At 43.7% G+C, this 576,716-nt stretch overlaps 2 protein-coding genes and 5 pseudogenes across 6 annotated transcripts; 3 read left to right on the plus strand and 4 right to left on the minus strand.

Moving 5' to 3' along the window:
* Positions 1-47,791: 47,791 nt before the first annotated feature.
* LOC136641962 (zinc finger protein 420-like) lies at positions 47,792-56,845 on the minus strand (annotated as a pseudogene).
* Positions 56,846-91,443: 34,598 nt separating this feature from the next.
* LOC136643331 (5S ribosomal RNA) lies at positions 91,444-91,563 on the minus strand (annotated as a pseudogene).
* A 25,397-nt stretch (positions 91,564-116,960) lies between these two features.
* TXNL1 (thioredoxin like 1) lies at positions 116,961-147,074 on the minus strand. 2 transcript variants are annotated; one of them, XM_066615241.1, is made up of 9 exons: positions 146,915-147,074; positions 136,982-137,078; positions 133,218-133,391; positions 129,063-129,185; positions 128,743-128,812; positions 126,587-126,759; positions 125,497-125,601; positions 119,327-119,367; positions 116,961-117,222 (listed from the first exon to the last, which is right to left on the minus strand). In XM_066615241.1, exons 1-9 carry the CDS (start codon positions 147,010-147,012, stop codon positions 117,216-117,218), a joined length of 888 nt encoding a protein of 295 aa, XP_066471338.1. In that variant the 5' UTR covers positions 147,013-147,074; the 3' UTR covers positions 116,961-117,215. The 2 variants fall into 2 exon arrangements, with proteins under 2 accessions (XP_066471338.1, XP_066471339.1); XM_066615242.1 differs by lacking the exon at positions 119,327-119,367.
* A 2,413-nt stretch (positions 147,075-149,487) lies between these two features.
* Positions 149,488-389,755, plus strand: WDR7 (WD repeat domain 7). 4 transcript variants are annotated; one of them, XM_066615954.1, is made up of 29 exons: positions 149,488-149,568; positions 172,673-172,844; positions 179,208-179,314; positions 179,570-179,648; positions 180,838-181,012; positions 181,607-181,683; positions 182,748-182,867; positions 183,356-183,501; positions 184,196-184,310; positions 185,172-185,313; positions 187,911-188,159; positions 189,220-189,440; positions 190,756-190,951; positions 197,055-197,269; positions 202,235-203,001; positions 203,693-203,781; positions 209,896-209,985; positions 213,687-213,805; positions 216,655-216,778; positions 237,748-237,861; positions 268,980-269,057; positions 284,056-284,277; positions 305,268-305,454; positions 322,958-323,075; positions 326,693-326,842; positions 327,101-327,183; positions 338,362-338,461; positions 380,306-380,410; positions 386,976-389,755. In XM_066615954.1, the coding sequence occupies exons 2-29, from the start codon at positions 172,686-172,688 to the stop codon at positions 387,177-387,179; spliced, it is 4,551 nt and encodes a 1,516-aa protein (XP_066472051.1). In that variant the 5' UTR covers positions 149,488-149,568; positions 172,673-172,685; the 3' UTR covers positions 387,180-389,755. The 4 variants fall into 4 exon arrangements, with proteins under 4 accessions (XP_066472051.1, XP_066472052.1, XP_066472053.1 ...); XM_066615955.1 differs by lacking the exon at positions 268,980-269,057; XM_066615956.1 differs by lacking the exon at positions 209,896-209,985.
* Positions 389,756-503,991: 114,236 nt separating this feature from the next.
* LOC136643092 (5S ribosomal RNA) lies at positions 503,992-504,111 on the minus strand (annotated as a pseudogene).
* Positions 504,112-518,414: 14,303 nt separating this feature from the next.
* LOC136643540 (5S ribosomal RNA) lies at positions 518,415-518,530 on the plus strand (annotated as a pseudogene).
* A 13,364-nt stretch (positions 518,531-531,894) lies between these two features.
* Positions 531,895-532,013, plus strand: LOC136642584 (5S ribosomal RNA; annotated as a pseudogene).
* The last annotated feature ends 44,703 nt before the right edge of the window (positions 532,014-576,716 follow it).

Here is a 576,716-nt window from a genome sequence, read left to right on the forward strand (position 1 = left end):
CCAAAGGGGTTTGGCCCTTTGCACACTGCAGTGAGGCTCCCTGCAAAACTTAGTGCTTTGCACCCCCTCTAGCCTTGCCATTGCCCTGATGAGTTCATTGCAGCAGCAAAATCCATACCTGAGGCTTCCTGTTTCAAGACTCAGGCTCGCCGCTGCAATGACAGGATGAATTAGTGGACACAAGTTGGCTTCAGTACCTCTCCCTTGATTTTCCCTTGGATGTGCCTGCCAGCCTCTCTCAATTTGTGTTATTGCAGCAAATGCAGGTTCACAAATGCGCATTTGCTGAGACAACATGTGAGTCCACCCTGTCCAGCCTCGAGGATGTCTTCAATGAGTCCATACATTCTTGCAGTATGTCATTGCATTTTTTTTTCTTAAATTATTTTGCAAAAATAAGATCAAGATTTTGTTCTTTAATTAGTAGAGGTTGCTATAGTAATTAGCAGATATCTAAACAAGAAAATAGTCACACAAATGTTCTCCAAATATGCCATGGGGGGTCAGTTTGATCACAATTAAGAGTGGACTTGTGGACACACAGCCCCTGTGCATACAGAATCTGAAATGGTGCACAGGACAGTTTGACTGCAGAAGGAACCTCAATATGATAATCCATCCAGATTTTAAGATGAGCAATATATCCATCTGATGAAACCTCCAAAAGGCGGACATTCAGCTTCAGAAGTGTCCTTACTCTTAGGGCAATCCAATCTCTCCAGAGTGCATGGAGGCTGCTTAAAACAACAGTAATAGAGGCCCAGCAGAGGTGTATACCACAAAGAAAGAAGGGTTCCACTAAATCCAGGAGGGTGAGATATCTGCTGTGAGATACAGGAAGCTGGATTAGATGGGCCTATGGCCTGATCCAGTGGGGCTGTTCTTATGTTCTTATGGCACAGTTACGCTACAGGCATAACTAGGAAATACTGGAACCTGTAGTTTTGTGGGAAGGGATGTATGTCAGAACTTTAACATTCATCAGATTGGGGAGGAAGCATAAGCCTTTAGTCCTGGTAACTCCATCCAAAGGGAGTTTAGGAAGCAGGTGATGTGGTCCACCTAGATCAGCAGTGACTTTCCAGGGTTCCAGGCAGGCAACTTTCCCAGCTCTACCCATAGATGTCAGGGACTGAATCTGGATGTCCTGGATGCTACAGGTCTGACCTGAGACCCTGGATAATCACTGCCAATCACAGGGAATAATGGGTTGGATGAACCAATGGTGTGACTCAATAGAAGGCAACTTCATCAGGATTCAACTTGCTAAATTACATTCCCAAGTATTCCTTGGGGGTACATGACAGTGAAAGTGCTACAAGAAGGTGACTTGGACTGCAATCCTATCCACATTTTCCTGGGAGTATGCCACATTGAACAAAGTTTAACTAACTTTCTGGGTAGGTATGCATAGGATTGTGCTGTCAGTCACCAAACCACATTTTTGCTCCTAGCTCTTCCACTAACCCCAATTCCATGTGTGCATAAATCTGCATGTGTGTATTTCTGCAACCAAAAGATGGATAAGAACATCAATAATTTCTTTATAAGGATCCAGTAGGTGCTGTACAAGTATGGAAAAACACAAACTCACTAAGACAAAGAGAGAGAGGAGGTGGAAGGAAGACTCTTGAGAAGGAGAAGAAACCAATTTTAAAATGCAATAAATCTGGAGCTGAAAAGGGGAAAAATCAGATAGATCAAAAAGAGGGTAATGCAAAAGATTTAAAAACACACACGTTTTAAAACCATTTTTTTTGAAGCGAGGCAAAGGTTTAGATAATCCCGAGATCATTCCTCAAATTTGCAGAGTATATTGTTCCTATTAATCAATTTATTCACGTAGTGCATATAACACTAACAAAAATGCAAGTTAAAATGACAAACTATTTTGGGGAAAGGAAGGCACTAATGATGACAAGTGACCTAATCAAGTCATATGGCATTTAATAAACAAAATCCTAAAACTGGGTCATTTCTTAACTTCTATCTTTTTTTTTCCTTTTTGACGCCTTGATATTTCACATTTCAATTTGTCATGTCGCTTATTGTTTCACCAATTCAATTGCCATGCATATTTTTGCAAATGAAACTGACACATCTGAAGAACCCTTTGCATTCAGATTAGTATCATTTGAATCTGTTTAATTCCCTAAATGCAATATTGTCTGCCTTGTGCTTCCAACATGTAAGGCCATTTAAGTTATCAAATGGTGCAGCTAATAAGCAACATGGTTCCTTGGATGTCAGCTGATAAGACCGCACAAATCATTGCTGTTTGCATTCCCATTGATTCAGTAATACATATTTCTTGCATGATTCTCCAGGTAACATTTCTCTGGTGCATGTTTTATTAATATGTGATCAAAGCCTATATTATTCTCTGAGCTTGGATTGCTTGTACACTCGGAGCAGACAAGATCCCCAAACCTGCATATCAGAGGTGCTTGGGAACCATATGTGATTCTTTGGCACAGTGCTGGGTCCAACTTTATGCAGGCTAATTATCTGTCTAGAAGTGTTGGCTCTGGAGAGCTTCATGTCAGAATCTTTCCAGATCTCTCCTCATCCAAATTTCTCTCTCTAGTAACAGATGCATGCACAGGTACAGCTGATTTTAAGAACAAACGCGCAAATGAAACCTGAAGTCTTTTTGCTGGGCATGATAGATGAATAAGGGGGGGGGGGAGTTTGAAATTTTATTTTTGGATATGGTAAGTATGGCTAGATTACGCGCAATATTGGAAAACTACATATATTCCGTTGATTGAAGAATGGTGGACGAAAGTTAAGGAAATGGATAAACTTACAACCTTACTTAAAAGAAATCAACAGAAAATTTTAAGAAGACCAATTATGGACTTGCTACATGAGAGAGAGCACTGAGTTACAGCTCAATCTTGGGCTGCCCAGTGCTGCTGAAAATGGCTGCCGCTGCATCTGTGCACTTAGAATACAGTGCATGCATCACTGGCATAGCTAGAGGGGGCGGCGCACTAAGTTTTGCAGGGAGCATCCCTGCAGCATGCAAGAGGCTTCTCCCCTCCCCTTGGGAGACATGTGGGTGGGCGGGGAGAAACGGAGGCGAATGGCTCCCAAGGGAGGAGCCGCTTGCACGCTGCAGGGAGGCTTCCTGCAAAACTTAGTGCGCCACCCCCCTCTCTAGCTATGGAAGTGGCATGCATAGGTTGCGGCAAGCTTTCAGTTCCTTGGGTTGATTTGTATCTTTCCCCCTTTATTCAGTAATAATATACCTGCGTGCATTGATAAAATATTGCAAAAAGCAATCTTGTTGTCACTGCACCATGTGATTTCATCAGAATGACTTTTGTGTGGTGTTTTACTAACGTCTAGGACTGCATATGTGGAAAACACTGCACAAAATAAAACTGTCTGTAAACACCTATCACATCAGTAATAATAATAAATAATAATAATACAGGTATTTATATACCGCCTTTCTTGGTTTTTATTCAATATTCAAGGCAGTTTACATAGGCAGGCTATATTAAATCCCCGTAGGGATTTTTACAGTTGAAAGAAGGCTCTATCTTTCAAGAGCTACAACAATTCAGATGTTTCGTTCTGATCTGGCCTCCATCCTCCCATGCTCAGAGCAGATGGAATAACTCGGCTCAGCTTGTCAGCTGCTTCAAGGTCGCACGGTGCCAGTGGCCTCAAACTGGCGACCTGTGGATGTTATCTTCAGGCAAATGGAGGCTCTACCCTCTAGACCAGACCTCCTGCCCAAATCAAGACATCAAGACTGCTTTATAGTGTTTACACAAGGCCTCTGCACAAGGCTGCTAGGCCTCCATTGAGAAACCCAGTAGCCTCCACACCAGGAAGTGTGGATTTGGGTGTGTGCCACTGAATTTGTGAAGATTCTCTGCCCCTGCAGTCATCCCCCTTTAAAAAATACATACAGTATTTTGTGCATGTTAGCGCACATACACTTCACTTGACTCTACTTCTGCTGCCTCCTGCCTGGCTGCTTAGCAAAGAAACTGGGTAGGCAAAAAGAGAGGAGAGAAGCGCAGTGCAGCAAAGAATCCTGAGTCATTGTCCCCCTTACTTTTGGGGCTGCCCATTTGTCTGCCACCACCTCCTCCCCTTTGCCAGCCTCTTGAAACAAATAAGAGGGGTGGAACATGTTGTAACTCTGTCCAGCCCGTTTATTTCAACAAGTTGGGCAGAGATAGGGGAGAGCAGTAGCATATCTAGAGGGGGGTGGCATGGTAAGTACTGCAGGTGCCGCAATGTGCCCAATTTACCCCTGCTAATTGGGTAAGAGGCACTTTTTCAAGTGGGTGCTCCTTTTTTTTAGCAGGGGGAGAGTAACTGGCCCATCTCACCCCAGCAGTGTCTGTTCTAGTGGCTGTCTGCTGGTATTCTTTTGCATCTTTTTAGATTGTGAGCCCTTTTGGGACAGGGAGCCATTTAGTTTGATTTTTCTCTGTAAACCGCTTTGTGAACTTTTAGTTGAAAAGCGGTATATAAATACTGTTAATAATAATAATAATAAAAATAATGTGTCATGTAAGTGGTCCTTCCCACTTGCCATCAGAGCCATTCCGGGTAGTGTAGCGCATTGCCATCACTACCTGGAATGCCTCCAATGGTGAGTGGGCGGGGCTGCTTACACGGCACATGGCACCTGAAGTACGTACCGTGTCCCCCCTCTGGCTACTCTACTCTACTTTATCTGCTGTGCTCCCTGGGGCATTTGGTGGGCCGCTGTGAGATACAAGAAGCTGGACTTGATGGGCCTATGGCCTGATCCAGTGGGGCTGTTCTTATGTTCTTATGTTCTTACTGGGGGAGAGGCAGTGGCAGATGGCTTGTACAGGAAGGACTGGGCACTGGCTCCTTCTCCATGCCCACCTGGTCTTCTCAAGAAGGAGAAGAAGGCGGAGCTGAGTGACCCCCTTCTGGTTGCTTGTGAAAGGGAGGGATCCACGTGGATAGCCCTGTTGCTTCTACCTATAACTCTGCTGCAACGATTGCTTGCAGCAGGGACACTAAAGCCAGAGGTGGGCAGCTCTGACCCAATCCTTTTCAAGAAGAGGATCAGGGATGTAATTGGATGGGCAGGAGGTTGGAGGGTGATGGTAGTGATGGATGTGGCTGCGACGCACATCTTGTCCCTTCTCCACTCTTCCACAGCTTGTCACTCAAAGCAACTATTTCAGTAAGCCATATGACTAGGCCAGCCGTACTCCACACAAATGTGTTATATTCTCAGTCCGTGTATATACATGAGGCACAGCTGTGGAAACAGACAATGCTCTTTAAAAGATTTTGCCATGCTTTGAAAAAGTCATCTGCCCTGCGTAGACACATTTTTCTTCATAGTTTGGCACTGGGCTAACAGGCTTTTCAGGTTTTTGAACACCAAAACCTGCACAACCTGTTTACTTGAGATCAGAGCAGTGCATGTGTACATGCCTCAGGTAGTGAATGCTCTTTCAGACTACCTTTGACAATATCAAGGAAACAAACCCTCAATTACCTGCCTGCCGTTAAGGTATCTCAGGACTCTCAGTGGTTTTTGCTACATCAAAGTTGTGTGCAGTAAGGGTATCTACTTGTCTATCATTTGACTTCCTGCTGTGTATTATTTTGATTCTTTATTTCCTTATTACACTTTTTGATGTTTTACAGTTCCAATTATTCTGTTATCCTTTCAGTTTCATTGAGTTAATGACTAACATTGAGTTATTCATATGAAAAACAGGGTATAAATGTTTTAAAAAATAAATTAATAAAAATACTACTGAGCAAAGTGGGTCTCCCTCTGGAATATAAACAAGCATCAATGCAAGCAGAAGACGAGCTATTTTTACCAACTCGTATGGAAGAATCTCGGCATTATTCTTTGGACTTGGGAGCCCAAGTAAGGCTTAAGTGACCCTGCTTATGGGGTTGTTTAGAGGATAAACGAAACGAGAATTGCAAAGTGCTGAAAATGGTAAATTGCTGAGAAAAGTGTTAAGAGTCACGATTATTAATAATACTAATAATGACAGTACCACAATAAATAATCCTGGCCATGCTGTGTCCAGAGTGAAATGCACCAAGAAGTGGCGGCTGAAACGGTCCTTCTGTGACCTCCTTTACAGCTGAGCTGGCAAAGCTGAAAGCTCCTTTAATGCAACGACGGATGTGCTTAGTCAGCATGGCGAGGTCACAAATTTCTTTTCCTCCCCGAGGGCCAGCTGTCCTGGGACACAACCTTTTGTAGAATCTAAAAGAAACTGAACCAAGAATTTATGCAGTGCAGTGCTACAGATGGTTGAGAAAAGGTAGAGACAGTCAGGATGGGTGAAGCCGTCTCTTTCTCAGAGTATGCTCAAAAAGTTCTTGCTGCTGAACCAGTGTGTTGTGAGGCAGATCCTAGGGTTTCTAGTCAGCCAGGATTTTACTGGTCCCCATGGTCTGAGGGCACAGGGTAAGAGTGCCATGCTAAACCTAGGCTAGAGTGGGTCTAGTTAAAGCCATGGTGGGGGACTGGCTGGGAAGCAACTTATACAGAATAAGAACATAAGAACAGCCCCACTGGATCAGGCCATAGGCCCATCTAGTCCAGTTTCCTATATCTCACAGCGGCCCACCAAATGCCCCAGGGAGCACACCAGATAACAAGAGACCTCATCCTGGTGTCCTCCCTTGCATCTGGCCTTCTGACATAGCCCATTTCTAAAATCAGGAGGTTGCGCATACACATCATGGCTTGTACCCCATAATGGATTTTTCCTCCAGAAACTTGTCCAATCCCCTTTTAAAGGCAGCCAGGCCAGATGCCGTCACCACATCCTGTGGCGAGGAGTTCCACAGATCAACCACACGCTGAGTAAAGAAATATTTTCTCTTGTCTGTTCTAACTCTCCCAACACTCAATTTTAGTGGCTGTCCCCTGGTAGTGAGTGAGTGATGGTATAATGAGTGTAATTAGTCTTTGGAACTCCTTGCCACAGGATGTGGTGATGGCATCTGGCCTAGATGCCTTTAAAAGTGGATTGGACAAATTTCTGGAGGAAAAGTCCACCACGAGTTACAAGGCATGATGTATATGCACAACCTCCTGATTTTAGGCTACCTCAGAATGCCAGATGCAAGGGAGGGCACCAGGATGCAAGTCTCTTGTTATCTTATGAGCTCTCTGAGGTATCTGGTGGGCTACTGTGAGATGCAGGAAGTTGGACTAGATGGGCCTTGACCTGATCCAGCGGGGCTCTTCTTATGAGGACACAACCCACTTTGGATTTTGTGGAAGGGTTTGGGATCTAGCTTCTTTATGGGGCAGTTAGGATCACTGCTACTACTAGCACTGCTGAGAGCAAATGAAGCCAGCTGGAGCCCAGCTCAGCTGTGGTGAGGGGAACCCATGCCCCAGGAAGCACACTTGGCAGTCTAGAGTGGCCACTTTCAGGTGATGGGGTAATTCCCCCGGCTACCTGAAACCAGGGCCTCTGAGAGATGGCATAAGGCCCAGGGCAAGTTACCTGATTGGGACCCCCCCCCCTTCCTAAACTTAATAATAGAATCATAGAGTTGGAAAGGACTTACAGGGTCACCTAGTCCAACTCCCTGGCTGTAGCAGGAATGTAGAGTTTGAGCTGGGATAAATCTATGAGTGGGGGGGGGGGGGGATGGCAGTGATGCAATTACCAGAATCATGCCAACACTGGGGGCAGATGGGCTTTTTAAAAACTTACTCTCTGTCTGCACCGGCCTCCTGGGGGTGCAGGGAGCCCCACGGAGCCCTCTGCAGGGCACCCCGAAACACCTCTTTCCTGTCCTCCCCCCACCCCCTTGGGCCCCCATGCTCCTCTGACTTGGCCAATGTGGGCTTACCTTCTCACTGGCCCAAGGAGCTTGAGCCAGCCTCCTTGTTCTCTTGGTCATGTGAAAGTGCTTTATGTCACTTTCATGACACCGCTGGGCTGGTGCAAGAGACTTGCTCCGGCCCATGCCCTTTTTCAGATTGTGCCCTAAAGCAAGCAGTACCTCAGTCCAATTGTGGAGTGCTTCATCTGAGTGCTGATCACAGTCTCCACATGTGGGGTTAGAGAGGAGCTTCTGGATCACCTTCCAAGCAGCTTCAAACCCCAGTTCATATTTTCAAAACAATAAGTACTGGTTAACTACTATCCAAAGGTAAACTAGCAACGAGGCAGAATGGTGCAAAGCGTGTGTCAAACTAGTTTTCATTAGGGTTTACATTGCAATTTTGTCTAATTAGTCTCCAGTAATTAATGCTGTGAGTATAACGGGGATGTAATCAGACAAAGTGCTGGTGAGTAAACCCCATGGAAGCCATTCATCTTTTGATAGTAATGATTATGTTCTTTTTTATTATTAAAGATCCCATTAAAAAGAATTTATGATTTTCCCCTTTGTGAGAGAAATAATAAACACAATATCAGATGCTCTTATTTTTGGTATCTCACTACTGCCTGTGTGTCATTAGCCACAGTTAAAAAGAGATTTTGCAAGAGTGGCTTTTGGGGAACATTACAAATCAAATTAAAGCCCGACTGAATTTAAAACAAAAAATCCAGCAGAGGTACAGTATCTATAAATTACCTAACCACAGTTGTTTTGAAAAGAACTCTTTGGATCCTATGAAAGACCAGGCTAGAGAAGAAGCTCTTGGAACCAAGGGACTGATTAGCTGTTGGCGAGGAGACAAACCAATGCCAGCGAGCAAGTGAAGGATGCCTTAATTGATCTGTTTTCAAGAGAATCGCTTTCCTTCCCAGAAAATCACTGGGTAAAAGCTGTGAAATGATGGCTTCCAGGCCAGCAATGGTAGCATTCACTGTACTTGAGTAAATACCAATGTATACCCACAAGGCCCCTCTATCTGCAGGGAAGTCATCCCCTGGCCCTAGGAAAAGGGAAACCACGCAAGACAACCGGGTCAGAAAAGTTCAAGTTTTGTAAGCAAATCCGTATTAGGAGCACCTGTTGAGGGGCCATAGCTCAGTGGTGGAAGACAGGCCTGTGCATGCAGAAGGTACCAAGCTCAATCTCCAGTTTGTTTTATGAACTTGGTTCACTGATATCCCATCTCCTGAAGGTGGCATCCAGCCATGCAGGTGTTGATCACATTTGCACCTTCTTAGCTTCTGAAATAAGTTTCTTTCTTTATTAAAAGGACCAAGTGATGGAACAGACTATGAAAATTTGCTGCAGCAAATACAGCAGAGAAGGCCTCGATTGGTGGTTCCCATTGCAGGCTGCGGGGCCCCAGGGAGCCGTGACAAACTCACAGGGGCACCGGCTTTCCTGGGTGCCACCATCTTAGCCAGACCAAGGTCACATGCTATCGCAGTCTGTCCAAGATGGTGGTGCCTGGGAAAGAGGAGTGCTGGTGGCCCTCCTGCGATGCAGTGCCACTGTGACAGGATGCCGTGACCAGGGTACGTTTGGGAACAGCTGGCGTAGATTAACCAGTAGTCTGATTGAGTATCATTTATTCATATGCTTTCACTCTCACAGAATGTGGTAAAGGTAGCTCTGTATTTTGGGGGAACCAGTTCAAATGTATGGAAATGCCACATGATTTCTTTCCTAAACTGCACCAGCCTGCACCTGGGGCCACATATGTGACCAAAATGATTAGTGGGCCGGGGCGCATCTCTTACAAGGAAATGCTACAGCATTTGGAGCACTTCAGTCTAAAAGGAAGGTGCCTCTGGGGACTTATAAAGTTATGCAGGGGATTGATAGGATAGAGGGATGGTCTTTCCCTCTTGCACGATACAAGTACCAGGGGACATCCACTAACATTGACTAACACTGAGAGAGTTAGAACAAATAAAACATTTCTTTACCCAGTGTGTAATTAATATGTGGAACTCCTTGCCACAGGGCATGGTGATGGCACCTGATCTAGATGTCTTTAAAAGGGAACTGGATAGATTTCTGGAGGAAAAGTCCATCACAGGCAGTGATGGGTATATACAACCTCTGGGTTTTAGAGGTAGCTTATCTCTGAATGCCAGATACAAGGGAGTGGCAACAGGATGCAGGTATTTTGTTGTCATGAGGGCTCCCTGAAGCACCTGGTGGGCCACTGTGAGATCCAGGAAGCTGGACTAGATGGACCTTTGGTCTGATCCAGTAGAGCTCTTCTTATGTTCTTATATGCATATATATATTTTATATTTTTATCCGGCTTTCAGGCAACATTGCTCCTTATAGTGACTTGGCTATGTGATGCTACATCATTCTGGTATGTGTGTGAATTTGAAATACTGGTGCTGTAAGAGATGGACCAATCTTGCAGCTCACCAACTCAGCATCCTCCCATGTGGTTAGAACCGCCCATGTGAAAATGTGGTCCGGAAATAGTTTTGCATCTTTTTTTTTTTTTTTTAAAGCAGTTTCTTGCATAGGGCAAACTAGCATGCCTGTGTGAACAGTTCTTGCTTAGTTCCTTCTCTGCCTGAAGAACTAACTTTTTGTATTTAGGAAATTTTAAGGTGGAGAGCGTTATGCTTCCCAATTTCCCCCCAATGGCATTCTGAAGAGCTACAATCCCAAGGGACTTGTGCCGTGAATTATTTTTGAATGATTACGTCAAGCTTCTGGCAGCTCACACTACATTCAAAACAATCAAGTTTGAAGGATTCCAGTGGTCTATGTAGGCCAACACTAATCAACAAGTGGTCGTGATATGCATAAGTCATCCTAGAAGATACCTACCTAGCTTTGACCTGAAAACCTCTTATGAAGGAGGTTCCATGACCTCCTTCAGCAGCATATTAGAGCCAAACTGAGAGCCAGAGTGGTCTGACTACAAGGTAATCCTAGCCCAGCTGGACTGAGGTCTAGGCTGTAATAAACATTTTATGATGTGCCAACAGGCTTTGTCATTATAGAAATCCCAGAATGAGCAGGATTGAAGTCTTAAATGAAACACTCCAAAAGTTGTTTGATGTTGTGCATTCAGTGAATCCTCCAAAGTTCAAGACTTCTTTATAAGTTGATGCTGTTCCAAGACTTTACATTAGCTCCACAGTTCCACAGTCTTACTATAGCTGAAAACTCTTTGGGGCTTGGAGTTTGGACAGACCTCTGATGTACTGATGTAGTCACAGGTCCACCCTTTCCCCTTTGTATTTTTTGTATCCATAATGTTAGAAAAGACTTAAAAGGCTTAAATTCATAATGATATTCTAGGTTATAATGTTAAAGCACATCAACTCAACCAGCAATGTTCAACGTTTTTCTTCTCCATGGTCTTCATCTCTTGTGATGTCATTTCTGCCAGTGGAGGAACAGACAATGGGTTACTACAGACAGCTGCCCTACAGCCCAATCCTATGCATGTCTAAGAAGTAAGTCCCATTACATTCAATAGAGCTTACTCCCAGGTAAGTGTGGATACAATCGCAGCCTGAGAAACACAGCCACAGAACCTGGAAGAGTTTTTCAGGACATTTCAACTACTGTGGTCTAAACAGCACAACTACAGACCTTTTATGGCACATAATGTGCTGTGGTACACTGGTTGAAAATTGCTGAACTAGGTCATGCACAGTCTTCCAGTTGCCCAATAAAGTCCTCCTTTTCTCAGTGTTTTCGCCGAGAAAATGCTATGTTAACACTCAGGGGCAGTCTAGACAGGGGGACCACAGGGTCCAAACCATAGGGGGTGTCCAAGAGAACAGTAGCACATGGGGGGGCAACCGGGGCAGTTCCTCTCCTCTGCAGTGCTTCAGGTGTTTCCTGGGGTCTCCAGGGGGCGCACACAGCGCTTGTCACTTAAAGTGGTGAATGCCACAAATTTTGGCCCATACACTCTCCCTTGCCTCTGTTTGGCTCCAAAATGGAGTCATTCTGGAAGCAGGGGAGGATGTCAGGTGCAGGTCTGGGTGGCATGGTGATGGAAGGGTGTCATGCTCTGGGTGCCATGTGGCCCTGGGATGCTTCAACTGCCTTCTTTTTTTCTAAAAGAAGTCACGGGGGAAGCATGACTTCAGTTTGGATTGGGGTCGTGCAGGGGGAGAGGGAGGTTAATTTAATCCTTTGATCTCCTGTCAGTTCCTTGACTTAAATTACCCCTCCCCAAAGCTGCTATTAGCTGCGAAAGGAAACAATGGCAGAAAAAGGTTTCCCCTCCACAGCTAATAGTAGCTTCAGAGGGTTCACTTTCAGTCCAGGCTTGACAAGGGAGCAAAGAGTGAGTGCCCTCTTTCCACACCATGGCCTAGTCCAAATTGTCCCTCCCCTGGTTGATTTTTTTTTTTTTTTTAAAGAAAATACACTTGGAATTCCATCCATAAGACTCCCACATTACATCTTGTTTAGATCTCAGAAGCCCGCCTAGAAAATCCTGCAATACCTGTGTCTGTAGGATGAAATGGATGCATCAGGTAACAGTCTGAACTCTGGAGATTGGATATGAATTGGATGCATGTTTGACACCCAGCCAGCCAGGGTGGCCCAAACCGACCTGTGGCCCAAAACAGCAGTCAATTCACCACTATCCCTGAAATACCGACATCACCCACAGTCACCCCCAAGCCAACCAGTAAGCCAATTAGCTCATGCTCTTGCCCTTTTGTGAGCACCTAACCTCACTGTTGCTTCTAATTTTTTTTTTTTTTTACAGGTATTTATATACTGCCTTTCTTGGTCTTTATTATGGGGATGGGGAGGTTAGAGAACAACAAGACAAAGGCAGGGTAGGAGAAGAAATTGGGAAAGGTAGGGTGATGGGATGTGATAGACGGTTTGGCACAATGAGAGGATGCGGGGACAAAGGAGCGAAAAAGCAGCCCATCCTGGGGCATTCCGTGTATAAATGCTTTTATGCGAATGCCCGAAGTCTACGAGCAAAGGTGGGAGAACTGGAATGTCTGGTGACAAGGGAAAATATTGACATAGTGGGCATAACGGAAACCTGGTGGAATGCGGAGAATCAGTGGGATACCGCAATCCCGGGCTATAAACTCTACAGGAGGGACAGGCAGGGGCGTGTTGGAGGTGGGGTGGCCCTTTATGTTAAGGAAGGGATAGAATCCAGCAAAGTAGAGATTGAAGGTGGGTCCGACTCCACCGTAGAATCTCTGTGGGTTAAATTACCAGGCTTGTGCAGCAATGTAATACTGGGGGCGTGCTATCGTCCTCCAGACCAGAAATCTGATGGGGACCTTGAAATGAGGAAACAGATCAGGGAGGTGACAAGGAAGGACAGGGTTGTAATCATGGGGGACTTCAATTATCCTCATATTGACTGGGTCAATTTGTGTTCTGGTCACGATAAGGAAACCGGATTTCTTGACGTGCTAAATGACTGTGGCTTAGATCAGCTAGTCAAGGAGCCCACCAGAGGACAGGTGACTCTGGATTTAATTTTGTGCGGTACGCAGGACCTGGTTAGAGATGTAAACGTTACTGAGCCATTGGGGAACAGTGATCATGCTGCGATCCGTTTTGACGTGCACGTTGGGGGAAGAATACCAGGCAAATCTCTAACAAAAACCCTTGACTTCCGACGGGCGGACTTCCCTCAAATGAGGAGGCTGGTTAGGAGGAGGTTGAAAGGGAGGGTAAAAAGAGTCCAGTCTCTCCAGAGTGCATGGAGGCTGCTTAAAACAACAGTAATAGAGGCCCAGCAGAGGTGTATACCGCAAAGAAAGAAGGGTTCCACTAAATCCAGGAGGGTGCCCGCATGGCTAACCAGCCAAGTTAGAGAGGCTGTGAAGGGCAAGGAAGCTTCCTTCCGTAAATGGAAGTCTTGCCCTAATGAAGAGAATAAAAAGGAACATAAACTGTGGCAAAAGAAATGTAAGAAGGTGATATGGGAGGCCAAGCGAGACTATGAGGAACGCATGGCCAGCAACATTAAGGGGAATAATAAAAGCTTCTTCAAATATGTTAGAAGCAGGAAACCCGCCAGAGAAGCGGTTGGCCCTCTGGATGGTGAGGGAGGGAAAGGGGAGATAAAAGGAGACTTAGAGATGGCAGAGAAATTAAATGAGTTCTTTGCATCTGTCTTCACGGCAGAAGACCTCGGGCAGATACCGCTGCCCGAACGGCCCCTCCTGACCGAGGAGTTAAGTCAGATAGAGGTTAAAAGAGAAGATGTTTCAGACCTCATTGATAAATTAAAGACCAATAAGTCACCGGGCCCTGATGGCATCCACCCAAGGGTTATTAAGGAATTGAAGAATGAAGTTGCAGATCTCTTGACTAAGGTATGCAACTTGTCCCTCAAAACTGCCACGGTGCCAGAAGATTGGAGGATAGCAAATGTCACGCCTATTTTTAAAAAGGGAAAGGGGGGACCCAGGAAACTATAGGCCGGTCAGCCTAACATCCATACCGGGTAAGATGGTGGAATGCCTCATCAAAGATAGGATCTCAAAACACATAGACGAACAGGCCTTGCTGAGGGAGAGTCAGCATGGCTTCTGTAAGGGTAAGTCTTGCCTCACGAACCTTATAGAATTCTTTGAAAAGGTCAACAGGCATGTGGATGCGGGAGAACCCGTGGACATTATATATCTGGACTTTCAGAAGGCGTTTGACACGGTCCCTCACCAAAGGCTACTGAAAAAACTCCACAGTCAGGGAATTAGAGGACAGGTCCTCTCCTGGATTGAGAACTGGTTGGAGGCCAGGAAGCAGAGAGTGGGTGTCAATGGGCAATTTTCACAATGGAGAGAGGTGAAAAGCGGTGTGCCCCAAGGATCTGTCCTGGGACCGGTGCTTTTCAACCTCTTCATAAATGACCTGGAGACAGGGTTGAGCAGTGAAGTGGCTAAGTTTGCAGACGACACCAAACTTTTCCGAGTGGTAAAGACCAGAAGTGATTGTGAGGAGCTCCAGAAGGATCTCTCCAGACTGGCAGAATGGGCAGCAAAATGGCAGATGCGCTTCAATGTCAGTAAGTGTAAAGTCATGCACATTGGGGCAAAAAATCAAAACTTTAGATATAGGCTGATGGGTTCTGAGCTGTCTGTGACAGATCAGGAGAGAGATCTTGGGGTGGTGGTGGACAGGTCGATGAAAGTGTCGACCCAATGTGCGGCGGCAGTGAAGAAGGCCAATTCTATGCTTGGGATCATTAGGAAGGGTATTGAGAACAAAACGGCTAATATTATAATGCCGTTGTACAAATCGATGGTAAGGCCACACCTGGAGTATTGTGTCCAGTTCTGGTCGCCGCATCTCAAAAAAGACATAGTGGAAATGGAAAAGGTGCAAAAGAGAGCGACTAAGATGATTACGGGGCTGGGGCACCTTCCTTATGAGGAAAGGCTACGGCGTTTGGGCCTCTTCAGCCTAGAAAAGAGACGCTTGAGGGGGGACATGATTGAGACATACAAAATTATGCAGGGGATGGACAGAGTGGATAGGGAGATGCTCTTTACACTCTCACATAATACCAGAACCAGGGGACATCCACTAAAATTGAGTGTTGGGCGGGTTAGGACAGACAAAAGAAAATATTTCTTTACTCAGCGCGTGGTCGGTCTGTGGAACTCCTTGCCACAGGATGTGGTGCTGGCGTCTAGCCTAGACGCCTTTAAAAGGGGATTGGACGAGTTTCTGGAGGAAAAATCCATTATGGGGTACAAGCCATGATGTGTATGCGCAACCTCCTGATTTTAGGAATGGGTTAAGTCAGAATGCCAGATGTAGGGGAGAGCACCAGGACGAGGTCTCTTCTTATCTGGTGTGCTCCCTGGGGCATTTGGTGGGCCGCTGTGAGATACAGGAAGCTGGACTAGATGGGCCTATGGCCTGATCCAGTGGGGCTGTTCTTATGTTCTTATGTTCTTATGTTCTTATTCAAGACTTTATTCAAGGCGGTTTACGTAGGCAGGCTAGTTTAAATCCCCGGAGGGATTTTTTCAATTGAAAGAAGGCTCTATCTTTCAAAAGCCACAACAAATTCAGATGTTTCGTTCTGATCTGGCCTCCATCCTCCCACGCTCAGAGCAGATGGAAATAGCTCGGCTCAGCTTGTCAGCTGCTCCAAGGTCGCACGGTGCCGGTGGCCTCGAACTGGCGACCTTGTGGATGTTATCTTCAGGCAAATGGAGGCTCTACCCTCTAGACCAGACCTCCTGCCCTGTAATTCTACACTGGTTGGGCTGGGAGTGAAACCACTCCCAGCATCCTCACCAGCACAGTGGCAGTAGAGGAGGAGATCAAGGACTCTTTGGGAGGGCCCCCCATGTTCAAGTAGCAGTAACCAGGCAGACAATGGACTAGGTGGTTGGTGGGTGAGGGATTCAGGGCATCCCTGGTCAGTTCGCTCCCTCCCCCAGCCTGACACTCAGTGGCTGTTTCAGCTGGCCTCATCACACGGCCGCCTCTGGACTCACTCTAAACTGCTCTTTGGATGTCCCCTATCCACACTACAGTGGCATAGCTAGATGGGGTGCAAAGCACCAAGTTTTGTAATGCGTCTCACTGTGGGCAAGCGGCTCTTCCCCTTCGGAACCATTCCAAGCAGGGAGATCAAAACAGAGGCAAACAGCTAGCTCTGAAGGGGAGGGGCTGCTTGCACGCTGCAGTGAGGCTCTCTGCAAAACTTAGTGCTTTGTACCCCCTCTGGCTATGCCACTGCCACACTGTAAACTTATATTTAACTGTCATTGCATCCCTCAAAGAATCCTGAGAGTGAGTTTGGTGAAATGCTGAGGGCTCTCTGTTAGGGATTCCAAGTCCTCGACAGAATTACAACCCCCAGGGCTGGAAAAGGAATGCCTATTAAACCAGTGCCAACATGTCATGTGAGAGAGATTCATGATCAGAATCCTGATATTTCTTTAATAAAAAGCACTTGCGATTGGATCTGATTTGGATTGGAGCCATGGCTGTAGGAAAGGGTTGATCCTTAGTTTATATCAGTTCTACTACTGAATCCTCAAACTGTTATTAGTTGTGGAAGACAGTGGCATAGCTAGAGGGGGGTGCAAAGCATTACGTATTGCAGGGAGCCACTCTGCAGAGTGCAAGCGGCCCCTCTCCTTTGGGGCTATTCCAGGCAGGGGGACAAAACAGAGGCCAATGACCAGAATGGCTCCACAGGAGAGGGGAGAGGCCACTTGCACGCTGTGGTGAGGCTCCCTGCAAAACTTAGCGCTTTGCACCCCCTCTAGCTACTCCACTGGTAGAAGGAGAAGAAAACAGGTACAACATGGGTACCTCTCTTCACACCCCCTTTCCATGGCTTGAAGGATGTGTTTGAATTTAGGCTCTGTGCAGGCACAAAACAATTAATTGTCCTCTCCCAGAACCACAGTCCAGGTCCAAATCACCTTCGCAGATTCTTTAAATGAAAAAAAAATGGCAGCAGGAGATCTAAACTCAGATTACCTGCATCACATGTAGATTGGCCCTAAATTGGTAGCATGGAAATCCCATAGTTTCATCAGCATTTACAGAGTTATAGGTAATGGCTGTTCCCAGGGCATTTATAACTCTGATTATGCTGTATGCACATTTAGGCCGTGCCTGAATTTTTGCATTTCATAAACAGTATAGATGGACCCAGCTGTTTATGCAAAGATTTCCTTGCAGCTTCCCTGCTTCGAAAAGAGCAAACGTGCAGGTCCCTCAAGTAAGTGTTGCAATTCAGTTCTTGGCTTTTGAAAAATGACTGTGGCTAAATCCAGCAAGCTTATTCTTAGGAGAAAACAAAACTGCCATTGTTCAAGCGTCACCCACTCAAGCCATCCGAGGTTCAGCTGGGATGAGTATTTGCCAGTATAAAAATCCAATTAAAGACCCATTCTTGGCCCTTTTGCTCTTGCCCCAAACACCTTACAAAGATGCCTTTTGCAAAGACTTTTTGCATGCCGCTAACTCAAACCAGATTATTTTCATAACCGTCTGCAGCCTTTCAGTTGTCAGCAGTGGGTAGATTTATTTCATTTTGTGGAATATTAGCCATTACACCTGGGCCGCAACTTGCCATCACCCCAAAGGTTCTTCATGGAGTTTCAGCAGAGTGAAGTAGCTGGAATGCATGACAACTGGATTCTATGCCTGGCTCTTAAACACTTTCTTTGGGTCACTTGGCCTTTTTTGGAGTCTTGAGTTTGCACAGAAGAAACCAACTCCAAAAATGCAGTTAAATTAACTTTTATCTGTATCTGTTCTGGTGCAATGGGAAAGGGAGGCAGAAGTCATGTGGCCTTCTGCTCCGGAGAAGTCCAAGCTGATCTGCTGGCTGAAATGGCTGGAAATTCTGCTGCCCTTCCTTTGCCAGACCCCACCCCTCATGAGAGCACTCAGGAAAAAGATCACAGTGAAGGATTGCAGTGGCGGAGTTGCAAGAGGAGGTAAGCCCCCCTTCTCTTTGCACTTGCAGAGCATACAAAATGAGAATGGGGCAGCAGCTAGCAAAGCAGCCAGACAGGCAACAGACAGGACGGTAGTTGGTAAGTGTAGGATGTGGGTGTGGGGCACCCTCTGCAAATTTGTCACCCCCAGCTAGTTTGCTATCCCCCTAACCTGCTGCTCAAAGCAACCATTTCCATTGGTCTCGTACATGGGCCACCTCTGTCCACTGCTCTGATGAACTAGTGCAGCTCCCAAGTTCTTGGGCTCTGCAGGTTTTGCACAATGATACCCTGCACAGATTCAAGAGCTCTGAAGGCACCCAGCCCAATCCTATGCATGTTTACTTATAAGTAAATCCCATTATTATCAATGGGGCTTACTCCCAGATAAGAGTGCATAGGATTGCAGCTTTGTGCAAGGCATTTTATAGGCCTTGAGCTACTGCAAGACCTTCATTCATTCATGTAAGCTCCATCCTTAATATATTCGTTTATGTAAATTTATTCAAATTTTAAATGTAAATTAATTCTTTTTTATCTCGGCCCCCGACAAAGTGTCAGAGAGATGATGTGGCCCTCCTGCCAACATGTTTGGACACCCCTGCTCTACAGCGACTCTTCCACAAACCGCTATTGAGCAAGTGGCTGCCTATAAAAAGTACTGCCCCCCCCAATGGTGTTGCTAGAGGGGGTACAAAGCTCTAAGTTTTGCAGGGAGCCTCACCGTGGCATGCAAGTGGCCCATCCATTGTCCAGAATGGCTCTGAAGGGGAGCGAGAGGGGCCACTTGCATGCTGTGGTGAGGTTCCTTGCAAAATTTAATGCCTGTACCCCCTCTAGGTACGCCACTGTTGCCCCCCTTGGACTGTTGGGACTGATTATGTGCAACACATTAAGGATGTGGTTTGTGACGACTGTGTATCTAGAAAATATCATTTTTATGTCATTTGATCTCTGGGCTAAACTGCTTCAGACTACAGGTGAGGAATATAATTCCTCCATGCTTTTCTCATGTAAAAAACAAACTGTTTTCAGCTAGAAAATTAGTACCATGGGGGGGCCGGGGGGAGAAGGTTCTATCCCAGCCCACTGTTAGCCATGTTTGCAGTGGATTGCAACACAGGGGTCTCAGTCTTCCAGTAAGACAGCAAACTAAATCCCTGCAAATTATTATTCATTTTATTTCTCTCCTACTCTTCCTCCAATGAGTTCAGAGCAGCGTTCATGGTTCCTCTACTCCCCTGCAGCTACCCCTTGAGGTAGGAAAAGGCTTTAGTCCCAATCAAACTTCTGAAAGTTTGTAGCCCAGGAAATAACACTATCAATAACAATGATTTTGGGCTCAATCCTAACCCATTTTCCCGCACTGACATAAGGGCAGTGCAACTTTGAGGTAAGGGAACAAACATTGCCATACCTTGAGGAGGCCTCCATAACTGCCCCCCAACTGCAGGATGCAGCACATGCCCCACTGGCACAACTATGCCAGTGATGGAAAGTTGGTTAGGATTGCGCCCTTTGGCTATTAGGTCAAGAGGGCAGCTCAATCCTGTGAGATGTTAGGCTGAGAGAGAGTGGCTGGCCTAAAGTCCTCCAGTCAGCTTCACGGTGGACTGGGAATTTGAACCCAGGGCTTTGCATTTCGCATGTAGGATACAAGCCGCTACACCACACTGGCTCACTAATGGAGCTCAGGTATTTACATCTTTATCAGCGCCTTGTAGTCACAAAACTTGGCAGGCCTGTCTATACAGTTCCCAGCACTTGGATCAGCCAGAGCCAGAAGTGCCAAGGCGCCCTCCAAATTGAAAACACAAGTTCAGAAATAGACACGGCCCCACAGGCCAAAGATTTAAATTTGGATGCATTGATTATTCCAGCAGTATTTGCCCATGCACCTGCAATTGGGGTATTTGCAAATTGGCACCTATGTGTTCAGATACACTAATTGCATCTATATGCACCTGTCTACGCATGCCAGAGTGTGCTTTGCATATTGAGTAGCTACATGTGTACGTTTTGTGGATGCATCAGCTGTTCTCATTTGCAAATGTCTTTGTGGGGAAAATGTTATGAGACAATTAATGCTTTCCTGTTATTCGGGCCACTGTTCAAGAGGAGATTTCCTGAAGATTCCAATCTGCAGGTGTATCGGCATGAAAAATGAATTCAGTGTTTTTTTCTTTTTTGTGTGTGTTTTGGGAGGGGGGGAAGGGAGGATTTGGTCTCAGGTAAAACTGTCACAAAAATCAGGCAGTTTCAGGGACTGCTTGAAAGGGACTGGAGTGTTCTTTGCCCACCAGTGGCATTGTTAGGAGGGTGCAGGCCACACCGGATGACACGCATGGGCAGTGGTGGTGACACCACTACTGACCAAAAATTTTTAAATCTTGGTGTTTTTGTATAACACGATAATGTCATATATTATTCGATGTGTAATTTTCATGCAGAGTGCAATGAAACAAACCATATCGAAATATCTCCATTCTATCAAAAGTTATAGCCAAAACACCAGTGGATGTGGGCAATGGTGAATCACCATGCCCATCGCCGGGGTTTTGCCCCACCCACTGCATGAGAGGAGGTCCATCATGGAATTGACATGCTGGCCTCCTGTACCGGGTGACAAAAATCATAGTGACACATACCACTGTTGCCCACTTTCACTTCCCCCCGTGGGTCATGGTTTGGGGTGAAAACTGGGTCACATTTATTGAAATTAATGCCAGTCAGCCATATATTGCACACTTTGCAGCAGGTCCTATGTCCATACACTCCTCTCCCTCCACATTAGTAATGGCATCTATCTCGAGGGATATAGCATGTCTATTCCCCCTTCAGGTGTTTCAACCCTGGCTCAAAGCTGCAGATAAGCTACTGATGATTGGCCACCATTGAGGAAGTTTGTTTTATTTATTTATTTGAAGAAACTATATCCCGCTTTTCTCCCACACTGAAGGGCACTCAAGGTGGCTTACAACATTAAACCAATACAAATTACATTAAAACTATACTTAAAACATTAAGCTAAAAAAATTAAAGACATTCAAACAGAACAAACCCAAGGATCATGCAAACTGTTAAAATTCCATCTCATTAAAAGCACCAGCCCACAATGTCATTCAAAAGCCTTTAAACTGTTGAATTGTGCCACTTTCCCCAATAGTACCTTTGACTGACATTGGAATCCAAGGCCAAGGGGTCACCAACCAGCCTCTCCAAGCCAGGCAAGCACCTCCAGGGCCTCCCGGGCCTCCCTATGACTTATGAGGCATTAAAAATATCACTTCCAGTTTTGATGAAAAACTGGAAGTTGTGCTTTTTTGGCTAGTTACAGTCATTCTGAGCCCCACAGAGGCTAGCCCCCCTTGCCTACGGAGGATGGGGGGGTCACCTCTTATCTGTGGATTCAGGTATCCATGGGGAGTTCTGGAATGGAATCCCTGTGCATATGAGGGCACACATGTATTTGGACTGTCATAGGAGGACTGTCACAGAGAGGAGACTAACTGAACATTAAGCGGGCTTCCTGTTAACATTTGGTTAGCCTCTCTATAGTGTGCAGGTTGGTTGCCTGCACATTCAGTTAAGCAAGAATGTTCCATTTTAATTTTTAAAAAACCCCACGCTTTTAGCGCTACTAATGAAGAACAGGGCTCAGGCCCCTCTGATCCACGGATCTACGGGTTGCTGAATCAGCTGATATCAGATCCGCGCATAAGGGGAAACACCTGCATCTTCCTGGAAGTAAGCGCATTGATCATAATGGGACTTATTCCAGAGTAGACGTGCCTGGAGGCCCCATGCAACACATAGCCTGCCATTTCATATGCTGGCGGGGCTTACTTTCAGCTGTTGGTGTTATGATAAGCCAGAATAACTTAGTAGCCAATATGATGATGTTGTTGTTGTTCAGTCATTAAGTCGTGTCCAACTCTTCGTGACCCCATGGACCACAGCATGCCAGGCTTCCCTGCCTACCACTAACTTCTGGAGTTTGTCCAAATTCAGGTTCATTGCCTTAGTGACACTATCTAGCTAAAAAAGGGTTCATTAGTAGTAAGGAAGCCAGTTTGCTCTGGAGACCCACTGGAGATCCTTGTTAAGCAAGGGCACCAATGTCTCCTTGAGGCAGGCAGCAGAATGTATTGAGCCAGTTCCACCTTCAGATTTAGCATCAGTATGCTTCTTAATACTAGTTGTAGGGGCATAATGGTGTGAGAAGGGTTTGTGTCCATCTGGGAGTTGTGGGTTCCCAAAGGCATCTGGTTGACCAGTTTGGAAAACTAGGTGTTGGCCTGATCCAGCCAAGTGTTTCATACGTTCTTCTTCCCCATTTTTGACCCCTTTCCTCAACCCTTATGACTCCTTGAATGTCTCCAAAATCACTGTAGCAAAATGATTTGGATCAGCCCTATTTCAGTTGTGGGAATGACTTAAAAGAGCACACTTGTAATCTTTAAATACTAGGACGCTGCTTCAAGGCGCCCGCTATAATTTGCTTCTCAGCAAATAGTCTCCCCTCCCCTCACCCACAACCAACCACTTTCTAAAAATCCCATTTCTAGCTCTGACCATCAAGGATGTTTCAGTGCATGGAGAAACAGAGTAAGGTGGACTTCTGTCACATATAATATTAGCTGTTGATAGTAAAATAAACCAAGGAATATGCATTTAAAAATATTCTAAATGTAGCCTCCTCTTTTAAATGATGTACAGTCATACATTTTTCAGACTTGCTTAATTTTTTTTTTAATCCTGTAAAGCGGGAGCAGAAGGCATTTTCTCTGTGTGTACGTGTGTGTTTGTGTGTGGTTTTTTTTTTTCAATCGACTGGAATTTGTAATTTGCATGCACCTTTTGAGTTGAAATCAAACATTTGCCCTGCATTGGCCCCAGTTTAATTAAAATGATGAAAATGTGTGATAGGCTTTTGGTCTAAGGCAAAAAAGGATGCACAGAACTGAAATTTGGAACAAACATTAAAAAATGGAGAAATGCATGGTTGGAAGTGATAAGAAATGCCAAGACTATGTATTACATGGGATCATGGGATGAAAATAGAAAATATCCTTAAAAAAAAAAAAAGAATTCTGGCACACTGTGAAACGGTTGTAGGGTGGTTTGGATAGGATTACATGCTTTATGGATAATGCCCCTGTAACTAACAGTGTAGATGCTTGTAATCTTTTCCATGGCCTTTTTGTACAACTGACAGAACTGCTCATCAATCTTAGCATAATGTTTCCCCTCCACACCTTAGTTAAGAAATTCAGAGATCATTAAGGGCGATGTGCAGCCCAATCCTAACCTGCTTCAGCCCGGGGCAAGGGGATTTGCTTCCCATTACCCTGGTTAAAGCCACAGCAACCCCAATGGGGCTACTTGGATCTGCGCTACCTCAAGAGCAACCCGGCACTGCCCCAGGCCGCCTGGGAATGGGGTTAGGATCCAGCATAACTGACAGATCCCTGCCGACCTTCTGCTGCCCACCTGCCCGCCCCTGGGAATGCCCAGCACCCGCCCTCCCCCTGTCCCGAAACACCTCCTCCCCACCCTCCCCAGACCCCTGCGTCAGCTGAGCTCGTCTGACATAACTCATCCTTGGGCCCGCTGGGGCCCGCGTTGGCATGGCAAGGCCAGTGCAAGGCCAGCCTATCCCCACTTATGTCGGCGCGGAAGTGCTTTACGACACTTTCTTGATGATGGTGGGCCGTGCAAGAGACTTGCATTGGCCTAGGGCACCCTCTGGATTGCACCCTTAGTTTTGAAACAGAAATGCTAAGGAGCCAAATAAAACCTGTAACAGCAAAAAATGAGACTAATAGACAGGGAATCATTTACCCCAATAAGCCTGGGGGACTTGGCCGTTGTGTGCTGGAAGTAGTGCTAAAATCTAGAAAACCGATGAGCAAGTGCTTTTCAAGATGATTTTGCCATCCTTTTTTCCTTGATTTAGCTTTCCAGCTGAATCCATCCTAAGGGCATTGGGCCAGGAATCAACAGACCATAACAAACCAGGGAGGGCAAGGTAAGGGGGTGTTGAATCAGCACTACTTTGAGTAGTTGACTAATTTCTCAAATGTTCAGTAATGTTCAAGTCTTCAGGAAACAGGAATTTTGCTTTGGGCAGAACTCCGCGGCAGCTGGATATGTGAGAAGCCCTTTGTCCAAGTTTGGTAGCTAATCCACATTGTGTTAACCCATTTTTGCCCAGCCCACAGGTGTATGCATTTGGTCCATGTTGCATATATGCAACATGGGGCAGAAATGGCTTAAGTGCCCTTGAAATTCATCAGTTGTTTCACCAGATCATGGACTTCCAAAAAACTTTACATTTCACATTCTTGTAGTTATTATTATTGAATAATTTATCGAGTGCCATCCCTGAACATGGGGCTTTAAAATGAACAAGAGATTTGCCCCTGCTGTGAGAAGCTTAGAGCACAATCCTATGCATGCCAGCTTAGAAATAAGTTCAACTGAACATGGAAGAGATTCCATAGACGTTGCAAAGTAAATCCTTGGAACTTGGTGACACTGGATGCAGTAATTACATACATACTGATGACAGACAGGCAAGCAGGCAGGCAGATTATTTTGGAACAAGAAAGCAAATTGAAGTGGCAACTGAGTCTGAAACAAGAGGAGAAACAATGGCACATGAAGCAACAAGGACAACTGCAGGCATCTTCTCTTACTGGAGCTAAACCAATTAAAGGGGATGGGGTGGAGTATGATTCACAAACATGTTCAAGCTCACCCTATAGGCACCCTTATTTCTTGGTACCTCAGGAGAGGGATGCGCTGAGGCAACCAGGAAACTGCCTCCATCTTCTTGTTGTGTACTGGCATGAAAGCATATGCAACAAAATAAAGGGCATTCTCCAATGGCAATGTTTCCTTGAGGCTGAGGGCCACGACAACTCTTGTGTCGTCCCAAGTCAAAATGGAGGGACAGATTTGCTTGAGGAAACTGCATCACTCATAGAATTTCTGCCTGGTCATCTCTTCCTGTTGCAACTCGGCCTTGGGTGTGTGCATGCCACAGGTCCAGCGGAGACAAGCATAAGCATCCCATCATGCAGGGGAGGGGGAATGCTTTATTTGCAGCCCCCAGGCTACTTTCCGGATCCTGAAGGATTACACTGATAGATAAGACAACCTCCAGAAATCCCTGTGCTTTTCGTAAGAGATGACTTCTTTACACCGTTTTGATTCCATGCCCAAAACATCTGGTCACCCTTATATCTCCTTGCTTTATTTTGAGAGCTAACATTTTCTCAGCGCACTGCCAGTTGCCATCAGACGAGCGGTGATGGAGGAGTCAGAAAAACATTGAGTAGTGTTCTGCGTCTCCAGCCAGAATCCACCCACGTACTTCAAACAGTGAGACGTTTGGGGGGGTAAGGTTTTCAGCACGGTGCCTTGGGATTTCACTTTGTTACTAGCAGCTAAACGCCTGATTTGCTGCACTTGGAAATCAAACGGGCTCCCTTTTTAAACTCGGGGAGGTTTTTGTTTATTGTGTGAAACAGAAGGACTGCTGTGTGTTAAGAGGTAGTGATGGTACAGTTTGATTTCTGAATTAAGCACCTTGTCACTAACATTAGCAGCTATCACCCCCTCAGCATACAAAGGGAACCCCAGAATCATCAATGGTTTCTTTCATCGGTGCTTTCCAATGAAGAAGGCATTAGTTCAGTCATAGTTCAGGCCAGGAATGTGTTTTTCAGTGTGAGCATGAAGTAGAGCAATGATACCTTTAAACAACAGGAGGCTGTAGCTCATGGAGAGAGCACATGATCTGAAAGGCTCCAGGTTCACAACCTGGTATCTCCCAGTAGGGCTGGGAAAGAAACCTGGAGAGCTGTGACCAATCATTGTAGACAATACTGGCATATGTCAACCAATGATCTGGCCTAGATGAACCTATACATCCTGTATATATTATCATATATCCTAAATGTGCTTTTTCACCACCGAATCCAGAGAGCCTTCTGCTGCTCTGAAGGTCCAGTACCTTTACATCAGGGGTGTCAAACATCAGGCCCACAGGCCAAATGCAGCCGCCCCCCCTGAAGCCATTTATCCAGGCCCTATGGCAATTGGGCTCTGTCATATCTTGAAAATATGGACAAGATTTACACATTTTCTCTTCTGTCATTTGCAGCTAATTATGTTCTGTATGAGAACAAAGTGCTTCTTTCTGATCATAGTCTGCTTATTGATGTCACTTCCAGCCCTCAGCAGGCACCATGAATGCTAACTTCGACCCTCTGTATCAGTGATTCTCACACAATTAGCACCAGGACCCACATTTTAGAATGAGAATCTGTCAGGACCCACCGGAAGTGACATCATCAAGCAGGAAAATTTTTGACAATCCTAGGCTGCAATCCTACCCACACTTACCCAGGAGTAAGTCCCATTTACTATCATTGTTAAAAGAATATACATAGTAGCTTGTTAAAAGTACAGGTCTGTCACATTTCCCCAAATGCAGTCACATACCATGGGGGGACCCACCTGAAATTGGCTCGCGACCCACAGTTTGAGAAACAGTGCTCTGTATGAAACAAATTTGACATCCCTGCTCTGGATGTTTTAGAAGGGGCCATGTTTAGTGGTAGAGTGTGAGCAGAAGGTCCGGGGTTCAAGTCCTGAAATTTCAAGTTTCAAAATGTAGGACTGAGAAAGATCTCTGCTGCCATTGCAAGAATAAAGAATACTCAGCAAGATGGCCAAATTATCTGACCCTGTAAAAGCTATTCACAAGTTCCCATTTCTAGTCATATACTCAAGATGGACAGGAGGAGAAGTTGCCCTTGAATCCGGGACCCACCTCAACATTCATGTGTTAAGCAGAATGTTGGTGAAGAGGACCTAGATACGTACTGTTTCATCTTTGTAGGACCGTTCTTGCCAATGTTCTGCTCAATGCCTTTCAGTGGCCTGAAAAACTTTCCTCCTGGAGCAGTGTCTCCTTAACCAAAGGTTCAGGCAGTAGCAAAGGCGGGGGACAGCATAGTACGTATTGCAGGCGCCAAATGCACCGTGTAACTGGCCCCTCCCACTTGTCATTGAAGCCTTTCTGGGCAGCGACAGCAATTGTGATATACTACTGGGTTCTGGACAGGAGGCCTTTGGTTTGAGACTCATCATGGATTGGTCACCATCTGAGTGATCAACTGTTCTGAATACTACAGTGCAGAGAAAGTGAGTTCATCATGCAATGCCCTTTTTAGCACCACCACCCCAGGAAACTTCACCAGAGCCTCACGTGAGCACCTATCTCTGATGGTTTCATTATTTTAACAACATGTCAAAATCAAGGGGGGGGGGGCAGGTTCTCATATGCATAAAGTCCTGAGTCATTTCTTGGCATCTCCAGTTACAGAATCTGAGGTATCGGGTCTGGGGAACACATCTGCATAAATTTATGGAGAACCGCTTGCAGCCAGAGTAGACCATAATGGGCTAGACAAACCAGTGATCTGACTCATCGTAAGACAGATTCAGTCATATACCCTGTACTAATAATCAACCCTGAGTAATCCACAAAATCAAACATCTCTAAGTTGAGGGACTTGGCAGATCCCTTGGAATCCAAAACTGAGCTATTAGCCATACAAAGAATTGTTGGGTTTATGAAGGACATAGGTGAACCATGCAGAGTGGTATAGCAAGGGATAAATGTTGGGAAACTGTGCTCTAGACTAGCACTTTGTGCAATTGCAAGTCACAGTCAATCACTCAGGAGCACAAAATGTGGAAAATCTGATACCTTGCCCGTGAAATAGTAAGCCAATTGGCATGTTAAATGGGGAACAGTGTACAGTCAGTTCCCATTACACGTAAATTTGCTATCTGCAGATTCGCTTATCCACGGACAGCGGGACTGACACCTTGCACCATCTGTGGGTGTTCTCGGCTATCTGCGGTCTCTGTGCCTTCTGAAGGTCTCTGCTGACTTTCTGAAGGCAGCAGAAACCTTCAGAAAGCAACAGAGCAGTTCAAAATGGCTGCGTGGGGCCCTTTAAAATGGAAGCTTCCCGTGGCCATTTTAAAGGACCCCGCACTAGTCACAGATGCCATTTTGAAGGTTATCTACTGCCGTGCAGGATTCCGTCGTGCTGGTCTGTGCTGGATTCTGTCTCAAAAGTGCTGTAAGGCATATCTGTGATGACTCAGGAGCTGGCGGGCTAGCTGCATCGAACCTCTGTGGTGCCAGCAGAAGGTACATTTGCCCTGGCAGTCAGTAGTGAACCTACCAGTGATGGGATGGGAGAAATGCCTCAGGTGTGGAACCTCGAGCGCCTCTAGGACTGCATGGGAAACCTTTCAAGGCTCCCAACATGGTCGGAAACTATGCTTTAGGTTTGCCAGACCGTAGGAAAGCCTCAGAACACTTCCCCAGTTGGTCCTAGAGCCATGCAGGGCTCCATGGTAATCCAGGTGAGTGGGGGGGGGTAGCTTCGTGTGTGTGGGGTGCTATCATGGACCTTTGCCCTGGGGTGCCATGAGGACAGGTCTGCCATTGCTCACGGTGGGTTAGTGGCATGGAGGTCTGGCGAGGGTGGGGGGAGGGAGGAACGGGGGTGTTTTGGGACAGGGGGAGGATGGGCAGTGGGTAGGCAGGTGGGTGGACCAGGCCTGGAAGGGGGTTGTTGCCGGGATCTGGCATTTAGGCCGGATCCTAACTCCCCTTGCGAACAGCCCTGCCTTACACTGGCCTGCTTGGGTCTGTGCCACCAATTTGGTGGCACAAATCAAGTAGCCCCATTGGGGCAGCTGTCGTGCGGCACAGTGTAAGGGAAATTGATTCCCCTTACTCTGAGTTGTACTGCAACTAGCCCCAACTGAGCTCTGGATACAGTGCAGACCAACTGGCCGGCCCGTTCCAGCGCAGGTCAGGATTGGGCTGTAAGAGCCCAATTCTATTGTGGCTTTGGGCTGCCAGAACTAGCGCTCAAGCTGTGAAAGCATGAAAGCCTGGCCTCTTTCATACCCTGCTGACATATACTTAGTGACAAACCTGGGTTTATAGCTGTGTAATGTGGGAAATGCCAAAGGTGCATATTCTAATGTGGAGATGGCATCAGTGCATGATTGATATAAGAGGCATTGTCCTTCCTCAGTGAGAAATGCTGCAGGCATATGCTTCCAATCTGACACTTTGAAAAGACTGACTAAACATGCAACAGAACTATGCACAGATTGGGGAAAAGAAATGTTGGCAATTGTTTGGGTTTTTGAGCAGCTTCACGAACATGTTTGTGGGCAGAGTCTGGTTAAAGCAGAAACAGACTATAGACCTTTGGAAACATCGATGAGAAACTGTCTGTGCTGAGAGCTTGGAAAATGTTTGTGAAGTTGCAAATGTTCTTGCTAACGTCTAAAAAGTGACCTTTAGTGGGTATCATCACTAAATTTCAGTTCAGTTAGCTTAGAAATTCAGTTTTCTTCTAAAGTTAGGAACAAATGAGGGGGGATTCTCAAAACAAATTCTTCTAATTCAATTTGCTTTTCAAAAGAGAAAAGGGCATTTATATTCCTATAACATAGAATTATATTTAAAATGTCACTGTATAATGAGTGCTCTTGAGTTTAGATCAGGGGTCTCCAAACTTTTCAGTATGAGGACAACTTCATTTATTTTGGGGGGCCAAAAAAATCAGTTTTATAAATGAATGAATGAAATTTGAATGAATGAATAAGTTTTATTTGGATTCTTTTTTGTATGAGATAATTTCTTTTTTGCATGATATAATTCAGGAAAAGAGAACTGTGACAATTACAAAGAAATAATGCCATGCTTAAATTGAGAAATGATATATAATGAATAAAAATGTCATGCTTTAGCAAATGTTCTGACAAAAAGAAAGTTTCTGAAAGTTTCTGGATAAAATCTTGTGGCGGGCCAGATACGGCCCCTGGGCCACAGTTTGGAAACCCCTGGTTTAGATTTTAGAAAAATAAGGTGCTCAATATTGACAATGAAAAAGTAATGCTTGGAGCAGGACTTTGAGTAGACAATCATACTCCAGTGCTACCCCCTTCCATTAACAGCAATGCAGCCATGCTGATGGAATGCACACTGCATTCATGAGGGGCAGAGGAATAATACAGCCACCAGGAGTTACTTTTTTAAAAAATTTTTACTTTGCCCTGGTATGCTCCCCAGTCACCTATGGGTCTCCTTGGATTTACGCCAGCCATTTTGCCGATGTAGGTCCAAGGAGAGAAAAGGAGTGGGGCAGCCTAGGAAACAGGAGACAGAATCCTGGCACTAGTTGCCTCCACTAAAATCCAACCCTGTCCTCCCCCTCCCTGCCCTGACGTTCCCCACGCCCTCCCCCTCCCCACACATAACACACCTCCACTGCCAACTTACTGGCACTGGAAGAGGCTTTGGGAGCTGCATAGTCTGTACACTACATCATTTGTGGCAGCGGTCCAGAACCACACAATGGCAGCCCACCTTCCTAGCTGCCATAGAGGGCCTTGCACTGCTGGAACTTGAGTCCTGGCAATGCATGGCCCAGACAGGACTGAGCTGTAAACTGTGTTTGCATTTTTCATAAATGAATCCCTCAAAGTTGAATTTTAAAATTAAATTAGTATTGACTTGCAATGCCGCAAGTAGAAAAAGGGCTGCACAACCCAGCAGAAAGAGAAAGGCTCCCCAGGTGCAGTCTGAAGGTATTTGAGGAAGTGCAAGTGGAGCGTCTTGGGGTCTGGTCTGTACCTGCATGACAAGCTTCTTGAAATGTTGAGTTTCCCTGTCACCAGAGTTCTTCTGTCACCTTGAGTTAGATGGAAAAAAAGGCATAAAACAAATTGAGAAAAGTCAAAACCAATTGTGACAAGAGGATTTATTAACAAATTGGTTCTCAGATTGCCCAATGTGCTTTGCATATTTGTGTTCTTCCTCCCACAATTTGTTTGCCAAACCTGGAGAGACTTTTTTTTTTTTTATCTAGGCAACAGTGTAAGTGTTGAACAAAGGGACTGAGAGCCCATATCTGATAAACGTGTGCCAGGTCATCACTGGCATGCATGGTCGCAAACCTGCTGTAAGGCATGTCTGCGACAATTACTGCTGGCTCAGTGAAAGCTCATGCTAGGTCAGCGCTGGTCGGAGGTTGGCAGACTGCCGCTTGGTGCTCCATGAGAAGTGCCAGGTGGTAGAGAGGTTAGTGGGGGCGTGGGTGGAGGCATTCTGGGATGGGGGAAGGCAAGGGAAGGTGGGGAGATGGCATGATGGAGAGGGAGCGGTGAGGGACCAGTGGAGCTCTGCTCCGTCAGATCCAGAACCCCGTTGGGCCTCACAACACAAGGCACTAGGCATCTTTACTCTGCACCAGTTAAACAGACAGCGCAGAGTCATGTAGCCCCATCGTGGGCTACTTTCCTTACCAGGTGAGGAGCTGCCAGCGGCTGCCTGGCACACTCAGGTTGCTGGGCATCCCTTTTTGGCGCCACTGTAGCCTTTTGCACTGGGCAGCTCGGGACTGGGTTGCAACCGAATAGCAAAAGCAATTTTAAAAATCCCAGGTATACTTTAAAACTGATGAATGTAATATGAGAGCCCACTGGCTATAGTCCATGAGAGCACTGGCTATAACAAATTCATTAGTCTTTTAAGGTATAACAGAGCTCTTCTGTTTTTCTGCAACAGCTTCTACTCTAGCATTGCTAAAAAAAATTTCTAGACTCTGACTATGTTGGAATATTGGTTTCAACTGGTCTGTTTCTAATGAGACATCGACTAGTGTCCCATGAGGAACAACATGGATGTGTGAAATGTGTTGAGAAATATAACCATCAGTTTGCTAATGAATTATTGTGTAGAACTGCATTCCAGTTGCAGTGTTGACATCAAGAGGGGAGTTTTATACAATAATAAATGGCATGAGTCCTACACAGAGGTTATAAGAAGGATGATAAGGATCCATGGCAGTGATTTTCAATGGATTTCTTCTCATGGCACATTGACCTCTAAGGTCTTCGCCTCTTGTGAGTCACTTCCAGCTTCCAAGAGACTCTTCTGGGTTCTGTGGCTCTGTATTTAGAGCAGGGTTGTCCAAATATTTTGGCAGGAGGCCCACATCATCTCTCTGACACTGTGTTGGGGGCCAGGGAAAAAAAAGAATCAATTTACATTTAAAATTTGAATACATTTATGTAAATGAACATATTAAAGATGGAATTTATATGAATGAATGATGGTCTTGCAGTAGCTCAAGGCCTATAAAAGGCCTTGCACAAAGAAAGGCCAGCCGTTCCTTCGCTGCCACTGCTGCAACACAGAAACACCAAGTAGTGAAGGAAGCTCTTGTCCCACAGCTCAGGTGAGAGGTTGAACAGTAGTCCTCACATTGAGAGCAGTTGCGTCAGGCCAGCATGGGCTCCAGCAAGTCTCCAGAGGGCCAGAGGCTCACTGGAGATTGGGGACTCCTTGCGGGCCGGATTGGGAGCCCCTGAGGGCTGCAAGTGGCCCCCGGGCCGGAGTTTGGGCACCCCTGTTTTAGAGCAATATTGCTGGTGCAAGTCTGTATCACCTAAATCCTCAGTGGTAAGTTGTAGCAACCAATGCACCATCAAAGGATAACTGGGGGATACCATGGGGGTGTTCCCTCCCAGCAATTTGGTGGTGTCACTAATGAATCATAGGAAGCTGCTTCTACTGAGTCAGACTATCGGTCTGTCTTTAGATCAAAACAGATTGGCAGTGGCTGTCCAGGCTTTCAGAAAGAAATCTCAACCCTACCTAGAGATGCCAGGAGACTATACACAATCTACATCTAGCTATTTGGACCAGGGCTGGCTATGTAAAAAAATAACATAAATAAGTATTTTATTTCCTAGAGTTGCCCCCGTGAGGACTTCAAAGCATATTCTGGCCTCTTGCAGTCCTGCTTTCCCACTGTAGGCTGCCAGGTGAGCCATCTGTTTTATGGTTTATCGTATGGACGCAGGAACCACCATCACCCTGTATTGCAAGACACCTTGCAGCAGGCAAATGGTCTACTGGCTGAACGGGAAAGAAACGCCATCTTTACATTGATATTTTCCATTCGTTTTGACACAAGGTCAGGTGGTGCATCTCTGTGGCCTCCACACTGTTTGATCTCAGCCCCTTCAAGTAACCTGGGAGGGAGCCAGTATTAATCAGCTGCTAAAGTTTGAGTTGATTAATCTTCTAAATGCATTAAAGCTTGCAGCCCCGAGATAATATATATTCACGCAGCCCCCTAAATGTGAATGGAAAGGGAACGGTGCATGTTTACTCCACAAAGTGCTGAGCTGCTTGGGTTAGCAGTATGCTAATATTCATATAAAGCACAACATTTAAAAAGTGTAGCAGAAAGAGCCAACTGTGTTTTCTCCCCTCCAAACCCTTACCTCAATCATGACATAAGTATTTCAAGATGTTTGCTGAAGTATTACAAACCACATTGCGGGCTATCAATCTGTCAATGAAACAGCAGAAGTGCTGGTATTTCGGAGTGATATTTGAAATCCTAAGCCCATAAGAAAATTAACTAGGGCAATCACATCCTGTTTTCCACCCAGAGCATTCAGCTTTCCCGAAGCACTGAGAAAACACTGCTGTAATTGTATTTCTCATTCCAGAGCAGAAAGCATGTCATGCACACAAGCGAGGATTTCTCTGCCCTTCTGTTTTTCAGGACACACCGGATCCAAAGGAAATATTTTTGCAATGACATCACCAACGTGAAAGAATTTTGAAATTCCCAGACCTTTACACAACACTGTACAAGGAAAGGGCGGAGGGCTGGAGAACCAGGCAACTGAACAATAGTTGATTTGTCAGCAAAGGAAGGCATCTCAGTGCAGGTTCACATGGACATGGGATGATTTCCAAAAGTGAGTTTTGTGTCTAGATACAGATGAAAACAAGTCTCGGAACAAAAGGATCGTAGATATATTGGCTGCACAGAAATCCCGAATCCTATGACCACAGGGGAGTGCCTGAGCTACCCACGCAATAGATTCGATTTACATTAAGGCTGAACATTGTAATTGGTTTAATTGGTAGATTAATCAATTAAAACATTGGTTGATTATCAGAGCAATTTTAATCAGAGGGGTTGCAACTGAATATTAATACATCTAGAAGCAGGGATATGCGATAAATGTTGCAGAACATTCCTCGACCTTAACAGGAGAGTTTCTGTGCAAGACTTCAGGCAGCATGGAACAGGGTCTTGTAACATTGCTTGGAACTCACATCACCCACCAACCCCACCACCAGATTTGGGACCCATAGCCAGATTTGAACCCTTTGGCCATATACATTCTGCATCGTGGAATGTGGCTAGGGTATCGTTTTTCTTTTCCTCCAACCCAGTATAGTGCAGGAAGGAATTTTTTAACCTCATGGCTTGCCTGTCCCACCAACCCCAGTCCTCCTTAATATGATACTTATTTTAAGCTGTTAGGATCTGAACAGGTCAATTCTTAATCTCTCTCCCCCCGTTCAATGCCTCCCCCCTCCTCATTCTCTTGTTTTCCAGATGACACCCTCAACATTCTGTGGCTCAGCTCCATCCAGTATTTCTGGAAGCTCACATCATTCTGATGATTTAAAAATTATTTTAATTTACAAACTACATTTACAGACACATCAAAAATAGCTGCTGTACAAAAGTTAAAAGGAGACAAGCCCAATTTGTGGCTTCTAATCTAATTTAGACAGGCTATAAAGGAAGAGGAGAAAGAAGCAATAGAAAGAATGAAGCAGTGGCATAGCCAGAGGGGTGCAAAGCACTAAGTTTTGCAGGGAGCCTCACCACAGCATGCAAGTGCCCTGTCCCCCTCTTCTTTGGAACCATTCTGGGTGGGGAGGAGCAAAATGGAGGCATTCACCTCTGCTTCGCTCTCCCACCTGGAATGGCTCCCTGCAAAACTTAATGCTTTGCACCCCCTCTAGCTACTCCACTGGGATGAAGCTAGGAGGACAGGGAGTCTTAGTTTTAAGAAGAAGGTGCCAGGTGAAGTCAGGGAGACACTTAAAATATATGCAGGGCTTTGGGGCTGGAGTGGGGTAGGGCTGCAAACTAAGGCAGGAAAACTGTCCAGGGGGAAAAAAAAACAGCACAACTTCGATAGTTTCAGAGCAGTACAGATTAAAAAACAAAACCATTCTTCAGATTCCATTTTCTATGCCATTGTTTCCTTGGTGCTTCCCCCCCTCACCACCCCAATACCTGGTTACTGTTAATTTTCCCAGCCTGAACTGGTCACACATAGTGGATCCCAGCCAGTCAGGGGTCATGAAGCGAACATGGCGTTGTCAAGATGCTCACGTTTGGCTGTGATCCTATCTCTGATAACCAGTGAAGTCCATTGAGAGAAGGAGAGCAAGGCAGAACAACGTAAATCAATGAGCAGAAATTTTCATGAGCAGTGCCAAAAAGCATTGTAAAAACTGGCACATTTTTCAACACTCCAAGAACTGTTCTTGGAAAATGGTGAAGTATCATCTCAGCCTTATTTAACAGCCCCTATTCATGAGATTTTGTAGCTCTCATCTTCACTATTTAACTGTAACACTCAAACACTGCAAGACCTTAGGACAGAACCAGATTGTCTTTAGCTTTCCTCTACAAATCCTGCACTGGGGACATATTATCTGGTGCCTAATTAATAAAGTACTGTACTGAAAGTTGAATGGGTAACTACTATGTTCGAGAGTTATTTCGCCACAAGGTGGCACTGTTTTAATTTCTTTTTTCCCCCTTGACACAAACTGAGCACAACTGTGAATGACAATACGGGCCAAAAGTAATTATTTTCATTCTCCATTTAGAACCAGCTAACTATGAAAATACTGACTTTTTAAATCATTTTTTGCCTCCAAAATGATTAATGGATATAAAAAGAAATCTTAGAACTTTGGAACCAAAATGTGCCCAGCTACAACCCTCTGATGATCGTGACATTAACGACATACACCTTAAAAATAACAAGCTAAATGGAAAATACTTCAAATGTATGGAAATGCAGCTTGCATTTGTGTTGAGTTGCCATAACATTGTGCTTTCCATTAAATTAAAGATCTCCTTCAAAAACAGCTGCACTGATACAAACATTCCAGTTGCCTCTGTTACCTCTATTTACTCTTATTTATCACTGGTTACTATTTTATCTTTTGGGGAGACTTCAAAACTTTTTTAAAAAATCATTACACAAAATATACAAAATCACACTAATTCTATCCAATGAGACAGAATATATAATGTCTTAAGATATACATATAACAAAAATGTATCCATCTCTCCCACCTAGACCTCTATTGTAATTTAATTTCATAACAAGGAAAAAACTCTGCTAAGAGCGCTGGTATCCATCTCATGCCTGCTCTTCAACGAAACAGGACCAATTTTTACCAAATGTTTCACTTTCCCTACCAACTCTCCATTGCACATGGTCAGTTTTCAAGGTGTATTAAAGCCCAATCCTATCCAGCACAGGAGTGGTGGCTCCAAATGGCTACTGCACTGGATCCTGTGCTGGATTCAAGGTGATCTCCTTGGGTGAAGGGGACATTTATAAAGCCCCAGACTGCTCAGTGCGGCTTCTTGAGTCAGGCTGGAGAAGCCCTGTGTCAGACTTTTGAGCCCAACATGGGGGGTTGGTTTTGGCAGAGGACGCCTCTGCTGGTCCCACCCGCCTCCCATCTTCCTCCACACTTTCTTCACTCTCCCCTGTCCGCCCGGAAATGCCTTCCCAACCCTTCCCATGCCCCCACACCACTTGGTGCTTACCTGCTTTCCACCTGGTTGGTGGGGGGGTTGCTGCTGGGGGATTCTGTGACAAGCCTCCTCGGTGGGTGGTGCAAGCATGCCTTATGGTTGTTTGTGACACCCAGAGCTGGCAGTGGGGCTGCAGCGCAAGCAATGAGGCCCAACAGGATCTGGCTGTTAGTGTGTGCACATCTGTGCCAGAGTACGTTCATTTCCTTTCAACTTCCCCTACCTGCAATCCCACACTTATGGTTATCCAGGTAATGAATGGTGCAAAATGTCTTTTTTCCAGCACATTGTTAAAACAATTCCATAATGGGAACAACTAGATCTACTGCTTGATTGAGCCCTCTATTAAATATTCTGTTAAATATTTTAAAGTTGACAGCCACATCTACTTGGGATGTGAAGTGAACGTGGCCAACGACCTAACGATTGAGATCGGGAGACGAAGTAAAGCTGTGTGGGCCGCCATGGGCCACCAATCCGAGAAGTCACCAGCCAGATCCAGGATCCACAGCTGAGAGCCCTCCTGTTTGACTCCATAGTACTTCCGGCTTTTTGCTATGCCACAGAAACATGGACCGATAATAAGACCATAGCTACTGCCATGCAAACCACCCACTGGGCACTTGAAAGATGCCTCCTTGGGACGAACCGCCAAAAGCAATGGCAACATGGTCTCAGAAGTTAAGACCTCCGGCAAGCATCCAAGATCTGCGACCCACTCGAGTACATGGCTTCCACAAAGCACAGATGAACAGGACATGTCATTCGCCAAACAGACGACCGATGGAACACCAGAATCACACACTGGATCCCAAACCAAACCCCCAGAACCCCCAGCCAACTGGCTACTCATTGTTCAGATACCGTTTCCAGGTCATTTAAACAACAGGAACTACCACACTGGACAACAGTTGCGCTAGACCAAAAAACATGGAGCGAGTGTGGGCCACATTGGAAAGATTGCCAATGAGGATGGACCATCAGCGTATCAATGTATGTATTAAATATTATTATCCTTTTAAAAGGGGAACTGTCAGTTCACTGCTTTGGAAGCCTGTGCCTGGCACAACATCCATTAGACACCCTGGGAATTATGTAATAACTGGAGAGGGTGTGGAGTTTTTCCTGACCCGAGGAATAAGAATGCAATAGCAGGAAGAAAACAGTCCCATGTGCCTGGTAGCATCTTACGTTGCTGAATTGCTAAGAACCAAATTAAGCTAGTTAGATGGGAGACAGCAGCATGCCCCATATAAGAGTAGGATAAAAAATGTATAAGTGTCCCCCTGAATCCACAGATCCCAGATCCATGGTTCTCCACCCGCACACACTCATTACTTCTCTGTCTTCCTTTGCAGCAATTTTTGTTTGCAGCCCTTCCTGTTACGAAACACAAGAATGCTAGAATGATTAGTGTATTGAAACAGCCAGAACGCTAATAGGGAGCAGGAAGCTTCCTGCTTCCTGTTAGCATTCTCTTAGTCTTCCTCCTCTAGTATTCTGGCTGACTGCTTCCTGTGTTTCTCCTCTAGCATTCTGTAACAGGAAGGGCTGCAAAGAGAGAGGGCTGCAAAGAAAGGCAGATGACAAACAAGGCTAACAGGAAGGGCTTGCACAACACCACAGTACTGTAAGTATAAGGTTCACAGTTATCCACAGTTTTGGTATCCATGGGCAGGAGCAGGAATGTATGCCGTATGCAGTGCCGCAGCTAAAGGGGGTGCAAAGCACTGAGTTTTGCATACGTCTCCATTCTGCTCCCTCCACCTATAATGGCTCCGAAAGGGAGGGGGAGAAGCTGCTTGCACGCTGCAGAGAGGGCCCCTGCAAAACTTAGTGCTTTGCATCCCCTCTAGCTACACCACAGCCCCAAAGCATACAGAGCAGGACACTTGTATATTTATGTATTAAAGATGAGGAGGTTTCATGCTCAAAAAACTTTACCTTCATAGGTATCAAAAAAGTCTGTCTTTTGCATAAAAGATGTAAAATGCAAAGAGAGAAATTGGCCCTTAAAGAAGAGAATGAAGCATATGACAGATGGTTTTTGAAAAAGCAATTATCAAGAGGGATTTATTTTTTGGAACATCTCCTTCAAAATAATTTTTTTAAAAAAAACATTGTTTGGCTTTTCTAGCAGCTGAAATAATTTTTGGAGCATCTGATGAGAGGTTTTAGTTCTTCATTTCCTCCCCCTCTGAAGAGCCAAGCCATCCATTTCAAGACTGGCCTTAGCACATCTCGTCCTTCTGAGACAGATCATGGGTTAACTAGATGAAGCACAATGTATGAGCCTCTTTGTGAACCGAAAGTCATGGAAAAGAGAGCAGCAGAACTTCCTAACCTGAAGGGCTGCATTCCCAAGTGCAAGAGCATGTTTAATCTGCAATCAATTAACAGGGCTGTGCCCCATCATCCCAATCCACCGCAGAACACATGCTGTGAGGCTTGCAGAGTCCAGGCATGACAGATCTTCTAGGCTTGCTTAAGTGGATAGGACTCCACATAAAGAACGTGTGCAGCAGAGAAATTAATGGGGCAGCTATTGTAGGCAGTGAGCCCCTACAGCATGCCCACAATGAGCATATGAAACTGCCTTCTCTCAACTCTGATTATTGGTCCATCTGGATCAGTATTGCCTAAATTGACTGGTAGCGGCTTTCCAGGGTTTCAGACAGTCCTATGCGCAGATTTCAGGCACTGAACCTGGGATTTGTGTGAGCACTCCATTTTGAGTGGCAACCCTTCCTTTTTATTTTTTCCAAGTAAGAAAGCATGGAAAAAACTGGGCTGACTTTAACCCACTTTGTTGCACTTAAAAAGTAAAAAGAAAAACACCAAACATGTCTATAGCTTACTGATGTATTTTAAATTTAAATTAACCAAGCAAGAATGCACTGTCAGGATCTTTTAAAGTTTAACTAACCTTTGTTTAGTGATCCTGATTAAGCACTCTTGCTAAGAACATCAGAAGTGCATTTTCAGATTAGATAAGCAACTAACTACTTCATAGCCCAGTCCTATCCTGGGCCAACCCAGAGCAAGCATCCTTTCTGCATGCTATGGGTTGGCCAGAGACCAGGAAGTGACAGAGAGGTAAGTAAAAATTTTTAAGTTTGTACTTACCTGTTCCATTGCTGCTTGTCCCTAATGGACCTACTTGGATCTGCACCAGTGCTTTGGCTGACATACAATCAAGTGAGTCCCAAAGGGCCTGTTGAGCCATGGCTGGAGGCATGGACTATTGCTACTGCTGCCAATATCTGCCCCTAGCTAACCCTCAGCATGCCCCTAGCCAGTCCTGATCCCTGCCCCAATCCTCCCTAGGACACTCCCTCCACCAGCTTGCCTGCTCCAGCTAGGGTTCCAGAGGTTGTTGGTGTGTGCCCCTGGCAGGCATATGGTCTGGCACGTTCAGGTCCACTACAAGTTGACTAAGGCCTTCTTTGCCTACTGTGACCTATGAGACTTATGGGTCAAGGGCAAGGATGCACCACCTATGAGACACATTGAGTGAATGCAGCCCATCAGCCATGTCTGACAGTCCTCATTAGGAGACACCACCTCTTGGAGAGCCTGGGTACCTTGCTGGAGGAGAGAAGCTTTTCTCAAGGGAGTGCACCTTCCTATGCTGCTGTGTTTGACTAAGCACAGAAGGTGGTTGAGGACAAGACAGCTCTGCAACAGCTCAAGCTGGTGCAAAGTGGTGAAGAAAGAGAAAGCGTGGTTGGGTCTCCTTTCCAGCTCTGAGGTTCAAGAGGGAGGAATGCCAAAGTCCTCAGGGGAGGGCAGGCAAGGTGGGGCATAGCTGTGAAGTGCCTGCAGTATTAAATTTTAATTATGTGCAATCCAGTTTAGGGTTCCTACTCAATTTTTGCCATTTGTGAAAGTGGGATGGGGGCATGCTATTGAAAATGTTCTGATAGAACATCGCTGTGCTCTTTCATTTTTTCTAACCAGTCCCTCATCTTCCCAAACCAGTGCTCCAGGAGTCAAGGAAAACAGCAAGACCAGCCAAGACAAATAGCTCAAAAAACATTGGAGTGAATCTTGATACTCTGCAGTAGTGGCTGTTTTCCAGTTGTCCTACTCTTGCCCACTGGAAACAGCAGTGCTGTTTCCATAGCTGGCTTGCACAGCTGAGGTTGGGTGACTTCTGTTAAGAAGATAACTTCAAGGCATGTGGTCAAAAAGAATATTTATGAAAACGTCATGCAGTACTGGGGGGGGGGGTGTCCCACATGCTTTATATCTAGATGGTGCAAACTCTGGGAAGAAGGAGGAAAGAAGATAGCCTGAGACTAGCATTCTGCTTACCAAAGACAGCTTTATTGAGGGGGGGGGAATGGAGGGGAAACTTGTATATCTCATTAGCTGTATTGCCCCCTAGAACTACAGAACTATGGAATGAATTACTCCAGAGACAAGATCTTCATTCATTTAAACTTTTCCTGCTTGTCTCTTGCTCTTTAATTTTATTTCTTAGTACCAGAAAAACTTAAACGACTATTTTCGTCTTTGAACAGTCTGATTTGAGCCTTCCCTCCCCCTGAGGAATATGAAAAATGTGTCGGGTTATCTAAATGTGAATTTTGCTCTTTTAAACAATGGCCTCTAGATTTGAATGTTTGCATGGGTCGTTATGTAGGAAATGAAGGAGAGACTTTCTGCCGACATCATCAAAGGTGGCTTTTTGGTCAATTGGTTTTACACCTGCCTGTGTAATCCTGTGCTCCATGTTCTGGTTTCGCTTCAGATTTCTCACTGTTGATAAATGCAAGAAGTGGCATTTTTCTTGGTATGTAGGCCCTGCAGTGGGCAAATGTCAAAGGCAGCCAAGTCAGTAGCATTCCTGGCCGTTACTCATAATTTTGGGGCATTCCCTAAAGTCACATGGAACAGGCCACAGGAATTAACTATCAGCATCATCCATATGGATTGAGGCCACTAACCAATCAGCGATCAGATCACTCAACATGGACATCTTCCCACTTCCTAGTATCGCCATCTTTTGAAGTCAAGCTGGTACCTAATAGGACTGGTGGTGATGACTTTGAAAGTCTGATGAAGGGGGTCTGGGACATATTGGACAATCCATTGGGGGTCCCTGCCTAAGAATCCCTGCCTTTAAGTGGCTTAGTACATGGTAGCAGGGTAAGAACTGCAGAGCACACACAGTGCAGGGTGGAGGAAGGCAGGATGCCAGGAGAAAGGAGTATTATGCTGCAGTCCATATGGAGTCCACATTTATCCTGTTGTTTGTGCATTGAGGTAACAGAACCAGAGGCTCAGGCAGTATAAATCCTACCAGTCACAACAGAGTGGTGGACTTCTTTATCCTGATTTTTTCCCACTAACTATCTGCTCTGGCTCCCCAGTTACAGGTGTCCAAGTTATGGATAGCTATATTGGTGCTTTTGCGCAAGTGCTGTATGTCCTTTGTAGTGCTTTTGCACAGGCATGATAGTGCTTGGGCGGCAAAAACCAGCTTCCCATCTTGAGGGGGGACATGATTGAGACATACAAAATTATGCAGGGGGTGGATAGAGGAATGTTCTTTTCCCTCTCACACAACACCAGAACCAGGTGACATCCGCTAAAATTGTGAGTCGGGAGAGTTAGAACAAAGAAAATATTTGTTTACCCAGCATGTAATTAGCCTGTGGAACTCCTTGCCAGAGGATGTGGTGATGTAATCTGGTTTGGATGCCTTTTAAAGGGGATTGGACAGATTTGTGGAGCAAAAGTCCATCACAGGTTACAAGGCGTGATGCGTATGTGCAACCTCCTGATTTTAGAATCAGGATGCCAAATGCAAGGGAGAGCAACAGGATGCAGGTTTCTTGTTGTCTTGTGTGCTCCCTGAGGCATCTGGTGGGTCACTGTGAGATACAGGAAGCTGGACTAGATGGGCCTAGGGCCTGATCCAGCGGGGCAGTTCTTATGTTTTTTTTTTGTTCTTGAGCTACATACATTCCAACTAGACCTCTGGAACTGAACTGCTACCTACGTAGTGGACTTATGGCCCGGTCCTACCCCCAGCCAGGCCAATGAAGCTTGCTTTGATGGAATGGGAGTGATCAGACAGCCAGGAAGAGGTAACTAAAAAACCTACCTCCCAGTTGGCAACCTGATCACCTAAGGGTTTCCTTGGACCCACACCAGGTACTCTGGTGGTGTACGTCCAAGGAGAGGAAGGAGACAGAGTGAGTTGGAAAATTGGGTATAAAATCCATTTGTGCTTCTGCCATAGAGATTCACCCCCTCCAGCCTGATCAAGTTGCAGAACGTGAAAGCTAACTACTTGCAATATTTTAGTCGGTCCTAAGAAATATATTGCCCTGCTTTGACTTGTGAATGTTCACTTATCAGAAACTTGGGAAATGACATCTTATTCGAAGTTCAAAGTCATGTTGGATACTCTAGAGGTCAGTTGAGAAAGAAGCAAATTCTTTTAAAACACACACACAAAACAGTGGCTCGCCTTCAGTATTTGGCTATGCAAAGCTCACCTTGAACACTGTCACCTGGCAAACTCCTCTGCCTGGCAAAGATAATCTGTGGTGCTGTAAAATAAAACACTCAACAGAGAAATGGCGTTGAGTCTATCCAATATCAATGATTCAGGATAAGTGAATCTAAGGAGATGAAGCATGTTTAATGTAATCACACATCCACTTCTTGTGATGTACGACCCTGTGAAGCATTACTAATCCCCAAACAGATACCTGCAGGGAGGACGATCAAGAACAGCTGTTAGGACAACAAGAAATGAACCGCATGAACTCGGAGTTCTGCTGCATTTGGCTGCCTGACTTGGGGGAATTACATTTCCCCCACTAAACTCAAGATCCACAGAAAATGAAAGAGGGTTCTATAAGACCCTGTGCTTGTTCCTTGCATAAATCAGGCCGCCAACTCATTCTTTATTGTAATAACCTTCAGCCTTTCCATTAGGACTTCTTCTAAAATGAATAATGACAGCCCTTAAGTCAAGACACTGAATTTGGTGTCATATTCATTTTGGCTCCCCGTTTCAAATGTCAAGGAGCAGGAAAGCACCAACCTTTATGCCTCGACATGTTTATCAACGGAAACCTTGTGTATTCCATAACTTCATTATCCATTGGGGAGTTTGTAAATGAAGGAGATAATAAGAGAAGCAGGCCACGCTCTTCTCCGCGTACTCCCCAAACCCTCTATTTTACGGTGGCTGAAAATGGTTAAACTACTGAAATTATTTACATGCAGCTCTATTTAATTAGAAGCACCTATAAGCTCTTTACCATCATATTACAGTACTTTAATAACCTATATTTTATTTATGCTTCGTTGCTAAGTTTATTATGCTTATTATAGGATGTGATCTTAATTTTATGTTTTACAAAACAATTTAAATAATTAAGAGTTACTTTTGTGAGTTTTTTTTTCCCCCAACTGGCAACAAGATGGGTAAATTATAAGAAGACATTTTCTTTGCATGGTAACAGGTGCAAGAAAGATTGACAGAACCATTGGAGTAAAAATTCATTCCATAGGATTTCGAAGAATCAGACAGTAAGAAAAGAAAAATACCATCACACACACACACACAGGCACAGATCTTCAATTTTTTCCCCCTGTGAAGTCTTTGGCCCAGTTCCCTAGTCCCCTTACTCTGTCGCAATTATGCTTAAGTGAGTGTAAATGAACTAACAGGCATGTTCTTCCCCATTTTATCCCTGCCTCCTTTACTCAGCATGTAGTTGGTATGTGGAACTCCTTGCCACAGGATAGGGTGATGGCATCTGGCCTAGATGACTTTAAAAGGGGATTGGACAAATTTCTGGAGGAAAAGTCCATCACGGGTTACAAGCCAAGATGTGTATGTGCAACCTCCTGAATTTAGAAATGGGCTATGTCAGAATGCCAGATGCAAGGGAGGGCACCAGGACGCAGGTCTCTTGTTGTCTTGTGTGCTCCCTGAGGCATTTGGTGAGCCACTGTGAGATACAGGAAGCTGGACTAGATGGGCCTAGGGCCTGATCCAGCGGGGCTGTTCTTATATGTTCTTATGATGACCTCTCTTGGGTTGATTTCTGATTGTGAGACTCCTGGGGCAAGGACCTGGCTTCTCATTCTCTGTCAAGTGCCATGGGACATAGGTGATGTTTATAATAATAATAATACCAGCCCAGCATAGGCTGTGTTGAAGTATAACAACAACAAGATGGATGGGATGGAGGACACTAGTCTGCCTCAAGAGGACGAATACTGTTCAGTGAGGGGAAATAAACTGATACCATTATTTGTGAGGCTAAAGTCCCCACCTCTCAGAGACATTATTGAAAGGTCCAACCCCTCCAGGTTCAGCAGCTCTGCATGTCTATTCAAAAGCATGTGCCATTGTGTTCAATGGGGCTTACTCCTAGGGAAGGTGTGCATAGGGTTGCAGCCTCAGGTATGGCAGGCTATTGCAGGATCCTCATACCTGGATATGGAGAGATGGCTAGCACACTGTATGGGGCCCTAAAAGGGAAGGAATTTGCATGGACTCCAGAGCACGAACAGGCCTTCTGAACCTTCAGAAGAAAACTTATGTGAGGTTCAACCCTAGGCCTGCCCTAGCCCTCTAAGCCATATGAACTGTGCATGAATGAAAAGGGATAGCTCTAGGGGTGCTCACCCAAAACTTGGCTCCTGGAGACAGCCACAGGGTACTTTTCCAAGCAGCTAGACTAAGGAGCTACTGGATGGCCTGTTTGTGAGGTAGTTGCAGTGGTAACCATCCTGAATGAGGCAAAGAAATTAACATTGGGCCATCCAACCACAGTGCACACTTCTCATACTGTCCTTGCAGTCCTGGAACAATTTGGGGCCCAGAGGCTCGCTTCAGTTGGACGTACCAGGTCCAACTGCTGGAGAGCCCTGGGGCCACCTGAAAGACTTGCTTCATCCTTAACCCAGCTACTCTTTTGCCCAAGGCTACAGAGCATGATTGTCAGCAGGTATTGGACAAAGTCTACTCCAGCTGGAAAGATCTGAAGGACACTCCACTGGAAAATTCAGAAATGGAACTCTTCACTGGCGGAAGTAGTTTCATCCAAGAGGGAAAGCAAAAGGCCGGGTATGCTGTCATCAACCGACATTGAGACATTAGAGGCTAAGGCTCTACCGCTTTGTATGCCCACCCAAGCAGCCAAGTTGTGAGCACTTATCCAGGAAGTTGGCAAAAGATAAGAAAACCAACGTTTTGACAATTCACAATATTGCTTTGCCACACTTCACAGTTATGCTGCACGCTGGAAACACAAAGGATTGTTAAATGCAAAAGGAGAGGGGATCAAGCACCCCCCCCCCCGAATCTTGAGCTGCTATTCACGGCCCCTCAGAAATAGCTATAGTCTATTGCCGGGCTCATCAGAAGATATTCAGAGGTATAGCGTGGCAATAGAAGGGCTGATGTGACCACCAAGAAAGCCATCTGAGAAAGTCAAGAAGCCGAACAGCTATCCCTCATTCCCAATCTCAATCTCCCTCAGAATCTGCACTACAGAGAAGAAGATCAAGAACTACTTGCAGAGGTAAGCACGGTAGAAGAAAGGGAAGCATGGAAAATCACCAGAGTGGAGAATTGTAGGCCCCCAAAGGCTTGCGCCAACCCTGCACTGCTCTTGTTATGCAGGAACCCTGGAGCAGCACGAACTATTTGAGCGGTACTGCATAGGCGTGGGCACCAATGGGGGACTTTGGCCTCTGAAGGCCTCCTTGGGAGAATGTAACAATTTTTCCATTCCCTGGGGTAAGCCCCTGCCAGTCCGATGGGTCAACTCAGACTTGCACCAGTGATATCACCAGCGCATGTCCACGTGGACCCACAAATGAGGACTGGGAATGAGGCGGGCTTGGGATTTGCTGAATACCGCTACCGCTAAATTTCCCCCTTCCTGGGCCAAAGCCGCCCTCTGCCCTGCCCCTGTTGCCTCCATGTTCCACCCACCCACCTTGTTCATTTCTGTCCATTTCTAAAGTCTGTGAAATCGAGGTCCGAGTTCACTGAATCATAGTGAACTTGGGTCCCTTTGGGGAGAAAGGTGGGGTATAAATAAAGTAAATAAATAAATAATAGTGACTGGCGCTGGAGACCAACTTGGAACAACAACTGAGATACAAATGTGCAGAAGCTTCAGACTATAATCAAAGAGGAATAAGTCTCATTCAACTGGAAATCTGAACAAAGAAGCCACCACTCTCCCAATCCAACACATTCGTATGGAGCAAAGGGTCCTGATGGGCCCCCAAGTGGTATCTCTTTGGCCTACAGGAGACCTCCCAATCAGGAAAGTTAGAGCAAGGTCCAGACCATGGACTCTAGGAAATAACAGGGCAATTCGGGCAAATTTTACTTTTTGAAAAACAAGAACATCTTCATCTACATTACAAACAAGAACTGCAGAAATATCAGGAATTTTTCAAATAGGCAAACAAGAGACATAAGTTGTGTTGCCTCACTGAACGCATAAACTCTTTGACACTCCTAAGATGCACAAGGTTTCTCTCTTAAGTGGGTTCTGTGATGGCTCAAAAAACAGCACTCTGACTGAAGGTCTTTCCACACAATTGGCACTTACAGAGTTTCTCCCCTGTGTGGCTTCTGTAATGAAGTATTAGGCAGCTGTTAACACTGAAGGTCTTTCCGCACTCCTAGGGTTTCTCTCCTGTGTGGGTTCTCTGGTAGATCTTAAGTGTACTGCTCTGACTGAAGTTCTTTCCACACTCCTGGAACTTAAAGGGTTTCTCCCCTGTGTGGGTTCTCTGGTGGATCTTAAGTTCATCGCTCCGACTGAAGATCTTTCCACACTCCCGACACTTATAGGGTTTCTCCCCTGTGTGAGTTCTGAGATGAAGTCTTCGGTTGCAGCTGACAATAAAGCTCTTTCCACACTCCTGGCACTTATAGGGTTTCTCTCCTGTGTGTGTTCTCTGGTGGCTCATTAGATTAGCTCTCTGACTAAATGTCTTTCTACACTCCTGGCACTTATAGAGTTTCTCCCCTGTGTAGGTTTGCTGGTGGAGCTTAAGTTCATAGTTCCGACTGAAGGTTTTTCCACACTCCAGGCACTTACAGAGTTTTTCCCCTGTGTGGGTTGGCTGGTGTTTCATAAGAGTAGCACTCTGACTAAATGTCTTTCCACACTCCAGGCACTTATAGGGTTTTTCCCGTGTGGGTTTGCTGGTGGAGCTTAAGTTCATAGCTCCGACTGAAGGTTTTTCCACACTCCAGGCACTTATAGGGTTTCTCCCCTGTGTGGGTTGGCTGGTGGAGCTTAAGTTCATAGCTCCGACTGAAGGTTTTTCCACACTCCAGGCACTTATAGGGTTTCTCCCCTGTGTGGGTTCTCTGGTGGATCTTAAGTTCACTGCCCCAATTGAAGGTCTTTCCACACTCCTGGCACTTATAGGGTTTCTCCCCTGTGTGGGTTCTCTGGTGTTTCATAAGAGTAGCACTCTGACTAAATGTCTTTCCACACTCCAGGCACTTATAGGGTTTCTCCCCTGTGTGGGTTCTCTGGTGTTTCATAAGAGTAGCACTCTGACTAAATGTCTTTCCACACTCCTGGCACTTATAGGGTTTTTCCCCTGTGTGGGTTGGCTGGTGGAGCTTAAGTTCATAGCTCCAACTGAAGGTTTTTCCACACTCCAGGCACTTATAGGGTTTTCCCCCTGTGTGGGTTGGCTGGTGGAGCTTAAGTTCATAGCTCCGACTGAAGGTCTTTCCACACTCCTGGCACTTATAGGGTTTCTCCCCTGTGTGGGTTCTCTGGTGGATCTTAAGTTCATTGCTCCAACGGAAAGTTTTTCCACACTCCTGGCACTTACAGGGTTTCTCCCCTGTGTGGGTTCTGTGATGAAGTATTAGACTGCTGCTGACACTGAAGCTCTTTCCACACTCCTGGCACATAAATGGTCTCTCTCCTCTGTGGGCTCTTTCCTGTGAAGAATGAGTCTGCTTCCTCTGTCTTCCAAGCTGGTTCCAAACGAATGCTATTGAAATAAGAAAAGAAATGCAATAAGAGACCAAAGAAAGAAACTGCTGCTAGTTGGGAATGTCATAAGCCGTTTTTATCCAACCAGAACTAGAGCCCAGAAAAACCACTGCAGCCTTTAACTGCAGGTGGCTTCATCAATATTATGTTCTGCTTCTTTAGAAGTAAAGGACTCTCAGAGAAGTAAAAACCACAAAAAGAAAGGCGGAATAAGAAATAGTAAAAGAACAAAAAAAAATAAAGAACGTCTCTTGTTGAGAAGGAAATTTCAGATGTAGAGATGATAGGAAACTGTCGCCTATCAAGTTGAATGTTGTTCAGAAAGGGTGCAGCTGATGAACCATCCAAAAGTGTGGCCAGAATATGGAAAACATCTGGGTTCCTGGAGGAAACTGGGACCAAAAGCATGCCTAGGCTGTTCACTGGTTCCTTCAGGGTGAGACCAACTCCATCTAGAAAAGGAAGAACTTCTCTTTCCAGATGGGATCCCCAGAGAAAACTGACCTCTGCATAGTTTCTGATTAAGTTTCTGTTAGTTAGTTCCAGATCTAGTTAGTTCCAGGGCAGGAGGTCTGGCTCAGTTGGTAGAGCTGCCGCCTTGTATGCCTGAAGATCTGAGGCTGCCAGTTCGAAACAACTGGAAGTACCCGAGAACTGACGACACGCTGAGCTGACGTCAGGTGGCAGGGAGGAGTTGCTGTCAAGTGGAGCGTGGGAGGTGAAGGGCCAGAGAGAGGCCAGACTGGGAAGGAATCCAGCTGGAAGGAGGAGTTCTATGAAAGACTAGAACTATTCAATTGTAAAAATCCCTACGGGGGTTTACAACAGCCTGCCTATGTAAACCGCCTTAGATTAAAGTCTGAGGAGAAATCTGATGACCAAAGAAAGGCGGTATATAAATACCTGTATAAAATAAATCTAGCCCATCATTACCTCTTCCAGGCACTGCTATTGACCATTGCCAGGTATGCTTTTTAGACACACGTTGTGTGCAAGGGGGAATTCTAGGACCCTGTGCAGTGGCCAATGGCACATGGTTCAGAAGGAAGTGGGAAGGGAGGAAGGAGAGGGTGAAGATGTAGCAATCTAACTTTTACTGTGATGATAATGGTACAAAAGCAGAGAAAGATAATTAAAATCAAAAAGCAATTCAATTTTCTTAACTTGAAAAGTTAAGTGGCAAGTTTATGGCAAGGCCATAAACGTAAGTGGTTGCTATATACAGAGGAGAGGACAGAGATGAGGAAATCCTTAAAAAGGAGAGAAAAGGAGTATACCGGCACAAGTATGGCGCCTGACTAAAAGGGAGAGAGAAGGATTCAGGGGGGGCTGGGGCTAAAAAATCTGAGTAGTGGGAGGGAAGGGGAGAGAAAAAGAGGTAGGGGACTTAATAGGGCACCAGTGGGTCAAATGGAAGATTATAGCAGTAACAAGGCAGACAAATGAGCAAAGGAGAACAGAAGACACAAGAGTCTGGTGACTCACAGCGCAATCCTATCTTGCACTGGAACAGGCAGGCCAGGAGGCCTGTGCTATATCCAGCGCAGGATAGGGGCCCAAAGTGGCTCAGCAGGAGGTAAGGGGAAACTCTTCCCCTTACATCAAGGTAAGCCACTGCAGCTCCAATGGGTCTCCTTGGACTTGCGCCACCTCTGGGGTACTTTCTTTAGCAGCACCCAAAGGGCATCACTAAAGTAAAGGCGCTCATGTAAGGCATGCAACCTTCATGAGCGCCTAGAATTCTGCGGAGTGGAGCAGAGCTCCGCAGAGCCTCCTCCCGCCCGCCCCCCCGGCATGCCTCTGGCATGCCCCCCTCCCCGTGTCACGCAGACCTCCCCGCCCCCTCCCTGCATCACGCTGGCCTCCCACCTCCCCGGAACACCCCCGTCCCTGCACCCATTTCCCGTTCCGCAGCCCAGTGGCTGCAGGCACTGCCGAGCTGTGGAACACGGGCGCCTGCCGGGTGGTGGGAGCCCGTCGGTAAGCCCTGAAAACGTGCCTTATGGCACGTTTGCGACTGTGGTTCGCGCCGTGGAGGCACGGTGCGGACCACAGGATTGGGCCCTTAGACATGAACTAAAAGCAATAAAATAAAATACCACTGTAGTTAATATAATTTTATTTATCCAATTATTCACTTTTATTGTTTTATTATTATTAATATTTTAATTAACATTTTAATTATTATAATTAATAAGCCCCTGACCTAGACTGGAGGCAGGTTTCTCCCATGTTGTATACATGGTACAGGCATGCTGGGCCTCTGTGTCATCCCTCCCCATACAAACGTGAAGGATGTTGCTGCCTGGCCTCGGATGGCTTTGAGAGCGGCGGATCCCCTTCCTCCTCCTCCTCCTCTGCATAGGTCAGCTTCTTTGGGTTAGTGTGTCCTCCAATGATGATGAAGACAGAGCCCTCAGACTTGCATCCTGCCACTACCACCTCACTACTGGTACTGATAGAACCCCTTATACTGGGTTCTGTCTTACCGGCATGCATGGCCCTATGTCCTTTTCAGCCCCGAACCCATCTCCCTAGTGACCTTGTCACCTGGGCAAACAGGAATCCTGCCTTGGAGTGGCATAAGTAGTCTCAGGACTCACTTGTGGTCCACCTACAGGCACAGTGCTCACTGTGGGGTTACTGACCACTTCATTATCTAGTTGTCATGGCACGAGGCTCAGTGCCTGTACACTGGGGGGAGGGGGAAGCAAACCCTCCTAGGTGGATTGGTGGGAGCAAAGAGAAGGGAGGTAACACTGTTACCAGAAAAGAAATAGAATTGATTTATGGTACAGGAAAACAAAAACAAAAATGATAAAGCTCTTAATGAGCAAACACAATTATTCAAAAATCATCTAGGTAAATAAAACTATTCCTGGCTACATAACATTTTATATAGGCAGGAATAGTTTTATTCCTATGGAAAAACATATGAGAAAACATGAAAACAAAGGGTTAATTCAGTAGTTCCCAACCTAGGGGTTGCGACCCTCCAGAGCAGCATGAACCAGTTGCTATCACCTTAAGGCAGGGGTCTCCAAACCCCGGCCCGGGGGCCAGATGCAGCCCACAGCAAGTCTCTATCCGGCCCGCAGCCAGCCTCTTGTCCCCTGAAAGGCTCCGGCCCACTTGACTGAACATGACCAGAGCTGTACTCTGATTGCTTCTGGAGAGTGTTCTGAGGGCCGGAGAGGCTGAGTGAATGAGCCCATTCATTCATTCATCTAAGTTCCATCTCTAATTTATTTATTTAAATTTTTTTCCAGCCCTCAGCACTGCGCCAGATATTTCATGCGGCCCTCTGGCCAAAAAGTTTGGAGACCCCTGCCTTAAGGGATGGCGACATGCAGACTGCAGCGATGGCACCTCGGGGATTGCACCTCCGACATGAACAACGAAGTTTTTAATATACCTGAGAGTCGACAAGTTAGGAAGCTCCCAGGATGTGGCTTTTGTTCACTGGGTTAAATGTGCTGTGTAAGCAAAGTGCAGTCACACATGAAATGTGTTTCTTCCAAATATCTTGTCTGATTGATAGAGTGGGGGTGGTGGGGGCAGTGATTGCTCTGACGGTTAAAAGCGTGGCCTTCCTCTAGGCTTCTGGGATCTGAGGCCTCCTGCCATCAGTCCAGTTTCAGAGTTGTGCTACTGACCTGGGTTTCATCAGGCAACAATGGACCTGAAGAATCAGTCATCATCTCTAGCATTTACTTCTCAGAGCCTTCCAGAAACTACAAATGACCAAGATCCAATAAGGAGAGCCATCACAGCAGCACACTGATAAGTCTGAGATAATTTCTTCTTTCCCTGCTTTGTACGCCAACCTCTTCCTCAAGGAGAGACATTTTTCATTCCTATACGTCCTAAATGAGAAACTTCCAAATTACCCAGAGACATCTGCTCCCCACTGCTCTTCCATCTAAGCTCTCAATGACACTTCACTATTTATGAAGGGATATTTATGCTATTTAGCATGTTTCTCCTTTGGGTGGGTCCTGCAGGAGAGCCCAAACACAGGGGTAAGGCTCCAAGGGGCAGGCAAGGGATCTACAGCTAATTTACGGCACCAGGTTGGGACTACCCTCCTCATCAAGATCCAGCCCTGGATCTGGGCTGGCCAGAAAAGGAAGATGTGGGGCCATCAGGCATTGCAGCGGCCATGCCCAGGTCATGCAGCGTGGCCACCAACTCGTCTTGTCAATATCCAATGGAATAGGGGTTCCAACCCAGGGCATATGTCAATTAAGGGCCAAAGGATTCTCCTTACCTACAAAGATCACATTTTCATAATTGTCCATCATGATAGCCTCGTACAGGTGTCTTTGACATGGACTCAGCAGAGCCCACTCTTCAGGACTGAAATAAAGAGTGATTTCCGTGAATGAAATTGGGCTCTGAAAAAAAAAGAAGAAATGTCCTCTTAGCAAATCAGCCTAAGCCATGTCTGCCATCCAAAGAGAGAAGTGCATTCCAGTTTCCATGAAAGGATAAAACATTTCTAAATTTGAAGACAGATTCTCACACACATTACCTCTCAACTTTGCATGTCCACCTGTTGGACTTCCAGCTCCAATCGATTCCCAAGTTTCCTGAAAGGAGGCTCAGAGGATCCTTTCCTTCCATTCCAGTCTCCAAACTGACTATGCACGCAAGCCCAGAAGCGAGCCCCACTATTGCAATGGGGTGTATTCCCTCGTAAGTATAGCCAGGACTGAAAACCTTGTGCACAGTGAAGTGACTTTAATGCATTATAATTCCCATCACTTTTCCCACTTTCAAAAATTTTACGTCACTTTCTACTGCTCCAGCTGCAGCAGAGGCTTGTCCAGGTGGGTATTTGCTCACTTGAGCTCTCACACTATGCTACTGGCAGTGCTTTTTGAAAACGTGTAACATGTGCACACAAGAGGGAAAGCAATGAAAAGATAATGGCAAGCCTATGCACTTCTGCAATAACTAAGGAGCATCAAAGTTTACTGAAAGTGCTGAAGAACCAAAATAGGGTTTCAACTTGGTTTCTCTATTCTGACATACTCAGTCTGAAAATATTGGGGGACTCCAACCATCAACACACACACAGAATGCAGCCCTAAGGAAAGCAGCTAGGAGGAGGAGAAAAGGCGAGGGGAGAAAATAGCAACTCCTCTGAAGAAAAAGCAGAGAGATGGGGAAAATGCAGAGGGAGAAGTGATGTAGGTAGATTAGCTGGGCTTTCCAGAGGAGCCCTAGAGAAGGAAAGGAAGATTTTGGGGTTCAGGGAAAGGAGAAAGTCAGGGGGATTTACAGAAAAGAAACAAGTATAGTACAGATAGTCCAGACTGGGGAGAAAAGCTGCAGCTGGCAATGTTACAGGAGGAGAAACCCAAGCTGTTCTCTGCAGATCTCCCTTACCTGGCCTGGATGAGAGGTAGCCATTTCTATTCCTTCACAGGGTTTGGTCTCCTCTGATTCTCTACATCTGTCAAAGAGAGAAAGGAGACCTGTATGAGTTTTTTAACCTTTATACCTGCTTCATGTGCTCGCTTGAATTCCTTTCCACTATTTGAGGTGATAGCTGCAGAAGAGAGTGGGCAGATTCATGGAGGTACCTATTGATGACTAGATGTCCTGATGGCTAGAAGCTACCTACGTTTGAAGGCAGAAGCAGTTCTGGCTGGGAAGAGTGTTTGGAGAGAAGCTTTGCCTCTTTGCACAAACACTGGGAGGGGTTCCAGCCATCATCCTTGATGGAAAAATTGTTCCCAACTTGGGATGAGTTGCGTTCCTGACAGTCTGTATCAGAAAGATGGAGGACTTTGCCTAGTGGCAACCCAATGACACCCAGAAAACAAGCCAGTTTAAACCAATGGTACATGCATTAGAACAATTGATGAACAATAAATTGGCAATATACTGAGGCATGTAATAGCATGACTGAGGCACATGTATTACCAAGGATCATTATCGTGAGCAGGGAGACCAGATGCAGGGTGACCACATGTCCTAACAGCAAAAGAGGACAAGGCACCTCAAAAGTAGGACATACAAAAAATGTAGGACGACAGAATAAAAGCTAAAAACTCATATATTGATTTCAAGTGGTTAACTTAGGGCACAATCCTATCCAACTTTCCAGTACCTGTGCAGCCACAATGCACCCTGAGGTAAGGGAACAAATGTTCCCTTACCTTGAGGAGCCCTCTGTGACTGCCTCCCCACCACTGTGTTGGCACGGGATGCCAGCTCAAGTCCGTGCGCCAGCCTAACCCCACTTATGTCAGCGCAAAAGTGCGTTACAGCACTTTCATGACGACAATGGGTCGGCACAAGGGACTTATGTTGGCCCAGGGCGCCTTCTGGATTGCGCCCATAATTTATTAATTACAAGAAGGCCTTGCACTACCTGCAGGGTAGGCTCACAGGGAAAAGGAGGACATTAAAGTTATTTTCCAGGACACAAGGCTAAAAAAGAGGTCATGTCCTGGAGAAAGAGGATGTCTGGTCCCCCTGCCTGGGGGAGTGACATTCATTTTCGGGGTGGACATAGGAACAGATCCCCAAAGGGGACTGCATAAGGGCCTTAACCAGACGCCTGTGGCTGCCAGCCCAACACAGGCCTCATGTCACAGGAGAAGGAGGAGTCCAACAGGCCCTTCTTCTCTGGGCTTCTCCAGTGCAGCCAAGAGCCACAGCTCCTTTCCTTCCTTCCTCTCTCTGCAATCCAGCCCCTGCCACTTCCAGTCCCCCTGGACCTCCACACCTGCTCCCAGGCCTCCCTCTCCCACTTGGTCTCCAATTCCCTCCTTTTTCCAACCCTCTGGCAAGGCCTCCTCCCCTTCCAGGATCAGAGTCCCAGAGCACAGCAGAGCCTCTTAGGAAATGTAGTCCCAGCAGAGGCCCAGCAGATCCATGACACATCACTATCTATCTATGCATACATACATACCTATCTATACCTACCTACCTACCTATTCATACATCCTTCCATATTGTTATGCAGGATTAAAAGAAACCACTGACCCCAAACTGAGTTCAAGGCTTTTATTGTGAGGAATGGAACCTGAACCAAAGCCAAACCAAATAACCTTGTTCCAAATTTTCCCCAATTGAGAACCTGAGGCAGGCACAAAGGAAGCAGCAGGACTTGAGGCAAAGGGGCTAGGTGGTTGCTCCCTGGTTCTGAGGCTCTCCCAGGGGCTCCTTGGTGCAGCTCTCTCCTCAGCTCTCACAGCAGCTCTTCCCTGCTGGTGTTTCTCCCTCCGCAGATCCCAATCTCCAAGGCTCCTCACAGCAGCTCTTCCCTGGTGATCTAGTTTAGCTCTTGCTTCTGCAGCCCCTTTTATAGGCCTCTGCACACAGCAGCCTCTACCTTCCCTCCACTGGTACTGCAGCCTCCTCTCCTGCAGCAGTTTTCCCTCAGGTCCTCCCCAGACTGAGCCCAAGTTTTACACATAACAATATCCATCTATCCATCTATCTATGCATACATACATATGTATACCTACCTACCCATCCACATAAGTATATATCTATCTACACCTACCTACCTACCTATCTATTCATACATACATCCCCATCTATCTATCTATCTATCTATCTATCTATCTATCTATCTATTCATGCATACATACATTTGTATCTATCTATACCTACCTACCTACCTACCTACCTACCTACCTACCTATCCATCCATATCTATCTATACCTGCCTACATACCTACCTATTCATACTCGTACATACATACATGAATACATGTCTGTCTGTCTGTCTGTCTGTAATCTGCCATTGGTCTCTCCTCTCCCTTTTCTCTGCTTCTCCTGCACAATCATTTCTCCTTTGCTCAGACCATAAGTTTCAAAGCATTTTTCCCCCTCCTGCAAGGGGATCTTGGAGTTTGCTGCCAGGCACAGGATTCTTTTCTAGGAATGTCTCCATTTATAATGATTTCCTCACAAGGGACTGGAGAGTTCCTGATGATCAGTCCTGGTCCCATTCAGGGCTGTCTTTCCCTTAAGAAATCTGGGTAGAGGTTTCCAAGACTGGGAAAGTCCCCCTATCCCATATACTGGCCAGCCATTATTTTTGCCACTACTGACCACTCTGGGTGTGTGACTGGGCTTTAAAGAACATAAGAAGAACCCTGCTGGATCAGACCAAAGGCACATCCAGTTCAGCTTCCTGTATCTCACAGTGGCCCACCAAATGCTTCAGGGAGCACACAGGACAACAAGAGACCTGCACCCTAGTGCCTTCCCTTGCATCTGGTATTCTGAGACAGCCTACTTCTAAAATCAGGCAGTTGCACAGGCTTATAACCTCTGATGAACTCTTCCTCCAGAAATCTGTCCAATATCCTTTTAAAGGCATCTAGGCCAAATGCCATCACCACATCCTGTGGCAAGGAGTTCCACAGACTAATTACACACTGGGTAAAGAAATAGGAGTGGGTGCTAAAGCACAGCCCTGCTCCATTGTCAAAAAGCGGTGTTGCAAACAATTCACCCGCTGGGGTTGAAAAGTTTGGGCAGGGGTCACACGGATGAAAACAACTGGCTTCCGACAAGGTTGCGTGAAAGAAAAGAGCAAGCGTACTCAGTTTCTCAGCAGATGAAATACAGCTCACAATGTAATGTGTAACAGAATATCTGATCCAGCCCGAAATCAGATGACCACTATCTCCCCATAGAAACTGGCACTGCCCGGGGCACTGCCCTGGTGTGAGGCCTGAGCCTACACTGAAGGGTGCTGACTCTCCATGCTTGAAAGTCTTATGGTGGTCAGTGAATCAGTTCAGCAGATGACAAACCCACACACCACGCTGAGATGCACTCCGCAGCTGGTACAAAGTGCCACCTGTCAGGTGAGTGCCTGCTCAGTCAAAGGTGTTTCCCCAGGGCAGTCTCATAGCCAACTGTCAGCTCTCTCTCACTCTCATGCCCAACTGCCAAGCTAAAGCCTCTCATACAGGGCTGGTCCTCTTTTATAGGCAACTCTGGAAGGTTTGAGATGTTCACAGCCAACTGTCTTAACTGTCACACGGATGTCAACTGTCAACTGTCTTAACTGTAGAGCTGCACCTTGGTTCTCTGGCTGCTTCTTAACCCCTTCATATGTTCTCATGCTGTATGTCATTCCCAAAGTTCTCCCTCTAGTCATCAATTAACTCTTTCTTTAACAGAACATTTTTAACGTTTCTGAACTGAATGTTTCTTTAATTGAACATTTTTATATAAATATTCTTAACAATCATTCATAATAACTGCTTCAGCCTTGGCCTAGACCAGATGTCATAACTGCAAAAGAGGACAAGGCAACCCAAAATGTAGGGCTTACAAAAAAATGTAGGACATGACGAAATAAAAGCTAAAAACACTTGTATATTGATTTCATGTGGTTAATTTAAACACTATGTTATTATTAAATTTAAAACTATATTGCATATAATTTATTAATTACAAGAAGGCTATGTGCTGCCTGCTCTGGAAAAGGAGGACATTTAACAAGGCATGAGGCTAAAAAAGAGGACATGTCCTGGAAAAAGAGGGCGTCTGGTCACCCTAGCCCTGGCTCACTGCCTGCCCACCCGCCCACCCGCTGGGACAGAGTCTCATGAGGATAAAACTAGGATGGTTTGTCCTTTTTTTGTTGCTAGTGACCCCAGAGCAGGCTGCTTGCCTCCCACTTTGTCTCCAGGTCTCTTTCCCCACAGACCCTGCAAAAGGCTGCCCTGCTTGGGGTATGAGGAACTGCATGGTCTCTAAGAATTTTTCCAGGAGGTACGAAGTTTCTTTTGGGCCCCTTTTAGGGTCCAAAGTTTCTTCTGGGCCTCTTCTCTGTTGAATCCTAATTTCATACAATCATTGGATCAGAATTTCTATAAATTGCAATTCATAAAACAATGCATTCATATTTACCCAAAATATGAATGCTCGTCTTCACACAGTATATGCAAATATTTTATGAAATCCCACAAAATTCTGGCTCCCCTCTTTTGGCTCCCGGGCCCCCTTTTTCACCCTGGACCCAGGTATGATGTACCCTCTACACCCCCATCTCATGGGTCTTGGTGAGATTGGAAAATGTAAGATCCCAGGAAATTTTTCAGGCCCCCGCCTTTGGCTCCTGGGTCCTATTTTGATCCTGGACCCAGGTACAATTTACCCCCTGCACCCCTCTCATGGGCCCTGGAGTCACCATATACTGAGTCAGACCCCAATCCATTTAGCTCAGTATTGTCTCTATACTGACTGGCAGTGACTCTCCAGGATTTCAGATGTCAGTCTTTCTCAGCCTTACCTAGGATCTTCTGCATGCAAAGCAATTGTTCCTTCACTGAGTGATGGTCCATCCCCATAGGCTAGTGTGCCCCTTTGTTAAGGGTGTGCTAGTGTGGTGTAGTGGTTGATGTAGTATTGGGGAGGCCTAGGTATAGCCCCCTCTCAAGCATCAAAGTTACTAGTGTGGTCTTGGGACAAGTCATTCTCTATCTCTCAGCCTAAGCTACCACACATGTGAGAATAAAATGGGGGAGCCATGTTTGCTGCAGTATGTTCTTTGGAGAAAAAATTGGATAGAAGTGCAATAAAAAGGGGGGGGAAAATCAAATGAAAATTGGTGTACATGTTCAACATTTAATACTGAAAGCCATGCCTAAGCTCCTTTCCCTTTTCAGGAAAGACAAAGATTAAAATACTTTGTCTACTGTGAGCAGTGAGAAGTGTCACTGTAAATTCAATCATGACACCATTTTACATTTGAAATGTGAACACCAGCTGAGCAAACATTGTGTTTCCCAAGTCATTCAGGGCATCCTTGGAATCGAAGGCTAGTTAAGAAAGTCCCAGAAGGCAGATTGAACCTGTTGGGCACCAGGTAGCACATTTTCAGTATTTCTGCTGCCGTCACTTGGACAATCAGTGCTGTGTAGCTGCATATGACTGGGCCTGACACTGCCCTGACACTTCTGTGGATATGATGTGAACATGGGTGAATACAGGTGCATTATAAGTAATGCATTCACATGATGACCATCACCACAAACACTAACATTCTGCCAATGTGCTGATTCAGCCTGTGATGATGGCAGCTTTGAGCAGCCAGCCAATGATGTGACAATTACTATCATCAGGGGAATCGCGTGGCCATAACCATAAATCACTTCAGACTCACTTGGGCAAGAAATCCTTCGACTGAGCTGCTTGTTTCCTTGGAGGATGGTTCTCAGCTTCCATGTTTGTTCGGATTCTTCTGTCTTCACAGAGAGGATGGCTCAAGGGAGTCCAGACTTTTTAAAGACACACAGGAAGTTCAAACTGCCCAAATTAAAAAGTGCCAGCTTTGCAATGAAACAATGGCATCTTGATATCAAAAAGAGCTCTCTTCTGAAGAAACGAATCCTACTCCTAGGTTCCCATACCCTGCCATAGGACAGTTACTTAAGGTGATCCAAATGACATCCTTTTCGATTATCTTATCTATGAAGGCCTAGGCTGGATTCATGCATGAGACGCACAACATGGTCCTAAACCTGTTTCCACAGAAGTACGTCCCAACATGTTCAGCAGGCCTTCCTCTCATGTATGTAAGTGTGCGCAGGATTGCAACTTGAAGTGCTTCTTGCTTCAGACTGCTTTGTACTGTGAATGCAAAACCTGCAGTAACCAGCATGCTCATTTGCATGACTGATGGCTCTCCTGGGCTTCTCTTTTCTTTGAAAAACTCCCAACTAACCAGACATTATTGGGAGATGTAGCTGGAGAGAAGCTCAGAGCCACCACACCATCAGACACCTCGAAATCTCGCGTCAGGTGGCCTCATGGGTGGACTAGCAGTGGAGCTTCCCACTATATGCTTACAGTAACCACTGGATCCCATGCAGTCCATACCCCATAGATTTTAATCAGGGGTGGGCAAGTCCAGCGCGGCTTGACTTGAGTTCAGTCACATGTCCCCACCGCCCATGACTCAGCTCGAAAATGAGTCCTAATGGGCGGACTTTCCAACTCGCCCAGAGCATTTACGTGATTTGCAAAGGCTCAAGTCACGAATCTTTCCCTCTAAAAAGGCAGCTGCGGCTTGATGAAAAAAAATGGAGCTGCTGCTGGGCTCTGTGTGTGTGTTGGAGTTCTCTTAACCACTCCCCTGATGTCCCCATCCCATCTGTAAACAAGATGGGAGGAGGTGAGACGGACTGTATGAGAGCGGGGGACAGAAGCAGCTAGAGGGAGGAGGGTCCTGGATGCCTCCCCCTGCCCCAAATGTCCTTACTGTCACCAGGACCTCGTCACTTGCTCTGGGCAGCATCCGATCATCGCTGGGCCCAGCGCCAATTGCTTCCTCCTCTCTGGGTGTCATGGATGTGCCTTATGGCACATTTGTGACACCCAGTGCAGGTGCTTGAGCTCAGAGCTGGTGCTAGAAGCTCATAGGATTAGGCCCTAAGGCTATACACACTTTCCTGGGAGTAAGTCCCAATAAACACAACAGGAATTACTACTGGGTAGGCCTGCATAGGACTGTGCTACAAATGTCACTTGAAAACATTTGTGTTCCACTTAGCTTTTTAGATAGTTCTTCTCAGGAAGTACGTGTGTTTGCTGCTTTTAATTACAGCTCTAATTTTGATAACTGTGACTACAGTACTCATTCAATTTGTTACGTTGTATTTTATATTGTTTTTATTATAATTTTTTTACTGCTACCTTATGCTGATCTTTTGACTGTGAGAGGTAGGGTAATAAAATCATGAAAATAAATTTTAAAAAGTTAAGCCAACCTAATATAGTGCAGTAAATATTATGAATCAATTTAGAACTCTTGGGGAGATTTTTGTTCTTAATGCTCTCTAAAAATATTTGTTATTGGTGATCAATTTCCAAATCAAGTTGACAGGAGTTTACCCACCACTAATTTCACATACTCTTGCTTTTTTCAGAAAAAAAGCATGTGGGGAAAACACTCAGTTCCACTCATTGATTCAAATTAGGCTTATACAGAATTTTGAAATTCCATCCGGAGATCTGGGAGCTCCCTCTCTTCATGTTGCTATTGCTGCTGTTACTATTTCTTATTATATCAGAATCATAAGTAACATCACAAAAAGATAATTAATGGGTTGAGGCCTCTTTTAACACTTGGCTTGGATTTGAGACTGCAAATCTGCTGCTGCTGCCCAATTTTAATTTCAGATTTGCTTTTGTTTTGCTCGTTTCAATGCTAGTTTTCAATTATAGGTACCTGGGCTTTTTCTTTGCCCTTCGTACTCCATGGTGTGCAAAACATGTTGCAGAAAATGAATGACATATTTAAAAAATAAATAAATGAATGAACAAACTCTGTCTTATTTCCAAGCTGCACCAGAACTCTGCGTGTCAACGAACAGAAAAGGTTTCCATAATTCTCAGACATGGAGGAAAGTCTCTGATATACATGTGGTTGCTATTCCAAGCTGTTTAGCAAAAGGAAGGAATTGTTCCCCACCACAACAATTGCCCCAGCTGAGGACTTTACAAGAAAAGGAGAATTGCAGTCTTAATTTTAACAATTTGGTTCCTCAGTGAGTTCTTTTATCAAACCACCCTGCTTTCCTGTGAATGGATTTTTGAGAGATTTTGTTTTCCTGCTGAGGTACAGTGACAATGAACAGATTTTTTTTTTAACGATTGTCTGCCTCTCCCCCAGACCAGTCTAATCTCTGCACATCATTCATATCTATAAAATACTTAAATCACAATCCCCTGCACTTTTAAAAAACCATCACACCACACATGTGGGGAAGGAACACCCATCAAGCCATTAATCTTTTGCTTTCTCAGAGAGTCGGATGTTTTCAGCCTGGCCAGAAAAGAATTAGCCTTCCTAAAATAAAACACATTGGCAGCAACAAAAACAAGTTGCACTCTCTTTTTTTGGTAGCTAATCTATTCATTTTCTCAAATGAGACATTTTCCTCATCTCCTCAGATGTTTGATCAAGCAGAGACCACCCAAGTTAATTTGATACAAATGTTATAATCTAATAAAGTCCGTGTGCTTCTTACTTTTCATGACCCCTCATTCTTTGCAATGTGCAGTACATTTTCAAAACTAAATAAAGATTTTGTGCTGTCAGCACTTAAAAGGGATGGGGGTGAAATGTACAACCAAACCAGATCAATGCCTCTGAAGTATTCAAAGATTTTTCCCCTCTTCCCTATACAATAAGACCCAGATTCTTTTCCCAGCAGCCTCTTTCTAAGCCCATTTTTCACCACTGAAGTGTGAAATGGGTCTTTATGCAAATCACTGAAGTGGCATATTGGTACAGGGAGGCAATGGCCCTGGCAGAAAGAGGATGTGGCAGACACTGGATGGATCAGCAGGACTATATGTTCCACTGCCACACCTGGGGTGAGTTCTCCTGCCATGACATCTAAGGTTCATGAACCACATGTGGTAGCATCATGTTGTAAATGGTCCTGCCACCCTAACTTCAATGGCATTAAAAAGAGAATCAGGCAAATTTATGGAGGCAAGATCTATTCCCAGTAATCTGTCGTGATGACAATTCGTCATGAAGTGGAACCTCCAGGTTCAGAAGCAGTATACCTCTGAATAGCAATTGTTAGGAACGCAACAGTAGGGGAGGGTTGTCTTCATGTGCTGCTTCTGAGCTTCCCAGAGACATCTGGTTGCCAGAGCAAAAAAAAAAACCCAGAATGCTAAACTTGACTGACCTTCAGTGGATTCAGCAGGTGTCTTCTTATGTTCAATGTCAATGCCAACCAATGGCATGCTGGAAAGTAAAGAAATTCAAAACTTTATATGGTGAGGAATCCTAGGTGTTATAGGAGGGAGGCTGAGGCCTCAGCAGGGAGACAGAATCGTGGCGGGGGGGGGGGGCGGGGGGAGTACATCAGGTGCATCAGAAATGGCATCTCTATGCAGAAGTATAGCTGGGGGAGGCACAGTAGTAGGCACCATATCAGTGGCCCCAGCCCCTCACAGTCAGAGCCAGTTGGGGCAGTGACAGCAATGTGCTCTGCATTGCCGTTACTGTCGTGAAATAGCTCCAATGGTGAGGGGGAAGGGCCGTTTACACAGCATGTTGTGTTGCCTTCTGTACTTACTGTGCCGTCACCTCCCCCAGCTATACTTCTGCATGGAGATGCCATTTCTGATATGAACCACTTGTCAGGTGTGACTTGTAGCCCAGCATTTTGCACAGTTGGGGATATGCTGCATCTTAGGTTGCTATGCTGTACAATCTATGATCCCCAGCCTAGCATCATTTGAGACACAGTAGTGGATTCTGGGATGCCTCTCTTAACTGGGCTGCTGCGTAGATGCAACACTTAAAAAATACTACTGCCACGTATCAAATTGAGTTGGGGCATTTAGTGGGCCACTGTGAGACACAGGAAGCTGGACTAGATGGGCCTGTGGCCTGATCCAGCTGGAAGAAAGGGCACCAAGGTGGCAAAGGGGAAGATAGTAAGTACATAAGGCTGTAATCCTATACATATTTACGTGGGAGTAATGGGAGTAACCCATTAAATTTAGTGGGTTTCACTTCTGAGTAGACATGCATAGCCTTGCACTGTAAGGGCCAAATCCTATTACACCTTAGCACCGGTGCTCATCACCGCTAGGTGTCGCAAATGTGCCAAAAGGCACATCCATGGCATCCAGAGAGAAGGGGTTGTCTCAGCATCTCATGGAGGGTTGGCCAGCACTCCTGCAGCACTGGCTGGTGGTATTTTCAGGGAGGGGGGAGGTGGGGAGGGGGCAGAATGGGGTGGAGCAAGGGCAAGGTAGGGGGAGAAACCTGCCCAGGAGATGGATCTGCCAGATCCTATCCTCCGTGCAACAAAGCTTGACACAGACTCTCAAGTCCACACCCACAAAATAGTGCAGGCTTGAGAATTATTATTATTATTATTATTATTATTATTATTATTATTATTATTATTATTATTATTATTATTATTATTCACAGTATTTATATACCGCTTTTCAACAAAAGTTCGTTCGCAACCTTCAGTCTCAAAAGACTCTGGTATCGCGCTCTGAAAGGTGGTTCTGGAACAGCGTCTAGTGTGGCTGAAAAGGCCAATTTGGGAGTGACAATCCCTTCCACACTGGGAGCAAGTGCAGCCTGTCCCTGGTTCACAAAGCGGTTTACAGAGAAAAATCAAATAACTAAATAGCTCCCTGTCCCAAAAAGGCTCACAATCTAAAAGATGCAAAACACCAGCAGACAGCCACTAGAAAAGATACTGCTGGGGTGAGGAGGGCCAGTTACTCTTCCCCTTCTAAATAAAAGAGGAGCACCCACTTGAAAAAGTGCCTCTTACCCAATTAGCAAGGGAAGCTCCACTGTAGGGCTTGGAGTTTCCCCCAGGAGAAGGGGATGAAAGTTCCCTTCCCCCAAGGAGACCTCTAGTGGCCCTGGTGGTGCCACTGGATGCAGCGGTAGCCAGCGGTAGCTGCACCCGGCATAGCCGCTGGGGATAGGATTGGGCTGCTGGTCTCTAAGGCTACCTCCAGTCTGCTGGAGCAGCTTGCAGAGGGAGCCTTGCAGTACTTTATACAAACAGTACTTTATACTTGCTTGCCTACAATTCAGGTAAGGTCCCCCCCCCCCCAAATAACAGTTGCACACAGCAGCAGAAGTACAAGTATTCTGTTTTTAACAAGTTGAGCAGGATGTGTTACTCATTTATTTATTTAGTGATGCTGTTTGCATTTTTTTTTTTAATATGCTGAGATGGGAATACTTGTTACCTGCTGAACTTGAACCTCATGGGAAGATAGCAGCGTATCCCCATTCTCCTGACATGATTATCAACAGGTTTGGGAAGGTGTCGCATGTTTGGTGCTTGAAGCCTGGCAGTGTGCAAAGCTTGATGGCATACAGTGAAAGCTTGCTAATGTTCCCTTGCGGCTCAGAGACTGGGCAAATGCAAGGAGCTCCTAGCAAGGTGGTTTCAAAGAAGTAACATCTTCCCTCTGGATTATTTAGCATGGCACGAGACAGACAATAGCTTTTAAGTGAGTTGGAAGGGCTACACCAGGGCTGCTGCTGTCCTCGGTATGTGCAATAATTCCTATTGTCCCACTTCCTTTGTGGGTTAAGCTTGCAAAAGCAGCTCACCAGAGGAAATAGGAAGACAAGTATGTCCATGTCATGTGGAAGGATCCCTCTATTGTACCACTGTCAAGATTCTGAAAAACGGCTTCATTCCAGTTTTGCACCTTTCAGTGCATTGTATTACATTTTAAAACAAAGTTGGACATCATTGTTTTTGTGTTTTTTTTAAGAATTTGAACATCCCGAGATCCTAAGAGCAGTGGGGGGTCAAAATGAACCTTAGCAGGCCAATGGGGAAGATCCTTGCTCTTGTGGGTGACCAAAGAAGAGGCATGAAGCATAAAGCTGTAGATGTGCAATGGATTTTAGGAAATCACCAGTTTCCCATATCTGAAAACAGCATTGTTTCATGCTGCAGGTGGGGGATAGAAGGTAGTCTCCCATATCAAATACACCTTGCACATGCAAAGTGAACATGCCAGGGTAAAGGCTAAATTGGAAACTGGCTGCTAGTTGGGTGCACGAAAGGAGCAAGTTGAGGAATATTCACAGCTTTGATCCTCATCATCTGAAGTGTTACAGTCCGGCACCAGAGACAAAATGTGGGGTACTGATTTTGCATGCCAGCATTAATGCAGGCATGAACTCATGATGCCACATAGTCTATACTGGTTGTTGAGCTACTCTGCAGGTATGGTACCCCTACCATACCTTCCTGTGTCATTTATAACTCTTCTTGGACCACCTGTGGCCAGATCTCAGGGGTAACATTTTGAGCCTGAAGGAGGTTTCACTCTGCTTAGTGTTCACCATTCCACTGACTTTTGTACAGCCATATTACAAAGTGCAGGGCCTTGTCAGAAAAAAAAATCTGGCCACTCTCTCAAGGATATTTACCCTTATATCTAGTAGAAAACCAAACACTCTAAGGGTGAAATCCAAAGCCGGCTACTGCCGGCGGAATGGGCACATGCACGGTCACGAATGTGCCATAAAGCATATTGCAACCACACAGAGGCCAGTGCCACTGGCAGGCCTCAGTTGACACTAGCACATCGCCTAGCAACCAGGTGTAAGTGCACCATCGAGCAGTGGGGAGGCATGTGGAGGGCAGAACAGGGGTGAGGAGGGCAGCCCAGGGGGTGGTTCAGGACTGGGGGGGTGGGGACAGTTGTAGAGGCTGCTGCCGAATCCTATCCTCCACACGCACCTGAAAGCCTTACAAGGGCTACTCAAATCTGTGTGAGCTACAGAGCTGGTGCAGATCTAAGTAGCCCCATAGGGGTTGCCCGGTCCCCACATTGGGTAAGGGAACCAATGTTCCCTTACCATGAGGAGACCTATGGCTGCTGCCCTGGCCGTGCAGGATACAGTGGTGACCATTTTGGTGCCACTGTACCACAGGATTGGAAGCCTGGGTAGGATTGGGCTACCTGTTTCAGTATACATGGCAGAAACAAAACAGGGACAAACTAGGGCCGAGCCAAACTGCCCCCCCCTTTTGTCACTCGCTTTGCATGTGGTGAACCACTGGGGCCATTTTTGGCAATTTTTCAGGGGGAGTGATTTTTCAGGAGCGGAGCAAAATTATAACCAGAAATGTGATGCTTCTCCCCATAGCGGTGGACAACATTTTTCTAGAATTCTCTGTGGTGCTACATCATTACAGAGCATCAGGCTTGGGGGGGAGGGGGAAAGTAGCAGAGCAGCCACCAGCCAGTGGCTACCTAGAAGAGCACAGCTGCAAAATGCAGGTGATGGATGGTAGCAATGAAGTGATGTAAGAGATCTGTGACCAGTGACATTTCTTTCTTGGGTTAAAGGCAGCCCAAGACAGCGCTGTGGACCTGGGGGGAATGTATTTGGGTCATTGCTGTGGTGGAGGGGAGCTTAACTCTTCCCCCCCCCCCCCATGCAATTTCACTGGTGGAAATAGCTCCAAAGCTGCTATTATTTGAAGGAGACAGAATACAGGTACTAATAGCTTGGAGGAGGAAGACTGAGGCTAGAAAAATGATATGGAGAAAGATTAAGCGCCCCTTTCCTAAGTGATGTGGCCCCAATCCAAACCCCATGCTGCTTTTCACCAAAGGAAAGAGAGACAGGAGATTGGATCACAGATCACAACTTCCATGTCTTCTCTGGCCCTTAGGAACGAAAGCATAACCTTTTGTCCTGATGTAGAGTTGGCAGGCCAAAAGTTACAGGAATGTCACATTTAAGCCATGATCTGACTCTAAAGCAATCCCGTGTGGGCACGGAGAAGCGAGCTGGGCAGCGTGTCATGGGAACTCGCCTCTGGGCTCGCTGTTTAAGAGCCATTCATCCATCCCATTTTTCCACGAACAGCAGCTGCTCCCTGATGGACCTCTGCTAGAACACCCCCTGGCAAAATCTTTTTTCTTTCTCAGATGGAAAAAGAAGTAGTTTAACAATCTTCCAGTGACATTTACCAGCTGAAAACAAGGTGGGGGCTCCAGCACCCTCTCTCGAGACAGCCAGCATCTGCTGTGTGGCTCACCAGTGGCCCTCAAAGGATGTTTCTGAGATACCTGGATGGCAGGACTTCATAAATGGGTTCAGCTTATGGCTTCACCATCCAGGGCAGAAGACCACTCACTGAAACAACTGCTTTGGTATTAGAGCAACCCCTCTTTTACCTCTCCCGATTTTGGCTTACTGTGGTCAGCAAGCGTAGCCTCAAGGTGAACACAAACAGAATAAGCAACACCCAAAGCACCAGTCCCACCTAGTTAAGCCTGGCCTGCTTTCAGAGTTGTAAAACTTAAAGGTGAGGGAGGAGGGAAATTTCTTGAAAAGGTCAGGAACGTTCATTAAAACTGCCTCTTGGAAGCTGCAGCAGATGCCGGTAAGTCTTATGTGGCTGGTACCCTAAGGCAAAATGGACCTTGGCAAGAGAGACCTGTAACATTCCTCCTCCTGTCTGCCTTTTTCACCCTCTTGCAGCAGTGACTCTGGCTCGAAATGTAAATCAGTTTTAAATGTTCCCTGGCAGAGGTAAAGGGCATCAAGGAGGACAAGATGGCTGCTGCTATGAACAGACCTTCAGGGGAGAAACTAATGAAGGCTGCTATATGCCCTTTGCGAGTGGGACCTCTGCAATGCTGATTCTTCTCTGCCCTGCACATCATAGGACAGCATGCAAGGGCCATTGAGCCCAGCTTGGCATGTGGAAAGCCCCTTGTTTCACCCAGTTTTACATCTCCCTAGACCTGATGCAAAACGGTCTTCCACATGCCAAGCTGGGCTCGGTGGCCCCTCCCTGTGGGAGCAGCTTAGCTATGGTTTGTTAAACATTTCAGCAAATGGCTGAAGGCACTGCATGCATGACAATAGCTCCCAGATGCCCCAATGGAGCAGGTAGATCAGCAGTGGGGGCGGTTCAGGGGAGGATCGTGGACAGTTCAGGGTGGGAGTGGACCAGGCAGAGGATGGTTCAGGGGAGGGATGGGGAGGATCTCAGTGGCAGCCATACATACCAATATTGTACCCCTCTTTCCCTGTCCTGAATTGCCCCCAATCTTCCTCAAATCTATGCTGGCAAAATAGGTGGCATAAGTCCAAGAAGGCCCGTTGGATGGTGGCATAGATCCAAGAAGGCCCGTTGGAGGCCAGGCAGTCTATAGGGAGATAAGTAATAAAACTTTTACTTACTAAGTAAGTAATAAAGTTTTACTTACCTCTCATGGGCCGTCTGATCACAGTCCTATAGCAGGCAGCTTGCGCTCCATCAGCTTTGGGCTGGTGAGGATTTGGCGCTCAACATCTGTAAAGCCATAAAAGTAACATTTTGAAGACAGCCTGAGTTTTGTAGTGGTCAGAGTGTCTAGTTAGGGCCTGGAGACCCAGCTCAGTTTGCCCCTCAACCCTGAAGCTTCCCAGGTGACCTTGGGCCAGTCACTTTCAGTTTAACCTACTTCACAAGGGTTTCTTAAGGAGAAAAGAGAGGGCAGGAGGCAGCATGAGAACAATGGACTCTGCCCTTCGCTCCTGAAAGAAAGTGTGGGATAAACCAAATAAATTTAGTACCACCACGTGGATGGAGGACAAAATGCAAAGCAGTTGGTACTTGGAAAGCTCCTGATTTCAATCAAAATATCTACTAACAGCCAATGGAAAGGACAGGCTACTTTCAAGGCATGATAAAAATTTAACAAAGTAGACAGAAAAAGCTGTTTCAACCATAATTACCAGTACTGAACGTGTATCCCTTGTATTATGCCATCTCTGCTGGCTGCCTGTTTGCTTTGGGTTCCAATCCAAGGTACTGTTTTTGCCTCTAAAACCCTGAACAGCCTGTGATCAGGCTGTCTTAAGGACCTCTCCAATCAACATCAGATAACCTACTTTATGCCCCCACACTGGCTATGGCTCAGCAGGTGGCCACTAGAGACAGGGCCACCTCAGTGATGGCACCATCACAGTGGGGAATGCTGTCCCCAGGAAGGCCCACCTGCCCCCATCATTGCTGGTGTATCATCATCGATGATTATTCCTGGACCAATCAAGGTTGTTCCCCTTGACATTTGATATTCTTGGACTTTTTTCAGTTTTGCCTTGAATTGTTATGCAAAACAAAGGTGGGACACTGCAAACATTTTTAAAATAAATACAGATTATGCAGCAGTACCCATGAGCAGGAAAGTTCAAACCCTCAGCACACCCTACTCATGAAATTGTCACTGAATCATAAAAAAAAAAAAGGTTTTTCAAAACTGGCACTGCTCACATGAGTAGACCACTCATGTACTTATTTTGACACATCAGAGCTGATTCAGCAAAGAAATCAGAAACAGGCTTCCTGCAATGAAGGTCAATGGGAAAGTATGAAACAATGTCTGTGAACTACAGTCAAATTCCTAGGAAAGGCAAAGGACAATCTCAGAATCTTGATCTCCTGCTCACTTTGTTACATGCAGGCAGGCAAACAGCTCCATCAAGAAGAACAGGCATGTTAATGATTACAGAGAGAGCTTTTGAAGGTGGAAAATTTTCCTACTTATTTGAAATGCATATTCTCCTTGACAGTGTGAAAGTACAGTAATTTAATAGATTTGCAAATTAGGAATATTGTCGAAGTACTACATGAGGATTTTACTGCTAGCATTGTAATAAACTTAAAATAATAGCACAGAAAATTCCAGGTTTTGTTACATCTATTTGTATTATAAAGCCTTCAGCACAGAAACTTAAATTCATTTTTTTCCCTCTTTTATGCATAAAACATAATCTAAATGCTCTCCACAAAATGAGCCAATATTCATAACCTGGCAACCAGGATTGGGTTTTATAGAGTATTTCTATATGGCTAAAGTTTATAGGCATCTGGTGTAGAATATGAATATGATATTTTAAGAATCTCAATTTTCTTTCCCTTTGTCTTTAAAGCAAGTTCCTAGCCTTCATGATTTCCACATTAAGCAGTACAGAGTTCTTATTGTAAGTGTAGTGGAAGTTGTACCCAGTAGCATAGCTAGAGGGGGTGCAAAGCACTAAGTTTTGCAGGCAGCCTCACTGCAGCATGCAAGCGACCCTTCCCCTTTGGAGTCATTCCGGGCAGGGGAGCAAAACGGAGGCAATCGCCTCCATTTTGCTCCCCCCACCTGGAATGGTTTCTAGTTTGGTCACTTGCTAGTTCCTGAAGAATCTCTTCAGTCAAGATATCTGTTACTTTAGTAGCAGAATAAGTTCTCAGATTAACATAAGAGATACTGATCTGCTGAGCTAATTTCCAGATGTTTTAAAAACTAGTTTTTCAGAGAATAGGAAAAGAATTGCCACAGGAGGGGAAAAAAAAGTATTAAAAGGTATACTTGGAACCAATAGAAGGTTCCCTCCTCAGGCAAATAGCAGTCGCAGAGAAACCATCCACCCTTCCCACAACAAGGTCTCAATCCAGATCCCCCAATGACTGCTATTTAGTAAAGAGAATTTGCAGACCTTAAGGCTGAAATCCTATCCACACTTTCCTGAGAGTAAGCCCCACTGAACACAATGGGACCTACTTCCGAGTAGACGTGCATATGATTGTGCCATAAGCCATTTCTGCCCAATGTTGCATATACGCAACAAGGAGAAAATATGTACACTTGTGAGCTGGGTAGAAATGGTTAATGTAACTTGTACGGTAGATTGCCTTCCAGTCAAAGTACTGGCAGCAACTGAGCTTTAATTCAGCATTTCATCACTGCTTCCCTGCTCTAGGGACCCTCTGAAAATACACCATGGACCACAGATTAAGAATCACTCATCTAAAGCGATTCTCCTCCTGAAAGTGAATGGACCATGAAAGCTTTTTGCACACTGAAGAAGACTCATTCAGTTTCACCAGTTAGACGTGTTTAGATGCTTTTAAAAATATTTCTGTAATCTCCTCTGGCATCACCCGCTAGTAATCTTTCTCCCCTCCTACTTCACACTTTTGATAAGCCTTCTGGTCCCATAGCAGATGCATTGTGAATCTTCTCCTTCTATGTATCCTGCATATGTTTCATTAAAAGTGTTTGTTTCTTTGATCAGCTTGAAGTTCTAGTGTGTGTGTGTGTAGTGTGTGTGTGGGGGGGATAATGTTTTTTAGATTCCACTTGGCAGCACGCACTCCTCAGTTGAATCGCAGCACTTCAGTACACACAGTCACTTGGAGGTCTTAACTTTTTTGCCAATTCATGCGTCTCTACTTCCAGTGATGGCTACAATGTGCACTGGCACCCAAAGATAGAAAACAGCCTTTTGATTTGTTACACTGTGGAACTGAACATGAAAGAACATGGTGGGAGGTGCCAAATGGAATGCATTCTCACTCAGTGTTGCTTAGCAATAGGTGGCACAGGAATGCTGACATTTAGCAAGAAGAGGGGACACCATCCATTCCACATTTGCACTGGCAAATAAAACAGGCCTTTTGACAAAATGGAGCCTCGGTTGGCAAGAGAAACCACTGAGCATGGCAACAGTTGGATTCTTGGCCACGTTCCTCTTGGACGCCATGTTCTTACTTACTTTAAAGGAGAGAGATGGGACAGTTTGGGAAAGTTCATGAATATTTTTCTTTCATTTTTGTTCCAGTTAAGAGACTTTGGACTAACTGCCCTAGAATAATAGGTCTGAAGAACTCAGTGCAAAGAGTTAATTGAAAGGCAAGCCATATGAAAACTAGGCACACAGATGTTGCACTGCTGTCCACCACTAGCTGCAACAGTGGACACATCTACACTATAAACCAGTGTTTCTCAGCTTTTGTTCCCTGCTGTACCACTTTACATCGTCCACCTATTGGAAGTACCACTGGAAGTAACTGGTGATGATGTCATCACCAGTTACTTCTGAATTGGGAGGCCAGATGCAATGTGAAAAACACCAGTAAGAGGTGTAAACATCAGGGCGGACGGGAGGATGGGACGGGAGGACCGAAAAGCGCACACTGGAGCTCCACCTGCCAAACTGAGCCTCCTACCACTACTTATCAAATTGCATTGCTGGTCTTGCTGCCAAGCACCAAGGGTCTGTGAGACCACCTGACATCATCTTGAGTACCACTGGTGGTACGATTACCACTGGTTGAGAAACACTGCCATAGGCTTATGGATTAAGAGCTGCCATTCCTATGTAAGGAACGCTGGGAACTGTAGTTCTATGAGGTGGGCTAAGACTCTCTAATACAGGGATCTTAGCACCTTCAGACCATGATGCGGTTCTTAGGGTTCTTTGCTGTTAAAGACAGTTAAAGCTGGTATAAGACAGACCAACATTTGCAGCACAGAAGGAATCTTAATGGAGGTAACCATTCCATGTGGACATAGGGACATGCACAGAGCTGACCCCTCTGTTGCAGCGTCAGGCAAAGTCTAACAAGGAGCAGATCTCTGCGTAGATCTCTGCAATGGGGCTTTCTACACTGAGAGCCAGTTGTGCACTCCACTGTGTTAGCTAAAATGTTTGCATGTTGCTTTAAAACATATCCAGAGTGGCTCGCAGAAATGTCAATAAACACCAGGGATGGGGACTCGAGTCAGGAGACTCGAGTCTAAGTTGCAAAAACATGTTTTTTACTGACCTGTGTACACTCGAGAACCTGTGTCAATGACTCCAGCACTGACTCAAGTCTGAGGCCATTGACTTGGCACTGATACATGCAGGCTGTGTCTGGGTGTACTTGCTTACATTTTGTTTGCAGCATGAAAGACATTGTTGGGCCATCATTCAGACCAGGTGAGCAGCAGGGAAGTTCCAGCCAGGAGGCAGGGAGGGGTTAATGTTTTACTTTTGCATCAAGCAGGAGTGGGTGAGACTGGAGTGGGCTCTTTTGTCAATCTCTAAAGGAACCACTGACCAAGGATTTTTTTCTTTGGATGAGGCAGGGCAGAAGGAGGAGTCCAAGGGGGTTCTTGCCTTAGAATTGGCTGGAGAAGCCCAAGGAGGGGGAGAAAGGGGAAGCCAGGTTGAGGCAGTTCATAGCAATCATGCTTTCAAATGCATGGCTCCTGTGGGCATTGTTGTTACTTGGGAGAGGGAAGCCTCGTTGAATGACTGGAGCAAATGGGACTACTTCTGAGTAGAGCTGCAAAGGATTGGGTCATACTGGAAAGCCTCCCAGCTGCTGCGCATGACCCTCCTCCCTCTTGCCGCTCTCACTCAGTTCATTCCACCCCTTCCCGCCTTCGGGAGGGGGACAGCAGGGGAGTGTCTAAAGAGAACTCTGACACAAAGACACAGCCCAGCAGCAGCTGTTTTTTCCCCATGGAGTTGCAGCTGACCTTTGACTTTTCAAGTCACCAAAATGCTCTGGGCAACTTGGAAAGTCCACCTGTTAGGATTTGAGTCATGGGGGGGGGCAGCAACTTGTGACTTGACTTTGGTCATTTGTCACAAGCCTTGCCATGCCCCTCGGGGATCCAGACTTTCAAAATGATGCCTAGCTCATTAAGGGCACAATCCTAAACAGGTCAACTCAGAAGTAAGCCCTATTTTGTTCAATGGGGCTTACTCTCAGGAAAGTGTGGTTAGGATTGCAGCCTAAGAAATTTAACTTCCTGAGACCTGTGGGACGGGGTTCAAATCAGAAGGATGGCAGTTCTAGAAACCCACAGTGGTAGAATGATTTCTGCAAGCCATCCCAAAATCTTAAAGGCAGAACAATGATTGATCAGAAAGATAAAGTGACCAGAAATGGAGTTTCTTGCAAAACAGGGTCAAGCAGAGAGTACACAGTCCAAATTGCCCCCTCTAAATATATTTTCAAAGCCCTTTTGACTTGCACAGAAATTGCACATGCTTCAGACTTGAGCAAGACTGAGGGCCTAGCATTTTTGCTAGGGACCCTTTATACAGCTGGTGTAAAATTACAGCTTGAATGGATGGTACAGCTTCCTATTTTTATTGAATCAGGCCCAACACAGCTGCCGTTCATAAAATACCAAAGCCATTCCCACCCCAGTTCCCGGCTACAACCCTGTGGTCAAAAAACATACTGTAAGAACACAGGGTTGTTGCTCTTTTTCAAAGAAATTAGAAAATCTTGCAAGTGACTTCTCACTTCTGCTTTGATTTCTGAATTCGGAAGACTCTGTTTTAAAGAATGAGAGGAAAGGATATTGTGGGTCAGTGCGGACCCCACCCCCCTTCCCTTGCTTGAACAATGTCAAAACTCATGGTCAAAGACTTTGTCCTTGTAGTGCTCAGAGGTAGTGGAAAGTGCAGCCTTCCCCTGAGATTCTCAAAATCCTTAGTCCTTTCTGAACTGACGGATTTTCTGGAAATGACTATGCAAATGAATTGATCTTCCTTGCCATTGTGATGAATTTTGCACAGTGTGTACAGAATCACCAAGGAGTAATGTACAAGGTGAGAGACCGTCACATTTTTCACTGTGATGGTGATGTTAGTTTCTTTTTAATCAGGATCAGAATGGAATATTTTGTCAGGTTTGCTTCCATTTTTTTTTCTTAAATAAAATAGCAGCTGCAAGGAGTGTATTCATCTGTGTGTGTGTGAGAGAGAGATCAGGGATATCAGGAGGCATTATTTTACTGCTTTCCTCACACACAGTTCTGACCCAACCATGCCACCCTTGATGAAGTTACCATACATTGAATTGGGAGCTCCCCTTCTGGTACCATACCAGAGTTTCATGCAGCAATAAGAACATAAGAACATAAGAACAGCCCCACTGGATCAGGCCATAGGCCCATCTAGTCCAGCTTCCTGTATCTCACAGCGGCCCACCAAATGCCCCAGGGAGCACACAAGACAACAAGAGACCTCATCCTGGTGCCCTCCCTTGCATCTGGCATTCTGACATAGCCCATTTCTAAAATCAGCAGGTTAAACATACACATCATGGCTTGTAACCCATAATGGATTTTTCCTCCAGAAACTTGTCCAAACCCCTTTTAAAGGCATCCAGGCCAGATGCCATCACCACATCCTGTGGCAAGGAGTTCCACAGATCAACCACACGCTGAGTAAAGAAATATTTTCTTTTGTCTGTTCTAACTCTTCCAACACTCAATTTTACTGGATGTCCCCTGGTTCTGGTGTTATGTGAGAGTGTAAAGAGCATTTCTCTATCTACTCTGTCCATCCCCTGCATAATTTTGTATGTCTCAAAATTTGCATTTGCATTTGAAATGCAGTATGATGGAAAAGCGTTAAGTGCTCCATCCCCTACACAACACTAACCCTGATAACTTCTCCTGCTTCTTTTTAATGAAGAAAAATATAGAGGCAGAAATGCATATTCAAGATCTCAGCTGCTTTGGTTCTTATGGCGCAAATCTAAGGAGGACCTATGCTGGTGGAATGCATGTTCTGCTGGCTTGCACTGTTGCAAAAGCTCCAGAAAGCACTTTGCGACAGTGCAAGGTCCAAGCGCACTGGCAGGAGCTTTCCCACAGGCACCGGTTGTCATCAGGAGGCCCACCAGTGCAGGTAAGTCCCATGCAGGGGCAGGAGAGGTCAAGAGCTGGGGGGGGCGGAACAGGGAGGTGATGGGTGCTGTTGGGCAGATCAGGCCTGGGAGGAGGTGGAATCAGCAGCACCAGTGCACACTGTATTCAAACCCTTCCTGGGCCTGATCTACCTGCACATAGCGACGAGGACTTGTGCCAGCAATATCACTGGCACAGAATTGAGTTGACCCATTGTGGCTGCTGGGAATTATTCTGGGGCAAGGAGACAAATATCCCCTTACCCTGTGGGGACCTCCAGCAGCCATAAATCCCCTGCAGGATGCCACATAGCCTGTGCTATGCATGCAGCTATAAGGCAGACATACTCCATGTAGCACGCAGAGGACAGGAGTAAGAGGCTCTGTGATAGCACGTTGTTGTTCCCTCCCTGAAAGCCGTTACTGCAGCTGGAGAGGGCTTCCTGCAGTGCCAGGGTCTTTTCCCCACTTAGATTCATTTGAAATTGATCAGAATCTACCTCAGTCCTAGGGTGCTGGAAAGTTACTGAAAGATGACTCTGTCCCGGATAGTTCATCATCCTAGCGTCCCAACAGGAGACAACAGATGCTCTTAGAGGATCATGCTGTCCTGGAAGTTGCTGAACAATTTGCATTTGATGGATGTAGCCATACTCTGAAAGGAATCACAGCCTAGTAAACTCAAGGCACAAGGAGGCAGGACTTCTGCCTATTCATCTCTCCATTGTTAAATTTGCATAGATCCACACAACTTTGTTTTTGTCTTGGTTTGGCTGTGGCAACAGTGTTTGCATTCACCACCTGGTGAAAATCCAAATGGATTGCTGTCTTATGGTTCAGGCAGATAGCCCTATCACTAGCCAGTATGAATTTATTGGATCTACTGTCTTTGCCCAGATCAAAGTAAATTTGATCTGCTAAGCTTAGACTTTGCAGCTTAAATGGGCCTTGCTGAACCTAAGTTTCCTGCAACAAAGCTTGACATCTTTGTAAATTACTTATAGTGGCCGGATCCCAAAGGATCTCTTCTATGGAGAACTCGTGCAAGGAAAGCGCCCTACAGGTAGACCACAGCTGCGATACAAGGACATCTGCAAGAGGGATCTGAAGGCCTTAGGAGTGGACCTCAACAGGTGGGAAACCCTGGCCTCTGAGCGGTCCGCTGGGAGGCAGGCTGTGCAGCATGGCCTTTCCCAGTTTGAAGAGACACTTTGCCAGCAGTCTGAGGCAAAGAGGCAAAGAAGGAAGGCCCATAGCCAGGGAGACAGACCAGGGACAGACTGCACTTGCTCCCGGTGTGGAAGGGATTGTCACTCCCGAATTGGCCTTTTCAGCCACACTAGACGCTGTTCTAGAACCACCTTTCAGAGCGCGATACCATAGTCTTTCGAGACTGAAGGTTGCCAACAACAAACTTTGCTAAACCTCAGGCACTCTTTATTTTATACTACTTAAAATACAGCGCAATTTGTAGCATGTGCTTCCCTATGCTGTTAGGAAGAAGAAAATGGGAAGGTTCAAGGGGCAAGAGAGAACTGAACTGAGACCTCAGCAGCAACGCAGCTAAGAAAGCAATTTCCACCCTGATTCAAAAAGTGCTTTGAATCAGGGCCAGTGTCAGGTTTTAGTGGCCACTAAGCAAGAGGTGGAATGAACCCCCAGCACACACACAGTGGATTGCATATGCATCCAGTGAGGGATTTCTTATCCTTGTGTTTACTGTTGCCACCTCTTGACCTTAGTCACTTTTCCAAGACCAATACTATGTGCAAAAGCAGTGTTGCTGGAGGCCCCTGCACTGGTGCATCAAGCCCTTGTGCCCTCTCCAGCTCATAGACAGTGAACATCAATGGCTACTTCGATGCTGTCCTTTGCAGATGGGGGTGTCAGGTACATTTGCAGCCAAATATTCTCAACCAACTCGCTCTACCCCTTCTGCTGACACTGGGAGATTCATGTCCCCCCTCTGATGGGCATGGACTCTTGGCCAGTGGCCAGCCTGGCTGTCATCTGATACCAGCCCTGTAGCATGCTGAACATCAAGGCTGCCCTTGATGTTCTTGGGCCAGCATGACCACCTAAAATTTTAATATGATTACAACTTTGGTAAGTTTGCAGAGCCCTTTGCAACAACAGAAGATACTTCTGCTGTCGCAAAATGGCTGCCATCGGTGGACATTTAGGGGTGTTGCTGCACAAGGCTGGAACTGCCTACACCTGTCAGAGCAGGGAAGGCCACGGTGGGGACAGAAGGGGGCAAAACGGGGCACTGTGTGATGGGGAGGGGGGTGGATCTGATGTCCAAGGCACTCGCTGGATGCTATCCCCCAACGAGCAGCCTTCCCACCACCTTTCTGTCCCTGAACTTCAAGGAGAACCATTGCAAGTCAGGAGGCTAACCCAGGGGTAAGGGGATTTAAATCCCCTTTCCCTGTTGAAGTCTCCTGATCCACCCCCAACCCCACTGGCCACAGTATGGCTGTTTTTTGTATGGCTGCCCCAGAGTGGGGGAAGAATCTCTGGAATTGTGCTCTTAGTCATGTTCTCATTGACCCACTAGAGACCAAAGAAAAGAAAATATCCCAGTCAACAGACAATGTCGCAGCTTACACCTGTTGGTAAATAAAGCGTTTGTTGCCACTTTCAGCTCTCTTGGCCCAGATTTTTCAAAGGTTCCTCCAATATATTTTTTTCCCCTGATGTCTTTCATGAAAAATGAGAGTTTTCTCACCCCGTTGGCAAATATTTTCCCCGGCAGGTATGCTGTCGAACATGTTGCATTGACAGCATGACATGGAATCTAAAAAGCACAGAGAGACTAATTATGGGAAGAAAATTACACCAAAAGACCAATTTTCTCATGATGAAAATGACAGCCTGGTGCCCTGCCTCCTAGCCCGATTGGGCAGTTTGCCTGCGAAACATTCTTGTATCATGTTATACGAGGAGCCACGGCAATTAGGAAAAAAATAAAAATGGCATTCTTGCACAGTTAGCAGCAATGCTGAGAAACCGAGGTGAGTTGACAGCTAAGTAAGGTATCATATTAACAGCCCCATCATAGCCTGCTGCTTTAGCTTCAGTAGCATGAGAAATTTCGTGTGCTAAGCTAGGGGGCCTGGGCCACACAGATGGAACGAGCTTGTCCTCCCCCCTCCATTTTCCATGTTGTAATACTAGGGGGCCAACACAACTTACAGCGCAATCCTATCTTATGCTGGAACAGGCAGGCCAGGAGGCCTGAGCTGTATTCAGCACAAGATTAGGGCCCGAAGTGGCTCAGCCGGAGGCACGGGGAAACTCTTCCCCTTACCCCCAGGTAAGCCACCATGGCCACAATGGGTCTCCTCAGATTTGTGCCACCTCTGGCAGTGGCATATGTCCGAGGAGCAGCTTGTAATAATAATAATAATAATAATAATAATAATAATAATAATAATAATAATAATAACAACAACAACTTTATTTTTTATCCCGCCTTTCTCCCCAAAGGGACTCAAGGCGGCTTACAACATATAAAAACATAATTTAAAAACAAATAAAAACATATTAACACATCATAAAAAACAGCAGTCAGAGTAAAAAATAGGTAAAAAGAGCATAGAGCAGCAGCAAGTCATAAAAGAATCAGGCCTGTAAAAAATATTAAAAGATGTTAAAAAGATGTTAAAAGGCCGAGAACTCAGAAGGCCTGTTTAAACAGAAGGGTCTTCAGGCCTCGCCGAAAGGTCTCAAGAGAGGGAGCCATTCTTAAGTCAGGGGGAAGGGAGTTCCATAGAGTTGGTGCCACTACTGAGAAGGCCCTATTTCTTGCAGCCGCCCCACGTACCTCCCTAGGCGGCGGCACTTGTAAAAAGGCCTTCTCTGATGACCTAAGAGGACGAGCCGGATTGTACGGGAGCAGGGGATCTCTAAGATACCCTGGTCCAGAGCAGTATAGGGCTTTAAAGGTCAATACCAGCACCTTGAATTGGGCCCGGAAACGAATGTAGCTGCTCCACACTGCTCAGGGAAAAGGGTTGGGATCCGGCATAAAAGCTGGGTCCCAGCCCCACCTCCTGTTCCGCCCGCCCGCCCGGGGACTGCCCTCCACCCACCCTGCCCCAGAACACCTGTACATTTCATCCATCCTTACTTGAAAGGTTTGTGTCCAGAAGTCCTCCTTTGGCCTCCTCCCGGCTCGATTTGGACTGAACTCTTCCCAGCTTCTTTCCTGTACTCTTTGGTGCCTGCATCTGCAGAATGCCTGCCATCCCCCAAAATATTATGGTCCTCAATCCCAGTCTATAAGCACCCAAAAAGATTCCCCAGGTCCTCCTTCAGCATGTTTTGCTTGTCTAGCCTTAGACAAAGCGATCATCGCTGCAGACCTGGCTAGGAGATTCATTTCCCATTCCTCTCCTTCCCTTGTGATTTTCCATTGCAGGCCTCGTTAGCCTGGAATTTCTCCAAAATGTTTTTGGAAGCTGCTACTATCTTTGCTAATCACTTTCACCATTTATTCTAACTTGCTCTGGTGCTGTGCAGTGGCTAGAGTGCTGTGTTTGGATGGAGATGATCTGGGTCAAATTCCCCATTCCACTACATCTGGAAGGCTTTGGACAAATCTCTCTCTTCTCTCTGTCTCTTTCAGTCAAATCTGTCCTACAGAGTTGTTTTGAGGTTCAAGCACTCTTCTTACTTTCTTGGGGGAAAGGTGGGATTCTTATGAGTTACATCTGTACAGTCTTGGGGATGATATCTACGGATGGCATCTTATATGCACTTACCTGGTCTCAGTGACCACAGTAACAGAGGCGTAGGTAGAGGGTAGAAGTGTTAATGCACTTCATCCCCCCTCTCTCCTTCCCTGGAAAAAGGGATCATTTCTTCAGTGTTGCACCCGAGGCCTGAGGGAGTTCAGCAACAATTCCGTCTATATTGTAAAAGGCAAATCATGGCCTCGTTTATAATTTGGAAAGACAAGCCCCAGAACTCTCTCTGCTGTAGGACTCCCCTGCTAGCTTTATTAATCCGCATTCTGCTGCCAAGCGGAGTGGAGTTTGTGGAATTTTTGACACCTTTAAAGACATTCCAGTGGATTTAAGTACACCCGGCAGATGGTGTGAAAGGGAGACCGAGGAAGAAAGGGAAACCTCTGCCAGGGATGCATGTGCTCTAGGTAACATTGCACTGGGAGGAGGAAAACAGAACCTGCTATCATTGTTACTGGCAGCAGCCTTGCCAAAAGCAGCGAGATAATGTGCCAAAGATAATGTGTCTCTTAAAACCTCCAGCTATTATTTGATGTAAGGAACCTGCAACTTTCATGGGGTTGTAAAGCAATGATTGAATTCTCTCTCTCTCTCTCTCTCTCTCTCTCTGTCCGGATGCAATGTTATTTTCAAGAAAATGGCCTGAAAATGACAACTGAGCTTCATTTCATTATGGAGTGTGCTAGACAACTCTACTCCTCTCACTCCCTGGGGTTTGGAGTTGGCTTTTACCACACATGAAAGCTCAAGCCAGAACTGTCAGAAGAAGAAGGGGGGGAACAAGGAAAGAAAAAATTAACATTTGAGGAATGATCAGATGCACGTTAAAGGCTGGAATTGAGTTTAAGCTATAGTTGTACAGCATGCATTTAGCCCAGTGGTTCACAAAGTGTGGCTCCCTGGACAGCCGCCACGGGAGTTGCAGAATCCTTGTGAAAAACCCGTCACCCTATACAATGTATAGGATTGTAGCCCTAATTGGGAGCCACAGCCAATGGCCCAGTAGGTCGAGGGAATCACCGGTTGAAAATGTTTGGGAACCTCTAATTTAGCCAATCTAAGTATATTTTACACACACACACACACAGAGGCTATGGGCCATGCACATAATATATGAAACAGTCACATCTGAAGCTTAAATGCCCTTTACAAATGAAAAATGAAACCAGAGCCAAACCACTAACAGAAAATACCTGGCTGTAGCTGCTTCATATTTCATCTGTGTAGGTCAGCAGCCATGATTCTGTTCAGATCCTATGAGTCATTGCTTTCAATCCAGTAATGATATTTGCACATGGAAGCAGACTTCTCCATGCACGAACGTTCCAGGGTATGGAACCACCACAATGTGCAAATGGGTGACTTGGAAAGTAAAAGGAGCAGTCCAGAAGGAAGGAGAAGAGGTAGACTCCGAAAAAGGACTCTGACAGGGGAAGGCAAACTGGGACAAAGAGTAGGCAGAGAGGAGTGGTGCGGAGCATGAAGCTACAGAGCTAAGGAGGACCTACGTTGATATATAACCAACCTACTATTTGGCTGCAGGCCTATAGTCTTTTTTGAATAGTACTACAAAGTAATCAGAATTCAGTTTCCACCCAGTGGTTCTCACATATTTAGCAGCGGGACCCACTTTTTAGAATGTGAATCTGTCAGGACCCACCAGACGTGATGTCATGACCGGAAGTGACATCATCAAGCAGGAAATTTTTTTAACAATCCTCGGCTGCAAGCCTACCCACATTTATCCAGGAGTACATCCCATTGACTATCATTGTTAAAAGAATATACATAGTAGCTTGTTAAAAATACAGGTCTGTAACATTTCCCCAAATGCAGTGCACATAGCATGGTAGCATCAAGTCTAATATATTAAAAATAACATATTGAAATGAATGGGGACCCACCAGAAATTGGCTCGCAACCCACAGTTTGAGAAACACTGCACTATACCCATCCTGTTTGGCTCGTTGCATTTACCCAGTAGCGTGCCCTACTGGCATAGAGGCGTTCACCTTCGTTTTGCTCCGCCCACCCAGAATGTGTGCACAAGTGTGCACCCCCCTCTAGCTACACCACTGGTGCACACTTCACAACACAAATAGGACTCCAGTGTGAGGCAGACACATTGCAGGCACTGCATCCATTCCACATCTCAAAACACTTGTTCTCGGGCACAGGCCAATGAGAAATGAAACAGCTCGACGTAAAAATGAGCAAATTAAAATCCTGTGAAAGTTTCATGTATGGAAAAAAGTCATCCTTCCAGTGAATGGCACACTTATAATCTCCCTGTTTTGTTGTCTGGGAATGTGGAGTGGAGAAGCAGTGGGCTTGGTGAGTAAAATACATGTTGCAAAGGTTAGAAAAAGTCACTAAGCAATTTTTATTGTCTGTTTTTCATCAAGATACTGAAAGTTGAAAATTTCACCCAGTGTTAATAATACAGTATTAGTTACACATGACTGCCTTATTGGAACTAAACCAACATGACTTCTGCTCACTCAGTCCTAAATTTCTCTAGCGGGCAGCTATTTAAGCATACAAAAGCCCTCTTAATTCATAATATAGGTCACTGCTTAGCAATGAGAGTTTTAACGTGGACCAAGTGTCATTTTGCACATTTTGGACAAAGTCACTGTAGAAATATTGCTGGAGACACTTTATTTATTTATTTACTTACTTATTTATTTATTAAGACAGCATTCTCTGTTCAGGCTTGGGCTTGAGTTGCTTCATCTCGTAGTTCAATCACCAGAAAAGAACATTAAGAAGGGTCTTAGTGGAGCAGGCTAAATGCCCACTTACCAGTGTCACCTTGCTAACTTGCTCAGTGGCACTTTTCCAAGTGGCACTCATCGCATTCTTAGCAAGGGGAAAACAACTGTCCCTCTTTGTGCCACCCTCCCAGCATGGCATCTTTCCTGCTGGTTGGTGTTTTTTTGCTTCTTTCCATTTTTTCTTATGAGACAAAAGGTGGACTAATGACCTGCTCACCATTCAGCAGATCTGATGAGCGGCACGCAGCTTCCTTGAGAAGGCATTTGTTATCTAGTGGATCCTTGAAATGGACAGCCTAATTCAACCCCTTTCCAGTCCATAGCATGCAGAACTGTGTGCACCAAGTGTGCACTTCCTGCTACGGGGAGCAAGTCCAAGGCGAGGAGGAGGGCTGGTCTGGGAAGGGAAGGGAAGATAGGATCCAGCATGCATGACTACCAACGGGATCCACCTGCCACCAAATGACCCCTTGGTTTGACTGACTCCCCATCCCGATCCTTCCCCAAACAGCCTAAGAACTCCCCTTTCTGCCACCTCGCCTGCACTGGTGATACATCTTGGTGGTTCTGGCATGTGCACAGAGCCTCCAGCCATTTCCACCAGCGGCTCTGTAGCATGTGACGGTGGCACAATGGTTGTGCCATGGTAATGAGTCTTATATTGCTAGATCCACGGCCATAAGTGGTACATAGGGTTGGGTCATAAGTCTCTTGTCTTATCTTTCCACCCTCAGAGAAGTCAAAGTTTCAAAAGACCTTTGTGGCCATTTTCATGCATGTCTTAGAGCCCAGTCCTATCCCCCCTCCCTGACCAATGAAGCTGCACCAAAAGGGCACATGCTGGATTGGGGGGGGGGATTGGCAGAGTTGGCAGGGAGAAGGGGACTTATTTTCCCTTACACCTGTGTTAGTCTCCCACTCACCTATGGGTTTCCTCAGACCTGCCCACTCTGTAGCTGGCAAAAGTCCAAGGATAAGAAGGGGGTGGGCTGCCTCAAAATGGAAGGGATAGGATCCGTTGTGTGCCACTGCCAACCGGACCCACCACCTCTCACCGCCCCTCCTCCTGCTCCCAGTTTTGCCCCCTGCCCCTACCACTGTCCTACCTGTTCCAGTAGGCATGGCAGGGTCTGGTGGCAAAGTTATGGCGCTGCCATTTTATAACAGCGGGACCTGCTTTGCTGTCATAATGGATTCTACTCGACAGCCCAATACCTAATAGGACTGGGCTGTCATTTTATGTTCTCCCCTATTTCTCCAAAACTTTGTTTGAAACAACTTGTTTTGCCGTGTGTTACTTGCAAAAACTTTTGCCTGCCAGTGAGCATGACATGATTTGCATGTCTTTGGGGGAAGCAAATTCTGCTTTTCTGTAGCAGAATCTGAATTTCTTCGGTGCAGAATTTAGATTCTTCTGTAATGCACATTGTAGACAACCCTGATGATCACCAGTATTCTACGCATTTGTTTGAACACTTTTCTGAAACATATGGGGGGGGGGGGGCTTATTTGTGCATAGTCCCTTGTCTCAGAGACTATGCCTCTCCCTGCATGAACACACGGGAAGCAAGACACATTTTCATATATCATAATACAATTAATTGCATATGATGATAGGAAGAGCACCAATGATGATATTTCAAAAGTATGACACTTGAAATCACGTCCTCATTTCATTCCAAAGTCATTGAGGGTTGTTGCAGCCTGACATGTTTATAACATCACAGGAATGAATTAATTAGGCACCAGACAATTGCCTATTGGTAGAAGAGAAGACAGAACCTCCGTTATGGCCGAGCGGATTAACTTTTGAAAGAGCTGGAATGTGTGAAGCGAAGATGTGCCGATGGCTATATGTAAGATTCTAGGTGCTCCAGGCCAAGCTGGATGAGCTGGAAGACGGCTTGCTTCTCATTATCTCCTGGAGATGGTAAAAACAAACCTTATGGAGTGCATTATCAAAAACATGAGATATCAACTGGTTTTGTTTTTGGGTTCTCAGCTTTATAATCTGCGGGTGTCAGACTTCTGGCTATTAGAAACAGGCTTTTGGGTTATGACCTGAGAACATTACCAGATGTGTTTGCTCAGGAGGAGGAACCTCCATGTTTGAAATCAAAAGTGAAGGGAGAGAGTTGGCATGCTGAAGGACTTAATCGTGGCCTTAGATGAAAGACGGAACACATCTATGAGCCTTCTGCAAATCATCACGTTATGAAGGACTTGAAAAGCGAAAAGATTGGGGAAAAAGAGACTAGCCCTCTTGAGGCATTCAGCTGAACTTTTGGAGAGGTGGGAACAGGAGCACATTGGCTCGCTGCTCCCAATGACAGCGTGCTCCATGGCAATGCCCCCTGCCCTTGATTGCAGGGATAAGTGCAGACAGGGAGTGGGGTATGGACACAGAGTGAATTAGCACTAAGGGTGTCTGGCTAGCCTATATACTTTCATTTCCTCCATCTCACCCCTATGTTCATTTGAGTGCTTGGAGTCAAACTGTAGCTTCTGGTTGATTCAAGTGGCTACATCCACCGATTCACTTATCACGGTTCACAAATTCCCCCCATTGCACTAACGCCTTCACTTTGATTTCAGCTCTCTTGTCTCTGTCTCCTCTGCCTCTCTGGTCTCTGTGCTGCCACAAACGCTAACAGGAAGCTGGGAGAGCTAACAGGAAGTGGGGCTGGAAGGCTGAAAACAACAAAGAGCCATGGCATTGTGTTGTTTTCAGCCCTCCAACCTGCTTCCTGCTAGCGTTTGCAGCAGCACAGACAGCAGAGAGCAGGGAGATACAGGAGGCAGTGAGACACAGGAGTCAGAGACAGGAGGGCTGCAGTCAGAAAATGCCACTTTGAATGCCGACTTGGGAGATAAAGCAGAAAATAAATAAATAAATAAATAAATAAATAAATAAATAAATAAATAAGTCATTTACTGAATGGGGAGAATTTGTGAACCGCTTCTTGTAGGGTTTGCTAGTATCTATGGCCTCCCTGTATTTGCAGTAGCAGCAGGAACCTACCCCCACAGATAGGGTGGGGGTGCCTGTATATATATATATATATATTTTTCCAGTCCTGATTATTCAGGGATCCCTCATTATTCCCAGGAGCTACATTTTTGAAAAGTAGCACGTATATCAAAAGCACATAAATTTAAAAAAAAATTTTACCATAAGAAACTATGCAAATGGTACAAATTAAGGGAAAAGTCATATAACACTTTGATGACTGGTGATTTCTGCTTACCCAAAATGGATGGGGTTGAGGAGGAAGGCAAGTGGGAGTCTACTGATGTAGATGGCCAAGGGCCCAATCCTAAACAGTAGCAGCGCCGGCACTGAGCTCCAGTGCTGGGTGTTGCATATGTGCCGTAAGGCACATCTGCGGCTCCTGGAGAGGAGGGGCTGCCAGCGCTGGTCTTCAACATGGCTTGGAAGGCCCCACATACTTCTATTTACAAGTCCTTCTTAACAAGTCTGTTGTTCCTTCTATAAGATCACTCCTTTTCAGCAGACGAAAATCTGCTGAATAGCTCTGTTTTCTGACAGCTGAAATAACAATGTGAATCAATACACTTTAGTGCTCAATTAATGTTAAAGAACTTTGGATGGTGATTTGCCAAGCAATGTTTTAATAAGGTTTTTGTGGCTGAAAGCAGGTGCAAATTGCTTTTTTTTTTTTTCTCCTCAAGGATTTAATGGATGATGCACAGGCATTATACAGCAAAGAGAAAGTCAGAAGAGCCAAAGTAACATTATTTTAATAATATAAGCCAACGAATCTGACTAATACAATCTCTAGCTCTTTTCTAAATCTGATTCCTTCAATAATGTTTGCATCTTATGTACCCTTTATGTACCCCCATTTCTCATACAAATGCTGCATAGATTACTATGCATCCTCTCCAAAACCAAGATAAAAGCTACCCACCCAGAAGTCTTGCTTCCTGTATGTAATTCTTCATTAGAATGCATTTTTCCATCTGCATGGAATTATTTATTTTTCCAACATTCCTTTTGAAACAAAGAGCTTCTCTCCACAAACCTGACATTACTAATTTCCTTCTGCAATGGTAACACATAATACACACACCACCATGACTGCATCCTGAAATTCCATTGAAAGCACCAACAATAGTTTATTCCTCAATAAGTTTTAAGGGCAAAGAGCAAAGGAACTGCTGCTCTGTCTGTACTAGAACTCTCTTAGATTGTTTCTGCACTGTTATGTTAGTCTAAGTGCTCTCTCATCTGATACATTTCAGGGTTGGTTCCCTCATGCCTGTGTATCACTAAATGTCTCTGTTCTTGATGACCAGCAGGTGAGTGCATGAATGGATTCCACTTAAAAGGTGGAGGGTGTTTTCAATGTCCTCTTGGTGGTCTTTGACTGTTGCGGACCTGGCCCCTGTGCAACCCCAGGGCACAGGACCACAACATGCCACCCCACCCCCCACAACATGCACCCCTCCAAGAGGAGACTTACCAGCTCTACTGGTTTCCAGAAACCAGTAGTAGTATTTAAGTGTACTTCAGAGGCCTCAGAAGACTTTTGGAGTGCCCATGGATGTAGCACGAGGCCTCCCCAGCCTGTGGAATGGCTCCAGAGGACAGGTTAAGGTGGCAGTGGTGGGATAGCAGGCATGGTGGTGCCATTCCCACAGGTCCCACAGGTGTGGCACCTCGGGGCTTTTGCCCCATCAGCCTCCCCTAGGACTACCACTGGTCTTTGATGGTCCATTTACACACTGATGAAGATAGATAGCACTTGATGTGCCACCATCAGCATTGCATAAGCTAGTCCTGACACCTGCAAACCAATGCATAATAGACACCTGGAATCCCAGCCAGTGTACAGAGTGTATAGTTCCCTTATGGGAAGGTACAGTATTAGCACAACAAAACCTTGCATTAAATTGAATCATTGCTTCAAGGGCTTATTTGTACATCAGAAGCGTGCTGATCCACATCTGAACTGAGTGAAATGCATTGCACAAGTATGCCAGTAGTATTATCACAGTGATAGCTTCTCTATTTGGCGTTTTCCATCAATCACTTGACCATTCCTTCTACTTCTTGCCTTGTCTGATCTAAAATTTAAAATTCTAATGCAGTGGTTCTCAAACTTTGAGAGAGCTTTACTCCCTCAGTAAGTCTTTGTGGGGTAAGTGCTAGGGCAGCGACGCAATCCCCAGGATCGCGCTGCTAAGGGGGGGCGAGGGGGGTGCTTGTGACTTACTTTCACAAGGCAGGGCTGCACAGGGCTACCTGCACCTGCTGCAGCCCTGCCTTCTGAAAGTAAGTCACAAGCACCTCCCTTGCCCCCCCAAATGGATGCGATCCTGGGGATTGCTTCCCTGCCTCTCCCCTTCCCCCACACCTTAAAGGGACGGAGGAACCTTTACACGAACTGGTAGGTCATGACCCACCAGTTTGAGAACCACTGTTCTAATGTATCATGCCAGGAATTTGAGAAGATCCCTATTGGATCCAGCCATAGTTCTATCTAATCCAACATCCTGATTCCAACAGTGGTCAGTAGTAAACCACTGGGAAGGTCCACAAGCAGGACTTGAAGGCAGTAGCCTTATTTGTCCCTGGTATCTGATATTGAGAGCTAGACTGCCTCTGAACTTGGAGGTTTTATTTACCGATCCTAGTTCATGTCACACACACACACACACACACACACACACACACACACACACACACACACACTTACTCTGGAAGAGTCCCATTCTGTAGGATTACTCCATAGTAAATGAACTGTGTCCTGAATCCTTAATTTGATGAGCAACCTTAAGTTTCTACCAGCAAAAAGAAAAAAATGTCTCGCAAGACCTGCTCTTCATCCTGTTTTTTTTGGTATGCTTCATGGACATCTTTTGATTCAAGCAATGCATGCCAGATTATAATTTCCACAGCACATCAATTTTTTTTTTCCATTGCAAAGCTTCCTCTTTCATAACTTGTTGAGCAATCACTATCAGTGTTTATTATGTGCAAAGGCACTGTAATGCAAAGGGTCTTGCGCCATGCTCTCTCTCTCTCTCTCTCTCTCTCTCTCTCTCTCTCTCTCAGACAAAATTTAAAAAAAAGAAGAGACCTTGGAGAAGAAAGAAAATGTTGCATTTGCTGAATGAGGCTAGAGGAGGTGCAAAGCACTAAGTTCTGCAGGGAGCCTCCACGTGGCATGCAAGCAGCCCTTCCTCCTTCCCTTTGGAGCCAGATGTTCGCCTCTGTTTTTCTCCCATCCCTTCCTAGAATGGCTCTGAAGGGGAGCGGGAAGGGCCACTTGCATGACGCAGTGAGGCTGCCTGCAAAACTTAGTGCTTTGCACCCCCTCTAGCTATGCCACTGAGGCTAAGGACCAAACATCATGACATGTTAACCACATCATATGGACTTGTTTGCTAGAATTTCTTGTGCATGTTAAATATCAGTCATGGGAGCCCTGATTCAGACTGGGACTGCGGTGAGGATGGAAGGTGGTTTTTAACCCTTTCTTTTTATTGCAGTTCCCAAGCCAGACTTGGCCCCTATAACTGCTATTTTCTCAGAGATGGGAGTTCCCATAGTGCTAGTGGGAACTCCTGTCCAAGCAAAAAGAGTCACCGTGGGTGCCTCAATCAAGACTAGGCTTGCTTGTTGCTGATATTTAACCAAAACCGATGCATACAAAAACATCCACACAGAGCCAAAGGATGTGATTGATATGGCATCTAGTTGGCCCCCAAAGCAGTGGTTGGCAACCTTCAGTCTCAAAAGACTATGGTATAAGCCTACAGCACCTGGTATTCCCAAGCGGTCTCCCATCCAGGTACTAACCAGGCCTGACCCTGCTTAGCTTCCGAGATCAGATGAGATCAGGCATGTGCAGGGTAACAGTTGCTCTTATAGAACTATGGCTTGGGTGGGCCACTGTTTCGGCCACCCATTTGGTGGGCCACTGTGAGATACGGGAAGCTGGACTAGACGGGCTTTTGGCCTGATCCAGCAAGGCTCTTCTTATGTTTTGTTCTTATGTTCTTTATGACAGGTGAGAGCAGTGCTGGGTAATGTAGTTTTCTCAACCTAGTAATGGCATAAGCTTGGAGGGGTTGGAGGAATGGATGGGTGAGAGGCAGAGACAGAGGGAGGCAGGGCTTAAATTTCTCTCCGGCTCAGATTTTAACCCACAATTGAGAAGAACTTTCAGGATAATAACACTTGTCTTGCATTGGGAGTGAGCATTATGAACCCACCGGATCTCAGTCCCAAGAAGTGGATCATGTTCAGCAGCATCAACACTAGCAGATAAGTACTCATGTGATCCTTGACAGCAGCACTAGACTGAGTACGCCACGTAGTTTGATTCGTAGCTGGTGCACTACATCTCTATCCTTCACCTGCCCTGGTGACTGGAAGACCTCAGAACACTGTACCTCTCAGAACAGGGTGGGTCAAGCCGCATAGTGTATTGCAAGGGAAGGTGATACTGTCTATAGGTTCCCTTGTGACTACAAACATGTCAGCACCAAAGAGAAAGGTGTCTGCTGACTCAATGTGCCAGCGTAACCTCACCTCTTCATCACTTTTCGAGCCGGCTTGTCAAGCCAGCGCGATGAAAGGATGTCACATTTCCATGTGCGAACGCATTTGCATGCGGTGCTTGACATGAGGAGGGCTGAGGAAAAGGCTCTGAAGTGCAAGAGCAGGTCTTTGCAAATAATTGTGATTAAATGATAGCGTTTGCATGCACTCGTTCTCTTCAAGATGTGTGAGATGATATTGATGACACCAACTTGCAGAGGAGCAAATGCTACCCTCTCCGGCAGGGCCTCCAAGAGGAATTTTATCAGGGGGTACAAAATTTCTTTTGGGCCCCTTTGCAAAGGGGGGGGGTGAAACAGAGCAGGGGAGGGTGGTGACAGGTGAGCAGAATAGGGGCAGGGAGGGGTGAGGCATGATGAGGGGAGACTAGAGACAGCTGGAAAAGTCTTTGGATTGCAGGTCTACCCAGCCATGTGGCATCAGTAGTGTAACCAGCATCCCCAGTCATGGTAATGTCCCCATCATCCCAAACAGGCAACAAATCTGAGTAGATAGGAAAATGTCAGATCCCAGGAAATTTCTGGGCCCCTCCTCTGGCTCCTGGGCCCCCCTTTTTGCTCTGGGCCCAGGTACAAATTATCCCCTTTACCCCCCTCTCCTAGGCCCTGCTCTCTGGTGACCAAACTCCTCTCAAAACAGTTGTGAATGTGCCTGCAAATGTTAGACTTTCAGCACGCCAAACTATTGGGTGACAGAAGTAAAGAACAGGAAGAACGAAGACGTTAAAGCCTCAAATTTCAAAGAAATGCACCGAGCATTTCAAATTTGCATCCTACGGGATGTCAGTAGTACTTTATCACCACCAGAGCTCATATTGTATCTATTTATTTTACTCCCACCAGGTATATCCTTCTCTTCAGCTGGCCTCCAGAACAAGTTACATGTGAGTGATGAAAGAACCATTATAACAAATCATTAAAACCATTAAAAGTTCATCATCTCAGAGGCTGATGAATTGGGATGAAACCATGGTGGGGCTAGGGAGGCTTCAATACTCTGCCCCACCACAGTTTTGAATCCCCCATATATCATTTTTTAATGGAAAGAAAACTTTCATCGGCTTGCAATGGAAGCTTTCGGGGGGGGGGGGTTAAAAAGTATGTGGACGCGTGAGACCAGTACTGATTGAAAAGCTGCCCAGGAATGATACTACCAATAGATAGCTTGCTTTATGTGACTTAGCCATGTCAGCTGACTTATCATGTGGGGAGATTCTCCGAGACTGATGTGGGGGGGAGGGGGTTTGGAGGGCACCAGCCATAAAGTGTGAAAACTATTCACAGGTCATGGGCTAGAAAGCAATTCCAACCATCAGCAGTGTAGCTAGAGGGGGTGCAAAGCACTAAATTTTGCAGGAAGCCTCACTGCGCCATGCAAGCGGCCCCTCCCCTTCAGTACCATTCCTGGTCACTAGACCAAAACAGAGGCTTTGCCTATTTTGAAAAAAAAGCAGCCAAATTTCCATCCAAAGGAGAAAGAGTGTGTAATGATCAATGGAGATTATTTGTTAAATACTGGTTAACTATACCAGTTAGGTACTGGTTATAACTAAGGTTAGAAATAATTTATGCTGCAATCCTGTAGACCAGTGTTTCTCAAACTGTGGGTCGGGACCCACTAGGTGGGTCGCGAGCCCATTTCAGGCGGGTGCCCATTCATTTCAATTTTCTATTTTTAATCTGTTAAACTTGATGCTCCCAATGGTATGTGACTGCATTTGGAGAAATGTGTCAGGCCTGTACTTTGAACAAGCTACTATGGATATTCTTTTAACAACGACAGTCAATGGGACTTACTCCTGGGTAAGTGTGGGTAGGATTGCAGCCTAGGATTGTTAAAAATGTTCCTGCTTGATGCTGTCACTTCCAGTCATGACATCACGTCTGGTGGGTCCAGACAGTTTCTTATTCTAAAAAGTTGGTCCTGCCGCTAAATGTGTGAGAACCACTGCAGTAGACATTTACCTCAGAGTAAGTCCTATCAAACTCAATAGGATTTACTTCTGAGTAGGCATGCATAGAAATACACTCTGTAATCCTGCTAACTGGGGAAAGAGGCACTTTCAAGTGGTTCTCCTCTTACATTTAGAGCAGTGTTTCTCAACCAGTGGTATGGGTACCACCAGTGGTATTTGAAGTGGTGTCTGGTAGTACTCGTGGGATCTTTGTTGCCTGGCAACGAGGCCAGGAACACAACAGTGGCAGAAGACTCAGCTTTGTGGGCAGAGCTCCAAAGCATGCTTTTCTGAACTAAAAAAAAACCCTCCTGTCCACCCTGCACCTCTTACTGGTGTTTGACACATTGCATCTGGCCTTCCAACACAGAAATAACCGGCAATGAGGTCATCACCAGTTACTTCTCGTGGTACTATGAATAGGTGGACTCTGTGAAGCAGAGGGCAAACGCTGAGAAACACTGATTTAGAGTAGAGGAACTTCACCCCAGCTCAGTGTCTTTTCCAGTGGCTGTTTGCTGGTGTTCCTTCAACATCTTTTTAGTTTGTGAGCCCTTTTGGGACAGGGAACCCTTTAGTTATTTGATTTTCTCTGTAAACTGCATTGTGAACTTTTTCTGTTGAGAAGCGGTACATAAATATTCTCAACAACAACAACAGTTCAACATCTAGTAATCGAAGATGGGTTAAGAACTGGCAGGACATTTCTCAACAACTTTCAAATTCTTGACAGGATTTCTTGCTGATTCAATTCAAGAATCTTTACAACTCAAAGACATCCTGCCATCCAAACAAAAAGGAATCTACCACAATTCTCGTGGAACAAAAGATCAGCTTCTAATCGACAAAATGGTCCTACGAAATGGTAAGAGGCGGAAAACCAATTTGAGTGTTGCTTGGATTGATTACATAAAAGCTTTTGACTCCCTCCCTCAGGGTTTGATCTTGAAAAGTTTAGAAATGATTGACATCAGTAAAAGCATAACAACATTCATTAAGGCTGAAATGAGCAGTTGGAACACCAGACTGATAGTGAATGGAGAATTTGGAAAAGTCTGAACCGTGAGAAGTATTTTCAAGAGACTCATTATCACCACTGCTCTTTTCCATCACATTAATACAATTGAAGATAGTATTAAACAACACAGGTCTTCGATACCAACTCTCAGAAACAGGTACAAGAACATTTAAATGGATGATTTGAAGGCATGTGGATACCAGGTCACTGTCACTATTAGCATCACTATCAGAGATCAATTCCTTATTAAACACAGTTCAAATATTCAGTAATGTCATTGCCATGGAATTTGGGCTTGATAAATGTGCCATCCTAGCAATGAATAAAGGAAAGATAACGCAGCAAAAAGACATCAGAATGCTAAGAAATAGTATCAGAGGACTTGACTTTGAAGAGCACTACAAATATCTTGGAATTTTGGAAATGGGTAGCATAACATCAAGCACAATCAAGTTTTTAAAAAATACAACTGAATATTACCAGTGAGTTGAAAAGATTTTACAAACAAATTTAAGTGGTGGTAACACAATTAAGGGCCCGATCTTATCAAATTTTCCAGTGCCAGTGCAACTGTGCCAATGGGGCATGCACTGCATCCTGTGGTAGGGAGACACTTGCAGAGACCTCCTCAAGGTATGGGAACATTTGTTCCCTTACCTCAGGGTTGCATTGCCTCTGCACCGGTGCTGAAAAGTTGGATAGGATTGGGCCCTAAAGCAATTAATACTTGGGCTGTCCCTGATCTTCACATTATTGATTGGATACAGGCAGAATTAGAAGCAATTGACCAAAAGACCCAGAAGATTATGTAACAATGCATCACATCCTAGAAGTGATATTGATATACTTTACCTACCAAGGAAACCAGATAGGAGAGGTACACCATGGGTCTCCAAGATATGACCTGTGGGCCACATCCGGTCTGTGGAGACGGCATCCATAGGTCCGTAGAGACCCATCAGCCCCCTAGTTTGCAAGGAGATCTTTTCCTCCCCCCTTTCCCTCTCTAATGTATTTATTGTTTATTTACATTTATTTAAACTTTAAATGTAAATTTATATATTTTTATGGCCCTCAACACCTTGTCAGGTTCACGATGTGGCCCTCCTGTCAAAATTTTTGGAGACCCCTGAGCTCAACAAACAGTTGAGGAAGAAAAATGTTCACTGAATGATTCCATCAAGAAGAGCAAAGAAGGGATACTGGTTGAAGTCTCCAAGGCAACCCATTTGAAAGAGACAGAAAGCGAAGGAGACTACAAAAAGGCTGAGGTTCAAACATACCTAGAAAACTAGAAAGGAAAACAACTTCATGGCCAATATTTGAAAGAGATTGATAAAGAAAACAGTGGAAATGGCTGCAGAATGGACACTTAAAGAAAAAAAAACACACCAGAAAGTCTCATCCTAGCTGCACAGGAACAGCCACTTGCAACAAATAATATCAAAGCCAAGATTCAGAAGACCAAACAGCAAATGTCGACTTTGTAAGATGAAAGATGAAACCGTCTACCATCTGGTCAGTGCCTGTAGTAAGATAGCCCAAACCTGACTATAAAGAATGTCATCCTTGGGTTGCCGTTATTGTCCACTGGAATCTTTGCAAACAGTACAATTTTCTTGCACACCACAATTCCTGGTATCATAAACCTAGTAAAATCACAGAGGACAAACAAGCAAAGATCCTTTGGGACTTCAGACTGATAAACATCTAGAGCACAGTACACCAGATATAACCAGGGCTTTTTTTGTAATGGAACGCACCGGAACGGCATTCCAGCACCTTTTTTCCCCTCCTACCTGGGACTTTAAAAAAAAAAAAGTTCAAAAAAGAGCCTGCCTGGGACTGAACTTTGAGGAGTTTTGCAGCCTCAACTGCCCCCCCTTTTGGCAACTAGCAACCAACCTTTATATTTTGCAGCCATGGAGCACCTTCCCACCTAAATAATATATTATTACTCAGTGGGATTTGAACCCCAAGCCTCTGGCTTCACAGATCTACAGTTTAGCCACTGAGCCACCAGAGGTCTTAGGCTCAAAGTGTTTGGAACTAACACTTGAGGCACTGATGGCCACCAGCTGGGCTCAAGACCTTATATATTTGTTCCGAACACTTTAACTACTGTATAGGCTTTCCTATAGCCCAATGGAGAGAGTTTCCTATAGCCCAATGGAGCACCTCCCCACCTAAAAAAAATGGGGTGTTTCACTCCAGCTGTGGCAGGAGTGCTTTTGCTATCAGGGAGCTCACACAGGATGGACGTGTGTGTGTGTGTGCGCGCGCGCGTGCGCACGCATGTATAAAAAATGGTTTATAAATAAATAAATAAATAAATAAATAAATAAAAAGTTGTGAGTTCCTGCACCTATTTTTTTTACAAAAAAAGCACTGGATATAACAATAGGTTGAACAAAAAGAAAGATTGGTATGCTGGCTCATTAATATTGCAATACCTGGTGACGATAGAATTGAAGACAAATAACATGAGAAGATGACAATACCCGCGAATAGAAATTAAGTGTCTCTGGGAGAAGAAGGTCAATATTGTGCCATTGGAGCCCTGAAGAAACCAACATGCTTGGTATTGGGCAAATGACACCAGTTCAGCTCCAGAAAACAACATTGTTTGGAACATTGCTAGTAAGTCCACTAAATTTGATGGGGCTTACTTCCAGGTAGACCTGCCTAGGATTGCCTGTTAGAAATGTGACTGTTGCAGTTATCCCTGTATGAGTCTTACGTATATATGAGAGGTGCCTTCTTTTTATTAATTCATTTTGATTGCATTGGATGATGCAAAAGCTGAACAGATTTTAACAGACACATTTTTGACTAGATTTTTAATATAGTAAGTATTTCAAATAATCTCTTAATGAGAGTTGATTTAAAATAAAAATCAGAATATGACCAGGGTCAGGCAGAGAATATTATCCAGGGGTATTAAAAGCAGCCAAACTTCCATCCAAAAAAGTGACACACATGAAAACAGAATTTCTCAGCAGGACAGACTGCTTTCGTATTTAAAGTATAGATACTGTGTCTGGCAACCTTCTCTTGCTTCAGTGGCCCTGAACTCAAAGCTGAAAGGAAAAACCATTTGCCTGTTTACAACTGAGAATGATGTCATCGGCTATTCGCTGAGCGATGCAAGTTGGCGGAAGAAGACAGTTACACCCAAATCATTCTTTTGACTAGCCCAAATAAAGTGTTTCTTAACAACCTTATTTGCGTGCGGTGGAGGTGGTGATGGAGACTTAACCACCTGGAACTTCAGAGATGTTTACATAGTTTCCTTATGAGTTCAATTTCCCTGGTAAAGCACACTGTAATGTATTTATCTTGTGTATGTAATAATGAAGACTGCCAATTAATTTCAGGACCAACCTCCGTGCCCCTTGCTTTGAAATCCCATCCTCCAGTCTTGCCCTTTGAGAGCTAGTATCACCTGATAACTTTTCTCCGTTCTACCACCCAATAGCATACCCAAGCGATGGTTTGATCCACTTTGGAACTGCCAAAGATTTGCCCTTTAACTGGAACACCTCCCATGCTGATCCAGCAATTGACACTGCCTGAGAATGGCAACTGGGAGGCGTTAGTGCGGGATGAATTTGCTCATGTGTGTAAGATGTGAAGGACATTGAAATCTGACACCTCCCCAGAAAGTATAGTTAGATTAGAGCACAATCCTATGCTTGTCTATTCAGAAGAAAGTCCCTTTATCTTCAATAGGCCTTACTCCCTAGAAAGTGTGCATAGGATTGCAGCCTCAGTTATTTATATTTCTTTTAATAATGTTTATCTCCCCCATGTTTTCCATGTTAAAATGAGCACAAGGCAGCTAGCAATGAACAAACAATTAAAAACAATAAAACAGTCTCAAAAATATAAAAAACAATAAAACTGGAGTAACAGTAGCAACAAAATACACTGCAACAGTATAAAAGCAGCATTAGCATAAAATGAATCATAGTTTTCATTGGTCTAATAAAATTATACTGCAAAGGCAGACGAGAAAAGGAAAAGTACTTTGGATGCGTCCAAAGTTGAAGTAGATATACTGTATGTGTGCCTGTAACAGATCAAAGTCTATGCCTGGTTATTTTTTCCTGGAGGTGTCATTCTCCATTTGTTCTGGAAACATGCATATGGATTCAAAGTTGCTGGAAAGAAATCAGAGCTACTTCTTGGTGATGTGATCAGTCTGTCTTACCAGAAATGACACCCTTGCACAGTATGTGCGTACAGACCTAGAAAACACGCAAACCTGGTTGTGGAAAATGAAGACAAGTCCTCTTTTGGCAGGTCCTACAGTGGGCATCCTTGCTTTCCATGCAGAAATGTGTCTCTTATTGCAGTTGTGTTCTCCCTCCCCCCGTTCACACCTCAGTTGGTTCAACAAGGACCCCCTGCATGTTAGCCATTGAATCCCCTGTGCATTGAAGAGAATTGAAACCCCATGTGCCGGTGTACATTGCTGGTAGATATTTTATTTATGTATTGAATCTCATATCTCACCCTTAACTCTGGATCATGTACATAGCTTCCCCTTCCCTTCTTTCAGCCTCACAATGACTCTGTGAAGTCAGAGTGAGAGTTCAGTCCTGAACGTGTGTTATTTATGTATACACTCAAGGCACAAATGGAGGGGAGCAAGAGTGCACGGGCTCTGCCTCCTGTCTACTTGCATTTAGCACAATATCAGCACAGAACCTGTGTGAATCCCAACTTCATAGACATAGGTAGGCTCTGTGCACACTAGGGAACCTTGCAAAATCAGGGACCCTGAACATGCCTATAGATTCCTGACAGTGAGTAAGAAGGGGGCAGGGTCTGCTGAAGTTTGCTCATATCATATGAGTGTTCAGTTCCTGTTCATGTAACACGTATAAAGGGTTAAACAGCCTTTTGCAAAGCTTGCCTGCCATTTCTTCTCTTTGAGGAAGCTTTGATTGCTTCCTGAAGAATTCTAGGGTGCAAACATATATAAATCAATCAATTAGTTCAGCAACCAGAACTCATGTGATCGGCCAGCTAAGTTTTGTTTCACTAAGTGGTATCCATTTGCACAGAGCATTAAGAGTGTCCTTTCCTGTTAGGCAGGGGTCTGGGACAGGCCTGGTCAGGTCCTTTCCTGTTTGGCAAGCCCAAGCATTCCGATTTGGTCTCCGGGTTGCTTTTGTAAATATGGAACCTGGAACCTTCGGATGGGACATACCCAAGGAGAGAGAATGCATGGAGTTAGAGCAATGGTCCTCTAGGAGACACACATGATTAATGAGATAAGCACCCTGATTACAGCAATGGGAGGCAGCTCTTGCCATTGCTTGATTTCCAAGGACTGGCTTTATTTATGTTCAGTACAAACAGCTGCAAGATTTCAAGTATCACCTCTATTCCCCCCATGCAGGAGTCTGCTCAGTGTGTTACAAATTTCCCTTCTGTTGCGCTATTCTGTTTGAGGGCTCATGACCATTTATAATTTATTCTGCCCCACCCTCCCTCTGTGGGACTCAAAGCAGTTGGTTTCCATGTAGGCACCTTCTGGCATTATCTTTGTGGCATGAGAGTCCTGCTGTGTCTGTGTTTCCTCTTCTGTGCTAGAAACTTCACGTCACTCTTCCTTTTTACAGAGTGAAAAAGGCCACTGTTTCCACTGGTTCCGGAATGGGTGATGATGGTATGGGAAGAAGACTTGCTGGCTCATCTCATGTTATCTCAGACATCTATCTGCTGGGCAATGGCTTCTGTTTTGGCTAACATCCAAAGAGATATTGCAAGAAAGGCCTCCATTCTGCCATAATGTGGTCACCAACATGAGAACATAAGGAAAGCCCTGGTGGATCAAAGCACAGGTCCATTTAGTCTTTGCTGCAGTGGCCCGTCAGATGCTTCCAGAAACCCCATGAGCAGGACATGACTGCAATAAAAACATAAGAACAGCCCCGCTGGATCAGGCCTGCCCAGGTCCCTAGGTCTCTCCAATAGGTCTCCCCAATGTTGCTCCTTGTGCCTGTGGCAACTAGTATCCAGCGCCATTTGTCCCCTGAACACGGAGGAAGTTCTGCTGAGCTATCAGTGTTAACAGCCATTGGTAGATCTCTTCCCTACAAATTTGGCTGATCCCATTTTGGTTGGCAACCTTCAGTCTCGGAAGACTATGGTATAAGCCTACAGCACCCGGTATTCCCAAGTGGTCTCCCATCCAAGTACTAACCAAGCCTGACCCTGCTTAGCTTCCGAGATCAGACGAGATCCAGCATGTGCATTTTAAAGCCGTTTAAATCCCAACACAAGGGGCAGTAGAACTTGCTGAGGTTTTACTCTGTGCTCTTTAGGGCCTCTCAACTAGTGCTTTGCTTCATCAGGGAGTAGATGGATTAGTTACCCTCTGAAGGACCAAGGCAAAAGGATTCTGGTTATTTCAGCTACAGGGGATAACTGTGACGGTCACAATATACATATGGAAATTGTATACTTTACTTATATAAAGCCCTGTTTTAGCCCTGTAGCATTTCAATTCTCATCAAGTTCCCTACTTGCTATTTTGTATCAACCTGGAGTGAGTCCTACCTGTAGGGCAATGCTCCTTTACATTCAAGAGATTTTAACACGAATCTCTTCAGAGTGCTCAGTGTCCAGCTTGAGAGGATTGCTAAATCTCTAGCTACTTACATTGTTTACTCTCATGCCATTCTGTGAGGGCTTTCCCCAAAGAATTTTGGGGACTGTAGTTTGGTGAGACATCTTTGTGCAAGATCCCGATTGATTCTTCCCAGTAGGACAATTCCCTAGGCCAGGGGTTCTCAAACATTTTAGCACCAGGACCCACTTATTAAAATGACTCTTTTGGGACCCAACTAGTTTTATGAGACTTTAAAAAAGGTGATCTAGAAAGAAATAATATTGTACTTACAAGTAATATTTTAATTTTTTGTTTTGCAAAAAAACTCAATCCTTTTATCATAATGAGGAAGTCCTAATGAATAGCCTAGAGACTTGAGAGGGTTATTTATGTGACCCAGATTTCACCTGCCCCACTACCTATTGACAGACTTGGGGGGGAAAAGCACATCCCAAAAAGATGCTCAAATGCTTATCTCCCTTATTTACACAAGCTTGCAAACTGCAGCTCAGCAGGGCAGTTAGCAGCTACCTGATTTTTGAATAGCCTCTGGGCTTGAAGCAATTAGTTATCTGATCTTTCCATCAACCATATTTTGGAGGCTCTGCAGGACCCACCAGAAATTGGGTCCGGACCCACCAAATGAAGTTCCACCCACAGTTTGAGAAACACCACCCCAGGCTCCTCAAGAAATAGAAAACTACTTTCAGTCCATAAAGTGGATACATTAAACTACATTACCTGTGCAATCTTATGACTGTTTACTTGGAAACACATCCCATTTTGTTCAATGGGATTTGGGGCACGATCCTAACCAGGTCTACTCAGAAGAAAGTCTTATTTTGTTCAATGGGGCTTACTCTCAGGAAAGTGTGGTTAGGATTGCAGACTTAATCCCTGTATGCATGCATAGTTTCTTGAGTTTGTAGTCATGAATACTAGCTAATCATTGCTTTGTTAGACATAATTTAAGTCACCAACTGATGTTTTCTAATGCTCATGAATGATCCAGGATGCTTTCTTAAATGGAGATCCATTGGAAAGTGGAAAGCTATGCATGTGGGAGAAGCAATTAAAGGAGACATCCGCCTCTCCAGCCGAAGTTAGAGTGTAAAAAGAAATTGCAGCTTCTGGCAGCTTCTGAGTGACACAGACTAAAGGGAAAAGCTGGAAGAGAACAAGACCAAATTATGAAGTCCCCTCAGCGTACAGAAACGCCTGTCTGAAGAAGACTGAAAGTATAGCATGTTCTAAGGAGTGCTCTGCCATCTCAGTGCTCAACCTGCCTATTTTTCAACAAAGCAAAAATTACAAATGCAGCATAAGCCTCCAGAATCCAAATGAAGAAACTTATCAGCATTTAGAGAAGTGAAGAGTACATTAAGTAACAACAGTATTGGAGTTTTAATTTCTAGAATGGGTAAGCCATACATAGAAACCCATGCATTACGATGCTTGTCTTTAACATTCTTAAAACTCTTTTTGCTTTTTCCATTCACTCTTCTTAGGAATTAATAATCTTGCCCTATTATGACACTTTGGTCTGCACTTGTGTGATCATATACCAACATATATATATATATTTTTTTTTTGCTTCTGCATGGAATTATTAGCTCTGTTCAGAGAAGAAAACAGTGTACAACCACCCTGCGGAACGAGGAGTAATATTGCACCACATCTGCCCCAGCCCAGCTGCTGTGCATAGATCTGCATGGTGTCCCACATATGTGCAAACTATTTGCACAGCCTATAGCGTACTGACCACATGGACAGACCCTATGCACAGCTAATGTGTTTGACTGTTCAGAAGACCTAATGAGTGATTGCACAGCCATTTGCTGTCCAGTCAGAGCTGTTGTCATTGCTCCTTGTATATACAATTTGATGATTTCAAGGTCTCCCCTTTTTGTACTGCACTTAGTTCTTTAAAATGTTTGAAATAGTAAATTGACAAAATTCCAGATTTAGATCCATAAGATAAACTTCTCCAGGAGTTCGCTCGTGGGGCACTGCTTGCCTACAAATTTTTGCACCTGTATTAAAAAAAAAAAATCACCATACTAATTCCAATCCAGATTGGAATTCATGTTTTAAAATGATTCTGAGATAGAGGTTGAAGACAGGAAAATAGTACTCCTTCTCGAATGTGCTACTTGCCCTTTCTTGGTTAAGTTTGTGTGTCTGTGGAAAGAGGGGGAGACAAAATCAGCAGAAAACATTCACAAAGGCTAGACAAGCACCCCAAATGTCCTATGCAGTTAGTGACATCTAGTGGCAAAATGTTGGAACAGCTGGTTAGGTTATTTAAAAACAAACAAACCTCAAACCACTGAAGACATGGGGGGCAGAAAGCTCAGGGCTTTTGTTTATTTAAGCCATTTCTGCCAAAGGTTGCATATACGCAACGGTGACCAAATGTGTACACCTTGGGGCCAGGCAGAAATTTTAAAAATAAAATGCCCTATGATAGCTTGGTTTAATGTTCAGCTACACTTGGGTTTAAAAAAATCCCTTTTCTCAAATTAAATTTGGAACTATAAAATATAATGCAGTATTCTTTGCACGGGCTGTTCAGAAGATTCTCTATTTCAGCCACCACACCTCCTCCTAAAATCTTGTGACACTTTTAAAGATGACCAGCTTTATTGCAGCATAAGCTGTTGTGGACTAAATGAAGTCACCTGAAACGGTTGCCTCAGTTAGCAGTGTGTCAGAGACAGCTGTCCAGATAGAGACTGCGGCATCGAGGGAAAGGGGAGTCTTTCCTCTTGTGCAGTCCCCCAAATTTCATTTTGATTTTGTTTGTCCAGAGCAACCACATGACAAGTGCTGTTGCACTCCACATCGTGCTGCTGGAACCCTACCACCCCGCTCTGTTCATAGAGAACACTTGTCTGCAGAGGCAAACGTTGACAGCAGGAGAAGATGTGTGTTGGCAATCTTCAGTCTCGAAAGACTCTGGCATCGCGCTCTGGATGGTGGTTCTGGAACAAAGTCTAGAGTGGCTGAAAAGGCCGATTCGGGAGTGACAATCCCTTCCACACTGGGAGCAAGTGCAGTCTGTCCCTGGTCTGTCTCCCTGGCTGTGGGCCTTCCTTCTTTGCCTCTTTGCCTCAGTCTGTTGGCCAAGTGTCTCTTCAATCTGGGAAAGGCCATGCTGCACAGCCTGCCTCCAAGCAGGCCGCTCAGAGGCCAGGGTTTCCCACCTGTTGAGGTCCACTCCTAAGGCCTGAAATTAGTTAGTGTTAAGTGTGGCCAAGTTTGGCCAACAGTTCTCCCAGAGTTGCTGTCCCTAAGATAAAAATAAAATAAAAGGCTTTGAAGAAGTGGATGCGAATTCCAATTCTTCCTTTGTCCATTTTGAATATAGGAGTCCAATTCAGAACCAGAACATTTACAAAACATTTTAAATATCTTTAAAATTTTAATGGATATATTTAAAAAACAATTGCTGACCGGGGAGAGGCTCTTTTCCATTGCCGCTGCATCAGGCACCTGTTCCCCTGTGCCTGCTTGCCTCCACTGCTCCTTTTTCTCCTTCCACTCCTTCGATTGAAAAAAGGAAGAAGGGGGCAGAGAGGGAGAGGAAGTGTGGAGGGGAGCAGTGTGTGGAGAGTACCGGAGCAGGCACATCACTGGGTAAGGAGGGCAGCATTTAGCAAGCTGTCTCAGGTGTCAGGCGGTCCTGACACCTGGTCAGTTGGCCTTCCTGACCTGATGTGTGTGGAAGGGTCTGTCTCCATGGAAGACTTCACTTGCGCTTTTCAAGAATCCCTCAGCTGGTCAACGTAACAGCAAGATGGATTTAATTCTTTCCCTATCCCCAAGTGATCTTAGAGCACATTACCCCTTCCCAAGCCAAATCAGAGGCCTCCAATTTTTACAGACCAGCCGTGCAAGCCTCAGGTTTCCTTGACTGTGTGTCCACAGGTATTTCCATATCCCTTGCTAATGCAGAACACATGCAGAACATGCTCTCCTGGGACCAGTTTTGGGCTAACAACCGAAACTCTCACTCGACACCAATTCATTTCTTACCTGCATTTTTATTACACCTCTGATAACACAGTCAGTTACATCTACAAGCATGACAAGCTCTTTCCCATGGAGCGCAATTCCTTGTGCTTTTTGCCAGTGGAAATGCCATTCACATAGAATAGTCTCACACATCCGATACCTGGGCCACATATGGAGTGAATTTGTTTCTACTTTTTTCCACCCATACAACTTGGACACCCCCCATCCTTGTGAAAAGCTCTCTCATATTCTCTTGTAAGGTGCTACCAGAACCTTTTAGTCAAACACTAGCCCGTGCTCCAAAAGGAGGCAGGCTGAGGTTGGGTACCATCCCACTCCTGTTCAATGGTTGAAAAACACTCCTGCTCTTTTACACAAAAGCAGGGTAGTGCCTGTAGTATGGCCAAATCTGAAGCAAACCTACCTTGCTGGTAGGTTTGCTGCAGATTAGGCCATCTAGGCCACACCATCTGGGGCAGTGGTCTTCAACCATTTTTGTGCCATGCCCCTAATATGTATGTATAAAGTATGAGACTGGAGACCCCACTGTCAATCCCATCCCCACTTCCAGGCTCTACCTGCCCACTCCATACCCATCACTGCCCACTCCCTGCTCTCTTAATGCCCTTCCAGCACTTTTTACTGAAACCACATGTTAGAGAGTACAGAAAAAGTCTCCATGAAGCCTGGCACAAGTGAAAGCTATTTTAGCACAATTGCTAAGGACCTGATCAGGACTGCGAAACTGTCTCCTGGTACCTGAAGGGGTTCACCAGATATCTCCCCCTTTACCTGGTGGTGGTCAAGTTCAGTGGTCTTCAACCTTTTTCATTCCTGTAAGTTGTCATGAGCCCGCAACTGAGGCTTCTGGACACTCCATTGGGTCCTGACCTCAAGGTTGAAGAACACTGATTTAAGGGCTTGTGGCACCCTGGCTGCTGATGAGCTTTGTCATTAGGTATGTCAGAACATAAAACAAGCTGGATTAGATCAAGCATCCATCTAGTCTGGCATTCTGTTTCCCAGAGGGCCCCCCACCAGATGCTTCTGGGTATAAAGGCAAGAGCGCTCCTGGGCTTGAGTCTCAACAACACATATTTAGAAATATACTACCCTGTACATGGAAGCTCCACCTAGCCACCATGATTAATTACAGGTGAATGGTATGATCCCCCTTTTAGTACTTGAGTGTGATTACATAGCACCAACTCAGAGAGGCAATATAGGCGTCCAAACATTATGGAGAAAGTGGATATGACCAGTTCAGACAATCTACCAAAAACTGTTTTTCTCCTTTGCATTGGGGAGCAACACAGATGTGGAGTGACAACATCTGCAAGTTGGGTTAAATTTATAAGAAAAAAAATAGGAAGCTGCAAGAATAGACCCCTGCATCAATGCTTTGCTTTCATGAGATCATTATTTCATTGGCTCTCTGTTGCACAGAGCCAGCAAGCAAGCAAAAGCGAGGTATGTTACCTCTACACCTGGAGGTTCTCTATAGCAACACTGAGTTACAGCCATAGGCAGAACACTCTTTTGCACTTCTGTCCACCCTCCCCCCCTTAAAGCCACCCAAGCTAGTGACCATCACTGCACCTTGTGAAAAGGAATCAAGAATTGTGGGGGATAGGATGGGAGCTGCTTCCCTGGGGCTTAGTTGCACGTCACCTTGCTAACACTTGAAGCCAGAAGTCAGGCAAATGGGCGAGTGATCTACAGCTCCTTATGACCCAACTACTTCTCTACTTGCTTGAGTATACAAATGGGTCTCAAGCATCAATGGGGAGAAGGGGGGGGGGGAGAAAAAGCAGGAAATTGATCCTGCATTGCTTCCAGTCAGAATCTAAACATTTACAAGCCCACATCTTGCATGCCATTGGCCTCAACTCCCCAAGTACAAAAACATGTGTACCACACCACTCATGAAAAGAGCAGATGCATATAAAGTATGTTCTTGCCCTTTGAAACAGTTGCATCTAATTGTGTTTTAAAGGGAAAAGGTGACTTGTGTATTCACACTTCTCTTTTTACTGACAACCCACATTGTATTTTTTCTGCAATCTGCCCACCTTATTAGTTTGTGGAACTCCTTGCCAGAGAATGTGGTGATGGTATCTGACCTAGATGCCTTTAAATGGGGATTGGACAAATTTCTGGAGGAAAAGTCCATCACAGGTTACAAGCCATGATGTGCATGTGCAACCTCCTGATTTTAGAAGAGGGTTATCTCAGAATGCCAGATGCAAGCGATGGCACCGGGCTGTGGGTCTCGTGTGGTCCCTGGGGCATTTGGTGGGCCACTGTGAGATACAGGAAGTTGGACTAGATGGGTTTATTGCCATAAGCCTGATCTAGCCTATGGCCTGATCCAGCAGGGCTGTTCTTATGCTCACCTCAGCCTTGGGCACACTGTAGTATGGGTAGAAGTATGCTAGAATGTATAGGGTTGATTGTAAATGACTCTATATTACAATATCTCACTGCAGATCAAGAATGCTAGGATTCATAGCACGCAATATATATTTTTTTCCCAGTCAGAAAAGAACACAATTTCAGTGCCCTTGGTCTGGTGACAAGGGAAAATATTGACATAGTGGGCATAACGGAAACCTGGTGGAATGCGGAGAATCAGTGGGATACCGCAATCCCGGGCTATAAACTCTACAGGAGGGACAGGCAGGGGCGTGTTGGAGGTGGGGTGGCCCTTTATGTTAAGGAAGGGATAGAATCCAGCAAAGTAGAGATTGAAGGTGGGTCCGACTCCACCGTAGAATCTCTGTGGGTTAAATTACCAGGCTTGTGCAGCGATGTAATACTGGGGGCGTGCTATCGTCCTCCAGACCAGAAATCTGATGGGGACCTTGAAATGAGGAAACAGATCAGGGAGGTGACAAGGAAGGACAGGGTTGTAATCATGGGGGACTTCAATTATCCTCATATTGACTGGGTCAATTTGTGTTCTGGTCACGATAAGGAAACCGGATTTCTTGACGTGCTAAATGACTGTGGCTTAGATCAGCTAGTCACGGAGCCCACCAGAGGACAGGTGACTCTGGATTTAATTTTGTGCCGTACGCAGGACCTGGTTAGAGATGTAAACGTTACTGAGCCATTGGGGAACAGTGATCATGCTGCGATCCGTTTTGACGTGCACATTGGGGGAAGAATACCAGGCAAATCTCTAACAAAAACCCTTGACTTCCGACGGGCGGACTTCCCTCAAATGAGGAGGCTGGTTAGAAGGAGGTTGAAAGGGAGGGTAAAAAGAGTCCAGTCTCTCCAGAATGCATGGAGGCTGCTTAAAACAACAGTAATAGAGGCCCAGCAGAGGTGTATACCGCAAAGAAAGAAGGGTTCCACTAAATCCAGGAGGGTGCCCGCATGGCTAACCAGCCAAGTTAGAGAGGCTGTGAAGGGCAAGGAAGCTTCCTTCTGTAAATGGAAGTCTTGCCCTAATGAAGAGAATAAAAAGGAACATAAACTGTGGCAAAAGAAATGTAAGAAGGTGATAGGGGAGGCCAAGCGAGACTATGAGGAACGCATGACCAGCAACATTAAGGGGAATAATAAAAGCTTCTTCAAATATGTTAGAAGCAGGAAACCCGCCAGAGAAGCGGTTGGCCCTCTGGATGGTGAGGGAGGGAAAGGGGAGATAAAAGGAGACTTAGAGATGGCAGAGAAATTAAATGAGTTCTTTGCATCTGTCTTCACGGCAGAAGACCTCGGGCAGATACCGCTACCCGAACGGCCCCTCCTGACCGAGGAGTTAAGTCAGATAGAGGTTAAAAGAGAAGATGTTTCAGACCTCATTGATAAATTAAAGATCAATAAGTCACCGGGCCCTGATGGCATACACCCAAGGGTTATTAAGGAATTGAAGAATGAAGTTGCAGATCTCTTGACTGAGGTATGCAACTTGTCCCTCAAAACGGCCACAGTGCCAGAAGATTGGAGGATAGCAAATGTCACGCCTATTTTTAAAAAGGGAAAGAGGGGGGACCCGGGAAACTATAGGCCGGTCAGCCTAACATCCATACCGGGTAAGATGGTGGAATGCCTCATCAAAGATAGGATCTCAAAACACATAGACGAACAGGCCTTGCTGAGGGAGAGTCAGCATGGCTTCTGTAAGGGTAAGTCTTGCCTCACGAACCTTATAGAATTCTTTGAAAAGGTCAACAGGCATGTGGATGCGGGAGAACCCGTGGACATTATATATCCGGACTTTCAGAAGGCGTTTGACACGGTCCCTCACCAAAGGCTACTGAAAAAACTCCACAGTCAGGGAATTAGAGGACAGGTCCTCTCGTGGATTGAGAACTGGTTGGAGGCCAGGAAGCAGAGAGTGGGTGTCAATGGGCAATTTTCACAATGGAGAGAGGTGAAAAGCGGTGTGCCCCAAGGATCTGTCCTGGGACCGGTGCTTTTCAACCTCTTCATAAATGACCTGGAGACAGGGTTGAGCAGTGAAGTGGCTAAGTTTGCAGACGACACCAAACTTTTCCGAGTGGTAAAGACCAGAAGTGATTGTGAGGAGCTCCAGAAGGATCTCTCCAGACTGGTAGAATGGGCAGCAAAATGGCAGATGCGCTTCAATGTCAGTAAGTGTAAAGTCATGCACATTGGGGCAAAAAATCAAAACTTTAGATATAGGCTGATGGGTTCTGAGCTGTCTGTGACAGATCAGGAGAGAGATCTTGGGGTGGTGGTGGACAGGTCGATGAAAGTGTCGACCCAATGTGCGGTGGCAGTGAAGAAGGCCAATTCTATGCTTGGGATCATTAGGAAGGGTATTGAGAACAAAACGGCTAGTATTATAATGCCGTTGTACAAATCGATGGTAAGGCCACACCTGGAGTATTGTGTCCAGTTCTGGTCGCCACATCTCAAAAAAGACATAGTGGAAATGGAAAAGGTGCAAAAGAGAGCAACTAAGATGATTACGGGGCTGGGGCACCTTCCTTATGAGGAAAGGCTACGGCGTTTGGGCCTCTTCAGCCTAGAAAAGAGACGCTTGAGGGGGGACATGATTGAGACACACAAAATTATGCAGGGGATGGACAGAGTGGATAGGGAGATACTCTTTACACTCTCACATAATACCAGAACCAGGGGACATCCACTAAAATTGAGTGTTGGGCGGGTTAGGACAGACAAAAGAAAATATTTCTTTACTCAGCGCGTGGTCGGTCTGTGGAACTCCTTGCCACAGGATGTGGTGCTGGCGTCTAGCCTAGACGCCTTTAAAAGGGGATTGGATGAGTTTCTGGAGGAAAAATCCATTATGGGGTACAAGCCATGATGTGTATGCGCAACCTCCTGATTTTAGGAATGGGTTAAGTCAGAATGCCAGATGTAGGGGAGAGCACCAGGATGAGGTCTCTTGTTATCTGGTGTGCTCCCTGGGGCATTTGGTGGGCCGCTGTGAGATACAGGAAGCTGGACTAGATGGGCCTATGGCCTGATCCAGTGGGGCTGTTCTTATGTTCTTATGTTCTTATGTTCCTCCCCACTCCTTTTTTAGTCAGCTTTGGGGCTAAAATCCACTAAAGTGTTTTCTGTTTTCTGCTGTTGTAGTGAGTCACTGAAAGGCGACATACTATCTAAAAGTAAATGGTTGGGATTCAGACACAGTATGCAGATGCAGCAACTTTGCGAAAGCTAAGCTGCTCCAACGCATGGGAGACCTTATGGAAACTCCATGTATGCCTCCAGGACCTTGCTTAAGGTAGATAAACATGTATGTACTATGGAAGGATTCAAGGCCTCCAAGTGTAAAATGTGAACACATTTTAAAAGACGTGCCTTCAAGAGCTGTTAGGAGACAGCAATAGCGAGAATGAATGGCAGAGGTGCAATACAAAAGTTGTCATATTGCAGTTGGACCATATACCTTAATATTGCCACATGGTGTATGGTAGTAGAGGGCTATTGTTATGCTATCTCATGACACCTATTAAGTGCTGCAGCTCAGATGCACACAGATTTTATGCTATATTTATCTTGCATATACTTATTCTATTACCACTAACTTTGACATTTCATAAATGAATTTTAAGAGGGGGTGGTGCCATAGGTGTTCTAGACCTGTGCTTCTCAAATCTGTTGTGGTTGACCAGCATTTTTTGTCCAAGAGGACAGGCAAAATAAATAAATCAGCTCTTACCTCATCTCTCCCGCTGTCTTGTAGCCTCTCATGAGGCATCCACACAGCCAATTCCTGTGGCGAGCCTAAGGAGACTTCATAGGTCCGACCTCTCGAGAAGCTGGAAGTCACACAGAAGCAACACTGTGGACTGGCAGCTGATACCTCGCAGATCAGTGCTGGTCCACAGACCATTTTGAGAAGCAGTATTCTGGACATTATAAGAGACTGTATGGAAAAAAAATGAGTGGAACTGCTGATGGAATTTCATTGCTGAAATGAGTGAGAAATCATTGGTGGAATAACCAGGTGGAAGTTATTGCAAAAGACAGTCCTGGGAGGGGAGACAACCAACAGCAGTCAGTCTCATTCAGGCTACAGCATAGTGGAAATGGAAAAGGTGCAAGAGAGCAACTAAGATGATTACTGGGCTGGAGCACCTCCCTTATGAGGAAAGGCTATGGCGTTTGGGCCTCTTCAGCCTAGAAAAGAGGCACCTGAGGGGGGACATCATTGAGACATATGAAATTATGCACCGGAAGGATAGAGTGGATAGAGAGATGCTCTTTACACTCTCACATAACACCAGAACCAGGGGACTTCCACTAAAATTGAGTGTTGGGAGGGTTGGGACAGACAAAAGAAAATATTTCTTTACTCAGAGTGTGGTCAGTCTGTGGAACTCCTTGCCGCAGGATGTGGTGATGGCATCTGGCCTAGATGCATTTAAAAGGGGATTGGACAGATTTCTGGAGGAAAAATCCATTACAGGTTACAAGACATGATGTGTATGTGCAGCCTCCTGATTTTAGAAATGGGCTATGTCTGATGCAAGGGAGGGCGCCAGGATGCAGTTCTCTTTGTTATCTGGTGTGCTCGCTGGGACATTTGGTGGGCCGCTGTGAGATACAGGAAGCTGGACTAGATGGGCCAATGGCCTGATCCAGTGGGGTGGTTCTTATGTTCTTTACGGCAGGAGGTCTTCCTGTCATCTCTTCCTTTACTAGAGCCAGGCTGGTGATGGAAGAAGTTATGGGAAGGAAAGTGCCAACAAGCAGTTTGCCTTAGTCTTCAAGGTTTCACCAGTTCTTCTCGCACCTGCCTTATTACTCCAAGATATAGTATGAACATTAAACAACTTTACTCAAGTTGTATTTGCTCTGGCACAGGAAAAGCAGGATATAAATCTTTTAAAGTAAATAATAAGTATAATTTTTTCCAGGATTTCATTGATGTAATTTTTAGAACACATTTTTTAGCACGTTTCATCAGTAGCTTTCAGATTTAGCACTATTTACAGTAAGCACATTGTAGGTTACAAGAACCACACGGTTGACAAGAGTCACATGAGAATTCTTGACAATATAGATCACATGCATCTTGTACAAGGAAAAAAAATCACAAAGTTATCAAATCCTTCCAGGTATAAATATGAGGTCAGCAATACTTAAGATGAGGCACTTCAGTAACCTCGAGTCAGCCAACAGTACAAAAATAATGAAGTAAGGAACAGTCATTTATAGTGCAGGCATTCAGTTAAATGTGACTTAAAACTACATATAGTGTTTAAGGTGGCTCTTCTAAGCCTCATCATCTAACACCATTTAATAACAACAAAGGAAATCAAAGATCTCTTCCCTCCCAAGATATTAAATACATACATTACAGATGGCTGAGCAAAGTTTTCTGCAGAGATACATTGAAAGCAGACCTACACTGATGACAGACCTTTAAGACAAGTGTGCTACTCATCAGATCCAGGGTAAATCAGAATCCATTCCACTTCATGTACAACCTCTTGTGCAGCCATTTTCAACCACTGTGACATGGCACACTGGTGTGCCACGAATGGTCTGCAGGTGTGCCGCGGGAGCTTGGGAGAGTGTCATTTATTAGTAGGACCATTGGAGCATGTGAGCCCCCACCAACAGCATGGTGTGCCTTGTCAATTGTCAGAATCTGATGGTGTACCTTGACAATTCTAGCAGCTTATCAGTGTGCCCAGAGACAGAAAAGGTTGAAAATCACTGCTCTATTGCCATAACTGGATGTTGCCTTTAGTCTACTGAGGCACAGAGCAAACCGACAATTTAGGGAAGGGGGAGAAGACAGGACAGAGGTTTTTTAAACTATGCATGGTTGGGGGAGAAAAGGAAAAAGAATCTCTTCAAATTTTACTCTTACCTTGATGGCTTTAAAAAGCAATTGAGTACATTCTTTGCAAGGGCTATTAGCTGTGATGGCTAAAAGAAACCTTCATGATCAGAGAAAATTATCTGTGCATGGGACAGAACAAGAGAGGGCTGCTGTTGCTGCCTTCTTGCCCTGCTTGTTAACCTCCTATAACTCCTGATTGGCTACTGTCAGAAGTAGTATGCTAGACCGGTGGTTCTGAACCTCTGGGTTGTGAGCTAATTTTCAGTGGGTCACAAAAAGGACCACCAAGCCAAAAGAAGGCTGTGGCAACTGGCCTTCTGCAGACCATGCACAAGACCTGTTGGAGAGCTACTTGGCCAGCGCAACACTGGACACAGCCACAAGCACTGGGGTGCAGTGGGTTTGGTCATCACTGGTGGCTGGAAGAGGTGGCCTCTGCCCCGTCCCAACAACATGGGACCCACCAGACGGGCTATAGTCAACTGGGCTCTTGCCTGGATGTGCGGCAGGAAAGGGCAGAACACTGGGGTGTAAAGCATGACATGGGCAGGGCCCTTCTAAGCTGCAGGAGTAGCTAAAAGGGGAAGATTGATAGGCATGTGGGTCCCGATAGGTTGGTTTTGGAATAACTGGGTCAGGGTGCTGAAGTTTGAGAACTGCTGTGCAAGACTTTGTGGACTTTTGGTCTGTTCCAACAGGGCTCCCCTTACATTCCTATTATGAGAAGAAATAGCAGGAGTTCAGAGCCAATTTTATGTCATAGGCCCTCTTGCACCTGTCCAGGGGTGCACTGTTATGGATGGTAACCTACATATTGAAAAAAGTATCACACAAAAGGTTGGAAGCAGTTTATTGGAACCATCTCATGGTCAAGTGCCACTGAAATTAACAGGAACGTACAACAGTTGTCCTGCTTTCTTGCCTTAGTTAACTCTACTCCATTTTCCAAGAAGGCTTTCGCAGGAGATATTTCTAGTGGATTGTGTCCAACTCTTTATGCACAAGAAGCTAGTTTGGTATTAATGCCTAAATCTGCCAAGACAGGACAAAAATGCCTGCAGTATCTAACAAAAAAAAGTACAGAATGCTATTAGGCTAGGATTTAAATTCTTCTTGGGATTTATTGTACTTAGAAACAAAACAAATTTAAGTCACAGTAATTATTCCAATTAAAACCTCTTTGTTAAAAACTTACTGTGACTTAGAAAGCAGCCACATGCGGACATGGTGCTGGTCAGTGCATGATTTATAAAATTCTTTATGGGGCGCTTTGCCAAGGAGATTTACGGAAGAGGCTTAAAACAATCAAGACTAGCCACTCATCCTTCAATAAAGATAACTATCTGCTTTGAATATTTCTGTACAACCACCCTCTCCCCCACAGAGCCACGGTAATGCTACTAGATGTTAAGGGAAAAAAAAAATACTCAAATATGTCAATGTCAGAAATATTTGACCATGACAATCCTTTCTCTCCAACCGAGTTTAAATGTACAGAACCAGGCGAGCCAAAATTAGCTTCCAACCATTTTAATCCAAAGCTACTCAGCCCACAGTTTCCTGCTTGTGTCTCTTCCCTTATCATAAGGTGATGCAGCAGAAAGCTACAGAGCGGCTCTGCTAAACTTTGTTCCAGAGCCTAGCTGACACTGGCATCTCAAACACATGTTTGCTGCATGCCTGAACGCAACACAGCGTGAAACTCAAACTGCAATGGACCTGCCTTGGTCAAGCATTGGCCACAAAGTACCCTCTCAAAAGTTTAGAGCACTTAACATTCAAAGGGAGACATTCTGACACAACGTATGTTTAAGATCAGAGTTAACAAGCACAAACTCTTGAGCACAAGCAGCCAGCGATACTCACGCCCTTATGCGGAAGTACCACACAAGGATAGTGTGAGTGGCCCCCAATGGAGAAGGTCAATAACAGTCCACCACTAGACACCACTTTAGCAGTCAGGGGACAGCTGTCCTAAGTTTTTGGCAGATGCAATTCTGTGCTTGACTTGGCTGGACAGGGTTGTCTTTTAGAGGGTGGAGTTAGACAGCTCTGCCTCATGTTGCCTCTCCTGCAGCAAAGCAACAGCCTTTAAGCAGAAGCAACATACACAACCACATGCAGCCCCCCCCCCCCGAGAACAGCATTGTTAGGGAACCAGTCAACCTTTCTGCCTTTACCAAAGGGATGTGCATGTTCAACACAAGAAATCTCATAGACTAGCTCTAATATTAAACTCACACAATGTCTTATGATAGAGTCAGCAACTGGTGGCCCTTGAGCCAAATGCAGCCCCTTAAGTGTTATCGTCTGTCCTCTAATTGCTATGCTCAGAGGAAAAAAATGGCTGTGAATGAGAATCAAGTCAGGAGGCCATTCTGGGAGGTGGGACAAGGGGGACTTGAAGTCTGCTTCCCTCTACACACAGACTTCCTTAGCCAAGTGACACTTGGGTAAAATTAATCTGCAGATCAGGGCCTTATTATCTAGAGAAAGCCAAGATTTCAAAAGAACCCTTTTTCCAGAAAAACACCTCTATGTTGAATGATCTCTTATCACTTAACTTAAAACATCTCTAAAATGGAGATGCTATTAACATTTCTGCCCAGTCCACAGGTATACACATTTGATCCCTGTTGCATATATATGCAATGTTGGGCAGAAATGGCTTAAAATGACACACATTTAAATGCTTCCAATAACTTTGTTTTTTTTCAAATTAGGACCTAGTCAGAATCCAGTTTTCACTTTTAAAGTGATACAGTGAATCTTCCACTATGCAACTTGGCAAAATTAATGAATTTTATTTACAAATTCATGTCCCAAGATTACAACAGAAAACACTTTAGTGAAATCCCATATTAACAAAATGCAGTGATTTATTTGTAATGGTATTAAAATGGAACAGACTGACAGTCTCTCTGACTACGGTCAAGCAGTTTTTCCCAGGAGCTGGAGATAATGTGAAGATCCCATGTTGATTGCAATAAGGCTTTCCCAGCATTTTCCTTGTGTCTTAGTGGCTTTCTCCTTTCTTGCCTACCACCTAAGGGAACAGAGAGATCAAGTTAGCATTTGGAAAGCAGATAGACAAAAGAACTCTCATCCCTAGCAGATTAAGCATTTGGGGGGGGGGGTGTACTGATATATTGTTCCAACGTGTACTCTAGAGCTGAAGTGGAGGGATGGAGTGGGGGGGGGGGATCTAGTTAACCTAACCTAACAAAGAATAAAATGGCAAGGAGATAAATAGAATTTAGAATTCAGAAAACAGGGTCTTGTTCAAATAGAAATAACACCTCAACCTCATATCAAATTACACACCTTCACACATGAAAGCAAAATTCAAGACAAAAAAATTAATGGTTGCCTACCCATTTATGTTCGTGTTCAGTTGCTCATAGTTAAGCAAACCTTACTTCGTTACCTATTATGGGATGAAGTCCACAGAACATCTCATGGTAGGGAGCATGGGCTGTTGTGCATGGATGCTGCGGTGTCGCTACCTGCTCCCCAAGGACCCACCAAGTTTCAGAGGGTCAAGCTATGCTGGACCACCAGAAACTGAAACTATCAATTTGACATCAGTGGCAGAAAGAGATAGACTAAATTCTGGTACTATGGGGCATCGAAACAATGAAACCCAAGATGAAGTCAGACAGGAACAGAACCAGTTTTGCTGCCCTTAAAACTCAACATACCTTCTTGGCAGTAAACCCCATTAAAAACAATGGGATGTACCTCTAAGAATGCATTGCTGGAAGCAGGCTGCTACTGAAAATAAATTTTATTGATATCAATGGGACTGGCATAAAAATACAAGCACTTAGCAGCAAGGTGCAAATCAGGCAGACACACAAACCATCTGGAACACAGGCCATAACATGACTCGCTTTCAAATTCCTTGGGTGGCTCCCTGGCTAGCACATCTACCATTAGGAGCTTCTGCTGAAAATGGAAGATTCCTTCATAAATGAGAGGACGCGCAGGAACGCTTTTCTACTTTTTAAAGTAAATTACAGAGTTTTATGCAAGCTAAATAGTTGGCCATCATATTCACACTCAGTAGTGCAAACATTCCCCCACTGTGAACCCAGCTGAGGAAGAGATAATGAATCCACAGTTCTGTTTCTGCCACTGATTTCAGAACAGTCAGAACCCAACAATCCTGCGTCCTTTTCTGCCCTAAAAGAGAATGGTACCTATCTGACAGATGTGTTGCTAACATTAATTTTGCAGACCCCACTTAAGAAAATAAAAGAAGAGCTCCACTGGATCAGGCCACAGGCCCATCTAGTGCAGCTTCCTGTATCTCACAGTGGCCCACCAGATGCCTCAGGGCACACAAGACAATAAGAACCCTGCATCCTGGTGCCCTCCCTTGCATTTGGCATTCTGAGGTAGCCTACTTCTAAATAAATACTATGCATTCAGGAAGAAGTTTAAAAAAAGATTTCACATAATTTTTAATAGATATTACTCAAGATTTCTAACACTATAAAGAGTTAGCTCCTGTAAAGTGCAGAATTTCAAATCCATCATTGACTGGAACACATACTAAGGAATCTCAATCCTTAGTAAATAGTTTGCCATGCCATAGTTCATGTTAAGTAAGGCTGTGGAACTGATGCTCAAGAAATCATCCAAAATTATTTCTGACTCCACAACGCTGCTCTTTTGAAGCAATTTCAACTTCCAACTCCACAACGCTGTGGAGTTGAAGCAATTTTGGGTGGGGTCAGAGATCCTGTGTACCAACTCCACAGCCCTACTTATGTGAACTGTGGAATGTGCATGTAAGTACATCTGGCCCTTCGTAATCAAAACTAGCCCAATCTTTCAGGACACACTAAATGGTGGCATGCATTTAGGAACTCTCTCAAGGACACCCAAGTCAGTGTAGGATCAAGAATCTCAAATCACAGCAATACTGGGTGGAAAAAACATCAAAAAACATTAAGAACAGATTAATCATGTTATCAAAAGGCAAAATTGAACTGGACAAAGAAATGAAATAAATATTTATTCTTCAGTTGTGTTTTAAGCATGATCCAGTTTGGATTAAGTAGAGTTACATCCACAAATTAAGCAATTATGTTGTTAGCAGATGTGGAACAACCATTAAACAAAGCAAACCAAAACATTTATACCATTCAGAAGGGGAAATGCTCAAGTGGCCCATGTGAATGACCTGAAATATTAAACATTTTTTTTTGCATTTTGTTAGATCAGTTAGAAATGGTTGTATACAACTGTGATACTAACCCCAACCCAAAACAGAGCAGTGCCTGTTAACCAAGATACTTGCATTATGCTGAACATACTTTCTTATATTATTCTAAATATACTTTCCTTTCATCGTCAGCAGAGCACCTGACACAAAACTCTCAGTGAATTTGGCCTCTGTTAGAGACAAATTACATGTAGACTCCTGGGAAGATATCTTGCAGCTTTCTGAATGTTTTTAGAAGTAACTTGTGAACAGGCTGCAATGGTCATCCATAGTGGGCAAATTTATGACACGTGGGTCATAAATCTGCCCCCTTGGACCCAACCCCTATCCCTCTAGTGAGCAGGCAGAATTTCCAAGCGGGAAAAAATTGGCAAAAGGAAGTGGTAGCATCCAAGGAATGAACACTTCACTGTATTTGCTTGGGATCGCTCAACAAGAAAGTAGGTCTGTTCTTCCTTGTTAGGTTAGGAGGGCAACCCTGCTAAAGCAATAATCCAATCATTTTTAAATTCTCCAGCTGAGTGGCACTACTGTCTCTTATCTTTATAATCTTGCTTGAACATATACAACCCAGGTAAGATCCTATTCATGCAATCATTTTGAGATGGCAGTATCAATTGCCAGACAGATCTTCACCATAATATTCACATAATAAAGTGATATGCAACAGTACACCCAAAACTGATTGCAAGCTACCACATCCTAACACAGTGCTCTCAAGACACTGGTCTGAGGGCCAGATCTGGCATTCTGCCTAAGCCCTCCCCCGTGTGAATGGCGCTTATGGGGGAAGCCTCTGCATAAGCCCCCAGTCTTCACAGTGTGCAGCCACTTCCGATGCCCCAACAGTCTTTGCACCCAGATTTCTGGGCAGAAGTGGCTGGATGTGGCGAAGACTAGGGGTGCACAGAGGTGCTTTGCGGAGGCTCCCCAGCAGAACAGTAAGCGCTGTCCGCACCAGGGAAGCTTCTGCCGGCACGCACAGGTCTCCACTTTGGAGACCGCTGTCCTAAAACAGTATCTCCTACAATATGAGCATAACTGACTCCTGAGATATGAAAGCAGCGAGTCCAAATTATAGGGATGCAGGACAGAAGTTGTCCAGAAGGGCTCAGGAGACACACTCTATGTGCCCAAAGCCCCCAATTCAATCCCTGGCTTTCCGCTGCTTGATGGCTTAGAGTAGTGGTTTCCAACGATTTTTCACTTGCGTACCTCTTGGTAGCCCATTTCTATAAACTGTACCCCTTGTTAGCAAAATGTTTGAAATATAGTTATTTCAAATTTATATGTTTTCAGCTGCTGATCCATATCTGATAATACATAAATTGATGACCAGAAACTAGCAATTGCTGGAGCTTTCGCAGTCAGCTGTCTTCCTTCCTGCCTTGCCAGCCTCGCTAGGCATTCCAATACAGACCTGCCTTTTCCTGCCATTATTCAATTCTTTTTCAAGTACCCCTAAAGGTCCTGGCAGGTACCCCTGGGGGTATACGTACCCCTGGTTGGGAACCACTGACTTAGAGAGTTGGTTCCAGTCAAAGCAGGAAGTAGAGGGCTAGCACTCGCAGTCTGACTCATGTAAGGCAGCTTCATAAAAAATACTTAAGGAACACTGGAAAAGCTCCTTCCTTGACAAGTTTCTAGGAAACATGAGCATCTGAAAAACCCTGCCATGAAAACTTTAGCTACAAGCAACCAAGGTGACAACTGAGGGTGTTGCAACCCCCTTCCATTTCCACACTCTAAGGGAGGACATGTGTAGGAAATACAAGATCCATAGGTGTGAATATATGATTGAGTGAAACACTGAAGCGTAGAATAGCCAAATGAGCCATTTGAAGAGCAAAACAGTGCAAGAAAAGATTTTAAAACAGTATATTAAAAACAAGAGATAAGTCCATGAGAAAAGAGGAGACCAGAAAAGCTGTCCAAGGAGATGCAGAAGGAGGAGATGGTACCACAAGCAGCATAATAGTGGAATGGATAAGGTAGATGCTAGATGAGCAGAGGGAGCAGGGGAAGGGGAGGAGTAAGGAAATAGGTAAAAAGAAAAAAATCTTCTGCATTTTTATTTCTTTGGGCCAGGAAAATGCTGAAAAATAATAAAACAGAATGTTACCATGAAGCAAAGAAAAGGTGTAGCCAATGAACAGGAAGGAATGGAAGCAGCATGCTACAGAACAGCTGGCTACATTTCACATGCATTTGTACCCTGCCCATTCCCCACCCCAGAAGAGCTATTGCTGCTCCAATCAAAGAGCATGCAGAATTAGAGGTGAAGGCCACCCGTGTTAAATCTTCCCCTGATATAACGGACACAGGCTTTCTGCCAGCCCTCCTACCTCACTCAAATCCAAGCCTCCAAAATCTGAGCACAACATGCAACAAGCAAAGCACTCTCCAATGTTATTTAATGCTATGATAGCAATAAAAAGAGATAAAAATCAAATCTTAGACTGCAACTTATATTTGGCGATGCTCCTAGCAACTTCATCTGGAAAAATGCACTTTTAGATGTCTTCTGCTATAGTCTTCGAGCCAATACTATAGCACTTAACAACAACTACATGTTGTTAAACGCACAGTTTGGCCTTGTTTGTTTTTAAAGGAGTCTGGGTGGCGGAGAAGATCAGGATTATTTATCTTTCCCCTCATGCTGCAATCCTAATAAAGATGACCCCCCATGCCTTTTAAGTAAGTCACAGACACACAGTCAGACTACACAAGAACCATCACATGTAATTTGGTTCAAAATGTGCACTACAGATTGCAATAAATGATTAGCAAATGTGCTAATCAGAATGTAAACATGCTAGAAGCTTCTGTGGATATGAACTCTATCCATAGTACACAACCTCTTTAAAAAAGAGGCAAGGTTCATTGAGAATTTTTTACACCAAACCTACACAGCTTGGTACTCCCCATCAGCTGGTAACTGTGGCCTGCCAGGGGCTCAGCAAGGCAACCTCCCTGTTTTTGCAATCTAAGCACTTACTACCAACAATATATGATGGGTGGGACAACACATAGCTTGGTGGGTCACTACAGGTGGAGCTTGATATTTCTAACAGTACACCCTAATAAAAGACAGGACTACTAGGAGATTTACCCCAGATCTACTCAGTTAAATTTACAGGATCAAGTATCCCAACAGCAGCTGCTCCTTTAGGCAGTATTTAGGGATCAGACTGGTTAGAGCTTTACTGTAGTTGGGGGTTTTAGTTGCATTTTAATTAATGCAAGAGGGAGAGCAGTTAGAATCATAGTACAGATTAGCAGCTGAAGTTATTCTGAGAAAACAGAAGTTTTGAGAAGTGAGGGAAATCAGAATCCACTAGAAAAATAAAGTTACAATGGTTTGACTGAATTTTCAGTTATTTCTTCTGTTCTGAATGTATCTGGACACCATTCACATACAAGATGTTAAGTAGTATAGGGATCAGTCTTATTTTTCATTTTTCAAGGTCTCCCATACTCAAGTTTCAAGGTACACATATTAGGGACGGGGGACGGAATGACACACAAAAATGTTTTGCATTGGTTCCCCACTCCGGGGAAATGGGGGCTCCGGGGGCTACATTGGCTGCCTGTTTGTTTCCGGGCCCAATTCAAGGTGCTGGTTTTGACCTTTAAAGCCCTATACTGCTCTGGGCCAGGGTATCTTAGAGATCACCTACTTCTGCACAATCCGGCTCGTCCTCTTAGGTCATCAGAGAAGGCCTTTTTACAAGTGCCGCCGCCTAAGGAGGTACGTGGGGCGGCGGCAAGAAATAGGGCCTTCTCAGTAGTGGCACCAACGTTATGGAACTCCCATCCCCTTGACTTGAGAACGGATTCCTCTCTTGAGACCTTTCGGCAAGGCCTGAAGACCCTTCTGTTTAAACAAGCCTTCTGAGTTCATGGCCTTTTTAACATCTTTCCATATCTTTTAGTATTTTTACAGGCCTGTTTCCTCTATGATCTGCTGCTTTATGCTCTTTTTATCTGCCTTTTTATCTGACTACTGCTTTTATGATATCTGTTAATGTGTTTTTAATATGTTTTTTATCTGTTATTATGTTAAAAAAATTATGTTTTTGATTTGTTTTTAACATGTTGTAAGCCGCCCTGGGTCCCTTTTAGGGAGAAGGGCGGGGTATAAATAAAGTTTATTATTATTATAATTATATTTATTATTATTTGCATTGGGCCCCACAGCACCTGAGGCCAGCACTGGGCACAGCCATTGCTATTGCCACCATTAAGGCTATGCCAGGATCACTCAAGGCAAGCTAGCTGTTATTGCTGCAACCTGCCAAGCCAAGTCAGTACAGAAAAGGGGTACAAGATAACTTTTAAAATGCTTTACACCTTCAGTATTATTGACATAAGGGACAAACAATGGCTACTGGAGGGGAAACAAGATCCCCAGGGTAACTAGGGTCTGACTTATCTCTGCTTCATCTTGTGATGTTAACACTGTAGACACCAGTTCACTGGTTCAGATGTCATGCAGAACCAGTTTAAATGGCTTCATGTTTGCAAGCCATGGGCTCATATACTCTTCCTTCTCCATCACACACAAATGCTGGAAGCTGCAAACTTCCAGAGCTAGTTTAGAATCCAGAAAATCCTGGATTCTAAGCAGCATTTAGAATGAGCCAGAACATGAACCTGAGATCCTGCAACTTTAGGAATTTATCCTGTATGATAAATGGCATCTACCAAAGTTTCCCTTTTATACAAATAGGAAAAGTACAGGAGCCTTGTCCTCGTTTTGGTCATCTTTCTGGTTGTCCAGTTCCCATATAATCTATGATTGTGCCCTGTCCTACAGTGCTCTCAAATGAATCCTGAAGCATCTCTTTCCTGTTTTTATCTAGCAACTCAAAAATTTCCTACGAAGCATCTTCCATATGGATGCAAAATATTTAGAGAGAGATAACTGTTTCTAGAGGAAACACACTGTGAAAAACATCAAGGAACAAGTGTTTTTAGACGATGTGGAACAACACTGGGCTGGCTACAATCCACAGCACACCAAAAAACCAACCTTGATCACCCAAGACAAAGGATCAAGTTTGCTATGTAACAAATTAATTATCCTCAAACATCTTTGTATTGTCTAGAACACACCATGCGCACTGTAACCATTCAATGTATTTCTTAAGTCAGAGATTCCAAAAGGTTTCAACTCATTGCTTTTCCTTCAGAAAGCCTTATCCAGAACTCACTTCATACATTACTCTGGCTATCTAACTAGGTGATAAACAGCTCCCTCTGTTTTACAATGCTGTGCTGTCACCTATCATAAGGCAGGCTTATTGCCACAGCAGTAATACCCAACATGTCTGTGGATTCAGCACAGAAGCTCAGAATCTGGTATCTGGTGTAGTTGTGCATCTTGAGTGTGTCAGGTTTTATTTTAAAGAGAAAAAATTTCTAGTCCTTTCTTATGGCTGCAGAGAAGAAAGCTGCTCAGTGAAGGCTGAGAAACTAAAAGGTTAAGAAGAACATGAAAGAGGGATGACTGAAGTGTTGAGAGAATTATTACTACTTCTATCTATCTTCCAACTCTCTATTACCATGGCTAAAATGTTGAATCTTGGCAGCAAAATCATATTAAGTAAGAAGGTACACCTATTCTATACAAAACACTGGCCTTCATATTTATCCTGAACTTTTTTTGGAGATTTATACATAACTCTGTCTACAGTGCCACAAAAGACAAGTAAACAAGCTGCAATTCTAGCCCCTCTCTCCTCCCAAAGCCCCACTCTGGCTCTTTATCCATTCTGGCTGTCTTGGAGATGCAGCAACAAAGTCTGGAAAACCTTGGCTTAAGAGCTCATTGGTCTTTACAAGCTTTCTAAAAACAATATTGCATTTTTTGATACTTTAAAACCAGACATAGAATATGCCCAAGACAAATCCAGCTCTCAACATGAGAAACCAAAAAGCACCGATGTTGTGTGAGCCTGAAGGGCTTTTACATCTCAGAATTAACAAGATTTTACAATGGTAGAGAACCTTCCAGGTAGTATTGCCACCTGCAGCTTCTCAAAACTGCAACCATTCAGATTTCAGAGAGAGTTTTGAACATACCCGCTTAAAATCATTCATGTTCGTCGCCTGGACCGGTGTTCCAATAAATGTGAAATATGCAATTCTGGTAGTTTCCTCATCACCTTGATTGGATTGGACAAATAACTGAAATGTAAGAGATTAACATTGATATATACATATATATGATATGAAAAGCCCACAGCCCACCAAACAGCCAGTGTCTTGGATGTTCAGGGAAAAAGGCAAGGTAAACCAGCCAATGCTCAGAACACACCTTCAAATTCATTGATAGAAAATGTCTGTACAAAAGAAAGAAGTTGCAGGACAAGCCCTCAGGAGGTGTTCAACCTTAAGGGATGCCAGTTGAGGATTCATTCTGTGTCATTATCAAGTAGAGGAAACTACAGTTGAAGTCAACTTGCCAGTCCAGCAGGGGCAAATGCCCCTGATCCTCCGGAAAGAAGGCTGCCCTGCAGACGGCCTCTCCCTTCTTCAAAGCATTCACTTGTGTTGAGGTTTGGAGAAGGTAAGAAATGCTCTCTGCTCTTTATTACCTTTCCCAACCACAGTGCCAATGAGAAAAATATCCATCTTTTTTTCTAAGCCCTTAGAGAATGCTAGAAGAATTGCTGTGAAGGGTCGACCACACACAGGGTAGCTATTAAGCCAAGCCAGTAACTGTAGATCCTTGAACTATGAGGAAACAAACAACCAGAGGCAAGAGTGGGTCACAGGGAAATGCCTGCCCTCCCTATAAGTTCCTAGTTCAGGCTGGCTTCCTAGTCTAAGCAATAAAAGGCTATGTTGCTTCTTGCAATGGACTGCATCTATCTGTCCAGTCCCATTTTCACCACGCCCCCTCATTCTCAAACTTAAGAGGAGTTGGGTCTGACAGCAAGCCTGACTGCTCCAACCCCATTGCTATCAAAGGTTGCATTTAATAGAGAACAAATAACTGAGAAGTGAAAATCTAATTCAGATCCAGATCACAAAAACACAGCAGGGTTCCACCGAGTACGATACCAGTGAAAACAAAAGTCACTGGTGAACTATGCCCAAGTTCCAGCCTTTTGAAATGTTACACAATTACACTAATTGAGAAGCAGAAAAGAGCAGGTTTCGTACTCACAGTTACACTCTGAACATTCTGAAACTTTACATAGCGAAGCTGGATAATACTTTCTTCTTTAATATCGTCTGGCGATAGTTCCAGGGCCTGAGTGGGTTCGCTTCTTTCAGCCTCTTCAAAATCCATTGATCGAGGGAGGTTGATAAACATTTTTACATATTTCGGACCTTGACCTGCATTAAAATGTTAATGATCCTTTTCAAAAACCTCAAACAGGCATCTGTACTCACATTTTCTCTGGTGGTACCTCACTTCTACAGAGCCACAAAATTGAGAAGAGTCATTTAGTCCAATCTCAACCCCAGTCTCAACCCCTAGATCTGAAACAAGTGCAAAACACACTTAGGGAGGGTTATTTTACAATGGTAACAAGGGTCATACTTGGCTCTATAGTTTGTACAGGTTGCATAATTGCCAAACCAGATTAGGACAGGGTGGCCAACCTTTCAACTTTAGGGCTCCTAGATCTTTAACAATAGTGTAGAAAAGGGAATCTCAGCAGGTGCAGGTTGCTATCTCACAGATGACAAATTGCATCTGCTGGAATTCCCTCCTCTACAAAATGGTTAAAGATCCAAGAGCCCTAAAGTTGAAAGGCTGGCCACCCTTGGGTTAAGGCATCCTTAAACAATTTGGGCTCCTCATTAGCAGACAGCACCACATCCCCTAATTAAGTACAGACCCATGGAACCTAACGTGGACCTATAATTCCAACATTATTTATGCTCTGTAAACCTGGTGGTTAACTACTTTTTGTTTTAGTTGGTGCACAATGCTGTCACTCTCTGCTCCCAGGAAACAATGCAGAAGGAGAACAGCCCTAAGCATACAGTACAAATAGAGGAAGTTGTAGGGCTTGTAGCCTTTGCCTCACTGCACAATTTGCTGCTTTGTGGCAGTTGGTGCACCATGTTCTGGTGCCGCCCTCTGCACCTTCTTAACCACAGCAAGGACAGATCAGCCTGGCCCCCAGTCATTGCATTTTAATGTCTGTTAAGCTTCTATGTTACGGCACTATCAAACCGATCACTTCCTTAGCTCTGTATTTCATTCCCTAATCTATCCAAAGCAAGAGGAAAACTGTCTATTTTTATGAACGCATAGGAGCCCATTAATTTTTTAAAACTTATGTTAACTATTCATGGCCTCTAGAATGCTGAAAAGGTATCTATGTGACCAAAGACCTGGAGAAAATATACAACATGCATATTTTTGTAAGTGGACATTCTTGGAAGTACGCAGGCATCTCATGCAGTAGTAGTAGTTCTGTAAAGTTTTTCTTTGCACAAAATATGTCCTCAACCACTCTGCTTAAGCAATGGCTTGCAATGAGATGCAACAAGAGCACAGTGCAGTGTTCTTCAACCTTGGGGTTGGGGCCCCAATGGGGTCGCAGCAGTAGTGTAGCTAGAGCAGTGCAAAATCATAAAATGCAGGCTCCTGACTGCAAGTGTAAGCTGCTCCTCCCACTCGCCCTCAGAACCATTCAGGCAGCAACAGCTGCAAATTGCTGTTGCTGCCTGAATGGCTCTGAGACCGAGTGGGAGGGGCCGCTTACACTTGCAGTCAGGAGCCTGCACTTTATGATTTTGCACTGTTCCAGCTATACTACTGGGACATGGCAACTTATGGGAATGAAAATGTTTGAAGACTACTGAACCACCTGGTAAATGGGGAGGCATCTGTTTTAACCCTTCAGGTACTGGGAGATTGTGCCCCAGTCCTGCTCCGGTTCTTAGCTAAAATAGCTTTCACTAGTGCCAGGTTTCATGGTAATTTTTTCTGCTCTCTACAATAAGAATATTTGGTTATAGTAAACAGTGTTGGAAGGGTATAATGGGGCAGAGAGTGGGAAGTGATGGAGCAGGGAGTGGGCAGATAGGGTCCCAGAAGGGGGGCAGGACCAATGATGGGCCCCCAAACTCCTATTTTGTTTATTTATATGGGTCCTGGCATGAAAAAGGTTGAAGAACAGTGGAATAGTACTTGCTCGCTAGGTTCAACCTTCAAAACATGGAGGAATATACTGAACACGGTCAAAGGCAATGAATTTGCAGTCACACTCCATTTAACCAGGAATATCACAAGACTAAAAAAATTGAGTCATAGGGTTGCATGTATAAAAAGCTTGTTCCAAAGGAAGTGTTTTTACTCACCATTATCAGGTCCTTGAAATTTCATAGAATAAAGCTTGACAGGCTGATTAAAAGCTACTGTAATGAGCAGCTGTGGGGGAAAAAAGCAAGCTATGAGAGGGATTTCAAATGCTTCAATATATAGCATTAGTACAGAAGAACGTTCTGGATTTGGCTGCTATGTTTCTCATAGATGGTCAATGGTCAATTTAAACCCTGTCAGAGTATATGCCAAGTTAGATGTCTTAAATGGAGTGTACATAAATAGGAACATAATTCTAGTAAAGAGAAACATTTGTAATTTTAAGCTATGAATTTAATCACTTTGGAAGTCAAAATACCTGCTCATCACAGTCCGATTCCAGGTAGGTAGAGTCTTTACGTAAACAGTTATCAAACCCGTGTTCATCACTTTCATTAAGGCACTCGCAGCCTGCTTTATTAATAAACGGCATCAAATCCATCTGGAAGAAAAAGATAGTTGCACTGATTACCTGGTTCGAATACGTATGTAGGGAAGAATGCAAAATAATAGGGCTGAAACCTTTTCTTGATAGTCTTATGAATCTTTTAACTCACCCCCCCTTTTATCCATATACTTTTACAATTAGCTAGATTTATACAAGGCTGATTTAATCTCCTTTTAGAATTTTGTGTCTGCAAGCAAAGGTGCACAAGCATAATACTGTGGAAGAAAAAGACAGGGACAGAAGTTGGTTTTATTTCCAAGACTCAAATCCTAATACCAATTGTACTGGAGAAACTTTGATGATTCCAATCCTTAAAAGTATAATAAATCTTCACTGGCTTTCAACCACCACGTCAGGTAAGGTGAGAGCTTCATTTTAGCATATGCTTCCTCAAGTAATAATTTTCCTCCAAGGTATACATAGTGATTCACATTTTTCCTTTAGTAGTACACAGTCAGTTATCATTTTAAGATGTAAACTGCATTGACTCCTTTGGCAGACAGGCATATATCAACACAGCAATAGAAAATAAATATAAAACTGAAGGAAAATATATATTAATCATATTAATTTAATTGAAAATGTTGAATTCTAAGTCTGTAATTAGATTCTGAATCTGAATTCTGAATACAATTCTGAAACTGTATTATTGAAAGCAGTTTCAGCACCAAACACTGAAGCATTAAAAGGAAGGACTGGCTGCCTCTTTGGGAGTCAAAGTTGCCTATGCACTGCACATTAAGCATAATTGTTAGCGCAACTATTTACATTCACGCTAGATGCAATGAGCACAGTGGTACAAGCAACTGTTGCAAATTTGAACTGGTGCAGATACAACTGGTCTATATTCATTATGGTTATTTACATAATAAAGATTCAGCTGGAAAAGTAAACTGGGTAGTATTTGCATTGCAGGGTTTGTGTCTCTTTAGCTGTGAATTTAAAGTACTTAACATCTCACGAGAGATGTGTTTCTTTTTGCATTTAACATAATTCTAGGTTTTGACAAATACCTAGCAAAGCCTAATGAATTGGTTTCCCAGCAAAGCCTAATGAATTGGATTTGCTAATATTGAAAACAAACCTTCCTGACACTGAAGCAGTGGAGTGGGGGCTGACTAGGCTACTGGACTACCAGTGGCTGTAGTACTCTGCTGAACGATTAAACATGCCTTTGTTAGAGGCTGTGTTAAAATTGTGAGCAGAATGCAAAAGTTGACCCCTTTTAAGCAAGAATATTATCCCAAGTATTGCTCAGAAACTATCATAAAGATAACAGCTCCAGTTGAGTGTTTTCTCACATTAAGGTTCTCATTTACATGTGTTTGCTATTCCAGCTATCAGACAAACACTGCCAATCAGAAACTTATGAGCCCTGAGGTAAGACTAGAACAAGGTAAAAGTGGTTAAAAAAAAAAGCATTTGCTGGGAGCAATTTTCTCCCAGTCCAAGATCAAACCTCAAAGAAAATGTTTGACAAAAGTTGCCTAGAAATTATGTTCCCCAATAACCTCCCCTCCCCACCTCACACTGATTTCAGACTCTGACACAGACATAACGCGGATACCTCTGAATCACTGGTGTAGCTAGAGGGGGTGCAAACCACTAGATTTTGCAAGGAGCCTCACTGCAACATGCAAGGGGCCCTTCCCCCTCCCCTTCAGAGCCATTCCAGGTGTGGGAGCAAATAGTTTTGCTCCCACCAACTGGAATGGCCCTGAAAGGAAGGGCCCCTTGCATGTTGCAGTGAGGCTCCCTACAAAACCTAGTGCCTTGCAACCCTCCTAGCTATGCCATTGCTCTGAACTACAGGCAAAAGACTGTGAGTGAGCTGTGGACTTGTAGGCTCCTGTCATCCCTCTATTGCTAATCCCCTCTTCCTGTGATAACAGGCAAGCAAAGTAACAAACTAAGGCTTTTGTGATCAGTATCGCTATTTTTGTAAATAAAATTATTCAGGATTAGAGGCTGCAGTTTAGTAAAAAATATCAGCTTCTAACATTTCACCCACATCTTTGGTGAACATTTTCACCAAATTCTCATTCTGTACTTAGGTGGTGACTGAAGGCACACGTGAGCAGCACCAGATGTGAGCAGCAATTGGTTCACTACCAGCATTTACAGTCTGGTTTTCTCCTTACAGAGAAAGACAATATTGTTGTTGTGTGCACAAACCTTTGAGAATGCTACCAAAGATGTGGACAAATCATTAGGTGTTGACGTTTTTACTAAACTGCAGCCTTTAAACCCAGATTTTAATTGCAACGAAAGCAAAATAACCTTTTTTTCTCCTGGTAATACTACTGTAGAAGATTTTTAGGAGATCACTATTACTCTTATGTATGAAAGGTGAAGCACACGACCCAAGAAGTAACATGGCCCAGCTCACCCATGAACTCATTCTGTGCAATCAATCAACTCACACTTAATCCAAATTCTCCAACTGTAAAATGGTAATATTTGTAGACAGTTTAAGATTTGGTGTGCCGGAGCCATAAAGACCAGAGCACTTTAGGTGTACAGTGAGAAGTAGCAATATCACCAGCACTCATGGACAAATAGTTGAATCAGGGGTGGCATCAGAGATTGGTCCGTGGTGGAGGCCCATGCCCATCACCCGCCTGACCAGGCCAACCTTTGAATGCTCACTAACAGCTGCAGTCTTCCGAGTGGTGAAGACCAGACGTGATTGTGAGGAGCTCCAGAAGGATCTCTCCAAAATGGCAGAATGGGCAGCAAAACGGCAGATGCATTTCAAAGTAAGTAAGTGTAAAGTCAAGCGCATTGGAGCAAAAAATCAAAACTTCACATATAGGCTAATGGGTTCTGAGCTGTCTGTGACAGATCAGGAGAGAGATCTTGGGGATGGACAGGTCGATGAAAGTGTCGACCCAATGTGCGGCAGCAGTGAAGGCGGCCAATTCTATGCCTGGGATAATTAGAAAAGGTATTGAGAACAAAACGGCTAATATTATAATGCCGTTGTACAAATCGATGGTAAGGCCACACCTGGAGTATTGTGTCCAGTTCTGGTCGCCACATCTCAAAAAGGACATAGTGGAAACGGAAAAGGTACAAAAGAGAGTGACTAAGATGATTACTGGGTTGAGGCACCTTCCTTATGAGGAAAGGCTACGGCGTTTGGGCCTCTTCAGCCTAGAAAAGAGGCGCCTGAGGGGGCACATGATTGAGACATACAAAATTATGCAGGGGATGGACAGAGTGGATAGGGAGATGCTCTTCACACTCTCACATAACACCAGAACCAGGGGACATTCACTAAAATGGAGTGTTGGGAGAGTTAGGACAGACAAAAGAAAATATTTCTTTACTCAGCGTGTGGTCGGTCTGTGGAACTCCTTGTCGCAGGATGTGGTGATGGCATCTGGTCTGGATGCCTTTAAATGGGGATTGGACAAGTTTCTGGAGGAAAAATCAATTATGGGTTACAAGCCATGATGTGTATGTGCAACCTCCTGATTTTAGAAATGGGCTATGTCAGAATGCCAGATGCAAGGGAGGGCACCAGGATGCAGGTCTCTTGTTATCTGGTGTGCTCCCTGGGGCATTTGGTGGGCCGCTGTGAGATACAGGAAGCTGGACTAGATGGGCCTATGGCCTGATCCAGTGGGGCTGTTCTTATGTTCTTATCAAATGCACCATCAAGGTGTGGGAAGTATGGAACAGGGCAATGCCTCCGGACTCACAGAAACCTGGCCCTGAGTGGAACAGCATAATTAATCTGGACCAGGATACAAACAGTCCTCAATGCATTGGCTTTCTCCCTCTGCAATGTCTCAAGCTGCATCAGAAACTGCTTTGGGAGGTTCCTGTCTATTGGAGGCAGCTTTTTAAGGCAGAAGAGAATGGGGAGTGGAATGGGTACCTCAGAAACTCCATAGCAAGAAAGGAAGCGCATGAACGTGGATGAAAATTCAGCTCTCTGGATCCCACCTTTGCAGTACAACTGTGTACTACTGTGCAAATACAACCCATTAAAGTAAACTTCAAATAAAACCTGCATACATATCCTTTTGGAATATCAGCATCTTCATTATTCCCAGGATCATTCTCTAGGTGCTGTTTGATTTTCTCCTCTAATCCCACAGCATCAGCCCCTTGATACAGGTCGATTCGCACTTTGTTCCGGAAGAAAAGAAACGTTGGGGTTGCCGATATATTATTAGTTGCAGCTGTTCCCTAGCAATGAGAAATCAATGGTTACAATTGTGTAGCAACATTTTACTGTTTTCAAAATAAGCAATAGGTCACATTCAAGAAAGCTTGTTTTAGAAATATCTTATTGTAGATAAAGATTCTTGCAATAGAAAGACAATGTCTACACAGTGATTTTTAAAACACGCTTTCTGGTTGTAGCTTTTATGTATGCCACAGGTTTACAAACTCTGTTGCTGAAATTCCAGAAAAATATACAAAGGTACATGACACCCCTCCCCCCAATCACAACTACTTATTTCATTAGAATTAGGTAGACTGGTAAGAAATGAACACCACATGTACCGGTATCTTTGCATATTAATTTGTCAGAAATCCCCTCCTTATAATTTTCCCAAATTCAAAACTGTTTCAATTTCTGTTTCACACACTATTTGTTACAAAACACATTTTACATTATGAACATCATTATCACATACAGTACTACCACATCTCTGAGAAGCAGGTTTCCGCCTGTACACATGTTCACCCAAAGATTATATGTGCCAGCTTCGCCACTATTATGAGTAGCACTGCATTGGCACCATCTGTTTTGGTAACTTTTGCTCTGAACTTGTGAGATCCTTGTCATTTGATTTTAACAAAATGTACCAACTGAAACAAACGGCTTTAAAACAATGTTTTCAAATGCCTTAACTCTACTGATAAGATTTTTCTTGCTTCTTGTTCTACAATCAGAATACCTTCAGGTCATAAGAAAGGGAATGTACAATAATGCTTTAATGATACGGGTTTAATAATGTAAAGCTTTAATGAACAACATGTAATTAAATACCAACTGCACCCCTGCAAGATTAAGCATGGCGTTATTAGAACAACATATTGACGATGACAGGCAGCACAAAATGCAAATATTCCCAGAAGCAAAGTCATACAATGAAATGACACCCATATCTCAGTATCACATATTAGTAGGCACAACATCAAACTCTGAGAAAATACCACACTATTTGCAAGTATGAATGTGCATTTTAGCCACTGCAAGATGGGATGAAGTTGAATCTATTGAGAAGCTAGTTGGCTTGAGGTGACCATAACAGAATCTGGCTGCAACCTTAATCACACTGCCACCATGCAACGCGGGCATCCAAGATGCTAATGGAGCTGAAACTGGTCCATAGTAATGTGGCACCAACACAGCTTCTGATCCCTGACAGGTGCATGACAAGCATGGAAGAAACCCCAGTATATGAGCAAGGAAAGGAAGAGTCACACACACTGGCTCTACGTATCTTTGTTGAGGGTTAGACAACATTGCAATTATTTTTAAAGGATTGGTTTGAACACCAGAAAACTCCTGCAACATGAAGATTACTTAGTAATTAAATAACAGTTTTTTGCTTTACTGAATAGAAATGCAAGTCAGGCAGAATGTCAGCATAAAGTGGCGTGCAGTTTATTTGACTTTCTGTAACAGAAACAAAAAATGCAAAACCAGGGTCTCAAACTCTTCTTTGGGTTGGGATCGACACAGTTTAAAACATTAGTCAACAGGGAAAGACCATGTTCCCATTATTTTTCCTGACTTCCAAGAAGCAAACTGCTATCAGTATTGCAAGGAAGAAGCACTACTACTAATTTACCAATCTTTTATTAATTTCTGTGGCTATGTCTCTTGGGCATGTGATTGTCATTTCAATATTCATGGCATTTATATCCCCACTCTTCTTCCTTGGGGCAGTGGTACACGTATTCTCCAGGGTACACTCTACTTCCAGAACAGTGGTACATAGGTGTCCTCCACCTTCTACTCTTTCAAACATGTTGGCTGTGCCACTGCACTAAGCCTGTTGGCTTAGCTAAGACAGAGGCCAAGGTCATCCAGAAAGCATCATGGCTGGATAAGAACGTGAAACTCTTTCCCTGTAGCCCAGGTCCCAGGGTTCTAGAAAGCTCAGAAGAATCTTGGAACCAAATGAATAGAAACATTGTGGAAGTTGCAAAATAGCTCAGAAGAAAGCTAGTGTGGGTCTAAGTTTAACCTATGGTTAGCCATCCCTGTGCTTCAAGATGAGTTTCTAGATTCAGAAGTGTCAAAGTAATTGTCTTATTCCCAACACTGAAGTCCAAGATCAAAAACAATTTGAAGACAAGTTGCAATAGAATGGCACCGGCATTCAGCAAGTGCAACAAAGGACATTTTCAAACATGGATTTCCCCATTCAGAATTGTGGAAGAGATCCTCAACTTTCACTATATGTATCCAATGACTGGCTACAAAATGCTGCATGAATAAATGGATTAGAACTGGTAGTCTACACATATCTGTAACTACAAATTTAAAATCAGGGCAAGACAGAGGGGATTATTCCTATGACTCAGTCCATCATGGGCAAATCACAACCATCGCATGACAGCGTATTTATGAATCCTACACTAGATCAGCCAGGTGGTATCTACTCTGGCTGGCAACAGTTTCATCAGGGTTTGGGAAGAAATTTTTTTAACTGGAGACCTTAGGAATTTAACATGGAATCTTCTGAATTCAAAGCATGTGGTCTACCACTGAAACAGGTAACACTCCAAGGCAGCATCCATTAAATTACAGCCCGTGGGCCAGATCTGGTGCAACACTGCAGCCCTCCCCATCACGAGCAGTGCTTACAGTTCCGCTGTGCTGCTCACAAACAGCCCATCCAAGCTCTGCAACAACCCTTTGCACAGTCATGTCTGCCAGGAAATCTGGGCTCAAAGTCTTCTGAAGTACTGGGCTATGGATCTGACTGTCCAGAGCATAGCCCTGCAGTGATCAGGTGGGTTGCGTGGGAGCAGCATGGTGTGGTGTTAAGTGCTGGTCCAAATGGGGGCTGTTTTTTCCAAATGCAACTGTTGCAAGTTTGGCAACTGTTGCTTTAAGGTGCAGTGGTACAGCCAAGCATTTCCCAGCCAAGCTCTGAACAGCCTGGAGACTGGTACCCCAGAAGTTCGGTGAAAACATCATTGCTGAACGTCCAGAGATGGTGTTGTGATGCCACACAGTCAACTAAAGGGTCTGCGCATTGGTACAGGACTCTTAGAGGGAATGTGCACTGAACTCTCCACATTCATATGTGAACTGCCATTTTCTTACCAGACAACCCATTTTCTGTGCAAGATAGCAAGTTATCAAACCTAAATACTACCTCAATGTATTCTACAAGTTGCCCAAGAACAAGGGCAACATTAGCAGCTTATCAATACCACAAACTGTAAAACTTACATCTTTACTTTACTTACATCTTTACTGTAAACCGCTTTGCGAACTTTTGTTGAAAAGCGGTATATTAATAATAATAATAATAATAATAATAATAATTGATATAACCTGGTTAATGTTGACACTGGCTCTCAGTGGTAAACTTAAAGCCTACAACATTACTATTAATAAATATTGTATACTGCTTTTTCCCCACTTATATGAATGTATTTCCTCAATATAATGGCCATGCTTCTTAAATATAAAATACTTCCACCAATTTATTTTGAATTGAAAAGATTGATAACTACAGAATCCCTCAGTATGCATATCTTATCAGTTGAATTCATTCACATGCGTGAATGTAAGCACTACTCACCTGGCACTGATGAACATCAACTTCCAAAAAAGTTGCTTGAGGATATTTGTTACTCAGGGCATTGAAAGCAGGTGCTATCCTTAAACACGGACCACATCTGTCAGAGAAAAAGAATACACGCATGAACACACTATATTTAGCACTTGGGCCAGTGTGCCTATCCTTTGGATTCACATGACTTGGGGTAAAGCCAAGCGAAGGGAGGTTGTGCGGCTGAGGCCAAAAGAAGCAGTTCTACACTGCCACTTGCTTCTCTTCCCACCAAGTCCAGTAAATTAAAACATTTTTAGAAATGCGAGGATGTCACAATAGCTTCTTCACCCCTTTTCATTGGCTGGCACTTACATAGGCAGGAAAGTCACAGTGAAACCAGATCACATCACGCTTTTTAGCATGCTAAATGGTATGGGAGAAAGGAGAAAGAACTATCACTCATGGTGGCAGTGCTGCACTCAGTAACATCTAGTTTCAACCTAAGGAAGTCACCAATAACAAGATATTCTCAAATCACCTGATTGTATCACCATTTATCAGTAAGATGCCTATAGTGCAGTGGTATTGAGGGCCCTGGCCTCTGCCCCCTTAAGGGGTGGGGGCAGTGGGTAAGGCAGCGACGCAATCCCAAGGATTGAGTCGCTACCAGGGCTGCAGGGACTGGGATGTACTCACCAGTCCCTGCAGCAGCCTTCCCGGAGTGCGGGGAGCCCTGCTCCCCAGTTGCTTTGAAGTGAAAGTAGAGCAATTGTGCTCCACTTCTCATTTTGTGGAGGTGGAGTGCAATCGCTCCACTTTCAATTCAAAGTGGCTGGGGAGCCCTGCAGGTGCTCGCACAGGGTTCCCCGCACTCTGGGAAGGCTGCTGCAGGTAATGGTGAGTACAACCCAGTCCCCGCAGGCTGCAGCCCCTCTGAGCGGCGCGATGTCGCTGCCTTCCTCCCGCCCCCACTGCCTCCCTCCTTGCCCCTGCAAAGACTCAGTGGCTCTCAAACTCTTCCAGAGAGTTTGAGAATCACTGCTATAGTGAAAGCACACAGTGGAGCCTCTGAAAATGGAAGAATCCCACAGAGATGTCCTATCAGAAAATTATAATGTTGTCTTAGAAGTTTACATCAGAAGCACATCTTTGTTTTACAGTTGTCCACAATGCTGTACACACGATGAGAATAAAATGGTTCTATATGGAAAAAAACTTCCTGAGCTCTCAGTAAAATCACCTAACTTCCTGATGCTGATAACACTCCTTTTTTTATTAAGAAATATTATTCATTAGGAAGACCAAGAATACTATTTATTTCAATATTAAAGTTACATAGAGAAGTGCATGAACAGAATGGCATTGTAACCACAGCTCATGGCTGAATCATGTTTCAGATTATGAGCTCGAGGTCAGGGAACCATTTATTGATGGCCGCCTCTCAATTTCATAGGATTCACTCTTGCAATATAGTTCCCTATTTATCAGCTTCTCCAGGGCTCAAGGGACTGTAGCTGGAGAGGGCAATATTCCACTCACACCAATGTAAAGCCAAACCACTGGGATGCAAGGTCCACTCACAATATGCCTTGATCTGGCTTACAATTCTAACTTGAGATTTACCATCTCTGAAACCCTTGGCAAGCAATTCCCATGTTTGCAACACTGGCACTATATTAAAAATTCTTCCTCTGGAACGTATCAAAGGCAAGGTGGCACAATTCCGATATGAATGGGCACTTATTTATACAGGACAATCAGGAAGCCCAGTTCTGATTTAAGTGAAAGTCTATTTCTGTAGCCACAACTAACCAAACCGCTACCAAATAGGAATGTGTTTCTGTTTGGGGCTTGTTATCAGACAAGTCAGAAAATATTTGGACAGTTTACCTGTCAAACATTATCAAACAGTAATATTGCCTTATGGCCTTTTTATTTCAATGCATGCAGGGAAGCTACAGATACACACATGTAAGTTGTGCTGCGTGTCTGCCAGGATAGCATAGACCAGGCCAGTGACATGATGCTAGCTCCAAGACTGATGGCAGGAAGACTCAGATCCACTGGTAAAAGGAGAGCCAGCACTCTGGATTTATCAATCAAACCCTGCCCTTCATTAGGATGGCTCAGAGGAAGCTTCAGCAGTTCCAAAATTCTAATGAAGAAACCACACCTTGCTGGTATAGCAAGTTTGACCCTGGGACTAAAGCTACCTCCTGGGTGCCTCCTTGATTGAGTTTAGCCACTGAATTGGTGAGGACAGCTAGAGCTGAAGAGCTTTCTTTTGTTTTGCTAATAACTTAGAAAAAACAAGTTGTTAGCTGTTGTGATATATGCCCCAGGTCTATAGGAATTTACAGGCTGGATAGGGCAAGGCTAGGCCCTGATGTCTTGGCCTGAATACATACAAGTGTACCCCTGTTACATCATGGGATTGGCTGATGCAACAGGGCACAGTATGGATGATGCAATAGCCTGCAATACCATGTCACAAGACTGTGAATCATACTGTCACCAGATCATACTCTGCTTTCCATTGGCCAGTGCCAGTATATATTTGGGCTTGTATATGCTGCTGTGTGGGAGATGTTATGTGGAGTGTCTGCGGGAAGCTACGTTGGTGGAGTTGGTGATTGAAGATTGTGGCAAGCTCAATCTTTGCTGTTTTGCTTTGCTGTGCTGCCTCAGCACTGTATATTCTGTACACACTTCAGTTAAAGGACATCTGGTGGTGGTGCACGGCTGTGTCTGTGCATCATTATTTTCCAGGCGTAACTGCCTGACCTTGGGTCTCGGGAACAGCGGCGCTTCTGTGAACTCAGCAAAAGAAGGCTCTTCAGCTCTAGCTGTCCTCACCAATTCAGTGGCTAAACTCAATCAAGGAAGCATGTTAAACTGCCAATGGACCATCAGATAGATATGGCAACCTCAGCCAGGTGCAAAGACAAAGTCAGCATGCATTAAGAACCTTAAAGAAAGGTTCTTTGATTAGCTCACCCCACAAAAAATTTCACAGGATCCTATGAGAGAAAAACGAACATCTGGGTCACTAAACCCTTGTGTCTTTCATCTTCACCTTCACCCACCTTCACCCTGTTGTGTGTTAGACTTGCTGGTGCTGTATGAAGCTACTTGCATTCCAGCTGCAATCCCAGACTACCATGCCACCCGGCACCCAAGATCAGTAATTCTCATATCTGTCTAATTTCCAGCCTTTCTCCCCACTTCTCTTCCTGAGCACAACCAAAGCACTGTGCAAGAGCAGGCTGTAAAACTCAGCAAGTGCCCCTTCGCTCGGAAAAAGAAACTCCAGCTCTCTTGCCCTTCTTCCTTCCCTCCAGTGAATTTAGGCTACTTCCTGGTTTTCAGGGCTAATTCCCAAGCCTTCTGGTCAAGGCACCTGTAATGCATTGAACTCAATTCAGCAGACTGGCAACTTTGATCTTTGCTGCAGCCTTATGGCTAATCCATAAATCCCCCACTATCTTTCTTTGTCTGTTTGTATGAAATACAAACAGTATTTTGTGCTTCTTATGTAAGCGCTATATGATTCCATTTTTAACAGCTTTAGGGAAACCCTGAGAATTGTTGCAGGCCTCCAAGTGAGGGATACATTTGTAACCATCACCACAACAATCCTGAACTAACAGTGGCAGGAAAAGTTGTTGTACTGGTTATGGTATTCTGGGGAGAGACTAGCAAGTGGATGAAGTGACTTTACGGTCTGCCAACGGGCTCACCTAAGTTCAGGCTACAAAGACTCTAGCTGTAGTCATTTGCCTTGGCATGAATCACAGGAAAACATCTCCCTTTTTTCTCCTTCTACTCCCAATTCTCCTCCCATCCTTACACCCTAAAACCTCAACTTGCCTAAACCCAAGTGTCTCTGGGAAACTCATGGTTTCCCTATAACCTTTCTCCCCCTTCTTTTGGCTCTAGAGTCTCACACCATTACACACCCCATTTTCCCTTCTAAGGACTCTCCTCCTCTTCTCTACTTTCTCCATCTTATAACAGCTTATGCTTATGATCTAGTAGTAAATGCTCAAGAAAATATTGATTGCTTTATTTTGATTTCCCCTTCCCTATTATTGTAAATTTATCCCTGCTATAAAGTTTGTTTAGGTGCACGTTGTACCTTTGCCTCCCTCTTCCTTCTTGGCCAAACCACATAGCTTTGTCACTGGCCAAGATCCCCCCATGTGCGCATGTTACATGTGGCTAAATGCACACCCAGTAAGAGTAGTGACAAAATTAAACCTATTTAATTGTAAAACAGAGAGAGCATGAGCACACATTCATGTGAGCAGGAACCTGTGCAATACAGTGCCCAGTTGGAATTCCTTTTCAAATAATACTACTAGCGTTTAACAATTTATGAAAAAGAAAGGTTTGTATTGGAAAATATAATGTGCTGTGTAAAAGCAAAGTCTATCTTATTTGAGCTTTAAAACATATTAGTAACGTAAATTACACAGGTAGTTTTGCAATTGCCAAATAAAATTGAGAATTCACAGCCCAGTAAAACAAAATACTAATTCAAAATATTAATAACCTGGAAAACAAAAATCTAGTGCATGAAGAATTTTACCAACGTGTCAGAATTGAGCTCAAGTACCATTCCAACCATTAATTCCTTGTGAAGCAGGTCATTCTTTCCCTCAAAGTGATCAATCTTCAAAATGGACATATTGACCTACCTCACAGTGTTGCGGAAATTAGCAAGGATGTAGGAGTTTGGCACTTGTGATGAATAATCCTAACTCAGTTAGCATTGTTGCTGGTTAGCTTGTCATCAGGTTACATAGCAGAAATTGAAAAACGAGTTTGGTACCAAGTTTCATTTGCAGTTAAAATCATTCAGGCACAAGCATGGAGCAACTTAGGACCCAATCCTATCCAAGTTGCAGCACTGATGCAGCCAGACCAGCAGGGTGTACGCTGCATCCTGTAACAGGAGGAGGGGCAGTCATGGAAGCCTCCTCAAGGGAACATTTCTTCCCTTACCACTGGGCGGCTGCATAGCCTCTAGAAAATTGGATAGGGTTGGGCCCTTAATTTCTCACAACTTGTGAATGGTCTGCAGTCTGGCTCCAAAGCTGGAAACAATATTTATCAGGGTAAGCATCAGACCAGGCATACCAGATGCAAAACACTTTTTTGTGCTCCTGTTGCAATTGTCCAAACCTGTCTGATCCTTATACAGATCTGATGACTGCCTGTTCCATGGAACAGCAAAGGCCCAAGACAAACAAATAATGAGAAGCCTGCAGGCAAATAGCTGCATGGTTAGTTAAAATCAATACTGGGAAATTCAGCAACATTACCACTCTACTGCTTCTTGCTTTAGACTTGCCAGAGCACAATGCTGCAGTCAATCCCTTTGACCAACTAGCAGGAATCCATCTTATCAAGTTCCAGAACAGTGTTTCTCAATGTGTGCTCCTTGGAGCTTCCTGAAACAATGGTTAAGAGTGGGCAGAGCTTTGGAGACAAAAATGTTTGAGAACCAGTGGTCTAGAAGACCCTGGACCTAGGAACTCTAGACCTGCTTCTTGTCTAGCCCCATTCTTCCTACCCACTCCTAACTCTAGGCCCTGTAGGCAGTTTGGTCTCAGTCATACTTTTTGGCTCTTGTTTCCATCAGCACCTACAGTTTCCTCTGGTACTAGTCTTTCAGGCCCCTACCTATTGCTCCACTTTCTTCAGGCACTCTGTTTCCTGAATAGCCTCCCTAGCAGTCATCTCCACCTCCTTAACCTCAGTGCTCCAATGAACCTAGATTATCTCAGACGCTGTATTAGTCTCCTGTCTCCTCCATGACATTCCTTGTCAAGCCTTGTTTTTCACATACTTTTCATCTTTTCTTTCCACTATATCATCTGCATCCTTCTTCCATGTACCTGGACTTCCTCATCTCTTAGCTTCCCTTTGGTTGAGGATCTTGTCCTACTCAATATGACATGCGAGGCTAATATGGGAGGCTCCTTTTTCCTCACACACTTTGGACTGGGAAGTGCATAGGTTCCTAAGAAATTGAACTCTTCATACCATCAACCAGTTCAATCAGGTCCAGTTCAGATGCCAACAATCAAGAATTCCCTGCACACTCCCCCTTTCCTTTTCTAGTTTGCAACTGACACACACATGGTTATTGCTCACCATAAATTTGTTTTCAAACCAGAAACTGAAACCAGGATCCCAATATCTGATTGGAGAGCAAACTATGGCAAACAGTAACAAGGATTATGCATGTTTAAATATCAAAAAAAGGAAATCATTAGCAAGGAATAGGATGATGGAATGTGTGCAGGTAAGAAATATATCAGACTATAGGGTCTAAATTGGGCCAGTGAGGCTTCCTCATCACGTGCACAATACAATACAGATAACTGCAAGTTATACAATTTGCCTAATTTCTGATATCGCAGACAAAAATTCTTCTACAGATACAATTAGATATTTCTTTAGGATCATAGAAAGCTGACTTATACTGAATCTGACAATTGGTACATCTAGCTCAATCTTGTGTACTCTGACTGGTAGCTTTTCTCCAAGCTATGAAATGACAGTATTTCTCTGTTCTCCCAGGGAGAGCCCAGGGTTTGAACCTAGGACCTTCCACATGCAAAGCATGTGCTCTGCCACTGAGACATGGCTTCTCCCCTGTAACAGAGCACTTCTGATCCATACAGGAAGTATGGGGATTAGTCACAGCGTATGATGAAACCAGGACCTTGGGTGTGGGTTTAATTCCTAGAGAAAGACAGCCAAGGTTTCTTAAATTTTGGAAAGACAACAGTTGACACTACAGCAAAAGAACCCTTCTAGAATGGAACACCGAAGGTGAGCGTAGGAGAGATGAACTTAGCTCAACCACAGATTTACTGAGTAGTCTTGGGCAAGTTACTTCCTTACCCCTCTCCAAAGTGTTCTCATTAATAAAATGAATATAACAGTGATCAAAATAGAATAATGTCACAACAATGAAGAGCAGGAAGTTGTTTGCTACCTACTTGTCATGTAGTAACCACAGAAATGGTTATTGGGGTGTGCAAAAGTTACGTATAGTATACCCTGAGCTAAGAATGCATGAGCCAATAGAGTATGTGTTTATCACAACAAACTAAATGTAGCTAGTACACTGTTCCTGGCAGGTAAACACTTTCAGTGTAAAAGTTCCAAAGTGTTGCAGGGTTAGAGTTGTGAACGTGACTCATACAAAGTGCCACTAATAAACAACAGTATCTCTAGCAGGTCTTCACCACAATATCTTAGAAAAAAGAAGGGAAGAAGAGACAGAGGCTTTTTCATTCCAAGATGTGTGGGGAAACCGCAAAGGGTGGGACATAAAGAGTCCTGTGGTATCTGACTGATAATTCATTTCATGCAGCAACCTGTTTCCAGCACCAACCAATCAGGTTTCATTTCTTCAGTGGAAGACAAGCATACCAAAAATATAATTTGAAGTGCTGTACATAAGATTCCAGAACGGTCTCTGAGGAGGCCTGTAAGCAGAGCACAAAGACAACACCCTTTCTCACATAGTGAGAGGTTAATTCCCTGAGTTGAATTCCCCTTCCTTATTTTCTGTTCCCAGCACCTGCTTATCAGAGGTATATTGTCTAGGAAGATAGTTCCAGATAGCTACTGACAGAGCTTGCCTCTCCATGGCTTTGCCTAATGGAAGAAAAGAACCTAAGTGCTCTAAGTCCAGTGTTTCTCAATGTTTGTCCTGCACCGTATCACTTCACATGGTCCACCTATTTGAAGTACCACCAGAAGTTACAGGCAATAACATCAATGCCAGTTACTTCTGAGTTGGGAGGCCAAATGTGATGTGACAAACACCAGTAAGAGGCTCAGATGGACAGGAAGCCTTCTTAGAGCATGGAAAAGAATGTTTTGGAGCCTTCTACCACTGTTTATTGCGTCACATTCCTGGTCTTGCTGCTGGGTTGCAGGTGTTCAGGGACCCTGCAAATAGCACCAGACACCATCTCAAGTACCACTGGTTGAGAAACACTGCTATACCTTGTAGTATTTATATACACAGGCACTAAGATGTCTTAGCATATTTGGCATCAAGGACAAGTCAGGCACACCTGCGCAGTTTGGGCATACTCAACTGCCCTTGAAAATATATTGGGTCATTGAACTCTGTGCCTGTGAGCAGCAGAATGCTAGGAAGGAGAATCTTATCTAGGAATGTGTTTGCGGTGAAGCTAGAACTAGGTAGTAGACAGCCGGTATGAAAGGTAGCATCTTTGTGGAAATTTCCCAGCTACGTAACCTTATATCATGTGTTTTGAGACTTAATAAAAAGCTGGGTCAGGAGCCGGGAGGGAGCACTTGACTTCTCCCTTGATTTCATTCTTCCTCCTGCTTCCAGCACTTTCAACCTCTCTGAAACCTGTGTCTGTTGTCTAATTCTTGCCATGGCTTTTCTGCCACACCAATGCAGCATCTCAGGCTGCTCCTCAGGTAGCACCAAAATGCTACATACCTGATCAGTCCAAATGTCCTGTAGCCACTATACCAGCTATTTCCAACCTTTTCCATCACATGGCACACTGACAAGGCACTGAAATTGTCAAGGCACACCATCAGGTTCTTGATAATTGCCAAGGCACACCATGCTGCCTGTGGGGGGCTCACATCCCATTGGCCCTACTAATAAATGACCTTCCCCCAAATTCCTGTGGCACACCTGTGGACCACTCATGGCACACCAATGTGCCATGACACGGTGGTTGAAAATGGCCGCACTATACGTTTGCCTCAGTAGCCACTAGGATGCATATGGAGAATTCCAAGTAAAAAACCTCCTTCATGCATATGCTTTCAAGTCACTGGATGGGATACTATCTCTAGCTATGGCAGTTTCATATTACCTGTACAGCCTCCACTGCCAGTTACTTGAAGCAGTACTGTTTGAAGCACAAAGTTTCATAACACGACTATGCTTTAAGAACATAAGAGGAGCCCCACTGGATCATAAGAAGGCCCATCTAGTCCAGCTTCCTGTGTCTCACAGTGGCCCACCAGATTCCTCAGGGAGCACATAAAACAACAAGAGACCTGCAGCCTGGTGCCCTCCCTTGCATCTGGCATTCTGAGGCAGCCTAGTTCTACAACCAGGAGGTTGTGTGTACCCATCACAGCCTGTAAACTGTGATGGACTTTCCCACCATAAAAGCATCCAGGGTAGATGCCATAAGAACATAAGAACAGCCCCATTGGATCAGGCCATAGGCCCATCTAGTCCAGCTTCCTGTATCTCACAGCAGCCCACCAAATGCCCCAGGGAGCACACCAGATAACAAGAGACCTCATCCTGTGGCAAGGAGTTCCACAGACTACTTCTAAAAGCAAGAGGTTGCACATACTCATCATGGTTTGTAAGCGGTGATGGACTTTTCCTCCAGAAATGTATCCAATCCCCTTTCAAAGGCATCTAGGTCAGGTGCTGTCACCATGTCCTGTGGCAAGGAGTTCCACAGACTACTTTTAAAACAAGGACATTGCACATACACATCACGGCTTGCAACCTGGGACGGACTTTTCCTCCAGAAATGTCCATTCCCCTTTCAAAGAACACCTAGGAAAGGCTCCATCCCCACCTGCTATGGCAGGGAGTTCCACAGACGAATTACACATTGGGTCAAAAAGCATTTGCTTTTCTCTGACTCTCCTGGCACTTGGGTCGAAGATTCTACCCACATTTACCTGGAAGTAACCACCACTGACTACAACGGGGCTTACTTCTAAGTAGACATGCCTAGGACTGGGCCCTTAGGCTACAACTCCAGCCACACTTGCCTGGGAGTAAGCCCCACTGACACAACGGGGCTTACTTCTGAGGAGACCTGCCTGGGGTCGGGCTGCTGAGCTGACGAGCGCACCTGGGCGCCCCTCCTGGCTGCTCTGCAGCCCACCGGGGCAGAGCCCCGCACTCACCCCCGCATGGTGAACTTGGCCACGGCGAGGCGAGAGCCGGCGGCGCTGAGCTCGCTCTGGAAGTCGGCGTCGTTGGCGGAGGCCTTCACCCCCACCATCCCGGCGGCTGAGCGCGACCTGCACAGTCACCGCGGGGAGGGGCACCCGGCATGCACCGCGGCCCCTCGCGCACGCGTCTCCCGGCAGCCCCTGTCCGAGACGGCGCGCGCACGCAGCTCCGCTTCCGGCGAAGGAGCGACACGCCCCCAGGCGTTCTCCCAACCCTTACCTGGGAGTAGGCCCGTAGTCCAATGGGATTACTTCTAAGTAGGCCTCCACAGGCTGGAGCCTTTCCTCCCTTACCTGGGAGTAAGCCCCATAGACTCCAATGGGACTTACTTCTGAGTAGACCTGCACAGCCTGTGTTCTGAGGCTGGAGCCTTTCCTCCCTTACCTGGGAGTAAGACCTGCACAGGCTTGTGCTCTGAGGCTGGACCCTTTCCTCCCCTACCGGGGAGTAAGCCCTATTGACTATCATGGGGCTTCCTTCTGAGTAGACCTACATAGGATTGGACCTGAGCCTTCCAAGCTGCCGCCTGTTCTTTCTGTGCCCATCCCAGCAGCTGCATCTCATCCTGACCACTCCATTGATTCCTGTGGGCCACCAGCACTTCTGGCAGCGGAGGGAGGAGGGAAGGAAGTGGCTGTTGAGCTTTTTGTTTCAATGTAGCCATCCAGTCCATTAGAAAACCAGGTCACTGTTAGCCCGGAAGCGCCCATGACGACCAGGACGGAGACTCTACCCTTCTCCTACCTCTATGAGGTTCCCCACTGACTGCGCTCCCGACTTCACCGCAGCTTGATTGACAGCCTAGCAAGTCTGCCATCTTGGTTTTGGGCAAGGTGGAGCTCATGGAAACCCTGGCGGCCATCTTGCTTTGGGGCACAGAAAGCTCCATAATCTCTGCCACTTCTCCTCCTGGAGTCAGGAGCCACATTAAAGAGGGACATGACTGAAACATACAAAATTATGCAGGGGATGGATAGAGGGAGGCTCTTTCCCCTCATATGGAGTGTCTGTGGAACTCCCTGCCACAGGGAGAGATGCTCTTTCCCTCTCACAACACACCAGAACCAGGGGACAGCCACTCAAACTGAGAGTTGGGAGAATTAGGACAGACAAAAGAAAATATTTCTTTACCCAGCATGTGGTTAATCTGTGGAACTCCTTGCCACGAGATGCGGTGATGGCCTGGATGCCTTTAAAAGGGAATTGGACAGATTTCTGGAGGAAAAGTCCATCACAGGTTATGAGCCGTGATGTGTATGTGCAACCTCCTGATTTTAGAAGCAGACAACCTCAGAATGCCAGATGCAGACCAGGATGCAGCTCTCCTGTCTGTCTTGTGCTCTCCCTGAGGCACCTTGTGGGTTGCTGGACTGATGGGCCTTTGGCCTGATCCAGCAGGGTTCTTCTTATGCATGGCCACAAGCTGCTTTTGAACCCAATGCTATGCACTTCTACTCCGAAGTTCCATTGGAGTCAGTGGGGCTTACTCCCAGGAAAGTGTGGATAGGATTGAGCTGTTCCTCAGAACAGTTGCTGCCCCAATCTCTGACATCTTTTCCAGGGCCTGCAAGGCGAGGGTCTCCGTTTCTGAGAAAGGTTTTCTTCTTTAAAGCATCAAAAATGACCATGGAGGACTCAGGAGTTACCAGCAGGAGGTTCTGAAATCCAGATTGTCGGGGAAAGGAGCTCTTGGCTACAGTGGATGGTGAGGCAGGGGAGGCAGAGCCTCCTTACTGGAGTCCTTCGAAAAGCGCTGCCACCATGGGAGGTGTGGAGTAAGGAGGCAGGGGAGGGAGAGCCTTCGCACAGGAGTGCGGGAGCACTCTCAACCCACAAGCAGAGCAGGGAGGCAGAGGGGCAGGCAGAGCATGTGGGTTGTGAGTGCTTGCCTGCTTCAGGTGCTTTTCGAAGGACTCTGGTGGGGAGGCTCTGCCTCACCTGCCTCCCCACCCACCTGTTCCTGCAGCAAAGACACCTGCAACCTCCTCCCAGGCATGACAGCCTCTCTGGTGGCGCCAACTGGCAGCCTGCCCTCCTGGGGAGGGGGGTCGCGGGCCTCGTGGCCGAGCAGACTCCTCCCAGGAGCGGGTGTGAGTCCGCACCTCCCTGGCAGCAAGCCCCATTGAGTACAACAGGATTTACTTGTGAGTAGACACGGGTAGGCTTGGGCTCTAAGGCTACCACCCTGTCCACACTTACCTGGGAGTAAGCCCTATTGACTATAACTGAATTTACTTCTGAGTAGACCTGCATAGGCTTGGGCTGTAACCCCTTGCGCGAGAGCATCACCTGCTTTCATTCATTTATTCATCATTGCACTGCAGCTGGCCCCGCCCCTCCGCCTCTTCCTCCTCCCTGCTGGTCGGCCGGCCCCGCCCTTCCCGTTTCCATGGCGACCGAGGCCTGCCCGCCCAGGCTCCCCTCCCTCCACGCTCGGCTGAGGCCGCCAAGCACTGCAGAAGCGTGTTGCGACAGCTGCAGTAGGAGCCCGTCAGCTGATTCCCAGCGCCGAGCAGTGGCTGCTGAGGGAGGGAGAAAGCGGGCCCACAGGAGGAGGAGGGTGCCCCAGTCTGCGCCTCTCGGAAGAGGAAGGGGCCTGGACGAGGTACGTGTCCCCTGAGCAGGGCTGCCCTCGCCCCCCAAGGGGAAAGGAGCCTCTCTGGCTTCCTCCTGGTCCTGCAGGGGGTCCCATTCCCCTTCCCCCTTGTTAGAGATAGGTGGGGCTCTTTTAACCCCCCCAGTTCTCTGCACGCCTACCCAGAAGTAAGTCCCATTATAGTCAACGGGGCTTTCTCCCCAGGTAAGTATGGACAGGACTGCAGCCCCATCCTGTGCAGGTCTACTCAGAAGTAACTCCCGGCATACTCAGTGGGGCTTACTCCCATGTAAGTGTGGATAGGATGGCAGTCTTAGTTCCTTTGCCCCCCTGCACAGTTCCCCCTTCCAGTCCCTTCATAAGAGGCACCCCATCTCCATCCCTCCCCCCTCGTTTCATTGTCTTTCCCTCCCCCATTAGGGCCCAATCGTATGCACGTCTACTCAGAAGTAAGCCCCATTATAGTCAATGGGTAATTACTGCCAGGTAAGTGTGGATAGGTTGGCAGCCTTAGATTCTTTCCCCAAGAGAGGCTTTGCCCCCCCCACTGCCCTTTTGTCAGTCCCTCCATCAGAGGAACACCACCTCACCCCCATCTCCACCCCGTCACTTCTTGTTTCATTCTCATTCCCCCTCTCTTCCACCCCCATTAGGGCCCAATCCTATGCATGTCTACTCAGAAGTAAGCCCCATTGGGCTTATTCTTGGATAAGTGTGCATAGGATTGTAGCTTCAGCTCCTTTTCTCAAGAGAAGCTTTGCCTTTCCCACTGCCCTCTTAGTCCCTCCAACAGAAGAAGAACCCCATCTCCACCCTCTCCCAGCCTTACTTGTTGTTTCATTCTCCCTTTCCCCCTCTCTTCCCCCTGTTAGGGCCCAATCCTATGCATGTCTACTCAGAAGTAAGCCCCATTAATGGGGCTTACTAGGATTGCAGGCTCGGCTCCTTTTCTCAAGAGAGGCTTTGCCCCCCCCCCCCACTGCTCTCTTGGCAGTCCCTCCATCAGAGGAACCTGATTTCCACCCCCTCCCTGCCTCACTTCTTGTTTCTTCCCCCCTCTATTTCTCCCCCTTAGGGCCCAATTCTAGGCATGTCTACTCAGAAGTAAGTCCCATTATAGCAAATGGGTCTTACACCCAGGTAAGTGTGGAGAAAAGGACCTGAGGCTGCAAACCTATCAGGAGAGGCTTTGCCCCCTCCTCTTCTCAGTCTCTTCCTCAGAGGGACCCCATTTCCACCCCCTCCCCTCCTTGGTTTGTTCTCCCTCCCCCCCCTCTTTTCCCCCTTGTTAAGACCCAATTCTATGCTTTAACTCAGAAGTAAGCTCCATTATAGTCAATTACAGGTAATCCTATCCACACTTGCAGCCTTGATGAGGTTGTTTTTGTTAGAAGCTGCTCTGTACATAAGAACATAAGAACAGCCCCACTGGATCAGGCCATAGGCCCATCTAGTCCAGCTTCCTGTATCTCACAGCGGCCCACCAAATGCCCCAGGGAGCACACCAGATAACAAGAGACCTCATCTTGGTGCTCTCCCCTACATCTGGCATTCTGACTTAACCCATTCCTAAAATCAGGAGGTTGCGCATACACATCATGGCTTGTACCCCATAATGGATTTTTCCTCCAGAAACTCGTCCAATCCCCTTTTAAAGGCGTCTAGGCTAGACGCCAGCACCACATCCTGTGGCAAGGAGTTCCACAGACCGACCACGCGCTGAGTAAAGAAATATTTTCTTTTGTCTGTCCTAACCCGCCCAACACTCAATTTTAGTGGATGTCCCCTGGTTCTGGTATTATGTGAGAGTGTAAAGAGCATCTCCCTATCCACTCTGTCCATCCCCTGCATAATTTTGTATGTCTCAATCATGTCCCCCCTCAAGCGTCTCTTTTCTAGGCTGAAGAGGCCCAAACGCCGTAGCCTTTCCTCATAAGGAAGGTGCCCCAGCCCCGTAATCATCTTAGTCGCTCTCTTTTGCACCTTTTCCATTTCCACTATGTCTTTTTTGAGATGCGGCGACCAGAACTGGACACAATACTCCAGGTGTGGCCTTACCATCGATTTGTACAACGGCATTATAATACTAGCCGTTTTGTTCTCAATACCCTTCCTAATGATCCCAAGCATAGAATTGGCCTTCTTCACTGCCACCGCACATTGGGTCGACACTTTCATCGACCTGTCCACCACCACCCCAAGATCTCTCTCCTGATCTGTCACAGACAGCTCAGAACCCATCAGCCTATATCTAAAGTTTTGATTTTTTGCCCCAATGTGCATGACTTTACACTTACTGACATTGAAGCGCATCTGCCATTTTGCTGCCCATTCTGCCAGTCTGGAGAGATCCTTCTGGAGCTCCTCACAATCACTTCTGGTCTTTACCACTCGGAAAAGTTTGGTGTCGTCTGCAAACTTAGCCACTTCACTGCTCAACCCTGTCTCCAGGTCATTTATGAAGAGGTTGAAAAGCACCGGTCCCAGGACAGATCCTTGGGGCACACCGCTTTTCACCTCTCTCCATTGTGAAAATTGCCCATTGACACCCACTCTCTGCTTCCTGGCCTCCAACCAGTTCTCAATCCACGAGAGGACCTGTCCTCTAATTCCCTGACTGTGGAGTTTTTTCAGTAGCCTTTGGTGAGGGACCGTGTCAAACGCCTTCTGAAAGTCCAGATATATAATGTCCACGGGTTCTCCCACATCCACATGCCTGTTGACCTTTTCAAAGAATTCTATAAGGTTCGTGAGGCAAGACTTACCCTTACAGAAGCCATGCTGACTCTCCCTCAGCAAGGCCTGTTCGTCTATGTGTTTTGAGATCCTATCTTTGATGAGGCATTCCACCATCTTACCCGGTATGGATGTTAGGCTGACCGGCCTATAGTTTCCCGGGTCCCCCCTCTTTCCCTTTTTAAAAATAGGCGTGACATTTGCTATCCTCCAATCTTCTGGCACTGTGGCCGTTTTGAGGGACAAGTTGCATACCTTAGTCAAGAGATCTGCAACTTCATTCTTCAATTCCTTAATAACCCTTGGGTGTATGCCATCAGGGCCCGGTGACTTATTGATCTTTAATTTATCAATGAGGTCTGAAACATCTTCTCTTTTAACCTCTATCTGACTTAACTCCTCGGTTAGGAGGGGCCGTTCGGGTAGCGGTATCTGCCCGAGGTCTTCTGCCGTGAAGACAGATGCAAAGAACTCATTTAATTTCTCTGCCATCTCTAAGTCTCCTTTTATCTCCCCTTTCCCTCCCTCACCATCCAGAGGGCCAACCGCTTCTCTGGCGGGTTTCCTGCTTCTAACATATTTGAAGAAGCTTTTATTATTCCCCTTAATGTTGCTGGCCATGCGTTCCTCATAGTCTCGCTTGGCCTCCCCTATCACCTTCTTACATTTCTTTTGCCACAGTTTATGTTCCTTTTTATTCTCTTCATTAGGGCAAGACTTCCATTTACGGAAGGAAGCTTCCTTGCCCTTCACAGCCTCTCTAACTTGGCTGGTTAGCCATGCGGGCACCTTCCTGGATTTAGTGGAACCCTTCTTTCTTTGCGGTATACACCTCTGCTGGGCCTCTATTACTGTTGTTTTAAGCAGCCTCCATGCATTCTGGAGAGACTGGACTCTTTTTACCCTCCCTTTCAACCTCCTTCTAACCAGCCTCCTCATTTGAGGGAAGTCCGCCCGTCAGAAGTCAAGGGTTTTTGTTAGAGATTTGCCTGGTATTCTTCCCCCAACGTGCACGTCAAAACGGATCGCAGCATGATCACTGTTCCCCAATGGCTCAGTAACGTTTACATCTCTAACCAGGTCCTGCGTACCGCACAAAATTAAATCCAGAGTCACCTGTCCTCTGGTGGGCTCCGTGACTAGCTGATCTAAGCCACAGTCATTCAGCACGTCAAGAAATCCGGTTTCCTTATCGTGACCAGAACACAAATTGACCCAGTCAATATGAGGATAATTGAAGTCCCCCATGATTACAACCCTGTCCTTCCTTGTCACCTTCCTTGTCACCTCCCTGATCTGTTTCCTCATTTCAAGGTCCCCATCAGATTTCTGGTCTGGAGGACGATAGCACGCCCCCAGTATTACATCGCTGCACAAGCCTGGTAATTTACTGTACTGTACTGTAATTTAATGTACTGGGCCTCCAAGAGGAATTTAACTGGGGGTTAAAAGTTTCTTTTGGGCCACTTCCCAAAGCTGTGAGGGGGGGGTGGTGACATGGGTGGGCAGAGCAGGGGTGGGAAGGGGGCAAAACATGGCAGGGGGAGAGTGACAACAGCTTTGGAGCCCAGGTCTACTGAGCTTCCCAATACAGAGCCCAGGTCTACCTGCCTGTGCAGTGTCAGCAGCTCGGTACAGTAATATGGAAAACCCAACGAACTCCTAAGTCTCTCTAAAATCTTTTAAATATAGAAAATCATTGTGGAAAACTAGCATCATGGCATTTAGGTTCATGTCAGAATGGAAGGTGTCCTGTGTGTATCAGAACTTACATTTGCAACAGCTGTAGTCCTGTAGCTATATTCCTGAGCCTCCTATGCACTCCTTCATGGTTAGCGTATCCACAAGCTCCTAGCAGGTTAGTTTCCTCCTAGATTTGACATGGTGTTAAGGAGTGTCATCTATGCATTCCTTGGGCATACAATATGCCCAATGTATATGAATTGTGGCAGCAGTCACTGCAAGACATTCTTGGTAGCACCCCCAGCATCCTGCATGGGCAGCAAGTCCAGGTGAGATTGTAAAATGTAAGATCCCAGGAAATTTCTGGGCCCCTCCTTTAGCTCCTGGGCCAAAGGGGTACAAAAGGGGTACTTGGTACAAAAGGGGTACAAATTAACTCTCTTATGCCCTTCTCATGGGCCTTGTCTCTGAGAGACCCATCAGCTGAGTTAGGAAGTCAGCTGAACTTTTTTTAGAATCGAATATAAATAAATATGCCTCTTGCTTTCATTTGCAAGTGTGAGCAAGCCCTACTGCAAGTGCTGGAGTGCCCCTTCCCATTCTTAGGACTATTCTATTGTAGGTGGCCTTAGGCACCTACTTGTGCTTAAGCTTCCCCACCACCACTTTGCTGTGATCTGGCCTTGGTCTCTACCAAGACCAAGTACTTGGTACCTCCCCCCATCCCTGCTCTGGTGATAAGCCTGACTCTTCCTTTTGACATGGTGATAAGCTTTTGTACATCCACCCTAATGTGAGTTCCTTCCTTTTTTTGGCAGATGCTACTTCCCATCAAGGAAACCCTTACCTTAAATGGCAACAAGTGTTGCTATTAACATAGAGAGCTGGTGCGTAATTTTGGTTGCCTTTAAACCCAAAGTAGAAACTCTTGGATGTTCAGTTTCTCAGCAGATCAACCTGTTGTTGCATCTCTACAGGCATGGTGAAACTGGTCAGAAGCTAATGCTTTGAATGAACTTCCTTCAAAGGATTTGAAGTGGGACGTTTTGAAAAAAGCATATATTTCATGGCTGTTCACAGGCCATTTTTGCTTTGCTGGGGTAGGACAACAGGCAGCATACAGTAACATTCCCACAGACAGGTTCACTTTCAATAGGATACTCTCTAACACAGGGCTGTCAAACATAAGGCCTGGGGGCCGGATGCAGCCCTCGAAAGTATTTTATCCGGCTCTCAGCTTCTGAGCAGTGCTGAGGTGTTACTGCTGAAAGGGCAGTCCACATGAAAATTGGGCTGTCCCTTATCTTGAAATGTGATCAAGATTTGCATGTTTTCTCTTCTGTCATTTGCAGCTAAGTGAGAAAAAGTGTTTATTTTTGGTTATGACCTGTTTAATGACATCACTTTCGGCCCTCAACAGACATGATGAAGGCTATTCAATCCTCTGTATGAAATGAGTTTGACACCCCTGCTCTAACACCCCCCCCCCCCCGTGAGTCTGCAAATATTTGGTCTATTTTTGCACTTACAATACAAGTGCACTTGCACTTGCAAGACAGATGGTGGCCACTGTCATTTTTGTAGGGTATGGCAGACTTCACACTTCCACCTGTGAAATGAGACACCCTGTTCTTCTTTCATGTGTTACTGTGCGTATAAACCTTCTGTTATAATCTTTTAAGAGAAATGGCCTTTTCCTGTGGGTTGTGCATTGGAAGGTGATACTCTCTTTTCTAGGGCAGTGGGTCAGACTGATAGAGTGGCGGATATTCTTTTTAAGTTCTTCCAGGTCCCCCCCCCTTCCCACTCAATGCTACTTCCTTACCTCTAAAAAAAAATGCCCAGCTTGTAAGGATGTCAAGAGTTGATTGAATGGGATGCTGCACACACACCCATCTCCTAATATGTGCTCTTGATTGATTGTTCTATTTAGAATATGGTGGTCATAACTTGTAAACTGAGTAGAAACTAAGAAATGTATTGCTTGCCAGTTCTTTACCTGCTTCACATTGGAGCTCTGTCCTTGGCCATTTCTTGTTTCAGCAGCAACTACATTGGTGTTAATACTGAGATCATGAGACATAGTTAATTGTAATGCAGTAGCTGTTTCTTCATATATTTGTTCTGTTTTATCAAGTGTGAGTCTTATATGTTGATCGATTGTGATATTGAGAGAGTGCTGTGGTGGTGAGCTACTTCAGACTGCATAAGAAAAACATGTATTTAAAAAAAAACATAAAATATTGGAGTGAATTATTTTTTTGTGTATGGGTTTGAGGGAGTATGTTTCCTAGTAGGCTAGCAGTTAAGTATCTGCAGTATGCTGCATGCTGTGACTGGACTGTAATCAAGACAATGTGGGAGAAATCTGGTAGCAGGGAAAGAGGGCTGCATAAGTTGGCCCATGTAGACGGAGAGACACAGGGCCATAATGCAGCCTTCCAGTATAGGCTCTTCCTGAATTCTTCTCTACTCAGATTCAGCACCTTCCTTATTGGGCCATCTGGGATTACAGAGAACTAAATTATGCTGAGAAGGTGACCTGAATTAATTGGTACAAATATACCAGAAGGCTGTTTTGTCCTCTAGTTGGTGGTTAGCTTGTCAATTTAATTTTCATTGTTCTAACATCCAGAAAACATAATCTTAGAAAAAGTTGTTGTTGTTTTCACATTTCCTCACATTAGGTTTAAATTGGATAAAGCAGTTAATTAAAACATGTAATTTTTTCATAACTGTTATTCTGTTGTCCCAAACCCATGGGCATGTCACCACTGTTAAACAGTCACTGGCCTTGCTCAGGGAGTGCGGGCCGCACCAGGTGATGTGCTGGGGGGTGATGCGCCCTGGGGAGGACGCGCTAACATTGCGAGGTTAGGAGCTACTGCGTCATGCCATACACCGTTGGATGCAGAATGGCTGGCGGAGTGCAGTGCAAAACACAGAATTGTAATAGCTCCTTTTGTTCAAAAGTTATGGCCAAAAAACCGGAAGGAAAAAATTCATGGAGCCCTATGGAAAGCGAAAGTGAGCTGTATCGCGTGTTTACTCCTGAGTAGGTGAACTTGTCATAGTCTGTCAGAAAGGGCAGGCTAAGAGGAATCCAACAACACCAGAATGGTCCTGATCAAATGAATGCAGCCCCCCAAAAACACTGGAGAAGCTCCCCCCACCCAGCTGCGAGTCTGAGCCTGAAATGAAGCCACTTGGCCATGTTTACTCGTGAGTAGGTGGGCTTGCCTTAGTCCAGGCAGGTTGAGAGGTTCCAAGGACGTCAGAATGGTCCAATCCAATGAGTGCATCCCCCAAAAACACCAGAGAAGGAGGTGCCTCCCTCCCAGCTGAGCCCTATGGAAAGTAAAGCAGCCTCACAGTCTTGTTTACTCGTGAGTAGGTAGACATGCCTTGGCTGGTGGTCAGGCCAGGCAAAGGGGAATGTGAGGAGACCAGAAGGGTCCTGATCCATTGGAGCTGGAGTGCAACAGAAGGCAGCCCCCCCCCCAAAAAAAAAAAACCAACAACAACAAAAAAGAGGCTTGAATGGTAAGGGGAAAGTTTTCTATTTTGCACCTGTGAAGCCAGGTGGATCTTTATTCTGATGTGCCTGAAATAGAAGTACTTTAAACTGGGCACTGGGAGGGCTGAAGAGCTCACTGATTTTTTTGGGGGGGTTGTTACTGCAGGCAGACTACAGAGTAAGCTCCATTGACCACTATGGGACTTACTTCAGAGTAGACATGCATAGGATTGGACTCACAGGCTACAATCCTACCCACACGTTCCTCAGAGTAAGCCCCATTGACTACTATGGGACTTACTTCAGAGTAGAAATGCATAGGAATGGGCTCACAGGCTGCAATCCTACCCACACTTTCCTGAGAGTAAGCCCCATTGACCACAGTAGGACTTACTTCAGAGTAGATTCACTTGGTGGAACAGAACTGGCTCCCCCTTATTTAATTATTTTTTATTTTAATTTAATTATTTATTTTAATTTGCTTGATGATGTCACTTCTTGCCATGACATCACTTCCAATGGGTCATGGACAGATTCTCATTCTAAAAAGTGGGTCCCAGTGCTAAAAGTTTGAGAACTGCTGCAGTAATGTGTTAGTAAGTTGACAGGGGTGTGTGTGTGTGTGTGTGTGTGTGTGTGAGAGAGAGAGAGAGAGAGAGAGAGAGAGAGAGAGAGAGAGAGACTCTACAAGTTTCCAAAATCACTAAAATCAGAATTTGGAGGAATAAGACCATCATGTTATATATCAGTCAATGTGTACTTTCATACAGAATGCAATGAAACAAACCACACTGTAATATCTGTGTTATAACAAAAGGTACAACGAAAAAAACGGTGGAGGTGGGGCAATAGTACATCACCATGCCCACCTGGGGCATTGCCCTGCGCACTACATGGGGTGACGCACAGGCCTCCCGCACCGGGTGACACAAATCCTAGTAACGCCACTGTAAACAGTCAGTTAATTAGTTTGCATATATCCATTCCTAATAAGATATGCATCGAGTTGCATTTAAGATCACCCAAATTCAGGATCTACTTTTTAGAAATGCTAAGCCCAATCCTGTACATACTTGTCAAAAAGTAAATTTCACTGAGTTGGAGTCCAAAGTAAGTATGCCTTAGTCGGTTTTTGTGGAACTTGAATGACAAAGGTGGAAAAACTAAATATCTTGGATTTAATAATATGCATCATGGAAGTGTTGAAGTCACCATCATTCCAGGTCACCATAATTTCATTCAAGGTGGTGGTACATCTTAGGACAGCATAGCCAAGGGCAGGAATAGACACTGCACAGTTTTGTGGACCTCTTGAAAAATTAATGAACTGTCAAAATTTCAGTGTTCCCAGGGTGCCTCAAAATTCTGAAAGGGACAAGCAGAAGTGCCACTGTGACTCCTAGAAAAGCTGATGAGCATGAGGCTGGAGGTAGAGAGAAGTGACACAGAAGAGGATGTGAAAGTTGGACAGAGAGGTGACGCAGCATGTTTGATAGGTAGACTGTGGTTCTAGGAAATTATTGGTGCTAGGGTTGTAGTAGATGGGTGAACATGGTGAGTCACTATACTGTGCAATCTAGAAAGCTCATTGTGTGCACTCAACCCAGCTCCTACATGCCTAGAACCCTGGCTGCAGCTTCTTCATTGCAGATTGACATGTTTGGAGGGGGAGAGTTCGTAGGAGGTAAGTGAAGAAGTTTGCTTATCTTTTCCCCCATTTCAGCTACTCTTTTCTCAACTGAGTTGTCCTGGGGCCAGTTTGCAGAGTTGAGAAGGGAAGAACAGAGCTCTGTGAAGGAAGTAACAGGGAAAAAGCAGTAGGAACGCCAAACGTCCTCTCCTGCTATACTGTTTGTTGCTTCTTTTCTGCAAATCATCCCACTTCCTGATGCTTTGCAATGAGAAGCTGTTTGTGCAGTTCCCAGATGTGGGTTTGCAACTGAGTATGTTATTCTGACCTTTTGCTGGAATGAGTTTCATTGACCTGCTTTGTGGTCATTGTCTCCACCCCCTCTTCAAATGGTGTATTTGTGATATTAAACTTTCCTACACTGTGTTCCTAAGCATTTTAGTTTGTTCGATAAAGGGCGCAGTCCTAACCCCTTATGTCAGTGCTTTCCAGCACTGACATAAGGGAAATGCAGCTCTGAGGTCAGGGAACAAACATTTCCTTACTTTGAGGAGGCCTCTGTGAGTGACACCCAACTGCAGGATGCAGCATATGTCCAGTTGGCATCGCTATGCCAGTGCTGGAGAGCACTGACATAAGCGGTTAGGATTGCGCCTTTAGTCTCAAGTAAGTATACAGTATATAGAATTGCAACCTTATAAGAGTGTTCAAATATACTTTTTGTGATGATTAATATACATAACTTTTTAAAATTAGGGGCATAAAAATAAACTCAGTTGACCACCATGTGTGAGCAGAACTTGAGATTGCTGTATTAAGGAAAGAAGAGCTTGAGCCACAAGTGTGTTGTGACAGTTTGAAAAAGTGCATTTTTCTTTATGTGAAGCTAAAAAGAACTTCTAAGCCACATCATAACAAGTACAAGAATAACTCATTGTAAGAGTTATTCTATAAAAAGTGTCTTGTGTAATCACTGTAAACAGCAGGTTGCTTGAAGCAACACATCCTATTAATGAACGAATGATAATTTATGTCCCAGAGTGGCTGCAGTTAGGGGTTAATTTTGCAAAGACTTGCCATCCAATCTTGTGTACCTGGAGGTGAGTCTTGCTGAGTTTGTTGGAACTTATTCCCACATAAGTGTAGTTAGAGTTGTTCATGTTGGACTGCAAAGTGTAATATCTTAATGGATGTGAATTCTGGAAGGATAGAACCTCTACCAGAATGCAAAAAGGAGCTGCATCCCTTTGAGGAGACCAGGTGGTAGAATTGCTGACAAAGCAGTTAATCTGTGTTAGCTCTAAGCATAGGGTATTCATTGTGTAAAGTCATGACCTGCAGTAGTTCTCACAGAGAACTGGTTTGCCACAGAAGCCTCCATACAATCAGCAAAAAGTTCGGATGACTGAAAAACTTGTAATGTAACTTCCTTCTGAGGGTTTGAGTATGTGTCCTGCTAATAGAACATGTTTAGGAAAAACATAGCAATATATTTCTTAAACGCTATACTTACAAGGATTTCAGATATTCATTTGAAATGATTACCCTTAAGTATTAAATATTGGGCAGTTTCTGTTGCTTCGTATTTGGAAATGATTGCAATACTTCCCATGTGGGAAAATATATAGAAGAAATAAATGAATGCACAAATTAGCTCACAGTTGTGTTTGCTGGCTTATTATCAGAGTTCCTTCCCTCAATTGTGGGAGGGGGGGATTACCCTTATAAATTGCAGCATAGGTAATTTTCCAGGTCAGTTCAATCCTTGGCCCTCCCGCTGATAATGATGGCCTGATTACCGATTCCTGCTATGACTTCATCTCCATGGTAACCATGACTGAAACTGCCTACTTAATTTTCTAAAAGCCTTTAAACTGGGCAAGCTCAAAACACTGATTGAGATTTTTATTTGCAGCGTTTTGCCAAAAAGCAGGCACTTTTCACATTAAATATAACAGGGCCTTCAGTTTTACCCTTATTTTCTCTACTTGCACAGCACTCCCAATAAGTACAATGACCAAAAACCGTTTTTTTGTCAGTGTGCGTACAGTATCTTCCTTCTGATTATCCTGTTTTTCAGAATTATTGGAGGGGACTTAGCCATTTTGACGATATACATATGTCATAATTCAGGATCTGTTTTTATCTAAATACAGTTGAATGTTTCTGAATTCTCCTGTTAACACCTGAATTGAACATTATCGCTACAAAGCGACTTCAATCTTTTGTTACTAGACATTTGGGCATTGCAGAAGGTCTTGTTTAATTCTCTAGTTGTTGATTCTTCAAGCCAATTCTCCTTGTGTGTGTATGCATTCATATGTACCTATCCAAATTGGTGCTATGCTTATATAGTCGTAAAATTTACTCAGTGTGTAGTGAAAGGCAGGAAACATGTGATTGGGTGTATTGCATGCCCTTGAGTTTGACTGTTATACTTCAATTTTTATCTCCATTATAAGTTACTTTATTGGAGGTTATTACTGCATACTTGTACTAGTTTGCAAGGATATACCTATTTTGGTACTCTGCATGTTGTAAGCAAGGCCGTAGTTTTTTGTATAATATTGAAAACCCAAGGTTTTGTCACACAGTAGTTTGATCAACAGAACCCTGAATGAGACGGTTTAGATAGGGATAGGTTTGATTGTCAGTGGCTGGGGTCACCTGGGGGAAACAGCCTGTTAAACTTCTATTCCTGTGGTGTTCCCAAATGCCCCCTTTTATTTTCTGCCATACTGACTACCATTTATTCCCTTTTATTCCCATTTATTCCCTGAGTCCCTTTTAGGGAGAAGGGCGGGATACAAATAAAGTTTATTATTATTATTATTATTATTATTATTATTATTATTATTATTATTATTATTATTATTATTCACTTGTGATGAGGCCAGTATCCCCCCTCCATTCCCGACACTCTGGGGCCCCAGCCTGTTCTAATAGGTATTCCACTATGGGGTACAATGTATCTCTTTTGCAGAGCATTGCTGCAAACAACCTCATCTTTGCAATATTTATTTGTAATTTTATAATGTATACTATCTCTCTTCAAATAACAAAACCTGGTGCTCAGGGTGGTGGTTTGCAACACATACATGCATAATAAAGTCACATGCTGAAATCACAGTAGCATAAATAAAAGTCAAAAACAGCAGCTAAAAACATAAGAAATGTAAAAAGGTTCAGCTGTCTCATCCCCCCCCCCGTAACCTCAAAAGCCATTTGAAATTTAAAAAAAAAAAGTTTTCAAGCCCCATTGGAAAGTGTTCAGAGGGGACTGATCATTATTTGCCTAGGAGGGAAGTCCACGTTTGAGGGGCCACCACCAAGAATGCCCTTCCTCTCACTACTGCTTCCTTGCTGCAGTCAAGGAGGGCACTCAAAGAAGGGCCTTCTTTTTGGGGGGATGAGTTGGTCTATATGAGAGAAGGCAGGCTTTCAGGTAACTCTGGCCCCAAGCTGTTAAGTAATTTAAAGGTTAGAGCCAGTATCTTGAATGGAGCCTGCAAACAGACTTGCAGCTAATGTAGCCACTGGAGCAGTGGTCCAACAGTGTTGAATTGCTAAGCTCCTGTGACCACACAGGCTGCCACGTTCTATACCAACTGTAGTTTCTGGGTCGTCTTCAGGGGAAGCCCCATTTAGCACACAAGCTATGTTCTTAATTAATATAAATATCCATGCAGTCTGCAGGTAAGTCATGTGTTCTTAAAACCAGGTAGCATTATGTGGCTTTAAGAACATATCTAAGAAATCTGCGAGTTTCAGGGCCCTGTAATCCTCCAGAGGCTAGAGGAGGTATGCTCCCCTTAAGAACATAAGAACATAAGAACAGCCCCACTGGATCAGGCCATAGGCCCATCTAGTCCAGCTTCCTGTATCTCACAGCATCCCACCAAATGCCCCAAATGCCCCTTGCCCCCAGTGAGTGTTCTGAGGGTCACCCTCTGGAGGCAAGCACATCTCCCCTCTTCTCCAGAGGATTATAGGGCCCTGAAACCTGCAGATTTCATTATTATTGGGTTTCCTTATCCACGGGGGTCCTGGGATGGAACCCCTGCTGGTAATGAGGATGGCCCTGTATACTGTGCAAACTGTTTTCCTCTGGCTATCATCTGCAAGTTTGATTTGTTCATCTATATTGTAAAATATTAAAATGACTCCATATAACCAATACTGAAAAGTTTTTTGACCTTGTTCGAATTTCTGTTCTTAAAGCCACATGCAGACTGCGTGGATATTTATATTAACTAAGAATTTAGCTTTGAGATAGACCCAAAACAGAGAGATTAGAAAGAATTTTGTACAAAAAGGATACACTGTATATGATTGAAAAGATACTGTAAGTGCATGACTACCTGTTGTCACCTCTGGAAACTGTCTAGATGTTCCTCCTTTTTCCTTCCCCTCATGTCACCCCATTCTTCAACTTCTGCAGTAGATGATGTTGGTCACTTGTGATATGACCATTTACGCTGCTTTTCTTGACTGCGGGGTATTTGAATGTTGGATTAGTATACCTATTTTGAGAGTTAATGAGGCTTAGTCTCGTGCTCTTAGTGATATGCTCTCTTAGTCTGAATCATCTGCCATGGACAAAGATGGTTAGGTACTTTTTTTTTGTTTATAGAAAAGTGAAATGAAACTTGTAATTTCAACATTCCCCTAGGGCTGTTGCCTGAGCAGATCTTAAGCCTTATATCTGAAATTCATTGACTGATGGAATAATCTGCGTATTAATACAACAGTCATTTTTAAGAACAAAGCATTAATGTATTTATTTTTTGATGATATACCCATGAGTCACCAGAGGCATTCCCTCAAGTGAAGAATGCCTCTTCTAAGGTGGTATTTGCAGTTTCTATTTTTTAGTGAAAATCAATATTTTTAAAACCTGTCTTGTTGAGGGAGGATATCTTCTTACCAGTCAGAATGGTGATCTATCCAATTAACTGGATAAGCACTTCGATAAACTGGATAAGCACTAAGCACTTCGACCTCATCTCTTGGTTCATTAGGCTATCAATTGTTGAATGCCTCAAACAATTGGATGCCTCAAATTGTTGGAGTTAAGCTGGCCTCAAATCTCCTGATTTTGTTGCATTTGCATTTAAAATGGATAAAATATAAATGCAAACCGAGTTTACTATCCCTGACAAAGGAATTACTGTATGTTCAAATGATGAATTCAAACTGTGCTGCTATTCACGTGTCAATTTCTTCTATATTTTGTGCTAGTCAATCAAGCATATCTCAAATGGCCTCAGATGAATTTCTGAGTACATATTTTGTCAATTAAACATGTGCAAGAATATTGGCTTTGATCGAAAGGTACTCCTCCACTAGCAGAAGCCACCTTTACCTCCCAGAATAACTTTTTTCAATGCTGTGGAAAAGCATTGTAAAAAAGTGACCCTCCGAATCCAGGGTACTTCTGTTCCAAAACTTTTTTTGTGATTCATTAGAATTTATATGCTGCATCTTATATCTTTTTTGACAAGTTTTTCATATTATAATCCAGCTCCCACTGTGTTGTGATGCTGAGCTACAAGGAGTCATTGTATAAGAGCTCCCAGAACAACAATATACGGTACTTACTTTCTTCTGCTCACTTTTCTTTGAATCCAAGCCAATATCTCTGATACAACTCCTACTTTCGCAGCTCGCACTAACCGCAGATACTTGCCTATAAGTCAACCCCACAGATAAGTCAAGGGCAGGTTTTGAGCTAACAATCATGGAATTTTCTATGACCCTTGGATAAGTTGGGGGTTAAACTTAGGGGGGTGGGTGTCTGACTATAGTTTTGTCTGATTTCACCCAAGGCCAGATCCTGAAAAATAACATGCCACTAATTGTTACCTAAGAACTGTAGTCTCTAATTTATTAAAAACATAGTAAAAGATCATAAGATACCTTTTTATTCTTTTTAAAATTCTGGTCTTCACCACCTTTTTGTAAACACTATCAGAGTAAGTGCACTGTAAACTACATACCAGTAAAACAGTGGTTCCCAACCTGGTATTCATGTGCCCCCAGGGACACTCAACAGGACCTTTAGGGGTACTTGAAAAAGAATGGAATAATGGTAGAAAAAGGCAGGCCGTGCTCCAGAATGCCTTGCAAGGAAGGAATGCCTTGCAAGGACCAGCAAGGCAGGAAGGGAGGTAGCTAGTTGGCTGTGAAATCCCCACCAGTAGCTAGTTTTTGGTCATCAATTCATGTATGAACCAGTGTTTGAAAACCAGCACAGTAAAAAAGCTGAAAGAGTATGGAAAGTGATCAATCACCCAGAATTTCTGAGCACACTTCTGGTGCAAAACAGTGCAAAGGCAGAGTCTTCTGTTCTTCAAACAGATGAAAAGAGAAAATATGTGATGAATACACGAAGTCTGGGCTTTTATATGGAGGAGATGAGGGCTTGTATTATTAATTACAACTTTTAGCTAGTAGGAAGGGTACAATTTATGGAAATGGGCTGCCAAGGGATATGCAAGTGTAAAAGGTTGGGAACCACTGCAGGAGAACCATGAATCAAATCCACCTTTAAGGTGTCTAGCGTGTTAAGCTAGAAGCTCCACATACAACATACAACCCATAAAGCATAACTGAGAGTGTGCAATTCAATTTACAGCAGAGAGATGAGGTATTTGCAACCCTTTTTACTCAGAAGTAGACCCACTGCTTTCCATGGGTGTTGTTCTTAAGTAATGGTGCACTGAATTGTAGCCTGGGAAGGAGGATCCCATCCTGGTGTTTCAAAAAACAGACCTGCTTTGCAAGCATTTGCAAAGCAGAACCAGGCTGCAGCAGAAGGAAGGAGAATAAAAGGTTAACTTTGGCTGGAATGTCCCAGGAAAATTACTATAGCAACTAATTAGTATAGCAACTATACTATAGCAACTATAGGTGCCTGCCTGAGCTGAGCAAAACTTTTCAGAGCTGAGAAACCAAACTGTTCAGAGTTGAAAGGCTCTGCCCTCTGATTGACCCAGAGATAAGGAGAAGTGATAATTGCAGCTTGATTACTTGGCAAAAAATCTTCTCAAAACCTACTATACATAAGTATCTAAGGTATTTTCTTGCACTCTAAATAGAGCAGTGAAAAACAGGAACCTTCAGGGCATGGTTGGATGAGAGTTGGTTTGAGTTTGCCCAAGCAGGATAGAGTTGTATGGGAAAGGGGGTCCTCATAACAAGCGTCCTTAATAGTACAGTATATAGATTCTTCCTAAAACCAACTGGTCTGTCCTTCAAAATGAGACCTACCAGGAATTACATTTGTACACCTGCCTTCTGATGATTTCATTTCATGAATCTGTTGAAGTGAACTGTACTCCATGAAAGCTTATACTATAATAAATTTGTGAGTCTTCAAGGTACCGTAAGACTTTTTGTCTTTTTTCAGAAATAAAGTATCTCAAAGTGTAATTATTTATGCCCATTCAGCTTTAACAAATATTTGTCTGCTACTGTAGTTTTCCATCATTGATGTTAAAATATTGATTTTTACACAGAGATATATTTGGTATTCAAAGTGTAGTGAGATAGAGAAGCTTAGTCTGTCATAACCAGCTTATCATCTTCTCAAAATGAGCCTGTGGCACTTCTTAAAAATGAAGACTTTGTTGATGAGAATGTTAAGGTCCCGTTCTAAAAAAATGGAAGAAAGCAGGTAGTTGTTGAAACAATGTTTATTCTTTAAATTGGTTTAGTATTTTCTTTGTGAAAGCTTGGGGGCAGTAGACTTTCATAGGGGCATTTTATATGGCTGATCCTTCTTGATCATATTTTACTAAGCATGTCATTCTTTTACAGTAATGATGGATTTTATACATTGTGTGTATGTGTATTATAAATACTACCTGGACAGTTTCAATGAAGTCTGTAATGTATGTAGTAAAAGTCAACTTAAGCTGATTGGTTTAAATTGGTGGTAGAAAAGTTGTAGAAGTAATACTATTTTAAAAATCTACATGGCACTGAAAATATTGACATGTAGCACTTCTTAAAATCATCTGTTTTGTGTGAAACTTTATTATAACTTTCTTAGACAGCGATAAAGTCAATTTTATTGAGTCAATGTGTTCTCTATCATTTGTTCAGTTATGTATTTGGTCCATGGAGTACTACACAGCATAGCTATATATCTTGAGCACCTAAAACTGGGCACTGGGAAACTTGAAGTATGTTTACTTCTGTGCAGTTAGTGCCCAAGAGTGTGATGCTCCTTTCTAAATTTTGAGTGCAGCTGGTAAGGGAATTTGCTAATCAGAACTGGACAAGTATTTCAAATCTATACAATCAAACTAAAATAATCAGTACTTGAAACTGAGCTTTTACTATAGTCAACTCTTGATACTAAGGGTGGCATCCAGAGTAACATTTCTGTAAATGGAAGGGCAGTCTGTGAACAGAACCCTCCCCCTGAACAGAAGGAACATTCCATTTAACACAAATGGGCCATTTGCACTAGCAGAACATCCCCTCTTTTTTTGAGGGAGTTTCCACTGATGGAAGCATTTTGGTGGATGCTACCCTAAGCTTAGTTCTGTCTTGTGACAGAGAACAGTGGGATCAAAAATATAGTAGTGTTCAGGTATTGTGCATGGTTTTGTGGTTAACTGCTATGTGAGAGACTTTGCATACTATCCAGCTTATGCAATCAGTTATTGGGGAAACTGTGATTAGCAATTAAACTTTAGTAGCATAGATTCTAAAGTGAGCGCTGTAGGTGGGGTAAGTTATTAGTCCAGTGAACTTTAAAACTGAATTATCATTGGGATAACATTGTGTCACGTGATACATGGAGGAAAATTCCTATTGTAATAGAGGAGAAAGAAGTAGGGTTCAAATAATATAACTAGATGTTCTTTATTTTGAAGACATGTTGCTGTGTTCCAGAGCACTGCAGCTTCATAGAAGTTAATTGGTATCCATCTTCCTTTCCCAGAACCTTTGGTGGGCCTTGATGTTTGGACACTGGTCAGTTAAGCAGTTAAATGATTACCTGTTTGGCCTCTACTGAAATTCCAGGAAGCCAGGAGTATAAATAAACTGGCTGTACTTCCAAGTCCATCGAAAAGACCACAACTCTTATAAGCTTAAATTGTCAGAAATCTGAATTCTGTGCCTGGTGCCAACGTTGTGCTTTTGCTAAGTTTGTATGGATTGTAGAGTTCACATTCTCAGACCTCTCAATTCTGAGAGGTCTCTTGGTTGAGGTCTCTTGGTTGTGTGGAGGAGACTAAGTACATTCATATCGCCTTTGCATTTTATCTGGATGCGTGAAGGCTATGGGACAAGGCCTGCAAGTGTGACTCAGTTTGCCCCTTTGTGCATTCACTGTTTACATGGAAGGAATGAGTAAATGCAGGCTATGTTGCTGCAGTGCAGGTTTACCAGTTGCACGTCCAGTTAGTCTGCATATAGTACTGGATTCTCAGAAGACATTGCTGTTTCTTTTTCCCCACCCCATCTCACATGATTGATAGCCTGTGAGAATAAATCCCTTGTCTTAAAATAGCAGTTTGAGAAATAGCTCTTTTATACAATGGGATTACACTGTTGTTAGTGATTTATAATTGCTGGGAGTCATTTTATTTGTAATTAGCTTTTGCCATTAAAATATTGTGAATTGTGTACTTTATTCTGGGTGGATAATAATACCCGCAAGTCACGATCAACATGGGGTTTGTTCCCTCATTTAGACTGTGCAGTGAAGTCTTGTTTTGTATATTTTGCTTCCTCTCTGTGCAGGTTGTGTGGTTCCTCATGAGGGATTGGTTTAAACATGTTCCATGCCCCAGGGGAGATGTGTAGTTTAGATAGCAGAAGGTTGATGTAAACAGAAGCTGCTGCTCTGTTTATATGGAATAAATTGTCAAGCTTTGCATAAGCAGTACCGTATTTAAGGTTTTATTGACTAAAACATTTGTGTCACATCACCTGAAAGACACTTAAAACTTTTTTTATTAGGGGAATCAATCACATAATATTCATAGTCTCAAACTTAAGCAAGACATTTTCCTTGGTTCCCTGTCTTACATCTCAGAATTTGGTAGGCTTTTTTTGGATTGGTGGTAAAGAGAAAGGAAAGCATTGTAATCTGTTTTGCTTTGCCTAATGAATTGTACCCTTGCATAGTTTATCCCAATTTTCAATAATATTAATCCCAAATATTTTTCCCACAAGGTTGTTCAAACCTTAGGAGGCCTATGGAGAGAGATGCACTTGCTCAAGGAGCAGTGTTTCCTGAAAACATGTAGTTTAAGACTACCTGTGGTTGATGACTTCCTTAAATCGTTGTATGTCTGAAGGGGTCATTTCTGGTTGTGCAGGTTGGTCTGTGCTGTCCATTAAGGCTGCAATTTTAGAAACACTTTCTTGGGAGTAAGCCCCATTGAGCACAATGGGACTTACTATGTATGTCTGCTCATAAGTGTTGCACTATCGGTGTAGCAGCCCATTGTGATAGATTCATGGTCTAAATCAGGGGTGTCAAACATAAGGCCTGGGAACCAGATGCAGCCTGAGGAAGCTTTTTATCTGGCCCTCAAACTCTCAGCTGCTGAGCAGTGCTGAGGTGTTACTGCTGAAAGGGCAGCCTGCATGCAAATTGGGCTCTCCCATATTTTCTCTGCTGTCATTTGCAGCTGAGTTCCTAAGTGAGAAAAAGTGCTTATTTTTGGTTATGACCTGTTTAATGACATCTCTTCCAACCTAATGACATAACTTCCTGCCCTTAGCAGGCAATAATGAATACTATTCAGCCCTCTGTATGAAACAAGTTTGGTGCTCCTGGTCTAAATGTTGCCTTGCCATGTACTAAACCAATTGTCTTTGAGCTGCTTGGACACCCCAAGACCTTTTGTGATATACTTGAGCAATAGTTTTAAGGTAACCTTGTAGGCTGGGTTAAAGATATTGGAATTAATGGACTGAAATATTTTAGAGGAAAATACACCACTGCAGTGCAAATGTCAATCATAAAACTGAACCCAAAAAGCTGCTTCATCTCTCCTTGAAAAGGTCATTTTACTGTTTTGATTTTTGTGTGTATGCAGTCTAAAAGTAGTTTTGAAAAATGCTTTGACTGCGTGCCAAAGAAACTCTTTGCCACTAAAGGGACAGTGAACTGATGGGTGAAATAATAGCCAGCTGTTTTCCATTTGCCTTCAAGCACAGGCTCTCTGCATTGCGAACATCTTAAACAAAAATCACAAATATATATGATTTTGGGTCCTGTGACTGTCCCCTGAAACTGTACTCTGACACAAATGCCACTATTGCAAGCTATTGCTAATGCTAACTCTCAGCTATATAAACAATTCATAGCTCATATATATGGAAAACTGATTGGTGCGACTGACATATTTATGCTGTGCGTATATAAAATACGAGTATCTGTGTATTTAAGTACATCATAAAACATGTCACTCACAACAATAACCAGCTTATATACCTATATGTATTACGAGGAATAACTGGATTGACTGATAACATCCTACTATGTTGACTGAAAGTGCATCAGGACCTTATGTGAATTTTGGAAGAGAAATGTTATCCTGGATGAATGGTTTATATACTATATATTGTATATAATGTCTGGGCTTGTTACGGATCAATAGTTATGGAAATAATGTTCTCTCTTGAACTGCTGCTGGAGGTGTAAATTTGTTTTTTTACCCTCCTGTTCACATATAAGAAATCATTTTACCCTCCAGTTCACATATAAGAAATCATGTACAGGTGTGCCCTGGTATCTGTGGGGGTTCTGTTCTGGAACCCCCCTTGGTTAAATGAAACCATGGATAACCAGGGACACCCCCTGCCCTCCAGAGGCAAGGGGAGCTTGTCTCAAAAGATCTTCTGAGGCCTGCAGAGGCTGCACGTGACCACCTGCGGCCGCTGCCAACCTCAGAATGTCTGAAAAGTCCAGAAAATGCTATATCTGGTTTCCTTCCAGAAATTAGAAATAGCCTTTTTGGCCATTTTGAGGTCTGCAAGTGGTGGTCATGTGCAGCATATGCTGGCCTCAGAAGACCCTCTGGAGGTGAAGATAGCCCAGCTCTCCTCGCCTCTGGAGGGGGTGCATGGGGCCCCAGTCCGTGGTTGATTGAAACAGTGGGTGCAGGATCTTAGGTTACGGGGTCCCCTGTTTGTACCCTCACACAATTCCTAGGGATCATGGCTTGAAAAACATAAGAGCATTGACACTGCCATGATTGCCTAGTATTTGATTGGCGATTGTATGTTCATGAACCTTTATGAAAGAAATAATCTTCTGAATTGAATTTTCCATCCCTGTTTCTGGGACTTCCATGTTCAGAACTGACTCCTGGTCTGTTTGCATGTCACCAACAGTAGTTTAGTTGGAAAAATAAACCAAAATTTCAGGCATTCTTGGAGAACAAATGGTAAAAAGACGTTCACCTCTTTACAACTTTTGCTGGCAGGTGAATTTGAATTTGTGACCCTTCCAGTTGCTAAATTTCTACATTTGAGCAACTTGAAGCGGGCTAAGTTGCTGGTTCTAAGCAACTTGGAGTAACTGTGTAAGCAAACTGGTGTGTTTTAACCCTTATTTTTTATCTCTCTTTTAATACATACTTTCATACATGACTGTTTGGAGATATCAGTTGTAAAACTATATGCCTAATAAAGGTTTGTTGTATGTTGTATGTTATGTTGGTAAAAAGACAACACAGACATCTCTGGAATTTAGAATAACTATATACTAGAGCCTAGACATGCACATACACACAGTTCTTTAGTGTGTTTACTGCTGAAGCTAATGCCAAAGTAGACAATTACCACTTCAGAAATGAGGTGTGATCACATCTTTGTGTTGTAAATATTAAAGTTGATTGTAATTTTCTACCCTAGCCTAGAAACTCTCACCCCACACTACCAATTTAGGGTTATTTGGTAGTGTGGGGTGAGAGAGTTTCTAGGCATTGAGGAACATAAAGCATATTGGCAAACATTATTGTAGTAATTGAGAAGCTTCCAATTCCCTGGGGCACAGTGCATTCTTCTAAAGCAGTAGTCTGAGTATTATATGATATTAAACTGAACAACATCCTTTTTGATTTGAAACCTTTGAGGTTTCTTTTTCAATTTTGCTTTCTCTTGGATTGTTCTTGATGATAAAGCATAATTTTGCTTCCTCATCAGCAGTTTTAGGAGAAGAAGCACCACACTGTTTTTGTTAGTTTCTTAAATTAAATCTTAAAGAACTATTAATTAATTACAATTTAGTTATAGAATGTTCAGCTCTCTCTCTCTTGGTACATTTAACTTGTCTGGAAATGTATTGGATGAATACAACTCCTGTAAAGTTGGAATGTTTTTGTGGAGCATGAAATAATTTGGAGCCAATACTCAATAATATTGAGCCTTCATTTTTACAAAACTTTTCAAAAACATCTTTTGTGTTCCATGTAGTGTTTATTATCTCAATCTTGCTAATGTTATAATTTTTAAACAATTTTCTCTTTTAGAGTTTTTAAAAATTAAAACAATCTTAATTACTTTTTCAGGTGTGAAAGCATAATGGCAAGCAACAGTCTGGTTCTTCCAATTGTGCTATGGGGACGCAAAGCACCCACTCACTGTGTGTCAGCCACACTATTAATGGATGACGTATCAATGATTGTAACAGGATGTCACGATGGACAGATATGTCTTTGGGACCTTTCTCCAGATCTAGAAGTAAGTTTAAATTGTATACCTCACGATGCCAGAATCTTGGTTTACAGAAATGCAATCAAAATATTACTGAACAACTCTAGTCTGACTAGGTAGCATGGCTGGTAATCCACAACTGAGGCATTATTGTAGTACCTGTGCTTTTTCCTAAAGCAAAATCAGCTGCTTGAGCTGATGAATAACAATCGAAACATGTTATTGATATTCATAGGTTTGTGTTTGTAGGAGTGTGTGTGTTCGGTTTTTTTAATCATTAAGCCATGGAAAATCAAGGAACCCTGCTGAAAAGTGACTCTAAGAGGTCATCTTTTTCTCCACCCTTGGCCTTTTGGAGGTCAACTTGCTAGATCAATTTAGCATGAATAGCTAGTTCAGAGACCAAACCTAGTGTCTAGGTTGACTCTCCTAAACAATTCTGCAAGTAAAACTATACTCCTGAATTTATATAGTTAGGTGGTAGTGTGTCACTGGAATAGCTGCTTAGATCTCAGGGGTAGTATTTGGTCTTTATTCCCTTTATTTTATTCCACATGTGTTTTTTCATTTAAAATCAAATATGCTGCTTCTGCTTGTAGAACAGCCAATGTACAATCCAGCCAATGTAACCTCATGTTTCAGTTGCTCAATCTTGTTTAGAAACCACACATGTTGGTTTTAAGTAGTAGGGGATCTGTTTGGGAACAAATAGCTGTAAATGTTTTAAGTGGTAGGCAATGGTGGAAGCAACAATAGGAAGCAGTGTGTTTATGCTGGATCCTCCTGTTTCTCTGTGAGGTGAAAGGTGCATAGTCCGACCTCTTTCACCTTTTACAGGGAAAGCACAGCTGTCAAGTACAACAGTAAAAAGAAAAACCTGCCCTACATGTATTTCATGTATTAGATAAAAGGCATCACCTTTCATAAATTATGAACCAGTTTTTGTATAAAAGTAAAATTCTAAAATATGGATTGGTTGTCTCAATAAGTAGCCCTTTGGCCACGAACTGGTGCTTGAAATAGCAAGACGGATGATATTGATTTGGTATTATGAATAGCATGCAACAGAGGAATTGCCTGATGGGTTTAGTGTTTGTTAGGAATAATTAAACCTAGATCAGGGATGTAGCCTCCGTACACTTCCCTGATTTGTTTCTCAAGAGAGAAATTGCTTCAAGATTAAATGACTTGGGAACAACATAGTTCTAATGGCTGCTTCCTACCATGTTTCTTGTTATGATCTCTGAATGTCATAAAGTTCTGCCTTGAAGATGCTATCTGTGTTTCAAATTCATACATGAAAGGTGTAAAGAAAAGGTATTCGTTACGGCCAATTTACCAAATTCCAAAAATTACCCAGACTTGGAAGTGGTGGTGGTACATTTTTCTTTTTGGTGACCCTTCAGAACTCGTTTAAATTGTCCAAGTATTGGAAAACTTCAGTGATAGGGCTATTTTAAAATTGTTTCCCTAAATTATTTCTATTGCAAACCAATGCATGTCTACTCAAGAGTAAGCCCAGTTAACTTTAATGAAACTTACTCCTGAAAGAATATGTACAGGTGCAACCTATTTATCCACAGATTTTTTTATTTGTGGATTTGTCTCAACATGAATTGGGTGGGGGGAATTCAAAGTCGCACACACCTTTGCCTGAGCTGGTACCTCAGGCAGCCCAAAACACTGCAAAAAGGCTCCACCTGGCACAGGCAGGGAAATAGCCCTGGAGCCATGGAAGAGGTTCTTTCCCCTTTTGAAGGAACAGTAAGACTCCTGGAGTCCCTGAGGCAGCAAAGAGGCTGAAGAGGGGGGGGGGCACCCCAAAACCTCTGTAGCCAGAACATGTGCAGCAAGGTGGAGCACTCTCTTTCTCACTCACACACAAGCAGGGGCAGTAGTAACTGAGGGGATTACTTTAAAAAACCCAGGGAGTGTTTGCCCTATTCTCCCCTTCAGACTGAGATGCTGCAGGCTCTCTGTGCTCCAGCCTACATAAACAAAACAGCCCAGCAAGCAAGTCTTCCCAGCAAGCCAAAGCATGAGATTTCGGCTACAATCTTCAGAGGCGGAGCAGCAAGGCAGAGCGCGCGCGCTCTCTCTCTCTCACACACACACACTCACACTAGTAACAGAGGGGATAGCTTTAAAAAACCCAGGGAATGTTTGCCCAATTCCCCCCTTCAGACTGAGATGCTGCAGACTCTCCATGCTCCAGCCTACACAAACAAAACAGCCCAGTAAGTAAGTCTTCCCAGCAAGCTAAAGCAGGAGATTTAGGCTACAATCTTCTCCACACTTTCCTGGGAGTAAGCCCCATTGACTAGAATGGGACTTACTTATGAGTAGGCAGTCATAGGACTAGGCTCTGAGGCTACAATCTTCTCCACACTTTCCTGGGAGTAAGCCCCATTGACTAGAATGGGACTTACTTCTGAGTAGAAATGCATAGGACTTGACTCTTATAAACTCAGCATCCCACCTGTGAAAGGAGTGGAGACAGCTGGCAACAGGGAGGGCTGAGTACAGAGCGGAGGGTGAATGAGAACAGCTGCCTTGGTTTCCTTCCATCCCCAAGTGTAAGGCTGCAGCATATTTGCTTAACTCTATGCAATTTAGCATAACAGGTTCTTTCTTAATCGAGGTGGGTCAGGGAACCCAGGAGCATAAATAAGCTCCACCTGTATAGGCTTGCAACCTAAATAAAGCAATTAAATTGAAATTTGCATATTATCAAAACCTTACTATAGGTGTCTTCAAAATATAGTTAGATAGAAGTACCTATAAGATGACTCACAACCTAATAAGACTACCGCATGTGGTCCTCCATTATGTAACCACACCAAAACACCTATAAAGGTATGCTTTTAATTCACCTCATTTTATTAAAATTGCTTTCTCAATTACTCATAGCATGAGGTGGAAGAAAACAGTTTTACTTTTTGCAGATTTTGGTGTTTTGCAAAGTGAGAAGTGCAGAAACAGTGTTATGTGTTATCACTGTTTTCTGCCATCTCTAAATGGAGTAAAACATGAAATCTTTTTATTTGATTCAGTGCTGTACAGTGGCATAGCTAAGGGGGAGCAGGGGATAGCAGTTGCACCAGGCATCAAGCTTTAGGGGGCAACAAGCTGAGCTTGACACTAATGGCCAAAATTGTAAAAATCTTGGTACGTACGAATAATACCATCGTGTTATATTTTATTAGAAAGATAATTTCATGTAGAATGCAAAGAAACAAACCACATTAGAATTATTCTATCAAAAGTTATGGCCGATAACCAGAAAATGAAATCACAACTCCCTGAAGGAATAAAAAGTGAATTTCTTAACTCAAAACTGACTATGAGACTGATAGTTCTGAGAGCCAATGAGATGTTATGATATAGCATGGAACCACTAAGGTGTTAGTTAAAATTAGTTTTAATGAAATTTGTTGGCAGTTTATTTAGAATGTTACATTGACATAGGCTGCAATCTTATACATGCTTATCTGAGAGTGAACCCCCTTGAATACAATGGGATTGACTTCTAAGGAAACATGTATAGGAGTGCGCTATTCAGTTGTGATGTCAGACCATGGTTGAGGGTTACACAAATGAACCTCACGCCTGCATGTCCTTCCAGATGCCCCCCCCCCTTGTATGCTTCAATTTCCTTTTACAATTTTGTGGGTAAACTTAAGCCTGGAATCCACAGCTTCTCATAGGTTTGTGCTGCATTTGAACTGGGAAATGGAAGCGCTACCCTTAGGCTGCAATCTTATACACCAGGGGTTAGCCACCTATGGCCGGTGCACTGCATCTGGGATGTCACCCAATGTCATCTGGCCTTTGTGGAGCTTGGCTTTAGAGGCTAGCCTCCCACACAGATTGCTGCACATCAGCAATGGAACCAGTAAGGTGTTAATATGAGTCAATTCTCATTTCCATTTATCGTAATACAGCTAGTCCGGCTAACTGGTAAAGAGGCACTTTTTCAAGTGATGCTCCTCTTATATTTAGCAGGGAGAGAATAACAGTCCCTCCTCACCCCAGCTCAGTGTCTCTAACCAATAAGGGGCACACTTTTTATTTAATTAATTAAATTTGATTTTGTTGCTATACCATTGGCTGGGGGGAGGTGGCAGATCAAGTGGATGCTGAACTGCTTGGGGGGAGGAGGCAGGTTTCCCCCCAATTTGCAGTTTTTATAAAGCCTGGGCGTGATGTTGCTTCCGGTTATGACGTCACTTCTGGGGCATCATTTTGAGTTCTACAACACCACTGGTGCTGTATCGGTCTTGTTACCAAGTTTTCATGATTAGTTGAACCTTCTTATCTGCAGATTTTTTTTATCCATGAATCTGACTCAACACGTGTCCCCTGATACACGCTGAACCAGACATGGCCTGACCTGTACCCTCTAGATGCAATCAAAGCAGAGCTTTGGTCATGTCTGGAAGGTGTTCTGAAGGCTTGGGAGGCCGCCTGTGGCCTCCCCAGCCCTCTGAAGGCCTCCTAAGGCCTTAAAATGTCACTGCTAGTTTTGCCAAAAAAGAAAAGAAAACCGGAAGTGATGTTCTAAGGGCTTCCGGAAGCCCTTAAGTTATTATGAGGGCTGGGGAGGCTTCAGGCAGCCATCAGAACACCCTCTGGACATGGCTGGAGCTCTACTCCAGTCATGTACAGAGGGTTTTATGCGCCAAGACGCATGAATTGATTATCCACAGTTTCGGCATCCACGGTGTTTCTGGGACCATAATCCACTGTGGATGCCAAGACATGATTGTATTTCTACGTAAGTAAATCCACACATCAGTCACATTGTTAATTGTAGTAAGTGAAAGATTTTTAAAATGTAATTTATTAAGGGCGTGTGTGCAAGTTGAAGGTTTACTTTAGTCCCAATAAAAATACCTTGTCATAGTTGCAACTGCTGTAGCTACAGTCCATTATATGGCTCCCGATTATGTTTCCCTGTGTTTGTTGTTTACCGCTTTAAGGCGAGAACTTCAAGGTTAAGTTCCTACCTGTTTGCATTCACAAATTAGTTTTAATGAAATTTGTTGGCAGTTTATTTAGAATGTTACATTGACATAGGCTGCAATCTTATACATGCTTATCTGAGAGTGAACCCCCTTGAATACAATGGGATTGACTTCTAAGGAAACATGTATAGGAGTGCGCTATTCAGTTGTGATGTCAGACCATGGTTGAGGGTTACACAAATGAACCTCACGCCTGCATGTCCTTCCAGATGCCCCCCCCTTGTATGCTTCAATTTCCTTTTACAATTTTGTGGGTAAACTTAAGCCTGGAATCCACAGCTTCTCATAGTTTTGTGCTGCATTTGAACTGGGAAATGGAAGCGCTACCCTTAGGCTGCAATCTTATACACCAGGGGTTAGCCACCTATGGCCGGTGCACTGCATCTGGGATGTCACCCAATGTCATCTGGCCTTTGTGGAGCTTGGCTTTAGAGGCTAGCCTCCCACACAGATTGCTGCACATCAGGCAGGGAATTAGTGGAGCTGCCTGCCCAGACTCACAGTGTGCTGTCTGTGTGCTGCTGCTGTTCCTTGTCTGGCATGTGGGGGACTTGTCTCCCAAGCCAAGCTCTGCTCAGCCACTTCTAGGAGCTTGGCAACGTCAAGTCCCTTTCCCAAAAAGATTGGTGATCCCTGCTATGCACACTTTCCTGGTAGTAAGCCCCCATTAAATGCAGTCAAACTTACTTTTGAGTAGACCAGAGTGCCCAAACCCCAGACTAGGGGCCTTTTGTGGCTCTTGGGGACCCCCAATCTGGCCTGCAGGGAGCCCCTAGTCTCCAATGAGCCTCTGGCTGGCTGAAGACTTGCTGGAGTCAACACTGGCCTGACACAACAGTTCTCAGCGCGACAGCTGACTGTTCGACCTCTCTTGTGAGCTGTGGGCTAATGGCTCCCTCTGCTGCTTGCTGTGTCTGTGAAGCAGGAGTAGCAGCAAAGGAAAGGCCGGCCTTGCTTTGCACAAGGTCTTCATTCATTCATATAAGTTTCATATCTAATATATTCATTTATGTAAATTGATTCAAAGTTTAAATGTAAATTCTTTTTTCCCTGCCCGCAACACAGTGTTGGAGGGATGATGTGACCCTCCTGCCAAAAAGTTTGAACACCCCTGGAGTAGACATATAGGACTACATTGTTAGATGTTTCCTGCTGAATTAGTATAAAAGAGATATGTCTCCTGTATGCATGTTCATTTGCAGAGATGTTGTAAATGAGTCGTCGTGCACTAAAGTCTACAGACAGATCTAACTGGCTGCTAGGTATGAAAGCACAAGGGTCTTCTATTTAGCATTTGCATTAAAACTATTTGAAACTTTCTCATTAATTAGTTCTCTAAATATTCTTACTTCTCTAATTCTAGATAAATCCTAGAGCTCTGTTGTTTGGTCATACAGCTTCAGTTACTTGTTTGTCCAAAGCCAGCGCTTCAAGTGAGAAACAGTATATAGTCAGTGCATCTGAAAGTGGGTAAGTTCTCTTTTTTCCATCCCAGATCTGTGGTTGATTAACTGAGTATCTTAAGTAAGATATCAGAAGAGAATGAAAACCAGCTTTGGGCCTATGTGTACAATGCCATTGACCCCAGGATTGCTTCTGTGGGAGGTCAGGTGCAATCCTTGTGTTCTTTCTCCCATCTCTGGAAAGAGAAGTCAAGAAATGAACTGAGATATTCTGGAATCATTTAAATGTGGGATGATGATCGCTTAATTGTCCTTTATTTAGGGAGATGTGCCTCTGGGATGTGAATGATGGAAGATGCATTGAATTTAGTAAATTAGCCTGCACGCACACTGGCATACAGGTAAATGCTTTATATGGAGAATACACTGGCTGTAAAGAAATATCAGGGCTTCAATATGCAAGCTTAACCATAATTGCATTTTTAATTTAAGCGTTTCATAAAGTTTATAATAGTCTGAGTACTTTTGTTCTTTCCATTTTAAACAGGTTTGACTGATGGTTTTTTGCATTGTGAAATGCAGAACTCAAATATTGCTGTTGGGGAAAAAACCAGTAATGATTTGTTTATTGCAATTATATTCTGAGAGGGGTAAATTGTTACTGTCAGCTGGGCTGTAGAAAAGTCCGAAGCAATATAGTTAGCCTAGCGTTTCTATAGTCACTTATTAGTTTGGTAAATTCAGCTTTACTTGTGATAGCATACATACATGGCAAAAACTGCCAGTAATCTTGAAACAGTAAAGCTAAAGAAATAACTTGGAGTCTAGCAGCCATTCTCAGGGGGAGCCATATGCCCCCCTGGGGTGTCCTGGCACATTTGAAGGGGGCCACAGAGAACTGAAAATAATAAATCGTTTTATGTTTTGTATGTGTTGTATCCTTGTTTGACAGGGGGACCCTGGACCTGAGAGGAGCTCCTAAAGGGAGCCAAAAAGTTGAGAATGGCCGATCTAGAGCAGGGGTTGGGGCTGATCAGGACTGATCTAGAGCAACTTTCTTCCACATAGGGGCTGGACATCAGGTCCGTCAGTAGTAAGAATGCATGAACTTCAGTATGCATGCGTGAAGCTCCTGATTAGGCCATAGAGCTAAGAAAAAAGAGATGGGCATGGCACGGAAAGGCGCCTGCCCAGAGATTGATTCTCAGAGGAAGCTCCTGCCCTTGGTTTGCTTTTACTATAAACCTTTTAGAGATAGAATTACAAACTTGAGTTCTTAAGACCACCATAAGCTGGATGGATATATCTTTTTAGGACTGTTGGCCAGATGATTGCAAGTAGCAGGCCAAATCCAGAAACATCAGTTGTTTCCTAAAAGTGCACTCCAGGACTATGTTGTCACCACTTTAGAATATGTTTGGTGGTGTTTTTAAGTATGGCTTTTTAATAGGATGGCTACTTTAATTTTTTAAAAATTTATTATGATATGAAAACAGCTTCATTATTGTTCCGAAAAGTATTTTGATATACATTTGGATACTAATCTACAAAGGATCTGTTGTATCAATCTCTTATATTTTCTTAATCTAGTTCTATCAGTTCACAATTGGGACCCAGCGTGAAGGGAGGCTGCTATGTCACGGACATTACCCTGAAATTCTTGTCGTGGATGCAACTAGCCTTGAAGTTCTTTATTCCTTGGTGTCAAAAATATCTCCTGACTGGATCAGCTCCATGAGTATTATTCGATCTCACAGAACACAAGGTTAGTTAACAAGATTACTTGTGGGTCTTATTTATCACCCTTCCAGGACAATCATAAGAAACAATTGTTTGATGTAGATGTCTTGTTACATAGGACTTAGTCATATACCTTACTTCTTACGTGGGAAGATGAGCTCAGTTCTGCATTGTCAATGGAATTACTCAGCTATCTTTGTTCTGACTGTGGGAGGGCCGATGCAGTTCTTCTAACATATTTAGTGATTTTTGGCTCTTGGTGACCTATAGGAATTGCTCACACATTGGCAGTTGCTGGTTTTTGTGTTTTGCTGTTATGTGAATTCTTCCCTGCCATCCAGCGGGTGATGGGGGGGGGTATGCAGCTGGTTTTCATACTGGTCCTTTCAAAGCTCCTTTCCAAAGCTAGTCCTTTCAAAGCTCCTAAATTCTGATAACAGATCCTTCGTGTTCTGCACTTGCGTGCTGGTCAGTGCAAGTTTGTTTTTGATTTGGTTCTTTGTAGTTCTGTCCTGAAAATCGGGAAGATTGGATATGTTACTGTCTTTAAAAAGTAACTTTGACTGTAGTCCTTTCGCCTGAATAATTTATTTTTACTCTTTTTCCTGCCCCTCACTAGAAGATACAGTCGTAGCAGTGTCGGTGACTGGCATCCTAAAAGTATGGATAGTAACTTCTGAAATGAGTCACATGCAGGTAAAGTGGGGGAGAGGAACCCTGTAGCTTCATATAAATCAATATTATTGAACCTTATTATTATCTATGACTTTTTAATCATCAGTGTAATTTTCACTGTTGTGTTATGCCCCTAATCTAGACTTGTTTTTGTTAATGGTTCTGGTTAGGTATTCTGACCTCATGTAGACAGACTGTAAAAGTGGTATAGGCATGACCTGGTATCCACAGAAGTCCTCCCTCCCTCTCAGATACCGGAAATCTGCGGAAACTGAGGGCGCTCTTTATAAAGAGTGTGGAAGTAACGGAGAACATTTGAAATAGTGTTTTTACCCTAGTGCAGTGAAACTGCTGCATTTTCAGGGCTAGGGCAACCTTCCAAGCTGCCTGCAGCCTCTTCCTGGTAGAACTCCATGCTTTGAGCACTAAAATTTTTCTTAGCCCTACTCTGGTGCATAAAATTTGGTAGAGATTGTCCATATACTTTCAAATTAACTTTCTAACCAGAAGGGTGGGACATGTACTTATGAATACCCATATTTGTGTGTTTAATTGAAAGCTGTGGTTTTCAGTACAGAATTCTATGCCTAGTATCAAATCGTGTTTATGCGCATAGGGATCTCAGACCACATGCAACCCTTAGATCAGTGTTTCTCTGATAAACAGGTGGGTCGCGAGCCAATTTCAGGTGGGTCCCCATTCATTTCAATGTTTTATTTTTAATATTAAACTTGTTGCTACTATTGTATGTGACTGCATTTAGGGAAATGTTACAGAGCTGTACTTTGAACAGGCTACCATGTATATGCTTTTAACAATGATAGTCAATGGGACTTAGTCCTGGGTAAGTAGGTAGGATTGCAGCCTAGGATTGTTAAAAATGTTCCTGCTTGATGACGTCACTTCCAGTCATGGCATCACTTCTGGTGGTTCCTGACCGATTCTTATTCTAAAAAGTGGGTCCTGGTGCGAAAAGTCTGAGAACCGCTACCTTAAATGATCTGGGCTTCCCTGAATCCAGTTTCTTTAGGAATTAGAGTTTATTGCAAGAATAAATAATATGAAACTCCTATCTGTCTTTTTAGGATACAGAACCAATTTTTGAAGAGGAGTCTAAACCAATTTACTGTCAGAACTGCCAGAGCATTTCTTTCTGTGCATTTACACAAAGATCACTTTTGGTGGTGTGCTCCAAATACTGGAGGGTAAGGCTAATCAGTTAAGTAAAAGCTGGCTTTTCTTTGTTGTAGAAACCATTGTAATCAAATTGACAATGAGGCATAAATGCAAAGAAGCTCAGGATTTTCAGATTATAAATCAATTAGGTTTTGATTTCATTGAATACATAATCTCTTTAGCACATGTGAGCTCACACTGTTGCTGTCATACATTGCATTTTGTGTGAGTATTGCTGACATTTATCTAAATACTGCAGTAATCATTGACTTTGCTTTCAAATTTTCTTAAAGTTAAGACTGCTTTCTAGTACTGATTGTAGAATTTTTGAAGCACGTTTTCAGTCACTAAGGAAATCAGCTGACTACTTCGCAGCTCATATTATGTTCATGATTGTTTTTTAAATGACTTATTTGTATTTTGGAATGTTCAGAGAAGATTACAGACGCTGAGTTTTCATGCTTCATGATATGATTGGTTTCTGTTGTGCAGTTTTTTAATTTATTTATTTTTTTAGGTGTTTGATGCTGGAGATTATTCTCTGTTATGCTCAGTCCCTAGTGAAAATGGCCAGACTTGGACAGGAGGAGATTTTGTATCAGCAGACAAAGTGATCATATGGACAGAAGATGGTCAAAGTCTTATATATAAACTGCCAGCCAGGTACATGGAATTATAATTAAAAGTTATTTGCTAGAGGCAGTTGCTCTTGCTGCCATGCTGTTCTTGCAGAGCAGAGAGTAAGTGATACTTTTGCCTGTGATGATGATGATTAATATTATTATTAACAGTATTTATATACCGCTTTTCAACAAAAAGTTCACAAAGCGGTTTACAGAGAAAAATCAAGTGACTGACGGCTCCCTATCCCAAAAGGGCTCACAATCTTAAAAAGATGCAAAAGAACACTAGCGGACAGCCACTAGAAAAGACACTGCTGGGTTGAGGTGGGCCAGTTACTTTCCCTCTGCTAAAAAAGGGAGCACCAACTTGAAAAAGTGCTTCTTACCCAGTTAGCAGGGGTAAAAAAGCAGTATATAAATACTGTTAGGCAACAAAAAAGTTCACAAAGAGCTTTACAGACCAAGTCAAATAATGGGAGAAATTCCTGTGCAATCCTTTGAATCTCTTTGAGTCTTTTTCTTCTGTATTATACTTTTGTAGCTTGGTGTGTGTGGTAACCTTAGTCCATAGTTCTTCCAAGCTATAGATAAAGTGTCCTTAAGGGAATGATAGAGCCTCTTTGTGTGGTTCATAGCCTGTGTGTGCACACTGGTGCTCTGGGTTTGGGATTAATACATTTGCAAACTTTATGCAATATGGTAGACATTATTCATGTGTGGATGTGTTTTTTCAGTTGCTTACCAGCTAGCGATTCATTTCGCAGTGATGTTGGAAAAGTTGTTGAAAATCTAAATCCCCCTCAACTCTGTTGTCTTGTGGATAGAGCTGTGGAGAAAGCTGATCAACAGGTAAGAGACATTGTTTGCTGTTGAAACTTGGAGGAAAGTTTGAAAAAGATAGTGATTGAGGAATTATCTATAGGCTGCTTCAGGAAGGGACCTGTTAAAAGGCATGTGAGCAACCTTGGAGTGAATCTGTGAAGTTGCCTAATACCTAGTCAGACCATTGATGCAGCCAATCCTGGTAAAGTTTCTGTAGCCTAGCAGGAACTCTTTAAGCAGTGTTTCTCAAACTGTGGGTTTGAACCCATTAGGTGGGTCATGAGCCAATTTCAGGTGGGTCTTGTAGCACCTAGCTCAGCCATCATTGAAAAGACAGAGCTGAAAATGCAGGATACAGAGCTGCTGGGCGGGGTGGACTCTCGGTGGGAGAGAGGCATGGTGCTTTGTCCTGAATAGGTGGGAAGATGGGACACTGGAAAGGGAGGACGGCTGTGTGGGTGGAGAAGGATCCAAGTCTGTGTTCTGCTTTAACATCCAAGCTGGAATATTTGAATTCCAAGCTATGCAAAATAACAGCAAAAGTGCACTGTGTAATGGGACTGTTGCGGCTTAGGTATGAAGCCTAAATGACATCATTTCCAGGCTAATAACATCACTTCTGGTGGGTCCCAACAGATTGTCATTATAATAAATAGTTCCCAGTGATAAAAAAGTTTGAGAACCACTAGACTAGAGTCTTTCCCAGTCTTTCCCTTGCTGCCTGAGATGCTGGGTAGCAAACTGGAGACCTTACCTCTTCATAGTTTCTGCAGCAGCTTCAACAAATAATGTAAACTTAGTTAAACTGGGGTCGCAAGGAGATATGTTGCACTCTGTATGTTCTTTACCCCTGAGATGGTTTTTATGCCCCCATCTCTTTTCTTTCAGTTAATAATCTGCCCTCCTGTTACTCGATTCTTCTATGGCCGCAGGGAATGTTTTCATAAGCTACTTATACAGGGAGACTCCTCGGGGAGGCTCAGCATTTGGAGTATACCACATACACTTGACCAGCAGGATATGACAGAAGGTAGTAGCTGCTTTGCAACTTACCCAGTTTATGCACTGATGTTTCTCCACTATGGATGGCATTGTATTGGTGATGATTCTCTGCAAAATTCAGCAGGTCTCTTTAATCTGTAAAACATGTACATTTATATCACATCTTCTCACTTCATTTCTAAAGTTTTCACAGAGTGTAAGACGACATAGTATAGGTGGAGCCTATTTATGCATGAGTCCCATTTCCTGACCCGCCTGATTAAGAAAAAGCTCGTTGTGCTAAATTGCATAGAGTTATACAAATACACTGCAGCCTGACACTTGGGGATGGAAGGAAACTAAGGTAGCTGTTCTCAATCGCCCTCCACTCTGTACTCAGCCCTTCCCATTGCCAGCTGTCTCCGCTTCTTTCATAGGTGGAATGCTGAGCTTATAAGAGTCCAGTCCTGTGCATTTCTACTCAGAAGTAAGCCCCATTGTAGTCAATGGGGCTTACTCCCAGGAAAGTGTGGAGAGGATTGTAGCCTGAGAGCCCAGTCCTATGCCTGCCTACCCAGAAGTAAGTCCAATTCTAGTCAGTGGGGCTTACTCCCAGGAAAGTGTGGAGAAGATTGTAGCCTGAGAGCCCAGTCCTATCCCTGCCTACTCAGAAGTAAGTCCCATTCTAGTCAATGGGGCTTACTCCCAGGAAAGTGTGGAGAAGATTGTAGCCTAAATCTCCTGCTTTGGCTTGCTGGGAAGACTTGTTTGCTGGGCTGTTTTGTTTGTGTAGGCTGGAGCACGGAGAGCCTGCAGCATCTCTGTCTGAAGGGGGGGATTGGGCAAATGTTCCCTGGTTTTTTAAAGCTTTCCCTTCTGTTACGTGTGTGTGTGTGTGTGTGTGTGTGTGTGTGTGTGTGTGTGTGAGAGAGAGAGAGAGAGAGAGAGAGAGAGAGAGAGAGAAGGCTCTGCCTTGCTGCTTTGCCTCTGTTCTGGCTACAGAGGTTTTCCTCCCCCCCTTCCCCACTTCAGCCTCTTTGCTGGCTCAGGGGCTCCAGGAGTCTGACTGTTCCTTCTCAAGGGGAACCTCTTCCATGACTATTTCCATACTTTTTGCAGTGTTTTGGGCTACCTTGAAACAGAGTGAGATGCCAGCGAAGGTCGTCTGGAGCAGGAAGTTCTACAAACTGGGTGCTCCTACTGATAATGCATTGGCATCATGTCTGAATCTGTTACTGTAATTTTTATTCAACATTTCTTTTTCCATTTCACATCCAAGAAAATTTCTAAAAATCATATGCTCAGTAAAGAGCTGCACTTAAGGGCACAATCCTAACCAGGTCTACTCAGAAGTAAGTTCTATTTTGTTCAGTGGGCCTTACTCTCAGGAAAATGTGGTTAGGATTGCAGCCCAAGTCTCCCAAAGCGAAAATAGCAAATGGTACCACGTTAGGCACCTTAAAGGCTAATGAAAGGCTAATGAATGTATCAAGACATAACCTTTGTAACCAAGAACCAACTTCTTTAGGTATCTGAAGTGGATGGTGAAGATACTTGATATTATATATGGGGGCTGAAGAATTTTAAGTGAGATAAACTGCTTGGAGATCTCATTCTGGAACAGAAAGTGGCATGTAAATTTTGAAATTGACTAGAATAATTAATATTTGTATATTATTATTATAACTTATTATTAACAACTGGGTATTTATATACTGCCTTTCTGGTCATCGGATTACTCCTCTGACTTTATTCAAGGCGGTTTACATAGGCAGGCTGTTTCTAAATCCCCAAGGAATTTTTACAATCACAGAAAGGTTGTGTCTTGCAAGAACCACACACATTTCAGATGGATCTTTCTGGTCTGGTATCACTTCTGGCCTCCAGTTGCCTCCCATGCAGGCTGACAAACAGCTCCTTCATCTCTCACATTAAGGGCAGCCAAGACGCTTCTTCGCTCAAACTTGTATAGACAAGTTTGTAATTATTTTATATAATAATTGTCATCCCCAAGTTTTGCTATTGGTTTGTGAACTTTGTTTTTGCCGTCTGCTTTAAACGCATATAGTACCTTATAGCAGTGATTTTCAACCTTTTTTATCTCATGGTGCACAGACAAGGCACTAAAATTGTCAAGGCACACTATTGCCAAAATTGACAAGACTTACCATGCTGCCAGTTGGGGTCTCACATCCCCCATTGACCCTACTAATAAATGACCTCCCCCAAATTCCTGTGGCACACCTGTGGACCATGACACAATGGTTGAAAATGGTTGCCATATAGAGTCACAGCTGATGTAATATGTAGTTGTCTCTTTTCCTTTCTTCCATCCTAGGTTTCTGTTAAGAAATACATTTTTATATATAGTAATGTAATTCTCATACGTTGCAATGATTCAACACAAGACTTGAAAATTTCCACAAAAACTGCTGGCCCTGCTGTCTACACGTATCACTTTTAGTAACACTTAGCCTAAAAGTGGGGGTGGGGGATCCACTTTGTTTAATGTTCCCCTAATTTGCCACTTGGGCATAATTCTTACCTACTGCAGGCAACCATGCAAGGGCTTGCTTTTCTAGAACACTTCTTTAAAGCATTTTACTTATTTAACTTTCTAAATGTGTGTCTGTGTGTTTAAAGTAGGATTGAAAGTTACAACCTCCACTTCCCTACAAGGAGCTTTTGACAAACTTTTTCCTCGCCCTGCTGGAATCATAGACCAGTTGAGCTTCATACCAAATAGCAGTGAGCCACTTAAAGTGACAGCCAGCGTGTATATTCCTGCACATGGACGCCTGGTTTGTGGCCGTGAAGATGGGAGCATTATTATTGTGCCAGCAACTCAGACTGCTATTGTTCAACTCTTGCAAGATGAGCACATGCGCAGGAGAGGTGTGTGAGTAGTTGTTTAAAGCATGACTCAGGATTATGAAGGTTGACTGTATTACATACTGTGGGCATTGGTGTTAATGTTCTCGCTTATCTGCTATCTGTGGTTTTCCTGACTTAGCTCTAACGATTTTAACCAATGTCGGCAATTGGTTTTTAAAAGGATGGTCAATATTTGAAAGTGCCTGTAATAAAATATTTTCACAATATATGCTGTTAATGTGTTTTGTTGCCCTTTTGAATGGTGTGTTCTAGTCTAGATTGAACAGAACAAAACTCTTTTATTGGATTCACAGGTGGAGGGGAAATTTAAATGCAACTTATCTCTTTGTTAGTGTAAATTCTGAAGACTCCTAAATCGTTTATTTAGTCTGTTTTAGTGGGCCAGCCAAATATTTGTGCTGCTACTCAAATTTGGGGCAACAATTGAGGATGAATGATGAATGGATGGTGTCCTGGTAATGGAAAAAGACTTCTAGTAGATTGGCCACTGTAAGGCTTGGCCCACCCTTGCAGAGCTGGAGGACATGCGTATGGCTGCATAAGCCATCCACTTGGTCTGGATGCATTTGGTGATGATGTAATTACCAGGCACTATGGAGCCAATGGAGACTGAAGGGGACTGACCCGACTGGGAGGTGGCTGCTGAGGTGAGAGCCCTCAAAAGTAGAGGAGAGAAGACAAAAATGGGGTCAGAGAGAAGAGTGCAAGAGAAAGCAAGGAGGGTGAGACAGACAAGAGACAGAGCGGAGCAAGGTACAAAGCTGGGAAGAACAAGAAACCTAGGAACAGGCAGTAACAGTTCAGGTAAAAAATCGTTAGGCACTTCAAACAAGGCATACTAAACTCCAAGTGTGGGTTAGGCAGCTGGGAAAAATTAGGCAAAGTAGCTAAAGGCTGACTGGTGAAAGGTAACAAATACCTCTTAGCTCAGCACTAGTAAGTCTTTTTGGCCTACTATGTCACATTCTTCCCCCTTCCCCCAATATTGTAACTGTTGAAAATGTTGTCATACCCATTGCGTACAGTGTGTCTTGAACCCTTTTCCATTGACTTTTTTTAGGTTGGCCACCTCATAGAACTCTGCGGGGTCATCGGAACAAAGTCACATGTTTGCTGTACCCTCACCAAGTCTCTTCTCGTTACGATCAAAGATACTTGGTCTCGGGTGGTGTAGATTTTTCTGTCATTATCTGGGACATCTTTTCTGGAGAAATGAAACACATCTTCTGTGTACATGGTGGGGAAATTACACAACTTTTGGTCCCTCCAGAAAATTGCAGTGTAAGTAAGTTGATGATGAATGAAAATGTTTGCTTGTATTATGGGCTAATATTGTGGCTGCAAAATTATACCACCATTGTAGTTGCTTCTGTACAAATTGTACTTTGCTGTTGAGGACTTACATGTTTGTGTGGCTTCTGTTAATGCATAGGACAAGAGGGTAGCATTCCAAACTATTAATGATAATAAAAAACAGGAGACAATTTAAAAAGAATAAAACAATTGCAGTTCCAGTGCGTTGAAACAATGCATTGAAAGATGAAATAATGGGAGTGTTATCCCATTGTAACTGCTTCATTTCTTGAAGAATTGCTGCTTGAAACATATTGGGTCTGCAACTGATATTTTTCCTCGTTGATTGGGCTCCTGCACCTATCAGAACTTTTGGTTTATATGTTAAAGGTATACTACTTATATTAGAAGTAATGGTTCATTCTAGGTGAACATTTATTCACATTGGTTTAGAACAGGGGTGTCCAAACCCCGGTGTGGAGGCCAATTGTGGCCTTTGGGGACTCCCAAGTCAGCCTGCTGGGAGCCCTCAGTCTCCAATGAGCTTCTGGCACTCCGGTGACTTGCTGGAGCCCACGCTGGTCTAAGGAAACTGCTCTCAGCATGAGGGTGATGGTTTGTCCTCTCATGTGACTTGGGGGACGAGGGCTCCTTCCACTTCTTGCTGTTTCACGTCTATGATGCAGCAGTAACAGTGAAGGAAAGGCTGGCCTTGCTTTGTGCAAGGCCTTTTATAGGCCTTGATCTATTGTAAGACCTGCATTCATTCGTATAAGTTCCATCTCTAATATATTTATTTATGTAAATTTATTCAAATTTGAAATGTAATTTCTTTTTTCCCTGACACAAGAGAGAAATACAGATCTTTGTTCAGGTGGTTTTAGGATACTGTTTGGCTATCTGATCTTCACAATCGGCACTGAACAGAATTGCATGGCAGTAGATAATTTTAACTTCCAAAATAAAGAGGAAAAGGAATGGAGGGGGGGAAAAAAACACTAAAATTATTGCAGAGAGGTTTCTGTGCCATTGAAAAGGCAGCTCCATAGTCAGGATGATGTAGACAAGGTTCAAGAGTTAGACCTGGAAAATCCAGGGTTGCAAGAGGTGGACTTCAAAGACATATTTCCTTTCCATTTAAACATTCAAGATTCTTTGTAATCTCTTGCCTGTGTGTGTTACAGTATGCAGTAGTTTGCTTAAAGAGAAAGAAAGTTTGTTGCAGGAATTGAATGTGTATTTACATTTAAAATAAATATTTACTCTTATTATAAATATAACTGAATATTTTTATCTCTTTTAGTCAAGAGTCCAGCACTGCGTTTGCTCTGTTGCCAGTGACCACTCAGTAGGACTTCTGAGTTTACGAGAGAAAAAATGCATCATGTTAGCTTCCCGGCACCTTTTTCCAATTCAGGTCATAAAGTGGAGACCGTCAGATGACTACCTGGTAGTTGGATGTTCAGATGGATCTGTATATGTCTGGCAGATGGATACTGGTAAGGTCAAGCCTGTGGGAACTTGCTTATACAGTACTTGCAGGTGAAATGAAATTCTTGAATGATGTAAACTAGAGGATGTCTTAATACCTCTGGCTAATTATACATTGAAGAAAAGATTATCACAAGTGTATTGTCTTAAAGGAATCTTCTTCATTAAACTTCTCTAAAAACTTGAATTTGAGAAGGTTTGGCTTTTAAATACATGATAAAGCAGAAAATAATTGAGTTGAGAAATATTAATATCTTACTGTGAAAGTGTATTGGAAAAATGTAAAAGGAAAAAGAATGGAGTCCTGGTTCTTTAATAACTGTTGCTTGTTGTAAGGATTCAAAACAGCAAACTCATGAAGATGTTGTGAAATGTCTTTGAAGTCTAGAAGTTTGCTTTAAAAAATTTTGTCCTCTTAAATACAAATTTTTATATTAGTTTTTGCCTCTTTGAAAACCCATTGACCAGGTTCAGATATCAATGGCATCCTTCAGTCTCGGAAGGCTATGGTATCGTGCTCTGAAAAGTGGTTATGGAACAGTGTCTAGTGTGACTGGAAAGGCCAATTCGGGAGTGGCAATCCCTTCCACACTGGGAGCAAATGTAGTCTGTCCCTGGTCTGTCTCCCTAGCTATGGGCCTTCCTTCTTTGCCTCAATCTGTTGGGCAAGTGTCTCTTCAAACTGGGAAAGGCCATGCTGCATAGCCTGCCTCGAAGCAGGATGCTCAGAGGTCAAGGTTTCCCAACTGTTGAGGTCCATTCCTAAGGCCTTCAGATCTTTCTTGCAGATACCTTTGTATCACAGCTGTGGTCTACCTGTAGGGCACTTTCCTGTATGAGTTCTTCATAGAGGAGATCCGGCCATCGCCCATTCTCACGACATGACCAAGCCAATGCAGGTGTCTCTGTTTCAGCGGTGCATACATGCTAGGGATTCCAGCACGTTCCAGTACTGTGTTGTTTGGAACTTTGTCCTGCCAGGTGATGCCGAGGATGCGTCGGAGGCAGCACATGTGGAAAGCGTTCAGTTTCCTCTCCTTTTTGTGAGCGAAGAGTCAATGACTCGCTGCAGTACAGAAGTGTACTTAGGACACAAGCTCTGTAGACCTGGATCTTGGTATGTTCCGTCAGCTTCTTGTTGGACCAGACTCTCTTTGTGAGTCTGGAAAACATGGTAGCTGCTTTACTGATGCATTTGTTTAGCTCAGTATTGAGAGAAAGAGTGTCGGAGATAGTTGAGCCAATGTACACAAAGTCATGGACAACCTCCAGTTCATGCGCAGAGATTGTAATGCAGGGAGGTGAGGCCACATCCTGAACCATGACCTGTGTTTTCTTCAAGCTGTTTGTCAGTCCAAAGTCTTGACAGGCCTTGCTAAAACAATTCATGAGCTGCTGAAGATCTTTGGCAGAGTGGGCGGTGACAGCTGCATTGTCGGCAAAGAGGAAGTCGCGCTGACATTTCAGCTGGACTTTGGACTTTGCTCTCAGTCTGGAGAGGTTGAGGAGCTTTCTGTCTGATCTGGTCCGGAGATAGATGCCTTCTGTTGCAGTTCCAAAGGCATGCTTCAGCAGGACAGTGAAGAAAATCCCAAACAAGGTTGGTGCAAGAACACAGCCCTGCTTCACTCCGCTTCAGATGTCAAAGGGGTCTGATGTGGAGCCATTGAAGACTACAGTGTCCTTCATGTCCTCATGGAAAGACCTGATGATGCTGAGGAGCCTGGGTGGACATCCGATCTTGGGGAGAATCTTGAAGAGGCCATCCCTGCTGACCAGGTTGGAAGCCTTCGTGAGATCTATGAAGGCTATAAAGAGTGGCTGTCGTTGTTCCCTGCATTTCTCCCGCAGTTGTCTAAGGGAGAATACCATATCAGTGGTGGACCTGTTGGCTCGGAATCCGCACTGCGATTCTGGATAGACTCTCTCTGCAAGTACCTGGAGCCTCTTTAGTGCAACTCTGGCAAACAGCTTTCCTACAACGCTAAGGAGAGAGATGCCGCGGTAGTTATTGCAGTCACCCCTGTCGCCTTTGTTCTTGTACAGCGTGACAATGTTTGCATCCCTCATGTCCTGTGGTACTCCACCTTCTCTCCAGCAGAGGCAGAGTATTTCATGCAGCTCAGTGGCGATGATCTCTTTGCAGCACTTTAGGACTTCAGCAGGGATGCTGTCTTTCCCAGGTGCCTTGCCATAGGCGAGGGAATCCAGGGCCACATTAAGTACTTCCAGGGCCACGTTAAGTACTTCTAGGGTTGGTTCACTGTCAAGCTCCTCCAACACAGGCAGGCACTCAATGTTGTTCAGCGCTTCTCCAGTAACTACATTTTCTCTGAAATACAGCTCAGAGTAGTGCTGCACCCAGTGGTCCATCTGCTATGCCCGATCCTGGATGACCTCGCCTGTGGCAGACTTCAGAGGGGCAATTTTCTTCTGTGTTGGACCTAGGGCCTGCTTGATACTGTCATACATCCCCTTGATGTTGCCTGTGTCAGCTGTTATCTGTATCTGGGAACAGAATTGGAACCAGTAGTCGTTAGCACATCTCCTGGCAGTCTGCTGGACTTTGCTGCGAGCAGCTCGGAGGACCTGCAGGTTGTGCTCACTGGAACAGGCTTTTTATGCTGCTTGAGCTCTCCTCTTTTCCTCAATGAGTGGTGTCAACTCCTCAGAGTGGGCTTCAAACCAGTCTGCCGTCTTGTTGGTCTTCTTGCCAAATATGGACAAGGCGTTGTTGTAAACGGCATTCTTGAAATGTTCCCATCTGTTGGATGAGTTTGCATCGGCCGGGCCTGGAAGAGATTCCTCCAGCACTTGTGCGAACTCCTCCACTTTTGCCTGATCCTGGGTCTTGCTGTTGTCAATGCGAGGTCTTCCTTCCTTTACCGTGTGATACAGTCGCTTTGTTTGCAGTTTCACTCTGCTGCACACCAGGGAGTGGTCAGTGTCACAGGCAGCACCCTGATAACTGCTTGTGATCTTGATGCTGGGAAGGCTGGAGCATCTGGTGAGAATCAGGTCGAGCTGGTGCCAGTGCTTTGATCTTGGGTGTCTCCAAGAGACTCTGTGTTGGGGCTTCGTGTTGAAGAATGTGTTGCTGATGCAGAGGCCATGATGACAGCAGAACTCTAGCAGGGGTTGGCCATTTTCGTTCAACTGACCTAAGCAAGTGGGCCGCGAACTGTGATCAGCACCAACTCTAGCATTGAAGTCGCCAAGGATGAACAATGCCTCTTTCTCGGGTACTTTCTTGATAGTGGTGGCCAGGTCGCATTAGAATTTGTCTTTATCTTCTGCTGGAGATGGCAGAGTCGGTGCATATGCACTGATGAGAGTGACAAGTCCTGCTGTTGAGTGGAGCTGCAGGGACAAAATTCTTTCACTTTCCACAGTAGGATGATGGGATGATGGATTCCACCACAGTATTTCTGACCGCAAAGCCAACACCATGTTCCCTGGTCTTGTTTAGTGGTTTTCCTTGCCAGAAAAATGAGAAATTTCTCTCCTTGATAGATCCTGAGTCCGTCAGCCTCGTCTCTTGAAGGCCGATGATGTCCATCTGCAGTCTGCTCAGCTCCATGTCCAGCTCAGCTCCAGCTGTTTTGCATGCATCGTCTATTTCTTGCAGGTCGTCAGAAAAGCCAGGTGTCATTGTCCTAACGTTCCAGGTGCCCAGCTTTAGGGCAGGAGTTTTCTGTTCATAGGCAAGCCAACTTTGCTAGATACGCTTGATGCAGTTTATGGAAGTCATGTTGTAATGACCTGGAGCAGTGAGGTGGCTAAGTTTGCAGATGACACCAAACTTTTCCGAGTGGTGCAGACCAAAAATGATTGTGAGGAGCTCCAGAAGGATCTCTCCAAACTGGCAGAATGGGCAGCAAAATGGCAGGTGCATTTCAATGTAAGTAAGTGTAAAGTCATGAACACTGGGGCAAAAAAATCAAAACTTCACATATAGGCTGATGGGTTCTGAGCTGTCTGTGACAGATCAGGAGAGAGATCTTGGGGCGGTGGTGGACAAGTCGATGAAAGTGTCGACCCAATGTGCGGCTGCAGTAAAGAAGGCCAATTCTATGCTTAGGATCATTAGAAAAGGTGTTGAGAACAAAATGGTTAATATTATAATGCCGTTGTACAAATCGATGGTAAGGCCACACCTGGTGTATTGTGTCCAGTTCTGGTCGCCACATCTCAGAAAGGACATAGTGGAAGATGATTACTGGGCTGAGGCACCTTCCTTATGAGGAAAGGCTACAGCGTTTGGGCCTCTTCAGCCTAGAAAAGAGATGCCTGAGGGGGGACATGATTGAGACATACAAAATTATGCATGGGAAGGATAAAGTGGATAGAGAGATGCCCTTTACACTCTCACTTGATCAACCAGACATCCACTAAAATTGAGTGTTGTGAGGGTTAGGACAGAGAAAAGAAAATATTTCTTTACTTAGCGTGTGGTCGGTCTGTGGAACTCCTTGCCGCAGGATGTGGTGACGGCATCTGGTCTGGATGCCTTTAAAAGCAGATTTGACAAGTTTCTGGAGGAAAAATCCATTATGGGTTACAAGCCATGATGTGTATGTGCAACCTCCTGATTTTAGAAATGGGCTATGTCAGAATGCCAATGCAAGGGAGGGCACCACGATCTGGTGTGCTCCCTGGGGCATTTGGTGGGCCGCTGTGAGATACAGGAAGCTGGACTAGATGGGCCTATGGCCTGATCCAGTGGGGCTGTTCTTATGTTCTTAATATTGACCAGGTTGTAATATTGACCAGGTTCAGATATAACAAACCATGATGTGTTCGTTATTTGTGAGCTTTGGGACTGGGCACTCTCCCTTCAGAGTGAGAAGAGGAAAGTATTCTCTTTCTTCCGTGGTTTGATACGTACAAACTGCAACTCTGTCCAAACTCTGAATTGAACAAACCATATTTGGCTAACAAGCCAGAAATTGGTTTGATAGCCTGATTCGTTAATTAACAACAGTTTGTTCCAACTGCAATTACTTGTGAGGCTTATGGTGACTGATACTACTGTGTACTCTGTGTTTGCATACTTTTTTTGATCAAGGTTGCGCATCATTTTAATTGTGTTCTGCCAACCATTTGGATCAGCGCGGTTGTGCTTTAATATAATATCTACTGAAAAATAGCTTGACTAGAGCAGAAAGTGTTAGCATTGTCTTTCCTTCGCTCAGTAACAAACTGGCTGAACATTTTGCAATTCATTTCTTCTGCCCTTGGACATATTTAGAGACTGCACAGGAAAATTTCAAATCTTCTTAGTGGGCACGTGCAAATGCTGACCTCCAAAGGCTGATCTAAAGGCCTTTAAGGCTTGAAAAAAATATCCATTTAGCAGGCATTGCTCTTTTCCTGTCTTTATACTGTCAAGCTGCCAGCTTTCTAGGTTCTTTTTCCCAAAACATGAATGTTTTTAGAAATTGTCTAGGAAATAAATGCTTATCTCCTTTTCTCCCCCCCCCCAAATTACTATATGTGTTCTTGAATTTTGTTCTTTAAAATAGCTTTATTAAAATCATTATAGGTTTAACTAACATAGAAATAGTTTTAGTTTCAAAATAATTGTGACACTGCTACAGTGGCATGAACTTTCACAGGCAAGCCAGCTTTGCTAGATACGCTTGATGCAGTTTGTGGAAGTCATGTTGTAATATTGCAAACTCATATCGTAATAACGTGGTTTTGTCTTTATAATGTGCTGCAGACTGTTGCATGTTTTATTTAATTTTGTAATAACTTCCAGAGGGGTAGTAATATGAGTCCTGCAGTGTGTCTTCTGACACTTTTGTTGAGCAATGTATTTCAGCATAACTACATTCATCAGATGCTTGAAGTCTTCGGAGATAAATTGGTTAGCTTTAAAGATATTACAAGATTCCTTGTTTTATCTTGACCTAGTAGTTGTGGTGAGGCTTTTGTGTAAGCTACCATGAATGAAAAGTGTTGAGTGGCCACAAGATTGCCCAGACCTCATTCATCATATGTTGGTTTACAGATGGTGGTGATCATCAGAAAATGTAGGATGTATGTTATCTGAATGAAGAACAGTTGCTTTGCTGCAGTTAGTTTCCACTTCCCTCTGTTTTTCAGGTGCGCTGGATCGGTGCGTAATGGGAATAACAGCTGTGGAGATCCTGAATGCTTGTGATGAGGCTGTCCCTGCCGCAGTCGATTCCCTTAGCCATCCTGCTGTCAACCTAAAACAGGCCATGACCAGGCGTAGCCTCGCTGCTCTGAAAAACATGGCCCATCAGAAACTGCAGACTCTTGCCACAAACCTCCTGGCTTCTGATTCCTCTGACAAAGTAAGAATTTTTTAAAAAATTCATATCGTGTTGCTCATTGTATTAGTGAAATACCTGTTGGCATGATGTGTATGTTGAGCTGGCTCGGTGTGGTGAACAGAAATCCTTCACCCTTGTGAGTAAAGCCTTGGCTAAGATAGAGCTGGCCTGACTTGGGCTCCTGTACATGCTTATATACCACCTCTCAGATCAACCTTCCTCTTTTATGGGGCATTTAGGAATAGAGATTCTATTTTTATCTTTGGTTAGTTCAATGAAAGGAAATCTAGGTCAGTTCCCCAGACCTCTCCCCAGACCTCACTTCAAGGAACAAGTGAGGTTCCAGTGGGTTTTTCAAGACCCATTGTTCCACAGGGGACAATGGCACTGCCCAATACACATTCTGAGTTAATCCCTCCAGAGAAAGTGAGGGTTACAGATGCAGTAACAGACTGCACATAGTGCCCAACAGTGCAATCCTATATACTTATGTATACTGATGTCCAATTTTATGCAATAAAATTGCAATACAATAACAAATATTTAACTTGATATAGTTTTAATGATTATAAATATTATTATAAACAATTCCAGTGATGTTTAAGGTTGGAGTAAAGGGAAGTGATCGAGAACAGATATGTAGAAAAACAAAAGCCATTACTCTAATATATTATATATAATATAGTATATTTAATTCTGTCCCAGTGCTGCACTGAGACATGTCTACTTATCCATTCATCACATAGAACTTTTCACTGGCAAAGCACTTCATGACCTTAATTTGTTTTTGACTTCAAAATAGGGATGGCTCCAGTTTGAGAGAGTCTTGGGCAAGTACTCTCTATTGTTGGCCACCTACCTGCCCCCCCATTTGTGGGTGCTAGATTTACTAGGCAACAGAAGTACTCAGAGTTGATGCGACTGGAGCCACTATTCCCTAACACAGTATCACTGTGGAGCAACTATATGTAGGAGGCATCTGCCACATTGGTACTCTTCTTAGTTCGGTGGGGATTTGGGCAATGTTGCTCATGTTCTTAGTGTCAGTGCAACTGAAACCCTATTCTAATTCTCCAGCAACATCTCTGATACTGCATTGTTCTACACCAGGGGTTGGGAACCTATTGGGGCAGAGGGGCTGGACGTTAGGTGATGGCATCATCAGTGAATTTCTAAATTGATGAGTTCCCAGAAGCACCTGCTTCTGGGAGGTTGGTTTGGGAAACAAAGTCTCCTACTCAGTTTGCTGTGTCAATGGGAATGGCAGAGCAACCTGCATTCGCTCACAGAGTACCTGTGCCATGGCTCAGCCATTCCCTGTCCAGTGTGCAGCAAATTGGACGGAATGCTTTGCCTCCCAACCTGAGTTTCACATGGGTGATGTGCCAGATCTGGCTTTTGGACCATAGGTTGCCAACCCCTATTCTAGAGCAACCTTAAGCCAGGGCATTGCTGGGGAATTACAACAGAACACAGCTGCAATGTAGCTGAGAAGATCACCAGAAAGGAAAATGTACTTAAGAGAGGCGTAATGCAAGCATCAGTAGCAGTAGACACTGCTGGAGTGCTGGAACCCCAGCATTTGCCTGAGGGGTTTGCATGCTGTTATTGGGCCTGCCTCAAAACTGCTCTGCAAGGAAAGTCCCCACTGTTTGCATTGCATAGATGGGCACCTAATATTGAGCGTCACAGCTAGTCCAGGAGGGTCCTAAGAAGAAATTTAAAATCAAACTCTACCAACTGAGCCAGACCTCCTGGAAGAGCTGCCGCCTTGTATGCCTGAAGATCTGAGGCTGCCAGTTCGAAACAACTGGAAGTACCCGAGAACTGACGATATACTGATGAGCTGACCCTCGGTGGCAGAGAGGAGTTGCCGTGGAGCGTGGGAGGCGAAGGGCCAGAGAGAGGCCAGACCGGGAATGAATCCAGCTGGAACGAGGAGTTCTATGAAAGACTAGAACTATTCAATTGCAAAAATCCCTATGGGGGTTTAGAACAGCCTACCTATGTAAACCGCCTTGGATTAAAGTCTGAGAAGGAATCTGACGACCAAAGCAAGGCGGTATATAAATACCTGTATAAATAAATAAATTCTTCCCCTCTTTTTAATCTCTCCCACCCAATACTTGCCAGTTTTATTGTAGTTTCATTGCCCTGAAATTACATGATTAGTGTTGTAGAACTTGTCCTGTAAAATGATTAATCAGAAATGCAGTTTTAAAAAAATTGAAGGGAGGAATAGAAGGATTGTCTTCTTATAGCAGTTCTCTCTAATGCTTGTCCTGTTATTTCTTGCCACTGGTTGCTGTGCATGGCAAACATATCATTTTACATAAGTATTTTCTCCTGTGAGATCTGAGAGACTAGATTTTTACTGTAGAAAGAAAAGATTCTTTCACTTCATGAATAATATTTTAGTTGTAAAACAGAATCATTGTGCAGATTGAATATTCATATATCTGCTTATGCAATACAAGTCATCGTTTCCTGGGTTCAATTTGGGTTGCCTTGGTGTCTAACTTTATTGTAGCTCATGGGTGTTGATGGAAACTTGTACTTTTGCATTTCTACAAGTATTTAAGAACTAGCAGAAGTGTTTTATAATAATGCTAATCCCTGCTCACACAACATATGCAAATAAATGCTTTAAGCTGAGTAGCCTGATGTAATGTCAGCATTGTGGTTATGATGTTGGCACAAAAATTTAGGACAGATGTTATATAAAATATAGAATATAGTCTTGTGTCCTTATAAACAAAGGATTGTCTTTTTTTCTAAGTAGTCTGGCAGTAGGACAGTAGAGGGCATCAGCGTTCCAATTCTTGTTGTAGAGACACTTCATCATAGATTTTTGTAGTTGGCCATCTTAAAATGGTGTGCACCTTTTTAATGTTGTGATTGCAACTTCACAACTTGTTTTACAATGGAAACCACAAATAAAATTTTCTTCATTATTTTCATTGCCACTGCAAAGCCTTCAAATGGGACCAGTGTTGGGACTGGTCTGATGTGAAATGCTGTTTTCACTCTAGTCCTGGTTTCATCACCCTCAGGTGCTGGGTAAACCAAGAATATTCATGATGCTAACCAGTGAGCAGCTCTAAAGCACTACTCTCTTGATGGCCAAGGACTGAAGTAGTTATTAAGGAAGTAATTCCTTTGTGAGTAAATCTTCTAGAAAATAAACAATCCATTGAGCTCCAAAAATCCATTTGGCTTTTGGATGTTTGTGTTTTGAAGTTCTAATTTGGTGCAGACTCTCTTGAAGTACCTCATTTTAATTTGGCACATTAAAAATAAAAGGATGCATTAGAAATAGCCATCAATTGAGATAGTTATACATGCAAAGCTGAAGTTTGAAGACTTTCTTTACTTTGTAATGTAAGCTATCTGGTATACTCTTGCTCTTAACATTTTAGTGGAATAAGATTTCTCAGTATGCAAAAAGTTAATAGGCAAAATTAAATCCAGATTAGAAAGAGGACCTCCTTATCTGGAAATCTATGACTCGGGTGCTAGACTATCTGTTCGGAATGGCATCGCGCTGCCTCTGCAGTAACAAGAGCACAGCCTGAGAATCCTTCCTGGATTCACAGCTACTCCTGGATCACCGGTTGGCGGCTGTGGCTGGGGGGATTATGCCCAACTTCAGCTTGTGTTCCAGCTGTGGCCATACCTGAGTCAGTTGGACCTGGCCATGGTGGTCCATGCCTTGGTTACATCTTCATTAGATTATTGTAATGCACTCTTTGAGTCTGTTTGAAGATGATTTGGAAACTACAATTAGTGCAGCGGCTTAGGTGGTAGCTGGGCTTTGGTAGTACAGGATTTAGGTGGCTTCTGTTGGGCCATTGCACTGGCCACTGATTTATTTTCAGGCCCAATTCAAGGTGATGGCATTAATCTTTAAAACCCTGTATGGTCTGGAACTAGGATGCCCCAGGAAATGTCTGATCCAGTATGTTCTGACCCATTTCCTAAGGTAAATCTCAGGGGGCCCTGCTTCTGGTTCTATTGTTAGCAGAAGTTAGAGGGGTAGAGGTGAGAAGCAGGGCCTTTTCAGTGGTGTTGCTGCAGCTATGGATCTCCTTCAACAGCTCTCTCATTAGAGGTAAATAACATGGACTGGGGATGTTTGTGTTTCAGCTAACATTTTAGGTGGGTGGGAGGTGAGTTGTTTTGTTCTTTCTGTTGGTGGTATTATGACTTTAATGCTGCTTTTGCAGACTTATTTTGGTGGTCTACTTTTATTAGTTTTAGTAATTTAAATTCTGCTCTATAGTGATTTATGGAGTATGCACTGATGCTTTGGAATTTTACTGATGTTTTGTTATGTGTGTTTTATTATTGTGCATTATTAAATGCACATTTGTTGGCTGCCTTGAGCTGTGGAAAGGTGGGATATATATTTAAATGAATAAAGAAGATCTCCTTCTGAAAACAGACCAGAAATTGTCAATTACACTATCTTTTTACCTATTTCTCTTAAAGGGATTAATTTAGCCCTTCCCATGGGACTCTGGTATACATGGGTGCAGCTGTTATATAAGCATATCATATACCCCAACAGACTACATTCCTAATCATTAAAGACAAGGACACATAGCATTAAATACTCAGTGCTTTACAAAAGACTCAATGCTGCCTCTGTATATTTGACAGTTTCTGACTAGTTCTAAGAGCTAGAAAGCATTTTAGCTGGGTTTTGTTTTTTTTAAGTGGAGCATATCAGTATTCTACATCTGATTCTGTGCTGGGCAGGTCAGATTTTGCAGCCTGAACTTCTTTGTCAACTTCTGATGATGAATATTTTTAAACTTTTTGCCTGTTACTTTAAACAAGGTTGTATAATCTCAAATTCATATTCTGCAAGATTTTTTTGGGTTATCGCAGCTTTTCCAAGTTGTTTATTCGTATATGTTATGCACTAGCCTTGAAGAAAACAATATATGCCAGAGATATAAATTTAGTTTTTGTTTATTTCAGGGAAATTTGCCTAAATACTCTCACAACTCTCTGATGGTTCAAGCCCTGAAGACCAATGTAACAGACCCAGATATCCATGTACTGTTCTTTGATGTGGAAGCTCTGATTATTCAGCTACTAACTGAAGAAGCCTCCAGGCCTAACACAGCCCTTATTTCCCCAGAGAATTTGCAGAAGGCTTCTGGCAGTTCTGACAAAGGGGGTTCCTTCTTGGCTGGCAAGCGAGCAGCAGTCTTATTCCAGCAGGTCAAAGAAACTATCAAAGAGAATATAAAAGAACATCTTCTTGATGAGGATGATGAGGATGAGGAAGCCAGACAGAGAAGAGAAGATGGTGATCCAGAGTATCGGTCCAGCAAATCTAAGCCATTGACTCTCTTAGAATATAACCTAACCATGGACACAGCGAAGCTGTTTATGTCATGCCTTCATGCTTGGGGCTTGAATAGCGTTCTAGATGAACTTTGCAGTGAGCGCCTGGGGATGTTGAGGCCCCACTGTTCTGTCTCTTTTGGCTTGCTTTCAAGAGGAGGTCACATGTCTCTGTTGCTTCCTGGATACAATCAACCTATAGGCAAGGCACTCTGTCCAGATGTGGAGGTAGGAAAGTCTGTCTCTCTTCCAGAGGGACTTATTAGGGGTACGTACGGCATATCACGTGCAGTAACCACTCAACACCTCCTCTCCATTATCTCCTTGGCGAACACCTTGATGAGTATGACGAATGCAACATTCATTGGAGATCATATGAAGAAGGGGCCAGCCAGGTACCTCAAGCCCTGATTTCTTTACTTGTTTCTTCATATGCTGCTTTTTTCATTATAGTACATGTTTATGAATTCTTTGCTAGTGATAAGTGCAAAACTTGTTTATTTTTTCCACTTTCCCAAGACTTTAATGCTGGTCCTAGTTGGTAGAAAGAGGTAAAATTCTAAATATTTATAATTGTACCCCATTTAAGGGTGGAATTTCAATTAAATGTCTAAAATGCTTTTTTTTTCCCATGTCAAGAAATTGAAACTTATGTTGTTGAAGAGAGAATTTTATCATGGACTTTGATTTATCAGTATCCAGGTTTGGGCCATGTTACAACACTCCATAGCAATTTTTGTGTCCCTGGTTTTAAATATGAAAGTCCATGTTAAAATACTAGCTAATGGTCAATCTCCTAAGAACTGAACCCTGGGCACCAAATTCAAGGAGGATACCAGACCATCTGCTACAAGAGAGACAAAATAAAATAATTTTTATTTTAGAAATTAAAATGAAAGGGTGTGAAAACTTGGAATAAAAAAGTGAATGAGAGAAGAATGAGCAGTAGTGGAAAGTATTGAGGCCTATGTGTCTGGGAAAGCTGGCTTCATTTTAAGACATTCTTGTTTGAAACTATTCCCCAATATTAATTTTACAGAATGTGACACGTCTCCTGGTTTTAATTCTGGATCATTTTATTTGTAGACCTCCTAGGCCAGGAACTCCTGAGCTTACCAAAGTGAAGACACCTGCTCCTGTGACCAGCCCAGCAACTCAAGGGTTGATTAAGCAAGGTAACGCCCAGGACTATGAGATAACTGGCACATTGACAGGGCTGTATTTTCTGGACTAGTCATGATGTATTACTTACAGCATATGACAAATAATGTATTTTGAGTTCTTTTAAGGAAATCATTTGACACAGACATTTGAATGAGGATGCTTAAAACTTTAAAGCAATATTGCAGCATGGAGTTTTGTGACAAAAGTGAAGTTGAAATGTCTTGCTATGAGAGATTACTAGGTGTCTTATGAAATTGAAGGCTGGATTATGCATGAAGTCTTTTGAGACCTTTGCAACCATTATGCATCCAGCATAGGCAGACTTCCAGGCAGTGCTGCCACTGGCTGAGATATTCATGAGCGTCTCACCAACATAGTTTGAACTTGTCCTTGACTGACTCTTGGCACCCAATAGATTCTGAAGTGCTTGCAGTTGAGTGTCAAGTGCTGATTCAGGCTAATGTCAGCTCAGTCTCTGACAAAACAGTTGGAAGCAAGTAGAGGCCGATGGAAAGCTGCTACCATAGGCATCATGGTCAAGTTTCTTGCAAGAAATTAGAAAGTCTGTAGCTATACAGTGCTTAATCGTGGGGACGCATTCCCCAATCCCCGTTGTTAAATGACATCACTTTTGTCACCTTTCCAGAACCTCTGGAGTGAGGGAAGCACAGCTCCCCTCGACTCCAGAAGCTTTTCCGAACCCTGCAAATGCCACATGGGTTTGCCTGCAGCCTCTGCAAGACTCAGAAGGGCTGATTTGGCTGAAAAAATGCTACTTCCAGTTTCCGGAGGGAAATCAGAAGTGATGTTTTATGTCTTATAAAGCATTCTGAGGCCCGGGAAGCCCTCCAGGCATTATAACGCATTCTGAGGCATGCAGCAACAGTAGGCGGCTATGCGCGGCCACAGTGGGCCCCAGAAGATCCGCCAGAGAGGAGCCTAGCTCCCCTTGCCTCCAGAAGGGCACACGGGGGGAGGGTCGCAGATCCAATCCACAGTTAAGTGAAACCACAGATACAGGGACCCCCTGTATTTCCTAAAATGAAAAATATATGCACAATGGCATCTGAGCAGAAAATTAAAAAAAGTGTTAGTCTTTTGCTACTAGCTCTGTGTTTCACATATTATTCTACACTTTATTCATAGTGCAATATGGGAGCCCCCATATTCCAGTTAACTGTCGATGCTGGTGGCCCCATCACACCCTTCCAGAGGCAAAGGGAGTGGTGCCCCTTACCTCCAGAGGGTCTTCTGAGCCCCGCAGAGGCTGTGTACGTTTGCCTGCAGCCTCTGCAGGCCTCCGAATGGCCGTTTAGGCAAAAAAAATCACTTCCATTTTTTTTGGCAGGCTTCCCCTGTCCTTCTAATGCCTTTTAAAGACATAAAAACATTACTTCCTGTTTTACTTTTTGGCTTAAACAGCCATTCTGAGACCTGCAGAGGTCGCAGATGGTCACTTGCAGCCCCTGTGGGGCTTAGAAGACCCTCTGGAGGTGAGAGGAGCACAGCTCCCCTCGCCCGCAGGGGGAATGTCCCCAGTATACCCTGTTTCAGCTAACTGCAGCTAACTGAAGTTCCTGCTAACTTCAGGAATGGGGCATGGCTGTATGAATTTGTTGCCCTAACTGGACACTATCTTCTCCATCAGTTACTTTAAGGCCTTCTGTACTCATGTAAATTGGTCTAACTTGGCATGAAGATGGGATATGGGGCTGTTTCTGGCCTATACCAGTTTAGTTCCATTCAAGAATAAAGGCTACTTCCCACATTACATGGCGAGAATTATAAATAATTATTAAGAATACTTATATACTGCTTATCAACAAGAGTAGTTCACGACATGATCTACATAGTTAAATAAATAAAATATTTGGAGTAAAATAAATGGAGAATTGCAAGTAGCCTATAAGGCTTCCTCCTACAAAGCATCTCTGAGGCTCAAAGTGCAACTATGCCTTGTCTGTTCTTGTGAATTTTGAGTAGAAGGGGACAGCTATCTATATTCTACTGCTTCCCAGCTCCCCCTTGCCCAGCTCCTATGAGGCTGTGGTCATGCCAGTGGAAAGTAGCAAATTTACCAGAACAGCTAGTGTGCTTCCAAAGGGTGTGCACCCTTCTCTGTCCTCCTGCTAAAATGCCAGTCTTTCTAACTCTTATTTGCCATCCCAGGGGTAACTGCTAATTGTCCCAGGTGAATAGATAAACATTTGCTAAGCTGGGGATGATATGTAAACAATCAATAATAAGCTTACCAAGCTTCATGTATTTGTCTAGTAGTACCAAGGTAAAAAGAATCGGGTGACCTATTGCCATTTAGCATTCTCTGGTGGAACTCTCCATGTCAGGGTCGGTCCTCCAAAGACAGATCACTCCTCCTCCCAGGAAGGCATGTCAGGCAAAGTTTTTCCCGTGGGGAGGGCTCCCCCTGAAATCCCCAGACTGACTTCACCTTCAGAAGAGCATGTTGGGTTTCTTGAGTTCTGCTGGCAGGCTCGCTGACCAGCAACAATTTTTTTTCTACCTGGGGCTGCGCACCCCCACATCTACAGGAGCCCTCCTCAGTCAGCATAGGAGGGCTCCCTCCAGTACTGCGCGATGACTTTGCACTCTCCAGGGCTCCATTCCTGCGGGGGCAGTCACGGTGGCCATTTGGAGACTGCCAGAGGAGTGCATGTGTGCCCTAGCCCCTTCGACTGTTGCCTTTGATGGAGGAACAAAGGAAGAGGGGTGCACCAGCTGGACATCTCTAGGGCCCTGCTCTCCCTGCAGGGATTGTCAAGTGGGGAGGTCTGTACCAGTCCTAAAAGTGGTAACTCAGTTGAAAAATTATGTGCAAGAGAAGTAAGCTAGAAATTGGGAACATCTCTTTACTTCTGGAAATTAGTAGTTTCTCCAAATAAACTTTGTTTTTATGTGTATGTCTTTTACTTTTTGAAACTTAATAGGGAAGATTTATTTCATTAATTGAATACTTTTTGCCTTTTTTCAAGCCACCTTAATGACTAAGAGCCTGATCCTGTGGTCTGCACCGTGCCTTCGCGGTGCGAACCACAGTCACAAATGTGCCGTAAGGCACGTTTGCGGGGCTTACCGCCGGGCTCCCGCCAAAGCTGGTTCAGCTCTGGCCGGCGCTGAGCCCGCGCATGGCGGGCGCCCGGGTTCCACAGCTCGGTGGTCTGTGTGACCCCTGGGCTGCAGAACAGGAGATGGGGCATGTCCGGGGGCGTTGGGGGAGCATTCTGGGGAGGGGGGAGGTGTGGGCGGGGGTGTGGGGGAGAGGCGGATCTGCGGAGCCGAGCTCCTCAGGATCCAGGGTGCTTGGGCAGGGCTGCTCGCCCTAAACGAGCGCCTGCACGTTAGTGGCGACCAAACAGTTGCTGCTAAAGTGAGTAACCCCATTGCGGGGCTGCTTTCCTTACTCGGGGGAAGGGGACAAACATCCCCTTCTCCGGAGGAGCCTCCTGCAGTAGTGCGGGAGGTGCTGGATCTGGCGGGAATCCTCCGTGGAGCTGCCGGGTCCCACAGTTCCGGGCAGCTCAGAATTGGGCTGTTACTCTCAAGTAAATGAAAGCTTTTGGTTATTTAGCTGCCTTGCTATTAGATCAGTGTTTTCCACACTGTGGTTTGGGACGAGTGGGCCGCAAGCTGATTTTTGGTGGGTCACAAAACGTTTTTGAAACTTTTAGAAAAACTCGCGCTCTCTCATGCACACACACACACCCCACACACACAGAGTTTGCAAGCATCCTTGCCCAGTTTGCAGAAGGAAATCATCTGGTATGAAGATTACTTCATACCCTCAAATTAAAATGTCACATTATCTAATTTTCTCTAGTAATTGGCATGCCATAGATAATGTGTGAACCAAATTTTAACCTTTTGTCTTGCCTGGAAGTCCCTAACTGTATGTCTTACTCTCCAGTTAAGCCTTCTGGGTACCTGAAATGACCGTAAAAGGTTTTGAGAGACAGTCCTTGAACTCCATTTCTAGGGAAAGTCTAGCAAATGTATAAACACACATACTATATGTAGGATTTCTAGGAGCCTCAAGAGCACAGGACCTGCTTATTATTAATTATTAATCATTTTATTATTAATAATAAAGTCTTGCTATATTTCTTTTTTTACCTAGTGGGTCGCAATAGATTGTCTATTTTAAAAAGTGGGTCCCAGTTGTAAAAAGTTTGGGAAGTACTGTATTGGATGCATGACCTAGTAAAAATAAATATTTCAGTACCTCACAGATGATGATATGGTGAAAGTATTGAATACGTTGCTAAATAGCAGACAAATAATTTTGTGCTTGAAAATGATCTTTAGTGTGATACTGTCTAAAGCAGGGTGCACAGAGAGGGCTTCAGAAGTTCTGTCACCATTAAATATCTCGTGATGGGGAAAGCTCTGATTAAATCTGATTCCCAACGTATATTTTCAGATCTGTAAATTGTATTGCTTTCTGCCTTAGGTAGAACTAAGGTAACTAAGCAATGACTAAAAACAGAAACAAACAAAAAAACACAGCCAGAAGGCTCTTATTTGCAACAAATTGGTTACTTGAATTTTTCTGTGTCTGCATCCTAAGTACCACTTTGCAGGCCACATGCTAAACTCAAGATTTTTCCCATCAATGCTCTGCCTCTTGAAATGGCCCTTGTGGATGTATATTTCTGTTACTTTAACATGTAGTGCAGTCCATGCATGCTAGAGAGAGGGTGAGCATAATCACACAGTGTTTATTTTCAGATTATCAGAAAGCCCTGTGCTATTGGGCAACCAAGCCAGCTGTTGTTACTTTCAGTTACACTGATTGATATAAACAATGACAGCCAGAGAGACGGTTCTCTCTCCCCCATCACAAAGGAGCAAAGCTTAAATATCAAACAGTAAGCGTTCACAACTGGAGTCCAAGAGTGTATTTTTGGAAAGCCCATGCATTTATCAGTATGAATCCATTACCAGCTCTGTGTCTAATTTTTTTTTTTTTTGCTTGAAATACATGCTAGCTGGTTTATGATGGTTCTCCTTACTGCTTTGCACGTGCCACCATGATGCATTCGTGTGGAAATCCTAGAAGAAGTAATTTTGATGCAGATGTCTTAGAGTGACAAAAGGAGTTCACTGCATGAAAACCAAACATACCATTCAGGAAACAATGCTTAATCTGTTCTGGAGCCCGAGCCTGTTGTCATTCTGCAATGGAATAAAGATGAGGGATTAATTTGAAGATGCTTGTGCATGACATATGGTAATTCTCTGGGAGAAGGAAGTGTCAGCTAGTGACCTCTAAATCTTAACATTGACCTCTAGTTGTAGAATGGTGTGTGCCATAAGGTCTGCCTGTCCTTTCATATGTTAATTTGATTCATGAAGCATTAGTGAAACTATAAAGTTTATGGTTGCCTTTGGACTGCCTTCAAATTAAAAAAAAAAAATAACCCCACCACAATTCACAAAATGACTGCCATAAAATGGCAGAAATTTTAATTTGGCAAAAACTATTTTGAGCAATTAACTTTTACATGGCTTCCTAACTAAAAGTGGGTGAAAATGCACCCTAAATCAATCCTAATGTGGTCCTAAGGAGATTAGCTTTTAAGCATTTTATTCAGCCTGGCTTTATAATTTTCAAAGGTCAGAACTTTCAAAACTAACTTGACTTGCATTTTTGCGTTATTCAGAAGATATGTGAATAGCTATTTATATCTAGATTTTTTTGAGGTTACTGGATAATTATTGTGTGATTTTTTTTTTAAGGGGAGCCACAATGCTGCCCAGACTGATATGCATTTCACTGAGCTCCATTAGCGTTTGTGACTGTGACCAAAGTTCCAACCCACAGGCACAATGCACTCCGGTGCACCTCCTCATTTCTTAAAATGGAGTAGGTGTACTGTTTCTTTGGTGAAACGTGTTGGGCACTGTCCAGTAAGCAAAATGTCTTTATGGTCTGTAATTGGCTTGTTTACTGTTAATGACACACTCTTTGAAAAGTCCTTTTATGGTACTTGTTTTTATCTAGTTCCAGAGAACCCAGACTTTTTCTTTCTTTCTTTAGTGATACTAACCAGTTTTTTCTGGAAACGTCTGTCTTCATTTTCCTCTTTATTTCTTCTTTCCTGCTCAAGTTGCTCCTGCTGTCTCTGCTAGCACTGAAGCTGATCACTCTGGCTCTGACCCTGCTCCTCCTTTACATACCTGTTTCTTAGTAAATGAAGGTATTCTCACCTCTGTTTCTATCTACTTTGCCTTTTTGTTTCTTCTTTTAACTAACTTGCTCTCTCGTTGTTACATGCCTCTCTTAATCTATACATTCATTCACTTTGCAATTTGAAACTAAACTTCACTTAACAATCTTTATTTGCAACTAATGATAAGTTTTTTAATTTTCTCTGCCTGTGGAGCAGATCATGCCTTTTTAAAGTGTATGCCACTTATGCAACAGCTTGCTGAGCTGACTGGTAAGGAAATTTATATTCAAGGCCTTTAAGTTCGGTTTTTTCCAAACCTTTAACTTGTGGATAAGGGGAGAACAGCTGCATCTTTTAAATGCCCTGATGACCTCTAGAATTAGGGTTGACAATGTAACTGGCCAGAGTTACACTTTAGGAGCCTAGAGAAAATTTGCTGCCTTGGGAACAATTTTCTGATCTGAAAAATATCCTCTGTACCCATAAGCAAACCTAATTTTCATAGTGAGGAAAGTTTTAAAGTTTCATTGATATTTTTATCTGTGAAGGCAAACAGAAACTGAAAACTTGAGCTGTACTTCAGATAGGCTTGTGCTGGACAGCTCAATTTTTAAAGAAAAGCCCTTAACTAATACAGTGTGTAAAATAATAGCAAAAACTATGCCTTTGACAACTATGAGAATTAAGTGTGATCTGTAAATGACTAAAATTGAGCACTTAATTCTGCTTAATCAATGAAACTAAGCTGATTCTGTCTGTTTAAATGATTTGTAGATCACGCTGCTCATAAGCTTTAATATATTTATTGCCTGTGATTTATGGACTGGCTTTCACTTGTTTGTGTAAATTTTTCATATTCAGAAAGAGGGTAATTGACTTTGTTTCATTTTTCCTTTGACAAAGAAATAGGCAATCTTTTCCAATAGATAACACTCATGACTCAGATGGCTTAGAGACACACATTGTGTTCTACTTCTTCGTTTCTATGCCAGAACAAAATTGCTTCATTTGAATTCTTGGTAGCTTCAGATCTTCCTGTAAGTTATTAGAAGAACTTCACTGGAAGCAAGCAAGCAACAATCCAATCTAGTCTTGGTAGGACTCAAAGACAGATGGCATTTACCATGTGGTAGACCTGGTATAGCAGCACTGTTATCTCTGCACCAACTATTCCCTAGTCAGTTTTTGCATGGAAACTTGCAGCTGCTATAAGGTGGATTTCTCCCCTACCCTTGGTTTTATAAACCTTTTCTTAGACTGCTGCAGGTTCTTCTCTTTCAATTAGTCACATGGATCCTATCCAATCAGGAATTGTATAATGAATGGGGTGACACCAACATGCTACATAACTGATCAAATGGCCATGATAGGGCTTGGTTATGAGATGATATATGTATTGGCAATTCAGGGGAAGGGCATGGATAGGCAACAAGAAAGTATTTGCAAGTATTTTTGTGCTAAGCTTAGAAAAGGGAGAAGGGATGGAGATTCTTTTCAGTGCTGCTGTAAATGTTTGCAAAAACTGCATGTTTGCTTCCATTAGCTATTGGAGCCTGCTAAAAATAAAACATACAAGGTACTGTATGAACAAACTAAGATGTATTTTTTAATTTTTTATGAAGAGTATGTGGGAGATGGATTATTTATAGTTAGTCATGTGAGCGATCAAACTGAGTATTTCACATTGATGCAGAAACAATTTCAGTATGAAATGAATCACCTCTTTGACCTTGTGTTGGTGAATATCATAAATAATTTACTGCAGTACCTTTGGTGTGGTAGCATTGTCACTTTAAAAATGGTTGAAAAAGTTTGTATTATCTTCTGTGGCTTGAAAAGCTGGTATTTGGTTTTTGGTGTGTTTTGGTGGGTTTTTGGTGTGTTCGGTGTGTGTCTGAATGTTCTGATGACTGAATGTTCATGTTTAGTTTTATATTTTGACTGCAATCCTGCCCAGAGTGCCTGACATGGAAGTTTAGAAGGAAGTTGAAAGCAGATCTAGAAAAAATCCTAGGAGCATCATCATCAAGATCAAGCTGCCTTGGGTATCCTCCAGGGAGAAAGGCGGGGCACAAATTGAATAAATAATAATATAATATAAGAAGAGCCCTGCTGGATCAGGCCAAAGGCCCATCTAGTCCAGCTTCCTGTATCTCACAATGGCCCACCAAATGCTTCAGGGAGCATGCAAGACAATAAGTAATAAGATACCGAAGAGATAGGAACTGATACATTTTGTTGCGAATGCCTGCAATCTTAAAAATGCACACGTTTTGTTGTTAATGCTTGCAATCTTAAAAATGAACACAAAATTTATAGTTTCTAAAATAATAAATGATACTGCTGCTTACAATTTTGCAATATGTTTCAGTCCCAGGTCTAAGACACTGGCATATGCAGAACAATCCACCATACTTTTGATCCCCCACCCAGTGTTGTACTTAACGATTCTCTACTGTTCTTCCTCAATGCTCTTGTAGGGAAGAAGGTGTGGTTATGTTATATATCACTGTCTGCTAACTTGTTTCTATGGAAGGTGGCAATATGGGCCTCAAGACTCGGAGCAGGATTGCAGCCATTGTTCTCATTTATCGCCTGTGTTGTAATCTGCTGCTTGGAGACCGCTGATCTAAAGAACTGTGAATGGATGGAAAATGGCTGCTACCTCTTCTCTTTGTGCAAAGAGCTTACACCTGAGTTCATACCACACCATGGCCAGGTTCAGATTATATGCAAAGCCAAGAGTAATCAGTGGCTTTGCATGACATCCCCTAACCTTGGAAATGCAGGCAGAATAATTCTACTTTTGCTTGTGCCTTGTAATAAGTCATGATTCACTGTGACATGTGAATTGGTGGATTCTGGCTTGTTCTAACCAGAGTTACTTGAACAAAGTTCCTCAGAAGGCAAGGTGAATTGCGCAAAGCCATGGTTTAATCTTGGCTTTGCATAATAGCTGAACCAATCCTGTGACAAGTAGTTTGTACAGCAGATTTGTTTCCAGTTCCAGAAACCTTTGTGCTAGCAAAAAAAGCATCATTGCATTGAATTTCATATCCAGTGTGCTGTATCTTAAATTTAAAAAAGCCCTTATGTGAGCTACAGTCACTCTTTGCCTGTAGAAATCCAATTTTGGATCCAATTTTTTGTGGGGATTGGTTGGAATGGTGTCAGAAGGAGGTGAAAGGGCATTCTTCTGTTGGTTCACAACACAGGCCTTTCCAAATGGTTACCATCTTTTTATCTCAAAGGAGCTTATTTAGGAATTTTTTAAAAGTAACTTTTGTTTCATATATAAATGCTTGTCTGCTTAGAATCTAGATTTTTTTTGAAAAATGTATTTTTTTCTTCTTGAAAAATGTATTTTTTATAGAATAAAAGAGAGACAGTTGCTTTTTCTGAAGGACATGCAGTCAAAAGTTAAGATCCAGATAATCATCCAAGGAGATAAAGAGGAAAGGCAAAATCAGTCAATAAATAAGTGTAGTTTAATATGAATTTCAACTAATTTTGGTTTCCTTAATGATCAGGAAAAGTCAGTGCACATATACTTATTATAACTGTTAAAATGGTGATATAGTACACCTGTAATTTGTTGTCTAAGGTGGTTTGTTCTGAAAAGTACTCATTGGATGTAAGCACACCATGGTAATTCTTGGTCTGAAAAGTTGATAAATAGAAAAGAGTATAATTGCTTCCATGATGGTAATATTTGTATGATTTAACAGGATGGAGTCAACTTGCTGCCATGCACTGTGTGATGCTTCCTGACCTGTTGGGCCTGGATAAATTTAGACCACCTCTCCTTGAAATGTTGGCTCGTAGATGGCAAGATCGATGCTTGGAGGTACTGTTTTATTGAAAGTGGCAGTGGGAGTGGGATGGTGGTGAAATAAATGTGTTGGCCAATGTGGGGAACATTTATTTTTATATCGGATATATTGTTCCAAGAAAAATGTACTATAACTCTAGTTTAAAGGCTGGATTTATATATAGGTATATGCAATTCAATTTGCAGGTCAGTTTTTTAAAATGGAGAGTTAACATCCCTGTGTGGCAACAGTATATTGTACCTGGGTCCAGCCGCCCTGGGTCCCTTTGGGGAGAAGGGCGGGATAAAAATAAAGTTTATTATTATTATTATTATTATTATTATTATTATTATTATTATTATTATTATTATTATTATTATTATTATTATTATTATTATTATTATTATTACCTAAATAGGAAGCTAGACTTCAGAGAAAAGGATTAACACACAGGGCATGATGAATCTTGCTGGCCACTGGATGTCATTGTTGTTCCATCAGAACATGTGGAAGCACTTTTGAATATCAAAGCCCCCTCTTCCCATACACTACCAAAGATTTCAACGTATTTGAATTAAGCTGTAGAAAGTTTATTTACTCATACATCAGCAGTTCAATAACTGCTGCAAATTTATTTTTAATCCTTTAAAATACTATGCTTTTATCTAAGTAGAGGTAGAGAGCATGCCCAGAGAACCTAACCTTATATGTCATTGTCCAGGAAACCTTGTCATTCCTGTGCATACACAGATCTTGAAATGCCGACATGTACCTTAAAAGTGTATTTTTTACTTGATCACGTTTTAAATTTCTGATCTGTCCCATTTTAGTTTAAGGATGGCAGTCAGAAAATACAAAGATGATGTTGATATTGTCTATACTGATTTCATTGCATTTGAATTTCATTCTGAATTTCACTTATCTTTTCATTCCAAGTCAGTTAAGAGGCTTCTTAAGTAACTTTCTAGAGAGAGATAGAGGCAGCTGAGTTGTTGAATGCAACTTGGCTAGCCGGCAAGTGGGGTTGGCATCCTCTATTTTTGATAAATGACTATCTGGCCTTGACATCACATCTGTGCTGTTGTGGCAAAAAATATGTTGATTGTGCAGCTTTAAAAGAAATATATGAGGAGCAGACCTGTGACATTTACAGTAGAATTTTGAGCTGGCTCCCAGGCGTAATTGGAAATCTGCTGCTGCATTTGTGCAGTAGTGGTATCATTCGTGCACATACGTTAGTGGAAGCCTCTGTGTATAAATTCTTTTTCTCTGCCTAGCTTACTCCATTTTCTAACTTTCTTCATCCCAAGGCCTTGGAGTAGGTAGAATTTATAATGTAGCTGGCAAACTTCTGTCCAAAATGAGGGACCTTTCAGCTTTAATTTTTAAGAAATTTAAGTTTTTATGGGTGCTGTGGTAGGGCAGGAATAGTTGGAAAACATGGAAGCTACATGTGACTCTGGAGTCTCACAGACAAAATTGACTCCTCATAATACTTATGCAATGCCATTAACTGTAGAAAACAATGCCAGGTTCTTGGGTACTCCTGCCATCTTTTACACTGTAGCTAAAGGCTAACTCATATCTCCCTAGTAGCATGGGAGATACTTCTCTTGTTGCTCTGGAAAAGCTTGGTGTTGGAAGCATTGGGTTCCACCCTGGTAGCTGACAAATACTCTGTGTGAGAAGTAATCATGTTAGCCTTGTCATGTAGGGGTTCTTTCTGCATATTATGGAGCAGCATGGGAAGAAACCATGGGGTGGTGGCTCCTGTGCCATGTAGCTAATATATGAATTGGGCCCAGGACTAGGACTTTCAGTTGATTAAAGGTTTTACTAAAAACACTTCTGAACCTTCGAAAAGAGCACTTACAAAAATTATTTTACTCTGTTTTATCTTGCCTGGTAAAAAGCTTTGATGTCATTAATGGCCAATATAGTGGTATATTTTCCACCCATGTCTTATAGCTTATTCGCTTGAATTACTTCGTAATTTTTTTTTTGTATTTTCATATTACACCACTTTTTCCTAGATAACAAAACGTGGCACTGAAGGTGGTTTATAGCATACATAATAAAACGTGCATAATAAAACACAGTACAGTAGGTCATCGGTATCCACGGGGGGGGGGGTTCGGGTTCTGTTCCCTGATCCCCTGTAGATTCCAAAATCAGCAGATAATGAAATTTGAGGTCAGAACATTACTGGAAGTGCCTTCCAGTTGTTTCTGAAGGTGTTCTGAGCGCTGGGGAAACCTCCCTGTGACTCAGAAAGCCTGCAGGAGCCTTCTGAAAGGCGTGCCCATTTTTTGCTAAACCGAAAGTGCCTACCAGAAGGCTCCATTCTGAGGCACAGGGAGGCAATGCATGTCCTTAGAAAGCCTCCCTTATGTGACCTCCAGTTGTGTGTGGAAGGTTCTCTGAGATCCTCGCAAACCCATGGGTGGTGAGGACCCACCTACACTTAAAACCACACTAGCCCTAAAAATGAGACCTAAAAAAAGCAGTTACGACATGAAGACATAAACATGATAAAAACTCTAGCTGACCCCTACCAATATCAGTTCTTATGACGTCAAGCCCCCCACCCTGCCTACCATACCACCAAAAGCTATCTGAAATTTTGAAAAGTCTTCAAGCACCATTGGAAAGTGTTCAAGGAGAGACTTATCATAATTTGTCCAGAAGAGAATTCCACATCTGAGGGGCTGCCATTGAGAAGGTCTTCATCTCACTGCTACCCCCTCTGCTTCAGTCAAGTTGTTTTAGCTTTATTATTTAAATAGGATTTTTAAAGCTCAATGAGTGACACTACAGTGAATTTACAAACACATGTAAGTGTTATGAAGTTAATTGCAAGTGTGTGTTTTGATTGGATTTGCAGGTGAGAGAAGCTGCCCAGGCCTTGCTGTTAGCAGAACTAAGAAGAATTGAACAGGCAGGGAGAAAGGAAACAATTGATATGTGGGCTCCTTATTTACCACAGTATATGGACAGTGTTATATCACGTAAGTTTGTTTTTTGTTGAATTCCAAATGAAATTTGCTTTAAAATTATGGTGAGGAAAATAATCTTTGAACAATTATTGAAATTAATGTATTTCATAAGGGTAACTGTGTGCCTTGCTTTGGGTAAGAAAACAAAATTGATTTATAGTCTGTCCATTGAAGTCCATGGGCTTTGTCAGATAGGTGGTGAGTACTTGTCCAATGCCACACATAACATTTTGCTGATGCTATTGCGTATACGTTGCCCACAACTTCATACCATCACAACAGTGTGCGCAGATTTTTCTATACTAGCAGTCTCCAAACTATGGCCCACTGCATGCAGAAAAAGCTGTCTGGGCGTGGCATAATGCTTTCCATTCCATGTGGCTGCCGCTCCAGAAATCAGGGCAGAGAGATGAGGCTCTGGGACTATTGGGCAAAAAAGCAAGCTGTCTACAGTGCAGAACGGGAAGCTCTGAGCCTGGACAGCTTTTTCTGTATGCCAGATCTGACCCATGGGCTGAGGCTTGGAGGCCCCTGTGCTATGCCAACAGCAGAAGTTATGATCAGAGTGGCAAGGCAGCATTCTGGAAAGTTCTTATTTAGCACAACAATGGATAGAGCAAGATGTCAGTAAGCCAGCGGTTCTCAAACTTTTAGCACCGGGACCCACTTTTAGAATGCTAACACAGGCCTATAAAATTGAGGGTCAGAAAAGTTTTCCCCAAACTTTATGGTGGTTTGGTATGAATTTGGGGTGCTGATTCCAAAAATGGCATCCATTTAGCCCTATCACATCTACTTTTGGAGACACAGCATAGCCTCCTTAGTGAATGGTTCAAGCAGCTTCCTCATGAGGAAGCCATGGTGTAGGCTTGCCACATTCTGAGCAGGACACAGCTGAGTCTGCAAAGTCTGGTACTGGAGAGTATTCTTCCACAAACCCTTCCTTCTTACTCAAATCCCGTGTAAAACACCCATGTCTGAAACTCTGTTAGCAAACTCAGGTCACAAGCTCCCTGATCCTGACTGCCTTTTAGAAACAAATGGGTGGTTGGATGTTGTGAGATGAATAAGAGGACTGACATTTTATATTTGTGGCTTCCTAGCTTTCAAAGACTCCGTTTAGACATCACACCAAACCATGGCTTGATATTCCCAACATAGACAAACTATAACTTATAACTACAGTACATGTTTATTTTTGTTTTCCATCCGCTTACTGTAGTTCACTTTCACCTCCCTAGTACTGTAGGCTCTTGAAGTAGAGGAATGAATCTGTTTCGCCAGTTTGGATATTATGGTGAAACGTAGTTAGCAGAGACAACTTAAGTTGCAAACCCACTTTAGACAGTGCCTTTTTTTTGTTAGCCAGCCAGTTTTTCTCCTTGTTAGTGTATATAGCTTTGCAGCATCTTTGGTCCTCAGAACAATTCTGGACAAGGAGGCAGTGGGTGCGGGTGGCCCTCAGGGTGGCATAACTGGGGGACTGCACCCCCCCCAGCTGTACCACCTGGGAGCACTTGCACCTGTGGACCCCACTGTTTCAGAATGACTTATTCTAAATGTCTCTGTTTCTTTTAAAGTGATGGGTTTTATTCTGCTATCTTTATTTCATAGAGTTTAGGCACTGAGTTTAATTGCAGATAGTGTACAGATCAGAGCTGGAAGAATCTGAGCTCTTTGAAAAATCAGTTCTAGCAAGTATTAACAACTATCAGTCAGGCTTGTGCATGACACATCTTACCCCATAGGAAAGATTTTTTTCTCTTAGTCAACTTTCTTTAAAAAAAAGTGCAAGACAGCAGGGTGGGAACATTAAATTGTTGATAGCACGTTGGTGGTAGTGATCATGTTTGTCATAAGTGGCCTAATATTAGTCATGCTGAAGAGTAAAATTGATTTGTGCCATTAGCCTCTTTCTGATTTGCTGAAGAACTGAGTTTTTAAAATAATGCTAATGGAAATAAAGAGCTATACAAAACACAGCACATGAATACGGGAACCAGTCTCTGCAATAGTGCAAGTGTCTAGGAAGCTTTTAAAAAGATATTTACCTAAGTTTGATTTGAGGCAGCCATGAACACTGTGTCAGGGCACATGTAAAGTATGAACAGTTGGAGATCTCCCCCCCCCCCAAAAAAAAAGTGCTTCAGTGTCTCCCCTTGCAGATGGAGAAATACAAGAGCTCCTGCACTTATAAAGCTTTAGTGGATTTCCTTTTCTGTCATTTTAATATAGGAACTTGAACTGGTGTAGATAATTGCTTTAGTGCAATGTTTCTCAAACTGTGGGTTGAGACCCACTAGGTGAGTCGGAGGCCAATTTCAAGTGGGTCCCCATTCATTTCAATATTTTATTTTTAATCTATTAGATTTGATGCTATTATGGTATGAGACTGCATTTGGGGAAATGGTACAGATCTGTACTTTTATCAAGCTACCATGTTTATGCTTTTAACAATGATAGTAAATAGGACTTACTCCTGGGTAAGTGTGGGTAGGATTGCAGCCTAGGATTGTTAAAAATGTTCCTGCTTGATGACATCACTTCCGGTGGGTTCTAATAGGTTCTCATTCTAAAAAGTGTGTCCCAGTCTAAAAGTTTAAGAACCACTGCTTTAGTGAATTATTATCACTGAATCCAACAAGTTACTAATAAGAGGTTTTTTTTAAGTGTTTTCTGCATAAAGATGACTTCTTCAGTTTGAATAGATTATTCAATTTGGGCAACTCTCTGTAAGTTTCTTTGATACATATGCTGCTTGTAGTTTTGACAGCTGTACAATTTCTTCCCTTTTTGAGGGACAATTTATTCAGACAGAAAGGTGGGATATGAATCATCTAAATGAATGATCATATTTCTAAGAACTTGATCATTCTTAGGCTGAGATCCAGGTAGGCCCATCTGGTGGTCCTGAGGGGCTCTGCAGAGCAACTTTCTCTGAAGTGCAACTGTGGTGTTGTGAGAATGGAAAGTTCTGTCTCCTTCTCCCCCACCCCCTCACATACCCTGGTGCACTTGCAGACCATGTGTCAGTATGTCCTGGATTCTGATTTAATCTTTTCCCTTCTAATCTTTGCCAGTGTGGCTCTCCATGTTGCTCTTGCAGCCACAAATGGCTCTGAAGGTGTGGTGAAAGAGCAGTTTACTGCTTTACACAGCAGTTCAGGTGCCTGGAAAACTTGGCACTTTGTCAAGTGCCTTGTCAAGCACTCTGGGAATGCTACTGTAAGAGGGGTGTTGCTGAGAGAATTAGTTTAATTTTGAATGAGGCTAAGATTAGTAAGGTTCTTGTTTGGTCTGTTGCTGATTGAGGAAGAGAAGAAGTGATGATGGTGTAATGGCAGTAGATTGTCATCCTGACTTTCATTTCTCTGTGTTGCTTTAGTCAGAGCTTCTCTCTGTGGGATAGTACTTGTGTAATATTTTGCAGTTTCCCTTTCCCACTTTGTTGGGTCTAGAACCTGACTGGAAAAATTCTAGGTGCTGGTCCTAAAGTTTTGTTCTTCGAATAAGTGGGCCCAGGGCTTCATCATTTTGTGTGTGAAACTAGGGAATAGCTTTCACTTTTGTTTCAGGATGTTGAATCATTGCACAACTCAAATCACCTGGATTTGACATTTTGCTGACATTTTCATTGAAGACTGCACTCCACCTATGGTAAAGCATTTCTGTCATATAAAGTTCTCCTGTGCGTTCTCCATGGTGGGGTCAGTCAGCCAAAGGTGGGTAGCTCCTCATCCCAGGCAGGCAGGTCAGGCGAAAGTTTCCTGTGTTGAGGAGCACCTCCTGCTTCCTAGACTGACCTTTTTTGTTGTTCTGGGCAACCTCTCTGCCCAGTGCCTCCTTTTCACCCTCCTGGGTGTCATTTAGTGGGTCCTTTCTTTGGGAACACCTGCTCCCCACCTCTTCTGCTAGCTGCACTGTCTTCCCACATCCTCCTTGGCTCCTGGGGTTTGTGCCCAATTGGAGCAGGTCACAGCGGCTATTTTGGCTGCCTAGGAAGTGTGTGCCTGTTTGCTGCACTCCTAACTGCTGCTTGCGGGGGCAGGAGAGAGGTTGCAGCCCCGGCCAGACAACTGTAGGGCCACCCCACCTTCTTCCGTAGAGATGGGCAGGAACTAAGTAATCATGACTAGGAGCTCCAGCCAAACATACATGAGTATAACTGTGTTTGGGGCTCTGAGGGCGCACAAAAATTGTGTTTATCAAGTCCTTAATTAACTTATTACAAAAGGTACTGACTGTTGGCATGTAGGTTATGGAAGGATGTACACACAGGTGCCTGTTATTTGATAGCTCCAACATTAATTGACAGAGCTGTATGTGAAATTGCTAGCTTGGCTCTACATATCTTGACATCAAGATTCTTGTAAACGCAGTGCTTTCTGAGGAAAGCAAATCACAGATGTTACATGACACTATGTGCATGTATGCATGTTTCTCAGCTTTTAGCTGTAAGGCAGTGGTTTCCAAACTGAGCCTCAGAAACCAGTCACGGGAGCCACAGAATCCTCGCAGAAAACCTACCACTCAATATGAAGTATGGGATTATAACTGTAGTGGGGAACCATGGCTAATGGCCCAGTAGATCAGGGGATCCACCAGTTTAAAAAGTTTGGGAATCACTGCTGTAAGTAGTTGATGTACATGACACCAGTTTCTTAAATACTGTAGTTTATTAGGATGGTTTATTAGGATGGATACTGTATGTATCCAATTTTAAAAATGTTTTAGACCACCATGTATTGTCATAGATTTGGGTAGACAGACCTCAGGATTGCATGATCTGTATTGCCTTTTTTCTACAACCCTGAGAGGTCATAAGAACATAAGAACAGCCCCACTGGATCAGGCCATAGGCCCATCTAGTCCAGCTTCCTGTATCTCACAGCGGCCCACCAAATGCACCAGGGAGCACACCAGATAACAAGAGACCTCATCCTGGTGCCCTCCCTTGCATCTGGCATTCTGACATAACCCATCAGCTGGTCCATCAGCTGGAGCCAGGTACAGTGGCTCAGAGAGCAGGCATGCACTGAGAATTAATGAACAGGGTGTCTCTGAATGCCTGAATATTCAACCTAGTGTGTCTAGCCTAGGAATTTGTTTTCAGGGTTCAGAACTGAACTTGCATTCCTTTTACCTACAAATCTACCTTTCATTTCCTCCCAACCTTTCTTAGTTTACGCAGTCTAATGGGGGGGTATGTAGATCAACAGTTGGGAGTGACAAACACTTGCCTATCCACTATGAAATCACCCAGAGATGTAACAATAAATCCCAGTCTGCCTTTTGCCTCCCATTCTGTCGTAGCTGAAAATATTCAATATAAATGGCTAAAAATCAGAACCATGGAAAAATATCTCTATCTTTTGCTACATCAGTCTACGGATACCTACAAAGTCTAGAGATTGGGGAGGTTGGAAAGAATTTTTAATGTAGGAATATAAAATCAAGCTATGTCTTTTGTACATCTGCCTCTTCCTGCAATTTTTCATCTAATTTAACATTTATTGTAGCGATTCTGTGGTCTAGCAACCTTGCTTACTCATATTTTTCATATTTTCTTTACAAGTTAATTTTCTGAAAGCCTTGGCTGTTTACAGTGATTACTTCCTAAATTAGTTCAACACTTGTACCTTTTTAAAATCACTTTGTTGAGTATGGGTATATAAAACGCTTAGATTTAATCAGTGTAATGTACTGATATTACTGCGTTCTCCTTTAGATGTATATCATGTAGTTGCTGTGTTTCTTCTGCAGTTTAATAACCGTTTGCAATTTTTTTAGTTGCTCTACAAATCTATATGTATAAAATCCCTAAAGAATTGCCTGTGCAATTCTTATGGGTGCTCTTGCAACCAGCCCCCATAATTGATATAGTTAAGTTTAAATATATGCTTTGGTGCAGTGATGATGGAGCAGTGAGATGTAGTTTCAGGTTTTCTGTGAGTGACTAGTGGAAAACAACTATATCTGTGTATACGTGATATAAGTAGAGATGTTTGCTTCTGGTGAGTAGGATAGGATTACAGCCTAAGTCTTACTGAACACAGTGGGCTTACTTCTGAGTAAATAACACCATCTTCAAACACCTCTAAATATAAGCTTTTGAAGCTACAAATTTTCTGTTTGGAAAAGGGAGAAACACTGAAGAAAAATGGTCATCCCAGTCAGTGTGAGATACAATATCTTGAAAATATTTCATTGTTAACTGACTTTAACTTTCCCCTCTCCACACCAGAAATATCTAATTGTTTAACTTTTACATGTGTTTAAAAAATATTTACAAAATTAAATGAAATTTATTAATTTGAAACAAGGTTGGTGAAGTTAGTAGTGGTGGTATAATCTTGTTTTAAGTTTATAATTAAGTTACAATTTTGTTGTCTCCTAGGCAGTGAGAAGAAATTGACAGTGGGGGAGGAATGGATGGAAGGCAGAAAAATAGTTAACTTCATTTTGGGTTCTATTGTATCAGCATTTTAAAGGTGATCTTCATGGGTATAGGTGTGCACTGCTTTTTATTGGATATGTTCTCCAATTCCCATTGTTATGCGATTAGGTCATTAAGTGAACATTCAGTCCAATCAATTGCCTTTGTTTTATAGACACTCCCTTCCAGACACTAGCTGGCTGCACAGGCTACTGGAGATAGATTACCTCTTCTTTGCATTAAGAGCCTCTTTGTTGTGTGAACAGACACTGCTGCTGGCTATGGGAGACCTTACCACCTCATTAACAGCCTCTTTATTGTTCTTTGACCACTGTCATACAAGGGGTTCATTAAGCAGAAGTTTGTTAAGCAATGCACACTTGTATTCTGTCTTCTGCTACAATTATTTTCAGATACTTAACCTTCAGGGAATGCTTTCCAGTGATAAAAGTGTTGAGGAACCGCTGCATGTCTCCCAGCAAGTTGCAGATGATTCTGGGCCTCCTAATTCATGCAGGACAATGGGCATGCCTATTGGGTTTCACTGTCTCTGAGAATAATTGAGAATATAATATTACATTGAGAATATAATAATAATTGAGAATGTTACCTGTGATGCGCACCATGCTCTTCTATGACTGAAGGGGAAGATTGATAGCAGTAGGGAAGCCAGCTTTCAGGAAGGTTTACCCTGTTACTATTATCCCACTTTTTGAGAGAGTCTGTCTTTGTGAGGATTGTGAGGAGCTCCAGAAGGATCTCTCCAGACTGGCAGAATGGGCAGCAAAATGGCAGATGCGCTTCAATGTCAGTAAGTGTAAAGTCATGCACATTGGGGCAAAAAATCAAAACTTTAGATATAGGCTGATGGGTTCTGAGCTGTCTGTGACAGATCAGGAGAGAGATCTTGGGGTGGTGGTGGACAGGTCGATGAAAGTGTCGACCCAATGTGCGGCGGCAGTGAAGAAGGCCAATTCTATGCTTGGGATCATTAGGAAGGGTATTGAGAACAAAACGGCTAGTATTATAATGCCGTTGTACAAATCGATGGTAAGGCCACACCTGGAGTATTGTGTCCAGTTCTGGTCGCCGCATCTCAAAAAAGACATAGTGGAAATGGAAAAGGTGCAAAAGAGAGCGACTAAGATGATTACGGGGCTGGGGCACCTTCCTTATGAGGAAAGGCTACGGCGTTTGGGCCTCTTCAGCCTAGAAAAGAGATGCTTGAGGGGGGACATGATTGAGACATACAAAATTATGCAGGGAATGGACAGAGTGGATAGGGAGATGCTCTTTACACTCTCACATAATACCAGAACCAGGGGACATCCACTAAAATTGAGTGTTGGGCAGGTTAGGACAGACAAAAGAAAATATTTCTTTACTCAGCGTGTGGTCGGTCTGTGGAACTCCTTGCCACAGGATGTGGTGCTGGCGTCTAGCCTAGACGCCTTTAAAAGGGGATTGGACAAGTTTCTGGAGGAAAAATCCATTATGGGGTACAAGCCATGATGTGTATGCGCAACCTCCTGATTTTAGGAATGGGTTAAGTCAGAATGCCAGATGTAGGGGAGGGCACCAGGATGAGGTCTCTTGTTATCTGGTGTGCTCCCTGGGGCATTTGGTGAGCCGCTGTGAGATACAGGAAGCTGGACTAGATGGGCCTATGGCCTGATCCAGTGGGGCTGTTCTTATGTTCTTATGTTCTTATTTCTTAAGGACCCACTGCCAGCTTTTAAAATGACAGCACTGTGGCTGGCATAGTAAGAAATGAAAATAAGATGCAGATCAATGAAGCTGTATGCATGTGCAGGGGAAAACTGCCTAGTGAGGATTTCTTTTAAAGAAATGCAGCTGCTCTTATATGAGTATACCATGTTTTAAGCTAAAAAAAAAAATACTTACCTCTTCAGCAGCAGATTCCAATGTTATGAAAACTTGAAATAAATCACCAACTGAGCATGTGGTTCTTCTCCTTGTTAGTGTATATAGCTTTGCTGGATTACATATTTAATCTTGGATCCAAAGCTCTCTGGTGCAAGCATGAGGCATTTTTGCATTCTCAAGGAAAGGGTCTCTGTTTACTGATTTTCCCTTTCTGCTTGTATCTTCCCAAGCTACCTTCTACACTATTGCAGAGAATCTTGCAACCCTTATTAGCAGTGCTGAGGGAATCAAATCAGTCCCACACGTAGGAAAGCTGAGTTCTGTTAAGAACAAACAAGGAAAGAACCCTAGCCATTGTTATACAGTGCAGGAAAAAGAAGTTGTGGGCGAGGTCTAGTGAAAGTAGGGCAACTCACAATCCTTTAAGCCAGTGTTTCTCAAACTGTGGGTCAGGACCCACTAGGTGGGTCATGAGCCAATGAGTGGGTTCCCATTCATTTCAATATTTTATTTTTAATATAGTAGACTTGATGCTACCATAGTATGTGACTGCATTTGGGGAAATGTTACAGACCTGTACTTTTAACAAGCTATTATGTATATTCTTTTAACAATGTTAGTCAATGGGACTCCTGGGTAGTATTGCAGCCTAGGATAGTTAAAAAATTTCCCTGCTTAATGATGTCAGTTCTGGTCATGACATCACTTCCAGTGGGTTCTGACAGGTTCTCATTCTAAAAAGTGAGTCCCAGTGTTAAATGTGAGAGAACCACTGCTTTAAGCCATTTCTGCCCAACATTGCATATACGCAACAAGGGTCAAATATGTACACTTGTGGGCTGAGCAGAAATGGGATTTATTAGGCTAGTAATAGGTTAGAACTATTGGTGGAGGCCCACATTTACAGCCTTTCTGACAATATTGGGTGACTGCTCATGTGCTACCACTCTTCTGACATCTCAAAGCAGTGACTTTTCAGGGAGCTACAGCAGGAGTGGGTAGGGAAGTCCTGTTTGCAGAAAGAACTCTGTTAGTGGTAAATTAAGATTGAAGCCAATATTAAGGCATATAATAGGATAGTACTGCTCACTGGTTTTTTTATGTTATGTTGCTCTTCATTAAAAATGTCTCTTCACATTCAAAATAGGCCAGAGTGTAAATAAGCAGATCTAAAGCAACATTAGTCACAAATAACTTGATGGGAAGTAATTGTAGAAACTCAAGGGCAAATATTTTGCATACTGAATACAGGTGGACCCTCATTATCCTCGAGTGTTTCATTCCTGGACCCTTCATGGATACTGAATTCCATGTGAAATCACATCACATGAATTTTGGGATCCACTGAGCTCCAAATGCATCTAGAGCTGTTCTGAGGCTGTATGAACCTCAGAAGAGCATCTGGAGGTGATCAGAGCACAGCTCCAGTTGCCTATGGAGGCTTCAGGTGTCCGGAGGACCCTTGTTGTGCCAAAACCGCAGATCAAAAATCTGTGGCTAAGTAGACTCAATCCATATAATTTAACTTACTTCAGCATGCTTCATTAAAAATGACACACGTTCAAAATATTAGCCACTGTGGATATTTAATTTTTTCAGTTTTAAGTGATATTCTTAAAGCATGGTATGCAGCATCGTTACTGTTGGTTTGTACAATAGGTTTACATCTTACTGTTATCACTTATGTTTATGCTATACCCATTTTGATCTTCATTCTTAACCTTCATTTTTATGTTGGTTTTTACAATCCATTTTGGGAAATACAGTTTTTTTTTCTCCAAGTAGGAGGTTAGCACATAGTAAAACACACGGTAAAGGCTGTTATCATTTGTACCTGGCATTATCAGTATAACTGGGGAAACAATAAATTTAAGGCTTTTATCGCTCTCTAATGAGATATAAATTGTGATTGGGCTATTTGGATTTTAGAGTCATCTGATGAAAGCTTTCCCATTGTAACAGTAAACTTAAATATAAGGAAAACGGTGATTGAAATGATTAGATAATGCAATGTTGTCCGTTAAAAAAAATGGAAGTCAAATCAAAGTCAAATTCTATAAGACTCTTTAAGAGAAACTGTGACTAATTTGTAGTGCTCAATAGTTATTATGTAGGATAAGCTGTATGGCACGTTCGTGACCCTGGTGCAGATAGGATTGCACTCTAAGGCAGAGGTCTCCAAACTTTTTGGCCAGAGGACCGCATGAAATATCTGGTGCACTGCTGAGGGCCGGAAAAAAATTTAAATATAAAATTTAAATAAATAAATTAGAGATGGAACTTAGATGAATGAATAAATGAATGAGTGGGCTCATTCACTCAGCCTCTCCAACCCTCAGAGCACCCTCCAGATGCAATCAGAGCACAGCTCTGGTCATGTTCAGTCGAGTGGGCCAGAGGCTTTCAGGGGACAAGAGGCTGGCAGTGGGCCGGAAAGAGGTTCACTGTGGGCCGCATCTGGCCCCCGGGCCGGGGTTTGGAGACCCCTGCTCTAAGGTTTGGATAGGTACATAGGAGTTGGCTCAGTTTGTTGACGACCATCATTCTTCAGGTTCTAACTTGGGACATGGGGTAGATGGGGATACCCTACTTTGAACATGGATCATTCAACATGGACTGGGGTGTTCCTGAGCGCATTACTTAACTTTTCCATTTAAGAGAACAGCTGCTAGTAACTTCTGTGGAGAAAGTAAAGCACTGCTGTTTGGAACAACATCACAGTAGGGCAAAATCTGAGATATCTGGCCTTCTTTAGCAAGATGTATCAAGAAAGGAATTTAGTCCCAGTGACTCTTAGCCTACTCCTTTATCTGCATGTGCACATGCATTTATTCATTTTCATTCTTGATAAAAATCATGTCCTCTTGTGACAGAATGATATGCAGATCCTAAATATTGTTTTTTTGAATGGGGCACGGGCTTAATAAAACTTAACGTGGGACACTCCACACCATAACATGGTTGGCAGCCTTCAGTCTCGAAAGACTGTGGTATAAGCCTACAGCACCCAGTATTCCCAGGCAGTCTCCCATCCAAGTACTAACCAGGCCTGACCCTACTTAGCTTCTGAGATTAGACAAGATTGGGCATGTGCAGGGTAACAATCCCAACCATACATACAATCCCTTCTGGTACAGAAGTACACCATCTGGGAGTGAGAGTACAGGTGACTGCTAAGTTAGTGCTTCATGAGGGAAATTCTAGGTAATGATGGGGATAAAGGAAAGGCAGTTGAGAATGTTTGGCATGGAAATCATTAAATGTACCTTGTGGCCAGCTTAAACAACCGTAATGTTGCATCCCTTTCTGCAGTTTGACTGGTGAAAACAGTTCTTTGACAGGAGAATTAAAAGTTGTTTTGAATGCTACTGTAGGAATGGAGTAAAGAAGGTCAAGTTTTGGCAGTCTCTTTTCCTCATTCCTGACCTAATCCTACCTTTTTGGCCTTATCCCCCCCCCCCCCAAAAAAAAACATTGCTGGTTTTATTGTCAACTTTATGAAGGCTGCAATTCTGTACACACTTTCATGGGAGTAAACCCCATTGAACTCAGTGGGTCTTGCTTCTGTGTAGACATGCATAGGATTATGCTCCGAGTAGCATAAAGAAGTTGGGGCAAATTCAGTTCTAAGCCACCCCTTCCAATGGTTTAGGCAGCTTTTCCCTAACTCAGGGGAGGTAAACAGAAGAGTACTTATAAGCCCCAGGCCCTTGAAAATGTGTTGCTATTGTGGGAAGAGGGCTAAAGTTGCATATTGGTAGTCAAATAAGGAATTACTGATTTTAAACCACCACCACCCTGCCCCCCCACTGCAGGCTTGATGAGTCTTTTGAGAACTTGCTTCATTCCCTATAGAAAAAAGTCAGATAGCATTTAATTTTATACTTCCCACACAGCCTGCTGTGATGTCCTAGTGAGAGGATTATGACTTTAGGTGAAAGATGAACAGCAGGACCAGATGTGCTCTTCTAGAAATGTACTCTCAGTCTCTCCCCAGTGTTCTGCGTAATAAGCAGAACATATAGGAAGCTGTGTGGGAAGGTTTTGGATTAGGATACTTTTCCTTTATTCCTTTTTTTTTAATTTTTATTTTCTGTGGCATCTCCAGTTAAAAGACCTCTAGGGGCAGGTTTGGGAAAAACAAGCTACCTGAGGCCCTTGAAAGCTGCTGCCAGACACAGTAGACAGTATTAAACTAGATTGACCAATGACCTAACTCGGAACAAGGAAGTGTCATAAGTTTATATGTTTAAAAAAAAAGTCATTCTCAGTTTAGAAGCCAAAGTGATACATGGCTGGATCCAAAGAATGTGAGCACTGCTGTGGTTGCATCACAAGGCTTTCTCACCCACCTGGAAAAGTGGATCCTGAGGATCAAGGGCCCTTGGGAATAGTGTGGAATGTGGTATGGGGTGGGGGGTTATAAACTGCATCCCGTGTGAGCAAAAGTACTTTTCCATTTGCCCAAGTTACCTCTGGTTTACTTGTGTTTAGTGAGTCCTGCAGCTTTAGACATTTGCATTGTCAGTTCAGCTTTCCACTCACTCAAGGTTCTGGTGCATTAATATGTGTATTAGGTTGTGAAGTCTCCTGCCTAAGATATAGGATCCATTGTATAAAGCTTTCTTATTCCTCCTGAGTCCTGTTGGCTTGGTGGCTTTCAGGGTTATGGATTATTTCTGATCAGTGTTTTTCCCATCACAGTTTTAACAGCTGGCAACAGTTGTTGCAGAATGTTATCCCTTGAGGCTAATTGCTTGGGTATATTCAGAATTTGCCTTTTTCTGTGTCTGAGAGTTAGTGTCTTTTGGTTTGTTCCTATAATAGCCCATGTGAGAGGGGTCTACTTTGGAAGTGTGTGAATGTTGCTGCTGGGAGTCTGAGAGACATTCCTTCCTTGCAGGAACCATTTGGGGATTTGCATTGTGAAGACCCTAACTGATTTGGGCCTTTCTCTGTGCTATCCAACACGCTGTACTTAGTCTTATTTTCTGACTCTGAAGAAGGTTGTGAATCATAAACTTTTGTTTAGGTGTGCAGTAAGGAACTTGGAATTTGTATGCCAAGATTGAGGTGTGCCAGTTTCATAATTGCAGATTATGAAAGAATTTATGAAGAATAAATCTTTTTATTTGGGCCTTTTAAATACCAGGCGAGGTGTCAGCTTCTTGCCTACAAACATAACAAAACAAAAAAGTGTGTATAATGTTTATTCAATGCAGCAAAAGTATTGTTGATTGGTTCGGTGTTTGTGCCAGACTTTTTGAGAGGAAGAGATGTTCTAAGCATTATGATGTAGAACATTAAACTACCTCCTATCTTTAATTGCTGCTCCTTGTACATGTAATTCTTACAGTTGCTGCACAAATGTATTCATCCTAATCAACTGTGTGTTTGATGAGGTGAAATGTTTTCATCACATGTGAAGCTTTTTGGGGAGAAAAATGTGTTTGATGAGTGTTTGAAATGAGGTGTTTGATGAGGTGAAATGTTTTCATCACATGTGAAGCTTTTTGGGGAGAAAAATTGTTCTTTTCATCATAGCTGCAAATTGGTCCATGTAAAATAGATGCTTCAAACTGAAATGCCATTTTGTAAGGATTTCCTTGCTGTATATATCTATTGTCCCAGGTTCTTCTTCTTCTCTCCTCCCCAACACACACTACAGTAACATTTTTTTTCTTAAAACTTGAAAATGATTGTTTTCTAGACTATAAAACTAGACGTACTTGAAATCTTTGAGCACTTGATTTGTCCACCAGGCAATAGAAATTCTGGTATATTTTATATGTCTGATACTGCTGCAGATAGAAAAAAATGGCTACTGTGTCTTTAATGGAAAGCAAAAGGTTATCTTTCTGTGGCCTTTGTGTATATGTGCTGATGTGGATGTAGGCAGCCAGACAGGCAATGTGTGCAAAGAGACTAGGGAACCGACTGTGGATCGATCAAAATACTGTGAAGTGAATTAATGTGAGGGAGGCAGTCTGTCTGTCATAAGGATTGCAGGGAATGTGGGGCAGTGCTGGTCAGTCACTCCAGAAATCTGTTTCCAATAAATTTTATGCCTTCAGTCTGGAAATAAACTATAGACAGTCTTGCACCTCCCATATTGTTAAAATCTTATTTATTCAGATAGTATATGGACCAAATTGTTTCCATTATTGTCATGTGCTGCCCCTAAAAATCCCTCGCAAGCCACACTGGTGTGAAATACAAATGAACTGTCTTAATAATTTGAACCTTTGAAATGATCCCGTAAATCCATATTAGCACTCCAAAAGAAAATACAATAAATTCTTTACCGCAAGTATGATTCTGTTCCTATGTATCAATATCTGTTTCTTTCAAATTAAGACTGCAATCCTGCACACAGCTACGTGCGAACAAGTATTATTGACTACACGTAATGGTGTTTGGGATTTCAGTCTACGATTGTGCATTGTTATGAAGCTCCCTGTAAAATATGGAGCATTTGGTGTCTTGCCTCGAAAATATTTGCATATTTTCAGTTGACGGTATGACTGTAAGCTCAGACAGCTAAGAGGTATTTACTTTCCTGTAGGTGAATGCTCAAAATTGAAAAGAACTCTCAGTATGTGATTACAACAAGACCTAAATTCTGGTAGTTCAGAAGACTATGTTCAATTCAGAAACGGAACCCGAAAAATAATGCCCTCTGGCTTAAAGAGTTTGACACAAAGAAGGTGGGGAAAAGTTCTTCCTGGCCTAACATCTGGAATGGCTAGCCTTTGCCCAAGGGTCTTGAAGTTCACTTGTAGTTCTTTTCTGTACAGAACTTAATAGAATTGCTTACTATGACCTGCAAAAAGTTTTGGTTTGAGTTCCAGGGTAACCTTATGAACTGAAGTCTTGGCTTATGTAAATAGCTTTGGGTCCATTTCTGCCTCGGCAGTTGTGGGTTACTTTCTTTGCATCTACTTATTCCCTGCTTGCTCTCGGTATCGATCCTGCATTGAGTACTGCATTCTTTCGTTCAACTAATCCCTTCTTCTCTTACTCAGTTTGCTCTTTGCTTCCTGACTCCTCCTCCTGCTTTTAGCCTTATCAACAAAATGTCCAGCTATTGGCATTAAACTTGACATGTGATGCTTGCCTAACTGCACCTTTTGGATTATTTTTGTTTTTAGATTGCTGCCTCTCCTAGACAAAGTACTGTAATGTCTTGGTTCTGCAATTCCTGATTTAGTTTAGACTCTAGGCTCAGTGGAGAATGAGTTTAAACTAAGAATTGAGTAACCAAGACATCTTAACAACTGCCCACACTGAGGTCTCTGACATGCCATCTCCCATTGACTACAAGAGTTTACAGCTGTTAGTAGTAGTTAGCTTTTCTGGAAGGGCCACTGTAAGAAGTGAGTGAGGAGTTGGGGAGCCAACACCTTGACTCTCACTCCTTAAAGTGGTCTGCCAGCAAGGACTGTTTTGCTTGGATGCCACTTTCACCATATCATTTTTAACTCTAGATGGGCAACCACTGGCACTCTTCGGGGCTGAAATAGGATCAAACTACAAGACACCATCTCCTTTGTGTGTGTATGTTTCTCTTTAAAACAAGAACTATAGAATTTCTGATCTGGATTGGTACCATGGCATGGATGGAGGAGGCTTCTATCCATTGCCATGACAATGTCCCCCTGAAAATCAGCCATGCTTGTCAAGCAGTTATTTTCCCCCAAAGCCGCTACTTCAGCTAATTGTACTTTCTGGAGCAAATAGCCGTGGTGTGTGTGATTTTTTTCAGAGGGAAAATTGCATAGGACAGTGGATTAAAGCCACTTTCATACCACGATCCCACTCTGGATTCCATGGTGACCAAGGAGCCAGTTGCTGAACTTTAGGACGCAATCCCAAGAATGTGTTAGAACAGCGCAAGTCCCTTGCGTCGGCCCAGGAGGGTTGCAAACATGCCATAGAGCACATTTGCGCGTCCTCGGGAGTAAACCACGTCAGCGCATGGTGGTGTGCTGACACACGAAGGCTGAATTCATCCTCTGTGGCGGCTTACTCCATGAACCTTGTGTTGGCCTGGGTGGGCTGATGCAAGGCTCTGGGGTGGGCGGAAGGGAGGCATTCCTAGGCAGGGGGAGGGTGGACAGTGGCGGCCCCAGGGGCGAGCAGGCAGGGAGCAGGAGGTGGGGCTGGGATCTGGCAGATATGCCCAACCTTGGGGATATCAGACTTCAAGCTGCTCTGCTGTCCTCGAACTTGCACCACCTCAGGAGGTGGAGCAAGTCCGAGGAGACCTATTGGGGCCAGGGCGCGTTACCCAGGGGTAAGGGGAAAAGTTTCCCCTTGTCTCTGACTGAACAGCCCCACTGGATCAGGCCATAGGCCCATCTAGTCCAGCTTCCTGTATCTCACAGCGGCCCACCAAATGCCCCAGGGAGCACACCAGATAACAAGAGACCTCATCCTGGTGCCCTCCCCTACATCTGGCATTCTGACTTAACCCATTCCTAAAATCAGGAGGTTGCGCATACTCATCATGGCTTGTACCCCATAATGGATTTTTCCTCCAGAAACTCGTCCAATCCCCTTTTAAAGGCGTCTAGGCTAGACGCCAGCACCACATCCTGTGGCAAGGAGTTCCACAGACCGACCACGCGCTGAGTAAAGAAATATTTTCTTTTGTCTGTCCTAACCCGCCCAACACTCAATTTTAGTGGATGTCCCCTGGTTCTGGTATTATGTGAGAGTGTAAAGAGCATCTCCCTATCCACTCTGTCCATCCCCTGCATAATTTTGTATGTCTCAATCATGTCCCCCCTCAAGCGTCTCTTTTCTAGGCTGAAGAGGCCCAAACGCCGTAGCCTTTCCTCATAAGGAAGGTGCCCCAGCCCCGTAATCATCTTAGTCGCTCTCTTTTGCACCTTTTCCATTTCCACTATGTCTTTTTTGAGATGCGGCGACCAGAACTGGACACAATACTCCAGGTGTGGCCTTACCATCGATTTGTACAACGGCATTATAATACTAACCGTTTTGTTCTCAATATCCTTCCTAATGATCCCAAGCATAGAATTGGCCTTCTTCACTGCCGCCGCACATTGGGTCGACACTTTCATCGACCTGTCCACCACCACCCCAAGATCTCTCTCCTGATCTGTCACAGACAGCTCAGAACCCATCAGCCTATATCTAAAGTTTTGATTTTTTTGCCCCAATGTGCATGACTTTACACTTACTGACATTGAAGCGCATCTGCCATTTTGCTGCCCATTCTGCCAGTCTAGAGAGATCCTTCTGGAGCTCCTCACAATCACTTCTGGTCTTTACCACTCGGAAAAGTTTGGTGTCGTCTGCAAACTTAGCCACTTCACTGCTCAACCCTGTCTCCAGGTCATTTATGAAGAGGTTGAAAAGCACCGGTCCCAGGACAGATCCTTGGGGCACACCGCTTTTCACCTCTCTCCGTTGTGAAAATTGCCCATTGACACCCACTCTCTGCTTCCTGGCCTCCAACCAGTTCTCAATCCACGAGAGGACCTGTCCTCTAATTCCCTGACTGTGGAGTTTTTTCAGTAGCCTTTGGTGAGGGACCGTGTCAAACGCCTTCTGAAAGTCCAGATATATAATGTCCACGGGTTTCTCCCGCATCCACATGCCTTGACTGAGCTGCCTTGAGCCCCTAACCTGCGGTGGATACAGCGCAAGCCTCTTGGCTTTCCTGTTCCAGTGCAGGATAGGATTGCGCCCGTAGTCTACTAGTTTTCAATAAAAGAATCCATCAGATCCAAAATATGTATATATTATAGTATATAACATACATATATTTAGCGAATATATATAATCAGTGGAATGCCTTTCCAATTTATGTTTGCTGCTAGTCCAGAATTTAGTACAAACACAGTGTCTGTTCTACAAAATGTGGTGTTTGACCTTCCTATTTCCCTCTTACATTGCTGAAATAATTTCATGTTACTCTTTTCTAGCCAAAAATATTTAAAAAATCTAGTATTCAATATTTTGCACATAAAATAAGCTTGTTTGTTAGTATTACTCTTAAGCAGTTATCTCAAAAGCACTGGAGAGCAGGGAGGTCAGGCTTGACAATGCATGCTCTTGTTCATTGACTTTACTTCAAAAAAGAAGCCATATTTCACAGTCTGTCTCCATCTGATTTATTTCTGTTTTTCACATTCTTTCTTTTTTTGGTCTTTGGGTTGCTGCTGCCATGTTCCCTTTTTTTTTTGTTCTTATTTATGATTTTTTTCTCATCAAGGTTCAGATGAAATCTCACAGTTGATTTGTTTTGTGAATAATAAATAATATACTTCAGCTTTTGAATGTTAAGTATAAACTAGTGTAAGCAATGCTTTCTATGGAAGCTGCCAATGCTTTCTAAATAGCAAACATATCTGAGCTTATGCCATTGCCCAGCTTAGCCATTTTCAACCACTGTGCTGTGGCACATTGGTATGCCACGAGTGGTCCACAAGTGTGCCACAGGAATTTGGAGAAGGTCATTTATTAGTAGGGCCAATGGGGGATGTGAGCCCTCATGGTGTGTCTTGTCAATTGTCAAAAACCTGATGGTGTGCCCTGACAATTGTAGTGCTTTGTCAGTGTGCTGTGAGATGAAAAAGGTTGAAAGTTGCTGGCCCAGCTAGCACTTCTGTCATAGCAGTATGGTTTATTTAATAACAGTGTTCTACTCGTATTGAGTGCATTTGGACAGAAAATAAACCATTGTTTGCCTCCTTGAGCATGAGCAGCCTTGAACTTCAGGCTCATGCACTCTTTCTCCCATATGCGAGGGAAGAAGATTAGAATTGTCTGTTCCTGGTTTGTGGTGAACTATACGGTGGAGTTTGCCTTTGGATGCCTGATGATGTCTACAGCAATTGTAGAATGGAATGTTGCTTTTAAATCATCAAACAAAACTAGCTGTTTTGGAATTTTATGGCCAGTAGACCCAGAGATTTTAACTATGAGTGCTGGAAACTCTACAGTAATTTGCCACAGGCTAAGATCAAACAGTGGTGCAAGATTGAGCTGTGGTGTGATTTGAACAATTAATTGAAGTAAGAATGTAAGGAAATAGTTATCCCTGGCTTATAAGATAGAGATTCTCATAGAGGTTAGAAGAGCACAAAGGTGATGAGTGCTATGAAGTTTCTTATACACACATATACAGTTGGAGCCTATTTATCCGCGTTAGTTCCGTTCCGTGACTTGACGCGATTAACAAAAAACACATAATTCCTTGTGCTAAATTTCATAGAGTTACGCAAATACACTGCAGCCTGACACATCCGGATGGAAGGAAACTAAGGCAGCTGTTGTCAATGCCCTCCGCTCCATACTCAGCCCTCCCCATTGCCAGCTACCCAGCTTCTTTCACAGTTGGGATGCTGATCTTTTAAGAGTCCAGCCCTATGTGTTTCTACTCAGAAGTAAGCCCCATTCCAGGCAATGGGGCTTACTCCCAAGAAAGTGTGGAGAGGATTGTATACCTACCTCTCTTATCCCGTATACCTTCCCTTTCCTCATACTCTTGTTCTTGTCAAGTGAACTGTTTATTAAACTGCTTATCTGGTGTCCAGATCTTTCTGACTGACGTGCCAGGGTCTGCCCCCACTGGGACTCTCCCCATAGCTTTTTTTCCCCTTGAGGCAAGGGAATTTTTGCGACAATGGGGACGAGGAAGGGGGAATGGGGCCAGGGTAAACAGGCGATGAATATACAATTGTTTCAGTAGTAGTAGTAGTAGTAGTAGTTGTACCATCAACGTGCATGGCTGTTTTATGACAGGTCCCTGCCTTCAGGGACACTCAACCTAGAAGAGACAAAGGAAGGCGACGGGGAGGAGACTGATGCCTGGGAGAATGGGGAAGAATATGTGAAATTTCATGTATGCCAAATTAGGCTTGGTTACAGTAAATAGAGGTACATACATACATATGCTTAGCTAGAGTTGAGAATGGAGTCTAAGGGCGCAGTCCTAACCCACTTTGCAGCACCGACTTAAGGACAATGCAGCTCGGAGATAAGGGAATAAACATTCCCTTACTTTGAGGAGGACTCAGTGAGTGCCACCCAATTGCAGAATGCAGCACACTTCCCATTGGCACCTCTATGCCAGAGCTGGAAAGTTGGTTAGGATTTGGGCCTAAGGCCCTATGCCCAAGTCTTCACAGAAAATGTAGGTTTTAATAAGTGCTTTGAAGGAAGTAAAAGAGGTGGCATTGTGTCAGAATGAATACTGTACCAGTGAATTTTCTCTAGACTTTGTTTCTAACAAATTGCACTTCACAGTATTTAAAGAATCTATAGGCAACTGGATGCCTTAGGAAAAGAATTTTAATTATTATTAAATGTGAGCAGATTAATAATCTACTAAATACTGCAAAAACAGTATAGTTGTGCATACATAAGGTGAGCCCATGTATGTTGGTGAGCCCAATCAAAGCAGTCTCCGATGAAGGCTAGCTATGAGAAACTATTTTCTATCTTGACATGATCTTCAAGGAATCTGGTGAGACTGGGTCAGTCATCAGGTTTTTGGAAATGGAGAAGGAAAAGGTCAACAACTTCAGAGACGTCTGTCTTGTACTTTGCACTTCTTTAATGTGGCTAATAATTTCTTTAGTTCCAAACTAAAGAGCTGTTATGTGCCTTGATTTTCTTGCAGCTGGAGTGACCACAGAAGCCATTCAGACTGCTACTGCTAGTCCAGAACAATCGGGGGCCGAAACCAAAACTCAAGAAGAAGAGCATGATCTGGTTGATGATGACATCACAGCAGGTAAGCGTTCCAAATAAGCCAGTGTTTTTTTATTTACTTTTCTATAAGATGTTTGCAAAGTACGGTAAGGCCAACCAGGAGTATTGCGTCCAGTTCTGGTCGCCACATCTCAGAAAAGATATAGTGGAAATGGAAAAGGTGCAAAAGAGAATTACTAAAATGATTACTGGGCTGAGGCACCTTCCTTATGAGGAAAGGCTATAGCATTTTGAGCTTTTCAGTCTAGAAAAGAGGCGCCTGAGGGGGGACATGATTGAGACATACAAAATCATGCAGGGAATGGACAGAAAGGATAGAGAGATGCTCTTTTCCCTCTTGCATAACACTAGAACCAGGGGACATCCACTAAAGCTGTGTGTTGGGAGAGTTAGGACAGACAGAAGAAAATATTTCTTTATCCAGCATGTAATTAGTCTGTGGAACTCTTTGCCGCAAGAAGTGGTGATGGCATCTTGCCTAGAGGGGATTGGACAAATTTCTGGAGGGAAAGTTCATTACAGGTTACAAGTCATAGTAGGTATGTGTAAGCTCTTGGCGTTAGAGGCAGGCTGCCTCTGATTGCCAGAAGCAGGGGAGGGCACCAGGACACAGGTTGTGTCTGTTGTCCTGTGTGCTCCCTGAAGCATTTGGTGGGCCACTGTGAGATACAGGAAGCTGGACTAGATGGACCTTTGGCCTGATCCAGCAGGGCTGTTCTTATGTACATAAATTTTGAACGACATTTCAGCTGAATTATACCCTAAGGGCGCAATCCTAACATTGACTTGGGCAGGTCCAAGTCCCTGACATAAGCCTCTGTGCCGGCTTCCGAGCAGCCGCTTGTGTTGGCACACCCGCGCTAACACAAGCAGCAAAGGTAGGCATGGGGGGGCAGGGAGGAGGAGGGAAAGAGGCGTTCCTGGGTGGGGGGAGGGTGGGCGAAGGGTGGCCCTGGAGGCGGGCGTGTGGGAAGCTGGAGGCGGGGCTGGGACTTGGCAGTTATGCCAGATCCCAACCCCTGTCCCCACAAAGAACAGAGCGGCTTCAAACCATTCCGTTCTCCTCGGACATTCACTACCTCCCGAGGTGGTGCGGGTCTGAGGAGACCCATTGGGGCCAGCATCCCTTACCCAGGGGTAAGGGGAAGAGTTTCCCCTTGCCACTGGCTGAGCTGTTGCTGCCCACAAACCTGCTTTGGATGCAGTACAAGCCTCCTGGCTTGCCTGTTCCAGCGCAGGTTTGGATTGCCCCCTAAATAATTCAACATTGCATAATTTCATAAATTAACATTTTCTGTGTATTTTATTTAGAAACCTATTGCTACAAATATTGTGTTCTATTTTTATTACCCTTGTTGATTTTCTAATTTGCATCTTCATATTGGTGAAATGTGGACTGCAGTTTTCTAAGGGGCAGTTCTTCCACTGAAACCAATGAGTACCATGTTTGATTTTGCTCAGTATTTTGCTTAATGCAAGATGTCATGGACATTTGCTCACTCCACTTTTTAGAATTCTTTCTCTGAAAATTTTTTTTACCTCAAATAATATGAGCTTACACCTTATTGTTGGGGTAAAGGTTTAAAATATCTGCATGGAATTAATGCAGATGCCAAGTCAGTTTGTTTTCATGTTATGACTTGTTCTCAGAATTCAAAGAGAATTCTTTTCTTAAGAGCTAGCTTCCTGAAAAATAAAAGCCACTTATCCAGCACATGGATGTTAACCTAAATGTTTGTCCGCTACCTCAGGTTTGTGGAGATGCCAGTTAAATGAGCATGCTTCTTGTTGAAGAATCAGTTAAGCAAACCTGCCAGCCCCTTCCATCACTTAACTGACAATGCCTCCTCTGTGGTCCTGGTCTAGCTGCCTTTTCTTTTTGAGAATTCTTAGGGAATCAAGATGTTTCACTTCCTTTCTCACAGAGGCCTCATGAAGAAGCAAAAAGGGTAGAGTAGCACCACAGAAGGAGGCTTCTGTTGTGAGGTGGATGCTTTAAAAGGTGTGTTAACCTGCACATTTGGTAACAGCCTCCCCGTGCATGTCAGATAATGCAACTCTTCGTGTATCTAGTATTCTGACATCAGTCTACGTGGTATGTTACAGAATAGTGGAAGCAAGAGACAAAAGTCTCTGCCCTGAAGAGCTTAAATTCTAAATATCAACAGTGGGAGAGAATAAAGGACAGCCAGAAGAAAAAAGAGCTGGACATGAGCAAATACATGATCGTCACATGAAACTGAATGAAACAATAGATGAGATGGTAAAGTGGACTGTATCACTTCAGACTGTAGATGGGAAGCTTATACTGTTTGACACTTCCCTGTGACTTATAAGCCAAAACCTTCCACAGCAAAGCAAGAGCTAGGCTAAAACCTACCACCCTGCTGTTTTTGTTTTTCTTCATATACTGTACACACTTGTAGGCAGTTTATCATGAGTAGCATTTTTGAACATAGTAACCTTCTACCCATGTTCTCATGTGGTGTAGTCTCCTCTACCATCTCACCACCTGTGTAGACTGTACATACTTAGGATTTGTCTCAGTTGAAATCATTTAAATAATTAGTTTCTTAGTTTAAATAAGTTTCTTAGTTTAAATAAGTCTTCTTTAGTTTCCGGGGGGCGGGAACGGATGGTCTAGTAAGCTTCAGGTTGTAGTTTCATTTTGGAGTCTGCCAGCTTCATTTTGAAGTCTGTTGCTTGCTTGAGCTCTGTATAGATCAGAGGTTATCAGACTTTATAGTACCAGGGCCTGCTCTATTGGGACCCATCTAGCTTTACAAGATTTTTTTTAAAAATGTGATCTAAAATTTATTTACAAGTACTATTTTATTTTTTTGCAAATGAAAAATAAATACCTTGAACCATTTCCTGTAATGAGGCAGCCCTAATGAATAGCCCCATTGCTTGAGGGGCTTAGTTGTGTGATCCAGCCTTCAGCTGCCCCCACTACCTGTCATTGATTAACCTGGAAAAAAATAGGCCAGAAAAAAGGATGTTCAAACATTTATCTCCCTATATTTATACAAGCTTGCAGACTGTAGGAGCTCAGCTCTTTGCAGGGCATTTAGCAGCTATCTGATTTTAGAATAGCCTTGGGGCTTGAGGTAACTAGTTATTTATCTTTCCATAACCTGTTTTTTTATCGGTGGCTCTGTGAAACCCACCAGAAATCAGGTCCCAACCCACAGTTTGAGAAATGCTGGCATAGATATCTATGGAGGGTTTAAAAAAAAAATATTTCTATTGATGAGAAGCTTAAATAAATTAGAATATGAAATCTAGTAGCTATACCAGGAGTGAAACTGAAGAGCTTGGTTATGATGGTTCACATGTTGTAAATTCTTAGTAAGGTCATCTCTTCATTAGACACATTGTTGCTATAGCAGGGCAGTCTGACTACTAGCATCTGGGAGGGGCACATGACCCTTCTTCCAAAGGAGAAACTGGAAAGGTGTGGCAGAGAAACTGAAAAGCTGCTGAAGTGGGAGGAGGCAGTGGGGGGAACTGCAGTGGGGCTCTTCAGAATGGGGTTGCCAAAAAGCGCCCATGTGTTGGACCACCATATGCTATACCATTAGTTTGTTGGTTGGTTTTTGCAGTATTTGAAACAAACAAAAAAATGGCATACATGAAAGTGAATGTGGGTTTTGAGATCCAAGGCCTCCCTTTTGTCCAAAAGTTGCTGTATCACCAATCCTCATGTTGGCTCCAGTGCTAGTTAACATGCACTATATTTTAGAAGCATGAAAATTATGTACAGAGAATGTATTATATTTGGGAGAGAGGGATTTGTGGTGGTTAATTTATCTGCCCACGGTGGCTCTAACTACTTTTGCACCATGATTTGTGTGTACCCAAGATGCATGTTCCTTTCTGCCTTCCTTTCCCCACAACTGCAAGTCTTTCTCCCCTTTCCTATTCTATCCTCTGTTCATCTTATCCTTTTACAGCAAAGCCCAGCCATTTCTCTGGGGGCGAATGAGGCAGCTAGCATGTTACAATTGCTTAGCAACCACCAGACATGCTTCAAAATAAGTCGAGCTTGGGCCAGAGATGTTTAGAATCTCCATGCACACCCTTCCCCACATGCTTTCTTGCAGACTAGCAAAGTGTTAACTTGGTGGAGAGTGATGTCCTCTATTCTTCATGCGGGTTGATTGCCTTGGTGGTTACTTGCATGGTGAGTGAAAGCATCATTTTGCAAGAAATGTGAGACTGCTGCACAAAACAATGCTCCCTTATGGAGTTGCACTAGCCCCTGTAATGACTAGTAAAACTTACCCATGCCCATGGCATCCAGTGATGTGAAATGGTGTTGAGGAAACATACAGTGTAATGGCATCTGACGTCAAGTACTATACTTCATAAAGGGATGGGGGAACTTTATATTAGCCAGCTGTTTTAGCAGCAGCTCCCCCCCCCCACAAAATTTAGTTTCACCAATGGAAGGTAGAAGTTCATTTAGTATGTTACAGTTTGTAGCAAATGTAGCAAAAATAATTATTCAGAAATAGTCATTCACCATTTTTGCCTGGACATTAAATTTTTTTGAGTGTGTGATGCTGCTAGGATTCCTGGAAAGGGACCTTTCTTAGAGCTGCAGCAGTGGCGTAGCTAATGATCGTGTAGCCCGGTGCCAAACTCAAAATGTTGCCCTGGAAGTGATGTCACAACTGGAAGTGATGTCACGCCCAAGCTTTTTAAAAAGTGAAAATTGGAACTCACCTGTTCCCCCCAGTAGCTCCCCACCCACTTGCTCTGCTGCCTCCCCCCAGTCAGTGGCATAGCTAAGGCATCTATCTGCTACCTGGAGTCAAAGAAGATTTTGTAGCTCCCCCTCCATGACAAAATCAAATTTAATTAATTAAGTAAATAAATAAAAATTTATTGGTTCCATGCTGTATCATAATAACATCTCATTGGCACTTGGAACAGTCAGTCTCGTAAGTCAGTTTTGAGTTAAGCAAATCCACTTTTTGTTTCATAAAGCAGTTGTGTTTTCATTTTCTGGTTAATTGGTCATAACTTTTGATAGAATACAAATATTCCAATGCAGTTTGTTTCATTGCATTCTGCATTAAATTACCTTTCCAATGACACATAACATGATGGTATTATTCATACATACCAAAATTTCACAATTTTGGTCACTAGTGTCAAGCTCAGCTTGTTGCCCCCCTAAAGATTGATGCCTGGTACAACTGCTATCCCCTGCATCCCCTTAGCTGTGCCACTGAGCTGCAGCCTTTAGTTTGGTAGTGCTGAGAATTACAGGCACTTTTTTAAGGCCATTTTGTTTTTGGTGTGGTGTTGTAAAAAGGGAATGAAAAAGATGAACAAGTTATTTTTAATCTATACACTAATAATGAACTCAGTTGACTGAGTGCCTGTCTGTTTGTATGCATGACAGAAATACCCAAAGATAAGGGAGTTGTTTATCCATATTTGCAATCCCTAATATGCAGAAGTTAATAACTGTACATTTAAATAAATGGAGGACCATCTGATGCAGATTGAGCATGTTTAGTGCCCCCCCCCCAAGGAATGTGTCATTTGGGGAAAAAAACACACACACAAAAATTAAAACAGAATGTCTGAAGGGGGAAGAAATGGAATAAGAAATTGGCCTGCTTGAACCAATTTTATATTAGAGATTTTAAAATCTTTTCGTTTAAAAAGAAATTGTATTTTTCCCAATGCACTGTTTCTGTTCACCTAACAGCTAAATGCCCTGCCCTGCACACTAATGCATGTTGATTCTTAAATTAATGATTTTGCACGCCCTTTCATATTTTTAAATGTAAACGTGAACATCAAATGGATGCAGTTGCTGTATGGGTTAATCCGGCAGTCTCTGTCTATAAGATGCGGTCTACTTGCTTCTTGGTCAGCACAGCTGACCACATAATAGGAGCAGAGGTCAAATGTCACTGACATTGTCAAAAGCACAGAATATGATACTATGTCATGACGTCTCGTTGACAGATTTAACTCCTTACAAGTTAAAGCGATATGATCATATCTGCAATTCAGTGTTATTCTTTTCAACACCAATGTGTGTTCTTTCCAAATTCTCTCTTAATTGGGGTTTTAGAATTCTAATGTCATTTTATGTATGCTGTTTCAATCCTCCTTTCCCAAATACAAATAGAATGACTAACAAAAATATTAAATACGCAATAAGAATCCCAAAGAACAAATGTCAGAAATGTTGAAAGCAGGAGTTAAAACACTAGTCTGCGCAAAAGTGTCAAGCAGTGTTGGAAATTCTGTAGAAATATGTGTGTACTATACCTTTTAAATCCTTTAAAATCCTTGCCCATGTTTTAAACATTGTGTTGAGGGGAGATAAATTGAATAGTTGGAAGAATATTTCAGAAGATATGTTCAATGACTGCATGAAATTGCATCTGTTTGGCCCCAGCATTATTCGAGGGATACAAATGTAGAATATTCTAAAATCAGACTTTCTTGTTTCTGCTTGCTGTGGTGAATGTAGTGCTACCACTGGTAAGCATCGTAAGCCCCATTCTTTCTTTCAAGTTTTGGAGCAGAAACAGGCAGGAATAATATCTGTAGTTACATGCTAGTGGTGCAAATTATCCAACTCTCATGTTGGGAGAAGGCTTGGGGGTTGTTGCATTGCCAAAGCACATGAAGTTTCTTGGGTGAACAGCTTCCAATTGGAAGTTCTAATTGGGACCCCCCCCCCCCCCAAAAAAAAAAAACTCCTGTTCTTGCCTGAAATGGAGAGCAGAGGCGGTTAGTTTGACTGATGGCTCAGTCCCAACACCTAGGGTGCCCCCTCCCCACACACACACAGAGTCAGTCCAGCTCTCATTTCTGAGCAAAAATGGCAGTACTGTTGGGAGGGCTTCTTTGCTACCGTTCTGGCTTTTGACCAAAGCCAAGCCAATGTTGTCACCCTATCAAGAGCTCTGGAGGTAGCACAAGGTTTCCCTTTTTGGTCAGTAATCTTTTTTTGCTTAAGTGGACAAAGACAGCACTTTAAAAGTTTTGTTGTGTGCTTCCTACCTCTGTACTACTCCTGCCACTTCCTAGTACTATCTGTATAAAGAAATGCTTATTGTAGCTATTGTTCCTATTGGGCTAAGCATCTACCAAATGCCTTCCTCAATTGTTTATGTAATCCACTGTAAATCTCACTTTTAATTTATGGAGAGAAAGCAATAGAATGGATCTTGGTTGCATTCTGTTTACCAGTTCACTAGTTCTTTATTATGACTGATTATATTATTATTTCACTTACCTTGAAATGGAACTTCTCCAAGTTTTTTCCTGACTTTCTAAAGTGAGGCGTTTGTCTGAAATCAAAGGAAAAGAGCACTACATTAAATGGTATTATATTTGGATGATCTCTTTTGCTCCTAGAAATGTGTATTAATAGTATCTATAGGTATCTGCTGTTATAAATATTGTGTTATTTCCTTTTGTTTACTCAAGCTTCATAGGTATTTAAATGTAAATAGTAGGATAAACTGTGGCCTTTCTTAAGATGAACTGTGAAATTCATTTTGCCACCTTGCTTATGCAATAATTCTGGTCAGCAACATGAAATGTGCTTTAAAGCATTCTTTAAAGTGTTCATAGTTCTGTCAATGAGTAGAAATCTCATTTGAACATCTGCCTTAAAGTACTTTGCGTTCTGCCCTTTTGATGCCACTTGGAACATGTGGAAGGAAACATGCATAAATGCATCTTGAAACCATTGTTCACAGTAGCCAGTGGTTGCATTTTACCTGATCACCTGCAGTAACCACCATTGTTCTATTCCCTTTGCTTCACGTGTGTATCATCAGTGTCTCTTTAATTTGTTAGGATAGTGGATAGACTTGGGAAAGCGCATTGTCACTGTAAGTTCAGGAATGTAAATATAGTACAAATGAATCATTTTTTGAATGCATCAAATGCTGAAAAATATCCATTTCCAGTGTTCTGGGATATAGTTGAAAAAGGATTTAGTGTGAGACTGAGTATTGATTTGAGCTTGTTGCTAGTTTCTGAGGTTCTCTGCTAATAAAGCATCTGTATATCCCTTCTGGCTGGCAGCGTTGACGTAATTTTGCACCATATTGAAGGGTGAACCAAGTCTGGAATGCAAAGCTAAAAGCTGCTGTGAAAGTATATGTCTCTCTTGCACACTTAGTTTCAATACAAGCATGAATGTTGAAGGTACATACCATCGAGTCCACCTTCCCAAAGGAGGCTACTCTCTGGCCTGTCTCTAGCAGATTGAAGAAGCCAGAGCATGGCATTTGCAGGAGAAGACAGTGTGGTTCAGTAGTGGGAGAAGGGAGCTATACTTTTTATTTTCAAACCGTTAGTTGCTGGGACCCCATAGATTAGGCTCTTTGACCCCATTGGGGTCCCAACCCCAAGTTGAAGACCACTGGCCTAGCCTGTGGGAAGTTTCTATGTACTTTTTACATGCCGGGTTGAAAGAACTTGCTGGCATTAGGTAAATGGTTCCTAGGCATCAATTGCCCAATCTCTTCCATTTGCAGTTGCTTTGGAATAAGTGATCAGCTGAAGATCAAGACTGCTCATGGGTGATTACCTTTGCCTAGGCCAAAGAGACTTTGTGATGAAAAGCCTAAAGTGATAAGCTACTAAAGAAGCCATTTGTGTTCAGGTTTTTGACAATATTTTGTAATGATCTCTTGAAGCCATATTTAGCAGATTGACGAATTCAGAAACTGTTTTCTGTAATGATGTGAATTCCCTTAAAGGATATGCATTCAAAACAAAGGAGTTTGGTTTAATCTTAAATGGGCATTATCTAATTTTTTTAGCAGCATTATTGTTGGAAGTGAAAATATGACTGCTGCATTTCATACTTGTACCACCTCTCTTCCTTATTCTGTATTCCTTTAGTGGCCCAATCCACTGGGCTGCCAAATGCATATTGGTGAGATGGCCTTAGGGACTCTTCTTCAGTAACTCTCTAGTCTCTTTCATGGTCAGCATGCTGCAGTCTTTCAATTGAACCAAATACTCTTATTTTCTTCTTGTTTTTCCTCTGTAGATCTGCAGTTTCATATATAAAATTCTACTGCCTTCAGCTGCCATTGCCACCTACAGATATTTTTGGCAGATTGTGAAGCTGTATACTAAATTAGTAGCAAAAAAAGGAAATTATATCTTGGGGTGGGAGAATGAGGATAACCGATTTAGACCAGATCATGTGTGCAAATTGTATGCTTGAAAAGTGGCTGAATTGGGAATGGTTCTTCACTTGGTTCCAGTGACATTCACGTCCACACCCTATCATGCCATACTATAGCTGCCTGCAATGCTCTCTCTACAAATGTGAATTGAGCTTCTAACCTATATCCAGTGCAGAAAAACTACCAGAAGAAAGTGTGTGTGTGGTGGTGGTGGTGGTGGTGGTGGTTAGTTTTTAAGTGCATACTCTTTGTAAGTGGAAGTAAAAGTTGGCATTTGGTTAACCAGAATCTTCTTTGTTAGGGACCAAAAGGTAGACTTGGGCCAAAGTTGCCTTCCTTACAGGAGGGAAGGGACCAAGGAAGGTGATCCCCAACCTTTGTGCCTGTAGCAGGATCTTTTTCTTCTCTGGAAGAGGCAGCTCCAGTCAGTGAAATCCAATCAAAGAAAGCTTTATTCATTGCAGCACATTAGAATAATAGCTCTGTATTGCTTCCTAGTCTTTAAGTCATACATACTCTCAAGCTCTTCCCATCAAGGCTGGTCCTTAAAGTCTACTATTCAGAAGCATGCAAATTATGTGGAAGCAGAAGAAAAGCCCAGTCCATCATGTGGGTCACCATCTTTTATCTCCTTGATTGGGAAAGTCTTCCCATGGGCCAGGCTTTGTCCTTAGGGCCTCTCCTTCACCTCCCATCACTTGGTCAGGGCTGATGTAAACTGGAATTTTCCATTTTTCCTTCCTGACTTCTTACTCTGGGTAGTAGCAGGACAGACAGTGGTACCTCCTTATCAAAAGTCCAGATGGCAAGCCCATTTCTACCCTTTTTCTCCCTCTGGCCCTTGGTTAACAGATAACATTGCTTTATGAAAACTATCTGTTCTTTTTTGAAGTTTGTTGTGTCCAAGGGGCCCTGTCCTAAAGTTGTTTATGGGGGCAAGGAAAGTAGCTTTCTTCCTTTCCTTCAGTTTCAGTTTCTTCTCAGTAACTGGTCCAGTCATTCTCCCATTCATTCCTGCCTAATTGCTACTTCTGCAAAATTTTGTTAAGGTCATTTTCAGTGATGAGCTTGAGTGCTGCCATATTAAAAGAATGAGGTCCTGGGACTTCTTTTCTGGGAGCAGCTACTGGTCTCTGACATGCCTGACACCTAAGGCAGGGCCAGATGCCATTTAAATGAGTGGGCTGCTTAACCAAGCATTGGTTAAGCAAGCCCCCCCCCCACTTACCCCTCAGGGTTCCCTCAGTGGTGCTGCTCCACCCTTCTTTATGAGGATCCTCTAGGAAATGCATTGTTCTACTTACTTCCACAAAAGCCAGATGAGAAAGGAATGGAGAGGTTGGACTTTTTCTTTCTTTCTAACAGACCCTTACAGAGAGGGAAGAAGGCCAGAGCAGCACTATGCAGGGAGTCACTTACCAGGTAAGTGAGGGAGTAGAGGGAGCTCTGTCAGGGAAGGGGTGGAGGGATTGTAAATCTTGTGAAAGCTGTTACTGGGGTATTTGGGTAACTGGCAATTTTCATTCCCCCAGCTAGCAAACCTTTTATTGTACTGTACTTGCTTCCAGATGTCAAGGATAGACATTTGACATTTCAGTACCTGAGTGGAATGACTAAGACATGGGCTAAAGAAAATGTCAGTATTTTTTTATCTGTTGAGATTGCCACAGCTAGTCATCCATGAGTGTTGCAAGCCTTTCTGTAAACTGAAACTGGCCCCTTTTCAAATCTAAATCTGAGTAAGAGAAATCCCAAGTTTTCCTCCAAGGTGTTTCATGATTTTAGGGAGCACTGGACAGAAATTGCTGTTAAGGGTGGCAATATTGGGCCAGATGGACCAGAGATCAGGCTCTGTTCCTTTATTTTCTTACAATTCCTTTTTTATGGTTGGTCTGTTAAAGAGAGGCTACCCTCCAGAAAGCAGCCTACGAAAGGGGGCAGAACAATATGTGATGGTAAATGTGGGACTGCCACTAAATTACACATGCTTTGCCAAGTAACATACTAGCAGAATTGTCCTTGTCAGAGGCACACTGGGCCTGGTTTCTTAGAGCTATTTTGACTGCAAAACATAATTTGACTCATAAATCTGTAATGCATTATTCTCCAAATGTTGATAAGTGGGTAGAGGAGGAGACCCTGATGAATGCCCTATATTCCCCCATTATTTTTTTTTGGGGGGGGGGTACTTCTAACTATCCAGACACTATGTAGGTTCAGTAGCATAAAGCTTTGTCCTTTGTTTGAAACTTCATTACTAGAGAGCACATGGTTGTGTGGATTCAGAAAATTTCTGCCTATCTAAAGCAACTTTTCTCCTTAGAAATAAGTCTGCTAATCAGGCAGCAATCTTGTCTGTCTAGGGTGGGATGGAGAAGCCAGATGGGATCCACTCCTCCAATCAGATAACTTGATGACATCACCAAATCAAAGATATTTAGCTTCAGTTATGAGGAAGCTCTGTGTGTTCTACCAACTCTTTTCCTTTTCTTTAATTCCTTCTTAATAAACTAATTACATTTTGACTGCCTGTCTAGTCCATGTTCATGGGAAATTCAGTGGATTGTCTTATCTCTTCACCCTGCAGATCAAACTGTGGGTTTGATTTGTTAATAAGAACCTCTTAAATTCAGTTTTCTCCTGGAGATAAATTTTTCCTGGATAGTCCCCCTCGGCCTCGTCTCTGTAGCATCTGATGGTGGCAGTGGAGGTCCTCCCTATTCAGCTTTCGATCCTTAAACGGAAAGGAGGGCACAAGAAGGGGACATTTGACCTAACTACTAGGCAGTACTCAAGGATGTTGTTATACTATGTTCTTCATTTGAAATATTTTGTAAAAAGGGGGGAAGGCTTCTACAAATCTTTTTTTTAAAATGGCTCTGCCACTGTAATGGCAGTGCCTTGTTGAATTTTTCTCCTCCTGCTCAAAATACATAGCAAACTTACTTGGTCCTGATTTCACAATGTTGTGCATTTTCCACATACAACATTGTTTGGCAGGGTGAGCAATGCACATATATTTAACATGATGGCACAGATAAGTTTTACCATATGTGCTAATTTTTTTTAATTGGCACATGTGTACAAGTGTTACATATAGGTTGTGCTCAAAGATAAGAGAGTGCGATAGTATCTTGTATTGAGCCGGTGCCCATTAGTGGATTAACAAATACTTTAGTTTCTCAAAGCACTTCTTAAGGTCTGGAAAAGGTGAGCCAAGTTTCAGGCTTTACAAGAAGGCAGTAAATTATGTGCACGAATTAACATTCAGTTATGTATCCTTGAAAATCTCCTATATTGTAAAGCTTTGCAATCTTAAAATTGTGCTTAGATGGTTCTTCCTATAATTTCTGTGGCTTTTCTTAAGATGTTATCTGTCTCTTGAAACTTAAACTAGCCCACGTAAATCACTCTGCTCCATTCATGTAAAATGGGCCCAAGTTGGCTGCTTTATAGTCCTCGAGGGTCAGAGTTCACTGCTGCTGTCAGAAACCACAGGCTTTTTCTTTCATCAGTGTTACCACTGTATCTGACAGCTTGCCTTGCTGAATAAAGGGAGTTGCAAAGATGGAAAACTGAGTGATATTCTTTAATAATTCACACACATTGTTACTGTTTCTTAAATGAGAATGGCTTAATCCTACTTTTTAAATTCCTTCTTTATCTAGAATATTTGTAATGATTAAGGACTTCAGAAACTACTCCCTTTTTGTGTCTGTGTATTTAGCAGTGGTGGTCTTGGATACAGTGCATGAGGCCAGAGAATTCTGCATGTTTAAAGACCAGAAATTGCTTAGAAAGCAATATTTTATGAATTAAATGCCTTTTATGAATTAAATGGTGAATTAAATACCTTTGAGATGGATAAACAAAGTTCATTTACTATTCCACTTATTATTTGTAACAGAGTTTATGATAAAGCTTCGGTCTTGTACCATAAGCCTCTGAAAATTCAAATAAGTGTTTGTTTTTTGGAAAGGTGAGGTTGAGAATCAAAGCAAAAAGTCTTCCTGGATTGCTAAATTCTGAAAATATAAGGATATTGTCATTAAGAGACTCTGATTTTCCTTTTGATTTGTTGAAAAAACTTCATACTTTTCCCTCTCAGATCTCATTTACTAGGGATGAAACAGCATGTTGCAACATGAGGGTGCCACCAAAATTGGCAATTCTCTCACCTCCCATAGCATAAAAGAGATTGCTTGCCCACTGTAGTGATGTGATATCCCATTATATATTTTCCATCTTACTCCCCAGTAATAATAATAATAACTAGGTATTTATATACCGCCTTTCTGGTTTTCGGATTACTCCTTTGACTTTATTCAAGGCAGTTTACATAGGCAGACGTTTCTAAATCCCTCGAGGGGATTTTTACAATCATAGAGGTTCTCTCTTTCAAGAACCAACAACAATTCAAAATGGATCTTCCTGGTTTGGTCTCACTTCTGGCCTCCAGTTCTCCCATGCAGGCTGACAAGCAGCTCCATCTCTCACATGGAGGGCAGCCAAGACACTTCTTGCTCACAGCAAGAGCAGGTGGAAACACTCAGCTGGGCTTGTCAGCTGCTTCAAGGTCTCACCATTCTCAGCTGTTCAGGGAGCTGCCAGTGTCCTCGAACTGGCGACCTTCTGATGTTACCTTCGGGCTAACGGAGGCTCTACCCTCTAGACCAGACCTCCTTCCCTCCACAATGTGGAGTGTTGCTGTGAGAGGGTGTTACAACGTACATTGAGGTGATATGACATTGGATAAGTAGCCCTTTACATTTTGGGAATAATTCAAAGAGGTGGTTATGAGTGGCAGCCTCATGCCATGATCCTGATCCAAACCAATACAGGGGACCTCCATATCTGTGAATCCGGTATCCACAGATTCACTTATTCGTGATTCTAGTCCTCACCCCGTTGGAAACTCCTGGAGGCCTTCCCCAGGCCTCCCAATGCCTTTGTAGGCTTTGAAAACATCACTTCAGTTTCTCCGTGAAACCAGATGTCATGTTATTTAAGAACATAAGAAGAACCCCGTTGGATCTGGCCAAGGGCCCATCTAGTTCAGCTTCCTGTATCTCACAGTGGCCCACCAAATGCCCGAGGAAGCACACAAGACAACAGATACAACCTGCATCCTGATGCCCTCCCCCTGCATCTGGCAATCAGAGGCAGCTTGCCTCTAAAATAGTAGCTCTATTTGAGCTACTGAGCTCAGTCTGAGCCTGGCAGATGCTGAGGATGGATATCCTTGGCCTCTGCTGGGCTCAGAAGTTCCTCTGGAGGTGAGGGGAGCAGAGTTCCCCTTGTCTCCAGTACAGGGTGGCCCCCTGGACCATGGGGACAGGCATTCACTTGTATCCACAGCTTTGGCTCTCTGGGGGGGGGGGGGTAACAGAAACAGAATGCCCACGTATATGTGGTCATGCCTGTACTCACACACCCTGAAATCACTATTAGCTGCAGAAGGGAAAACATTTAAGGACAAAAAGAATATGTGCCATTAAGTTTTCCTTTAGAGGAGCAAAAGATTAAACACTCTGCTCACACCATGGCCATTGGAGGCTTTTTGAAAGATGATGTTGGAAATTCCAGTAGTGGAACTTCTACATCTCACATGTATTTTGGTCCTAAATTATGATGTGTTGAGGCAAGTGAACCTCAGGTGGTGCTATGGAAAGGAAACTAATCTTTCTGTATCAGCTGCATAAAGCTCTGTAGTGCATCACAATTGTATCATGCAGAGAACAGAAGTATCTGGGTAGCACTGTCAGCATTGCTGTCTCAGAGGTTGTGTCAGGCCCTCTTACTTTTTTATGAAGACACTTATGTGGAATTTCATGGACTTCCATGTAGTGTCTTGTGGAGGAAGGCCTTGAACATGTGGATGTGTAACTGCGTATTTTTGTTGCCAATTCATATTGCAGTGTCCTCAGTGGTATTAGTCTTAAATTCAGTGATACAATTTTCGGAACATTTTTAGTTTCCTTGAGACTTGCAACAAAAGAGCACTTACTCATTCTTGAAAGTATTCACTGAATTAAATGACATCTGCAGTATGGATTTGACTTTTTGTTTTTATAGAGCCTTGAGCCACCTAACCCCACTCCAACAACTTTAATCTTTGTTCTGTATAAGTGATGTAAGAAAGTCGGGTGGGGGGATATAAAATGGAGATGTCCCTATGTAAATGCAAATATTGTGGAACAGAACTGTACTATAAAACTGGAATTGTGTTTATCCAACAGGTGGCAACATAAAGCTGCTGATCTGGCCATATAATAATGCTGCTGGCAGTTAAACTACAGCTGCTGTTCCTGCCTGAACTTATTTCTGTGATTCCCCTTGGATGCAGAAAAAGCTTTCCTATAAAGTGTTGCCTTATTCAGTGTCTGCTTCTGCTTTCAGCACTCCACTTGTGGGATCATACTGCCAAGCTCTACAGGGGGTGGGGTTCTCATACCTTCTTCCTGTATTTGGTGTAAAGCAAGCCAAAACACTTCTTTGAAATTTCAAGTAGCCAGTCGTCTTTTTTTTTTTTTTTAACCTTATACCACTCTCATCTGGGCAGCAGTTTTTAAGAACTGTCATAATGGTAAAATTTTAAACCATTTGTTTTAATCTAAAGCAGAGAGCATGTAGGGGGAAAATTTCACATGTTAACTATGATTCTTCAGCTCAGCCACTCAAATTTTCTTCTCAAAAAAGTTGCTTAAATATTACACATAACCATTTCTAACTGTTATTTGATAAGCAGAAACTTTGGGAATCTGCACATAAATCAATACCTGGCATATGGCATCACGTGGTTACAGGTTTTACTGAAGAGATGCAAAATGATAGATGAACTCATCTTACCTCTAACCTTTCCTTTAACTGATGTACAGAAGCACCTGAAAAGGAATAAGCATGAAAAACGAACCCACTGTTTTTCCCCCCCACCCCAACACATACTTGTTGAGTTCTGTGTTAGATTTAAGCTGATGTTTTGATTTTCATCCCTCCTATTTCAAGGACCTAGGGCAGGTAATGATGCTAAAAAGATGTGGAAGCTCTGTGTTCAGAGGCAGAAAGCTTCTGAATGCTGGTTGGGGAGGGCAAAGGCTACTGTATTCAAGGCTTGTGGGTTTCATGGAGACAAGTGGTTGGGTACCATGGGGAAGCAGAATGCTGGAGTTGTTGAGTGTTTGGTAGGATCCTGCAGAATTGCTCTTATAAGTTTACCTAACTTTAAATTTAATTAGGTAGATATGTTTTGGTTCTCCCCTCCCCCCAATTTGGATACATCTTTGGTGTAGGGGAGGACAGCCCCGATTGTGGCCACTTGGGTCTTATTTTCATGTAAGTCACATGATGCAGTGATATTTAATACAAGAATTAAAGCAGCTATCTGTGACACATGAACAAGAAGAAGGCTTAACTATTGTTCAAAGCAGACCTTTGATTTGGAGAAATAACCTTCAGAATGAACTTTCAGGTTTGGCCTGTGGTGCGTTAGGTGATATTACCTCACTGACGGAAATAAATTACATTAGATGTGGCACACTATTATATATATTCTATATATTACATGGATTGCCCTTATAATTGATCACAAGCCCATATGAAAAAAGTTGTAATTCACAAGAGTAATGACAGCAATGTCTCATATTTCAGAGGTTTTACATCATACCTGTGAATTATGACTAGCCATGTGCAAACCCCTGATAAAAAGGGGGAAAAGGGATTTTTAAAAATCAGACTTTTGTCTAGTTCTAGCTTGTGTTTTGTTAATTTTAAACCAATATGCCCATTTTTAAGTAAGTGCAAATAAAACTTTCCCCCCTCCAGAAATAAAGCTCAGTCTTTGAAACAAATTCTCTCTCTCTTCTGTCCTCCCCCCCAAAAAATAAATTAAGCTCAGTCTTTGAAACACCCCCCCCCCAATTTTTTTTTAAAACTCACCTATTCTTCCCCCACTTGGAGCTAGGGAAAGCTCATTGTCATGCCCCCCGCCCCCCAGCAAGCAAAAAGCTGCCTCTCCTGGTGCTATATAGAGCAGTCATTTATCTAGGCTCCCTTCTTTTTCATTGCTTTAAAAAAAAACAAAAAAAAACAGAGCTGAGGCAACTCTTGCTGCTACTTCCCAGTGTGTGCTATTGCAGGCATTCTGCTGTTTTTTTATTAGAAGCCAGTCACCCTGCTTTTTTTTAGAAGATACTCATGATTATAGCCTAACCTGCTGGAGGCAACTCTATCTGCTGCCTCCCCAGAGATTGCTGACACAGGCACCCTGCTGGTTTTTTTTTTTTTTTTTTTTTTCCATTAGAAGCCAGCCATGATTACAGTGAATCGGCTGCTGGCTGTTTCATGAAGTACTGTAATGGGTGAGTGTGCTGCTTAATCTCACTGACTGTCCTGGAGAAGAAAGGAGCAGCCTAGAAAGGCAAAGAACTTTTTTAACTTGTTAGGTCCTTGGGCTTAGTTTTTTTCCTTGTTGGGTCTGGTGAAGTGACTGCTTGCCACTAGTGTCAAGTAGTAAGTATGTTCTTTTCACATTAAAAAATGTCAAAATTCTTGCAAACATGGATATTGGTAGAATAGTAAAAATGTTAACAGTAGATGTGAATATTCTGAATTGGTGCAACTGATTCTAGTTGAAGAACTTGGACTTTCTTTGGTGCAAAAGTGTGGTGACCAGGTCTAGAATGCTGGTATCCAAAATCCTGCAGTATTAAAACCATGTGAGATGCCATGTTTGCTTTAGGCATCTAAATAAGTGGGACTGTTCCACTGAGCACTCGCTGCTGCATCCTGTTGTGTGTGTTGATATGAGCATTTTTGTGTTTGTCATGTCTTACTTCCTTAGTTGGTCCATATTTCAGAATGCAGCAAGCTGTATTTCTTTCAAAAGTAGAATCTGGGACATTATTTTTGATGGAGCTGGCAGGGATGTTTTTAATCAGCCAGTTTGCATGTGCTTCATTGATTTCATGGGAGGTGTTTGACTCTCTGAAACGTGAATCTGATGTTTTAATGTGAGCTTGTTGTGTCCTCTAATTGGATTAATTCAGAACCTGAATAAGAACAGACTCTAAGCAATTAGAGCCATAACTGCAAGAGCCTTGTTGTTGAACGAGGGCATTTAACAGCTTGTATTTTCTTCATTTGTTTTTGCACAGGGCTGTGAAGTTTTGGAGGACAGGTAATTTAGAGTGGCAAATAAGCCCTGAATATCTCATAGATGTGGTTGTTGAAGCTAGTAGACTAGATACAGTGTGTACACGGAGCTCCAGTCTTATCTCAGAAAAAATCAGAATAGTCCAATATTCATCCTACATGATAGCAAATTCTTGCTTGTTTCAAGCTTTTAACTCTTAGTCAAAACAAGTTATACTATAATATTTTCCACTCAACTGTTATTCTCCTGCCCTCTTCAGTTTACACCCAATTTATATATATCATGATGCAAACCTATGTCTTTTTTCAAACACACTTGAATCCTGCCAAATTGCCCTGTGTCCCAGGAGGAAACGACTCTCCTGACCAGATTGTGATCCAGTAGGCAAAAGTCCATGTGGAATTCACCATCCTGGATCATTTTTTTTGTTGTCCACAAATTTTTTACTACCTCACTACCCACCTCCAAATATTGTTAAAAAGTTAAATAACACCCGTCTTAAAAAACATTCTTGGGGTATCCCACCTCTTGTTTATTTCCATTGTGAGAACTGCCCACTTCCATTAGGAGAACTGCCCACTGCCGGCTCTGGGTGCAGGCTCTTACCCCAAATGTGGCATGTCACCTTTGACACATGTCACAGGTTTGCCATGACTTCCCTAACTCATCATGCACAGTTCACATCATAAGCCAGTGTGGGGAAGTGACTAAGGGCCCAATCCTATCCAATTTTCCAGCACCAATGCAGCTGTAATGCAACCCCGAGGCATGGGAACAAATGTTCCCTTACCTTGAGGAGGCCTCCATTACTGCCCCCCAACCACAGGATGCAGTGGTTGCCTCATTGGCATGGTTGCATCGGCACTGGGAAGTTGGATAGGATTGGGCCCTAAGGCTGTAATCTGATACATGTTTACATGAGAATAAATCCTATTGAACTCAAGGGCCTTGACATCTGAATAGACATGCATAGGATTATGATTGTTAGAGTCTGAGCTGTGAATTGATACTTCCCTGGTTTGAAGCTTGCCTGTTGTGAACTCATGAGGTGGCCTTGGCATGGTAACCGTTCCTTGCAGCAGCCCAGTTGCAGTATGGGGCTAATGTAGTGATACATTAAGTACTTTGTAAGAGTTTGTTGTAAGTACTTCCTCAAGATGTGTAAAGCGCTTTTTCACTCTAAAACAAAAAAGCATTATACAGATGCTTATTATGAAATATATGCACATTATTATTATTTAAGCAAGCACAATTGTGTGGAAGTGCATCTTTTGTTAACTTGTTACTCATTTCAGTTGAGTTTGCAATGATGGAGACATTCTTAGCCTGTCCTCTTTTTTTTATACAACACCTAGCATTTTTAGATGCTGAATATGAATAACAGAATTAAGAATTGCGTTCGCCCTCCCGCACCCACACCCTCAATCCACCCACCTCTCCTACTGCTGAAGTTGTTTTTGTTTAAGTGAAAAATGGCAGGTGCAACCACCCATTACTTCCCTCTCATCAAGCCACTACCTAAAATTTGGTGAGGAATAGAAGTTTGCAACAAATGAAACCATCTGTCATCCCCAGCATTCAAGCCAACAACCCCACTGTTCAGGACAATAATGGTGCCAAAGAAGTCGGCCTCTGGACAAAGTTCCTGCTGGGTTTCATTTAAGTAGGTTAGACCAAACCTGAGAACCTTCCACAGATCCTGTCAACATAGATTTTGGTATATGCTCTTGTAGAAGCCTGTCTTAGACAGATCAAAGAAGCTTTTAATTTGGGTTTAATCACTCCTTGAAAACCCATCTACCATATCCCGCCCTGGGTATTATGTCAAATACTTGCTGTGGTGAGTTTTTTCTTAACCAGAGCAAATGTTGCTTCTTTTCAGATGCAAAATAAGAAAATCAAGGACAAATAAACTTTGTTCCCAATATGTTGCTTTTATCTCTCTTTACATTTCAGTAGAGAATAGAATATAAATTAAAGTGATAAACTATCTACACATGTCAATAATGCTTATGCTACCAATGCTGTTTCTCTAACTATTAGTAAGTGGTGATTTGGAAATGCAGGTAAAATGTTTAATGAACTGTTGCAAAGGGTGAGTTCCTGGGTGTCACATTTAAAATGTAAAGTCACTTCTTTTTAACAATCAGATTAATTTACCTAAATATGCTGATTTTAAAGAAGAAACCAAAGTATGACTATTGTTCATGGAAGTGTTTTAAGGCAGTTGTATGATAAACACTATGCACATTTTGAAGCGTTTCAGTTATCTGTCCCTGAAGTGATCTTGTTCAATAAACTTCACAACAGTTCTTCTGCTTGTTTCCAAGGTGCGTAGAGTGAAATCTCTTGGAGTGAAATGTTTTAGAAAAGGAAGTGTTCCTTTAGGTTATTAGTATTTTAACAATACTTTGTGCTGACATATTTTCAAATTATTCGCATAAAATCATTTTAAGAAGAATGTTTTGGAGGATTGTACAGTTTTAAGTTGTATCTCAGTTATAGGCAATGCTTATCACATCGAGCTAAAATTGTGATCTATTGTGTGTAGTTGGAACAAGTCACTAATGATAATTGACATTTTTAAAAGAGCTGGCATTAGAAAGGTAATACATATGCATGTAATAAAGGTAATAAGCATGTCTCTCTTGCTCACGTGACCCTGTAAAATGTCATTTACATTGATAGCACAGTGTAAATAAAAACAGGAAAAATGCCTAACTTTCCTGGCCTCCAATGGAAGCCAATCTGCTGCTGTAATAAGAAACAAGGGTATAGAATTTGCATTACAACTATAGTTTCAAGAAAGCAGTGCTGATAAACCAAATATCTCACATTCACTATATTGATATTGCTGTCAGGCTTTGAAAGCAAGATTATGATTTTAATTGTTCTTAAATGTGCACTATGTTTGAAAGTCTCCTTATTTGTGAACTAGAGAAAAATACAAACTATACATTTTAATAAAATTTTGTTTGCACACACCCCATCATACATCTGCAGCACATTTTTTTTTCATATTTAAATCTGCTTCAAAATTTTTTTCTTGTATATAATTGGTAATATATTTATACTAACAATATTTGAATCCTGGTTCTTTCAGTCCTAACGCAGTGCTCTAGATCAGTGATTTTAATCTCACAGGCACATTGACAAGACACTAAAATTTGTCAGGGCACTCTATCAGTTTTTTGACTATTGACAAGGCAAACCATGCTACTGGTAGGGGGCTCAAATCCTCCAATTACCCTGCTAATAAATGACCCTCCCCAAAGTCTCACGGCACACCAGTGCGCCAAGGCATGATGTTTGAAAATTGCTGCTCTAGATCAGCAGTTTTCAACCGCTGTGCCGTGGCACACTGGTGTGCCGTGAAGCTGCCTCAGGTGTTCTGCGGGGCCAAGGAGTCAGGCGGTGGCGACGGCAGCAGTAGCTGCGCATGCGGGAGAAGCGGCCGCTTAGAGTCCTTTTCTAAGGAGAAAAAGGGGCAACCTGTTGAACGCTCCTGCTGTTGCTGGTGCCTGCCCCATGCTGATTGGGAGAGAAGCCTGAAAGAGCTCCTGGCAGGCGGGAACGTGGAGGGAGTGAGGGCGAGCAGCGAGAGTGAGGAGGGAGTGAGGGCGAGCCAGAAGGTGGAAGCGGGTCCAGAGCCAGAAGCAGCTGGCTGGAAAAGGATCCCTGAGAGACCCTTTTCCTTGCCTGCAACGCCCCAAAGTGACCCTGCCTGCGGTGCCTCCACTGGCAGGGCTTTGGCAGTAAGGGTGCTGGGTCACAATCCTGTCCACAATTACTTAGGAGTAAGCCCCATTGACTATAATGGGACTTACTTCTGAGTAGGCATACAAGGCTTGGTCGCACTCTTTCTTGACTACATGAGGAGGCAAGTGATGCTTTTCTCTTCCCCCACCCCACCTCCTCCCCTCCTGTACCCACATTCCCCCCTCATAATTGCAGTTAACCCCTCTCTTTCTGCCCTGCCCTCCCTTCCCTCTTCCCCGCCCTCCAAAGTCCAGAGTCTGTTGCCTCCCATTCTCTCTTTCTCTCCCCCCCCCCACCCCCAGTGAATCCTGGTGTGGAATAACCACACTTTCCTGAGAGTAAGCCCCATTGATCAAAATAGGGCTTACTTCTGAGTAGACCTGGTTAGGATTGTGCCCTTAGTTATATTAATTAAATTAATTGTAACATAATAATGTAATTAAAAACTAGTAGTGTGCCTTGACAACTTTAGTGCCTTGTCAGTGTGCCATGAGCTGAAAAAGGTTGAAAATGGCTGCTCTAGATACTTAGGCCATAATGGCTAACATTGCTGGATAAATAGTGCATGTTTCCAAGTGCAGCTGCCTGCTTTTCGTTGCATTATAAGCCACTATGACAGCTCAATACTTTTTTCAAAAAATCTATTTATTTATTTATTTATTTATTTACTTACTTATTTATTTATTTATTTATTTATTTATTTATTTATTTATTATTAACACACAGACATACAAACATATACATTTAGGAGTGCTAAATACCATATACCATTACTATTTACTATCTACTTACTAATCTATTTCTACCTCTTATTGATTTATCCATTTATTTATATAATATACAATAAATTTTCCCTAATGCCCTATACTATATTTTCTAAATATTCACTTTCTACAAGTGTAAACTAACTTCAATATTAAAACAAAATAAACTAATTACCAAAATTATCACCTCAGCTAGTTCAACTCCAATCTAATTCTCCAATCTTATTTTTAGCTGAATAAATTCTCCAATTTTCTTTAACCCTCAGATTACCCCTCAGGGTTCTTTTTCTTTCTTACTTTCCATTTTTTCTCCTGTAATATCTTTAATAATTTATCTCTATAACAGAATCTGATAAATCCACACTTTCTTATATAGGGTGTGTTCATTCTTCCAGTTAACTGGGATATATTTTCTCCTTCTTGTTCCAACAAATTTTGTGATTTGTGCACTCCTGTTACTCTGTCCATCTTATCTTTCTTGATCTCCATCAGCACCTCTTCTTCGTCCTGTTGATCATCCTGTTGATTTTCCTCCTTGTCCGCTTTTTAGCTCCTTTGTTTATCTTCTGCTTGTTTCTTCACATCTTCCAATTGTTCCTTACAGACATCTATCTATTGGGAAAGAGTCTCCAGACTGGCTTGAATCTGCGAGGACCAATTCAGCTGTTGTCGCTCCATAACAAGCAATCTCTCCGTATTAATCAAGATTTTCTGTATCCGCATTTCTGGAACAGAGTCCATTTTGTAATTTCTCTCTAGTCCACTAGATGTCCACAACATATTATTCTCCTTACTTCCACCACGTCATTACTACTCTGCCATCCGCATTCCTTACATACCTCTTGCAGATAACAGTCCAGTGTGGTTAATGGAGAGAAAAACAAAAGAAAAGAAAACAGTCTCTGGTGCAGAGAAAACAAAGCTCTTTCAAATCTAATGAGAGTTATATTTATATCCAATTATGTCCAAGAATAATTCTAGATTTTAGTTCACACCCAAGTTACAGTTGTAATTATAATCCACCACCAATTTATTCCACAACACAGAAAAAGAGCACTTTCAACCTCCTTAAAAAGGCTCTCGTTAACGCCTCCAATATATCCAGGGCTTTTAGTCAAATCAGTCAATCAGAGCCGGGGACAATATTAACACTTGCTTATCTTAAATTTCCTACTTAAACTTTACACTTCATGCTTTTTTTTTTCTCCATATGGCATCTCAGCATGGAGCCAGCAGCTTGATTGCAGATCACTGCACCTCCCCCAGTACTGTCACAAACTGTTAGATTCCTCTGAAAAGAAAGCCCCCCCCCCAACGGTCAGGCTTTCAGTTTCCCAAATACCTGCACCATTGAAGATCTTGTCTCTCCTAACAAAGATCTTTAGGTCCTCTTCAGACCTGCAGTATTTGGGGGAAAACAAACTGTCTCCCAGGAGCTTCTGGGGACATGTCTGTTCGTCCACTGTTGGCTCCTCCTCCTCCACGACAGCTCAGTCCTATTGTAGGATTATGCCAACACAGTGTGTGCTCTACCAACATAAACTTCTTTACAACTGTCACAAACACCTGCAGGTTGGTCACCTGCTGGAGGAGGTGAGCTGGCTCAGGGGATTAAAGGGAAGGGAGTGGGTAGAACAGTGCATTGAAGGGGGTAGAGGAAACTGCTTGAACCATTCACTAATGAGGCTATACTATATCTCCAAAAGTAGACGTGATAGGGCAAAACGGATGCCATTTTTGGAATCGGCACCCCAAATTCATATCAAACCACCATAAAGTTTGGGAAAAACTTTTCTGGCAAAATTTTGTAGGCCTGTGTTATTAACATAAAATTTGGATTATTCAGGCAACCAGGTTTGGATGAGGCCTATCCACAAAAAGTGTCAAACAGACACTTAACCAAATTCAGCTAAAAAGCACAAACTTTTTTTTATTTTCAAGTGCTTGTTATTCAAATGAAGCATTAGGGTAAGGCTGTTTGGTTTCTTTCTAGGTATACTAATTCTGTGTGACTTGCGGGGGGGGGGGGGTTAAGAGATGCCTCTAACACAGACTTTGAGTTTGTGTAAATTGAATTCATTTTGCTTAGTTTGTGTGACTCTGACAAAGCTTGTTTTCAGTGTTGACAGGTGGTTCTAGAAAATGGCTTTCTAATGTTGCTTTTAAAAGCTTTTGCCTGTCTCAAAGTGACAAGCTGTGTTTGCAAAATTATTTTTGAAGTCTGTGTTTGAAAGTGTGAAGGTTGGGCCAAAGGTATCATTCAAGTGTTACCAGTGTGGATATAGTGCTAGATGTGTGTGCATTTTAGTAAGCCATATATGTCAATGGTTCTGGTTATGTTTTGCCCATATTCTGCCTTGGTATGCAAAACTTTATGTTCAGCTTAGTGGGTAATTAGGTGGAACTGTTCTAACTACTTACAAGGTTTGTGTAAGTGCTTTCATGAATACTTTGGCTCCAAGTTAGCTAGTCTATGCACTATATGTGCAACACAATTTCACATTTAGAAGTCTTACCAAGCAAGAGTTTAGTGATAAGACTTCTGGAAACAACACTTTTAAGTGCACGTCTACTCAGTTGTGTTGCTTGGTTACTTCCAGTCACTTTTTAGTCATAAAAATTCTCCCAAACAACCTACCCCCCCCTCCTGAATTGGTCAGGATCTAAGAAATGTAAGAGTAATTCCTTGTCCTTTAAGGCTTTGTGTTTCTCAGCAGGTTACCATGCATCAAGTCAGTCTTTATGCAAGACTTTTTAAACAATATCAATAATTAATAATATTAAAAAGAAACAGTGAATGCTTCTGAATCAGTTTTTGAGAAGGTTCAATTGCTTAGTAGGGAGGAGGAGAATCTCACTTGGCATTCACTGGTCTTGGGAGGTGCCCAAAGTAGTTTTTTATTCTAGCAGTTGTGTAGAGAGGGGTCTCCAAACTACAGTTCTGGGGCCACATCTGCCCCACCAGAGCATTTGCTAATATTTGACACTTTCAGTCCTTTTATTTCATTTCTCAGTTTAAGCACAGCAGTATCTCTTTGTAATTGTCACATTGCTCTTTTGTTTTGAATCAGATCATGATGATTACAAAAAAGATCCAAGTAAAACTTATTCATGCATTTAAATGTCATTCATTCATAAAACTGATTTTTTTTTTTTTTTTTTTGGCCATGAAAATGTGTAAAATATACAGTGTGGCTCTCATATTGAAAAGTTTAGAGATCCCTGACAACCTGTTGTTTTTCAAACCAAACCTGCGTGTATGTTTATTTCCAGGATAGTCTACAAATTATGCAAGGTTAACCAACTCCAACAAGTGTACATTAATATATACCAGCCTGGCAGTGGCCACAAGGCTAGTACAGTCTTTCTCTGCAGGTTGCTTGCTGAGCATCTTTCACTTGGAGCGGGGTGCTTACTAATTTGGAACACTGAACCCTCTCTGGAAACTAACATTCCTTATTTAATTTCATCTTGCTTTTGAAAGGTTCACTAATGTGAACATTTCCTAGGGCCCTCTTTTGATCTGAAACAGTATGTTTATTTTTGGGTGTGTGGGGAGGGGTGAAAGTATAGTTAAGCCTTCCTACTTATCTGTAGTTGTTGACTGCATTGTTAAATTGGAAAAGCTGGAATAGGGAAATGTTGCCAAGCATCAAGTGCCCCTGACCAGAAAGCAGAAAGATCCACGGGCAATGTGTTTTGATCTATTGTGGAGTGAACCTCTAAAGCTGTGGGACAGCTGCTCCTGCCCTTACAGACCCCATCACTGTGACTGATAATTCCATTGTACTGGAGGAGAGCATCTGCTGTGTTAGGTCATGGAATTTGAGAGAGAGGTCCCCAATGTATTTTGGGGTATACCAGACACCCAGCCTTGTATTAAAGAGCTACAAAATCAGAAACAAAGCTTTTGAATGTTTTCATTGGAAAACTACAGCTCTGTCACACAGCTGCTGTAGTTCGGAGCAGCTCGTGATATTTTTGCTTCCAGTCACATTCTTCCCCCCACCCCTGCCAAGTGAGGCAACTATACAGATGATGTGAGCAGCCAGTGAGCTCCCATTTTCAAACTGGTATCCAGTTTGGGATACCAGTAGATTTGGGACTTGGTACTGGCACGCGACAGTTGTACCAGATTGATATCTAAGAAACTTTTGCAGATGAGAATTTTGCTTTTGTGTTTCCAAGTGACCCTAACAAGCTAGAAGTATGAAGAAATGCCTGTGTTCTTGGGGATCTGTCCCATTTCCCAGAATGTGTGTGAGATTTTAGATCACTAGCCAGACAGTGTTTATTTGCCTCGTCATATTAATACTCCAAGGTTTATGTTTTCAATCCTCCTCTCCCCCTCCCCCCACAGGGAGGACTAAAACATTAACACATCTGTGCTTTAAACAACATCACCAAATGTCACCTTGTGATAAAATACTAAGGGAAGCTGGCAATGCTGCCTGCCTCTTAACATGGGACTTTCCCTACACAGTCTGTTACTTGTTAGTGGCTTATAGACTTGTTATAGATTTGTTGCTCTGTGTTTGATTAATCAGGACACTGTCTACCCAAGGAGTGGGAGGAGAAGGTATTGATAGCAAAGTGGCTAAGTGTCTCTGCACAGTTTTAAGCCACCAGCATAACCTAATGGCCATTAGGGGTTATCTTGTTAAAGTTTGATTTAATAATGTGTTGGCCTTTTGACCACATTCTAAATGATTGTGTGGCTAGCTTATTTGTACCTGCCTCAGCAATTGTGAATATCTTTTACCAAAAAGAAATGAAAAAAGAAAGAAAAATACAGTTAGGAAATAGAAGAAAGTTTTAATTTTTAGTCTTGTTTTATTTAGAAAAACAAACATGCAATGCTCATTATTTTAGTAAGAATTGGAAGTTCTTCTTGCTAGAAGTTGTTGATCAGGTCTTTTTATGTGCACATATATGCACATACTGATGCTCAGGTTGATTTATTTGGTCATAGAGTCTTTAGGTTTAAGAAAGGAAAGGAATTGTGTGTCTGTTACAGGTGTGAGAGACCATGGCAAAATGAGCCATGCATTCCTTTGCATAAATGTGCCCCACACAGTTTATTAAAGGTGATCATTTCAAAACCATTTATACACTGAAATGTACTATACTATGGCAATTATAATTTCCAAAATCTAATTTGTAAAGTGCTCATGCACTTTACCAAACTGTTGCTAATGAAACATAATATGTTAAAACAATTTCTGAACAAGCAGACACCACTGCTTGTGTGTTTTATGTAAATAAGAGCAAAATCAAGCAACATTGGCTAGTAACAATGTAAGATTTAACACTAATACATTTGCCCCCTTAATTTTTCCATTGTTCTTGTTACAGTGGAATTCACATATTTTCACATTAACATTGCTACACTGATGGGTATGCCTCGGAGCCAGTTAAAACACGCAGCACACCCCTTACGTGAAATAACAGGTTGCTTGTTTAAAATATCCTGGTTTGCAGCATGCTGACTGAGGGCCCAATCCTATTCAGTTTTCTAGTGCCAGTACAGCTGTGCCAAAGGGGCATGCACTGCATCTTGTGGTGGGGCAGCAGTCACAGAGACCTCCTTAAGGTATGGGAACATTTGTTCCCTTACCTTGGGGCTGCTTTGTGGCTGCACCTGTGTTGGAAAATTGGATAGGATTGGGCCCTGAGTTGTCGTTGTGATAGCCATGAAAAATTAACCTATTTAATTCCCCAAAAGCAACATTGAATTGTGCATTAAATGCCTGCTTTAATTCAATGAAGTACTTTGTAATAATAATAATAATAATAACTGGGTATTTATATACCGCCTTTCTGGTTATCAAATTACTCCTCTGACTTTATTCAAGGCAGTTTACATAGGTAGGCTGTTTCTAAATCCCTCGAGGGGATTTTTACAATCATACCTTTATAGAAGTATTGTTGGATAAAGCAAAAGGCATATTGTTTCTGAGTTGAAAAACAATTTATTATTGTTGAAATATGAGTATTTCATAGCTGACATGTTTTGGAGAAAAATATGCTTTTTAAAATTTGATAGAGGTTCCTGAAAAATAGTTTTTATCATGACTAAATTGTCTTCTGTATAAGTCTCAAAAGATCACATTTACTACATCTCATTTTAACATATACATCAAATGTAGATAGTCTAGGAATGTTTTATATAGGGTTCATAATCCTAGGACAAAGTATTAGGCAGCTGTGTGGTTTGGAATTCAGAGTTTCTGATTAGCATCTCTTTGCTTATTCAGAATGCAGCAGGCCTTTAAATGCAAATGAAGTAAAACATTTTTAAGCTTAAACACGCATGATGTGGCAGCTGCAAAATTTGCATGTAGAACACTGTATTATTACCTTCTTAAAGCCACATTTTGAAAGTTTAATGCATGCAGCTCATTCTTTTACTCGGTTTTGGCTGCACTTTGATAAATAAATAGATCATCTAAGATTCAATAGGCCAATTGCAGCATATAATAGCTATTCAGAGGCAATTAAACTGCCTTTTTCATGCCGGCATGTGAGTGCGCCCTTTTGCAACCTTCAACTTGATTCACGGTGATTCAAAATTAACTTAAAAGTCTTGTTTGCTGACAGCTTAAAGCTTAATTGACTGAAAGCCAAATAGAGTGTGTTCTGTATTCAGCACTAGGGCTATTGATAAAGCCATGTGTAAATTGCACATGTTGAAAGACAGCCATTGGGCCCCCTGTTCTCATATTAGCCCACAACTTAGCATTGCTGCACAGTCAGAATTGCTTTGTCAAGTCTTTTATCACACCAGGTTAACTCTCTGGAGTTTCTCCAGCAGCAGAAGCATCCTAGAGAATTGAGCCTCTTCCATACTGCAGGGCCATCTCTAAATGTGATGCCCATTTGTAGCTTCCTTACTGGCTGGTATTTTTTTCTCTCCTTTTTTCTTGTAAGTAAACATGTTGGTTCTCTTTGCCTACCAGTATTTTTTTTTAGTTAGAGAATTTGTATCCCACTTTGCTTTCTCCAAAATGGAGGTACTTGTCTAATTTTTTGTTCCATTTGTATATACCATCCTTTAACTACTTAGTGAAATCATACTGTAATTGGGACCTTTCTCTGCTTGTGCCACCCAGTGGAACTCCTTTCCAGCAGAGGTCCATACCATCCCCTTTTTGCTGCTGTTTTGAAGGGGTTTTTAAAACTTTCATCAAAGTTTAAATTGATTTAGTTTGTGTTTTACTCTGTGTGTGTTTGAGTTGACTCTTGATTGTTATGTGGGCTGCTCTTGTTTTTGTTGACTTGGAATTGTTATAGTTTTATTGCTTTAAATTTATGATGATTTGATTTATGGTTCTGTTATGCCTTGGAACTTACCTACAAGGTCCAGAATAGTGAGGTAATTTTAAAATGTAAAATTTTAAATTCCCTTCATGGTAAAATTCAAAGTGGCATGTGTAGGGTTCCAAGGAAGTCTTCCATCTAGGCTCTGACCAGACCCCAGACCTGCTTAGTTTCAACAAGTTGGCTGTATCATGTGCCCTTAAGTCTTGGCCAAATTCAGATCCCAGTATGAATCTAATGTTAAAGTGGCCACCCACCTTTGAAAGATTAGCTTGAAACCACAAGGAGAGATCATCTGAAGCTTTGGAGTGGAGTGTTATCAGTACGCAGACAACACCTAACTCCATCTTGCTATGTCAGGATGGCTGTAGAAGGCCTGCAGTGCACTGCCTTGAGGTGCTTGGATCTCGATGAAGGTCAACAAATCAAAATTAAATCTGAACAAAGCAATAGGTTATCTTGATTCAGAAGCCAATGATGCAGGTATTGGACAATCAACCTGCATTGTATGGGGTTGCACTCTCTCTGTAGGAAAAGGTTCTCAGCTTCAGGGTCCTCCTGGATCATCAGGTGGCAGCAGTGGCCGTGTGTGGCGGGGGAGGGGGGCTGCCTAAAACTACTGCACCAACTGTGGCCATATTTGAGTTTATCAGATGTAATGACGGTAATCCATGCCTTGATGACCTCAATTATTGTAATGCACTTTATGTGGGGGTGCCCTCGAAGGCTGTTTGGAAACTACAGCTAAAACAAAACATAGCGGCCCATGTGGTGGCCGAGGCTCGGCAGTTTGCTTCTCTTGAGTCACTGCTCTGGTGGCTACATTGGCTGCCAGTTTGTTTCCCACACCAATTTGAGGTGCTGAATTTGACCTTTAAAATTTTATGGTTTGGGACCGAGGTATCTTTAAGGACCACCTTTTCCATATCAACCTTTGCCATTTAATTTAAAGGTTTGCCATTTAAAAGGTTACCAGAGGGCTTGCTGCTCATACTGTCCCTGGCTGAGACAAGCTTGACAGCTACCAAGGGTAAGATCTTCCCCTTAGTGATGCCCCAACTTTGGAATTCCTTCTCTTTTGAGTTGGCACCCTCCCTGCTAACCTTCCAGCACGTGCTAAAGACTCTCCTCTTTTTGCTTCGTTTTTCCTCCAACCCCTCCTTCTGCCATGTTTTGCTATTTTTAGTTGCTGTTTAAATATTGGTAACCATATTGCTGTGTTTTTAAATCATCTACAGCTGCTTTTTTCTATAACTTTTTCTTTTCTGTATTTTGTCACTTTTATTATTACTTATTGTTTTGCTTCTTTTAACTTCTGTGATCTTTTATTATTTATTGCGCTGTAGTGTAACTTTTGCTTTTTAACATTTGTTGTTCACCACCTTGGACCGTTTTATGGAAGGAAAGGTGGGATGTAAAATTTTTAAAGAGATACTTTCGCCTATGGAACAAAGAACCCAATATTGTCTTGTCATGGTAGACAAAGGCTATATTAAAAATGGCTCTCTTGATCCTTGATCATCTTGATCTCTCCTGTATAAGAAACAGGTGAAAATAATCTCCTTGAACTTGGGTCAAGGCCAGGGGTATGTGGTGAGTGGGAGGCAAGTGAGGTGAACTGCCCAATTGGCATTCTCTGAAAATTGCCATGACGATAGTGATAGTCATGCATGTGTTCTATCCACTTGCACCTGAGTAAGTGGGTAGAATTTAGATGCAATCATCAGGTTAGGCTGTGGCGATTTTTTGAGGACATTGGTGAGGTGGTTCTGCCTCACCTGCTGCCCCCTGCACCGCACATCCCAAAGCCCATAAGTTGGCTGTTCCAGTAACACCATTGCCATTGCTGTTGCCGTCTTTCGCTTTCTGTTTTGCTGCTTATTTTAATTGAAGGAGAAAACTAGAGGGAAGACAGCAGGGGAAAAAATAATGAAAATGGATATACAGTAAAAATGGGCCCTCTTGTGAGATGGGGTTACTTATAGATCTGATAAGGTTGAATACTGTTAGGATATAATGGGCTAAAATTAATGAGAGCTTGAGTAGATGAAAACAACCATCATGTATTGTGTGATGCAACCATTGAATACAGTGCAGTCTGTTAAGAATAAGCTGTACATGCAAGCACTCTTAGTGAATGTGATAAACACAACCCACTCCTATTAGTGTTTTGGGCTGCCATGGCAACCAATGTTATTCAAATGAACATTGACACATCACGGTTACACACACTCTGTCTTTCTCTCTTCTTTACTCAGGTAGAAAACACTGTGTATAAATCCCTCTTGGTAGATACCAGTCTCTAAAACACATTGAATTCTAAACCTAGTGTGTAAATAGTACAGAATGATTTAAGTGATTATGTGAATTAGAAAGTAGGAAAGATGGTAGGCTGGAGTGTCTCTGACTTTCTAGTGAGCTTCTGTAACTCAAGAAAATATTTTGTTAGAATTCTCATAGTTTTGGCAAACGAGAACAAACTTGCATCTTGATTGGCGGATGTCCCTTAACTGGACCTTATGTAAAAGGAATCAGAGTTTTACAATTTATTTAGTAAGCATATTAATAAAGCATATTTGTACTACTTTAGTAATATGCTGGCTAAATAGTAAATCTTTAGTTCCCTTTATATAAAGTCTAGTGTGAGTCCAGTGGGGCACCTAATATTGAAGAAAGACCTGGGCCATCTGATCTTGCAAGAGGCCAGCCAAGGCTCCTTAATCAGTGGTGAAAGCTGATTGGTTTAGTATTCCTAGTTGGTATCCTGTTTGTAACGCCATAACGTTTGCAGATTTATTGTGCTTCTTAGTTCTTCTTCCTTGTGGTCTGTGTACAGTATATGTGTGGGTCAGTGGGATGAGTCTGCATGGGCAGTTGTGTCAATTTACACAGTGGAAGTGTGGTAAAATAGGACAATGGGATCAGAGTCATTTGTATGGCACCAAGGAGCATTTTGTTTGTGTTCATTTTTCTCTTTCCTCCTTCCTTTTTGTACCTTTGCATGTACTATGCATGTACTATGTACTTTGCATTTCACTCTAGAATAAGAAGAGCCTCAAACTTTGGAAATTGTGGCCTTAACCTCAGATATATTTAATGTCGTGGTGTTAGATTGTATAGTATAGAATATCTGTGGGTGGTTCGTTTTCCAGAATTATTCAGGGAGGAAAGTCCAAGCAGCTTTGGCCATTTGCTTTGGCATGGGAAAGGCACGGTACAGTATAAATTTTTTCAAAAAAAAATAAAAACCTGCTCCATGCTTGTTATATAATATGTATTCTTAATTCACCTTTATGATAATGGGCTTGAGGAGCACAGAATTAATCTCTAAGCAGAGGCTTCTTCCTAAAGTGACACTTCCATCTGACACTTTTGTGATGATGTTGCTTTGTCACCCTTTGGAAAAAGCATATAGCAGCAGAGTGGGTGTAAATACCTCACATATTACCATTTTGCACAAGTTTGTGAATTGTGTATATACAATTGCGCCTCTGCTGACTCTTGTAGAGAGGTTTGTTCTGTGATGCCAACAGCTTTGTGGTATAGAATTTTGCTGGTTTACACCTTATTTATCTTGGGTTTGCCATCCAGCACCCTTCAATTTCTTTTTTCTCGTTCTGAACGAGCAGTTAAAATATCCACATGTACACCATTACTTAGATACAGTACAGGATACAGTATTTTAAACCTTTTGTAATTTAATTTCTCTTTTGAAAGGATTTAATGATTCATTTTCAGGCATTCTGAAGAAATAGGAAGAAATAAGACATAAAGATTTTTTTGTAATAACGGGAAGACAACTGAATACTAATAAAATGCAATTTTTAGATTATCTTTTATATTGTATGGCACTTAAAATATCTCCTGTTAAGAAAAAAATTAACGTTTTTCTTTGTAGGGAAAAATACTTTCAGTTTCTATAAGATACTCCATTTTTAGTTTCTGATATTGCTGTATCTCTTATTGATTTCCTAGCAAATCATGGCTATCTAATTTTACCTGCCTTCTCATTGATTTCCAATAAGAACCTGGTCTGTTCATAAAGAATCAGGATAAGTTGCAACTCAGTCTCAAAATGATTGCAATTTAAAATAGTTTGTTACTCTTATACTTTTCAATAAAATAGTAATCATGCTTCAAAATGTAAAATCTAGAATACCGGTTTTATTGAAGTTTTACCAATGCCCACTGAGGTTTGATTCTCCAGAATGAATTGCTTTTATTGATTAGTTTTTTGTAATCTAGCATATCTTTAAGAGCAAGAGTCATTTGGAAAAATATTTTCATATGTAGTTTGATTTTTGCCTTGTTGTGAACTACCTTTCAGCATCCAGCGAGGTGGTCCCTAATTTAACTGATGAACTTTAAACATTTGATTGGCTTCTTAAACTCTGGGATGCTTAAATTGTGAGATGGAAATGCATTTTGTATCATTGTACAAATGTCATTTTTGATTTTATTAATTTTCAGTTCAGAAGGAAAAAGGAATGTTTCACAGTCTTTTTAAAGCTATCCTAATGATAGAGGCATAGTTCCATCAAATTCTTTTTGCTTATTTCATATATATAATGCGTGTCTTCTGTTCCTATTTTTCACTGAATTTAACGTACGTTAAATGTGTTTACTTAAACAGGTAGATATTTAAATTTTTATATGACACATTTATTATCATCCCTGGGGATGACTTTTGCCTCTGTTCTACACCAAACATTTCACTATGCAGGGGAATGAAAAACCGAAAATGAATGGTTATTTTCCTAACACACAGTGAGAGCAGTGAGGAATAGTTGAAGACAAAATGGATTCTCTGCAGTTCTGTGTAGAGCAGAGACTTCAGTCCCTCAATCAACCCAAGCCCGATTTTGCTTTTCATACTCTTTTTCCTCTCCCGCACATCTTTGCAATGCATTCTGGAATATTAGTAATTAATGTAACAGTGTTATCACACTATAAAGCAGATATTAAAGACAAACACTTTTTATTGTATTAGCATTTCTAGTGTAGATAAACAAAATCTTTTTCTAATATGCTTCCAACTAATCCTGCAAAATCCGGTTTTTCTTTTTTTCTCAATGTGCATTAATTTTCTATTTAAGTGCAAGGTCTTGTCATTTCCTTTTTTGATGACCCATTACCCAATTTGCTGATGCAGTCACACACATTTAAGCCAATAGTAATTAGTTGTGATTCCACATTTGAAAATGATGCTGTAAGTTACATGTCTTCTTGTAAGTAAATAACGTACCAATCTTTTTGATTATGCAGAGTGATAAAATTATTCAGCATGCCTGTACAAGAGAAATATGTGTCCACACTGCCTGTGTTTTCAGTAATTTTTCTATGTCAGTCATTCTCACTGTATGGTAAGAATATTTGATGTAGTTATTGCAGTTTTTTTTTCAATTCATAACCACATTTGCTTGGATTATAGAGGTATAGAAGTATGCTTCTGTAGCAAGGCAGTGTGGCACAGGTGAATCTCAGCAGAACACCTGGAATTATGACAATGCTGCCTATTTCCATCTGCAAAGATTAATGAACGCTAGGATTAGGAAAGGTTTAAAAATCACCGGCTACATAAGATTGGATGCTACAAGCTATAAAGGTATGAGTAAACATTTAAAGAAAGCAAAACAAGCCATAACCCCTGTATCTGTGAGCAATTTTTAAAAAATCTTACTAGCTTTGTTAACCCTTCCATGTAATGACAGCAATCTTAAAGAAACCTGTAAACAATGAGTGAAGAGTGGTGAGAGTAAAAGCATTCTTGTTCCGCTCTGTGCCATAGCATGTCAGTACATTGTTAAAGTTAAGTGTATCCACATCCCTAAGAGCTAATGAATACTTGGTAGTCTATACTAATACTTTAGTGAATGCTGAACAAGTTTAGATGTTAAGCTTTTTAGGAAGAATGAATGATGGCTAATGATTATTTAATGACAGATCTCTGGACTGAAAGGCACTTAGCACTCAAAGTGTGCTGCAAAGCCTATTTCTCAAAGCTTCAGACAGTTTTATTTGGTCTCACCTTGAAGAGAACAGTGCTGTATTGATTTCATTGGTGTGGATTTAAACACACTATTGGCTTAGAATAGCACCAACTATGCAGCAGAAAATCAGCACCTTAATCCTTATAGTTACTGTAAGGTACTATGAAAACATTTTGGTTCCAGCTGCTTGAAAAATGGAAGCAAAATTTGAGAGTGCCATGCTGTTTACCTGGAGTAAGATGAACAGGTGAAACCAATTGAGCAAATATGTTCTGAATTCCTTGTATGTTTGTTACATTTTGATATTCTGTTGGCCCACATCATACGTGCACTTTACTTGCACAAATTCAATTGTACACACTCAGCAAAAAAAAAAAATAGTGTAAGCAATTCTGTTCACCATTCCACTTACTCAGTGTATGCCCTGGAGCAAGCCTGAGAGGAAAAGGAAGTTGCTGTTCTTCCCCCCACCCCATCTCAGTTTCTATAGGCCTCTCATAATGGGATTTTTTTCTCTTAAAGAGACAGTACATATTTTCTGGATTTAATGTAGTTTATGCACGATTTTGGCTTTAAAAATAAAAATGTTCTGTACCTTGCTGGAATATGTAGTGGTGATAATGATCATGTGAAGATGATAGCCACAGTGCCTTAGTCTTCATTCTGTAATGCAAGTAAACTTAAGCCATTTCTGCCCAACGTTGCATATACGCAACAGGGATCAAATGTATGCGCCTGTGGGCTGAGCGGAAATTGATTAAATAAGTGCTACTGAATACACGCTTCCTTCCCTATTTATTCTTGCTTCCTTCTTCATCTTTATATCTAAGGAAAGCAACTTTTCAGGATAAGACCTGGCGGTCCATTGATGGTGATAGTGTGTGCATGTGCACAGTTGGACCTTGGTATCCTTAGGGGACCCCCTGCGGATACCGAAACCCATGAATAATCAAATCTGCAGGTTGGTCCAGTATGACCACCAGGCATGACTGGAGGTGTTCTCTGGTCTTATCTGAGAGGCTTTCCGAGGCCCACAGGGCTGTGTGACTCCAGAGTTAAATATATGGGTTCCAAATCCATGGATAAACAGGGTGGACCTGTTTAGTAGTAGTTGGCAACCTTCAGTCTCGAAAAACTATGGTATCGCGCTCTGAAAGGTGGTTCTGGAACAGCGTCTAGTGTGGCTGAAAAGGCTGATTCGGGAGTGACAATCCCTTCCACACTGGGAGCAAGTGCAGTCTGTCCCTGGTCTGTCTCCCTGGCTATGGGCCTTCCTTCTTTGCCTCTTAGCCTCAGACTGTTGGCCAAGTGTCTCTTCAAACTGGGAAAGGCCATGTTGCACAGCCTGCCTCCAAGCGGGCCGCTCAGAGGCCAGGGTTTCCCACTTGTTGAGGTCCACTCCTAAGGCCTTCAGATCCCTCTTGCAGATGTCCTTGTATCGCAGCTGTGGTCTACCTGTAGGGCGCTTTCCTTGCACGAGTTCTCCATAGAGGAGATCCTTTGGGATCCGGCCATCATCCATTCTCACGACATGACCGAGCCAACGCAGGCGTCTCTGTTTCAGTAGTGCATACATGCTAGGGATTCCAGCACGTTCCAGTACTGTGTTGTTTGGAACTTTGTCCTGCCAGGTAATGCCGAGAATGCGCCAGAGGCAGCGCATGTGGAAAGCGTTCAGTTTCCTCTCCTGTTGTGAGCGGAGAGTCCATGACTCGCTGCAGTACAGAAGTGTACTCAGGATGCAAGCTCTGTAGACCTGGATCTTGGTATGTTCTGTCAGCTTCCTGTTGGACCAGACTCTCTTTGAGTACAGAAGTGTACTCAGGACGCAAGCTCTGTTTAAACTATAAACAAGCTCTGTTTAAGCTCTGTTTAAACAGCTCTGTGGACCTGTTTAAACTATAATAAACTATTTAAGGATGTTCTGTCACTGTTTACTGGTACTGAGGAGTAGTAGTAGTATAGTAGTATTTTTGTAATCAGTTGTGAAGGCATTGTAGTAGAACACCTGCTTTGTCTGCAGTAACTCCCAGGTTCTATCCCTGGTATCTCCAGGTAGGGCTGGGAAAGATACCTGTTTGAAGCCCTGGCTGCTGTTGCACTCCAGAGTTATTTGAACCAAAAACTAGACTCGTTATAAGGCAAGTTCATAGGTTTTAAGTTATTTTTACCAGAAATTGAGAGCTGCTGTAGTAGCAGAGACTGAACTGTGAGCCAGGAAACCCTCTCTTCAAATCTTGCCTCTTAGTTTACTACTTAACTTTAGGCAAGCCACTATCTGTGTTTAGGATAGTCCCTTCCCCTCCATCTGTAACATGGGGATAATATTAACCTACTTCGTAAGTGTATTCATGATACTCATGAACACTATAAAACAGTGGTTCCCAAACTTTTTTGCTCTGGGACCCACATTTTAAAATTACACTGTACACCCACTTAGCTTTATGAGACTAATGATAATAATAATAATTCCCTGCATCACAATATTATTAAACTATTATTATTATTAAACTTTATTTATATGCCGCCTTCTCCCCAAAGGGACCCAGGGCGGCTCACAACATATTAAAAACAGATTAAAAACATAATTTAACCACAAATAAAAGCATATTAACATATACCCATAAAAACCATAGTCAGATAAAAGGTCAGATAAAAAGAGCAAAATGTAGCAAATCAGAGGAATCAGGCCTGTAAAAATACTAAAAAGATACAGAAAAGATGTTTAAAAAGGCCATGCACTCAGAAGGCTTCTTTAAACAAATATGTCTTAAGGCCTCGCCGAAAGGTCTCAAGAGACGGAGCCATTCTCAAGTCAAGGGGAAGGGAATTCCATAATGTTGGTGCCACTACTGAGAAGGCCCTATTTCTTGCTGCTGCCCCACATACCTCCTTAGGCGGCGGCACTTGTAAAAAGGCCTTCTCTGATGACCTAAGAGGACGAGCCGGATTGTACGGAAGAAGGCGATCTCTAAGATACCCTGGCCCAGAGCAGTATACGGCTTTAAAGGTCAAAACCAGCACCTTGAATTGGGCCTGGAAACGAATGGGCAGCCAATGCAGCCCCCGGAGAAGCGGACTGACAGAGTCAAACCGCCTAGCTCCAGTGACCACACGGGCCGCCGCATTCCGCACTAATTGCAGTTTCCGAACCATCTTCAGGGGCAGCCCCACATAAAGCGTGTTACAATAATCTAACCTCGATGTCACCGTGGCATGGATCACCGTGGCCAGGTCTGCCCGATCCAAGTACAGCCGCAGCTGGCGCACCAGCCGAAGCTGAGCGAAGGCCCCCCCTAGCCACAGCCGCCACCTGGGAATCCAGGAGCAGCTGCGAATCCAGGTGGACCTCCAAGCTGCGGACCTGTTCCTTCAGAGGGAGTGCAACCCCATTCAGAGCAAGCCGATAGTCCAGTACCTGCATCGAGGATTTCCGAACCAGGAGAGCCTCTGTCTTATCCGGATTTAATTTCAGCTTTCAAGATTTCTGAACAGTGGAACTGGAAAGATATCTTCTGAATCCCTGGAGAGCTACTACTATCGGAGGAGCTTAGATGGACCAAAGGTCTGACTTGATATAACACAGTTTCATGTGTATTCCATACAAGTTAAGTATTACTAGAAGTCCATTACTTTTAATTGCTTCAACAAACTTTCTTGTATTCTTCGTTACAAAGACCCTTGCACCTCAGGATTGCTCAAAGCGTGCACACAGCTTGAGGTGGAGGGGTGTGGGACTGTTCCTCCTTTTTTCACTTAAAGGAAAAATAGTAAGCAATGAGCAACTTGGAAAGGAAATATCAATGGAAGAGTGGGATCAATGGAAGAGATGCAGTGTGCTCTTGATTGAGTGGAAGAGGGACTTTGTAAACCACTTGGTGAACTTTTTGTTGAAAAGCAGTATATAAATATTGGTGGTGGTGGTGGTGATGATGAAGGAGATGATGATGATGAAGGAGATGCTGAGTGAAACAGGGATGTCAAACACACACATGCCACAGCCAAAAGGAGTTTGGTTGCAATCGATGTTTCACACATCCTGAGGTGTATTTGAATGTTTTGTTAGTACTGTTTAGAGTTCTCCATTCAGGCCACATGCAGGTGATAGTCAAGTGCAGTTCTGCTTCCAAAGGGGCACAACAGGAATCTTAATAGTTCCCAGTTCTACTTCCAATACGTTCTCCAATTCCCATTGTTGTATCATTATTCCCGTTTTCCAATTCCTGTTGTTATATGATTAGGTTATTAAGTGAACATTCAGTCCAATCTATTGCCTTTGTTGTATAAACAAACACTCCCTGCCAGACAGTAGCTGGCTGTACAGGCTACAGGAGATGGAGTGCCTCTTTGCATTAAGAGCCTCTCTGTTGCATAAACAGACACTCTGCTGCAGGCTATGGGAGATGTGATTGCCTCATTAAGAACATCTTTATTGTGCTTTGACCACTGTCATATATGTGATCTCTTGTTAAGCGGTGCACACCTGTATAACATATACCACCTCAGAAGAGGTAATTCCACTTCATTGCGTAAGATAAAATGCCTCTTCTAAGAGGGTGCCTATTGTAGTGAGTATGCTTATCTTCAAATAAAACATGCTGTCTTCAGAACTATTTTATTTGTATGCAAATTTATTCAGGTTTAATTGTCTGATTCTTTTAGCTGGTAATGGTTATGGTCAAGGCCAAGTCATCCACGTGATTGGATGAAGGAGCCATTTAGAGCAATAGTTTGGAGGGCGTAAACTGGCATAGGGTGCTCACACCTGCTTGCTGCCTCCACCAGCCCACTGCTTGCCAACTACTTTACCCTGTGCCACTCCAATCCTCTTTTGCTCACTTTCCTTCAAGGAGCACAAGAAAGCAGAAGATCCATGTGGATGTAGCCCATCTCCTCCTCAGTCACCACTGATGAAGGTTGTGGCAGCAAGGCTAGACAAGAAGGAAAGGGGTGTTTTCAGCAATGGTTTTCCCGAGAGCAATCAGGGAAGAGGATTGCCATTGTGTAGCACTTTCCATTGCTGCCATCTCTATTGCCTCCTTAAATGATTGATTCTTCAAAGCAGACTAGATGGAAACACTTGGGTTTTGGGAGGCAGGAGCAAATAGTGAATGGCATGTGTGCTGACGGATGTCCCCCAAAGGGGGATGGAAAAGTAGAGCACCATGTTTAGTTGTTTCAGCCTCCGATTCATGTTTTGGCCATGCTTGTATGCAGTAAATCATTGTGCGGCTTAATCCTATGCAATAAATAAGTCCTTCTGATTTGAGGGAAGCTTACTCCCAAGTAAGTGTGCATGGAGTTTAATCCTATGATTAGTGGGATGACTTTCTGTTGCTATCAGTATTTCCACCATTTGTAGAAGTATTTACAGGTTGTCAAATACATTGTCAAATATAGGACTTTGTCCTGTATTTGACAGTGAGGTCCTGTATTTGACTTTGAGGTCCTGTATTTGACAATGAAGACTGGCATGTGCTGGCCATTATGTTTTGTCTGTGTGCACTCCTTTGCTTTTTCTACTTCTTGGCATGTTCAAGGGGTGGGGACTGGGGTGTTACGAATGTATGAAGCTGCCTTAAACTGTAGATGCCAAGAATCAAAAATGATGTGCTGAATGCAAAGGATGTATTCTAACTTTCAGCTATGCCCCTCCCCTCAGGCTATTTTCTTAGGCTGTAGATCCGATCTAAAATAAGTCTGAATCCATTTGCTTTTAAAGAAAAACTTTTAAAGACAAATTGTTGCAATTTGGCCTGCATTTATACTTTAAAAATCTTCACTCCATGGTTAAAGTGGGCACATGTTGGAGAAAGTAGGAAATTGGTGTTTACTGTGCACTTTGTCTTCAATACATTTTTCAGGATTTTTTGAGAGGGAAGTTGCTCTCCACCTACCCCTTCTCACGCACTCCCCATTTATTTTAGGGGACAGGGAAGAAAGAGAAAATGAAACCCTAGAACAGCAGAACATCTGCTTTCAGGAGTATATGAGGGAAGATATGGGCATTCAGAGCTGCTTTAATTCTGAGTTTGATCATTGGTCCATCTAGACTAATAGTATCTACTCCAACTTTCCAAGGTCTCAGGCAGTTTTTCCAAGCCTTGCTCTCTATATTCACTAGCTGGAGATACCAACACTTGAATGTGCAACGTGATGCATATAAGCAAGTACTCTGCTGCTGAGTTGCGGGCCCCATAAACTGAGATGAATAGGGACAATTACTCTTCCCTTGCTAAATATTTATTGTTTGCATAGGACTATAGGAAGCTGCCTTTACAGAATCAGACCATTGGTCTATTAAGGTCAATATTGTCAACAAAGATTGGCAGTGACTCTTCAAGCTTTCAGACATCAATTTTTATCTGCCCTACCAGAGCTGCTGGGGAATGAACTTGCATGCACAGCACACACTCTTCCACTGAGCTACAGCCCTTCCCCTAGTGTTCTCTGAGAATGCAAAATGCTTCCTGTGTGTTGTAAGTCTTACAACAATCCTGTAAAGTGAGGAAGTATTTTCATTGCCATATAGCAGCTATACCTTGAGATGCCTTGTCAAAGGCCACCTAGTGAGGTCATGGCAGAGGCAAGAGTTGAACCAGGGAAGTCCTTTTTTTTTAAAGAACCCCATTTATATTTCTATTATAATAAATTGGTCTGGCATTTACACCTCCAAGTTTTTAATACCTAATACAATAACAGAGTAACATCAATATATGCCTAATAGCAGATATAAAATATCTGGGGATAGTCCATCTCCCATAAAATAGCCTTTAGCCTTAATTCAAATCCATTGATTCCTGTTCCAGTTAAACCTGTAGAACTTAATATGTCTTCTAATCCTTTTATTGTAAGCTAGGATAAAATTAATTTTACACTGGAACTGTGCAAAGCCAATTAACATGATCTTTAGAGTTATTTAGTAAAGTGCTTCAAACTGTTAAATTTATCCTGACCTCTTGGTTGCACTCCCTGACTGCTTTTTAAATGAAGTAATCAATATCTTGCAACCTTTTAAACAGCTTAAACTTTTCAGACATTTTTACCTACATTTTATTTAAACAGGATTAGGAAGGAAAAATGTACATTCACGTTTTTCCTCTAAAACTATTGTTGTTTCGTTTCAGTACTCTATGGGCATGTTTTAAATACAGAGCCAAAGCATTCATTTTGCTAAAACCAAGCGAATAATGAAGAAATCTGTCACTTCCATTTACTTAGTGCATAGAAAATGCACGATCACTACAACTTAAATGTATAATCTGTCCCCCTTCTTCAGAGTAGCTTCTGTTTTCCACATAGGGCTATTTGAGGTTATTAATTTTCTCACTGTGATAGGGTGATCAACCGTCCTGTCAGGAAAATGGATCTCCATGTCACCCTTTAGCATGATTAAATGGAGGGACATCAGTGTGAGAAAATACCAAATTTTCATGAGACAAATGAAACTTGTAGCGAGGACAACTTTTATAGACATTATTTCATTTTAAAATTTCCCATTTGGCTGTCAGTTTATTTGTTGGGAAGGGTTGCCATTAATTGAATGTTCCTGCTAATAACTCAAAAGACAGCAAAGGCAAAACCCCCAGGTTTTATACCTAAATCTCTCTCTTATGGTGTGCAAGATTTTTTCTACTGTGTTAGTATGGACAGAGGTCAGTTTTATATATATCAAAATACTAATGAATCTCTCAGAAACCCTTTGTCCCTGGTCTTCTTTCTCCTCCAGCCTTCCTGGCATGACACATTTGTAGCTTTAAACATGGTTGTGGAATACTGAAACCACTGGAGACAGGTGCCACCAGCTTTGACGTACTCTAAGGTTTAATATCCCCCATGCCCCTCCCATGTTTTTGGTGCTTGGGCCTTATTTATCTGTGATCATAAAATTAAATGGAACTTAACATGGTTTAAAGCAAGACTGAAATCCTCTAACTGCAAAGTCAATGTGAACTTTCCAAGCTTTGCAACATAGAAGCAAGTATGTGCTGATCTATGTATCCTTTTGTTTCTTGACGTTTCTGGCAGGAATCTGGCAGGCTGACTGAATCTGGAGTACTATCTTTGAGATAGAGGAGTGTTTGGTTATAAATTTGTCCCAAAGCAGGAAGGGTTAAATTGAGGTTGCCTTAATCAAACAAAAGGAAGAGCAACTTGGGGGTGGTTGGGGGTGGGGAAGAGTTTGCCCAGTGCCCCTGTTGTTTAGTTTCCTACTGGAAGCAGCACATGTGTGGGTCTTTTCCCCCCTTTCTTTTCTTTAAACAGTGACCATTGCAGAGGCTGAGTGGCTGGGGTCAATGCCTTGCCTATTGATCAGTATCCCTGCAGTCCGCAGCTCCAGCATCTGCTTCATTGGCTTCTTTCAGTGCTTGCTTCAGTACATTAGAATAGAAATCCATAACCAGAGCTGTGCTCATCCGAGCAGGGGAAGAAACTAAATTAAATGGTATAAAACAATCTTGGATCAGGAGTTTGTGCCAATTCATCTTGATCTAAGATGTCACACCGGGCTCTCTGTCTGAGCACCTGGGCTAGAGGCAGCCATAGTGAAAATAGATGGAGCTGCGATCATTCATTTGTCAGCTAAGGAGCTCGGCAGCGGTTAGCAATTCCCTTCTGCAGAGGTCAGCTGACAGAACAATCAGTGCAACTGCAGAATGGAGCTTTCCTTTGAACTATTGTTATGGAGCATGCTTCTGGGGGGGGAGAGGGAGGGGGAGGAGGGCGAAGCAAGGGGAGCGTGCGGTCTGTGGTGGTTTCCTTCCAGATCATTGTGCTCTCAGTGAAGCAAATTAAAAATGTATCTGTTTAGGCAGAGCCGTGTTGCAGTTTATGTTGCATTTAACAGTGGTGATTATATATACAAATTACAGATGATTAAAATGGTTACATATCACTTAGCGTAGAGTCCATTTTCATCCTTCTTCTGTAGAAGGTGACTATCGATTTTTTTCAGCTCCTTCTCATTGTTAAAGATTCTCTTCCCCTCCCCCCACACTGCATCCTTTGGGTGTAAAACTATCAGAGCTGGAACCGAACTGGGAATCAGTTTTCTTAACAGATTCTTATACTTTTTTTTTTTTTTTTAAGAAATTTGATTTACTACAGTTTGAATGTACGGCATCAGGCCTTTTATTAATTCACACCTGGTTAATCTCTGGACTTGGTAATTCTCCCCCAAGTACCAAGTGGTGGTCTCAGACTTCTCACAGAAGAGATTTAACATCATAGTGCAGTAGGGAAGGGTGAGATCTATTACTTGACTTGGAATATATGGAACCATGTTTCCTGGCACACTGAAGAAATTATAAATTTATCTCAAATACACTAGTCAAAATAACTGTATTAATTTTTAAGAATCTTTGTTTTCATGTGCAACTAACTGTCTGTAAAGGCTGGAATTCACAAGCTGGTTAGATCTGTACACCTATATTTAAATAGATAGCTGTATTCTGAAGTTTGTGTCCTTGGTCCGCAGGAAAGGGAATTTTTTTGTTTTGCATTCCTAAATGGTCTCTCTCTCTCTCTCTCTCTCTCTCTCTCTCTCTCTCTCTCTCTCTCTCTCTCTCGTGTACATCCAGAGGTTGGGAGGGAGGGGAGCATATGGCAGGGATTCTAGGCAGTGAATCCAAGAATAAGGGGCAACAAGGGGAAAAGGGCAGATTCCTTCAACAGAATAGGACTGTCTCCTTTGTGTGGATGCTACAGCAGCATAATTCCTTCCCACATCTCTTAGTCACATGGGGCAAGTCCATGCTGTGGTTCCTTCTCATGCAAGCATTGGTATGTTAGCATGGGAAGAAGCCACATTATGAATGCCAGCCATATGCCACAGGCTTTTGACACTACTGAGCAGTGTTGGAAAAATCTGTAGTTCAGTAACTCCCATGCCACTAGAGGTATCCCTTTGGTGAAAGGGAGCCTTCAAGTTTGTATTTAAATAGTGCACAGTAACATGGTTACTCAAAAGTACTAGTGCCAACATTGTTTGTATTAGTGCCACTTGATCCTCCTAATGTTCCTTGTGTCTTATTGCAGGTTCTCTGCCTGGGCTTCTTCAAATGAAAAAAATATCTATGTCATATGAAGAGAGACGGAAGCAAGCTACTGCTATTGTTTTGCTAGGAGTAATTGGAGCAGAATTCGGAGCAGAAATCGAACCTCCGAAATTGCTGACAAGACCCCGCAGTTCAAGCCAAATTCCCGAAGGGTTTGGCTCAACTAGTGGTGGATCCAATTATTCTTTGGCAAGACACACTTGTAAGTACTTTCCACTTTTCCCTTTGATCCAGATGTTTTGCTGCTAAATATATTTTATTACATTGTACCTTGATGGCTAAGTATAGTTCATCATGGAGGAAAGAAAAAGAGCCTATTTTCAGCACTCATGGAACCAAAGGTGAGATTTTGAGTGTGCAAATAATGAAGTTAACTTGTTTCTCAGGTCAAGCAAAAAGTTCCTGACATCCCTGAATTCTTGGAAATATTCACAGGGTGTTCTGATGTTAAAAGTTTGGGCATTTTCTTTTTGCTCGTGTGTATGTATAGAATTATAGAGTTGTTAAAAGCATCACAGACTATCTAGTCCAGTCTTCCTGCCAAAGGCAAAATATATGTGTACACAAACGATACCGTTTAAATTTAAATTTCTATGGGTTTTTAAGGGGAAAGGTTTCAGTTGGGCAGGGGGGCAGAATTCATAGCTAGGGTCAAAACCATAATGCTGGATAGTTTGGGAATTTCAGGCAAAAATGACAGTTTGAGAACATTTTTTGTAGTTACAACAAGGTCAAACAATCACCTTCAGGCATGTAGCAAAAAATAAGACACCCAGTTTTCAGGCTACTCAAACAAAGGGGCCAACCCCTTGTTTTTACAGGAGCAGGCAACCCTGTTCTTCCTCTTCATTTCTCTAGTCTTTTTGACCAGGGAGACAATATGACGTTCCATCACACTCTTAAATATGTTCCATTCAAAAGAAAAGTAAATTGGGCACAGTTCTCATTGAACATTATGCATCTATTTATTTCAAGCACTTGTTTCACGTTCCAAAGGAATGTTTAAAATTCATAATCAAACTCCAAGGATGACACCGAATTCATCTGCATAGAGAACTCCAAAATATCCTTCATAAATGTATCCAGCTCTGCCTTGAATCAAATAATTCTACCTTACTAGTGCTCTAGCCAAGACCACTGTATAATTTCACAGTTTTTGAGAACCTTCTACTGGTTTCTAGGCTGGTTTCTGGTTTCTTTCTGGCTGGGTTCTGGTTTCTTTCTAATTGTAGTCTTTATCCCTGGTACCAAATTTGTCCTCTGTCCACTGCTCTCTTTTTGAATTAGTCCTCCGATATATTCGTAGTGTGCTATCATGTCCTATTTGCAGCTGCCTTTCTTGCAGCTGCCTTCCTCTCTTTGCATACTTGGAAACAACTGGATCAAGACTTGTGAATGAGTCTTGACAAGCCCATCTGTTGTACTAATGATACCTTAAAAATAGCAGTGAAATTGAGAAATTAATGGTTTGGATCCTGCAAGTGGAAGGACGCTTGCTGAAGAAGATTTTCCTTCCCTCCTGCACCCCAAAAATGCCTCCTGCACCCCTAAAAATGCTTCATGAGACACTTTCCCTTCTTGTGCAAAGTGCCTCTGCCCAATTTTGATGTATTCTCCACCTTCCACCAGCATCCTCCTTGTCACATGCTATTAGAATCCTAAGCATATCCACATGTGCCCCCTTTCACCAGCATCCTCTGTGCCCATGCTATTAAGATCCTAAGAGCATCCCTTGTGAGCAGCTTTTCAAGGTGTGTAAGAGGCAGCAGTATGGAGGATGGGGCAGGAAAGTCCCCTTCTGCAAGCTTGGTTTCCCCAGGCTTCAGAATGCCTAATATGGCAAAAAACATCACTTCCGGTTTCCCTCAGGAAAGTGACTTTTTTGCCTTTCCAGTCCATTCTGAAGCCCTTAGAGGCAGCAAGCAGACATGTGCTGCCTCTGTGGGCTTCAAAGCCTTCTGGAGGGGACCTTCCAAGGGTTCAGGTGGAGCCGAATCTGGCTCAATGCTTTGAGCCAGATCCATGTATGAAAAATCCACGGATAAACAGGCTCCACATTTATTGACAAATAGACTTCCACAGGTCAAAATGAACTTCAAACCTTAAATATTCTAGACAATAAATATTCCATGTTTAGGCTAAACTAGTTTCAGGTTTTTGAATATTTGTTAGTGAGCTTCTTTGAGGTTGTTGGTAACAAGAATTGCGTCTTCTTAAATGGGGATTGTTTATACTGTACTAGTGATCCAGATCCTCTCCACCTCCTTTTTTCCTCTGTCTGTCAAAATAGGACTGAGGATGAGATTGAGGCAGAACTACTGTGCCTCCTCGAGCTCTGTTCTGGATGAACTGTATAGAACTACTCAGAGACCTTCTTACTGTAATCTCTCCAATATATTGCATCTTCAGTTACATATATTTTACTTTTTTATTTTTGCACACTCATAAAAAATAATCTTAACATACAGTTTCCTTGTTAGAATATTGGAAGATGGTTGTTTTAAGAATAGGGTCATGCTTCTTTGCAACACCTCCTCTAGAAAAGTATTGAGAGGCGTGATTCAGTTATATTTGCATACTGTAGTAAGTTTTCACATTTCAACATCTCATGCTTATTTGTGAGGGCAGGTCTATAGACAGAGGTAAACATTCTGACTGGACTGGACTGACCGGAGTTTGCACTGTCAACCAGGTCCTTCCCCCCTCAATGGAAATGCACAAAGAACATCTTGACTGAGAGAGATTACTTGTCATTAATTGTAGTTCTCTGAGAGACAGAGTGTTGCCTCTATAATCACATTTGTTGACCCCTTTGCCATTTTCCTCAAGTGGTGCTCTCTTGTAAGGAAGAGCACAGGTGCCCTGCAAATATATGATACCATAAGTCCCTCTGGGATTGAAGTATTGGCTGCCCCTTATCTCAAGTGAATTCTGGATAATGCTTGCAGTATAACATGATGTCTCTGTAAACAGATTTTAATGTGCAACCCAAAAATTCTGGAATGCTTATTCTTATCCCACAGAATGTTGAGAACCAGTACTACAGTTCTTCAGCTCAGGTGTCCTGAAGAATAAGAACCTAGTTTGCCCTAAATAACAGTTCTTCCAGGTTTGGATCTTCAGTATAAACAGTGTCACTAGATCAGTGGTTCCCAAACTTTTTAGATGCCCTAGAGCAGGGGTGCTCAAACATACTGGCAGGAGGGCCACATTGTCTCTCTGACACTGTGGCGGGGACCGGGAAAAAAAAAGAATTAATTTGCGTTTCTAATTTGCATAATTTGCATGAATGAATTTATTAGAGGCGGAACTTATACGAATGAATTCGAACCAGTTCTTAAGCACTTTCACACTCAGGTGGGGGGGCATCCCCCAGCCAGTTCTTAAGCACTCTCACACACACCTGCCAGCTCGCCTGCCTCTTCGTCCTCCCTCACTCGGGTGGCATGTGCTGCTGCCTGACCACTCATCCACTCACCTGCTCAGCTGCCTGCCCAACCTCTCTCCCTCCCTTGCGTGGCTTGTGCTGCAGCCTGGCCACCCACCCGCCCAGCTGCCTGCCTGCTCGCCCACTCGGCTGCCTGGCCACGCTCCCTCCCACGGCTTGTGCTGCAGCCGACTGGCTGGCTGGCCAGCTGGCCACCCAGTCGCCCGCCCGCTTGCTCGACTGCCTGCCTATCCAGCCACCCCCCTGCCTGCTTCCTCAGGTGGCTTGTGCTGCAGGTGCTCGTCCGCCCGCTTGCTCACTTGGCTGCCTGCTCATCCAGCCACCCTCCCCCGGGACTGCTCACTCAGGCAGCTTGTGCTGCAGGCGCCTGCTGCAGGCACCCCCTCGCTCACTCGGCTGCCTGCCTGCCCACCCAGCCGCCCTCCCTGCCCACCCATTCGCTCAGGTGGCTTGTGCCGGAGCCGGAGCCCACGCGTCAGGCCAGTGCGGGCTGTGGTGAGGGCCGGGTGCCCATTGAAGATGGGGGGACCCCGTGGGGGACAGATGGGGACCCACCACGGGCCACAAGTGGCCCGCGGGCCAGGGTCGGGGAGTCCTGCCCTAAAGCCTTATGCCTGATTTATAAATGCCAGGTGGTGATTGGGCAGCAGTGCTTCCCCCATGTAGCAGTTTGTTTAACCCTTGATGCACAAAGCCTAATTTGCCCTGTCAGTTTTGCAAATCATCAAATTTGGGTCATGACCCACTGATGTTTCCTGGACCCACAATTTGGGAACCACTTCACTAGACAGATCAACATCACGCCTTGCTGGTACTAAATCACCTGCTTGCCCACAACTACAGCTTCTGTTTGATCCTTCTGCTCTTGGTTTTCCTGATCCAGCATTTGACCCCATTGTGACCACATCTGCAACTTCTGATCTCTTTGACCCTTATCTTTATGCTTTACAATTGGATACTTCTAGTAACAGCCTTCCTTGGAGCCAGGTTGAGGCCTGGTATGAATGACCATATATGTTCGTTCAGCCTAGCATATGACCTAGGTAGAAGGGCATAAGGAGCATTTATTTTGTAAGCAGTGGGTTTATGCTGTATCTTCAGGCACCTGGTGCAGTTCTATTGCTTATCTAAGCATATGGCCTTTATGAGAAACTGCTTATGAACATGTGAAGCTGTCTTATGTCATCAAATCATTGACCCATCTAGTTCAGTATTCTCTACTCTGTCACAGCTCTCCATGATCTTAGGCAAAGATGTTTCCCAGCCCTGCTATTTAAGTTACTTCACATCTCTGAAGATTCCAGGTATTGAACCAGATTGTGGCCCCTCCCCTAAGAAAAATATTTAAAATGCTTTGAACTCTTTGGGAGAACAGTGCTATTGTTGTTGGCAACCTTCAGTCTTGGAAGACTATGGTATGGCGCTCTGAATGGTGGTTCTGGAACAGCATCTGGTGTGGCTGAAAAGGCCGATTTGGGAGTGACAGTCCCTTAAACTGCTGCTTCCCGTGTTGTGCCGACGCTGCATGGCGAAGTTGGACAGTGCTATAAGTACTGTGATAAATGAAAGTACAATGCAAACTAAGATCAAGATGTCTTTCATTGTAATCACAACTGCCTTTTGCCAGAGTTTTAAGAACCCATTATCTAAGGCAGCAGTTCTCAAACTCTCAGGGAGAGTTTGAGCCACAGTAAGTGGGGGCAGGGGGAAGGTAGCGACATGATCTGCTTGCTGTCACTTACCAGAGCCTACAGCAGCCTCCCAGGGATGTGGGAAGCCCTCTTGCCAGCTTCCACAGGGTTACCTATGCTGCAGTCAGTAAAAATCATGATCACGGCCACTTCAGTTTCGTAAATGCAAAACCAGAAGTGGTCACAATCGCAATTTTGAGGGTCTCTGCAGCATGGGTAGCCCTGCAGAAGCTGGATCAGGGGTTTCCTGCAAACCTGGGAGGCTGCTGCAGGCTCTGGTATGTGGCAGCAAGCCCTTGTATCTCTCCAAAGCGGCACGATCCAGTGGATCACATCACTGCATTCCCCTCCCCACCCCTTAAAGCGGCAGCGGCTAGGTCTCTCTGGCTGGAGCATTGCGACACCCCAGTTTGAGAACTACTGATCTAAGGTAAAGAGATAAATCAGAGCTAAAATGCACACTTTCTCTTCACCATTTTAATTTGCAATAACAATGAGAAAATAGTTTTAATAAGCATCTCATTCATTTAATAATGTAGCATGTAAAAATCTATCAAATACCTGCCCACTTTTGCGTTTAACGTCAGTTAATTGTGATATTTCTACTATGTGAGGAAGGATGTGATTCTTTCGGAATTCACGCAGTGACCTTGCCTGACATCTCACATTAATCTCTGTTGACCTTACAAATGGTTCATGAGATATTTAATTATAAAATGCCACGTAAAGAATTTCTCATTACAGATTCACCACATCACAGCTAAACGGCAGCTAATGCTATGTTTATAAAGTTAATGGGCTGATAAATCTGAATGACTCTTCTGTCCTGAATATGAAAATACTCTGTTCAGTCATTAATGCAGTGTATTTTTCAAACCATGTCCCATCAATATAGCTATTAATGATAAGCATTTTGCACTTTAACTCAGTCAATGTCATGTCCAAAAATGCATTATCAGGCACAGTGAATGTTGATCTTTTTCGTGTTCTTTCTGCAAAAAGTCATTTAGTTAAGTTTCTAAAGTGCCTAAATCATACGCACTACAATTTTAAAAATGCTCACAAATCATATAGACCTCTGAACCGTTTAAAGTTGAATTCTGGCTAATCTGACCAAATCCCAATAAAAAGATCCTACAATGCTTTTGAGTGGCAGTAAGATTTATTTGCATTCAAGCCAAATCAACTTGCTTTTATCCTTTTATCAATCATGGCGAGATGCCTCAATAAACATATGACAGAAATCAGATCAGATGGAAAAGTTACTCTTAACGGTATGCTGAGGGTGCTGTACTCAGTCTTGTGCCAATTGAACAAGGCCATATGGAGCTCCAAGAAGACCCTGCAAGGGAGAAACATGTTAGGGGCATGGGGTAAAGCAAAATAGTGCATGATGCAATGACACCATGTCACATATTTCTAGAACTACATGTTAACGATGAACAGGTGCTTATGCCATGCAGAGTACTATCTTTGCATAGCCTTTGAAACGAATTGCTATGTGGTACAATACAGATAGCAGAACAGGGACCATGAGCAGGAACATCATTCATTCATTTAGAAAATGTGCACTATGACTTTTTCTGAAGACCTCGGGTAACTTACAATTTATAAAATTCCAAGCAGTGCAGTTAAAAAAATGAGAAGCAGTTAAAAAGCAAATCAGTGACTAAGCCATGAATAGCAGCATTTATAACACAGGAGCAGAAGCTTGCTGAAAAGGTAAGTCTTCAGTTGACTGCAGAAGATTGACAGCAAGGGAGTTTCCTGCACTTCATCTGATGTGAAATTTCACAAGGCAGGGGCTACCCCATGAAAGCCCTCTTGCAGGTCACCACCACCCTCCCTTCTGAGAGGGATGGGACCTGCAGTAACGCCTCTCTAAAAGACCTTGCAGGATGGGCAAACTCATGTGGGTGCAGTCCTTGAGATATATTTGATCCTAAGTCATGCAGTCTTTTTCAGGAAATGCCCTTGTCGTCAGTGCAGCTCCATCAGTGGTATTAGGTGACTATGTACTCATCAGCTCCTAAGCAGCTGCATTTCGCACTAGTTGAATTTTCTGGAGGACTCATGGACAGTCCTACATAAAGTGCATTGCAGCAATAAATACACAAGATGAAGTCATCCAAAGAGCTGGAGTGTGTCTGTTCTTCTCACATTTAAACGTGCAAGAAAAAAGGGTATGTTCATTTGATGCAATAAAATTTTATCGCATATTGAAGGTACAGGTATACATTGCTTAACAACAGGGATACATTCTGTGAGTCTACAAATCTGTGAAGCATATGAATCTACGTCTGAACAGTGTAGAATGGAAGCCAGATAACATCCCAGATTGCCTTGTAAGACCAAGAAGTCAGGAAGGAAAGTGTGGGAAGCACGGGCTAGCTGTTGAGCCAGCAAGGAAGGATAGAAGGAAGCTAACTTGGTGAGTTGAGCGGATGTCCCCTGAGTACTCCCTACCCCTCTGGCCTGTTCTGGAACACCATTGTATATGTGGTCCGTCATTGACCAAAAGGTTGTTATGCAGCACATACCTTTATTCTCCATATGGTGGAAAACATTAAATGCGATATTTCTACTTCTGATAGCTAATCCAGTTTTGAAGTATATTTATGAACTTCCTAAATTGTGCAGTGATTTTATTACAGCACAAATACAGTAATTCATGTCATTTCGAGTATGGCACAAATCCATCTGGCTCAAGTCATTTTTGCTCAAATCGCAGGATTTGCAAAAACATGCAATATTTAAAAAAAACTTTTCTATTTGGGTTCTACTAAAAAATTTACCCAGTAAAGTTCAAAACAAAACTAGTCAATCTTTGAAGTAATATTTATGTACATTATAAATATTGCACTAAATTGTTTCATTTTATTTTTAAAAGCATATACCCTGTCTTGCATGCAAAAGCAACCCAAGGCGGTTCATGATAAATAATTAAACCTAGAACTAAAATAAGAAAAATATACATCATGACATTTTCAGTAGCCTTGGAAAGTTAATTTAATAACCAGAAATGCAGATACAGAATCTGATGCATGCTTGAGAAGCAACGTGCATTGATTTTATTTCCCCCATCTACTAGATTATAAACATATTTGGGCAAAAAATAATGATTGTTTACTGTTTCCATAGCGCTGTAATATAGTTTCATAGCTGGACTAAGAATGCACTTAAAGCTGGTATAGTTGAATTCTCTCCATAAATTGAAACAAGTCTGAGCTAAAGCTCATTTACTGTCTTGGAACGGAATTGATCTTGCTTTCACATTTGATTCACCCACTGCAGATTTTGAGAGGAAGAAAAATAGCATTGTTAGGTCAGTTTAACTAGGCCAGAGTTAGATGGAAAAGATTGGCAAACTCGTTGTTTTAATTCTTTTCTCTTTCTTTGTGGCCAATTTTATTAGCAGTCAGGCTAATTTAAATGTAATTTAGTACCTGCTCCCACATAGAAGTGTATGTGTATTGTACATCATGTTAAAAAAAACCAGCCTAAAGAGTGATGATGCTGCTGTCTACATCTTTGCGTATTAGATTAAGGCACCCACAGGTCTAACAAATAGTCGCTGAAGAAGTTGCATGCCCCTTGCTCTATAAAAGATGACATACAAAAGTTGATTACTCCCTTCTTGCACATTTTTGAGCCTTCCCATCTCTACTCTGTAGTACTACTTATCGAACAGCTATGTTCATTCCCAGTCAGTCTAGGTTCACAGCATTTACATCTATATTCTTAGTTACTAGCCCTAAATTCTTGGATGTCTTAATTTCCCATCTACTGAGATAAAATTGATTGTTTTTATGCTGTATTATACCATGGGGCATCAATGATAGTAAGTCTATCATTTTTTTAAAGTCATGATCTAACAACTTAAAGCATTTTTACATGCCTCTACACAAGCTCAAGGTGGTTTGCAATATGATTAAAAACCCCTAACAGATTGCTTAAATAATACTGTACAAGATACGAACACTTAATTGCAGCAGATGTAATTACAGGCACCCTGCCAAATTGGTGAGATAATGAGTGTGGGGTGGGGTATTGTAATTTATAAAGGGTTTACCCGTATCTGCAGTTTCTGTATCCACGGGGGCGAAGGGGGGAGCAGAACCCCCTGCAGAACCTCCATTTTCACAATGGAGAGAGGTGAAAAGCGGTGTGCCCCAAGGATCTGTCCTGGGACCGGTGCTTTTCAACCTCTTCATAAATGACCTGGATACAGGGTTGAGCAATGAGGTGGCAAAGTTTGCAGATGAAACCAAACTTTTCCGAGTGGTGAAGACCAGAAGTGATTGTGAGGAGCTCCAGATGGATCTCTCCAGACTGGCAGAATGGGCAGCAAAATGGCAGATGCGCTTCAATGTCAGTAAGTGTAAAGTCATGCACATTGGGGCAAAAAATCAAAACTTTAGATATAGGCTGATGGGTTCTGAGCTGTCTGTGACAGATCAGGAGAGAGATCTTGGGGTGGTGGTGGACAAGTCGATGAAAGTGTCGACCCAATGTGCAGCAGCAGTGAAGAAGGCCAATTCTATGCTTGGGATCATTAGGAAGGGTATTGAGAACAAAACGGCTAATATTATAATGCCGTTGTACAAATCGATGGTAAGGCCACACCTGGAGTATTGTGTCCAGTTCTGGTCGCCGCATCTCAAAAAAGACATAGTGGAAATGGAAAAGGTGCAAAAGAGAGCGACTAAGATGATTACGGGGCTGGGGCACCTTCCTTATGAGGAAAGGCTACGGCGTTTGGGCCTCTTCAGCCTAGAAAAGAGACGCCTGAGGGGGGACATGACTGAGAGATACAAAATTATGCAGGGGATGGACAGAGTGGATAGGGAGATGCTTTTTACAGTCTCACATAATACCAGAACCAGGGGACATCCACTAAAATTGAGTGTTGGGCGGGTTAGGACAGACAAAAGAAAATATTTCTTTACTCAGCATGTGGTCGGTCTGTGGAACTCCTTGCCGCAGGATGTGGTGCTGGCATCTAGCCTAGACGCCTTTAAAAGGGGATTGGACAAGTTTCTGGAGGAAAAATCCATTACGGGATACAAGCCATGATGTGTATGCACAACCTCCTGATTTTAGAAATGGGTTATGTCAGAATGCCAGATGCAAGGGAGGGCACCAGGACGAGGTCTCTTGTTATCTGGTGTGCTCCCTGGGGCATTTGGTGAGCCACTGTGAGATACAGGAAGCTGGACTAGATGGGCCTATGGCCTGATCCAGTGGGGCTGTTCTTATGTTCTTATGTTAACCCCCATGGATATGGGGGGCATGTATATTTAAAAAATTGAATTAAAAAGGTTTAAAATGACCTTTAGCTGTCTAAAGCTGAGTTGATGGGCATTGTATATCATACCTTCAACAGAAAAATGGGATGATAGCATCTGTTGCCTGGCACCTCTTTCCAAAGGAAGACTGAGGAACATTGCTGAAAAATACTCTGCTTCTCCTTGCCAAGGTCTTTATTTAGTTGATAATGGCAGCTTGAGCAAGGACTTACCCAGGGGTGTCATCTATTGAAGGAGGAGGGGAATGAAAATGTTGAATGTGAACGTTATTTTTTTTTTTAATTCCTCTCTATAAGCAGGCACCTGGGGGCTGGGGATAAGAATAGGCCCTCAGTTTGGCTGTACTTGTCGTAAGAGGCGACTAAACAGCCACCGGGTAGATGGGGCTCGTCAGCCTGGGAAGGCAGCTCATCTGAGAGAAGGAAAACTCTGGTCCCAAACCTCCACTGCCTTGTGGCTACATCCAGTTAAGGAAAAGGCTTCAGGAGTCAACCTCGAGGCAAAATCTGGAGCCGGAGTCCCTGAGGCAGTTCATGGCTGAACACAGTCACGTTCTGGCAACTCCTGCAACGCCACTGGAACCAACCGTATTGGCTTCTGCCTTTCCATTGGACCATTTCAGTGATGTGGAGAGGGGGATTTGCTGCATGGGTAACAGCCTATCCTCCATACCTACTTTACCCAGGCTTCGCGTACTGGAGAGGACACTGTTCCAGAACCACCATTCAGAGCGCGATACCATAGTCTTCCGAGACTGAAGGATGCCAAGCAGGCACAAGTCAGTTTTCACCAACATGTTTCTGGACAAACTACTGCTTTCCCCCATGAGCAACTAATGGCTTCCAAAATGTGTCTAAGCTGTTCTTGGGGTAGCACTCTTTCCCGTTTTGCCCACACCTTCTGCCTTTGACGTTTGTGTCACTAAAATTAACACAATACAGAAAAGGAAGAAATTGAGATTATGCCCTCCCCCATCTCTACTGATAAACTGACTACCTTGTTTTTCTTATCTAATCTTACACATGCCTTCTTCATCCTGTTCCTTCTTGGCCCCTGGTTACCTTCTCTGTTGCCGCTGTCCCCATCTCTTCATGTTTTCAACGTGTCTCAGTCCTATGACTCCTTCCCTGTGGCATTCAAACATGCCACTATCCTGCCTTCAACCCTATTTTCAAGAAATTATCCCTTGATCCATCTGGCCTCTCTGCCTGGCCTCTTCTTTATTTTGCTTCCAAACTAGAGTGTACTGCATGTTTCCTCTGCTTCCACTTTACTCCAGTGGTGCTCTTTTTGAAATTTGGCTTCTGTCCCCTGTACTCAATTGAAACTGGTTCTTAACAGATATCAACAATGATATTCTCGCTTTCAAACGGAAAGTTTTCCATACATCCTCACCCTTCTTGACCTCTCTGCTGCATTCAACACACATGATCGCTCTTACCCAACTCCCTTTATTCCTTAAGTCTCCATGATTCTGTCGTCCTATGGTTCTCTTCATACTTGTCTAATTGTACTGTCATAGGTTCCACAGGTGAAGCTCTTCTGCTGTTTTCCCTCTTGCTGTTGGAATCCTCAGGGACCTATTCTTAGCCTCCTGTTCTTTTTCCATATGCTGTCCCTGGCAATCTCACCAAATTCTATAACAATACCCTCTGTATGCTGATACCCAACTCTGCTTCTCTACCACAAAAATTTCTCCTGCTATCCAAGCCTACACCTGTCTGACATTTCGGCTTGTACTGGACTCCTTTCATCCCCCATATTCGGTTTGATGCCAAATCATGTTGCTTCTCCCCCTAACAACATCACAGTACTTGCGTGCCCCCATTCCCACAGGGGTTTTGTTCCGGAACCCCCACAGATAGCTAAAACCATGGATACAGGCGAACGTTGGTTCCCACTGTCCGGAGGCTGCCTCCCCGGATGCAAAGGGAACTCCGGAGTACTGAGCTAGGGGTACCAGTGGTCTGACTCTGTATAAGACAGCTTAAATACTAGTTCACACTTTGATTCTCTCTCACTTCTTTTGCAACCTCCTCCTCTGTGGCTTACATTGTTGCACCTCAGTTGCCTTACCTCTCTCAAGAATTCTACCACCTCTAAATCATTTACCCCTCTGATGTCTTTCCTATTGTCACATCCCTCCTTAAATTGTGATAGTAGCTTCCTGTGTGTCCCTGAATCTAGCAGAAACTTCTGATCTGTACTTCTAAATTCCTTTGTGGACTTGTCCTTCTTTATCTTTCCACAAACACCCAGTTGACTGTAACAGTGATTGGAGCTGAATCTTCACAGGCATAGCATAACAACCAGAATGGTCCAAGAAAAAATAGGGGAGAATTAACTCCTTTAAAAAAGTGTTGCTAGCATCCTATTTATCTTCATTTTATTCTTCACTGACTCTCTTAATACTCGTTTACAGTTTTTGAAAAACATCTACTACAAATCTTAATTTATAGGTTGCACAGAAATTTTGCTCTGACATAAAAGGCCTAAGCTACCTTTTAAAAACATTGTACTCCTGCCCTTTTGTTACAGTTAAGCTATAAAAAGGCATGAAAAATAAGAGGTGATCTTAAGCCTCTTCTAATAAAACAATTGAAATAAGACTGTCTTTTTATTAATTTCATTGCCAGAACATAAGGGGCTTTGGGTGAAATCTTGAAATCAATTGGAGTCTTCCCCTGGGGTTCAAAAAGTCAGGATTTTATCTCATATATTTGCACTTATGAGCTCATGTTTAAATTTTATTTTAGGTAATAGTGCCAAAGTCAATGAAGAATATATTAGATATAGTCTTCTAGAAAAGGTATAGAAACTGGGCTGGTGCAGACTGCAGTCCAGGAACGGGCTGGAAGCTCTGAACTTCAATTAAGGCCGCTATCCTAACCAATTTTCCAGTGCTGACATAAGGGCAATGCAACTCCTAGGTAAGGGAACAAACATTGCCATACCTTGAGGAAGCCTCCATGACTGCCCCTCAACTGCAGGATGCAGCACATGCCTCACTGGCACAGCTATGCCAGTGCTGGAAAGTTGGTTAGGATTGCGCCCTGAGATCATAGGCTTTCTTTTCATGGCTTACTGCTGGTGGAAACCCCCCAACCACAACTACCTTTTAATGAAGTTCAGCATTAAAGCATATGTTGTTGTTGTTGTTCACCATAGTTGAGATGTCCCAGGATTCCTGCTTCACTATGATCACAACCATATTTTAAGTTCTTTAGTGCAGTGATTTTGAGAGCAGTGTGAAGAGCGATCTGCCTCAGTGAAGAGTAGTATAAGTACCTGTGCTCCCTTTCTCAGAAGACCAGATGTGACCTGTATGTAGGCTGACTGTGGAGTTGCATACTGAGGCCAAAGATTGACATGGGGTTGCTACAGCTATGCCATCTCAGTAACACCAGCATCAGCACATTTTTTAAATAAACTCTTCTGCATGTAATGTGAAAATAGAAATAATAACCAGCCAGACTTGTCTGCTGACCAAGTTCTAAATATCCAGTCTCTTTCACACTCTCATATGAAGAACAGGGACTTATACTCCTCTTCACTGAGGCAGATCTCACATATTTTCCATCACCTATTGGGGCAACCAAGACCAAGCTCCTCTTGCAGCTAGTGGACATTTGAAGCAAGGTCTCCTCCTGCAGACCAGGTAGATGTATCTAATGGTTTCTCAGGTTGCCTGTTTGGCTCATTTCCAAGCAGCAGCTGCAGTAGAGAAGCATGGGGCTTCCTGCCCCCAGTTGTTCTAATCACTTCTGTTCTTCTTTTGAGCCCTGTGTCTCACGCAGGTGATGCCCCCCTCTCCTGTGAAGTGACTACACCCATTGTAGCTGTTATGCCTATTTGGGACATGGTCTCCTTACGCAGATCAGATAGATGTATATTACTGCACCTTGGATCCTCTCTGTTTTTCCACACCCAAAAGGGCAATTGCTGCATCCGGTGATATTTACCTCTTACCCAGTTTTATTCTGTGCTGAATGGTTTTTATCTATCCTTATATCGCGAATTCATCAGCTTTATATAACTGCTTGTAATTCTTAAAGCCGTTATGTAAACTTGTTAATAGTTGTGGGGTAAATATGAAAGCACCAGTCTCTGCACATCCTTGCTCTGTACATAATGCAGTCTTTGGCTTACTGTACCAAGGCCAGTGTGTATTGGCTGATTTACATTAGCATAGATGTTGCTCATCCTGCCCTAGATAATGGACTCAAAGATTAAGAGCAAAGGATCGCAACAGCCCCAATCAGTGGAGCTTTTCTAGGGCTAATTACCTCTTCACTGCGCTGACTCTAATGTGACATGTTTATTGCCTTAACTAACAACTCATTAGCTTAGTTGATGTTTTTGTCAATATTAATTCGTTCATTTAAGCCAAGTCAAAGCTTAAACAAAGATGTCCAGACTGAGAAGTGGGCAGCAGAGTGACTTTTGTTTAGTTCATCTTTTTTTCCCTAGCTCAATTTAAACAAGATAAATGTTGACAAGAGAAATATTTAGTGTGTCTGTAGGTTGTAGGTGTTTGCTAATGTGCTACTATTCTGCAGGCCAGGGTGGTTAATTTTAATACAAGGAGGCTTAAATGATTCAGGAGTGAAATATTAAATAAATTAAAGCACGCTTAAGGTGTATCTTACCGATTGCTGTTCTTTGAAAACTACTCTGGTCTTCAGTAGGTTAAATTGGGCTACCTAGCAAGCTGTACTGATTGGCCAGCTCCTCTTGGCTGCTGAATATGGCAGGCAGTTTGCTCAGTAAACGAAAATAAGAAGCCGAGTTTTGAAAACTGCCTGTATGAGGAGGGGAAAAAAAATCAATACTTTATCTCAACCACAGCAATAAGCAGCTAAATAAATGATATTAAAAAGAGCTACTGTATAATAGTATCAGAGTAATGATCAATTACATTTATCTAGGAAAGTTACTTGTTTAGCCCTCATTCACATTTTACTAATGGATGATTGCCGTAGTTCATTATTTCAGCATGCTTCATTTGAAAATGAAAATAATCTATTACAAGATTCATTATCACAATTTCAGCATGCATAATCTGGACCTGGAAATGAATATGATGAAGGCTTTGTGTTACACTGAAGCTAGTCATGTGTTTGAGAGAGGGAGAGGACCAAATTAATTTTGCATTTAATAGGCTAGGTGCTGATGATGTAGCACAGTATGGATCGGAAGGCCCCTAGTCACTTCTCCTAATTGAATGTAGCTGTTAACTCCAGAGCAGTAAATGTAAATGAAAATGTGGAGTTTATTGTGTTTTCTGTAGAGAGCCATAAACGTAGAAAGTGGTTTTCAAAGTCTACCATTTCACAGGGATGGGGAGTCAAAGCAATTGGTGTGCAAGATCATCAGTATAGGGTGGGCATAATAGCAGGGAACTGAATAAATGCAAGCACATTGTACGCATCTCTTGTGAAGTTGCATGGGGGCATGTGAAAATTGGAGTATGATCATAAGAATTGCAGGCAACCATTTAGACATCTGGTAAGCACAATCCTTGAGGCTTGGAAACCACTGTAGTATTGTGTTTTTAACGTGTAAAATAATATCAAATCTCACTGGATATTAGCAAGTCATTTCCATCAAAATTTTCACATTAACCTTTAAAAATCTGCCTAAATATCACAACTTTATGGTAGGTATACAAGAAATTCAGCTTTTAGCAACTGCTATGTGTGTATCCCCCCCATCCCTTGGTTTAACTATTCCTCAGACTTGCAGAAACAGGCTTCCACTTGAGATAAGTCCTCTTCTCAGTATATGAATCTCAGGGCGGAATCCTAAACCCTTATCTCAGCGCTTTGCAGCACTGGAATGGCGGTGCCAATGGAACATGTGCTGCATCCTGCAGTTGAGTGTCACTCTGAGGCCTCCTCAAATTAAGGGAATGTTTGTTCCCTTACCTCAGAGCTGCATTGCCCTTATCTCAGTGTTGGAAAGCACTGACATAAGGGGTTAGGATTGCACCCTCAGTGATCTAGACTTGGAAGCAAGCTCATGCAAAACCTCTGTCTTCTTGCTCTTCACTTCAATGTATTCCATAACACTAGAATGCTTAGTGGGTTATAACAGCCAGAAAGGAGGACAGCTGGCTCTGAAGAGACAAACACAGCCCCATCACAAAGATATACACTTACTAGTTTCTCACATTTTTACCCTACTTTTTAAATAAAATAATCAAGGTGGCTTCCAAACCATAAAACAATAAAACATTAACTATGAAAAAATAGTTTACAGCAATGTCATAAAAACAGCATCAGCAGGAAATTTCTTATTTAAAAGCAATATCCTGAGAGAGCCAGCTGGAATAAAAATTATACAAGCTTACAAAAAAAGGAAGCTAAAAACACTTTTTTTAGTAGCCAAGCATGTTTGAATGAACTTAAGATATTTTTGGGGGTGCTGAATCAAAAAATAGCATTGGTTTTGGCCATTTAGCTCTAGTTTGGGGGGTATGACATAGTTACCTGATATGCTGGTTCAAGCAGCTTCTTTGTGAGGAAGCCGAAGCCATGGCTTCTTTTTGCAGCAACAAAATGTTTGTAGGCTTCTGTTATTGGTGTGTGTCATTGAAAAGACACATCAGTGATGGGGTCAAGCCTAATTCCTTGGAGAAGCTCTTCAAAATTCTGGGTACTACAGCCAAAGGAAGGTCCAGTTTCTAGTAATCTGCCCTCCCCTGCCAATAGTGGGGGGCCCAGACAAAAGCCTCAAAAGTGCTATGTAATGCTCTAGTACAGGGGTGTCCAAAGTTTTTGGCAGGAGGGCCACATCATCTCTCTGACACCGTGTCGGGGGCCGAATTAATTTATGTTTCAAATTTGAATAAATTTACATAAATGAATATATTAAAGATGAACTTATATGAATGAATGAAGGTCTTGCAGTAGTTCAAGGCCTATAAAAGGCCTTGCACAAAGCAAGGCTGGCCTTTCCTTTCCTGCTGCTACTGCATCACAGATGTGAAACAACAAGCAATGGAGCGAGCCCTCATCCCACAGCTCACTCGAGAGGCCAAACAGTTGCCCTCACGCTGAGAGCAGTTGCATTGGGCCAGTGTGGGCTCCGACAAATCTCTGGAGGGCCAGAGGCTCATTGGAGGCTAGGGGCTTCCTGAGGGCCACATAGAGAGGCCTTGAGGGCTGCAAGTGGCCCCCGGGCCGGGGTTTGGGCACCCCTGCTCTAGTAGACTCATATTAATCACTCAGGTAGACTCATATTCATCACTCAGGTAGACTCATATTCATCACTCTGGTAGACTCTGATATTCATCACACCACACAGGTATAACACTGGGTACAACAGGGGCACTGCTTGTCTCTTCCTGACTGTTGTTTTTGAGTGCGTCCTTTCATTTTAAATGGATGGTCCAAAGGTGTTTAATGAGAAGGACTCTTGCTGAAGCAAAGCTGGTCTGGCTTGACTGGCTGAGTGTACAACCCTTCTGGTTACTGAACACATACTTTGCTTTTACCTTCCACTTCCATTCTGCCAGCCTAACATCACACCACGAATGCTAACCTTTTTAAAAGTAGCTTTATCCTTTTCCTGAACGAACATAGCAGTAGGTCAAATGTTTTCAAAGAAAATTTCCCTTGCTCATACAGGAATAGAGATAACTTGATGAAAATAGCAGCCACTTATGTGTACAACTAAGAAGTATTTGAACAGCCAAGTTCCTCTTCCATCTCTTAACAGTTGAGGATGGGGAAGGGCAAACTGCAGAATCAAAACCTGGCCACTCTTTGTGACCCCAGCAACTGTGGTGGGAGAGCTTTGTTCACTTAGTAACACTTAAAATAAGTGGCCAGTCATTATTAATTCATTTGGCGTCCTTCGGAATAACATAAATCTTAGTGAACTAATTTGGTTTTAAAGTGCTTATAATAAGGAATCTCCTAGGGTTGTAACTGTAATTGAGCTATTAATTAATGCATCATTATTTTAATGCAGCATTCTTTTCTTCCATCAACTCTTCAGCTATGGATGTCAGCAGCCATAGCCTTTATACACAGAAGGAACTGATTTTACTAGGAACTGGAATTCAGCATGATTAAAGTTTCTTTGTAGTTTGATATTAATTATGGTTCTCTGGTTATACAAGAGCTATTCCTGACCTCAAATCAGCCAAGCTGTGCTGTGTGAAACCAGGGAAGGCATCATGACAGTCCTAGATGGTTCTGACTAGTCCTGCACTTAGCAATGCCCTGTAGTGCTGAAGACAGCAGCATCTAATCTGTACCCACCTCTGCCCAGTGCCAGCCTTACTCCCTACCCTGTAATTGGGCTGCAATTAATTCATTGCAAAAAGGGAAGAATGGAGGAATGAAGAGCTTTGGTGGGCTGAACTGGTTTCACTCCTCATTGTACTCTTCATATGTCATGATGGACTGATGCTTTTATTCACAAAACAGTAGTGATCTTTTAATAGTTACCTGACCTGCGCTAAGTACGCTTTTGCTTACGAACACAAGTACCACCTTGCAGAATCAGACCAAAGACTGCATGCCTCCATCATTCTTTCTAATCAGCATCTAGTAAGGCACTATGCAGCTCACTGGAAATTTGCTGGTGGGCTGTTGGCTACCTTCTACCCACCACTGTTCTGAAGAATGAAGAACAAGATGGGGGAAAAGTCCCCTTAAGCAATAGTCTATTTGTGTCATGTTTGCAGTCACCACTTTTAAAGGCAAGTGACAGGAAGGGCACACAATTCTTTATGTTAAAGCAGATCTGGAAGTGTTCTGGAAGAGGGAGGGGTTGGTTCTGTTCTATCTATCTAATTTTCTTGCAGGAGGGGATTAGTGTACACCTAAACTAGCGGTTTGTATACCAAGCATCTTCACAGAGGGCAGCAATAAGTTTTCCTTCCCTTATTGTGTGTACTTCTCCTTCTGTCACTTTCTGCTTTTTGGAAGTGCCCGCGTGAAATGCAAGTACTAAATTATCAACCCTGATCACTAGAGTTTTGGACTACTATGAAAGTTGTGCTTTCATGTTCTTGTGCTAAAGGAAGGAACCACCTATGGGTAGGAGGGTCCCTGTGGATCTCTGCCATAACAGAAGGACCTATGGAAGCAACAGCTTTACTAGAAAAACAAACCAGAGTTAAATAAATTAAAATGCATGGCTGTGAAGCATATTCATGGTGGGGTGACGTTTAAAGGCCAGGATGTCTTCGTTCCACTCTTGTAGCATTACTCACTAGAATTAAATTCCCACACAACATCACTCACACAGATTGAAAGCCACTTCTGGTGGTTCCTCAGATGATGTCACTTGTGTGTTGTTAAGGGATCATTAAAAGATTGTGCATGTTTTCTCATTAGGCCCTGCAGCTTGCCTTCTTCTGCTTCCTCCATCTCTGCAATTAAAGCTGATTGAAAAACTGCCAGAGTTATTGCAAAAGCTGCTTTAGGAAGTTTAAAAAAACACATATGCTCAAAGTCAACTTTTGAATAGTGATGGGTAGGCGAGCTCCCTGCATCCTGCCTTGTAATTAGTTTTGTTTTTAAAGTTTTTTTCCAGGTTTTTTTTTTTACAGAAGTTTTAGGAAAATCTTGGGTATTACTGAGCTCTTTCTAAGAGAAAAACCAAGCCTTGGACACCTTGCCCCAGTACTCTCTGCCAGCCCCTCCCCTTCCCAAGCAAGCTTACCCTTTAGAAAGGAAGAGAACTGTAATGTGTGACAGCATCAAGAGAGGCTTGCAGGCCTCAGCTTTAAGTTCTGGATGCTCCTGACCTACCTCAAAATCAGTTCCTGAAGGGGTGTGTAGGTTTTGTATACCACTCAGAAGTGCAATTCCCATATACATGAGAAGAAAGTGTTGCTTCTGTGCATGTTCAGGTGTGTGCAGGCTCTAAGGACAAAGTCTTTCATCAATGAGACCTCCCTATCACTTGTATCTCTCCCTTGCAAGAGTAAGTCTTGCTTGGGAAGGGGTGTGGGTTGGCATATGGGTGAAAGAGCTTGTGAACTCCACTGTAGAGTCATACCATTGCTTATGTTCAGAGAGAGGTTTTGTACTCTGCTTCTGGGATGGAGTCATGAAGAAGATTTTAGGGTCACTTTCCAGGCTGGGAAGGACCCTTGCCTGAAACCCTACAGAGCTGCTGTCACTGCTGTTTATAATGTCCTATACCAATGATCTGACTTGGGATTGAGCAGCGTCATAAAAGAGCATGTGAGTGCTTCCACACACCCATCAGTTAATACTGATTTTAAAAATAAATATAAAACTATAAAGTCTTTAATGTATCTATTCCAGTTGTAATTGAGTGAAATGTGTTGTGTAGCAGCTGTTACCACTTTTTAAGATTTCTTAATTGCTTAAACATTTCTGTTGTATTTAATTCTTTTGCTTTTCCTCACCTCTTTTCTAATATGTACACTTCTCTGAAATGTGATGACCAGCTCCTGTGGATTCCCGAGACTATAAGACAAAAACTAAGTCTCAGACTCAGCAAAAGAAACTTGGCAGAGAGAGCGAACAGGGGCTTGTAGCGTTCTTGCTTCCCCCTAGCATGACAATTGTGGGTCACAACCTGATGGGTTTGTTTGTATTTTGTGATATCAGGGTATGCTCAGTGAGATGTTCGATAGTGAGTAGGTTTCTGTTCTAGATATTGTGGATTAGCAGTTAAAAACATTATATGCTTGGTCTCTTGTTTCCTGACCCTGGATTTTTATGTTTTTTGTGTATGTGTGTCTGTCTGGCAGGCAAGGCCTTGACATACCTTCTGCTTCAACCACCCAGTCCCAAACTTCCTCCACACAGCACCATCAGGAGAACAGCTATTGATCTCATAGGACGAGGGTTCACGGTATGGGAGCCTTATATGGATGTCTCTGCTGTACTGATGGGCCTGTTGGAGCTCTGTGCTGATGCTGAAAAGCAGCTGGCAAAGTACGTACTTCACCCATCGATTTGGTGGGGTAAGGGGATGTGTTTAGTCTGACGCGCTTCGTGTACTGTTAATTGAGGTATTCTATATTAACAATTCCATAACACTGAATGTATCTACTGTTTCTTCCCAAGTATTAACAACTTGCCACCACAGGAAAGTCCCCTTCCCCATTTACCACCCACTGTAACAGGTGTTGATGCAAACGGCCTCCCTACATAAGCAGCTGGCAGTTGTGCTGCCTTCTCGCTGTTCCAGGCCAGCAAGGACACTACAGCTCTGTGCAGCTGACAGTGATCAACTAATGACAGAAAGGTGGGGCTTGTACCAGCCCCTGAAAGTGACTGGGGCCAGCAGATGGAGGTGGGGACAAGGAGATGAGATTAGAATAAGGGAGGGAAAAGCAAGTGGGCAAAAGGAAGAGGGAAAGTGAATAGCAGAGGAGAGAAAGGAGGAGACTGAAAAATGCCCAAAGGGAAGAAAGCAGGTGGAGAACAGAGCCAGGCAGAAGGAAGAAAGGACATTGGAGAGTAGAAAACAGACAGTAGGAAAGACGAAGAAAGCAAGGGGGTGAGGAGTTTGGGAGAAGAACTGTGAGAAGGAGATGAAGAAAGGGGAAGAAGAGCTGGGTGACCTACCAATCAGTAGATTAAAGTAACTGAAGATATCCAGCGAAACAGGAAACCAATCCCTCCAAGCAAGGGTGCTCAAAAACCTGAGAAATGTCACGAGTGAGCATGGTGACTTGGTACCCTGGTGTTCCAGGGGGATTCTCAAAGTTAGCACACTACCTGGGCTCTTGGTTGCCCATAGCAATCCTACCCCCTGGCAGAAGACAGAAGAGGAACCCTTCCTAGAATCCTACTTAAGGCCGCAAGATGGGCTAGATTGGTAAGGAGTATCTGGAAAATAATGAGGGGCAAGTTGACTATCTTTTCTTGCTTGCCTAAATAGGCACAGTTTCTCATTGTGTTTGATTTTATTGGTTTAATGTGAACATATATTTACACCCCACTTTCTAATTCTAAAGCAGGCAGTCTGAGCTAATAGACTAGGAATTTTGACATTTAAAAAAAAAAAAAAAAGATTGTCACCCGCATTTTAATGTTGTTTTTTTAAAACCAGTCAGGGTCCAGCTTATTGTCTTGCTCGTGTGTTTAGTCCAACCTATCCCAAGATCAAACTGTGGTTTCAAATCCTGGTTTATGAACTAACCAGTGACAGTTTCCCAAGTTCAAATGTAACACGAAACTGCAGGTTATTCCTTAGTAGAAGCTCTCTATTTCATTGTCTCTTACACAAAGGAGAAAAAGTGAAAGGAGGAGGAGCACACAAACCCGAGGCACACCACAATTAGTTTTCATAATGGCAAATCAATTTGTATGTGTGTATGAACTGTAACATAAGAGTGTTTGGATGGGAAGTCACCACTTAAAAGTTATCTTTAGGGAAAGTGGTAAAGAAAGTCTTTTAAATATATTCTGCTTTTTAACTAATTTGTTTATACAATAGAATTCAAGTTCTTTAAAAGAGTTTAAAATGACTGTGTCAGGTTTTCCTAAACTCGAACTTGTCTTGACATCTGCTCCCATTTCAGACAATGGTTAACTCATTGATTCACATTGAGTTATTGTTGATGTTCTTCAGTGACAGTTACAAAAAATCAGTCCCTTTGTCCTCTCAAGAAAAAGGTTTCTATAGTTGTGTTTTGAAATATTCTAAAGAGAACGAATGAATTCTTGGTGGTAAATTGTGTTGTTTTTTTCTTTTGTTGTGAGTCATTTAAGTGAGGAAATGGTTCCAGAACAACATTTGCCCTGTAAAATGTAACTTTTAAAAAAAAAGGGAGGGAGTGCAAACCAACCACTGGAAGTGCTATATGGCTTTACTCAAAGTATCCTGGTAATCTCAGTTGCTGGAGGGTGCTGAAAACTATTAGAAGTTCCTTTTCCTCCTCAGAAGACGTCAGTTGGCAGTTTTGGGGAGAATGGGGGGGAGGGCAGGAAAATGTTCTGTTTAGTTCAGTTTTGAAATCTCTAGTGTGCTATTTCATAAATTACCCAGCTAACAAGCCACGTATACCACCAGCTATACACTCAACAGTGAATCTGATCCAACTTCAGATTTCTGGTGAGTGTGCCTGTGCGGTGCACATGTTTTAAATTTGTTTGTCATGTTCCAATTTGTACACTTCAGTATGCACTTTCAATATATTGGGTGTATACCTAAAACCATAATGCGTAAAGAGTTCCCTAGGCACTGTTCCCACACAGCTGCGCAGCTTGAAACCAAGCTCAGCTACATGTGACTTCATTGCTGAACATCTGGAGGCCTCGTCCTGCCACCACACAGCCATGGCGGGGCTCCACACAGCAGCTAGAACTGCTACAGGGAACACTATCCCTTGCCATGTTCCCAGAAGTAGATGTTTTGATTCATCTTCTGAATCATCCTCTTCTCCATGTGTGCAGATTGGCTGAGTAGGTGATTGCATCTTATTGTATGCGGAGTGCCCTTCTCTGTTAGTGCAACTGGGCATCAAGCTAATATGATCAATTATGAAACCTAGCATCTTTATATACTTCAGATGAAACATGGCTCAATACATTTTATAAAATAGGAGAGCATTAATTTTCCTCATGAGAACATTTCCTTACTTGTTTTATGTAATCTACCCATTTCCCAAGGAACCTATCCTTTCCCATCCTTCTGTTCAGTACAATGCAAATCCTGTACCCTCCTACCAAAGAGGTTTCTGTGCCTCTCCCTTGCCTTCCTGTCTTATCTGAGGTTAATAAAAAAAAAAGGATCCTCATCTGCAAGTATCTAGTAACTAACAGCCCAATCCTATCCACACTTTCCTTGGAGTAAGCCCCATTGACTCTAATGGGACTTCTATGTAAACATGTATAGGATTGGGCTGTAAGTTAACAACTATCAAAGTTCTATCGAAAAGCATTAAGCAGCATCTGAAAGAGGCATGAGTGGGCTTGCCAGCCATCCCAACTCAGCAGAGCTCTTGTGTCTTTGCAAATTGTACAACAGCCAGCAGAATAGCAGGTGTTAGCAGGATCTGGCTACACCCAGTAACATAGCAGCAGGGAGGTAGTCTACTCTGGGTCCCTGCCATAAAGGGGTGCTAACAGGGGCAGCCCTCTCCCTTTTTTTACTCTCCTTTCACAGTAAAATATTTATTTTACACAGTATTTTACTCCTCTCTTACAGTAAAATATACAGGGCTGCCCGCGTTGCTTGCCTTTTGGTCCTTCATTGAAGGAAGGACCAACAGGCAAGTGATGCAGGCAGACCCTCTTCCAGTTAAATATATGTATACAATAGCAGCCCGATCATGCTTCCCCCATATGTGGGGAGGTTATAACAGATTTCATAACTGTGAGGAGGGGTGTTAAAATTTTTGTCATATAGAGGAGGGGAGAGTAGCACCCTCCTCTTTATGGTGCATGTGCACATCTGGGAATACGGAGGGTCTTGTGTCCTTTCCCCCTGTGGAAAGCTGCCCTGTGACAAAGAAATACGGAGAAAGTAGCACATGTGGTCTCTGGGTGCTCATGCTCAGTGTTCTTGACTGAAGATGTCACCCAAGTGTGCATGCATAGTGGGGACCCAGAGTGCAAATCTTTGAGCATTGCCTTTCCCTTCTTTGTGGGGACTCCTCTGCTCCATCTGGTCTGCCTGCAATCCTGAAAAACAAAGGACTCGTAGTGTTTGGTCAGTGGTAGCAATTGTTGGAGAACTTGGCTTTCACCAAGAGTGAGCATGTGCTCACTGATATTACTTGTTGCAAGAGAAAGGGTTAGCCAACAAAGTTTATAACAGTTTGACGATAAGAAGGGAGGTGGAAGAACCACTTGAATGAGACACACAGCATTCATTCTTTGAGGCATGGAATTTCTGCTCTGTGGGGTGCATTATACTTGCATCCACTGTTAGGGTCCGGACCAGATCAGATGGAAAGCTCTTCAACCTCTCCAGACTGAGAGCAAAGTCCAAAGTCCAGCTGAAATGTCTGCATGACTTCCTCTTTGCCGACGATGCAGCTGTCACTACCCACTCTGCCAAAGATCTCCAGCAGCTCATGGATCGTTTTAGCAAGGCCTGCCAAGATTTTGGACTGATGATCAGCCTAAAGAAAACACAGGTCATGGTTCAGGATGTGGACTCACCTCCCTGCATTACAATCTCTGCGCATGAACTGGAGGTTGTCCATGACTTTGTGTACCTTGGCTCAACAATCTCCAACACTCTTTCTCTCGATACTGAGCTAAACAAATGCATCGGTAAAGCAGCTACCACGTTTTCCAGACTCTCAAAGAGATTCTGGTCCAACAAGAAGCTGACAGAACATACCAAGATCCAGGTCTACAGAGCTCGCATCCTGAGTACACTTCTGTACTGCAGCGAGTCATGGACTCTCCGCTCACAACAGGAGAGGAAACTGAACGCTTTCCACATGCGCTGCCTCCGGCGCATTCTCGGCATTACCTGGCAGGACAAAGTTCCAAACAACACAGTACTGGAACGTGCTGGAATCCCTAGCATGTATGCACTACTGAAACAGAGACGCCTGCGTTGGCTCGGTCATGTCGTGAGAATGGATGATGGCCGGATCCCAAAGGATCTCCTCTATGGAGAACTCGTGCAAGGAAAGCGCCCTACAGGTAGACCACAGCTGCGATACAAGGACATCTGCAAGAGGGATCTGAAGGCCTTAGGGATGGACCTCAACAAGTGGGAAACCCTGGCCTCTGAGCGGCCCGCTTGGAGGCAGGCTGTGCAACATGGCCTTTCCCAGTTTGAAGAGACAGCAGTCCAAGGCAAAGAGGCAAAGAAGGAAGGCCCATAGCCAGGGAGACAGACCAGGGACAGACTGCACTTGCTCCCGGTGCACCTTTCAGAGCGCGATACCATAGTCTTTTGAGACTGAAGGTTGCCAATACAACTGTTAGGGTGGTGGTGGAGTAATGCGTGTGTTTGTGTGGAGTCTTTTGGGGCAGAATACCCCTTTGGGGGCAGAATAACCTCTAAAGAGATTTCTGAGAGTACAAGTGTTAACAGAGTACCCTTCCCATGTATGTTCTGAGGGCAGCAAGCTGTTTGTGCAGTGTTCCTTTTGTATACAGATGCCATTGTTCTGTAGTTCCCATCACCAGAGTTCCCCTTTATGGACTCAAAGTGTGCATGCCATAAGGCCAGAGAAATGTAGGCCCATGCCGTGTGCCCTTTCATTTAAATTCTGTTCTCCCTAGCAGGGATATAAATATGGAGTTGATGTGCTATGACTATCTGTAGAGTTGGGTCTGTTTTCTGTACTTCACTATTGAGGAGAGGAGCTGGAGATTTTTTGGGTTTTTCCGCCCTTTGTTTTCTTTTGATTTTTGTGGTAAACTTCACATTTATACTGCCTCTGAATTTAGTGACCATTGTTTTGGGTGTAACTGTGGTCTGGAAGGGGTATAGGATTTGAAATAATTCTGCTCCTCCTCTCTCACCCACGACACACCGTGTTCTCCCCCATTTTTTACCTTTGCATTGGTGGTATAATACCTTAACGTACAGAAGCATTAGTGCCTTAAACCATGTCCTGTACCAGGGGTGTCAAACATAAGGCCCGGGGGCCGGATGTGGCCCACAGAAGCTTTTAATCTGGCCCTCAGGCTCTAAGCTGCTGAGCAGTGCTAAGGTGTTATTGCTGAACGGGCAGCCCACATGAAAATTGGGCTCTGCCATATCTTGAAATATGATCAAGATTTGCATATTTTCTCTTCTTCATTTGCAGCTGATGAGTTTCTAAGTGAGTAAAAAGTTCTTATTTTTGGTTGTGACCTGTTTAATGACTTCACGTTCTGCCTAATGACATCACCTCTGACCCTCAGCAGGCGTCGTGAATGCCCGCTGTATGAAATGCTTTTGACACCCCTGTCCTATACTGTTTTTAAAGTATAGGATTGTGCCCTAAATCATGACTATAATTCATGTTTCTGCTGGGCTAGAAAAAAAAATCAAAATAGCTTTCTTCATTTCTAATTTGATGCAAATATAAAATACTATATCTATATGGGGACGAATGTCTTTAAATATATATAATGCTTAATGCAACATGTTTTCATTAAAAATTAGAAAAGTGCAGGTAGGCAAGTAAAATAGACGTGAACCATTTATGTAAATATTTTTAGTTTCATCTCTTGTCCTGGCTTCATATACAAGCAGGCATATCTTATGAATCCTGGAAAAATACCAATCAATATAGCAGATATTTAAAATGGGAATATACTGTAGCAGATTTTCTTTCCTTCTCTGGGAATCATAACTCTTCCTCATAGCCAAGATTCAAGATTATTATACAGGTATTGAAATACTCAATGCCTAATTCATAATTGTATTAATCATAGTTCAACGGGATTGTTCTCTTTTACAAACAGAGAGAGATGTCTGCTTTTCTTACAAGAACCGATCGTCTTCCTTGTGCTTGCCTTCTCCCAAGTAATGAGCAAATCGCTTTCTGGGATGACAGTTTTGTTGACCCATTCTAATTATATTTAAGTACGAGTTGAAGAATCAACACATTTGGATGTTTACTGTCTGTCAAAACATAAAATTGGACAGCATGATAGTTAACTGACAAAGACTGTAACAAAATATGACAAGAAAACACAGATTGGAAAAAAGATTACATTTCAGGTTTTCTGCTGCAACGGACTAATATGGCTGCTGCCTCTGGAAGATATCAGTCTAACATAAACATGTTTAATCAGTGAAACTTTTGCTCTAATTTCTAAAAGCAACTTCATTGAAACACGTCTCATCTTTAGTTAATAATGGATCAGTGTTGCCTAATAATACAATTTAGGTAGGGTATAATATTGTGCCTTCTTTCCAAAATATCAGGTATATTGAAACATGAAACTGTTATTTTCTGTCAAAATATTTTAGGCCTATTAAAATTAAATTCTTAAAGTTGAAAGTCAAGAATTTTTGAATGTTTATTGTCAAATCTGTTTTAACTAAATGTAAACTAATTTCATCTGCTTCTTTATGCCTTTAGTTTCAAGTCATAGTGTAATATACCTTAGCAGTTTATGATGTTTGTAAGTAGTAGGAATATATTTTGAGTGGGGAAAATAAGCAGTCAAATATTTACCTGTGTATTTTTACAGTGTGAGCATTTAATGTGCTCTGCCTAGTAAATAAGAATAGTCATCTGTGGCAAGCAGGTGTTTTTGATTAGTATACTCTGCTCAAAATATTATATTCCAAGACATATTCAGTATCTGAGAATATAATTGTTTTAGATGTAACTGGGAAATCCTGTACATAACAGAAGGGTAGCTGCATGGTTTTCTTTCAAGCACTCAAAATATTTCACCTGCATTTCTATTAATGAATTTTGCAGTGGTCTCTGTGAATTTCTCTTAATTATTTATGGAACAGAGAGCGGGGGGAGGGGGATGTTTCTGTCTGCAGTTTTAGAATCACAGTTTGCTATTCAAGATGTAGATAAAGTCAGATCGAAATAAGATAGAAATCAGAATTTCTTTGTGTATCCTAAGTTAACTTTTCTGATACTCACCTAATAACACTTTTTACAAAGGCATATTTGTAAAATTCTGCATTACAGTTTAGTATCAGTAATGTTAGGATAGTCCAAATTTTTTTATTTTAAAATGCTTTTTTTAAAATACTGTACTCCTTTTCAGAAATGTTACTAATATTTTTAACCACATTCTCAGTCCTTAGACATATCTGTCTTTAAAAAAACAGGTGGGTCCTGATAAATTCACATTAAAAAAAGTGTGTCCTAGTGCTAAAAGTTTGAGAACCACTGCAGTACAACCACTATATCTTTATTAAATCCAGACCTGATGTTGGGCCAGCACATGTCTCTTGCGCAGGCCCGGGAATATCATGAAAGTACTGTCAAGCAGTTTCGCGCCACTCTGAAAGGAGTTAGACTGTCGCACAGACTTGCACCCGCCTTCCCACGCCACCATGGGCCTGGGGCCACATTGGTTTGGGGCGGCTGAGGTCAAATCCTAACCCTGTTCCCAGGCAGCCCACACCAGTCCCAGGCTGCTCAGGCTTGTGCTACCTCCGAAGGTGGCGCAGATCCAAGTAGCCCCATTGGGATTTCATTGGCTCTCCCTGGGGTAAGGGGAAGCAATTCTCCTTACCCCTGGCTGAACCACTTGCAGCCTGAACCTTAGGATTGCACTTTTAGGCACCTAATGATTGGAGAGAAAAGTGGAATAAAAGTATTTTAAATAATAAATAATAATAATTGCATATTTTTTGTAGATGCACCACTTCTAAAATTTTGTAAGCAACATATTTTCTTCAGTTCTGAATGCTTATGACTACTCAAGTCCCTAATTTTAAATACATTAGGTTCCAGGTGTCTGTACTTAACTCGAAATATACATAAGTTGAAACATCCTATTCCCACTGGCCCAGGACTATCACGCCTGTGCAGAAACACCACTGAAGGACCTACTGCAACTGCTCAAAGGTGCCAGTTCAGCAGTCAGTAATTCGGGGAAAAAGTTAATTCTCCTGTTGCCTTGCATTCGATTTAAAAAAAACAAAACTTCTATAAAGATTGATGCTAATTATCATGTGGACAAAAAGAACCTGCACTTAGCCTGCCTCATATGCATCTAGTCTGAGTCTTCAGATAAGTTGACTCTGTGTATCTCTGTAGAAATGTGAATATTGATAGCTAGTTTAGCAGGGTGTTTTGTTTTTTTTAAATATTAGTGAAACAGGAAGTGAGTGGGATGGTAGTAAAATATTTTGAGGAAAATCTTTTTCTGTAAACGGATCAGAGGAAGAGTGTGTATATTTGTGTGTGTGTGTGTGTGAGAGAGAGACAGAGAGAGAGAGAGAGAGAGAGAGAGAAACACAGCTTGCATAAAGACCAAGTGCAGTTTTTCAGGATGCTATTTTAAGCTTCCTAGTACATCTCTAGCTGTCATAAAGATTAGTACTGCTCTCTGTATACAGAGCTGCTGAATAAATGAATGTATCAGCATGTAGCCTTGAGGAGACCAATGCAATTTTCATCATGATAAATTGCATAATAAGCGAGAAAGTGTTTGCTTATTAATCCATAACAAGATTTAGATTGAAAACGGCCTGTTACATCCGTGACAGGTACAGTACTGACTGTATACGGACTTAAGATGGAAAGAAATGGAGCAACAAAGTGTACAGGGGGTTAAGTGTGCATCTTACCCTCTTGGTGCCCTGCTGAGCTGCCCCTTTTTTGTGCCTGATTTACCGTGCACACAATAACAGCGCACAGCTGCCTCGCTTCTGTCTGTGATGTTAAGCATGGTTTATAAAGGAGCTTTTATGTCAGGCGTGTGGTTCCAAAGGGGGTGGGAGAAAAAAAATCACTTCACATTTATTGATGAAGAAAAACACATGCAGTGTTTATCTTTTTGTGTGTTTTGTGCGTGTTTGTGTGTGTGCGTGCACTGAATAAAAGACATTTCCAAGCGGTAGTGTGCTGGAGAGCTTTGAATTACTCCTTTACAGCTCTAACCCAAGTCACTTCCCTTGCCATCTCAACCCCCCCCAACACACACACAAAAGATTAGACTGTGGACGATGCGTTGAGTGGAACTGCACACTCAGGAGGATTAAGAGTATTTTTCTAGCATTAATTAGGCTTTGATTTCTAGACTTGGACAGCTGTAGGGATCTTTGTTGCCCATAATTTTCTTCCTTTGAATTATAAGCTGCAGTTTGATTCAGATTACTTTGTACAGTTTGTTTTGCACACTTCTGTGTCATTAAGGAGCAGCTTTTAATTTTTAATTGAAGGGGACTGAGGAAAATTCATCAATATTGTTTTGCCCCTGTCCATTTCAGTGGTGCTTACACTGAAAGACACCTTGGTAGGATGAGAGCCCTTCCTAATTTTGGATTGCAGTGATAATTGATGGAGGTGTTTGTTGTTTCAGGTGGGTAAGATAGGATTATAGTTTAAGGCTGCAATCCTCTCACTTTCCTGGGAGTAAGTCCCATTGAACACAATAGGACTTACTTCTGAGTAGACCTGGTTAGGATTGTGCCCTGAGTCTTACTGAATGCAGTGGGCTTACTTCTGAATAAAACAAATAACCCCATTTTCAGGCTGCTCTAATCATTGAAAAGGAACATGCAAGACTTTGGTAGTATAAAAATATAAAGAAATATCATCTGGGTGTGAGACTGAGTGAATGTAGTGAAATAGAAATGAGGGTTAGACCCCCCTAACCAAGAATTCATGCAGGGCAGAACAGCTTTCCTAACTAGGTGGTGCTGCCACATTTCAAGGTTAGGTTTAAAAGAACTGAATGGAAAATCAACAGAAAAGTGTATACTATAACTCAAGCACAACTATTTGAATATTTTTGCCTCTTTGAGTTATGGTATTTAGAAAGGCTTTCACACATTTTCACATTTTTATACTGCCCTTCCTCCAAGGAACTCAGGCCAGTGTACATTGTTCCCTCCCTTTGTCCTCACAACAACCCTGGGAGGTAGGTGAGGCTGAGAAACAGTGACTGGTCCCCCCAAAAAGCTTCATGGCTAAGTGGGGATTATGAACCTGGATCTTCCAGGTCTGACTCCAAACCACTGTGCTATTTTGGTTCAGGAGCATCCTCACTGGAAGTGATGTCATGACCAGAAGTGACATCATCAAGCAGCAAAATTTTTAATAATCCTAGGCTGCTGTCCTACCCACACTTACCCAGGAGTAAGTCCCATTTACTATCATTGTTCAAGTATATATATAGTAGTCTGTTAAAGTACAGATGTGTAACTTTTCTCTAAATGCAGTCACATACCATCACATACCATCAAGTTTAATATATTTAAAAAAAATATTGAAATGAACGGGAACCTCCCTGAAATTGGCTTGTGACTCGCTTAGTGGGTCCCAACCCACAGTTTGAGAAAAACTAAATTAGAGAATATTTTATATTCCTGAATTCTTAAATGATCAAATGTTTATAATGAGCAAAAATATTTTTCCTCATTTTCCAGTTTGCTTATACAGTACTCAAATTTGAGTCTGGTTTTTTTTTTTTAACCAAATTTGGATGTTTCTAGGAGAAATTCCACTTGCCAACACACATGCTTCTTAGAAGTTTGGGGTTTGAAGCTCTGAATATGGAACACACCAATTGATACCAGTACCCTCGCTTTCTGCATCTGTGGAAAATTATGTGACCTTATTTTTCCCCAGTGTTTCAAGAGAATCAGAGGAATGACAAGGTCTCTGACTTACACTATTATGTAACTCTTATTCTTTAAGCATGGGTCAACTAATGGAAAATATAGATAGATCTGTATATGAATGATAAGTCCAAGCCCAAAGAGGCAGACCCAGAAGGAGCAGTAAGTACGCCTCCCCCCACACACACACATACACAGATGCACCCTGCTCCAAGATCCTCCCTGCCTGTCCATTACCTAAATTATACAGGGAGTTACTACCTTTTTCTCTGTGGCACAGTTGTAAGGGAAGGCGGGAAAAGAGAAAGCAGTGTGTTTGCTGGTTTGGCAAAGGTTTGTACATGTGTTTGTGTGTGTGTATTTAAAAAAAAAAATACAACTGCACTGCTGAAACTTGTGGGAAGGAATTAAATTCAGGGAGAACAGGAAATAAATTCAGAGCATAACTTGCCTCTTTCAGCCAATTAGAGCTCTCTCCCTTGAAGATCATGTATCACCCTCCCCCCCCTCCCGAAGCAGTTTGACAGCTGCCTCACTGGTGTTTAAACTGGGGCCTGGCACTGTTTCTTTTTGTATACAGTATAGAGAAGCAGTGATCAGAGGCAGCTCTGCCTGCTGCCTCCCCAGTGATTGCTAACACAGGCACTCTGCCTGTTTTTGAGTGGATAGAAGGAAGCCAGCAATTGCAGCAAATTAATTTTGTCTGAGACCGCTCTGCCTGTTGACTGTGCTGGAGTGGAAAGGAAAAATTTGAGAAAGGCAAGGTACTTTTTTTTAACATGCCGGGTTTGGTGAGGCCCTGATTCCCCTGACTGCACTTCTCTGCGGCGTATAATGATTTCAGATCTACTCTGCTGTTTTTAAGCACATGGATCAGCCCCAAATATGAAGTTCAGAATGGCCTCTGTTCCAGCAGCCCCCTGTGCCCTCCACAAGCCTTTCATCTTATTAAGTGGAACCTCAGACAGAGGGTGAGGTGAGACACAGAGAACTTCAGAGGGGGGAGGGAATTTCCCAAAAGCAGCCTGCGTGGGGATGCAGGAAAGTTATTTTTACAAGAATTTTCTTCTGTGATATGTAGAACCCCATGCAGGTGTGCGTAGATGTCATCTTGCACTTGAAACTTTCAAAAATAGAGATGGTTTGCATAAAGCGAGTAAATATAATTGATTTAAAAACCTCTAACAGTTTTGGACAAAACAGATTGTTTTCATGTGATATCAAAAAGACATCAAATTTGGCACCAGGCAAACATTCATACCCTCCTTTTCTTAAAGGTTTAATCCAAAGCAGTTTATATAAAACAACAATAATTGTTAAATAACAATAATATGACAAGTACAGTATCAAAATTCAACAACCACTAACTCAAACTAAATTTAAATTCAATTATGAGTCTGAGAGCCCAATCCTATGCCTGTCTACTCAGAAGTAAGTCCCATTATAGTCAATAGAGCTTACTTCCAGGCTAGGATTGCAGCCTAAAGGAGTTAAAGGGCAAGCCACCACAAAACATATGTACCATCAAAACCTCACCAAACATATCAGTCAAATCCAAAGGCCTTCCTAAGGTGCAAGACACCTAAACTACCATAATGTTGTGGGGGCCTTGGCCTCCCTGGAGAGGGCATTCATTTAGATTGGTGTCATGATAGAAAAGGCATCTAGTAGATATCCACTGATCTACATTTGGTCTTATTATTCAGTGTCTCATGTAATGAAAGTGGTGATTGTGACTATGTGAACTTTTAGTTGAAAAGCGGTATATAAATACTGTTAATAATGTTAATAATAATGTTAAACTCAAATATTTATTCTTATCATTATCATCTTATCTCACCAGTATAATGATATCTTTGGTTTTACTGTACAGTATTTCAGAAGTCATATTCCCATTTACATATCTTCAAAGAATTTTTGTATAAAATAATTGAGAATCTATTAACCAATACTCTTAAATATTCCAGTATCAGATAATACTGTAACAGTGTCATATGTATATCACAGCAGCACTAATACTAAAATAAATATTATGTTTTCTTATTGTAGCCAGTATGTGGAAGGGAGTGAAATGCAGGTCCTCTTACTGTTGAAACTGTAGAAAAATAAAATCCCTCGATAAAAATACAGGCATGGGGCCCCTTCAGCTGCTTTCCAGTTAACGGTAGCTTTGCATCTGCTGTTATTTTGTGACTTTGGTGCAAGGTTCCTGCTCCTTCATGCTCAGTTCTTGCTCTGACCAATCAGCTTAGAGGGGGTTAAACTCTAGGCATGTACTGTACTAGCACTACTGGGTGTCATTAATGAGTGAATAAGGAGTCTGTGAATAAGTGAATAAGGAGCTTCTCAAAAATTCCACGTGTTGACCAACAGGAGGAGAAAGAGTGCTGTTGACTCAAACACATGCACAGTTTTTTTTTTCTCTTCTTAGGGACAGAATTCTTAAAACTTGGGGATTGTGACACAGAAAGTATCCTGTGTTTATGGGTGTGTTTAAAGGTACAGTTGCCTCTTTCTAGTGCCACCTTCAAAGGGTGCCTTATAAATTTGTAGTGTCTGAACTGAAAAGCACTAGATTCTCCTTTATTGAGAAGAGATTTTCAAAAGCAGCTTCCAGTACTATCTCTCTTCTTTGATATATGCATGTATGAATGGTCATTCAGCCATTGTGTTTTCATGGATCTTTAGACACATCTGCAAAATACCCACATCTTTCAAAAGGGCCTTCATCTCCAAATGGCAGAATAATCGACTAAAAGTTGATTGTTTGAGCCAGTTTTAATTTTAAGTGGTGGAATTGGAGCTGAAAGTTGAGACTCGCATTTGAAGCTGTTCTGGTTCTGTTTAATTATTGCAATAGGAAATTATACTTTTAAAAATAGGGGGTGTTTTAATTAAGAACATAAGAACAGCCCCACTGGATCAGGCCATAGGCCCATCTAGTCCAGCTTCCTGTATCTCACAATGGCCCACCAAATGCCCCAGGGAGCACACCAGATAACAAGAGACCTCATTCTGGTGCCCTCCCTTGCATCTGGCATTCTGACATAGCCCATTTCTAAAATCAGGAGGTTGCACGTACACATCATGGCTTGTAACCCGTAATGGATTTTTCCTCCAGAAACTTGTCCAATCTCCTTTTAAAGGCATCCAGGCCAGATGCTGTCACCACATCCTGTGGCAAGGAGTTCCACAGACCAACCACATGCTGAGTAAATAAATTTACTTATGCTTGAACATCTAAATAGCATGTACATGGTAATCAGCAGATGTATTTGTGTAATTGATTAGTTAGAAGGTAGATCATTAAAAAAATTTAATTGTTGGCAGTCTTATTTTAAAGGTTAGCAGCTCATGCAGTAGGATATCCTGATCCTGTATGTATTTATTCAAATAGATGGCATTGAAATGAACCATATTGCCAAGTAAGCATATCTAGGATTACAAACCTGTGTATGCGTTTAAACTTGGTATGAACCTAAGCATGTTTACCTGGAAATAAGTTTCACTGTGTTGAGTGGAGTTGGTTTCTAAATAAGGGCCTATTCAACTTTCCAGCACCGATTCTTCTGCAGTGTAGCACTGAGGTAAGAGAATAAACATACCTTTACCTTGAGGGGACCTCTGCAACTGCCCCTTCACCACAGGATGCAATGCACACCCCATTGGCATGGCTGCATTGGTGCAGGAAAGTTGAATGGATTGGGCTGGAAGTCTGTTTAGACTTGCAGTCATAGTCACACATACCATGTTTAATAAGATCAGGTCAGTCCAGCAAGGCTTAGCTGAAGTTCTGAAGAAACTGTAAACGGGGGACTGCACCTAATTGCCCCAAATGTGAAAATCATGAGATCCAACTTACATTCCCTTTATCTCATTATACCTTTTAAAACTTGACCTTCAAGAAACAAAGAGGTTTCTTCTAATATGTAAAGCAGACATGACATTCATTCTGTCAACAAGCAGTGTTCTCAGTGTACTTATCAGTCTGACACAGTGCATCCCCAACAATTCTTTTAGCTGTAAGTTAATGTAAGTGTAATGTAAGTAAGTTAATGTAAGACTGTGAACTCATTCAGATGTAGTGGTCAACTCATGATTCAGCCATTGTAATCAGGCATTGGGCTTGCATACACTCTCCTTCCATTGAACACTTCTGATTCCTTCCCTCACTTCCTGGGTTGAGTAAGCTACCATTTATTTAGTTTAGATGTCACAGCAGACTGCAGTTTGTTCACGTACCGAAAAACTAGGGAAGAATTTGTGCTTGCTTAAGGAGGAGAGAGTACTTAAGCCCGAAGTCTGCTCACATTAATCAAACCATGACTTGGGCAGTACATCTAAAGCAGTCCCATTTCATTTTCATTGTGCTATATAGAATCTGGTCCCAAGCAGATAGCCATGTGTTAGAACGCAGTTAGAAATTGATGCGTATGTATATCTTCAGGTGTTAAAAAAAACAACACCTAACACGTTGCCAAACTTGAAAATATTTCAGTGGTGATCCTGGCCCCCATGCAGCCCAGGACCAGAACTGCAAGATTCCACCCCCCGGAAAATCTGGACCCTCCCACAGGTCACATCCAGGGATCTTCTGAGGTCCGTGGAGGGGCCTTCTGGCAGCCTGAAAACATCACTTCCGGTTTCCCCAAGAAACCAGTGGGGGAGGGGTGATGGGCCCCCACAGGCATGGTGCCCTGGGGTATTTGCCCCCCTTGACCTCCCCTAGGTATGCAACTGTGGAGGATGTTGGCGGGCCCCCACAGGCATGGTAGCCCAGGGCATTTGCTTCCCCCCTTGACTCTCCCGAGGGTCAGAGTGGGGTATTAGTGGGGTATTCCCTCCTGCACAATGACATCTTACTCATAATTCTGCAGCATATCCTGCCTGTCTAGCCACTTAGGAATGCCTAGATTTGCTTTCTGTGTGCAGATCACTGATAAAAATCTCTAGTAGGATCAATCTCCTCTAGCATCCTTAGACCTGCCTTCTGTGCAGGCCTGAGTCTCAAAATGGTGGCAGCAACATTGCCATGGCCCACATGAGGTCACATTGTGACCCACTTCTGGGTCCCAGTGCACCTGTTAAAGACCTAGGTTTTGTTTGACCCTTATAAATGTACAGGCATGTCCTGGTATTCACAGAGGCTCTGTTCCAGACCCCCCCCCCCATGCAGATAGGTAAAACCAAGGGTGCCAGGAAAGCCCCCCCCCCAAGAGGCTTAAGGGGGCCCACTGAAAATTGGGGAACTTGGCCAAAGCAGCCCCTCTAAAGCCAAAATCTCCAATGGGATCAATCTCCTTGGTGGGCCACTGTGAGATTACAGGAAGCTCGACTAGATGGGCTTATGAATCCAGCAGGACTGTTCTTATGTTCCTCTAGCATGAGGTCTCAGAATGACCGTTTAGGCTGAAAAAAGTCACTGCTGGTTTTATGAACAAAACAAGTGACATTTTTCAGCCTAAACAGCCATTCTGAACCCCACAGAGGCCACAAGCAGATGCATGCAGCCTCTGCAGGGCTCAGAAGACCCTCGGGATGTGAGGGGAGCACAGCTGTATTGTTGACTGTACTTGATGGCTGTTTCTCATCATAGTAAACCCTGATCTGAGTGCACTCCAGTACACAGGAGTTGTTAAAGATGGAATTCCTACTTGTTTCTTAACATTAAGTTTTGAACTAATATTGTAAGTCATGTCAAACCAAAAGTTTGCCATGATGCCTATTGTCCTTTTCGAATGCCTACATTTGAAAATACAGTGACTTAACACAGTAAGCCAAAATCGCAGTGAAATCAGTCTTTCCAGTTTTCTTTTGTCCCGTGAGCCATAAAAAAGGCATACTTGACTGATTGAAATAATAATAGTGGCAGAGCTGGGTGCTTATTGTCTCTAAAACCTTACATGAGAAACAAACTATACCATTTCTTTGCATGACACTGTATATCTGCATTGGCCTTGGTTCTGCGATATGTATTCAGTACTACAGCTAGATAATTTGTTAACAAGGCCTTTTTAACACTTTGGACAGATGCACATACTGTTTTCAATCTTCACGGTTAATTATTTGATTTTGTATTAGATGCTAGAACACCCCGACTCCTAATCACTGCTCATTGTTGGAAGTCCATTATATTTGAACTGTTTGAGTGCTCCCGTTGACCTTGAACTGACATTATAAGCTGTGTCTAATCTTTTCACTCTATATTTCTAATGCTTCTTTTCTTTCTCCCCCCTTCCTCTTTGTCTGATCTCTGATTAGCATCACAATGGGACTGCCTCTGAGTTCAGCAGCTGACTCCGCCCGCTCTGCACGACATGCTCTCTCACTCATTGCCACGGCCAGACCACCAGCCTTCATAACAACTATTGCTAAGGAGGTGAGCAAAAGAACTTTTCCGGAGCTCCACTTCAGAAGGGACAATTACTTTGTCTAGCAACAAAAACCACTTGAGAATTGATTTATGTATCTTAATTTTGTTTAATGTTGCATTTCTTGCACAACATTTCTGGTTTCATATTCCGACTTCTAAGTAACTGTGGCTTATATGAACCACAGTTTCCCAAGTTTGAACCAAACAAGCCAGGAATGGATGTATAAAACTTTATCCTCTTGTCTGCAAGCTTGAAGTGCATCCTTGTAGTAACAAACCAGGATTTATTTTTTGCATCTGGAGCTGTACTCACTCAGTGGAGTTAGATAACAAATTTACCCACTGCAGAGAAATTTTGTGTATAGATGCATTTAAGCCTCTTAGGTTCAGGGCCAATAATAATATTATCATCTATATCTAAAAAGAGATTATTATCATATCACTTTATTTCTTTTGTCACATTACAATGTGACTAAGAAATGGAATCCAGGACAGGACAAATGGGGAGTGAGCAAATACCTCCCATTGATTTCTACAGGACAAATTAAAAGTAAACCAGCTGCAGTCTAAGACCCAGTTGGGTGGGGGAAAATCTGCCTTCCCATCCAAGATACTGCTGCTGAAGATATCTCCCGTTTACAGAAACACTGCCTGTCTCCTCTGCCTCTCATGACACGGACTGTGTTAAATAAAAATATTGAGTTAACTCTATAACTGTAAATATTCCCTTGCTCCCTCATCTCCCAGCATATATAGTCTTAGCTTAGGGCGCAATCCTAACCCCTTATGTCAGTGCTTTCCAGCACTGGCATGGCGGTGCCAATGGGACGTGTGCTGCATCCTGCAGTTGGGTATCACTCACAGAGGCCTCCTCAAAGTAAGGGAATGTTTGTTCCCTTACCTCAGAGCTGCATTGCCCTTGGGTCAGTGCTGGAATGCACTGACATAAGGGGTTAGGATTGCACCCTTTGTCCCCAAATGCCTCCCCAAGTTTTTTCAGCATTTCCAGAGTCTATTCAGAGTACTTCACTGAAGCAGAAGTAAATTGGAAGCAGTTAGTGGGACACTCTGTGTGCTCCCTGATGTCTGAGCTTGGCACACAAAAGTGTTCTCAACAGGTTCCACTCTTACTTCAACTTGTAAATTGCAATGGTACATAAGACAGTCCCTGACCTACACTGAACCTGAACTATTTAGGTCATTAATAATAATAATAATAATAATAATAATAACAGGTATTTATATACCACCTTTCTTGGTCTTTATTCAAGACTTTATTCAAGGCGGTTTACATAGGCAGGCTTTATTAAATCCCTATTAAATAGGGATTTTTACAATTTCAAAGAAGGTTCTTTCTTTCAAGAACGACTACATTCAAGGTGTTTCATTCCAATCTGGCTTCACATTCTGGCCTCCATCCTCCCCCGCTCAGAGCAGATGGAATTGCTCGGCTTCAGCTTGTCAGCTGCTCCAAGGTCGCACGGTGCCGGTGGCCTCGAACTGGCGACCTTGTGGATGTTATCTTCAGGCAGACGGAGGCTCTACCCTCTAGACCAGACCTGCTGCCCCATTACCTCCTGCCCCATTCTTTAAGAATATGGGGGCCTAGACCAATAGAGTGGCGCTTCGCTGTCCATGAGGGTTTCATTTGTGGAACACCTGTGGATGCCAAAACCAGTGGATAACGGTATCTATGGGTCTCTGCACCTTTAATCAGAGGCGACCAGAGCTGCGCTCCAATTGCCACCAGAAGGTGTTCTGAGGCCTTCAGGAGGCCTTATAAGAGGGAGAACCAGAAGTGATGTTTTAGGACTTTATAAGGCCTTGTGAGATCCGGGGAAGCTGCCCCACCTCCACAGAACACCCTCTAGAGACAATAGGAGCACAGCTCCAGTCACCTCTGGAGAGTACATGTTGGGCCAACCCCACCAGTTAGGGACTCCCAGATAGTCAAATTCAAGGGTCCCAGATCGTGGATAAAGAGGCCTGACTGTACTCAGGAGTGATACACTGCTTAAGGCCCTCTCTGGAAATAAGCAGAAATGATCTTCCAAACATAGTCAAGTGTGATGTTGCAATCCCTGAACAACGGGGTCTGTACAGTTGTACGACAACACAGACTACAGTCCTATGCAGTCCTATACAGTCCTAATAGGAGTTAAGTCCTATTGAACACAGTGCAACTTTCTTCTAAGTAGATATAGTTAGGATTGTGCCTGCAGTTGCTTTCAGAGCCACCTCACTATTGGCAAGCTAGAACTTTGCAGTTTAAAAAAAAATAAAAATGATGATCTAATGCAGATCTCTTAAACCACCTTGAAACCTCATGGGGAGGTTGATGAACCCATATATATTTGACAGATACTAACCATCAACTTCTACTTAAAAATTTAAAGTTCTCAATAGATGGACATAAAAACATGGCAGCAATTTCACCCAAAGTGTGTTAAATCAGAAAACAAGTACGAATAACCTCAAGTTCCAGCTGCTTACAATATCCCATTTCAGTCTTGGTTGTTTGCAGAACGTATGAGTTTGGATTTAGTAATTCAAACTCTATCCAGATTTTTGTATTATAGATCCTTCAGGCGTATTTAGCGTCGAAAAGAGAATTATGAAAACTATTCCATAAACTTTGATTGAAATAATAAAATTAACACTTTTACAACTATACTGACTGTGCTGTGAAGGATTTAGAATGCACACTAAGTATTGATACTGATTTACTTTGAGAATTCACTTGGAAAGCTGTGGTTTTAACTGGGTTGCTAATTATAAATGCCGGATGATGCATGTTCCTGTCTGATTTGCTATTTTTTCATGCAGTATTTTCAATAAATACAGTGCATTTAATACAAGATTAATCTTGTGAACATTCTTTTGAGTTTCACCAGATACACATTGTAGAGGAGGAGTTATAAGACAGAACCTTCTGACATGCAATAAGAGGCCTGGGAAAAATCATCACTGCCAATTAGAGCTGCTTTTTAAAAAAATCAATAAAGCTGTTTAAAGACGGTGCTTTGCTGGAGAAAATATATGTGAATTTATTGCTAGGAAATAAACTGCAAATTTATAGGAAAGGGTTAAATAAATTAATTGGTCAAGTGTCATAGATTATATGTGTTATCTTTAAGGCTAAGTAGATGTCCCCCACTCTGTTTCATTAATGTTGTGTGAGTTGACTCTGCCCCGTGGTCTGTTCTACCTCTCTTCTGATTTGTATTAAATAATTTCTAAAACTTGGTGTGTGCATTTCTTTTCTCCCTCTTTACGGATTGCCAATGCCCATAAGTGCCTATGTTCATCGATTCAATCACAGTGAAAGAAGGAATCTTGAAGTGATCATGTGATACTATTAAGATTTCTTTTTGCATGGTGTTTTTAAATCAGTCTGCCTTTGTGCTAACATGCACATTGGTAATCTGTAATAAACAAGAGGTGGAAATTGCAAACTGCAGTGGACTGTGTTCATGCAGCAGCTTGGACAAATTGGAAATTAAAGAATCACATTGGTGCTACTCAGCAAACAAAGTGAGGTCCTCTAGAACCCCCAAATCCAGAGAGAAATTCAGATGGCTGGAAGGTTTTCAACACATTTAATCATCCTGCTGTTTTTGTAGGTGCATAGGCATACCGCTCTCCAAGCAAACACACAGTCTCAGCAGAATATTCATACCACAACCTTGGCACGGGCCAAAGGAGAGATTCTAAGAGTCATTGAAATACTTATTGAAAAAATGCCCACAGATGTTGTGGATCTCCTAATAGAAGTAAGTCTTTTTTATTATGTGTTTCTGTTTAAGTGAAGAATCAGTTTGGAGCATTTGAAAACTAAATTGATGATGTTACTGTTATTTAAATAATAATTAGTCCCATTCATGTTGCAAATTAGTTGTGTTTTTTTAACCCTATGTTTTATGACAGGTCATATGTTTTATATTAGTGAGGTAGTCAGTACTTAGAATTAGCAGCGCACATTATTTTTATCTAAATACAAGTTAAATACAATTTCCTTTTTTTATTCCTAGGTTATGGACATCCTCATGTATTGTCTTGAAGGATCATTAGTCAAGAAAAAAGGGCTTCAGGAGTGCTTTCCAGCTATCTGCAGGTAGAACCGCAGTATGAAAATCTGAATGTGGAGTTTGGAGATAAGCCATTTTTGCAACCATTGTGAATATGACTCTATTACTATTTTCTGTTGGTGTTGAGCAAAGGAGTAGTCTCTCTCAGGAAAATATATATTGAGAATTTGAGTAACTAAACACTGAATTCATCCAGGCCAGAAGGAAGAGTGTGATAAAAGCATTGGACTCAAAGGTCACATTCTTATGACACAATGGCACCTGTTCATTCAATAGCTTGCAGAAGCAAACAAGGCCTGTTGCAGGTTGTTTTTTTTTCCAAGCCAGGGTCATGTGATGATACATTTACATTGTGTATTCTTCCTCATGAAGGGTGGATACATGGCTGCAGCAATATGAAAACATAGCAGTTTGAATAAGGTTTGCTACTATTACAGAAGTTGTGCCCTCTTTTCCCAAACCCATGCAACTAGTATATTAATGCAGTCTCAGCCAAGTAGCAAATTCTCCAGCTCTGTGTGTTTCTGGAGACTCACATAAAGGAACAGCTGTTTTTTGTATTTCTTGAATCTTCAAATTCATGTCATACTCCCTGTTTGGGGCAGATCTTCAAATGTTAATTTGTGTTCTCAGGAATATCTTTTCCACCAGTCCCTAGTGTGGGAGTGAGGAAACAAATGTTTTGCTGATGGCAATAAAATGCAGTTAGCAACTGGTGATGCACATCATTAAGGCCCCAGTTATTTGCCAGAAAACACATGTATTCCAGTATTCATATTAAACTGTTTTTATATTACTATCACTTGTTAAAGCAACTAGACTACTGGGGTAGCTTCAAGTGCCAATGAAGATCCTGAGTGATTAGAAGTTGTGCACTTACAAATTTACATTGGTCCCTAACTCTTCCAGTATTTTGGTAAACCTGCCTTGTGAAATAAGTGCAGAACATTACTGGATCATAATGTCCATGTAGTTTGGCACTATGTTTTCAGCAGTGGCCAGCTGGATGACACTCAAAGGATAGGGCATGAGGTTGGTGGCCCCTGTTCTCTGCTCCCATTAGCTGTGTAAGAGTTTTGTGATGCCCAGCCATACCTTGCTCTTGCTTGGGAAAGCATCATGCTATAGAATTGGACAGAGGCCAAGGATGAGCAGTTTCTGTTGTTGTTTGAAAAGAAACGTAAGAGGAATCCTGCTCAGAGGGGCCCAAGGCCCATCTGTCAAGCGTCTTGTTTCTCACAGCAGCCCACTAGCTGCCACCGGGAAGTCCACAAGCAAGCATGCTCCCTCTCCTGCTGTTGCTCCCTTGAAACAGATATTCAAACGTATACTGCCTCTGAACCTGGAGGTAGCACATTGCCATTATAACCAGTAGCCATGAGAAAATAAGTAAGCTAGCTGCAGAAAAAAAATTCATAAAACAGCACTTTGCCTCCTCCATCCATATTTCTGGTCTTTCAGACTATTAAATGAAATGCATTTCTTGCAGGTGCATTACTGAGAATCTTCTGTGCATTGACTGTATGAAATGCAAAGTCAAGGGCAAGTTGAAATTAATGTGAGAAAATTCCTTATCCTGCCACATGTTTAATAGAGACACATTGCCTTTTAAATTGTGTTAAATAGCATGCATTATATCTTACTGTACATAATGGTGGCTACTAAAAAAATGATACAGTATTCTGCTAATGACAGGATAGATTAGCTTTCAGAACTAGTAGAAAATTTTCATGTGATTTTGCTTTGTAGCTCTGGAGGAAATCCAAGTGGAAACACTTGACAATCCTGTTATTATATCTTAATGATTTCTCTGCTGTACTGATTAAGTGTCTGATTCCATACCTGTTACTGGGTAGTGCTGACAGTCCAAACCATATCCAGAGGCATTTTATCCTTCACCATGGTTTTTGCTTGTGGTAATAATAAGTCTCCAAACGAAAAGGGCTGAGGCAAAGGGTGATGCGAACTCAGTCTTTTGCTTCAGTGAGGGATGGGAAACCGATTCAAGAGCCTTAGTGTCCATACCCCAACAGCGACTAAATCCACCTTAAATGTATTTATTAGTATTAAGAGCCATTGTGTTTTTGCTGCCTGACATGATGATCCGCTTCAGCATGCAAGTGGCCAGTTCTTGTGTTAACACAACAGAGGGAAGAAGTTGTTCTTTTGGAGTTATGGGGGGACCCATCAAGTCTCATTCCACTTAAAATGGCCTTCTCAGCAGCAGAAAAGTTTCTATACAATAAGTAGCCAGAAGAAGCAAACTCTGTTTAAGTACCAATAGCAGCTTTCTTACCAGTCAAACTCAAAGTAACTTGCTTGTAACTTAATCTCGATTGCTTTCCTGATTTGGTCCTTCCCCTCGGGAAACATTGGATGATGCTGTTGTAAATAAATACATCTTGTGTCATCTTGAGATGCTTCCTTGTCCTCCCTGCTTCCTTGTCTTAGCTAAAGGCAAGTTACTAGAGCGTCAGCATTTTGTCAGTTGAAAGCACTTTCGTTGTATGACTAAAAAGAAGCCACAATTAAACTGTCAGCTTTTAAAAACGTTTAGTATTTATTTAGGCAATTTATACCCCACCTTTCTCCTCTATCGGGGTACCCAAGACAGCTTACACAATATAAAATACTCATACAGATAGAAATCATAAAAACCAACATACAATACATAACCAACTAAAATCGGCCGTTCGTATAGCCCAATATCAAGGACTAAAAGATGTTTTAAGAGCGTAAGAGCTTAAACATAATGTAAAAGACACCAATACATAAAACCATAAAAATCAACTCTAAATTAAAAGTCAACAGCAGCATTACAACCTATAAATATACCCATTTTAAAAACAGTCATAATAACACATAAATCCACTAAAATACCTGTTGAAAGAGAAATGCTTTCAAGCTTCTCCAGAAGGCTTCCAAGGAGGAAATTGCTCTCAAATCAAAGGGGGGAGAGAGTCCCATAGTTGAGGTACCACCCCAGAAGAGCGCCTCTTCCTTTTCACTGCGCCTGTGACCTCAGTCAGTTGCAGCACACACACAAAAGGATCCCCTCTGATGATCAAAGAGGACAGGCCAGGATATATGGGACAAGTGGTCCCTCAGATACCTTGGTCCAAGCTGTAAAGGGCTTTTAAATATCAAAACAAGTACCTTGAATTGTGCTCTGAAATGAACCAGCAACCAGACATAGTGGAAATGGAAAAGGTGCAAAAGAGAGCGACTAAGATGATTACGGGACTGGGGCACCTTCCTTATGAGGAAAGGCTACGGTGTTTGGGCCTCTTCAGCCTAGAAAAGAGATGCCTGAGGGGGGACATGATTGAGACATACAAAATTATGCAGGGGATGGACAGAGTGGATAGGGAGATGCTCTTTACCCTCTCACATAATACCAGAACCAGGGGACATCCACTAAAATTGAGTGTTGGGCGGGTTAGGACAGACAAAATAAAACATTTCTTTACTCAGCATGTGGTCGGTCTGTGGAACTCCTTGCCACAGGATGTGGTGCTGGCATCTAGCCTAGACGCCTTTAAAAGGGGATTGGACAAGTTTCTGGAGGAAAAATCCATTATGGGGTACAAGCCATGATGTGTATGCGCAACCTCCTGATTTTAGAAGTGGGTTATGTCAGAATGCCAGATGCAAGGGAGGGCACCAGAATGAGGTCTCTTGTTATCTGGTGTGCTCCCTGGGGCATTTGGTGGGCTGCTGTGAGGTATAGGAAGCTGGACTAGATGGGCCTATGGCCTGATCCAGTGGGGCTGTTCTTATGTTCTTATGTTCAGTACGAACATAAGAACAACCCCACTGGATCAGGCCATAGTCCTGTCTAGTCCAGATAGTCCAGCTTCCTGTATCTCACAGCAGCCACTACTGCAGCTCCTCCATCTTGACAATGCTTTTGGTGCTGTCAGCAAAGGCATCATGCCAGCTGGTGAGACCCCAACTTCTCCTCCCATTCTGGGGAGCAGCATATAAATCCACAAATGAATAGTGCTTATTACCTCTTTTTCAATTTTAAAAGTCTTTCTGGAGGGGGTCCAACCTTCTGATTGTTTTGGTAGCCCTGTTTACTTCAGTAGAAGCAATACTTCTGGAGACCCAGATCTCTGAAGAAGGTAGTCCCCCTCCATCTCACAAGGAGATAACTGAACTGTGTTGCAAAATATGTTTCTTCAATCTCAAACCTTAATTTTTGGACTTGTAAAAAAAATAAGTATCTTATTATAGCAAGCATATTGTAAAGATATGGTATCTGCACATTGCAGTTTAATGGGTGTCATTACAGACCTGGTTTAAGGTGGCTGCACTTCTCCTTGTCCTCCTTTTCAACAAACACAGAGAAATATCACATATGGAGCGAGAACCCTAAGTAGCCCCAGCACTTTGATAATTCATTAACAGGTTGAGCCTCATTATTCGTGTGGGTTCTGTTCCAAGTGCTCACATGGATGGCAAAAAATGCACTATAGCAAATCAATTTTAAAAACAAAGTTTCTTTGCTCCGGTGATTTAAAAACAGCCTTGCTGACCTTTTCGATGTAAGATAAGAATCATTAAGAAGACAATCCACCAATCAGACCTCCTCCAAGAGCTTAGAAAGGCACTTCACTCAGCCCCTCCCTTCACCAATGCAAAGTGATCACCTTTCTTTCACGTGCTCGGGGAAGGGAGGGGTCCACTAGGAAGAGGAGGATTGATGGATTATCAGTGAGCTGCCCTCTCTCTCTCATTAAGGAGGCTATTGTTAAAGGACTGTTCAGTTTTTTAAACTGATTTTAAAGGGATGCATTTTTCCCCTTCTCCAGGGATCAGCACATTCCTTCTCATTTGCAGGGGCCATTCGAGTTGATTCAAATCCATGTATAAAAAATCCGTGTATAAATAGGCTGGACCTGTAATTGGTATAATTATTTGGATGTATGTCTTTATGTAGAGGACAGTTAGTACGATCCTTTTCCACTTTGTGATATGCAGTGGGGATATCGAATCCATTAGTAAAATACAATTCATATTGCCATGGGCATTCCCATCCACCATCTTGGGTCACTTGTTGCGTGGAACTCTCTGGATCATAATAGCTCTTTACATAGCTGGACATATGAAGCTAACTTCTACCGGTCAAATCTAGCTCAGTCTTTACTGCATGGATTAACAGCAGCTCTCCAGGGTTTCATGTGCACGTCTTTCCCAGCCCTATCTGTAGATGCCTAAAACTTTTTGCATGCAAAGCACTTAGCCATGTGCCCATGCTCTTTGTTTTATTAGGACTGGTCTTTCTTGATATTTTGGTTTGCTTGTGCTAGCTAATGTTGTATTCTTTCTCTTGTGTGTGTGTGCCCATTAAATTGCCAGACAGAAATCTGGCCAGCTGAAACAATTGCAATAATTATATTAGGCATAGGGTAATGTTTATTCTGACATTTTCAAAATGCTGTTTTCCCTTTTTAGTGAAAAATTGAAAAATATCACAACTAAAGAAAAGATGAGGAAAAAGAAAAAATATATATAGTTTTGTAAGGGTGCTGAGCGGAGGTGGGGTCTGGATGAAGTGTGCCCATCATCTGGATCCCCACCCATATAGGAGCAGCAGCCTTTGCAAGACCTCCAGGGCCATGCTCACCTGGTATGTCTCCTCTGTCCTTTTCTTCCTTCCACAGCCTCAGAAGAGAGGCAGGTAGAGAAGTTACAGTTTCCTTCTCCTTCACCTCAGTGCCTTAGCCAGCCTCATAAGGTTCTGCCACAGGATGTGGTGATGGCGACTGGCCTGGACGCCTTTAAAAGGGGATTGGACAAGTTTCTGGAGGAAAAATCCATTACGGGGTACAAGCCATGATGTGTATGCGCAACCTCCTGAATGGGCTATGTCAGAATGCCAGATGCAAGGGAGGGCACCAGGATGAGGTCTCTTGTTATCTGATGTGCTCCCTGGGGCATTTGGTGGGCCGCTGTGAGATACAGGAAGCTGGGGGCCTATGGCCTGCTCCAGTGGGGCTGTTCTTATGTTCTTAACTACAATTCCCAGGAAGCCTTGCAGGTCACTTGTTATCTGGTGTGCTCCCTGGGGCATTTGGTGGGCAGCTGTGAGATACAGGAAGCTGGACTAGATGGGCCTATGGCCTGATCCAGTGGGGCTGTTCTTATGTAGCCTCCCAGCAGTCTCCAGTCCTTTCTCATCTCTGTCCATATATTCCCCAGGCCTTGGCTGGTCCACCCCCCTTTCTGGTTCCACTCTCCTGGGCTGGTTGCCTTCTGGTTCCTAAACTTCCTCATCTGGGAGGTGGGAAAACTCCAGCAGGCAACTGTTGTGCCTTGCTGCTCCTTGGCAACTCTGATGTGCACAGGTGCACTCTGCTCAGTGGGCCAACTGAGTCCTTCCTGCACCCAGCCCTGTGCCCACCAGGCAGACTGCTCCGTGGGTTGGGTAAGTCTGACCCCAGACAAGTATTAAAAGGACACACAAAAATTAAAAAGAAAAATTAATAAGCAGCTAGAAATTTATGCTTTGCACCACAGACAGTAAATACACGATGCATATATATTGTAGTGTATTTATGTTATATCTTTAGGAATTTTTATTCCTAAATATTTAATCGCATCTGGGCACCATGGTACATTCTAAAAATGTTAAGAACAGCAGGACCTTGTTTATTTCCTTAGTCTTATTCAGCAAGGTCCAACAAGATCTTTATAAATATATGCCTGTTTCTTAAAGGATTATCACTGAACGTCTGTGGCATTCGGATTAAGACTCCCATGAGCATAGTCCATCAAGAACCTCTATGCTGAGAACTCATTGAAATAAGTGGGAATTGCACAACAGTCCGTTTGTATTCATATCTCTCCCTGTCAATTTCAGAGGACCTTGTACAAGAGAAGTTCTCTGTGGATTGTGTCCATCTGTGTAGTTTGCAGAACTGAGCATTGTTTGATTCATTGGGGGCGACATGATGACTTAGTTTGTAAGGAATCAATTAGATTATTTGTGTTCATCTTATGTTCTGCGTTAACTTCTGCATGACACTTGCAGTTTGATTCCAAATCCCACACTTTCATTTTCTGGACTCTGGGATGCACCCTTTTCTCTTCATTGATGCAATCATTTTATGCTTTTACTCCATCTTTCTCTGTCAGCCAATACCAGTACTACCACTAGGTTACTGGAGACTCTGTGCCTACTAATACAACCTGTCTCCTCCCTACTGACAAATGAGAAGAATCTGTGACAGTTTACTGGTACTGGTTCATGGGATTAGTCTGGCTGGGTGAGCCCTCTGATAACTGTGAGACCTTAGCCAATGCCTGCCCCTACTGACCCTTGACGCCACTCCCAGCTATAACTCCTCTGCTAGTAGAAAGCCCCATTGACGCCCCATCATTTTAAATGCTAATTTTAAATTACAGCCCCTCTTCCCATATTGATACTCCATTTGGTAGACTCAACAGGTTCAAGCTATTAATTTAAAACGTGTACCCTGCGTTTCCATCCTATTAAAGACTGTCAAGCCAGCTAACAGCATATACTAAAATATCGTAACAACTCCATAGTAACTATACTTCAGGAACACAGAGTGCCCAGAATGCATGTGTGTGTTTAAGATTGCATTTGTCTATTCCACCTTTTCCCCAATTTCATTTTTTAGGCAATAAATATGTTTTACTTAGCTAAAATGTAAAATCCAGGGTAGTCTATCCAGTTACTGGCTTAGGCTCGCAGGATGGAGGATTCTGCTTCGGCAAATATATGTTTTAAAAAAATAGCCTGTATGGACCCAAAATATAAATCCTCAGAGATGCTAGTATTCATAAGGTGTTATGTTCAAAAAAACTTTGCTAATAGAATAAGAACAGAGATATCAAACACAGCAAACTACATCTAAAGTTAGATTCCCACATAGCCTTGCTAGACTGCTCTATCCTTTCCCAGTCCAGACACACAGAAGAACCTGTTATTCCTCATGTTTTATTGTACATAAGAAAAACTGCAACAAAGCAGTAGCTTAGAATCCTTTTTGGTTTTATTACCTGAATTTTGTTCAACCCTGTTAAATAATTCTGCACACCTTTCTATGCCTCCAGGCATCAAAATCCCTTAGATTGAAACCTTTTTCAGCTTTGCACCATCTTCTGCTTTCCACAGCCAAGAATAAAATCTACTGGTCTTTGCACTGCAATCCCTTCTTTCTCATAGCATATTCTTGTGTTTATGCAGGTTCTTTCTCCCACATACAATTATATATTTAGAATCTATCTCGGGGGTTATATAGGCTGACCACCCAGGCCAGACTGTTTGGTTTTAAAATGCATATTCCCTCTATCCCTCCTTGAGGCTGATTACAATACCCTTGGAGTACCTACTGGAAAACCATATTCCAGTAGAAGAAAAGAGATCTTTATGTACTAGTCATGCAGCTTGTGGTTTGTTTACTGAATGTATATATCTGCTTCTTCCATTTAAGGCAGTTTATAATATAATAATAAGACAAAACAGCAAACCAGGATGTTGTAGTGGTTCTGGAGTTTGACTTAGATCTGGAAGATCCAGGTTCAAATCCCGTCTCAGCCATGAAGCTTCCTGGGTGACCTTGGGAGAGTTGCTATCCCGTAGCGTCACTGGGTTGTTGTGAAGACAACATGAGAGAAGGAACTATGTACACCACCCTGAGCTCTTTGAAGGAAGGGCAGTAGAAAAATGTGAAAGTAAACAAAATTGTTAGAGCAGAGTTATCTCAAGGCATTGGTGACTTCTCTAGGAGCAGATGGCATTAACTCCTGACCTGGACCTCCTTTCTTCAGGGCAGTATAACACCTATACCTAGTCTAAACCATGACCATTGTCTTCTGGTGTGCTGGTCATTCACGTGATAAATGGATCATTTGTCTGCATTATTACATACCATGATTTTGTTGCTTCCTTTTTAATGCATGGCTTTCTTATTGTTTTGAGTGAGATTGCTTTCGTTGGTGCCATTTTTTGTCTGTAGCATTAATTTAATTGATAGAGAGACAAAGCATGTGGAGACTGCCTTGGTATATATTTGCCCATGGTTGTCAATTAAAGTACTGGCAATCAATTATTTTCACCTCACGCTTTGCCAGTGATTTTCAACCTTTTTCATCTCACAGCACACTAACAAGGTACTCAAGGCACACCATCAGCCTTTTGACAATTGACAAGGCAAACCATGCTGTTGGTGGGGGCTCACGTCCTTCACATCTCCCAATGACCCAACTAATGAATAACCCTCCCCCAAACGTCTGAGGCACACCTGCAGGCCATTTGCAGCACACCCGTATGCCACGACACAGTGGTTGAAAATGGCTGCTCTATGCTGTGATGAGAACAGCATTACTAAAAATGGAAAATACCATGGAAGGTGATGTGCTGCTTCTTTTAGAAACATCACAGATGCGTGGTGAGACACAGATTTTAACAAAGACAATGGTCTAAAGAGATGTCAGGCTTAACCACAAAATCTACGAACATCATGCGTCAATGCAAATCATTTAGAATTAAAGGAAGACTGGAATCTTCCTCAGCTACTACATCTACAAGTACAGCCATGATAAGTCAATGTTTAGACCAAGTCCTAGGCTCAAGCAAGTGAGCTCTTCAAAGAAAAAAAAACTCCCACTTACCATTATGCCATGGGTAAAAATTTCTTCATGACATCTCATGTGATGAGCTAGGCCTCCGAATATTGCAATATTCAGCAATTGATCAAGCAATTATTGACATTTTCAGCATTGGATCACCAGATTCACCACCTACTTTAAAAACCGGCAATAATATTAGCTGTTATCACATGTGCAGCAAAGTTAGGAAGAAGGCAAAATTTCTGTCGACCGCCTGTATAGTTCTGACCCACCTCCCATTTCTTCTCACAAAATTAGAAATTAAAAATTAGAAATTCCCATGAAATTAGAAATGCTTAACTGCCTACTGAAGTAAGCAACGTGTTTTCAAAATTTTGGGTCTTTGGTGCTTATACCTTGCTATTTTTTACTTGTGTCTCACTTATGTTAATATCAGAAAAATCCGGAAGGACTATATATCCTTCTAGCAGCAAGAGAGTCCAACAGAAGAACAAAAGCCTTCAGGTGCTTTTAATGGTTCCTAGTAAGGTTAGGACAACTGGATTCAAATCCTTCTTCATATGTGCAATGAACTTGGTGTCCCTGGGGTCAGTTATGCATAGTCATCTTAACCTACCTCACAGGGTTGTTGTGTGGTTAAAAGGTAGTAAACCGCATACATCCCTCCAAGACCTTTGAAGGAAGGGCTTGATTGGGTGCACCTCTTTTTTTAGCAGGGGAGAGTAACTGGCCCTCCTCACTCCAGCAATGTCTTTTCTAGTGGCTGCCTGCTGGTGTTCTTTTGCATCTTTTTAGATTGTGAGCCCTATTGGGACAGGGAGCCATTAGTTATTTGATTTTTCTCTGTAAACCACTTTGTGAACTTTTAGTTGAAAAGCGGTATATAAATACTGTTAATATTAATAATAATAACCCATTTCTACCCAACCCACACGTGTACACATTTGATTCCTGTTTCATATATGCAATGTTGGGGAGAAATGGCTTAAAATGGAATAAATAAAATCATGAAATTAAGCACCCTCTGTTTCAATAAAAGTCCTTCATCAGGAGTGGAATTTTACTGAATGTGGCAAATTTTTCTGTATTAAAACACATTACCTTTTCCTGCAGCTTTTTTGTGGGTAGGGGGTTGTTCATAATGACACAATGAACATCCAAAATGGAGATTTTCATTCCAGCAGCAATACCCATATGCAAACTCTAGTGTGCTTCAGTAAGACGTTAATGTTTCTGTTTCAGCAAGATACTGCATTCTGGGCGTTGGCGAGACTAAGCAGTTTCCCCTCTTAGTAAGGTAGAGGAGAAGCTGCATTTCTGTGATGAAGGACAAGGTGCTATTTTTTGCCATAGAAGCATAAGCAACTGCGTAGGCAACAGGGATGTGCAGTGGGTGGGGAGGCAGGTAAGGCAGAACCTCCCCACTGCACGTCCTTGAAAGGCAAGGCTAAAGTGGTTTTGTAGGACTAGACTATAAAATCAAATGTCCATACCAGCACAACTGATAATTAGCAGGATGTATTTTTAAAAAGTTAAGTTTTGCATCACACACAGCCTTATGAAATCTCACTTACTCCTTGCTCTAATGTTCAATTCAGGTTCTTCATGGTCAGCTATTATGAGAGGAGTCACAGAATAGCCGTTGGATCCCGCCATGGTTCAGTGGCCCTCTACGACATCCGGACTGGAAAATGTCAGGTAAATAAATCATTGTGATCTCCTCTCTGTAAACTGTGGAAGTTATTGAAAGGAAGGAGGCCAGCTCTGCACCGGTTGACATGCTGACTCACTGCAATATTATGGATAATGGTAAGGGGGATCAATAGTTTAATGAAGGACTCAATGTATATAGAGTCTTACTGTTTTCATTTGCTGTAACTGAATGGTGAGCACAGATGGGTTAATAATAGCTGTCCAAAAAAGCTGTAACTTCTCACCGAGTGCCTTCAATGTCTTGCCTGTTCCAATAGTGCTTTTGTGTTGAAGCAAATCTTCCGTTTGAAGTAGAATTATTTTAATGAAATCTTTTTTGAAATACAAAATATTTAAAGATTTCTCCATCAAGTATAATAACTAAAAACAGCACTAATGATAGTCACCAAAATCCAGTCAAAATAATAAACTACAATCCTAAGCATGATCACTAGGAAGTTAGAGCCCAATCCTGTGCATGTCTTCTCAGAAGTCTCATATAGTCAGTGGGGCTTACTCCCAGGTAAGTGTGGCTGGGATTGCTGCCTCAGCCTTGGTGAAGTCTGGTCAGACCTTCAAGTAATCATACTGAAGATCAGAGCGATCATTTTTCATTGGATCAAAACTCACTTGGCCGTTCTAATAATGCAGATTCCTGATAACTGAGAGATATCACCATCCTTTGATTACCAGCAGTCACAAGTCCAGCAGCCTACACCTTTTCTCCAAAAACTTGCAGTGGTTCTCAATTTAACCTTTGTTGCTGGATCCTAGCAAAAGAGGCTAATCCAGCATTCTTAATTAGGCAGGTGGAGTTCCCCTTATAAATTCAGTTGACTTTAACTGAATTGCTGTCTAAACTTTCACTGCATGTTTCTGTTATCTTCCTAATTTTTAAATGGACCTATGAATTAAAGACTAAGGGCCCCATCTTATCCAGTGCAGCCCCAATACAGCCCCAAGGTAAGGAAACAAATGTTACTTTATCTTGGGGAGACCTCTGTGATTGCCCTGCCACAGCAGGATGCATCACATGCCCGATTGGCACAGTTGCATGAGCGCTAGAAAGTTGGATAGGATTGGGCCCTAAGCCCGAAAAGATTGTAAGAGATGCATTTGGTATTTTTTGTGTTTTGGGTTAAAAAAAAAATCACTGTTGTAGGGATTTGTGTGATTCAGATTGTGGCTCTGTCATGTTGGAATAACCCTTCTCCCCTTTACTATTTTTCTAATCCAAATAGTCCACATGGCTTTGAATCCCATGGGGGAAAAAATAATACCTAAAAAAAATTATCTTGAGACCAATAGCTGTTCCAACAGTTTGAGGGCATTATATGGTGAGCAGAAATAGCACAAGAAGAGGTTAAATTTCCCCCTTTCTCAGTATCACATCCAAATTGTAGGTCCTGCAGCTGCATTTAGCCTTTTAAACATTTCACAAGAGTTCCAAATGCAGTTCTCCCACCATCTCATTTTGTTGCAGTATTGAAGCAGAATCTTGTGCATGTCTTATTCAGAAGTAATCCCCATTAAATTCAGTGGGGCATTCCCCAAAAAGTGTGTGTAGGAATGCCACCTTAGAGTATATAATTGCCCTATATATATTAGAATACAACCCCCTGTTTCTCCAAAGAAGAACAAAAGTTAAGTTTCCTCAGCTTCTGAGAGGGGTATTCACATTTTATAAAATATGCACATCTTGAGAAGTAGTACTTTTTTGCTTGTACTCAGTTGAAAGAAACCCCATGTACTATCAGAAAATACTCATTGTGGCCAGCATTGACTTCTGGGAGACAACTTTCACATCTGCCAACGAATTTCAAAAGAAACCTAGTAGTTGAGCATGTTGGCCCAGTTCAGATGATCCACTAAAACTAAACCATAATTTAGATTAGTGGTTCCCAAACTCCTGCAAGGAAATTAGGAACCTTATAAGTCTTCGTGAAGGCAGAGGGGTGGCAACAGTGCCACAGCGATCACGCTGCTGCCCCGGAGAAGGGACTTTAACGTACCTGGGGGGTAATGCTGGCCATCCAGAAGGTGCGGGGGGCTCACACCCCCTCTGCAGACCTCCCTTCTGCTCAGAAAGACTCTTACCTCCAATCACGACCACTTCCGGGTTCATGATCACAAACCGGAAGTGGGTCACGATCAAAGTTAGGAGCATTTTTGAGCAACGGGGAGGTTCACAGAGGGGGCTTTGAGCTCCCCGCACCCTCTGGATAGCAGACACCACCTCCCAGGTACAAAGTTACTTGTTTTTACTGCAGCGACGCAATTGCTGTAAGGAGAAATGGCCTTCTTCTGGATTTTCCTGGTAGGTCATGACCCACCAATTTGGGAACCAGTGATTTGGATTATTGTGAAGGAGCTGCAGCAAGCTTCTGTATCTCATGTTCCTCTTCCTTTCTTCTCATCATATGAGAGAAGTAAACACTTTTTTGCAAAGATTTTTTTTTTTCCAATTTAAAAACAAAAACCCAACTTTGTGTTTTACCTATGAACTTCGGCACCTGTAATTTGATCTGGAACAAGCCAGATATCAAACCATGACTTTCAGCCAATTTTGTGGTTTGAAGTTCTTGTTTGTTCTAACTGAACTTAGAACACACTGCATTTTCCCAAGTTCATATGTAGTGTTGAATTGGGGTTTGTATTAAAATGAAAATGAAAACACTCATTGTGTCTCATTTGCTCTAATCGGAACCAAACCAACTAATCATTGTACATATCGATGGTAAGGCCACACCTGGAGTATTGCATCCAGTTCTGGTCACCACATCTCAAAAAGGATATAGTGGAAATAGAAGAAGTGTAGAAGAGAGCAACCAAAATGATTACTGGGCTGGGGCACTTTTCCTGTGAGGAAAGGCTACAACGTTTGGGCCTCTTCAGCCTAGAAAAGAGGCGGCTGAGGGTGGACGTGATTGAGATATACAAAATTATGCAGGGGCTGGATAGAGCGGATAGAGAGATGCTCTTTTCCCTCTCACATAACACCTGAACCAGGGAAAATCCACTAAAGTTGAGTGTTGGGAGAGTGAGGACAGACAAAAGAAAATATTTCTTTACCCAGCATGTGATTAGTCTGTAGAACTCCTTGCTACAGGAAGTAGTGACGGCATCTTGCCTAGATGCCTTTAAGAGGGGATTGAACAAATTTCTGGAAGAAAAGTTCATCATGGTTTACAAGTCATGGTAGGCACGTGCAAGGTAGAGGTAAGCTGTCTCTGATTGCCAGATGCAGGGGAGGGCACCAGGACGCAGGCTGTGTCTGTTGTCTAGTGTGTTCCCTGAAGCATTTGGTGGGCCACTGTGAGATACAAAGCTGGGCCTTTGGCCTTATCCACCGGGGCTCTTCTTATGTTCTTAAACTGTTTTGTCTCTACTGCCTTTTTCGATAAGAGAATAAAAATCACTTATGAAAGGATAAATTCTCTGTTTCTGTGACTGGTCCTGCTTGAGCACATGTTTCTCAAAGATGGATGTCCAAAACTGGCTAGTGTGTACATAGCTTTCCAATTTCACTCACTTTTTTACATTTTTCTTTCTTGTTTTTATTATTTTTCACCGTTTGTACCTTCTAATTTTTTTAGATATGAAAAACAGCACAGCAAATGTTTAGCTTTTGGCAATGCATTTATCCCACAGGGTGTGTGTTTTCCCTCTCCCATAGTTTGCTCACATGTCTGCAGGGTAAAAACACTGAATTTTATATCCATCCCTCATTCTGGAAAGCATGGCTCCGCATTATAGATTCCAAAATGTGCTTTTAAAAGTGTGTCTGAGTTTAAAGTAGCTAACAAAGGTCAGAGGTGTTGATGGACAGACTGGGCAAGCGCTTACAGCTACATCTCTGTATGAATGGCTGAAGCTGCAATGAAAATCTTCCCTCTGGCTTGGTTTGCCCTTGGTTCAATAGACACACTGGAGTATCTCATCTTCCTGACTGCCTCCACCCTTTCTCCCAGCAACCTTGTTAAAATGTGTTCTATGCTTTGGCAATAGGCAGTCTGAAAAAGCAGCTCATTGGCTTATGTTTGTCTATTTTAAATAAAACATTATTTGTTTGTACTATTTGATATAGCACTCTTGTCCTAATTTTACAAAAACAAAATCCAGATTTTCCTTGGCAAATTGTGACCAGGGTTCCCTGTAAGGGGCACAACCCCATGCCTCTGAGCCGAGCGCCACACAATGTGGAGTTCTGCAACCTTGAATTTGGTGCAGACCCTTTGGAGCAACAATTCTCAAACTATAGGGCCCACCAGTGGGTTGTGACTCAATTTTTGGCGGTTCCAGAAACTTACAGGACAGATCAGGCTATGTGCATCAAGGGTTAAAAAACCTGCTACTTGGGGGGAGCACTGCTGCCCATTCACCATTATAGCCACACACCTTGGCATTTGTAAATTAAGCAGCATCTTCTAGGGCAGTGATTTTCAACCTTTTTCATCTGACAAGGTACTAAAATTGACAGGTCACGCTGCACTGCAGGTGGGGGGGTACATACTAATAAATGACCCTCCCCAAATTCCTGTGGTGCACCTGCGGTCCATCCATGGCATTCTGGTTAAAAATAGCTGCCCTAGGGCTTCTAAAAAGTTTGGGAACCACAGCCTCAAAGGGAATACAAGTTGAGTCTCATTATTCTCAAGGGTTCTATTCCCAGAACTCACATGGATCGCAAAAATCGAATTAAAGCAAATTCATTTAAAAAACAATGTCCCTTTGCTAGGCAATTTAAAAACAGCCTTGCTGACCTTTGTGATGTAAGACAGAGTCATTAGGCAGACAATCCATCTATCAGTCTCTGTCCACACACTTAGAAAGGCTTCATTCTGAGCCAGCAACCCCTCCCTTCACCCAGAGCACATGCTGAGAAAGAATGCAAAGTGTTTATCTTTCTTCTATGTGCTCAGTGGGAAGGAAGGGGTCACTTGTCTGGGAGTGAAGCTGTTCTAAGTGCCTGGAGAAAGAATGATTGATGGATTGTCAGCAGGCTGCCTTCTCACAGTAATGAGGCTATTGTTAAACAACTTTTTTTCCTTTAATTTAAAGGGCCCTTCTCATCCAATAGAGATAAAACCTTGGGTGAAAAATTTGTAGATAATTGGGTTATAGATGTATAGTTTGTGACCCATCACCCAGTTTGATAGAGGACACTTCTACCAGGAAAATAAATTTTCATGGGGATGTGGCACTATTCAGGAGCATTGGCTGATTCACACAATCGTTAGGTGCATTGCTGGATGCTTTTTCAGCCTGTGTGTGTTGGGGGGGTGGGGGCGGGAAGGTATCCAGTCTATATTACTGAATTATACATGCACTGAGCAGGGATTATATTTCATACAACTTATGTAGATCACCATTCCATTACATGTGGTTTCTATAGATCAGTGTCTGAAATAAAATGTTGGCTCTCTGTGAAACTAGTTTTCACTTATTTCTAGATTTTAAACCAGTAGATTAGTTAGTTCAGAACATACCAAGGAAGGTACTTTGCAGAACTGATAATTAACTTATACAGTGGTCCAAGAAATGTCCTGCCAGTGGCAGACATCTCTCTCCAGTGTCCATCTGTCCCTGGCAGGAGCTTGTTGAATGAGGCAAGGAGGTGCAGTGATGGAATTAAGAGGCTAGACTTGAAAACTGGCTGCTAGAAGTAGTACCAGTATAAACTGAAAGAACTCTGGAGAATAGTGGGGAGGGGTGAGGTTTGTGATAGGTTATAAAAAGAACAGGGAATTTATCTAACTCCTAACCTGGGTATTTATCTAACTCCTGGTATTTGCATGGCAACTGGGGCATTGTGTAGGGGACTGTGCCTACAATATACTTGATGGTTCTCTGTTGCCTCTTTGCATTCACATGTTGGTGTTCTGTGCAGGCACTGAGCTGGCCCTGAAAGCCTCCAAAGCTGCTTTCAACTTTCTACCCCTGCTTCTGAGTGGGGGAAACTCCATGCCACAACCAGTTGCCTCAAACACAGGAAACACAGCCCCTCAACCCTTGCTGAAGCAGTATTTTGAAGAACACTTTCCATTTCAACTGTTGTCCATTAGAGAAAAAAGTAGGCTTTTACCTCCATATTTTTTCTGTCTTCTATAACTTTTTGTTCATAGTTACAGTAGTTTTAACCAATTTATTTTTAAATAGTAGTTTGTTAATCCTGCCTCACTGAATGGCAAACAGAGTCACTTTTAACTGCCTCCACTGATGAACATGACATTTGTCTCCTTTGTTTGGGAAGGAGTAATGTAGTGGACACTGTAAAAAAAAATTCCTAGACTGACAAGAACAAGAACAGGGAGCTTTACCTCTACTTGGTACTGTGGGAGACTGCTCTCACTACTGCCATAGCCATGTCAGCATGTCTTACAGTCCCATCTCTTCCACCACTAACCAGAAGCTTTCTGGAAGCCGGTGGATCAGATGGCAGAGAGTCTACATCATGCCTGTCTGATAACCATCAGTGGTGTGGGAGTAGAGATTCACAAGTCATCTCTGCGCATGTGTAGAGCCTCACAATTGATAATTGCAGGTAAGCAACGTGTCCTTTTCCACCTGAGACCTTGGGAAATGCAGGGGTTGGATGCAGCACCCAGAGGTTCTAGAAGATAGAAGGGGAATGCTGGCCAGGCTTCCACGTTTGGATGCCCAAAATGGTGCTGTTTCGTCCACCCCCCTCCCCCTCAGAAGTTCCCACACATCTCAGAAAACTTGGAGGGAGTGGGGTGTCTCATTGTGTGCTGGTGAAAGAAATTGGCCCCTCCCCTTTCCCCTTTCTAGCACTCCAGGAAGCAACATGATCTCACTGGCCTCTGTTGGAAACAGAATGCTGGACTAGATGGACACTTAGAGCCCAGTCCTATGCCTATCTACCTAGAAGTCAGTCACCTTATAGTCAATGGAGCTTACTCCCAGATAAGCGTGGATAGGATTGCAGCCTTAGTCTGACCCAGCAAGGATAACTCTGATTAAAAATAGTCACATGAAGATGTATGGCAAATGTGTCCTAGTATCTTTTTTTTCCTTATGTGATTTGCAGGATCTTTGTAAACTAGGTCCCTGTTTATGCTTTTTGGCACTGAAAATGTTAGTGGTATTGTAAAAAAAACTGCTTGTGCACTCTGGAATGCAGACCCTGCGCCTTCCGGTAAATAAGATGGAGTTTCAAGCAGGAGTTCTGGCTGCTTCCATTTGATAAATGATTTCAATATGTTTGTCATTCATTATTTAGTAAGTTGGCAATTATTGTAGCCTGTTGGAAAACTTGTTAGCTGCCACTATTAGGAAACACGTACTGCTGCTCCTGTTTGTGTTGTTGCTTTTCAAATGTTGTGTCTCCCAGTGGCCATATTGAGGGTCTGTTTGTACCAAATGTGGCACAGATGTTCCTAACAGATCTGGTAGGGACATCAAAATAATTTTGTAATTCATAATTCCCCAAAGATGCCAACAATGTCTCTTATAGATATGAAGCATGGGGTGTGTGTAAGAGAGACAGAGAGTAGTCGACAAAAGTACATTCAGTACTACTTAATATTAAAGGAACAATTTTCACTTTAATTTTTAGCATTCATGTGGAGCTTTAAAGTTTTCCAAGTGCTTTCATGTACATTATCTCAATTAGCCTGACAGCAATCTGTAAGGTAGGTCAGTATTATGTAGACCTGAGCCAAAAGTCGCAGCACAGAAGTGCAAAAGTACTCCCAATCCCCTCACCTTTTTGATTACCACCAGTTTCATAGCAGCTGTGGCATCCCCTGGGCAACTGTCAACAGCCCATTTTTGTTTCCCATAACTTCCCTTGGAACAATGCTGCATCATCTCTTAAAGAAGTACAGGTGGGACCTCCGTATCTTCGGATCTGGCTCAGCACAGTCGTAGGCCCCTGGACCCACGTTGAGCCACACTCGGGCCACGCCTGGATCCTCTGGATCCTCAAGAGGGCTTTCCCAAGCCCAGAGAGGCAGTGTGCATCCACCCGCTGCCTCTGTAGGTTTCTGAAAGGCCCGTAGAGACAAAAAAGGTCATTTCTGGTTTCTCAAGGGAAACCCAAAATGACTTTTTATGCCTTTTAAACCACTCTGAGGCCCAGGGAAGCCCACGGAGGATTTGGGGGGGGGCCTCTACAGGCCATTTTGAAGCCTACAGAAGTAGCAGGTGAACTTGCTATGCTTCTGCGGGCTTCAGAAAGGACATAAGGGCAGAAAGATGCCTCTGCAGGCTTTGGAGGTCATAAGGGGCCAAAAATTGCAGATTGAGGGCCTGGTCCTATCCAACTTTCCAGCACCGGTGCAACCGCAATGCAACCCTGAAGTCTGGGAACAAATGTTCCCTTACCTTGAGCAGGCCTGTGTGACTGCTTCATCACCAAAGGATGCAGCACACACCGCATTAGTGTGGCTGCACTGGCACTGGAAAATTGGATAGGATTGGGCCCTCATGTATCTGCGATTTTCAGTATCCGCAGGGGGTCTGAGTACGAGGTACAAGGCCCTACCTGTATTTCCAGTAAGGCTCCTATCTATCGCCCTTGTTGGTTTTACATCCCAAAATTGCCAAAATGCACCTCAAGTTTCTCACCTGAGAACCTGACTAGGGGCATTTCAGTTACATCCTTGCTTTACAGACTAGTCCTATGGGCATGTTACACTGATGGAATGTTCGTTCCGCTAGCATAATGCACTTTACAGCAGTCACAAACGTGACTATGCCAGTGAGTGCAGCCTGGCCACTGCCACAAGTGGTGAACGGCCAGATCTGTGCTCCAACAGACCGGAGATGAGTCCATGCAGGGTGTGTAATGGGACAGGGCGCAGTGGGTAACAGTGAGCAGAATGGGGAGGAGATGGGGTGCGTAGGAGGGCAGATCAGGCCTAGAAGAGGGGTGGGTTTGATGGAAATGGCGCCTGCCAAATCCTAACCCCTTCCCAGGCCTGAACCATCTTCACAGGTCAACACTGATTTGTACCAGTTAAAAGAACTGGTGCAAGTTTGAGCTGACCATGGCAACTGCTGGGACTTACTCTGGGGCAAGGAAACAATTGCTCCCCTTACCCCTTTCAACATGCTGATACTCTTGCACACTTACAGCGGGCACTAAGATATATAATCTTTTATCACAGTTGGGATGAGATGGAGTCATGGTCAAGGTGACATTTGAACCAGGAATTTTCTGTATCGTGAGTGAATCGGTAAGACATTGTGTTTATACTATATTTCAAGTTATTCAATTACATGTCAACACTAAGTGCATTCACCTATGGCAAGTATATTCAAAATGCCTTAAGGTGAATGTTACATGGTTGGTATGTATTTGCTATATTTCTTAGTTTCTGTGAGTGTGGAAAGCAAAAAAAATCATCCATGAATGGGAACATATGAAGTTGTAATACTGTGTGTAGTATTAGCATTGTCACTAGATGTCACTCCCGAGCAAAACCTAGTGATGGGATGCACATATTAGCCCCAAGATCAAAAGATATGTCCATTTATTATTATTATTATTATTATTATTATTATTATTATTAACAGTATTTATATACCGCTTTTCAACTAAAAGTTCACAAAGCGGTTTGCAGAGAAAAATCAAATAACTAAATGGCTCCCTGTCCCAAAAGGGCCCACAATCTAAAAAGATGCCAAGGAATACCAGCAGACAGCCACTAGAACAGACAGTGCTGGGGTAAGCTGGGCCAGTTACTCTCCCCCTGCTAAAAAAAGGAGCACCCATTTGAAAAAGTGCCTCTTACCCAATTAGCAGGGGTTAGATTCTAGAGCAACTGCTCCTTCCATCATTACTTGTGAGAGGGAAGGACCCAGGGTTCTAGTTCAGGGGTATCAAATTCATTTCATATAGAGAACCAAAGTTAGCATTCATGGTGCTTGCTGAGATCTGGAAGTGACATCATAAGTGACGTCAATAAGCAGATGATGGCCAGCAATAAGCAGTTTGTTGTCGTTTAGAAACTCATCAGCTGCAAATGACAGAAGAAAAAAATGTGCAAATCTTGTTCATATTTTCAAGATATGAGAGAGCCCAATTAACACGTTGGGAGAGCCCAGTTATAATGGGGGGGGGGATAAATTGCTCTTGGGGACCACATTCAGCCCCCAGGCCTTATGTTTGACACCCCTGTTCTGATGTGTTGGGAGAATCAGCATGTTTTACACACTGGAGAAGAACCCAAAGAAGAGCAATTATGCAGACTCCATCTCAATAAAGAAACAGTTCCAACTGGGAATAGAAATAGAAATGAGCTTTCAGTGGCTCATATGAAAGGGGATTGGATAGATTTTTGAAAGAAAGGTCCATCACAGTCCTACCTTTAGAGGTAGCCAGACTCTGCATGCCAGATGCAAGGGAGTGGTATGGGATACAGATGTCTGTGTGCTCCCAGATGCATCCAGTGGGCCACTGTGAGATACAGGAAGATGGACTTAGAAGATGGACCCTTGGCCTCATCCAGCAAGGCTGTGCTTAGGTACATATAGTCCCTATAGATTTCTTGAGAGCTGAGGTTCAGAAGGAGGAAGTGATACCAAAGCATTTGTTGCTTTTCATAATTTGCACAGGTTAAGGAGGTTGTTTCTATCTTGGCTGATGTGTGATTGCAGTGATTGCACCAGAACAAAATATTTGGATGGGAGCAAAGAGGACAAAAATAATATTCTGATAGAGCAACCTCTGTCTTGAACATTAAAACTTCCAAAGGAGAAAACTATCTTGCATAAACTTGCTCTATTCCTAAACATATTTACTTAGAAGTGAGTCACTCCAATTTCTATAACATATGTATCCAGGCATGTATTTTAGAATTGGAACCTTTTAATTAAAATTCTTATTTACAGTTCTTGGTTTGATGGATTGATTGAGACCTTTATTGGCATAAAGCAGTTCTAGGTGTTTTTAAACATTTGTTGTAGTCTCTTGGTGCTCCCCAAATGCAAGCCTTTTTTTTTTTCCTGCAGTGAGAACAATTATGGAAAAGTAACTTGATCTGTATTGCAGTAATAGGTCTTGTGCAGGTGGAAAAGTTTGCTTTTTGCAGGTGGTTTACAGAAATACAACATGATAAGCTTTTACCAGAATGGAGATTTAGTGATGGAAAGTTTCACCAGTTGAATTTATGCCTGGACTATTAGGGTATTGTTGCCCTGGTAGCAGCTGCAGTGTTCTCCTCCACCTCTGTTCCCTGGTGTCTCAGATTTCTCTGGATATATTTTTCTTTCTCCTAAGGCAGAATTTACCAAGCCATTTTGCTCCCTTGTTTATACTCCTGTGTCTAAATCTTGACAATGCCTGAAAATGCATTATGGAAATGTGTTTTAACTGGCTAGGATGAATGCAAAATATGTTGAGTTTATCTGCAGATGGAGTGAAGTGCTTGCTTATAAAACTTTTTGTTCATTTTGCTTGTGTCCTGATTTCCAGCAGTAGCAAGTTCTAGCCCAGCCATTTTTATCCACTATGCCGTGGCACACTAGTATGCCAGGAATGGTCTGCAGGTGTGCTGAGGGAGTTTGGGGGAGGATCATTTATTAGTAGGGCCATTGGGGGATGTGAGCCCCCAACCAACAGCATAGTGTACCTTGTCAATTGTCAAAAAACTGATGGTGTGCTTTGACCATTTTAGTACCTTGTCAGTGTTCCATGAGATGAAAAAGGTTGAAAATCACTGTTCTAGCCAATAGCCTAAGACAACAGAATGGTTAGAAGTTGACATGGGCTTCTGCCAGCTTGAGATAAGGACAATAGATGGGCAATGCAATTTTCTGGGTAGGCATTTCTCCTCTCCCCCTCACCTTTCTGGTACCACCTACGACTGAATCAACTATTAGTTTCTTCAGCCCTTCTGCAATTCAAAATAAGACCCTGCTAATATGGATGTGTTCCCATCTTGCAGGTATATTATTTTCCCTATCTTTAAAATAAAAGACAGCAATCATTTCTTGTAAGATTGCACCTAGCTTCGTACGTTATAGCTGCTGAGTGTGTTGATTTATTTTCAAGTTCTACCTTGATTATCAGCTTCACTGCAGGTGCTTGTGAATGTGTTGCCCAGAGACTCAGAGCGTTCAGCATTTGCATATGCTTCTCATTTCTTAAAATATCAACCCTGCTAGCACTGATTGTGGGTTTAAAGTTTTTCACCTCCCACCTGAAACAATCTAATTCCCTAGCCCAAAATGCAAAGCTTCCAGCATCCATATGCTTGGCTGGAGAAACAGACAAACTTCTGAAACTGGATGAAGTTGGCCATAGTTTTATTTTTAGAGTATTCCTTTTCCATAGAAGAGACATTCCTTGGCAACTGAAGTGCTAAAATCCCAGTAGAGACAACTCCCCGTCTTTCACAATCAGAGCTCTCCATGAAATGTATTATCCTTTCACTGTAACTAAATGTGTCACACTCAAGATGGCTATGCTCACCTGTCCTTCCTTTAAGTCAGTGGCTGAGAGGTGCAGTTGTCTATGTAGACTTGTGCAGATTCCCCCCCCCCCAAACCAGAATTGCTGTCACTGTTGTAATGGTTTGCCAATTTCCTTTGACATTTTGTCCCAAAGAATTGTCAGCTTTGTCAGCTTTCATTTTTTAAAGGATGAAATTACAAATCAAGAAGAAAATCATCAAATTTATAAGGACCAATTACTTATTTCCTAGCAAAACCCTTTACATTTGTTTTAAGAAATGAAGCAGCTTTGGAGGGTGTGGACATTGCTACCTGAACCACCACTTGATTGAATGTCAGTTGTGGAAGGATGAATTTGAGGTGCATAGGGAAAGTTGGTGGTTTGAAGAAGAGGAAAAACCCTTGATTGAAAAGTGAGGTGTTAAAAAAAACAAAAAACTACTACTACCAAGAAATGGGTTCCTGCAAAGAGGGCAAGACATAAGTGGAATAACCCAGAAGAGATGTTAAAATATGGTCACTTGCTTCTGATTTTTTTGGAATAGATTGACTCTACACAGAAACATACACGTATATATTAACACAATTATTTGACCAGAAAGTAGATATTTCATTTTTAAACTTCAAATATTTAGTTGTGTAGGAAAAATAGACCTGTGACCTAGGATCATTTGCCTGTAAATCTATGCCAATCCTTCCTGGAAGGTAAAGTTATTGTTAAGAATAATGAAATACTGCTTTTCCACAAAAGAATTTCACAAAGTGGCTTACATAGCGAAATAAATCTGTGGCTGGCTATGTCATGGCAAAGCAAACTTGTTACAAAGTGCACACCAAAACAATGATTGCATGTACCAGAACTCCATTATTTAGTGTAGCGTTAACGCCTTTGATTTAATTACTTACGTATTAGAATAAACCTCAGCCCTGAAGTCTTAACAATGACAGTTGCACATCAGGGTGTAACCATACTATAGGATTTCTAAGAATTCTATTTCATGAAGGAAAGAGAGGCAGAAATTGCCCAAAGTCATGCTGTTCTGTTCATGTTTTAGTAGTAATATAATTTAATGGCATGCAGTGAAAACAGTCTGGTGGGCTTTGCATATTAGTCATAGCTTCGTGAACACTTGAAAATTCTTTGTATAGACCCTGTGCATGCATCAATTCTTCTATCAATTTTTCATATACAGTCCTCTAAATCATATCCAGCAGTAAGCTGACAATATGTACGTGTGTTTGTTAATTATTCACATTGCCTTGGGTTTATTTGGTTGTTTTCATGTAGTGTATGCTTTGCACATATTTAAAAAAAAAAATGCAGGGAATTATTCTGGTGTAGGGAAAGGCAAGGTACATGGAGTTAGCAGACTGGATTCTGTTGTCTGAAGGAAGAAGAGAGACATTTTAGCTTGGAATTCTTAGAAGCAGACCAAATGTTTTGTATGCATACTTTTCCCGCTCAGCACATTTTTAATCAGGTCCCAAGCATGATGGCTCTATATAGCAACTTGGAGATTGCATCTAGTGATTAATGCTGTGATGGATGCAGAGAATCACCTTTTCCTTGAGAAATAATAAATCAACATTATTTCCACTAAGGCTTTTTTTTTAACTGAATGGTTTTGCAAAATTAGCATCGCATATTTAAAAAGTTGTCATGTACTAACACTACTTGCAAAATACTGCCTCTGGCAACAGTACTCTGCATTGCGATATTATCCCGTTAACGTTGATTCATTAGGTTTTGTACATATAAATCTATTTACTTATGACTGTTATTCCACCCATAATTTTAAAAGCAATTTATCTTTGTATGTTGTTTTCTATACACAATCTTACAAATTTAGGGAATTGCAATTACCTGGTTAGAATCTAGGAAGAGGGGGGTGTTTAACAGAATCTCTTGTTGTAGGAGGCAAACTGCATTCCTTTTGGTACTGCAGAATAAGTATTCAAAGTCCATACCATTTCCTGCGTTTACAGTCATCACTCACTGTTTATATCTGTGTTCATCATGCCTTCTTCTAATATGTTCTCTGCCTTAGATTTTTCTTTTCTCCTAAGTGTTGGTGTATGAAATGTTTAATGGCAGTTATTTTTATTTCATTGTTGCCTTGTGCTGGCTGCAGATGAAGTTAGAATTTCATTTCATTTTTAGGGTGCTTTCTTGTAGTGGTGGGTAGTGTATTGTGGGAAGTGGAACAAGGCAGTGTCCTTCCCATGGCTGTATTGATTTGCCCTTCAGCTGTTTGCAGTGCATAGAGAACCTAAGGCCTTGTTGATGATTATCTACACAATGTCTCTGTGAACATTATTGACCCATTGCTGCTTACTGCCTGTGGCTCTTGATTTTTCACACCGTCTCCATGACACTCATAATAAAACATACTATCTTATTGCTACTCGGCTCTGGAAAGCAACCGATGAAGCTTTAGTACAATTGCTACATTTCTGGATAGCATTTATTATATGTTGGACAAAGATCTGTAGCAACTTTAAGGCTGGGCATTGTGGAAGGTTTTAGCAGATTTTCACATTTTTAGAAAAACATATATTGTCTTAGTTTAAAGAGGTAGCCTCACAAACTGTGTTTCTGAAAATGAAAATCAACTGGATGATTAGCAGCAGAGTTGATTTAGCTACATTTTAAAATCAGCATGCACTTTATAGGAGTTGCACAGAGAATGCTTACAGACCATACTGGCTAATGCTGTTTTCAAAGCCTGAGCCCCCTCAGTAGCAGTGATGAAGGCTCTCATGTTTTGCCTTTCACTAATTGGCTGTCAGGTTTGGGGGGGGAGGGGGGAGGAGCATTTGCCCTCCACTTTATTCAGTAATTTGTGTCTGAAGTCAATTAACCTGCAATTTTCAAACCCTTTAAGCTGGAATGATTCCACTGAGGTTAGTAGGAATATTATAGGAATAAGTGGTTTGAGTTGGGTGTTTTTAGGATTTGAAAAAAAGAAATCCGTGTCAGTGAAATCAGTGAAATTTTTTAAAGATTTCCAAGAAAACGTGCACCATTGCAAAAGGTGTTTCATCCTATTCTAGTGGGGCACTGCATGAGAGAACCCTCTGCAACTGTTAAATAACTTAATTTCTACAAGTAGGTCTGAATTATTCCCATTCTTATTGATTCCTTAGAAAGTTATACAAGGCCTAGAGATTTTTTGATACGGCTTTTGTGTCATATTAATTTAATGCATGCGTCTTAGAAAAACATGGCTTAAAATTATTGCTTATATAGACATCATTCATAGCTGAGTGTTTTAAAGCATTGCCATTCAAGCTGTAAACTATTCCATGTAGCAATTCCCACAAGACACAGTATGCTCATAAGACACTTCAACTTGTGTTTTAAATCCTGCTCAGGTTTGTAGTGGAGTGAAACAGGTGAATGTGGGCATGTGGAAACCTTATGAAATTTTCCTATCTCTAGCAAAATGTATCTTCTGCATGGATTAAGAATACACATAGTGTCAACATACAGCAGTGGTTCCCAGTCTGGGTTATATGTACTCCCAGGGGTACTTGCCAGGACCTTTAGGGGTACTTGAAAAAGAATTTAATAATTCTAACTATGTTTAGAATTACGGAAAAAGGTAGGTCTGATGTCTTGAGAGGTTGGCATTAGAATGCCTTCAGGGCTAATATGAGGGGAACAATTTATGGAAACGGGCTGCCAAAGGGTGCGCGAATGAAAATATGTTGGGAACCACTGACATGTAAGGTGTGTTAAGCCACATCTGACTCTTCCTTATAAGCTTCTGTATAATGACATGATCATTCGTCCTATATACTGAGATGTTGTGGAACAATTAAATGGGCTATTGCTCTAGATGTGTTTGCCTAACCATAGTTAGAAATTGGTTTGTAAACTCTGGTTTCAGTTGACCATGGCTGCTGTTACTTCGGTGCAGAGGCTGGACTGAGTTCAAGTGCCTGTGGTACACTCTTACAGCCTAATCCTATGGCCATTTGTGACAGTGGATCTATCAATGCGCTATTGTAAATGGCCCTGCATTGCTGAAGGTGTTGCATGCATCAGAGCCCCCCTCCCCCCGATGGAAATGGTGCACCAGAATTGTTTGAATGCCTGCTGAAATAAGGTGATAGAGAGGGCGGGGTGGGGTGGGGCAGGGCAGGGCAGCCAGGCTTTTGGCTGCAAAAGCACAAACCTGATTCAGTCCCTGATTTTCCAGCCTGCCTTTCCTCTTTTCAGACTTACACTAGCAAAATAGCTGCCATGGGTCCAAGGAGATTCACAGGCAGTCAGGTGACCTACTTGCATATAAATAAGTTCATTTACCACTTGCTGGCCATCTGATTGCCCCCCTACCATAGCATGCAGCACATGCTCTGTTGATGTTGTTGCATGCTTTGGAGTGTTGGGGGATAGTATCAGGCTGCTAATCTCCCACAAGTTAAGTTGTACCACTGCTCAATGCAAGAGTTTTTTGTTTTGTTTTTCAAAAGCGATGCACAGGCAAGTAGAGCAAAGTGCCAAATGGAAATCTTTTTAGCATTCATAATTCTTTGTGTATACTCATAATTCTTTGTGTATACTCATGTATTTTTGCGGGGGTCTTTAAAGGATATGTTCTTATGTATTTTTGAAAACACCTACTGCAAATATTTAACTTCCAAGTTCTGTTGGTAAAAGATTAGTAAGCAGCAATTCAGGTCAATGAATCTACTAAAACTAATACTTACCATTACTATAATACTATTATTACATTCCCTCTGAGGGTTTTCTTAAGGAGGCAGTGTGGCTGCTGTTCACCAGTGCTTAGGCAAACAGGGTCCTCTCAGAGCTGACCCTTATTTTCATATAGTCAACACACACGTTGCATTACCACATACTACTGCAAATATGTAACATATAATATGTTCAGGTGACCACGTCTTGCCCTTCCTGAGGAACAGGATGCTGTCGGTTAAGAACGTGATACCGCTGGTTTGTCTTGTTTTGAATGGCCGAATCTCTCATAAGCGTATGCTGGGCTGTTTCTTCCAAGTCCTAGTTATCAGGTATTGTAAAGGTTAAACCTTATCATCTGCACGCACACATACACAAAAAAAGGTTGAGGTTTCATCAAAAACTTCCATCCTCACAACCTGTCGGCCACAATTTGATGATTATTATTGATTATTTCACAGCCTTTCACTCACTCTCTGCCACTGCGGCCCGCCTTGATATACAGATAGGGCTGCAGTCCAGCTAAAATAAGACTCCATCTTGATAATGGACTGAGATGAGATATTGTTGTTTGATAAAGATAATTGATGTTTCCCTGTGAATTGGAAAGCAGTTTCGAGTGTGCTGGATCCGTGAGCCTGCTCCCTCTGCAAACAGGGCAAGGGTGTACAAAAAAGAACAAAAGACCAGAGCCTTGCCAGACCATGTTCTGTGTGTCTAAAAGCATTTGCCTGTTTTTCAAACCCAAGCGACATTTTTTATTCCAAGAATATTTGTAGCTGGGGGGCACTTGAGCTTTACCCTTCAATGTTCTTCCCTTGTACACTTTAGAATTAAATACTGGATTATGAGGGCTCGTTTTTGTTGGGGCAGGCTGCCTTCAGGTGGTGGCTGAATATCATGTTTTCTTAAGCATGCTTGTTAAATTTCCTTTCACAAAACCATTGACAGAAGCAGCGATTAAGTGTGGGAATTTCCACTCCACCTATCAGCTGACGCATTCTCCTATAGCACATAATTACTGTTAAGTGCTTATATGCCTTTTGTTGGCCATGTCCATTTTCAGCTGCTAGATTTAAGTTGATTAAGGTGTCGCTCGTCCTAGGTGCTTTTCATCCGATTTCTTTTAGTCTTGTTATCACCTTCATAACCCCTAATTAAGCAATAAGACTTGACAGGGAGTAGGGTTATCATCAGATAATGACACCCCAAGTGTGTTACGAGGCACAAGGTTCAGCTGAGTGCCTTTAATCCTCCAGGGGTGTGATTATCTCATGATAAACATAGAACATCACTGCTCATTGATATTATTGCAGTGTGCTTGCACCACTGACGTTAGCAATGAGTTCCAGTTTTATTCCATCTCTTCATTTTTCTTATTGTATATTTGAAAATTATGGTAAGTCAGACACTCTAGACTGAGGTATAGCCTGAATAAACGAACAGTATGGAAATGTGTGTTTGGACTGGATTTTTGATTTATTTGATTAAATTTAGAAGTCAGTCTCCCCCAATTTGATTACAGGCTGAGTTATGAAACAAACTTAGAAAAATTAAGATGCCAAAAATTGGGGAAATCAAATACTTAGCAATCCCTGCCTTTCAGTAGCCAGTCTCCTTAACACGCAGCCACCGCATAAAAGTAGTGTAAGAATGCAGACCTTGAAAAGCAGTCCTCAAAACAATTCATTAATCGGACAATAATAAATGCTCCACCAGCATCATGGTTGAAAATTGACAATGCAGTTAATATATTGTCTAAAAATCTGTAAAACCTTTTATTTGAGGAGCTGTTTTTGTGACCAGGACTACTTCTGGGCTGGGGGTAATTGAGATTTGGTTTTATTTGTTTCTGACTTTGTGCCTAATTTTTAATTCATAAAACTACCTACACCTGTTTTCAGATAGGGTAGAATACAAATCCAGTTTTTATCATGATTTGCCATTAGCGAATCACTTTGTAAGTTGCATCATAAACTTTTATTTGATCACAGAGTACAGTGTTACCCAACCAGTGGTACAGGTGCCACCAGTGATATCTGGTGGTACTCCCGGGACCCTTGGACACCTGCCATGCGGCAGCAAGACCAGGAACACAGCACAACGAACAGTGGTAGGAGACTCCAAAGCCTGCTTGAAAAAGCTTGAAAAAGCCATCCCATCCACCCTGAACTTCTTACTAGTGTTTGTCGCATCACATCTGGCCTCCTAACCCAGAAGTAACTGGCAAGGATGTCATCACAAGCTATATCCAGTGGTACTTTGTACAGGTGGAACATGTGAAGTGGTGCTGTGGGTGACAAACATTGAGAAACACTGATCTAGTGCATTGTAGAGGTGGTATGTTAGTTGCAGTAATTTTTAAATGTTTTGTATATTGCTTCACACACAGGTCCAGTTCAGAGAATCCAACTGATTTATTGACTCATAAATGAGTAAAGAAGGGGTGATAACTTCATGCACTCCCCCCCCCAGCCCTCTTCCTTGTGTCCCCAGCTAAATGGAAAGCTTTCTAGTTTGTTAATCCACAGTGTCTCATGTCCAAACCCAGTAAACTATTGTTGAAGAGCTTCCTACGAACCAGGGTATTCAGCCATGGTTTGATATCCTGGTCTGTAGATAGCAGGAAACTGGTTTAACGAACCCAGAAACTTTTGATTTCAGCCAAAATCATGGTCTTGCTGCTACTTAGTTTTGCAGCCGACACAAGCAACTTTTGGGCAGCCTTGGGGTGTCCCTTATGGCTGGTGGTTTTAAGCATAATATTCTCTGTCCGATTTTCTCTATGTGTTTTTGAAAACAGCATCAGTCAGTTAAACATATTCCTTAATCTTTTAAAGGATGACCTATGTGTCTAGACATGACCTTTGCGAGCTACAGGGTTGTTTTCAAGGGACTTGCCTTTTCTTAAGGGAAAACAAGGGCATGAATTCTAAAACTTGTTTTGCCTACTGCTATACAGGGCGCATCTGCAAAGGGTTAGATGTGCCAGCTCCTGCTATATGCACATGCCGATGCTCTCAGAGGGCTTCAATGTGCTTTGGATGTATATCTAATCCCTACAATATAGCCAGGCCACCTGGGTTTCACCTGAATTGAAGAGGCTCAAACAGGAAATCCTTGAAAGGGGATACTTTTTTTGCTCTCCCCCTCCCTACCCCAGGGCTTTTGCACTTAAGGTTGGCATTCTGTTCCCTAGTTTCATAGAGTGCCATGATTTACCCAAGAGCTGAGGGAATTGTGCTGAGGGAATTGGAAGATAGCATGAGCACAAGTGGCAGACTTAATATTCAGTCTGAGCATGTCACAGAGCCTGCTTCCTGTGCTGTGAGGTTTTTTGTTCCCTCTGCCACAACTGAGTGTATTCTGGATGGTTCAAAGCCCGCTAAAGCCAGGTTCACCCTCCCAGATTGTGAATCATCTGCTACTTGCTAAAATGACTTTGTTCAATCCATTACTTGATAGTATCACTCGGGTTCAAGCCAGCTTGAACGCTGCTGCTGCTGTTGCCGAGTCTGTAACAGAAATGTCAAATGCAGCAACTTGTCACAATTGTGTGGATGATTTCAGCCTCATTTCTCTCCAAGATGTTGACAAGATGCTTGAAGCTAAGAAGATAACTACCTGTGTTTCAGATCCCTGTCCACTGTAGTTGATGTCCAGCCAAAACATCTTCTTGGACTACCAAGCTTTGGAGGGGGTTAGAGTCCCATCTTTCTTAAGGAATAGGGGTCCACTTTCTTTCTTTAAAAAAAAGAACGAAGAGGATATAACCAGTTACAGTGTCCACTTATTTGCAATTGTTAGAAGAATTGTCCAGTAGATCTACTATACTTTCATTGGTTGCCTTTCAGGTTTTCAAAGCTGTGTGCCGCCCAAAATAATACAAAACTCAATGCAAAACTAGAGAGAGAGAGAGAGAACTTTTGTTTTTATATTTGATATATAAAATATATCAAATATTTATATTTGATATTATTCTTGTTTCTAGATCTTTCTCTGTGTTGTAAGAATGCTTTGAACACATATTGGCAAAATAGTGCATGCATTTTAATCAATTTAAAACACCAAACTGAGAATATGGGAAGTAGCAGGTGTACCCTTAAATGTATAGGTCTGAGTAGTCACTATAAAGTTTTGATCAACGTGTATATTTCTAAGAATGCACACATAGCAGATCTTTGAATACCTCTTTGTGAATTCTCTTGGGGGTATTGCTGTGAGGACTTAGAAAATGGCCTTTCAAGAAAGGATATAGGGAAACTTAGATGCTACAATGGAACTAAACCTTTTAATCCTTATATCAAAAGTACATTTGAAATGGAATTAAAGCCGTAATTAATACACTGCAGGAAAAAATCATATGTGAAGCATTTTGATAAAATGATTCTGAAATAGAAAAATGTACGAACTCCTATTGTGTCTTGCTTGCTTTTAGATGAGCAAGTACTGATTTTTCCTGCAGTAAAATGCAGGATACTGGGTGCCAAGTAACATTATGATTATTTATTTATTTATTTTTAATGATATTCCCTTTCAAAATGCACAGCAATCTTATGGATAATTAGAACTGCTACTGCCAGGGTAGAACAGGTTTTATGAATGTTTAGGTTCCTATTTGAATGCAAAGGTTGAAATACATTTCTTTTCCATTCTCACCCCCCGCCCCTCACCACCTCCTTCCCTTTTCCTATGCTTTATCCAGTTCATTTGAGGTTTTGCCTTTTTGGGCCATCTTGTATGGATTGTAAAACTGCCTTGGGACACGTTACTGTACGTGAACTATGCAGCACAAGAGCAGATTGCATGGTATTGACCGGCAATGCGAGAACGTGGATGTGCCTTATGACACAGCTGTTAGAGGGGCTGGCAGTATAAACAAGCTGAGGCTGGTGATGTGTGATCACATCAATTTGGGGGCGATTAGAGAGTTTAGATTTTTATAGCACAGCAGCAGCCTATTTTTTTTCTCAGGCTTCCTGGAGCAAATAAAATAAATAAAACTCTATTTAGGATATCAGAAGTGAAAAGTTCCTTTTGTTATAATTGTTGCAGTTGTTAAATCTTGACAAACTCAAAAGACAAGCCTCAGACAAAGAGTGGTTTTTAAAAAGAGAGAGAGGGAGAAATAACAAGGTACAAACAACGTCATTTCAGGATTAATGTTGGAAATTACTGTGCAACTCTCCCAGTAGCGCAATGGCATGCTGTCCCGGTAGAGAGTATTGGATGTTGGATAGCCCCTTTCTGTTAGATCCCAAACACTGTATTGGCTTCTGCTTCTGTCATTTCTGGCTCTTCTAGTGCTCAGAGCAATCTGAGACCTGATTCTGTAAGAAGTTAACTAGCATTGGCTTCTACCCCAAAGAAGGTCCTTTTGTTTAACCATTGCCCGTTTTTGCAGTGTGGAACTCTAAAAGCCTCATGACTTCTGAAACCAGGTCAGCCATCCACCTTCACATTACCTTCTCCTGACATTCACCTCTCTGCTGGAAAAAGGAGTGTGATGCATCTTTCAATGGGCCATCCTGTGGCCATTCTTACAGGGCAGGCTCTTCCATATTGGTTTTGTTTGGAGATGGTTGGCCATTGCCAGACACTAGAGATTCAGTTAAATAGTTAACTAGATCCAATCTGGTATGGCACTTCTAATTTTTTATTCATGTAACTGCTGTTTTCAGCATGTGTCTGTGCTGGGACTGAGCTACACAAACAGCATAGCAAGCTAGGAGGTGCCAATCTTATCAGTTGAGTGGCAGCATCACTGAAGCTATGCATGGGGAGTAAACTACCTTGTTTATTTCCAAGACCGGGTTCCTGAGTGAATATTTTTAAAGTAGCTTCAATGGTAATTGGGTGGCAATCTTTAATTGATGGCTTTGGGAGGAATGGAACAGCCATATGTGAGAAGCCTTGATGGGGGAGTGTTTATGGGTGCCTTTTAAGAGTGCACCAGTGCTACAGAGAAAAGTTCCTGAAAAGGCGCAATATAACATGGTAGGCAAGAACCAGTGCCGCCATCACTCTCTGGATTGAGCAGCAGTGCTTGTTTGCATTACTACCACTGTTCCTTCTGTTGAAATAATAGGGGCAGTATTGAAAGAGTGCAGTTAATTCCTATGCAGATGTACTCTAAAGCAGGGGAAGAGAGCAGGAAAAGAGCATTAGCAATTTTAAGAATGGGATTGACAGCACAATAAATAGTGTTCTGGATTATATATCTTTTTCAGCCATGGGCCATGCTCCCTGCCATTTCTGTATAGTGTGTACAATCATGACAGCACAGAAGAAAGCACCCCTTTCTTGTTCTCACTATTAAAATATAATGGTTTAGTGTGCATTGTCCTTCTGGTTCTAATTTTGTATAAGTCTTCACTGTCTTGAAATTTTCCTGAAAGTTGTACCTAATGATAACAGAATAGCCCCCTGTTCTCACTATGGTGAATTGTAAAGGAACCTGGAGCAACATGTAGGGCAGGTCCACATGCCACACAGAATTATTCCCAGGCAAGGCTAGATCCTCTAGTTCAGGGGTGTCCAACCCCCGGCGCTGGGGCCACTTGCAGCCCTTGAGGCCTCTCAATGTGGCCCTCAGGGAGCCCCCAGTCTCCAGTGGGCCTCTGGCCCTCCGGAGTTTTGTTGGAGCCCTCACTGGCCCATGCAACTGCTTTCAGCGTGAGGGCGACTGTTTGACCTCTCACATGAGCTGTGGGATGAGGGTTCCCTCCACTGCTTGTTGTTTCACGTCTGTGATGCAGCAAGAAAGGCCAGCCTTGCTTTGCGAAAGGGCTTTTATAGGCCTTAAGCTATTGCAAGACCTTCATTCATTCATTCATTCATTCATTCATATAAGTTCATCTTTAATATATTCATTTATGTAAACTTATGTACATTTATTCAAATTTTAAATGTAAATCAATTCTTTTTTCCCTTGGCCCCCGACACAGTGTCAGAGAGATTATGTGGCCCTCCTGCCAAAAACTTTGGACACCCCTGCTCTAATTTGGCTATGACCCTACTTCACAACATATCTAATGGCAGCATATACTTCATGCTGGTGCTCTACTTGCAGCCATGACCATGTGCAGTTACTCATTTTTTGTAAGTAATTGTCCAAGTGGTTTGGTACAATAACCACACCCAGGAAAACTATTGAGCGGATGGGGAAGTGTGCTAGATTATGGTTATAGTAATCCCAAATTATTCCATGTGACCCCATCTGGTCAATAAGGTGTTCTTATAGAGTCCTTTCTCTTGGATCCCCTGACTTTGAAGGTGAAGTAGGTTGTAAATGTACATATGGCCTTTTCTGTGGTGGCTCCCAGTTATACAGCCACCACAAAGATGTTTACCTGGCACCAACTTTGCTAAGTTTGAGAGGAACAATTAAACAGTTGTCTTTGTGCTTTTAATTGCGTCTGCTATTATCCGATTTTGTTGCTGTGCACTTTTATTAGTCATTGTTTCTTTTATCTTGTTTATATTTATTTAAAATATTTTTATGCTCCTCTTCCAAGCATTCAAAGCAGTTCACATCAAAAACTTCTTTTTTAAAAAAAAAAAAAGAGCACATTAAAAACAGAACCAACACTAATCAGAATCTCAGACTGCTTTGGGCTGCTTTCTGCTGCTTTATGCTTTGTAGGTAATACTAAGGATTGATTTTTATGATGGGCTTTGTATTTGGTTTGGTTTTGAAAGCCATCTTGGGAATCCGTTTGTACAACTGAACAGCAGATATAAATACCCTAAATAAATATTTATAAATAAATACAAACAGCTAGGTAGGAAGAGAGGTACTAATGCAGTTTGGGATTGTCAAAGCAGCCCTGTTGGCAGCATAATGTGTAATCTGGCCCTTAAGCCAGTGATTAACTTGGACCTGGGGGAAAGCATTGGAGTTTGATACTTTTGGAATATGGCCTAAGATGCTCAGAGACTCCCAAGTTTTAGAAGTTTCTGATCTTTCGATCTTGTGAGCCTGTCGTCTCTCAAACTAAGAATGTAAAAAGGAATAAGCTAAACTTTCAGTCTCCCATATGGATGGGTTTTCGGGGGGGGGGGGGCTTTTTGTGTTCAGTAAAGGCTATCCAGTAAATGTTTCATTTCCTATTGGAATCAATAGATAGAGGTGTTCTTAATCTGTGAAAAAATTAAAATGTTTTTGTTTCCCCACCCCACCCCAAGAAGGAAAAATGCAGAAAGTAGTATTATGTGTTCTTATTCCAAGGGTGGATTTTTATAAATTAAAATTGCTTTAAATATGTAGAGTTTTTTCATGGTGATGGTTGTTTTTTTGCAGATTTCAGGGTAGGATTTTTTTGTCTGTCTGTGTTGTACAAAAATGAGAAGTGCAGAAAGTGGTGTTATGTGCTTTTGTTTTATCACCAAAAAGGTTGCACCTCTATCGATAGATTTATGCATGTATGATATACTTGTAGCCTGGAAAACTAAAGGGAAATAGGAAATGGCACACAAACACCATTTCAGCTCAGGACCTTTTTCTGTAAAATGCTGTAAGTTAAAGTAGGGAAGGGCTTAGTATAGCCAAAAGTGATTTAGTTCAGAGAACCTCTTTGCCTTGGCTTAATCAAGTGATGCATCTAAATGCCCTACCTTGATCTGTGCCTCTAGAGCTCAAGATAGACCTCAATTAAAATGCTTCCTTTCCCCAAGATGAGTTTGCAACAAATAAGATTGATTTTTTTTTAAGGGGAAAATTTATTGGAATATCTCTTTGAAAACTGATTTCTTCTAAGAGATTAATTGTGAATCGCTGGAATTGCTGTCCAAATAAAATGGCATTCTGCTTTATGGGAAAACACTTGACCAGAGCTTATGGGTTAAGTGGCGCTGAGCATTTACAGCCAAAGACATCTTTCCTTATACAAGAAGTACTGTCTTTGTGAAACATGACAATCTGAAAGCTTGATCCTTGAAGCAGATGACAAAGAACTGTGTGGACATGACACTGAAAGGGAAAAGCAGATGTGCAAGTGGTCCGATATTAGTTTTAACAGGATAATGTCCAAGCAACTCCTTACTCATCTCACCACTTTGAGAGATCAGGGCATCCCTTTTCCAGGGCAGGTGGAGGATGGGCCATGGGAGACCCTGGGGACGGGCTGGTGGAGAGCAGGAGGCGGGGCTGGGACCCGGCAGTTCTGCCAGATCCCAACCCCTGTTGCCGAGGAGCATGGAGCAGCTTCAAGCTGCTCCGCTTTCCTCAGACTTGTGCCACCTCAGAAGGTGGTGCAAGTCCGAGAAGACCCATTGGGGCAGGGTGGTTTACCTGGAGGTAAGGGGAAACATTTCCCCTGGATACCGCCCAAGCCTCTTGGCTTGCCTGTTCCAGTGCAAGATAGGATTGTGCCCTAATATTTTTAACACATTTCCTTTAAAAATGTTTTAGTTCAGTTGTGAAGTGTTAATGTTTCTTATACTCCATGTGGTTTTGTTTTTGAAAGCATTACGGTTTAGAATAGATTTCTCCATTTAAAGTACTCTCTCTTGAGCTAATGTTCATTCCACTGAACATCAGTGTTGTGGGATTTGTGGTTTTAAAAAAACAGTACTTTGCAGTGATTTATAATGGCTAGCACATGTAAATTCAAAGATCATTATTTGTTTGATTAGGTGGATGTGATGCATTTAGTCTATTAATCTAGTAAGTATTTATAATAGTCATTGAGACATTTTGACAATTTTCTCTATTAGAGTCTCACAGCAAATAAAATGTTCCCTATGAAGCTGAATACTGTACACCTAAATGCTTCATTGGTCCAATGTTGTATTCTCTGTGAAGTCAAATAATCAGTTTTTTAAATTGTGTAAGCTGTAAGCCTCATCAGCTGTTGAATTCTTAAGACAAAGCTTTACTTAAAAAATTATAAGTAAATTACAATTGTTAGCAGATAGATTCATATTCTATGTTTGACAGTAAAGTCTAACTTTATTGTATTTCTTTTAAAATTTTGTGTAGAATGAACTAGAACTCCAGGCTTTAAACATATGGCAAGAAAATGGTGGAGTTGGGGTGGTGGTGAGTTTTGCTACACAAAGATGTAGCAGCCATATGTGACAACCAACCATACTCTAATGCATGTTTATATAGAGCAAGATCAACTTCTCTTGCTATGACATATTTTGTGCCCCTTACTGTAATCTGCGTCAGGCCTTAACTACATCCACTTAGACGTGAGTGTTCCTAATTAGGAATAACTGTTCAAAATGCACTGTTGACTTTACTGCCATATTAATTTTTGGCAATGTCATCTTGAAATATCTGAAACAGAAAAGAAGTGCGCGCTTCTTAAACTGTGAATGTAAATCAAATCTTTGTAAATGTCTGGCGTGCTTGAAAAATAGGGTGCATTGATTTTTTTTTTAAAGAGATCAGCGTAAATAACTTAATAAAATCTGATGGGTTTAGAGGATATGGGACACATTCAGCAGCTCTCCTATTTAGCATCCTGTATCATTGAGGATGTATATAAACAGTACATTTTAGATAACATTTTGTGAAACACGCTGTAACACATGGATGGTTGCAGCTGTTGTCTAATTTTTTCTGGATTAAGTTTGGTCAAGAAAGACGCTGCCTCATTTTCAGCTTGTCATTTGCCCAGGAAGTAAAAGCAAATTATAATGAGGGAATCACAGCAGGAGAACCTCTGAACAAATGAGAGGCATATATTGACTGACAGCCAGCATGCCATTTCAGTGATAAATGTATTTTTATACACTGCTGTTCAAGGTCACTTTCTGCTCTCTTTATAGGCTGGCTGTCAAATCGTGCAGTTTTATGTTTTAATACCAAATAATTTCTGATCATTTATGCAAAATAATAGCATTATAATTTTTTTAAATTAATATGTATATCTATAAGTTAAAACTTTGGTTGTTTTTCATCCAGCTTTTACTGAGAGGGCCAGTTTGAAAGACAGGCAGTAAATACATTTTAGATTGGTAACATAAGTGTGGAATAGTGTAATATGGAGGCAACCCTGCTAAGCACAGTTAATAGGAAAGGCAGTTCAACTAAAATAAAAGGAGACTTACTTCCAGTAAATGTGTTTAGTATTGAGTAATACTTAGGGCTGAGTAAATTCATCCAAGAGGTAATGTTTTCATTTACACTTGGAGAAAGCTTCTGCAGCAAATCTTTGTAGGAAATTAAACGTTGTTTAGAGTTCACACCAAGTATAAAATTATCAAAAGTGGTTGCATATAATGTATACCAAGAGGGTGTGTATATCAATATAAAATATACACACACAGTTTGAACTGAAGCATAGACAGATAGCTCTTCATTTACGTGGGGTTATATTCCTGCAAAATGGTGCATATTTCAAAAATGTGTAATGAAAACGGACTTCCCCATAGAAGACAATGGAACTGGATCCATCCCTCCAGGATCATGTTGCCTTGCCCTCTGAGGCACTTTAAAGAGTCGCTCCCTTTAACCTCAAGGAGACTAATAGTGATAAAGCCATTTACCAGGCTTCAGAAGAAGCTGTTTATGTGATCCACATACATGCATATTTTTAAAAATCTAAGTGTTTTCTATGGACTGCCTTTAAAAGATGCACAAGTTTTTAACATGAAATCACATAATAACCAGGGTTGGTCTGTCCACGAAACTGGCTGAAGTGCTCGCATTGACCAGCAAGTTGGAGGTGAGCAGTGCCCTTGCGTCTTGCCAAGCAGTTTTAGTCAGCTCTTTGATCTGGCTGCTGAAGGGAGAAGGGAAAACACAAACTTTTGTGCCACCACTGCTGTCTCAGCCATCTGGCTGCTTGGCAGAGACAGAGCTCTGTAATCCTGCCTGCTTTCTTCTCCACCAGTCCTGCTTAAACTAACAGGAAGAAGAGGAGGTGGCCCCAGAGTTGCTGGTAATGGGGTGGGTTCGCCATGCTCTGCTTCTCCCTGGGTGGTAGTGGCAGTGGTAGCAGCCCTGAAGCTTCCACCTGGCCTGATAGTCTTACTGTGTGAGGCAAGTGTTTCTTATTGCAAAGTACCCTGTCTCTGACATTAATCATGAATGTAAAACAAAGAGAAGTCAAAAATAGAGGTCAACTTACTGGAGATTTTCTACTAGTTTCTGTTGACCTTGAGGTATAAGGTAACCTCAAGAAAAGTGAACATTCTCAGTCTTCCTGAAGTATGAACTCTAGTTTCCATCAAGAGGAGTTAAGAGAGTGGCCTTTGCATGGAGAAGTTGTGTGGAACGCAGAAGACAGGATGAAGAAAACATGCCCTTTGAGGTCAGGGTTGGTCAGTAGATGTTGATTCTCACTCTGTCCCTGACAGTATCCTCTAATGGTGATCCAGGAGGACTTTTGCATTGAGATGGAAATAGAATTGTGTATGACTGTTGGCTTGTTTCAAGGTATCTGGATCGCTTCCAAGCCTTGAATTTGTACGCCACTTTGGAATCATGCTGAGGGTCTTCGCACATCCTGTTTCTAGTGTTCACCACCCCACAACCAGACAATGAAAGCATCAATCCTCTCCCACTGTTTCTACACAATACCTTGATGTTAGAGGTGTGTGCCTCTCAATATGGAAGATCCATGATTAGTTATCATGACTAACAGCTATTTATAACCTCAGCACGTTCCTCCTCCCATGAATTTGACTAATCTCTTTTAAAGACATCAAGCCAGTGGCAGTAGGCATCATTCTTGTGACAGTGAATTCTATAAAGGATGCACCGGGTGAATAAGTACTTTATTTTGTCTGTCCTGAATTTCCTTGTGTGACCCTGGGCTCTAGTATTCTAAGCGGGAAGAAGGAATTTGCTCTCCCCATTCTTGTTCACAGCTTTATAAACCTCTATCATTGCTTACCTTAGGTCTCAATCCTAACCAGCTTTCCAGCACTGATATAAGGGTAGTGCAACTCCAAGGTAAGGGAACAAACATTGCCTTACCTTAAGGAGGCCTCCATGACTGCCCCCAACTGCAGAGTGCAGCACATGCCCCACTGGCACAGCTATGCCAGTGCTGGAAAGTTGGTTAGGATTGCGCCGTTAGTCACCTTTGTTTCTAAAGTTCTAAAGAAACTTTGTTTCTAAATTTCCAAACGCTTCAGGGTCTCCTTGCCCCAACCCTGGCCATGTTCTGTACCTCATGGGAAAGCAGTTACTAAAGTCTGGTAAGCATCTTCACCATGGGATATCTTAGTTACTCCTGCTCATGGCATGATGTGATCCAGCATGTTGGGTTTTGATTTGTAGGAGGATTGCTGTCTGGTGGTGATGAGGTTAAATGCCTGAAAGAGGCCTACCTCAGAACAAGAGACTGAGTAAGATGAACTTCTAGCCCCTTCATCCTTGAGACCTTTGGGTTCATCAATCCAAGCTCTGCTTTAGGGATTATAATGATAGCTAATGCAAAATTAATCTTTTGGTTTATACAGCAAATATATTAACCAAGACAAATACTAGAACTGTATTTCATGGTTGGGCCATGAGTGTACTATGCCTCTTGAGGCCACCTGCCTCAAAAAGCCACTCCTGAATATTGGGGAACCCTTTAGAGGCATCATGAATGGGTCTGCAGTCAAAAGGCTAAATTGTTCAAATTCTGTATGCGCACAGGACTTTTAGATCCTGGAATATGGTTGGTGTAGTTTTCCAGGCTACTTTGGAAGGACTGAAATGGCCTTTATGCTTCAGGTCAGTACATGAGAATTTGGCTGCAATCCTAACCACACTTTCCTGAGAGTAAGCCGCATTGAACAAAATGCAACTTATTTCTGAGTAGACCTGATTAGGATTGTTCCCTTTGTCATTTATTTTTTTTAGAATAATTCTATCCTGTCTTTCTAGTTTAAAAGCAAACCAACCAATCCTCAAGATAATGTACCAATAATAATAAAAACAATAATACGCAGCAAATTAAAACAATAGCAACAGAAGCATTGCATAAAAAGCAAAGGGGGGGGAGTGTGACAAAACCATACATGAGTGAATAGTCTAGTGGAATGGGCATGTTTTCTGGTGGAATGAACCATCTGTTTAAAGGCTGCCATGGAAGTCAAGGTGAACTTCCGCTGGGGAGAGTTTTTTTTTTGGGGGGGGGCACTACTGTATAAATAGGACAAGATTATGAATTGCCTTAAAATTAAGAGCAAAGGTGGCTTGAGCCAGATCCAACTGGTGTTGGGGGCCAGCTTCGTTGGTACTGCTGATAACAATTCCACATCTCAACATTGTTGGCCTTTATGTTTTGTGTCTCTTTTTTTTTTTAATAGCAAAAAGAACTTCACCATTTATCCTATACCCAAATCCTAACCTGTGTTGTATTCTGCCAAATGTCAGCTGGCGTTCTGGCAAACAGCAGCTTCAATGGCACAGGTACCCTATTGACCTATTAGATTGATGGCACAATCCTATTTTGTGCTAGAACAGGCAGGCCAGGAGGCCTGTGCTGTACCCAGCACAAAATAGGGGCCCAAAGTGGCTCAGCCGGAGACAAGGGGAAACTCTTTCCCTTATCCCCAGGTAAGTCACCACAGCCCCAATGGGTCTCTTCAGACTTACGTCACCTCAGGAGGTGGCATAAGTCTGAGGAGAGTGGAGCAGCTTGCAGTCGTTCCGTGCTGCTTGGGAACAGGGGCTAGGATCTGGCATATCTGCCTTGTTCCAGCCCTGCCTCCTGCTCTCCACCCACCTGCCCCCAGGACTGTCCTCCCCTGCCCTGAAACACCTCCCTCCTGCCTACTCTCCACCTCCTCCCCCAGACCCTTGTGTTGGCCGAGCTCGGCTGACACAAACCTCCCCTTGCAGGTCGGCACGGAGGCTGGATTCATCCTCCGGGGACCGGTATGCGTCCCTGCACTGTCCCAGCCAACTCTCAAGGAGGCAAAAATGTGCCTTATGGCACATTTGGGACCCTCCTGGGCTGGTGCAAGGGCACGTTAGGATGGTGCCCTGAGTGAAATAATACATTGGCATTTTTAATTTGCTGTGGGACAAAAAAAAAAAAAGCATGTTCAACAGCAAGGCAAATGGTTTTATTCAGTTTAGGGAATGGTGAAGATTCTACCTTGACAATAGATTCCCCAGAGCTACTGTGTTTTGCCTGGCGTGGACTCTATTAGAGAAGTCAAGTAGCCTCCAGCCCTCCCACTGTAAATCAGTTGGTATAGCAAAGAGTTTGTATTTTGTTGTAGTTGTGTCTACTGACTTTTGTTTGCTGCATTGACAAAAGCTCCAGTTCTTTCTCCAGAATTCAGTTTTTTCCAGCAAGCTCCCCACTTGCAGGGGTTTATCCCTCCACATCACATTTATCACAGAACTGTGGTGTCCTTGGCTCACCGAGAACTTCACCAGGTAGAAATGCTTCTGATTCAAACCCAAGGATACGCATGGATGCTACATGTGCTCATTTATTTGATAAATGAAAAAGAATGAGACCTGCAAAAGTGCATGCTGAATTACACCAAGGAGAGGGAAATCTGTTTTTAAAGGATTCGCATCTCAAAGGAAGGCAAATAAATTAAAACATCAAAGTGATCAGCTCCCTCAAGGGTTGCAGTATTTGGATAAATTGTCAGTGACCAAGAGTGCAACAAGTTTGCTAGTAGCATTGATTTTCACCTTTTGAGTTAGACAAACATTTTTCATTGGCAAATATTAACTGCTTGTTAAGTGCTTTGATGGCCAAAAATATTGAATTCCATAATTAATTGGCCCTTTAGTTTTCCTTATCATTAAGCAGTGGAGATTACATAGGACACTGAGGCTTGTTTAAGCCAACACATCTTGTGCCTAGTATACAGTAATCAAATATCACAGTGGATTATTCCTGGCTGCTTTTTGGTAAGCTCATCTTAGTTCCTTCTGTAGTAAAGCTTTACTCTTCTGCTATCAATTATAAAGGGGCGTTTGCTTAAGCTACAGATTTAACCTTTTGATTCTAGAGGATTCAGGGCATTAAAGACCCTTAAAATAGTAGGCAACTGACTGGAGCATGTTTCATTAAGGTCTGTTGTACACAGAGTATTATTTGACTGTAATATATATCCTGTGCTCTAAGCTCACTGTTCTCGAAGGAGGCATGGATTGTAGATCAGGCACCTGATCAAACTGGATTGGGAACTTGAATGGGACCTGGAGATGAGTGCTGATATCATTCCTACCCACTTGACACAAACGGAGGCCCAGTTCCCTTACTTATTTGAAAGCCTACTACAGGAACACTTGCTCCTGCTCCCCTTCTTTTGTCTTTGATTTGCCTCTCTCTGCAGACAGAGGGATTGCTACCAGTATTTCTTATTCATTGCCCACTGTAGGAGAAGGTCATAGACCATGTTCCCCCTTATTTTTTAGGGTCATGTTACATGCCTTACTCTCAGCTGGTGGGGCGGGGGTGTCTGTCTGCTCTCAGGCAACCCTCCTGACTGAGTTACCAGTATGAGGGGAAGGTGGGGAATGTCTTGGCCAAAGGTCCCTCTCAGCTGTCCTCCCCATTCTCTCTCTTCTATAGAAACCTCTTTTCTTTCTTGTTGCCTAGGGAAGACTGATGGAGATATGGAGGTAAATTGCCCCTTAGGTTACAAAAATGGGGAGGTTTGTTTAAATCCGTAATAAAGGAAAACATTTATTGGAATAAAAAGGGAAAAGTAGAAGACAAATTCTAAATATACCTAGTTTCTAATAGCACTTCCTGACATATATAGTGACTTCTAATTCAACATCTTAGGTGTTCTCAAATTGGGGTCCCTACTACTTTAAATTATGTGATCCTCCCCTGCCATTCCTGAGTGTGGCCTCACTCAAGCAACCATTTATGCGAGAACCTGGCCACAGTCACAGCTTTGTAGACTCATTTTTGAACCATCTGAGCTGATGGATATTTCATAGTCCAAATCCACGAATATCAGGACACATAATGTGGCTACTGGAGCAAATCTGCGTTTGTGGCAGCAGAAGAGGCTTGTGCAATTGAAAGCAGCATTGTTTGCATTTGCCCTAGGCCAGGGGTCTCCAAACCCCAGCCCGGGGCCCAGATGTGGCCCACGGCAAGCCTCTGTCTAGTCCATGGCCAACCTCTTGTCCCCTGAAAAGCTCTGGCCCACTTGGCCAAAGATGACTGGAATTATGCTCTGGTTGTGTCTGGAAGGTGTTCCAGGGCCAGAGAGGTTGAATGAATGATCCCATTCATTCATTTATTCACTCATCTAAGTTCCATCTCTAATTTATTTAAATAAATTTTATATTTAAATTTTTTTTCGGCCCTCAACACCGTGCCAGATATTTGATGCGGCTCTCTGACCAAAAAGTTTGGAGACCCCTGCCCTAGGCCTTGGAGAGATGAGAGCATGGAGCAAGCTGCTAAGTTTCATGGAGTCTGTGGGAATGCATTATGCAGTTAGAACTACAGTTTTGAAGTTACAGATGGACGGATGTCAGGAACTGTGAGTTGGCATCATAAATAATTTATGGCACTGGACCATCTTGTTCTAATTACATACTGCAGGTTATGTCAAGAGTAAACATAAATGACCATGTCAATCGTTGAGAGAGGAAAAATGCTTCAAGCTTGTGATATTCTAGGAGCTTTCCTGCCATAAGAGGGGCAAATAAGGACAAAACCCTCCCAAACAAACTGCAGGCAAAGTATGTTTGGGGGATGTAGTGATGTTTGGCAGCAGAAAAGAGATGAACTTTTTTCTGTCTCTCACCCCCAGTCCTCAGAACACAGCCACAATTTTGCATAAATGCAAAAGCTTGCAATATAGATGTTTTCATCTTACGTTCGATTCTGAACAGCAAGGGAGTGCTTCCAAATCTCGTTCTTTTACCTGAAGGCCTAATAAAATGTAACAGCGAGAGTTGTGACAGCCTAATCAATCCTGTTGTCTGCCAGTTAGGCAAAAACGCCAAGACCTCATTGCCAAAACAGCACAGAGGATGCTGACCATGTAAGGGATGCTAACGGGGCTGTAGTAGTTCCCATGCAACTGCAACCTCACTGTCTCCAGAGAAGGGTGGTTTGATCCTCTGTTAATTCAATAGTGACAATAAGTTCATGCTGTGTATTCGGAATGTGCTGTAATGTGTTCTCTGATGCCACAATGGCCACTGCTTAAAACATACGCAAGTAAGCATTTGGCAAGTGGCCGTGGTTGCTCATCCTCCTAATGTGTGGATAGTCAGATGAGATGAACATAAGAATGTAAGAAGAGCCCCCCACTGGATCAGGCCATAGGCCCATCAGTTTCCTGTGACTCACAGTGGCCCACCAGATGCCTCTGGGAGCACACAAGACAAGAGACCTGCATCCTGGTGCCCTCCCTTGCATCTGGCATTCTGAAGTAGCCCACTTCTAAAATCAGGAGGTTGCACATTACACATCATGGCTTGTAACCCGTGATGGACTTTTCCTCCAGAAGTTTGTCCAATTCCCATTTAAAGGCATCTAGGCCAAGACATGTAGCCAGACTCTCCCAAGTCTCTCCCTTGCAGGTTTCAGTCTTGCATCTAACTATTCACACATTACAAAGACACTTTTCTGGGCATTTTCTGGTATGATATAGTTATTAAGATAATGAACTGTGGGAGCTGATAGCCCTATTTCAAATCTCATCCCAATCATGAGCTTGTTGGGCGGCTTTAAGGCATAGCTTACTCTCAGCCCCTCACCCCAATCTATAATATAGGAAAAAATGCTGCTCTACCTTACAGGGCTCATTGCTGTAAAAGTTAGTAAGGTCATGTATGTATGAAATATTTTAAGCCCTTGGGAAAGACAGCTTTGCGTAATTATTTAAATGCTTATTTGTTCTGTTCTGACCTTTCGAGGATATGTGTCGGGCAATCAACTGAGCATCATTCGTTCACACACACACACTTGGAATGCCTGAGGTGTGCTTCATGATGTATTTGTAACATACTTGGATTTTTGCTTTAAGTCTTTGCATAAAACTCTCTTCCTGATGTTACACTTGTTTAACCACCACAGATAACACAAGGTAGTCATTGTGGGTTAACAGAGTGATCGCCATAGGAATATAACAAGCCCTTTGAATTGCACAGTCTGCTAAAAGCCCTGCATGGATATTCTCTCCACAGCCAGTTGACCCACTCGGTAAAAGGTCAGCCTTCAGCATAGGTCAAAAGAGCCCTCTGTGCATCAAGGGAAGGCAGGATCACGCATATATTGCCACCCAACATCTTAGCCTGAGTCTTCCCTGCGCCTGCTGAAATACCTTTGTCTGCAAAAGGAGTAATAAAGGAACTTACCTTCAGCAGTGCATGAATGGAAGCACTTTTTTAAATGACTTGTCCTAGCATATGTGTGTGTGCTGTCATGAGTTCCTAAGCTTTGATGGGGCACAGCACACTCTTGCCTGTGTGGCATAAGGTTACTGTAACAGTCTTTTTTAATGGTGATGTTGATTTTCCTGTTTCCCTTCTTTATATTCTTGTTGCTAATCCTGTGAATGTGATTTATTAATGCTTTCCTCTGCACCCCCCCCCAACAAGCAGGAAATTATCCTGAAAAATATTCCTTCTGAACACTCGCAAACTCTATCTTTTAAGGAAAGTTGTCAGCTCACTGGATTGTAGTTGTCCACCCATACGTGATCAGCATAATGTACCATGCATTTTCTGTGTTTCATTCAAGGACCGTGTCTGACATCTAATTTCCATATCAAGACTGGAGAAAGCAAATATAAAAAGGAGAAAACCTGGATAATCCACACTGTTCCCATTTCCTTTTCTTTCTGAAGAAGCAGATTGCACTTTCCTCTCTGCTCAGCTTCTACCCTAAGCCCGACTGACCTCTCTTTTTCCTGGAGGCAGCCTAGCTTGCCCCATAATATCTCTCAGAGAGCAACCGCCCTTCCCAGTTTGGTGCTTCAGTGCTAATCCAGAGGAGCATTCACAACATGCTTCAACAGAGAGCAGAGATGATCTGCAATGATGGCAGTCCTAGAATATGATTTTTAGAATCTTGAGAGATTCCGTTTTTGAATAGGGCAAAATAACAGAAAGAAGAAATTGTACTGAGCTGTAGGAATAGTAAAAATTTTATATTCTAATCCCAAATCACTCCACTTTATGTGGAAAACTATCTAGGGCAGTAGTTCTCAAACTTTTAGCACCGGGACCCACTTTTTCAAATGAGAATCTGTCAGGACCCACCAGAAGTAACATCATTAAGCAGGAAAATTTTTATCAATCCTAGGCTGCAATCCTACCCTACTACTAGTTACTACTAGTTGGCAACCTTCAGTCTCGAAAGACTATGGTATCGCGCTCTGAAAGGTGGTTCTGGAACAGCGTCTAGTGTGGCTGAAAAGGCCGATTCGGGAGTGACAATCCCTTCCACACTGGGAGCAAGTGCAGTCTGTCCCTGGCCTGTCTCCCTGGCTATGGGCCTTCCTTCTTTGCCTCTTAGCCTCAGACTGTTGGCCAAGTGTCTCTTCAAACTGGGAAAGGCCATGTTGCACAGCCTGCCGCTGTGCCATGTGCCATGTGCAACATGGGCCGCTCAGAGGCCAGGGTTTCCCACTTGTTGAGGTCCACTCCTAAGGCCTTCAGATCCCTCTTGCAGATGTCCTTGTATTGCAGCTGTGGTCTACCTGTAGGGCGCTTTCCTTGCACGAGTTCTCCATAGAGGAGATCCTTTGGGATCCGGCCATCATCCATTCTCACGACATGACCGAGCCAACACAGGCGTCTCTGTTTCAGTAGTGCATACATGCTAGGGATTCCAGCATGTTCCAGGACTGTGTTGTTTGGAACTTTGTCCTGCCAGGTGATGCCGAGAATACGTCGGAGGCAGCGCATGTGGAAAGCATTCAGTTTCCTCTCCTTACCCAAAGTCCCATTTACTACCATTGTTAAAAGCATATACATAGTAGCCTGTTAAAAGTGCAAATCTGTAATGCATCCCCAAATGCAGTCACATGCCATAGTAGCATCAAGTCTGATACTGTTAAAAATAAAATATTGAGATGAATGGGGACCCACCTGAAATTGGCCTGCGACCCACAGTTTGAAAAACACTGCTCTAGGGCCTTTATCATGATTGCAGATGATCGGTAAAGTGTCAGTATACTCAGAACGTGTACTGTTTTTACAAAACAGTAGTTTGCTAATCTTTCAGAAGCTAAACATGATCACTTGAAGCAAATTTGGAGAGCTTTAAGGTGAGGGAATAAAAGACAGGGGAAAGCATTAAAAATAGAATATTGTTCAGTATTTCAATGCTTGGGGCATGTGGTTTAGAGAGCAGCTGTACTTTTAATGCAGTCTTGCTCAGGGACATAGTCTAGCAAGAAATCATAGTTTTCTGCCCAGTGACTGGACACAGCCCAACTGTCCCCTATTTCTGTAGGCACAGTCAACTAGCTGGGGCAGTGTAATTTTCCCCAAGATGGAGGAGCAAATTCCCAGCAATTGGTTTGAACCAAGCCGATCTATTTTCTGAAGTTCTTGTTAGAAAAGCGGGGGGGGGGCAGTAGCTTGGATTGAAACCAGGACCAGGGAGCAGTGGTTTCAAATCCTGCTTAACTAGTAAGTTAGATAGTAGCTTTGAACAATTCACTTCCACCCAGCCTCAGATTTCCATCTGAAATAAATGGGGATGTTTTACTGGAGACAGCTGATCAGGAAAAGTCAGTTATGCTATATTTGGTAGTACTTTGTAAGGATTCCTTAATCTTTATAATATAATGTTAATATGTCTGCAGATGCATTAAAAAAATACAATATTTGAAACAATCCAGTGTGTTCATTCAGAGCCTCAAATAGGTCAACTGAGGTTGGGCTGAATCCAAATCAATTTGCCTAACTTCTTTTATAACCACATTATGCTTTTGTTCTCTAAAACAACCCATCTTAACCCCTTTGACTGACATACTTTCTCTTGTGATCTGTGTTCCTGTACAGTGCTTTGGCTCTGGCATACATTTTTACAGATGTCGTTGCTTCCAAAGTGTAACATGTGTTCATGTGCTGTATATACCAAGCTTGTTATATGCGTGCCCTGAACTCAAAAGTATTTTATTTTAAGACTCTGATGAGGTACTGACTAGCCCAAAGTTATCCAGTGAACTTTGTGACTGGGCAGGGATCTTAACCTGGGTTTCCTTGGTCCAAGTCTGATATTCTGCCTGCTACACCACACTGGCCCTCCAAATAGGGTCACCCAGAAAGTAATGCACCACATTTTTTTTCTTCAACAATTATTTATTGAACACAATGAAACTTACACACAAGAAAGAATGATGTTTCTTCTACACTCCCTATTTTTCCACGTAATCTCCATCCAGTTCTGTGGCCTTCCTCCAGCGAGACACAAGGGCATGTATGCCCTGTCGGTACCACTCCTTGTTCTGGTCACAAAGCCATTTCTGCACTGTGCGAATCACCTCTTCGTCATCCTCAAAATGTCTTCCGCGAATGGCATCCTTTAATGGCCCAAACAAGTGGAAGTCTGAGGGAGCTAGGTCAGGGCTGTAGGATGGATGGGGTAACACAGTCCAACCCTGTTTAGTGATGTGTTCCGAAGTCCTCAAACTTGTGTGAGGCCGAGCATTATCAAACATTCACCTGGGTTGTTATGGCGCCGAAGTCGCTGGAAGCACTTCTTGAGTTTGGTTAATGTCTTCACATAAGCTTCAGAATTAATGGTGCTGCCTCTTGGCATCACATCAATGAGTATGATGCCCTCACAGTCCCAAAACACAGTGATCATGACCTTACCGGCGGAAGCAGTTGCTTTGAATTTTTTCTTCTGTGGAGATTGAGGATGACGCCATTCCATCGACTGTTGTTTTGTTTCGGGCTCAAAATGGTGAACCCAGGTTTCATCACCTGTCACAATCCTGGACAAGAACGCTTCCCCCTCATCTTCAAAACGTTTCAGCAACTCAGAAGAAATGTTTTTTCTGAGAGATTTGTGGTCCACCGTAAGACAGCGCGGAACCCATTGTGCACACACTTTTGAGTAATCAAGAGCACGGATGATTGCATCCACACTTCCTTTGCTGATTGACAGCTTCAGCGCCAACTGCCTAGTCGTTATGCGTCGGTCCTCATGAATGAGCACTTCAGCAAGCTGCGTCTTGTCAGGTGTGACAGCCGTGGATGGCCGCCCCGAACGCTGCAAATCTTGGAGCTCTGCCAAACTGCCTTCTAATGGCCTCGCCCTCTGTGCCCAGCGACTAACCGTACTTCAGTCGACTGCAGATTCTCCATAAACTGTACACAAACGTTTGTGAATTTTCCCAACAGTTTCTTTCTCCGCAGTGAGAAATTCAATGACGACACGCTGCTTGTAATGTACATCACTTACAGACGCCATTTTGAAACACTGCTGCAGCTACACTATCTGTCTGAAGAAACCAAAAATTTGTGTGTGCACTCCTGAAAATTCAAATAATGTATATCTAAAGTTTCGCATTTGTACCATTACTGTAGGCTGAGAAAAAAAAATGTGGTGCATTACTTTCTGGGCGACCCTCGTATATTTGTTTAAAACTTTAGCTGGAGCAGAAAAAATGAAGGAAAAAAAAATCTGTTTGGCAATCCACATTTTAAAAAATGCAAAAATTCTCCAAAAATTCAAATATTTTCCCTCCAAATTGGATTGCAAACAAAAAGTCTCAGGGCTTGTTGAGAGTTTTAACAGTTGTGTGTGTTAACTGTGACTTGATATGAGTTAGCTGGTCAGCATTCTGAATTGTGGTTATATTATTATTATCATTATCATTATCAACAACAGCAGCAGCAGCAGCAGCAACAACAACAACAGCAGCAACAACAACATACTGCTTTTCAACTAAACGTTCACAAAGCGGTTTACAGAGAAAAATCAAATAACTAAATGGCTCCCTGTCCCAAAAGGGCCCACAATCTAAAAAGATGCAAATGAATACCAGCAGACAGCCACTAGAACAGACAGTGCTGGGGTGAAGTGGGCCAGTTACTCTCCCCCTGCTAAAAAAAGGAGCACCCACTTGAAAAAGTGCCTCTTACCCAATTAGCAGGGGTTATTCTTTTTGTTATGTTTATGTTATTCTTTACGTTAAGAATATTTATGCATTGCTTTTCAGCAAAAAAGTTCATGGTTTTACACAGCAAAAATAAGTTGTCCCCTGTCCAGATAGAGCTCACATTCTAAAAGAGATGCAAAAGAAAACCCCAGCAAGCAGTTGCTGGACGAAAAGACACTATGCTGGATGAATAACGGTAGTTGTCCTGGCTCCTGCTAAATATCAGAGGTTCACCACTTTAAAACGTCTCTCTGCCCAGTTAGCAGGGATTGTATTTGGCCTTGAGTGGCCATTCGTTGCAGCGCAGAGTCACTGGGCAGAGTTGAATCTTTTGTTGTATGTGGGATGCCTGCAGTGCTAGCAGAGTGCTGGGGGTGTGGGCCGCACCTGATGACACGCACAGGAGGGAGACACCACTACTAGCCAAATTTTTTTTAATCTTGGTATTTTCAAATAATACCATCATGTTATACAGGTGAGCGTCACTTAGCGACGTCCTGGAAGATAAACAGGCCAATGTTTGATTCAGTCCATTAAGTTTCTTCAGTGACCTGCAGAAATTATGAAATTCTGTTAGCCGTCAGTCTGCATGCTTTGGCACATGTTCTTAACCTTCTCTTTTTATCCACAGTGTTCATATAAGTGCATGTTGCAGTATAGCTCTGTGATCAGTAGCAACTACATCTTTCTTTTTTCTTCTCTAGACCATCCTTGGCCATAAAGGGCCCATTACAGCAGTGGCTTTTGCTCCAGATGGACGGTATCTTGCTACTTACTCCAACACAGATAGTCATATCTCCTTTTGGCAGGTAAGACATTTCAAAGAGAGCAGCTCTCTTGCCATCTTTGAATGCCATTATCTAGTTTCAACTATTTTTCTCCTGAAACTCTCAAAGGGTATTTCAAGTTCACTGGGATGACGCCTGTCCCTGGTTGAGTAGGCAGGGACAACCACTAAAGATTGCCTCTTCAAGGCAAGCATCCCAAACCAACTATATCTAGTGTGCAGTGCAGAAGGGTCTTGATGGAGCTCTCTGGGCTCCACATGATGTTTAGGCCTCAGCTTCTTCCCCTTCCCTCTCCACTTTCAAGTCATAAGAACAGCCCCCTGGGCCATAGGCCCATCTAGTCCAACTTCCTGTATCTCACAGCAGCCCACCAAATGCCCCAGGGAACACACCAGATAACAAGAGACCTGCATCCTGGTGCCCCCCCTTGCATCTGGCATTCTGACTTAGCCCATTTCTAAAATCAGGAGGTTGCACATACACATCATGGCTTGTAACCCGTAATGGATTTTTCCTCCAGAAATTTGTCCAATCCACTCTTAAAGGCACCTAGGCCAGATGCCGTCACCACATCCTGCGGCAAGGAGTTCCACAGACTGACCACATGCTGAGTAAAGAAATTTTTTTTTTGTCTGTCCTAACTCTCCCAACACTCAATTTTAGTGGATGTCCCCTGGTTCTGCTGTCAGAATGAATGGAGCCAGTTCCACTTGCCCTGTGCTCCATTGTGGTCAAAATCAGGCTTCAAGTGCAGCAGCACTCATTATCAGCTTCTGCACAGGCTATTCACCTGGCCCTTCAGCACCAGAGAGACAGGAGAGTCACCAGTGCCATGTGTGTATCTGGACTCCCTCCCCTTCATACCCTTCATATTGAACAGGTAAGAGATTACACAGGCCACTGTTAAGCTGGTTAGATGCCACATCAGAGCGGGACACAGTGGGAAGTATCTCCTCAAGGGAAGACCTGGGATGGAAGAGGGATATTTGCCTTCAAATATTGTTACCACAGAAACTGATGAGGGGTGAATAAAGTCTGAGCCTCCCATGTATCCTTTCCCAGTTTTAGTGGGCTTTGGCTTATCCCTCCCTCTCTGAAATGGGTCAAAGCCTCTGTGTCTTAGGAGTGAGGAGTGGACCTCACAGGTGTTTCAAGGCCTAGTTCTCCTTCCAAGAAATCCCTTAAGAGAAGGGAAAGTCATATAGGCACCCTCTCCTCTTGTTTCTGTACCACCTCATCATCATCCTATCCCTGCTGAGTCTGGGGATTACGGTGATGCTGGCACTGTTGGAAAATTTGAAACTCAACCTCCATAGTACCCCAGAAAGAAAGGAACCTGGGGATGGAACTTTGGGCACTTCAGTTCCCTTTGCCCTTCTTGAGGTGAGAAGTTTGCGGGGTTCAGGCTTCAAAAGGAGCACTCTCCAAGAAAAGCCTGGGACAGTTTCCTCCACCTAAGAGAGTTAGGCTTATTGTAGAGAATTATATTTCCAGTTTCTGTCTTGGTCAGCACTTGTTCATGAAGGTCATGTACCAAGTGGTATCTCACATCACTATATTTGGAGCATGCACTACCTTTCTCTGATTGTGTCAGTCTCATACAGCTCTAATTTATCTTCATTAATCTGAATGGGCTTTGTTTTGTCTATATCCACATCCCTTAATAGCTTATTATTAAGTCATAACACCTCTCTGCACATTTTTGATTCAGAAGATATATTTGGATTCTTTTGAGGAGTGGGCAACAGTAGTCTGCTTTAGACCTACCCAGCTAATCACCCCATTGCCAAGGAAAAGCAATTAACCACTGGTTATTTCCTGCCAGAGCATTCTCCAGCCCAGTCTGCATCAGTGGCCTATTAGCTTTGGATTGTCACTGACTGGTACCTTTAGTTTGAAATCTAGAGGGGCAGCTCTAAGCTGAGACTTTGTTTCCATCGTAGCTTGGAGCTGCAGATGACTCTGTTGGTGGCTCTGAAGATTACTCTGTTGGTTGGGGATTTAGCCTATCTATTAGGATGGATTTGGGGTCATAATTTTTGCACAGCTTCCATTTATGACATCCGGCTGGAGGTGGAAAAAAGATACACACCCTCTCCGGTAATACTAGAACCCAGGGTCATTCTGTAATTGGCAGGAGATTTAGGACAAACAAACAAAAAGTGCTCATTTATATAGTGTGTAATTTTGGGGACTTGGTAGTGGCAGCTTGATTTAGCTTAAGCCATTTCTGCCAACGTTGCATATACACAACAGGGATCAAATGTGTACACCTTTGGGCTGGGCAGAAAAGGGTTAAAAGGAATTGGACAAATGCATGGAGGGGTTGGTTTATCAGCAACAGTTAATAAGGATGGTTATTTGGAACCTTCAGGTTTAGTGGAAGTGTAGCGAAGGCTATTGCCTTTGTACCCACTAGTGAGCTTCCCAGAGGCATCTAGTACTGTGAAAAGCAGGATGCAAGCCTTGATGGACCTTGGTTCAATCCGGCAGGACTCTTATGTGCACACAAATCTTTCAGGTAGATTTTACCCTTTGTTTTGAATCGCAGATATCTCTGTGAACACTGAAGGAAGCTCTGACAGCAAAATTATTGCTTCCCTGGATTCAGTATTCCTGTAACTATCGGCTAATAGTATATATTTTTAATCTACCATGATTTCCTGCATGTCATTCAGTGATAGCTGAACATGCCGTTAAGAGCATTGAATTATTATCCATCATCATACACTGTGTGATTTCTGAAGCAGTGAATAAGAACTGTAAAAACCCTCTTCCATCACTTGCATATATTTAGCTGAGTTACATGGGAAGATCTAGAAAGCAATCAGACGTATTGATTGAGATGTTTTACATGATCATCTAAGATTGCAGGGGGTGGAGGGGCAATCTTCCTTATATAAGCAGGTGCTTGGGCGTATAAACAGCCTCACATAAGTCTGTAGTGTTTAAATGTAATGTTGTTTTGTTTCTTTAATGTAGCTTTAACATAAAGAGTTAAAGTAAGCCAACACGTTGTGTTTTAAAACGTGACCTAGTGCACTAGTGATTCTCCTCCCCACCCCCATGGTCTATTCAGCACTACTATTAATGCAGGAAAATCAGTAACATTAGTCATCTTAAAAGGGTTATTACTCAAGATGATTTAAATTGTGAAAATGTCAGTGGAGCTTGCATGCTCCCTGCTACAGATACCATGATTTACACTCTCTGACACCATTCTGCTGCTGAGAAGGACCAGAAAAAAAGTAATGGCTTCTATGTTGCACTTATCAGAATTCAGAACATGATATCAGCAACAGCGCATCTTAAAATGTCCTAGGATATGCCAAGGTTTTCAGGTGTCAGAATCTTTGGCATGCATTTCAGACAGTCACACCACCTGTTCTATGTAAATTCAAAGATAGATCCTAATGTGTTTAGTTGGGGGTGGGGTGTGGGATGCAAGGGGAGTTTGGGAATAGGAGGAGTATTTAAGCCTTGTTGTAAAGCACATCACACATGTAACAAAGTGATATAAATGGAGTGCTTATCTCTTGAATTGGAAGCTCCAGTGTTTAAAGGTTTGTTCCCTTGATGGTTTGCTTAGAAAAATGATAGAAACATACAAAGGACTGCTGCCTGTTATTCTTTTCTGTCTTTTTTCCTTCTTTTTTTCAACCTGTACTCAAATGTCTGGAGCATACCTGCTCTGTTGTTCAAGAAGTTGCAGTGACCAGAGAGGACCTTTCTCCATCACTAAGTTGTACAAATGGAACCATTTTGAAACATACATATTACAACAGATACAGAAGACAACCTGAACTTACTTCATAGAACAGTTAATGATTTGCTTTATCAGTGTATATTGCTGTTGCAGGTTTTTTAAATAAAATTCAGTTTAGACTGAGTCTGAATTGACTGGAGTTTTAACAAAAATCCATCAAAACACTTCTGCTCCATTTCATTGATTTTGTGCTGGCCTGGGTGTTCCAGCAAGCGTATGGAGTCTTTGGTTCACTTCCTTGTTTGTTTCAGTGAAAGGGGGAAGCTTTTCACATGCAAAGGCTTGCGTCCACGGAGCTACTGCCCCCCATCAAAGTGTGTGGGGAAGCCACTTCCTGCACAAATGAGAATTATTAATGATTTAAAATGAATTTGAACCGGTCAAAGCACTTCGTATAATTTATTTCAGCCCTGAAGGTAGACCAACGAGTACTGTTGTTTTCATACCTGCAGACAAGGAGAGGTGCTTAGACTGAGTGAATAGTGACTTGACTCAAGCCACAATGATTCTAGGGAGTAAGGCTCACACTTATACATAGTACTAGCCCAGGCAAAAATGCCCATACCTGATAGGCCACTCAGCAGGGGAGGCAAAAAATGTCTTCCTCAGCCTTGTTAAACAGTGACTAAGTTAGACCTGCAGCCAGTGGAATAGCTAAGGGGGTTCAGGTGGTACCAGTTGCACCGGACATCAAGCTTCAGGGGGGCAACAAGCTGAGCTTAACTCTAGTGGCCAAAATTGTGAAAACCTTGGTATGTATGAATAATACCATCATGTTATATATCATTGGAAAGGTAATTTAATGTTGAATGCAATGAAACAAACTGCATTGGAATATATCTATATTCCATATAAATATATTTATTTATATATTTATTATATATTCCAATATAAATGGGCAGGAGGTCTGGTCTAGAGGGTAGAGCCTCTGTTAGCCCGAAGATAACATCAGAAGGTCGCCAGTTCGAGAACACCATCAGCTCCCTGAATGGCTGAGAATGGCGAGACCTTGAAGCAGCTGACAAGCCGAGCTGAGTGATTCCACCTGCTCTTGGTGTGGGCAAGAAGCGTCTTGGCTGCCCTCCATGTGAGAGACGGAGCTGCTTGTCAGCCTGCCTGGAAGAACTGGAGGCCAGAAGTGAGACCAAACCAGGAAGATCCTTTCTGAAATGTTGTTGGTTCTTGAAAGAGAGAACCTCTATGATCGTAAAAATTCCCTGGAGAGATTTAGAAACGCCTGCCTAAACTGCCTTGAATAAAGTCAGAGGAGTAATCCGATGACCAGAAAGGCAGTATATAAATACCGAGTTGCTGTTGTTGTTAGTAGTATTATTAGTATTAGTATCTGTATTCTATCAAAAGTCATGGCCAATTAACCAGAAAATGAAAATACAACTGCCTTATGGACCAAAAAGTGGATTTTCTTAACTCGAAACAGACCTATGCGGCTAAGGGCGCAATCCTAACCCACTTTCCAGCACTGGCATAGCTGTGCTAGTGGGGCATGTGCTGTATCCTGCAATTGAGGAGCATTCACAGAGGCCTCCTCAAGGTAAGGCAAGGCTTGTTCCCTTACCTCAAAGTTGCATTACCTTATTTTAGTGCTGGAAAGTGTGTTAGGATTGCACCCTAATTGTTCGGAGAGTCAATGACATGTTATCATGATACAGCATGAAACCAATAAGGTGTTAATACGAATCAGTTCTCATTTCCATGTTTCATAATACAGTTACCCCTACTAACTGGGTAAAAAGGCACTTTTTCAAGTGGTGCTCCTCTTATATATAGCAAGGGGGGAATAACCATCCATCCCAGCAGTGTATGAAACCAATCAGGGGCACACTTTTTATTTATTTACTTAATTAATTTGATTTTGTCTGGGAGGGGCTCCGAATCTTCTTTGACCCCCAGAAACCATGTGGAACACTAGCAAGCCGCACCCCTTATTTAATCTTACTGGATGAACCTAACGTAGCTAGTTTTCAGCCAGATTTACTTGCCTTATTGTGCCATCCCTGTGCTGCCATCTCTTGCAATACTGGTAGACTCATTCTCTTGAATTTGCATGGACCATAGCAGTGCAGCCTATAAGCTGAGCCACAACACTTGAAGACACAAATGTTTTCCTCTCTCCTGCCCTAAAAACACCTGAAGGCAGGAGCTTCCATTGCAAGAAAGACATTATACTTTATTGCGCAGGTATTTAACACAGAGCTCTTATTTTAAATTAATAATTACTGATATTCCCAGAATTAAAAGGAACCTGAGTTCAAGATCAGGATGCAGGAAAGCTGTAAAGTTCTTATTTCAGTTGTCAAATCTAAGTTCTTGTAAGTAATTAAATTGGAATAGTATAGAGCTATCTTTATTCTGTGTTTCAGTGTGTGATGAATAGAAAGTGGCCTTTCTCTTATTTACTAGCACAGATGAGGTAGAAAGTCATCTTCTAAACCTGGCAGGAAAATGGCTCCCAAAGTAATGAATCCTTTTAGCCTGCCATAACTGTATCGTCTTTATTGAACCCCCCTCCAAAGTAAACCTTAAAGCGTAGCCATTTTTAGGGCCTTGCATTGCAACTTCAATGAGAACACTGGCAAAATTTCTATTCTCACTGGTTAAAGCAGCAGCGTTGGTGTTAGAGGATTGAAATGAAAGTGCAGTTGTAAGAGGGGAGCCATGCTGCTTTAACCAGAAAGCCTTATCAAAGGGCTGCTGTTAGCATTTAAAGAAGGACTCTCTATACTTCACACTGTTTTTTGCTTCTCTTAAACTGATTCTTGTATTGATTGCCTGTTTCTCTTTTTTTTTTCCTGATATCAGATGAACACCTCTCTTTTGGGCAGTATTGGAATGCTGAATTCTGCACCGCAGCTCCGTTGTATTAAAACATACCAGGTGCCCCCTGTTCAACCTGCTTCACCAGGCTCCCATAATGCCCTCAGACTGGCCAGGCTCATCTGGACTTCCAACCGTAATGTCATTCTCATGGCCCATGATGGCAAAGAGCATCGATTCGTGGTGTAGATCCAGAGTGTTGTGTTTCTCTTTCTTGTCCTAAATACAGTTTTGTTTTAAAAGCCCCTGTAAATCTCTCTCCCTCTCTGTGATCTTAACACTGGAGGGCCCATGTCAGTGTCTGCAAAGGTGATCAACCAGGATTGGCCAGGTGGCATTTGTCTTAGGTCCTCTAGAGCAGAGCCCTGCTTAAGCCCACTGTTGACTTCAAGGGGTATACATCAGCTCTGCCGCTTATAGCAGTTATGCTAGCATATAGTTGTGTTTTTTTTTTTCTTGTAGGTAGGGAAAAGGGGAACCTTGAGAATGAGCCTGCCTTGTGGCATTTTCAGTAAATCTCTGGAAGATCTTGATTTAATTTGATTTTTTTTAAAGTCAACACTAAAGCTGGGCTGAGTTAATCACATTGAGAATAACTAAAATAATTCATAGGACTTAAAATATCTATTTGGAGGTATTTAGAATCTTGATGTTTACTGAAAGCTTATATGTTTACATGAATGTTTTTCCAGTGACTGTTGATGGATCATTGGCTTAGGAGTTTTAGGTCATGTTCCAAATCTCAGGCTTGGGGGGGGGGGGGGAGTTATAGCTTTGCACATGCATTCTCTTTGAAGTTTTTTGACTTACAGAAGAGAATCAGATAGTCCCACTGAGTGCATAAGAGCTCCCATATGTCCACTAGAGCTACTGGTTCACAACATTAAAGGTTTATTGTACCTGTCAGGCCTGGTATTTCATGAGAAAATATATGAGAAAGAGGATTCTACTTACTTTCAATCAGCTTGCTTCCTCATATACATCCTTGATTGCTTTGGGAATGACGCACACTTTAATGAGTGAACAGACAATTTTATGTTTCTTATATTGGATAACAGAGAATAATATTGTCTCTGTTAAATTTTTTAACAAAGAAAAATTGGCAAAGTCAGGAGAAACATAATATGAAGAGCAATGTTTTCACTGCTGCTTATGCAGGTGTGTCTCTACAAGTGGGGGTTTCACCCAATTTTCACTTGCAGGGAGATGAAGGTCCTCCATATTTATGCCACTAGAATTTGTTGCTGCATAAACTAATCACGATCTAGCACATTTTCAAGTTTTTGTTTCATTCAAGGGCAGAGATGTAAGAGTTGAAAGCCTTTGATGAGGAAGCACATCACGAATCATGATTGCAGAAAGTATTCCAAAGCAAGTTAACTATGGTCCAGTTTCAATATTTTTAAGCATTGTCCTTAACAAGAATGATCCATCTGCAATGTAAACAGTTGATGTTCACATATCGTGTATGTCTTGCATATTTATTTTTGTGTGAGGGCCACTTGGGTTGTGTTCACCAAACAGAGGAAAAAATTATAGAAAACATTTTACTTAAATGCTGGGGGGACGGATGGACTGTGTGACTATTTGCATGTCTGTTTCATCTTGCATTTCCTTTCTGAGAAATATTCAGAAAGAATACTCACAGTGTAAAACGGAGCTGGCAGTAAATTGAAAACTAGTATATGAATAAAAGGATATTATAGCTTCTGGTTTAAAACACATTGGATGCATTCTTTTCAGCACTGCTTCTGTGCAATCCCTACATAAATGAATGAGTCATGCAAGACTAGTGCAGTCCCTCCTCTCTCTTGTCCCAGTGGGGCTTGCATTGGAGCAGCTTCTGGTAGTTTGCATACATTGATTTTTTTTTTTAATGACTAGGTGGCCTGTTTAATACACTGTACGTGTAACTAGGATTATATAGGCCACGATCAACATATCTACTCACGCAAGACTTTAAAAGCAGAGCAAGTAATTGAAGACCATTAGGAATGTTTATCTCATCGTGCTGTAAATTTATATCCTTTTTAACTGTGGCAAAGCTAATAGAGTGTGTTTAGTGGTGATAAAAATTCTGCCATGGAATTTTGATGTTTTTAAAGTGAGCTGATGTGTTGTGCATGTGTACTGTATTTATGAAAAGTGACGGTGGGATTGGAAAGATGCAAAGAAATCCACAAAACATGTACATGTTGTCTATAGACTGAGAATGTTCTAGTAGTCCGTTTGAGAGCTGGCATCAATGAAAATGAAGAGACTTCTACTTGTTTTTCCATGGACATTCCAAAGTCTCATCTCCTTCTTTATTGTTCATCTATTATTTTTCTTCCAGTGTTCATGAGCCAGAGTTTAAAAGAGCTCTGATGCCTTGCAGAGCTCTGCACAATCAAGGGACTTTCCATCTCTTCATTGTTGGTTAGTGCTTCTTTCATGCAGTGAGAGTTCCTGCAAAGGACATCCCCAACACTGAGGAAACCTTAAGGATAAGGATCCTTAGTGTACATGAAACTCCAGGTAGTGCCACTTTTGGCAGAACTATGTGTTACAATAAACACAGGCTGTCATCTAAAATGACATCCCAATATTGAGTTCTTTACATTTGTAACATTGGGTAAGAGGCACTTTTTCAAGTGGGTGCTCCTCTTTTATTTAGCAGGGGGAGAGTAACTGGCCCACCTCACCCCAGCAGTGTCTATTCGAGTGGCTGTCTGCTGGTGTTCTTTTTGCATCTTTTTAGATTGTGAGCCCTTTTGGGACAGGGAGCCATTAGTTATTTAATTTTTCTCTGTAAACCGCTTTGTGAACCTTTAGTTGAAAAGCGGTATATAAATACTGTTAATAATAATAATAATAATAACATGTAAGGAAACGTATCCATGCCTCGCATCACAGCATTACACATTTCCTTGCACCAAAGTTGTGACATCGGGGCAAAGGCAATTCATTGCAAGGGAAGGAGGGAGAATTCAACATGCAGTTGCCATTTTTGCCAGCAGCCTATGTGTGTGTTGAAGCATATAGTTCCACTCTCTGGGTCTACCACAGTTTTTCCACTGCGCTGAAAGAATACAAATCTACTCAGTGCTGCTGCACAATCTGTTTGTTTCAGTGAGACTTGTGAAAAGGATCCATCTATTATTATTATGAAAGGTACCATTTATTATTTTATGAAGAGGGGGATGCGCAGCAGCTGAGTTGCACCTATAACTGTCCAATTTAAAAAAAAATTCTTAACATTTATTTCTGAAATTCCAATATTTTTTCGTATGGTTGTGGAAGAATGCAACACATAGCAATCATTAGCAAGCAGTAATTGGATGTAATGCAGGATTTTAAAATGCAGTGGGGCCTCAGTATCCATGGGAGGGTTGTTTCCAGGACTCCCCCGTAGATACCAAAAAATGTGGATGCTCAAGTCCCTATAAAATTGCATAGTGTTTTTAAGTGGTGGGCTTTAAGACCCAGTGGGTGCCCTGGCTTAGTCGGATACTTCTGTGCCAAAGTGTCTACAGGTTGGAGGGAGCAGCTGGGTCAGGTTCTGCAAGAGGCAGAGAGGGAAACGCAGCAAGCCAGAGCCTGCAGTTGTACATGGCAGCTGGGAAGGAGGAAGCAAGGGGAATTTTCAAAAAAATATATTAAATCCATGGTTGGTTAAATTATGGGTGAAAAGTTGCAGATAACAGCAGGCCCACTGTATTTTGAATGTTGTACTGGGGGTAGGGGAGTCTAAGCGTCTGTTTGCAGATATTGAACACATTACATTATGTCTGTTTTTTATTTTTAAAAACTCTTCAGAGCTTTCAAAGCAATTGGAAACCTAGCCTACAGCAAGTAGTACTGTATAGACGGGAACTCGGTGTCCACTGGTTTGGCATTCACTGATTTGACTCACCACTGATACCGGGGGTCCACCTTTAAATGCCTTGTAACAAAGAAAAAAATCACCAGAATCCAGTTTCCTACCTGTTAAACCACACTGCCTGCAAGCTTCTCAGGGTTAAAGAATTTCTTTATGAATGAAAAGAATTTCATTCCATTATTAGGTTCATTAGATTCCAGTATTCACCCCATCTAGTGGCTGAATGCAGTATAGATCTATACCAGCTATTTTCAAACTTTTTCATTTCATCGCACACTGACAAGGCACTAAAATTGCCAAGGCGCACCATCAGGTTTTTGACAATTGACAAGACACACCATACTGCCAGTGGGGGCTGACATGCCCTGTTGGTCCTACTAATAAATAACCTTCCCCCAAATTCCTGTGGACCACTCGTGGCACAGCAGCGTGCTACGGCACAGTGGTTGAAAATGGCTGGTCTATACCAATGCATTCTGGGGCGACAATGGAGGAGCAAAACATCTGGAAGTGGGTCTTTAAAGCTATTTTTCCACTGATTTGGTATCCACTGATTTTTTTAATCCACTGGAGGTTCCGGAACAAATAACCAGGAACGACCTGTAATTTAAGACATTTCTGCCCAACGCTGCATATACACAACAGAGACCAAAAGTGTACACCTGTGGGCTGGATAAAAATGGGTTAAACAAGAGAATCAAAATTTATAAACTAGCAACTGCAGCAATGCACCAGGCCCTGCATGGGAACACCTGCACAATCCTGCACTGGAAGGAATGGAGGCTGTGCTACAGTGAAGTGCTTAAGTGAATTTTTGCCCTACTCTTACTTCCCATAACACAGTGTTTCTCAAACTGTGGGTCGGGGCCCACTACGTGTGTCATGAGCTAATTTCAGGTGGGTCCCCATTCATTTCAATATTTTATTTTTAATATATTAGACTTGATGCTACAATGTGTGTGGCTGCATTTGGGGAAATGTTTCAGACCTGTACTGAAACAAGCTACTATGTATATTCTTTTAACAATGATAGTAAGTGGACTTACTCCTGGGTGAGTGTGGGTAGGATTGCAGCCTAGGATTGTTAAAAAATTTTCCTGCTTGATGATGTCACTTTTGGTCATGACCACTTCTGGTGATCTTGACAGATTCTCATTCTAAAAAGTGGGTCACAGTGCTAAATGTGTGAGAACCACTGCCATAACATCTGAATATTGTAGTCACTCTGCGAGTGACTTTCCTAACCCTCACTGCAAACTTCATCACAGCCTGGATCTTTCAGCACTGCCGTAACATTTGTATTGTCATTCCAGTGTAAGCTTTTAGTGTTTTATTGATTTGTTTAGTACTGTATTTGGAGTTGTCCTTGTAAATGTGGAGACGTACGTGGCTTCATTGGCAGTTTACAAGCAAAAGATGACATGATGAGACACCTGTATGAAAATGTTGTCATGACTAAAGTCACAGTGTGTGGTAACTGATTAAAATGTCCACCTTGAGAAGCAACTTGATGATTCCACTTATTGGCTGCTGTATGTACCAAGCGGCGCTGCATAGCTCATGATAATTTGTGCGAAATAAATATTAGCTTGGACTGAAGGGTGCTTTGCTATCTAACAATCTTCCCTGTTGGTTGCCATTCTCAGCAGCACTGTGTGGTTGTGCTATGAGCCAAACCAGATGTAATGATAAATGTAGAACTGCCAGTGAAAACAGCCATATCAATCTAGTTCCCACCCCACCACCATAACATCTAGTAGAACTTAGCTTGAGTTGTAATGGTGCAATAGTCCTTGTTCCTTTATCCCCATAGCTCTATAACAGGGAAAAGCTGCATCTCACAGTGTCATAACACAGGCCATGTTCTATTTGATGTAGCAGAGGGGAAGCTGTACATGTGGCAGTGACAACAGTACTGTAACATTTAGTTTGGACATTTTATATTCAGTTGATCCTTTTGGTACCTGAAACAATTCTTTAATGGAAGATTTTGTTCTCAACAGATCCCAAGACCAAGAGACAACAATGGGGAAAGAGGTGGCATTTTGTTAATCTTTAAGGGTGCTGTGTTTCCATCCTAAAAGAGAAATGTTAGCTAACCTTTCACCTGTTTTAATAGCTCCCTCCATAGTACAGAAAAATGCATGTGCCTCTGTGTCCTGACGCCCTCTTAAAAAGCCACAACTGAACCAAATTCATTGCTGAGAGATTTTGACCATGGTAGCTTTCCATTTGAAATGGACCAGAATGTGTGGTGTGTTTAGTTCACCCTGCAGTCTCAATCTGAATCTGCATATCCGTGGTATAGCTAGATTAATTGTTCGTTAGAGGGGGTCATAACAAATTACCAGTAATTCAGCCTTTCTTTCCTGGAAGTGTTCATGTAAGAAGCCTGAATGGTATGTTTTGAAGTGGTCATTACATAACGGGTTGGGGGGGGGAGACTCATTGGATAATTGCCAAGTGTTCATAATTGCAACACTTCAAGCACCTCTTGTTTCTCAAGGTGTGTTCCCGTGTTCAAATAATTGATGGCTTAAATATTTTTCCTATAGGTAGAATCTGCTCAGTAACTGCTCTGCCGCTGATCACATAAACTGATCAAACGCAGAAAGGGCATGACATTAATAGGAAGGTAAAGCCAGGCAGTGCTGGATGAACTTTCACCTTTCACCTCTTCAGCTGACAGACAGAGCTGAGTGTTGAAAAAAATCAATACTTAGGAGCCAGGAGGGAAATATTTCCAACCTCTAACTAGAGAATGTATTTTGACAAGGCCAAGATAATCCAAGCTGCACTGGAGAAAGAGAAAAGAAGACTCATTTTTAAAGCTTGACACTTCAAGGTGTTTTTGTACAGTGGTTTAGAGAAAGCATCGATAACATACAAATACCAAAGGTCAAAAAGAAAAGCAGAGAAGAATTTCAAAAATTGCATGCATTGTCTCTTTTCTGTTTGTTTGTACCAAATAACAAGATTATTTGGTTCACCAATAAATAATGTTAAAATATGGATACACCTTTATTTAAGTGATCCCATGAATTCTGCCCGTTGGCCCTCTTTTGGTAGAAAGCCGGGGAGTGACAGGGTGGGGGATTAAAGACAACTGTGTTCTGCCTGAAGCAATTTCATTGTGCAGCGCATCTGCCTCTTTCCTGCTCTCTATTGTATTCTACCACCATCTTGTAGAAATTGTGTATAATATGATCCAGTGAATTGTTGATCATACTCTTTGGGGGAATGAGAACAAATGTTATATATGTACAAACTGGCTACATATTGATTAAGCTCCTCTTAGGTCTGGCTCGCACATACATTCAGGCTGGCAGCTAAATGTGGATTGGTCCTCTATTGGAACGCATTGTGTCTGAGGCGATGTAAAATTCTGTGACTTTGAATTCGACATTTCATGCAAAAAAAAAAAAAAATTCTCACTTGATGTTGCAAGCCAAGTGATGAATGTGCATTTATGAACTAGGCCTTAGATTACCTGTTTTTATCCCCATATGCTGGCATTTTGAACCTAAAACAGTTTGCAAATATCAGTTTATTTGTTTATACTACCACAGCTCTTTGCAGCTGCGGATGGCCCTGACCAGATCTGCCACCTTCCCCTACTACACATACACCCCCTCCCAAAGAAAAACCCTGGACAAGGGAACAGGCTCCTTACCTCCTCATTGTGTTCCTTCCTCGTGCAGTTCTTTTCCAACAAGAAGTGTGGAACCCTGTTTCATTTAAAGGGACTCCATGAAGAAGGAGCAAGGTGAGGGGGTAGGGAAGTGGATCACCACTGCCCGCACAATGATGGTCTGTTCATTCATTCACCCTTGTTCCTTGGTTGCATGTCCCTTTTTAAATAGGAAATCTCACACTTCTGTTTGGAAAAGAACTGCACCAGGAAGGAGCAAGGTACGGAAGTGGGTTGATGTGGCTCTGTCTATGGTGGGCTGGAGGGAAGCAGTTCCAGACTTAGCTTGAAGGATGTTCAAAATTTGCTACTACACTCTACACATCATTTGCCTAATGCATCGTTTCCCAAACTGGGTTGCAACCTGATTTTTGGTGGGTTGTCCTGCTGCAACCAGGAAGCTACAGGGCAAAATGGTGCACAACCCACTTCAATGGCCTTGTTCCAAGGACAGGTTGGCTGGTCCAGAAATTGGGTCATGGCCCACTGATGAGTCACAACACACAGTTTTGACTAATGTGGCATGATGTAGCCAATGAAGCGGGATGCACACCATTTAACCCTGCAACTTCCTGGTCATGGCAGGCCTTAAATTCACCATGGACGCTGCAGTGGGTCGCCAAGGTAAAGAGTTTGAGGCCCCTGGCCTAATGGATGGGCCAGCCCTGGTTTTGGCCACAGTTCATTTCACATTGCACAATCCTGCAAGAAATTGCTAAGTGGGAGCAAAATCTGCCAATAGCTGCCCAGGACCACATGAATTATTTTGCAGCCAGATCCTCTGCATGTCTGCTCGGAATCCTCCCAAGTGAGTGGGCGCAGAGTTGCCACTTTGGAGCTTTGCCCTAAAACAGCTCAGGGCTTCCGACTCTATGGGTAGGTTAAGGCATTTGCTGGCTTCCATGTGATCACCTGGGAGGGCCCAGTGGACTGTTAGAACATAAGAACAGCCCCACTGGATCAGGCCATAGGTCCATCTAGTCCAGCTTCCTGTATCTCACATGGTGGTGGTGGATGGCAACCTTCAGTCTCGAAAGACTATGTTAAAAGCCTACAGCACCCGGTATTCCCAGGCGGTCTCCCATCCAAGTATTAACCAGGCCTGACCATGCTTAGCTTCCAAGATCAGATGAGATCAGGCATGTGCAGGTATCTCACAGCGGCTCACCAAATGCCCCAGGGAGCACACCAGATAACAAGAGACCTGCATCCTGGTGCCCTCCCTTGCATCTGGCATTCTGACATAGCCCATTTCTAAAATCAAGAGGTTGCACACACACATCATGGCTTGTAACCCATAATGGATTTTTCCTCCAGAAACTTGTTCAATCCCCTTTTAAAGGCATCCAGGCCAGATGCTGTCACCACATCCTGCGGCAAGGAGTTCCATAGACTGACCACATGCAGGGTAAAGAAATATTTTCTTTTGTCCTAACCCTCCCAACACTCAATTTTGGTGGATGTCCCCTGGTTCTGGTGTTACGTGAGAGTGTAAAGAGCATCTCTCTATCCACTTTATCCTTCCCATGCATAATTTTGTATGTCTCAATCATGTCCCCCCTCAGGCACCTCTTTTCTAGGCTGAAGAGACCCAAACGCCATAGCCTTCTGTGGCAGCAGCTACCCTGGCATGTGGAAGAGGGCCAACTCCATTCCATGTCCATTCAGAATGAAAGCAACCATTTTCAAATTCTGTTTATCGTTGTTTATACATGCATTTGTTACCTTCTGTTGGGAAGCAGCAATGCCACTGGCCGCTTTTCAAAATTGAAAGCAGCAGCCCCTTCAATGGGGCTGTAGAATGTTTGGTGAAGAGAAGCCCCTCTGTTAATCCCTGGCATCTCCCATTGGTCAAGGTAAAAATCCTGGAGAGCTACTGTCAAGGTAGATGATCCTGATCTAGATGCGCTTGTGATATAACTTGGTACATGCAGCCTTGTATGTTTGTGCTCATATGTCCCCTACAGAGGGGACAACCCAGCGATGATGAGGCAAGATAAAGCAGCAGGCTGGGAAATGCTACAGGCTGGTGGAGAGGGGGGACAGCACCTGCCCAGCCACTCCAACTTGCCTCTGCCCATCTCCTTGCTTGCTTGGAGAATGACCGTGAAGCGTAGAAGGGAGGCTGGGTTATCATTGCCACTATTTCTGTAAAGCAGGTCCGCTGCAGATGATCCTGGGAGCTCTCTTCCTGCCCAGCCAATATTAAGGAAGAGGCAGGTAGAAGAGAAGGTGGAAAGGTGTATGCAAAATAAAAAGGGGTGGTCAATGTGCACATCACTCCAGGCCACCCTCTGCTTCAGCTAGGCTATCAACACACAGTCTCTCTCCTTTTTCAAGGATGACTCCTATTCGTGATGGCCCCTTATTACCTCTTTGTTCAGAGGTCATGTGTATCTGAATAGTAGTTGCAGGGGAAGAGCAGCTCACAAGTGCTGTTACCTTCATCCTCTGTTGTGGGCTTCCTATAGGCACCTGGTTGGGAAACAGGATGCTGGATGAGGGAGACCCAATTTGGTTTCATTTAGCGGGGCTGCTCTTATGTTCATTAAAACTCCACACCAACGCATATGCCCTCAACCAATCTATTTAGCTACGGTTCTGAGAAGTCAGCCAAAGTTTTTTTAAAAAAATTATCTTCCAATGCAGAAAGAGCTCAGATTTGTAAGTTATCTTCGAAGTGTGGATATAGTCATTATAAGGCAGCTGCTTGAATGGTATTTGAAAAGTGTGTTCTCTTAGTCGATCATTAACTGCAAATGACAGAAGACAAAACAAGCAGATCTTGAACATGTTTTCCAGATGTGGAAGAGCCTATTATCATGGCAGGCCACTGTTTCAGCAGCATCACTTGTCATTTCACAGCTTAGCAGCTGAGAGGTGCTCTGAGTGATGCCTTGGCAGAAGCAGTGCTGCTGAAAGGGCAGCCCATGGGCTCTCCCTGCATCTTGGCAATGTATCCCTTTCTCACTAGACTGCCTCTTCCCACAGACCATTCCTCACCTTCTGAGGCCTCCTTTGGTCTTTCCCAGCACATCAGCAGAAGCAGTGCTGCCGAAAGGGTAGCCTTGTGTGATCATTGGGCCTTCTCAGTGCCATCCTTTCAGCAGTGCCTCTTCCGCCAATGAGTCCCTTTACAGCTCAGCACCTGAGAGTCAGGCTGGGAGAGCCCAATTATCAAGAGGAACAGATAAAGAGCTTCCACGCACTCTATTTGGCCCCCGGGCCTTATGTTTGACACCCCTACCCTAGAGTACTTATACACACTATGACATTCCTATGATCCTCAAGTCATTTCTGCCCAATGTTACATGTACACAACAGGGATCAAATGTCTACACCTGTGGGCTGGGCAGAAATGGGTTAACCAAATGTGTACACCTGTGGGCCAGGTTAAAATGTGTTCCTATGTGAGAACAAAGTGCCTATTTTTGGCCATTGCTTAATGATGTCACTTCCTGCTTAATGATGTCACTTCCAACCCTCAGTAGATGCTATGAATGCTGTTCAGCCTACTGTATGAAATGGGTTTGACACCCCTGCTGTAGAGCTTTAGATGTCCAAACCACCACTTTCTGAATTGTGCTAAAAGAGAAATAGTCTGGTATTTTTTCCCCATGAAGCCAACCCATGCAATACAGCATATTTATATAGGACCTGCTCCTAACTGTTCCCATGCCTCAACTATTGCAACTCTTGTTGCCCAACTTATAGTTCTAGGAAAAGCCCAATATTCTAAAGTATCTTTCTGCTCCTTGGCAATATAAGTCATGCAGATCTCGCACTCCGGCAACTAAGGAGACCTTCATCTCTGGTCTCTGTACTATCTGAAACAAGACTCCTGGCCCAAAGGACCAGGGCCTTTCCTGCAGTGGCTCCCTGCTGTGCTTTCAAAGGACTACCAAGCAATGTGCAACATGCTGCAGAATAAAGTACACACAACGTCACAGCATCAAAGATTTTATGCTCTGCATTTAGACAGGTGAGGGGATTGGTAATGGGAAGGAAGGAATGTGTGATATGGGATAAGTCAGTGGTATTCAAACTGGGGCATTGCGATGCCCCAGCCTGTGGGTCCTGGCCTCTGCCCCCTTAAGGGGTGGGGGCAGCCAGGAGACAGGGGGAAGGCAGCTGCGTGATCTTCAGGATCGCACCACTCGGGGGCTGCAGGGGCTTGGGTGCATTTGCAGCTGCAAATGGCAGCTTTTGCGGAGACAGCAGATCGCTCCACTTTCCCTTTCCCTGACCTGGGGTGCCCTGCAGGTGCTCGCACAGGGCTCCCCGCACACAGGGACGGCTGCTGCAGGGACTGGAGGGTGCACCCCAGTTCCTCCCCCCCCCGGCGAAGACTTACTGCGGGTTTCAAACTCCCAGAGAGTTTGAAAACCGCAGGGATAAGTGCTTGCAAATGCAGACACCCTTTAGACTTGGCTTAGATTTTGGGTTGAAGTGTAAGGGAAGCAGCAAATATTGGTTGTGAGAAGGGATTTGATGGAAGAGAAGGAGTTGTTTTAGGAAGAAATTTTAAGCACAAGGCATAGCAAAGGAAAAGCAAAGCCATTCTAGAGGAACAGCAGGAGCCCTTTGGAGCTGACCTTCTTCAGGTATCCTGAAAATCCCTAAACACACTTTTCATTTGTCAGGCATTTGGTGAATTCATAATGTACGTATCATTGAAGGTGGCTGGTGTGGTTTATGATTTGCAATTGAGGCTTCCCTGGGAGCTGTTAATATTTCGTGCCATCTGTGTGTGTGGTACTGAGCAAAGTGCAGGTCCCTGCCCTGAGGGTCTTACAATAATCAAGGGGTGGGGCCAACAGAAGCTGTGACCAAGCATGCACTTATTTCAGTTATACATTTTTAGATTTCTTTTGTTCAAATTAAAAAAAATTGTTGATTACGTTGTTGGTTTCATTTAATATAATGAACATCTTTGAGGGTCTTTGGGGCAGTGGGAACAGATATACAAGTGTAAAAATGAAGGGCACACCAGTGGCATTAAGATCAGGAATGTTGACATACTGCACAAAATTGACATCTTGTTCTCTCTCCCCCCCCCCCCCCCGCCCCACACATCAGAGGTGGTAACGGGATTTTCTGAAAGCGTCTAGAATACCGCAGCTTTTGTGAAGGGGTGAAACAACAAAAAGGGGACAGAAAAATAAGAGGTTGATGCGATCTTAGCAACAGGAGGAACGGCTCTCTGAAACTGTAGTGCAGCATTGAATCTGAACTGGTGCAAATTGCTTAATGGCTAAGGCCACCTACTGGCTAATTACTTCAATATCACAGATGATCCATCAGTTGTAAGCTCTGCAACCTCCACTTGGAGAAAGATACCTGCAATGAGAGGGAGGCACTTGAGATCTATCCGGAAAATATTATTATAGGAAATTACAACTGTCTGCTCTTTTGTCAGAGAAAACGGGCTTCTTGGTTCCTGCTCTCGCACTGCGGGGATTCTAACGGCCCCCTTAATAGCGTCCCTGCACGGCCAGTGCTAACTCTTGTGGTGGTGCTCTGTACAGAGTTCTTGCCTCAACCCCTGGTGAATGATAAATTTATTGTATGTTTTTATTAAGTATCTTCAGGATATGCTAATTGCCAGTGAAAAGCAGAATTCTGGCTTAAGATGCAGGGATGGGCTGGAAGTAAAACAAGCACTCTGGGTAGTGATTAAAGGTTTTTACAATGTATCAAATTCTTTTATTTATTTATTTATTGCATTGCATTGCATTGCATTGCATTGCATTGCATTGCATTGCATTGCATTATGTATTTTCCTTCAAAATGACAGTCTCTCCTGATAATTACTTACTGCAACATAGTATAGATGTGGGATAATTTGTTCTGGGGAATTAAACACAACTCACCTGCTTTTCCCTTGGGAGAGGGATTTACTCTGCTACCCAGTCTGAGGTTTGTTACTAGCCAGGAAGCCACAGTGATTTCAGTGGGCCTAATGCTTAGTGTTTCTAGGTTTTGTGGCTTCAGAAGAAAGCTTCAGGAGGAATAAACAGAACCATCTCAAGGCTGAAACACTAGAGGGAGCTCTGGGACGGGCTTCCAGTCTCCAAGGGAGAGGCTTTTGTTCTTTAAAATCCTCCCCCCACTGGCCCACTTAAGATTTCAAATGGGAAGTGGGCAAGTCTAGAGGAACCCTACTGCCCCCCCTTAAGAACATGAGAACTGTCTTCCGTGCTCAGACTATCTAACCCAGTATTCTGTTTCCAACAGTGGCAAGCCAGATGCCCGCAAACAGGACATGAAAGTGATGGCTTTCCTTTGTCCTGAAAATCTGGTCTCCAGAATTGCGTTGCCTCTGAGCCTAAATGCCACCCCTAATCCCCATGAATTCAGTTAATGCCATAATAATATTCCATGGGTGGGGTGGTCCTCTTCTGTTGAACCGTTTTGTGCAGGTGGCATTGTCAGGTAAGCAGTTCAGAGCAGTGGCATAGCTAAGGAGGTGCAGGGGGTAGCAGTTGCACCAGGCATCAAGCTTTAGGGGAGCAACAAGCTGAACTTGAGTGACCAAAATTGTGAAAATCATGGTATGTATGAATAATGTCATCATGTTATATATCATGTTATATATCATGTTATATATCATATCTAATGATATATATCATTAGAAAGGTAATTTAATAGAAAGGTAAGTGAAGCAAACCTCTTTGGAATATCTGTATTCTGTCAAAAGTAATGGCCAATTAACCAGAGAATGAAAACACAACTGCCTCATGGAACAAAACACAAATTTTCTTAACTCAAAACTGAGTTAGGTGGCGATCTGCTGGGGAGAGGAGGCAGGTTTCCCCCCAGATTTTTAATTTTTTTTAAACCCTGGGGGTGATGTCACTTCTGGTTATGACACAAATTCCAGGGCATTATTTTGAGTTTGGAACCAGGCTACATGATCATTAGCTACGCCACTGGTTCAGAGTTTGCTCCGTGAGTCAGAAAGCCCTTATTCAAATTCTGCCACTGCCAGGAATTAACTAGGTGGCCCTGGGTAAGGACTATATGCTATATATGAAGCATATGCTTTAGCTCTGCTGATTGTTTCAGTTGCTGATAAATAAATGGCTATTCCTACCTTTGCCCTTGGCCAAGTTTTTTCGATCTTTGTCAGATGCTGGAGCTGTTGTCTTTTTTCAGGATTTAGCACTTTCTCAAGGGTCTTTAGAAGTTAAATTTCTGACAGCCCAATTGGGCTTGAACGCTGGTGGAGTGAGTCTTCCAGCAGCAGTGATTGCTTCCAAATGGTACGGGTGGAGGCACTCGCTGCCGGAGCACCACAGGGGAGGCCACAGTGGCCTATCGGGACCTGCTGACTCAGTTAAACCAGTGGGAGAGGTGGGACAGGCCCAGGAATGGGCAAGTGCAGCAACAGCAGCTGCCAAACCCTAGCCCCCTTCCCGGACATGATCCTGCAGCCCAGATCCATGCAGACCCATGCTGGTGATTTTGCTAGCGCAGGTCCAAGTAGACCCCTCCATGTTGCAGAGACTCTGTGCTGCAGAGGCTTAAGGAAACGAATGTTCCCACCCACAGGATGACACACCTACATTGACAGGGAAAGCGTAGCTTTGGGATAGTGGGATAGTGTCTACACTATCTGGGATAGTGGGATAGTGGGATAGTGTCTACAGTGCATGTTCATGAAAGTGCAATGCAGTGCACTGTGTGCCATTCTTTTACACACTGCTGGGGTGCATTTTGGGGGCAGCCATGACAGTTACACTGGGACAAGTCAAGGTCAAAATGAAAGAGAAATAAAGACATCGATATCAGATGTTCAGGTGTGCCCCTTATCTGCAGGGGTTTCGTTCTGGAACCCTCCATTGATAGCTGAAACTGCAGATACCGGTGAATGGCCATCCCTGCGGTCCAGACCCTCTGGATGTAATGGGAGCCCGGCTTCCATCCCCTCTGAAGGGGCCTCTGAGTTCAGCACGGCCTCTGCCAGGCTCAGACTGAGCTTCAGAGCTCAAAACGTGACTTCTGGTTTCATGGAGAAACTAGAAGTGACGTTTTTAATGCCTTACAAGGCATTGGGAGACCCACAGAAGCCCTCTAAAGGGGCAGCATGCCGGAAGATCCGTGGATAACTGAATCTGCAGACGTGGGCCCCCCCCCCTTACTGTAAACACAGAATTGTTTTAAAAACTGCTCAAATATCAGTAAAATTGCAAACAAATGAAATCAAGTTGCTTTGAAATGCTCAATCAGTTTCCTAAAGATGGACTGTTAACTGTCCATCACGCTTGAATATGAAATTGACAAATGATGACTCAGAGAGCCAAATCCATCTGAGCTTCACAGTCTTCTGCAGTAGCTTTGATAATAAGTTCAGCCTTGCATTTATCAGCAACCGGGCTCTTATGGAAGAAGAAAACATAAGTAGAGGTGTTTGTTTCTGGTGCATAAAATCGGATCATGGCCCTACTGAACACAATGGGCTTACTTCTGAGTAAAATAAATAACACTGAAAAGAAATATGCTACTAAATCTTCACATTCATCTTATAATTAGAGGTGTTTGAGAAACCTCTAATTATAAGGTGAATGTGAAGACTTAGTAGCATCTTTCTCACCATCAGAACTCTCTTAAAACTGGATGCATATATTTTGGGGCTATGTATGATGGTTATGTATGATAAACTCCTGGAATACTGATCTTCCCATCTCTGTCCAACCACTCAAATCCTCTGTTGCTGCTGCTCCCACCCCCCTGGGTTGGAACATAAGGGGGGGGGGGAATGGAAGAGAAGGCAGGGATCTTTCCCCTGCATCTCAACAGGCCTGCACCAGCAAAATAGATGACTTGGGTCTGAGGATACCCAGGCAGCCTACAGAGAAGTAAGTAAACATATTTTTATTTATGTCTCCAAGGCAGTCTGGTCATCCCTCCATCACTGGATGCAGAACATGCTCTGGTAGTGCTACTGCCATCACATAGGATTTGGGGGAGAGGATTGGGGCCTCAAACTTTCAGGTACAGCGAGTCATATGTCTCTCTCTCTCCCCCCCCCCCACCCCTCTCTCATGCACACATTTGTGGATCTGTAAGTTAACAGAACCTGCTGGAAAACAAGGCAGAAATCATAGTAAAATTTCTACTCTTATAAAAACTGAATTTCAGTTTTTTTCCCTATTAATTACTATAAAATCTTCCAATTCTGATTCTTCTAGCAATTGTGTGTGTGTGTGTGTTAAAGGGAAGGGAATTTAAAGAACAAAAATATGCCTGGTGAACAGCAACCTGGTTGCAGCGAGAGTCTTCTAGGGTGAAGAATTAACCAGGAGGGCAGGTACCCTAAGAGAAGCCTTTGAACAGTCAGCTTTGTAGGAAGCCTTCCCTGATGGTGGGCAATTAATTTTTAATCTGCTATAAAAAATTAAAAGGTGAAACTTTCCTCTAGAGTGACTGAGAAGCTTGGGTGTTGTTTTTCCTGGAGGTTATTGTAGATGAATGTGAAGACTGAAGGCAAGAACGGATCGTTCTACATCTAAGTACAGATTTGTTTGAAAACTGTGAATTGAGCCTTCTTAAAGCCATATAGGAATTGAGATGATTGGGGTGGTGGGCAAGAGGCATTTCACCACCACCCCATCCTGAAAGGGTTTTTTTTAACTGCTAATGTATATCACGGTTAAGGCAAGCGCATCAGCTAAGAAGTCCCTAGTTCAAACATGACCTCTGCCACTAGTTGGCCTTGGGCCAGCCACTTTTTTCAGCCTCTGCCATCCATATGCAATGTGGGAATATATAATTTTACAAGGCTGTTGCAAGGATTACTAATATGGTATATAGAGAGTAGTTGAACACTCAGAAAGCCCTTCATAAATGTTAGGCATTTATTTGACAATTGCGTTCCCCTCGTTACTATGTTTCCAGGCTGTGTACTTACAGGTGTTTTGGATGCCAAGGAAATGACATGACCAATGCAAGGTTTACATACAAGGAGTTCTTTAAGTGCCCCAAGCACTGGAATGGGCAGCTATGAAATCTCGCACATACCGTACTTGTTGCAAAACCTAGTTTAAAGAGCAAAACAAAGCAGCATGGTATATATACATGGGCTGTTTGCTACCAAAGCTTAGCTAAGGTTACGTCAGATGTAGAAACAATGCGGATAGGAGCCATAGTAAGTTTGGCATAGCCAGGGAACAAGAGAACTAAAACAATAGGGGCCCAGAACTCAAGTTTGGCCGAGCTGTTGTGCTGAAGGCCAATGACTACTTGGCAGGAATAGAGCAAACTTGGAATGTGGGCTTGGGAAGCAAAGCAGTCTGCAACCCAAGTCCAAGGACTCAACTTTTACTGCTTGAAATATGCCAGAAATTTACCTATGCTCAGAGATGCTAAGGCCAGAGGAAGCTTTGTAGCCTGGTGTCCTCCATCAGGTCAGCATCAAGCTCCAGGTGAATATTGAAGCAAGCCTGGAGAAATCAACAGGGCATCTTGGGCTAAGTGACATTTTCAATTGGAGCAGCAGCCTGTGGTTGGAGTGGGGACTTGTGGCATTGAATAAATCACCATGGAAAGGCACCTCTCGCTGCCGTCTTTTCTTACAGAAATGGCATTTGAACATGGTGGCAATGCTGTTGTTGTCGAGGTCATGCAATAGAGAACAGCAAGGATGTGCAGTCTTGCTCTCCTTAACTTCAAACTTGCTGTCTGTTTTAATCCATAACAAAATCTCCAGGCACTTCAGCTCAGCGAGGAGGGAGGAATGAGATTGTGAAGGAGGGCCTTCCATATAGATGGCAAATCAGTAAAATCTGACTGATGAGATGACATTAAAACAATATATTGATAAAGTTGGTATCCTGGCCCCTCAGTGTCCTGGCTAATGCAGCAAATGACTATCTTTAGAAATGCTTATACTCCTAATTACACAACGGCAGAACAAATTACTCCAGGAGAAAGTATACAAAATACAGTAAACAGAATCTGCAATGCAAGCCCTCTTGTGATTGCACCATAGGAATTGTTTTCGGTTTGTTTTTTTTAATTTCCTGGAAGATCTGAGGTCTGAAAATGTAGGTTTAAAAAGAGTCTAAAGACCCAGCGATATGACTTTCCATCCCTGACTCTGGTGTGCTTACTTTCCCCCTTGTAAATAGAATTCCTGCATTGCATGGCTGAATTTAGAGTGGGTGTGGGGGGCTGGATCAGACCACTGCATATGGTATTTGCAGGAAAAACAGCAAGCGCAATGACACGAATAAAGTCATATCAAGTTTGGCCCTTAAACAGAAATTCTAAAACAATGTTGGAGCCACTAGTGTGGTGAATAAATAAGGCCCAAATCCCTACCAACTTTCCAGCACTGGCATAGCTGTGTCAATGGGACGTGTGTTGCATCCTGCAGTTGGGTGTCACTCACAGAGGCCTCCTCAAAGTAAAAGGAATGTTTGTTCCCTTACCTTGGAGCTGCATTGTCCTTGTGTCAGTGGTGGAAAGTGGGTTAGGATTGTGCCCTAAGTGTTCAAGGGAATTACTCGGAGAAGCCAGAAGAAGAGGCAGCCTGTTGCATCCCTGCATGATACACAGATCTGGATTTGCCTCCTTCCAACTTGTTTCCACCAAAAACATAAATTTCTGCATTGGCTGTGATATGATAATTTACTAATTGTTCACAGTTAGAGCTCTCTTGAGCAGGGGTGCCCACAATAGCAGACACCCTCCTTTGAATACATGCAAGCAGAAACACCAACTGCACTCACAACCAAGAGCAAACAGGTGAATAGGACTGTCTTTGCCCTGATCCCGCAAGCTGCTGCCTTCCCCTTCCTCTGCTCAATGACCTCAGAATCTTTACTTGGGGAAGAGGAAATCAGCACCAGTAGTAGATGCAACGCAGGTGAGGTGACAAAGTGTCACAGCAGAGGATTTTTTGCCTGCAAGGTCTAGACTACGAGTCCCAGCAATGATGGGTCTCCCCACCGCTGAGAGTTCATTGGGACTCACCACCACCACCAATGTGGATGGTAAGAGGTTGGGCCCTCAATTAGTGCCCAGCTCCTGATGCCGTCCCTGAATCTCAGCATCCTTTGTGGGGGGGAAAATTGTGCTCTGCATGGCCCTAAAAAGATGGCAGTGCCTTTTTGGTCTCTGTCTGAGTGATTGCTTTGCCTTCTTGCCAGGATTCATGCAGAATACAGATGGTGGCGTCCTCTAAGGGCAGGCAGTGGTCTTACTTATCCTGTCTAAATTTGATTTAGGTGTAAGAGCAAAGTGTATTTCTGATTTTCATTCAGAAATACAAGCCTGTCTGCTTTTATAAGTTTAGGAAGCACTGATCTGAGCTAAGGAGACAGCCTGCCTGCCTGATGCAGAAAAAAGATTGAACGAAAAGTAAAAATTTCTGTATTTTAAAAAAGTGATACCTGGCCTTTTCTCTTTTTAACCCATTTCTGCCCAGCCCACAGGTGTACACATTTGATCTCTATTGCGTATATGCAACTCTGGGCAGAAATGGCTTAAAAGAGATGCTGACATCAGCAAACAATCTAAGAGCCCAATCTTATACATATCTACTCAGAAGTAAATTACATTAAATTCAATGGGTTTTAAATCATTGGCTTGCAGCCTATATATTCTCATATATTCATACATTCACAAATTCTGACAGTATATGGGCTCGGGGAAAGCAAACTCAGTTGATCCTTCTTTAAAAAAATCAAGTGGATAATATTCAATACAGATCTATATATTTTCCTTACAAAATATATTGTTTTAGTTGGAGAGTGTGATGTAACAGCTATCTTGCTACCCTCCCCACCCCACCCAAAACAGCTACATATTAAGCCTTTTGGCCATTTCTGCATTTTCCCAGTTCATTCTCCGGCACGATTACCAAGGTCACTGCAAATCACATGCTGAACTTCTACGAAGATCAGCTTAAGACTTTCGCTGCATTTGTGTTCTGCAAATGAACCTACCTCAACAGGCTGGAGGAGTTTGATCCCGCGGGGACCTGGTATAGCCTCTGATTTAATCTCCCTCTCCAAATCTACAGCATGAATCTTTAAGCACTGAATCCCAAATCAATGAAATTAATGATCTCACCCACTGCTAATTTATACCTGTCTCTAAATGAAGACATAACTTTTATTTTGTTCAACTTGCTTTGCAAGCGCCTGACATTAATACAGAGGCTAACAGGGATCAAAGGAGACCAGGAGGGAATGTTCTTCACGCCTGCACTGTGCATGCTGAAATATTACATCTCTAATTAAACAATGGCGTTTTAAAATCATTTCCGCATCCAGGGCCAAAGCCTCAGCTGCTGTAATTACAAGGAAAGGGAGGAGATCATTGATAAATCTGGAAAGGGGAATAATGTGAATGATTCATTTACAATGTAGTTTTCATTCCAGGATCAAAGGTTCCCTGGCAACCACGCAATCCCAAAGAGCGCTCAGATCACATTAACTCCAATTTCATTATGATGTTGGATCGCCCAAAGCTCTTTTTATCATGTATGAATAATTGTCTTTATGGTGGTTCTGAAATGACAGAACACGTTCTTAACATGCACAGGTTAGATGGCATGTAGCCTGTGGAATTTTGAGATCAAAGATGCATCTGGGTTCAAAGGAGCTGCAGCCCTGCCTGGAGAAGGTGGGTAGTTTTCTTACCACATGACTGGAAAAAAATATAAAAGAAAATACCGCACCCTGTCCTCTGGACAGAGAGCGACCAAATGTAAAGAAAGAAAGTACTCTTGTGTATTGGGTTTTTTTAAAGAAATGTTTCAGTCTAAAGCCCTCAGAAAGTCATCCAGTCAAAAGATAAAATAAATGAAGACATCATCATAAAACATAACATTTAAAAAAGCCATAACTATCATTGGATGATGTCAAACAGTGAAACTATCAAATGCATAGCACCTGCTCCACATGTTGGAATGCCTGAGCAAATCAAAAAATCTTCACCTGGCACTGAAAGAACAGCCGGCTTGGCACCAGGTGAGCATATCTGGGGAGGGCGTTCCGAATACTGTATAGGGTGTCACAACTAAAATCATCCTTTCTCCAGTCACCACTCACCTAACTTCTCTGGAAGGCCTCTGTTGAGGCCTGGGCAGACTTCTGTGGTAGAAGATAGTCCTTCAGAGAGCTGGCTGGCCCCATTCTTCTTTATAGATACCAACCAGCACTTGTACAGCCTCATCCTATTCAACTTTCTAGGCTGATGCAGCCTCAATGCAGCCCCACGGTAAGGGAGAAAATTTTCCCTTTACATTGAGAAGGTCTCTGTGACTCCCTCGCCCCCACTGCAGTATGCAGTTAGCATGGCTGCATCAGCGCTGGAGAGTTATTTAGGATTGGGCAGATAATTGCTTTTGAAAACAGACTAGTAACCACTGCAAGAATTTGCAAATATGGAGTATCCTGGGGCAGATCATCTATCTCAGCACATCAACTGACCGGCAGCACCACTTTGGGGTTTCAGTTGGGAGTTCTGTAGTGCTACCGGCTATGTGGCAAAGGTCTGCACTGGGTCTTTTTAGGGTACGTTGGGACCCCACACTCCCTTAAGCTTACTAGGTGTAGGTCGTGTCTGCGCTTCTCACCTCCTCTGCCAATGGGATCATCCCCTAAAGCTCTCACAGTGATGTAGGGTAGCAGTTCCCAAACTGTGGGTCACAACTCACAAAATGGTTGCAGGCTGGTGCTGGCTGTGGTGCCGCAAGGCGTTCTGGGGTGCTGCCCAGCTGTTGCAAGGCATTCTAGGGCACTACCTGGCCAGTGCAGCTGACAAAGTGGGTCATAGTGCTAAAAAGATTGGGAAGCACTGAGGCAGGGGCCTCTGCAGGATGCACTCATCTGCAGACAGCAATGCTGAATGGAACTGAATTGTGTCACCACTTCCACTGGGGCTTCAGAGGGGTCAGTCTAGCTGGGTGGGTCAATGTCCAACAAGGTTGACCTCTGACACCATCCCTGCCTGGAGACACCAGAGACTGAACCGCAGATCTTCTGAGCAAGATCTGAATGCAGAGAATGAATGCTCTACCACTAAGCTACAATATTGGTGAGACCTGCTCCCTAGAGACCATCCCAGTTATTATCCTAACAGCTGCATTTTGTACAGATGAACTAACCATCTGACCAGCATGCCCTCTGAGGGGGCCCTCCAAGAATTTGGGCACATTTCAATGAAATTGATTGACTGTAGGATTAGGATCGGTAAAAGACAGTACTTCATTCCATAACACATATTAATTAGCAGGATCCTTCATCATCAGAAGTGAAGTGGTGATGGCTGCTGGTGTAGATGCCTTTAAAAGGGGATTGGGCACATCCAAGAAATATAGACCTCCTATTAAATACTATTAGTCATGATTCTTACACAAAACCTCCATGTTCAGGAGCAGTAAAGCACTGAGTACCAGTTGCTGGGGCTGACAGCAGGAGAGAGCGTTGTCCCTCATGCCCTGCTTCTAGGAAGCCTCTGGTTCGCCTGAGAAACAAGATGCTGGACATGATGTGCTTTGGTCTATCTTACTCACTGGAAACAAACACCTCTATTTACTGCTCATTCATTTTATAGCCCCTCACCAACAACCCCTTGGTCTCCTTCACAGCTAGGAAACATTATCTATTGATGTCCATGCTTGAAATTTGAATCTTCTCTGACGTGGACGCAACTATTGTTCCCTTTCTAGGACTGTTTCACCCACCTGATTTAGCAATAGCCCCTCATCATTTTTGGATGGGGTTTATTTCCCCCCAAATGGAACACAGAATCTGAAAGAAGGCAGGAGACAAGTAAGTAGCAATCCGTGGATTAATTACTTAATTTTTAGATGAATAATAAGGTGCACTTTACCCATTAATCAATTAATTAATTGACTGAATCTAGGCGAATGTGCAGACTTTCAATTTAAGAACCTCATCAGATAAATTCTTTTTTTTAATGTTTGTCTTACAGTGCAATCTAATCAGAAGTAAGTTCCATTGTATTCAATGGGGCTTTCTCCTAATGGTTGGCAACCTTCAGTCTCAAAAGACTATGGTATAATCCTACAGCACCTGGTATTCCCAGGTGGTCTCCCATCCAAGTATTAACCAGGCCTGACCCTGCTTAGCTTCCAAGATCAGGAGTGTGCAGGGTAACATTGCAAAAGTGTGTATAGGATTGCAGTTGTATACACACATAAGAGTCCAATGCTATACTTACTGTATGATGTTGGCGCTCCTCTTCCGCTGGTGCTGATGGCTGTAAAGTGGTCAGCGCTAGTCATAAAAGGCACTCTGACCACACTGCAGGGAGCATAGGCAGGAAGGCCTGCTTTATACAGCTTAGGGCCTCAACATGTTGAAATTTGGCACTGGACATTTCTTCAATTTTTGAGCCCGAGGTAGATACAATTGCGAGGCAATATTCAACTGCCATCTCTCCCCCCCCCTGCACTCTGAATAACTTGCATCTATGTGACACCCAAAGCCAGAGGGAGAAGCAACACTGCTGTGGAACCAGTACTGGCAGCAGGAAAAAAAACTGAGGGGCTTTGTTTCATTCCTCCCAATACCCTCACATTTCAGCCATAGCCTCATGTGTCATTGCACAATGCCTGACACTTGTATATGACAGGGTGTGGTTGTCATTCACTCTGGTGGGGAAAAGGAGCATGTTGTACTTAGGGACACTCCAGAGATGCGAGCAACATAGGACACTCCCTCCAGACACACCTACCTGTCAGAATGATGGCCCTTTTGCTAGGCTGCTCTATAGAGCAGTGTTTGAAATGCCTCCTTGTTTTTGTCTGCCTAGAGCAGAAGGCATCTATTTATACAAGAAGAAGGTGTCATTTTCATTGTTTTCTCCAGCAGATGGATGTCTCTGAGGGGCCATGTGTTTCTGCAGGACAGGTGAAGCTCAAGCTGACGCTCTTTTGAAAGGTTTGTCTCGGTCCCCTTCCTGTGTCTCATCATTTTAAAATGTCAGTCAGTGAAAAGCTCTTGAGCGTACACAGAAAAACTGTACACATGATAGAACAAGGTTGGCATTTTAGAGGACGTGTTTCTGTCCCAGTTCACAGTGCTCTGGAGTTGTACCTTATGCTACACTTTGTCACTGCCACCGCTCTCTGAAACCGAGAGGCAGCGCTGCTCCTGGATGACATCTCTTCGGCTTACAAGGGAGGTAACGCACTTTGAATAGCCCTCAGCACTTTAAATAGCCAAGGGAGGGAATAGCACTTTGAAGGTGGTTAATTATATGCCTTAAGACTATCAGCATTGCTAGGGGGTGTGGGGGGTGCTGACTGCACCAGATGACACCCTCAAGGGAGTGACACCATTAGTGGCCAAAATTTTGAACATCTTTTGGAAAATGTGTGTTTATGAATAATACCATCATGGTATAGATCATTGGCAAGGTAATTTCATGCAGAATGTAGTGAAACAAAGCATGTTGAATTATCTATAGTCCATCAAATAACCAAATAAGGAAAACACAGTTGCCTTATGTAACAAAAAGTGGAATTCTTTAACTGACAAATGAGTCTGATTGTTCCGAGAGCCAATGAAGTGCTATGACACAGCAGGGAACCAATAAGGTATTAGTATGAGTCACCTCTCATTTTCTTGTATCAAAGCTCATACTTGAACTCTTTGTGAGTGTCATCAAGTTGGCCATTGGTTTTGTGTGGGTTACTGTTTTGTTGGGTGACCTGTACTGTTACATATTAAAATAAATAAAGTTAATGGAGGTTGCCCCAACCCTAGTGATGCTATTGTATTTAAGCTGTGCCTTTGATTTACTCCGTATGGTCTGGTACGGGAGGAGGTCCATGGGGGGGGGGGTGTTTTGCAATGAGCTCTTGCACCAGGTGACACAAATCCTAGCCTCTGAGTATAAGAAGCACCCTGCGTAATCAGACCAAAGCCTGTGTAGCCCAGCTTCTTGTCTCCTGTAGTGGCCAAGCAGATGCCTCCAGAAGGCCAGCAAGCAAGGCATGTAGGCAGTAGCCCTCTCCAGCTGTTCCTCCTTGGCACTCGGTGTTGTGGCAGACTGTCCCGGAACCTGGGGGCTCCATAAGGCCATTATGATGAATTGCTATTGCTAAACCTTGGGTCAAAGGGTCAAAGGAGCTGACACTTAGGCTCCTCGTATTTATAGTTCTGTGCCACTGAAACTCGCTCCATCCTGTTGAGATTGGGGATGAAATGAAGTTGCATGGACATCTTAGCCTTTCCTCAAGGCCAAAGTGCATGATCAGGCGCCTCCTGTGACAACAGGCTGTCCATTTATAGGAGAACTTTGCCTGCTGTGGCCACAAATGGACCATGTGGCGAAAGCCCTTCCATGGCTTGGGTGCCTTGTAAGACTTGAGTTTGAGAGTGAATAGCAGGCTCAGTTATAGATAGTTCCTGCCTTTTGTGTGCAGATGGCTGAACCTGAGAGTTCCCTTTTGTCTCTTAAATGGTTTGTCTCTTTTGCATCCACGGTTGCTCTTGATGGCTTCAAATGACTCATCTGGGGGAATGTGGATATGTGCCTTCTGAGTCAACACGGGCTTTTTACAAAGTATAGCTGCACATCATAAAACGTGCCTCTAAGATTGGCAATGCATCCGTCCACCTCTAAGGCAATGCATTCTGGAAACAAATACCCAGGTTAGTTTACATAGCACGTAAGTGGCACATAAGAGCACTGAATAAATATGTCTGGTTGGGTATTGTGATCCATCCTTTGCTTTCATTTGGGCCAGTTCTTTCATGGGTCAAGTTTCCTTTAGGAAAGGCTACCCTTGGAGGAAATGACATGAGAGACTTCTGTTGGGATACAACTTCATATGGATGGAGAGCCCAATGCTATGCTTGACTGCTCAGAAGTAAGTCCTGTTATAGTCAATGGGGCTTACTTCCAGGTAAGTGTGCTTAGGACTGTGGCCTGAGTAGGAAAAATAAACCTGTGGCCACGAGCCCTTCCAGATAGTTACTGCACTTTGTTCATGTGCTAATTATAGCTGGTTCGCCTGACATGTTCATCCATCCACAGTCCACCTGCATGTCCCCTGTGGTTAAATCATCACAGGAAATGATGGTGAGAAAACCTGCTAATAATGAAAAAGTGGTCCAGCCTGTGGACGATTGTTAGTGGGACTGTTCTGTCCATTTTGTGAGGCGCTTGCTGGATACACAGACTGCAAGAGACAGAGGAAGAGTAATGGGAGGAGAGTCTGTCTACTGTTCCCATGTGGAATGGGCATGAAAATTCCACATCATTGCAAGTGGTGAAGTGAGGAACGACTGGCACGACTGACATGGCAAAGGGCCCATCAAGAAGTGCCTCAAATGAGAATCCATGCCCATTTTCTACATATAGCACTGAAATGGGTTTTGATCACTATTTTTACTCATTCTGAGGCTTGGGGACCCGGGGGGAGGCATTCCCGCTCCCCCTGGAGGCCGGCGCTACCAGGGGTAAGTTTAAAAAAATTCTGTCCCTGGCAGCAGCAAGATCCTGGGGGTCGCTACCATCCTCCCAGAGGCAGCCCCAGACCTTTCTGCACCCAGGGCCACCTCTGCCTTTGTCACCCCCACCGCCCCTGACCTGGAAGTAATTGTGGTGACATCATCATCACCACAAGTACTTCCCCTTGGCTGCATCGTCCTTTCCCCCTTTGAAACAAAGGGGGAATGGATTTGGCACCTCAGGCCCCAACAGAGCTTTCCATGCTGCTTGCAAGTGGTGCCCTTTCCTCTCCTCCTATAAAGGAGGAGGGGAGGGGGGCAGTCCAGTCCAGTGCTGAATCGCTGCCAGAGAGGCAGCACATGGCCCCCCTCCATCGGGGGGGGGGGGGAGAGGATTTTTTTTAAAGTGAAAGAAGCCGGTGGAACTGCTGGCTTTTGCTTTTTAAAATAAAAAAGACAAACGGGAGGTGGAGGGAGATAAGGCTGGCATAGGTGCCCCTGGAGGTTCGGCACTCAGGGCATTTACCCTGCTTGTCCCCCTCTAGATCTGCCACTACATCCCACCCTGCCCCATAAGGGGCAGAGATGAGTTCTTCCGTGGCTGGTGCATCGTGTTCCACCAGTTTGGGAACCACTGTTCTGCTGACATTATTCAATCGCTCCTGATCCTTCTTCTGGTTGCCCCAATGTATGGTACACAAACTGGTTTAAAAGTAATTTCTTCTTTCCAGGGAGCTCAGAATGCATAACAGGGAATTATCACCACCCTCACAAATTACAGTTCTCGAGAACCTTCTGGATGACATAAATTTGTTGAACAAGTTTTATTATAACTGCGGATTTGTCTAAATGTGCAATATTTACAAAGGAAAACATAAAGTTTCCTTAATCTACCTTGGACGTATTTTATTTTATGCTCTGCCCCTTTAGCCTCACAAAATAAGGAATTCTCAGTCGTTATTCACCTTCATTTGGAGAACGGCAATTTCTTTTTTCCCCCACGTCTCTCCCCATCCCATCCTTGCTCCTATTTTTGGACCCTTTTCTAAAATGAGGTTATGAGTCAAATCCTCAGCTAGCCTAAATTGGCTGTGTGCCAGAGGAGTCAATAGCTTTTGTGTGTGTTCCATTTTTCACAGTAGCATCAGAGTAGTGAGGCAAAATTGCATGTCCGGGATGTCTTTGAATCTTAAAAACCTGTGTAATGCCTATTTTGGAAGTCTACAGTGAAGATCTGAGGTTTTCCTCTGGAGCTCAGGGTAGAGCTTATTGTCAGAATGTTACACCTTGGCATTCTGCCATCCTTCCTTGAATGCAGCAAATTAAAGGTTCATTGCATGAAACACACTTCACTCAACTGCATGACCTTATTCTTCTGGGCAGGTGCAAGCCTTTTGCCATGGGGTCTACACAAGGCCCCACCTCATGGGATGCAGGAAGGGCAATTTCCTTCTCATCAAAACCTAAGTAGCAAAACCCATAAAGTAGCAGGTTCAGAATGAGACAATTCCAGGGACTCTCCTCCTAGGGATCAGTTCAGAATGAATTCTCTTTTTGAAGAATAACTCTCATCTTCTCTGATCCCAGCAGTGACAACAGCCACTACATGTTCAGAATCATCAAAGGCACCCGGATTAGCTGGGACGAGTGATGATGCAATCATCACTGGAGGGGAGGGGATAAGGAAAGAGAGAAGGTGTGACAGGCTTATTGTGCTTCAGACCTGTGTCAATGATGATTCACCATTGGTAGTGGTGTATATTTTTGCTTCTATACGCATTAAACCAATACTACAAATGGGAATATAAGAAGAGCCCTGCAGGGTACATGGCCGCTAAGCAAGTGCCTCTGGAAAGCCCACAAACTAGGAGTGCTTCCTTAGATCATGCTCCTTTATTTTGCAGCAAGCATAATCTTAGAAGAGGCATTCCCTCTTCTCTTTCACCTAGGATGGAATGCCTCTTCTCAGACAACAAACACTGACCACCTGCCGGTTTTAGAAGGACTTGTATTAAAATGGGAGTATTTTCAGTGCTGAGCAGTTCTTGAGGTTTTATTGATGAAATTTGCTGTCCTGATGAATCTGGGGCAGCATATTTATTATTATTATTATTATTATTATTATTATTATTATTATTATTATTATTTATATACCGCTTTTCAACAAAAAGTTCACAAAGCGGTTCACAGAGAAAAATCAAATAACTACTGGCTCCCTGTCCCAATAGGGCTCACAATCTAAAAAGATGCAAAAGAATACTAACAGACAGCCACTAGAAAAGACACTGCTGGGGTGAGGAGGGCCAGTTACTCTCCCCCTGCTAAAAAAAAGAGGAGCACCCACTTGAAAAAGTGCCTCTTACTCAGTTAGCAGAGGTTCATTTTAGGAACATTTTAGTTCATTAAAATGTTTTAATTTGCTTAAACAAGTGTTTCTCAAACATTTTAGCACTTGAAACCACTTTATAGAATGACAATCTGTGGGGACCCAGTGATGTCATCAACCTGGAAGTGATGTCATGGCCAGAAGTTATACCGTCAAGCAGGGAAATTTTTAACACCCCAGTACAACCAAATCAAATCAATCAAGTCAGTAAGGGTGCAATCCTAACCCCTTTGCACTGACTCAGGAGTCGGGGAGGCCAGGGCAAGGAGTTGTGCTGGCCTCCCCGTGTCAGTTCCAGGCTTGGCAGGATAAGTTTGCATCGGCCACCTTGGCCAATGCAGGGGTGGGGGGCTTGGGGAGGGGGGGATGTGGTGTTTTGGGATAGGGAGGGACTTATGGGCCCAAACTTGCACTGGATGCTCGCTGGCCTGCCTGCTCCAGTGCAAGTTAGGATTGTGCTGCATGTAAATGAAAAGTTCACAATAAGTATAAGTTTAAAAAATTATTTAAAATAAAGTAAAATCCTCCTAACCCTCCCAAGCAGTTGCTGATCTGTTAAAAAAAATTCCCCAAATATCACAAAGTCTGCAATCCTATCCAGAATTATCCAGGAGTAAACCCCATTGACTATCATTTTTAGAAGCATATACAGTACATAGTAGCCTGTTAAAAGTACAGATCTGTAACATGTGTCCAAATGCAGTCATGTTCCATGGTGGCATCAAGACAAATATATTAAAAAATAAAATGCACATCGAAATGAATGGGGACCCACCTGAAATTGGCTCTCGACCCACCTAGGGAGTCCTGACTCACAGTTTGAGAAAAGCTGGCTTAAAGAATGAGACCCTGCAGCCCCAGAGAAAGCAAACCTGAGAGCATCATGAATGGGAGGGTCCATACCCCAATGGTAGAGCACTGCATGTGGTAGAGCACACAAGTGCCCTGCATGTGTCAATTCCAAAATTCAATCGCTAGTGTCTCCTCCTCTTAAAGGGTTTCAGATGGCCAAGTCAGGAGAAATCTTTGCCTTGGAGGGCTACTGGCAGTCAGAAGGGACATTACAAAGCTAAGCTTGACTCATATATAAGGACCAATAGCTTGACTCATTATAAGGCAGTTTCATTCGTTCATTCATATATAGATATGCCCACACACACATATACACAAGCATTTTGGTATATCAGTGTATTGGTCCAGGTTGTCCCTGCCCTGTAGTCTACTTTGATTGGCAGTGGCGCTCCAGATGTGCGTGTGTGTGTGTGTGAAACTTCTGATTCTTATGTACAGAATCATCTTCAACCTGAGCTGAAGAAAATTGTTTGGCAAAGGACCAGGCAGAGAAATTAAGTGTTGCCCTTCTTTGATATTGACCCCTTTGTCTTCCATTACCTCACTCTCATTCTCCAGTGGGCACAGCATGATCCACTGTAAAAGAAAGCTTGGCCAGAGCCAGATTATAGGTTGAGGGCTGGTGTGGCAGATGGCAGTTCTTACAGCAAGAAAGCACACTCTGGTGCATCTTGAAAAGATCCCTTTCAGAGTTCAACGTTTCTTGGAAGTGACAATAGTAAAGGTTCACTTTGGGGCTCTGGAAAAGGGCGGACAAAATCTTTGTTACATTTTGGCCTTTGCTTTTTTCTCTTGAAGAAAAGAGGCCTACTTCACAATTTTTTTTTTCTGTTCAGTCAATTACTTTGTTAAAACCTTGCCACTGCCAATTGCTGCATTGTAAAAAGTCTCCCCAAGTGAGAATGACGTTCCAGTAGGTAAAACCGAACCTATTTGCATGCATAATCCTGAGTCGATTGACACAAGAAAGGTCGTGGCACGTGGGAGTCACGGAGTATGGTGGATTTTCATTGAAGAAGACATTTTAAAATGTGGTTGTGTGGCTGCAATTTGCTTAGCTCTGAAATTCGGCAACCTGATATTTTAGCTCTGTAATGTGGAATAAACTGCAGAGTGCTTCTGGTTTTTCTTCTTCTTCTTCTTTTCTTCCTGAGAATGGATTCTATAGCATGATTTCATCTCTTTCTCCCTCTCCCCACCCCAAATAATTTCCCAAATGCTTAGAGATCTCATTCTGATGGCTACCACTTAGCCACATCCCAGAGTCGGTTAATGTTCTTTAAATGTACGAGTAACCAGACATAAGAGGAAGGGGTGATTTGGAATCAACAGAAGATGAGATCGGTAATGTGGTGGTGCGCTGGCCGGCTTCCTTGAGAGTCCCTGTGTAAGCTCCATTGATCATTCATAGAATGTCAGGTGGCTTACAGATGGGAACACAAGGCTATTGATTTTTACTAGCTTGCTAAAAATTGAAGGTGGGGGAGGGCCATTTTTAAGAGCTTGCTTTCCAAAGTGACAATTCTACCCCTCCAGAACTTGGTTTGAAGGAAATGCAATACATTTGCCTATCTGGAGAGACTAATGAGTCACTCTCCAAAACCAAAACCTTTCTACACGTTCTTAAGGTTCTTTAGGGAGACCTTCTGAAACAGACACGGGGAGGGGGAAAGGGGTGCAAATATCTTAAAGGAGCCATCAATGAAATGAATTCAACCAGCCCTAAATTGACAACAGTTCCACAACTAAAGATCTAAAGGGTATGTAATCAAAGAGAGGGAGGCCTGATGAGTTCCCATCAAGTGCATTGACTTGGAAAATGGGGAAAGTTTAGGGTCAGGCATATGTGATCTCAGGAGATTCCTTGCTTGCTATGGAAAATGCAAAACCAAAGGAAGCTTCAGAACATTCCTGTTATGATTACTTATTTCAGTGTCATTTTTTGCACATGTGTGTGTGTCTTGCCTCCCATTTACTGAAAATATCCACCTGCTTTGAAAGTGGCAGAAGAGAGAGGCTGTGATGTGTCTGGAATGAGCCAAATATGAATTATTAATGCCAGAGCAATCTCTGCCACAGAGGATGTTTCATCCCGTGGTTAATAAGAGAAATATCCATTGCTACATTAAATTATAGCGGCGCTTCATTTTCCCCTCCTTGGTATCCTTATAGCTTGGAATTGCTGTGCTTGCTGTCAATATATGCAATTGTTCATTTTTACACTTGAATCTGCAGTCTGAGGCCAAGTTCTACTCCAAGACCCTATGGATTGACACCATATCAGCTCCTTTGGAAGGAGGCCTCTAAATAAGGACCAAAAGACATGGAGGTGAACCTCAGGAGGTGCTGAAGCAAATGCTATCTTTTTTTCCTAAAAGCACTTCAATATGAACTTTTCTCACTATCATTTTTCAGCCTGCGCCTTCTGAGGTTTGCCTTGTGCTTTTGGTGCTAAATAAATGGTGCTACCACTTATCCTGCTATAAATGAGAACCACCTTAGTTGAGGAAGTATAAAGTGTAGACATCATATTTTGCTTAATGTGTCAGTGATTGTTTTCTTTGGAAGGTGCCAAATCCTCATTTCTGGTTGCCAATTATTCACAGATCTGGGGCTCAACAAAATGATCAGCAGATTGTATGTTTGGGGTGTGCATGTTTGTTTTAACATGAAAAAGCTGGGTCCTGATCTCGACTGAGACCCACAGAATGGGGAACTGTAACCCACTTCCTGATCATGGTGGTTCTGATCCCCATATCTGCAATCTGAGAAGTTACCAGTGGCATCACTAGGATTCGCATCACCCGGTGCGGGAAGCCTGCGCATCACCCTATGCAGTGGGCGGGGCAATGCCCCAGGTGGTGGGCGTGGTGATGTGCCATTGCCCCGCCTCTACAGGTTTTTTGGCTGTACCTTTTGTTAAAACACAGATATTTCAATGTGGTTTATTTCACTGCATTCTGCATGAAATTACGCATTGATTGATATATAACATGATGGTCTTATTCCTCCAAACTCTGATTTTAGTGATTTTGAAAACTTATAGAGTCACACACACACACACACACACCCCGTGTCAACTTACTAACACCTTACTGCAGCAGTTCTCAAACTTTTAGCACTGGGACCCACTTTTTAGAATGACAATCTGTCCAGGACCCATTGGAAGTGATGTCATGGCCAGAAGTGACATCATCAAGCAAATTAAAATAAATAATTATAAATAATTAAATTAAAATAAAAGAAATAATTAAATAAGGGGGAGCCAGCCCTGTTCCAACAAGTGAATCTACTCTGAAGTAAGTCCTATTGTGGTCAGTGGGGCTTACTCTCAGAAAAGTGTGGGTAGTATTGCAGCCTGTGAGCCCAATCCTATGCATGTCTACTCTGAAGTAAGTCCCATAGTGGTCAATGGCGCTTACTCTGTAGCCTGCCTGCAATAACCCCCCCCCGCCCAAAAAAAAGAATCAGTGAGATTTCCAGCCCTCCCCAGTGCCCAGTTTAAAGTTCTTCTATTTCAGGCAGATCAAGATAAAGACCCTCCTGGCTTTGCAAGTGCAAAATAGAAAACATTCCCCTTTACAGTTGAAGCCTTTTTTGGGTCCTTTTTAGTGTGGGGTGGGGAGGCTGCCTTCTGGAGCATTTGTTGCACTCCAGGTCCATCGGATCGGGACCCTTCTGATGGCCTCACATTCCCCTTTGCCTGGCCTGACCACCAGCTAAGGTACGTCTGCCTACTCGCGGGTAAATGCAACCGTGAGGCTGCTTCATTTTCCATAGGACTCAATAGACTGCAGCTGGGAGGGAGGGAGGGACCTCATTCTTCCTTTTGTGTTTTTGGGGACTGCATTCATTGGATCAGGACCATTCTGGTGTTGTTGGATTTCTCTCAGCCTGCTCTTTCTGATGGACTATGACAAGTACACCTACTCATGAGTAAATGTGCAATACGGCTCACTTTCACTTTCCATAGGGATCCATGCATTTTTTCTTTCGATTTTTGACCATAACTTTTGAAGGAAAGGAGCTATTTCAATTTGGATTTTTGCATTGCACTCTGCTGGACATTCCACGTCTAATGGTGTATAGCATGGTGGGTTAGTTCCTAATGCTGCAATTTTAGCGCGTCCTCCCCTAGGGCGCGTCACCTCCCGGCCCGCACCCCCCGCATCCCCCTAGCGACGCCAGTGGAAGTTACTAATGGTGTACTAATGGTAAAGTTACTAATAATAGCTTCCTCCCTTAGGTCAATAGAAACGGTAAGGGACTCAACTTGGATTGGGACTATTGTGGGTGGGTGGGTGTTTTAAGTGCCCTCCCCCTGCTGGAGGCCCTATCTGTATTGGGACATCGTGTGGCTGCTATTTATGTTTAGAAAAAAATAAACATACAAGCCACAATGATGCAATCTGCACATCTAGTTTGACCCATAGTTTATATTGAGATATGGTCAGAACATTTATCATTGCATCTGAAAGAACACCCAAATCCAGTAATAGCCATTTAAAGCTGTGGAAGGAACAGGTAGTTGAGAGGTGAACACTTCCTGTTTTCACAGGAATTAGTAATATTTGAAAAGGGGGCATCTGTATCTGCCCCACGGGCCAAAATACATGCTGCAGGAGCTCATTTGTGGGGGCACGAATCCCAATGCCTGCATGAAGCTCCTCTGCAAGTTCTTCTCCATCTGCTTCACTGAGAAAGGGGTCACACCATGTGTGCAATGGCACGTGAGTGTTAAGCTGCCCCCAGTAGTCTTCCCTGAGGAATGAGCAAATGAAGATGATTGGTTAGGCATAAATGCCTTGTGAACATCAGAGTATGGACAGAGCTGTGTGAGGGGGAGAGGAGCTCCCCTTCTCTATGTATAAGAGAAGTCTCTGCATGCCTCAGAAGTCATTCTCCAAAAGCAGTCTGCAAGAAAATCAAGGTTGCATGGTGGCTGCCACGAATACATATTCCATTCTTCACCATGTTTCCACACATGGCTGATTTTCTGTATGTGACGCCCAGGCCATTTCTTTAAGTAAACCGGCATGAGGGAAGCTGAGACCTGCACTAGATAATATTCAACAGCTCAGCTCCTGCAGTGAAGTAACTAATGTCAACTTTGGATTAGGTAGAGAGGAGAGATAAATAGGAGTAATTAAAATTGGTGTCAATAACGCGGTGTGTCTTACGCCGCGAGCGAGGCACGCGCGGAGCCGTATAATTATCTCCCAAACTCTCCCACTGTCAGATTGGAGTAGGAACTGACTCCAGTGACTGAAGGCAAAAAAACAAACAAACAGAAGACTCTGTGTCGAGAGCAGCTTGTGTCCAATTCAGCCCGTGTATGTTTTCCCCCCACAGCTAATATGGTAGCGGGAAAAACATGTTAATCATTTCAGGTGGCTAAAAATCAAAGGACCAGAATTCCTCATCTACTCTGGAGCATACAAGGAGTGGGGGGTGGGTGGGAAGGATTCTGACAGCAAACCTCACCAACACCAACCAAAGATTTATGGAACTATTGTTTGTGAAACAATGGCCCTATATTTAGTCATTTCCTAAGGGATGGAAGGCCTGAAGCCAGAGGTCAGAACACAGAGATCAAAGGTCAGAGCCACCAGGGATTAGAGGAGATTAAATATCTTCCTTCCCAAAACTGGGGGTTTTGATAATTAATTGGTCCCCAAACATAAAGGTTTTAAATTATTTTCCCCTATACACGAACATCCCCATCTAATCTTCCAGTGTGCTTTCTCCAGGTATCTCTTCTCATTGAATAAGAAACAGGTGGTTAGACAACCCACTGATTCCAGAAGTTAAATCGCTCAGTGTTCTTTTAGCATTTCTTTTTGTAGATCTCTGTCAAGGTTTACATTAATATAAAAACTTTCATTTGTTAAAAAAAAATAAAAAATTAAGTGAACATTTAATTCACTGAAGCATCACCTAGCAGTGGACCAAGAATTCTTCCCAGCTGAACATATTGCTTTGCATTGTTACAACAAGCACATGTGGCAAAAGCAATGAGAGCACAGCGTCCAGTGCCATCAGGTCATTGTATGAAGCTGTGGTGCTGCCTCATTTGGAAAACTGTATGGTTTTGGTTGCCACATCTTGCAAAAGGATAGGGCAGTGGTTCTCAATCTTTTTTAGCACCGGGACCCACGTTTTAGAACGACAATCTGTTGGGACCCCCTAGAAGTGGCATTATTAACGTGGCAGTGATATTGTGACTGGAAGTGACATCATCAAGCAGGAGCACTTTTAACACCCCCATATGACAAAATTAATTGAACTAATTAAGTAAATTAAAAGCTTACAATAAGTTAAAAAAAATTATTTAAAATAAAGAACCCTCCAAACCCTCCCAAGCAGTTGCTGGTCTGTCTTTTAAAAATTCCCCAAGCATCCCAAAGGCTGCAATCCTAGCCACAGTTACACAATGGGGAATATGCCCCATTGCCTATCATTGTTAAAAGCATATACAGAGTAGCCTGTTAAAACAGAGGCCTCCTGGCAGGGCCTCCTTTGCACACTCTGCAAGAGGCAAGATAGGACAGAGGTGCGCCTGATTGGTGCACTGGTAGTGCGCTGAGCTTCCTTGGTGTTTTTCCTCCACAACGTTGTGCCCATCTCACTCACCCTTGGGATAGTCTGAGATTAGAAGGCCACCTTTGGGAACTGTATAGGACTTTTTTGCTCTTCATCGGATGGCATTTGGTGGAAGGTTTTTCGGATCACTCCAGCTTAGCCAGGTCAATCATTTCTGGTAAATATAGTGCAGGATGGTGAGTAGGAGTTGGGATCTGGTGTGCATTCTAAAGTATGCCAGGGATGCCAGTGGGGAAGCCAGTACTGAGCTCAAGAGGCTACCTGGCTCAGTGCTGGTGCCTAGTGATCCCTGTTCTTATCAGTCGCTCCCCTTCATTTCAGTGGAGCCTTTGCAAGGAGATCATCCCAGTGGGATTTTGTACAAACATCTGTTTTCTTATAATAGTTTTTTTTTATTTTAAAAGAAGTGCACATGAGTGTATGGAGGCTCTTTCCATGCCAGTTCACAACCCTGAAGGACAGGGCCTGCTCCTTTGAGCCAAATCTGGGCATTCTGAACTACCCATACAATCAATACCAGGCCCTCCAACAGTCCCTATTTGCAGAGGTGTCACTAGGGTTTGCTTCACCCAGTACAGGAGGTCAGTGTGTCTCCTCCATGATGGACCTTCTTCCATGCAGTTGGTGGGGCAATGCCTCAGGCAGTGGGCATGGTGATGACCATCTCCCCACCCCACTGTTTTTTTGGCTATAACTTCTGATAAAATGGAGCTATTTCAACGTAGTTTGTTTCATTGCATTCTGCATGAAATCACACATTGAATGATATATAACATGATGGTACTATTCAAAAATACCAAGATTTTCACAATTTTGGGCAGTAGTGGTGTCATCCCCCTGTATGTGTCACCTGGTGCAGCCCACAACATGCCGCTGTCCATTTGTTAGGGACAGACCCAATTTGGGCTACCCGACCTGGTCACATAATGTCCCTGTTTAGTCCCTGCTTTGCTTTTTGTGGCGATGTCTTTTGAAAATGAGTGTGGGTACTGACATGTACTTGAATGCTTCCAGCTTCAGCAGGCGGGAGAAAATCTTCAGCAGAAGGTGCAACAGCAGGAAGAAGGGCTGGAGTCTCAGGCTGTGATCTGTGCTCAGAAAGCAAGTGCATTCCAAATACTCAAGATAGTTCTGGTTACATCTGTGGAGTGTGGGAAAGTACGTACATCATGCAAGCTGAAAGGCAGCCGTGGGGATGTGACTTCACAGTGTCAGCTACTTTGCAAAGAGAGCAGACCAACTGGGCTTGAGTCTTTCTGCCCCACGGCTTGCATACCAAAACTGGCTTTCCCCATAAGAAAAGGCTCTGCTGGTTATACCAAAAGTTTGTCAAGGTTAGCATTCAGTTTCCCACATATACGTACTTCCAAAAAGCAGGGCTTTGGAGGCAATAGCCCTCTCCCATGGTAGCATAATGCCTGTGAACTCAGAGCTCCCATAGATCTCCATGGAGTGATGGCCTTTGGAGGCCATCTAATGACCATCACTGAACCCTGTAGCAGTCCATTCCATACATTAGATATCTGCAAATACTTATATTCCCCACCCATGTCTTGCCTGTCCATTGCACAGTGCCTGATTGCTGCTAAATAAAAAGTTAGATTTTTTTTTTTCCATTTTGTTCATTACATTTCATAGTTATTGCATTTAGCCCACCTTTCTTCCATGGCAATGTACATGGAGTTCCCAGGTAGGTATCCCTCCAACATTGACACAATCTGGTTGGGCTTAGCTACAACAAGGAGACTGTCTCATAAACTCTCAGATCTATCCTGGGATCATCTAGCACAGCAATTTTCAACTGGTGTGCCATGGCACATTGGTATGTTATGATAGGTCTGCAGGTATGCCATGGGAGTTTGGAGCACAGTGGCTGACTATCGCCAAAAAACCCTTATGGGTTCTTTGGCTCTGTTTCTAGGGCAACTGTCTGTAGTAATTAATCGTCTGATCCTTTTCCTCCATCCAGATTACCAACTGAGAAAGAAGGACAGACAATTCATTACTACAGACAGTTGCCTTAGAAACAGAGCCACAGAACTCTGAAGAATCTCCCGGAAGCCAGAAGTGACATCACAAGAGGCAAAGACCATAGAGAAGATGATAGAGGTCATTGTGCAGTGATAAGAAAAACATTGAAAATTGCTGATTTAGCACTTAAAGATATTGTGGTAACTCTATGTGGTCATTTACAAATGGTATAGCATGGTGGCTGTGAGTGTGAGCTGTAAGTAGAGAAGCTCTTGGTTCAAAGTTCACTTCAGCCAGAAACTCATAACATAGATTTACATTTGGCATGGCACCATTTCCTTGCTTTGATCCGCCATCCCACCCTGCAAATTTGCAGTATGGGGAATGATAATAGGCTGTACAAATTCCTCGAAAACTGATGTCATGATTACTGCGATAACATACTTGGAAAATGCTAAGCACTTCCTAATCAATTTTATGGGCACACCCCTGGGTTAAGAGAGTGGTGCATTGTAGGTGGTGACCAAGGCATTGGTCCAAATATTTTGTCCAAGTGAGAAGAAGGTCTGGGACGAGAAAGCTAGGGGCATTTGGTTCTCAAATATTTCAGTCTATGATTACCTTGCAATGTTAGATCTCCCAGAGAAGTAAAGCTCCACCATAAGCTCATCTTCTTCCTGATGAGTTATCACTCTCTGTCAGACCTCTGACATCAGGTTGTATATCCCAACCTTGACCTTCATCAGGAATACACAGAGGAGGAAAAGGTGAAACCGTGCTGAAGCTATCACTATAGCAACACTCACAATAGTAGGAGGCAGATGGCAGATCAGCAAAGTTTCTCAAAGCATGGGAGAATCCACAGGAGTCCTAAATTATTATTATTATTATTATTATTATTATTATTATTATTATTATTATTATTATTATTATTTTATTAATTTGTAACCTGCCTTTTTGCCCAACGGGCACACAAGGTGGCTTACAACATTTTAAAAAATACATTAAAAACAACAATTTACAATAATTAAAAAATCTAAAAACAAACAAACAAACCCTGTGGATTTTCATATAAAAGCAAGAACGCCAGCCAGCCTGTCAACAATTAAAAGCTTTTTGAAATAAAAAGGTCTTCAGTCCACGCCGAAACGTTAGCAACGAGGGAGCAGTTCTCAGTTCTAAGGGAAGGGTATTCTAGAGTTTGGGGGCCACCACCAAGAAGGCCCTCTTCCTGGCCGCCACCCCTCTCACATCTCTTAGTGGCGGCACAGTCAAAAGGGCCCCCCCCAGATGATCTAAGAGCACGGGCAGGATTGTAGGGAAGGAGGCGGTCCCTCAAATACCCCGGACCCGAGCCGTAGAGGGCTTTAAAAGTCAAAACTAGCACCTTGAATTGGGCCTGGAACAGAACCGGCAGCCAGTGTAGCCGCCGAAGCAACGGCTCGACAGAGTCAAACCGACGTGCCCCAGCAACCACACGAGCAGCTGCGTTCTGTACTAGTTGTAATTTCCAGACCGTCTTCAAGGGCAGCCCCACGTAGAGCGCATTGCAATAATCTAATCTAGATGTCACTAGGGCATGGGTTACTGTGGCCAGGTCCGTGTAGCTCAGGTACGGTTGCAGCTGGCGAATCAGCCGAAGCTGAGCAAAGGCTCCCCTGGCCACCGCCTCCACCTGGGACTCCAGGAGCAGCTGTGGATCCAGGAGAACCCCCAAGCTGCAGACTTGCTCCTTCAGAGGGAGTGCAACCCCATTCAGAGCAGGACGATAGTCCAGCACCCGAGCTGTGGATTTCCAAACCAAAAGCACCTCTGTCTTATCCCGATTGAATTTCAGCTTGTTCGCCCACATCCAGCCCCTTACCGCCTCCAGACAGCGATCCAGGACCCCAACCGCTTCCTCAGAATCAGGGGGAAAGGAGAGATAAAGCTGGGTGTCATCAGCATACTGATGGCAACCCACTCCAAACCCCCGGATGACCTCTCCTAGCGGCTTCATGTAGATGTTAAAAAGCATGGGGGATAAGATGGAACCCTGCAGCACCCCAAACCTAAGAGGTCGGGGCACCAAACAGGCATCCCCCAGCACCACCTTCTGGGATCTGTCAGCCAGGAAGGAGCAGAACCACTTCAAAACAGTGCCTCCAAGCCCCAACCTGGCCAGCCGGCTCAGAAGGACACCATGGTCGATGGTGTCGAAAGCTGCCGAGAGGTCCAGCAGGACTAACTCCCCCTGTCCATCCCCCGGAGAAGGTCATCCACCAAGGCGACCAAGGCAGTGTCCGTCCCGAACCCCAGCCTGAAGCCAGATTGGAATGGGTCCAGATAATCCGTTTCCTCCTGTACCCTCTGAAGCTGGGACGCCACCACCCGCTCAATCACCTTGCCCAGGAATGGGATATTCGAGACTGGCCGAAAGTTGTAGTGGGATCCAGGGAGGGCTTCTTCAGGAGGGGGCGAACCATCGCCTGCTTCAATGAGTTCACCACCCTCCCCGTCCACTCAGCCAGCCCTTCCCGGGCAGCCCTAATTAACCATGCTGGGCACGGGTCGAGTGGGCAAGCAGCCCACTCCAGAGAATCCTGTCCACATCTTCAGGCTCTACAAGCTGAAAAGAATCCCAAATAGCAGGATAGACAGGTGCCCCGGGGACATCACTAGGCATGCCCACAGCGGCGTCCAAGTTATGCCGAATCTGATCGACCTTTTCTGCAAAATGTTTAGCGAACTCGTCACAGCGAGCTTCCGTGTGCTCCTCCCCACCAGTAGGGGGGGCCAGATGTAAAAGGCTATGGACCACATGAAAGAGCTCAGCTGGACGGTTCTCTGCAGATGCAATGGTGGCAGAAGTCATTTCTCAGGAGAAGTACTTTGTGCCTTTCGGAACACCTGCTTTCTGGTGCGCGCCTATGTGTGTTGCACATGTTGCTGTCCAAGAATGTGTTCACTTGTCCCGGACACCACAATGATTGTATGTACTTAGTGAAAACTCAAATTCTGGGTTGGCCCAGTTAAGCCAATCATCTCTTTCTGTGGAGGAGTCTAGGACTTTTTTTTTCTTAAGCGAGCCAGTTTATCTTGTAATAAGTATCATGGTAATAGTATCATGTGAAAGAACACCAGATGTGGGTTTCAAATTCTTTCAAGCAATACAAAATAACAATAACAACAACAACAATAATAATAACAATAATTCGCAGAGTGCTCTTCTTTTATTTAACTGGCCCTCCTCACCCCAGCTGTGTCTTTTCTAGTGACTGTCTGCTGTTTTTTGGCATCTTTTTAGATTGTGAGCCCTTTTGGGACAGGGAGCCATTTAGTTATTTGATTTTTCTCTGTAAACCGCTTTGTGCACTTTTTGTTGAAAAGCGGTATATAAATACTGTTAATAATAATAATAATAATAATAATAATAATAATAATAATAATAATAATAATAATAATAATAATAATAATATTTCTATACCACTTTTCAATAAAAAGGTCGCAAAGTGGTTTATGGAGAAAATCAAATAATTAATGGCTCCCTGTCCCCAAAGGGTTCACAATCTAAAAAGATGCCAAAAAACAACAGCAGACAGTCACTAGAAAAGAGACAGCTGGGGTGTGGAGGGCCAGTTACTCTCCCCCTGCTAAATAAAAGAAGAGCACCCACTAAAAAGTGCCTCTTCCCCAGTTAGCAGGGGTGGCATCTAAAATATGACCTCCTTTGAGGCAGTCCAGCCTAGATTCTAGCCTTTAGCATGACTCAGCCTAGCTGCTAGCTTGTATGCAGATGAGGCAATGACTTCTGTGAGCCCCAGCATCTCTGAGTCTTTGGCAACTAGAACCAGGAGTTGTCATCAGCCAATCTGGGGGGGGGGGGATTTTGAGAGCCTGGGGGTTGGCATTATATGTGGAAGAAAGGAGATGGTGATAGAGAACATGGATAAGCAGAGTTCTCCCTAGTGAAATAACCTTTTCTCCCTTTCTCTCTCTCATAAGGCTATTCCTGCATAGGTACTCTTTTCCATGTGTATGACTGTATCTGGGTTCAGTTTCCACAGATCAACAGTCTATTGCACAAACCCTTAGTCTGCTTATCCAGTTAAAGTATGTATGAAATATGGGCATATGGTTGGCTCTCATTATCCATGGGTTTGCAATTCACAGATTTGACCCAACACGGATTGCAAATCCATGCTGGAGGGCCTCGGAGGACCTTGTGGATGTGACAGGAAGTCACATCCAGGAGGATCTATGAGATAAGGGGAGTGGAAGGCCACCACTTCCCTCTGTACTCCTGCCTCCACTTCCCTTCTCTTCCTCTGTTGTCTCATCTCTGTCAAACTTTGGATTGTAAACTCCAACGGGCAGAGCGGGCACCTACATCTACAGAGGTGTAGCCCTCTTAGTACTCTGCAACGCACCATGCACAAAAATGGCACAGTAGAAATAAATAAAACCACATCAGACTGCCACTTACGATAACTCTCTTTAGTAGCAAGAGTAGACACCATTCCAAGTGTTCAGACCTGGTTACACTGACATTTTGCCAAAGACGGGCCAGATATTTTCAAGTTGTATTTTAAATATTCAATTTTGTTTCATTTAGTTGTACTCATACCTGCATTTCTAAGCAATGGATGTTTCTTTCTGCCTTCTTTTCTTTTGCAGGAGGGAGATAAGGTTTCTACCGTCCCTGGTGAGAAGGCTTGGAAGTTGACCCAGCAGTTATTCTAACATTTTTAAAGCCATCACCGTGGTAGGTGATCACTTAAATGTTTGAGGACAACAGCTATGAGTTCAACTCAGGCTGAAGTTAAATAGCACGTTCTTCCTCGACCATTTAAATTTGGAAGAGGGCTTTTCCTTTCCTTGGTCTGTTGCATCAAACCTGACTGCTCTAAAGATTTCACATAACAAAACAAGGGGCTTCCTGGGATGCGGTTCTGAAGAGATAATCACATCCTTCAAGGATTAGTCACACTTGACTGCCTCCCTGGGGTGTGAATAAAACAGGCAAGGTTGTTTCAGCCCAACATAAAACTAAGTCCTCATTAACTGTTGCCGTACTGTACTTTATCTGAATGCCATTGAATGTCCCGTGATAGGAGTAATGAGATGTACAGCGTCGGTTCATGGTGTAAAAACCACTGCAAAGAGACTCCCATCTTGCGATGCCGGAGAAAAAGTGAACCCCAAGACGGGGTGCCAAAATTCCATTCAATCCTACCCATCTTTTGAGAAAAGGGTGGACAGCTCTCTTGTGTGTCTGTGTGTCTTGTGTGTGTATGATGTACATTTGGTGAAAGGGCCTTCTCTGTAGTGGCACCCAGGTGGAGTGGCAACCACTTTTGGCCTGGAAGATCTGTCCAGCACCTTCCCTAATGCTATTCTGCCATTGTTTAACATTCTGCCACTGTCTGAATGTTAGATGGATTCAGAAAAGTGAGATAGACATTTAAATGTGAGAAAATAAATATAAAAAATTGAAGCCTTTAAAGCCCCGAATTTGTTTAGTTGCATGCCATCAAACAACATGGCATTTTTACACAGCTTGGGACCCACAGGTGGGAGCCCATAGGAGCTTTCCTTGTAAGACTAACAGTAGTACATAACACCAGAACCACATAACACCAGAACCAGGGGACATCCACTAAAATTGAGTGTTGGGCGGGTTAGGACAGACAAAAGAAAATATTTCTTTACTCAGCGCGTGGTCAGTCTGTGGAACTCCTTGCCACAGGATGTGGTGCTGGCGTCTAGCCTAGATGCCTTTAAAAGGGGATTGGACAAGTTTCTGGAGGAAAAATCCATTATGGGGTACAAGCCATGATGTGTATGCGCAACCTCCTGATTTTAGGAATGGGTTAAGTCAGAATGCCAGATGTAGGGGAGGGCACCAGGATGAGGTCTCTTGTTATCTGGTGTGCTCCCTGGGGCATTTGGTGGGCCTCTGTGAGCTACAGGAAGCTGGACTAGATGGGCCTATGGCCTGATCCAGTGGGGCTGTTCTTATGTTCTTATGTTCTTATTAGTAGTGGTTGGTTGAACTTATCAGGAGCACAGCTTGGAGAGAAGGGATTAAATACCCTGACCTGTGCACTGAGGTCTCAAAGCTGATTGCCATCCCCACCCAATGCCAGTTTTTTTGAATTCTTTAACAAGAAGGAAGCCCTCACAAGGCATAGAACGTTCCATGTGGTTTGATCCTTAGTGTTTTTTGCCTGACTCTTTGTTTTTGTAATATTTTATATGGTTTCATTTGGGGGATGTTGTTTTTCGGTAAGTTGTTTTAGAAAGTAAGAACATAAGAACAGCCCCACTGGATCAGGCCATAGGCCCATCTAGTCCAGCTTCCTGTATCTCACAGCGGCCCACCAAATGCCCCAGGGAGCACACCAGATAACAAGAGACCTCATCCTGGTGCCCTCCCTTGCATCTGGCATTCTGACATAACCCATTTCTAAAATCAGGAGGTTGCACATACACATCATGGCTTGTAACCCGTAGTGGATTTTTCCTCCATAAACTTGTCTAATCCTCTTTTAAAGGCGTCCAGGCCAGTTCTTGCCACCACTCTTGTGGAAAGGAGTTTTACAGACCAACCACACACTGAGTAAAGAAATATTTTCTTTTGTCTGCCCTAACTCTCCCAACACTCAATTTTAGTGGATGTCCCCTGGTTCTGGTGTTATGTGAGAGTGTAAAGAGCATCTCTCTATCCACTCTGTCCGTCCCCTGCATAATTTTGTATGTCTCAATCATGTCCCCCCTCAGGTGCCTCTTTTCTAGGCTGAAGAGGCCCAAACGCTGTAGCCTTTCCTCATAAGGAAGTCCAGTTTAAAAGTGGATTTTTTTTTCTGAAGCCATGAAGCCACTTTCATTTTCAGCAAAAATCACATGATCTTGTCCTTCCTGAAGTCATAGTAGGTACGTGCAAGTTCTTGGTTTTAGAGGCAGGCTGCCTCTGATTGCCAGATGCAGGGGAGGGCACCAGAATGCCGATTGTGTCTGTTGTCTGGTGTGCTCCCTGGGGCATTTGGTGGGCTGCTGTGAGATACAGGAAGCTGGACTAGATGGGCCTATGGCCTGATCCAGTGGGGCTGTTCTTATGTTCTTAACTACAATTCCCAGGATGCCTTGCAGGTCTCTTGTTGTCTTGTGTGCTCCTTGGGGCATTTGGTGGGCTGCTGTGAGATACAGGAAACTGGACTAGATGGGCCTTTGGCCTGATCCAGCAGGGCTCTTATGTTCTTAACTCACCAACCTCGGCAGTAGCGTTGCCAGAAGGGTGGTGGAGGAGCAGTAAGTACGACAGGCTCCATGTTGCACCATGTAAGCCACCCCTCCCAATTGCCATTGGAGCCATTCCGGGCAGCGACGACAATGTACAGGTGCTTGCCTGCACATTGCCATCACTGCCCAGAATGGCTCTGACAGTGAGTAGGATGTGCTACTTACATGGCCCATTGTGGTGCCTTACTGCGCCACTCTTTCTTTTGCAACTGCTATGCTACTGCAATGTCTTTCAAAATGGACGTATTCAGAGATACAAATGCTCACCTGCAGTCCCAGAAGGACTATACCACATGAGTCCACACTGGTGTACATATGGATCAGCTCTTACAATTCAGGGAGAGAGGTTAAGGATGCCATCCAATACATAAATGCTTGACCAACAGCTCCATCGATTCCACGGATACAATTGAACTTAATTCCAAGCAAACAAAAAAAGGATTATACTGTGAATATACTATCTCTTTTTTAAAACAGATGTATGTTTGCAGTTGTATAGGCAGGACTGGGTTGAGATAAAAGACCTGTTATCCTGGAAAGCTACATCATTATGTATTTATCCTGAAATATTTCTCTTAAGAGATCAGGAAATTATGCAGGTGTTAGTTGTTGTTTTTTTTTTTTCCTCCAGAGAGCTCTTCCATAGCCTGGACCTGCTACCTTATGACCTTCCATAAGCTTGTTAACTGTTCACACAGTTTGTCCCTAATTGGTGAAGTACATCCTGAACTTTAATGAGTCTGCCTATTTCTTTTCCTTTCCAGCCTTGATCCTCCAGTCTGTGATCACGATGCCCTGTTTTCAGCCTTTTAATGCAGAATTATCTTATTTTCAAGTTTCTAACATCCTATTCTGGTACTCAGCTATACCCTCTGCCATTCCAGGCAGCGACAGCAACATACCTGCCCTCCTGCAGCAATGCCATTGCCCCAGTATCCAGTATTCTGATGAAACTGTCTCTGAACATGAATATTTCATTCCGTTTTCATGGCTAACACCTGATGGATCTATCCTCCAAATGTATTTTGTAACTAGAAAGCAATAGTCATGCCCCATTTCTCAGTGAACGGTCCACTAAGAATTTGAATGTGAATGTGTTCAATATTTTTACTAAATCTAAACCAGTAAATTCCATAAGTTACTTGTGTGTTGTGCGAAGTATTTCCACTTGTCTGTCCTGAATGTACAGCCAATCAGTATAATTGGGTGTCCCAGAGTTCTTCTGTTATAAAAGGATAAATAATTTATGATGACATTCTGGGAAGAGAGAAGGTGACTCAGGAGAGATAGTGGGGGGAGCTCTCAGCTGTCTTCCAATCTGCTGCCAATGTAAACCCCTAGTCCTGGACATGGTCAGATGATCAGCCTAAAGAAAACACAGGTCATGGTTCAGGATGTGGACTCACCTCCCTGCATTACAATCTCTGCGCATGAACTGGAGGTTGTCCATGACTTTGTGTACCTTGGCTCAACGATCTCCGACACTCTTTCTCTCGATACTGAGCTAAACAAATGCATCGGTAAAGCAGCTACCACGTTTTCCAGACTCACAAAGAGAGTCTGGTCCAACAAGAAGCTGACAGAACATACCAAGATCCAGGCCTACAGAGCTTGCGTCCTGAGTACACTTCTGTACTGCAGCGAGTCATGGACTCTCCGCTCACAACGGGAGAGGAAACTGAACGCTTTCCACATGCACTGCCTCCGGCGCATTCTCGGCATCACCTGGCAGGACAAAGTTCCTAACAACACAGCCCTGGAACGTGCTGGAATCCCTAGCATGTATTCACTGCTGAAACAGAGACGCCTGCGTTGGCTCGGTCATGTCGTGAGAATGGATGATGGCCGGATCCCAAAGGATCTCCTCTATGGAGAACTCGTGCAAGGAAAGCGCCCTACAGGTAGACCACAGCTGCGATACAAGGACATCTGCAAGAGGGATCTGAAGGCCTTAGGAGTGGACCTCAACAAGTGGGAAACCCTGGCCTCTGAGCGGCCCGCTTGGAGGCAGGCTGTGCAGCATGGCCTTTCCCAGTTTGAAGAGACACTTGGCCAACAGTCCGAGGCAAAGAGGCAAAGAAGGAAGGCCCATAGCCAGGGAGACAGACCAGGGACAGACTGCACTTGCTCCCAGTGTGGAAGGGATTGGCCTTTTCAGCCACACTAGACGCTGTGCCAGAACCACCTTTCAGAGCGCGATACCATAGTCTTCCAAGACTGAAGGTTGCCAATACTAGTCCTGGACAAGGTCAGAATGTCTCTTGGGACTCATGGGTGATTCCTGAGATTTGTTGCCCTTACTGCTTCCAACAGGCTTGAGGGCCAATGGCTCCATTTCATCTTCTAAGACTGTCCAGTTGTGGGTACCGCATTTTGAGAGTGACATTGATAAGCTGGAGCAGGTTCAGAGGAGGGCAGCTAAGATAGTGCAGGGTCTGATAACCATGTCCTCTAAGGAACAATTGAAAGAGCTTAATATGTTTTACCTGGGGAATAAAGACTAAGGGCCCAGTCCTATGGTCCGCACCACGACTCCACGGTGCGAACCACAGTCGCAAACGTGCCATAAGGCACATTTGCGGGTCTTACCGCTGGGCTCCCACCAGAGGTGGCTCAGCTCCACCGGGCTCAGGCCCAGCGGGTGCCCACATTCCACAGCTCGGCGGTGCCTGCCACCACCAGGCTGCGGAATGGCAAACGGGGCGGGGGCGTTCTGGAGAGGGGGAAGGCCAGCGTGACACGGGGAGGGGGCGGGGAGGCTGGCGTGGCGCGGGGAGGAGGGCATGCCAGAGCTGTGCCTGGGGGCGGGCAGGAGGAGGACCCGCGGAGCCCTACTCTGCAGGATCCTCGGCGCTCATGAAGGCTGTGTGCCTTACACGAGCACCTTTACTTTAGCAGCGCCCAAAGGGCGCCACTAAAGAGAGTAGCCCCGCTGCTTTCCTTACCCAGGGGAAGGGGATGAACGTCCCCTACTCCCAAGGTGCCTCCTGCAGTAGCATGGGATGCGCTGGATGTGGCCGCAGCCCTCGTGGTGCCGCCGAGCAGGGGTGCCCCGGGTAGCTCAGGATTGGACTGCCCAGCCCAAATCCTAACCAACCTGACCTAGCTGTGCCAATGGGGCATGTGCTGCATCCTGCAGTTGGGAAGCAGTCACGGAGGCCTCATCGGGATAAGGGAGTGTTTGTTCCCTTGCCTCAGAACTGCATTGCCCTTGCTGTGGTGCTGGAAAGTTGGTTAGGATTGTGCCCTAAGGGAGATACGACAGTCATCGTCAAGTATCTGAAGTGCTTCATGCAGAAGGCAGGGAGGACTGACTTCAGGCAGAACTAGAACCAGTGGGTTGAAACTACTGGGAAGTCAGTTTAGGCTAGAACAGGGGTGTCCAAAGTTTTTGGCAGGAGGGCCACATCATCTCTCTGACACTGTGCCGGGGACCAGGGGAAAAAAGAATTAATTTACATTTAAAATTTGAATAAATTTACATAAGTTTACACAAATGAATATATTAAAGATGAACTTCTATGAATGAATGAAGGTCTTGCAATATCTCAAGGCCTATAAAAGGCCTTGCACAAAGCAAGGCTGGCCTTTCCTTTGCTGCCGCTACTGCATCACAGACGTGAAACAGCAGCAGTGGAGGGAGCCCTCATTCCACAACTCACGCAAGAGGTCAAATAGTTGCCCTCACGCTGAGAGCAGTTGCGTCGGGCCAGTGCGGGCTTTAACAAATCTCCAGAGGGCCAGAGGCTCATTGGAGACTGGTGCTCTCTGAGGGCCGCATTGAGAGGCTTCAAGGGCCACAAGTGGCCCCAGGGCTGAGGTTTGGGTACCCCTGGGCTAGAAGAAAGGAAGAATTTTTTAACTGTTGCAGCTGTCCAGAACTGCAACAGTCTGCCTTATGCAGTAATGTGCTGTGCTGTCCTTCACTGGAAGTTTACAGCAGAAGCTGGATAGCCAACTGCCAGGGATGTTGTAGTCACCAGCACTGAGCAGGGCATTACTAGATGACTTCCAAGATCCCTTCCAACTCCACCGTTCTTGAATGGTGTTCTTGAATCCGATCACTACATTCCCAGATCAGAAAGACAGACCTGGGCATAGTTAGAAATAAGGGGTTGTGCCTGTAATCTAAAATGTTTAGATTTGGGCTACTCATTGCCAACTTGCTCTGCAGCAATAACAGCAAGTGGAAGGGGCTGTAGCTCATTGGTAGAGCGTGTGCTTTCCATTTTTAAGCCTGGAGTATCTCCTGACATGCTGGGAAGGATCCAAGAGCTAGAGGGGAGCAAAATGGTAAGTATTGCAGGTGCCATCGCAATGAGCCACGCAAGCAGCCCTTCCCACTCACTGTCGGAGCTATTCCTGGGCTCAGTACAGTGCAGGTGCTTGCTGAACCAAATAGCATCTCCTGTGCATTTCTGTCGCTGCCCGGGATGGCGCCAAGGGTCAGTAGGAGGGGCCGCGTACACTGTGTCTTGCTTGTTACCATTTCCCCCCTCTAGCTATGCTACTGGAAGGATCTCGTCTGAAACACTGGAAAGTTGCTGCCTGATGCCAAAATCACAGGCCCACACACATTTAAAAAGTTTTAAAAATCCACCCCGGGCTCCAGAAAAATCCCTCCACAAAAGCACAAACACTAATAAGTGCAACCCAAATGAATATACATTTAAAATGCTTGTGACAGCCTAGGGAAAAAGTTTTCATCCGGTTGTGCTAACCAGAATATTAAGCATATTTAAATATTTATCAGGTGGATAAGATCTTTTATTAATATTACCTCATTAATCTCTGTTTGTCTCCTGGTATTCTTTAGGCAAATTAGACTTGAATGAGATGAACTGTGGTTTTGTGGGCTTAATTTTGTGGTTTCTTTACTCATTCTTGCAATCAACAGCAGGGCATGTGTCTGCAATTGAAATGAACTGAAGAACTGATGAAGCCTTTTTGATCCAGAGCTCCTTCAGCCCTGTTGGTCACGTGGATGTCATGCAACCAAGTTCCGGCTGCAATCCTGGATAGACCTCTTGCCCTCCCTGAATGCATCTAACGCTCTTTTAAAGTCATCTAAGTTAGTAGCCGTCGCCACTTCATCAAGATGAATTAATTTGTCGTAATTTATGTGCATTAAAACTGCCTTTCAGTCTTTCACACAGGCATTCGGAGAATGGGAGTGAGGCTCAAATGCATGTTAACTCACTATCAGCAACTCAGGTTCATTTTCCTGCATCTTGTGAATGTGTCATGCTCCAGAGCAGGGGTGGATAAACCCCGGCCGCAGGCCATTTGTGGCCCTCAGGGACCCCCAATCTGGCCCACAGGGAGCCCCCAGTCTTCAAAGAGCCTCTGGCCCATTGGAGGCTGTTGAAGCCCCCGCTCACCCATGACTGTTGGTCGTGACCACCAGACGCGAGGTGCGGGCTGAGTTAGAGCAAGGCCTTTTATAGCCTCCATGTGTTTTTTGCTTTTCCCTGGACATTATTTAACACCCCCCATAGCCTCTGAACAACTTACATCTCCATAGGTTTCTGGCTTGGTCTGTATGTTTTCACTGTGCAAGAGGCAAACAGTTCATAGTTCTCATGTGGTTCTACATGCCTGTATTATAGTTCTCATTTGTATTATACATAAGCTCAGTGAAATCCATTAATTCATATAAGCTTTGTCTCAAATATATTTATATATGTAAATTTATTCAAATTTGTAAAGTAAATTAATTCTATTTTTCTCCCTAGCCCCTGAAACAGTGTCATAGAGATGATGTGACTGACCCTCCTGCCAAAATGTTTGCCCACCCCTACTCCAGAACAATAGCCATGGCCTCTGTGGGTGTGAAGTCCTTACCAAAGCTGCCACCACACTGACATTCCAGTGCCATGCAGCTAAAATAGGACGTCGTGATGCTGATTGATAAAACAGTCGTCTTCAAGCGCATGAAAATGCCCTCTAACAGTGCAGGCTCTCCAATGGCAAGGTTGATCCTTTTCCGAGAGAGAAGGCCAAAGCATTTGCATTCTACATGGGAGGCGGCCAAATGTTAGTTTCCTAGCCAGGGGCTTGTTCCATGCTATCCCATGCTCCCATTAACATGCCGAGGACATTGCTGGATTAGAAACACACCAGCTGAAGTTCTGCAGGCACAAAATCCCAATGTGAACATTTCTAGGTTTCTGGGCTTGTGTGTGTGTGTGTCTTGAACAGCAAACTGCTGGAATTTTTTCTATTGCAAAGCAATTAAGGTCAATTAAGCTGAAGCAAAAGGAAAGATATCTATCTCCCAAATGGAGAAAAAAAAAAAAAAAGAGTTCATTCTCTTTCTAACTCAGGACGTATTTCAGGCGGAAAATGTGATTTTTTTTTTAAAGCTTTTATACATTGAAAGAAATTGCCCGGCCAGTGCAAATGCAGTCCATTGTTATCAGTCAAATATTGTCATTTGGAAGGAGCTATGGCTGAGCGAACAGGAATTACACCAACCCTGCAGTACAGTCCAGGAGGGGAGGGGGGCACAGAGTAGTGTATGACACCCTATTGTGGAGTCTGGTGATGCCACTCAGTTTTTGGACATTTGAGGTCTTTTTTTTTTTTTAATTCATTTCACAACATCTGTGAAAATGAGTTGGTGTGTGTATGTGTTGTGTGTATTTATGCACACACACTAGAGGACTTATTGCTCCTATATTTATTACGTGTATCCCACATGTTCTTCAAGAAACACAGGATGGCTTAACACGTTACTTGTTTGCTTTTAATCATCACAGCAACCCTGTGAGGTAGTTTAGGCTAAGAGATGGCAACCAGCTCCGCATTGACAAATAGAGCTTGGTGGCAAAATCTGAACCTGTGGTCAAAATTCTCCCTCGTCAATCTATGACAGTTTTTCTGCTGCAGCCATGTGGGTTTTCCAAACATTGTGCCAAACCTACATGTTTGGGAAGCTGTGGGGGGTGGGGGGAGAGAGAAAGAGAGAGAGAGTGTACACAGACACACAAATGCTGCAAGCAAAGAAAAAAGGACTGAAATGGGAAAGAACCTGAAAATGTGACTCTCTTGTAGATATCCATTAACCTCAGTTCCCTGTTAGGCTCTGGCTAAAGACTCTTCTTAAAAGCGGGAGAGTGTGTATGTCATTTCTTACATGAAAGAGTCTTCAACTTGAAGAAATACAAGGATGAGAGCCCTTTTTGAAGACCTTTCCTCGGGAGAAATAAGGAGCTGTTGGCTGCCTCTTCCACTGCTGCCAGGTTATTTAGTTGTGTGTGTGTGTGTGTGTGTGTGTGTGTGTGTGTGTTAAGCCTGACAGTCAAAGTTGAAAGCTTTTCCTAGCTGTGTGTAGACTCTCCATCTGATACAAGGAATACAGAAGAGGAATCCGTTAGAATTACTGCATTACGCAGGCATGGGGGGGGGGAAATCACTCCAGGAGCAGAATGCCGGGCAAAATGGGGGCACGGTGGAGAAAGTATAGCCGTGACCCTCTTTCATCATGAAAGGAGCCAGGAGCAATTTTCAAAACGGCACAATTGACCCTTGACTGACTGACCGCTTCAGATTGCCAGTAAGCTCCTATAGAAGAATGGCTCTGTCAAGACCGTCAGTTTACAGTGCAATTCATGCATCTTTGTGACTCCTTTGTTGTGGGGATCCAGACATCACTTCAATATAAAGTGCTTCTAGGGCAAGGATAGTACATTTTTCCAGTATTCATTATTTCAACTAGAAATTCAATATTTCCAGTATGCAGTATTTTGTTGCTGATAAAATTCGTCCTCCTTTCCTTCCTTTCTCTTGCTAGAGCGGTGATTGTTTTTCAAAGGCACATATTGGATAGTGCCTGTGACATCATTCCTGATAAGCAACTTGGTACCTCCACCATGATGCCCTCAGTGGCATTGCAATTCCCTAGCATGCTTATCTAGCACTGGAGAATTCCTTCGTTTAGCGCACTGGTAAACTGGCTAAAAGTGGAAACTGGGATTTAAATCTCAAATCTCACCTTATCCAAGATCTATTTCAACCTCAGTTTTCCATCTGTAATATGGGTATCAGTTTTGGAACTTTTCCTCAATTGAAGGAGGACATGCATAAGCTTGAAGTACCTACTTGAAGACTAATTCCAGGGTTTGTTGTGATGAAATAAGTAAAACATTTTGAACACTTAAAATGTGCATATGAATAGAGTTGTCATCTGTTTTTTTTAATGTAAAGGCATCAACAACTCTCCAACAAGGCATTTCAGCCTGCCACTTTCAGGCACACAGGGTTGCATACTAGGACCAGTGTCTGTATACATGCATGTCACGTGATTTATCATCTCTTGAGCCCTTTCAACTGTAATATGGATGAGTGGAGTGGAGAGCAGGAATGTGCATGAGCACCTTATTTCCACACATTTATCATAAGGTCTGACAACAGCCCCTGTGTATATCAGTGGCATAGATAGAGGGGGTGCAAAGCACAAGTTTTTCAGGGAGCCTCACCGCAGCATGCAAGCAACCCCTCCCCCCCTTCAGAGTCATTTTGGGCAGTGGGAGCAAAATGGAGGCTCCTTGCAAAACTTATTGCTTTGCGCGTCCTCTAGCTACGCCACTGGTGTATACAACTGTGCATGCATAATCCCCTCTTCATGCTTTTTTTTTGGGTTGTTCCTGATCAGGGGAAGAAGGCCAAAGAACCCAGAGCAGTGCAAAAGGGCTTTTCAGATCTGGATGATGATGAATATGTTAGGCATACTTATGTGACCCAGCTCCCCTCCACTCATCTGTATAACTCCCAAAAGAGGTGAATGCTTCTAAGTCCGTGCAGGCAATGCTGACCCATATGGACTCAGGGCTTATCAGTATAAAGGCAGCTTCCTATTTTTCTAGGATACACAGGTGAATGCGGGAACCGATGCCACTGAATAACTTTTAGAAGATGTGATGTCTGAACTGGTCTGGCGAGCCAGCTCAGGTCATTCATAATGTATGTTGGTTTGTAGAGGTTCTGCACATTGTCCATCCTTGCATAATAAGGATGGAAACTCCTGCAATTATCGCCTGTGTCATCCATCCATCCATCCATCCATCCGGTGTTATATGTGATCATTTTTCCAAGAGAAAAATAGAAGATAAACCAATAGCCTCTGAGTGTTTGTTTTTTGGTGTTCTTTTCTTTCCATTCAACCCACTTCTGCCTCTGATTCACCCCCTGAAGTTATAAACCGATGCAAGGGTTGATGTGAGGTGGTGACATAGGGGTTACCTCAAGTCACGTGAACATCGGAGTGACTCTAATGTAATCAATATTTCTTTATTTTTCAAATAAAATTGCTTTTATAAAATTAAAATTGCTGCTTTTTGGTAGACAAGGCTTTGTATAATTTTGTTTTGAAAATGCAATAAAACAGTAAAAATATGGCAAGAAAGGGATTGGGCTGCATGAGCCTCAAGAGATAGGGAGATCCAAAAACTCGCCATCACACATCCATGGAGAAGGGTGTGGAATAGAACCTCCCAAGAAGTTCCCAATGAGTATCCAGGATCAGGGAGGACTTCATAGCAAACAGCTTGGTTCCATCCATTGGCCATTGGAGGAGCAGCCAATGTGGTGTAGTGGTTAGAGTGTGGGACTATGTTTGGGGAGACCCAGAATCAAATTCCCCTTGGCTCTGAAGCTCCCTAGGCAACTTTTTACTAGTCACTGTCTCTTAGTCTAACTGAGTTCACAGGGCTGTCATGAGGAAAAAATGCAGCAGGAATATATACACTGCCCTGAATTCCTTGGAGAAAAGACAAAAATGTACAGTCTGCCCTGCTTATCCATGGGTTTGGAACCCATGGCTTTAACTCACTGTAGGTTCTGAACCCACAATGGAGGGCCTAGCACCAGCTCCCGAACATGACCAGAGGTGTTCTCCGATCGCATGTGGGAGGCTTTTTGAGGCCCAGAGAGGCGACGCAATGAGCCAATGGCTCCCATTGTTGGAAGTCCCCAATAGTTCCATAGGGAGCATTGCAATGATAACACAACCCAATATTGTGTAGTCATCTGCAATGCTGATAAATCTATTCTTATCCAAAAGGCCAGTTCTGAGAGAAAAGACTGGAAAAGAGGAGTGGGATCTGTTGAGGATGAGACAGTAGCAGAAGTGGGAACTGGAGAAGAGCTGCCTGTATGTACAATAGCCAGCCAGCATTTTATTATTACTATTAATTAAAATTTTACCCTGTTTTTCTCCCAAATGGGCACCCAATGACTTACCAAAGAGACAAAAAAAAAATAATAGATGTTTAAGCACCTAACAGATATACGCATATACACTTAAAAAGTTTAAAAATATAAAAACAGTATAAAACAAGCAATATAAATAACAACCAGCAGCAATCCCCCAGTGATAAAAGAATAAGAAAGCAAAGCATATAAAAGACAGAACAAGCTTTAAAACCTGCTCTTTCAGTTATGCAGTATCAGAGTTTTAAAAGCGAATAAATGTTAGATTCTTCCTGTCTTTCTTTGCGACGTGCCAAATTCCAAGACTTAACTTCATATCCGCTTTCCTCCCTGACTAAGGGCCCAATCCTATCCAACTTTCCAGCTTTGGTGTAGCCATGCCAATGGGGTGTACGCTGCATCCTGTGATGGGAGGGTAGTTATGGAGACTTCCTTAATGTAAGGGAAGGTTTGTTCCTTTGCCTTGGGGCTGCATTGCAACTGCACCAGTGTGGAAAATTTGGATAGGATTGGGCCCTAACTGGTTGCCAGCTTTCTCGTGGATCCTGAGATACAGCAGTGGCGTAACCCTGAACACCCCCCAGTGCTGCCTCAGGTCTGCCACTCAATTTTAGTGGATGCCCCCTGGTTCTGGTGTTATGAGAGAGTGTAAAGAGCATCTCCCTATCAGCTCTGTCCATCCCCTGCATAATTTTGTATGTCTCAATCATGTCCCCCCTCAGGTGTCTCTTTTCTAGGCGGAAGAGGCCCAAACGCCATAGCCTTTCCTCATAAGGAAGGTGCCCCAGCCCCGTAATCATCTTAGTCACTCTCTTTTGCACCTTTTCCATTTCCACTATGTCTTTTTTGAGATGCGGCGACCAGAACTGGACACAATACTCCAGGTGTGGCCTTACCATAGATTTGTACAACAGCATTATAATATTAGCCGTTTTGTTTTCAATACCCTTCCTAATGAGCCCAAACATAGAATTGGCCTTTTTTACTGCCGCCGCACATTGGGTCGACACTTTCATTGACCTGTCCACCACCCCCCAAGATCTCTCTCCTGATCTGTCACAGACAGCTCAGAACCCACCAGCCTATATCTAAAGTTTTGATTTTTTGCCCCAATATGCATGACTTTACACTTACTGACATTGAAGTGCATCTGCCATTTTGTTGCCCGTTCTGCCAGTCTGGAGAGATCCTTCTGGAGCTCCTCACAATCACTTCTGGTCTTCACCACTCGGAAAAGTTTGGTGTCGTCCTTAAATTTTGCCACCTCACTGCTCAACCCTGTCTCCAGGTCATTTATGAAGAGGTTGAAAAGCACCGGTCCCAGGACAGATCCTTGGGGCACACCGCTTTTCACTTCTCTCCATTGTGAAAATTGCCCACTGACACCCACTCTCTGTTTCCTGGTCTTCAACCAGTTCTCAATCCATGAGAGGAGCTGTCCTCTAATTCCCTGACTGTGGAGTTTTTTCAGTAGCCTTTGGTGAGGGACCGTGTCGAACACCTTCTGAAAGTCCAGATATATAATGTCCACGGGTTCTCCCGCATCCACATGCCTGTTGACCTTTCAAAGAATTCTATAAGGTTCGTGAGGCAAGACTTACCTTTACAGAAGCCATGCTGATTCTCCCTCAGCAAGGCCTGTTCATCTATGTGTTTTGAGATTCTATCTTTGATGAGGCATTCCACCATCTTACCCGGTATAGATGTTAGGCTGACCAGCCTATAGTTTCCCGGGTCCCCCCTCTTTCCATTTTTAAAAATAGGTGTGACATTTGCTATCCTCCAATCTTCTGGCACCGTGGCCGTTTTGAGGGACAAGTTGCATACCTTAGTCAAGAGGTCTGCAACTTCATTCTTCAATTCCTTAATAACTCTTGGGTGGATGCCATCCGGGCCCGGTGACTTATTGATCTTTAATTTATCAATGAGGTCTGAAACATCTTCACTTTTAACCTCTATCTGACTTAACTCCTCAGTCAGGAGGGGCCGTTCGGGCAGCGGTATCTGCCCGAGGTCTTCTGCCGTGAAGACAGATGCAAAGAACTCATTTAATTTCTCTGTCATCTCTAAGTCTCCTTTTATCTCCCCTTTCCCTCCCTCACCATCCAGAGGGCCAACCGCTTCTCTGGCGGGTTTCCTTCTTCTAACATATTTGAAGAAGCTTTTATTATTCCCCTTAATGTTGCTGGCCATGCGTTCCTCATAGTCTCGCTTGGCCTCCCATATCACCTTCTTATGTTTCTTTTGCCACAGTTTATGTTCCTTTTTATTCTCCTCATTAGGGCAAGACTTCCATTTACGGAAGGAAGCTTCCTTAGATGTAAAAGGAAGAGCATAAAAGCTAAAGGGTGACATCCGGCAGGTGAAAGGGTGGAGCTTGTTGCGGTAAGGGTGGAGCCTAGTGGCCCCCTGGTGGCGACAGAAGATGGCATTCGCTGAGGCAGCCTGACTGGCTGGTGCTTAAGGGGTGCAGCCTGCTGGATAAGGGGCAGAATGAATCATACAAGTTTTTGAGCCAAGAACAAAATATCCTTCCCACTTGTTTCTGATGCTTCCCTCCCAGTCTAGTTCTATTCCCTGGAGACCCCAAGGTTGGAAGCTGGAACTCTGAAACTTCGGGTCAAATCCGAAGCCTCAAGAAGGATGGTTCTATTGGCATCAGTGGAGGTGCCCCTCTGGGGTTTATAGAAGCATTCTGGGTCTTTAAGGGCAAAGATTTTCACTGAATCTCAGCCCATGACAAAATATCTCCTTCCCATATTCCAGGGTCTTAATTCTGATCAACCCCCCCCCCCCCAACCACCAGCTACTCTTTTAATATTAAAGAAAGTCAGATTTCTGCTGGCACCTGCAATACTTACCATTTTTCCCCCTATAGCTACACTACTGGTGTATCTGTATGTTTCTTCCATGGGACAAAAAGCAGATTTTAAATCAATTTAAACCAGGAAAACAGTATGGGGAAAGCTCCCCCTGCCCAGCCCGTACCCTGAGCTCAAATCACCCATATCCCATGGGTGCTCCTAAATTTCAACAACCAATCAGGAGATCCTGTCCATGAATTTCTTGCCTTACATGGGATGCATATGGGTGCATGTTGAGTATTGATGCAAATAAGACTACTTTAGAGTAAAGAGATTTAGGCTTTTCATATTAAAAGGAAATTTTTTTTTACTATTCAAGTTATATATATATATCTTACATATATCTTTCACAGCTTGCAAAATTTAAATGGTTGTTCTTCACGCTTCTCTGTTTACAGTGCCCCGGGAAACAGCATGAAGGAAACTGACGTTCAGACAATTCTCCTATGTTGTGATCTGCTACCAAAGGGGTATATCAAGACATCTGGGAGAAATGAATCATGAGATGTAGCAGCAGCAGTGTCCTGGAGAGAGAAAGAGAGAGAGAGAGAGAAGAAAAAATGTTGAGTCAATCAGTTTTAAAATGGAGATATACCACAAAGATTCAGAGCAGATAAAAACAGGGGCCAAGAGTACATAAAGCAGAAGGTAGGGGCGGGGGGCGGAGAGACTGTAACTGGATGACTTTAGCTAAGCAGAGATTATAGTTCCAGGGTTATTCTCTTCCTGGCATCCTGGGAGATGTGTGTTTTTTTCATAAGTAGGATAAATCAGAGGTTGAAGGACTTTCAAAGAGCCCAGCATGCATTAATAATTCTGTTTTGCTGTCCCTGAGTGATGCAAAGTCCAGGGTAGACTTTGCAGGGTTGGTTTTCTTCACCAGACAGACTACTCAGAATTCAAGGCATTTGTTTACCTATGAAAACAAAAGAAAGAGAAAAATAAAAGTTCCCCAAAAATCGGGGCAGGGGGGTACACCAAAGAAGAAGAAGGTACACCAAAGAAACACATTCTAGGTTTTAAAGGAATCTTACACTTAGGGAAAGAGCTAAGATTTTGAAATTCCATCATACCCCATTAGCCTGGATGTTGTAAGTTAAGAAACCCATCTTAAATTTCCTGCCATGGGAGCAGTAAAATCTCTTGGACTTTAGAAAGAAGTGGAGAACACATTTAATGCCCAATTCGAAGCCCTTTCCCCCAATGGTGAAACTAATGTTGCACCAGTGGAGGCTAATTTATGACTGTCGAAAAGTAGCCTCTGATGACACTACTGCAGCCCCACTGGCAGGGAGGCTGGCCTCCTACGTGCCACCAGACCCACAGACACCCACCAGAACAGATTAAGCCTGCACAGGGGGTTGGATGGTAGGGGGTTCAATGGAGCCGGGAAGAACAGAACAGGGGAGGGAGAAGTGTGGGTCAGGCCTGGGAGGGAGGTGGGAATGGTGACGGTGCATGCCAAATCTCGAGCCACTTCCCAGGTCAACACAGACTTGCACCAGCAATGGAGCTGGCACAGGTCCGAGTTGCCCCATAGCAGCTGCTGAAGCTTATCCCAAGGCGAGGGGACAAATGTCCCCTTACCCCTAGGAGATCTCCACCAACAGGAAATCCCTACAGGATGCAGTAGAACCTGTGTCAGTTCTGCTGCATCCGCCCTGCGGAGATTTAGGTAAGATTGGCCATTGTGTGAGCATTTGTAAGCAATGACATTATGACATAAGTTCTTGCTGACTTTATTATGTTGGCTGTTTTTTATTTTAGAGACGTTAAGGTCTTCTTTTAATCGTTTGAGTGGATTGCTTTATTGTGGAATGTCAGCAGCCTTCAGCATTTGTAGCAGTGGCCTGCAAACTTTTAAAAATAAATCTCCTACTTCAGATGAGAAATCTAATTGCCTACTTAAAAAAAAAAAAAAAAAAAAAGATAACCTGCATGCTGTTTCAGCTCAGCGATATAGAAAGGGGACTTTTATATTTAACCACACCCAGATCCTAAACATAGCTACTTGTAAGTAAGGCCCACTGATTTCAGCTGGATGCCCTTCCACATTAAGTGCATTTCAGACTGTCACCTACAGTTTCTTGACTTTCTTTCCCAACTCAACAACTACCCCTTTACCTAGCCAAATTGGAAGTGACCTTCTGAGGCTTCCCAGAGCTCTGGTTGTGTTTGTAGGGTGCACAGAGGCGAGAGGGGGGGACTAGACCACAGTGGGGGCAGCTTTGCCACACCCCCCCCCCCAAGAGTGCTGTCTGGGGTCCTGTGATCCCCCTTCATCTACACTACTGCTTGGAAGGTCCATGACTGAAGGGAAACCACTAACACATTTTTTGCTTCTTTTTCTCTACCTCCCAGCCCCAGATGGCTGAGCTCACACCTGTGTGCTGCTCTTTGCTGGCATTGTTAATAAGCAGTCCTCCATGTTAATTGGATTTGGGGAGACTGGCTGAGAGTTTGTGATTACCCCCCCCCCCCACTAGACTGAAGTGACTCACTCCTGTGCTGTGTTATCCTCAAGAAACAGAACCCAGGATAGAGACTTGCAGATGAAGGATGGGGCTATACAGGGAGGGGCAAGTTTGCTTTTCAAAGGGGCAGGTTAACTTCCAATCACAGTGGCATCCCTGAGTGGCACCCTTTACAAGTGGTAGTGACAACTACCACCTGCAGTAGTTATTCTCTCCTATGGGGAAAACTAAAATGCTATAGTTGGGAAGACCCTTGTAAAGAAAGCAACATATGCTGTACACTCCTGGCACTGGGTGGCCCAGCATCCAATGACAGGGGGGTACAACTTGCATAGAGGGATGGTGCATTTCCTTTCCCCACCACACACACACACACACACACACACACACACACACACACACACACACACACTCTGTTCCCCAGAACATACTGTTGAAGTACTGACCTCTAAAGCCCTCTGTGCTTTGTTAACTTGGTTAGCCATGAGACTGGCTTTCATCTTGTATCCCATCTAAACCCTGCAGGTTGTGATCAGCCAGGGTGCTTTCAAGGTCCTTTCTAAGCACCAAACTTTCTGATGTCAGCAGCAGGGTGTCCTACATTTTACTCTCAGCACAGATGGTGACATAGCTGAGGAAGGGGTATATTAAATGTAGTGGTATACAATTTTATTTTTCATGAGGATTAACTTTACAAGAATACCAAAGACTTCCACGGAGAGTGACTTGGGCCCATCTTCCATGTGAATACCCTCATACACACAAAATGAGAGTGAAATGGCGAAAGATCAGTAATTATTGCTATCTCAAAAGCAAGTATCCCATTTTGGATTGTATTGATGCAAGTAATTTGTACAAGAGCAGCACCATCTAGCCTCCCGTTCTTTTTGCACTAGAGATCAGCAGTCAGATGTCTCTTAAAACCCAGAAATATGACGGCCTAGTTGTTTGTCTACAGCATCTGGACATTCAAAAATATTGCCTCTGAATATGGAACTTCTATTTAGTTGTCATGACTAAATAGCCTTTGATGGAGCTGCATCAGTTTTGTCTTCCATATGAGAAACAACAGTACTCCACGCTTTTCAGTGGAGGGAAGGCCAGGTCTTTGTAATATGTGTGCAGAAGTGCAAAGGAGCCAGCACAAAAACCCGTATCGGACCTCTTCACGATTCTTAGTTTTCAGGTCATGGTGCTTCCACATTTTCCAGCAAATTGGAGCTGGTCCATGATGCCACCCAATTGTGGTCTTCTTGTGCCAGTAGCACTTTGAATAGCGACTAGCTCATGCTAGCTGGGAGCCCACATCCAATCCTAACCCCTACCCTTCACCTCCCCTTCGCACTCTCTTCTTTCTTTTCCACAGAAGGTTGGAACTTCCGCTTCTGAATCCATTACTGCTGAATCAGAGCACTGGCGTAGCTAGAGGGAGGCGGGGCACTAAGTTTTGCAGGGAGCCTCCCCGCAGCTTGCAAGCGGCTCCCCCCCTTTAGAGCCATGGGGGGGGAACGGAGGTGAATGGCTCCCAAGGGGAGGGACCGCTAGGACACTGCAGGGAGGCTTCCTGCAAAACTTAGGCGGCAATCCTAACCACACTTTCCTGAGAGTAAGCCCCACTGAAAAAAATAGGACTTACTTTTGAGTAGACCTGGTTAGGCTTGTGCCCTTAGTGCCCCGTGTCCCCTCTAGAGCAAGAAGCAGAAGGAAATCAAAGGAGTTTACCATTTCAGTTGAGAATATCCAGATGCTGGAGTGGTATAAAGATCATTATTTATTTATTTGAATATATATGCAGGAATTGTTCCCATTGTTTTCTATTTTCTGTACTTCTTAAAGTATTAATACAGTATTTGCTTGAACAGTAAGGGGAAAAAACTGGCGCAAAGATGCTCTTTGACTGCAATGTATGTGCATGTGAATGCACAAGAGGCGTAGCTAGAGGGAGTGCAAAGCACTAAGTTTTGCAGGGAGCCTCTGTTTTCCTCCCCAGTGCCTAGAATGGCTCGGAAGGGGAGAGGAAGTGGCCACTTTCACAGTGAGGTGAGGCTCCACGCAAAACTTAGTGCTTTGCATCCCTTCTAGCCATGCTACCAGAATGCAAACAAAGACATAATGTATAAAGCATAACCTTTTGCCGGTTTATGTTTTGCCATAAACTGTTGCAAAACGTACTGCCTGTTTAACTGGATCTGGTAAGATGTATTTAGAACTGGTATGATCAAGTATTATATAGCACAACAATGGCGCCACAATGGTACTATATGGTACTACAGGAATGGATGGTTTTGCTTTCAAATATGTGACCAGATAGGGCTGTAGCAAAGCTGGTTCTTCCTTAGGGGCCAATCCTAACCTTTCCTTCCCCTCACCAGAGGGCACACTGCATCTTGAGAGCAAATGTTCCCTTACCTGGGGGTAAGCTTCAGACATCAGAATGGGTCTCCTTGGACCCGCAGCAGCAATTTTGCTGATGCTAATCCAAGTGGACTTGGGAAGGCAGATCAAGACCTGGAAAGGGGATGGGATGGGAGTGGCTCTACTGTCACTGATACCGCCCCCTTCTAGCAGTCATTCTGCCCTGTCTCCTCCCCACCCTGTTCCACCCCTCCCTGCCTCCTTTCTGCCACCTGCTCCGACCTTACCAGCACGGTGGGCCATGATGGATCAGCTGGAAGGCTGCCACCATTGCTTGCCATTTGCTGCAGCAGGCCAGGCGCTCTGAATGGTGGGTTGTATCTGCAACCATTGTGAAGTGCCTTGCCCTGCCAGAATGCTAGTTCTGGAGGTGTTATAGCAGGATAGGGTTGGGCTATTAGTTATCTTACCCTCCCCCCCACAATTGCTGGGTGCACTGTTTCCATTCTACCATGGAAGGTTGTATCTGTGTTGTAACAAGGCACATTGGAAAAAAAAAGCAGTGCTCTGATCCCTTAAATACAACTCATAGTGTAATCCTAAATATGTCTACTTGATATAAGTCCCATTGGGTTCAATGGGATTTACTCCCAGGAAAGTATGAATAGAACTGCAGCTGGGCAGCCCAATCCTGAGCTGCCTGGAGCTCCACGGAGGGCTCCCGCCAGATCCTGCGCCTCTCATGCTACCGCAGGAGGTTCCTCAAGAGAAGGGGACGTTTGCCCCCTTCTCCCGAGTAAGGGAAGCAGCCCCGCAATGGGGCTACTCACTTTAGCGGCGACCTTTTGGTTGACCACACCCCCAACTCCCGTTCCGCAGCCCGGTGGTAAGGGGGCCCGCTGAGCCGTGGGACCCAGAAGCGGTAAGCCCTGCAAACGTGCCTTACAGCACGTTTGCGACTATGGTCCACGCTGCGGAGGCGTGGCGCGGACCACAGGATCAGGCTCTTAGCCTCCAAACTCCTTCTCTTCCTTTGGCCCTTGGCCTAGGAGAAACATGCTGCAGGACTGTGTTAAGAGCCATGAAAGTTTGTTGCATAGAATTGTGTAAATAAACCAGTTAAGAACATTTGTCTGGAGCTCACATTCCATAGTCAAGAGATCATAGTCAACAGAGACAGACAACTGCATACACCCCTGTAACCACAACAGTGATGAGAACAGCAAGGGCACATAACAAAGTCTCAACTCTCAATGCACAATCACACTCTGTCCATTCCACTGAATGTCTGCATAGCCAACAGGCATATGGCGATCTCTGTTTGCAATCCTGGGAAAATAAAATTTCTGATTGGGTGGAGAGACATGCATAGGGAGTGGTTCTGCACAGGTATTCAGTTAAATGTATGTGCGTCCCCACCTGTTCATGTTCATCATAATGTCTGTACAGACCGCATTTCCACCTGTGAATTATTGGTGTGTATGAGGTTCCTTTCTGTGTAACAGGTGCTAGACCTTTCCAGCAACTCCACCTTGTTCAATAAAAGCTCAGCAGTCTTTTTCTTGCCGGGCACTGAGTAGATTCACTGACTAGGACCTAAACACACTTCAGCACTGAGAAAGGTTAAGATGTTTGCACCCCTGTCAGAGTTAACACAAGAGTCTTCTCAAGAGCTCTTGAAACTTTGCAAAAGAACCAGATCCACTCCAAGCGGCTCAGAAAAAAAAAGATAATAAAAAGGAACCAGACATATGCAGCAGGCGACAGAAAATAATGAACTGTCTATAACTCTGAAATGTTGGCCTTAAAAAGAGCAGAGTGGACCAGCAAGCGTGAAGGGGTAGAGGGGGGAAAAATATGACAAAGGCATGGCTGGTGTTGAAGGATAAACTGCTTTGTAGGGTGACACTCGCTTTGCGATGTCAATTGGTGAAGGGGGTTTTGCAGTGAACTGTATGACGGAGGGAGAGCCATGATTCAAACAAATTGTCATCAAAAGGAACCCTGCTCTGTATAAATGGGGCAGCAGTCACCCACTGTAATAGAATGCAAACAACATTGTCATGTACCAGATGAGACAGGTTGCAAGCCAGCCTGTCATACTCTAGGACAATTGATTTGATTTGTGTATTGCTTTTTTGTTTTGTTATGAAATGATTCATGTGGAGGGATACACACGGGGACACACACACACACACATGGACACCAAGGCTACAAAATTTTGCAGCGAGTGCTGGATTCTGAAAGCTTCTGGAATATTATTGCACTAAGGCTGAAAGAAACAGATACACGGGGCATAACATTTTGGGGCCATTTTCTCTGACTGAAGAAGGGAAAGAAAAAGATGGAAAGAAGGGAGAGCAAACAGTTACTCCCCGGTGATGATTTGGCTATACAAGTGAGCAGAGTCAGCTGGTTCTGCTTCATGTTTGGTGTCAAGGCAGATAATGAAATGTTACAACTGAAGCTGGTCCAGAGGATGGTCTGGATCAGGGGTGCCCAAATCCCTGCCCACGGGCCACTTGCGACCCGCTGCGGGTCCCTATCCAGCACCCAGGGGGTCCCCCATCTCCTATGGGCACTCGGCCCTCACCCCAGCCCACACTGGCCCGGTCTGAGGTCTGAGTAGATCCATCGTGGCAGTGGAGGCATATCCCTGGGCAAAGGAACACGTTTGCTTACCTGGAGTCACCCTCCAGGGCTGCTCCCCTGCAGAATGCCAAGTGCACTCCAGTGTGTGGTTGCATAGGCAGGGTGGGGCTTTAGATAGGATTGGACTGCTGGTCACATCTGTGATCCCAGCCAATCAGGAAGCACATTGAGAATACGTTGTTACTGTACTACATAGCCATTCAGATTCTGCCACCTGATGACTTTGCTGGGTCTACTAAAATCAACTGAAAGGACAAGAGGCAAATATTTTTGGAAAACAGCACCCAAAACATTGCCACGGAGGGTGAGTAGATTTGCCTTAACCTTCTATAACAGGAGTGTCAAACATAAGGCCCGGGGGCCAGATGCAGCCCGTAGAAGCTTTTTATTCGGCCCTTGGGCTCTCAGCTGCTGAGCAGTGCGGAGGTCTTACTGCTGAAAGGGCAGCCCGCATGAAAATTGTGCTCTCCTATAACTTGAAATATGATCGAGATTTGTGTAATTTCTCTTCTGTCATTTGACGCTAACGAAGAGTTCCTAAGTGACAAAAGGTGCTCATTTTTAGTTATGACCTGTTTAATGACATCACTTCTGGCCCTCAGCAGGCGTCATGAATGCTATTCGGCCCTCTGTATGAAATGAGTTTGACACCCCTGTTATATAAGAAACAATATAAATTATAAGATGTAATGAAGAGGTGGAGTGGAAATTTGGCTCACCTCGGTGTTCTCACCAAATGCTGATGTGGTGTGTTTTTAAAGAACCCTTGAAGTTTCAGTGGAAAAACATTCCACAAAATGGAGAAGCCTAAAGATATTTTCATTTTTTATTTTTGTTTTTATTTTTTTGTTGTGAGGATAATAATAACAACAGTGTCAAGGACATCATTTTGGATGATGCCTGGAGAGCTATTCAGTATAGTCCTATTTACGGCCATTATAAAATGCCTGTGGATAGTTCAACGACCGATTTTCAAGAGTCTTTTTCTACTGTTTGAAGGATCAGGAAAATCTATCAGCTGGAGAAATTAAGCTATTTTTCTTCAGGGGGGAAGAGATGGAGCAGGGAAGCTTCATACATTAAAATGCTGGCTGTAGATTCGAGATGAATGAAAAATTGGCCTGCATATAAATGAGTCCCGGAGAGAGATTTCTTAAAAGGCTGGAAACTGGCTGGTTGCAGATGTTGTTTACAGTGGGTGGAATTCCAGGCAATCAGGAGTTAGATTAGAAAGGCCGGGGGATTATTCCAACCCCCGTCAAGCCCTTTTTTGTCTGTTGTCACTAATCATTCATTTTTAAATGATTGTTGGAATTAGCAGGGTCAGCTAGCTTCACATAGCATGTAGTTTTCTGCCTATGTGCTAGGCACTGTACAAGAACACGGCTAAGAGATCTGAACTGCATATTGAGAAATATAATATGATACAGGACCATCTAGGTCTGTGTCACTCTAGAGCAGGAGCTCTCAAACTGTGGTTTGGGACCCACTAAGTGGGTCCCAAGTCAATTTCAGGTGGGTCCCACAGCATCTAGCTCAGCTGCCATCAAAAATACAGAACTGAAAATGCAGGGTACAGAGCTGCTGTGCAGGACGGGCTCCTGGTGGGAGAGAGATATGGTGCTTTGCCCTGAAACATGGGAAGATGGGACGCTGGAAAGGGAGAAGGGCTCTGTGGGTGGAGAAGAATCCAAGTCTGTGTTCTGCTTTGAATTCTGAGCTGGAATGCCTGAATTTCAAGCAACGCAAAACAGCATGAGCACACTGCGTAATGGGACCGTTGGCTGATCGCAGCTTAGGTCTGAAGCTTAAATTGATGGCGTCATCTCTGGCCATGACATCACTTCCAGCTTAATAACATCACTTCTGGTGGGTCCCGACAGATTGTCATTCAACAAAGTGGTTCTGAAAGGTTTGATAGCCACTAGTTGGCAACCTTCAGTCTCGAAAGACTATGGTATCGCGCTCTGAAAGGTGGTTCTGGAACAGCGTCTAGTGTGGCTGAAAAGGCTGATTCGGGAGTGACAATCCCTCCCACACTGGGAGCAAGTGCAGTCTGTCCTTGGACTGTCTCCCTGGCTATGGGCCTTCCTTCTTTGCCTCAGTCTGTTGGCCAAGTGTCTCTTCAAACTGGGAAAGGCCATGCTGCACAGCCTGCCTCCAAGCGGACCGCTCAGAGGCCAGGGTTTCCCACTTGTTGAGGTCCACTCCTAAGGCCTTCAGATCCCTCTTGCAGATGTCCTTGTATTGCAGCTGTGGTCTACCTGTAGGGCGCTTTCCTTGCACGAGTTCTCCATAGAGGAGATCCTTTGGGATCCGGCCATCATCCATTCTCACAACATGACCGAGCCAACGCAGGCGTCTCTGTTTCAGCAGTGAATACATGCTAGGGATTCCAGCACGTTCCAGGACTGTGTTGTTTGGAACTTTGTCCTGCCAGGTGATGCCGAGAATACGTCGGAGGCAGCGCATGTGGAAAGCATTCAGTTTCCTCTCCTGTTGTGAGAGTCTCCTGTTGTGAGTGGTTTGATAGCCAATGCTTTAGAAGATGGTGGAAGGCGGAAATTATATGATTGACAGCCAAATCCAAAGTGCTGCCACAGCTGGAACAGTCCTCCCTGCACCAGCTCAGAGTGTCACAAATGTGTTGTAAGGCAACGTCTGCATCTACTTGTGAGCCACCAGTGGCAGTGTGAAGGCCTGCACTGGCTCACCTGTGCTGCATCCAGCAGGTAGGCCTGTGTCAACTGGCTCAGGAGCATGGGTGGTGAGGATGGGGCATTTCTGGGCAGGAGGAGGGAATAATGAGGTGGATTGGGCCGGGGAGGGGGGCAGGACTGGCAGAAGAGCTCCACCATATCCTAACCCCCTTTCTGGTCCTCCTAGCATTATATTGGGCTTCTCGAATTTGCACCAGCTAAATAGTTGACACGGATCTGAGAAACCCCATAGGGCTGACTGGGGCACAATACAGGGCAAGGGGAAAAATATCCTCCTAACCTGCTCTGGATACTCCTAACCTGCACTGGCCTGGTTGTACCAGCTCGGATTAGGACTGGCCTCCTAATTTCTCTTCCATAAATCCTCCTGACAATGAGGAAGGTCCAACCCTGGAATTAAATATTCTCAAACCAGTTAAATGTTTGTGAATTTTTGATTTTTTTAAAAAAATATTTGACCTACAGTGATATTTGATTTTAGTATTCGGCAATATCTGATACCCGACATACAATGGCATTTCAGAGCTGAAAGCATCTGGTAAGAGGCATGTAACAATATCTCATATTTGACTGTACGCTATAGTATTTTAATGCAATGGTATTAATGTCTGACAGTATTTGCTCTTAGGCAATCTGGCAGAGATTTTAGGCAGAGAGATTTTATATCTGACACTTACACATATCTTTATGCATGTGTCCCGGCCACAAACTAGACAATTATAAAGCAGTACATGTAAGCATATGAATGTTGGGCAAACACAGCATGGAATTCTTACTAGAGTGAATGGGGATACGCAAGCATTAGGTCTGGTAACTGTTCACAGGTAGTACTGTGATATAATTTGCAGGGGTAGAAGAGGAGGGTGGGGGGATGGGTTTGCTCTTGAATCAGCGCCCACCATGAACAATGTGCACACCAAATTTCACGTTACCCCTGCTAACTGGGTAAGAGGCACTTTTTAGTGGGTGCTCTTCTTTTATCTAGCAGAGGGAAAGTAACTGGCCCTCCTCACCCCAGCAGTGTCTTTTCTAGTGACACTCTGCTGGTGTTCTTTTGCATCTTTTTAGATTGCGAACCCTTTGGGGACAGGGAGCCATTAGTTATTTGTTTGATTTTTCTCTGTAAACCGCTTTGTGAATGAACTTTCCATTGAAAAGCAGTATATTATTATTATTATTATTATTATTATTATTATTATTATTATTATTATTATTATTATTATTATTATTATTAACAGTATTTATATACCGCTTTTCAACTAAAAGTTCACAAAGCGGTTTACAGAGAAAAATCAAATAACTAAATGGCTCCCTGTCCCAAAAGGGCTCACTCACAATCTAAATACTGTTTTATGATGATGATGATGATGATGATGATGATGTGAATGCACACCTTTTAGGCTGTTGTTTTAACTGGATTTTTCATTGCTTGTTTGCTGCAGAGTCTGTTTTTAATGTATTTCCCTTCTTTGTGACTTTAAATTATTTTAAGCTACCCAGAGAGGTTTTCAACCTGGAGGGCAACATAAAAATATTATAAATCAGTGGTTCTCAAACTTTTAGCACCGGGATCCACTTTTTAGAATGAGAATCTGTCAGGACCCACTGGTAGTGATGTCATGACCCGCAGTGGCATCTTCAAGCAGGAATTTTTTTTAACAATCCTACCCACACTTACCCAGGAGTAAGTTCCATTGAATGTCATTGTTAAAAGTATTTACATAGTAGCCTGTTAAAAGTACAGATCCCCAAATGCAGTCACATACCATGATAGCATCAAGTCTAATGTATTAAAAATAAAATATTGAAATGAATAGGGACCCACCTGAAATTCGCTCGTGACCTACCTAGTGGGTCCCAACCCACAGTTTGAGAAACACAGTATATATCATAAATATGCACTCAATGTGGAGCACGCATTTGCCTCTCCCCCACTATGTATTTTTTCCCCTGTTTTTCTATATAATCATACATTCGAATTGGCATACAAGAAAAGCATGAATATAAATGCAAAGAGGCGGTACAAGAAGTGAAGTGTGTGCACTGTTCCCATTCAGAGCGCACTGTTCCCATGTTGAGCCTCAAGGATTGGTGCAAATGAGCTGTCCAGCAGCTCCAGAGTGTAAGAGCCACAACATTGCAGGGTTCTCAGGCAGTGGGCTGATCTTGCTAGGGAGCTGTCCAGCCAAGTGCATGAAGGGACTGAAACACATCCAAGGAACTCTCCCACCCACAATTCTCTTCATTCCCCTTTTTTCTCCTCCTCCTGCTAATTCCCTCTGTTCTTCTTCTCCCATTCCTTTATTACTTTTAGAACAGCTGGGGGAGGGCAGCAAAAAAGATAAGGGGGGGAAGGCTAACAGGCTTCCCAATCTGCAGAATTGCCCACAAATCACTCTGGGCAGGGTGACCAGACGTTCTCATTTTCCAGGACATGTCCTCTTTTATAGCCTCATGTCCTGGAAAAGAACTTAAATGTCCTCCTTTTCCCTGTGAGTAGGCAGCACATAACCTTTTTAAAATTATGTAATATAAATTTACTAATTAGAAATATCTGTTGGCATCCTTCAGTCTCGGAAGACTATGGTATCGCGCTCTGAATGGTGGTTCTGGAACAGAGTGTCCTCTCCAGTGTGCGAAGCCTGGGTAAAGTAGGTATGGAGGATAGACTGTTCCCCATGCAGCAAATCCCCCCTCTCCACATCACTGAAATGATCCAATGGAATAGCAGAAGCCAATACGGTTGGTTCCAGCGGCGTCGCAGGAGTTGCCAGAACGTGACTGTGTTCAGCCATGAACTACCTCGGGGACTCCAGCTCTGGATTTTGCCTCGAGGTTGACTCCTGAAGCCTTTTCCATAACTGGATGTAGCCACAAGGCAGTGGAGGTTTGGGATCAGAGTTTTCCTTCTCTCAGATGAGCTGCCTTCCCAGGTGAACAAGTCCCATCTACCCGGTGGCTGTTTAGTCGCCTCTTATGACAAGTACAGCCAAACTGAGGGCCTATTCTTATCCCCCGGCCCCTAGGGGTTTAAGAAATATAGTGTTTAAATTAACCATGTGAAATACGTATACAAGTGTTTTTAGTCTTCATTTTGTCACTTCCTACATTTTTCTTAGATGTCCTACATTCTGGGGTGCCTTGTCCTCTTTTGCATTGATGACATCTGGTCACCCTGACTTTGGGAGCAGGAGTTCACTGTGCTAAACCCAACACGACCTCCCACACACTGATGCTCAGCAAGTGATTTCTCAGCATCCTTTGGCATTGGGGAAGAGATGATAGTTTGATCTTCAGTTTTTGTACAAGAGTAAGAAATCTCTTTCTTGGGCAATTTTTCCTGCCCTTGCCAGCCCTCCAGTTTTTATCTTTCTGACTGCATTCAGAAATTGGAAAGTGTAGTTTTAACACAGTGTTCACATAGTGCAGTAGCTAGAATTCTAGACTTAAATCAGGAAGACCTAGATTCCACTTCCTGCTAAGTCTGGAAGCTCATTTGGGGCAATCAGCTCTCTCAGCCTAACTTGCCTTGTAGGGCTATTGTGGGGATAAAAAGAGGAGCAGGAGCCAAGTATATTGCCCTAATCTCCATGGAGAAGGGGCAGGAAAGAAATGTGGAATAAATAAATGTCAGTAATAAACGCAACAGTAATTCAATCATTGTTACTTATAGGAGTGAGACTAAATGATTGTGGCTTCCCTAAAGTTTACGACTCTGCTGAAATGTAAAAATGGGGCTTCCCATCTCATAGTGCCCCTGCTCTCGACTACTACACTAACAGCCCAATCCAATCTAAATCCCCATGTAGTGATGCAATGGTGTCAGCATGGCTACTGCTGTATCCCAAAGGGATTTGAAACTGCTGGAGGTCTCTTCAAGGTAAGGGGACATTTGTCGCTAGCAGACACTAGCTGGATTTGTGCCAGCTCTACAGCTGAGCAAGTCTATGTTGACCCAGGGAGACAGTCTGGCCAGTGAAGGGGGTCAGGATTCAGCATGTGCTGCACTGCCTATCCCACTCCCTCTCAGGCCTGATCCATCCTCCTCCCTGCCCCTGTCACTGCCTCAATCCATCCCTCCCTTGCCCCATCCAACCTTCTCCTTGCCTCCCTCCAACCCCTTGCACAGGCTTACCTGCTCCAGCAAATCTCTGTGGGTTTGCCAGCATGTGGGAGACCACTCTGGTCTCCCCACCGGCGACCCCCCTGCACTCATCAGTGGAGGCTACTTTGCTCCTGACATAAAGCAGCCTCCACTGGTGCAATGTTAGTTATACCGGTGGGGGAGGGGGATAGGATTGGGGCATAAATCAGACTCATGGTGTTAATTGGGTGCCTGTGGCTTTAAGCGCTCTCTTCTCTCCCATGGAAGTAACAGGAGATGGCAACCAGACTCTGCCCAGCGCCAAAACATATTTCATATTTTGCATTTGAGATCAAATCACACACACTTCACATTCAGCAAATGGGATAACGGTGGCTGTAGCGTTGTTGTAATGAGATATGATCCGCAGGAAGGATTACATTTTTCCAGCGGCAACAGATTATACCAAATATGATTCAGGCATGAGGTAATGCAAGGCTGAAAGGGCAGCCTCAAGGTAAGTGGCAGGGGGTGGGGGGAAGAGAAAAAGCAACAAGAAGACAAACACCACAAATATGAGAGTCGGTTCCGCAGCAGGAACTCAGTGGAGATGTGGAGCTCAGACCTCTGCCAGCATAATGTGCTTCACGGCGGTCACAAATGTGATGCTGCCAAAGCGCGTGGTCTGCCCCAAGTGGTCAGTGGCCTCATCCATGGTCCAACAAGTGGCCAGGTCCAACAATTAATCTGGGGGGAGACCAAAACCACCCAGCTGCTGCACAGAGTCTGTTAGCCAGTGGAGCAGGCAGGACACCAATAAAACTCCTGCCCTGTCTCAGTCACTCACCACCAGGTGCGCGCAAACAGAATGAGCTTCCTGTTGGATGGGGCTCCCCAAAATGGAGCTAGTATCATGATAGATTCTGGTAACCAGGCCTTCCCTCCCTGCAGACCTCACCTGCTATTGCACCTAAAAACCTGGTGGGCAAAATTAGAACAGGTTAACTCTTCCCTTTGCAGTCAACCTTGCCCAGCCCAGGTCCACTTGGTCCTCCAGAATTAAATCTTGAGTGGCACAGACTTTATTATTAATAGACCTGGCATAACTATCAACGTTCTGAGCTGCTAGGGTTGTTGCTATGGCAACCAGTATCACATATTGGGGAAAGATCTGGAAGAAAGGTCTTACTTAAGACCCTTGAAAAATTGCCCAGTCCTATCCTCCCTCCCCCTGCTGAGGCAGCAGCACTACTGCTGCATCCTGCAGGAGGGCAGTCCCGGAGGACTCTTCTCAGTAAGGGAACGAATATTCCCTTATCTGGGTGTAAGCCTCTATTGCATGGATGCCTGCACCAGTGAAATTGCTGGTGCTGGTCTATGTGGACCTGTGCCCTGGGATCAGGTCTGGGAAGTGGGTTAGGATTCTACAATGGTGACTGCCGCCAAACCCACCCCCTTCCTAGACCTGATCCACTCTGTCGCTCAGATGTGAGAAGCTGCTTTGGACTCTCCACTAGCGCTCCTGCAGTGCGCACATTTTTGCGCCACCCAAGTGGTTTTAATGACTGCCATAAGGCTGTTTTGTGCCAGCAGAATGTGTTCCACTGGCAACTGGCTCAGGTAAGATTGGGCCATAAGGCTGCAGTCCTATATGCACTTTCCTGCCCCATGGAATGCAATGGGCCTTATCTCTGAGTAGATATGCATAGGATTGCATTGAAACTGTCTTTCTCTGTAATGGCGAGCTCTTAACCCACCGCCATATCTCCTGCTGCCCTCATGCAACCAGTTACAACCCCTTTCCCTTCCCTATCCCCAATAAATTCCCCAAATCCATAATCATTCCCCCCACCACCAGACCACATATACCCCCAACTAACCCACACACAAATGCAAAATCAAAAGGAGCATTGTAACACACTGGAACTATTTTACAAAATGGACTCTTTTCAAGTTAAGTGCTGGGCTTGAGTAATGTGTCTTCATTAGTCGCATTAAAAAAGTTGATCAATACACTAAATAAACGGCTCTCCCAGATGCCCAAATGGGCTCCAGTCAGAATTTGGTTATCAAATGGCTGCTCTTTGGCCTTCCTGTCTTGAGAAATGAAAGTCCATTTTCTTTTCCGGTGCCTACAGTTACTTTTAATTGAACAGGGAGAAAAGCATCTCTTGTTATTTTTGTAACCTCACAAATGATGCCAACTCCCTTCTGTGGATAACCACAAAAAGCATCTTCTTGGGATCTCCTGGCCAAAGCCAGAATCTCTGGCCTTCAGCTGTGACTCTGCTCTCTCAGCAGATTCCAAAACTGAGTTTACTGCCAGAGTGTGAAAGAGGCAGAGAAGCCAACACGGAGGCTGACTCCCATTTCCTCACTCCCACCCCCCTTTGCTGATATATCTGTCAAGGAGAAGACAACAACATAGTAATGTATTTAGCTTTAAATGATCTAATAACGCTGCCCTGCTCGCACTTACTGAGTGTGTGCCTTCCATTTTACTTTTATGGTGCACGAGGTCTCAATTGATGGGAATGGATGTACCACAGTGTGCCCAGGTCATAAATTTGCTGCTTTATTATTAAATGTGACTGTCCTGCTGGTGTACAGGAAATCTCTGCTGTACATTTTTCTCCTCGCATGGAAAGTACATCTAACGGGATTCAAGAGGCGATTCAGCCATGCGTGTCTGCCAGGGGCCCTGCTTTTGCACGGCAACGGAAGCCACTAGTGAGCAAAGGCGTCATTGGACAAAACATTGCTGTACTAGAGACGCAACATTAGCCAGTATTTTTCACCATTGTTAATTGTCAAATTCAAACCACAGTTGAGAGGAAAGCCTCACATCTGGCACTTCTTGCACAAAACTCTCATTTGGGGGATTTCAGAACTGACCTGCCAAATCTCCCTATTTTCTATTTTTTTTAATTGAGGTTTCCGTATTTTATTTGCATCCATTTCTTATTTGCAAATAAAATTATGCATTACCTGAGGAACATTCTCAAAGGCAGAAGAGTTTTGCTTTTACTGAAACATCTGGAACTAATGCAGCCCTTGACCAACAAATGTGATAAATTGGTGGGATGCGTCTTGTTTGGACTTGAGAAAGCTTCAATGTCTGCTGAGCAGTAAATCTCACTGAATTGCTTGGGCAAGTTGCTGTCTCTAACACCTAGGCTTCATATTACCTGAATCACAAGGCTACCAGCATTCCACCTCTCCTTCTTGCATCTCTGGCTAACTGTTTAAAGCAGATGCATATTCTGACATAAGCTTGGGTAGCTTGCCTCTCACACTGAGAATATTGTTTTATAAGGGAGTAAACACATCTTTTTTAAAAAGATCTTCTTTGAAGAAATAGAGATTCTACCTGATGAAGCAATTCTATGTCCACCATTTTTGGTTGGCTTATGAAGTGTGCTTCAGTCACAGTAAGAAATTATCTATCAGGACAAAGATGTTCATCTATCATCTATCTAAAGCAGGGGTGCCCGGCCCTGGGGCCTCTTGTGGCCCTCGGGGACTCCCAATCTGGCCCACAGGGAGACTCCAGTCTCCAATGAGCCTCTGGCTTTCCGGAGGCTTGCTGGAGTCCGTGCTGGCCCTACACAATGTTCTCAGCATGAGGGCGACTGTTCAACCTCTTGCATGAGCTGAGGGATGAGGTCTCCCTCCACTGCTTGCTGTTTCACATCTCTGATGTCGCAGTGGCAGTGATAGAAAGGCCAACCTTGCTTTGTGCAAGGCCTTTTATAGGCCTTGAACTATTGCAAGACTTCATGCATTCATTTAAGTTCCATATCTAATATATTCATTTATGTAAATTTATTCAAATTTGAAATGTAAATTAACTCTTTTTTTCCCGGCCCCCAACGCAGTGTCAGAGAGATGATGTGGCCCTCCTTTCAAAAGGTTTGGACACCCCTGATCTAAAGCTATGGTTGCAATAGTCTGCCGAATAGCAATAAGAGGTGGGTCACCTTTAGGTCCCAACAGAATGAATTCAACGGCTTCTACACTTGCTATTATTATTATTATCATTAACAGTATTTATATACCGCTTTTCAACTAAAAGTTCACACAGTATTTATAACACAGTTCCACTGCTACTCTTGTTATATTTTCCTTGTGCATGTGGCATCTCATTTTCTTCAGGGCACCACTAGTGTCTTAAGAGCTCTCTGGGTCTGATATCTTCTGTTGCAAGTATTACCAAACCCATCAGTTGCAGCAAGTGGTGATTGCCACATCTTTCTTGTACTGTAAAATCCAGAAGTTAAAGGTGAGTTTCAAGAAGAAGTAAGGTTCAATAGATCCCTTGGAGATTGCAGGCATCACTAGGGGGTTTGGGGGGTGCAGGCCGCACTGGGTAATGCACATGGGGGGCGGTGACACCACTATTGGCCAAAAAATTTTAAATCTTGGTATTTTTTAATAATACCACCATGTTACATGTCATTCAATGTGTTTCATGTGGAATGCAATGGAACAACCAGCACTGAATTATCTCTCTTCTATCAAAAGTTATAACCAAAAATCAGTGGGACAGGGTAATTGTGCATCACCTTGCCCACTCCCTGAGGGAGTGCACCTTGCCCACTGCATGGAAGGAGATCCATCATGGGAGTAACGCATTGGCCTTCTGCATTGGGTGATGCAAACCCTAGTGGCGCCACTGATTACTAGTGTCAAATTTTTTGGCTGGTGGTTCCATCGGCCTACTGGGCCATTTTTCCACAACTCCCCACTAGGTCTTCAATCCTATATATTATACAGGGCAGCAGGTTTTTTGCGAGGATTCCACAGCTCCTTTGGCTGGTTTCTATGGCTCCTTGGAGAGCCACAGCTCACAGTTTGGGAACCACTGCCTTAGCTAGTCTTTCCTCACCTAGATTGGTTTCTGCATCCCCCAAAAGAAATGCAATGCCAATTAACCTAAATCATCCAGAGAAGGGATGATGCAATCCCAAAGATGGATGATTGCCATGGAATAAGATAGCAAGGCACTGAGTGCCAATTTGGAGTGTATGCGAAAAACAGAAGTGTATGTATATACATATGTGTGTGTGTGTATATGTAATATTAATATCAATGTTTTGTTGTGCATGATTGTGCTGTTTGCAGTGTGCTGTTTCAGTTGTACACTGCTATTTTCCCCCCACTTTAACCTTCTTTGTACGAGCCCTTTTTGCATTTTATTTTCTGCTGCTGAGAGTATTGTTTCCTGTTAGGCTGTGTCTAGGAAACAATTTCAAGGCATTCCTGGGGGACGATAACTTGGATGGTGAATTTCCAGAACTGACATTTGGAAATAAGTGCAGCAAGACCTGGCAGGCTGCTCTTCATTTTGCTTTGCAGTAGCACTACCTAGAGATCTCTGCCCACAAATACACAAACCTTAAAAAAAAGCCTAACTTTGCAGCAGTGGCATAGCTAGAGGGTGTGCAAAGCACTAAGTTTTGCAGGGAGCCTCACCACAGCGTGCAAGTGGCCCCTCCCATAAGAAAATAAGAACATAAGAAGAGCCCCACTGGATCAGGCCAAGGGCCCATCTAGTCCAGCTTCCTGTATCTCACAGTTGCCCACCAAATGCCTGAGGGAGCTCACAAGACAACAGACACAACCTGTGGCCTGGCAATCAGAGGCAGCCTGTCTCTAAAACCAAGAGCTTGCACGTACCTACTATGACTTGTAACCCGTAATGAACTTCTCTTCCAGAAACTTGTCCAATCCCCTCTTAAAGGCATCCAGGCAAGATGACATAACTACTTCTTGTGGTGAAGAGTTCCACAAACTAGTTAAACGCTTGGTAAAGAAATATTTTCTTCTGTCTGTTCTAACTCTCCCAACACTCAACTTTCGTGCATGTCCCCTGGTTCTGGTGTTATGTGAGAGTGTAAAGAGCATCTCTCTATCCACTCTGTCCATCCCCTGCATAATTTTGTATGTCTCAATCATGTCCTCCCTCAGGCGTCTCTTTTCTAGGCTGAAGAGGCCCAAACGCCGTAGCCTTTCCTTGTAAGGAAAGATGCCCCAGCCCCGTAATCATCTTGGTCGCTCTCTTTTGCATCTTTTCCATCTCCACTATATCCTTTTTGAGATGGGGTGACCAGAACTGGACACAATACTCCAGGTGTGGCCTTACCATTGATTTGTACAACGGCATTACAATATTAGCTGTCTTATTCTCTCTTTTTTTTTTTTGATCATTTATTTATTTATTTAACTATAATAGACATAAAATAGAAAAACAAATACATACATAAAATTCCAATAAAGCAGCACGAGTGAAGCCAAAACATTCCCATACTTATAATCCAAATACATACAGTCCAAACATTAACAAATGTTAATCTATACCATTAATACTCCAAAATCAATCTTCAAATCCAAAATACCTCAAATCCCCATCCTCTCTCTGATTCAAAAAATCAATAACTGGACTCCAATTCTTCAAAAAGGTTTCTGTTGAATTCTCCCTAAGCAAAATTGTTAATTATCCATCTCCGCATAATCCATAAGTCTTATCCACCATTCCTCCACCGAAGGTATATACATAGTCTTCCAATTTTGAGCATAAAGTATTCTGGCAGCGCTTATCATATACAAAAATAAAACTTCATTTTTTCTTTCCACATACTCATCTGTCATACCTAATAAAAATACTTCTGGCTTCAATTGTATATTTGTTTTTAAGATCAACTTTATCTGTGCATGAATTTGTGACCAATATTTTTTAACTTTTGAACACGTCCACCACATGTGGTAAAATGTTCCCTCTTGTTTCTTACATTTCCAACAACTATTGGACATAGTTTCATACATTTTGGCTAATTTACTTGGTGTCACATACCAACGATAGATCATCTTATATATATTTTCCTTAATGCTAACATTCAAAGTAAATTTTGTCTGTTTTATCCATAATTTCTCCCATCTGTCCATTGAAAGTTCATAGACCACATGTTTTGCCCACTGGATCATGCATTCTCTAACCTGTTCATCTTCTGTTTCAAACTTCAAAAGCAATTTATATATTTTAGATATTACCTGCTCATCTGATCTTAATTGTTTCTCCAATATTGTCTCTCCCTCTTCAAAACCATATAATTTTTTTATCAATTTTAAATCTTTCTAATAATTGTAAATACATAAACCATTGGCAGTCAAAACCCTCTACAATCAATTCCTCTCTAGACTTCAAAATACATTGATTTTGATTACATTTCAATAAGTTCTTATACAATAACCATTTATCTCTTGGTACAGTTCCCAAACCAAAATGTGCTTCTTGTGGTGAAGTTAAGAGTGGAATTTTGTTGTAAAACCTTTTCTTATAACGATTCCATATCTTCCATAGTGCATGTCTAACATAATGATTCTTGAATTCCATATTCACTTTCAACTTATCATACCAAAGATATCCATGCCAACCAAATCTTAAATCATATCCTTCTAACTTCAACAATTTTTTGTTTTGCAACAATATCCATTCTTTAAGCCACAGAAAGCAACATGATGCATAATAAGTCTTCAGATCAGGCAGTCCTAAACCTCCTCTTTCTTTTGCATCTTGCAAAATCTTAAATTTCACTCTTGGTTTTTTCCCTTGCCATATAAAACCTGTCACATCTTTCTGCCACTCTTTAAAAGGTTTATCAGAAAGTAGTATTGGTATATTCTGGAAGAGAAAAAGCATTTTTGGTAGTACATTCATTTTAATTACAGATATTCTTCCCAAAAAAGATAATTTCAACCTTTCCCATCTTGCAAAATCTTTTTTAATTTCACCCCAAACTTTAACATAATTATTTTGAAATAACATACAATTCGTGTTTGTCAAAATAATACCTAAATACTTAATCTTCTTCTCCACTTTGAACCCAGTCTTATTCATCAACTTCAATTGATCTTGTTCATTCATATTTTTAGATAAAATTTTAGTTTTCTGTTTATTTATCTTAAATCCTGCTAATGATTCAAACTTCTTCAACTTAACCATCAACAACTCTATGTCTTTCAAAGGTTTTTCTAAGATCAAAACCATATCATCTGCAAATGCTCTTAATTTAAAGCATTCATCTTTAATCTTTGCACCATGTAGTCTTTCATCTTGTCTAATATCTCTACACAACACTTCTAGGGCAAGTATAAATAAAAGTGGTGACAATGGACATCCTTGTCGTGTTCCCTTTTGAATCTCAAACACTGTTGATAATTCTCCATTTACCACTACCTGCACAGTTTGTGATGTATAAATTGACTTTATCCATTGTATAAAGCTGTCTTATTCTCAATGCCTTTCCTAATGATCCCAAGCATGGAATTAGCCCTCTTCACTGCCGCTGCACATTGGATTGACACTTTCATCGAGCTGTCCACAAGAACCCCAAGATCTCTCTCCTGATCTGACACAGCTCAGAACCCATTAGCCTATATGTGATTTTTTGCCCCAATGTGCATGACTTTACACTTACTTACATTAAAATGCATATGCCATTTTGCTGCGCATTCTGCCAGTTTGGAGAGATCCTTCTGGAGCTCTTCACAATCTCTTCTGGTCTTCACCACTCAGAAAAGTTTGGTATCACCTCACTGCTTAGCCCTGTCTCCAGGTCATTTATGAAGAGGTTGAAAAGCACCTGTCCCAGGACAGATCCTTGGGGCACACCGCTTTTCACTTCTCTCCATTGTGAAAATTGCCCATTGACACCCACTCTCTGTTTCCTGGCCTTCAACCAGTTCTCAGTCCATGAGAGGACCTGCCCTCTAATTCACTGACTGTGAAGCTTTCTCAGTAGCCTTTGGTGAGGGACCATGTCCAACGCCTTCTGAAAGTCCAGATATATAATGTCCACAGATTCTCCCGCATCCACATGCCTGTTGACCTTTCCAAAGAATTCTAAAAGGTTTGTGAAGCAAGACTTACCCTTACAGAAACCATGCTGATTCTCCCTCAGCAAGGCTTGTTCGTCTATGGGAGCAATCCTAACTGGCAGTTATGCCGGTATAGGTGGCCCTGGAGGGTCGCAATCATGCCGTAAAGCATTTTTGCGCCTCCTTAGGGGGAAGCTGCACTGGCGCATTCAGATGCACCGATGCGCAGATGGAGGCAGAAGCCTCTGCTGCAGCTCCCACACTGCCACTTGTGTTGTTCACCAGATTGAAGGGCCACTGCTGACACCACATCCTATCTCCTCACCATATCTTCCGTGATTCCAATACAAGTAGAAAGTGAAGAAAAAGAATACTTTCTGAACTGTGCAAAAAGTTGGAGATGATGCATGTGCATCTAAGTGGATCACAATATTGCAGGCTTTCCCCTTATAACCGGAAAGGTAAGGGAGAATCAAGCTGGCAGGACAAGTTGATTTGAATGCAAGTATCCCCTTAATGCAGTGGTTCCCAAACTGTGCTGCAGTGCCTGGAGGGGACAGCAGTGAACTCACAGAGGCACTGCAGGGTGACCCTGGTGCGTACTTCCTAGCTCCCCTGGGTGTCACCCAGTGGTGTAGCAAGAGGGGGTGCAAAAGCACTAAGTTTTGCAGAGAATCTCACTGCGCTGTGAAAGTGGCCCCTCCCCTTCCCCAGTTTTGCTCCCACCACCCAGAATGGCACCAAAGGGGACGGGCCACCTGCACAGCAAAGTGAGATTCTCTGCAAAATTTAGTGCCTTGCACCCCCTCTAGCTATGCAACTGGTTCCGCCATCTTGCATTATATGAGATCCAAGATCCAATGCTTATCTTCCCAGCTCTCCTGGGCTCCCAGATGGCAGTGCCCGGGAGAGCTGGGAAGAGGCCACCACGAAAGAAGGCACTGTAAATTTGGGAACCGCTGCCCTACTGTTTTTGAATTCCAAGCTTTAGACACAGACCTGAAGCTTGGACTTTTAAAAACACATGGCACTTCAGCGGTGAGATTAGGAAAGTTCTGCTGTCATTCAACTTGCTCCAGGGTCAAGAAAAAAAATCCAAGCATTCTGATACCTTTTAGGAAACATTATCTCATGATGCAAGGCCAACATTGCAGCTGGTGATCTTCCTTGAAAATGTGCAGGAAAAGTCTTCAGACGACAGTGAGCTAGTTCCAGACTTTGAGGTCAGTTCATCGCTGCAAGGGATGGTCATTTTTGTATGGGTGCTGCACGGTTTCATGGCCATAGATGGAATAGAGAGAGTTTATTTTACACTGCAGGTTGGCTTCCATTTTTAGGCGCCCCTTTTTTGCAATCTTGAGAAAAACAAAATTCTTTGAGAATTTCAGTTCATCCTTAAAAAAAAAAATCACCTTTTTCTGATCAGAATTTTAATTTATCAGGGTTTTTAAAAAAATGTTTTAGTAAAGCTCGTAAGTTTAAATGGTTAGAGTTTCCTGAGCAACATTTCCTAAACAGGAAATTTGTTAGATCCTATAGTTTCCTATCTTCTGGTGCTTCTTCGTCCCTATTCCCCTTCCGTCTTTCTTCTTCTTGGATCAGCTATTTGGCAGAGCCCAGTTAATCAGGGATCATTTTTCTCTGATTAAATGACAAAAATTCTAATGAACGCTGTGCAGAAATATAATGACAAATTCTTTCATCTTAGACTGGGGGCCCATTCGTATCCAATTTTCCAGTTGCATCCTGTAATGGGGAGGCAGTGACAGAGGCCTCCTCAAAGTATGGGAACATTTGTTCCCTTACCTTGGGGCTGCATTGCGGTTGCACCAGTGCTGGAAAGTTGGATAGGATTGGGCCCTTAGTTTCCAGTCCTCAGGGTTGCAAAAAAATATCATTACAATTATATAGTTGTAATGTAACTGTACTGAAGTCCTTCAGAGGTCAAAACTCAAATAAAAGAACTCAATCCCATAATTTTAGTGATCCAAATTTCTGATCAATCATGGATTGGCATGCCTGAGAAGAATGAGATTGGTGATAACAGACTGCAGTATCTTAGACTGGATAGAGTTATTCTGCTGTCTATGCAATGACAAAAGATTGTGCTGTCTGTGCAGCAAATGAAGAAGAGAATGGCTTGAAAGTTTTCCTTTGCAGCTGAGACGGCAAGTGTACACTCACACCGAAGAAGGGAACAGAGTGGTCTCATATTTCTTTTGTGCTCAGCTAGCTGAGCTGTGGAGGAAAAGCTTGCTTGCCCGGGATTCTTAACTCTTTCTTAGGGCTTGCAGATGGAACCTGGATGATGTCAAGCTTAGGGATCAAACCACTGGTTTCAAGGGGTATTGAGCAAGAAACTATGATCCAAATCCTATGCCCTGCCAGCCCATAGCATGAGTGCTGCTAATGGAGGACATGCTGCATGCTATGCAGGAAGGTGGGGGTGGGACCGGACCAAGAGCGTAATCCTAACTTGCACTGGAACAGGCAAGCCAGGAGGCTTGCGCTGTATCCAGCGCAGGATTGTGGCCAGAAGCAGCTTAGACAGAGGCAAGGGGAAACTCTTCCCCTTACCCCTGGGTAAGGGCTGCTTGCCCCAATGGGTCTCTTTGGACTTGCACCACCTCCTGAGGTGGCACAAGTCCGAGGAGAGTGGAGCAGCTTGAAGCCGCTCCGTTCTCCCTGGGAACAGGGGTTGGGATCCGGCATAACTGCTGGATCCCAGCCCTGCCTCCCTCTCCTCGCCTGCCCGCCCACCCCCAGGGCTGCCCATCACCCTCTCTTCTCCCCCCCACACCTACCTTTTTCACTTGCGTCAGCCCTGCAGAGGGTAAGTCGGTGCGGAGGCATCTGTCAGCCTCTACAGGCTGGAACTTCTCGGAGTGCCGGCCTGGCTTTCCCTTGAGGAGGTGCAAACGTGCTTTGTGGTACACATTAGGATTGCGCCCCAAGTCTATCATTCAAGACTCTGCAGGACCCTTTTTGGCAGGAGTCTAATCAGAAATTACACACCTTATGACCTCTCTCTTGTGTCCTGTGCTGGTGCAGGCTCCCTGTGCTGGCTTCCAAGTGTTGCATACTTGTCATAAGGCACACTTGCGCTGTCTTGGGAGTCTGCTGGGCCAGTGGGGAGGCCCATGCCAGTTTATCAAGACTGGATCCAGCCCCTGTGCCAACTGCAGGTGGTACGGTTACGCTGGGTGGGAGAGGGTGGTGGTAGAGTGGGAGGGGATGGGAAGGGGCATTTGTGGGTGATGGAGGACAAGGAACAGGAGCAGTCTCTGGCCTGGGAGGAGGGCATGATTGGCAGCGGCAGCGCACTATATATGCTAACCCCCATTCTTGGCCTGGGCAGCCTTACATGGGCTGTGCTGGCACAGATCCAAGTAGCCCCATAGGCCAGGCTGGGGCTTGAAGGTAAGGAGAAAAATATCCCCTTACCCTGAGGCGACCTCCGGTTGCCTCCCAACCTGCATAGGATACAGGCCATGTGATCTGGCTGTACCAATGCAGAGTTAAGATTGAGCTGCCCATTCTGTGAAAAGTACTTACCTTGGTCTTTCCAGAATCTACCCCAATTACCTTCATTTGGTGACTTCTAAATTTGAGTAGCGAGTAACCCTGTACAGCAGCGCAAGGACTCTGACCCTTCCACACTATGTGAAAATGCTAAGTTATTGATACAGCAGCAAAACTCTTCTGCCAGACTTGGTTTTTGGCAATATCCCAAAAATATAAGAACCACTCAACCAGATGCATTTGACAGTGACCTTCAAGAATCCTTAAGATCAACATGTGTATGACTTTTCCTGTGTTCTATCTATATTGGCCAATTTCTTCTGCGTAGCTCTTACATTTGCAGGACCAATGAAAGATGAACAAGGAACAGAAGACTTGAAAGCAGAAGTCAATCTTAAATTTTTTATAGAGTCACAAGGAGAAACCAATAGCATCTACATTTCTTAGGGCTTACTGTACAATGGTAGCTGCATCTGCTGAAAATGAACTGAAGACAAGGGCTGAGTATAACACTGGATGCCAGGAACAGCTCCATTCGACAAGACCTTAGGGATATTTTCCCAAGGCTTCAAATGAGATGTGCATTGATATTTGAGACCATACTGACCAAAATGTGAAAATGAATACCTAGGGCTGCAATCCTAAACACACATTTTGGGACTAAACTCCATTGAGCACAGTAGGCCTTACTTCTGAGTAGACATGCATATGATTGTGGTGGTCTCATTGAGATGGTGGTTGTAAACATCAGGGCGCAATCCTGGGGAGGGGATGAGCTGGCGCAAGTCCCTTGCACCAGCCCACTGCTATCACAAAACCGCCATAAAACACTTTCACATCACCAGGAGAGGAGAGATGGCAGCACAGGCCCGTTTGGCCGGCTCAAAAGGTAAGCCTGCGCCGGCTGAGCTCGGCCAGCGCGGGGACTTGGGACGACATGGAGAGGGCGGAAGGGAGGCATTTGGGGGCAGGGGAAGGTGGGCGGTGGATGTGCCCATGGGCGGGTAGCAGGTAAGCCTGGAGCGGGTCCAGAATCTGGCATGTATGCCGGAGCCTATCCCTGTTCCCAGACAGCCTGAAGCAGCTGAGGTGGCGCAGATCCGAGTACACTGTAGATCCGAGTACAGAGGTAATTGCTCCAGATAGCATGCCTTGAGGGGGTGCTGAAAACTGAAAGCACCTTTCAGAGACCTCTAGAACCCCCTCAAGGTGTGGTATCCAGGGCCTCCAACCCAGTGCCCCCCCCCCAGCCTCAGAAATAAGTACATTTCAAAGGTCTCTAAGATGTAGAATGGAGGTTGTTAAAAATTTGATGGTTGTTAATGGGAGATACGGAGTATGGGGGTGTTAAAACTTTTTGTGTCCCAAGGTGCCATACCTAAGCCATTGGTGAGCATTTTCTCCCTATGATGAAATTCCCTGGGCACAGAACGTCAAAGAGAAGGATTGTAGCCTACACATCGCTCCACCCTAAACATTCTGTGTATAGGAGTTGGAGGTTGGGGCATTATGAGATACTATTCCATCATGGGAATCCTCACCTGCAGTGAGATGGTCAGGTGTACCACCTCAATGAGAAATAAACAAAAGTGGGGGAAGGTTTGGTGACATCATGAGCACATCTCCATGATTGGGAATGGGCAAAACGGAGCCTCTGAAGCATCGCACCGATCACTTAAAATCCGCAACTTCAGAGGGACAATCTCTTTTTTGAGGAGGCACTTCCTGTTGTCTGGAATGACATGTAAAAATGTTCAATCACTATGCATTTTGTTTGAGTAAATTGTTACATGTGGGTTCTAGTACTCCTAATCATCACCGAGAAGCATGTGACTGAAAGATCTGATTGATTATGGAGCTCTTGTGTTGCATTTCAAAAGATAGTTTTCTAAGGCCCTAGAGACACTCACTCCCCTTTGCAGTCCTTGTTCCTTGACCAGTAGACAGAGAAGTAGATCTTCTGTATAGTGGTGGAGGACAATGACAACATTACGATGGTGGAATCCCTCATCAAAGATAGAATCTCAAAACACATAGACGAACAGGCCTTGCTGAGGGAGAATTAGCATGGCTTCTGTAAGGGTAAGTCTTGCCTCACGAACCTTTTAGAATTCTTTGAAAAGGTCAACAGGCATGTGGATGCAGGAGAACCCGTGGACATTATATATCTGGACTTTCAGAAGGCGTTTGACACGGTCGAACAAAGGCTACTGAAAAAACTCCACAGTCAGGGAATTAAAGGACAGGTCCTCTCTTGGATTGGGAACTGGTTGAAGACCAGGAAACAGAGAGTGGGTGTCAATGGGCAATTTTCACAATGGAGAGAAGTGAAAAGCGGTATGCCCCAAGGATCTGTCCTGGGGCCGGTGCTCTTCAACCTCTTCATAAATGACTGGAGACAGGAGTGAGCAGTGAGGTGGCAAAGTTTGAGATGACACCAAACTTTTCTGAGTGGTGAAGACCAGAAGTGATTGTGAGGAGCTCCAGTAGGATCTATCGAAACTGGCAGAATGGGCAGCAAAATGGCATATGTGTTTCAATGTAAGTGTAAAGTCATGCACATTGGGGCAAAAAATCAAAACTTCACATATAGGCTAATGGGTTCTGAGCTGTCTGTGACAGATCAGGAGAGAGATCTTGGGGTTCTTGTGGACAGCTCGATGAAAGTGTCAACCCAATGTGCAGTGGCAGTGAAGAGGGCTAATTCCATGCTTGGGATCATTAGGAAAGGCATTGAGAATAAGACAGCTAATATTGTAATGCCATTGTACAAATCAATGGTAAGGCCACACCTGGAGTATTGTGTCCAGTTCTGGTCGCCCCATCTCAAAAAGGATATAGTGGAGATGGAAAAGGTTCAGAAGAGAGCAACTAAGATAATTGCTGGGCTGGGGCACCTTCCTTATGAGGAAAGGCTACAGCATTTGGGCCTCTTCAGCCTAGAAAAGAGACACCTGAGGGGGGACATGATTGAGACATACAAAATTATGCAGGGGATGGACAGAGTGGATAGAGAGATGCTCTTTACACTCTCACATAACACCAGAACCAGGGGACATCCACTAAAATTGAGTGTTGGGAGAGTTAGAACAGACAAAAGAAAATATTTCTCTACTCAGTATGTGGTCAGTCTGTGGAACTCCTTGCTGCAGGATGTGGTGACGGCATCTTGCCTGGATGCCTTTAAAAGGGGATTGGACAAGTTTCTGGAGGAAAAATCCATTATGGGTGCAAGCCATGATGTGTATGCGCCACCTCCTGATTTTAGAAATGGGCTATGTCAGATGCAAGGGAGGGCACCAGGATGAGGTCCCTTGTTATCTGGTGTGCTCCCTGGGGCATTTGGTGGGCCGCTGTGAGATACAGGAAGCTGGACTAGATGGGCCTATGGCCTGATCCAGTGGGGTTGTTTTTATATTCTTATGTTCTTGGTTGGCAACCTTCAGTCTCGAAAGACTATGGTATATGCCTACAGCACCCAGTATTCCCAGGTGGTCTCCCATCCAAGTACTAACCAGGCCTGACCCTACTTAGCTTCTGAGATCATAATCTCCAAGTTTTCAAGGTTAGTTTAAGCATCTCAGGGTGCAATCCTAACCTGATTAATCTCAGGATTATTCCTAATCCAGGGTGCAATCCTAACCCTGCTCTGGGTGCACTTGGCCTGCCCTACACCCAGAGCAGGGTTTGGGGCCGAAAGTAGCACAGCTTGGAGCAAAGGGAATCTCCTCCCCTTACACTGTAAAAGGGAATTCTGCCCTTTACCCTGCAGCTGCAGCAATGGGTCAACTAAGCACTGTGCTACCTAAAGAGGTGGGGCTGATCCAAGCATAACAGAGCAGCCTGAAGCCACTCCATGCCACCTGGCATGACTGCCAGGTCCTGGCCCTGCCTCCCGCTCACTGCCCGCCTGCCCACGGAACTGCCCACCACCCACCCTCCCCTTGTCCTCATCCTGCCCTGAAACACCTCCCCCCTCCCCACGCCCCCCCCAGACCTCTGTGTCAGCCGAGCTCAGCCGGCACGAACTGACCTGCTGCTGCCACCACGGAGACTAGATGTGGCCTCTGCAGGCCGGAGCGCCTCTGTGCCAGCGTGGCTTACTCTGATGGAGGCTCAAATGTACTTATGACATGTTTGCTACCTCCCCTCCCCCCGGGCCAGCGCCGGCTCAGGGTACACTTACGATTGCCCCCTCCATTTTCCTGCCAAACTAGTAAGTTATGAATGGAAGTAAAATCCTGGAACTTGTTCAAACCAGGATTGTCTCTGTTCTCTACTGGCTAGAATATTTGCTTGCTCTGATGCAAATCTTTCAGTTCATTGAATTAATCACAAGGCTCAAGACTTAGAAATCATTGCTAGAACACCCTTTTTGCTTCCTGTTCCTCCTCTTTGCTTTCCTCTTCCACTTCCTCTCTGTAGGAACTCACACTTCCTAGCTTGGTTTATTAACCAGCCCACAGTCAGGTTCCCCCAGCAATGCATCCATTGTAGGAAATTGACATATTGAAACCATTAGTGCCAGAAAATTAACAACACTTTGCTAACTGTCTATAGCACACCAGTCACATGCATTACCTTCTTTAACCCCCGCACTTTCTCCTGATCACTGGAGCTTTCCATGTAACACAGCTCAATTGTGTGTTTGTCTTGTTGTCCAACCAATTTACCTGTCTCGCTCCTCTCTTGTGGACCGGATAATGTGAACTAATTAAGGCACGAGTCTGTGACTGTAGATGAAACAGTTTAATTCCATGCTGACGTTCTACTTGGGAGCGTTAAGACTGTAGCTGCTTTAAGAAAAACTGTGCCCATGTCTTAGTTTCACCTTCCCCCCCCCCCCATCTCTACACTTACGTGAGAGCCAACTGCAGGAGAATTCAGGAAGCAGTGCTTCCTGTTTACTAATGATCTACACGGCCAAGTATTCAGTGGCAAAGGGTGAAAAGGCAACAAATAATATGTGGATCTGTACACTGGACTTAATATGGTGGATCACTTTCCCTATGGAGATACTGCACACAGCTCTTGCAGGATAATGGGTTGCTAGTTTCCTAGGGTATGAGAGACTTACCAGAGGGTAGGATTTTTCATGTCACTTGCCCACATGTCCACTTGCCATTGGTGGACCTGATGACAAGCTGAGCATCTTTGCAAAAGCAGGAACCCAAGAGCCAGGCACAGCATGCTCTGCTCATGAATGCTCAGTGCAACCAGAGGGTCTCACAAGGCCTTTTGGGGTTGGCACACACCAATGATGTATCTGAGGTCTGCAATTGCAGAAAAAACCCTCTGCAAAGCCTGTGGTCTACATCAAACGGTGCTTCTCAAACGGTGGGTTAGCACCCACTAGGTGGGTAGTGAGCCAATTTCAGGTGGGTCCCCATTCATTCCAATGTGTATTTTATTTTTAATATATTAGACTTGATGCTGCCATGGTATGTGACTGCATTTGAGGAAATGTTACAAATTTGTTCTTTTAACAGGCTGTTATGTTTATGCTTTTATCCATGACACTCAATGGGGCTTATTCCCGAGTAAGTGTGGGTAGGATTGCAGCCTTTGGGATGTCTGGGGAATTTTAAAAACAGATTTGCAACTGCTTGGGAGGGTTAGAAGGGTTCCTAATTTTAAATAAATTTTTAAACTTGTAAACTTTTGGTTTACTTAATGAATGGCTTTGATTTGGTTTTGTCATATGAAGGGTGTTAAATTTTCCTGCCTGATGATGTAACTTCCGGCAATGTTTACATGGCACATTGCGTAGCCTGCCATATTTACCATGCCACCCCCCTCTAGCTACACGTCTGGCTGTTGGAGTATATTACTAAGGTTATTCTTTGCTTGCTGTATGTTGTGCTAGAATAACGTGGCTTCCACTGGCTTCTAAAGCAGGTGTGTCAGTAAACTTACCATAACTTTCCTTAGGGAAAAAGCAAACAAACATAAGAATGTTTAATTGAATGTTTAATTACACAATTGATCTAGTGGTGCCTGTGTGTGACAGAATAGCTGCAACTCAATAGCAACATTTGATGGCAACAGCACTTACTACCTGCTACCTGGGGTGGGGGTGGGGGGAGTTGTAATGGAAGGGAATGCACAACAGGCAAAATTGGAACAGTGATGAAATAGGGGTAGGTGTCACAAATTAAGGACTGTCCTGGATAATCAGGGATAGCTGCAGCATATGCAAAAGCCATAAGAACATAATAACATAAGAACAGCCCCACTGGATCAGGCCATAGGCCCATCTAGTCCAGCTTCCTGTATCTCACAGCGGCCCACCAAATGCCCCAGGGAGCACACCAGGTAACAAGAGACCTCATCCTGGTGCCCTCCCTTGCATCTGGCATTCTGACATAACCCATTTCTAAAATCAGGAGGTGGCGCATACACATCATGGCTTGTACCCCATAATGGATTTTTCCTCCAGAAACTTGTCCAGTCCCCTTTTAAAGGCGTCTAGGCCAGACGCCAGCACCACATCCTGTGGCAAGGCGTTCCACAGACCGACCACACGCTGAGTAAAGAAGTATTTTCTTTTGTCTGTCCTAACCCGCCCAACACTCAATTTTAGTGGATGTCCCCTGGTTCTGGTATTATGTGAGAGTGTAAAGAGCATCTCCCTATCCACTCTGTCCATCCCCTGCATAATTTTGTATGTCTCAATCATGTCCCCCCTCAGGCATCTCTTTTCTAGGCTGAAGAGGCCCAAACGCCGTAGCCTTTCCTCATAAGGAAGGTGCCACAGCCCCGTAATCATCTTACCAACCATGAGTTGGTAAGCCAACATGAGTTTTTAGTATAGCTCTATCTCAGTGGCATAGCTAGAGGGGGTGCAAAGCACTACATTTTCCAGGGATCCTCACCACAGTGTGCAAGCAGCCCCCCCCCCTTCGAAGCCATTCCAGGCGGCGGTAGCAAAACAGAGGCATATGCTTCTGTTTTGCTCCCACCACCCGGAATGGCAACAAAGAGGAGGGGGAGGGGCCACTTGCAAACTTCAGCGAGGCTCCCTGCAACATTTAGTACTTTACACCCTCACTAGCTATGCCACTGCTCTGTCTTAAAGAAATCAAAAAGCCAATGGCAGGGGGAAAGAGATCTCTAGTGGAAGAAAGGGAACTGATGGCCAAAAACAAGGTCCTCCCCTTCAAAACATTTCCAGGCCAAGAGCCAGACATTTTGTGGTGAGGGGTACAGAAGGGAACAGAACATAATTGCAGAAGAGACAGAAACAGTACAAGCAATTTAAAAGGTATAAAGTGATGTGCATTGCAGTTCTAGGCATGGTTACTCTGAAGTAAATCCCACAGTTTTCATGAAGATTCCCTGGAAAGTGTGCACAGGATAGCAGCCTTATGCCCCAATCTTAATAGGACTGGGACGTTGATTGTATTAAATGTGTTTTTAAAAATAATTCTACAAAATTTAAAGATAAAAAATTGTCCATAACCCAGTTAAAAAAAACAAAAAAAAAACAGTTTCAGTAGCCTTTGCACCCTTGGATAGAACTTGGATAGAACTGTAGGAGATGCAGTCTAAGCAAGCAGTTAGATATAATCCTGCATGCTCTTCCCTAATATCTCCATAAATGAAGAACTTGTATAAAAAGAAAACAAATGGAAAACTGCTGAACATTCAGAGAAGAGGCTTCTAATGTCCCAGGGGGGCCGAACAGCTCACAACCCCCACCTCTTGTGTCTACAGCCCTCAGCATTTTGTGGGTCACTTGTTGAGTCTTTGCTTGCCCTAAGGCATAAAATAATAGGTAGAAATATTGGCCCATGGGAAAAAGAATCCACAATAGAGTTGTTGGGGGAAAAAAATCGACAATAGACCTTGATTAGCGTTGACTACAGTGTCTTGGAGTAGGGAGCAAGCTTTGACGTTCTCTGGAACGCTTCCTGGAATTTTTTGAAAATGCAAAATTCAGCCGTTCTTTGGCTCTACCTCCAGGACTGTGCAGAACAACACACAAATTCCTTTGCAAGACCGGGAGTGAAAGTCGAGAGAAATGGATTCATCTTTACAGTAGCAAAGCTGAAGATGAATGTGAGGTGGTGGAATCAGCAGAGTCTAGAAAATCTGAACTGAATAGTATTGTTACACATTGGGATCTTTTGCCTGGTCTTTTCCCATTCCCACCAAAGCTGCCTGAAACAGGAACTTGAAAGGGGGCTTCATTAAACACTAGAAAAAATTTTTCCTTTGAAGGACCATGTGTATTGTGTGAAAAAACAAGTAGCGTAACCAGAGGGGGGTGGCACGGAGACTACAGCAGGTACTGCAATATAAGCGGTGCCCTCCCACTTGCCATCAGAGCCATTGTGGGCAGCCATGGGAGCATGATCTGTGATATGTGTTGCCACTTACCCTGCACATGCCGGATCTTGTCTGATCTCGGAAGCTAAGCAGGGTCAGGCCTGGTTAGTACTTGGATGGGAGACCACCTTGGGATACTGGGTGCTGTAGGCTTATACCATAGCCTTTCGAGACTGAAGGTTGCCAACCATCTTACATGGCATGTTGCAACATCTGCTGAACTTACGCTCCCTCCCTCTGCCTGCGCTACTGACAAAACCAACAAAACTAGCTGGAAGTTCTCCCAAGAGGTCCCTACTGCTACACTGGTGTGGGGATGCGAGATGTGACAGCATCTTTTTTTTTTTCTTCTTCTCCCCGGTCCTCTCTTTTGCTCTTCCCCTTCTTCCACCCTCCCCCCAATTCATGACTTTGTTCTCTGTCAAAAGGCATGGTGTCGAGGAGAAGCGGTCGCTCTTTTGTGTCAGAGATTTGAATTTGACCCCCTCCAACCTTACAAAAATCAATACTCCCAGGGAGAAGCAGTGGGCACTGCTTTCCGAGGCCTGCTCACAGCAGAGCAGTCCTTTTAGACAGATGTTATCTGACTCGGAGTCTTCTGAATACTTGAGTGAGGGCTTTTCTTATCCCCCTTCCCATTTTCTTGCAAAATGCTCTCGGCCTAGAATGTCACTGTTATCTTTAGCTACCTCCTGAGAGTAACCCTAGGTTTAAAATAAACGAACCCACTTTGAAATATATAAAATAAATGCAGTTCCCTCTATGGTCAGGCAGAGGGGGGAAAAATAGACTGCATTTACATCCAGGAAAGCATTGGTGTGTGACAGAGGTCATCGGCTTACACTATAGACCCTCGATCAGAATGAAAAATATATGAAGCAGAGCTGAATTGCTTGGGGGTAGGAAGGGAAACAGAAAGGAATGGAGAGCTGAGACTGAAGGTCTGAGCTGGACCTTTTGCTTTATTCCAAGAAGCTTGTGGACACTTTGCTCAGGATTTCAGAGCTATCTTGAGGGAAGCCCTTATTGTGAGTTTTAACTCTGGTCCTGTAGAAACAGGTGAAGCTGCCTTAGACAGGGTCAGACCATTGGATTGTCAAAGGTGTTTCTACTCTGCTTGGCAGCAGTGATCCAGGGATTTGAGGAAGGGTCTTCCCCAGTAATATCTGGAGCAGCTAGTGATTAAACCTGGGACCACTGGCTTGCAAAGCATGGTTTTGCCACCAAGCCAATGTGGTAGAACTCCCTCAAGCCCTGTCCAAGACACCTTACATTTCAGACTTAGAGCACAATCCTAGGATTGCACTGCGCTGGTCCCTTGTGCCAACCCACTATTGTCGTTAACCCTTGTGCTGGCCCAGTATTGTCGTGAACCTGTCATAAGGCATGTTTGTGCTGATTTGTGAGTCAGCTGGGCTGGCACATGTCTGTGCACTGGCCTGCAGAGGCTAGATTTGGCCTCTGCGCCAACCCAGAGAGGTAAGTTTGTGCTGACCTCCTTAGGCCAGAGTGAAAGTTTGGCAAGGGAGGAGGAGGGTGGAACTGGAACATTCTGGGATGGTCAGTGGGTGGGCCCGTGGGCAGGCTGGGCCGGGGGGGGGGGGGTTGGTGCCTGAATCTGGCAGTTAGGCCGAATCCTAACCCCCTTCCTATGTGGCCCTGCGTAGCACTGGGCTGCTCGGATTTTTAGGTGGCGTGGATCCAAGTAGCTCTCTAGCAACTAGCCCCAACCCTGAACTGGATACAGTACAAGCCAGCTGGCCTGTCTGTTCCAGCGCAGGTTAGAATGGGGCTGTCCATTCTCACAAATAGTAGACGAGGAGATAAGTGTGAGTGCCTGTGGCCAGTACTAATCCAGATTTCAGCTTGAGCTCCCAAATACAAAACAAACAAACAGGCAGTAAGGCAGGCAGGCAGGCCGGCCGATTAGATAGATAGATAGATAGATAGATAGATAGATAGATAGATAGATAGATAGATAGATAGATAGATACTAGCTCAGCAATTTTCAATGTTTTTGTTCATATGATGCACTGACATCTATGGTCTTTGACTCTTGTGATGTCACTTCTGGCTTCCAGGAGACTCTCCTGGGTTACATGGCTCTGTTTCAGAGCAACTGTCTGTCATAACTCTGCCAGCGGAGGAAGAGGGACATGCGACAATTCATTATAGCAGACTGTTGCCCTAGAAACTGAGCCACAGAACCCAGAAGAATTTTTCAGCAATTTTCAACCACTGTGCTCCAAACTCCTGCACAGACTTTTCATAGCACACCAATGTGCCTGGCACACCAATGTGCCATAGCACACCAATGTGCCTGTGTTTCATAGCACACTGGTTGAAAACAGCTGTTCTAGCTTCTAAGCTGCATTCTGCATTATACAAGACTGAGCATGATTAACAGTCATCTCCTTGGAAGTACACCAGCAAAATACTTGCCCCTCATTGGCCTTCGGGTCACCACCCCTCCCATCATAGCATGCAGCACATGCTCCGTTGTGCAGCTGCATGCCATAGCACGGCAGGGGGTAGGATTGGGCTGTAAGATGTTCTTGAGGCCCAGCATGCTGGTCCGCTGAACATTCAGAGGTCAGAACCAGATGCAGTCTTCAAAATGATCCTGCTGTTGCAAAACCTGGGAATTCCTAACTAGGTCAACTAGATGAGAAGCTTCAGACTGGACAATATGATGCGCAGTTCTGATTCCCCCCAGCAGAGGGAAATGGCACATACATGTGCTCAATTCCCCTAGTGTTCCCAAAGATGTTTTACATGTCCTGTGTAATTGCAGGAGCTATTTTTTCCAGAAATTTTGCACTCTGAGTTCCCACACATGAATATAAAATGCACATATCTGTTATCAGCTATGTTGTGCAGAAATCAATAAATCAACACAGATTTTTCCACCAAATGCCACAGAAAGTGGACCTTAGACAGAAGTCCTGTAGATCAGTGATTCTCACACTTTTAGCACTGGGACCCACTTCTTTAGAATAAGAATCTGTCAGGACCCACCAGAAGTGATGTCATGACCAGAAGTGACATAATCAAGCAGGAAAATTTTTCAACAATCCTAGGCTGCAATCCTACCCACACTTACCCAGGAGTAAGTCCCATTTACCATAATTGTTAAAAGCATATACAGAGTAGCCTGTTCAATGTACAGCTCTGTAACAGTTCCCCAAATGCAGTCACATACCATGGTAGCATCAAGTCTAAATATATTGAAAATAAAATATTGAAACGAATGGGGACCCACCTGAAATTAGCTCGTGACCCACCTAGTGGGTCCTAACCCACAGTTTGAGAAACATTGCTGTAGATGCAAATTGGTTCTTCAGGTTACCCACACAAGATTCTTCCACGTGACACAAATATAAAATGCAGGCTGCAATCCTATATACACTTCCCTGGGAGTAAGCCCCACTGAACACAATGGGATTTACCTTTAAGCCAGCCATTTTCAACCACTGTGCCATGGCACACTGGTGTGCCGTGAATGGTCTCCAGTTGTGCCACAGGAATTTGGGAGAGGGTCATTTATCAAAAGGACCATTGGGGGATGTGAGCTCCCATTGACAGCATGGTGTGCCTTGTCAATTGTCAAAAAGCTGATGACCAATTTAGTGCCTAGCCAGTGTGCCATGTGATGAAAAAGGTTGAAAATCACTGCTCTAAGCAGACATGCAGTCAGTGAACTTTGTAAATTTGATGTCCATTTTAATTTAAAAAAAATATATGTTTTTGGAAATTTAGTTTGGAAGAAAATTTTGTTGGTATTTCTTAGAACAGTTTGTTCTTATTAGTATAAAAGGAGAAAAGCTAAATATAGAGAATCATATTTAATGTGATTAGGTAATATCAAAACCATTACAACATAATATGCCTCATTTCACTACTGAGACCAGATACATTATAGTTATTAAATATACTTAATCTAATATTCTTGCACAAAACAAGATGAATAATATAGATTGAAATGGAATTGCCCCAAAGCAATTTATTAGAGCCTGCAGTTTAAACAACATTCCTTTGAAAGTATCTATCCATTTCCTTATAATACTGTAGTTACAATTCTTAAGAAATATCTGGTTCAATGCCTAGTCCAGTATGTTATAAACTGATTACAACTCAAGTAAGACCTGGTGACCTTATCAATATGTTCCTGACCTTCTCTAGTTCTAACAAAGTAGATTAATTTGACCAAATACATACTGCTCTAAATTCTTCCTAAGTAAAAGAATTTGAGGAAAACCTTTAAAAAAAAAAATAAAAAAGCAACAAGCCAAGACCAAAGATGGTTAACTTAATAAAGCTTTCTTACCTGATTCTGCAAACAAAGCGACTGCACCACACAAAAAAGGAAGGAAGACCTCGCATTGATACCAGCAAGACCCGGGATCAGAGAAAAGTGGAGGAATTTGCACGAGCGCTTGAGGAATCTCTTCCAGCCCCAGTCGATGCAAACGCATCCAACAGATGGGAACATTTCAAGAATGCCGTTTACAACACCGCCTTGTCCATATTTGGCAAGAAGACCAACAAGACGGCAGACTGGTTTGAAGCCCACTCTGAGGAGTTGACACCAGTCATTGAGGAAAAGAGGAGAGCTCAAGCAGCATACAAGGCCTGTCCCAGTGAGCGCAACCTGCAGGTCCTCCGAGCTGCTCGCAGCAAAGTCCAGCAGATTGCCAGGAGATGTGCTAACGACTACTGGCTCCAGCTCTGTTCTGAGATACAGATAGCAGCTGACACGGGCAACATCAAGGGGATGTATGATGGTATCAAGCAGGCCCTAGGTCCAACGCAGAAGAAAATTGCCCCTCTGAAGTCTGCCACAGGCGAGGTCATCCAGGATCGGACGCAGCAGATGGAACGCTGGGTGCAGCACTATTCTGAGCTATACTCCAGAGAAAATGTAGTCACCAAAGAAGCGCTGAACAACATTGAGTGCCTGCCTGTGTTGGAGGAGCTTGACACTGAACCAACCCTAGAAGAACTTCACGTGGCCCTGGACTCCCTTGCCTTTGGCAAGGCACCTGGAAAAGACAGCATCCCTGCTGAAGTCCTAAAGTGCTGCAAAGAGATCATCGTCACTGAGCTGCATGAAATCCTCTGTCTCTGCTGGAGAGAAGGTGGAGTACCTCAAGACATGAGGGATGCAAACATCATCACGCTGTACAAGAACTAAGGCGACAGGGGTGACTGCAACAACTACCGTGGCATCTCTCTCCTTAGCGTTGTAGGAAAGTTGTTTGCCCGAGTTGCACTAAAGAAGCTCCAGGTACTTGCAGAGAGCGTTTATCCAGAATCACAGTGCGGATTCCGAGCCAACAGGTCCACCACTGATATGGTATTCTCCCTTAGACAACTGCAGGAGAAATGCAGGGAACAACGACAGCCACTCTTTATAGCCTTCATAGATCTCACGAAGGCCTTCGACCTGGTCAGCAGGGATGGCCTCTTCAAGATTCTCCCCAAGATTGGATGTCCACCCAGGCTCCTCAGCATCATCAGATCCTTCCACAAGGACATGAAGGGCACTGTTGTCTTCGATGGCTCCACATCAGACCCCTTTGACATCCGAAGCGGCGTGAAGCAGGGCTGTGTTCTTGCACCAACCTTGTTTGGGATTTTCTTCGCTGTCCTGCTGAAGCATGCCTTTGGAACTGCAACAGAAGGCATCTATCTCCGGATCAGATCAGATGGAAAGCTCTTCAACCTCTCTAGACTGAGAGCAAAGTCCAAAGTCCAGCTGAAATGTCTGCGTGACTTCCTCTTTGCCGACGATGCAGCTGTCACTACCCACTTTGCCAAAGATCTCCAGCAGCTCATGGATTGTTTTAGCAAGGCCTGCCAAGATTTTGGACTGACAATCAGCCTGAAGAAAACACAGGTCATGGTTCAGGATGTGGACTCACATCCCTGCATTACAATCTGTGCGCATGAACTGGAGGTTGTCCATGACTTTGTGTACCTTGGCTCAACGATCTCTGACACTCTTTCTCTCGATACCGAGCTAAACAAACGCATCGGTAAAGCAGCTACCACGTTTTCCAGACTCACAAAGAGAGTCTGGTCCAACAAGAAGCTGATGGAACATACCAAGATCCAGGTCTACAGAGCTTGCGTCCTGAGTACACTTCTGTACTGCAGCGAGTCATGGACTCTTCGTTCACAACAGGAGAGGAAACTGAACGCTTTCCACATGAGCTGCCTCCAACGCATCCTCGGCATCACCTGGCAGGACAAAGTTCCAAACAACACAGTCCTGGAATGTGCTGGAATCCCTAGCATGTATGCACTGCTGAAACAGAGACACCTGTGTTGGCTCGGTCATGTCGTGAGAATGGATGATGGCCAGATCCCAAAGGATCTCCTCTATGGAGAACTCGTGCAAGGAAAGCGCCCTACAGGTAGACCACAGCTGTGATACAAGGGCATCTGCAAGAGGGATCTGAAGGCCTTAGGAGTGGACCTCAACAAGTGGGAAACCCTGGCCTCTGAGCGGCCCGCTTGGAGGCAGGCTGTGCAGCATGGCCTTTCCCAGTTTGAAGAGACACTTGGCCAACAGTCTGAGGCAAAGAGGCAAAGAAGGAAGGCCCATAGCCAGGGAGACAGACCAGGGACAGACTGCACTTGCTCCCAGTGTGGAAGGGATTGTCACTCCCGAATCGGCCTTTTCAGCCACACTAGACGCTGTTCCAGAACCACCTTTCAGAGCGCGATACCATAGTCTTTCGAGACTGAAGGTTGCCAACTACCTGATTCTATAATTGGCAAGGTAGGAGCTCAATACAGGTCATTAATATGGATCAGTCTGTAAAAGTCTTCATACAGTATCCTTTATAGATGGATCCTAACATTACTGAACACAGTAGCAGGGAGGCAGGAGGAGTTGCCTTTAGAGTTCCAGGAGTAAAACCTTCCCATGGCTTAATTAGAATATTCATGGACATTCTATGATGTCACAGATATTCAGTCAATAGGCTGCCTGTAAGAGAGCCAAGAAGCTTGTGCTGTATCCAGCACAGGATAGGAGCCCAAGGCGGATCAACCAGAGGCAAGGGGAACTTTTCCCCTTACCTCTTGAAAGGTGCCTTTGCCCCAATGGGTCTCCTTGAACATGTGCCACCTCCTGAGCTGGCACAAGTCCGAGGAGAGTGGAGGGGCTTCATGCCGCTCCAAACCTCCCAGGAATGAGGGTTGGGATCCAGCATAACTGCTGGATCCCAGCCCCCCCTCCCGCTCCCGCCACTCACCCCCAGGGCCGCCCACCACCCTCCCTCCCCCCGCCCAGGAATGCCTCCCTCCCACCTCTTCCCCGCCCGCCCCAGAACCTTGCATTGGCTTAGCCGAGCCGACACAAGGCTTGCCGAGGAAGCCAGTATGGAGGCTGGTGTTAGCCACCTCTGAGCGCTGGCCTGGCTTCCTCCCAAGGAGACTTATGGCATGTTTGGGACCCTCCGGGGCTGGTGCAAGGAACTTGTGCCGGCCTGTGGGTGCCTCAGGATTGTGCCCTTAATCATATTAGCAGTCCAATCCTAACTAAAGTTATGATAGAACAGAGACAGCAGAACATGCTGTTTTTGGTCCTATGGAGGCCATTTCAGAACTGCCGCTGCAAATGGTGGTGGTGTTGGTGGTCTACTGCCATAGCCAGCTACCTGTGGGAGCACAGCTCAGCCAACACAGGGGCCAGGTGGTGTGAGGGATGCATTCTGACCGGAATGTCACATGAGACCTTATGGTATGAAAATTAGCTACTTCAGTAGTGAACCGAAGGTAGATTGTAAATACTAGGAGGTCACAGGATATTTGCAGTGGCTCAGCAAGGGTTTTGAGGCACCTGCTTAAATTAAAAATGTTCTTCCAATGGCTTTCCCAGGAACCAAGAGTGGCAAAAGCCCCAGGTATCCACACCTCTGGGGGCAGCACCACCTTTCTCACTGTCCTGCCGCTACGACCCCTGCCCTGTCTGGGGGCGTTCGGAGAGCTGGGGAAGCCACACACTGCCTCCCCAGCCCTCTGAATGCCTTGTGAGGCCTCTCAAAGGCTGAAAATCACAACTATTGCTATTTTTGGTCTTACAGAACCTCAGGAGGTGGCATGTGGACTTTCTGGCTCTGCAAAGTCCCCCAGACATTAGGGGGCCAGCTCTCTTCAGGGGGGGTGGCACAGGAGTCAGGAATGCCAGTGGGTTCTTCTCATACCCCTGTTAGATTGTTTGAATCCTTGCTTGTGCACTTGTATATGCAAGTGCATATACAGGGCCACTGGCTTCCTCCCCTGAGCTACCCACTCGCCCCACCCACTTGCCGTTGAAGCCATTCTGGGTAGTGATGCCAAAAAGCTGCTGTCTCTGCCAGAATGGCTCTGACAGTGAGTCAGAGGGGCTTCTTACATGGTGCATTGCAGCATCTGCAACACTTACTGTGCTACTGGACAGTGCTGTCCAGTGCTACTGGACATAGCTGTGCTACTGGACAGTGCCAGCCAAGATGTTTTTGGGCCTGAAGCAGAGTCCTAAGCTGCAGTCCTTTCCGTTCTTCATCTTTCTCTTTCACATCCATTGTGACTTCCTTCCTTCATGCCAATCTTTCCCCTTTCATTCTTTGTCTATTAATCATCCTCCCCCCTTCCTTTATATCTGCTTTGGGAAGCCAGTATGAAATATTGGACTTCCATCTAGTTCTTTCTCCATACACGTGGTAGGATATGAAGCAAATCCACTTGCAAGTCAGTAAGTGAGCAAGGGTGACAAATGCCCCTACATCTGCTACCTGAAGCAGCTTATTTCACCCAGCTTCATGGTACAGATTGAGCCCAGCATTGTGCAGTGCAACCCTAACCCTTGGTTAGGCCGGCACAAGTCACTTGTACCGACCTGGGGGTGCATCAACTCAGGAGTCAACTCCTGCATCAACTCAGGAGTCGGGGAGGCCAGCGCAACTCTTTGCGCTGGCCTCCCTGTGCCGGATCCAGACCCTGAGCTTAGCCGACGCAGGCATCTGGGGGGCATGGGGAGGGTGGGGAGGAGGCAGGGAGGAGGTGTTTTGGGGGCGGTGGTGGGCTTTCCTAAGGGCAGATGAGCGGGGAGCAGGAGGTGGGGCCAGGATCAGGCAGTTATGCCAGATCCTGACCCCATTCCCGAATGGCGTGGAGCTGCTCTGATCTACTTGGATTTGCACCACCTCCTGAGGTGGCGCAGATCTGAGTAGACCCATTGGGACCAGTGCAGCGCAACATGGGATAAGGGGAGAAGATTCTCCTTGCCTTGGGTTGCGCCATTTCTGGCCCCAAACTTGTGCTGGATGCAGCACAGGCCCACTGGCCTGCCTGCTCCAGGGCAAGTTAGGATTGAGCCCTTAATCAACCAAGCAGGGCCAGCCCAAGATCTCCTGGCCAAATGCTGCCTGGCTGATGAAATGTGAACTCCAGGTGCAGATTCAAGGTGCCTCTGAATGCCTCTGCTTTGGGGAGGGGGGGCAGCTGAGGAAGGTTATTGCCCTGTGATTTTCAACATTTGTCTTCTCATGGCACACTGCCTTCTATGGTCTTTGCCTCTTGTGATGCCTCTCCTTAGCGTTGTAGGAAAGCTGTTTGCCCGAGTTGCACTAAAGAGGCTCCAGGTACTTGCAGAGAGCGTCTGTCCAGAATCGCAGTGTGGCTTCCAAGTCAACAGGTCCACCACCGATATGGTATTCTCCCTTAGACAACTGCAGGAGAAATGCAGGGAACAACGACAGCCACTCTTTATAGCCTTCATAGATCTCACGAAGGCTTTCGACCTGGTCAGCAGAGATGGCCTCCAAGATTCTCCCCAAGATTGGATGTCCACCCAGCCTCCTCAGCATCATCAGATCTTTCAACAAGGATATGAAGTGCACTGTTGTCTTCGATGGCTCCACATCAGACCCCTTTGACATCCGAAGCGGAGTGAAGCAGGGCTGTGTTCTTGCGCCAACGTTGTTTGGGATTTTCTTCGCTGTCCTGCTGAAACAGGCCTTTGGAACTGCAACAGAAGGCATCTATCTCCGGACCAGATCAGACGGAAAGCTCTTCAACCTCTCCAGACTGAGAGCAAAGTCCAAAGTCCAGCTGAAATGTCTGTGTGACTTCCTCTTTGCCGACGATGCAGCTGTCACTACCCACTTTGCCAAAGATCTCCAGCAGCTCATGGATTGTTTTAGCAAGGCCTGCCAAGATTTTGGACTGACAATCAGCCTGAAGAAAACACAGGTCATGGTTCAGGATGTGGACTCACCTCCCTGCATTACAATCTCTGCGCATGAACTGGAGGTTGTCCATGACTTTGTGTACCTTGGCTCAACGATCTCCGACACTCTCTCGATACTGAGCTAAACAAACGCATCGGTAAAGCAGCTACCACGTTTTCCAGACTCACAAAGAGAGTCTGGTCCAGCAAGAAGCTGATGGAACATACCAAGATCCAGGTCTACAGAGCTTGCGTCCTGTGTACACTTCTGTACTGCAGCGAGTCATGGACTCTTCGTTCACAACAGGAGAGGAAACTGAACACTTTCCACATGCGCTGCCTCCGACGCATCCTCGGCATCACCTGGCAGGACAAAGTTCCAAACAACACAGTCCTGGAATGTGCTGGAATCCCTAGCATGTATGCACTGCTGAAACAGAGACACCTGTGTTGGCTCGGTCATGTCGTGAGAATGGATGATGGCCAGATCCCAAAGGATCTCCTCTATGGAGAACTCGTGCAAGGAAAGCGCCCTACAGGTAGACCACAGCTGCGATACAAGGGCATCTGCAAGAGGGATCTGAAGGCCTTAGGAGTGAACCTCAACAAGTGGGAAACCCTGGCCTCTGAGCGGCCCGCTTGGAGGCAGGCTGTGCAGCATGGCCTTTCCCAGTTTGAAGAGACACTTGGCCAACTGTCTGAGGCAAAGAGGCAAAGAAGGAAGGCCCATAGCCAGGGAGACAGACCAGGGACAGACTGCACTTGCTCCCGGTGTGGAAGGGATTGTCACTCCCGAATCGGCCTTTTCAGCCACACTAGACGCTGTTCCAGAACCACCATTCAGAGCATGATACCATAGTCTTTTGAGACTGAAGGTTGCCAACATACATACGATGTCACTTTCATCTTCTGGGAGACTCTTTCCAGGTTCTGTGGCTCTTTCTAGGGCACCGGTCTGTAGTAATAAATTGCCTTTCCTTCTTCCTCTGCCAGCTCTATCCAGACTTGCCCTAGAAACAAAGCCACAGAACCCAGAAATGTTTTGAAGTGATTTTCAATCAATGTGCTCCAATCTCACACAGCACACCTGCGAACCTCACACTGCGAATCTCACACAGCACACCTTTCACAACACACCAATGTGCCATGGCACACCAGCTGAAAATCACTGGTCTACATATTCTTGCGAGCTTCACAGAATTCCCTGCTGCATGAAATCTGTGCTACCATCCAGCAATGCTCTTCTCGTGTGTGTTTCCTGATTATTTGCTAACCCTTCCCTAGGTGCCAGCTCCACGTAGCCCAGGACCTGCTCATTTACAAGAGCTGACTGGTGTACATCTACAGCCCTTTCAGGGGCCGCCCAGCGCCATGCTGTAGTTTGAAGGTAGCATCTATTCATAATGACTCTGACCAACGAGATTAATCATTATAAGTAGTTTTCTCATTTGTAATGCTTTTAGGTCCTGAAAGTTACTAGGAGTCCAAGGACAAAGGTTAGCAGGAGGTTAAAAGATAAAGTACCATGATGTGTTTACTATCCCACAGGGTTTTGGTGACAAGGAGGACAGGCTAATAGAAATGAGTCAGATAAGACTAATAAAAGTATTAATGAATCCCAAGGGAATGTGGGCATTTCATTTGTGTTTTAGCATTTTTGAAGAAAAGTAACTCAACTCTATTTTGACTTGATTTGTTGTGCTGCCTGAGTGGAAAAAAGAGCTCTTTTGATTCAATCATTCATACAACACTCCAGGTCAATGGTTTTAATGACACAAAAGATACTCACAATCCAAGTAGGGAACTATTCTTATTGGGACCAACTGAAGTGTCACAGGGCATGAAATAGCAAGTTTTGAGGTTCTACAGTACTCTTCATCAGGCTTGTAAACAAAAGGACAGGGGAGGACGGGGCATACCGGAAATGTGGCCCTACAACCTACAGTTTATATAATCTAAAGACAGAATTAAAAGGGGTTTATGCAGACCTGGTTCAGCCTTTGAAAAGGTCTGGGATGGTTTCGTTATATACAAAAGACTGCTGGGATAAGCACTTCCAGCACACACCCCTTTCCCTGCTTCTGTCAAGTGGCTTAGGGCCAAATCCTTTCCAATTTCCCAGTGCCGGTGCAGCTGTGCCAATGGGCAGTGCACTGCATCTTGTGATGGCGAGGCAGTCACAGAGGCCTCCTCAGCGGACAGGAACATTTGTTTCCTTAACGCGGGGCTGCATTGCGGCTGCAGCGGTGCTGGAAAGTTGAGTAGGATTGGGCCCTTAGCCTCTAGCCGATGAAGAGTTCTGTCGGACTCGAAAGCTTGCTGTTCCATGTTTTGTGATTCTTAAGCTGGTTGAAATAAAGTATTGCAAAAGACGGGGCAGTGTGTGATCAAATTTCAGATCCCTGCCCAGATGCAGAAGAGAATGGGGGGTTTGCAGCATCACCTTCTGCTATGGGAAGGCAATGTGAGGCTTCAGGATGAGTCCAGGGCAGCTGATGAAGTGATGCATGGCAGTCAAGTGGAGACGGGGAATTCCTATATTTAGAGGGTTGGATTGGAATCTTAGCTGATTAATGTGGGCCCATTTTAATTAGTGGGTTTGTTTGTTTTTCTGAGGCTGTTTCAGTTCTGGCCTGTTACCACATTAGTGAAAAAAGAAAAGCTTTAGAAGTGGAGCTTTCTCATAGCAATGAACTGCAGCTTTTGTTTATCCAGCTGTAAATTATTATCTCGCACTTCCTTGACTTTTGGGGGAAAACCTGTGTGAAGCTTCTGGTTATATGCAAATTAAGTTGCATTTTACCCACTGAATGGCAGGTGAGCAGCCAATTAATAATTCTTTAATAAGGCAGCAGTCCTCACTAGGATACATTGTAGCCTACCCTGAGCCACTGGGATTGGAGATGCCTTAGAAAAGCAGCCATAATGCCTGATCTTCTGTGGATTTACTTAGAAAGAGGCCTCACTGTGTCCCAAGGGGCTTCCTCCCAAGCAGGTGTGCAGAGATTTGCAGCCCAGCCCTTTGTACAATCGCTTGGGGTTAACTATCTAATCTTATCCCCCACCATTGGTTCTGATGTGCTGCATTCAGTGGCGGGGTGGGGGGGCGGTGTGATCCAACTGCCACAGGAGGTAAGTAAAAATATTTTTTATTGGCCCCCAGGTAGGCTGTCCAAATACCTATGGGTCACCACAGAACCACGCCTGCCATTTTGATGGCATAGCTCCAAGGAGAGGAAAGGGGCCCGAGAGGCCTAGAAAAAGAGGGGCTAGGATCCTGGTGCATATCTCTGCCACCAGGATACATCCCCTCTCTCCCTTCCTCCCTCCCTCCCTCCCTCCCTGTCCTCTCCCTGCCCTTCTCTTCCTGCCCAGGACAAACCACCACTGCCAACTCATCAGCACTGGCAGAAGCTTCAGCAGCCACTGCTGCATACAAGGCTCCCCTCACCCCATATTTTATCCTCACAACAACACTGTGAGAGTGCACGCTGGAGTGCAAGGGAATGACTGGCCCAAAATAATCCAGGGAACTTTTCAGGGGAAGAGGAGTTAAACCTGTGCTTAATCCAATGCTCTAACCACTCTGCACCACTGACTCCCCCATGTGCAATTAGTTGGGTGTTAGCCTCCTGGAGCACAGTGGGCCTTACTTCCAAGTAAATATACATACAATGATGCTGCATGTACAGTAATGAATGTCCTTGAGTTCCTTCATTTTCAAACTGAACATGATCCCCGTCATCTGCATACTAATTGGCTGCGCTGGGGCGGGGAGCCCATTTCTCAGTGGTGGACACCTGCTTTGTGTGTAGAAGTTCCTAGGATCAATTCCTGGCATCTCTAATTAAAAGGGTCAGGTAGAAGGCCATGGAAAATACCTCTGCATGAGAGCTTGGTGAGTGCCTGCCAGTCAGAGTAGACAATACTGGGCTAGACAGAGCAATGGCCTGACTCAGCCTGAGGCCACAGGGCAGACATCTTTACCTAGAATGATTTCTGAGCCAAAGGGATATGGGAAGTCCCTGTTTTACTTCTTGCAAGTCTTATTTTTCCCCTCCCCCCCAGAGTGGCAGGATTTGTTCTTGTCTCGTGACTTCAATGCCTGGTATATCATGAAAACTGTAAGTGTTTGGAAGGTCTCTGATGGCAAAAACCCATTAAAAGGCAGGGTTAGATTCCTGGAATTAGTAGTAGTTAGATTAAGAAATGCAGCTCTGGAATTAGCAGAAATGTCTAACGATGCCAAGGTAAGGGACAAAATATCAGTGCAATTGCTCCCCGGGGGATCAGGAGAAAACAAGACGGAGGAAATGACTAAGCGTCTGCCTGCCATTAAAACAAGAGCATGGCACTGCTTGGATTAATTGGGAGCACTCTAATGTAGAGGCAGGCTTTTAGATGGGAGAGGATTCTGTCTTCCAGAGGGTATAATGAAGAGAATAAGTCCTGTGCAGCTAGATTTTTCTTCCAAAGGTGGGCAGCCCAATCCTATGCAAATCCTCCCCCCGGCCAATACAGCTGCCCCAATGGATATGCACTGTGTTGCCGGGAGGGGGTGATTTGAATATCTCCTTGGGTAAGTGAATGTTTGCTCACTTACCCCTGGGAAAGCCACCACCACTGCCATGGGACTCCTAAGATCTAAGCCTGCTATTTAGCAGGTGTAGATCCAAGGTGTGTAATGCCAGTGGATCTTGTCTGATCTCAGAAGCTAAGCAGGGTCAGGCCTGGTTAGTACTTGGATGGGAGACCGCCTGGGAATACCGGGTGCTGTAGGCTTATACCATAGTCTTTCGAGACTGAAGGTTGCCAACCAAGGGAGACAGGCAGAGTAGGATATTACCACACACAAGTGCCACCAAAATCTCCCCTGGTCCCCGTTCCAACCCCTCCACTCCCTCCCCCCCCCTCCAGTCTCCTGTTCTACCCCTGTCACTGTCTCACCTACATTGTAGGTCTGGCTGTGGGCCTCCAGCACTGCTGACCCGTGTGTCTGCACACCTAAAATGGCCACAGTGGAGGCCATTTTACAACAGGGTATAAGTGTTGCAGTGTCATAAAGCCCTCCGGTTGCCGGCCCAATCCATGATCATATTGGGCCAAAACCTCCAGGTGACAGGTCAGCTGGAAATCAATAAATACGGCTATCATACTGAGCTCATTGGCTGGTGTGTTCTAAAACTTACTAAATATTAGCAGTTCGCTTTTCTTTCTGATCCTGACCTATCTGGCTGATACCATAATTTGGCCTTCCTCAGCCATTTATTTCTAAAGCAGACCACGTGTGGCTGCCTGAGAGCCCCTAATTTGCACCTGGCTCCAGCTGGGGGACCTAAAGAACAAAGAGATCCCACAAACCTGATGTAGGGCACCTGCCAGTCCTTTTGGTTCTGACTGTTAGCCCACATGAACCCCTAGCGCACATGTGCAAAAACACTGAGACTCTGTTTTGCAGATGAGGGACACTTGTTTGCCATGACTGATCATATTGAGGAGCACCTAATGAACTCCCAAGAACTGTTAGGATTTCTTGGAACAGAGTCTGAAAAGCATTTTGAAGCCTAAGAATTGGTGGGCTGCCACAGAAGATGTCAAAGAATATAGCTCAGTGCTTCTCAATGTTTGTCCTCTGCCGCACCACTTCACATAGTCCACCTATTTAAAGTACTACCGGAAGTAACTGGGTAATGATGTCACTGCCAGTTAGTTCTGGGTTGGGAGGCCAGATGTGATGTGATAAACACCAGTAAGAGGCTCAGGGTGGATGGGAGGGCTTTTTAGAGCTAGAAAAGGCATGCTTTAGAGCTCTGCCCACCAAGCCAAGCTTCCTACTGTTGTTTGTTGTGTCATGTTCCTGGTCTCTGGGGTAAAGGGGTAATTTGTACCCAGGCCCAGGGTCAGAAAGGGGACCCAGGAGCCCACTCTCAGAGGCCCTGGTCCAGGGATCCCACAAGTACCACCGGATATCACCTCAAGTACCACTGGTTGAGAAACACTGATCTAGCTGTTTCTCTGCTAGATTCTGAACTGTGTGCTCAGTCAAGGCTGGGATGACTACTTGGCAATTAATGGTCTACTTGCAGCCTGTTCAGTAATTTTATCTGATTCTTGGTGCCCCTACCAAATTTTAACTAATGTCTAGTAAAAATTTTGCTCATCACAGAAACGTAGTGAGAAGGGGGTAGTGCAGTAAGTACAGCAGGTGTTGCAATGCACCAGCCGTGGACCTCCGCAGTCCTGTGCCTGGGGCAAAGCTCTGCAATGGTGCCCCCGCAGTCTGTCACCACCCCCTACTGCAGAAATCTTCCCCCCCTACTCACCAGAGGCTCACAGAGCCTCACGTGACCACCTCCCATGCCGGGGAAACCTCTGTGAGGTTCCCTGGCGCTATAAAGTGTGCCTGCTCCCGGCACTATAAGCAGTTTCCGCCCCTGTCAGGAGCCTCAAAGAGGTTTCTGCAGGGTCCTAGCTGCCGGCAGCTGGGGCATTTGCCCCAGGGAAGTCTATGGCAGGCACATAACTGCAATGGGCTGTGTAAGCGGCCCCTCCTCCTAGCCGTCAGAGTCATTCAGGGCAGCTACTTAAGAAGATACAATTGTTTTCAAGAGTGTTTTCTGTGACAGGGATTCTACATTTTACTGTGCAATGGCTGTATTTGACTTTGGTGTCTTATGTCCCAACCATGTCAAAGTAGGAATGTGCTGACAATTTATAGGGTTTGCATCTGAATTTCAGATCAGTGATATTTGATTTCAGGATCTATTCCAAGGAGAAACATTTGTGAATTTTCAAGGAAAGCCAAAACAAGCTTCTATAAAACAAGTTAAATCTGTCAGGGCACTATTGCGTTTCTAATGGTGCTTGACCTCCTTTTAAGGAATTGTCCTCTTCTACTACATGGTTTGCTGGACTTGAGCCATTGTCTACAGAACTGTCTGGTTCCCAGAATATGGAAGGGGATTGTCCGTGATTTAAAATAAAGTAGAAAGTAAATAAATTAAATGTACTTATTTTCCTTTGATTGATATTGGAATATATGCAATTATGTTTACAGAATGAATTCTCTTTTCCCATGCCAGTTAAGATCAAGTTGTCTCCACTGCTCAGATTTTCATCACCCAAAGAGACCAGGCCAGTGGGATGGAGAAGCAAGATTTTCTGGCAAGAGCCCCCGTAGCACGGAGTGAGTTGCTGGGGGAGATTCAGGTCTCCATGTTAAGATTTAAGAAGCTTTCCAAATGTTATTTATGTAAGCATGTTTTTGGGAAGTTGAAATGGTACAAATGATCAAGTGGTACTGCCTCTCAGAAAGAGCTGGATTTAAATTTAAATAGAGTTTTATATACCAAGTTTGCTGACTGTTTGCAGTGACATCCTCCTCCCCCAGAGGGATATTTATTGTGTGAAATGCTCATATATAATCATTGGCTTCTGAAGATCCCCAAATGGGTCTTTGGGGTTGAAATTTGCTAGGTATACACAGGGATCCAGTATATTATCTAATGTCCTAATCCTGTGTTATGGTTGTTTTTTGGTTTTTTTTTGCATGTTTTATATTAGAATATGATTTCACAGAGCCTTAGCAACCATTCACGAAGAGAACAAAATGATTTTATCTGGCTTGCCTCTCAAGGCCATGTTTTCCACAAATAGAAGCACTTTGGTTTGCACAAAGGGGAAGGCCATTTTTGCTGATCTCCTTCCCTCTGCAGTCTCCTGCAGTGCTGAAAATTGTCTCCTGATAGTTGGGAAGCCCTCTGGAACAAGATAGAATGGGACATCGGGGGCGGGGGGGTTGACTGCAGCAAAAAGGGGGAATCAGCAAAAATTATTTCCTTTTCCATAGAATAGCACTTTAAGGCACAGTCCCATACCTTTTAACTTTATTTTCCATCTTCTAAGTTTTGGTTTTTCTCTTATATTTTTATTTAAAAATTAAACGTGATTTTTTTCAAAAAGAAAGTGAGATCATTGCTGCTAAGAGATGGAACATCAGACTGTAAAATGGAAAACTCTAAGTGTTAATTAGAGTTAATTAAACTCTAATTAAAATTCAAGCCACCTTGTTTGATTTAGCCACCAATCTATGTCTATTGGAACATCCCAGTCTGCACTGATGGTGTTTTGTCTCTCTTCCAATATGTGGGTAGTGACATCTCCCCAAGTCAGGATATACGAGGCTTCCCTAATTCAGCCCATACTACCGCTAATAGCTAGGGTGGGGGGTGATCCAAGAAGCATCACCATTGCTCAGAAAGTATATTCCCATGTCTGAACCCCACCTGAGAGGGCAAAGGGATAAGAAGCACCACAATTATTGAAAATACTATGCCCATCTACTGAACAGGGAGCGGATTGAAAAATTATATGCAGACTTTTTGGAGTAAGAGATTAATATGTGTCTCCAATTTTAGTCCAGAAAAAAAGATTGAGCCTCATGTTTCAAAAGTCTGGGTAGCAATGCTCCATAGCTGACATAATTACAGACTGTTATTTGGTGTTTATTCCATGTGATGTGGTTTTTGTAAGCAATGTGGCGGGATGGGAGAGAAATACTTGCAAGTTAGGAAAAAATTAACCAAATTTCTAATAAACAGAGGATTACGCAGCGAGGACACCATCCATATGTCTGTTAATGTCATAAGGCAATCCTCTGAAAATTATATTATTGTGCAACCTTTAAATGAAAGGCCAACTAACACCATCCATTTTTGATCCTCCATTCAGTCACAAAATATTGTAAAATTCAGGTACTGACCCATGTCTACACATTTACTAGATAATCATTGATCAAAGATTTATTTATTAGCCCAGGCATGATTGATTTATATGAGTTTTGTTTGAGTAAGTTAATTACCAGTGATAACTTATGATGTACACTTTGCAGTGCGAGACAACCAGGTTATAACCCCCCCTCGCTTGCCCACTCTTACTGCTATGGGTGGTGATAACGTCATAGCAGTGATAACATGTTGACTTGTGTCTAGATCAACAATGTGACTCTTTTGGATCCCTTCCCTACAAAAGATTAAATAGTCACTGCCATTAATAATCTACTCAGTCAGGAGCCAGAGGTTTTAGCAATGTCAGGTGAGAGGAGATTATTTCCTTTCTTGGGAAAGTCTAATATTTAAACTGATGTTTAAACTGAGCGCGGGGGAAAGCACCATGCATTCCAGATCTCAGGAATTCTTCTCAGTGGGCTTCCGTATTTGATTAGATTTCTGGGATTCTAAACTATTGGTTTTGGGTTTTTTAAAAAAACAAACAAACCACATATGCATGCCACGATCAAGTGCTCATGGTTTCAGAACTAGAGAAAAAAAATTGTGATGAATGTCACATTTCATTCCTCATGAAAAGAACGCTGAAGCGGCAATGGGGTTTGTATATTATACTTCAAAGAAGAAGAAGAAGAAGATGCCAGAATAATATTTGCTATGTTTCATGGAGTTTTGAATAATAAAGATGGGAAAAGATCACAAAATATAAAGGTCTGGAAACTGAAATACAGGCCCTTTGAAGAAAGAAACAGCAACCATTGCTATTGTCATTGGTGCGCTAGGTGGAATCCTCAAGGCCCTTAAGAAGTATCTGGCCAATATAGGCATTGACAGGATAAGAGTTGAACAAATGCAACAAGTCACACTGTTAGGAACATGGGACATTAAATGGCAATATCTCACCAGTTCTTAAACTCTTGGGTAAAGTTTGAACTAGTGAGCACCCAAAAATTCCAGTTCAAACATCTGGTGGGCTGTGACACCACCATTGATGATGATGATGAAGATGATGAAGAAGAAGAATTACTGATACCCAGAGTAACATTTCCATGAAAGCATGTTCCTTCCATTGTTGTAGGAAGCTTCGGTGAATAGGAACATCACTCTGGATGTCAATAATAATTATAATTTATGTAGCACTTCAGACTGTTCAAAACCTTCGCGTGCATCATTTTAGCAATTCTTTCAATAATGCTGTCGGTGTCATTATCTCACATTGCCGATTGTGGAGAGGAGGCTGAGAGACGGGGCTTCCCCAGACTGCCTAATGAGTTCATGGCAGAGCTGAGGTTTTGTCCAGGAACTTGGCAACTCAAATTGGTAAACAGAGAAGAAAGAAAATGACATCAGCAAAATGATCCCGCCAAAGCTAAGTACTTTAAAATGTCATTGATTTCAAGGGTTACTCTCAAGCTTAACTTGCCCATAGAAACCACTGCTATGTAAAATGCTTGAATAAGGATGGATCATGACCAGTCATTTTAAAATTAAAAAAAAATGTCTTTGCTACTATGTGAGAGCAAAGATCAACCAAATAAGATGATGCCTTACATTGACTTATGTTTGGCTGGGATGTGCTTAATCTGGAATTCACCAGGAAACTGTTTGTTCAAAATACACAGCAGTGTTTTTGAGTTGTCTACTACACAGTAAGTTTGGCTTGGGTCAAACTGACCACATCAAAACCAACATTCAGAGCTGTGTTACCTTTTGGTATATTAGCCACTACTGAAACATCATGCTGCTCTGTCATAGGTGGCCTGAATCATCAGCATCTTGACCTTTCTCCATTCAAGTTGCCATTTCTGTCCAATCAACCCTAGCCATTGTCTCTGCAAATGTCGCTTGCTTGATAAGAGCCCAATCCTGAGCTTGGCACAACAGCTCACCGCCAGCACGCACTGTCGCAAACCCGCCATAAGGCATGATTGTGGGCCCTAGCTCCGGTACTCCACCAGTGCTAGCCCAGCTCTGGCCGGCTAGCAACAGTTATTGGCTGATAATATTCAGCTCTATGCCATGACAGGTTTTCCCCTATGACTTCTTCACATGATCTTCATGCTGCCTCCAATTCTTCAGAGGTTTTACTTTTTGTTGCTGTTGCTTCTGTAGTGGCAGTTGCCGCAGAACTTGAGCTTCATCTTGATGCTTCTCCTCTTCCTCCTCACTGCTGCTGCCCAGCTCTTCGTCCTGACTATCCTCATTCTCAGCTTTTGAAAAGCACAGATTGAGTACAGGAAATGTGGGTGGTGAGAATGGCCACTCCACTCCCTCCCACCACTCATTTCCATAGAGGGTGATGAGGGGAGTGAGATGGGAGGTCGCAGCTGTATCTTTTAAGGGTGGCTTTTATTGCCACCAGGTAAGTTTGGGGTGGCTGGGGGAAGCACTGGCCACCTCCATCACTGTGCTGCCAGACCCCAGGGATCACAGGAGCTCGTGAACAGGCTCCCCTTGGCAGTAACATCTACCAATGGCCCTACTAGTACTAGTAGCCCTTAGGAAGAAATGCATTAATTTTCTATTTCAGTGTCTGAATCTTACCACTCCAGGAAAGGTGCAAAATAATTAAGACCATCAATGAGATGAAATAAATATACTTAAAACTTTGCAAGGACACAGACAAAAATCCAGAAAAATGAACTTGAGAATGATAGCTTGTAATCAACGAATATAAATCCCTGTTCCTAGGATTCTGGGAAATACTTTCTAAAGCAAACGGGCATTTGGCACCCATCCCCCCCATTGAAATTAATCAGGAGAACGGCGCTGAGATGCCTGAGGATCCCTTTGAAAATCCCAGCCTTGTTAGGAAAGGATTTCATGACAAAACAACACCCAGAGCCATAGTGGAGCTCCACTAATTATCACTAAGAACCAACCTCTCGAAGAGCCACACACAGCGGCCTTTCTTCTGGCTGACAGACAACTGTCAGCCAGGCAAGCGCTACTAATTAGTAATTGATAAATATAAGTGTGCTGTCTTCCCGGAGTAGAGTACCACTTGATGATAGTAATTAATTGTTCATTGATTCCCATAGGCTGACGAGAGGTCTCTTTGACTGCGCTCGTGCCTTTCGCGTTTGCAGATAGAGGTGAACAAGTCTGGATGCTCCTGACTCCCCAAGCCTTGGGGTGCATGAAATGTGAAAAGGAAAGGGAGAATGTGCACAGGAAATTACTGCAAACAGTATGGAATTAAAAACACAAAAATATCTTTGGCAATATCCATTCTTAGGTTAATGCTAACTTTAGTATGGGAATCCGTCTCCCTGATGTGCCAATTTCTAAATGTGTGGAATTTTTGTGGTAGGGAAGGTCATTCAGATCATGAGTTCCCACCTGCAACGGTACACTCCAGACACAGTTTTGTGATCTCAGTGAGGACTAGTCTCAAGTGCCCAAACATTTAAACATGCATGCAATAGGATGGTTTGCATGCAATCAAATGGTTGTATATCCTGGTGGCCTGATTTGCCTGGCTCTAAGATAGTGGGACCCTATAACAAGGCATTTGTAGTGAGCCCCTTTAACTCTGTAGACATGGCAAAGTCAGAATGGCATTGTTGTTGGAGCTGTTGGCTCTTTGCTAACTTTGGGTTCTTGAGAAATGCCTTCTCTTTGCCACCTTCTGGATCTGCAACGAAGGAAGATGTCATGGGGAAAGTGGGCAAAGAGACTTTTTTTCTCCCTATCTCACAATTCCAGGGGTCAGCCAATGAAACAGCAGGGGATTTTTTCCCATGGAACTTACTACCACAACATGTGTTGGTTGGTTGGTTGGCAACCTTCAGTCTCGAAAAACTATGGTATAAGCCTACAGCACCTGGTATTCCCAAGCGGTCTCCCATCCAAGTACTAACCAGGCCTGACCCTGCTTAGCTTCTGAGATCAGATGAGATCAGGCATGTGGAGGGTAACAGTTGCTGCCGAAAGATCATGTAACTAGCAGAGGATGGTTTCGATCCATCGACCTCTGGGTTATGGGCCCAGCACACTTCTGTTGCGCCACTCTGCCACAGCCACTAGTTTGGATGGCCTTAAGGGGAGGATTTAGACAAATTCATGGAGGGCAAGTGTCAATGTCAAGTAGTCATGATGGAAATATGTTTTTTTTTCAATTTTTAGAAAAATGATGGTCTTTCCCTGTGGAGCTGAATAACTGGACTATTTTAAGCTCTATCATTCAGTAGCAAGGAACATAAGGTCAGCTCCAGCACCTTCTGAAGGAAGGCTTTTATCAGGTCTGTATGTTATCTTCACTGTTAGAAGAAGATGGAAATGGTCTTCACAGGGTGATTTTATTTTAGGTGCTGGTTGTAAAATGTAGGGCTTTGAATGGGTAATGCCAGTTATTACCAGTGGCATAGCTAGAGGGGGTGCAAAGCGCTAAGTTTTTCAGGGAGCCTCACTGCAGCATGCAAGTGGCCCCTCCTTCTTCCCTTCAGAGCCATTCTGGGTGATGGGAGCAAAACAGAGGTGAATGCCAGAGAAGACCCAGAGAAGAGGCAAATGCCTCTTCTTCCACTTCTCCCATGTTGCTTGCACTACCTAGAATGGCTCCAAAGGGGAATGGCTTCTCATGCTGTGGAGAGAGTCTCTGCAAAACCTAGTGCTTTGCACCCCCTGTAGCAGTAAGGCTCCCTGAAAAACTTAGTGCTTTGTACCCCCTCTAGTTACACCACTGGTTATTACCAAGAACAGCTCCTGACTACCCTGGCTAAGAATTCTGGGAAATTTTGCTGGCATTACTGAGACTGTTTGGACATCTCGTGCAGTTCTTCAGCTGTTTCACTTGAGGACTATCCAAAGCTGTTTCAAATGTACGTAACTTTAGTCAAAGTCCAAAACTAGGAAGATCCTACACAGCAAGTGCACACTCTGAAATATTTTGGTTGTCTTATTCAAATTGATTTGGCTTCCCTTGAATGGTAACAGATGTTTGGACCAAATTTGCTTCACATTTTTCAGGGGGCTCTTGGATTCCAACCAAGAGCTGTCGGGCTGCAGTTCAGTTTAGGGATTTGAGCCCAGCGCCTCCGCGGCTGGTCCACCTGAACCGGCTCTTCTTCCCTCTCTGTGTTTGAGTCTTGGCTCTTGATAAAGGTCTAGGTCATGACAAAGAGAGAAGGGTGGCAGTGGTAGAATGGCTGACATTCTCCTTTTGAAACTCACAGTGTCAAAGTTTAGTTCCATTGCTACCAAAGAGCAGGACCCCTGCATGTCTTAAATAAAATTGCAACTTTCTTTCCCTGCCAGTTTTTTTTCTCTCTCCACCTTACTGCAATTGTAAATAGCATCCTTGCCCTCTGAAATGTTTGCAGGCCAAATTTGGACTCGTTTGCACATTTTAGAAACCTATTTTCCATACTCTTGCTCAAGTCATCAGAGAAGATATTCGCACAAGTGCAGCCAAAAGAAGGGCAGACCCTTGTAATCCCTCATTACACACTGAATCATTCTCAACTCTCCAGTACGTATAGTTCCCAAGCTAGTTATCTATATCAATGTTGTAGTGCAAATCTACCCACATTTCCCCTATCTGTATTGAAATAAGTCATGTGAAACAGTGTCAAAGGCCTTACTCTGTCAATTTAATAGAGTTTACGGTGCCCATAAATCTTCTCACCATCTGGGACAGGGAGGAGATGCTGGAGTCTGAACAGATGATGCTAATGCTATGGTGCAGTGGACAGCACCCTCAGCCTCCCCAGGAAATTGAAAAATGCTCTCCTATGTTCCCATCATAAGGACTATGCCACCCATGCATAACCTGTGATTTCATGTTCCTGCCCCCCAACCATGTAGGTGGCTAATATGTCCATGTGAGCTGTGCCCTGATGCCTTGCATTTAATTGAGGGTCACAACCTGTAAATCTTTTCTTCCCTCACCCTCATAAGTGCCTTTACATATACGTTGAAGCATGGAGTTACCAGTTGTGAAATGCTGAGATTCCTCCTTGAATGCAAAAGCTATGGAATGTTGAGGGATGCAGTGGTGTAGCTAGAGGGGGTGCAAAACACTAAGTTTTGCAGGGAGCTTCATCTCAGCATGCCAGGTGAATGCCTCCATTTTGCTCCCCCCCCCGAATGGCTCCAATGGGGAGGGGGAGGGGCCACTTGCATGCTGTAGTGAGGCTCCCTGCAAACTTTAGTGCTTTGCATACCCTCTAGCTATGCCACTGGAGAGAAAGGTTTGTACCAACACTCACTGGCTCTCACACCCCTGTCCTTATCCCCCTTGGTAGGGTCAGGCATGGGTGCCTCATGGACACATACTCACTTGCAAGCAGGGACAGCAAAATTGAGTCAGATTTGAATGGTAGGGAGGCATGGGTTGTATCTGTTCCAGTGGCAATGTTTAATGTTGACATGAAAACCAGAGAAAGATATACCAATCCAGCTCCAAGTCCCAGAAGATTTGAGCTGGCTATTTGTGGTCTATAAATATGAACTCTGGTAGAGGCATCTCTTTTGGCTCTAGTTCACATGATCATTGAGCCAAAGGCGGCCACCTGAACTTTCTGTGTCTGTTCAACCAGCTGCGTGGTACCAGCAACCACAACTATGCTGAGGGTCAAGGCTTTCAAAGCAAAATGCAACCAACCTCATTGTGCACATCAGGGGCATAAGGGCACAACTGACTAGCTATGTTCAGGGAGTCAGCAGGTGCAAGGATGGCACCTCATATCCATAAGCTCAATAACAACCATACAGATTGGCCTGCAGCCAATGAAAATGCCACAATGGGGAGGTGTTGCTCAGGGATGTCCTCGTACGACTGCTCTACAGATATTCTCTGCTCATGTGTGCCGGGGCATTTGCAACATTACCTGGCAGCTTCTCTGTAGAAACATCAGTTATAATGGGAAAGAAAAAGATAATCAGAAAGGAAGTTGACTGAAGCCGCCAATATGGACCTCATTCTCCTGGTCTCTTCAGGACGTTCCAGTTCATTAAGCAAGCTTGAATGCAAAGGGCACAACCTCTGCTTCTGCTGTTCTGCCTCGGTCCCTGGGGTACTTTCTATCAAAAGAATACCTCAGAGAGAACAATGCATTGTCAGTGCCCAGGGATAAAAAATCAGCCGCCCTCCAGTTTGGCAGCTCAGTTGTCCCCAGCTCCAGCTTGGATATTTGGAATAAAGTCACAGATCATGACAAGGCTGAAATGGGGAGTGTGCCATGATTATCTAGGGTTGGGGGTACTTGCTATACAGCACAATCCTATTGAGGTCTTCTGGCAGCAGGTCTTGCTGCAGATCACCGTTGTTAAGTCCCAGTCTGGTTTTGCAAAAGGTGTGCCCCTCTCGTGCACTCTGGGACTACCGGTGCAAATGGTCAGAGGCCCTGAACGCATGCCAGAGGCCTACCCAGGCCTTGCCACAGCAGGTAAGGTGGTGGTGGGAGCAGATCCAGGGAGAAGTGGGAGCGGGAGCAAGGTGGCATAGTTGGCATAGGTCCAAGGAAACTTATTGATAGCCAGGCAGCTTATGGGGAGGTAAGAAAAAAATACTTTTGCTTACTTCTCCCAGACCATTTGTAAGCCACACCCCCTTCCCACCATAGGATGCAGCACATGTTCAACCGACACTGACGCATGGCAAAAACTGGTGGGGGATAGGATTGGGGCATTAATTAATTTATTTTTTATATAGGAATCCAGCTTTCGAACCAGAATTCCTACAATGGTATAGATTAGTTGGCAACCTTCAGTCTCGAAAGACTATGGTATCGCGCTCTGAATGATGGTTCTGGAACACCGTCTAGTGTGGCTGAAAAGGCCGATTCGGGAGTGACAATCCCTTCCACACCGGGAGCAAGTGCAGTCTGTCCCTGGTCTGTCCCCCTGGCTATGGGCCTTCCTTCTTTGCCTCTTTGCCTCAGACTGTTGGCCAAGTGTCTCTTCAAACTGGGAAAGGCCATGCTGCACAGCCTGCCTCCAAGCAGGCTGCTCAGAGGCCAGGGTTTCCCACCTGCTGAGGTCCATCCCTAAGGCCTTCAGATCCCTCTTGCAGATGTCCTTGTATCGCAGCTGTGGTCTACCTGTAGGGGGCTTTCCTTGCATGAGTTTTCCATAGAGGAGATCCTTTGGGATCCGGCCATCATCCATTCTCACGACATGACCGAGCCAACGCAGGCGTCTCTGTTTCAGCAGTGCATACATGCTAGGGATTCAGTATATACAATGGTATATAACATTCGTATCTTGCCATTAGAAAAACCTTACTTCTTAACAATAAATGCTGTTAAACAAATAGACCCATGGGGAGAGCCATGAGGGAGAGAAGAAGGGAAGAGCTTTTTTTTTTTCTCAGAAGTGCTCTAAGATTGAATAAGAACACTTAACATTTGTGTTAAGTATGCAAACACTTCACAGAGTCATTATTTCCATAGCATAGCTGAGGCAATTTGCCTAACATGGCAAATTCACAGCGAAGGTGAGATTTGAACAAGGGAAGTCCCGGTTTGTAGCAGGCAGCTCAAACCTATCAGACCGCCACACAAGTGGAACACACATTCTGCTGGCGCTGGCTGCTGAAAAGCAGCTGTAAAGACACCAGTGCAAGCTGCCAAAGCCTTCCCTTGCATGCCAACAGACCTCAGAAGGCTAACCAGAGCAAGTAAACCCAGTGCAGGATGCTGAACGGGGACTGGGGGTGGGAGTGGAATTGACATGGGGTAGGCATGGGTGGATCGGGTCAGGACAGGTTTGGTAGCAGCAGTGCAGGCCAAAACCAGGGTGACCAGATACAGTGGAGGACAGAGTGCCTATACGTTTAACCGCTGTGTAGACGAGGGAATGTTGGCAGGTGCAGCTCAACATGGAACTCAACATGGCCAAAACTGCCTCTTCTATACAATGGTTAAAGGTATAGGGACTCTGTCCTCCATTGTATCTGGTCACCTTGGCCAAAACCAAACTCCCTTCCGGGGCCTGATTCATCTGCATGGATGAACTTGGACTTCACAGAGGGGATGGAGGCATAGGAAGTGGAAATTTAGGGTTGGTGCAGATCCAGGGTGAAAATTCCTCACAGGATACAGGGGAGGTTTCACGGCCACATCACCATGAAGAGAGCTAGGCAGGATTGGGTTGTCACTCTCTAAGCCAGCCATTTTCAACCACTGTGCTGTGGCACACTGGCGTGCTGCGAGTGGTCCACAGGTGTGCCACATGAATTTGGGGGAAGGTCATTTATTAATAGGGCCAATTGGAGATGTTAGCCTCCACTGGCTGCATGGTGTGCCTTGTCAATTGTCAAATACCTGGTGGTGTGCCTTGACCATTTTAGTGCCTTGTCAGTGTGCCATGAGATGAAAAAGGTTGAAAATCACTGCTCTAAGCCATCACCCTACACCAGACTTCCCTGTTTGACTTTCCTCCTTTGATGAATGGTGGGTGAGGCAGCAATTCTCTTGCCATAGGAATATGTGTATGGTGTGTTGGGCTTCTGAAGGTGGGCTCACATGGCAGGTTGGGATTTGAGGTGGGTTCCAGCTCTTCACAAGTTGATCACTGCTCTAAGCCCCTAGTAAAAGCCACTTCACACATTATGTGACTCTTTTGGTTGTTGTTGTTGTTGTTTTTTTGGTGTTGTTTTTTTTTTTTGCTGAGATACACTCATGTTCCTCCAGCATCTACCAGGGTAAACACTTAAAGGAAGGAGTACAGTGAATCTACATGTGATATTCAATATGAGGCTCTTTGGTCACAGGTCCAGTTCTCCCTCTTCCACACATAACTCTTAATAACATGTGCTAGTATGCAGTGCTATCCCATGCATGTCCATTCTATTCATTAGGGCTTATCTATGCCTAATAAAGGTTCATTCATTCATTCATTCATTCATTCAATAGGGCTTACTTACCAGACATGTGTCCAATGGTTTGAGTTAACCTATTTCTGCCCAGCCCACAGGTATACACTTTTGATCCCTGTTGCGTATATGCAATGTCGGACAGAATTAAGGATGGTAATCTTAGCCATATTATATCCCTACCTTCACCAGCAACAAACAATTGTTTAGGATTAACCTTTCCTCATTTGGCACCAGCATACTTCCAGCAATGAAATACAACAAGGGATCTGCCATTGTGGCAGCCCCTCTGCCAGGAGTTGCTATATGGCTGCCCATGCAATCACCATAAACCTGTGTGCTACCAGCAGGATTCAGAAAAGAAGGAAAGGGGCAAAGATTGGGGTGGGATGGAACAAGATGGAGCCAGAAGCCACCAGATCCTGAACACCTTTCCTTAGCTGGACATGTCCCCAGCAGGCTCCTCAGTTATGCCAGCAACAGACCTGGCATTGCTTTGAGGAATCCCATAAGGAAACATGCAGTGGCTGGAAAAGTATGGCAAGTCTTTCTCCCTTCCCTCTCTCTACTGACCTCTTCCCCCACTAGGCCTGCACCAGAAGCCCTGCATTGTATGTACTGCTGCCTGATAGGATTGGGCCATAGGGTTAATTAAACATGTGGCCAGTGGTGTAGCTAATAATCGTGTCGCCTGGTGCCAAGCTCAAAATGTTGCCTCAGCAGTGATGCCATAACCGGAAGTGACGTCACGTCCGGGCTTTTTCAAAAGTGAAAAGGCATCTATCTGCTATCTGGGGTCAAAGAAGACTTGTAGCTCCCCCCCCCCCCCCGACAAAATCAAATTAATTAAGCAAATAAATAAAAAGTGTGCCCCTGATAGGTTCGAGACACTGTATTGGGGTGAACAGGGATGGTTATTCTTCTCTTGCTAAATATAAGAGGGGCATCTCTTGAACAACAATCAGTCTCATAGGTCAGTTTTGAGTTAAGAAAATCCACTTTTTGTTCTATAAGGCACTTGTGTTTTCTTTTTCTGGTTAATTAGCCATAACTTTTGATAGAATACAGATATTCCATTGAGGTTTGTTTCAATGCATTCTATATTAAATTACCTTTCCAATGATATATAACATGATGTTATTAATCATATATGCCAAGATTTTCACAATTTTGGTCACTAATGTCAAGCTTAGTTTGTTGCCCCCCCCCTTAAAGCTTAATGCCTGGTGCAACCGCTACCCCCTGCACCCCCTTAGGTACGCCACTGCATGTGACTACAAGTTACCATGTGGTGTGGTAGTTACCATGTGACTACAAGTTCACCATGGCAAACTCATCTTGAGTGTCACTTGTCATTTTGCCTTCAGTTAGCAGCTAGATCTGGAGTTGCCACACACAAGTTCAGTGTGCTATAGCCACTGCACCACACTGTCTCCACAGAAGGCTGGTGGATGGGTGTTTCTGCTATAGGATGGGGCTGGACCAGGTTGCCTCTGGGTTCCTTTAGAGCTCTATTGTTCTATGGTTGTGTGGATTTGTCACCCCCAAGGATAAGAGCCATATTCACTGCTGGTCTTAAGCTGAAGCGAGGGGGAAATTCATTAAGTCACTCCTGCTGTAAGTTTTGCTTTAAATTTTCTAAAGAATGTTGGAGACGGAGGGGGGCATGCACACATATATACAACCCACAACATCTTCTTGGTGTCACTTTGGTTTTTCATCAAGATATGCTTGGGGCAATATTGTATTTCACCAGATCAGCTGGAACAGGATGGGAGGGATGGAGCTGGAGTACCAATTTCATTTCTTTGTCGTGGAAAATGAACAAGCTTCTTTCTCTCTCTTTCTCCCCCCCCACCCTTTCCAACCCTTCCCCCTTCCATCGTTGTTTCTTATCTTCAAGATACCAGTAGTGACCATGTTTGTGTAATTAAATTAGAGTTAATGGGCAGCCCAAAATAATAAAAAAGGGACTTAAAAAAATTGTGTATCCCTCCCCACAACATTAATTTTGTATCATTCTTTTATGTCTGTACAAGTAATTAAGTTAGAGAACATGTAAGAAACTCGGAAGAGACAAGCTTTGTGGTACCTTGTAAACCAGGCTGTAGCCAAACCACATTGTCATGGGAGTCACGGAAACAGAGGTCTTAAAACACCTTCCACGACTGCAGTCACTTCAGCAATCCTGATGTCATTTTCTCCCTGCTCAGTAGTTGAGGAGGTTGGAGGCCTGTGCAATCGCTGGAAGGATCGGGCAGGCAAAGGAAGCAAAGCCTCTTTAAAAGCAGGAGCTGCAAAGATACTTAGCAGAAAGATCATATTCCAGTTGCTTGTGTTTGGGAAACTTTTTCAGATGGTTTGGAGAAAGTATGCAGGGAACAGTTCTAAGGCATTGTTATTACTTATATAGAGGTGTACAAGGCGATCTGTAGTACTGCAGTTAAAAATTTGGGTTCAGTTCCAATAAACTCCCTCGTTCTTTTAGCTCTCTGGCTCAGACACTCATGTTCCAAAGTGGTGTCACGGCTGGTTCAAATGCTCTGAACACTTTGAAGGATGTTTCATGCTGAATAATATCAAATCCTTTTGCTTATTAATGAGACCAGCCTAGACACTTGGCTTCAAGTGTCAGCACTTGATGTGGGAGAGGCGGCAAATTGGTGGGGTGGTCTAACAGCAGCAGCCACTGCCTTCTGGTTGAGTGTTTGGCTTACCCTCTTTCTTGGTTAGGCCCAGTTTGGCCAAGAGAGGCAGAGTACCAAAGTCTATCAGTAGCCCCTTCCTGCTCCCTCCTCTTCCTGCTTCTTTAGGAAGTTCATGGGAAGATGAGAGGAGCTGACCTGGAGGCTCTGGACACTCTAGATCAGTGTTTCTCAAACTGTGGGTCAGGACCCACGAGGTGGGTCATGAGCCAATTTCAAGTGGGTCCCCATTCATTTCAATATTTTATTTTTAATATGTTAGACTTGATACTACCATGGTATGTGACTGCATCTGGGGAAATGTTACAGATCTGTACTTTTAACAGGCTACTATGTAACAGGCTCCTATGTATATGCTTACTCCTGGGTAGCGGCCTAGGGTTGTTAAAAATTTTCCTACTTGATGATGTCACTTCCAGTCATGACATCACTTCCGAAGGGTTCCGCCACACCCTCATTCTAAAAAGTGGGTCCCGGAGCTAAAGGTTTGAGAACCACTGCTGTAGATCAATGTTTTCCTGCCCCTCCATACTCTTTCTCTTTGTCTGCTTCCCAGATTTTTCAAAAGGTAGGCGGTAGGATAATGGAGGCAAAGGTGTGCAGTGCCCAGAAGGACAAGGGAACGGTGGAAGGAGTTCTTCATTGGAGCGATGTTGCAATGGATGTTAACCATGGCATGAACACTTCCCATGTGCCTGCGGGCTTCTGACATAACAGATCAGTGATGGAAAGAGTTACGCTACAGTATCTCCCATGTTGCTAAAAGCATCAGAGAAAGTGTGGGTAGGGGGGTGTGGTTTCAAGGGGAAAAAAACTTTTTTTGGTATTTTAAAATGATCTCTATGACATGGGGTGCTTTTTTCATTTTTTTGTTCCATTTATATGGCCTTTATCACTGATGGACTTTTCTTGTTCGATGGATGCAGTTTTAGTGTGGTGGGATGTAGGTCACATTTGACAAAGAGGTGTGCTGTGACCTGAATGCCCGAGCAGGAACTTCTAAAAGTGAGCCTGTTAATGTGCATACTTGCAAGCTTAGTCATCACTGGCATTTGGCAAAAGTCAACACTGAAAGAAAAAAAAATCTACTTCGAAAAGCTGACAATGGCGAGCACATGAAAATTAACTCTTCCTGCTTCCATTCAGTGACTCTAAGGTCTATAGTAGCTCAAAACAAAAAGCACTTAAATTTTAAGCCAACAAGGATGCATATCCTTACGCATTGTCTTGGCCCCGGATTCCAATTTCATGCTATCAGAGATGGATCCAATAACATGGAGAATGGGGGAGACTAGAGACCATTCTAGGAAACAGTTTCTGAAGAAACTGCTCTGCTAGAGACTTCAACAGAGGGGCAGTTCCAGCTGCCAGCAATGCTTCCATCCCTTCTGTGGAGGTACCCCTACCTTTTCCTCTGGTTCACTCATCTCCAGCACCGCTGGCAGTGCAGGAGGCCACCCTCATCTACCACACTGCATCCAGGGCAGCTGGATATTCTCCAGCTCCACCAGGCCTAGTGCCCGTGGATTAGAGTATAGCTCCATAAGGGCCAAATCCTATCCAATTTTCCAGTGCCGGTGCTGCTGTGCCAATGGGGCATGTGCGGCATCCTGTGGTGGGGAGGCAATCACAGAGGCCTCCTCAAGGTAAGGGAACATTTGTTTCCTTACCTTGGGACTGCATTGCGGCTACACTGGTGCTGGAAAGTTGGATAGGATTGGGCCCTAAGTCCTTTAAGTTTTCATCTGAGAGGGGGGAGAGATTCAGACCCCAATCTTATTCTCTCCTCCCACCTCTCCTGGTGTCTTACCTGCTCTAGCAAGTGGGGACCTTAGCAATGGCGTGGATGGAAAGGCTAATTCGCGTGCTACCAGAGCGTTTAATCTAACACGTGCTGACTGCTTTACGGTAGTCAGTGCTGTTGTAGAACGTTTGCTGCCATTGGGCAATGAGAGAAAGACTGGGCTGTTAGACACCAATCTTACTGTAGCATTAACGTCTTCAGGCTATTGCTGCAGCAACACTCCAAGCTTTCTGCACCTTGGTTTGCTCTGGGATAGCTCAGTGATTCCCAAACTTTTTTGCCTAGCAGCTTCTTTGACCTACTGGGCCATTGGCTGCAGCTCCCAATTAGAGCTACAATCCTATACATTGTATAGGCAGCAGGTTAGCCACGGCTCACAGTCTGGGAACAACTGGGATAGCCTGAACCTGTAACCATCCCTACAGTGAGCTGTCCAAGGCCCTGACCACTTGTGACCTAGGTTTTATTCTTACCATGCTTGGCAAGTACACTCCCAAGGGGTCCAGCATGAAATGTTTGGTGTTTTACTCTGGCTTCAAGTCCTCCCATGAACATCAACACCATGGCAAGAAATCCATAAGGTGGACATGGAGCATCAGCAATCAGGGTGATACTAGAGCTCAGCAAGGTCTTCTTTGCCTATGAGTCAACAGACTAGCTTGTGGGAAGCATTCTGGGGTGGGCCTGGATGAAGGGAGGGGCCTCCAGGCAACATGGAAGAGGTTGCAGGGAGCAGTGGCGACTGAGGCTGGTTCTCAGCATGTCTCCTGCCTTCCACTTGCCTTGTTTTTATGACACTTTTTTATTCTTCAGAAAAATAAAACCTCTGCCTGATGAAGTCTGGCTGGAGTTGGCTCATTTTCAATGGCGGCAGCTGCAGTATTAATAATTTATAGGCGGTCTATTAAAGTTTCTGTGTTTTAAGTTCAGGGAGTGAAAGTCTTCATTCTGAACCATATAAAAATAGTCTGATTAATTGACTGTCTCGGAAAATATAGGCCACCCTTTTTATTCCGCCACGGCTTTGGTATGAAAATATCATCCCATTATTATGTTCAAGTGAGTGGATAGTCAAATCATTACAGTTATAATTAATGCTTGTGCTCAATCCAATATTTCTTTTTTTTTCTTTTTTTTTTTGCTTTGCATGAATCTTTGGGAGGAAAAGTCACCTATTTTGTTCAAAGGTCTGACTTGTTTGGGATATGGTGACTTTAAAGGCCGGTTCTCATGTGAGAAGCCTGTGTTTGGGCTACACCATTTGGGACTGCACACTCAGACTTACGTGATTGAATGACAGTGCAAAAATACCTCCTCCATATGGAAAACTTGATGTAAAGAGGTATGGGAGGGGCGGTCATTCAGGAAGAAAAGTCCTGGGTTCAATTCCTGACAACTCCAGATAGGGTGAGAAAGGACCCCCTCTTAAGCTGTGCTATCAGTCAGTGCAGACATCACTGAACTAGACAGATCAATGTGTAGGGGTGTTTTTTCAGTGACCAACACAGAAAGCGAAATAATGAGATTTTCTGCTCAAATTGCGATATAAAATATTAACATCAAAACACGAAAAACCTCTCATTTCACAAAACAGCACCACTTTTGCTTACTTTTGAGGAATGCACAAGTAGTTTTCACTAATTCAGAGAGCCCCTGAAGCATTTCCAATGGTGAATAATAGTAACTGCTAGAGGGTGTGTGTGTATTTTAGTCAAGAAATTTTGGAAAAAATATCACCCCCCAAAAAATACCCCTTTCTGTAACAGATGGCTCTGATTCTGTATCAGGCACTTGTATATGTTCAAGGGTTTAAGCCTCTAAAGGGTCAATATTCTGCCTTTCATTAAAATGTTCAAGGCATCTTACATAGGGTGCAATCCTAACCCACTTGCCAGCACCAACTTAAGGGCAATGTTGCTCTGAGATAAGGGATTGAGGTAAGGGAACATTCCCTTACCACAGTGGCATCACTAGGATTCACGTCACCTGGTGCGGGAGGCCTGCGCATCACCCCATGCAGTGGGCGGGGCAATGTCCCAGGTGGTGGGTGTGGTGATGTACCATCGCCCCGCCCCCACTGGTTTTTTGGCTGTACTCTTTGTTAGAACACAGATATTTCAATGTGGTTTGTTTCATTGCATTCTGCATGAAATTATGCATTGATTGATATATAACATGATGGTATTATTCCTCCAAATTCTGATTTTAGTGATTTTGAAAACTTATAGAGTCACACACACACACACACACACACACACACACACACACACACACACACACACACACCTGTGTCAACTTACTAACACCTTATTGCAGCAGTTCTCAACCTTTTAGCACTGGGACCCACTTTTCAGAATGAGAATCTGTCCAGGACCCATTCGAAGTGATGTCATGGCCAGAACATAAGAACATCCCCACTGGATCAGGCCATAGGCCCATCTAGTCCAGCTTCCTGTATCTCACAGCGGCCCACCAAATGCCCCAGGGAGCACACCAGACAACAAGAGACATTCGATATTTCTGTGTGCAAGGAGGCTGTTTTGCAGGGGTGGCAGAAGGGGAGGAGTGAGAATTCAAAAAATGCACCTCCCACACTTGCAACATGAAGGGGCAACAGTCCAGGAAAAGATTTCCATGAACAGAAGCAATTACCTGATACTGAATTTTTTTTAAAAAAGTGATCCATTTAGCCCAGCATTGTCTGATTGGCAGCAGCTCCCCAGGAGTTTAGACAGGGGGACTTTCCCTGATCTGCTCAGAAACCAAACCTGGGCCTGCCTGCATTTTAATGGTGTCCTCTACCACTGAACTGCCCAAAACATACAGCGGGGTGTGCAAGGGGTGCAGGAGGGTCCCTTGGCCCAGCAAAGGAGGACGGACCATCCGGGTCCAGACTGTCCAGGCTTCCTGTAACAACCAGCACGAGGGTCCTGTGGGAAATGGCCCCTGTCTTTCTCCTGAACCCTTCCCATGCTCCTGGTTCACACTGCAGCACCACACTGGGAGTGTAGGGAACTGCCACGGGGATGTGCCTTTTGTCTAGCGAAAGCGCTAAGCTTGATGAAAGAAGCAAAAGACAGCAGTTGGCCATCAGCGGCAGAGCCTCTCTGAGCAGCATTTGCCATCGGCCTTCACATTCACACTGCCTGCTGAGAGCAGCGTATTAACTCTCCGCATGCCTGGCTCTGCTGCCTCACCCCAGAACTCAAAGCGGGGATTTTTTTTCCCCCCTTTTAATTAATTGGCATTCTATTTTTATCCTCGTTTGGGTCAGACGCCTAAGTGTCTATCAGCTTGATAGCACCCGAGGGAGTCTTTTGTTCCAAAGAGGTGAAAAATTGTACCCACAAAAAGAGTTTCCTCGTCCGATCAATTCTCTCTAACAACTTTATTGATTAGCTGCAGCAACATTTTTCATTTATTAATTATGAAGAAGATGTTCCGGGGGGTTTCTTTAAGTTAACTATTCTGATCGTCCACAACCCTCCCCTTCCACCCTCCCTCGTCTGAATTAGCTATGAATGGCTGGAGCTTTAATTCAAAATGAAGAGCCTTTGAGTAATTTGTAGGAGGCCTCTTCAAGTTTCACTATTTTAATTTGGGGAGCAAGAGAATTTTCATGCTGAGAAACATAAAAATAACCTGATTAATTGATTGCCTGGGAAGATATGGGCTGCTGATTAAAAAAAAAAAAATGTTATGATTGCCATGTGGAAAAATCTTCCCACATTCTCATCGTTGTTGATTTCTTTTTTGGATTAAGGCATGTTGTAATCTATGGCCAATACCCTCATGTGTAACCTATGTAGTCCCAGCCCTAAGTCTAACCCATTTTCCTTACCTGTGTCTGTAATAAATAAATAAACTTTGCACAGAAAAATAAAAGAAAATTTTTCCCACATTCTCATTAAAACAGCGTTACCCTGCACGTGCCCGATCTCATCTGATCTCAGAAGCTAAGCAGGGTCAGGCCTGGTTAGTACTTGGATGGGAGACCATCTGGGAATACCAGGTGCTGTCGGCTTATACCATAGTCTTTCGAGACTGAAGGTTGCTAACCATTTTTCTCATTAAAAAAGAAATTCCAAAACTGTGTCCCAGAACATGTTTATGAGCCATCAGAAATGAATGAATTCTTCATGGTGAGCCCAGTATACCCATTGACAGAGGAGGTTGCCCTTTGTGACTCTGCTTAATTTGCTGTTCTGACTTTGTTCCTTCAAAACCAGCTATTGTTAGAGTGAAGGTGGTGGTAATTGTTTTGTGTCTCTTCACCAGATTGTGACTACATTATGAAATCGCTCCCAAATACAGAGTTGCAACAGAATTACTGATTACAGAAAAAGCTTCCCATTGCAACTCTTCAAGAGTCACTGTCCTGCCCTTACTTCTTTCCCACCAGTCTGCCCCGGGGGCAGGTAATTCTTCTGCACCTCTAAACACATGTGATTGGATCATTACACTCAGAAATAGTTACTTGCTCCATCTCTGAACATATGAAACTGTCCATTGTTCATCTAGTTCAGATGGCATAGTCTAGTACTGGCTCTCCAGGGTTTCAGCCTTGGATCTTTCCCAGACTTACCTTGGTTCCAGGCCCAGCCCAGCCATGAAGTAAATGAAGCAGCTCATGTCAGCAACAAGTGGTCTGAAGAACAGAAGATTTAGGGTGCCCTTCACCCCAGGTCTGCCACCATCTCACTCCAGCTCACTGCAGACGGAGCCACATAAATCTGCTTTCTACTTGGTTTTAGAGAGCAGGAAGCAGATTGTTTGCTTCCAATTCCCTACACACTCACCTCACTTTCAACTTAAAGGGGTTGCATGTGGAAGGAGTGATGAAAGAGAGTGTGGAAGCAGCCACTTACCTGGCAGTCCCTTTGAAAAAAGCAGGAAGTGCTGTGCATGGAGGGAGTTCTCAGCATGACCCACACTTCCTAGTTTGACTGACGGGATCTTACCAGAAGGAACTCGCTGACTGCAGTTTTGTTTTGGTGGCAGATTCAGCATCAGGTGTCAGAACTGGTTCAGCCAACCCTACTCATGTTTTGCAAAACGTGTTCTGCTTAGAGCTTCCTCAAGCCACTCAGACACAGAGTCACTTACCCTGGATCTGCATCCTTCCAATCAGTCTCCATTGGGGTAAGTCATTCTGTTGTACTAGATTGCGACTATACACAGACACAACAGAATTCTTCGCCTTTATTTGCTGCCACCTGAGACATATCAGTGTGTGTCACTCCTCTGGGTTGGTCTCCTTCTGGTCGGAAGCCATGCTCAGTTCAGTGACTCATGCCAAAAGATACAGAGTGGGCCATCCTCATTCTTCCACCAACATCTGGACGTCAAAATATGTTGGCATCCTTCAGTCTCGGAAGACTATGGTGTCACTGAATGGTGGTTCTGGAACAGAGTGTCCTCTCCAGTGCGCGAAGCCTGGGTAAAGTAGGTATGGAGGATAGGCTGTTACCCATGCAGCAAATCCCCCCTCTCCATGTCGCTGAAATGGTCCAATGGAAAGGCAGAGGCCAATACGGTTGGTTCCAGTGGCGTCGCAGGAGTTGCCAGAACATGACTGTGTTCAGCCATGAACTGCCTCAGGGACTCCGGCTCTGGATTTTGCCTCGAGGTTGACTCCTGAAGCCTTTTCCATAACTGGATGTAGCTACAAAGCAGTGGAGGTTTGGGATCAGAGTTTTCCTTCTCTCAGATGAGCTGCCTTCCCAGGCTGACGAGTCCCATCTACCCGGTGGCTGCTTAGTCGCCTCTTACGACAAGTACGACAATGTCAAAATATAGTCCTTTGTGAACTGGCCCACACACTTGTGGTCACCAGAGCCTACTTATGTCCTTTTTCCATGTGTGGATGCTAGAGATACAGGTAGAACTATGGAAATACCCTCTGATTTGGTTTGATCTAGGCTTGGCCGCTGTTTGGTTCATTAGTTATTTGCTTACATGCTTTGCTATTTGCTATTACATGCTGCTGTTTGGTACATCAATTATTTTATTGTATTGTTGCTTTTTTACTATTTGCATGATATTATTGGTTATTGAAGGTTCTGTTCAGCATGAAAGGTGGGGGATAGAAATCATTTTACAAATCAATGAAATTTAATTCAGGAGGAAAAAAATGTGCTTCAGTTATCAGGAGATTGGGGAACACTGCCTTGTATGATATCTGAATTCGCAGATATCGAAATGACTGATCTCCTCTGCTTAGAACATAAAGTCCAGCCTGGTTTTTAACATTTATTCATATCAATTTAAAGTAATGGTTGGAAGAGAACTTCATGGCTTCGTTTGAAGGGCACGACTGTTTGCTTCTGCTGAGCAGAACACCAGCTTTTTAGGACTGGAAGCAACTGAAATAAAGAACCCTATTCAGCAAAATAATATTGATAACAGTAACATATACAAAAAAAATCAGGAGGCTGCTTGAACTTTGGGCATCTGTTCAAGGACATGAAGCTTGCTCCTTGCCTTTGCAAGTTACTCAGCAAAAAATTTGACTGGACAGCAGAACTGTCATCAACCAGCTCCATAGCGCTGTCCCCCAGAAGCACCATCAATTACTGGGAATTATAGGGGCCATCTTGATCTGGAGTTCACTCTTCTCCTAAAGACTGAACAGAGACAATGGGCACAATCCTATGCATGTCTACTCAGAAGTAAGTCCTGATTTGTCTGTCCACACTAAGAAACAGAATGCTGGGCTACTTGGTCCTTGACCTGATCCAGCAAGGCAATGCTTTTGATCTTCAGCTGTCAGGCTACATCTCCTCCCCCCAGCAATCCTAACCTGCGCTGGTGCAGCCAGGCTGCATGGTCTGAGCTATATCCAGTACAAGTTAGGAGCAGGCTGTGGAACTTGTTGGGTAAGGGGATATTTGATCCTTATCCCTCCCAGCCGGAGCAGCTAACTGGCATGTTCACTACACCTTTGGCTGGTGCAGCAGCTGCTACGCTGGCCCAGTGCAGAGATAGAATTGCTTTGTCAGGCTGCAATCCTATACAAAGATGCTTGGGAGTAAGCCTCATTGGACAGAATTGGTCTTACTTCTGAGTAAACATGGGTAGGATTGTTCTGAAAATTATAGAAACCCCTCTCTACCCAAGTGTATAATATCTGGGGCTTTGTTATCTTGGGGGGGAAAAGTTATTAATGGCACACATGATTGAGACATAAAACTATGTATGGTCTACAGAAGGCGGAGAGAGACAAGTTGTTGTTTTTTCCTCTCTGTGTCTCTCACAATACTAGAACCAGGGCTCATCTAATGAAACTTATTGCTGGGAGGTTTGGAACAAACAAAATATAGCTTCTTCATATAGCGCATAAGTCTGTGGATTCATTGACGCAAAATGGCACTGGCTTGAATGACTTTAAAGGAGAACAAAGTGATGGAGGGCTGGTCTATCAATGGCTACTAGACATGATGACTATGTAATATCTCTGGGGTCAGCGGCAGTATGCAGTTTGCCTGAATACCGGTTGTAGGCAAGCAGGAGAGAAGTTTGCCTTTCTCTCCTGCTTGTGAGTTTACCAGAGGCAGCTGGTGGGTCACTGTGAGAAAGAGAATGCTGGACTAGATGGGTACTGGGCCCGATCCAGCAGAACTTTTCTTATGTCCTTATGCATGCCAAAGTCCTTGGGAGACTTGCCTAAACTGCTACTCACTGTTAGGCCTGAGAAAAACCGATAGAGAAAAACAATCTCTCTCTCTCTCTCTCTCTCTCTCTCTCTCTCTCTCTCTCTCTCTCTCTCTCTCTCTCCCCAAGCCTTTGCAATCTTGCTTTTTACACCAAACTAAGTGAAAAAATGGAAAGCAACCACAAGTAAATGTGTAGAAGATTTTAGAACCTCAAAGGAAAGTTTGACCTGGGTCTCAGTTGAGTTTTTGTTTGTTCAAAGAATCACGTTGGCATGGATTTAACCTAAACTCGTTTGCTCATCCCTGGGGTAAATACAGATGCACACAGAGATAAGTATATGGGCTCTGCCCCTAGATAAATATATAGTCCCTGCCCCTGCTCCCTGTAGAGTTGATAACAAAACTCCCATTCATTTGAGCCTCATTATGGGCTTATCTTTTCCTTCTTCTTGTAGTATAAATGTAAGTCATGCTAAGAGAGCAATAGCAGACCTTGTGGGAGACTCCTGGCTTCCAAGCTGGGCTTATCATTTTATTATTTGGCTGGTTTCTTTAACACTGTAATTTATATTACATGGAACAGGCTTGAACTTCCATATTTTTTTTCTTCCCAACGTGAACAAAAGACCCAGGTTTTGAACATGCCCAAATAAGGTAGGCGTTTCAACATCTTTACAGAAAGTTTTCCAGGATGTTGACCCTGGCAGAGCATTTCTGGTGTGCCAGCTTGGAAAAGTCAACTTTATCATGTGAAAAATGGTCTTAAGAGGGTTCCCCCCCCCCCATGCACATGCACACACACACATTCCCTGAGGGTCACTCCTCCTTCTTCCCCACAACTGCTTCTCCTCAACTTTGCAAAGGCAATTCTCTCCCTGTGGCTTTTGAGATGCGTAAGGACAAAGTGGAAAGAGGAAATCATTGTGGTAAACACGGAAACCAAGGTGGCACCAAGGGAAATGGAAAAACTTTTTGCCTACATGAAGCCAGCGAGGACTCCGATGAGTTCGATATTAGAGTTTAATGCTAAACCAGCATGCCAGGGAGAGAGCAGTGTGACACTCGGAGCTGCTGAATGCTATTAATTTTCAAAGTGTATTACAATTACAGGAACACCTGTGCTACCGAACTTTGAGCTAAGCCACTGAGAAGCGCCACAGTTTATAATAGCCCTCAAAATATCTAATTTCATGCTCGCAGTAGGTTGTCCACTGCTGGCACATTGAATGGTAGCACAGAGGTAGAAATCAAAGTATTTCATTGGTGATCAAAGCCCTCAGACAGACACCTCAGGTTGTGTGGGTTTTGTTCTATATTTTAAAATCCAACTTGGGTGTTATTTTGTGGCGATGTTTCTTATGAAACGGAAACAGGCTGTGCTAATTTGGTTTTTGGTGGCAGTACATGGAGCAACTCACCTTCCATGCCCGGCTCGCTAATGAGGTGTGGTGAGGCAGTGGCCACATGCAGCAAATTGGTAGAAAGTGGCGCATTGATGGAGGGTGACCCCTATGCTCCCCACGCACCGCTTCTGCCGGCTGCGTCCACCAGCTACTGCCCTACCCATGACCTCCCTTTTTCTGCACCAGCTGCAACCACCACTGCTTCTTCATTGCTCACTCTGCTCCCACTATTTCAAAACAAACGAAAAACAGAGACCAAGTGCGCAGAAAAGGATGTGTGTAAAGGAGAGGAGTATGTTCACCTCCTAGGTCACCTTAAGAACATAAGAAGAGCCCCGCTGGATCAGGCCCTAGGCCCATCTAGTCCAGCTTCCCGTATCTCACAGTGGCCCACCAAATGCCCCAGGGAGCACACAAGACAGCAAGAGACCCACATCCTGGTGCCCTCCCTTGAGATTCCTTCCTGGAGACTCCTCATCTCCTCCACACACATCCCCTTCTGCTCACTCTTGACCTCTGTCTTTTTCTCATTATGGGAGCAGGGGGGGATAATGGCTCATGTTGGGGGGGGGCCCACTGGTAACCCACCACATCACCTCAGACATGGGGCTTGAGCCTGTTCTACTCTCTATCCTGCTTGTTGTGATCACTGCCTGGAATTGCTCCAACAGTAAGTGGGAGGGATGCTTACACAGCATGTTGGGGTGCCTGCAGTACTTGCCACGCCACCCCCCTATAGCTATGCCACTGCATATAACTGCAGTTGTGGGTCAGCCTGGGGGAAAAGAGCTCAGCCCCAAGAAGTTGACAAAAAAGGGTGGGTCTCCCTCACCAGGCTGGAGTTCTTGGTCAATCAGCCCCAATCTGCTCTAGGTACTGCTGCTGGTCCTGAGTACACTTCTGTACTGCAGCGAGTCATGGACTCTTCACTCACAACTGGAGAGGAAACTGAACGCTTTCCACATGCGCTGCCTCCGACGCATTCTCGGCATCACCTGGCAGGACAAAGTTCCAGACAACACAGTCCTGGAACGTGCTGGAATCCCTAGCATGTATGCACTGCTGAAACAGAGACGCCTGCGTTGGCTTGGTCATGTCGTGAGAATGGATGATGGCCGGATCCCAAAGGATCTCCTCTATGGAGAACTCGTGCAAGGAAAGCGCCCTACAGGTAGACCACAGCTGCGATACAAGGACATCTGCAAGAGGGATCTGAAGGCCTTAGGGATGGACCTCAACAAGTTTGAAACCCTGGCCTCTGAGCGGCCCACTTGGAGGCAGGCTGCGCAGCATGGCCTTTCCCAGTTTGAAGAGACACTTTGCCAACAGTCTGAGGCAAAGAGGCAAAGAAGGAAGGCGCATAGCCAGGGAGACAGACCAAGGACAGACTGCACTTGCTCCCAGTGTGGAAGGGATTGTCACTCCCAAATTGGCCTTTTCAGCCACACTAGACGCTGTTCCAGAACCACCTTTCAGAGCGCGATACCATAGTCTTTCCAGACTGAAGGTTGCCAACAAGAACAAGAACTGCTGCTGGTGTTTACTGTCTCCCCTTCCTTTCTGTCAATTACACTTTCCTCTTCCTTCTCATTGAAAAGGGGAGGGGGGAGAGGAGGATAGCTCTGGAGTAGCTGTGGATCCTCCCACTTATGAAATCCCATTATTGTCTCCTCCTAAAGAAGGGGATTGTATAGCTTCTCCTCTCCTCCTGATAATCTGTTTGGCTGGATGGAGAGGGAAGATCTATAAACCGGGATATATGGATTGAGATGTTTATATGTATGGTCACTGCAGAGATTCTTTTCATTAATTCTTCAATCTTCTCCAGAACCCATCACATAGGCATCCCTTTGAGATTTCCTTATAAAGTTGACCAGCAAATATTCTCACTTTATGGAGGAGATGAAGATAAGAGTTCTGAAGAACTGTGTTGAAAAGCGGTATATAAATACTGTTGTTGTTGTTTCGAAAGCAGCCTGTAAATTTATATATAAATGCAAGGGCAAAGGAGTTGAACCCAGAGTGGGAAGGCGCATTGATGAATCCTCAGAATAAAGATTATAGTTGGAGTTGTTTGCACAGATGAAAACACTTAATAAATGCAAGAGGAACTGGGCAGGAACTGCAGAGTTTGGTAAAACAGCCTACTCAAAAGATGCAATGAAGTGACTCCTACATGTCTCGGAACTACAGATGGAAACTCAGCTAGTCTTTAGAATATTCAGTACTTTAGTGGAGGAGGGTGTCAAAGTCATTAATGCAGATTTCCTTTCATCCTGATTTTTTAAAAATAATTTTAGGCACAACACAGATGAATCTTGATGAAAGGATCCAGATGGATTTTTCTTTTTTTTTTTTAAAGAGCTGGAATATATCAGAAGGACTTCAGGTCCAAAGTCCCTGTAGGATCAACCATCCACCTTCTCAGGTCAAAGCTATATGACATATTCTAGTTGTCATAATCAAAATGTTCCAGAATGAATCAATGTCCTTAATCTAGGTTGTTCCTTGAGAAAAAATGTTGCAGCATGAGATGGGCAGTCCTTCCTCTGAGCATATTTATATGCTACTTTTCAACAGAAGCATTTGCAAAGCAATTGCAAGGGTATGGATCAACTTTATGCTGTCAGACCCATCAGTCCATCTAGCTCAGTGTTGCCCACCCTGACAGCTGCTCTTCATGGTCTTGAGCTCCAGTTCACACCAGTCTAGTCACCTTAACTTCTAGGAACAGAACCTGGGACATTCTGAACGTTCAGCTTCTGTTCCACCACTGAGCTATGTACGTCCCCTGAAGAGATTCCGGTACTTCTATAAGGGAGCAGAAGATACCAGTAAAGGATGTTATTGCAGAACCTTTCTAGAATTCTACCATCATCATCATCATCATCATCATCATCATAAACTTTTATATCCCGCCCTTCTCCCTAAAGGGACCCATCATCATCATCAACAGTATTTATATACCGTTTTCAACGAGAAGATCACAAAGTGGTTTACAGAGAAAATCAAACATGACTGCCTGAACCTAAAGGTCTCACAATCTAAAAAGATGCAGAAGAACACCAGCAGACAGCCACTAGAAAAGCCACTGTGCTGGGGTGAGGAGGGCCAGTTACTCTCCCCCTGCTAAATAAAGGAGGAGCACGCACTTGAAAAGATGCCTCTTACCCAGTTGTCAGGGGTTTCAAGGTGGGTCCTTCTGGTTGCATTCCAATTTTAGGAGGCAGGTGAGGTCAGAAGCAGTGAATTCTGTGCCCCACAACCCTGTGCAACTTGGTAGGGGATTTTGGGATTTATTCTCTAACCACATGTTGAAATGATTGGCTGCTTTGTGTGATACAACAACCTTCGTCCTAGGATCCTGGTGACATTGCATATGATGTTAGTGAGGGAGTGATCAGACCATGTGGTTCAGCTATTAATTGCTGGAGAACACCTTGGTTCAGCCCTACCCTAAGTGAAATATTAACATGGTGGACTTTTCACCTATATCGCTCTACACAGATCTTAGAGCTTCATTTGTCCTTTTAAATTCTGTGGCTTACCCAGACAAAAAGGGCTTTATATGTACCCTATTATGTGTTCTCCATTTCCTTAGGCAGAGCAGTGAAGATAGAACCGAGATTGTTTGTTACATAAGAACATAAGACGAACCCCACTGGATTAGGCTGGAGCGCATGTGTTGAGTGTACTTGAGCACCTCCCAGAGCGGCAATGCTTTTCAAAGGACTCTGGTGGGGACGCTCTGCCTCCCTTACCTCCCCAGCCACCGTACTTCCCTGTCGTGCAGTGTTTAAATTTCAAAAACTCAATAAATATGTTTTTAAAAAGATAGATGTGTGCAGATGGAAATAGAGAGAGCATCTATTGCTGCATAGTCCTCTAGAGAAAATGAGTCGTTTTTGACTCAGGAGTAAGCCCCCTGGGAACGAGTGCTGATTCTGCGTAAATGAATGGATCTGCTAAATATCTCATACTCTCGTGATGAGTTGCAAATCAGCTAAATTGCCAAATTATTCACTGACCTTTTGTAATATGGCTACATGAAGACGGAAATAATAGATGGAGGAGATGTGTGCAAAACGTTTCAAAATGACTCCTGCCCTGGTTTTCAGTACTAAAATGTAAGGAATAAACGGTAAGAATAGAGTTCAGAGGCAGCATGCCAGCCTGATCCATGAAGTGGGGTGCTGAACCCAATGCTTTGCACTGATTCATTTCTTCCCTTTGTCATGCTTAAGATTGTAAACTTCCCCAGGCCTCTGTCTGGACATTGTTGAAGCAGAAGTCTGGACTGGCTGTATGGTTCCTGTCTGAACAGGCAGGGATTTGCTTCCATTCTTGTGTCAATCAGTCAACAAAACCTTTATTAGGCATAAACATTTGATAGGTGAGAGCTCTGTACAGAAATCGTAGAGAGTATAAACCTATTGTATTGGCAACCTTCAGTCTCGAAAGACTCTGGTATCGCGCTCTGAAAGGTGGTTCTGGCACAGCGTCTAGTGTGGCTGAAAAGGCCAATCCGGGAGTGACAATCCCTTCCACACCGGGAGCAAGTGCAGTCTGTCCCTGGTCTGTCTCCCTGGCCATGGGCCTTCCTTCTTTGCCTCTTTGCCTCAGACTGCTGGCAAAGTGTCTCTTCAAACTGGGAAAGGCCATGCTGCACAGCCTGCCTCCCAGCGGACCGCTCAGAGGCCAGGGTTTCCCACTTGTTGAGGTCCATCCCTAAGGCCTTCAGATCCCTCTTGCAGATGTCCTTGTATCGCAGCTGTTGTCTACCTGTAGGGCGCTTTCCTTGCACGAGTTCTCCATAGAGGAGATCCTTTGGGATCCGGCCATCATCCATTCTCACGACATGACCGAGCCAACGCAGGTGTCTCTGTTTCAGCAGTGCATACATGCTAGGGATTCCAGCACATTCCAGGACTGTGTTGTTAGGAACTTTGTCCTGCCAGGTGATGCCGAGAATGCGCCTGAGGCAGCGCATGTGGAAAGCGTTTAGTTTCTTCTCCTGTTGTGAGCGAAGAGTCCATGACTCGCTGCAGTACAGAAGTGTACTCAGGACGCAAGCTCTGTAGACCTGGATCTTGGTATGTTCTATAAACCTAAATAGTACACAAATATATGTATAAGTGCACACCTATGTGTACACACAGATACAACGTACATTACATTTTACAAACAAACATGAATTATTTAAAAGACAGAAACAATCAGTTACTCTGCGCCATTCTTGTGATTTCAGGATGTTTGAGGGTGACTTGTGGCCCAATTCTATTTGGCCACGCTGCTGCTGGAACTAGCATTCTGTACATGCTTTACAGTGTTGCAAACACCAATCTGGTGTGGAGGCCCCAGAAACAAAGAGGAACCCTACTGACACTGGTAAGTTAGTGGGGTGGGCAGAACAGGGAGGGGGTGGGAAGATTGGGGTGGATCAGGGGAGGGTTAGCGGCATGCTGGAGGCAGGAAGAGGTGGCACCTGGTGTGAGTAACTTGCACTGGATACTAGCTCTCCAGAGCTAACTGACATGCCCCCTTTGCCTCCTCAGATTTGCACCAGCTAATGAGCTGGCACAGGTTCAAGAAGACCCACTGGCAATTGAGGGGCTAATGCAGAGGTAAAGGGAAAATATGTTCCCACACCTCTCCCAAGTCTCCTGATTGGACCCCACCACCACCACCATCATAGTATGCAGTGCAGCCTGTTTTGGCATGGCTGCATGCTATATCAGAGAAAACAATAGAATTGGGTGGTTAATCCCTTCTCCTGACCCAGTGATGTGTCTCCATGTCAAAAGAAGTGCATACTTGGTGACTTGTTAATGGTCATGAAGATGTCTATCCAACAGGTTTCAGGAAGTCAATGGATGGATCAGAAAACCAATACACACTGCAGCTTTCCAATTCACGTGGTCCCAATGAAAGTCATTTGCACCACCATTCCAAAGTTACAACGTCTATGCATGTTGTGACTTATCTGAAGATTATTTTTGTTGGAAAATTGTAAGAACTCTCTATATTTTCTGGGGTGAATACTTTTTTTTCCCCCCCACTTCCCCGCTGTTACTCCTGAGTATGTTTCCAAGGAAATCAAAGGACAAGTGCTTCAAACCATCAGTGTGAGCAGGCAGCAGGTTGCCTGTGAAAGAAGCGAGAATCATGTCTGTCAGCTGTTTGCTAGGGAGAGAGAAGTCGGGGAAACGGAATCGAACCCCCACTAACTCTCCCAAACAACTGATCCGTCTCATTCCAGCTTCTTTTCCAGATCTATGCATGCACAGCCCCAGCTGCTGAAAGAGGCCAGGGGAACATGTGGGCAGGCATTGATTTGCATGCCTGATTCCCTACCCAGCTAGGGATATTCACATGGAAGCTGGATTCTATGCACGTAGAGGCCTTAGCTGGATCAGGGCAAAATGGAACCAGTAAAATTGATTTTTTTAGAGGTAGAGAAATATTGTGGAAAACCTGCAGCAAGACAGAAGGGCTTTTTTTTTTTTTTTTTTTTTTTGCCCTAAATACCTTTCCTTTCTGCATCTCTTTGAATTCATTCTAATTTTCTCATCTGACTCTCCGAACCACATTACATTTCCATATTCCATGTCTAAATGAATCCTTGTGTTTGTGTCGCTATTGTTGCTGCCTCCGTTGCGATCTCAGCCCTCTGGTGCTGCTGCCCAGACTGCAGTGATCTCAGCAAAATCATTAGCAGCTGCCTTCCCCCTGCAATAACTTGCACTGGAGCCATCCATCTCCTCAAAAATTTATAACAGCATATTGAGGTTTTCTCTCGGACTGTTCGTAGCCAATTCCATTTGAAGGCAATCAAATCTCAGTGGAAGACCCCCACTCTGTATTGATGTTGCTTTGAAATGTTTTTCCCCCTTATTTCATTCTTTTCCCTTCATTTTTCATCCTTTGGGTGTGTTGCTGCACTTTTGTCGGATTCTATTGGCGAGCATGATGCAGTCTGAAAGAGGCACCTGATCACCAGTTCTCTGTATATCAGCCACTTATCTAAGGGTACTGGCAAGCGTGAACTTTTAAAATGCTAGATATATATATTACAGGCTCATTATCAGCTGGTCTAGACAATATACTTGCCAGGGGAATCAGCCTCTCAGTGATGTTGGCACATAAGAACATAAGAACAGCCCCACTGGATCAGGCCATAGGCCCATCTAATTCAGCTTCCTGTATCTCACAGCAGCCCACCAAATGCCCCAAGGAGCACACCAGATAACAAGAGACCTGCATCCTGGTGCCCTCCCTTGCATCTGGCATTCTGACATAACCCATTTCTAAAATCAGGAGGTTGCGCATACACATCATGGCTTGTAACCCGTAATGGATTTTTCCTCCAGAAACTTGTCCAATCCCCTTTTAAAGGCGTCCAGGCCAGTCGCCATCACCACATCCTGTGGCAAAGAGTTCCACAGACCAACTACACGCTGAGTAAAGAAAAATTTTCTCTTGTCTGTTCTAACTCTCCCAACACTCAATTTTAGTGAATGTCCCCTGGTTCTGGTGTTATGTGAGAGTGTAAAGAGCATCTCCCTATCCACTCTGTCCATCCCCTGCATAATTTTGTATGTCTCAATCATGTGCCCCCTCAGGCGCCTCTTTTCTAGGCTGAAGAGGCCCAAACGCCATAGCCTTTCCTCATAAGGAAGGTTCCCCAGCCCAGTAATCATCTTAGTTGCCCTCTTTAATTCATATTTATCTGATTTGGAATAAGGATTTGTACAACTCACAGCCATACTATAAACCAAGTGCAATTCCCCTCAAAAGGTCTTTTCTAGTTCAGATTGCAACTAAGCTGGGGTCTACACACAGACACATAAGGGTCTGGGAAACATGGTTCTCAGATCAATTCATACCTACCCTATAGACTCAAACACACTGGAGAACTATGTTTCCCAAGATCCCTTGGTACCTGAGATAATGTTGAGCAGCATCCTGGGGCATCAGGAAAAAGAGATGCTTTGCACATGGTTTTCCAAACAAGACACCCCATTTATGTTGCTGTGTTGCCACGCCTTTGAAAGAAGAGCCAATGAGACAGAGCATGGGGGGCAAATATCCCAGGATACCATGCCTCTGGGGGTGGCACCACCTTCTGCACTCCCTCCACTATTGCCCTGCCTCCTCAGAAATTATTCAGAGGGTCAGGGAGGTGGTGCATGGCTGGATAGGGGCAGGGGCGGCACTCGGCAGGGGGACAGCACCCTGCAATCTTGGTTCCCGGGCAGCAGAGGTCAGGATCACCGGTGTGTGCAATGCAGAATAAGCTCCATGTTGACTGCACCATGCCTTATGTAGAGATGGGCAGCCCAGTTACCCTGTACATGCCCAATCTCATCTGATCCTGGAAGCTAAGCAGGGTCAGGCCTGGTTAGTACTTGGATGGGAGACCGCCTGGGAATCCTGGGTGCTGTAGGCTTATACCATAGTCTTTCGAGACTGAAGGTTGCCAACCCTCATGCAGCAATGCAGAATCACCACCCTCACTCCTGCTGCATCCCACAGGGGAATTTTGGCCTCAACAGGCCTTCTTGGGGTAAGGGAACATTTGTTTCCTTGCCTCAGGGAAGACCCTGCTGGCTCATCGGGTTTACTCAAACCTGCAGCAACACTGTCACAAGTCCATGTGAATCTAGGAAAGCAGATCAAGGCCAGGAAAGGGGTTAGGTTTTGGCAAGTGCCACTGCCACCAAAACCACCCCTTCCCAGTCCTGATCCACCATCCTCTCCACCCCATCACCATCTCACCCACCTTCATGTCCCTCCCATGCCCTGTGCGATCTTACCCAGGCTGGCGCATGGAGCTGGCCACTTGCTCCTTGCAGCAGCCAGCTATGTGCTCCTTTTGTGACAGTAGGAAAGTACCTAGCACCACCAAAACACCCATTCAACAGCACTAGGCACCAATAGATTAGAAACATGGCAGCCCAATCCTATGCATGTCTACTCAGAAGTAAGTTCCATTAGCATCAATGGGGCTTACTCCCAGGAACATGTGGATAGGATTGGGCTGCTAGTCTAGACCAGCCATTTTCAACCACTGTGCCGTGGCACACTGGTGTGCCGCGAATGGTCCCCAGGTGTGCCGCGGGAGTTAGGTGGAGAGTCATTTATTAATAGAACCATTGGGGCCATTAATAGCCCCCCACCAACAGCAAGGTGTGCCTTGTTAATTGTCCAAAAACTGATGGTGTGCCTTGACAATTTTAGTACCTTGTCAGTGTGCCATGAGACGAAAAAGGTTGAAAATCACTGGTCTAGACCAGGGGTCTCCAAACATTTTAGCCAGAGGGCCACATGAAATATCTGGCACAGTGCTGAGGGCCTGGAAAAAATTTAAATGTAAAATTTAAATAAATAAATTAGGGATGGAACTTAGATGAATGAATAAACGATTGAGTGGGCTCATTCACTCAGCTTCTCTGGCCCTCAGAACATCCTCCAGATGCAATCAGAGCACAGTTCTGGTCATGTTCAGTTGAGTGTTCAGTCCTCTTTCAGGGGACAACAGGCTGGCCACGGGCCGGATAGAGACTCACTGCAGGCCACATCTGGCCCCCGGGCCGGGATTTGGAGACCCCTGGTCTAGATAGTGAGATTGGTTAAGATTAAGAATGTAGGTTGAAGTTAAGGGAAGAGGTAACATCAAATGCACAGAAGGACAGCTGGAATGGTTGGTTTGCTCAATGCAGCTTATGAATATGAAAACAATCAAAATAAATAGTGAAACCAACATACATACTGCAACACCAGAGCAGATACACCAGAAAGATAGGCAGTAAACACCAGAAAGATAGGCAGTAAACACCAGAAAGATAGCAACAGAATTAAACTGAGTGCAAAACACAATTTAAAAGATCTGGAAAAATTGGATTTTTTTTTTATTCCCCCAAAAGACATAAGGGTAGTGCACCTTCTGGTGAAAGCATTACAAAGGCAGAGTGAGTTTCACAGTTGAGAAGGCTTTTCTCTCCAGCTGCCATCCACAGACAGTGCAATCCTATTGGGTGCTCACAGTGGTGGTTCTCCTGACCCACTACCATAAATGCCAGTGTGGTGCTACAATAGGTGCACCACCATTGTGTGCTACAGAGTCACTGGTGCAAACAGCCAGAGGATCTATGCATGTACCAACTGCCCATCTGGGCTGTGCCAGAGCAGGTAATGTGCAGGTGGGGGGTGGTTTGGGGGAGGATCAGGTTGGGGAGTGAAATGGGGCTGGCAAAACCTCTCCCAAGCCACCATTATAGAGTGGGGGGGGGAAGGTGATTGCTCTGACAAATTAACAGTGTGGCCTTCCTCCAGCCTGTGGAATTCAATTCTACAGTCACATTACTGTCTTGGGGCCTGATTTCTTAGCATATAAATGCAAACATGTTACGCTTAGGGCACTGAAATAGAAATAAAAGTATTGTGCTTAAAATATTTTAATTTTTTAAAAAGTGATTCTGTTTAATGGGAGGTTTAAAGCAAAGAAAGGTAGAAGCTATTTATCCTGGTCCTATATAAATTACCTTCCATATCATTTTGGTCTCTTTCTCTTGGTCTTTGTCTCTGTTCTTCTGCTTTGTCTTACTAGGAGGATCGTGAGAAACCCTGCAAGGATAACCAACCTCATTCCACGAGGAGCTGGTTTATGGATGACAGGCCTCTACATGGCTGTGTAATGGAGCTGTTCACAGTGCTGAAAACGTAGCTTTGGAGCAGAGATGGCAAAATGTGCAGGTCTGAAGGTCTCCTGGACGATTTTAAATTGGCAGATGGAATGGATCTTTGAAAATGCCTGTTTCAGCTATGTTCAGCTCTTGGAACCACTTTGGACATCACAAGACATCCTTACAACTGACACGTGAGAGCATCACACTTTCACTTTACTCATAAGAATATAAGAACAGCCCCACTGGATCAGGCCATAGGCCCATCTAGTCCAGGTTCCTGGATCTCACAGCAGCCCACCAAATGCCCCAGGGAGCACACCAGATAACAAGAGACCTCATCCTGGTGCCCTCACTTGAGGGCACTTTCCCCTGTAATCTTCAAAGTTGCATTCATAGTGGAGAAATGCACGAGGTTATGCATAGCTGAAAACCATCATTTACACACCATATAGGTTCGCCTTTGGATATAACTGTGGATGTGCCTAAAGTAGAGACATTTGATATCCCATTTGTTGGGATTTGTGTGGAAGGAGGGTGGATCAAGCCTGGGAAGGGGGTGGATTTGGCAGCAGTTGCACCCCCCAAGTCCTAACTTACTTCCCAGGCCTGATTCACCTTCATGGGTTAATGTGGACTTGCTGGCACAGGTCTGAGTTGACCCATGCTGGCAGCTGGGGCTTACCCCAGGGCAATGAAACAAATGTACTCATACCCCCGAGGAGGCCTCAACATGCCAAGGCTCCCTCATGGAACACAATGGGTGTACTCTGGCAAATTGAGTTGCCTGTTCGACACTTTGGAACTGCTGTGCGGCTGCACTCCAAGACACAGCTACCACTTTACTGGGATAGTTCTCTCTTCCCTTCCATGCCAGTTGAGAACTTCTCAGAGCAAATTTAAGTTGTTGTTTAGCAGCAAGAGACTGTGGTGGGACCACAACTCAGTGACAGAGCATGTTTGCATGTATAAGACCCCAGGTACAATCCCTGGTATTGCCAGTTACTGGATCTCAGATTTGGAAATACCTGTGACTTCAGAGCACTGCAGTTCATAAGAGTGGATAGGTCAGGGCTAGATGACCAAATGATCTGACTCAGTGTTAAGACCATCTTTATAGGGGATGCTTTCCCCATTGCTTTCGCTTTCCTTTTGGCAGTCTAAAATTGGCTGCTTCTCTCCTTTGCTCTGTCAGTTGATTTTTATCTTCTCCAGTTGATCAAGCAGCATCTGCTTAAAAGGAGCTTGCCCTGACTGCAAGGGGCCTTTGGTTAGCAGTGCTTTAAGAAGATTCATATGTCCAGGACTCTCCTGAGATGCCTTTCAAGCTAGGCTCTGTCTGTTACCTTTAGAACCACCATCCTTGGCTTAGCACATTCTGCAAAAATGGAGAATTAAGGACAGTTAGGAACAATAAGGGGCAATTAGGAAAATTAGGGACGGTCCAAAGCAGGTTGGGAACAGCTGAAGGAATCATTGATGCATGCATTTGTTTTAAAGCATGTCCATCCTGGCTTTCTTGCACTGGGTCACCGAAGCAGCTTACAAAACAGAGAATAACAACCTGCTCCTAAGTAGGGCTACGCAACCCTTTACAACAGTGGGACATGGTTTCACTGTCATAAATGGGCATATGGTGGTGCACTGTGCATGCCACTGACAACAACTTTTGGGCTGCCACTGCCGCAGCCCTCTGACAGCAAAGGTAAGCTGGCAGTGGGAGTGAGAGGTGGACACAGTGGGGGAGGGAGAGAGAGGAACAAGGGAGATTCTGGATAGCAAGTGGGTGGGCAGAAGGTAGAATGGGGGGAAGGAGAGAGTGAATGCCAGCAGCACCAGCACATAGGGCCTAGGAGAAGGGGGTAAAGGGAATAATTTGTACCCGAGCCCAGAAAGCCAAAGAAGGGCCCAGAAATCTCCTGGGATCTTACATTTTACAATCTGACCCAGACTGTCCACGCGGGATGCTGGGGGCGTTACCTTGGGTGCATGGCAGCAACTGCTGCCACAAGCCATACATACCAAGCCCAGGAATGCATACTTCCTTTAACAGTGTCACAACCGGGAGGCAACTGACCTGCTACAGTAGCTCTTTGGACTGTGGCTCCATTAACCATGAAGGAGTGCAGAGGAGCTCAGGGACACCGCTGTTTGACTGCAGCTACTGCAAAAGTCAGTTTTGGGGTACACAGGACACCTTCCATTCTAGTGTGAGCCTAAACACAGTGAGATTAATCTCCGGCAATAATTTTCTATATTTGAAAAATTTTAGAGAGGCGTGTGTTGGGTTTTCCATATCTAGCTGCCAACGCCGGGCAGGCAGGTAGCTGTGAGGTCTGCATTGGGAAGACTGGTAGACCTGGGCTCCAAAGACTATTCTGGCTGTTGCCACTTGCCCCCTGCCAGTTTTGCCCCCATTCTGCCAGCCCCCCTTTCCTTCCTCTTTGGGAAGGGGCTCAAAAGAAACTTAGTACCCCCTGATAAAATTCCTCTCAGAGCCCTTGCTAGCACATGGCAGGATCCTAACCCTATTCCCCTTCCCACTCTCTTACTCTCCTCAGACTTGTGCCAGCAATTAGCAGGTGCAGAGGAGACCCTTGGGAGGGGGTTGAAGTCTTTCCCCAAGGTAAAGGAATGAATATTGAGGAGGCCTTCAGACCCTCCCCCCCACTATATGCAGTGCGCACTCTGTTGGCATAACTGCATCAGCGGGGGGGGGGGGTTAGTTATGACTGAACTGCAAGATAACAATGAAAATTATGGGAGAGTTGTACAGACCAGGGAGCCAGTTGATTGGCCTAAAGATTATCCTTCCTGTTTGAGTTCTTCTTCATTGCCACACCCTCTTGCCCTTAAATCGACTCCCAATTCCAGATTCTTCTTTAGTAGATGTGCAGCCATACACAAAGTATTTCAAGCCAGTTGCTAGCAATGGCTTCCTTCAAGCAAGTTTCCTCTTACTTGTCTTTCCACTATTTGAAAACTCACTGATACCCGCTGTTCCCCAGTATGCTTGCTAAAGGTAGTGTCAAACCAGTGGCGGACCTCCCCAGCCCTGTGCCTTGGGGCAAGGTCCGCAATGGTGCCCCCGCAGGATGTCATCTCCTCCCCCCACTTACCTGGAGCTCATGGAGTCTCGCACGACATGTCGGGGAAGCCTCTCTGAGATTCCCTAATGCTTTAAACTGTGCTTCTGAAAAACCAGAACAGTTTCCAACCCCATCAGGAGCCTCAGAAAGGCTTCCTCAGGGTCCTAAAGGCGCTCGAGGCTCCACGTAGGGGTCATTTGCCCCATCAACTAAATGGGAGGTCCGTTGCTGTCTCATACCACATGCCTGTATCACATGTGCCATAAAAACAAGTACACACAAGATGGACTGGCTCTGACTGATAGTTTGCTGGTTGGAAACCATCAGGTCATACTGAATTGACCCTGTTGCTATTGCCTGCTTCGTTCTTTGCCATGGCACAAAGTTTAGCACATGTGTATAGAAAGTAGGATTGTATGGATTTTTATCCATGACAATTTGGACAGGGTAAAAATGTTTTGGAGGTAGTTAAAAGTTTTAAGAATTCCTTCTTGTTTGCTTTTCTGTGTACTGATCACAGCCCGTTTGTGGGCATTTCTTTGTCTAGTCTGTAGCTTTTATGCCTTTTTAAAAAAAACAGATAATCTTGAAGCAATGCCTGACCTGTTTAGGGTAAAGGAAGCAATTACTTCTTGGTACCAGAGCCACAGGGCTAAATTTAAAGACTGCAATCTACCAGATTGGAATCCTACATTGACTCGTTGATTCATATTGGGTTGATAATGTATGTATGGTTTATTTAAGGAAAAATGACTATGGATCAGTAGAAATGCTGGTTCTTGCATCTCTCTGAAAGCCACTGTGCAACAGAGGTGCTGCATTTTCACTCTTGTGGTGATGTTCTATAGCTGCTGAGCATTTACACGGAGTGTGCATGTGCCTCAGGATCAGTCAATTGTCCTGATCCAGAGCTTCATGTGCACAGAAGTGGAGTACATGAACTTCAGTGGAAAGGCAGCTCCACAAATGAAAAGGACTCCCAGGTGCTGACTGTGCCAACTCCCCTCTGTTGGAATGAATAGGAAACCTCTTGCAATCATTGAGTTCCATGTGTGATTAAGATTCCTGGTGTCTGCAACAGAGTGCTGGATTTGGGGAAAGAGGCGGAAGCTTAGAGAGGATTAAATTATTGATTCTGATCATTCAAGTCGCATGTGTTTTTGCCTATATTACTAGGTCAATCCCATAATAGATTATGAATGCTTGTTATTATAGATGTGGTTTGCGTGGAGGGAGTCCCTGTGTATTCCAATTACACCCTGGGGGTGCAGTGTACACACGACCCCTGTTTCTTTGCCACCCAGTTTCAGGGATGCGTGGCAACTGCTGCCCCCATTGCAAATGTCATCAAGCGTTATGGCACATTTTCCCATAGAAACAATCACAGCTATCCACTTACATGGAAGAAACTAGGGCTCACTGAAGGACTCCACTAGGGTGGAATGAAGGAATGAAGGAGTCAACCCTACACATTGTCTTAAAGGCTTGGTGGCCTTTAAGAAAAAAGCCTGTGTCCCTTTGCCTTCCCCACTGGGTCTGTTTCTAGACCCACTGATGGAATGTTGGGGGAAATAGAACGGAATGTTACAAAATGGCATATATTTATCATCATCATCAAGAATACTTATATAGCACTTTTGAACAAAGGTATTCACAAAGCAGATCACATAATGAAATAAATCAGTAAAAGGTTCCCTGTCCCCAACGGGCTTACAATCTTTTTTAAAAAGTACAGAAGAGAGACTAGCAACAGCCACTGGAAAAGACACTGTGCTGGGATGGGACAGTTGCTCTCCCCCTGCTAAATATAAGAGGACTCTACTTTAAAAAGGTGCCTCTTGCCCAGTTACCAGGGGAAATATATATATATATATATATATATATATATATATATATATATATATATATATATATATATATATATATATATATATATTATAATAATAATAATAATAATATAATTGGGATATATATATATATCCCAATTAGCCATTCATTATTTGGGAGATAGTGAATGGAGCCATTTGGACCTGGATTCAGTTTAGCACTTATGCTTAAGTGTCTTGTTGAATCAAAGCCTGGAAGAGAAAGGGGAAAAAAATATATACCATCATAAATATAGAAAATGTAGCTGTGCTGGACAGAAAACCCAAAAGCAAGGTGACGGGAAGGACAAGGAGGCAAAGGAGAAGGTCAGGAGAAGGGTAATTAAGGAAATGCACTAAAGAGAAATTATACAGGAGAGGATTAGAAAAGTACAAAAGGTGTGAGTTCCTGGGGACATAAATCACACGCAGTTGTAAAGGAGATAGCAGCATTGTGATAGGAAACTCAAGGATGAGAGTCTACTGCAGCTGGATATGAGCTTGAAATACGGTATGTCGGCCAAAAAAAAAAAAAATTGCCGAGGTGATTTATATGCTGTCATATGCTGTGTTAGGGAAGTGGCAGTTCCACTCTGGCCTGCTCTTGGGAGACTATAACTGGAATGCTGCATTCTGGTGTGAGCACATCAATAGCTGAAAAATAGCAACACATAAGGGAAAGAGCCACAAGGCAAGACTGCCCAGCATTACAGGGCAATTGAAAATACATACAGGAGGTCATTAGTATGGCGAAAATGAACACGGCTGAGGGTGACATAAAGCATACTACCCGCCCACCCTCCGGGTGAATTTATTTAAGAAATGTAGCATCTGCTTGCTCTAAACGGAAGGTGTGTAATGCTGGAGCTCCCATGCAGCTGATGTTGCTTTGCTTGTCACAATACTAGCCCTGTCCAGGCATTCAGTGCACTAGAAATGAAAGCACTGAGGGAGGACTGGGATCCCGCCCACTGGCCCTTCTTTTCTGCTGGGCGATGCAGCAGCAAACCGGCTGGCTGGACAGGCCCTGCACCAGTAAGTGTCATCTTTGGGTCCCCACATACCCCCAGGACCATAATCTGTCCTTCCCACCCACCCCCACGAATTGGGCTTGACCATAATTCAGACACCAGCCACCATACTCCCCCCGTAATGTCTGGGCATTATGGGACGAAAAATCCTGGTGTCCACTGGGAACCTTCCTTTTTCTCCATAATGTCCCAGAATGGCACTATGTTGGGGGCATTTTCTCAAGGCCCTAAAGCTGAAGCAGTCTGAGCATCAAGCTGACCTCTGACTTGGTTCTTCAGTCTGAACCAAGTCAGAGGTCAGTGGACTTTCTAGAAAGTCTGGTGAGTTCCTGTTGGCTCCTCAAGTCACATAATCCTCACTGGGATGAAAACGGCCATGTATCATTGAGAACCGCTACTCCAAACTCAGAAGCAAAATACATGAGAGCTTCTGGTCATTGCCTTTGTTGGGACTTGCATGTGATTTGAGCTCCTGAAACAGCTAGCTAAAGGATGAGGACAACAGATGAGAAGAATTTAAAAAAAAGCACAAAAGAGATAGAGAGCAGATCTTCTGAAAAGGGATTGAGAGGAGCACAAAAGAGATCTCAAAACATGATGGCGAAGTGCTGGGGCAGATATGTGATGCAGAGGGACAGAGTTTACTGCTTTGCCGAGACTGTGAGAATTGACTCGGCAAGAATTGTCAAGAGAATTCTTGGTTGGTGTGCAATTCTATTGTTCAAGGGTAATTGGCACAGTTTTGGGGAACAGTCAAGAAGGCTGGAAACAGGGAGATCATATAGTCTGCAAACAAAGAATTGTGGTAAGAGAGTTATTGTGTAGCATAGTGTTTGGTGAGGTTCAGAGGCAGAACTGAGAAAAGATTTAAGAGGCGCTGCTTGTAAGTAACAAATACCACAGAATAAACAGGGGGGAAGGGGAATGGACAAAGGTGATCAATATTTGAGGAGAACCATTTGTGTTACTGATCTAGGCTGGCTTGATGAAAGATGACAAAAGTGCAAAGATGCTTTCACCTCAAGGAAACAGAATAGCAGGGGGAAAGACAGGCTTTGTTGCTACTTATTTAAAATTTATTTGGTGTTCGTTAGAAGTGCCATTTGGACCTTGCAAATGGAAATTCAAAGGTAACATTTCTGGTCCAGAGATATTATGGAAAGAAATGCACCAGTGGGCAGCCTCTGACAAAGGATAATTTCACATTAGCCCATCAGTACTGAGCATATAAACCAGCACTCATTCTAGAAATGTCTAATAAATATGTTTCCCTTTCCTAAATACAACAGGCACATTGAAGGCACCAAATAAATTGTGACAGTAAATAAAGCACCCTTCACATCAAGCAGGACTGGCCCAAGCTCACCACTCAACTATCTTGCACACCTCCTCTTCCAATCTGCCCCTCCATTCCTTTTCCAGGGAATGTAAAACTAGACTGGAGACACATAGGATAGGGTAGTGGTTCTGGTGTTGGACTCAGACCTGGGAGATCTAGGTTCAAATCCTCACTCAGCCACAATGATGCATCTCACAAATCAGCTGTGGGGCCCAGTAGCATAGCTACAGGGGGGTGACGCTCTAAGTAGTATAGGCAGCAATGGCAATGTACGTTGCCGTTGCTGCCCAGAATGGCTCCAACAGTGACTGGGAGGGACCAGTTACATGGTGTGTTGCGGCACCTGCAATACTTACCGTGCTCTCCCCTGTAGCTATGCTACTGGTGGGGCCAGCTTGAAGCTCCTCGTCTTTCTAGTGCAGGCTTTTAACCCAGATGAAGCCAAGTAATTACCCCCTCCCTCCCAGGTATTCCTATCCTCATGCCAAGCTGTGGGCTGTCAGTTGACCACCTGAACTTATCAGCGTCGACCCTGAAGGGTTGAGGATGATGACCTCCCCAAGACTGGAATGCAGTTGAGGTTGACTTTGCTATCCAAGTTGGAGGGACTACCGGCCAGCATCCCTGAACAAGGCAGCATCTAGGGCAAGGGTGTCAAACATGCAGCCCTCAGAAGCTCTTTATCAGGCCCTCAGGTTAGAACATAAGAACATAAGAACATAAGAACAGCCCCACTGGATCAGGCCATAGGCCCATCTAGTCCAGCTTCCTGTATCTCACAGCGGCCCACCAAATGCCCCAGGGAGCACACCAGATAACAAGAGACTTCATCCTGGTGCCCTCCCTTGCATCTGGCATTCTGACATAGCCCATTGCTAAAATCAGGAGGTTGCGCATACAAATCATGGCTTGTAACCTGTAATGGATTTTTCCTCCAGAAACTTGTCCAATCCTCTTTTAAAGGTGTCCAGGCCAGATGCCATCACCACATCCTGTGACAAGGAGTTCCACAGACCAACCACATGCTGAGTAAAGAAATATTTTCTTTTGTCTGTCCTAACCCACCCAACACTCAATTTTAGTGGATGTCCCCTGGTTCTGGTATTATGTGAGAGTGTAAAGAGCATCTCCCTATCCACTCTGTCCATCCCCTGCATAATTTTGTATGTCTCAATCATGTCCCCTCTCAGGCGTCTCTTTTCTAGGCTGAAGAGGCTCAAATGGCATAGCCTTTCCTCATAAGGAAGGTGCCCCAGCCCCGTAATCATCTTAGTCGCTCTCTTTTGCACCTTTTCCATTTCCACTATGTCTTTTTTGAGATGTGGCAACCAGAACTGGACACAATACTCCAGGTGTGGCCTTACCATAGATTTGTACAACGGCATTATAATATTGGCCATTTTGTTCTCAATACCCTTCCTAATGATCCCAAGCATAGAACTGGCCTTCTTCACTGCCGCCGCACCTTGGGTCGACACTTTCATCAACCTGTCCACCACCACCCCACGATCTCTCTCCTGATCTGTCACAGACAGCTCAGAACCCATCAGCCTATATCTAAAGTTTTGATTTTTTGCCCCAATGTGCATGACTTTACACTTACTGACATTGAAGCGCATCTGCCATTTTGCTGCCCGTTCTCCTACCACCACCACCATCAGCTGCTGTGCTGAGGTGTCACAGCTGACAGGGTGGCCTGCGTGATTAATTAGGTTCTCCCATATCTTGAAAATTATGATCAAGATTTGCATATTTTCTCTTCTGTCATTTGCAGCTAATCAGTTCCAAAGTGAGAAAAAGTGCTTCTTTCTGGTCCTCACCTGCTTAATGACATCACTTCCTGCTTAACTACATAACCCTCAGCCCTCAGCAGGCATCACAAAGGCTATTCAGCCTGCTGAATGAAACAATTTTGACACCCCTGATCTAGGGATTGATACTGGTCCCCTTCTGACCCTGCTTACGTCAGGGTACACCCGAAAATGCTTATTATGATTCTCTGGCCCGCGTGATATCTTCCAGATGTGCCCACCCCTGAAAAAGAGAAAAAAAACTTATCTCCCCCCCCCCCCCCAAAAAAAAAAGCAGTCTGGGATAGGAAGGAAAAAAACCCACCAAACATAAAATTCCTACCCAGCTCCAAAAGGCAGCCAGCTAATCTGAGACTGCTCTTTGGGTGGGTGGGGGTAAAGACATCAGGCACACTGAGGAAGGACGATAGTGAGTCACATGAATGGCCACTAAGCTCTGTCCCCTCACTCAAAGCATCCAGTAGGATGCAAAGTTGACTCCCTTGCCTCAAGTAGAGGCAGTCCTGCCATCTAGAAGGGAATGGGAAAGGAAGTCTGCCTCCATATTATTTTTTATCCCCTTTCTGAATGCCATCAGTATTGACATCATGACGACAATTTCTAGTTCTTCATTATCCAGGGTAACTTCAGAGGGCACCTGCAAAGAAGTTAGGGGGTTTTGTGCTTCCATAGATTTGCTTCACCAGCACATAGCCAAAGGAGATTTCAAACAAGGCTGAGAATGGCTAGACTCTAATGTCAACAATTCTTCATTAGTCTGTCTTTCTGCCCACAGTTGCTGATCCGTCTCTCCATCACCTTTGGTCCTCCCAACTCCACCATCTTCAGCCATCTGAAGGTCTCCTGCTCCCTTCAATGATTTCACCCATTCTACCTTGCTGTCCCTTCTGACTGGAATGCCTTTTTACAACACCCACATGGTGTCTCACTCTTCAGATCCTGTCTCAGAACCCACCTCTACCATAATGCCTTGGCTTTAATGCCTTAATCCTCATCCCAGTGGAAACTCAGCCTAAGCACATCTATCAGTGTTTGCTTACATCTAGCCCCTGCTGACATATCTCAACCCTTCTCTCTCATTGTCAACTTCCTGTTGAAATTTAAATGGGATTTAAATAGCATTTCTGTATATGTGGTTCTTTAAACCACCCTGTGCATTGATGACACTACAGAAATAAATAATAGCAATAAAAAATAAATAGAAGGCCCAGCAAGGGACTTGCAGCCATGTCGGAGAAGTAGCCATAATAAGCCGAAACAGCTTTCCGCCCTGCCCCTGGCAGCACGCATACAAGGGCTTCCTCAGATCAGGGAAGAGCATTGCTTTGCCTTTTCTCATTCCAGGCTAGCTTAGTGGAAAATGCCATATCTTGTTTTTAAGGATGTCCTACTTTTAGGCTGGCTTTATCTGGGTTTGAGCAGTTACAGAGAGGTCAAGGCACACGCTTGTCTGCTGTTAGCCTGGAGTGACTCACCAGTCACAGCTGGGATTAGAATCTAGGGCTCTCTTACGACTCTCGGTGGTTCCTGCTCACTGCTGTATTTTTTTTTTTTTAGGCATCTTGCTCTAAACAGATGATGAAGGGGAAAAATGATTGGAAAAGATTAATAATAATAATCATAAAGATTGGGAGCTAAAGCCCAGAAGGGTCAGGGCATTGTAAGGACAATTATTTTACTTCGGGGACAAATGCTGCCTTCAATTGGGGGATTAAGAATCTTGGCTAAGGAGGATAATGACAAATACTCTAAATGATTATTGAAATGTTCATCTCTGTGGTGACAACAAAAAAATGAAATGGATTACTATTAGAAACATGCAGAGTTTGGTGGGGGTTCATGGAATAAAGCAATACACTTTGTTGACAGCGAGCAACTTTTAACAGCCAGAAAAGGGACGGTGCAACTCATGTGCTAATTTACACCATGCATAAAACGGTTTAATAGTTCTCACTCCTTCTCAAAGCCCAAGAACTGTCACTCTTTGAGAGATGCTATGATCTCTAACAGAGAAATCTCAGCACCTTCACTAAATTACCATTCCCAGGATTCTTTGAGTGAAGCCGTAGCAGTTAAACCAGGGCAAAACCAATAACATTTCATAACATGCTCATACACCACATCTTCCTTCTTCCTGCTGAGAGTCCCAACTGCTAGTTCACATGTCACGACAGGGGTGTCAAACTCATTTCATACAGTGGGCTGAATAGCATTCAAGATGCCTGCTGAGTGCCGGAAATGATGTCCTAAAACAGGAAGCAAACTCATTAAGAAGGTCATGATCAGAAATAAGCAGTTTTTTGGTCCTCAGAAACTCATGAGTTGCTTATCTTGAACTTACTGTTCTTACAATAGAATTGTTTCCTGGTGGGCCACTGGGGAATTGAACATATGAAGAAGGGAGGATGAATTGCACTCTACCCAAAATTGACCAAGCAAAGAAGCATACCCAATTTTCAGTGAGCGCAACCCCAAAGATGTGGGAGTTATTACAGGGATGTGCTCTAGTCACTGAGCCCAAGTCACGAGTCGAGCCACAAGTCATTGACCCCCTGACTCAACTCATGAAACATAGTGCGTGGCCGTTGCAACTCGACCTGAGCCACTTGTAATAGAGTCATTTTTACTCCAGTTGCAAGTCACTACAAGAAACGAGTTGAGGTGCGAGTCAGGCGTGACTCCACAGAAAAAAGTGCTGGTGGGATGTGTGTTTGTGTGTCAGAGTTCTCATTGAACACTCCCCGATGTTCCAATCTCATCTGCAGCCAGTGATGTCTTGGTCCTTAAAAAAAATAATAAAAAACACTTAAGCTTTCTCCTCTCATCCCCCCCCCCAGCCCTGCCTCCTAGAACCAACCTACCCTCCTCCCACTGCATCTGCTGCTGCCATCCTTCTGAATGCTGGCTTCCAGATTGGCCGCAAGGTCTTTGGCATGATGTAGAAGTGGCATGATGTAGAAGTGGCAAGAAAAAGTAAGCAAAGACACACACAAAATACAGAGTTGCAAGTACACACAAAAAGTGAGTTGTTACTTGAGTTAATTCAAGTTATGACTCATTTCTGAGGCCCCGAGTCGCAGGTTGGGTCTAAGTCAGTGGCATCTGTGAGTCAAATTAACATGAGTCCCAAAAAAACACAGTGTTTTCACAACACAAGTCGGGTCGTCACAACTTGAGTAGCCATTTCTGGATTGTTATCCTCTAATAATCCATCCTGTATAAAGTCTTATGATGCAGAAGAAGGGCACAAAAATGCTTTGTAAGAGAGGTCTCCTCTCTACACACAAATATCTAAAAACTATTAATTTTGGGGCAGCAGCTAGGAAGAAATACATGAAAGGAAAATTGATTTCTATTTAAATGGTATGTTTTCATCACCTTTTTTCCAAGCCTGAACAATCATCTTTGAGCACCTGTGCTAATTGATTTCAAGTGCAATTCGACGCAATCGCTGTAGAATAATAAATCTAGGCCCAAGGAGTCCAGAAGAGGAATATCAGCTAATGCTGGAGTGGTTAGAGAACAATGGCTGGGAAGGAAGAAAAAGGGGTTTTAAACATAAGAGTTGCTTGAGGTTTTAAGCAGGACGTGAAGTAGGGGGAGGTGGGATTGCTGGTAAGCCCAGATCTTTTTTTTTCTTGAGCTTCTGCTGGGCACCTCTGTGTGTACACGGGCATTCCCAATTACCCTTTGGAGCGATGCCATATAAAACAAGCTATCATTTCTTATAGACATAAAGTCAAACTGTGCAAAGGGGTTTTTTTTAATTTAGAGGAATAATTCAATGGGCAGCGTAATTAGAAGGGCTTATAGTTATGAAAGCTGCCATTAATCTAGGTAATGTTCCTGAAGCAGGAGGGAATTGGTAAGGAAACCCTCAGTGTCAAAAGAAAAGGAAAATGGAGTCAAATCAGAATGGTTGCAATTTGAATTTGGGAGGGGGGAGGGAGACAGAAAAAGACAGTGGAAAGGAGAAGGATGAACTCCACTAACCAGGATCAGGCCAGCACGCAGAGTGCTCCAGACAGCTGTGATGGCTGTGATGGCACACACAGTGCTCCATTTGGGGGTATTTGTTTGCACCCTGAAGAAGTTGCAATTGCTAAACTGTGTTTAAGAGTTGTGGCAAAAGACAAACTTACAAAAGCCTGATCAGGTTTTCATACTTCATATGTGCTGAAATGTGAATTTTTTTTATTGCCAGGACTGTTTTATGATAACCATTTATTATTCTTGCATAAAAGCCTGAGTATTAGGGAGACAAGTGCTCTCTCACGCAGCCAGTTTTTGTACCGTACCCTGATGAAGAGCCCTCAGCTGGAAAAGCATCAAGACTTTTGATTAAGTTTGTGACTCACTTGACTGAACTTTTTTTTTTCTGTTGTCACTTTAAAAAAAAAAACCTAGCCAGGTGGCTACTCTGTCACACAGATGGAGCATCAAGAATTGGGGAGGCACATGTGCCGGAAAAGGTTGAGCAGATGGCAGTTCCAGCCGATCTTTCTTTTATGCAGGTTTTTGCATGTTCCCGTGTTCCCTTTGGTCCCACTACCTCACTTCACGCCGATTTTCAACATGCTGTGATGTAAAATAACACACCTCAATGTAATCCAGTGTAACACAGACAAAGTGGAAAGAAAAGGCCTTTGAGTCTCATGCGGAGAGCTCCTCCTTTCCGGCTTGCTGTCAGCTCCTGCAAAAGGCGGAATTAAATTTATTGCCAGAGATATCGGCTACAGTGTTCCTTTGTATTTGGGGTGGCAGGGAGGGGAGCAGGGAGAGAATAAATAAAATTTCCTTGAGGCGCATTGATTTTCACTGTGAGCCATCTGATAGTTAGAGAGAGATCTAGGGGGAAAGAAACCCTGCAGGAGAAGTGCTTCACGACTATTTAACTCACTACTGGGGAAAGGATTCTTTGTCTCTCAGAAGGAAGGTAAGACACACACACACACACAAACACAGCAGCTGAAGTTTTGTCTATTCTGCTTCCAGTTCACAGTGTGAGCAATCGGAGCAGAGGAACAGGAAGGATGAGGAGCAGAAGGTGGGGAGGAAACCAACAGCAACATGAAGAGAGATTATATTAAAAATGCATTATGTGCCCGGAATACCCTTATTAAAGGGATGCAAGCTGGCTACACTAATTGGGACCAACAACAGCTTTCAGCCAGCAATCAAGTCAAAGTTCTCTTTGCTATGGGGAAAAGTCTTAACACGGACCCCATTAGCTTCAATGGGGACCAACTACAGGTTGATGCCAGTGGACCAGAGAGCAGGTTCTAACAACCTCGCTCCCCAATCACCACCACTCAAGCAGGGAGCCATTTTCTTCACAGCAAGTCCCAGAGATCACCAAGGGGATTTTGTCTACGCACGAGTTAACCCAAGTCTTTGCCATAAAAATAATCAGACCTTTTTTCCCACCAGGAGGCAGTCAGATTAGCCTCTCTCTTCAGGTGCTCTCGACCTGATTCTAAGGCTCCTTCAGCACACTGCTAATTGGCAACCCCAGCCCCCAAAATCAGACAGCTAGAGGGCCTTCTGCTCTGGCAGTGTGTCATGCAAAACTGGGCTGGATGAGCTATTGTGCTAAGTACTACACAGAGCAGGCAGGGCCCTTGCAATGTTCCTCTTATCTGGGAGTGTACTCAAGTAAACAGTGTCTCCATCTGGCTTTCAGCACTACCCTTTGGGGAAATTCACTACAATGAAGAAAACGGTGACTCCTTTGTCACAGGAAAAGAGAAACCACAAATTGGCTCCCATTCTAGGCTGCCACATGTTCTAGGAAATCACATAGTGCAGAGGACTTCTTACACTATTCTGCACTATTCTGCCTGCACCACCTCAAAAAATATGTGGTTGAGATGTGAAGAAATGAGCAACCAAAATGATCAAGGGGCCGAATCTCCTCCCCCAGGAGGAAGTGCTAAAGTAGTGTTTCCGAACTGTGGATCAGGTCTCACCGGTAGGTCACAACCTGAGCCTGTTCGTGGGTCATGAAACAGGCAAACAGATGGCTGACAAGGAAAATGTATGGAGTTCTATGGAAAGTGAAACTAGCTGCCCCGCCTCCCACTCCCTGCCCGCCCACCGCCAAGACCGCCCTCCACCTGCCCTCCACCCACCCTGGAACGCCTCCCTCCTGCCTACTCCAAGGCCACCCCAGACCCTTGCGTCAGCCGAGCTTGGCCTACGCATGGCCCCCTGACTAAGTTAGCGCAGAGGCTGGATTTAGTGTCCGCAAGCCAGCATGCATCCCTGTGCCGGCCCAGCCAACTCTAGAGAAGGCACAAATGTGCTTTACAGCATATTTGTGACCCTCCTGGGTCGGCGCAAGGGACTCGTGCTGGCCCAAGGGTGAGTTTGGATTGCGCCCTTAGTCACCTAAAGTTGGTGGGTCCTGACAGAGTGTCATTTTAAAACATAGGTCCTGGTGCTAAAAAGTTTGGGAACCACTGGGTAGTTGCAAACTTACCATAAGGTCCGATGGAGCAAAAGCCCCAGACGTGAGGTGCTAGGGCCCTGCAGAAGCCTCTCTGAGACTCCAGATGGGGGTGAAAACTGTGCTTCTGGTTTCCCAGAAGCATAGTTTACAGCATCGGGGAACCTCAGAGAGGTTTCCCCAACGTGGGTGGAAGTCGCGTGAGGCTCCGTGAGCCGCAGGTGAGTGGGGGGGGGGTAATTTGGGGGGGCGGTGATAGCCTGCGGGGGTGCGCCATCATGGACCTTTTTCCTGGGTGTGGGGCTGGGGAGGTCTGCTGTCTGCTGTCACTGGGCTAAAGCATTTAGTTGAGGAAAAAAAGGCAGTAAGCAGGGACATCATCAAAATTAGGCATGGGGTGGAGAGAAAGTGGAGAGAGATCAGCTCTCCGTTTCTCCTAATACCCGGATTTAGGTCAGCCAATGAAATGTGACTGTCAGAATGCAGGGCTGGTGGGGCAAAGCTTTTTTTTTTTTCACATAATTGACCCATAGATTTTTCTTTGCAGAGACCACTGATTTAGAAGGTTTTTATAGGGGATTAGATAAATTCATAGATTAGAAGTCTTTAACTTGCTAGTCATATTTGCTGCGTGGAACCTCCTTGCTCAGGAAACATCTCTCTGACACCAGTTGAAGAGGGGTAAACAGCAGGGGAGTTCTGTTGCCACAGAACAGACCACTATCAGGTCCAGCAGCCTGTATCTCACAGTGCCCACACTGATGCCTTGCGCAAATACCCCTCTTCCGCTATTGCTTCCCAACAAGTGGTAGTTAGTGGAATGAGAATGCTCGTTCCACACAGCACACAGCCATTGTGATTGGTTGCCATTGAATGCCCTCAATGAATGCCTCTGGTTCCCTCTTAAGGCCACTGAAGCTAGTGGCCATTGCCACAGCTTGTGGCACCAAATCCAACACATTAAGTATGTGCCATGTAAAGAAGCACAACCTTTTCTACCTTCTGAATTTCCAGCCAGTCAGTTTTATTGGATCACCCCAAGTTCTGGTGAAAAAAGCTTCTCTTTCCCCCATTTCTCCCCAACACGCATCATTGCATAAACCTCTAACATGCCCCCCTTAGCTGCCTGCCTTCTACACTAAAAAAAGACTGCTCGTCTCCTTGAACGTACATGGTACCCTAAGACTTTCTCATTCAACAGCCACATGACCTCTCCTTGCCCTCCCCTTCCCCTTCTGCCACCACCCCTGACTTTTTGAATCCTTTATTGAAGTGTTTATCAAAGTGTGGGTCGGGACCCATTAGGTGGGTCGCGAACCAATTTCAAGTGGATCCCCATTCATTTCAATATTTTATTTTTAATATATTAGACGATGCTCCCATGGTATGTGACTGCATTTAGGGAAATGTTAGAGATCTGTACTTTGAACAGGCCATTAGGTATATGCTTTAAACAATGATAGGAAATGGGACTTACTCCTGGGTAAGTGTGGGTAGGATTGCAGTCTAGGATTGTGAAAAATTTTCCTGCTTGATGATGTCACGTCCAGTCATGACATCACTCCCAGGTTAATGACATCACTTCCGGTGGGTCCTGACAGATTCTCATTCTAAAAAGTGGGTCTGTTTTACAGTTTGGGCCTCTTCTTGCCAGCTAATATTTTCACCACCCAGCCAATGCTTTTTGTGTAATGATCCCACTTGCTCTTCCCTCCCAGCAGTTGCAGTCTGCTTTGAACACAGGATACTGTATTTCTCTCTCTCTCGACACGCGCACATACATACACACTCGCTTTCCCTCCCTCTTGCTTTTCTCGGCATTCTAAACTCTTCCCTGGCTTTTCAGGAAGGGCTGTGCTCATGCTAGGAATAGAGATGGCTTTCTGAAATCACATGCTTTTGCCACAGCTGTGCTCTTTCTGAAATGTGTCTGTGTTCTGGGAAACCTCGTGAAGATACGTATTGCAATGCACTTTGATCGGTGGCATAGCTAGAGGGGGTGCAAAGCACTAAGTTTTGCAGGGAGTCTCACCGCACTGTGCAAGTGGCACCTCCCCCTTCCCTTTGGAGCCCTTGAAGAAGGGGGAGCAAAACAGTTGTGTTTGTCTCTGTTTTGCTCTAGTAGCCCAGAATGGCTCCAAAAGGAAGGGGGAGGTCCCTTCTCACGGTGCCATGAGGCTCCCTGCAAAACTTTGGGCTTTGCACCCCCTCTAGCCATGCCACTGACTTCGACCATTTTCTTACCTGCCCTTGGGGATAGAAACTTTAACAAACATGGAGCCAGACCATTGGACTGTCTACCCCAGTATGTTCTATTCTGCTATGCAGCGGCCTTCCAAAGCCTTGTCCTGAGGTCTTTCCCATTTTTCAGGACATGGAGATACCTATGATTGAATATAGCAGTTTTTTTTCCTTCAAAGCATGCACATGATCTCTGAACTGCAGGTTTGTGACATAGCAAAATACTGAAAGTCCCATTTGCACAGGCTGCCAGGGTGGCATCCTCTTCTGCAAATCCACACAGACTAATCCACACACATCTTTTGTGTGTGCAAAATATGGCTCACAGAGATGGTACACACATGACATGACAGAATGGAGCCTAGTCTATGTGCTGAGCCTGAGCTGCTGCTAGAACTTCCAATCTCCACTCACAGTTTCCATCTCACCCCAACTTAGCCACTTTGTGTACAGACACCATGACATACAGCGCTTCTTCAAGGCCTTGTGAAGCGTCATTCCGGGACCACTCACCAGTGAACGATGGGGATCTTCTATACAATCTGCCATTTCCATTCAATTTCCTAGGGCTGTTAACGCAGGCACCAGGGATTGTATCACATCTAGTAGGGAGACATGTGGACCTGGGTTTAATTTGTTTATTTTAAAATGCCCACACCACTTTTCCTCTGCAATGTGGAGCTAACATAGCTCATAATCACATTTAAAACACAGCTCATAATCACATTTAAAAACATCCAAGGAAAGCAATCAAAAGAAACAAAACTAAACAGCAGCAAAAAACAAAAAAACAAAAAACATAGAGAAAGCATAAACATTTCAACAGAAATACAGAGATGCACAAACCAATGAAACCAAATTAAATGCTTGCCATGGTTTTTAGTGGTTTGCAAAATACTGACAGAGTGGAAGTTGATTGACCCCCCTAGCGGCAGTCAGTCCCATAAGCTGGGTGTCTTAAAGTAGGGAAGCCCTCATATCACTGCTAATCGGTTCTCTGATGGTGATGGCACAACTTAGAGGGCCTCACTTGATGCACTCAGAGAAGGAGCAGATTCATATAGGTAAAGGTTGTGATTTAGGTCTGTAGGACCTAATCTATGACATAGGGTCAGGTCGATACATCCAGCAGCCTTTCCTGCATTATTTTGCTGCCTGCCCCTCAGCTTACTAGATCAGAAGCAAAGACCAGGAGCAATGGCGTCATTAGGGTTTACGCCACCCAGTGCGGGAGGCCAGCGCATCACTCGTATGAAGGACCTCCTCCCACGCAGTGCACAGGGCAACATCCCAGGCTGGTGTGGTGATGCGCCGTCGTCCCACCCTGCTGGTTTTTTGGCTATAACTTTTGACAGATTGCAGATATTTAAAGGCAATGTGTTTCATTGCATTCTGCATGAAATTACGCATTGATTGATAAATAACACAATGTTATTATTAGAAAATACCAAGGTTTAAAAATTTTTGGCGAGTAGTGGTGTCACTCCCGCTTGTGTGCATCACCCAGTGCAGCTCACCAGGGCCGCTGAGATGAATTTTGTCATTGGGTACAAAGTTTCTTTTGGGCCCCTTCCCAAAGAGGGAGGGGGTAACAAGGGAGAGAGAAGCGGGGGTGAGTGGGCGGAATAAATAAAGGAGGACAAGAAAGCACATTTGATTTGAACATATTTGTTTATGCTATAATGCAGATGAGGAAGAATTTAACAATACAGATAAGAGAAAGAATTCACATTGTTTCTCATCATTGCAGTGCTGCGGAGGGATTCCCCTCTGCATATATCTCCTTTTGGTCAAAGCACACAAGGGGTGACGGGAAGGTTTGGGACATGGGTTGGCTGTGCTGAACTCTCAGGAACCTGTATGACTCTGGGCCCGCTCCCCTGGCTCCCGGGCCCCCTTTCAGACCCTGAGCCTGGATACAAATTTCCCCCTTTACCCCCCTCTTCTAGGCCCTGCAGCTCACACACACTCCTAACGATGTCCCATCCCAGAAGGTTGTATTCCTATACTGGACTTAGAGGCCAATCCTGTGATCGGCGGCACTGCTCCATGCCACTGGCCACAGTCGCAAAAGTGCCATAAGGCACATTTGCGGGGCTCACCGCCAGACTCCCGCTGGTGCTAGCCCAGTGTCGGCTGGTGCTGGGCTAGCACCAACCAGTGCCCAAGTTCCGCAGCTTGGCGGTCTCCTGGACTGCCGGGCTGTGGAACAGGAGGTGGGAGCGTGGACGGGGGCGTGGGGGAGGCATTCCGGGGAGGAGGGAGTCTGGCAGGGGCAGATGGGAGGCATGCCGAGGGGTGGGCAGGAGGCGTGTCAGGGGGAGGGAGAGAGGCGGATCGGCGGAGCTATGCTCCGCAGGATCCAGAGTGCTCGTACAGGGCTGCGCGCCCTACACGAGTGTCCTTACTTTAGTTTTGGCGCTAAAGAGAGTAGCCCCATTGCAGGGCTGCTTACCTTACTTGGGAGAAGGGGACGAATGTCTCCTTCTCCGGAGGTGCCTCCCATGGTAGCACGAGAGGCTCAGGATTCGGCGGCACCCCTTTTCGGTGCCGCAGAGCCTGGGCGCTGCGGGCAGCTCAGGATTGGTCTGCCCCTACACAATGTCGAAACAGATTGCCCACCTCTGTGGCAGTGCAAATCTGCAAGCAGAAAAAGCAGGTCTGGGTTGCAGTCTTGCTCTTCCATCCTGTTTGCTTTTTTGTGCAGGGTGCAGGCTCCTAGGAACAGTGCAAAATGTCTCAGAGCAACTACCCATATTGGTTTTACTAGGGCTGCAGTCTGACTAAATAAATCTGAATCAGTCTATCATGAGTATTAAGTGATTCATCTGTCAAGAAAAATTTGCATTAATCTACATTTGGGGGAAAGCATAGTTCCCAGAGCAAGGATAGTTTATTTGTGTGTGTGTGTGTGTGTGTGTGTGTGTGTGTGTGTTTTGAAGAACAAAAGTTTGTGCAAGTGATTGGATTTGCACGAACCTCTACTCCACATGAACAAGAAACTAGAGACACTCTACAGATCAGTTGTGCCTGTTGTTTTACACCAATCTGAGAGAGATTTCCTGGGCTTTTCTAGTGAGTTGTCAGTAGTAAATTGCTAAGGTAGTTAGTTACTTTGTAATTATCTGGGGCCTGCTGGGTGCTGCTGATCTCACACCTACAATATCCCTAGGTTAAAAACTCCCTGCAAGAGGAAAGCTAGTTAGCACCACTGGCAAAGTGCTGAGCTAGAAATGTCCTCTTTCACATGCTGCCTTTTCTTCATGCGGGGAGGTGTTTGGGTTTTTTTGTTTTACATGTGAGAGCTTTCAAAATTGGTACCTGCCCTCCCCAAGTGGAGCCTGCTCTAATACCATCAGGTTCCTACCACCTTATTCCCACAGCTCTATTGTGCATGTAGACAACCCTGCAATTTGGCTCCACCCAGGCTATTTTAATACAGAATAGTTCAGAACTACCCAAGATGGAGTGGGTTGCTTCATGTCTTGTGCTTAGCGGCAGCTAAATGTACTTTCTGAATCCCGAAATAATTGCATAAGCCTATCAAATCCTCCCCGGCGTGCACGCCTCTGTCTTTATGCTCAAGAATAAAGCACCATAACTAGCGGGAGTGTGAGCAGTACTGCATGTGTGGGTGTTACTTTGAAAGGGAATAATACACTATCACGCCGAAGTGGCTCATGACAGCAAATCTCTTTCTCTGCAACATGGGGCTGCATAACCTTTCCAGCAAGAGTGGTAGACCTCTAAAAAAAAAAAAAAATCTGATTACTGCGATGACAATTAGGCCTAGCAGCGGTTTGAATGCATCGATGCCGCTAGTGCTGTTAAGCAAAATAAAACCAGTAAAATAATAGCCAGTGGACAAGCAGAGACCATGGAAAACCTATTGATTGCAGCAGGCGCTATTTGCTACATGGCAAAGTGATCTCAGAAGAGCTGAGCTTTGGGTAATTTCCAGCAAACAATGTGCTATAAGCCTTCATTTGCAGATCCCAAAAATTGAACCAAAGCATCCAGGTCTCCCCTGTACATGCTTATTTAGCATCCTGATAACAAGCAGCCTTTCCTCTGTCAATCGACAGAATTTTGCTTCTCTCCAGGCACAAATGATGTACTTTGTTTTGCTTGTCTCCTAGACTGAATCCAGATGAAGAGTCCTCCCTGGCAGTGGGAATGCAACTTCCCTGTAGTGCTTAACTACTGGCCACCTACAATGAAAGCTCCCCCCCCCCCAAGAACAGAAGCAGGTGAGGAGAGAAGCCTTGCTGACAGTGAACAAAGTGGGAAACATGCTTTTCTTTTGCATTGCACAGGTTGTGCAGCTGAACACAGCAAAAGATGAGTGAAGCTTGTCTGTGTGGCAAAAAATCAAAACTTCACATATAGGCTAATGGGTTCTGAGCTGTCTGCAACAGACAGCTGATCAGGAGAGGGATCTTGGTGTCAACCTAATATGCGGGGGCGGTGAAGAAGGCTAGTTCTATGCTTGGGATAGGAACTGAGAACAAAGTTGCTAATATTATATATAAATCAATGGTTCCCCAGTTGTTGGAAGACTCTATTGCTCCCTTGACGTATTCAGTGGCTAGTTTCCTGGCCTATACATTACAAAAAATGCCGGACTTTAGTTCTATAAAATCATCTTTAAAATTTTTGTAGTCACCTTTTTCCATCTAACACCTGTTTTACTGAAAGGATAAGGTTGTCCCTTCTGGCTCCTTTTCTTTCTAGATCCTATTTCTTTTTTCTCTATTTAGTTTTCCTGAACTAGTCTAGTGGATAACGGTTGTATTGTTCTACTTTGTTGTCAGTTGTTTGCTGTAATATTTATAATGCCAATAAAGGTTAACTAACTAAAACTATAAATCAATGGTAAGGCCACACCTAAGATAGTCACCACATCTCCACAAGGAGGTAGTGCAAATGGAGAAGGTACAGAAGAGAGTGACCAAATGTTCAATGGGCTGGGGCACCTCCCTTATGAGGAAAGGCTACAGCGTTTGGAGCTAGAAAAAGGCACCTGAGGGGGGGGACATGATTGAGTCATACAAAATTATGCAGGAGGTGGATAGAGAGATTGAGTGTTGGGAGAGTTAGGACAGACAAAAGAAAATATTTCTTTACTCAGCATGCAGTTAGTCTGTGGAACTCCTTACCGCAGGATGTGGTGATGGCATCCGGCCTAGGTGCTTTTAAAAGAGGATTGAACAAATTTCTGGAGGAAAATGAGTTACCTCAGAGTGCCAAATGGAAGGGAGGCCACCAAGATGTAGGTCTGAGGTTATCTTATGTGCTCCCTGAGGCATTTGGTAGGCCACTATGAGATACAAGAAGTCAGACTAGATGGGCCTTTGGCCTGATCCAGTGGAGCTGGTCTTATGTGTGCTACAGTCTCCCAGCCAGGTGTGTCTGTTTGTAATGATGCAAGGTGTTAAAAGTCAGGTGAGATGCTCTTTTTCCCCCCCCCCCTCTCTAGCTGTGTTCGGGTGGTTAGAGAGCAGCCTTATAGAGTAGCTGGTATGGGTTCTACACCTGCATCTCCTCTTCTTTTGTCCCTGCCTGCCATAGGTATTTCTGGCCTGTCATGCAAAAGGTGAGTGTTTTTATGGTTAGGGCAAATTCCTAGGCTGGGCTTAAACCCATCTCGCCTGACTCCCAGGCTGCACCTTTGTGCAGTGAGTTATCAGCACCAGTGGCATAGCCAGAACGGGTCTGAAGCACTAAGTCTTGCAGGGAACCTCACTGTGGCATGCAAGCAGCACCTCCCCCTCTCCTTTGTAGCCATTCTGGGTGGTGGGAGGTAAACAGAGGTGAATGCCTCCATTTTGTTCCCACCACCCAGAATGGCTCCAAAGGGGAGATGGAGGGGTTGCTTGCACAATTGGTGAGGCTCCCTGCAGGACCTAGTGCTTTGCACCCCCTCTAGCTACACCACTGACCAGCACCCAGCTTTGCCCGAGTGATATTGAAACTCCCCTTGCGGCTCACCCCAGTTCCTCCCCTGGCAAAAGGGTTCCTTCCAGCTGGTGAATGCCCCCATGGGAACTCAAAGCCTTGCTAGGAAGAGAGAGGTGTGTTGGTTCCATATGGGTGCACTCTTCTGAGGGAGCTCATTTTCTGTCCTTGATCTACTCTGCAAGGTGTTCCTGGTGTGTGTGTGTGTAGGGGGGTGGGTGGAATAAGGGCACTTGAACCCTGAGTACAGGGATTCCTAGCAGTCTTTGATTTTGCCCCTTTGCTGCTGATACCCCAGGAACTCCCCTAGGAAGTGGGGGCGCTTGTGCCATGCTATATGTGGGGGGTATCCTTGGGTCATCTCCCTATGGTTGGCAATGGTTCCTGTTGCTATGTTGCTCATTCTTAGTGGATGGCCGGGGAGGGAAAGTTCTCTGCACCGATGGGCACTCATGGACCCTGTCCCTGTCACACCTCCTGCTTGGTTCATCCTGTCAGCACTTCCTTAGACACTAGCATGGGGGCTGGGTGGACGTGGTGATTGACTCCTTGAAGGTTGCACCAGTGATACAGACAGCGCACCATCATCACACCAGTAATGCACCAATATCAGGACACTGTTCCATGGATGATGGGTTGTGTCAGGGTTTCTATGGACACTGTCATCGTTACTGGGAAGGGCTATGACAGCATTATTGGAAGGCATGGCATTGCCTAGACAGGCTTAGGCAACAACGGTCATTGCACTAGTGTTGGTACATGATCAGAATAGGATTGGGACAACAATATCCCCCAGAGAATCCTGGTTTGGTGAGAATTCTGACAATTGTCGATTAGAGCCCTAGCGGCCACATCTGCAACCGTGATCTCCACCATCCCTGAAACTACAGTTCCCAGAATCCCCTAGCAAGATGGAATTGATTTTCTAACTGTTTAAATCTGCAGTGTAGATATTTACACTCAGAAGCCCTGTAGCAATAAGCAAAGTCTAGCCTGGCCTTCTTCTGACTGCTTTCTGCTCTTCAGTCTAGAAAAATGGTTGAGACATACAAAATTATGCAGGGGGTGGATAGAGAGATGCTCTTTCCCCTCACATATAGCACCAAAACCAGGGGACATCTACTAAAGTTGAGTGTCAGGAAAGTTAGAACAGACCAAAAAAACTATTTCTTTACCCAACATGTAATTAATCTGTGGCTCTCCATGCCACAGGATGTGATTATGTTACCTTGCCTAAATACCTTTAAAAGGGGATTGGACAGATTTCTGGAGAAAACGTTCATCACAAGTTACAAGCCGTGATGAGTACATGCAACCCAGTTTTAGAAGTAGCCCACCTCAGAATGCCAGATGCAAGGGAGGGCACCAGCATGCAGGTCTCTTGTTGTCTTGTGCTCTCCCTGGGGCCTCTGGTGGGCTACTGTGAGATATCGGAAGCTGGACTAGATGGGCCTATGGCCTGATCCAGTGGGACCCTATGTTCTTATATCACACTTTTAAATCAAAGCTTGAAAGAAACATTCCTCTTTCAATTTTTTTTCTTTTTCTTTTTGTATTTGACTAGAAAACAATAGGCCAGAAACACTGCAAGAAAAAAAAAACACAATCATTTATAGAGGCGACTGCACTGAGCCTCCAATATATACTGAGGACTTAGTCATTACTGGTCTGATATGAAGTGGGGGGGGGGGGTGGAATGCACCTAATGTGCTTTGCATACCCCTCAGGAGAAAACATATTTGGTTCTAGAACGGCTGCACCTATGACTGCATGTATTTTCATGGGCTGTGAACATAGTGGACAACTATACAAACACATTGCTTTACTGATTGAGACCAAGATCGATCTAGTCTAGCATTCTTTTTCTAACAGCAGGCAGCAAGATACCTCCAGAAAGATCGCAAGCTGGGCATGAAGATGACAGAACCTCCCTCATTGGGGCCAAACATTGTCCCAGACCAAAACTAGATCTTCTTTGTATATGGAGGATCCACCATCATGGAATGGGCAATCCCAACTCCCCTGCTGCATATCATGTATACCAGTATACAGGTCTTTAGAAAAATTAATTTGCTCTCATGCTATGTTTATACCATACATGTGCTGAACATGTAATTGGGAAACAAGCTGCCCCCAAACACCATGAGGGCTTGTTTACGTACCCAGCCAAGTCAAGTGATACAGCTTCTCTTGGACTATATCATTTCTGACTGCAGGGGTGCTTCATGTTTGAATCCTGCCCCAGGAGGGAGAAAAGAAGCCTTGCACATAGAAATATAGGCTATCAAGAAAATGGCTAAGCCAAATTCTTCTCCTAAAAAGCAGCAATGTACCAAGGTCCAGGACCCATAAATTTTTGGCATCACTCCCAAGACAAAAAATTTTTCGATAATATTCATGAAATGAAATGAATAGCAATAATGGCCAGAGAATAAGTGCAGACAGTGAACATTTTATTTTATTGAACTTTGTATTTATGTAATATATATAATAACTTTGTAAGTTTGTGTGTCAGTGTCATATGTACATTCGTATATATAAGCATATCAGTAAACTTGCTTCTCCTGCAGACGGCTGCAGCCAGTGCTAGCCAAATCACAGTTGCAGCCTGGGTCACTCCCCTCCACCACCGTCATGTTGGGGCAGCCTCTCAGACACCTCCCTTCAGCCTGGCACCTGAGGCTGCAGGCCCCCCCAGCCATCCTCTTCGTACGCCACTGCAGACAAGTTCATTTTGTATGCGCAAATTGTTTGTTTTTTTTAAAGGAGTGGACCGGGAGAGTGTTTAAATGTGTAACCGTCACCATCTCAGTGCCCCACAAAGTAGTCAAGTCCAGGATAACTTTATTTGCTGGTGATTTTACTGATTGGATAAACCGGTTCTTAATATGGGCAACATTTGCAAGGCTAATCTCAACTAATGGGAGGGGGGGGGGCACCCAAGAAATTGAAAAACAGGGACTAATAAAGGAATGACGCTAGAAGAAAATGTGTAGAGACAATAACGGAGCCTTGGTCAGACTGCAACAGTCAAGGTCATTACAGAACATGCAGTGAGTGTCAAGTGGATCCCCTAATATTTATGACTGTACAAGCAGGGTGAGGGTAGGCAGCAATTGCCTTCCTACTTTATGAGGGCTATATAGTGCTGACAGGCAGTGGAGAAGAGGGCATGATGAAATTTTCAGAATTACTAGCAAGGTGGAACAATGTGGTAAAAAAAGAGGAAATTATCTCCATCTATATATGCTAGAGTTGTGCTGCAAAAATAAGGATTTCACCTGCCCTCTTTCTGATATGCTCCTGTATTATAGTAGCTGTAGCTATTGGAGTGTGGGTCAACATATAGAATGTTGGCTTATTATGCGAACCAAGTTCAAGAAGTTGCGGTTCTGCCACAAGCTTGGGCAAGTCACTCCAGCGCTCTATTATTCATACAATGATCGCACACAAAGTGTATGTGTTTACAGAGGAGTCAGCTTATGGCAGGACACTCCACCCTCGACTTGTGTGTGTTCTCTTTCAATCTGTATGATCCCTTTGACTACGCATTCACATGGAGAGCATAAGTGAGCATGTGCAGGTAGGAGATGGTTGCCACTATGGTCCCAGTTCCCTCCAGACACATTCATTCTGTGTGCAGTCATCATTTGAACCATGCTTAGCTCATGGGATGCTTGAGACAGATCCCTGGTGGTCTCCGTGATCGCCATCGTAAGGAGACAATTTGGATAAGGCGCGTCAACCATCAGTTAAAGAGCAAATCCAAAAATGCAGGCTGCAGTGGTCTGGCCACGCCTGCAGAATGATCACCAGCTGCTGCCACACAAGCTCCTCTGGTAAGAGTGACCTCCCTACTGGAGCGTTCAACAGGCAGCATCAATGAAATAATGGCTGAAACAAATTGAGGAAGACCTCAGGAACCAGCATTTGACCTTTGATGAGGCAAGAAATATTACCATCAATTACAGAAAGTAGAAGTGTGTCATGAATGACACGTAGATCCCAGTGGCACCTACAACAGTATACTGGCTGAGAGGACACCATGCTCTCCAAGCACCAGCTAAGGATAGAAGAGGAAGAGCAAGAAGCTTTGCTCAACTTCAGTTCTCTAATCTAGCACCTTCTGCAGGCGCAGCACGGGTTTGATGTCTGAACTAAGGCCTCTCCCTTCCCTGAAGTACAGGGATGTGTAGTTTGCAACATTAAAATGGCTGTGATGAAGAAGAGAGCAATTTGCTCATGAGGTTTCGGAAAGCAAACATACAAGAAGGGCTGACCTGTAATGATGCGCTACACAAGGAGAAACAATAAAGCCATTACAAGTGGCAGTGAAGGCATGTTCTCATTTAAGCTTTTAGCACAAAGAGATCGATCCTCAGGGACATGACTAGTAGCAGCAGGTGAAGAGAGCGGAACAAGAGACTGCCGGAACCTCTTCCAGTTCAACCATGTTTACTTCTGGCCAAGCTGAATGTGCCAATAACTTATCAGTGCAATCTGCAGTGGCGCACACCCCAATACGCATGCCAAGAAATGGGTGCATTTGTTTATTTATCAAAGAAAAATATATAGCGCTCTTGCCAACAATTGCTCTCAAAACAGGCTACAGTTAAAAAAGGAAGAAAATACCAGCAAACACAAAGCAATAACAAAGCATCATAACAGGGACAGATTAAAAAGAGCACTGGCAGTAAAACAACATCATTGTCGTAAAAGGTTTGCCAGAAAAGAATGATCTTGGCAGCTTGATTAAAAGGACCAGTCTCTCAGATCTTGCATGGATCAGCAATAGCAAAACAACACAAAAAAATACATCACTACAGCCATTTCCATGTCACATAGACCCACAACGTTGTACATAAGTATATATGGGCAGTTATAGAAATGTAACATGGGAAAAAGGCTACAGCCACTGGGGACCTGATCCCTTCAGATATCCTGTCTTATCTCGGAAGCTAAGCAGGGTCAGGTCTGGTTAGTACTTGGATGGGAGACCGCCTGGGTGCTGTAGTCTTATACCATAGTCTTGTGAGACTGAAGGTTGCCAACCAACCTTGCAGATCTCCTCTCTGACTATTTGGTCAGCTTCTAACGCTTTTACTAATAGATAAACAAGACAAAGTGTACAAATGTACACCTCCACTTTGCTCCAACCTCCTGGAATGACTCTGAAGGGGAGGGGGAGTGGCCCCTTGCACACTGCGGTGAGGCTCCCTGCAAAACTTAGTGCTTTGCACCCCCTCGAGCTACACCACTGTTCCCAGTCGTTACCTAAGAAAAACCTTGCCCCTTCCTTCCCATGTTCTGGCCAGTGAGTACAAAGACACTGGGGTAACTGACAAGCCTTTATTGTATGAAGTTAAATTTTAAGGTATTAATTTCTGATCAGCAACTTTGAACTAATTAGGCATTCTGGTTTTTATGTTCTTTTAGCTCTGCAATGATTCCTTGCCCCATTAAGCATTCTCCACCTGAAAATTCTCTCCTGGGTATCCACCTTGAATCTCCTTGGGGACGGCCCTTCCCCACCTTAAGTGTGTTTCTTGATGCAATGTGCCGTTATTTGAGAGTTCATCTCATGAGCATAAAGCCAAATGATACGTGTGTCTTGTGAGCAATTGCCCTCTTGCTTCGTTGTCTGAAAGGAGAAGGGGAGCAATGTCTAGGTACCATTGTGGACACTGTATTTACACATCAGAAATCTAATTCGCTTGAAAAGCTAAAACCAGAATGAGGGTTTTATGGCTTTCCCCTTCAGGTTACCTAGCAAATTTCTGGAGGGTTAAAGGGAAAAAGAAAAAAAAAAAAAGAATTTGACCTGCCTTGGTTAGGCTAATTGCCAAATTGTCTTGCAGTCGCTCAGCTTCTCTGTTGTCTCGCTAATTGGATGGACTCGAGCACTTGCTGCAAGGCAGCTTTGAAATGAGGCAGGTCACTGCTGACACAAGGCTTTGGTCATAAATAATTTGAAGTGGCGTTGCCCCACTCCTCATTCATTGTGTGTCAGAGAGAAGTGGAGCCCAGTCGGCTGATGTGGGCCTTGGGTGAGCACTTCCCGCTTAGTGTTGGGTAGCTTTGAAACAGGGCTGATAGAGCTGCTGACCAGTGTCCTCTCCAGACATCCTTGGTCCCCTCCAGACCTCCCCAAGAGCATGATGGCTACTGCAACAAACATATCACTAGTGCATGAACGAATGAATGAAGGAGGGAGGGGAGGGAGTATCAAACAGGTACAGAGTTTGTATTTTGCAACACAGAAAAAGAACTATAACTCTATGTACTCTCTGACATTTCACAGTGAAAACAGGTACCTGCCTATAACTAGGGTTGGCACTAGTGAAAAGTAACATAGGCACAAATCCTTAACTTTCAAATCCTTAACAGTGCAGTCCAACTTTCCCCGCACTGACATAGCTGTGCCAGTGGGGCATGTGCTGCATCCTGCAGTTGGATGGCAGTCACAGAGGCCTCCTCAAGGTAAGGGAATGTTTGTTCCCTTGCCTCAGAGCTGCACTGCCCTTACCATGGTGCTAGAAAGATGGATTGTGCCCATAGATTGTGAAAAGTGACATTCAAAGTGAAATTCAGGAATTTTCCTAAGGCAAAACATCCAAACTTTTTCAAAGAAAACCAAATATCTCAAGAGGTTTCCACACAACCCTACTTACAGCTCAATCCTAACCTCCCCTCCCAACTGTCAGAACTAGTGTTCCAAGGGCAGGAAGTGCTTTAGGGCCATCACAAGTGGCCTAATGGCAGCCTGCAGAGGTGTGAGCTGCCAGCCCACCAGCAGGAAGTCCTGAGTGGCCTCGTACATGTCAACAAACTGCCAAACTACCACCGAAAATGGCAAGTTGGCAGGAGAGGCAGGATGGGGTGGGTGGCAGAACAAGGATGGAATAGGGAAGGAGGGGGACAGATCCAGGGGTGGGGGAAGGCAATGACAGCCACCAAATCCAAAACCTTCCCAGATTCAATCCAAAGCTTGAAGCTATGTAGGATCATGTAGCCCCTTCTTCACAGCAGAGACTCACCCAGAGGAGTGAGGAGGAGTCCTCCAGGACTGGCTCCCCCCTTAAAATGCAGTACAAGCCTGTGTTGGTGGGGGGAAGCATAGGATCAGGCTGTTAGAAAATTATTATTCTGATGCCTAATCATTGCCTAAGCCCCCTCTTCTACCATATATCTTGCTGAAGGATTTGCTGTGCTTGGGGTATTTAGTATATGGTATAGCCTCTCTCCTACAGATTTAAAAGACAAAATAAGGTGCTTGTTCATTTGATTAAATATAGGCTTGGGAAATATAATGGCATACAACAGGCCCTGTCACACTACCAGCAATGTAATCAGAACATGATAGGGACTAAAACCCTTCCCAACACTCCTTCCATTTCTCATACTGCCCTTACTGAGATGAGGGGGCAGCCAGGTGAACTAATATCAGCTGCTGGCCTGGGGATTGAGGTCCAGTCACTACTGCCATCAAGTTCAGCAGTTTTCACTGGTGCTAGGAGGCAGGGGAAATTGAGTTTCCTTGCTTCCCAGTGACAGTGGTCCATCCATGCATGTTGGGAGACATGGGATTAGCTGCTGTTCCCATAGAACTAGTGCTGTTTTCCTCCTGTTGTGGTTTAAATGTTTTTTGTTTTAAATTTATGATTAGCTGCAAAATAGAATATGAATCTTTTAAATAAATTTTTAAAAACAGCATTTCACATGCTTCTTGTCACACTGCTCACATTGGTATCCAGGCCGCAGTTGTGAGACCACAACCCTGCCTGGGTCGGTTTGGGCAAGAGGACAGCAAGGAGAGCTCCCAGATGGCCCACGTTTCAGAGGTATATCGTTCCAGTTTGAAATGGGCTTGGGGCATTTGCACCCATAAAATTTGATGTAGACTGTTCCAACCTGTCCTAATCACATCCTGTCACTGAATTCTTAGTTGTATCTTACCAACATGGCTAAGTGGTGGTGAAGTTGGCCCCTATGATTCTCATGGCAAGCCTATAAAGGCTGAGACAGAGTGATTACTCCAAGGTTACCAGGTGAGCTTCAAAGCTCAGCAGGGATTTGAACCTGGACTCTCCACATCCAGAACTATATTACTTAAATAGCACTCTACCCCTTACATCACACCAGTTGCCAGAAGCACCCCACCTAGCTCCCCACAAGAAAACTTCAGAACTGAGTCATGTAACAGAAACTTTCTCTAACATTGTCCCTGGTATATTATGTCGTTGGGGATTTTTTTTTTCCCCCATGGCCAATAAAGCTTTTTAAATGAGAGAAATCAGTGATGGAAAGAAACTTGTTAGACCATCTAGTATTACAGTTCACACTCGCTTCCAGATCATTAACACTGGATCTAGCCCAAATTCCCCAAGGTATCCGGCCAGACAGCTCCCCACAACTTGATACATTGCTAATAATAATTATCGACTGTTTACAGCGTTTCAACCACTTTCTCTGCTTCATGACAGTTCTCATGCCCAAGCCAATTTGAAATAATTTTTCCCCACTAAGATTTCATGATCCACAGCTATTCTACAGCAATATGTTCTCAGATGATAAAGGATGTTTGGTTCCCACTGGAAATGTCCCAGCTCCTTTTTTCATATTTCCAAAAGATGCTTGCAAGAAAAAAAAGAAGAAAAGGTAACAGCCAATAATAGCAAAGATCATTTATATCACACTTTCCAAAGTGCTGCACATCATTATCTCTTTAAACCTTACAACGCCCCTATATGGTTGGTCCATGGATTGAAGGGCTGTCATTAAAACATACTGGTTTGTCCAAGGCTAATCCATGAGTTCCAAGCAGAGCTCAGATTTGATCCAGGAATTTCTCACTCACAGCTCATGCTTTTCACTGCAACACTAGCTATCAAAGCATCATATATGTTAAAAGCATCATTTTCAGAACAGAAAGGGCTATATGCTGTCCAATTTTCAGAACATATTGAGAGTCATTTAAATCTTACTTTGTTTCCAAATGAAAATATATTAATGTTGTTGTCTCTTGGCATAAATATTATTTATGCTTTTGTAAAGGCCTGTTAAATTAATGGAAGTAGGGGAAGTAGTAGTACTTCCCCTACTTGTCAACTGCAAGTCAACTGCAAGTCAACTACTTGTCAATTGCAACGTCCCTTGTCAACTGCATCCCAGACTTCCACCCATTTACAATATCCCATAGAAGACATTAGAAGCCATTGCAAACCAATCCAACCCCTCTTTGGATAGGCTCGGCCCAGAGTTCTGTTTTCTGTTCACAGTGTGACTAGGGACAGAATGATGGGAGAATGGTCTGGACTGTCTGAAACTGAGACATCTGGTGGGCAAACAGACAAGACAGACTGACCGACAGACAAGCAGAATACTGCAAATGCACATAGACAAGATGAAATTATTCTCAGTGAAACCAGGAGAGAAAACTTGGGCAGCAATTCAGTCGCATTGCTAGGGGAGGGTCAGGGGGCCTGGGTGCCATGCCTTTAGGGGGCGTCTTAGAGGCCTCCAAAACCACTTCTGGTAAACTGGTAAACCGGGCCTCAGAAGGCTTGTTACAGGCCTCTGAAAGGTGCATTTTAGAGCCCTCTAAGGGCCCAATCCTATCCAAATTTTCAGTGCCGATGCAGCTATGCCAACAGGGTGTATGCTGCATCCCACGGTCATGGAGGCCTCCTCAAGGTAAGGGAATGTTTGTTCCCTTATCTCAGGGCTGCATTGTGGATGCGTTGGTGCTGGATAGTTAGATAGAATTGGGCCCTAACGCACCTCTTCAATGTACCCAGTGTATGGTATACAGTGTATTGGCCAGATGCAAGGGAGGGCACCAGGATGCAGGTCTCTTGCTGTCTTGTGTGCTTCCTGGGGCATTTCATGGGCCACTGTGAAATACAGGAAGGTGGACTAGATGGGCCTATGACCTGATCCAGCAGGGCTGTTCTTATGTTCTTATGGGGGTATTAAAAATTGGGGTGGATGTTATGGGGGATATGGGGGTGTTAAAAAAATTTTTTGTGCTCCTGGGTGCGAGATGCTGTAGCTACACCACTGAAGTAACTGACAGATCAAAATTAGAGGGGCTGATGGGCATGGGCCATGAGAGAGACTTACAAGTCTGGTTGGAGCTGGCAGACTCTGGCTGGTGATGGATAAAGCCTGGCAGAATCTGGAGTTTACTGGCCTTCCCAACACCTATCCTGGCTACTGCATAGAACACACTGTTATATTCTATTATGGTTGGCACTATATTCATTCTGTGATTGCTGGAGGCTGAAAAGCCCTGATCTGGCCTCAAGGCCACCAGTTGCTGCCTACTGCTGCCCACCAGAGAATATATAAATGAATTTTCAAAGGGTCAGGAAAGTACTTAATCAGTGCTGTTTGCAAGATCCATTTTTTCCTTGAAGGAAACAAGTTTCCAGTCATTCATTAATTTCTTTGCTGTGCTTTTTTCACATTTCCTGGTGATGCATATTATAAGCAGACCATGCCGCTCTCGATCAGCTGTCGAGAACTATCGGTAGCCCCCAGCACGAAAGACAGGGCTGTTCTCTTGCTCTCTGTTTTCCTTTTAGGCTCCCTTCATTCCCAGAGCATCTTTCAAACAGAGTTCCGAAGAAGGTTAGGATTGGGCTTCCGTGCCTCATTTGGAACGAAAGAGATTTCGAGGTGGGGGGCTTAGGAGGTTTTGAATTTGATAAACCGACTCATATTTTTAAATGAAAAAAACGATACCTCATCTCTCTAATGACAGAAAGCTTGGGGATGGTTTACAGTAATATATGCCTTTTTTAATATGTGGCTCTCAATCCCAGCCCAATGGCTGTATGAAGAATGGAGTAGCAGGCAAAAGGTTAATAGAGCATCGGTCCTTTTTTAATTGAAAAAAAAAGACTGAGGGACCATGTAGCAGACTGAGTGGTAATATTATTACAGGCTGTAAGTATTGTTCCAGAGACGTAGTGTTCATTTGGGAGCACAGTAATGAACATCAAGCCATGTTTCTCGGCTTCAACAAGGAAGTGAACTTATTCTCAAATAGGTTAATAACCATCTCAGAGAGAGAGAGAGAGAGAGAGAGAGAATATCTGTGTCTGTGTGTTTAATACTGCAATGACTTACTCCCTAAAATAATGTTTATCTCTCTTTTCACACTTTATTTACTGCCCAACCTTTCAAAACTGACAGTGCCATCCTATGTGTGTCTACTCAGAGGTAATTCCCAATATGTTCAATGGGACTTATTCCCAGAAAAACATTCTAGAACTGTAGCCTGAGGGTGCAATCCAGCCCCCGGGAGGAGCCAAGTTGCGCAGGCCCAGAGGTGTCACAAAAGTGCCGAAAAGCACTTTCACGCCACCATCCGAGGAGAGAGGCTGATGCGAGGCCCAAAGTACTGGCAGAGGGGTAAGAATGCCAGCTGAGGCAGGCCAGTACAGGAGTTTGGGGGGCGGGGGAGCAGGACTGAAGCATTCCAGGGCAGGCAGTGGGCAGGACCATGGGTGGGCTGCAGGTGAGCATGGGTGGGGCCAGTATCCGGCACTTGTGCTGGATCCTAACCCCTGTCCCAGGCAGCCCAGAGCAGCTCTGGGCTGCTTGGATCTGCACCACCTCTTGCAGTGGTGTAGATCCAAGTAGCCCCAATGGGGCAGCTGCTGCGTTACTCAGGGTAGCTGCAGGCAGCCCCAACCCTGCTTTGGATATAGGGCAGGCCAGCTGGTCTCCCCATTCCAGGGTGGAGTAGGATTCTGTGAATCTCTGACAGAATTAGAGAGGAGTTGTGTTTGTCTCTCTCTCGTCTCAGTGTTATAAGAACATAAGAACATAAGAACAGCCCCACTGGATCAGGCCATAGGCCCATCTAGTCCAGCTTCCTGTATCTCACAGCGGCCCACCATATGCCCCAGGGAGCACACCAGATAACAAGAGACCTGAAAGGCATCCTGGGAATTGTAGTTAAGAACATAAGAACAGCTCCACTGGATCAGGCCATAGGCCCATCTAGTCCAGCTTCCTGTATCTCACAGCGGCCCACCATATGCCCCAGGGAGCACACCAGATAACAAGAGACCTGAAAGGCATCCTGGGAATTGTAGTTAAGAACATAAGAACAGCTCCACTGGATCAGGCCATAGGCCCATCTAGTCCAGCTTCCTGTATCTCACAGCGGCCCACCAAATGCCCCAGGGAGCACACAAGACAACAAGAGACCTGCAAGGCATCCTGGGAATTGTAGTTAAGAACATAAGAACAGCCCCACTAGATCAGGCCATAGGCCCATCTAGTCCAGCTTCCTGTATCTCACAGCGGCCCACCAAATGCCCCAGGGAGCACACCACATAACAAGAGACCTGCATCCTGGTGCTCTCCCTTGCATCTGGCATGCTGACATAGCCCATTTCTAAAATCAGGAGGTTGCACATACACATCATGGCTTGTACCCCATAATGGATTTTTCCTCCAGAAACTTGTCCAGTCCCCTTTTAAAGGTGTCCAGGCCAGTCACAATCACCACATCCTGTGGCAAAGAGTTCCACAGACCAACCACACGCTGAGTAAAGAAATATTTTCTCTTGTCTGTTCTAACTCTCCCAACACTCAATTTTAGTGGATGTCCCCTGTTTCTGGTGTTATGTGAGTGTAAAGAGCATCTCCCTATCCACTCTGTCCATCCGCTGCATAATTTTGTATGTCTCAATCATGTCCCTCCTCAGGCGCCTCTTTTCTAGGTAGAAGAGGCCCAAACGCCGTAGCCTTTCCTCATAAGGAAGGTGCCCCAGCCCCGTAATCATCTTAATCGCTCTCTTTTGCACCTTTTCCATTTCCATTCCATTATGAATTACTTATTTTATTTTAGAACTTAAGGAGGGCCTTGCTGGATCAGGCCAAAGGCCCATCTAGTTCAGCTTCCTGTAACTTACAGTGGCCCACCAAATGCTTCAGGGAGCACACAAGACAACAAGAGACCTGCATCCTGGTGCCACCCACTTGCACCTGGCATTCTGAGGTAGCCTATTTCTAAAACCTGGAGTTTGCATCATGAGTACAAGGATTTGAATGTAGGTCTCACTAGTACACGTCACACAATCTACTTGCCAAACAAAATGTATAAGCTCATATTTACAGATGCTACCAAAGGTATTTTTGATGGAAGATATTTATGCATGTGCTTAAAATTAGTGGGACCTAAAAGTGCTTGTCTTTGGCTATCTATGTAAATAAAACTGGTTTAGTACATATATATCCCACCATCCTCCAGGAAACTCAGGATGGTGTACCAAATTATCTCCCCCCTCATTTTATCTCACAACACCCTTATGAGGTAGGCTAGATTGATGAGAGTCATGCAGTGAACTTCATGCTTGTGTTTAAATTCGCAAAGTCTAACACTCTAACCCCCAAGCCACTCTGCTCTCTATGTTGCTTAGAGTCCAATCCATTCCTTCCCCCCCCCCCCCACTGGTGCACTTGGGCTGAAAAGATGCATGCTGTATTCAGTGGGGAGGGGAAAGGGAATTTAAATATTCAAATTTAAAGGGAATTTAAATATTTTACATTTTAGCTGGCACAAGGAGACAATAGGGACAGTAAGGGTGGGAAGAAGGAAGATAGGATCCAGCACATGCCATCATCAGATCCACCCACTCCTGTAGCCTCCCTACCCCAATACTCCCACCTCCCTGCCTGTTTGACCCCCCTCCCACCCCCTATCTGTCCCGTTTTGCCCCTTCCCCATCTCCACCACTACCTTACCTGCTCCAGTAGGTTCAGGCAGGTCTGGTGATGGATGGGATGAATGGATGGTGATGCTGCTGCTGTGTGCTCCATTGGCAGCCATTTTATGACAGCGAAACTCAGCCCAATCCAGAATAGGACTGGGCTATCATTTTAGCAATGAGCTAATCCTGAAGCTCCACAGAGAAGCTTTATCCAGCAGAAGAGGAAATATTCATGTAATAAATGAGACCAATAAGATACAGAGCGCCTGCAAGGGAGAATACAAAAGGCCTTGAGACTCAAAATTGCCTGAAAACCTGAAGGGAGATGCTGGTTCAAATAATAAATTAAAAATACGACATGTGTAAATTAGAGCAGTCAACTGTAATGGGAAGTTAGAAAGAAAGGCAGCTGCATTGTCTCCAAGACAGCCATGCTGAGAAGTGCAGGGGTGACGGCTGTGAGTTCTTGAGCTTCCTCTAAGCCAGAAGTATTTTCAAAGGTTGTTAAAAACAGAAGCAGTTGGGAGAAGTGGGAATTGAAGTGCATGGGTGGAAGGGGACAAAGGAGCGTGCCGCTGCTATCGCTGTTAAAGCAGCCTCCGTATTCCAGTCAGGAGGAGAATTCCCTTGGTTAAATGCTAAAACAGAGAGTTTGAGATCTGTTTGTTCAGGCTGGTTTATTGCTGATCGGAGGCCTTGCCTGCACTCTCTACAGGGTTGCATTGCTCTCAATTCAGCATAAGCTGTGAGAAAGAGAGTGGATCAGATGAAGGGACCTAGGGTCTTCTGTGAAAGCATACTCCGAGGACCCCATTTTCATCTGCCAGCATTCATGCATTAAGAGTGTTTGAGCACCTGTGAGTAATATCCTTATCTGGTGAAATCTAAGAAGCATGGTTTGGGTCAAGTAAGGGGAGAGTGTTTAGGATTCCTCTGTTATTCAGGGAGGGTGGGCCCTGAATTGCTCTTTGCCCAGCCCTGAAGCTAGCTGGAGCAGAAGTTACGCAAAATGAACATCAAATTGTCACATTGCTCTTTCCCTGCGCCAGGCATGGCCCGGGAAACACTCGGGGTACAATAGAGGAAGAGTGTGTCACCGCAGACCCCAGTCACCCCCAGGCCATCAGCTCCCCTGACATCACAGAGCAGCCTGCCATCTAGGGCCCGCCCCTTTGGCCACCGCCTTCATCTGCTATTGATGAAGATAAACACTATGTTTCCTGTGTCAGTTTAAGGAGCTGGTGTTAATCTTGAAAGCACCAAATGATCTGGAACTGGGAACATAAAGTAATGGCCACCTTCACCAGTGTGGATCATCCTGGGCCTTAAGAACAGCACTGGAGGCCCTACTCTGATCTGCCATTAACAGAAACATAGATGGCAGGTACCAGAGATGGGGCCTTCTTGGTGGCAGCCCCGCAATTGTGGAATATGGCTAACTCCCTCCCATGCCATATTTAGATGAATGGTTTGGAACTTCCTCTTTCAGAATGGGACATTTTTGCCCAGGGCACTTAAAAAGCAAGAGGCTCCCATGCCCCACTATGTTGCTCACCAGAATTCTATTAACTTTTTAAAAAAAAAATTAAAAAAGAGAAATGGTGTACTAGAAAATAACAACACATGATCAGCCTGTAATTGTGACATAACAGGATCCAACTCCAACCGTGATGAAGTAAAGATTATACATAGTTATGTGTGAAGCAGAACAGATGCTAATTTGTGGATACAGTCTGGTAAAGAACAGACAGGTTAAATGAATTTTCTTTTTGCTCCTTTGGTCAAATTTAAGCTGTAAAATGTAAAATGCGGCTGGATGGGAAGGGCCTGCCTATTAGCAAGCCCTGCAGCACCCCAAGAGTAAGGAAGCCTAAACCAATCCCCATAAGTCTTTTTTATTTGGGCTGCACTAGAAATCACACTGGCCCTGCAGGCTAATGATGAATGACCCAGACGAAATTGCTCTTGTTAAAGAGTTTGTTGTTAAGAGCAAAGGAAGGCGCTGAGGAGATTCAGTGGCAGAGAAGGTGCCTTTTTGTCACAGAAAGAACTCCAGGCCTGAATAAAGGGTTCAAATACCTTTAATCTAGAAAAATCAAGTGTTGCACCTGCATGTTGGGCCAAACCTAAGCCAAGGGCACTCAGGGCGCAATCCTAACCCGTTATGTCAGTGCTTTCCAGCACTGGCATAAGGGCAATGCAGCTCTGAGATAAGGGAACAAACATTCCCTTCCTTTGAGGAGGCCTCCGTGAGTGACACCCAACTGCAGGATGCAGCATACGTCCCATTGGCCAGTGCTGGAAACTACTGACATCAGGGGTTAGGATTGCGCCCTCAGATTCTAGCTAAACAGGGATTCAAACCACAGGCTCATCAGACCAAGTCAAACCCTGTGCATTACTGTTTCTGCAGTGTTCCATCAGATTGCTACAAATCCTCCTTCAGTCCTCCCAGTCCAGGATTTAGGAGCATCAAGATCTGACGTGTCTTGCTTTTCTTCGGAACATTCTGGCTGTACCTCTGGGATGCTGACAAGTCTATCTGGCAAACTAATGCCCCATCTCTTGGCTTTGATTGACAGTTCTCTCTGTGCTCTTCCCACATGGAGCTTTCAACCTGCTGGGAGACCATGTTAAGAGATCACTGGGGAACTGGCCCTTGTGCAGGGGGTGGGGATTGCACAGGCTGCCCATCAACAGATCACAGCACAGGCGCTGCTGCAGAGAAAAGAACGGAACCTGTGCCAAAGCTGCCTTCCCATTATGAGGGCTTAAGAGGTGGACAAATATTGAATAATTACTAATAGGGGTAGGTGGCCCTGCAGGATTAATTACAGCAGTGGCTGTTTCAACCACAATTACGTATAGCCCCGATGAAATGTAGTGTTGTAAAGGAATCCTGAGGAGGGAGCTTCAGTCCTCTTGACATCCAATAAAGCAACGTGACCCTGAGGATATTGTCTTCCCCAGAGGTCAGAAATATGAATAAATTATACTTCTGACAACCTTGAAACCAAATAAAGGAAGAGAGGATTTAAAAAAAATCTCATCTCTCATGAAAAATCTGACACATGTACATGAACACTTTAAATTAGAAAGAAGCGAAGGGGGGGCAGGGGAGACAAAGAGAGGAACTCCGTCTTCTGATCTCATTTCAACTAGAATTGACCAAAGAAGGATTCATGTTAACTCTTGGAAGGAAGATTCAGGGCCCAATCCCAAGTAATTCCACCCCCGTGCCAATGCAGCTACACCAATGGATTGAGGGTTGCATCCTGCAATGGGGGAGGACAGTCACAGAGACCTCCTCAAGGTAAGGCAACTTTGTTCTCTTACCTTAGGGTAAGCACCCACTTTGCCAGTGGGTCTCCTTGGATCCAATTCAGCTATTTTGCTAGCTTAATCCATTTCTGCCCAGCCCATAGGTGTACATATTTGGTCCCTGTTGTGTATATGCAACACTGGGCAGATGTGGCTTACGTCCAAAGAAGAGAGTAAGGAATGGGGATAGGATCCTGGTGCAAGTTTCTGCCACTGGGATCCACCCACTCCTTCCCCCATTCTGCCTCCTGCCTGCCCCACCCTGCCCAGAAGCCCCCTTGTTCCTCCCTGTTCCCCCCTCCCCATTCCTCCCACTACCTGGCTCCCAACTCAGCTTACCTGCCCTCCCACTGCTTTGAGCACTGGAAAAGCAGTATAAAAATCTTTTAGATTAGATTAGATTCGATTCGATTCGACAGACAGACAGACTAACTGACTGACTGACTGACTGACTAGGAGCAGAGACAGTGATGAGCCCAAGTGAAAACCCAGAAAAGCCTGGCAGCATGCATGAGACGTTCTCTGTTAGAGCTCAGCTTGGGAGGACCAAACAAGAAGTGTACTCTAGAGTAGGGCCTTCTGGTGTTCCAGGAAGGCATGTCACAGCAGGGCCAGCTATGGAACTGCTTTGTAGCTGCCTGGCTTCTGCTGGTACAACATTCTGCCCAGTTCTTTGTTCCTTTGTAGAACTCCTAGGCTGGAGACACACACACACACACACACACACACACACCCTGCTGATTCAGCACCCCTGCACATGCCTGATCTTGTCTGATCTTGGAAGCTAAGCAGGGCCAGGCCTGGTTAGTACTTGGATGGGAGACCGCCTGTGAATACCGGGTGCTGTAGGCTTATACCATAGTCTTTCGAGACTGAAGGTTGCCAACCAGCACACCCCACTCAGGTCCTCCTGCCACTCTTGTAGTGCTGGACAGCACCCCAGTCTCAGCCACACTTGGGAACAGAGTCAGATCACTCTGGGTTGGTGGGAACAAGATCATGAAATGCATTCAGTGCATTCTCAGAGGTACTTTTCTTGTCTGGATCCTACTGTTTCATATCTATTTTGAATTAATCTGTTATTAATTATTTTATTAACAATATTTATATACCGCTTTTCAACTCAAAGTTCACAAAGCGGTTTACAGAGAAAAATCAAACAACTAAATGGCTCCCTGTCCCAAAAGGGCTCACAATCTAAAAAGATGCAAAAAGAATACCAGCAGACAGCCACTAAAACAGACAGTGCTGGGGTGAGGTGGGCCAGTTACTCTCCCCCTGCTAAAAAAAGGAGCACCCACTTGAAAAAGTGCCTCTTACCCAATTAGCAGGGGTTCAAAGTATAATCCATCTTTCTTCCTTGATGGAATTCAGAACAACACACAGAGTTCCCACCCAGTCACTGACAAGACACAGACCTTCTGCAAGATGGACACGTCATATGCCCACAGACCACACCTCTTTGAATGAAGAAGGGCTGTGGACAAAAGGAAGGGGTGTAGTCAAAGGAGGAGAAGGAGTGGGGCTAACTTGCATCACTAGGAGATGGAAGACATTGGGTTATTTTTCAGCAAGATACAAGGCACTGCCTTATAACTACCCAGACCACTGGTCCCTGTATTGCAGTATTGTCT

Source organism: Tiliqua scincoides, chromosome 2 (assembly GCF_035046505.1).
Source record: "Tiliqua scincoides isolate rTilSci1 chromosome 2, rTilSci1.hap2, whole genome shotgun sequence".
NCBI lineage: Eukaryota > Metazoa > Chordata > Lepidosauria > Squamata > Scincidae > Tiliqua > Tiliqua scincoides.

What these genes read in the sequence shown, in the direction of transcription:
- TXNL1 (XM_066615241.1), bottom strand. Translation starts at nt 147,012, where the DNA reads ATGGTGGGGGTGAAGGCCTCCGCCAACGACGCCGACTTCCAGAGCGAG. An exon ending in TTGATGTTCATCAGTGCCAG is followed by an intron (nt 133,392 to 136,981) that starts GTGAGTAGTGCT and finishes TCTCATTGCTAG; the next exon opens with GGAACAGCTGCAACTAATAA. An exon ending in ATTTCAAGGACCTGATAATG is followed by an intron (nt 126,760 to 128,742) that starts GTGAGTAAAAAC and finishes ATTTTAATGCAG; the next exon opens with GTCAAGGTCCGAAATATGTA.
- WDR7 (XM_066615954.1), top strand. Translation starts at nt 172,686, where the DNA reads ATGGCAAGCAACAGTCTGGTTCTTCCAATTGTGCTATGGGGACGCAAA. An exon ending in GCACGCACACTGGCATACAG is followed by an intron (nt 179,649 to 180,837) that starts GTAAATGCTTTA and finishes TTCTTAATCTAG; the next exon opens with TTCTATCAGTTCACAATTGG. An exon ending in GCTGAAAAGCAGCTGGCAAA is followed by an intron (nt 305,455 to 322,957) that starts GTACGTACTTCA and finishes ATCTCTGATTAG; the next exon opens with CATCACAATGGGACTGCCTC.